This window comes from Gymnogyps californianus, chromosome 6 (genome assembly GCF_018139145.2).
Source record: "Gymnogyps californianus isolate 813 chromosome 6, ASM1813914v2, whole genome shotgun sequence".
Lineage (NCBI taxonomy): Eukaryota > Metazoa > Chordata > Aves > Accipitriformes > Cathartidae > Gymnogyps > Gymnogyps californianus.
In genome coordinates, this window is record NC_059476.1 from 38675613 (window position 1) to 39252328 (window position 576716).

At 41.3% G+C, this 576716-nt stretch overlaps 9 protein-coding genes and 3 long non-coding RNA genes across 23 annotated transcripts; 6 read left to right on the forward strand and 6 right to left on the reverse strand.

Annotated features, from left to right (window-relative positions):
• Positions 1-4968: 4968 nt before the first annotated feature.
• On the reverse strand, positions 4969-43188 carry P4HA1 (prolyl 4-hydroxylase subunit alpha 1). Of its 3 annotated transcripts, none has more exons than XM_050898911.1 (15): positions 43125-43188; positions 35590-35706; positions 34586-34682; positions 31881-32032; positions 29248-29385; positions 26452-26691; positions 25052-25242; positions 24352-24528; positions 20367-20437; positions 14315-14414; positions 12661-12714; positions 10466-10531; positions 9897-9965; positions 9097-9193; positions 4969-8622 (listed from the first exon to the last, which is right to left on the reverse strand). In XM_050898911.1, exons 2-15 carry the CDS (start codon positions 35675-35677, stop codon positions 8552-8554), a joined length of 1611 nt encoding a protein of 536 aa, XP_050754868.1. In that variant the 5' UTR covers positions 35678-35706; positions 43125-43188; the 3' UTR covers positions 4969-8551. The 3 variants fall into 3 exon arrangements, with proteins under 3 accessions (XP_050754868.1, XP_050754866.1, XP_050754867.1); XM_050898909.1 differs by lacking the exon at positions 12661-12714 and adding an exon at positions 12778-12831; XM_050898910.1 differs by lacking the exons at positions 12661-12714; positions 20367-20437 and adding exons at positions 12778-12831; positions 21551-21621.
• Positions 43189-45391: 2203 nt separating this feature from the next.
• LOC127017706 (uncharacterized) lies at positions 45392-46764 on the reverse strand. The gene is made up of 2 exons (XR_007766636.1): positions 46635-46764; positions 45392-46536 (listed from the first exon to the last, which is right to left on the reverse strand). It is a non-coding gene; the product is annotated as an uncharacterized LOC127017706 (long non-coding RNA).
• Positions 46765-51130: 4366 nt separating this feature from the next.
• NUDT13 (nudix hydrolase 13) lies at positions 51131-57646 on the forward strand. The gene is made up of 8 exons (XM_050898925.1): positions 51131-51156; positions 52061-52200; positions 52841-52978; positions 53325-53428; positions 54347-54472; positions 54702-54813; positions 55461-55615; positions 56193-57646. The coding sequence occupies exons 1-8, from the start codon at positions 51152-51154 to the stop codon at positions 56385-56387; spliced, it is 975 nt and encodes a 324-aa protein (XP_050754882.1). The 5' UTR covers positions 51131-51151; the 3' UTR covers positions 56388-57646.
• A 7125-nt stretch (positions 57647-64771) lies between these two features.
• ECD (ecdysoneless cell cycle regulator) lies at positions 64772-76546 on the reverse strand. The gene is made up of 13 exons (XM_050898906.1): positions 76357-76546; positions 76124-76241; positions 75812-75899; positions 73961-74139; positions 73014-73206; positions 72000-72128; positions 71367-71492; positions 70292-70377; positions 69394-69500; positions 68350-68527; positions 66902-66969; positions 66553-66773; positions 64772-65953 (listed from the first exon to the last, which is right to left on the reverse strand). The coding sequence occupies exons 1-13, from the start codon at positions 76544-76546 to the stop codon at positions 65723-65725; spliced, it is 1914 nt and encodes a 637-aa protein (XP_050754863.1). The 3' UTR covers positions 64772-65722.
• A 120-nt stretch (positions 76547-76666) lies between these two features.
• Positions 76667-93778, forward strand: FAM149B1 (family with sequence similarity 149 member B1). Its single transcript, XM_050898907.1, has 15 exons — positions 76667-76726; positions 77754-77858; positions 78446-78578; positions 79577-79719; positions 80357-80476; positions 81084-81254; positions 82940-83127; positions 83399-83529; positions 84115-84168; positions 84631-84743; positions 85385-85591; positions 87448-87574; positions 87897-88022; positions 88823-88904; positions 90716-93778. The coding sequence occupies exons 1-15, from the start codon at positions 76677-76679 to the stop codon at positions 90787-90789; spliced, it is 1824 nt and encodes a 607-aa protein (XP_050754864.1). The 5' UTR covers positions 76667-76676; the 3' UTR covers positions 90790-93778.
• Positions 93376-96790, reverse strand: DNAJC9 (DnaJ heat shock protein family (Hsp40) member C9). The gene is made up of 5 exons (XM_050898928.1): positions 96611-96790; positions 96250-96390; positions 95774-96028; positions 94922-95005; positions 93376-94159 (listed from the first exon to the last, which is right to left on the reverse strand). Exons 1-5 carry the CDS (start codon positions 96788-96790, stop codon positions 94040-94042), a joined length of 780 nt encoding a protein of 259 aa, XP_050754885.1. The 3' UTR covers positions 93376-94039.
• A 688-nt stretch (positions 96791-97478) lies between these two features.
• Positions 97479-105948, reverse strand: TFAM (transcription factor A, mitochondrial). The gene is made up of 7 exons (XM_050898927.1): positions 105881-105948; positions 105584-105720; positions 103564-103634; positions 102077-102226; positions 100547-100642; positions 99441-99497; positions 97479-98432 (listed from the first exon to the last, which is right to left on the reverse strand). The coding sequence occupies exons 1-7, from the start codon at positions 105946-105948 to the stop codon at positions 98214-98216; spliced, it is 798 nt and encodes a 265-aa protein (XP_050754884.1). The 3' UTR covers positions 97479-98213.
• A 359-nt stretch (positions 105949-106307) lies between these two features.
• Positions 106308-303671, reverse strand: UBE2D1 (ubiquitin conjugating enzyme E2 D1). 4 transcript variants are annotated; one of them, XM_050898830.1, is made up of 7 exons: positions 126486-126543; positions 117965-118028; positions 117839-117870; positions 114978-115055; positions 114604-114709; positions 112252-112345; positions 106308-109106 (listed from the first exon to the last, which is right to left on the reverse strand). In XM_050898830.1, the coding sequence occupies exons 1-7, from the start codon at positions 126507-126509 to the stop codon at positions 109061-109063; spliced, it is 444 nt and encodes a 147-aa protein (XP_050754787.1). In that variant the 5' UTR covers positions 126510-126543; the 3' UTR covers positions 106308-109060. The 4 variants fall into 4 exon arrangements, with proteins under 4 accessions (XP_050754787.1, XP_050754790.1, XP_050754788.1 ...); XM_050898833.1 differs by lacking the exons at positions 117965-118028; positions 126486-126543 and adding an exon at positions 303668-303671; XM_050898831.1 differs by lacking the exons at positions 117965-118028; positions 126486-126543 and adding an exon at positions 115495-115612.
• Positions 127717-140378, forward strand: CISD1 (CDGSH iron sulfur domain 1). The gene is made up of 3 exons (XM_050898834.1): positions 127717-127763; positions 133781-133986; positions 139424-140378. Exons 1-3 carry the CDS (start codon positions 127733-127735, stop codon positions 139511-139513), a joined length of 327 nt encoding a protein of 108 aa, XP_050754791.1. The 5' UTR covers positions 127717-127732; the 3' UTR covers positions 139514-140378.
• Positions 149760-195331, forward strand: IPMK (inositol polyphosphate multikinase). Its single transcript, XM_050898828.1, has 6 exons — positions 149760-150064; positions 155063-155148; positions 171928-172024; positions 178822-178994; positions 187776-187857; positions 189490-195331. The coding sequence occupies exons 1-6, from the start codon at positions 149833-149835 to the stop codon at positions 190122-190124; spliced, it is 1305 nt and encodes a 434-aa protein (XP_050754785.1). The 5' UTR covers positions 149760-149832; the 3' UTR covers positions 190125-195331.
• LOC127017640 (uncharacterized) lies at positions 204856-400684 on the forward strand. 7 transcript variants are annotated; one of them, XR_007766631.1, is made up of 12 exons: positions 204856-205051; positions 207043-207117; positions 256183-256253; positions 266574-266623; positions 268038-268098; positions 303384-303469; positions 329289-329433; positions 337961-338120; positions 351148-351245; positions 352779-352949; positions 375855-375970; positions 400581-400684. It is a non-coding gene; the product is annotated as an uncharacterized LOC127017640 (long non-coding RNA). The 7 variants fall into 7 exon arrangements; XR_007766625.1 differs by having other exon boundaries at positions 256188-256253; XR_007766628.1 differs by lacking the exon at positions 337961-338120 and having other exon boundaries at positions 256188-256253.
• A 6456-nt stretch (positions 400685-407140) lies between these two features.
• Positions 407141-413005, forward strand: LOC127018080 (uncharacterized). The gene is made up of 3 exons (XR_007766698.1): positions 407141-407276; positions 410475-410611; positions 412526-413005. It is a non-coding gene; the product is annotated as an uncharacterized LOC127018080 (long non-coding RNA).
• The last annotated feature ends 163711 nt before the right edge of the window (positions 413006-576716 follow it).

Below are 576716 nucleotides of genomic sequence, written 5' to 3' on the forward strand. Positions count from 1 at the left end.
CGAGGAAGGGCTGTCACCGAAACCCACGTCAGGTAATGGGCTTGTGGGGGAGCTGCAGGTCCTGGCTCTGGGGTGGGACTGGCCTGCCAGGACCCGGGGGCCTGCACAGCTGGTGGAGGTTTCAAAGAAGTTACTCATTAAAAGAAAACAACCAAATGAACACTAACAGCAAAAGACAACACAAACCACTGATAAAGAACAGGGAACGAAAACGGCACGGGAAGGCTCTGGCTGCTCTCGGAAAGCTTTTCAGATGTGTCCCAGCACAGCACTGCCTCTCACAAACAGCCGCTCTGCAGCTGATCAGCAGATCGGCTGATCTCTGTGGACTCCGATGGCCAACTTCAGCAGTCATTTCTGTTTGAGTGGCCAGGCTGTTGAGTGGAGACTCTCCAGAGGGTAAGGGGGAGCCGGGCAGTGGGTCTTTCAAATATATGGCAAATGTAAGTGCAAATTCTGACACTTTATTGTTTTGCAGGAGACTTGGCCCCACTGCATTGTTACTTCCGAAGCGCCAGAGCCCTGTGGCACCTGTCTGCCTGCATCTTTCTGCATACGGCTGTGCGTTATGTGCTCCAGATGTGGGATAAGGAGGAGGGACCACAGCCAAGTCTTGGTTCTCAGACAGGTAAGTCAGAGAAGTGGGAAGAGGAGCAAACAAGCTGGTTAGTCCCTTTCCTGTGAAATGGTGCGGAGCCGGAGCCAGCTCCTGCCTTCTTGTTGCATCTGTTCTGGTGCCCACGGCTGACTGCGTTCGTGCTCAGTGCCCCTCAGAAGGGAGTGTGAGGGTTCCTCAGGTCAGCAGCCAGAGGTGATTCGGTTGTACAGCCACAGCTGATACCTGTGTGCTGCCTCCCTGAACGCTGTTGCATAGCGCTGTCCCAGCCCGTGGGCGGAAGCTTGGCTGAGTTACAGGATGAGGGGACATATAAGGTGTGGAGGAGGTCCCAAGGGAACCTCAAACCAGCTTTGTCTTTTGGGAGATGAACCCAAGGAGAGAGGCAGAGAGCATTGGGAAGGGAGGCTGGCAGTGCCCAAGCTGCAAACAAGGAGGGGGGAGCACTGTAATGCCTGGTGAGAAATTAGGGTGATGTTTTGGGTTGAGCTAGAGGTGCCAGGTTGCTACTAGATGGTCCGTTCCCTGGAGCCTGGGAACCAGCAAGTCCCTGCCTCTAGTGAGCCTTTCTTGAACAAGGTGTCATCGCTGGCGCGAAGCAGTGGGGACGCTCGTGAAGTGAGGACTCCCCTGCAGGAGCACTTTGCAGGGCAGGACTGGAGAGCTCGGGCCTGTCCTACTGTTCAGACCATGCTGGGGACTGGTCTGTCAGTCGTGGGTGGAAATGGGCCGCTGTCCCTGGAATTTGTTGTCAAGGAGCCCCAGTGAAGGGAAAACCAGGTTCAACAGTCCTATGCTGCATCTTGCACTGAGTGGAGCCGTTCGTGTCTCTGTTGGCTGAATCTCTGCCCTGCGTGACACACCAGTTTGCAGTTGTAGTGCTCCCCGCCCTTAGAAACAGCCTGGCAGAAGTTAATGTAAAAAAGAGCAAACGAGCTATTCAGAAATAGCTTGGAAACATTGTGTAGAGCCCCTGGGTGGGTGTGCTTGGTGCCGAGCTTTTATGCGGAGCCTTTTAGGGTTGCTCTGGAGGCAATTCCAGAACATGGCTGTCTTCGTCATCCCTTAGTCCCTGGTGGCTGATCCATGTGCTGCTGAACGTGAACAGAGAGGGGAAAAAAATGCCGGCAGGAGTGCAGAGGATGCAAAACACAGTGACTGTTGCATGAGCTGTCCGTGGGGTGCCATGCAGGACATGCAGCCTGGAGAGGGTGGCTCTGGCCAGAGCGTGGAGCCTGGGCTGTTTGCAAAATCAGTCGGAATTAGTTAGGAAAGCTGAACAGGGCGGGGGGGGGGAGCAGCTGGCAAAGTGCAAAGCCTGGGAAAAGAGGAGTCAGAAACTTTCCTGCTAGTTCATCACTTGGTGTCCCAAAGCAAAAGTTTGTGAGTAAAACAGCAGTCTAACTGCTTTCCCAAAACGTGGCAGCCCCTTTGCCCTGCCCCGGGGATGAGCTGCTCTCCTTCCTTCCTCCTGCTTCCTTCCACCCCTCCCCACACCAGTCTCCCGAGTCGTTTTCAGGCCAGCTGCAAATAGCTTGGTTGCACCCAAACTTCAAGATCTGAAGACCAGCAAAAATGTGGGATGGAGTAAAACTGACAAACGCTACACACCACCTCCCCACACACGCAGTTATCTCAGGGAATTGCTGCTCAGGCTCAACAGCTGCAGGGGTGAGGACTTCCTGAAGTGGATGTGCACAGCAGGTACCTGCAGGTTGTCTGACCTTGCTTTGACCCACTGTGGCTGCAAATACCCCCTCCCTATGCCAATTTTTCTCTGTCTAAAGATTTGAGAGACGCAGATGTTGTTTGCCACGATGGTGAACTCGGACAACTGGTTTCTGAACCTCGTCTTGACCTCAGGGTAAGCAGCTCCTGACTCCGTGCATTCATTTCTGCCTCTGTAATGCTTAAATATAGAGCAGCCCTCGGGCTGTGATGAGTCACTCACTCCTAATGACACTACCAGACTGTTGGCGGTGTGCTCCTGTCAAACGGGAGGTAGAGCTGACTACACAGGGCAGACACCCGTCCCGCAGCAGCGCAGCTGGACGTGTGTGCCTGTGTCCCCCCACGCGAATGGTAGTGAACCCCGTCCGGGAGGAAGCTGGAAACCCTCCTGGCTTCGCGTTATCGTCAGCCACGGCAAAGCAAACGGTGACCCTTGCATCCTGGGCTCGGCTCCTGGGAGGGAAGCGCCGGGGCTGGTCCAGCTTCTTTTGTGCATTTCTTTTTCAGAGCACGTTGTCATAGGCAGAGACACGTGGTCATGCGCTTTGCCAGGATCCTTCCCTTTGTGTTCTGCTGGGGACATGGGGACAGAGGACTGAGGGACTGAGCTCTATCAGTTCTGGCCGGCTCAATGAGTTGCTGGTCGATGTTTAAGCACGGCCTAAGCAGGGGGAATAGGCAGCTTGTGATTAAGGTTAGTGGGTAATCTGTGGTTGGTTCAAAGCCTGGTTTGCGAGCCAGATGAGTCACTGATTATCAGAATGAGAAATGTAGCTTGATGATGAAATGCCCGAGTCCCTCACAGAGTCAGGTCAGAGTCCAGCAGCTGGAGGAGGATGGGTGGGTGGTTAAAGACCCTCTCCCTCAGGGGGGCTGCACTCAAGTTCGTGGTCTGGTCCAGTCTCTCCAGGAGTCCCTGGACAGCTCACTTCAGCCTTGGGCTGCCTTCCCCCATCCGTAGGTGCTGATATTGTCAGACCCTTTCCTTTCTCTTCGTCTTGTCCTGCCCTGCAGCAATTCGCAGGCCTTTTTCCCTATCCCTGCCCCTACTCTGCCTTGTTTAGCTGCAACTGCTGCAGTTCTTACCCAGGTGGCGTTCCTCCCGTGGTCATGGTCCCCCGTGGTCGTGCTTCCAGCTGTGCTGGAAGAGCCCCGGATACCCAGGTAGGATGGTGGGAAGCCACAGCGCGTAAGCACTGGTCAGGGGTAGCACCGGGCTGAACCACAATCCTTCCCTTCCTCCATGGGAGGGGGCAAAGGCCACCTAGGCCCTCCCCAAATCCTGGGCAGGTGCCTCAGGCCACACGCAGAAGGTATGGCAGCCCCTCTCTTGTCTCAGAAGGGAAGGCGGTGAGCTGCATCTTGCCCCGTGAGGCCCCTGTGCTAAAGCCCCTGCGCTGCTGGCTTGGTAAAAGCAGCTTGGTGGCCAGGCTGACAGCACGAGCCTCACACCTACTCGCAGAGGGGCAGCCCCGCTTTGGCCATTACCGGCCTGCGGCAAGGAAGTGGTGTCCCCACACACCCCAAAAAGCTCAGAGGGTTGGCGTAAGCCCTGTCCTCTCAAAGGACAGAGCCATCCGGCTGCTCACGTTCTCCTGGCGTTGGCCCACCTTGCTGAGAGGGGCACGGCAGCAGTTTAGCAGCATGCACGGAGTAGCTGGGGACGGAATCAATTCACGTTTCCAAAATAAAAAAATGCTGGTATGCTTTAGACTCATTTCCTATCCCCTGGCTGCCAAATCTGTGAGCACCTTAGCTGTGTCTGTGGGCTGCATGGGGAAGGGAGGGCAGTTCCCTAACTGCAAGCTGAGTGCTCCATCAGCAGTGCAAGGCTCCATTCCACAGGCAGAAGGATCAAGGCTTCTAACCAGCCCTTGCTGTGCTTTTTTTGCAGGTTCCTGATGACCACAAATTAAGTATGAGCTCCACCGTTTTGAAAGAGTGAAGCACAGGAACAGCTGTAGGGTATAAACTGCAGAAGTCTTGATTACGGAAGACATCAACCTGACCTTCCTACAGGTGAGTGCGCATGTGCTCCATCCCCCTGTCGTGCTGTTGGTGCCTGTGTTGCAGGATAGCCTCATCTTTCTTCCCCTCCCTAGAACTACTCAGACTAACTGGTTGTTTGACCTCTTGGCTTCAGGAAATCTAAGTATTTGTCATCCCTGGAAAAGCAGGGAGCAGCTTAACAGCTGACCCTTTGCTGTGCCTGTTTTGCATTTCGAGCCATGAGCTTGCGCGGTTCCCACGTCACTATTAAATCCCACACCAGCTACAGCCACGAATCGGTGCATTACGGAGCCAAAGGGGCAGAGCCGCGCTCCTCCCTAAGGACAGTCCGGCTCCTTTTTGTAAATTTTTGCGCGCAGCATGCTTTCAGCCCAGCGTTATCTGCCCTCCCCTTTTGCAGTCCATTAGGGCTGTGTGGTTCCGACTGAGACACCAAGTTTGGGTCCGAGAACGTGTTTAACAGTGATTTGTGGTGTGAGCATCTTCTGCACCTGCCCGCCTAGATTATGAAGTGAAACAAATGAGCTCAGTTTCCAGGAAACACACATGGTGATAAAAAATCTGTGTAATCAGATTTACAACAGCCATATACGAGGAGAGTTTGATGTCGATGATTTTTCACTGCTAAATGGCAGTGGCTTTTATTTTAAGCCCATTTTTTTTACATTAAAAATTTTATTACAAAAAATTTAACAGTAAGGCAGTTTCTCAATTGTCAGTCACTGTGAGCCAAACAGTTTTCAATCATCTTTAATACAAAACTAGATTCACACAGGAGCCACGCTCTTGATCCAAAAGCCCTTTGAGAAATGAAGGGGTAAGGCAGAAGGCACCAGCACCACCTGTGTAATCCCTCACACATTTAGTGTTGGGTGCATGAACACTACTGCAGGGGAGAAGGAGGAAATATGGATTGTCTGCAGTTTAAAAAAATATGCTTACCCTTTCTCTTCTAATAATCTGGAACGTTTTGGTCTGATGTGCCTCAGCAGACTTGAGTTTCAGTTTTGAGGGATTTTTTTTTTTTTTAAACCAAGTGAAATTTTCCACTGTCAAAAGACAAACTATTTTTCTTCCCCGAAGAACTGCAAGTCACTGAGTAGTTCACTGCTTTAAAAAGTCATGCACTAAAACGTTTTTACTCCCCAAGCAATGCGTCTTAGAGACTGCTCTTAAAATGCTGTTTAACACTGGAAGTACTCGATGGTAGTCGAGGTGAGGGAGGTAACTTTAGCAAATTCCCCAGACATTCCACAACTTCCCTCAAGCTTGTCATTCAGCTTTTGGTGTTGGCTGAACAGAGATGGGGGAAAAAAACCCAAACCCATTGCTTAATATAACAAAACTGTGATTTCTCATTGCTTCAACCCTTCCTTTCTTCATTCAACATGGAAGAGACCATAGCATTTTCTTCCACTACGGCAGTACCTGAAGCAGTCACTGACACTTCTTACCCAGCATTTCTCTTTTACCTTACGTAAATTCTACAATTTTTAGCTTTTAATTATTTTAATGTGTCAAGTAACTCCTTTGCTCACTTTAGAAAAAAACAGCTTTTTTGTAATAGCAAACCCAGATGCTGTTTTCTAATCATGTTCATGGTGGCAATATATTGATTTCTTTTTGTGCTTGTTAACTATGCAGGATTGGCTTCTCTAAAAGCATTTATAGATGCCTCGGAGCTACTGAGAGAAAATTAGTGCCCCAAAGGTAAGACTCCTAACGCCACACTGTTCGTTGTGTTCTTTTACTTGCAGGAAAGTGGCAGGACCTACCTGCAGCCATGGTTGCCTTTTTTTTGGAGCTGAAGAAAGTAAAAAAGATGGGAAAGAGACACCAGGGACAGGAACGGAGATGAATGACACTGTGTGAAAGGGAGAAAACTCAGGTACGTAGAAATGTTATGGGGTTTTTTTTTAATGATTACAACGTAGTGATCAAAAATATGCTCTGATAACCCATTTGTTTGGTGAATCTATTTATATCAGATACTGCTCTAGTATACCAGCTATTTTGAATAAATGAGCAGTACAGATGTGAGGTGGAACTATTTCTCATTTTTGTTTTTATTTGTTTCCTTAAGTAAGTGCTGGATGGACTTTGTTTCACATCTGCCAAAAGCCCAGGCAAAATGCAAGAAGGTGCAGGGCTAAGGATAAACAGTTACGCAGGTCCCATTGCTAACAGGCTCAGTAGAAATTTAACAATGCATTTTCCAGCAAAGATTTTAAAGTGTCTTCTGAAAGTATGCAGTTTCTCAAACACTATAGTACCTTAAACTGCATTCTCAGTATTCCAGAGGTATTTCTAACATGTTAACAGTTGGTTTCATCTATGTTTTGGCTCAATTTTCAAGATTTGAGTGAGGCAGAAAATCCAATGAACTAAAATTGGAATTTTTTCCTTGGCAAAGACTTCAGGTTTGACCCCTAAACCAGTAAAACCATCATCATCCAGAAAATCAGACTGTTTAGGTAGAGTCTGGTGCAGCTCACTTTGATTCTTGTCCTCCTGCTAGTGGAATATTTAGACATTTTGCTAAAAATCCTGCTGTTGAAGAGCAACGGCTTAGGAAAGCGAACCTCCCTGCTGCAGCCTCTCCCCACCCTGCTCAGCTCTTCCTGTGCTGGGGGGCAGCGGGGACAGCAGTTATTCCGCCCGCGGGAATCTGACGAGTGGAACAGAAGTTCCACAGCTACAGCAGCAGTCTCATCTCCCTCAGAGGTTTCAACTTCCTCTCGCTGTAAGGATGACTCGTCACAAAGTAAGGTCCCTGAAAGTCGCTGTGAACGAGTTCTTCCAGTGCGGGCACCGCTGACTTTGGGGACGCTTTTTCTGGGTGGGTGGCATGAATCGGGACGGCCCCAGCCCTGGCTCGTGGGAAGAGCAGCAGTGAAGCGAGCAGCACCAGAGCCGCTGGAGGAGGCCCCTTGCCAGCGCTTCCTCGCTCACGAGCGCCAGCGCCAGCTGAGGAGAGGGGAGGCGGCGCGAGGTGCGGCGCTGCGGTGGAGGCAGCCTCCGCGAGGTGAGCGACACCAAACCATCCAGAGCAGGCACCTTCTCTGGCATCCTGTGCAAACAGTCGCCCCGTGACTAAAGGCGCATCACTGCTGCGGCCTGCATTCAGCATCCACAGCAGAAAAAAAAAACATTTGCAAAATAAAAAGCATCTAAAAAAGATTTAGGATTATAAATAGGCCATCTCTTTCTCACAAAATCTTGAGAACTGGGAGGACGAGGGTGGAGAGCATTCTGTGAGGACTCTGTATTACCTCATCACCTGAAGTCTCATAACCAATTTGAAATTCCAGTGTCCTAAGGCACAATTATTTTGATTAATGAAGACGGTAACATTCCCATCCCCACTGCCCAAGGAACAGATGTAAGAGTTGACTACTAAGACAGAATAAAAGCAGCATTTGTTTATGTGGACAAACATTAAAGAAAAAAAATGGAGGGAAGACAGGCTGTAATTGTTGTCAGGCTGCTCTGATGCAGGCATGTGTTTGACACAACGCTGCGGAAGCATCTCATCTATACGTATGTAACTGCTGGCTCACATTTTCAAGGTTAAGAGCCAAATTCCCCGCAGAGGCTGAGAAGGAAGACGGTTTAAAAATTGGGGCTTTTGTGGAAGTGGAAAAACAGGCTAAAACATGATAATAACCTGTTCCCCCGAGAAAGACCAACCATGCCCACTGTTCTCAACAATAGTGGTCAGGCACTCTAGAAAAGCAAGGAGTCGAATGTCTGGAAGTTGAGGAACACGAACTGCTTTAATTCAGCCTTCCTTAGAAGGGAGCCCTCCCCTGAAATCATCCCGCCCTTAGCAGACTGACAGTTGCGAGGAGGACTCTAAGCGAACGATCGCTGCCTTTCCATGCTGATCAGAGGGGCGATGGTGAAGGGAACACCACACACAACACCACTGTTTGTTAGTTGTGGCCCTGATCTGTATTTTGTCCTTTTTTTTTTTTTTCTTCCCTGTAACACTCATAGACCTTAATATATTCTGTTCATAAAACCTTAAGGGGATATTTTAAGGGAACGAAGAGCATGTTTGTTTTGTCCACAGATGAAAAACCGGTGTAGCTGAAGACTGAACCTGTAAGGAGTGTTAGTCAATTGTAAACTGTAGGAGATGTGTGCATTTTACACAAACTGAATACAGAAGAGACAAAGGACGAGTCTGCATCATTCCAACTCTGATAAAGTGCACGGCCTTCGGAATTCCTGTCCCCGCTCGTGGAGCCATTTATTGGATACTGCAAAGACAGAAAGGCGTTTGATCACTGCACCTGGTTAGCTTGTGCTTCTATTTAAGCTAAATATATGCTATTGGCCAGCTTTCAGTTAAGCACAGGATTTATCTTCATTTTCTAAAGTATTTTAATACACACATATAAATGTGAAGCTGGTCTGATAAATCCAAGAGGGAAAAAACCTTCCAGTAGCTGCAAAACTACGAACGACTATTAAAGTAGATATAGTATTACATGTACTTTATATATACATAATAAAATATGCTACTACATATAATATATATAACATAAGAGACAGAGAGAGAGAGAGAAGAAGTAGATATAGCTATAAAGTAGATTTCTTTATAAAGCACCTAATTTCTGGCTGCTTTTTATTCCACCATGAAGTCCAGAGGAAAAAGAAAACCAAGACAACCCACCAACAAAGCCCCAGACCTCCAGGTCACAGGCAGCGAGAACAACGTGAGGGGTACTTACCCCATTTGTTTCCAACTAGTACGGGGCAGGCTGCGTGCCGCGTGCTGTAATCTCCTTCTCCGCTTGGGAAGAGATTGTACCAGAATACAGCTGTTCCCTGGAAATTGCAGAGGAAACCCTCAGCATTTTGCTCTGTGCGGTACACACTTTCACACCAACTTACTTAATGGTAAGGCAAAGGTACGTGCATTTGTATTTCAGACGTTCCTTTTAAACTGAAGGCTCTTTCCCATATTCTAACGTCTGCTTTCCTAAGGAATGAGTCTCCTTTGACTCATTCTCTGCCTATATATACTTGGCTGTTAATTTTTTTTAAACCCTAAGCCAGTTTCAGTCAACTCTGACCAGTTTTAGAAAGCAAGATAATTTACTAAAACTGAGCAGCAGGCCAGCAAAGACACACCCTATTCGTGACCCTTCTGAGGGAAAAAACATTGAGGAACACACAATTTCAGGGAGAATTCCCTACAGACGCCTCAAGACTAAACCTACTTACAGATTTAAGTATTTTCAAAATGTGTTTTGAAGTATTGTAATGTTTTGCAAAGTCTATGCTTTAGAAGCAGTTAAGTCCAAAACGTAACTACGCGTTAACACGCAGAACATCAGAGGCCCTTGGAATCACCAGTACTACTCCAGTCGCTTTGCTTAATTGTAAGTACCTCTGCGCTCCCATGAACGGTGCTCTAATCTTCTATATAAACTCACTTTAAAGCTTCTTTTTAAACATTTATACATCTGTTCTCTTTTTGACTAGGTGGAGAGAGGAGTGGTTACACTGGATAAAAACCCCTGCTTACCTTTTTAGGCCAGACGCTAGCTCCTACTTCAGGAAAGACAGTAGCTCCCCCTGCTGACACATCGCTCATCTGAAAAGGTGGGGAAAGGCACAGGTAAGTTGCAAGCCGTTGTCACGTTTTAGTAAAATAAAATTAGGTTACTGAACAACTTAATTTCTACCTCCCAATGAGCGAGCAAAGGCTGCGTGATTAGCAGCCTTAAAAAAGGCTGAAACCCACCCACTTTGTTCAAAGTGCGACAGCCAGCCTTGTCCCTGAACGTTACACGCTCAAATGTTTTGGCAATGAGCATGCTATAAATACCAATGCAGATACAAAAATGAAGAGACAGTCAAATAGTTTAAGCTGATGCTCAGCTTTGAGGAAGAAAACCTCCTTAAGAACACATGGAGGAACCATTACTTACTTATGGGTAAGAAGATACCCCGTATGTATTACTGCTAAGTTAGCGGCTGCCTTCGTTTGCAAGTCACTTCAGTAAAAAAAAGGTAATGAAATCATTCAATGGTATAGAATATGCAGTGATAGATATTTTTGGCACTAGCACATGGCAGAAATATATCACTTACATAAAACAACCAAGTAGCAATTCTGTTGCCTGTTCCCAGTTCCTTAAAAGCATCTGGCTCATCTTTCTGTGAATAAAAGCAAGCAGATTTAATAAGCATTTCATTTTGATGCGTGAGAGGAGCCAATGACATACAGCTGCAGAGCCAGCAGCAAACTCATGCAGAAAAATTAATTCAGTCCCTCTCTTTGGAAGGAGGGGAGAACGCAATATGAGGGTATCTATCAATTTAAACAAACTAGGCACTTTAAAATTCTGTAGGACAGGGCGGGCTCAAGCCCAAATTGCTAATAGGTAAGAACAACTGTACTGTCTGAAAATGAGTATATACATCCTCTTCACAGCCACAAACTTAATTATTTAATTACACTCACTTATCCCCTCTTGTCCTTGGCCAAGACGAGCAACAGCGAGGGCAGCTCTTCAGTCCCCGGTTCACCGAGAACCACGCTACCGCAGAGCTCTGCCGCAGGGGTGGCTCCGAGCATTCCCTGAGGGCAGCTGCCAGCCCTGCTCCCTCGGGGCTGGTTCTGCCTTTGTGGCCCTCACCCCCTTTCCTGCTCCGGCCTTTCCGACCTCGCGCTGGAGCTGCAGGTGCCGGCTGCTTTGCCAGGCAGGCTGCTGCTCGACCTAGCTGGCCTTCCGCATTCTGCGCTCCTCCTTGGCACACAGGCATTTTAGAGTGCCGTTAAAAAAATCCAATGAGCGATTCATGAAGCAGTGCGCTAACCCCAGCCGCAGAGTGTCTGTGGCAGCCGTTCCTGAAGCTTTCGACAGCAGCAAGGTACGTCCCTGCCTAAACGCACGAGAACGTGCGCGGTGTGGCTGCGACACCATCGGCCCAGCGCTGTGTTCAAAGGGGAGGCCTCCTCCCCGCACGTCGCAGCACGTGTGCACCTCACCCTTGCTCTTTCCTTCCAGCTGGGAAGGAGGGAGGAAGCCGAGTGCGCCTCAGCAGAGCAGGAGCTTGTAACAGGCTAACAAACTAGCCCAGAGAGCCATTTAGTAACTAAGAGGTTTTTATCACTTGACTTACAAGAACAAAACCCTGTTTTGATGGGTTACGATACCAACTTGTGTCACACCTCTCTTTTTACTTCTAGAACCCACCCCCTGTGCCCGCTGTTTGTGTGCGCTAAAATTGCAGCAATCATTACTCCAGAAATTAACCCATGCATTTCCAAACAACAGCTGTGAATCGTTTGCAATGCTTTTGAGCATGTGCTTACAGAGCAGAGATTCTCATTAAGAGTTGGTGGCTTGGATTCACACCGTAAGGTTAATCTGAAGGTGTTAAATCACACATAAGTATGCCCAATAAATAACCAACTGAATTCAGTGGCATTATTTCCAGCAGTCCGCAATTTAAGCTGGAATAGAAATAGGTTGGGAATTTAAATCAAATTAAAAAAAAAAAAAGGATGGTGAGATGAGAAGACCTCAGTAGGCTTTTTCCAGTTTCAGGAGTCTGCTAGCAATCGGCATGTAAACTACAGTAACAGAGCACTTCTCTTTTCAAAATTTCTTCAACAGCACGCAAGATGCCTGCGTCTCGGCTCTGGGGAAAGAAGTTCTCTCTCCGCATCGCAGGCCTACACGGTAAGCTGCAATGCAAGTTTTCCTACGCTGCCTACAAAGCCTTCCTCACAGAAGAGGGCATTAAGCTCTCACCCATGCAGCCACGTTTGCCTTATTCAGCAATGCTCTGCACTGCGGACACAGCCACGGTAGCTTCAGTGCCTGGATGCACGTTAGCTCATGCCACCATCATCTGCCGCACGTGCCAGGAGCACAGGATATACACCGAGTTTTTACACAGCTTAGCCGTACATCCTTCAGTGATTTTAAGCAAAATGGCTTTACACGGCTGGCCAGTACCTTGGCCAGCCAGAATATTTCTAAACGCTTCCTCAGATTTAGGGTAAAGCTAATGCTCTTTGCTCTGTTAAGAACTATCAGTCATCTCCTCAGAGTAATTCTTTTTTAATTATATTTTTGAAGAAAAATCTTGTTTCTCTGTAACGCTTAAAACATTTATCAGTTCAGCTGGTGGTTTAGAGGGCTTTCTCCACTAACATGGATTAGAAAAGTTGAAGAGCTACAAAATTTAATACACATTAAAGAATAAAAATTGTGCCACAGCCGAGAGGCCCAGGCTTCACCAGGTGACTATCTCTCCTCCATCTCTTTACTTGCCCGTGCAAAGTCAAAGTGGGGTTCATACTGTCCTCCCACTCCATAATTTGCCACCTGAAAAAGAGAAACACAGTCCTTGTGAAGAAGAAAGAGGCGGAGACGGAAAACAGGACTTACCCTTCCAAAATCAAAATGAGGCTCATACTGGCCTCCTACTCCGTAGTTGGCTACCTACAGTGAAAGGAGAAGCACAAAATCTAGTAAAGCAGTATTTTATCCAGACAAGAATTTGATCGTCGTCTACAACCTTCCGACAGATCAAGCCATAGGAAATGACAAGTCTCTGCCAGCTAAACTGTACTGTATGCAGCAAAGTCCTGCTGGGTTTATTCACGGATAGCTCTGACTTCACCCAGACTCCTCGTCAGCGTAGAGCCAGAACCTGGCTCGGAGCTTTAGGGTCTCAGCCCTTCAGTCTGCCTTTGCAGTTCTCGACTGGACACCAGCTCCCAGCAAAGCCACAGCTGAACCTTCCCTTCCCCAGGGTCAGCTTTCCTTGAAAGCTCTTCTGTCCGCCCCCAGCTGAATGAGTAAAGATATTTTCCCATTTCTGAGTGCCTGCTACTGTCTGAGCTAGTGACTTTCAGGTCTTAGAACCTGACCATGAAACTTTTGAAACACCCGAAGACCTGGACAGCCACAGGCTCCATGGAGCCCCACGATGTCTGGCTACAAGAGCAGCAGCAGACCCAAGACACTGGCACCGCAAGATGCAGTGATACTTCCCCAGGGTAGGAAAATACTTTTCTTGTATAGAAACTCTACAGGTTCTTCTATAAAATTCTATAGAAACTTCAAAATAGGTCATGGCGCTTTTACATCATTCAAGTTTAAATTGCTTTTTGATCTCTATGTCAATAAAGAGGATCCACTGTCCTTTTTCCTGATTGATTTTTTTTTTTTTCCATCTCTTCTACGTATTCATAACCTCAATTTTCAACCAGATGCTTGGGCATTTTATCATCTTGGGAGTCTTGATGGGGTACCACAGTGGCACAACAGCTTTCAGGAACCACCTTCTAGGTGTCCTGCTTTCTAGGTATTCACACGCTTTCTCAGAATCAGTGAAGCAGCTGTTCATTTAAAAGCCTCAAGCAACTGAACCAAAGTACTTCTAAAATAAAATTTACTCCAGTTACACGTACAGTCACTCTTTCCCACGTTACGGAGACGCCAGACACACTGTTGGCCTTCTAGGACCAAGGATGGGTGGCACATCTAAACACCCATTCTCTCCCCCTTTCCTTCAGTATCGGTCAAGCTAAACTTTTCACTATCACCACAGCAGCAAAGTTTGACTCTGCAGCAATGAAACTCAGTTTTATTAGTATAAATAAAAAGGAATTACACATCTGCTTCAACAAACATTAGGAGTTTCAGTTATGACTGTTTCCCTCCAGCAACAGAAAGCCATTTCCCACTAAAGTAAGCGCTACTCTGCAAAGACAACTTTGTTTCTTCCTCCCTGTAAAAAACCCTCTCATTCTCCCCATGGTCTGGGATCAAACCAGCCATCAAATTAGCTGCCCTGGGTTGAACGAGCTTTTGTGGCCACCTCGCCAACACCACCGGGGTGAGTACGGCGCTGCACACAAAGCCATCCAAAATGAAATGCCAGTTGACATTCCCCACCATACTTGTCCTAATAGTTTACCTGTAGTTCCTCTGCTGTGGAGACGTCAAGTCCTGTTAGGTCCTGTATCCTCGTGTTAATGCGAGATACCACAGGGCTTTCATATCCAGACAACCAAGCACTAAGTGGGGGGGGAAGGAAAATTAATAAAATATGGTAGTAACAGGCAGTAAGCTAGCAGTACAAATGCAGCATTTGGAATTACTTTGAATTTGAGATTATTTTTTTCATACTTTTCAAGAATCTGGTAGCATGTTCAGAAATATTTCCAGGCCATTACAAAGGCCTACATTTAATAAACCTGTTTTCTAGAAAGAGCACTTACAGCACTGGTTTAAGAAAGCTCTAAAACTAAGGGCCTTAATTCCCATACTGGACTACCACATGACTGAAGAAAACGTTCCAAACGGTGAAATCTGCTTCAAGCTGTTTTAGAAAACAGGCACAAACCACTTTTGCTCTTACACATTCCAAACCGCTAATTTAGACCCCACATTTGATGCATTTTGAAGCAACGCTTGGCAAAGGAATAGGTGAGTTTTACTTTATTTAGCGTACGCAGAGTCTATGTGATTGTAAATTCAGTTCTTCCACGTCATGCACTTACAGGCAAGCGCTCTGTGATCTGTCCTTTCACATTACTTACCTGTGCAATGGTACCAAAAATCATTATGAAAACAATTAAATAATGCATAAAATGCTTTACCATTCTCCCTGTTCAACAATTTCTACCAGAACAGCCTATTATGAATTTGGTATTTAGCACATGTTTCAGGTACACAATGATTTTTAAGGGGGGGAAAAAAACCCAACCCTTTTTATTTTTTTATAAAGCGAAAGGTCAGCTTCACCGTTCCAAAGGCATCTTCAAAATGTCTGCCTCCTACTGTAAATTAGAACTGTTCAGCTGGAAATGCTGCATTTAAAATAACTGGCAAACTAGTCAGCAGAGAAAGGTATGAACAGGTAGACAAGCAGTTCTACACGAGAATCGCTGCCTTCACCCAGACCCAAGGCAGCGTTTTCTACTCTGAGTGGTTGCTCGTTCTGGGAAGCAGCTGTGTCATCCAGAAGCGGCCGCATACCCAGAACAGCGGTGTTTGGTGGCAGAAACGGGCACAAGCTTGGTGTAACCACAGCTCTGCGCATCCCTGCCGGACCCTTACCAGCTGCAAACACATCCAGTTGCTTACATGGAAAACAAACACACAGGCATTGTTCATCTCTTCACAAGATAAAGATCTGGTTCTTTTTGAAAAAAAGATCAATTTCATCTACCCACTGTCTTTTTTCTTTTTCTTTTTTTAAAACCACTCATCTGCTCACATGATGCTTGTTTTTCTTGCTGCGTTACTCATCCCATTCTAGCCAATGCACCCTCATTTTCCCTGCTCCTCTTCTCCCTTTCTTGGCATGCTCACTACCCTCCCTGGTCCCCCTCTTCTCATTTACCTTGGCAGTCCCCTCCTAGTCACTAATACGGATGATAATATTGATGATTTGGGCCCCATTTCCGCCCTGTTTTTGCAGGAAAATGAAAACAGCTAGTTCTACCTTTTTTCTAGCATCCACCTCAGCCTTTTGGGCTCATCAGTGGTTCCTGCTGCTTTTACAAGACTGTTAGACAGAAATACCTGTGCTCGGGGCCTAGCTGGCAAGTACATCATAGTATTCCTACTCAAATGACCTTTCACATCTATACTAAATTAAGGTTGTATTCTTTAATATAAGATTTGTATTTAAAAAAAAAAAACCAGAACACTTTGCATGGGAGGAACAGTAGCATGACACGTGACACAAGGCACTGACACAGGTTACAGAATCTCTACGAGCATTTTTTGTTTAAGTGACAAACAAACTGCAGATAAAAGAAATAAGATTTCTCAAGACAGACTTGCACAAACACATATGCAGATTCATCCACTTCTGAACGCTGTTAGTATAAGGAAGTGTTGTTACTTCTTTAAGGTGGTAGGAGAATGCAAAGATGACACTTACATGAAGCATTCCCCCCCCAAAAGCAGCTATGCAGCCATGTTGAACAGGTAACACTCACAAGCAATCCTAACCTCACACGTAATACACAAGAAAAGCCCCAACACAGCCATCAGCTTCAAAGTGTAGGCTCTAGCTACCTCTGTCCAGTCTACGCATAAAGGCTTCAAGAAAAAAAATTTAAAAAACACCCCAAAGAAAGAAAAAAGCAAGCATTCTTACTATATTGGTTATTTAGAATTGCAATGAATGCTTTCAACAGGGAGACTACTGCATCCTTTCATGAAGGGAAAGTACTAGATGTATTTTAGAAATAAAATTAATTGCCCAAGGATACAAAGAAAAGTCTATGAAAGGTGGAGGAAACAGGGAAGTTAAACGATATTCCAAGTGCCAGCCTGTCTGCTGGTTGCTGAGCAAAACTTACGGGGAGGCCTGTAGCGCTGAATAGTTTTGTGTGAAGTGTTACAGCATGATTTAACCCTGTAAGCGCCATGAAATCTGCTTCCATGAGGGCAGGGAGCTCAGGAGGGCCTGCAGAACCCTGCACCGACCGTCCAGCATCAGGCGGTCTCTGTGCCTGCCGCATTCCGGATGCACAACAAGGGCCTTCCCTTACTGCAGGCTTTGCCTACCGGCCTTCACAGAATATAACAATCTGTCCTACATGGTCCTCTTTTGTTGCTAGTCTCAGCCTTGGTCCTTTGCTGACATCAAAGTAAGCGTGTACCTAGTTCAAGACCACTGATAGCAGGTATTCCTTCACACAAAGGAATCTTTTTTCCCTGCTCGTCTACCAAAAAAAAAACCCAACAACAAACCACCACCCAAAAAACCCCACTCCCTCGCCAGTGGCATATGTGATGCAGAATTCACAGCCTTAAACTGAGCTCAGCAAACCTTTTTTCTTTTAATATAGGCATAGTCACATGGGAAGTCATAAGCATGGCAGTTTAAGACGCAGGTGACTTGACTTACAGGAGGGTTTGCCATTGCCTTAATAACTACCACACCAAACCCCAAAATTCCCTGACTACAAAGGTACAGTATTTTGGTGTCCCACTTGGCTTTGTCAAAAGACACCCGTGAACTAAGCTAGTATGTTCTAGAAATTGAAAGAATTTCATTAGCGTGCTGAATTCATGCTGGGGGATTGCTTTTCTTCTTCCTCACACCGAGATCTGGCTTTTAACAGCTTTTATATTCATTACAAACAGCTAGCAGTAACTACATTTACTCCTCCCTCTTATAATTCTGTATCAGGTATCTCATTAGAGATTTTTACTAGCACAATACTTAGATGCAGAAATAATTTTAGACTAAGTAGTATATTAGGGGGAAAAAAAAAAACCAGACAACTGTCCAGAGCTACGTGACATACAAGGGCTTGTACGCCCAAAAGCTCATCTCCTCCAACTGCACTAGTCGGTCTAGGACCAGACATTACAAAGGCTGTACGTCCTTAGTCTCAGCTACACCAGCACTGCACCCGAGTATTTCAACACTGCTTTTGTAGCAGTCATTGGGCACACAAAATACCAGCATTTACGTTTGAAAACTTTCTAGAATGTACTTAGTATGTAAAAACTACCAGTAGAGTCGCAACAGGGAGCAAATAAAAGCACAGACTGGTATTTCTGAAGTGGAAACTTTAACATGATATGCTACAAGCTCCGACTGGCTGCTGGGAGGAGAGGGAAAAAAAAGCAGCTTCTTTAAAAGCAGTGTCAGAGTAGCTGAGTTTATTCTGGTACTGCACACAGCACGGCTTGATGGTGCTCCTCGAACTGCTGGCAAGGTGCCCCCTTTTATACAGCCTGCCACGTACTGCACAGCGAACAGTAGTCCTCTCAAAGAGAGGAATGCTGTAATTTAGAAGCGCATTTGCTAGGAAAGAATGTTTGAAGGGGGAAAGCAGTCATCTATTAAAAAAATAAAGCACGCATTTTTTGGTTTTCAGGAGCAATGATTCATCTGGAATCCAAACCAGCTCAAACAGCTCTAACAAAGATGTTTCTACCAGTGGCTCTGCAAGAGAGGTTCAGTGCTCCAGCATTAATAACATGATCCTTCTAAAGCAGTCGGGCTTGGGGTTTTTGGGGGTGGCTTTTACCTCCTACTATAGCTTTAGGTGTCAAGTTCTCTTTTGAAGTAAATACCTCCTAAACAATCTGCGCACGGAGGAATGCAAAGGCAAGGGGAAACAGGAGAAGGGAAGTCCCCCTCCACCCTCAAGTCTGTTCCTACCCTCAAAAAATTGCCTTCACTAACACTGCAATGTGCTGCACCCCGTTTACTTGGGCGTTTCTTTGCAATTCTCATTCCAGTTTCCAGTGAGACAGATACGGAATTAAAAATCTTAGCTCAGTAAAAGCTGGTTTAATTCTGTGAGTTCCTTAGGTATGCTGGAAGCAAGTCCCCGAGTGCCACCTTTTTGAGCACCAAACCTTAAACGTTTAAGGGTCTCATTCACCAGGTACTAGACACGAGGCTCTATTCCGGGCTCGCAGCACAGCACACCAAGGAGGCAGCAGCACTTCACGGACAACGGCTGCCCTTGTACTTTATATCACAGAGTCCCTAGGCAAGGTACAGCACGCGGTTAATTCCAGATTAAAGCCCTAGGAAAAACAGTTATTTTGTCACGTCACAAAGCCAATGAAGAGGTGATGGCAAAGGGGATCTGGCTGCACCATCAGCTGCACACAGTCATGAGAGAAGCGGCTTTTAACGATGGGTGCTTAGACTCTAGTACTATTTTTTCTGACTGTGGCATCTGCAGTAGTCTCGAGGCATAACACTTCCCACTAATGAAAAATCAAAACTCTAAGTAAAAAGTTCTCTTACTAAGGACCATCTATTTAAATAGGGGCCAATTATGCATCTCGATTTCAATTAGCAATCTGGTCACCTTCTCTAATTCCTATTATTAGCACATCAAGGTTGACAGAAACGGTGAGGGTATGTTCAAATGGATGAACAAGTTTCTTCAGTAAATGCCCCAGAATGGTCTGTGTCACAGAGGACAAATCCCGAGACTGAATAAATGCTTTTTTTAAAATACGCACAGATAAGCGAGATAGATAAGACATGGACAGACTTTAAAATTAAGAACAAAAAATAAAAAATTAAATGCAACACATGTCAAACAGGAAGACGTATGTTCCTCAAGTCATTCTGGAGGGGGCCTGCGGAGGTAGTTTTAAGGAGCAAACATGTAAGAGCTCACCAGACACTTTCCAAAGGACTCCCGCTACCTGCACGCGCTCTGACAAGTAAGTAGACCTGCATGCTGCTGAAGGTGCACGGCAGTTTTCAATGTATAAAACTAAAAGTTTTCAACTCGCCACTACTTGTAACAAGCGTGGCTTTAAGGATCAGACTTCAGCTACGATGGTTTTCTAGTTTCCGTGACAGTTATAATCATTCCTGAATCAATCAACTTCTTGTGATCCAGTATTTTGAAGCACTTCTATCTTTTTAAAGAAATTCATAGCTAAATAAAAACCCTTAAGCTACTAGCCATTCTAATTTCAGGGGTTTTGTTCAAAGCAGCTGAAAGAACACTAGTTTTCTATTAAAGCAGCAACTACTTTCAATCATTTAAACAAGGAAATTCTTTAAAATTATCAACTAGCTTTAATTTGCACTATTCCCACGAATTACAGCAGCTCGTCAGTGCCTGATTTTAAGCAGCAAGCATCAACACCGCAGTGTAGTGGTAGAGGTGAGCGACACAGGCAGCCTTTTCCACTGTTTGTTAGCAGAAGCAGAACCCCGCGCTGTGCTAACGTTTTAGTACGTTAGTTGCACTAGAGAAGCCATGCTGAGCAAAAGAGGGCACTTCCGTCTTGGCTACCGCTAACATTTAGAACCGTTTTCTATTTCAGCAGACCGCTCGCTTTGTTGTACGACAGCTCGGTTTGCTTTAGGCCGTTGGCTTTCCTCTTCTAAAGAGAGGCTAAGAACAGAAAAGTTATGCAAAATCCTTATTTGCCCCACGTTTAGAGATGAAGCAGTACGGTCCCAGAACAGGCTTCCTCGGACTGGGTATACCTTTGGAAGACGGTCCCCTTACCTCTTAGAGACTCTGTAATGTGCTGTGGTCAGTTTCCCAGTCTCAGGGTCATGAACAGTAGCACGGCTCAGCTACAAAAAGAGAAAGGACAAGGGCTTACCCACCTCGTAGGCTGCTTTTTTGCCAAGCCACAGGTGTTTGAAAGGGTTCCGATTGGTCTGGATGGTATGCAATGCTCTTAAATTAGCAATATTAGAAGGGCAACAGAAGCTGTAGCTGCCATGTCCAAATCAAAACAAATTGGTTGGAAAAATTTGGTTAGATTGTCCTTTCACTTTTTTCCTCCTTTTTTTTTTTGTCTTTTTCCTTTTTTTTTTTTTTGTTTTAAACTAGAGACTTTCTGCAAGTAATTTATGATGCTGAGTTTCACAGGCAATTCCTCTTCATCCAGAAGTTTAACTCCTTTCAGAATTTCAGCTTAACGCTGATGGAACGTGCAGCCAATCTTTACCCATCACTACCAAAACCGGGGGGGGCAGGCAGGGGGCAGGTGGCTTCTTTTAGAGCCAGCCAATTTTGGAAAACATTGGCTAAATTCAAGACTTGTACTTAATAGACAAGCTGGAAAGAACCAGGAGCCCAGTGAAAACGAGCTTGCCTTCTGCCAGATTTGTGTCAGCAGGAGGTAGAAGAGCCCAGACAGGAGCACGGGATTATCTCGGACAATGAAATGCTGTGTGACTAACGAACGTGTGTTTTGCACGCCACTCCGGCTGTCACGCACAGCAAGGACTTGAAGCATCTCTTACACGTGTAAAGGCACTTCAAGTGGTCTGCTAGATTTTACAAGGAAAGGGAGGACAATTTTTGGTTGGTGAGAAGAGCAAGGGGAAAGGAATGTATTTTTAAAAAAATATAGATTCTACTGAAGGTTTTGTAGCATCACATATTTTTTTACACTGATTGTAGAGACCTGCTTCTTGTACAGATCGTCATTTGAGAACACACACTGCGAAGGTGACCAAAAAAAGAAAAAGAAGAAATCAAAATATGCCCCCAGAACTTCTAGCTGAAGGAAAAGACTGAGAAACTCAGCAGTAACAGCCTGTTACAGACCTGCACGTAATAAAGCGGTGGACTAGAAAGCCCAAGTTGTCTTTTTAGACCACCTCTTTTTTCCCCATAATGAGCAGAATCTACACACTCATTACAGGCCCAAAACATCTGGCATAGAGCTCTCTTACCTTTTGCTAATTCTGTAATGTGCCGTCTCCAAGGCTCCCGTTATGGGGTTTGAAATGGTGGCTCGCCTCAGCTGTGAAGCGAACCATCAGAATAGTTGCATTACAAAGCACATACTGCATCACAGCAATCCGACCATTCAGAAGCCTAAGGGGAAATGTCACGCAAGCCGCCACGCAAGCCACCCAGTCACCTTTTGCGGTGGTTTTTCTTTTATGGAGGGGGTGGAAATTCATAAAGCAGTGATGGGGAAGGAGGGGGAGTCTCCAATTTTACTAAGAGAGAGGTTTTTTTAGGGTTTTTTGGTTTATTTAAACAGAGCGTTAGAGAAGATCAAGTTTTCCAGGAAGTAACGTTTCCACTTCTGTAGCAAGAAGAACAGTCGTCTGCATAAAGTAAACTAGAAGCTTTCATTTCCTTCATATTGCAACAACTGCTGGAAGCGGTACAATATTACGGCATGGGTACAATTGGTCCTTTGTTAGCACTCTGTCTTGCGCGTGTAAGATGAGTTTTACAGTTAAATTGAATCCAGGCAACATTGTGATCTTGTGTAAGCGAAAGATGAATAAAACCCTACCTTTTTGATTCTTTCTATACCAAAAGCAACACTGAACTCCTTTAACACTGACTGCTAACACAAACTAATTGCTTAGTCCATGGACACATTCACATTGTATTCCTAAGTTACACAGAGTGAGAACTCTTGGTTCACGGCCCTCCTTTCCCTCTACTGCGCTCCATTTACTTGACGCCATCCCAGCTACGTCAATACTCTGATTCCAAACCTCATGCGCGCCCTTTAACTTTGTTCGTGTACTATCAGACACTCTCCTTCATTCCTAACTGGAAAGGTTGAGTTGCAGAGCCCAAATTTTGGAAGAGGCACAAAATGGCATACCAAGTCCCAAACAATTAGAAGAAGTATTTTTCTATTGTTAAAATAAACTGAATAAATCAAGGCCTCTCCATGCCGACTAACAAGAAAAGGTACTGGGAACTCTTAATATGCTGCCTCTCCTCTCATCCCATGCAGACGCATATAAGAGTCAAGGCACAAACTACGATTCCAGCAAGGCTCCCCAAGCTGAATAATAAGGCTTCATCCTGCCAGCTTATGCCGCCAGCACAGCAGAAGCCTGGGCGCAGATCAGACAGCGCCGTCTTCCGAGAGGCGGCAATGGTAACATCCCGAGCATCGGGCAGAAGGAGATGACCTTTCAGTCTCAAAAAACACAATCCCCTTGCTACGCTCGTTACTGAGCCCTGCAAGGCCTTGGCCAGAGGAAATATGTGGAACGCTAACTGTACACAGATGCTTCTACGTCGGTGAACTATGAATCTCCAAGTCTTTACCACGAGCCAAACATTTGATAGGAAAAAAAATTATCTTAGCAAGTTCAGAAGTTAAAATCGCCACGTTCACAGGTTTTTATTTTCAGCGCTGAGACTTATTTCTACTCCATAAAGAGTGATTCGGGTATATTCCACAGATGTAATGCCAGTGCTTTTGCAGCAGCAAAGGGGCTTAATCATCTACAGACAAACAACCAGGGCTCTGCTTTTTAGACCTGCAGCAAGGCTGCCTGACAGGAGAGCAGGAAGAGAAGTTTTACAGGTAAGTGAAGAGAATTGCTTGTACTTCTTGCTCAGAGTTCAGAATGTTACCTCAGAAATACAACGCATCAGCCTTTCGGGAGCTTTAAAATCGCCTTCAGGCTACCTAGTACTCAGCGCAGTGGCCAAAGACAGCCCCATCCTCGATGTGCCCACGTATAACCCACAGCCGGTTTCCTTTGCAGCAGACCAAGCTAATCGTTTGTCCTATACGTAATGCACTTATACCCCTAATCTCCATTTGCTCAGCTGTCTCTGGACAAAAAGCCACTTAGGCTAAGAACAAAGATAAAAAAAAAGCAGGAAAATTCTATTTCTACAAGTTTAAATCTTATTTTAGAAGTAAATGGTAACTGCTGGAAAAATAAATCAATTTAACTAACTACATCTTCAACGCACATCTTGAGATGCGCAGTCGCACCGACTGGATACAGAAGGCAACGCCATCAGTTTGCTGTTTGCCTTGGATGCTCCCGTTTACTCTGACAGTTGGGCTGCCCTGGATTATTCTGCATTCAGAAACAAGAACCGCGGGATCCAGTTTCTGAAATAGGATTTGATAAGCTGGCATTGTGAATAAGAAGCCAAGTACCACCGATTTAAGTACGGCCCTCTTAAAGCTCTTTCATCTGCAGGCAACTTCAAAGCCGGCGAGAGAGAAGTCAGTTTTATACCGAATGGAGAATACAACCATTCATTCGTGTCTATACAATAACGTGGCATTCCAGGACCAGAGGAACAGCTGCCTTTCCCTAGACGGCACTCTTCTCCATGTCGCAACTTTGGCAAATACAGACTTAAAAAAGAAAAAAACAAAAACCAGAAAACCAAACAAAAACCAGATGACCGGTATACTTCAAGGCAACCTAGCTGCAGTACGTTTGTTTTCTGCTGTAAAACGTTCTCCTCCTTATCGGAAACAGCGCGCACTGAAATTACGTCTGCCGGAAGAGCATGACAATCCTGCGCTGCTGTTACCTGGCTCTCTTAATTACACAGAATTTTCAGTTTCCCCACTGTCTCCTTCAAAGAGTCTGTCACCAAGAGCTACAAGGTGAGAAAAGCAACGTCTGAGCACACCGCACACACATCTGCATTCAAGAAGAGACAGAGTCACACACACACACACAGAAAACTACACACGAAATCTAAGATTCCAAAAGGCAAAGAAGCGTAAAGCATTTACCCTCGGCTTTGCTAGTTCTTTCACAGTTTCGATCTCTTCATCAGAGATGATGTCAAGGAAGCGAACAATTCGAGGTTTGTCCCACTCATCTTCCTGTTTGACAGGGCCCAAAATGTACCTAGGATTCCTGTTTCCGTCGTAGTAGCGGCAGAAGAGTCTTTTTTGTCTCCGAGGAGTCTGAAAGCAAGGTGGAGCAAGAGATAATCAGCAAACTTCCATGTGACATTAATATCTCTAAGAAACAGAAGATGTCCTGAGAACAAGAGACAGAACAATTCGCTTTCCCTTGACGTTATGTTACAAGTTAAAGAGATGCTTTAAGTTTGAGAAATTAGTACTTACAGAGTAACACTAACGTGCTGAAAGAAGTACTTTACACAGTCCTATTAAAAATAATTTTATCACTAAAAAAACCACCCTCGTTCAATTCCATATGTAAATGTAGACTTCCAGCGTCCTTATTCAATTAATTACAATTATGTAGTGCATCCAAGTTAGTCAGCAGTGCCTGCGGCAGTATTACTTTTTGTCTACTGGACAGACTGAAACGGGGAAGAAATCCAACACACGCTAATCCTCAGTCCTACACACTCAGCCAACTGCTATAACAACTTCCTTGCTTTCACGCCACATACAAATTCTTGGCATTGTTTTGTTAGGGTTGGTTTCATACATGTGAAAACAGTCTGCTCCACTTTACCATTTTGAGACCCTCCCCACGGCACAGCATTTCGTACTTCCTTCTCTCGGGCAGGTAATCCTTTTTCTTAACCTCAGTTTCCTTCTCCGTCTGGTCTTCTGAATCTGTACTGGACCTATTTGCTTCTTTTTCTTTAGCCATGATATATTCAAAATATTTCATGTTCCCATTTGCTCTTTGATGTTCAGGATCTATTGACAAAGAAACGGACAAGTATCACTGGCAAGTTTCCAACTTGTGAAGAAGTATCCAGAAGAGGCTATTTACAAAACGAAAAAGAAAACAGATGCGCACTACTGCTTCTCAAATAGAAATTAGAAACATCTATTCCGGTTTGAGAGCATTCACAGGATGGCTAAAACTCCGAGCTGAGCTGGCAGCGATGCTAGCCTGCAGCACGCGCATGTCCTTGCTCATCTGCAGGAAAACACACGATGAGCTTTCAGAGCTAAGCTCAACTCATTCACAGTTCTGAAACTGCTTACTGTGAGGCCTGGATCCTCAGGGAGCCAGGGGTCCAAGCACTAAGAAAAAGGCTTTGGCCATTCCAGCCAATCTCACCAGAGAGCGAGAGACAAGGGACCAGGACGGGGAGAGAGCTGGGACAGCACGACTGGCTTTAAACCTAAAAACGTCCCCGATGGGAATTAAGATTTCTGGTGACAAAGCTTTTAACAATCACTAAACTTACAGAATTAGCTTCAGTTCATTAATAAATGGTTCTCACTAGCCTTTGTATGTTAGGTTTAGTTCTCAACTTCCCACGGCATCCTTCACACAGTCAATCAGGGGAATATTTACAGAAGCATAAATACTTTTCATATTTCATAAGACAGACAGAACCTTAGCTCGCTGTATTGCATTCTGTATTTCTTATTTTTCCAAGTTTTTAATCTCAGGTATGCTAAATGTGCATTTAAATAATCTGCAGAGATTTTGGTATCACCAATTTAGTCTCAATTTCATTGATTTTGTTCTTGCCTGTACCTAAGGGGAAGTGGTCTCAACACAGGAAAGTAAGATACAGTAAGAGAACCAAATTTCAGGCAGTAATGACTAAGACAGGTAAGTGGTTAGAAGCCAACAGTGACAGGAGGCAGAAAATACTTCAACAGAAAGGAGCAGTCCCTAACCATGACACCTTCTGGCATGGTAGTTGAGACTATAATCGTCCGTCTAAAAATACAGTGGCAAAATATGATTTATGGTCATGCAAGTCTTATCTTACTGGAAACTACACATCAAGATGCTAATGGTAATATCAGTAATAATCCATTTTAAAAACGCATATACCAGTCAGAATACAGGCAAGACCACACCCCTCAGTACAAATCCATAGCTAGCACCTGCTCCGACACAGAGCTAGAACGCGGTGGGCTGCAGATCTTTCTTTCACGTACCCAGTTCCAGAAGGCGTTTGGTGAGCATCATGGCTTTGCTCAGATCCCCCTGCTGATACACGGCGTAACTCAGGTAGTCCAGAATGTAGACTTTATCTGCAGAAGACACTTCTCCCTCATCCAACTGTTTCAGAGCTTGTTCCATCCAGAGCTCGGTGTGGTAGTAGTCAGCTTCAGTGTAGGCAATCTTTCCCAGCTCAAAGCAATCTTCAGCTGTTAAAAAGGATTTGTGCTTCACACCTGTATTTAAAACAAAGCAAACCAAACAGAATTTACACAGAATTCCAGACCAGTCTTCAGAGTAACATTCAGTTATTTCTTATTCTTCACAGCACAGTTTATTTCTGTTCTTCAACGTCTCCCTTCTGTGGTGGCTATTTGTTGAAGACTCAGTCTAAGTATCTAAAGCCTGTAAATCCTTGGCAGAACACATAAGCGGTTAGATGCAGTTTTCCATTGCCAGAATACCAGCAACTAGCTAAATGTCTTTACCATTAGTGGAAAATAAAATAAACTAAACCTTCCTTCTTCAAAACCCCAAACACTTCGAGCAAGAGCAATAGTAAGCCAAATACAAAGTTTCAGAAATCTGTTTTCAAAGACATTGCATTATCGCTTTCAAAACGTTACTGAAGCACGTCTTCTTAGCGACAACTTAGTGGGGGAGGAAGAAGAAAACATCAGTCAGTAAATTCCCAGCTGCTCAAGACTTCTGAAGTCAGTCATTTTTAGAAACATTTGAAGAGACCTCTGAAAGAGTAAAGCACTAGTAAGCAAATTACAGATTCCTATTTTTGCCACTGTAAATTAAGGCCCAATGAAAAACCAAATTTAATCTTGTAAAAAGGAAACAGGACCTGCCAGTTTTACAGCTAAAATTACATTCCTGATTACATCTTAATACATCCTGAATTTCTAATAGCAGCTCCCACAGCTGCGTTAAAACAGGGGAATTCTTCTGTTGAAGACATGCCTTAAGAGATTAAATAGCTGAAGAGGCAGTCCATGAAATGCAGTATCCCACAGAACAACCCTGCTTCTGCTCGCTAATTAAACACCTTGTGGTCCATCCGGCGATGGCCAGTGATTTCAGTTTTCTGAGCCTGAAGCTGCAAACTCTAAAATAACACAAAGGTTAGGGAATCGGGTGCGGTGGCGGTGGAGTGCTCTCAGACAGAGAGATCCTCTGGAACGAGTAACAGGTTGTAGGGCTGTAGCCTGGTACCTTTAGAAGCAACATAACATCCACACGTGAAAAGGGAACTCTTAGAAGGCTGCTTAAGACAGCAATCGTCAAATAGGGTTGATAGTTAATATAAAGGAACAGCACAGACTGTAATGCAGGAAAGAGAATTAGTAAGCGGTATAACAGTAGTTAAGATTCTGATCAAAACTTGGTGACCTGGCCAAACAGAAATTGCCTGGGAAGGCAGACAAGGAGCACAAACAAGTGACCACATGGGATGTTCCCCTCTGGAGCTCGGAAGAGACCAACCTATTCTCTTGTATACTCTAGAACTTTCAGGTTCTGCAATTACACTTCGTTACACACAGTCTGGACAGCTTATGGCTTCAAAAGAAGCAATAAACTACAGTCCACCCAAAGCACTTTGTCTTGTATTTTTGTGCTGTTTTAAGAAAACAATAACAAACTGCTTATTGTATTAGAATGAATCTGTAGGTCATTGAGACAGTCTTGAACTAAACCCAAAAGCAAGGTTATACATCATAACATATAAAGCCAATTACCCTTAATTTTATTAGGCATCCGACCACAACGAGCGCTTGCAAAAACACAGATGGATTGTACAGAGTTGATTTTTTGCCAGTTGGCACCGTACTATTTTTGAACAGAGGGAACAAGGAAAACTCAGCAGAGAAGGAGTCTTCTAACAAGAAAGAAGTGTGTCTCCTCCTGCATATAAACCTATTAAAGATTGCCTCAGGTAATGCCACATAAGCTCAAGTCTGTGTATGCGCTCTGTCTTTTGTTTTTCAGTTTATACACTCCATGAGGTTTAAGCTCAAAGAAACTTCAGTCACTGCCAATTTGAAAGATCCATCTCATCCGTGAGAGGGAAAGGGATAATAAATGATAGACCTGTTTTGTTAAAATGCATTACATTGTGCAATAAACCTAGGTACCTGCCAGGGCACAACTACTTCAACACAAGGAAAATCCTCATCCAGGCAAGATTTTATTGCTATTGATTTTTTTATTAAAAACTATTAACACTAAATTATCTTACCGTAACCAGAAGAAAGATGCAGACTTCAACTAAAAAGAAGTTTTCAAGTTCTAGCACAAGCAGAAAATGAGCATGTGAGTAGAGTGAGGAGAATGACAGGACAAAGGAGAGTCTCAATTCAGAAAGAAACTTGCGCTCTGTGCAGTGCATTTTACCCACATGCACGTGGGCAGCGTGCTGGCAGAAGAAAGCCCACCAGGCAGGGAAGCCAAGTGGGTGTAGTTTCCAAGAGAACCGCCACAGCAACAGACCCGACAGTATGCCAGAGCGGGTCAGCTCTTCCTGGGTTCCTCTTCACCAGCACAGCCTGAAGCAACAGGTTCCTCTCTCTTGAGGTGCGGCAGAATTAAAACTGACATCTACGTCAACTTATATTCAACAACTCACATCACGCCACTTTTCATAAATTCTTAGCTAACTCAAATGTTTTCCTATCGTTACCTTCACATTACACAGTTAAACAAGACAGAACAGAGTCAAATGATTTGTAATCAGGACATTTAGTAAAAGTTCAGTGTCTTCTGAAAATAACATCCGTGACTCTTACCTGGAAGATTCCCTCTTGAGAGGGTGTCTGTGTCCAAATTGTACGTGTCTTGAAGCCGCAAGAGGGCTTTTGCTGCACCAGTCTGATCTTCGTCATTTGGGAAAAACTGCCGCTGGATAGTCATGTTGGAGATAAAGCCTGGGAAAGAGAGTGAAACACTTGGCCTCCTTTGTCCCAGGAATTCTATAAACTCTATGCATGAAATGACTCCCTACTCCGGGGAAAGCTAACATTTCAGGGAAGGCCATTAGTAAGTCAGGAAGGGCTATTAGCCCTGCAGAGCACCAACAAACGCCCTAAGTTTGTTTCTAAAGGACAGGAGTACCCCTTCGGTTTCACGCAGAAACTATTTTTGTCTTAACAGGTTAAAAAAAAAAGTTACATACAACAAAAAGACCATCCCCACATGGGAACATTACAGATACTATATTGGTAGTTTTTGCAACCGTTCCACTCAATCTGCCTTCCAAAAGGCTTTCTGTTTGTAAATTCCATGTTACTAAATGATTTAGAAGAGGAAAAAAACAAACAGTGCTAAGAATAGCAGTGTAAAGATTAAGGCTGGTCAATAAAAAGACGAAAAACAAAAATGCTGATGTCTAACTGCAAACAGCTTTTGACAAGACTTTAGGCAACTAAGCAGCCACAATGAACCTATCTGCTTTCTGTGGACTTGGGCATTAACATAGTTACAGAGAAACTTGAGAAACACACAAAGTTAAAGAGGTTTCTCAAGATCCATCTTCGCACAACTCTGAATTGCACTCAAGGCGCACACTGAAACGTTAGCATTTCCGTTTTTTTTTTTTTTTTGTGAAAAGAAAGCAAAGGAAAATTAAAAAGAAAAACTTGGGGGCTTTTTAAAGAAGCACCAGGGTGACATTTATGGAACTGGAGACAAGCAGGTTCTATAAAGGAAAAAAATATTCTCTCTAGGAACTGTTCCCCGGTCGTTAAGTGTCACATGTAATCGTCTCCCCTGTTATGAAGGAACTGTTCCCCGGTCGTTAAGTGTCACATGTAATCGTCTCCCGTGTTATGAAGGGTTCCTACTCCTCTCTGGTGAACACACACACAACCACTGCTTTTGCTGTTACTTGAAGGGCCCTCCTGTAGAGCTAGTGCATTATCCTCTCCTCAGCGGGAGAACTGATGCTATTTTTCCCCTTCTGCTTCTGCACAGTCAAGAGGCTGGCGGGCTGTTTGCACTGATGAGGGAAACAGGAGTCCAGAAAGCCAGGAGGGCAGCCGAGGAGGGCAGAACCAGCATCCTGGTACACGCAGCCGCCAAAAACGAACAGCATCAACAAAGTCCGCCATGAGGACCTCAGCTGGAACAAACTGACAGCCACTCCGGCACTTTCAGAAAAGTAACTTTTCTACTCAGCAAACTCTTTTGTCCCAAGACCCAGAAGCACAACAAGCTTTACCGTGTTAACTAAGGACAGCGCCAATATGATGTTCGTTAAGTTCATCTAATATCCACCAGTAGAAAACTAAGCAGCATGGCCAAAACCAGACAAAGCGTAGCATGCAACACTCAGCTGCAAAACCATCCACAAAATAACAAACTGGCCAAATTTGTGATTTTTGCCACACTCTAGTAGTCCTTTTTCACTATTCAGACCTGATAACACTATTAGTTTATGGAAAGGTGTTCCTGCTTTAAAAAAATACCATATCCTTTCACAACCGTGCATCCTTTCTTTTACTGCACTATGCTTCCCCCAATATTTTTCCTTTGTCCTGACAATTTTCTTAAAACAGTCCACCTTTTTTTTTTTTTTTTTTTTTCTTTTTTCTCATTCAGAAGAAAGACTTAAGACGCACTGGTCCAAATTTCTGGCTGGCAGGTGCAGAGCCTTTTCAGTTGGGATATTCAGTCCATCACAGCAGCAACAGGAAAGCTGAATGTGCTGAATCCTCATCAGAGACTAATCCTGGGTCTTTTTTGAAAGCTCCGCTTTTTTATTATTTCTTACTACAAACCTACACCTGGTACTAGTTAGTTGTTGAGACAGATTCTCACAGGTCAAATATAATCATCCCAGCTTCCTTGCTGCTAAGTATCTTTCACAGTCAACTATTTTATGTCCTGTTCCCTACTGAAGAGCTTCTACTCTTGCTGAAGAAAAGAGGCAGCAAAGTCTTTACTACACTAATTCAGACCAATTCCACAAATGCTCAGCCTCTACCAACATTCAGGTTTCGAACCATCACACCTTAACAACTCTGAGCATATCAGCAGCAACAGCACTTGACCATACTCAAAGACAGCCCCACGTGTCTTGCGCTCAGAAGAGTTTTGTTCCCTTTCTTCTGTTCAATGGAGCCATCACACGTGGAGAGGAAATTTCCTAAAATACTAGTTTGCAAGAAGTGGGAGAGTACACGAAGCAAGCCCTGATCCCTTGCAAAATTTATTCAGTTTAAACGTCGCAGTTTACCTAAATTTTTGTAAAGCTCAAATTACAGCACACTGACAGCAAAACAGCAGGTCTTCTAGGATTACTTTTTATGAAGGCACCTCAAAAGCAGACTTACAAATCCAGTTCAAACCACGACATGCAAAAGACACAGTCAAGTAAATGCAATTATAATGTGATCCTTGTTCTCGCTGCAGGCACACTTACCATCTGACATGTCCTTCAGAACCAGGCTCTCCAGCTCACCCCACTCGGTGTTAAGCCGTTTCATCAACTTGAAGGCATTTACAGGATGTCCCAAAAACCCCTCTGGGTCTTTTGTAGCAGTATCTGTCAGCTGATCCAATTTCTCTGCCCATCTATAGTGAAAATATACATTCATGAAAGTCTCTTGTAAAAAAAGTCTGCCAACGCACTATAAAACTGATTTCAAGCTAGTCAACAGTCTTCGCTAATAAAAAACCTAACACAAATTGCAAGCTTTTACATTATCTATATATAAAGCTCTCCTAGAAGGAACAAAAGGGGCTTTTTTTCTTTTCTTTTCCTTTTTTTTTTTTTTTAAAAAAAAACATTCTTCCTCAGCTGCAGCCTAAGTCTTGTGTTGCTCTTGTGGCCTTTGTTGGAACACTGCTGAACGAACTCCTTCCTACAAATACCAAATGCAGTACGCCAGCAGTTCCATTATGAGTTTTCATGCAGGACTAATCAAAAACAAAGCTTTAGCCACATTTTTGATGTTTTATTTTTAAATGCTCTTCTTTCTAAAATTTACAAAAAGGTAGTTCAATGCTTGTCTCAAATTATTTTACGTTTAGACACACACTCTTAAATCTATGATAAGCCCCTTGCCTCCCACCACAACACTGCCTTCCATACTGTAAGCTTGTATTAAGAAACACGTAGTTCTCACGCTCCCAAATGAGGAGCCCAGATCAACTTTCTGGTGCGACAGTTCTGACTCCACAAACCTCTCTAACACCGTCAGTGACATAAGTCATTCACAACTCCAGCGCGCTCTGAAACAAGCACACCTTTCAACAACTCCTGTTGTTCATGTATCATTTTAATGGAAACATCCAGGGAATCTGCTCCAGTCTCAAGTCAGGAAGCACATCAGTCATGCTAGAAGCACCTGCGCTATGCTACTACATGTCTGCAAAACAACCAAACTTCCCCTCTCTATCCAAAACAATGCAGATCTAGAACACAAAGACATGTAACAACGCCCTGAAAACAGGATAAATTAATGTTAAAAAAGCCACACCCCACAGGGAATACCAAACATCAACGCCAATACAAAGCAAATACAAAATCTGTAGCCTGGAGGGAGCTCTGTACACGAGCCGGCATTCAGCTTGTTCCAGAATGTGGCATGCCTGAATTAAGTTTGCCTGCTTTACCTGAGACAGGTAGATGTTTACAACTGTTAAAGGTGCCACTGTTTGCATTCGCTCTTCCCACACTGTCTTTAGTTGTTCTCCTATGCTCTGACAGCCCCTGTCTGGGCTCTTGCCAGCAGCAACGTGAGTGAAGGGGTTCCTTCCAAAATGGAGTGCTCAAAGTGCTCCCATGGACCAACTCCAGCTTCTAGCAAGCCGAAGACTGAAGAAACCCATTTCAACAAATTGTGCATTCTCACTGCACACAGTCAAATCCATCGCACATTTCCCACCGCACGACTATCAAACCTAATGAGTAGCTGAAACTCACTGCAACCGTGAGCCACAACCACAAGGCCAGGACTTCTTTCAAGTAGTTTCTGTTTCATAAAAGCCTCCACCACAAGCCACCCACAAGGTGTGAGCCACCCTCCGCATTTCAGTGCATTACCGACTTTCACTGAATTCAAGTCAACACCAACTACCAATATCCTTTAGCCAAAGTACAGAGCCCAAACTCAAATGATGCTGGCATTTTTTCCAGATTCTTCTCTCTCTCCCTGACGGTTAACTTTTCTGACCTGACAGCGAGCACCTCTAATACAATAAACGCAGCTGCAATGCTTATACGATAAGCTGTATTTACACACTTTCGGATGTCCAATCAGCATGCTCCCATCTTAATTTGTAGCTGTAAAGAACTTCTAACATTCCAAACCTGTGAGCAATTCAAACTCTGTATTTTAAGTGATAAAAACAAATACAGTCCAACAGAAGTACCTTTCTTCCTGGACGGTAGAATGTAATAGGCAAAGGCTAAAATAAAATTCACGCATCTATCTAGAACTGTTAAACATCCTGATGACAGATTTATACACATTTTTGAAAGCCGGGAAACCATCCTGTTCAGTGATACAAAATTTTTATTTCTAGCTGTGATAAAATCTGACATATTGGGCTCTGGTCCTCACACCTATAGAGCTGAGCAACACAGTGATGCCAATGGTCAGGTCTCTCGTTATTTTTAAAAGCAGTAAAGAAGTTTCATTTACTTTTAAATCTAAATATAGCATGTAGAAAGAGACTCTGCTCTTGTAGTGGGTTATTACTATTCATTGGTTAGCCACTCATGAGCAATATGGCCACACAAACAGTTTTTAGTGCTTTTACATCTAGTGTATCACTGCAGTCCTTGTAACGCTCATTTGGGGACTTCTTGGGTTTTAGTTTCCACTAAGCAAACTGTCATTGAAAGAACTACATCCCCTTGGGAACTATGTGCAAGCAGGAGTCCTAAAGTGAAGGTATCACACAGAAAGCAGGTTGATTAGATTTCATCGTTAGAAAGCGGCATAAAACAAACCAATGGCTCGGAGATAATAACTTAGGACAAAAACCCGGCAAAAACTGCTAGTTTATGCTTTGCCTCAGAGGAAAAATTCCACAAATTTAATCAACCTTGGGAAGCACTTTTTACATAAGGGTGGACTCAAATTATTAACTACTAGCATTATGAAACAAGCTGCTTACTTTTTGATCTGTTCCAGCTTGCTTTCTTCTGCCTTGATGTAATCTTTCAGTGACACCACCAGATCTTTTTCTGTATTAATTAAGTCCGTCATATGACCTAGAAAACAAACAAGTTTGGTTAGACAAGGAGAAACAGCAAACCTGAGAATTAGAGGCGTTCTTCCTCTCTTCTACTTTCTTCCCCTCTTCAACTCTTTCTTCCCCAAAGTCCTTCTGCATTTGCTTAAAATAATTCTGAAGGAGTATTTGAGTAAGGCTTCTTGCCTTTTATTTTGTTTGAAGGAGAAAATCGCACGTTGGACCAAGCTTGTTGCCATGGAAATTAACGTAATATCACATATTTATTATTAGAACTAATTTAGGATTCATTTGGAAAAGGAAGTCGGCTGCAACAGAGTAATCTTTCATCCAAGCATACATAATGTAGAGCAAATAAAGACAAAGCTACAGAAATACACAAAGCCTTCATGTTTGATATACAATACTAATCCAGCATTTTATTTTTAAGATTACTTGCATGACTTCATTGGGTCCCCTAACAGACTCTGTTATCAATTAATAATTGCTTCATTTCCTGCAAGCAGGCATCTGAACTGGTTCATCATTAAGTGATACAGTCCGCATCTTCAGCTGTGTCACAAGCCGTCAGAACCCAAGAGAGAGTACGCTGACATACTGGTATCATTATGTACAACAGCTGTTTCGCTTGCTTCTACATATGTGCAACAGTCCACGCTAAAATTTTGTTTAAAATCAAACACCTATAAGAATACATAATGAATACAAAGCCTAGCCTGGGTCATTAGACTAACCGGACTGACTTAACTCAAAGCATGTTTCTCCCAAAAGAAAGAAGTCAACAAGGTCATAAGAACTAGTAAGTGGATTTAGTTCTGTACCAATTAAAGCCTTGGATGTCATTAATACATCATTGCAGAATCAGCTTTGAGAGCTGTCAAGAAATTCTTTCGGCTATGCAGCATATACACCAAAGCATGTCTCACCAATGGAAGTGAAGAAGTCCGTATGGGCGTAAGAAAAAGGCAGCAGAAGTCCAAGGGCTACGGTATACCAAATCTTGCTGAATGCCATACTTCAATAGCTGTCACCTCACCACGTACCTATGAAAGAAACATAAAGTAGGTAAAAAAAATCTGTATTCACCAGAGTGTTGAATCTACCTTCAAAAGAGACAGCTTATTCTCTTGGGGCTGCCACGAGTTCTTGAGGTAGCGGAATCTTGATAAGCTTGAGCAACTCTCACAGAGGACTGATGCCCTTCTGCAGACTTTCTTATACTTTTGTCTTGTGTGGTAAAAGAAGAATAGCTTGGAGACAGGGTCTTCACAAGCATTCTTCATCTTTTTGACATCTAACACACACTGCAGATAGAGCTGCTTCACAAAAAGCACCAAAAAACCCAAGATGAAATGCTGAAAAAAACCCATAATATCAAGTTAAAATACATGTTATCAAGTTCATCCACCCAATGAAAAAAAATGTTTCCTTTGATCAGTCAGAAAGATGCCAGCAGAACAGGTCTAAATGAAAACTCTACACAACCAGCCCACAAAGTTACCTGCATGCGCCTGCTCTTCAGCTGCCACCATCATGAAGCCAGCCTCCATACCTGATACAAAAGGCTTCTCTGTCGGCTGGTTCATAGTTAGTCCCTGGATAAGTCCATAGCAGGCTCACAGGCACTGCTTTCCCCCACAAACAGCTGGCAAACTCTCAGCCTTTCAAGATCCTGAACCCTTTTAACAGACTAAGATTTCCTTGCTACTGCATACTTTAAAAGTAATTATGCTGTCCTGGAATTCACAAGATTTACTTTCTTCCAACACGAAAGCTTAAACTCTCTTGTGTTGTATCTGCTTCGAAAAATTAAAACAACTGCATGTACTAACAGAAACTGTTTTACAACTCTTCCAACAGCAAGACAACTAACGAAGAAAAAAAAAAAGAAAAAAAAAAAAAGAAACATCACAAAGCAAGTTCAGCCACAAAGTGGTTTGGCCTATTTAGGGAAGAAAGCAATATGCTTTTGATCGAGTTGACAGTACTGGTAGCGAACAACATAAAACCAGGTGTGCCATTCACGCAAGGTGAAAACAAAATCAGGAAAGTGCAAAAGTCACACCCAAAGAAAAATCATCCCACCCACAAGTTGAGGTATTAACAGGAAACACTCCCTTGACTCCAGAGGGCAGAATCTCTTCTCATATTGCACCTGAGGGGTCAGGAAGCAGTTTCGTCCTTTCCTTTCCACCTCTAGCACTACAGAAAGAGCGGTACTCGGGTTTAGATTTACTGACTCTGCGGACTCCCTCTTGGATAGGACAAGCACAGTTTCACTGGCACTAAAAGAAACAACAGGAAACTCGTACAAGCCTAGAAAAGCAGCACAATCTCCAACTCGTGTAAATCATCTGAAATCTGCATGACCACAACTGAAGGGCTGAAACATTCTGACATATTCACTGGCAGAAAGTAAGTTGTAAAGTAAAAATTTGGAGAGGGAAGCCTGGAGTCCTGCTTTCTCCCCAGTCGAGTCAGGCGCCTCAGCCTCACCAATGCTCTAAACCAGCCCTGTGGTCCACAACAGCATTCCTCACCTCCTCCCCGCTTGCTCATCCCCTCCACAGGCAGCCAGGCAACAAGCTGAATCAGACTATTTCAAACATAACTAATAAAAAAAAACTCCCCCCAAAAGCTCATTTCACCCTAAGTTCAATCCTGATACAGTTCACTATATAGCCATGGAACATCCATGCCAGTACAAGAGGGCAATCTGGATGCAGGAACTGGCAGCCAAAGACAGCAAAGGAAGGCAAAATTGTTGTTTCTGGTAGCAGTACAGGTTTAATCCATTTGTGAAACTCCAGCCCTAAACACAATGAAAAATATACAACCCTCCAGCCAGCCTGTAACACTTACCTAGTTTTCAGCATAAATCAGGCATCCTGGTAAGGTCTATACAACCGTACCTATGTCTTCTGTGACTAATGTCAGTCTCATTAAACAAGAGCTCCAACTGATTAATTGCTGTAACTTGATGAGTCACATCCGGAATCAAGTTTTCTTGCTGGCAAATTTCTTTTCACTTTTTACTTAAAAGAAGCTGTATCCACATGCACAAGGACACTGATGTGTACCTGCACTCTTATTAAAAACACTGGTCAATTCACATTTTGCTCTGTAGAAAGCCAAGTGCCTCCTGCTCATTCAGCACTCAAGCTAATATATCAGTGAATCAATTACAAAGCACAAACAGTTCTACTACACAATAAATATTTGCCAACATTATCAGTACTCAGAATTCATTGAGCTATTTGTTTATTGCACTCAGTGAAACACAAGGAAAGCTTCAGGAAGTTTACTTTTTACTATTAATCAATATGAAACTTTTCTAAAACACAAACAAAACAAAAAAACACCAAAGAGGTGATGAAAACGATGTCTCCTCTCCACCTATGGCTCTTGGTGACAGTTTTCCACCTTGCACGATCGAGTGATGCCTTAAAGCCTGTTTGGGTAGCACGCTTTGGAAACAGTTTTTCCTCTTCTCTACCTGCCTTTACAGCCTGCTCCAATACCGGGCTGACTCCGAATGCAGTTGCAACCCTATTCCCTCCTCACACCTTCACAGGCACACAGCCGAATGAGTGAGTGGCAATGGTCACAAATTGCAACAAGGGAAATTCTAAGTAGGTACAAAGAAAAAGTTTCTCACAGTAACAGCAGTTAGGAACTAGAAGAGGTTGCCCAGGGAAATTGGATTTCCCGTTCTTGGAAGAATTTCAAAACTAAATGGGACAAGCCCGCGTGCAGCCTAACCTAACCTCCAAGCTCACCCAGCTTCAAACAGGAGGTTAGGCTAGATGACATCCAGAGGTCACTTCCAACTTCATTTTTCTTTCCTTTCGCAGTCCCCGGATTTTCTGTCATTTGCAAGGACTCAGACTCCCATAATAGCTTTCAGCCACCCAAGCTTACTTCCCTCCCAGACAGAATTCAGAGACTTGGAAACAGAGCCCACGGCAGCAGCCAGGCAAGCTTTCACTGCCCTAACAGCAGTTGCTAAGTAGCACAGCTTTCAAAACTACTGCAGAAGGATCAGCTACAGGTTCCCAAATCAAAGAAAATAAAGCTCAGTTAAGATAGATGCTGGAAATCTCTTGGACACACAAGCTGCCAAATAAGTAGGCTTAATTTCTTCCTGCCAGTGACATGAAGTAAAACAAGACAAAAATCCTCTCTACATTATTCCTGTCAGTCTGACTCTCCTCCTCAGCCGTGTCCCTCAGGCAAACACAAAGATGGCAGCTGAGCATCTCAGAGAGGAGGGAATCCACTACCCACATACAGAAGTGGGAGGCCGGCTGACAACTTCAACACAGGAGCTTCCTGACTTTCCATGAGAAGTACATTTGCTAAGCTTTGAAACAGTAAAACATGGCAGAGCAGAAAAAAAAAATGAATGGGAAAAAACAGCAAAGAACAAACAAACATGCAGATACAAGTAAAACAAAGCAGCAATTAGACAAATGGCGCTGCCAAGCACAGCACAGGATTCCCTGAACAGTAGGGATACACAACAAATGCCATTTCAAATGATGAAACTTAGAGGTGGGTTTTTTGAGGACTTTTAAAGAGTTCAGCTCTGCTCTACAAGTAGAAGCAACCTGCAAGAGTCATAGGAGAGTGGATGTGCACGTAGCACCCATGCAAGCAGAAGGAAAAGTGAAGTTAAGATAAACTACAGAGAGTGATATAACCTCACAACAATCAAGGTCACGCTAACCGGTTACCAAAGACTGAAGCATTTAACTGAAGATGCTTATTATACAAGTCTCCTCACTGCCAATTCCAAGCTCCCAGGTGCTTACCAGGATCCAGAAAGCAAGATAGAAAATGGAAACTGGGGGTCTACTTCAACCTGGAATTATTCTGGAATAGCTCTAACTTAATTCCAAAACAGCTTCTTTATTTAGGTAAGAAATAAGTGACCTACTCAAAATTAAGTCTGCTGCAAGGCCAGGAGTCAAAACTGTATCACCAAGATCCTCAACTTTTGATTTAAATACTGGTCCACTCTCACAATCCTTACTGTATCCCACTGTATGTTAAGAAAAAAAAAATAAATCAGTTAAACTGAGCTGAGTTGAGGGGGGGGAAGAGGATAGCACCAGAAATGATAGCTGCTCACTGCACTAAACCTCTCCTGTCTCAAGGACAACTCAAGTTATAGTCTCATGACACGATGTGACTGGAACTACTACTCAAAATGAAAGAACTTTCCCAGAGTAAGTACTAAGTACCAAGAACATTTAGATGTCATCATTGCTTAACAGTGTCACACGACAGAAACATCAGAATCCAGTTCCCTAAGTTCTCTTGCACATTATATTTAAAGGCTGTTTTAAAATTAAGATCCAAGCAGTGAGAGAAGAAAGATTTTTCTAGAATTGCTGTTAACAAAAAGCCATGGTATGTTTTAGACTTCTTTTTAATGACAAAGTTGTAATATAGGTAATCTTATATACATTTAAGTAATATAATAATCTAATATGAGATGAGAATCAATTTTAGAGGGAAGTGAGTGACGTGTTTTAAGTATCATTTATTGCCAACTTGAAGACATTTGTGAGCCTGCCTATAGAACAGGCGTGTTCGTACACAGATTTGTACCCAAGGCACTGAAGCAAGTTTTTCCTTGGTTTCTTCCAGACTAAGACTGAACGGACACAGCCCTCTCAGAGCCCACTTGTTTTAACTTTCTAAGCCAAGACAAAGAACACTGCTGATGGAGCTGAGCACTTATCTTATTAGACACAACAAGCAGGAGGCTATCCTTCTATTTATCCTTTGCTCAAGGATTAGCAGAATATCTATAGAGATATACCAAATGTTTTCAGATATTAAGAGTGATTATAAAGAAAGCAGGACAATCCCAATGATCAAAAGCTGAAAAATAGTAACAGATAAGAGCTCTTTTAGGCTGAAGCTGTAGCCCCGCAGGTGGTTCTGCAGTAGCAGAAAGCCTGCTCCTATCGAGGGGAACGGCAAGTAATTCTGAAATTACTGCAAGAACGCTGCCTAGAAACACGCAGCACAAGTGACAGCAAAGATGCTGTTTTCATCACAGACTTCATTTACAGTCTTTCCTCAGTTAAACAGACACAAATTATCAAGTAAGGTTTTTTCAACAAGTATATTATTTCAGACCACTTTCTTTAAAAAAAAAAGAAGTTTCCTTATCTATATCAACATCAACATGGAGGCAGAGTTTTCCTCCCATAAATCTCTATTTATCCTCACTCCTTCCACAGTGTTACTCATTATCTATCATTTATGTTTTTCAAACTGCACTGGGTATTTTCTAATCTATATGTGCACGCCTCAAAATCATAGCTTTAAATGCTAGATTTTAAAACCATCCATTATGCAACAACGTTTAAATCTCTACAGGTCAGAGAGCCGCTCTCTCTTCTGGTTCGACGCATATAGCTTTTAACACATACATTAACCCTGTTGGTTCAACCAAAGTTTCTGCAGCAGCTCCTGTCTGCACACTACCACCTCAGCTGTGCCAGTACATGACCTGTCATGTGCAGGGCTACACAGGGAACTTAGCAAAGGGAACTAATCCCCATCAGCTCTTTTCTGCTGGGAGGTGAGGTAGTGATTTCCCCCCTGCCCTGCCATACACTCATTTCTGATTTGGGTTATCAGATGCACCAGCCCGTGTGAAGAGCACAGATCAGGAACTGCTTACAACAGCACTGCCACTCGACAGCAGTTCATGAAATGGTGCTGCTTCTTCAGCCTCTAAATGAATTAACACCTAGAAGAGATATGCATACCTATGCCACAATCACTGCTTAAATAGCAGAATTAACACTCTTAGCACAGCAAGGATTTAGGCACATTCCTGTTACTTTGAGTGCCGGGGGGAATAGGGAGAAGAGGAAAAAAAAAAATCAGTACTGGTTCTGTCAGCACATAATTAAGAAGCAGTACAGAGTACTCTAGGTCAAATCAAATGCTTTGCAGTATGGTTCAAGACATTCAAATGTATCCAGCAATGACCCAAAAGTAGTAATGGGTGCAGAACAGCAAGACAGAGAACATCTCTTACCCCAAAAGCAGGCCTCCACTTCCCAGACAAACTGGGAAGTCATTACCTTTACTTTCCACTCCTGCCAGAGTACTGTCTGCACACTTAGCTGAATAGTCTTTGGCATCGTAAGAAGCTGCATTTAACATTTATCTACTTGTAACCGATAGCTTCCTTCATTTACTAAAACCTTGAGCACCGAATCTTTAGGTATTCAAAGTAGGCGAACACTTAAGCACTCGAGCACCTCTGCAACTCCTCTTACTGAATTCAGCAGAAAAAAACGTGTGAAACTGAATGCTGGGCAATCCTTTTGATACCTTCTCTCTGTAACCCTGAAGTATCTTTCCTCTAAGAGCATTCAACTTTTCAGGTAAACTGGTAGATTTACTCTAAGCATATATGACATTTTTGTTTTCCTCTTCATTCAACAGCATCCTCAAGACTCCATGTTGGAGTTTTTCCTTCTAGTCAGGTTAGATCCTATCAAGACACCTACTCAAGGGTACAGCTAACTCCAAAGTTAGATTCAAAATTTCACATCACGCAACTGGCTGACTCCAACCCAAAGCAGTAGAAAGAGAGGGAAATCAAGATAAGCCTTATTCCTCACGATGTAATTACTACGCACAGCGCCCGGGGTTACAAACGCAGTGTGTGACAACCAGTGCAGCCCCTTCAGTGCTTATGCAAAGTAACTTTTCACCCATCCAAGCACGAAATCGTTTCGGTGCCCGAGCGCTCTTCAACTCCGAAGGCAGCACAAACAAGCGGGCCATCAGCTGCACGTAGCTGCCTTTTATGCAGCAGCAGCAGCCCCCGGGCTGGAGAGATGCCGACCAGCCGGCTCCCGGAGGGTGCCCAGCAGCCCGGGAGGTGCCGCAAAGCTGGGGTGGGACCGGCGGGCGGGAGCCCACCTGCGCCGCGCACCCCCGGAGAGGAGGGGAGGCGAGGCGAACCGGGCGGGGGGGTGCCGAGGCTCGGGGGCAGGCTCCGAGCTGTTCGCGGCCACGTTTAAACGCCGGGCGCAGGGAACGGGGCCGCACGGCCGCGGCTCCCGGGAGGAGGAGGCGGCACTGTTTTGTCTACCAGCCGCGGGGAAGCCAGGCGGGCCGGCGCGGCCCTGCCTGCCGGCGCGGCGGCGCCCTCCCGCCCCCCTCCGGAGGCTGCCGGCTCCCGTTACGTAACGGCCGGCAGGGCCGGGGCACCGGCCCCTCGCCGGGAGGGCCGGCGGCGGAGCGCTGCCACGTATCACCCCCACCCCCGTCCACGTAGCGGCCCACCGCGGCGTCCGGACCCCGACGCTCCCCTCACGGCGCGGCGCGCCGCCCTATCCCCCGCGACTGACTGACCGACCGACCCACCCACCCCCGCCGCCGCCACCGCCGGTGAGAAGCGGGGGCGGCCGGGCCTCACCTGAGCGAAGGGGGCGGCGGCTGACGGGGCGCTGAGGGGACGGGGACGGCGGCGGCGCCAGTAACGCACCGCCGCGAGCTGCCCAGTGGCGTAACCGACCGCGCGCGGCGGGCCCCCGCGCAGGCTTTTATAGGCGCCCAGGCCACGCCCCCCCGTCCCGCGCGAGGGGGGGGCGGGGCGGGTGGCCGGCGCGCTACGTGAGCTCGGTCACAGCGGCGGCCGCCCCAGTGCGCAGGCGCTGCCGCCGCCGCTCCACGTGGGCGCCGCGGGCGCGCGGCCCTTAGGGTACTCCCGCCGCCCTCCCGGGGAGCGCAGCGCCTGGTCGCCACCAGCAAGGAAACACCCAAAATGCGTGAGTTTTTTCTTTTTTAGTCACGTAGGCGGAAAGAAATTAGGTGAAAATGGGAACCTCCACCAGGACAATAAAAACTGTGAGAAGTATGACACCAAAAGTGGCATTTTTGGAGTAAAAGTTTCCAGAAAAGGCCTAAAATGCCGGGAGCAGCGGGGGTCACTGCCTGGAGCCCTGCCCGGCCCCTCGCCCTGCTGCCAGGGTGGCTGAGCCCTGCGGGACCGTGCCACACCGCTCCCACCGCCGGCAGCAGCCCTCTGCTCCCCGGAGGAGACACGTTTTTGCTGGAGGGCAGAGCCCAGACCAGGGCCCGGCTCGCCTGCCGAGGTCTCGCCAGCCCCAGCGAGGAGGGGAGCGCTTGCACAGCTCCCAGCTGACACTTCTGAATAGACATTCCAGTCGGCATTTGCTTTTTGACCACAGCGGCATGTTGTCGGTGATTCATGTTGGGTGCACAATTCAATATAATTGGCCCCGATGCTCGTTTCTGGAGCAGGCTGGCTAGCCAGCTCTCTTCCTCTGCTTGCACAGCTAATGCTCACTGAGTCTCATCTCATTTATCTCTGACTGGTGCTTTAATTTCTGTTGATAATTTTGATTCTAAACCACCCTTGCACCTCCCGCTCTCCAGCTGGTGTCATCTGCTACGTTTTACAGCATACTTTCTGTTCCATCATCCAAGTCCTTGCTGGTAGCCAATACTTTCTCTAGTCTTCTGCAAAGGTGAGGTGAAGCTGTTTCCAGATCGACGGTGCCTTCATCAAGGGGTGTTTCTGAAGCAGCCTCCCCTCTCCTTCCAGGGCTTTCATCTAAACTTTGCTGATCCCAAAGGCATCTTGCAAGGCAGTATCAAAAGCTGTATCGCAAAGTGTATCACCTCTCACCCCTCCCTCTCTGGCGCACAAGAGCTCTCGGCTATCACAGAAAGACATTAAGCTGCTTGGATGTGTCTTGCCATGACAGATCTATGCTGACTGTTCTTTGTTTTCTAGGAGTTCATCAATAAACTAGTTAATTTGTTCACTGTAGTTCCAGCAATTAAGTTAGAATCAGGGACGTTCATAAGCAATTTTTCCTTTCTTCTTAGATGTGAGCTTCAAATAAAGAATCTCCTTACTAGCCTAACCAGCCTGTGATCTTCCTTCTTTTAAGACAGATATTTTTGGCCACCCCTAGCTGGAGAGCTTTCACAACAACAATTACAGAGTGCTGGCAAAGATGTAACAGGAGTAAAAATCCTCTTCTAACACACATTCTTCAGCAGGGCTACTTTCAACTGGCTTAAAACCACCTCATTCATAAGAGGTAACTGGAGGTTGCAGCATGATCCATAACTAAGATTTCTTCCTACACCTAAACTGTTAGCTCAGCTTCAACTCCCTCAGCAATGTCTTTTGAAGAAGAAACATCACAACATCGGGTGTTATGCCCCGTTTTGGGGAAGACTATGAGATACAACATATCTCATATGAGAAACAAACAATAACATTAAGTGAATTTAGTCATTTCTTGTCCAGATGTGGACACAGATGTGTCCACACAGCCAACTACATCGCCAGTACTGCGAGTGCTGCTGCGCCAGAGCAGGAAGAAGGCCAATTTTTAGTGGAACTATCTGTAAAAAAATAAGCCTTCCTTTCCTCTCGTTTTGGTCGTCTTCCAACAGAAATAGAACTCCTACAACTAGCAGGAAACACTGGAACGATATCCAGGCTTCTAGCTGAGGCATCTAGTTAAAGCCCTATTATCCAGAGAGTCCATAATATCTAGCCAGAGATTTAACAGCAGCTTCTAGAGATTTGGCAAAACCTCACACACTGTAGAGGCATTCAGATTCTTTCTAGCGAGATTCACTGCTTTCTCATCATCTTTTGCACTATTCAGATATTTTTAGAAAGTCAGGCAGACAGTGGAGAACAACAATAACAAGTTTATTAGCATGTTTAGTAGCGGGCTTGCTTGTATTGGTCAGCATGGGGCTGAAAGCGAAGAAATTTCTGCTAAAAGTAGTCCAGGATTTTGGCATCTACCAAGCAGTCAAATCAAGAGTTGTTTCCAATAGTCATGGCATCACCTTGCTCCATGAATCTATTTCTGCCCCTTATCAGTGCTTTCTGCCAGTTAGGTAGAGAGTACTTACTCATTTTCTCCTGCCTTCCTCAACTCCGGCATAGTCACTGACATTGCAGTTGCATTAAAAGATTGTTTGTAAATTGCTCTGTGCTGGACTTGTGCATTATCACCTGCTGTGAAATGCTGATGGGGTTGGGCAGCTTCAAGCAGGCCTTAGCAGAGCAGTTCGTTATGCCGGCTCCTTGTTAAGGAGCGCTTACTATGTCTAAGAACAAGTGCAACAGGAACGCTTCTTGAGAGAGAGCCGCAGCAGAACAAGCGGCTTTCAGACTTTCTTTAGGATTTGCAGAGCCCTGTGTATTTTCTAGCAGAAACACTGGGTCCTTTGTAGCAAGCACAAGCCTAACAACATGCTTCCTTTTCTGAGCAATCCTGTAGTGGCACTCCATAGGGCCTAAGCTGAAGGATACTAAAAGAAAGGTCCATCTAAACCAAGAATGGAGCACAAAAGGCCTCATAAGAACACAACTGTAGTGGCTCACACCAAAGCTTCATTTAGCCCATGCTGCCTGGAGTACTGTCCCAGCCTCCAAACACTTTTAACTTAGGGATTTTCTTCAGCCTGATGTGGTCTATCTATTCAGTAACCCTCAACGGAGTTCTCTGTTAAGTATTTCTCCTCTCTTGAGCCAGAACTGTTTTGCATCCACAACATCCTTTACCTAGCAGTTGCGCTTAGCCAGGGCACGGAAAACCACCTCCGTTCGTTCACTGGGAACGTGGCTCCAGCTAGTTAGATTCGATTAACCAGGTTCCTGCATGGGATGAGACAGCAAACAGTTGGTACCTATCCCTTAGACAGGCTGAAGCATCAGAGCCTACCTAGTTCCTTGCAGTGGCCATCCTCCAAGTCTTTGATCATGCTTGTTGTCCTCTTTGAACATTTTCCAGTTCTTCAGTATCCTTTTGGAGACGACAGGCCATAACCTGCATGCAGTTTTTTAAGACACAGGTGAGTCATCTTTATATCACACCAAGGTAGCTCACAGTACTGCTTAGCTTTTTAAAGTGTATTAACAACTTACGTTTACCCTCTGTAAAGAGATGAAGCCTCATCTGGTTTCACACACGTTCATCGAACGATGCTGGTCTGCTCCCAAAATGAAGGTATTACCTCCAGTCAAGAGCCTGGATCCTATCATCAGTTATTTTGTGCAGTGCAGCAAATCAGTGCCAGAGTTTGAGGATCTTCCCTAACCAACAGCAGCAGGGAGGGGAAAAGACAAAAACCCACACATGCTACCTCATTAAGGTGAAATGAGCAAATCCTACTAAAATGTCATTCAGATGTTAAAGTGTCTCCTCTACACCTGTGCAAGCGTTAGGAGCACAGAATAATCAGCAGTATCAAATTAGACAGTTTTTTTCTTTCAAGGTCCCCACCCTGAGTATGAGAAACTGTAGGAGGCCATCATATACATAATATACACTACAAGTCTAACTTTAGAGAAAAGAGAGATTTGGTTAGTTTGCATCTAAAATTTAATGATAGAGGGAAAGACTACTCATTAACTTTCTCTTTAAAGAAGTGGTTTATCTTTCCTTGGGCTCTTCCTAAAAAAGAAATATTTTTTTACCAAGAGGTTTCTTGTGGCTTGACCATAAGTTTTCAATGTGAGTTTGCTAGTTTTATGTATTTAAAGCAATTAACTTTTGCAAGGGCCAGCTGTTAGCAATTTTAATGCTTGTTTCTGCTTATTCGGGGCAGCTGGAAAGACACAGAACAGCAAGAAAAAGCAAGATTACCAGGATAACCATTATTAGCCTAGAATTACATTTTCCAGCCACTTCTTTGGCTTGAAAAATCTTTTACCAACTGCTAATACCAATATGAGTATTTTACAAACCCAGATTTAAAAAAAAAATCTTAGCAACACAGGACCAAAGATCTGTCTATTCTGCAGTCTTGTCCATGTAAGAGATCACAAGTATTTGTTCCCACTGCTTGTGTCCTCCTTGCCTGCTACTTTTGTTTGCTCTTCTTGCATCAGGAGAGTCTCAGGGATTCACTTCCTCTGGTGGTCTGCCAAAGCTCAAATTAGTAAGCTACAGGAAGCTGTCAGAGATGCATTTGTACAGCCAGGCCTTCACTTTGCTCACAGGATTGTGTCTCACATGGAGTATGGTATCGGCAGGGGACAAATAACGGTTTATAGATGCAAGTCACACAACTCAGAGCCCAGCTCAAAAATACTTACAAAGAAGCAACTCAGTGCTGAAGTGACAACTGATATTTGTGCTCCTTAGATTAAATAATTACGTGAATAAATGACAAGAAACCCTCTGTTATTTTCAAAATCATCTCCCCTGCTTATGTGCTGCAGAAATAGTTAATTGGGTAATGTGCAATCACAAGCAGGTGTATGGACCCTTGGAGAAGGCACAAGGAATCTCTCATAGACTGCATGGCTTCCCACCGGTCAGATCAGTCACAGAAGTGACTCTAATCTAATTTTCTCTGCATATCTTCGCACAGCACAGAGGCCAGGTATATGCGATTGGGCTAATCCATGATTTTTTTCAGCTGCATATAGCAACGAGAGGCTACAGCACTGCACTGCCTTCAAAGGAGTCTTTACACTGCAGCATAGTGCTCTGGCTTTTAATCCTTCGCATGGATAGGGGTGCACTTACCAAATGACTGATTGCTTTGGGCTGAAGAAGGTTGAGAAGGTGTCCCAAGATTTGAGGTCCAAAATATCTCCCCCAACTGCTTCCCTCTAAAACCAGCTCTTCTTGCAAGATCCATTTCTGAGGGCAGTTAGGGTCAATAAATGTTAGTTTGTTTTAACAGCAGGGTGGATACTTCCCTTAGAGATTATATTTCAATCCTTTATCTTATTAAGGGAAGATGTGTTTTGTCCATTAATCCAATTAGCCTAGTGCATTAATAAGATTGGGCTTGCTCTGTTTCAGGAAGCACACAAATAGCAGTCAAGCATAATTAAACCTAAATTTGTAAGTAACGCTGGTAACAAGAGTGCTATTTCCCTGCATATTCTATTTACTGTTTTTACAAGCTATGCTCTCAAATTATGTGACGTGAATTCTTGATTAGAATGTCTCAATTCAAGACCAAAAAGCGAAAGGCTGCCCTGAAAACATTTACTTTCATATGTTTATAAAATTCTCTTTGTGCTAAATATAGGCAGGTAGGTTCCAGCCCAGAATAATGTTTTCAGTACTTGAGAGGAATCTGTTTGTTCAGTTATAAAGGCATGAAAATCATTTGTCATTATTCTGACATCTGTCTTGGCAAAGCGCGCTTTCTGATCAGAGCTATTCACTTACAAATTCAACTGCGGGACTGGGTGCTTGAACACTGAACAGCTCCGTCCTTTAGATATATACAGCTCTTGGCATATTCTCCTGTTTGAGGACATATGGTCCTTAACTTTAAACAATGCTCTTACGTTACTGATACAAAAAACAGAGAAGCTTGGAAGAAAAAAAGCAAAAAGAAAAAAGAGAAACTAACAGGAACAAACTCATGTGCTAAGAACAGCTCAAATTACTGCAGTAGCATTGTTCTCGTAACAACTTCTGCTTGGCAAAATACACCACGTGGATTTCTGAGAGAGAGAAGCAGGTGTGTGGGAAAACAAAAAAAAAAAGAGAGTTTACTCTCAGGCAGCCTCACTAACTCCAGAAGTTAATAAAAATCTGGAGCAGACAGTCAGCCATCTAGCTTTGCCAAGGGCTTGCGAGCAGCCTGTGCAGAACTACATTTCCCAGCTCTCCCAGTGGGGGAAGAGCGACTCAGACCCAGTAAGACAGCTGCTCCGCTGTCTGCTGTAGGAGCAGTGCTTCTAACTGAGGTCAACGCGGGACTCCCATAGCTGATCCCTGCTGCTGGAGACAGCACTCCTTCTGCACAGAGCGCAGTAAGTGGGGAAAACGCGTGGGGAATGACAGGCCTAGATCCACCTCCTGCCGGCTGTACAGCGCCCGTGGGATTTACAGGCAAGACAGGGGAGTTTGGGCTGGCCTCCTGAGATCAAGTTTTTACTGTCTCCATCTCTGAGTTTTCAATGATCCCAACCAAAATCTGGCGTTGTGGTTCCTAGGAAGGAAGGGGTTAAACGCCTGCACGCATTGCATTTCATCGTTCCAGGTACAAGCTATTCCTCTTGTCCCCACCCCGGTCACATTCTGCTGCTCATTCCAGAGCAAAGTGCAGAACTCCTTGATGCAGTGCTGGCTGCTGTGCTGGAGATTTTCACACGCCAGGCTATACGAGACGTGGGGGCGGAGAAGCGACAGACACGTAATCATCGCACCACAAAACTGTTTCAGACGCGCTCTCTGCGACAGTTGCCGTCCTCGCGTGCATCTGCCCGAGCCTGTCGGCAGCACGCCAGGTTCCCCCTGCTGCGGCTGAAGCGCCGAGCAGGGACGCTGATGCTCTCCTCAGCGGCTTCAGCAGCAGGCTTGGCTCCCCTGTCTCCCCAGGGATCATCCCGGTGAAGACCACCCTCAGCTGAGACAGTGGGAAAGAGGGATCCGGGGCAGAGATGTCAGAAGCCGCAAGGCAAAGCCTCCACGCCGCTGGCTGCAGAAACTGCCTGCATGTACAGAGAGGAGCCTCTGCTCAGGCACCACCCAGGCTCGGGAGCCATCACTGACCTTTACCGAAAGGAAGGACTCTCAGACTCTTCTTTGGCACTGCTTATGTGTCTGTAAATTGAAACAAACGTAACTTCCTCCTCAAAGGGCTTCGAGTTCTATGGTTGAAAAGTGAAATATTCAAAATCATCATTAAGGATTATGACTCATAGTTCATTTTTGTTTCAGATGACTGCTAGAGATGGTAGCGTTTCTGGCTATTTTCTGACATCCTGAAGCTGAGTTCAGACTGCAGTCTGTGACTGCCTGAGCTGAAAATGTGGTAGGATCCTTTGGCACAAAAAACATTCATAGCTGGAGATGATCCAATTCAGCTGCAACCGCTGTCTCTCATCTAACTCGGGGAATTCTCTTCCGCAGCTGATATTTTGTCTTTCATTCTCTTCTGGCATCAGTGCCTTTCCCACAGATCTACTGTGTGCTGCAATAGGATGTTCAGTTGGATCGAGGCCATTACAACTGTGTAGGAAACAAACAAGAGAGCAGCCACCTTCACTGCTCTTTTCCCCAGGGATACAGGAGTTCAGGATAGGAACATTTAATCTAGTCTTACAGCAATGTCTGTAAGACCTGTGCACACTCACAGATGGAAACAAACTGAGGTATCTTTAAATAGTCTTAAAAATTGCCTGAAACTGAGTTTGATGTGTGACTAGAGACTAAGACCAAAGTGATAATTTTAGAAAGCAGATGCCAGCATTCTGCAGACTGCGAGAGGGAGATTTCTGGTAGCAGTGCGTTACTGCACCTTTTAAATCAAACTTAACTTTGTAGGGCCGCTGCATTATATTCTATGCTTCTCTTTTTAGGCAGAGACAGCTACCTGTAGGTGTTGGTTATGGCTGCGATTTATCAAGCAGTGTATAGAAGAGCTTCCTCTCTCTTCTGCAGGTTACACTCTACCTATGTTAGAAAAATGAGGTAAGTTCTCATCTGATTCTTGTGTACAGTGAGAAGACCAGAGTTTGGCACTCTTGTGTCCACTGTCACAAGCAGCCCTACCTAAATCTAACCCGGGGGTTAATCTTTTAACAGTTCAGCGATAATATAGTAATGTTTTGTGAGCTCTGTAAATGGTAACAGTCAAAATCTCTCCGCTCCCTTCACCACTGATAAGAACTGGTTCTCTCAAGCTGAAGCTCTGTTAATGAATGCCTATGCTTGCTGTCCTAGCTAAAGATCTCTTAAAATACAAGGCAGACTTGAAGTGATGCTCCTTGCCTCATTTTAAATACTACTTCAAACAGTCTGAAAGAAGCACATCCTGACACCCTTTTTCCAATGATTGCTTTTCCTAACTCAGGCCCCAGCCAGCTGGGCCCCAAGACTTCAGCTTGGTCTTTACCCCTCACATCAGTGTGACAGGTAGAACATACCCTGCAGTAATGCACGTAGCCTGATGGGAAGCGTATTTAACATCTGAAGTGCTCGGTAGCCTTGCCAAACAGGACTTGGAGCCATCCAGATTGGGGGGATAAAAGGGAAGATCAAGGTTTCCAGCACACAAGTGATCATGTCTATAAAGCAGACCTCTTGGATTAAGAGACTTGGTTACTGACCTTCTTGGATGTCCAAGACTTGAGGCTACTTGTGTGGTAGTAAGAATTGCAATATCTTCTGCCACACGGCACCTTCGCTAGAGGCTACAGCCCACCAAAGAGTAGACTCAGCTGTCGAAAACTCTAGAAGCATATAGAATACATAAAATCTGTACTGTCTGTTCAGGCCCCCTGCTCTGTGCAAAATAAATGCGTCCAAATAAGTGTAACACAGGTAATCTCAACATGATTTTGAATTCATCTTCCCAATTCTTTCCTCACTGCAGATACTTAAGTGAGCTAAAGGAAGATGATAGCCTTTGTAGACAAGCCCAGACCTCAGGAACTTTCTACCTCTTTCACAATCTCTCCCCCTTCCTGCAGAAAGTTGGGAAGAAATATTTGGTACCACAGCTCAGTGCAGAAGGTAAGCAGGTGTCCGGAAAGAAACACCTCCTGGATCACACAGCTGAAATGATACAGAGTCATTTGCAATAAGCAGCCCCTTACATGGGGGTTGAAAATCTATCAAGCTGTGCAAGAACATCCTGCTATATGCAGCACGCTATTTGTTAACAACTAGAGTTAAAACCTTGGCATGCGGACACAAGCTCGTCCTCTTCACACAGATACGGTATCAACATATACCTGATCTGTTTTGAGATGATAATTTTTGTACGTTTGGGACCATGCCTTTTGAAGGGAGAGGGCTGGCAGGAAAACAAGCGAGGTCTAACTGACAACGGTTATTTGGCATAACGCAGGAAAAGTTTTCTTTGAGAGAAAGGTATTGGCTGGTGTAGGACAGAAACAGAATGGACAGCTGCTCCCCAAGCATTACAACATCTGCATCTTTAGCTTGACATGGTCAAAACTTCCAACAGCTCGGAGGAAAGCCAGACTTTTGGTCTCCATCTGGGTGGGACCACTTGTCTGGTCCCCTCTCTCACACGAGCACCCTGCCTGGAGCCAAAATTGCACGTGCCTTGAAGATCCAGAGAGAGCATCATGGTTGTATGAATTTGCTTTCATCACAGCTTTTTCTTCCCCTTTCCCCTGCTGTTTAGAGACGAAAAGGATCCTGGAGAAATTCAAAGAGATTGAACAGTGGATAGAGAAGTCGGTGCTGATCGGTTGTTCAGACGAGCACGTACCACACTTTGCCCTGGATTTAGGTTGGGATGACTCCTCTTCCATCTGTGTCAGCATCACGTTTGATGCACTGAGATGAAGATGCTGCCTAGGCAGCATCCCTAGTCCTTGCTGGGTGAACATTTACTGCCAAAGAGGACTCGGTTGAGTCTCTGCAGGAGCTGTTGTGAGCGTGGCGGGTCAGAGCCACAGAACTGCACTGCTGTTTCTGTGCCTGTGTTAGTAAAGGTGGGCTGTTGGCAGGTCACTTAACATTTGGGAATGTTACCACTGGTGTGATGTCACTTCCACGGGAACTTCCAGAAATTGTGTACCGGAACAATGAAGGGCGTAAAGTTGGGATAGTAAATGCAATTTAGGAGATCAAAGATTTTTTGTTGTTGTTTTTTTAAACAGGAGCCTTGGAGAAATCAGTCATTGAGTCTGAACTCAAGGGATCGTTTACTGACTTACGAAAGGCTCTCTTCGTAGTGGATGGGAAGGATTCTCCTTTGCTGGCTTCGGTATTGTACAGGATTTTTTACTTTAAGAAGCTGTGATTTTAAACATCAACTCTTCCCCTTGTCTTCCATATTGTTTTATGATTTAATACGTATTGTGGAAGTACCTACTGTACACTTTCAGTGACCTAAGTACAAACACACTATAAATTACAGTAGTTTTCCCAAATTTGCGATCCCAAAAGCAAGCTGCAATGGAAAGAGAAACAGACAAGTGGCTTAAAAATGACCGCAGTAATTAGCCATTTAGCATCAACCTGCTGTATGTCCAGTGTGAAATATACTGATCTTATCGGTAGTCACAGCAATCCCAGTTTGTCCTCAGCTTAACAACTATCAGGCACTAGTTTTCTGTGGTCTTCTAGGCAAACTGAATTTCCCAAACAAACTTACAGGGCTTCTCTCAGAGCTGCTCTTTTAAAACTACTCACTTATAAGCTGTTACTCTGCAGATGCCCTGTGTTTGGAAGCCCTAAGAAGAGACCTGTGTGTGAAAAACAGCTGTCCTGACCCATAAGTAGAAATAGCTCATATTTCTTTTCCTGCTCTGTAATGTTTGTGGTGCTTGCGCTATTTTTTCAAGAACGTATTTAGGGTTGGAGGCTCCTTAGAATAGTTTATTTCCCATTACTACTCCCATTATATCCCAGTAAAGAACAACTCTTCCCCACCGCCCCCGAACATGCTCAAATTTGGATGCTAAAGCAAGAAGCATGAAACATCGATTGCAGAATCTGCCATTTTTCAAAGCAGCGCCCGTACTTAATTTACCTTTCTGAGGCTTCCAAACACAGTCAGAGTTTATCCACATGACTGCATGCTGGGGCGAAGACAGCAAAGTATCAGTCAGGGAGACTGCTCTGAATCATCTCTTTGCCCCAGGTATAAGTAAGATTTGCGTTTCTCTCTTGGTGTTCGCAGGCCCAGTCCCTTCTCCGGTGGCACGATTCCCACCAGTACTGTAGCAAAACTGGGCAGCCCACTCAGAAAAACGTAGCTGGCAGCAAGCGGGTCTGCCATGCCAGTGGAATAATTTACTATCCACAGGTGAGCACCTGAACAGCAAAGGTAAGTAACACAGGGTCTCTGTGGCGACAAGCCAGTGCTGCTGCGTCGCATGGGGGGGAACCTGTAAAAGGCAGCAGGAGTGCTTTGCATGTGGGTACTTTTTCTTTAGTGTTCATCCAGTGACCCCCAAACCGGCTAGGAAAAGCAACAATTTGCACTTACTTGTTTGGTCTGAACTCCTTGCTTTGCTTTTTGATGCATTTGCTAGATGTCTCCGGTGGTTATCATCCTGGTGTCTGACGGGAGCCGGTGCCTCCTCGCACGACAGCCCTCATTTCCAGAGGGGATGTACACCGCTCTGTCAGGCTTCTGTGACTTAGGTAAGGCGGTCTCTGATCCAGCGTGGTGGCCTCGGACATGCAGGCCGTGGGGGCAGAGCGATGGGACATCAAGCAAATGCCTGTTCACAGAGGACAATGGAAACATAGGTGGTATCAGGGAAAAACATACTGGATCTAAATAGATCGGTGTTGCCATTTGGACAGAATTCAATACAGCTGTATGTATCTGAAGAGAATGGGAATTATGGGTGTATTATCAGTTGCTCTAGTCCCTGATGGTAAATACAAGTATAAGACTCCCCAGGTTAGAACCCCAGATACATTTTTAGTCCATTTTGTGTCTAGTGCAGTCTGGCTCAGAAGAAAAACAGACCTCTTGTTACAGGAGGGAAAATGGCTTAAAAAGGGAAATGATGAAGAGAAGCAGCATTGTTCTGTCCACCAGCTGTATACAGACAAAGCCAAAAATGCCTCTGATGCCTCTGTTCAAGGGAGGGAGGTATTGTTGATGAATTTAATTGAGCATCCTGCTGACAAGAGTTTCCAGGTCAGCACAGTCGGAGCTCCTCCATGTGCGGGAGCGGTCAGGGCTGGAACACCTCAGAAATGAGTGTGCCTACATTCTCTTTGCCACGGTTTGCTGCCCTGAGGCCAGGCCGTCCTTACCTAACTTTGGTTGCTTCTAGGTGAAAACGTGGAGGAGACAGTCCGGCGAGAGGTGGCAGAAGAGGTAGGCCTGGAGGTGGAGTCACTCTGGTACTCAGCTTCCCAGCATTGGCCCTTTCCCAGCAGCTGCTTAATGATAGCTTGTCACGCGTTGGTGAGAACACAGCAGACTGAGGTGAGCAGACTCAGGTTCCCCTGAGGCATTTCACTGCCCGCCTTACGTAGCAAAATCTCTTTCAGTCCACAGACTTTAGTTTGGAGAGCATCAGACCCTCTCTAAATGCAGTTTTCCATCGGCTTTCTCTACAAGCGAAGAACAAACTTCAAAATAATCATATCTTCTGTTGCAACGTGCCAGATTCTGCACAGGTCACACAGCCCAGAGCCCAACACCCCTATATTTTTTCCTCTGAACTTTGCCGAGGAGGTACTCTCTAGTATTAATATCATATTTGCCCTAGAACATGCAGATTCTGCCATAATTACTGTGCTCAGCCACTGGTACTTTGCAGGCCAGTGCCATGATGGAATAGGGCTACCTGATTTGTGGCTTCCCTAAGGAAACCAAGACAACAAAGCACTGGTGGATAATAATGTCCTTTCCTGTATTGGCATCAGCACTTAATTCAGGCATGGATAAAGCACTCTGGGTATTCTAGCATAGGATCTTTGCGGGTGCAAGAACAAGCCAGGTACCGCTGCCCACATTTAAACCTGATTTACAGAACTGGTACTCTCTCAATTCTTTCCAGATCAGTATGAACACCCTGGAACTAGAGGACGCCTGTTGGTTTAGCCTGGAGGAAATCATGGAGGGTCTCAAGAGAGCGCCCAGATCTTCAAAGCAAGACGATGGTAGTTTTTTACCCTGGTTCCCTCCCAAACAGGCCATTGCTCGCCAGCTGATTTGTGAGTGGGTTAAGCAGCAGACTTCCCAGCCGGCTTAGGCATGACTTCATCAAGTCTTCGATTCTACCAGAACTACAAAACCTCGATACAAAAGCTTCTGAAGTTACTGAAGGCAAAGTCTGTTACAGTGAGGATAACACCAGACCGATGGCAGTCTTTCTTACACTCATACATAGACCTACAAAGCCATTTCTAAATTGATCATCCTCAGACAATTCCATATACAGTGGATCACCTTTGAGATCCCATGACTTGCGGTAAACGTACAATAAAATTCTTAGTCCCAAAGCATCAAACTTACTGTGACCAGCTGCTGCTGTTGCCCAGCAAGCAACAGAACAGCGAGCCCCTGGCACCTATGTCCCATTTTGCTCCATTTTATCCATCTTGGATGGACATCAAATGCACAATTTTTCCAGAAAGAAATAAAGGGACAGTGGCACCTTTCAGCGTTCACATTTATATGGATCTGGAAGAACTATCAAAAAACCAGAAAAAAAATCTCCTATTCAATCCTCCAGTTTCATATAAAACATCCTATTTTTTTTGCAAATGTTAAGTGGGCTCCTACTTCGTTGAGATATCTGAGCAACTAAAAATATCTCTAGAGGCACCATTTTCCCCACCAGTAAGACAGTGTTACTTCCACCCCAAGGAAAAGAGAACAGAGCTATCTGGTGGTAGACTGTGGAAGAGCAAAACCTATATATAAGCATATTAGAAGAACCCAGATAATGCAAAGGTGAGAGGAACTGCTGCAAGAAAGGACTGCACTTCCAACAGAGAAAAATCCTGAAAGGCACAATGCCTCTTACCCTGTGCCAAAAGTCTGTGGCTTGCCTGGAGGGCTGGTCTCATTTTACTGATGAAATGGTATCACTTCTCTGGAGGGAGAGCAACAAAGAGACAGCCTGGGCAAGGAAAGCTTAGTAAAAGAGACAGATGGAAGGACGTTTGATCTGCTGCTGATTCAGGCTGACAGTCCTTTCTGCCTACTTGGTCAGAGTTCAAACGCCAAGATTGCAAAGCCATCAGTACAGATACTTTAAGGGGAAACAGGAATGTATCACGGACTGCCACCATTAGGATTCATTGTAGGTGAAAGACCTTTTGAGCAGTGGTAAAAATCTGGAGTCATGACAACTGAGCAATAAGTAAAAAAGAAGGCTTTCTCACACCATTGAGACATGCTTTGTTTCCTCAGAGTTAATTTTACTTTAGGAGGTTGGGAGGGGATTCTTTCAGGCCAATGTGGCATGTGCAAACACCTTTCCCACCCCCACTAACTCTCAGCCAATAAAACCCACGTGCCAGAGCATGTCTTTCATGTTTGTGAACTCGATCTGTCAGTCATCCTGGTAAGAATGTACTCTGGTACAGCTAAGGGCACCGCTTCCTCCCCTCCAGCCCTGCCAGACACACCACAGGAGCCCACACACCACTGAACTTAACTGCAACACTCCCGCATCCAGTTTCCTTTGAAACATGTCTTGCTGCCTCTCTTTGTAGTAGTTCCTCCTGCTTTCTCTCCCATCACACCATTTTAATTCCCTAGCATTTACCTCTTCCTCTCTCATCTCTGGAATCTGCCATTTTCATTTTCAGCCTCACTCCTTTCTTCCCCTTCTCTGGAGTAGAAGATACTGAAAAGTTAGATACTTGCCAGCAAGATATTCCCGCTTCTCATCCTCTTTCCTACTTCTTAATGCCTTCCCAACTCGCCCTTATGTGGTTCATTAATGTGCCCCAAGCTTGCTTCCAGTGTACAACATCCAGTTCAATGTACTCAGTACTTTTTAATATCCACACATGATCTGTTCTTCCAGTGGCAGAAAAAGGACTAAAAAGTAAAAGCAGCAAAAAGTAGTACCTGTGAGCGAAAGGAGGAACGGCTGTGTGACTTCTGCAGTAATCTGAGCTTTGTGTGTTCTTTGTACTTTTACAGTACATATTTGCAGTGTATGTCTTTCTCAAACTAGCTGCAGTGTGATCAGATTCGACATCAGAGAAAATTCACCTGTGTTTGAGAAACACTGGGTTACTCTGCTTATCGAGTTATGTTTTTTAACGTCAACATGCAAGCTATCAGTGAGCTCTAACTGAAAGAGAGCAAGTATTGACTGACACCAGCTCCTTCTGAACTGTCCCTTCTACATTGCTGACACAGACTTGCCTTGGTAGGGTGTCCCTTTGGGGTGATGTGGGCACCACAGCAGAAGGCAGGCTGGTCACAGGAGGTGTGAGCATTACTGCTGCCCCCTTGCTCGGTGCCGGTGGGCCAGACACTGCCCAGGCTGAAGCTGCTAGATATCCACAGACTTCAGGACAACTCTGAAGAGTTGCAGTCTGTCTAATGCTCTGACTATACCAGGCTTTTTCAGATTTCATCAGTTACTGCCTGTTGTCTACAAGAAGAAAGTTAGAGGAAAAGCAAAGTTATTTTCTCATTTGTTTGCTTCTGTGACTCACTGTTTAAAACACAGTTTTAAACGTCTCCACGTTCCTTTTAATTATCAGTAAGAAAAAAAGTCTTCAATCTACTCAAATACTTTTTTTTGGTAGAGCAAGAACAACTACAAAGCAATATTCTCATCATATCTTTTGAAGAGCCTTAATTTTTAAATTGTTTTATAAAATTCTTAATCCATACCCTTTTGACTTAGGTGTGAAACAATAATGGTGGCCTCTGTTCCTGATGTTAAGAAAGCAGGAACGATTATAGGCAATACACAGCTATGAACAGGACAGAAAAACAAGATGAGAGAGACATTATTCTCTCCTGCGTTTGCCTCAGAAATCTGGCTGAAGCCTGAATAACACTCGCCGCAGTCAAGACAGAACATGCTCCATAAAGGCAGGTGACCTGGAAAAAGAAACAGGCAATTCCTGATAGACGGTTCTTCAACAGAACACAACAGGGCTTTCCCATGTAAAAGATATCAGGCAGGCAAAAGGGACATAGCAACATATTTCTCTCAAAAACACATCCATTAAATGAATCCTCTTTGGGGACATTTGGCTTGTATAAATCACTGAGACTCCACTGCTTTCAGAGACTGCAAGGGCTTGGGACTTACAGCAAGACCTATCACTGCAAAGCAGTCAGCCTGTGGCATTACAAGCCCAGTTGTTTACAAGTATTACCAGTGAGCAGGATACGTGGGCAGCTATAAAATAATAATATTCATCTGATTAATCTGAAATAGCTTTTTGGAGAGCCATGCAGGCAGGTTCAGAGCAGCATTCCACCTACCTACCAAAAGCAGCAGGGCATAAAAGTTATGTTTATCTCCAACAGCTGCCAGCAGAGGATTAAAGTAACCAAACCACATGACACAACTTGCCTATCTCTGACTGAGGGAGCTCAGAAAAATCTTACCTGGAAATGGCATAGATTGAGAATTCACTTACCGCATCCTCTCCCATCACCTTGGGCTGCTCTATTGCTGCATGGAAAGGTCGGTCACATCTTCCTACCCAGAGGGGTACTCATCCATTGTGAATGGCAGAAGGTCTGACTGCAGCATTACAGGTCAAGGAGGAAGCTCTTACATCAAGAAATTACTTCACCTTAAAACATGCTCTGAGACACGGTGGACACATGCTGAATCTGATGTTTAGCCTGAGAGGACATGGGCACTTAATGGAACGCCCTGACCACATGACCGTGTTGAAGTAATTTTTCAGGTAATCATTTTTCAAGTAACCATGAGCAGTTCAACTCTGGCAGCTGCAAGGGACAGGTTGTCAGAACAACTTGTAATTATACAAATACAATTCCTGTGCTTCAGTCTGAAGCACTGCTGAAATGAATTCAGCAGCCCCAACCTTCATCTCCCACGTAAAACTTGTTCGCTTTTCAACTTAGCAGCAGATGGCAAGCAGCTGTGTAAGGGAAAAAATATTGCCAGATGTCATTCATGCAACAATGCATACACCTGGGAATGACTGAGCACCACCAAAACTACTACTGTTAAGAGGCCAGGTTGCCAATCTGGAAACGGTGTGACTTGCATTTTCTTTAAGACCCATCAGTGGTATTTTTTAGACAGTCAGGAGCACTCACTCAGGGATGTCCAGAATCATCATTACATGGAGAAACTGAAGTTGGTGTCAGCTGCCACAAACATGAGAAAGATCGTAGGAGCAGAAACACAGCCTCCCTAGCTCCCTCACAGGGAGAGCAGTATTGGCACAGGAACAGAAAATGCTGATACAACATCCTTCTCCACTGGTCCCTGTGCTCAACTGTACATAGCATCTTTTTATACAGCGATCTCCACAAAACTTCACATCTAAAGAAAATACAGCTACAGAGAGAAATAGCAGAAGTTAGGAGGCAAGGCAAGGAAGAGATTTTTCAATAAGATTTGAAGTGATTGGGGAAAAAGAAGTGATACACAGTAAGGTCATTCTAGTGGCAGGAAATGCAAAGGTGGGCCTATTTCTATTAGTGGAAATGGTGCAAAGGGACCCAGAAGATTTACTAGTATATTAACAGAAGCAGAAAAAGAAGAAAGATGAGGTTTGGGATAGGGACAGAAGCAAATTCACACATCACTTTTATTAATAAGTCTAAGAATCTCAACAAGATGTTTTAAGGAATGGGAAGCTAAAAACTCATAAATGGTAAGGTGGACACTGCAGTCAGGGTGCTAAATAAATGTGTTGGACTAGGACAAGAACAGCTATGCAGCTTTACCTATGAAACATTGTTGACTGATTTGTTTAACAGGAACACAGCAAAAGCAAATAGATACTACACAAAATTCAGTAACTGATGTGTCTGAACAACAAAAACCGAGGATGTTTTTATTAGTAAAAGAAAATATGTCTACAGTCACAAGGGGTATGCAGTAATGATCTGAGGAAATATGATAGTTAAATATGGCTGCTGTTAGTATGCAGCATGGAGAATGCCTAAACTAGATTATATTCCAACACTATAACTGTATGGGCTTATAACTGCAGGTAAGGTTAATAACCCTCACCAATTAAAAAAGAAAAAGTCTAGTCTGAACTAATTTAGATTAACATCACTGCAGTCATTGGATATCATTACTCCTTTTTCCCATCAAATTATAAAGTCTTTACTGGAAATATCTCATTTTCTGCCTCCTACCTGCAACAGTGGTCAAGTCACCGACATATTTTTTTCTGAATAAACTGAGCTTTACCTTCACATTAGCTTTGCTCTTCACTTCCCATCCTTGTATGCTTGCAAAATTACGAATATCCATCTGGGAGTATTGACCCACTTAAGCATAGGCTCTATTCCAAACAGCAATCCACCCTTTACACAGGAGTAACACACAATGTGACATTCTTCTGCCTCCATTAATTACTTCGCTTCTTAGCTGCAGTTTCACACCATAAACCTCTAAGTTATTCATGACACCCTTTTCCATGACACTGCACTCCACAAGACAGTTTCCTAGCCTGGAAGCATAGCCAGCACGTATTCCTACATCTGCCTGTTATTTCTATCCTGTTTCAACAGGACAGGCTGTTACTGTATGTTACTGTAAGAGTTCAAACACAAGATAAACTGAATCATGACCACAACAGCAATCTCAGTTATTTGCCCTGAAAGCACAGTTTTGCTGTTGAATTAATTATCCACTATTGGCACCTGGAATTTGTAACAGGATACCTTCTCCATCCTCAGGAGGTGGTAATCAGGTTCCTCAGCTGCTGGCTGAGGAACACACTTGACGCACATCAACTAAAGGTGATGTTTTAGACTTTGCACCCCTGGCTTCATATTCTTGAGCAATTCACTTTTCTCAATAGCTCTGTATTCTGCTGTTTAAGCCGAGAACCCCAGCTGCCCTCCATGGTGATATTTGCTGAGGGGAATAAACAAAGTTGGAAAAAGAAATAAATTTCCATCTTGGACCTGCCAGAACAGCTGCTCTTGTGTTCCATTCCAAAGATGTAAAAGGAAAGAGGGAGGGCAGCTGTTGCTGCAGCTTGTGCAGCATCCCAAGGGATCCCGAGGTGGTACAAAGGGCCTGCCCTGACTCCTGCTGCTATTAAAAACAAAATCCAGTTTCTCATATGAGTTAGATAAGTCACTGCAGCAGGAGCTGCGCAAACATTCATAAAAAATGCTTTTCCACCACTGCAACTAACACATGCCCTGGAGATAACTGTTACTCCTATACTGCAGTGCGAGAAAGGAAAGGCAGGAGGCAAGCGTCATGCAGGGAGGTGATCTTTCATGGCAACAGGGGAGGCTGACATCCACTTACATGGCAAGGATGCTGAAAACAGTTTATTTGCAGGAGACCGGTGTAAGCACAGGGACTTCAAATAGCAGGTAGTATCCCTGACACCAAACTGCACTCAAACACAGCTAGCTCTAGTTAAATACTATTCCTCCTGAGCCACACCTCCTTCCCACTGACCAGAAAAGAGTTAAGACTCACACTGGAAACATTGCTAGCCTGTGGGCTGCTGACTTCTGAAATGAACTGCACACCCTCCACTAACACAGAGAAAATAAAGGCCCTCTTTCTTAGGCTCCTCACTATTCCATAAAGCTGGTCAGTGAAAAGAGTGGCAACAGCCAAACTGCCCAGGTGTTTAGAAGAGTTTTAACATGTTAAAGGTCTCTGCTGGCCCCTGGGATTAGTTTCGATCTCATATATGGAAATTGAAAGATCCATTATTTGTTTTCTTGCTTGAAACATACCAGTCAACAACTACGCTATTCAGAACTGGAGCTACAGGGGTCAAGCCACAAACAAGAAAACTGCATTTCTGGGAAGGGTCATAAGTTCTAGAATGAACAAGGCTGTACAAAAGGCAGATGCTCAAGTGAGCAAAATGAATAAATTGTGTTGGCATGCATTTCTAGTTAAACTAATTTAGAATATAATGGAAACTTTGATAGCAATCCGTTGAAAGGGAACCACACTGCGCTTGTCTTCCCTAATTAATTCCATCAGGCTTCCTTCACTAAAAATACTCTCTTTCAAAATTAAAAGCAGAAATGCCTCATATGTTACTTCAAAGCAGTGGAAGAGGCAGCATGGAATTGCTTATTCTTCGATGGCAAATTCTCTTGTGAGCAATTCCAGAGTCTTGAAGGTCTCCACTGTGAAGTTGCTAAACAAACGTAAATAGTTGGAATAAGTACAGCCCCACAGAAATAACAGTCCAATTGATGGAAAAGTAAGATTATCCAAGAAGCAAGATCAGCTGAAGTGCTTCCAAAAGAGCAGCTTTGTTCTGAACGTTAGCTTAGAAGTTTTCTTCACATACTACATTAGAAGAGTCCTTTGATTTATTTTGACCTTTTGTATAGTACAGGCCACAAGAGGGTTTAAATGCAATCAAGTTCTTGAATTAAAGTATCTAAACTTGATCTAACTACTCATCAGTGGAGAATTTTATGGAGCTTCAGTGTTCATTACCTTCCCTGTAATGTTTTAAGGTTCAAGTACCTCTGTTTTCCACCACTAACTGCTGGTTATCCTTGTCTTCAAGGACAAGATTCAAGAACTCCTGTTAACCCAATTTTTCCAGGGTAGATTTGTCTAACTCAATCTCATTCTACCTCACCTCTCTGCAGTCCAAACTCCTTGAACTTTAGTGGCAACTTTATACTTCCGAATTCTTGTTGTCCATCTCTAACCCCTGTCCAACTTGCCAGTACTTTCCCTAAACTGTTGACAAAGTAACTTATACAACGTTGGCGGAGGACAAATGTGGAAGTAGCATAGCCATCATACCCTTCATCCACATTCATTCCATGCATTCATGTACAGAATCTCCAATATTTATGATATTATACCGGAGCATTTTGCAAGATATTTGTCATTTGCAAAAACAAAAATTTGAAAAAAAACCCACCCCGTGAGCATAGATCAGTAGGGAAGTCAGCAAGCAAGCATTCGTTGTACATTGTCAAGGTCTCATGAATTTCAGTGGAACTATGCCTATGTGTGACTTTCAAAGAATTTTCTGTGCATTGGTGAAACTTAGTTGGCATGGCAGTCAGATACTGAAACTCATCATCCAACAAGTGTCCAAGTCCTACACGGAAACAACTTTTGCTACATTCTCCTTTGTCAGTTAAAATAATGCCAACACTTAACGTGCAAAAAAATTAAAGGACTTCAACTAAATGGACTCCAAACCTTAAGACTAATAATAACAACATCAATAATAATAATTCAGTCCTTTAAACGCAATTAGGTATGCCTTCAGGATCAATCAAGCTTTTGTATCATTGAATACTGTTTTTCTGAATATGTTTCAAGAAAAACCCAAACAAAAAACAAAAACTCAACCAATAAACTTCTCTTCTACCAGTTAAGACACTTGATTAATTGTTGTGTGGAAGAACAAATAAAGAAAAGACTCATAGAAACCGATTCAGATCTGGCAGGACTGCATTCTTGCTGTCTGTAAATCAAGAACTTCTACATATTTTATTTCAAATTTATCTTGTTGAAACTAAGTCTTCATATCTAGAATAGATTTTTCATGTGAAAGCAACATGCTGAACACCTTCGAGCTATATATTCACTGAAAAACAAAACAAAACTCTTCAGACTGGACTCATACACAGCTGCTGCTGGCACGATACCAACATTTAGCAAGAATGGAATTCAAAAAATGCCCAATTAAGAAAATGCTTCAACTCCAAGAACTTCCGATACTGCACTGAGGGAGTTATGCGTACCTTCAAAGAAAAAACAAAAACCGTCTCCAGTACTCAAGTTGTATTTCTGCTTTTATTTAAATAAATTCAAAAAATACTTATAGCCAATATTTACATATTCGACCCAATTACTCTTCAAATCCTTCTGGTTAATAAAGAACAGATTCTTACAGTAATTATCAGAAGTTCTTACAATGAAGCATTGTACTTTTGGAAAAGCGATTTAAGCGTCTCCTGAACATTTAACCAGCATTCCCAAATCCACAAGAGAATACTGTTCCTATAACATGGTATTCCTCCATCTCCCCCTGAAGGCAGCAGCATTTTCAGAACATGAACTGCTTTCCAGATATTGAAACCACCTAGTAATGGGTAAAAGGACATTTTAGAAATATGGCAAATTGGATCATTGATTTGAAAAACTGAAGACAGGTTTTATAATAAAAGTTTCATTCAAGTCACATCACCACTTTTCAGTTTTCTGAAAACATGTTAGCACTGTAAAAATCCAATTTCCATCCAAGATAGTATCCAAACAGATGGCTTTTGCAGATAAATTCACTTTGCATCTTTAAAGTCACACATAACTAATTCATAAAATGCTTTAAATTCAAACCTTTTGTCTCTTCTTCCAAATACTGCTAGTCTTTCCGTGCTTCATTTCTCAATCAGCCATGTCTTCTGAATTAAGACAGTCTTTTATTCTGTTGCTCCCTTATTAGAGCCAATATGATCTGCATTTTCAGGTAAATACACTCCCATGCTCTGTAAAATGTTAGAGGTGGGTCCTGCCAGTCCAGACTGAGCACTATAGGATTCAAGCAGGTTAGCTACTAGGTTCATATCCACATCAACTGGTGTCAACTCAGTATCTTCAGCTCCAGAATCAGGGCCAGCATTTTGTGACGTAGTTGCATTAACACAACTTGCCTATAATAAGTATAAAGAGAAAGTTTTATCAAATTGTATAAACAGGTTTAAAAAAAAAAAGGACAAACCACAAGAGAAAAGAAACAAGGAAACAGTTCTGTAGCCAACAAAGTTCAGTACATTCCACACTGTCTTGACAGACAGGAATTTAGTCACCAAATGCTCGTGCCAGTTAAAAATCATCACTTTCCATTATACACATTAAGTTCCAAGAGAAGGACAAGAGGGGGTTACTGAGTCCTGGCTCAGTTTCCTATGGGAGTAATCTACTGCAGGAACTCAAGTAGTCAAGCTGCAGCTGCTTGCCTTACTACTAAAACAGGGTAAAACAGGGAAATGAAATTAAGTCTTGGAAACGATGTGCAAGTTAAAGCTTAGCTAAGTTGGTTTTTTTGGGTTTTTTTCCAAAAAATATGCCATGGTGCAACTGCAGCACATTTTGCTTGCACGCAGGATTACTTTTTTTTAATAATTAGTTAGCACATGATCAGAAGTTTTTGATCACGTTACTCAGAATGACCACTTTTAGCATATTTCCTCTTTCCTACTAAAGCTCTCAAAACTATTATGCAACAAACTAGAACTCAAGGCATACTTACCCCTTTCTTGTGGGTGGTGAAACTTTTACCAACGTTGGTATGTGCCAGTTCACGGTCCATCTCATTCATATATGACTTGAGACTGCCTATAAGCTCATTAGGCGATACCTTCTCGTCTTGCCTTGGATTTTCAGCATCTAAGTCTTCATCATCCTCATCTGAGAAATCAAACTCCTGCTCTTCATCCAGATCATCTGAATCCAGCTCTTCTGAGTCTGCCCCTATGTATTACTTTGTGTCAGTAAAGATAGCAAACAAATCAGCGCAGTGCCCATGGGTGATCAGAAAACCCAGGGAAGCCAAATAACCATGAGATATTCTGACAAAAGAAACAAAGAAGCAATCTCACCTAAAATTCTGTCTAACGCTTTTGTAAAAGAATCTACGTCAAAGGTAACATGGGATTCATCAGATGACCTGAAATATAAAAATATTTTTAAATAAATAAAGCTTTTATGCTTGCATAAGCCTGACACAGGCATAAACCATATGGCATACTGATTTCTCTCAAGCCTAGATTAAAGCTGGGACATTTAAACTGATGGTCTTGGAAGTGCTTACAAGTCTGAGGCCTGTATGAATTAGAAATGAGACAGCAAGTGGAAGAACTCCTGGCACGAAGGAGAAAAGAAAACCAACAACTTTAATTGTTTGTCACGGTCAAACAAAAATTGTACTGAAGACAACCAAAATAAGCGTGCCCGAATCCTTCCGGAACAAAGTGGTGGTGTTATACCTTAGACAAAGATTTAAAAAGCTGAGAATCTCTGAGGTCTCCTACCTAGAAAGAACACTAAAGGTTTCATTCTGGTCTCTTGTAAGGCTCAGTGGTTTGCCTTTTTTATGTCGTTTGTTTTTTAAATAACTGAAAAAACCTACGTTATAACTCAGACATTGACACTAACACTAATTAAAAAGGATCAAACAGTTCAGAGCATAAACTGAGTAGACCTTTATATGCTTGATACAGCTTACACAGCATTATTTTCTCAACATTAAAGCTATGAAAAAGAACCTGGACAATATGCTACCACCTAACTCTTTGTTTTTTTTAAATTAAAGGCCTGTCCACACAACATTCACACACACACTTTCTTAACTCCAACAATTAATCTGGTGGCATTCTGCTGTTGTCTAAATAGTTAAGTATCTTCAGTTACCACTTTTCTTCCACTGTTGGGAACAATGAGAGGATCCACAGTGACTCTTTTCTCCTGCTTCTAGGTGTACAGTATGTGCTTCAGTAGTGCCAAAACAGGCCCAGTATATTCAAAATACTAATCTACAGGAAATCTAAATACAGCTGTACCACAAAAATCAACAGTCTTAATTCACAGAGACAGATTCCCTCAACTTAAGTTTCATTTTTATTTCTGCACAGCCTCATGAGAAGAATCTTAGCAGTCTGAATAGTTAGTCCTTCATGGCAGAAAAATTTCAGCACAAATGAACTTGAGACGTACATTTTAATAACAGTGCTAAGAATTATGGTAACGAAAAACAGTAAGCCTTCAACTTAAAAGGGTTAAAAAAATTTTAAAAACCACAAAACCAAACTAAGTAAGAGTGCTGGAAAATAGCACAACTTCCAGCATTTTTACCTGCACCAGTGTCAGAGTGGTCACCAAGTCGGTTTAAAAGCAACTACGTATTCACTACTAACATGGGTTTGTTTCAGGCCTCTGCTACGTAGAACACTTTCAAACTTTGATTCTCTGCATTACAGAATCAACCAAAGGGCTGCAGCAGAATCAAAACACGTTCTACACCAGACACCAAACTTAAAAATACTACTACCATGGCATTTCAGCTCCTTCATGCGTTGAGACTTTGGATACAAAAGCCTTCATACTTTCAGCAACTGCTTCCAAGTCATATTTCTGCTCCTCTTCATTTGAGCAAGGAAGGGACTCATTTCTTGCCTCCTTCAGCATCTGATCTAGATCATCCGGTGTAATCTCCAGCCAACTGTCATCTGAAAGAATATAGGACATGTTTGTTATTCTGCACAAGTCTGTTAGCTCACAAGGCCCGATCCAGACAGTTGAGAGTACTGCTAGCATTTTGTAGCTTATTTTTGCACTATTAAGTTTTCAAGCTGATACTAGGTAACACAGGGTAGAAGGCAGCGAGAGGCTGAGAAGAGAGTTCAGATTTCATTTTACTACTTTAAAACTCTGCTTTATATGCAGCTTCAAACTAGCAGATATTGTTCTAGTCACAAATAATCCTTCTGCCACTAAATGAAGGAAGAAAAGGCTTACACTATAAAGGGAGAGCCAATCCAACCTTCGACTATGATCATTAACCCTGAATGTTGCATTTGTGTGCTAGTGCATCATGCAGAAATACAGATGTGACCTGTACTGTGCACTGGCAACAACGACATTTCTGTCAAATGAGTGAAAAAAACCTATTATATAAAGTTTATGCTGGTCTTATATCAGCCATCAGAGTAGACCAGATAGTAATTAACTTTGTATTGTCAGTATTGAAACTGGTTTATTATTATAAAATGCTTAAATACTTTCTGTCTGGTAGACAGTTGACACAAAGTACTCGATCTGGTGTAAGCGTGCATGGTGTTACTGATCTAGTGGCATCAAACCAGAAACTGGATTGCATATCTTGCCAATTCACAGCCCCAAGCTTCGTGGCTTATACAAATGAACTGGTTGCCTCAACCTTAAATGACAGCCCATGAATAACATCTCTAGCAGTCACAGGATAGGAGACAAACTAAGTAGATACAGACACTGGTACAGTGCTGTGAACATTCACTCTCTCCCCCAACAAATAATCATTTGTGATAGGAATAGTCCACCCCCCCATCCTGCTTACCATCCTCTGGAGGAAGACAAGCTGCTTCTCTCTCAAATTCCTTCAAATCAATGGTTGTTGTCTGTAGCAATGTCAAGATTTCATCACCCGGGCTCACTTCAACAGAGCTAGAAGAAAAAAAAATTAAATTTACTGAAATGGATTTTTACTAGTATTACAATGCCAATGGCATCACATGCTCTACATGCAGGTTTTCACTCAAATTCCTCATTATTCTTTCTGTGCAAATACGTCAAAAAAGATACGTGAATTTGGGGGAAGTCCCAGAATACTACACAGATAGTATTAGCCAAAACAAGACACAGTCAATTACTGTAATTCCTTGTTGATGGCTCCAAAGCCCATTTCTCATGTTTCCTTTGTTCTTCATATTTATTTTGTCTTGGTAAACATTAGGATTGCCAGATCCCAAACAGCACAGACTGGAAATGCAAGCAACTAACAGTCAAGATACTATGAGCTGGCAAACCCTCAGATATTTTTGTAATGATTTATTTTTTGGATTTGATCTTTTGCAGAAGTCTACAGCCAGCTGCCTGTCTTGAGTAAAGGAGACAGATTACTCCGTATTTATTATTCGCTGGGATTGCTTTTCAATGAAACTTTTAAACACTTTCTATAGCCAACCAACCAAATGATGTTTTTCAGTCACCCCTTAACCCACTTGGAATAGCTTAGCATTTTACAAAACCAAGATAAATAGTTACTCAAGCAATAACTTCTACTAGTAGAGAGTATTCTAGAGGAATTAACACCCATATGTTCTAGCCACAGCACCTATGTTAAGTGTACAATGAAGAAAAGGGTTCAGTTTTTTTGTAACAAGTATTAAAAAAGGTAAGTTAAAGTAATTGTAGGTACTGTGTATGATTACTCATGAATTTCACATAGCTCTTACCTTTCTGGCTTGGTAACAGATTGCTGGAAGTAATCTTCTGCCATATGCAACAGTTCCAAGTACTTAGCAGATCCTTCCATTTCTCCCTATTTAATGCAAGTCACAAGTATGAATCTAAACAATTCTCCCTCCCCTTCCTTTTCACAGTCAGGCTTCATAACAATGACTATTTGTCACACAGAAATTTAGCGCTGAGAAACTCAAAACAAGTAATACTGCTTTGCCACATGTACTTGGAACAGAATATAGGAAATGGGCATAAGGTGTTTTCACAGTCAAATACAAATTGAAGTCTTATGCTGCAATATCATATGGTGTACATGATCAAAGACAATCCTATGATTCCCACAACAGGGTGGATTTACCATGCTCAGGTTACAATTCTACAGGAATTGTGAATGAATCTCTTTATGTTTGGGAATTATCCACAGAAGTGGCATTGCAGTACTGTAAGAATATTCCCCTTTTCCTATAATGAAAAGATATTAACCTAAGCATTCCGATAGAGTTGTCCAATTTTATAACCTTCAAATAAGTAGTCAACTTACGTCCAATTTATAAACTTCAAATAAGTAGTCAAAGGCATCTTTAAAAAAAACCCAAAAAACAAACCAAACAAAAAAACCCCCCAAAACCCCAACACCCCCCCCAAAACCAAACCCCACAAAACCCACACAAACAAAAAATACACTTACATGGGCCCAAATGGGTCCATGGGTGTTAAGTATAGATCTTTAAGAATATTTGATTCTAGAGGCATGCAAATGAAATGTAAAACAGTGAAAACAGTTATACTGACACACAACCATATTGTGGTTTCCTTTATTCAAGTGTATTTCCCCTTTCTTTAGATGAATGAATTCATCCCCAAATCCTGCTTTTCCCTTTTTAATTTCCAAAAGAAATTAATTAATTTCAAAGGGGAACAAACTGCACATATCTCCTTTAAAGACATTCATTCATTTTTCATGGACAGAAGCATTAGATTTCTTGCCCTGCTGTAACTACTTACACAAGTTCAAGAGCTAAAACATGTTTTTCCTGGAATGGTTAAGACACACACACACTACTTCACCTTGAAATATTTTTTTTCCTTCAGGCTGCTGAGGAATCTCTCCCACAGGGGACCGCTTAACACATTTCTCTTGGAATCAGGAGATACTTTACTGCACTTAGAGCACAAAATTTCAAAGCCATGAGCCTGTATAAGAGATGCAACAACAAGAGGTTCTCAAGATGTGACAAATTTAAGCGCACCTTTAAATGACTGCATAAAGAACTGACTATCATCAAGCTCCTGATGCTGCCATTTGAGAAGTAGATGCCAAACCCAATTTTATGTCAGGTAGCAGTATCTTGCTTTGGAAGTTGGAATCTGTCTTTCTGCAGCAATAATGGATCATTTTGACTTTGCAAAGTTTCTCTACATGGGCAAAGCAACCTAGAAGACAGATCTATAGTGCACAAGCTACTCCTCACACAAGCATGAAGACTTTACCTGCATTTACAATCTATGAAAGTACAAGAGTGCTCTATTCTGTAAAAAAAAAAACCCTCCCATGATACTGTACTTCCAGAAAAATGGTAACTGCAAATTTGCTCGCATTTTTCTGTACAAGGAGGCAACTTACAAGCAAAGAGTCATTTCTTGGACATATGTAAACAAGCAAACTAAAGACTAAGTACAAAATGCATTAAAAATAATTACCAGTTTCATGCCCAGTTCATAGGCTTTGTATTGAGGGTGAGATGGGAGGGGTAGCGTGTATCCACTGCGTCTATCCGGAACAAACTTCTGCTGCACCAGTTGTGCATATAAACACTTTGTGAAAGTAACCTGAAAAAGCCAGAGCAAAAGAAAAACACTCACTGCGGTGTGACTGTGTTGTGCACAGGCATCAACTTTCCACCAGTCTCATCTAAATTTTGTTTTAAAACACCCATATTACAGACAATACCTGAGATTGTATTCAAAATACATCTTAGATACATTTGCCTAAGATATATTGCTTTTCAGATCTTACAAAGTATATTCCAAGTTGACATCTCTAAATAAACATGAACTTCATTCAGTCTAAATACATCAGAAAAAATCCTCAGTATTCATGCCAACAAGGTATATTTTGAAAAATGTAAGGGCTCTTTTCAATTAACAAAACCAAAGCTGAGATTTCAAAAACAGTCTGGAAGTCTAAAATTTGACTGCGAAGCTTATTTTCAGGAGTCTAGGGGTATAACTCTGCAATGCAAATGCATCGGATACAATACTGTTTGGACAATGCTCATAAAACACTCCATAAAATAGCTTTCACAGAGCTGTGTAAGCACAGCTGAGAAGGTGAAAAGCCTTGGAATGAACAGCTAGGGGTAGTTAGGAACAACTCCTTATGTTAGCTGGCAGTGCTGTCAAATGGCTCTGATCACAGAACTAGACCAATTTACTTAGCAAGCATTTCAGCAGAGGAACTATTAGCAGTAACCTCTGATTTCAGAAACTTATCTCATGATCAGCCATTTGAAAGTCTAGCCAAATCAATCTGAAGGCAGAAAAGCTATTAACATAATGAACTGGAAATTCATGTCTAGCGTCAAAAGAAAAAAATAAATCAGAAAACATGCTATTTTAAAAATTAAATCCACATATTTTTATCACTTGACCACAGAACCTCCGTCAGTTACAGAACCTAATTAAGTGACAAGTTGCATTAGAAGAATCACTTACTACAGTCATCACACGCTCATCGGGAGGGAAAGTTTGAAAAGAGCGACATGCTCGTAAATCTACAGGATCTCGCAGGTAAAAGGCCTGGACTGCTGCAGCCACCAACGAAGGGCGCTGCCTCAGCACTGCCACAATGCCTGCCGGAAGGTAGCAGTGGGCTCGGTGAAACGAGGCCTGAATTTTCTCAGGATACCTGTATCATACAATAGCAACATAGTGTATTAAGTGTATTGCAAGCCCAAACCACTCCTTTTTAATTATTATTCCCATTTTCACTTTAAAATTAATCTATGTTATGGGCCAAATGCCAGAAGATTATTCTAAACTGAAGTTAAAACTCACCTAATCTAACACCTGGAATGTCTGTTTATATACATACATATATATAAATACACATGGCTAATAAAAATTTAATCCCCACATTGGTAAGATGAACCACTGTGAACTTGACTAACATGTCCAGTTATACAGTATCCTTCACCGCACCAAGTGTAAAAGTCATCTGGCTCGCACGGTCAAAGCCTTGCAAAAAATAATGTACAGTGCTGAACACACCTGTGACAAGCTGACGCTGTGAAAAGCGTGCTGGTTCTACATTTTAGTTTGCAATCCTCTTTCTCCCCCCGCAAAGGGCTCCTAGAGGCTCACAGAACTTTCAGATTTTTCAGTACCAGAAGGACGTGAAGGAAGAATAACTCTTGTCATTGGCAGGTGTGGCATCATAGCAGTGAACCAATTTCAGAGTCCCCAGATCACAGTACAGCCCTACAGGACATTGGTCCCCCTCTTTAGAAGAATGCCACAGAAAAAACTCTAGCTGGTGGTTTCTGAAAAGGCAGCAACTTTATCACATCTAACAGGAAAATGACTGAATACAAGAAAGTACCCCAGACAGCCCAGAATCAAAACTTACTGTTGCAGAAGACCAAAATAAAACACCCACATACCCACTGATGCGTTTATACACTGCTGTTCTAATGGGTTCTGCAGCCAGGAACTCCTCCGAACGGGTGGATAACAGCGTTAACGCCTGCGAGATTGTTGGACTGGCAGCAGATAGGTCGCATTCCTGCTCCTGAGTCTCTGACAGCGGAATGATGTGCAGTTCTCCTTTGTAAAAGAACACCTGACAGATAGTAACAGTCTCATCAGACAGGATAAGAACAGTCCCACACTAAGCAATAGAAAATTTCATTTCATATACAAATGCATTTGTTTAAATACAGAGAATACTGAAGTACAAATAGAGAAATAATACAGGAAACAGTGTAATTTTTTTTTAAATGGGAGATGAGGTAAATACAGATGCCAGAGACCATGATCCAACCAGTAAATAAAAAACCCAATTTCAACCGCAACAAGTTTGGTCAAATATATCTTGTTTCCTTAATAACAGTAATATCAAAAGTTTCTCTTCAACTAGAGATTTGCTTCAGGAGAATAAGACAGCATAACCTAACTGCTGAAGAATAGGACACGGACTAAAAAGCATTATTTCAGGTGCTACACGTGACCTCTGTTGGTTCCTGATCCTAAGAAAAGAACTGAATGTAACATCATCAACTCCCTCACTCCATCTGTTCCCTCAAACAGAAGGAAAATATGGTGCTGATAGTCCAGATAACAGGTTTGCAATTAATTTTTGTGTTGTGTTCTGCCCCTTTTCTTTTTTAAGAATCCTGTGGTAGAAAAAAAAAAATTAAACAAATCTTTTCTAATGAAAAAGTTCTTTCCATTTAAATCCATTGCCAAGAAACTCAGTGACATAACTACTAGCAATCATCCGCAGTGAGGTGATCTGGCTGCAAACTCCAGGGGAAGGAGTCCGCTCATTAATTCACCTATGCCAGACCCAGTCTGTCTCCTCGTAGAGTCAGCAATGCTCCAGTCTTGAGCATTCCCCAGTCTGAGGGCAAGCAAACCCTTGTGCCTGAGCACTCGAGAATATGGTAGAAAAAATCCAAGTGGCTATAGCAGAGCTAGAAAGCTCATGCAGATGCAAGTGTGCTCCTGAGGAGACCAATATGGTATGTTTGTATTACACTGCCAAATATGCTCCGTAATTCCCATGTCATCCAAGCCTTCCTTGCACTCCAGTAACCTAGAAAATGGAAAGCTGGCCAAACTTACTGATTTTGCAGATCAATCAATAGCACAACAGCTTCACTGCCTTCACATTTGCCACCATGAGTAGCAAGTTTTAAAAAGTTCAGTCAGCTCTGCATTATGGAACAAGTCTTAAAGAATGATTTATGTACAAGACTCAGATCTAGCTGAACAACACAGACTCACAGCCTCGCAGGCAGGTCTGTAGTCTCCGTATGAATGTTTTGCCGTTAGTATAAGAACATATTAGTGTAAGAACTTTCTCTTTCTTCCTTTCATCAACAAAACAATTCTAGAAGAACCACTTGGTATCTGTAATAATTTCCAGATATCCCTACAGCAGTTTCTCAGTACACACTCACTCTACGTAGCATTCTGCAAGAGCACACAGATCAGAATCAAGTATCAGAGGTTTCCAGTGGTTAAGTCTCTCATTCAACATCCACAGCAAGCATAAAGCAGCACATTAAAACCAGAATGAAAACAGACTGTGCTGAAAAAAACATGCTGTTAATTAAAACAAGTCTTGAGCCCTGACCAGAAGTTTCTTCACTAGTGAGGGATAGATAGCACTCTGGATTTTCAGTGGCAGTCAGACCACTTGGCTAGATAGAGATGCAAGAGAAAACACAAACTGGTAACTAAAAGGCCATTGTGAGCCACTTGCCAATTGGTACAGAAGTTTTACTCACCCTGTTGTCACTATTCTCAGGATTCAGCCACTTTGGCAGAAAATCAGCTGCTTCTATCAAGAGAAACTCCCCATCGTTGTCATCGATCCTGGCCAAGGAGAAATCAGTTTCTTACCAGGGAAAGTCTCGCACAGCACAATAACGCGTGTTTCTAAATCCAGTTACTAAGGGCAGGTTCCGTGTCTGCATTTTTTCTAATATTCAGACACGACCTTCCCTCAGCCCCCGTCAGGAAAGGCGCTGCCCCTTCGCACCCCCGCCCCAACCGCTGGGCACCTCAGCGGGGCCCGCGGCCTTGGTTGGGGCCGTTACCTGGCCGCCAGCCCCGGGAACTCCCTGGTGATCTCCCGGACGAGATAGACGATGAACCACTCGTCCTCCACGTTATCCCCGAACAGCGTGGTGCCGCCGATGTGCGCCGGGGTCTCGCCTGGCCGGGGGCAGAAAGAGGAGAGGCGGCTCAGCGCCCCGCCGGGCTCCCCCTCGCACGCTCCCGCTTCCCGCCCGCAGAGCTCCCCCTCACACCCCCGTCCCCCGAGGCTCACCCCGCGGCGGCACGTAGCGCAGGCGGAAGGGCTGCCGCTGCCAGATGTAGGCGGCCAGGAGCGGCGCGAAGCGTACAACCACCCCCTCAGCGCAGCGGCACAGCAGCGCCTCGCCGCCCGACCCCGCCGCCGCGAAGAAGCGGTAGCGCACGGCGTCCTCCGCCAGCGCGGCCCGCCCGATCCCCTCCATGGCGCCGGGCCGGGCCGAGCGGGGCCGAGCCGAGCGGCGACGCTCCGCCTCCCCGGGGGTTGGGCGTCGTCATGGCGGCGGCGGCGGGCCGGCGGCGGGCGGTGGCGGCGGCGGCGCGGCGGAGCTGAGGATGATCTCGCGATACGCGCGGAAGCCGGTGCCCCCCGGCGCTCTGGAGATGTGAGTCGCCGCCGCCTCCCCCCCCCCCGGCCCCGCTGTCCCGGTCCCCGCCGCCCCGGCCAGGCCCCGCTCCCGCCTGGTCCTCGCGCTCGGGCCTGCCTGCCCGCACTCCCCCTCAGCCTGAAAACCGGGGCCCGTGCGTAGACAGGGGGGGTCGCGGGGCCGAGCCGAGGCCCCGATTGCCGCGGGTCCCCGGGCGGGGCGGGGGGCCGGAGCCGCCGGCTGGCGCTGGGCGCAGCTTGCCCGTAACGGTGGGGTGGGCCGGGTGTAACGTGGAGTTGTGCGGATCCAGTGCCGTAACCGCGGTGCCGGGGCCTGCGCCGAGGCTGCGGCCAGGGCGCTGCCTCAGGAGGTGGCCGCGGTAACGTGTTTACACCGATCCTGGCCGACGCGTGTACTCGTCGCTTGAAAAATACGGGTGTGAGCGAACGTGATTAAATCCCTCTTCCTGTCCTTTTTTGACCCAAGAGGTAACTGATGTGTAGGCGCTTTTTCGGGGGGGTGAGAGGTTTAAACAAATACATAGGTTTTGGTACTTAGCTGCTTTTTGTTCCTGCATTGATACCTCTCTCTGTCCCCAACTACTGTCACTTTTCTTGTCCCTTTTTCCTAGACATCTAAACCTTGACAAAACAAAAAACTAGCAAATGCTATTTCTCCTAACTTGCCCGTGCATAGTTTGGTGGCTACTCTTGTTCTATTGGATTATAAGTCCCCTACAGGGATAATGATGTTGTATCTGCTTTTAGAGAGCTGTAGCCCAGTTCACAACAATGTTTTAAGTTTAAAGGAAGACACTTGATTTCTAAGCAAAGACCTTTAACTCCATGTTTAGCCTAGAGTTAGTTTTGATACCTTAATTCTAAAACTTTGGTAACAAGAATTAGCCTTCTAATAATAATAAATGAGCTCTGGTATGCAAATCAGTGCATTCCTTGAAAAGCAGAAAAAAAACTCCCTGTAAAACTTGGGAATTCTGTAGATGTTTATTCTTGTAAGTAATGTCAAGTTCCACTTCTTGTTTTAGACAAGGACTTCCAAAACATGCCTTGCGGCATCATCCGCTGCCAGAACCACGAGCTGAGGTGTGCCCAGGCACACCCACGGCTGAAAACTATGGCGAGATCTCAAGGTACTTGTCATAACATAAAATGAATCTTTGCCTGGAGTCAGTGGCTAAAACCAGGCACCTTTGTGTTGAATTATCTTTACAGAAGTAATATGGTTGGTAGGCTTAGGCTTTACCTCAGATCCGTATCATTGCAGAACATGTCCTTCCTATTTTGGAAATAATAAAAAGTGTGTAGCTGTGTTCCGTTCCCAGCTCGCAAAGAGCCCGGGTCATCTAATTTTATGGCAGAAGCAAGAGGAGAAAAGATAAAAATAGTTCCTGAGTGGTGTAGAACCAGGACTAGAAATAGTCTGCAGCTTAACTGAGATAATTTTTGGAAAATCTATGTTTTGCTTGACCTCTAGATTTCCTATGTCATTGAGATTATTAGGAGTGACTGTTGTTGTAATTACTTGTGTACTACAGCTTCTGCTTAAATGCCTCTGAAGTAAATATTTACCCTATGAAAACTCTATCATTGCTAAGACCTCTTCTGATATATCTATGCTTTTTTGTACAGAAAGGAAAGTTTACTTACCCACTTTATTTGTCATTGTGTATTGTTGGGGTTTTATTCTTCCTTTTTTTCCTCAACATGTGCATTGCAGGGAGCCTGAAATCTGGAAGGAGTCAGATTACCCTTCCGTTACTCCAGCTGATCATGGGAATTCATGGTCTGCTAGTCAGAGTTACGCCGACACCTCCACCGAAGACAGCTCAGTCTTCTCTTGGGGCTATGATGTGAGTAGAACGTAATCATCCAAACCAAATGTAGCACAGTGAGTAGAAAGACATTTGAAGTACCATTGCAAATACATTTCAGGATAAAAATGAGGATTGGATCTGTCAATAAATCATGACAGTGGTTATAGAAAGAACATCTTTTTTTACCTCTTCCCCATCTTTCCTTTCTCTCAGACCAAAACATATTACGCTTATGTTATTCAATTAATATTCTCCATTTCCATCTAAAATTTTGGAAATGCAAATCATTTAATGCGTAAGTGTATCTACACAACATAATAAATGCTGTTATTGTGGAATCCCAAACATGAGTGGGTGACTTTCAGATACTTGGTGTGAGTTTATCAAACTTCTGCGTACTTGTATGTTTCTCAAAATACAGTAAGCCCCTAAAACATTACTTTCACATAGAAATATTTGTTTTATTCTCCATCTACTAAAACAAAGTGTGCTATTGCTTTCTGTGAGGTGAGATGGAACTGTTTAGATTTAAATTACCCAAGGACTGACCCCATTTTCTAGCTACACGAGAACATGTAAAAAAGGTCCTGAACATCCTTCACTTTCACAGTGTTTCATGCCAGTCTGCATTGCTTTTTGTTTTGCTGTTGTCTATGGACATTGCAAGCAATAAATTTTCCACTTCATTAAAATGTCGCTGAATTTTATCCCTTCTGTTCTGATTTCTGTAAATTACTATGTCTTTAACTTAATAGAATAATACAGATATTTCAGAATGTTTTAATAGTTTTTCTGTTGTGTCAATGTAAGCTTTTTATGTAGCTACCATCAGTCTTAACAGCAGTCTGCATCATCTCGGGGGGGGGGGATTATTTAAAGTTAATGTCTTTCTATGCAAAAGAAATAGAACTGTTTAAATCAGTCCTGCTAAGCTTTAAACAAATAGTTGTCTTTTTCAATTATAAAAAAATTCAATTAAAAAAACCCTCCAAATGCTATTCACTAGGTATTTATTGGATAACTTTCCTTTCTAGGAATTTGATAAAGCTGCCACACAACAAGTTCAGCAAATGTTCAGACAAATTGATGAGCTTCTCTATGAGCAGAAAGAAAATGTGCATGTTGAGGGACTGCGGGAAGAATGCCACCAGTGGACATCCAACTTTCCTCATCTCAGGTATTTTATTAATAGACTAATGCTAGTACCATCACAGAGTTATAAAAGGGTACGGATGGAAACAGTTGCTTTTAAAATAACGTTACAGCAGGGCGGTTTTATGCAATTATACAGTAGATAGAGATAAAAAGATCACTTTGGAGGCCCGCCTGCCATTGTCATTAACAAACATTCTGCTATCTCACATTTGGTTCCTTGCCAGACGATTATTGCTATTTGCAACTGACTTGGCCTTAACATAGCAAAATTCTCTTAGAAAAGATATATGGTATAGCTAAAAGCCAGGTGCTTAAAATAATTTAAAAATCCTCCTACCCTAGCTGAGCAGTCCTTATGGCTATCTGTAAACTTAAATTTTAAATCTTCATTATGTGTACTTGAACAGTTTTCTCCATACTCAACAGTCTTACAATCAGCAGAGCATAAAAAAACAAGCAAAATTTTCTTAATGTATTTACCTGACTCGAAGCAATCTGTACTAGGGAAAACAACTGAAAGCACATTTAACTGTTACCAAGAAAACCACATAGCTTCCCTACAGAATTTTTAGGATTTGCTGCTGTGTGTTCTTATACACTTCAATAATCTTACTTGCAACATTTTCTGATTTATTTATCCTTTGCTTTTGCCATGGCAGGGTTGTGGGGAAGCAGATAGTGGTCCCCACAGATGAAGGGTACGGATGGTATTCAAGTTCACCTTCTGGCGGTTTAGGTTCCTCAGATGTAAGTTCACCACGAGAAAAAGATTCTAATGAGTAAGTATCGGCGGTTAACCCAGACCGTACCAAGGTGGGAAGGTAATTTTGTTCTCAGTGGACTGCAGCAATAGGCTTCTTAAAATGTGAAGCCTAACTCCTTTCTGTTAGGCTGAATTTTGAACACAGCACTCTTTTTTTTATTATTATTATTTTTATTTTATTTTTGACTAAAAGTAGTACATTCAGAATAGCAAGACTACGTAGCTGTGCTTATGGCTAACTACAGTAAACTGGTCAGTAAATGGCAATACCTTTGCTACTGCTGACTTCTTATGTATGTATTGTAGCTCGTTTTATTGTCAGTCATCCATTAAATTTGTATAGAACTTCAAAAATACAAAGCACTACATTAGTACTACTTTTATTATTTAATGTTTTAGAATGTTTTTTAATTAGCTTTGAATTTTTTTCTGAAGTTTCAAGTTCCTTAGCAAGAATTAAAAATATCCAAACCAAGAGTTTTTACTGTAACGCATAATTTGTTGGCCTCCCTACTGCTTGGCCTTAACTACCATGTTGTCTCTCAGTTCAGCAAATGCTGCTATTTGAAGTGGAGTAACAACTTATTTTCATTTCTGCTTTCTGAAAACTATCACCTGTTCAGATTTAGTGTTTTTGGCAAGAAGGTACCTCTTTCTGTTACTCCCGTTCACAAAAAGGCTGACCGTTCCAAGTCTCCGACCTTGTGTTCTCCGGAGAGCGAAGAAGGTGAAGATGGAGTAATTGTCTCTGAAGGCGTAATGGAGGAATATTTAGCATTTGACCGCAGAGATGTGTAGGTATTGAATATTAAGATAGCAACTAGTACCAGTGTCCTGAATTCCTGCTGTTAAGATACATATATTTGGTTTTGATGTTAGTTGATAAAGTATTTGATGAATTTATTTTTTTCATATCTTTCCTCTAGAGAACTTTCAAAGGCCTGAGGCGGCTAGGGCACTGGGAATTCTCCCAATCCATTTCCTAGAACAATTTATTTTGCTAAATTATTTTTCTGATTTTTTTGTAATTTTTCATACTAGCCATTTAAATAGTTCATTCCATCATAACTAAGAGCCTGCTGTGTATTGGCATATTTAATAAAACTTGTTTAAATGCCATTTATTTTTTATACTAAGTCAAATTCGTTGTTGTTTGTTATGCACTAGCAGTGTGCTGCTTTGGTTTTGTACTAGCATTTTGGGTAGAATTGTACCTTTCCAGATTTTTCAGTGGCAGTTTAAGGATTAGAGTGGATTTGATGCTTGCCAAGAAATAATTACCACTATTTTTATCTTAAGAAGAAAAGATTAAGTGTGCTATAAAGAGGATTCTTTTTGCCCCTTTACTTTATTCAACCCAACAATATGAACATATGGCCTGGGTAAGGACTCTGGATGGTACTGTCAGTTGCTAACTACTTAATTGGTTTTAATAAATAAAGCCACTTAGCTGCATGGACCATGAGATTCAAATTGGTAGGTGGCTTGTTTTGACCAGGCCAGAGAGACATTGCTGCAGCAAAAAATATCGCTGTCTCTGTAAAATAATGGTAGAAGTATTATAGCTTTTTCTAGTGGTATCTCATTTTTTCCCCAGGTTTGTAGCTTTTTGATGTTAAGTACTAATTCAGGGAGCAGATGTGAAAGCCGTAATAAATGTGCTTGCATCAGTATTATTTTCTCCCTTCTACCAAGTTTCTTTTGGCAGATGAACATAAACTTTTTTGAGCAGTTGTCTTCCAGGTTTCACACTTCAGAATACCTCTTGCATTGTGGAAGAGTCTGCAGCAAAGGCCACTTGCTGCTGTGAATTATGGTTTTTCTCCCCTCTCATTGATTACATCTCATTGTCTAAAACTGACTTAAGCCTGTGCCCTGAACACCTCCTGGCTGCTAGAGCAGCAGGCCGAGAGTGGCATTAAACAGTCATGAGTAGTAACAGTCCTCTCTCGTCTTTAGAATTCTGTAGTGACGTTAGATATGGAGCCTAACAATGTGATGAACAAATATCACTGTAACTATTAATATTTATTTTTAAAGGGAACTTTGATCTCCTTGGTAAATTATTTATTATTCATGAAGTATCATTTATAGTCATTCTGTGTGGGGAAACCGAGGTGTGCAGTAATAAGGTGATTGTCTCGGTCATTTCGCATTTAGGTCAGTGGTACATTCTGGAAAAAATAAAAGTTCAAGTGCCCCATGTATCGAAGCTTGCTTCTTTCAGTATTAGACTGTTATTTGATATTGCTGTTTATTAAACTATCAGCTCTCAGAAGATAACATTGTGTGATAAATACAAAACTTCTCCTGAAGTAACGTCTTCAAGCTATTTGGCCAGCTGCCTTGACCTATTTCAGTTTAAAAGAAAATAGAACAGAAACGCAGCCTTAGCTGATGTTTTAATCCTATTCAATAAATGCAACAAAATATAGGAGACAAAGAAAATGTGTTTATGGCAATGCTTACATTTTTACAGGGAGGAGGAGTTGCATGAGAGGAAAATGGGGCTGTCCTCCGGTAGACGGAAATTAGGGTTTCCTCCTGTCTCTCCGTACTCCTGCATGAAGGATTCTGTGCTCACGTTTGTGTTTGATGATGTGTGGAGTGAAGTCCTAGGCTGCATGGAAGAATTAATCTGCAGACACTGGGAAGGGTCAGCCTCTGGTAAGGATCACAGTTAAACTGCAGGTTCAAAAGGGGATTTCAGTTATTTAATTTTGCAAGGATGTAATGAGAGAGATGTATTTGGGAATAATCTCTTCAGGGGAGGGGAAAAAAGGTTATTTTGCTAACAGTGTGACACATGCCTTCAAAAGATTTAATAGAGCTTAGCATCTAAGAGGACTCTTCTTAAAAAATTTGGATTCATAGCACTGTCCACAACTAGCAATGCTAATAGTCTGTATTTACAGGAATTCTCTGTTGCTTTGCATAGATGATGAGAAAAATATCATAACAGTAGAAACGATCAGAGCAGATGCTGGAAGCCCTTTGCAGTTTGATCCTCTGCCGGTGGTGTTACCTCGTGTGCCACAAACTAAAACGCCCTCAGTGACATCAAATCTGGTAAGTATTTTTAGCCAGCTGGTTTGTGTAGGGACAAATCAATATAGCCCTACCTAAGCAAACAGATTCGAGTACATCAGGGGACTGTTTAGGTACATAACTAGTTTGGATTTTGTATGAATGCTGACTGTCCTTTCTAACATTTAAATTCTGTTATTCCTCAGTTGCAAGTTTTAATTCCTACTTTTCTCTCTAAAACTTAATATTTTATATATGTATTGGACAACCATGTGGTGACTGTTCATTAATGATGTAGTTCTTTCTACATTTCAATAATGTTTGAACTAAATTGTGAGATCGAGGATTGCGTGTGTGAGATCCTGTTCTCACTAGCTTATCTATAGCTAACTCATCAGGCAACAGAGGACAAATCTCAGTGCAGTTGTAAAACAGGTCTTTTTTTCTCAGACACTGAAGTTGACTGTATAATCTGCTTTAGATTATCTGTTCCTAGAGGGGTGAGCACCAAAGTGTTTTCTGTTTATTCCATTTTAATTCAACTCTTTCCTTCTTATTTCTTTTTATTTCTTTCTCCTTTATTTCTACCCCTGCCTCTTCCTCATGTTCCCCTTACTGTATGTGTAGGGCCCAAAAACCAGATGTGGCCGCAAAAGCAAAAAGAGGAGAAAAACACCTCAAGTATGTATGCTCGAGAGATTAAAGCTCTGGTATTTTCTATTTGCTGTTGTTACGGTGGGTGGAATTTGATGTTTTTCCAGATCAGTCTGTATTCCAGGAAAGGAGTCTGCAGTTCTGTTCTTGACATAAAATGTCAACATACACTGAAAATTAGTTCCGTAAAGCTTCTGATTATAGCCATTGTTGGAAGATCCTGTCATGCAAATAAGCAGCTCAGTTGGAAAATATTAAGTATGACATAGCATGGTAGGATACATTTTCTAAGCACTACCGTTTGCAAGAAAAATGGAATGCTAAGATGCCTTTCTTAGATGGGGAAATAATATAACTGAGTATGTATCTGGATGTCATGGAAGAAAGTAATTTTTTTCCTCCAAAATTGTTTACAAGGACAAAATCTGTAAATGTGTGTGAATGTCTCTGCCAAACAGTAATTTACGTATTTATTTTTTAAACTTTCAGGTAAATCTCTCTCAAGGGTCAAGTAGTGGCTCTCAACGTAATCTAAATGGCTTGATGGTGATACATGGGATCCAGTTACAGCAAAGGAATCTGCCTGTACTGGAGAAAACACTGTAAGAACTATAGATTGTCTGTTGTAAAGTAGAGCACTCTCATGGTGAGAGGGATTCAACCCAAAACATTGTGAGAACTTTCTACACTGGGGAAAACAATTCTCAATTATTTTCCTGCTTGTTTATTTGTTTGTCCTCTATGAAACAGTATACTTCTAATACAGGTTTTCTCTTTGCTTGCTGCTGGTTTACCACTTAGTGAACAGCTGCGGCATTACTGTTGGCACTAACTGACATCCTGAAAAGAGATGAAGCTCAGAATGGGGTAGAGAAACTGATTTGCTCACTTCCTAGAAGTGGACTTGTGTTAGATCTAGGCTATGGGTGTGAAAACTGGTGTTTACAGTGTAGTTTTTTTTAGTCTGTTCTGTGATTAACTTTTACATGGGAATCTTCAATCAGAAAGTTCATAGTTCAAGTAAAAAAAAAAATAAAGATAGGCTTCTTTTTTCTTTTCCATCCCCTATTCTTTTCTAATTTGGCTCTGAATTACTTTATATAGTTATGTAAAAAAAATGAACACACATCATCTCTATCCACACATAATATTATGAATGTCACCTGTAGATGAGTACTTTGTAACAGGGTAGTTATCAGTCATGTTGACCATACCTCTTTTCGTTTTGTAATTCTTTTGTTAGGGACCTGGATGACAAACGGCCAGGCTCCAGTTCCATCCCCTCTACCAGAGTGCGGCCAAACCATCCTCTAGAGCTCAGCACATCATCCCTGTCACGTTCCACAAGAAGGCGAAACCCACCACCACGTACCCTGCATCCCATCAACACAAACCACTCTCGTACTGGGACCCCAGTTTCTGTGGACAATGTCTTCGGGGGAACTCGATTGTATGTTTTAAAACCAGTTTCTCACTGCAAGTTACCATATTTAGAGAATGCAGCTTATACAAAAAGCATTCAGTTGAACAGAAAGAACATGAATTATTTGATTAAAGAAATTAACTGCCCATTAAAGCACAATCTCCCCTGAGAAAGCAGAGTTGCTAAAGCTGATGTTTACTGTGCTAGAAGCTGCGATTCAATGAATTGCATACATATTTAGGTAGTTTTTTACACAAACTATAGACCTCAGTCTGTCCAGGACAAGCAAAGCAAATACCACCATCTCTTTCTTGACATCAGCTTTCTTTTTCTATAGCCTATTTTAAAGATGAACTTAAAAGTCTACTGTTTTTGGAGGTCAAACTGCCTGTTGCTATCCTATATCCAGACTGGGTTATAAAGAAGGTGCTCGTCTTAGATAGGTTATGACTGACCAAAGGACTCTTAATGAACTCGGTGAACCCACAATTACATCTAGAATATCTTATTTTTGTTTGGCATAATGATCTGACTGAATGTAGTCATTTACAGGGACTACAGGGTATTAGGAAACAATGCAGGGGTTAATATACTTCTATGTTCCACGTGTTGTAAATTGACATAGTTTCCTTTTAGTTTTGCAGTTTACCTGTAAACTCATCCAGCCTGTTATTTTTTGTCATGTACTGTTGAGAGACTTGTTCCTTGTCCCTTCACAACTGATGTTTCTACTTCCAATATTTTATGCTTCTGTTCCCTTTCCTCAGGCTTCGATCAATTTAACGATTGTTAATATCTCCCCTTTATTACCATATATGTTAAAATGTATGTAGAGAGCACTAGGAAAGTCTTTTTTAAAATACTGGTTATAGTTTGAAGCTTTTCTAATGTATTCTTACAGAACATCCTTCAGTTAATTCCAGAACATGTATAGAGCTAAGGCCTCTTGATCATTTCTAGCACTTTTCAAACATACAATAATATACAGACACCTTTCATGTGAAAAGGCTTTCACATGAAAAGGCTGTAGCTAGAAAATAGAATACTTATCCTTTTACATTCCTCCCGTGACTAATGCTTAATTAAGTTTGTATTTTGTGCAAGTAGATTGGTTTGGCTCCTTTTAGGCTTCTAAAAGCATCTGGCACCTGTTCCTTCAAATACTCAAACAAAATATGGAGAAGGTAGAAGCCCTATTTTACCCCCAGACATTTGACACTTCTAGTAAGTGAAAGAGTTACAATTTGCATTAGGTAGCTTTTTTACTTGCTCTGCTTAAAATATGGCCCACTGCTGTTTTCTAGGCTCACTGTTTATCTTCAGTTGCTAGGCTGAAGTTAGCACTAAGCAGTACTTCATCCTAAAGGTTCTGAACAAAGAGCAGAAAATAGTGCCATGTCTGGGAACGGGCAGACAAGATTCTAACATTGTACGGTAACTGCCTGTGAAGACACCTTTATATATACACACACCTTTATTCTGCAGTACCAGCTGCACAGCATGCCCCTTCAAAATGCACTGGATGAGGTGCATTTTAACCACAACTTGCCTTTATATACATCCATTACCAGGATTTCTGCTGGGGTACTCGCTCACAGACTCACTTTGCCTATATGCTTAGTATTAAACATTCTGAAAACTAGAAGTTCTTGTTAACAGATGAAAAAGATTTCTGCCAAACTTCACCCGCTGCAGAACTCCTCTTTTAAATTGTCTCCAATAGTCAGCCCTAACACCAGCATCTTGTAGCAAAATTCGGCAACTGTTGCTCTTAGTTTTAACATTGTTTGTCTACATAATGCCAAACAAACTGACAACATTGTATGTTTACACAATGCCAAACATATAAACTGTGTTTTTCTGTTCTTATTGGTGCATTTCAGTCTGACTGCACATGAGCAGCTGACCTCACCCCCTCCACTGCCACTAAGCCGAAATAATCTCCTACCACCTATTACTACCACCGATGTGGCAGAGCACGTGAGCACTGCAGGATCCCAGAGGCAAACGGTAATAGGCACAATTTTATTATTGGATAGTCTAAAATTGTAATCCTTGCTGATCAAGTTACGTAACCCAAGAGTTCTAATGTGTTTGTTATCTTGTAAGTGACAGCAACTGAAAGAGATGCACAAAAAATGCCATATCAATTTTGACTAACAGCATCACCCATAGCTGAATGCTTTAATTCCAGTTAATGCCAGAATTTTTTTCCTCCCCATAACTAGGTGTAGAATAATTGACTTGGAAAATTAGCTTTAATTCCCAGGATAATTATTTTAAATGTACTGCTGCAATAAGAAGTAGCCATAACTGTTACTCTTCAATGCAGAAACCTCGAGGGAACTCAAGTCGAGCTCACAGTGTAACAACACACGAAGATACCCATCAGCAGCTACAGGAGCGGCTTTTCTTACCTGATCGTTTCTCCAGGCCTAACACAACCAACGCATTCTTGGTAAAGCATGGCAAACTATACCAAATCATCCTTAGTTACTCAATAGGGTGCTTTGACAATTAACATAGGTAAACATTACTCGAGAACCGAATGTCATAGGTGATCAGTGCCAGGGACTTCATCAAGTTTGCCCCTTGATTAGATACCCACAGGTTAGCATCATTGCTTGGCACTTCTGAAACAAACAGGGAAAGTCAGTTGTTCATGGACAGCGTTCTCACTATACCCCCCATAGACATTAAGAGGTCATTCCTGCAGCTGTATTCAGCAACACAGGGTAGGATAGTCTTCACGGCTTTCTTGCACAAGTTTGTTGTACTATTAATGTCCAGTCTGTTTCAGTATCAAATACTCTTGGTTTAATTTGAAACACCTACGCTACTAATATCTTGTCCTATCTAACAAAGCATTTTTATCTAAGCTTTAAAAGCTATAATTTCAACAATAGCTTTTAAATAGCTGCTTGTTTGGTTTCTGTGTATAATTTCAACATCCATGACTTAGCAGTTATGAGTGTACAATCTTTCTAAAATCTATTTTGAAACAGAACAATTTCCAGAAGTGGTGAGAATGCCTTTAACTGGCCCAGTGATCATTCTAAGTAAGAGCGTTATAAAAGTATATTTTCTACTCCTAAAGTTGATTTAACCCTCCTTAAACTTGTAAAAGCTCTACTTAGACCTTTACAACATCTTACAAATTAGGAAACACATACGTTTAAGTAGTTTGTACCTGTATTATAATCTTGATGTTTAAAATTTTTTTCATGCAAAGGTAAATAATTTGAACTGTCTTTTCAGCCAGATCCACAGCACCACCGTTCTTGCACTGTTATTGATTATAGTAATCAATCTTGGACAAGGAGAGGATCAACAGGTTCAGGTACGCTCATCAGTCGTAGAATTTAATAAGACCAAGCAAGAGGTAGGCTTTTGGGACAGGGATGCATTTCTTACATAGGTAATTACATTGAGGAGGTTTTTCAAAGTTCCATTTCATGTTTTAAAATTTCCTTTATACAAGTTTTATACTTGCATACAGAGTACGTTTGGGTGTGGTTTTTTATTACCACTTAGTATTTTAAATCATTTAAGGAAGCTTAATGCAATCAGCCCCAATGCTTGTCACGTCAAAGTTAAGAGCAGGAGTTGCCAATTTAAACAGGAACTAGCAACAACCACTTTCTGTGCAAGGATTTTTCTTCTGCTCAGCTGTACAACTGAATGAAATTGCATTATGTCCAAAAGAAACTTACTTGCACTGTATGTGGAAGAGATTGTACTAGATCTGCACTAGATCTTAGAACTGCACTAGATCAACTCAAAGTGTATTTTAAAGCCAGTAACTGTACCAGTACAATTCACATGCATACTCTGAAATCAAAATATGTTTGTACTGTTTAATTTGTAACAATTGGATGAACTTTGTGGAGTTACTTAGCATAACCTAAAATGAATCTCATCTAAATTTACTTATTTTTAATTGATCAAAGCACCAAGGCAGCAGGAAGGCATTTTTGTTGTGAATGTAATGCATACTCTTCCCTCCAGTTTCCCTTCCTTCACTGCGAAGTCATCTCCTTAAATTGTTTATGGTTAATACACTTTGAAAATAGTTGTCATATATGCTTCAGAATAGCTACACAGTCACAACCAGCGTTGTGGTTCTTTTTTTAATAGTAGGAAGCTACAAGACTAAGTTGCACATGTGTACACAAGTGTTACGGTAGATCAACGAACCTTACTTATTTCAACTTTACCTTCAGAGATTTACGTTTTTCACCTCATGGCACACACAAGGTCTAGTCAGTTGAAAGGGAGTTTGTTCAGAGATTACGTGGGAGAGCAAAAGTTAGCTTTTGTGCCCTAGAACAGCTTTTCTGAATGCCATCTTTATAGCTCTCACCTGAGTTCACCTTGAGCACTCCCTGTTAACTTCACTTTGTATTGATGCTAAGTATCACCTCCACCTGGAAAGGGTGGCACAGAGCAGGGGATTAGATGCACTTTCTGAAAACTAGGTCTGTCAAGACAAGTTACACTGGGTTCCTTTCATCACAGTGTTTTGGGATTCCTTGTGGAGTTGTCAGAATTTTCCACATAAAAATATACTAACAAGATAGGATTGAAGCTACAAAAGTTAATGGAAACTGCAAAGGTTAAGGTAGCAAGCACATGGGTCATTATTAAAGGACAGGAGGGGTCTGTTAGCTTGTTTAATAGCTTGAATAGCCTACTACCACTACTATAAGTGGTACAAGAGGCAACTTGAGTTCAACAAAGGCACTAAACTGAGGTAACGTGTTTTTAAACAAGAAAGGAGTGCCCCCCCCCCGCAAAAAATCCACCCCAGTATCTTTAAATGCAAGATGAGTTTTATGACTGCTGTGTTAACAACAACAACAACAAAAATCAGCAGAACTTTGTAGACTTGAAAACTTCATGAGAGATCAAGCAATACAGTAGTTCGCTGCAATGCAGCAACTATGAAAGCACAAACTTTGCCCCTTTTGGAAGGTCAGTCACTTGTCTCAAACTTGCGTAAGTTATACATAATGCAGTTGATTGCGACGTATTAGAATAAAAAGCCAAAAAAAAAAAGCCTTTTAGTTTTAAGCTAAAGGAGATGTATTTGGTACTTGGGTTTAATACCTTCTAGAAGTCTTAAAGGTGTACATGATCTCTGTTTATTAGGTCTTCAGCTGCATGGTTCTGTGAAAGCCCACAGTCGAAGTGGATCAGTCACAAAAAGCAAACAGGGGCTCTGACGTGCCATGAAGAAGTATCCATCCGAGTCATGAACCACCTCTCATTCTCAGCAATGTCAACATTGTTTACAGAGAGTTTTCAAACACCCTTCCTTATGAATAATTATTTTTATATAAATCTAAGAAGCAGCTGCCAAAGATTAGAAGGGGTATACTTAACATTCCATTTTCTACCAGTAGAAAAAGTTATACTCCAGTGGGCAGTAAAGCCTAACTCCTAGAAAATCTAGCAAATGCTCTCAGTCATTGCTGTTTTCCCATTACTGGCTTAGGACTAGTGCATGTTGTTACAGGCAGGTACTGCAGAACCTGCTGATTTTTCCGTTAGCTCTACAGAAGATTGATCAGGCCTTCCACAGCAGTAGTAATTTAAATTTTTAAAACTGTATTTATATGTTTAAAGCAATATTATACTATCAAAAGCAAGCACTGCATATGATACTGCTTCTACAACTCAACTTAGACAAGTTATGAATCCTGTAGTAATTGCAGCATATATTAACACAGTTGTGTAAAAATAAGGTAGCAAACCAGATGAACAGAATTGACAGCTTTAAGGGTAGCACACCACTGACTCGTCCTGTGTTATATACTTGTACCTCTTTCTCAGTGACTGAAGAAGGTTTAAGAGGCAAAAAGGAGTCTCTTACTGCAAGTCATTCCAGACAGTATTCAAAGAAAGTACATATTGTCTCCCTGGTGAGATATTTTATGGTAATTTCACAGGATAAGTCAGTCTCCCTTTCTAAAAATACCTGCAATTATGTGAGATTTCTGCACTCCACCGTGAAGTTCCACAACCCACAGATGCAACGTAGCTTTTAGTAGATGTGTTCTGCACTGTGTGACAGATGTACCGAGGTATTAGCTGTAGTTGCCCTTGTGGCTCAAAATAATACAAAAACATGAAATACAAGCTTCTCAAAATAAATGATTAGTTGAAGGTCTTACTCCCAAACAGGAAGTGCCAGACTACAAGTAAGTGTAAACACAAGGTGAGGATAACCACTTACTGTATTTTAACAGAGTTAAAATAGGACACCACACAAAAACAGTTTTTCCCTTATAATTCAACTAAAGAGCACTTTTTTCTAAATTTCCTTTTTAATATTTTCCAAATTACAATTCATAATGGAAAAAAACTTGTCAGCATTCTTTATGAAGTGGCTCCCCTATTTCCCCACTCTATGTTATGCAATCTATCAAATGTTAGTGGTACCTACAGAACAGCTAATAATTTTTCATCAATATTAAAGTTCTTGAGTCCAGTTGATCCAAGCATGCTCTAATCAAGAAGGGAAAAGAAAGCAAAGCAGAACTGTGCAAATGTAACTGGGTTAACTTCCCTTTGCATTTCTAGAGGGGGGAAAAATGGTCTGGTCTCAATCTAAATCTCTTTAAGTTTCCATAGAGATAAATTGATGCTAAAAAGAGGCCTCTATTTACTAAACCCTTTCAAAATACAATTTCTCTGAACAGTTAAGACTACTGGAACATTGTACAGTGTGTCATTTAGTTATCTCAAGCTAACTGGAGATAAGCATCCCGCTCATATCAGTGCCATTCCTCAGGGACCAAGTTAGTTTTCTGTAGCCCTAGTGCATAAATAAGAGTTACAAAAAAATATACAAATAAACTAGAATAGACTTCTAGTAACATAATGTAGTATTTTATAGCCTAGAGGAGTCAGCATGTTAAAAACATGAAAGCAATCTCCTCATGAGGTAATTTTTGGTTTCTGTACAAATGGTTGACACCAGAGACTTCTCCTGGGCTGTTAGATATCTATTTTGTATAGTAAAAGTAACATTCAGGTTATGTGTTATACAACATAACAATATCCCCTACTCTCTCAGAATCAGGACAATTTTTGAAAGCAGCCAAGTAAGAGGGAACAGAGTTACCATCTACCTCTAGCTTCCCCCCAGGAAGCTCTATTAAATAGTCTGTTCCTGAATGCTATCACTGAAACTTTTGAGTTGAAGGTCCTCATTACAAGTGTTCACCTGTGGCTCATAAGCCTCTGAAAAATGATTCACAAAATAAAACCAGCCTCATTCCTGTGAGCTATAGGAAGTTGAAAACTAGTTACCCTTCAAATTCATACCCCTGCACACTATGTCAAGTGGTTTAAAAACAGCTGAAGCAAAAACCTTCAAAGTATTTGCACATCTTACAGAAGTAACTCACTTCTGAAATAACAGAAGTGTTGACAAATACAATGAAGTAGCTAATCACTACCATCCTGCAGCACACTGGACTGTAATGCTATTGAAATAACATGCAATGCATTTCTAAGCTTTGGAACTCCTTGTCATGGGACATCACAAACCCTAGAAATACACAGAACCAACTCTGTTCTGTGGATTTTTAAGTTTATTTCCTCACCTCAGCGTGCTAGAGAATTTCTGCAGAGTCACATACATGCTGCAGTCTCATATTCTTCCTAAGGCATCTGCCACAGGCAATCAAAGACCAAACACTAGGTGGCCCTTTCATCTAATGTAGCATCACCAGCACTGACGCCACAGTTAATAATATAGCCATATTTTCAGCTGCTATAGAAGTATGTAGTATTTACTTGACTTAAATCAGTCAGAAGAGTCAACACGATCAGTTTGTTTTGAACAACTACTTAGAAAACGTAGAGAGGGCTGGGGAAGCAACATAGCACAGAATTCTGCAAAAACTTTTTGTTTATTAAATCTGCATTTTTCCAAAGTATCTTTATAAAAGCACTGGAATATCTGAAAAACACCTGTTGAGCTGAAGTGCAAAGACCTTTAAAAACAGCAGAGGGTTTGTTACAAAAGAAAGGTGCGAATAGCAAAAAGATAAGGTTTCCAACTCGGAAACCACAGGAATCGGCATTGCAGACTCTCAAAGGTGTGGGATTACATTGTTTTACCATCAGCTGTACCAACATCCATTAGGTGTTTGGAAGGAAGGTGCTTCAACACAAGTTTAATAAACACACCGCCATCTCAAACATCACACCGCTTCCTTACTGGAACAAAACTTTTAGTCAAGAATCTGTTTGATCTTAACTGAAGAGCACCCAAAGGATTTTAAACAGTAGCACCAGAATGCTTTGTCTTTCTTGTTCATGATGCATTCTGTATCATACCTCCCAGTCACAGCAAGTTGATGCACACACACTCCGAAACAGTAGCCCAGAAAAACTGAAATTCTCCCAAATCCATGTGTTCCCATACAAAATGATACCTGATATTTCAGCCTACACAGTTCTTTATTTCTTTCCTTTCTTGGCTGCAGTCTTCTTTCCTCCTTTTTTAGCATTATTCCCGTATTTTGCTTCCAGTTGGGCCAAAAAGTCATCCATTTCCTTTTTTCGATCTTTATTTCTGCTCTGGGGGAGGGGAAGGGGGGGGAACCAAACCCAAAACTTTTACTACTTCCCAATACAGATTATTCTTTTGAAGTTAGATAGCTACATAATTTCTTGGAATATATTAAACAGGGAATACAAGCTGCAGAAAGTATAGTACTGTAAGCAAAAGCCTACTTGTATACTCTGGGCTCTATACCTAACTTGCTGAAGTATCAAGACAGAGGTAAAGGGTGGCTATAAAAATTCACAACATAAGGCTAGGAAAAGCAAACCAATTTCTAGTTTAGACCCAAACCTCTATTACAATTTGAGCAATGATTAAGCATGAACATTCTAGGAAGCCCACTGGACGATAAGAAAGAAGAAACAGAAAACGTTCCAAAAACCAGAATGTAAACAGTATGTTTCTTTCCTCGATCCCCAAGATACAAAAGCAAAATAGTAAGACCTATCAACTTCTGCATCCTCGTGGAATCCCTCAGAAAGAAAGAATCATTAACACTCCCTGTCTAACTGCCTAAAACTAGAAGTTAAGTATTTTGATTTTGTATGCAATAAGGATATTAGAATAACTTTGTTAATTTTTAAAAAGACACAGGTAATAAAATCCATACCATACTCTGACTATTAATTAAAGTCCATAAATAGTTAACATTAAGGTCAGGTTTTAACCTCAGGAACTCAGAAGAGTTGCAAGGATCCAAAATAGGAAGATGCTCAGGGAAAACACAATTATAAGCCAGTAACGTTATTATCTTCAACAGATAGAAAAAGCCTTACTTGAATCAGCGCTTTCAAGTCATCTTCTCCACCAAGGCCCAGTTCGTCTTTAGTCTTTTCTGCCTCTCTAGCTTCTTTTTCTGCCTAAAATAGCAAAGTAGTTTTTTAAAAAGTATTTTGCATGTTATTTGACAAAGTCTTATAGTAGTTACCAAACACTTTTTTTTGCATCTGTATAGAAATAGCTGCAAGGAAACACAAACGGTTTCCAAGTTTGGCCACAGATGAGAAATGAGTCAAAGAAAGCCCATTCTGGTTCCACAATTTAGTACGACGGGACAGTTTTTTGCTGTTTGACAATGCTGAATGTGATGTCTATCCTCATCCCTGTTCCCTCCACCCGCACTTTTTTTTGTCTTAGCAGCCATTACATTTTCTTTAACTTAGAGAAAGGTTACTGTGATGTGCGTATAACATATTCTGCAAAGTGTCCAAAAAAACCCAGGTTGGAGAAGAGGTCCATTTAGTCCAGAATGTTATTTCACACTTGCCAAAAGGCAAGCATAATGTATTTCCACCACGTACACTTCTTAACTCCAGCAACTCGTAGCTTTGTAAATAAATGCAGGGACATGCTAAACTGTAATAAGCCATTGTTTATAATAATGAAATAAAAGAAGTAATAGGCAACAGCCCATTACAACTCAAAAGCCTTTCACAACAATGGGGGGGGGGGGGGGGCGGAGCACAGGTGACCAAATGTGAAAGTCAAAGATACTGAGCAAGATCTGCAACCCAGCAATCCTGTGGCAAACATTTGTCTCGAGAACAGTTTCATTTATTTCTACCAAGGGAGATTAAAAGCTTATCATAAATAATGCTTTCCTTTGGTCCCTGATTGATATAACCTACCCGCCTTTTTCTTGCGATCGTTTTCTGCTTAGACTCTTTTACAAAACCTTTGTAGGACGGGACTTCTCCAGAGTCAATGGCTTTTTCTATGATTTTCCGTATTCTTGGTTCATCTGTATAGTCCACACACAACACAGACTCCATTATTCTGTCCATGTCACCCTCAAAATCCACGTATGCTGCTTTAATATCAGCTAGTTCTTCTTCTGAATCTTTATAGCTCTTTTCAAAGTCTTCAATATCCTTTACTGTGATCTGAAGCAAAAAGGTGACGCTTATTGAGTTACAGGACTTATTCACCAGAAGAATTTGAGAGACAGCATAAAAAAACCCCAATGTTTTACACAAAGCTAGTAAGGGAGACATGGCTACAACTCTGAAGCAGCAGGCTTCCCCTTCCCGGAGGGTCTGCCCCCACTAAGATGAGCCCTGCCAGGGCCCCGCCGCCGGTTCCCAGACCCCAGCCCGGCTCTCACCTTCTTGAAGAGCAGCCGCCAGTACTCCTGCCAGTCTCGCTCGCCCCTCAGCGCCTCGCCCTCCTCATCCACCGTGCCCTGCTCATCGTACACGGCGCGCTGCTCCGCGTCGCTCAGAACGGCGTACGCCTTGCCCAGGATCTGCGGGGACACGAGGACCGGCCGGCCGGCCAGTCAGTCAGTCAGGGAGCGAGCCGGCCGGCCGGCCGGCCAGTCAGTCAGTCAGGGAGCGAGCCGGCCAGCCAGTCAGTCAGGGAGCGAGCCGGCCGGCCGGCCAGTCAGGGAGCGAGCCGGCCGGCCGGCCAGTCAGTCAGTCAGTCAGTCAGGGGCCGCCGCCGCCCTCCCTCCCGCCCGCGCTCACCTGGAACCGCCGCGTCGCCTCCTCCTTGGCATCGGGCTCGGCGCGGTCGGGGTGTACGCGGAGCGAGGCGCGGTGGTAGCCGCGGCGGATCTCCTCAGGCGAGGCTTCCCGGCGGACGCCCAGGACACGGTAGAGGTCGGGGGAGCCGAAGGCGGCCTCGCACTGCTCCAGCAGCCCCATCCCGCCAACGCCGCGGCACCGCCCCCACCCGCCGGCTCAAGAGCGCCAACCGCCGCCGCCGCGCCCCGCCCGCCTCTCGCGAGAGTTGGGCGGGAGGCAGGGACGCGCATGCGCGGGAGGTGCGGCCGGCTGAGGAGAAAGCGGCGGGGATGGCCGGCCGGCCGAGCCGAGCCGAAGTGCGGAGGGCCGGGCCCCGCGGGAGCGGGAGGAACGAGGTCCGCCCCTTTCAGGGTTAACTTTCGTAACCTGCTTGAACCGCTCTCCCTGGCAGAAAGGGAGCGGACTTGGAACCAGGCAGGAGCTGGGCAGGCCCCTGCAGCGAGGCTGTACCCGGCCTGGTTTCCCCCATCCCTCCCACACGCGTGGGTAGCAAGTTTTAGCGGTTTGGATTCACATCGCTCCCTCTCAGGGACGTGCTGGGAACCTACAGTCCTCCTGCAAAGGAAGAAAGCCAGGAGCGCTCAGATACAGTTACCATCGGTAAATTAAAAAAAAAGAAAAGGAAAAAAAAGGCAAGGGACTCCGATTTGGCTTTCCACTTCCCAGTGGTAAACAAGCTTTGCTGGCTTTTGTGGGTCATTCAGGATGGATGAAATCCACTGCCTACTGAAAAAGCTTGCCTGCCTTCTAAAAATACAGATTCTCCAAAATACCTAGGAGACTTTCACTAAGACGGAGAGACCCCAGGAAAAAAACAAGCAGCTCTTGAAAATACCTGTATTTATTAAATCCAAACTCAAAGTTCTACCAGTTCACACATCTTCTTTTCCTTCCAGGCTGTCCCAAATATGACAACACGAAGGCAAAAGTGTTTGCATGTATCCAAACAAAACCATGGAATAAAAGTCCAATAAAGATATGTTTATACAAAACTCATACGGTCTTTAATTAAATGCAACATAAGTGGTATACACAGATTGATACGTACAAAAAAAGACAGACGCATAAAATAAAAGTTAGTATCTTACATTTCTTGTGCCTTTTGTTGAAATGTAGAACATTTCACTACCAATACCATGGAGGGAATAAAACACAGCAGCATTAACTCAGATTTCAGCTCTTATTTACAGAATTTAGATGGTGACATTGTAGACTATTCTTGCTTTCATAAAAAAAAATCTCTTATAAAAGCTAGCTGTTATCTACCATTATTAGAGATCTGCTGATGTCAGTGAGTATCACTATTCACAGCTTAACGGGTTACTGTCGTACAGTTCAGGCTACACCTGCAATGATTTGTGGCTGCAATTTCAGTCACTTCTGAGAGACACTGAATTCTCTCTTACCTGATCACCTTTGCTACTTCTCCAACGGGCCCTTTATGGGTTTTCCAAACTTCAGTGCTAACGCCAACTGCAGCATTAACACAGCAGGATAAAGACATGACAACCAAAGGGCATTAAATATAAAATACTTAACCATTTTATTCTTCCGATTTTTTCAACTTTAACTTTGCCTTGTTTTCATGTGAGGGAGCTTTGGCTGTTTCAGCTTTATTTGCAGTTTCAGCAGTTTTCTTTTTTGGCCTTTGCTTTCCGGTACGTATCAGGTCTTCACGTCCGAGTTCAACCATTTTTGCTTCCCACGACTTCATTTCGTTTTCATACCGAACCTTATCATCTTCAGCAAGCTGCAGGTATGGCTGGAAGGAAATTATGTATCAACAGTTACGGAAGGGGCTTTGTGAGGATAACTGCCATGTCGCATCCTCCCCTTTGATACAAAGGTGACTTACTGCAAGACCTGTGCAGTGCACATCCCAGGCGTTCACTTTCGCCTCCAGAAAATTCAAAAAAACATCAAACTCGCACAAAAATACGAAACCTTAGCATTGAGTTATGGTTATGTCAACAGATGGCCATTCCTGAAGAGAAAGTTTATTCAATATTACTACTAACAGCTAAGGCTTTTTATTTGAGTACTAGTTTGCGAGAGCTGGCTTATGTAAGGAACAGGAACAGATATTTCTGCAGAACTACTTCGAATTCTTTTTTCTACAGAAAAAACATGAACCTAGCGCACGTTCTAAGTACACGTTCAAAAAAATCTGGAAGAAGGGCATTCAGGAGGAAGGACAGTAAGGTACAGAATACTTGAAAATCTGGAGGTTTAGATTAGATTTCAGTATAGCACCCCTCCAATTTTCCTTTGCCCATCTGCAGGTTCATATTTCAATACACTGAGAAAGCTGGCAGAAAACTATCCCCAAGACAACCAAAGTTAATAAATTATTGCATGCACATCACTTGAAGATTTCTGTTGCTTTTACCTATCAAAAGTCTTTCCAGGAGCAGCAAATTACTATGCTGACATTTAAAAATATTATATATTATTAGGAAAAAAAAAATCAAATTGTTGCAAATTATTCCACCTTCCTCCCTCGATGCCACCCAGCATCCATTTCCAGGCACACAGAACTTCCATCCTATCGCACTCACTCACATTTCATCAGCACTGTGAAAGAATGGTCACTACTGGAATAAAAGTAATGACAATCTTTTTCAAGACACATAAATAAGATCTCAGAGTGTTTTCCTCAGTATTATATTTTGAGCAACCAAGTTCAAGATTTTGTACGAATTTATTAATTTTGACTCAAGTTTGTCATATTCTGATTAGATCAGAGCCTCATCAAAATCCACTGACATACCTGCTTTTGAGAACTGGAGAGCTTTCGCCATGCATCAAATAATTGTTTCAGCTTTGCCTACAGGATATAGAAGATGCAATGCATTAGGATTATTTTAACAGCAGACTGACCACAGAGGGTTACAGGTGAATGCCACACTAGTGAAAGCCAAGTATAAACCAATGTAAAAAAGCACAGTCACACGGGCTTAATACCCCACCCTCTTAATGTAGGTAAATAATAAACGATAACGGTTCAACAAGTTGCTGGGGATCATCTGAGCCACATTTACAGATAATATAAGCACAAAGTAGTTTAAGTTCCTTAGCCTGCCGCAAAAGCAGGCAGGCAGAACAGCCGAGCTGATTTATAGCAACATGACTGCATCTCACCACGCATATTGGGTTCATTTAAACCAAGCCCTAACTTAAGCCAAGCCCACGTAAGTATTAACCATGATCACAGGAAACTTTGTACCACTTCAGGAGTATTTTGCCACGTGTGCGTCAAACCGGGCCTCGGCTGACTGGAGATGCCTGCCTTATACATAGACAACTGAGGAACAAACTATTTCCACCATCCTGATTTACTGACTAAATGCACAGGGTAAGGAACATTAGGCATACAGGGGAGGTCTCCAGTGCTTCAAGTGCTGTAATGCACCAGTGTAACTTAAATCACCCCAAAGTGCAGTTCAGTGCAGAACTTGTGACTTTGCTGAGGAACTCTTGCATGTTCCGTAACATCGACTGTGCTACAGGACGTACGGTAACCACTACGACAGAAATGGCTGCAGACCACCACAACCATTTGAAAAACTAATGTATTTCTGCACCAAAACAAAGAGAAGTAGAATTCTCTCCATACAGAATGAACAGATGAAGTCTGTAACACTGAAGTGCAAAAAATAGCGCAAATATTTTAAGTCTGTATACCCACACAGCAGTTTATATAGGACATGCCACCAGCAGTATAGCAAGATCACCGCAGCCTAAAAGAAAAATAACCTAAGCAAAGCAAAATCCAGATACTGAACTATTGAACAGTTTCTTTGAAGATGACAGAATCTAAAAGACATTTTCTGAATACAATAGATCTATTTTAAAGAACAAGCTTTCCTGGCTTACCGCAGGTGAAATTCCCTCACTTTCTTGAAAGTTTTCTGACACAAAAATGTTAAAGCCGCTACGAGGCCTTTTAGGTTTTCCAAGCACAGTCAATTCCTTTAAAAACAACAAGAAAAGTTATTCAATCTACCAAGCATTCATTTTTCCAAAACTAAGCTTACCATTTGTCTTTATATTTTATACAAAAATCAGACCCAAATTCATTTTTTGGTGTTTTATTCTGTAAACTGGACTGCGTGTCAAGATGCTCTCACCACTTGTCAAGACTAATGCTAAACTAAATTAAGAAAAGCTAACACCTTGAATTTTCACAGACATAAAAAAAGCATTTTAAACTGATTCTTACTTCAGCTAAGTCTTCCAGAAACCAAAGACTGTTACTAAATTCCACTCAGTAAGAAAGGCATGACGGCAGGTTTTCTATTATCTTTGTAAGGCTTCAGTTTCTGGTGTGAAATACTGCATGCTTGCAGAGAGGAGGGCAGATACCCAACTTTGTGGGAGGTGAGAAGGTAGAACAGAACCAGCAGATTTCCAGGGAAACAGAACTAGGTTTCTGCTATCAGAATGCTTTGCCTACAGGGACGATGCTGAGAGAGGGAAAGTACAGCAAGTTATGGATGCAATTACACTTGTTGTTTTCTCCAGCCCTAAGACATTCACACTGCAGCCTGGGTGCTGCAAGTTAACATCTGCTGAGGTATTAGGCATGCCAGCTAAATTCCTTGCGGTGCCATACTCTAAAAAGGATCAGCAGAATCATTTGGATTAAAAAATTCCTCTAAGTAGGGGTCTTTTAAACCAAATTAATTTCACTTTTGCCAATTAGGGCAATGTCACACCAGCAGTTTAATTCACAGAAACGAACAAGCAATAAGTAACCCCTTCAACTTATTTTGCCACTGGACAAACCATAATATTGTGCCTTTACAGATGGTTCTGTCTCTCAGGATTTATATATAAACCAGCTAAAAGGGAACAGGGAAGATGATCTGTATGAATAAGTCAATAAAGGACACCAACAGATGCACCTCTATGCAGCACTAATTCAACACGTCAGCAGCTACACAGAGAGCAAAGTGGCAGAATCCAAAGAAAGGAAGGAAAAAAGGCTACTTCAAACAGCTACTACCTTGTAGCGGCCACTGAAGTAACAGATACAGGCCCTTTGTGAAAAGCTATTTCTGGATGTCTTCCCAACCAAAGAAAGTGTTGCTGGTTCAAATGTTTTTTATTACCTATCATTTCTCAGGCAGCTTTAGGAATAGGAAGAAAAAAAGCACAGAGAAGCTACCTGTGAGCACAAAGATATGTGCTAGTTCTGGTCTTCAAGCACAGGAAAGCCATTAAAATAACTGCTAACACCAGCAATTATTTTAGTCCATGTGGTTTTCTGGGTTTTGTTTTGGGTTTGTGGTGTGGGGTTTTTTTTATTCTGAGAGTCACTTTTGTATTTCTAAACATGCCTCAACTCTGCTCTGTATACTAGACAAACAGAGAGAAAAGAAACTTGAACTTCAAAATACTTACTCTTTTTGCCCTGAACGATCTTCTTTTTGCCAGTCGTCTTCTCCTTTCTTCTTTCAAAGCCGCAGCCTGGGTTGGAGTTAGCTGTGCTTTATATGCGGCCAACTGCTGTTCATATCTTTGCCAGTCTGTCTTTCTAGCTTCCTCATAAACCTACAACACAAACCATCACCAACCTTAAACAGATGCTTTCAGTCAGAAGCACTTGACTGTTAAACAAGCTAACACTTCTAACCTACTAATAAAAAAAAAAAAAATTACAGACTACCCTGGAACATAAGATTTTTCACGTAAAGTAGCAATTTGAGACCTGTTTGATTAGCAGAATGGATTCAGAACTCAGATGCGAAACCTGGGCTCTTCCCATGAATTATCTTAGTTAATCTGATAACATTAGATGAATCTTCAGATGCAGCTCAAAGCAGTAACAATCTTGCATACAAGGAGGAAAAGCTGAAGCTTGGTTGAAATGATTACTCTTAAAGTGTGTATACCCATTGCAGCACACAAGTGCTCCAGTCACCGAACACATTCCTACATCAGCCAATACCAGGTACAGAAGCATCATAAAAATCATGGCCTTGGTACCAGGGCACCAAGAAGAGTTGAGCCAGGCTACCGAGCATCCAGGTAGACCTGAAAAATCACCATCCTGTTCTCCATTTCAGACATACAAATGGAAAGGCATATTTTATACTAAGGCACATAGAGTCCAGAATGGATATAAGAGCACTTCAATTCGGTTGAACAAAGATATTCCTTTAGCTAGAAAACTGCAATTAGTTCCTAACTGAATCTAATTGCTAACGGCAATCAAGGAAGAACAATCATTACTTTGCTATAAATGGCACTTATGCCATGCACAATATGCAATGATTAGCAATTCGTAGAGTTGTTTTACATTATCCCTTGAAACTGCCACTCTTAAAGAAACTTCACTACCTATGACAAAAAGTAAGTTAGATGAAACAAAGAAAGTTACCTGTAAGTTAGGGCTCTGGTTGCTATCTAATCAGGAGAAAAAAAAGTTGGTCCCTTCATCAAAATTAACTGAGGTTTCACCTAACTTATGCATATGAAAGCAGAACAACTTTACAATACTTACGTTATTATACATTTAATACACAGACGCACACAATTACCATTCAAAAAGACATGAGATATTGGTTCCCAGCCCTACAGCCGCATAGAGCAAGAGTTGTGTCATTTCTCTGACAACAGATTAAAAATACTAAAACCAAGGTCATGTGTAGAAGTATCAAAGTACTTTCCCCTGAGTACTTCAAAGCTCCCAATTCTCTTCAGAATTCTTTTTATGTCTGAACCTTTGTACAAAAGTGCTTTTTTATTGTTGTTTAAAAAAAAAACAAAAACACCCCCAAAACCCCCACAAACACAAAACAAAAAACCAGAGAGGACATCAAACCAAGTAAAACAACCACTAAGACTCTACAGAGTTCAAAGTACACGGGGCAAAGATACAAACTTACCTGCTTCTGTGATGCTGGTAACTCCTTCCAAGCACCTGCTATTTTTTTAACCAGCTCCACATTGCTCATTTCTGTACATTAAAATTAGAAAGCAAGAAAATAAAGATCAATATTGTATCTTTAGTAAGCTTCCTCAAATTTTCCCAAGGAAAGCTGCCACTAGTATCTTTTTCCTGTACAAATATATTTTCCTCCTTTCATAAAACCAACTTACTGTGACAGTTAAAGGGAACTGTAATATTGGGGGGGGGGGGAGAGTCCCTGCTCTTGGTTCAAACTCAAATGAAACATGCAGTTATAAACTGAAGCACCATTTCAAGACAAACAGCTATTACCACTCCACAACAGTTTTGTTTGGTTTTTTTGTTTTTTGGTTTTTTTTTTTGCTTTTGAGTTGGATCCTTTTCTCTACCATGCAAGATAGTCTGAAGTTGGAGGGGGGCTGGGTAAGAAACCAAAAGTTTATATCCAGCTGATATAGCAGCCATGCTTGATCTTTATTAAAATAAAGTCCTTTGTTTACAGTATTATTCAACAGAAATAAGGTTAAAGAAAAAGTAATTTCCTTCTCCCACAAACAAAATTACAGACAGCAACTTGAATTTGCTTTGGTTTTCAGCTGACTGCCTTTGACTCTGGCCCTTGCACGTTTGACAAGGTTTCCAACCAGACCTGAATTTGTGAGGGGGGGGGGGGGGGCGGGGGGGGACAACGACGGGACCACAAATTAAAAAAACAAGGGTGTTGGAAAGAGGTTATGACTTTTCTTTTCTTGAAAAACCCTTTCCAGGCTTTCCCTCTGCTTCACACTAAACGAAAAAATAGATCATCCTCTCTCCCACCTCAAATGTAAAGTTCAGCCATTTCAACAGTGGAAAAGCAGAACTAAGCTCGTATCAGTAACCTGACTTCCAGAATTCTGGAAAAACGAGACAGATGGGGAGTTTTTAATCCAAGTATAGTAATCATAAAACCTTTGAAAATAATATGCTTTGCCAATGATAAAACAAAACAATTAAATTATCAGGTTATTTTTGAACACTACCTCTATTGGAACAAGAAAGCCCCAAATTCTCCATTTCCATATGAGATACAGTACATTTATTTGCAGATTATTTGAATTTTGGAAACATGTGGAAAACACTGGTGTGGCACATAATTACAATAAGCTCTGCAAGTTCAGTGTCTCAACCTTTCAGACTGTTGAACTCTTGAACTACTGAGCAAAACAGGGTATCAAGTGGTTTTCCCTTGTTAAATTTACCTCATGACTTGCCCAATATAACCATAATTCTTTAAACATTTTAACATTCGTTTCAACAGTGTTTTCAAAATCAGCGCAGCTTTCCATTTTGCCGCTCTCTGACAAGAAGAGTGACTGCACTGCCTATAAACGAAGTTTTTGATAATAAACATATTCACAGAAAACCATTTTCCTCTAAATACATTTACTTTTTCTCCCAGATACGTTGAGGCAATCCAGTACTTGTAGGTTTTAAATTACTAAGCATCAAAATAAAATCATATACAGCTCGTTACGTCAGCAATAGTGTACTTCAAATACATACAAATTTAAAAATAACTGACAAACACAAATCACTGTTAACATGCATGGCCCAGGTAAGCTCTTTCTTCAAACATTTTTAAGGTTACACACAAACGTTCACTTTTCTGAGTTATTAAGTATAGAAGACTAAGCTAATACATGTACAGAGAGTAAGTATGGCAATACTGAATTTACTTGTGGTATGCTACGGATAAAAGGATGGTTTTGGTCTCCTGAAATCAGGGTAATGTACTTTAGTTACTTCATGACGTTTAGTTTTACAAAGCAATACTTTGTTCCAGTTTTCTTTTTAAATCACACATTCTGGCGGGAAAGCACCGTATGTATCTAAAGTGACGGCAGCTTTACAACAAAACCTCCGGCACACCCGACGTGTTAAGACTTTGCGTTTCTAAAAGCAAACCAAAGCCAATCGTGAGTCTTCTCGCACCTAATTCCCTTCAGACCGCATACCTGGATTTTTTTGCCTAAAAGTAGAACGATTTTCTTTCAGGAAACGGAAATAGGCCGTCAGAGGCCGCTTCGGGCGCTCATCCGTGCTGATCCCCCTGGAGAGGCACTTCTCCGCCGAGCCGCCGACACCACAGCCCCTGCACACAACGGCACCGCCAGTTACCGCCACAGGCGCCCGCAACGCCTCACGGGACGCCCGGCGCACGCGCGAGGGAGGGAGGGAGGGAGGCCGAACACCCCAGCCCGCCGAGAAGGGGCACCCCCCGTCCCGGAGCCCCCGTCCCGTCCCGCCCGCACCTGAGGAGCCGCTGGGCGCCGGTGACGAGGGCCGCGGCCCGGCCTAGCAGCGCCAGCGCCGTCGCCATGCCTCCGCCCGCCACGCCTGCGCGCGCGCAGGGGTCGCGCGGCCGCCCGCACGGCACCCTGGGAGAGCGGCCGCCGCGCGCAGGCCTCCCCGCGGCGAGGCGAGGGGATTGGCTGCCCGCCGCGATGACGCGCAAGAGAGGTGGGGCGAGGAATAGAAGTATCCGCCCCCCCCCCCGCGGGAGAGGCGCGGGCCAAGGTGACCCCGCGGCGGCGCGTTGGTCTGTCCGTCCGTGTCCCGTCCCCACTCCCCGCGAGGTTAAGCACCCGGGCCCCGGCCGCCCTCCGCTCCCTCCGTCACGGGCATGCAGTTCATTGACACAGGACAATAGCCTTTAAGAGAAGCACACAAGTTCCGTAATAGTATTCTTCCACGTTTATTGTATTAGGCCGCAGGCAGAAAACAATACAGAGATCAAAAACTAACGAAGCAGAAGTGGATGAGCTGTGGCCAAAAACTAACGGTACAGTTTCACTGCTTTCCTCCTAATAGCAAGGCTTTGGCTGCGGCTGTGTCAAAGGCAGAGCACACAGGGTATCTGCGTGCCTGGAACGGGAGACACTGCAGCTCTGAGCAGGAGGGAAGGGGGGAAAAAGGATGCAGAGATGATGCAATTTTTTCCATCATAGTAAACAACACAGGATGGAGTAACCTTTCAGCTATAATTTCCCCCCACCCCTTAAAATAGCATTGATGTAAAAAGCATTAACAGAGGAACTCTGAATAAGTAGTAGCGGAGATGTTTGCCTCCGTAGATGAAATCCAGCCAACTCTTTGAAAGGCTGAAATTTTAAGTGACATTGTATTTATCTCAGATATCATTTCAAAAGCAGAAAGGCTGAACTGCTAGGAGGGTCATTAAGAATCAAAGACTTAGCTTCATGCCTCTAAAACAGCACGTTCATAAGACAGAACTTTTTTTTAGTCTTTAAATATGCTGTAGGCAGAATGCCTTACTCAGTGTTGTAGGTCTTTTTTTTTTTTTTTTGATCATCCTGCTGGTCTTGCACTGTGATGGAAAGTCATTCTTGCAGGTATGGCACACAGCAGAAAAGTTACCAGTTGAAATACAAATGTTTTCAAACCATCCCCTAATACAAATCAGTAAACCAAAAGAAAGTGAGTATTCCGAGATGCAAGGCAAACTTCCAATCTCACACAGTTCAATACAGATATTGCAAACATTTAAATAACTTCTAGTACAAACGTATTACTACCGATCTAGAAAAAATAAAAGCTCTGGGAACACATTCTGATGGCCAAAGTTTTCTACCACCATTTTAGCAATAAGTATAAACAATGGCTTTGCCTTCCTAGCTACATTGTCCTAGTTCAAGTATAATAAAGCACTCATTTTAGTAACAAAACACCCCACATTTATTCAGCTTACAATCTGAAGTGAACAAGGATATTTCAAGATTAATAGAGCCGCTCTCCATCAAGCTTTTGTTTCACAAGTCATCATTACATCACAGATAAAACTATAGCACAGGAGTGACATTTTCCCATACGTGACTAACTTACGCCACTTGGGTCAGTAAGTCAGCAAGCACGAAGATAACAATATGCCACTGGTAGGAATAAAAGCTCCTACTGTGCACACTTCCCGCCCACACCCCAAATTCCAGTTTGGCATTCATTACAGTAAAAAGAACCCAAATATTTTTGTCATCTTGAAAACGTATTTTATGACAACAAATTTCCCAACTGCAAGTCACTTCTCTTTCATGTGCAAGGTACGGAGAAAAACATGAGTCACGCATTTTTATTTTCAGATACCCATGAAGAATGTATGGTAGGAAATCAAAGTTTTTCTGCTTTTAATCTACTTCATAAGAAAAGATTGCCCCTCTCCAGCACTACTGGTTTTCCACATGCATAGTCTGAAGCAACTGAAATGCCAGTTAATGGAAAAGCTAGCTTCAAGTGTGAGAATTTTACTGTAATATTCCGATATTGCAAATACACCATCTTAACGGAAGTGTTTGATGTTCAAACACTGTGGTATTTCCTCCATAAATGAATATAGATGTAATATGTCATTAAACTAGTTGAAATCCTATATAAAACAATGGGCAGAGCATGCTAAATAAATTAGGCTAAAGCTAGCATAAAAATTAATTGCGACACAGTTCCAAGTAGTATGTGATGCACGGCTTTATTTTCCCTTTTGTCTACAAGACACATGCACACTTAATATTTTGATTCTCTAATGTTAGAACAAGCACTTTATGGATATGCATGATTTAAAAAAAAAATAGCCAAGACAAGTAGTAGAAAATGCATTTTATTTATATGGAAAAGGCTACATTTAGATTTGTAAAAGGTCTGTGATAGTGTTATGTTGCCCACGTCAAAAATCAGTTGTGAATAGCAACAAAACGGTTACATATCTTTCTACATAGCAGTGCAATTAGTTCACATTGCAATAAAATTAAGTCAAGTATGCAACAGAATCAAAAACAAGTGTTTCTCCATAATCAGCGTACAAAGAATTACAGTGCAAAGATCATTTCAGGTTTTAAGAAATCTGCAGTCAGTCTTTAGAATATCCTAACGGGTGGGATACTCCAATTATTTTCATTACTAGCAGTTGTATCTTGTCAATACTGTGCACAAGCAAGTAAGTCTAAAATGAAATGACTTACATGGTAAATAAAATATTTAGTCTATACAGTAAAAAAAATACAAATTATATAAGTGAACCAACAAAATGAAATCTGAACACACTTATGAAATGGACAATGTACTTTAAGGACACACATACAGTATTCATCACATAAAAACAGCTACTTTTTCCAGCAAAAATAATTTGGTTGCTTTACAACTGCATTATGGATCTCGTAGTCTGAAGATGCAGATGTCCAACTCTTAAAAACCATAATAAATGTCTTCTGCAAAGCATACAAAGAGGATAAATATTCTTATCACAGTCATAAGGTTATTTTTGGAAGTTTGTTCTCCCTTGCTCCAGAAACACACTTACATGGGTGAAAAAATTCAAGGGGCATCATGATACATTGAAACAGTAAACTGTGCTCCATTTCCTTCTAATTTTGAAAAAAACCTAGAATTTACAGTACTCTGTGGTATATGAAAAAGTCTTCACAAGTTTACATTGCATATTTCTGAGTCCATTCTCTTGCATGTCTGTTGTATCTGTACGTGCAGAAAGAAGGCAGTACAGTGAAGAGCTGTTAGTGATATTTGACAATGGCCACATTTACTTAATACAGATGTTTTTGAGCTTTTCACCTCTTAGCATTGATTCAAATAATGTTAAAATAGTCTAAAAGCCAAGAAATATATACCCACTGTACATTCAGTTTCTAAGGTTACCTATCAAAGGTATTTAGACTCAAAACCAATCTCACAGGCTTGTATTAAAATGCGTATCATTGTGCATACTTAATTTGCATTTCACAACTGGTTCCCTTATTTGTACCTTAACAGGAATTCATTGTCAATTATTCCTAAATGCGTATGCTATTAACAGTCTGACAAAGTTCACACATTTTAGTTGCATAAAATTCAGTATAATTAACTGGTTTTGGAAAGGGTGGGGATAGAAGGCACAGTGATTTTTTTTTTTTTTTTTAATTTTAAATTCTCCATTCTGCACTGCTATCTGCATTTCAGAACCTGAAATGAAAAATTTCTGAAAAGCATTTTTGACTAGATTTTAAGTCTTGGGTCTTTTCCTTCTGGTAGGAAGCTGATGAGCACTCCCAAAGGTAAATGTCCTTAGAGAGGGTAAGGGTAAGGTAACTTCCCCTCTGGTCCTTACATTTGTTACATTCCACTCTTCAGACTAGATCCACTTTCTTCTGGGTCCTCCAGAGAAAACACTGACAAGTTTTTAAATCCATTTCTTAAGATCAGTATAGCAACTCATGTACTAATTGGTTTTCTTCTTAAGAATATGCTACCATACAAGTCTTCGGATTTTTACTTATACTAAAATACCCATAGATAAATGCTCAGGGGTAACCAGCCATATCTTTCATTTCCTAAATCCAAGATGAGATTAAAAAAAATATAATAGGTGATCAGCATAAGAAGATAAAGCTATAGTCAAGACTATACGTTCTCTCACTTTCTCTAGCAATGGTTAAGTTTCGAGTTTTGGAGATAGAGAAATACCCCTTGTTCACTTCCTTCACAAACAGGAGGCACAATAGCTGAAATCACTATTAAATAAGTGGGTGGAAAAAAGCTGAGACAGAAATGGGGAGAAACAGAGGCACAACATCCTCAACTTGGACACTATCTGCTTTGCAGTACAAGCTACAGAGTCCAAGCACTTCAGAAGTGCATTACGTGACTTGATTGTATCAAACATTAAACTGTCAGAAAAAGGCCATTTTATTAATTCTTACTCTAGGGACAGAAATACTAGACCATAGACTTCCATGTAACTTCTACATCACTCCTTCTCTATCCAGTCCTCACGGTAAAAGCAATACTCAAATCTTCATGGACCTGTGATAGGTGATGAACCACAGGCCATTAGCACGCATTGCAAAAAGTCTTCAACGGCTCAGTACTAAAAAATAGGTACCAAGCAATTTCTCAGTCAGTTAACCAGAAAGTCAAAAATTCTTCTGGATATCACAAACACTCCACAGAATCTGAAGCAAAGAACCTAACAATTAAAATAGTTAACAGCAAGGTTACCAAAAAGCAGCTTAAGTACCAAGGATAAAAAGCCTGCCCCAAACTAAATCCATAACCTTTGCCACAGCTTGAAGAAGTCTGACAAACAGTGGTGGTTAGGCTGTCTATGAACGTGCTGCATGGCTATGACTATTTAATTTATTGTCAAGGCCACCAGAAAATTTGTGGCAGATTCATTTTGGGGAAGGTTACTCCATTCTTGGCAAATTAGGACTGGATGTATTTGGAAAACCTTAGAGACTCCTACTCCTTGTTACTATCCTAAATTGATCTTGTGTTTCAGTCTGTCTTAATCCCCCACACACCTAGAAAATCCACAGGTGCTAAAACCCTGTCAGAGAAGACAGTTCAGGCCATGCTGATAGACTGTAGCCTACATCCTGGATTGTGCTCAAAATACCTATAGCAGCAGAGTTCAACAAAATCTCCCGGTGGTAAGCAAAATAGTATTTCCTTCCTGGATCACTGATTCTGTAACCTTTCCCATGCATAAAGTTTTCAAAGTTTGTAAGACCAAGAGAAGAATGTAGCTGATATATCAGCAGAAAGCAACAAAGATGGAAAAAGCTCACACAGGTATTATTTCCTCCATGGAACCCCTTGGAAATCATGCCGTCTAATCTGTGGAATAAAGGGCCCGAGCTTCCTGCCACCCACAACTACAACAAACTCTTAAGAAATCAATGCATCACTTTGCTTAGACATCCACAGATGCCACTATTCGAAGTTTGAGTGCTCAAAGGAATCACTCTAGAGAGGTAGTGCTCTGGAAAGAAACACCACTATGTCAGAGCACGGGGCTTGCTAGTGACCTCTAAATCCTGTTAGCTGATATTGTGAGGGTTCAGCTACGTATGTAGTTATAAAACAGCGTGTCAAAACCCTCCTTAGGAGTGATGTACAACAAGAAGTCAGCAAGCCTTAAAACTGAACTTTGGGAAATCCAGGTGGTTCCGCACTATAAGTAAAAGACCCCAGAACAGATGTTCAGTCAGTATAGTACTTTTAGAGTTAAAACTTCTCAAATCAAAATCAGGTTTGGTCCAGAAGCATGTAATACTTCAGTTATATGCTGTCCATGTTACCTTCTCAAGATCAGAAACTTCCTGCAAGTTCTACAGTTGTTCCAGAAAGTAAAAAAAAAAAAAAAAAAAAAAGTTCTTTCTCTGTAAGATGCTGCAAATTGCAATGTGACAATGGTTCTTAGCACTAAAAAGAGCTGAATATTAGTCTATCCTACATTTATAAAATGGTGTCAAAAACATACATTTGTTGTTTATACCTAACATCTTACTAAAGGCACAGGTTTTAAAACCAGAGGATCACAGTAGCAACAAATAACTTGCATTTTGGAAATTATTTTTCATGCAATGAATATAAAGACGAAACACAAAAGGGTGAAGGTTTTATGCAACTAAGTACAAAAAAAAAAAAGAATAAGTCCCCAACAGTTGTGTATGCCTACAGTTTTGTGCTTGCCATTCCACTGATGGGTATTTTCAAGATTTAAAAATCTAATCCTGTAGAAATCTATGAAAAGAGTATCTTCAGAAGTTAGGATAGAAGGTGCATAGCAGATAACCATCTGCAAGTACCACACACACAATTATGTATATGTTATACTCACTTTTCCTTGTCTGACTTGTAGATCTGTGCAATATCCGGTACTAAAGGATCATCTGGATTAGGATCACAAAGTAAGGAGCATATGGACAATAAAACTAAATAAAAGAGACACTAGATTAAACAAGTTAGTTTGCTTTATTTCTATAATCCTTTAATATATTCCAGTACACTGAAGGAGGGTGGTAGAAGGGAGATTGGAAAGAGACTGCATATTAGTATTAAGCTTTCATATAGCAGTTCTGCTCAGAAGTGTTTATAAAGCATCATTTTTCTAGGTCCTAAGTAAACAACACCTGATACTAGCCCAGAGAACTTGCAACCCATGGACCTGTACCTTTTGTAATCATCTCCCGTGTTTTAACCTATGAACATTAAAAAAACCTACAGACTACATACTTACATATAAATGTTTGATCAAACTAAGCCCTTCCATATACAATTATTTAACATAATATAGTTAATATTACACTGCCATGCAATAGTCTATTTGTGCATATCCTTCTCCACTTCTGTGCTGACAGTTCTTCTCTCCTTCATATGAACACTTCACTTAATTTGATATAAGTGTGACTTCCATTTTGGGAAAATTCATCAGCATTATATGCAGGTATTCACTTATAATTCCATATTCATTTCCTGGTATTGAACCAAGGATGTTTGCTTTTTCTAACATTTTCAGTCCATACTTTTCAGGAAATTTCTATTTTTATACTCAGAACTAATATGAATACAAGACTACACAGTTAAAGAATTCTAAATTTGTTGTGCAAGGGAATTTGATGCTACCATAAGAATCTGCTGTAGAATAGGATTTTTTTATCTTGCTTTTCCTTGTTACCAAAGAGCCCAGACTAACACCTATTTTCAGCTGTAGCATGTTCAACCACTTCATACTGACACATTTCATTTTATTAAGTGCCAAATACGCCAGTAAAATTAGAAAATCGGGTTAGAATACTTGGTCACACTGATCAGAGGTGCTATCAGTATGTTGTAATCCTTTGATTCAGTAAAACAAGAACTATAAAGGAGAAACTTCCATGAGCCACTGAGGTAATTTCCAGTTTATGAAATACATAAGACCAGCAGACTGCTCCGCTTTATAACTGAAGAAACACTCAACAAGACACAGAAAAGTGCTGAACATCTAAAAACTTAAAGAGTTTTCAGTTGTAAATGCCAACTGTTAAACATGATATAAGTGCCAACTTTCATTTGCTAAATACCTTCTGAATAACTAGAAACAAGACAATTTTTGCTCAGCAATAAAACAACCAATTTCTGTGGAAAGTTGCTACCAACTACACACAAGAGTAATTCATGTCTTCAGCCACTAATTCAGGAAACAGTATTAAACTTAGATTTTATTTAGCTTGTGAGATTACTGCACAGCATCGCCGTGCACGAGCAGAAGTTGCTTTTCCAAGGAGGTATAGCAATTGCACTTGCATAGAGCAATTTCCATTGGACAAAGACTAACAATTTTTTCTTTGCTTGTACACCAAATGCAGTGACACTGTTCTAAAAAAAGACACATGGTTTAGAGAGCCATCAAGCACACAAGCAAGATGTGATACTGTTTAACCTTTTGAGTCACATGAGAAGTTTCTGTAATATGACTAAGAGTGTGGCTAAGCATTTTGAAGATGGGTGAGAAAAAACAATGATAGCACCCACATTTTAAGCAGTTTTTGAAGTGACACAAAATGCCTACAACAAGAGAGCTACTTAACTGTAACCTCAATGTTCCACAGATCTAGTGTTCAACTTGAGAAAGTTTAACTACAGGACTAGAATATTTTAATAAATCTTTTACTGATGACTTTGAAAGCAGCTACATTTTAAAATATTCATCTTACAGAGGAATGCAAACCAGAACAATTTATCTCATTTTAAAAGAAAGTGTAATTAAGACCTTAGCCCACACAAGGATGCTCAGGCAACCCAAAGAGCCATCAATAAGCAATCAGGTAAGCCCACACACGTCAGTATCAGGGTTTTCCATTTACATCCAAATTAATTTGATTTTGAAGCTCTGCTCACCAGTTTCTCCTCAGTTCTGCATGCACAGTCAGCTATAATACAGAAGTTGCATTTCAGGCTAATTGGACATTTATTACCTTACCCAGCTTGTTTTAGAACATTTCTTTGCCTTGCACGTAATATTTTATGTAATGTGACACTCCAAATAAACTGTGCAAGATCTTGGACCATAACAAGAATTCCAATTGAATTTGCCACTTCTGTAATGTGTAGGACAAATGAGTTCCCACTGCCACCCTTAGACAGTGCAGTAATACACAAAAAAGCACCATGCAACATCATAAATACATTAGCAAATCTGTGAGTTTACCTTTAGATACAGTCAGAGCTGGTGACCACTGCGATCTCAGGATATCAAGACAAATACTCCCATTACTGTTTATGTTTGGGTGGTATATTTTTGTTGTAAAAGCAATCTGGAATAAAAAAATAAATAAAAAACAAGTAACATGAAATTATGTTTATTACATTTGGAATCCTTAACATTGTCCCTTCAGTTCCAGTCACACTAGATCTGCCAACACAATTTATTGTACAGTCTTATCTGTTCATCCACTATGAACATGTATCCTATTGCTGGCCTTTCTGGTTTTAACTTCCAAAATTAAGCCTCAAAGAACTAAGACACAGAAACAAAGCTTTGACCAAAAAAAAACCGCACAAGTTTTGAAAGAAAGGACTTACCTTTGGTGGTTTGAAAGGATAGTCTGTTGGAAAGTGTACTGTGAGAAAAAATACTCCCCCTTGATATGCACTATCAGGCTGGGGAAAAAAACAAAACAAACAAAACACATCAATGTATTTCAGTTATTTTGGAGCTTCCCTTCTGAACGTAGATAACCTCCCAAAGCTGTGAGTATCTTAGAAAATCCATTTTTTCCCCAGTACACAGCCCACACTATGGGCTGTGTACTGGGAAGGCACAGAGGTAACTGAACCCTCCCACTGGCCTGCAGAGCTACAGTAGAGCCAACCATGGCTACTACTGCAGTAGCGCAACATGGCTACTGAGTGCTGCCCTTTTTGGGGAGAGAAAGGGAGGGAGCAGTGTTTGACTGGTGGAGTTACAAAACTGCTGATCCGTCAGCTCCACCGCACCAAGGGGAATACAAAACTCAGAGCAGGTCTTCCAAATCCTGTCTCCGTGCAACACCACAGCTGCTCTGATCCTCCTCCAGCCTTAAGCTACAAATATACTTACCTTAAGAAGCGCTTTCTCTTTGCAGATGCAAAGAGTAGGATTTTCCAACATAATTCAGTTGATCATGATGACATCAGGGAGTTTTAAAACACACAACATCTTTGTGACCTGTACAAATCTGTGAACATGCATTTTGTTAGAGAACATGTGCACAGGTTTACGTCCAGGTTGCACACAGTTAATAGATAGAAATAACTTTGTTGCAGTCATCTGTTGAGGAAATCTTTCATTTTTATTAATGAGAAAAGTGAGGGGAAAAGTCTCAATGCTAAATGATAGAGAGCAGTGCTGCCACTTCTGATGAAGGGAAGAAGAAACCCTTTGTCATTACTTGGTAAGTTTAAAACAGCAACATAGGAACTCAATCTCAGCAAAGCTGCAGAAGATCGAGTTTTTGGGTTTTCTTATGGAAGCAAAGGCAGACTTTTTTAAATAAAATGTTTACCTTGGAAATGAGCAAAAATCACGGTTTTAGAGATGAATATAAGAGGTAAAGTCACAAATGGTCCACTAAGACATGTCATCTTACACACTCAAAATGCAGACAGTGTTGCAATGTAAGGCAGGTTATATATAGTATTGCTAAGAAGTCAGCATTAGGTAACATCAGAAGAGATTGCCGCTGTACTGCCAATTACGTCTGAAAGGACTGCTTGCATGCATACTAAATGGATTTGTCAAAGTTAAAATAAGCTGAAGATGAGACAAGTTCAGTGTCAGAGAGAAGGCAAAGTGAAGTCACACTATGTTTTATGAGTAAGGTATATAAACAAATTGATGATGCCCATAGACAGGAGAAGAGGCTACCCTACTTCCACACATAGGAAGTGAATTCTGAAGGTAAGCTTTAGTCCTATGCTTCCCTCAGGCCATCGGGAAACATACAGGATGTGCATCCCTATTTCCTTATGTTATCAAGATAAAGGATTAATATCCCGATGGTGTTCTTTTCTTGTATCTCAGCAGATATGGCTGAGAAAGGTTGGCAAGAGATGCTCATTCTCATCCTTAACTAGAGAAATCTGAGGAACCTGAAGCAAAGAAAAGAGTATTTTCCACTACAGAATATGAAAGGTGAATTGCAAGCTGGAAGAAAAAATGGAATTTAAGTCGGGATTTATGTGCTAGTATTTCCCTTACTCAGGTCATCAGAGTCATTCAGGACAGAGACATTATTGGTGGCAATCAGCACATAAGCTTTTGTTAACTCTTAACTTCTTTGCTGTTTTGCCATTCACCTTTAAGCAGCGCAGAAGGGCAAGGCTCAGAATGACTTCGTATGTGAAAGAACACAGTTGTTAAAGAAAAACGGCAAAAGCATTAGTATCCTACAGAAAAACTTGCCACAATCACTTCAGTTGCTGCTAGGCCATTGACAAGCTGGACAACAGACTCCAGCATACCACTGGCAAAATAGTAACTGATCTTTCACTGCTTCAGAGCAGCTGTGCTGAAAATGCAGAAATAGTCTCAAAGCAGACACAATTCCACTTTTCTCCACCATGTGATGCTGCATCTTAATGGATTAAGTATTGTCTCAAAATTTCAACTCGCACAGTGATTCAGCTCACCATCTGAACCAGAGACTCTTCTTTCCAAATTAGTAAGTCCAAAACAAAAACACTAGGAATACAAACTCCTTACCATGATATTAATAAATACCCCTTCCCTCAGGTCATGTTGTTCTTTAGTCTTTTTGCTAAAACCCTTTTCAGTTTTCCTTTAAAACTTTCTGTTCTTAAGATTGTCCTTTATTTTCCTTTCTTATGTCATTTCCTTGACAAGAGTCATAAATAGGGTCTTTAGAGATCTCCCTCAAGCCAAGGAAAGCAGGCCTTTCTCACACAGAAACCAAGAGTAGCCACAATTGCTGGTCTACAGTTTGCAAAAGCCATCTGTTTTTGCCAAAGCCACATCACAGCCATCAAATAAGCTCTATCTAAAAGCCCCAAAATCACCCTGTGCAACTCCACTCTTGTTTACAGTTGCCAACTTTAACATTGGATTACACCCACTCTTCCTCCTTTCAGATGGATGAATCTTCCCGAATTGAAATGATCATTTCTGAAAAGCAAACTTTTCACTTTACAGCCCACATCACCAATTCAAACATTGCAGTCGACTGATTAAGCACCCCTAACTTCATGAAGAGGATGGATTTTTGAACAGTTACAGGAAGAAACTAGTACCAGACTACTAAGAACAACAATCCCACCCTAAACCTTTAATCTATACACAGCACAGCTGAATTTGACTGCCATGTTTACAGAAACCCAAATGAATCCTTCCGTAGCAAGAAGGGAAACAAGGTCTACTTTCTAAGGGACATGAATTATATACTTACAGGTCCCATAATTGTTGCTTGCCAATGAAACACTGAAAGTCAAAAAGATAGAACAATTAGAGATTTTCCAAGCTTTTTCATAACTGAAAAAAGGTCAACTGCAACAATGTACTACGAAGAGCTTACAGTCATCTCCAACAGGTCCGGCAGAACAGTGGGCCGGTGGGTCTCGCTGCAGATCACTTAGTTCCTGTAAGAAACACACAAGTATTTGAAAGACATCTGCATGAAAATACACACCACTCAGCAGCATCACGTCAAAAGTGAGAACACAAACAGATTTTTATTAAATAGACCTGTGGTATTTTTAAAGAAATCAACACTTTAAATGCCCATTGATACTGAAAGGGGTATTTTGCCACACAGGTCTGCAGCTAAAGACAACACTGTGCTACAAATTAATATCAGAAAGTATTGAAGAGTTATAGCCAAGTTCATAATAAGCTGGATATACTGAAGTAGACACAAAAAAATGAAGAAAATGAAGGGTTTCTTGATTTGTCTGTAAACTCACTGCTTAATTTAGAAATTTATGTGCTAATCTGACTGTTCCTTTAGCTTTTGATTTTACAAAAGCGTCTTGTATTGGCCTAATCTATGTACACTAGCTGAGTTAAACTAGCTTATAAAATGCTTGCAGTCTGCCTAGAGATGATATACGAACATAACATAAAAGTTCCTAAGTAAACTAGAAAATAAAGGAAAAATATTAGCTCTACACCTTATTTAACATATCTTGATTTAATTCCCTGCATGCTTTTTTCAAAATGACTACTTAAAAACTCCCAAGAAAGCTGACATTTAAAAGAAGCATTCAGAGAAGCTTTTTCAGGTCAACTGATTTATTTCTCTTACGGAAGTCCACACAGTCCCAAATAATTTAAAATTATTATTTAATTACACAAAACCAGCTCAGCTTTTCATCTGATTTATCATCACCATATCAAATGCAAAACAAGCCTGGCATTAATGTTGGCTCATTTTCCCTTTTTAATTCAATATACTACTTTTGATGTCTGAAATTTTACTGTACTAGTAACAAACATTCTAAGCTGATAGGAACTGTGCTGCAATAAGTCACTCAAGTAATTACTCAAAACATACACATTTAAGTCAACAATAGACATAAGCAGGTCTGCAAATATCTCCTTCAGTTTAGCTTAAGGAACAACAGTGGAAACATTTCTACTCAAAAATCATTAGTCAAGACAACTACTTCCAAAAGCAAGGTTTAAATTGGAACTAAGTTTAACTCGAGTGTAGAATTTGTGTACGTAGTGTGATCAGACCTTACATACAATTTGAAGGGTTAAAACTCTGCACTTCTCAACTGCTGTGATATATTTATCCATTTATGACATCCAGTAAACATTTCAACTCACGCACTACTCTCTTCAAGGGACTCAATTTACCATGGACCTGGCACCTAAATTCAGGCACACTTCTTACAGGTCCATTCTTGGCCCTGAATTCAAAGAAAGGCACTGCAACATATCTTCAGCTAGTTAAGAGAGTAGTAATGTTAGTACTTGCTCCGAAGTCACTCCTCACAATCCTTGCGATTTAAAACAAAAGAGACAGTTCTGTCATATACTGAAATAGCTCAGGTTGCCAACTAGTGTTAACTTTTTTCTGTTGGTGAAATTGTATGCTGGTCCAGAAACAACACTCCAGGCTAGACTTTGACTAATAAAGGCAATAGCAAAACCCTTTAAAAGTGCAGTTTCCTTTTTAATTGGAGGATTCAAATTTCACTAAAGGAATGATACAGAGAACCAGTAACCTATGCAAAGCCAAGTCATTGCCAGTACAGGAAGGGAGTCAACAAGTCTCAAGTTTCCAGGAGTCACAAGAGTTGTAACAGCCATTACCAGCAGCAGAGCTGTTACAGCCACTGTCTACTCTTATTTTGCAACTCAAGATCTAACCCAACAAGAGAAGATTGTCTTGTACACATACTAAAAAAAAAGCCAGCTACACGAGACTGTTAGCCAAAACAGAGAACTCAAAGCCTAAAAATCACACATTTTATAGCGGTCATTGCTGACTACTAAATTAAAGGCAATGAGAGGAAAAATAGGTAGCTTAAACTCTTCAGAAAGTCTCTAAAATATATGCAAACATTCCCTGATGCATATGTGAACTGCTAGGCAAGCACTTAATTTTGGAGTTAAAGTCTGTAACAGCACTCTCATTTGCTAGATGCTTTCCTCAAGATCTTTACATACACCCAAACCACACAAATTGGTTTTCTTTCGTATGTACACGTGGACTTCAGAATTGGCAGGAACTGGGGAAGGCTCCTCAGGTATACACTTTCAATTTGTTCAGGCTAAAGGCACTGAAATTTGTCCATGATAAAAAAACCCATGTTTTTACTCATACCTTGATGAGACCTAGAACTATCAACTCCTGTTATTAATATTTCCCTAATAATGAAGAAAAGGCTCTCTTCAACCAGCTTCACTAAATGAGAGCAATGTTCATGGATACATTCAGAGAGCTTCTGCAGCTAGGAAACAAAGCCAGACCAAACTTCAAAATCATCATAGAGCAAATTCAAGCCATCTTTTCCAATCATAAGAAATAATGCACTGAAGCTAATGGGGTTTAAAAATACAAATGGTAACATGATCAAACTTTGTAAATTGAAATTGACAGTGTTAACAGTTTGAGCCCTTAGATACAGAAGCTCAGATCAAGCTGTGATAAAAGCAAAGAACTCCGCAGCTTTATATTGTTAATTATCCTGTTTAAGCTTCATATTCAAAGCAAAATTATCTGGAAAGCTGTAAGATTTAGGCTTCAAGCTTTCCTACATCTTCTGAAATCGTGCAAGGAGGTAATCAGAATGTCCCTGAGCCAGACTGACTTGCCAGTGTCCAGAACCGAACGTTGCAGAACACTTGCGATAATTCTCTAGAGTAAGTAGATGTAGAGAAACTGCTTCATGACTTTACATATTCACAAAAGAATGAGAAGTTGAATACAAGAATTCTCTATACAAAGCAGCAAAGATGCTCTTCACAAGAAGCCCAAAACCTTGCTTTGTCAAGGGACAAAGCTGAAGAGTTACAAAGCACAACATGCTGAAACCTGATCAAGAAGTGCAAGAGAACTGCATGTAAGGCATTACACAGTCAACAGGAAAGATTTCCCTGTAATTTAAGTTAATTGGTTCCAGCAGCTTTGCCCATGTTTTATGGATTATCACCATGTAGCTGCATGATGCAGGTCTGGTTACTTCAAGGCCTTGTCTATACCAGTATTTTTAGTCACTGGTATAGAAAATGCTGGTGCAAGACTTTGATGTACGTAGGCTAACAAACAGGATCTATAACTCAAAGCAGTGCAGATTCAGTTTCAAAAGAGAAAGTCAACACTACAAATTACAGTGTACACCAGTGCAGCATCTTTTATCAGAATACACAAAACCAAAATTTTGTCTGCAAGAGACACAAACAGAAGTATCAGTTATTTCAAACACTGGTGAATGTCACAGCATAAAAGCATCTATCAAGAGCTCCAACACATGCCACACTATCCCAATACAGCCAGGATAAACTCGTATGGAGAAAACAGCTAAGCTGAGGACAGTGGTAGGAATAAATCTTCTAATCCTCTCAAACACAGAAAATATTACAGAGTAGAAGGGAATACTGTTAATTCTATGCCTCTAACTGGTTGCAATGAATGGGTGCTACAGCAAACTACTTCTCCTGTTTGTAACTAAGAACAGCAGCAGAGCACAAAAGTAAGCGGACCCGTGACCAGGTGTAGCTAATAAAAGAGTATCAGCGTAATGCTACAAATGCTGAACAGCAGTTACTGGAGACAGACACAGCAAAGCCTCCAAATTATCACCTTTCATCGCACCACACACACTGTAGAATAGCTCTGTGGGCAGCACAAGGCAAAAATTTAAAAATCCAGTTTAACAGATGTAAAACACACGCTATGGTAAGCTACAAATGCTGGCAATATTTCTGGATGTGCAGACTAGTACTCATTGTCAAAGTATAATACAGGATGTATTTCATAAAAGTATAAAGTCAGTGAAGACTGGAAGGCCAGTTTAACCCTCGCATGCTTCATTAGCAGTCAGGCTTCTCTCCTAAAAAGCTACCGGAACAAGACTGTAAAGGATACTTTGGTAACAAGGAGAGAAATATTCTCAGCATAGTACTCATGGACACTCAATGGCTATAAGCATAAGTAGTAACAAAAAAAAAAGCCCTAAAAATGTCTCCTTTTTTTCAGTTAAAAAAAAAAGTCAGAAAAAAAGACTGCAGACTATCAGAAGACCAAAATAAACTGCAAGCAGCATCACTAAAAGCTATTTTAATTCTCTAAGCGACACAAAACCACAACCAGAGCCCTTTTCCACACTGTTATTTAAAATGTAGGTTTTTATATTTGCCAGCTATGTTCTTCATTTCTTGCACAAAACACATTGTAGACCACAGACTCACTTCCTACCAACTCCATATATACACTGCTGCTATTTTATTAATGCTGTTTGGAACCATCTGCCAAAAAACCCTAGTGATTATACTTGGACTAGTTAGAGGATTCTCTGTTCTTCATAAGTTTGGTAAACGTAAAGCAACTATTTATCATAACATTTCACAATATAAAGGTAAGTCTTAGTAATAAAGTATATATTCTATTTTTATACATTGTTTTAATGCAAAAAAAATACTGCTGTGATATCACAGCTGATGTTTTGAAAGCGAATTAAAACATTTTATATTACCAATCCACAAAAGAAGTTTCCTCAGTATGTTTATGACCATCCAAAGACAGCATGTGACTCAACAGTTTAAAGTCAAAACCCAAACCGCAAATATTGATAAAATTTTATTTACTTGAGTCAGTTTACAGTAACAAAAGTTATTTTCAACATATTCAAGTCCACATGTCCTGTTAGTCTACACATATATGAAACACATACTGAAACAAACACACATATAGTTCATTGACATATCTAAATGTTTGAATGCTTCTATTCTTACTGAGTTGTAGGAGAAAAACAATCAAGCACTATGCACCAACAAGATAAAAACAACAGCTATTTTTAAACCAGTCTTCAAATGTGTCCCTTCTAACTGGTTTCAAAACCTCTTATAAAATCTCTTCCAAGTCCAATTTTTTTAATGCCTATAACAAAAGTAAATACTGGTTTTGTACATATTTCAAAACAGACTGAGCCATTAACAAGCACAACATCAACCCCCCATTAACACTAGAGGAGCACTCAGAAGTACAAGATTTATGATGAAAACAATCTCCTCAACTGTAATACTGAACTGACAGGACAGCAAACTCACAATTAGGTATGTAAACAAAGAATTCAGAACAGGAATCTCAGAAAAATGGTTCTGCACAGGACGGACGGGCAGAACTGACCTACACGCTAACTTGCATAACCCGACAGCCTGAATTATTTTCTACCTTGCACAAAAGCCATGGTGTCTCAATTTCCAGGGGTAGTAACAATAAAAGCTTCTTTGCACAATATCCCTTCCCAGCTAAATCCTACACTATTTACTTTGTTTTCATAATTTGCAACATCTGGAATTTACAATGCCCACAAAAACATGCCTTATTCTTTCATTGGTGCGTCACAGACTACAGAGAAGCAGCTCCTGCCCCGAGGAACATCTATTCTACATCACACACACAGCGCAGCCTAAAGTTTTTGACAGCGTAGAAACATAGTGCCTCTCTTTCATGCAATGGCAAAGCAAAGCACTGACAAGGTAAACTAACACAGGCTCCTCAGCTTAAGATGAGTAAGAATCCCCCGTCCTTCTGAGATTCTCTGAGGAACTCTGAGATGAATTTGTCACGGAGGTGGCACTGATGGCTGTGCTTGCACAGCAGGGCTTCACATCCTCACTGCTCTTCCACCCGCGGCGCTAAGCTGAACATACTTTCATGTGCACTGATCAGCTTGTTCATTGGTTACTCAGTCACTCATTTTTTAAGAAAGCTCCCAAGCGCAAAACATCTTTCCATTACTAGTGTATAGTCTTGAAGTCTGCATGCTTTGAGGAGTCCCTCAAGGCTGATCAACAAAAGACGGGATGCAATGACACAGATCACAATGGCAATACTATTTAGAAATTGGAGTCCCAACCAGTAGGAGACAAAATATGCTTACTAACATTTTTATGTATTACAGCTTTGCTTCCTCTGTAGGTGCTATCATCCTGAACACACAAGTTATCAAAGTTATTGTGAACAAACACTCAAGCTTGCCACCAAAATCCTTTAGCTGTGTTAAAGTACAATTCTGAACCACCCAAGCTTAACTTCAGACAGTATGTCTAGACTGACAAGCTCCCAAGTAATACCATTGTGTTTTCTGACAGCACTTAGTTCTCCAAAGAGCTCCTCTAGGCACTTTGTGAGACTATGAAGTCCTTGCAGCATTTCCGCTACTCCACATCTGATCCCTTCCCACCCTTGAGATACAACACAGCTATCAACCTTTATAGCCAGTCTGAAACATCAGGAAGTTAGATAGGATAAACACACCATCATACAAATACATTTCATCTAGCATTAAACTTCCAGTTTCGTAACTTTCAGGAAAGCTCTACATATTACAGTGACATCAAGATAGTTTGTCTTTTCGAACTTCTCCCCTTCATTTTAACTTTGCATTTGAAACAATCCTATTTCCTTGCCACTTTCCTCTTCTACTGCTCTGGAGGCAGGCTGCTGGCCAAATCCCTCTAGTAGTATTTTTTTCTTACCCTAGAAAGGCAGCAGATAGTGTTGAGGGTAGTTTATGAAAAAAAGAAAACCAGCAATAGTCATTTCTGCAGCAAACTAGAAGCAAGAGGTAACTAGTTCTGAATCTAATCTCAACTCTTCAGGTAGGTCCTTCCCCGCTATCTCTTCATGTTTTGGAGAGAAGTTACTGCGTAATCAGGAAATCTTACACTACCTTGAAGTCAGCATCCTGGTAAGCATTTCTTCACTTTCAAAGAGTAGAAACAGAATCTAATAAGGCTAACAGGATGAAAGATACTCTTTCATAAATAGTCTACCCATAATTTCACATCTATCGAACACAAAGTTTTTAAATGCCACACTAAAGAAAATTGTGGGTTTCCAATATGTATGGAAGTCTCTAAAGCAGAAAGAAAAGTTACGCAGGGAACGTGAGAAAAATACGGAGAACAATCCTATTCTAGCAGGACCTCATTTGGAAGGCCGCAAACTACCACTCTGTCTCAAAAAATACCAGAAGACTACCAGACTTTCCAGTTTTCCTTTGTCTGTTCACCTTAGCAGAACGAAACTGAGCAAGAAGAGGAAAGAGAAGGTATTCAGAACAATCCTTTTCTTATAAACACAAGGGTAAGGAGATGTTCAAGACAAGGTGGGAAATTAAAAAGGCAACAAAAGGCAAAGCATTCCCATAATATGTAGAAGCACGACAGAGTTACTGCTAGAGAAAATCACTGTAGTTATTTATTAATATTTGGTATAATGTTCAAATGCAACATTCACAACAAATATGTGATATGAAGTAACAAAAATCTCCCTTAATTGCACTACCTGTAAAGGCATAATGAGATTTGTAGCATGAGACATGACTACAGACTTCTGGTAGAAATCCATCCAAATAACTTTGTATCTATTGTAGGGTATCCCAAATCTGCTCGCTGCAGGGTTAACTGGTCATTATAGAATTCTATTTCTGTAATACCAACTTTTTCCAACAGCAAAAGGGAATCCAGAACAAGAAATTACAGCACAGTCACAGAACCAGGATAGCACAAACGCTGACTAAACATGGCGCGTCAACAGCAACAAAATACCACGTATTCTATAACACGGCCAATGCACAAACATTAACTCAACTTCTATGTTTACCATCCATAATGCTTTTCTTGCCTGTACTGTACAATGACCAGTTAGGTCTTGCCAAACAAAAAGGAATGTAGACATTTACTCCACAATTAAAACCTGGCCATTTACAAATATTATCCAAAAACTCTACAACTGGGATACATTGAAAGGTCATATCAAGTACTGGGCTGACAGCACTTCCTAATGTGGAAAAAAAAACTTACGCACACAGCTAAGCAAGCTGTGCACAACAGGAGCGCAATATTTTGGCAACAGATATTTTACTTACACCTCTGCTAAAGGTAACCCGTTAACGCAACGTCGCCTTTCACCCACTACTTCACACCCACACGGCCGTACCCTCGGGAGATATCTCAGGTGTTTTACTAACGACAGTTTAAAACACTGACTCGGGGTGGGGGGCCTTCAAGAAGGCGAAGAGTCCCGACACCGCAAGGAGACCGACGAGAGCCACCCTTTCTCCACCTCACGCCCGCTCCGACCAGGACAGCCGCGCCCCGCACCGGGCTGGGCCCCTCCGCCCCCTGAGGCGGCCCCGGGGGGCCGCGGGACCGGCTCCGGCAGCCGGGGGAGGGCAGCTGAGGTACGACCCGGGCGACGGAGGGTGGAAGGACGGGCCGCAGGCGGAGACAACGCGGGGCAACGGCTCCCGCGACGCCTCCCGCTGAGCCGCGGCCCGGCCCGCCGCCGCCACCCCCGGGCAGCAGCGGGGCGGAGGGCCCTTCCCGCCCCCCTCCCGCCGTTCGGCCCCACTCACTTTCTGTATCCGCTTCAGCGCCATGGGAGCGCGGGGCGGGCGGCGGCGGCGGGGAGCGCAGCCGGCGGGGCGGAGCGGGCGGGTAACGGCATCCGCGCGCGCGCGCCGCGGAGGCGGGCGGAGGGGGGGGCGGGGGAAAGAGGAGGAGGCGCGGGGCGGGACGGGGCGCGCGCACGCCGGGCCCTTTGTGTCCGCCTGCGCCTGCGCAGCCCCGGGCCGCTCGCGGGGCGCGCCGGGAAGCGCAGTCCGTGGGGAGTGCGGCGGCGCTGCTGCCCCCTGGCGGCCGGCGGTGCGCACCGCGCCCCAGGGCCGGGAGGGGGCACGTCTGTGGCACTTACGCGTTTTCCTTCTTTATACCGGCACCTAAAATTTACTGCACTTTGTCGGTGGGCTTTGTTTTGATCTTGTCCTCTCCCTCTGGGAATTCTGTGGGTGACTGGGAAACTAAAGCACTATTAGGCCGTTTGTGTTCACGGAACAGAAGGCGTTTGAAGGTCGCGTCCTTTGCAGGGATGCCGAGATGTGAAGAAGAGGAAGCTCACCGCGCGGAGCTTCGGAGTTACAGCACCTGCACATCAGTAAAAGCCAGATGTCACATTCACGATGCTGTACGAAAGGAACAGGAGAGGCGTCCTGGTTGAAAAGGCTGTGGAGTAGGTCCCGGACTAGCACGTCCTTAATCAGGTATAGGACTCTGATAATACTTCTTTCAAGTAAAGACTAGTAATTGTCATGTCAATACCAGCATTTCTGAGGTTTAAGGCAGCTGTCACTCAGGCGATATCACTCTTTAGTTCATCTCTCCACAACTACACAGGAGAGGGCTCATACAACAATAAGTTCTGAGTGGTTTGCAGAGTCCCAGTAACTCAAGGCACTCAACAACATTACCAGCAGAGGATAACCGCCAGGCCACGCCAAGCCGGCGTCTCCTCAGCACGCACAGTGACGCCCGCCACGCATTTTACACTTGCAGAGGCCTCTGCAGGCCTCAGAGCCCGCTTTACCCTCACTGAGGGTCCTGTGCCGGGCGTCAGACCAGCGGCGGGGCTCCGCAAGGCCGCCTGCTTCCCTCCCTTTTTCTCCGCGGTGCGATTCGGCACTAGCTGTAGCCCGACCCCTGAGAGCCTCTTTTCTTCGCGAAGAGGCCTTTAAAAGGCGGGCCTCGCCGCCATCTTGCGGGTGGTGACGCATGCGCGGCGGGGCGCGAAGGTGCGCGTGTCCTCTACAGCGTCGGAGCGGGAGCGATGGGGCTGGGGCAGAACTCCGCCGTGCGGGGTAGGGGCGCGCCCGAGGGGGGGTGCGGGGGGGGGGGGGAGGGAAGAAGGCGCACGCGGGCAGGATGGGGTCGCTGCGTGCACCCCGCGTTTCGGCGGGGGGGGTGGCGGGCAGCGGAGGGGGTGCGGCTCCGCCCCACGTTTCGCGCTCCGCCGGACCCCCGGAGACAAAATGGCGGCGTGCCCGCCCCCCCCCCCTCACGGGGACGCGGGTGCCCCCCGGGGCGGGCGGCGGGCCCGGAGGTGGCCGGTTAGATACGGTCATAAATAAAATCGTCCTCTATAGCCAGCTAGGGGAGGCGAGGGTCGGCGGCCCGGGCCGCGGGCCCCGGGCCCCGAGGGACACCACCACCCTCGCCCCCGCCCAGGCCCGGCCCCGTGTGAGGGCCCGGAGGGCGTCGAGCTCCGCGTCAGGCCCTGGAGTGCGCTGCGGCCCTCGGAGCCGGCCCCGGCTACCCGCCAGGTTTTATTTGTGATGGGGGACAGCTCGTTTCGGGCACCGCTGTTTTATTTCTGCCTTTCCCCCTGCCACTTCACTGCCGGGTTTTGCCTTTGTTCAGGCCCCGTACTTTATGTGAAGCCGCTGGGCGTAAATTTCATGAAAACCTGTAAATTTCTGGGTTTTTAACCTATGCTCAAAGCCCGATACTGTACAATAGGGATAACAGTGATACTTCCGCTGTGTAATGATTGACCTAAACCATACCTGAAGTAGCGTTTTGTGTTTTACATGCTGTTGGGCAACGGGGCAGGATGAAAGGGTTGGGATGGGTGGAGGACAGAGTGGAGAGCTGAATTATCTGATTTCCTCTAAAAAATGAGCTTCACCTGGGGGGCTGTGGTTTCCAGTTGCAAAGCTGCTCATGGTTTATGCCCTTAAGTCAGGGGACTCCATCCAGATAGTTTTGGTTGGGTTTTTTTTGGGTACACTGCTGGTACAGAGGATGTTGGCAAAGGCATCGGTATAGTCTAAAATGGGTTATAGTGATGGAAGGCTGTGCTTATTAAAATAATCAAATCAAAGCCCTAAGGATGACTTGGTAATAGCTTGCAGCTAGGTTGCATTCCCAGCAGCAGCTTACTGTCACTTATAAGCTTGCAAGAATTAGAACAGTTCCTATACACTAGGGATTGAGAAGAAAACTTAGTTTGTGGGGGAAGGAGAAGAGCATGATCCTAGTCAAACTGAAAAGATCCTCCTTATCCCAGGAAAGCAGGGGAACAGCTGATCAGAGCAGTCTGGAGGGTGCTGCTTTGTTTAGGAGGAGGCAGTGGCATATGGTTAATGTGATTTCTGTCAAGATTAAATTTGATCAGCGACTGGTAGATCACAGCTCTTTCTCCAGCTTGCGTGTGTCTCAGGCTGATGAATTTTGGAAGTCATACTGATGCCTGTTTCCCTAGAGAAAACTAGACACTAGAAACTTCCTGTATTTTTGTGGGATTTAATTCCTGGCAGTAATCGGAGAGTTAATTGCTTCTGTCTGTATTGGTGTGTATGTGCTGAAAGGTTACCCTTTGGAAGGCAGTGAATAGCGCAGCTAGTGCTTTTTGTTGCGAGTAATGTGGTTGTTCGCAGGTGTGACCCCACACTGACCACAGATCTGATCAGTGACTTGTCTTTTGCTGCTTATTGGCCAGATCCAACAATCTGTCTCCCTCAGGTGGCCTCTTTACCTTACAGTTTCAGTTAAATTAAGCCTGTCAGTCATAATCCCATTTCTTGTGGGTGCTGTGAAGTGGTAGAAGTGATTTTATCTGCTTGACTGGCTGGCTTTTACTATTAGGCTTTCAGTGCAGTCAGTGATCCTGGATGACTCCTCAGTAAGTGAGTGTCACGTGTTTCTCCAAGCATGGCCTGCAGAAAGGTGGCCTTTCGTTGTGGACAGTTACGCTACTGGACTGTCATAAACAACTCTTGGACAACAATAGCCTCTTCACTGGCAACAAAAGGAGGAGAACAACGCTTGAAAGTTATAAGTGCTTCTGAAGACAAAAAAATACAGATTTTCTTGTCTGGAGTTATTACTCTGTAGCTGACTTTCAAATAACACAAACATCTTTTAAGCAGCAGAGGTAACTCGAAAATTGCCTCTTAGGACTGTCTTGGACTAACTTTGTAGGGGTGCAGCTATCCCCCCTGTTGTTGCCAGTTCCTGGAAAGTAAATTGATATGGGTCGTAACGAGGATCGCGTACTCCTGGTGGAGCCAAGACCATCTCAGTTTCTTCATGCGCTTGTCAGTGCAGGTGGTAAATGCATGTTCTTCCTGCAGATAAAATCTGTCTGAGCTCTCTGGTAGATGTTAAAAGTACCTCTGTAGCCTAGATCTGGAAACATCCAGAGTAATACTCTAGCTGTTGAGAGAGAGAGGAGAGGAGAAAGTTTGTGATCCAAATCTCTTGTTCATTAGGATATGCCCAAAGAATATAGAAGAAAATTAATTCCCACCATTGGCTTGTTGCTGTTCTCATCTTCTGATTTTTTGTTTACTTCTGTGCACTGCCTGCTCTCCTGGGATTGCATTCTTTGGAGTTCTGTTTCCTTCTTTCCATCTCTCTTCCCTTCTCTTCTCTCCTTCGTGTGTTAATTTTTCTGGAGTTTTAGCCAAGCCTTTTCCATTGCTTAGTGCTTACAACATTGAAACAATTTTTCTGCCGTGTTACACAGGCCTGTAGTGTCTTGTCCTATAGTGACTTGTAACGTTATATTTTGGTATTATACCAGAATTGGGATTTGTTTAATCATCACTCAAAAGTTGCTTTTAGTCTTTTTATTTTAAAAAGAAATAAAAACCTTTGATATTGCATGTCAGTGTAGCTCTGTTAACAGACGCCTCTTCAAGTAATACGTGCATGACCTTAAGAGTTTGGCAGCGAACTGTTGAATTGGCACCAGAGGCCTCTTGAAACAGAGTTTAAAGTATTTTAAAACTTCTGAAAAGTGTTTTCCTTCCAGGTGCAGTTTTAGGTTAACTTATTTTGGAAGGTGAAATGGGCATTCCAGCTCTTCCAAATCTTGTTTGTGAAACAAAACAACAGTTGTCAACAAAACTTATTGCCTCTGAAACCTTGCAGGATGATATCATCATAAGAGGGAGAGAGTCTATTTGTTAAATTCAAATAGCTTTTATAACTTTACATGATGTTTATTAAGGCAATGCTGAAATTTAAAGAATAGACTGCTTTAAATGTTTGGATTTCATGTATTATTGGTTCATATAATTTTCCACCCTGATACAGCTCCAGAGAAGTGATGGGAAAAAGCTAAAAGTAAAAAAGACACTATGGTCTATCATAAGAAAAAATGTTAAGCTGTTTGTATGTATACAATCTGCCCACGTGTGTAATAGATGAATCTGGCCCTCAGGAGAAGTAGAGAGTCGTTGAAATACGAGATGACAATTACTTTAAATTAATGATCTCTGCTTGTTGAGCTGGATGTGCTGTGCATGGTGATGTGGTAGGTGGCCTGAGGGATGGTCAGAGGGATCTGGTTAGCTGCAGATGTGCAGAAGAGCTCTTGTGAATGTGCTGCAAAGCTACTGAATTTTCATACAGACTTTCCTGCTCGTGCTATGAGTTGTAGAAGTATTTTTATCATCAGGATCTTTTCCTCTGCTGGTTTGTTAAGCTGACCTGGACTTTTGGATAGGTGCAATAGACGATCAGCTTCCTTAAGGTGCAGCACCTTAAAGGGTGGTTCAGTTATAGGAGTCATCCTTGGTCTTCATTAAAGTCACTCTTTCCCCTTAGTTTCCTTCCAAGAATGGATACAGTCTGTCACTGTCCCCTCATCAGTTATTTAAAAACATTGGTTAAGATTTGATCCATTGGCAACGCATTGGCTAGCAGCTTGGGCAATCCTTGCAACTGCTGCTTTTCTAAAATCCCCAGTACAGGCAATCCCTCTGTTTTGCCTGCTGCTGTTGTAGCTGCATTTGACATTTCAGCAGAAGTCACTTTAAACTTGTCAGACCCTGCTTGTCCCTGAGCTGGCTGGGTACCTCCTCCCTGCTGCAGCCCTGCTCTGCTTGGGGAAACGTGCTCAAGCGAGAAGGGGAAAGGGTGCGGCAGAGTCTCTGCGGTGGCTTTCCTTGGGAGAACTTGCTGCCTCTGATTTAAGCTGTGGCTGTTCTTTGGATTCGTTTGGGCTGTTTTGCTAAATTAAAGCAGATTTTTATAGAATCCCTTCTTTAATTTCACCTGCTCACTTTACCCTGTTAAAATTAATGCATCACTCTGGCTAGTTTGTAATGGGGAGATAAAGAGGTGAAAACTCACTGGATGGATATAAACCACTAAATTCACAATATGCTCTCTGGGGCTTTTATTGTTTTAAGGAGTTTGGGAGCAGGGAAACATGCCCTACATTCTTTGATGTTAAAGATGGTTTTCTGTATCTTAATATCACGCTGTTGTTACAGGAAGGGTTTGTCAGTCATTTGCAGGGGAGGTCTCTGTATGTTGGTCTCTTCTGCTTCATTTACTAAGAAAATGAACTCTGAAGGATTTCTGCATCTTTTACTCCTTTAGTAAGACTCTAAAGGAGTGCCTGCCTTCCCTGATCTTACAGGGCTGCAGATATCATACAAATATTTGTCTAATTTCACATATTGCTACATCCAGACCCTTGTGAATCAGCACGGTGTGTATGAGCTAACACGGTGTTTTAGCTGAGGAAAGGGCTTGGTATGGATTTTAGGAAAGGCTGTGGGACACGGGCAGAAAACCTTCTCGATGCTTTTAATGCAGACTCACAGTGGCAATACAGCTAGGCAGCTGGCCGTGGAAAGTAGTAAGAGCTAACAAAGGCTTTTTGTTTCTTCCTAGCCTTTAATGTAGTAATGTCTCTTGCTCCAAAGATGCTACCTGGCTTGGCATCTTTCAAATCTGATGCAAGCATGGAAGGGCAAGATAGAATTTCCCAAGTGGAGACTGTTCTCGTTTTCTTAGGTTGTGTAACTGTGCTAAAACTTAAATTCCTGTTTGATTTATTTGTCTGTAGAGTCAGCTGAACTCTGTATGTACACGTTACGAGTACGTGTGTGAGTAGAAGTGGTGGATAAAAAGCAAAGAAAGAGCAGCCACCTGCTGCTCTGAGAGAAACAGGCGGGACTGTTGCCGCAACCAGAGCCTTCGGGCCAAAGTCCAGCATATTTTCATGAGGCAGAGAGAAAACAACAAAGCCACAAAAAAGTAGGAAAACTCCTTGCAGAAAAGGAAATGATACGAAGTGAGCGAGACTGCAAAGATTTTAGAGATAACTAGAGGGAGGAAAAGTGAGGATGAGAGGTGGTGGAAAGAGGATTTTTTAATGGCAATTGTCTTTCAGAGAGTCAGGACCTAATCCAGTTAAAATAAACTTGTGCTATTATTCTTAAATATAATCTTTTTGGATCCATGTTCTTTCCTGTATGCCACAGTAGGGATTTAATCTAAGCTGTCTTTTGTTACTCTTCTGAAGTGGTAGTATATTAAATAATTTCCTCATTGCCAAACACCTGTTAACTTTTTTAGTTACAAGTTGCATTAAAAGCTACTCAGTACTCATACCTTGGGGGGATCCTGCTTGGGTTGTTGACGCTGGGTGTTCTTCTTTAGTGACTTTCCTGCAACTGAAACAAACAACAAGGTTTTTTGCTGCTACAGGGTGTACTTAGAGCCGGTTTAATGTGCTGAACTTGGAAGCACTATACTGCCGATGTTGGTATTGGAGGTTCCCAAATAAAAGGTTAAAAAAAAAACCCCAAAACCCTGCCAGGTTAATCCTCACCCTTGTGTAGAAGGGATTGGGGTGAAGGAGAACTCTGATCAGTAGAAAGGAGTAGCTTAACTGGGTGAGTGCCAAAAGAAAATATTCTTCTAAAGTACTGCCTTACCACTGCAGAACAAAAAGGTCTGTTGGAAAGTAGAGGTGTTGCCATGAGCGTGGTGAAATTTACTACTATGAGTAGTTTTAATAGAATGTTGTGGTCAAAACCTGACAGTCTCTTTTTTTGCTTTTCTTTTATTCTAGTTGAATGGATTGCTGCAGTCTCCTTAGCTGCTGGAGCAGCTGCTGTTGGGTACCTAGCTTACAAAAAATTTCTCTCTAAAGACAAATGCTGCAATGCAATGGTGAATCCCCATATCCAGAAGGATAACCCCAAGGTAGTCCATGCATTTGATATGGAAGATCTGGGAGACAAGGCTGTGTACTGTCGTTGTTGGCGATCTAAGAAGGTAAGAGAAGAATAAGTTTCGTTCATGCACATGCGTCTTTCAACAAAACTGTTTTCAAACTGCTTTATTTAGAGGAAACTAACTTCTTTTCACCTACTATTCTGCAGTGAGATGTAGCAGTATTTTAATCCATAAAACTATGTAGATTGATGCTGTCACTCAGACAGTATTTTAATCCATAAAACTATGTAGATTGATGCTGTCACTCAGAGTAAAGCGTGCAGATCAGTGCTAATAGTGAACAAAATATTTCTGTAGCTCTGAAGAAGCAGTTCCCTTGAAAGGAAAGCTGCTGTATGGAGCAATCAGTCATGAATGACAGATACCATTTTGTGTGCTGCCCGTGCTAATACTGAGGCTTATCCAAAACTACTGGCCTGTTGGCAGGTGAAGGAGAGCTCAGGAACCACAGTCTGAGAGGACCTTAAACACCTTTTACTGGAGTAAGTTGGAAGCTTAGTCTGTCAGACAGTACCTTGCTACTAGTTCATGGTGTTAATAACACAAATCCATTAAGAAGTCTCTTGGTACATCAGAGCTGCTGTCAAATTGCCACTCGCCGTGTCTGAGCCCATCATTAAATCTTGTAGACGGAGTGAGTGCAGAATTGTTTGGGGAAGAGCCTGACTTGCATAGATGGTGTTACAGTGGTACTGCTGTTCTGTCCTGAATTTATTGTTGTAGTACTGCTGTGTACTGTATGTGGCTACCTTTTGTCACGTGAATGAGTACAGTGGTGAATTGTTTGCAGTGGCAATGGAGCTAATCTAAAACGTCATTGTGGTTAAGAGCTTTTGAAGAATCTAGACAGATGGACTTAATGCATTTGTGCCTTAGCAACTTAAAATAGTTATATGGGTAATCCTAAAGTAAAGCCAGTGAAATCATGATGGCATACTTTAAGCCTCTCTTTTTGAGCAATTAAAAGTCTGGCCTAGACACTGGTCCAACTTGCATATGAAGTTGGGTTGCCTCAATTGCCTAAAATTAGTGGTAAGCATGATACCTAGCCTTTCCGTAACACTAAGATCAGGTTTAAATCTGAGGTAGAGATGCATGGCATTTGATGTAGCTGAGGTCTGTATAATTTATCTGTAGTGGTAGTTCTGGGATCTGTAATGAGAGAAAGCAGATTGCATGAGTAGTCCTGTCCATTTACCACTGGCACACACTTAAAAGCCTTTGTAGAAGTCAAGGTGCTAATGTGTGGAGACTGAAATAATACAAACCTTCAAAGCCAGCTGAGGCCAACAGCCTTGAAATCTAGCTCTCTCTCCATCAGTGAACTGAATACTATGCTTCTCAAGCCTTAGATGCTGGTCTAACTGGGCCACGCTCTGCAATTTTCCAGGTACTGTAACTTTTGGTTCTTCCTGTTGTCAGATCTGACTTCATTACCTTGCGAGTGAAAGTAACTCAGTAAGTTACACATTTGTAGCTGTATTTGGTTTAACACTAAAACACTACTGAGGATTAAACAGCATCATGACTCGATTCTGAAATAGTCCTGTGGAGATCGGCCTGTCGTCTTTGCTCTGTCCAAAGTCTGACCTGACAAACAAAATTACGTACATTTACGTGCAGTGCTGATGGCTGTACAGCATGCAGGTGTCATGCACGTGTATAGCAGCACTGCTGCTAAATCTTTGTGGTAAGTCTCAACTGACCGCCAGAATCCAGCATTGGAAGCTGCTGTGAGGGTTATAGGTTCAGCAAAGAAAAAGGGGGAGGAAAAAGGCTGCTCTAAGTATCTGCACTTTGTGTTCATATCTGAGTTTGGGTTTAGCTCAGGTTGAAATAGTGTAGGTACCTCCTTTGCTGCTTCTGCAAAAAAAAAAAAAAAAAATCCTAACTTGAACTTTTGTTTGTACTTCATGCTTCCTACTCTATTTTCTAAACAGAAATGGAAGATAGTGTCTGGTTTTAGTGGTTGCATTGCAGCTCCTGCCAATATTCTAGCTATTGTTTGATACTGTCTTTTTTGTGTGAAATAAAAATCTTATGAAGTACGTTTTGGCATATTGAAGGTGTGTTGTCGGTTTAGGAACGTACTGTCCTACTGAGTTAGGGCTCTGTAATCACACGCTGAAAGGAAGTAGACGGGGCTACCTTATAATAAGTCCGTTCTTAGAACTCTGATCTGAGAGGTCTTGTAAAGGCATTAAGGAGGTCAGTGGAAAATTTTGAAGGCATTTGTTTTCTTTTACTGATGCTTAATAATGAGCATTTTAATGAGCATGTTCTGCTTCAAAGACTGCAGTTGCTGGTTTTGCTGCCTTCCTCTTGCTCTGATCGGTTGACCTTGTATGGTGGGTAGCATGATCTTTAATATGGTGTGCGTGCTTCTTCTCATGTTCAGTTATTGCCAAGCAATAGTAAAATACAGAGACGTTCTTCATCGTTCTCACATGCTTGTCATCTTTGGAAGTAGGTAGCTAGCATTACCTGTTTCTTACAGTTCTCAAACTAAGGTCCTGCTAAAATTTGTAAGATAATGTTTATATGATGTCAGAACGGTAGAATGTGTGTGCTTCCAATGCAGGGAATTACAATAAATAAGGAATAAGTACCCGCTGTATTTTGTTAAATAAGTGGCCTATGGGGATCTCTATTCCATATACAGGTTAGAAGAAACGTCCTCTTGTATGACTGCGTGAGCACTTCTCATTGGATTTAGCCTCATCTAGGGCATGAGGCTGTTAATAGAACCAGTAGTGTTATGAACCATAGGATACTTCTGTGTGCGCTGACGGTGTGCATGCACTACAGCTGGCTTCACATGGTGTTCCTCCTGTATGGGGAATAACAAAACAGTTGGACTATACCAGGGTGTTTTGGAGTAACTCTTAAAAAGTGAGCAGGATTATTTTCAGTTGGTTTTTTTTTTTCTGAAATAGTACACTTCAAAGGCTTTTTTTGTTAGTTCGTGCTGGCCAAAGTCTTCAGGGAGTGCACGTGTTTAAAAAAAGCAAATGTGGTATCTTCAAATAAGTCTGTCTTGGGATGTAATTATCTGTTGAAGTAGGTGGTAGGTAGTTCTTTAAATGGCCGTTTCCTAGTCGGTGTTGTGCTCTGCAGGCACTTCATAGCACTGCTTGTCAAGTTTTGTAGAAAAACGTAGTGTTCAAATTTACCAGGGTAGGGACAAGAGTTTTGTCTTCAAACCAAACTGTAGTCTAAAGTTAGAACATTTGTTTTCCTACTCTTCTGCATTTTTAAGTATGTGAGCTGGGGGGGGAATAAATTAATTGGCTTTCTTTTGCTATGACCTGCAACCTCTGTGTCTTCCAGAGAAGTATTAGTCCCCAGGCTGCGTGTCGAGGAATACTGCTGCAGAACATCAGAAGAAATAGTGGTATAGAATCTAAACCTGTTCGGTGTCAAGGGAAATAAGCTGAGCTGTCCAGATCACTGCACAATTCCCTCAGGGTTTGAGCTTTGGCTGCTGTTGCTAGCCTGCTTTATCTTAATCAAGGATGAACATGTTGTGTGAGGCCCAGGATCCATCCATTCAGTATTTGGTCTTCAAGATGACCAAGTGGGTGCTCTGGAAAAGTGGTGGTGGTTTTTTTCTGAGAAGCTGAAGTCTAATGTCCCAGCCTCTGGGGGCCAGTGGTTCCAAGACCAGCTGACCCAGAGGATGAGTTCAGATCAGTCAGAGTTGGTAGCTGTTAAAGATGTCTCAATGTTATCTAAAGCCTATGAATCCCACCATCTTAGTCACTTGCAAACTTGAAGTGATGCTGTTGCTGTAGCTGAACCTTGGGCTTGCCTCCTTGGGGCACGTGGGATGTTAAATGTCTGATGGAAGCTGGGTCGACGCTTCTGTGAAGACCAGTGGACTGTGGTGTCCCATGGAAAAACAACTGGCCCGGGAACATCTGGGTTAGAAGCTCGTCAGTGTCCCATGAACGTACGTTCTTGTTTGCTCAGATTTTTTCCAAGTATCTGTCAGTACCTACTCATTGAGTCACAAATGACTGATGTGATGATAAAGTTCCTGCATGAATCAGCTTACACAAGTATTCTCCAAATTCAGGGTTTCTTTATTTGGAAACGTCACCTGCCATTTATAGCGTGGGTTTTGACATTGTCTAACTGTGAAAAACAAAAAAACTCCACCTCACCCCTCTCTCCCCCCCAACACTACCCTACAGGGCATGTGGCTTTATTTTTAGAGCTCTGGGAATTTTTTTTGCAAGTATATTGTCTTCATTATATTGTTTACATGCAGTACTTTGAAATCTTTTATTCTAAGCATGGATGATAGGGTGTTAACTTTTTTCAAGGGCTATGACTGAAGCATGAACATTGGGATCAGTGGAGTGTCGAAGACTGTTTGATTGTGACTGTACTGCGAGGGAATATTGCTGTTGCAAAGGCAAAAGCTGAGTAATGCCCAACTTTGATTCCCATTACTTCTAAGCAAACAAAATAGTAACTGAATGCAAAATACTGGTGTGTGATTTCTGTGATCATCTCCAGAGTTTCCTCTGCAGAGGAGGCATAGCCCTGAAAACACATCCTTGAGAAGTGATGGGATCTAACCTCACTCTTGTTCCTTCACAGAATGTCCTTTGGCTCTCGCACGTGAAAACTGCTGCCCAGGAGCAGAGTGGTTGTCACTGGTCTGGGACCTGGGCAGTTACAGCTGGCTGAAGGAGTCCCTGTGGGTCTTGCTCTAACTAGGCTGTTCTAAAAGTTTTTTATGGAACAAACATTTCTTCAAATTACTTCCTCAGTGCTACCCTTAAGAGCCTTTGATGAATAGCCATGTCAGTTGGAAGTGCAGTTTATTTCCATTAGCAGGTCAAAATCCTTACGTGGAAGCCAGCTTGCGCAAAGGGACCTTTGTGTCGATGAGATAAGCTAGCTGTGTCAGGATGAAGCAAAGGTGGCTTGCCACTCTGGCTGTCTGGAGGCAGGACTAATATGTAGGTGTGTCTCTTATTTAAGAGATGAGCTAGGGAAACTGTCCTTTTTCTCATCACGTGCTACGGAAAACCAGGAAAAAAATTCAGCTAAAGATCTCCTGTTTCTCTTCCTCACCCCACTTACCTTCTGTAACTGCACTCAACTCTAGCTATTGCCTGGGAAAATAGAGTGTGGGGCAAGGATGAGAGCAAGATACTCCAGGTAGGTTACAGCTGAAGGTCAGCTCAGGCTGCATTTTCTTCATGCTGGCCTGAGGCAGGAACACCAAATAGAGCGGAGTTGAGTTGCTGCTTTTTCATAACAAACCTCTTGTCCTCTCTGCGCTCACATGGACAAAACTAGTCTTCAGCCAAAACTCAGGGAGACCTGAGACGCCAGCACAAAAGTTGTGGTCTGCGGTCACAGTGAGTTTAATGAGAAGACACTCTCATGAACTTTAAACCTAGGTTCTTAATTCTGACTCTGGATGTACTTTAGATGTGTTTATTCTTTCTTTTTTCAGTTCCCGCTGTGTGATGGCTCTCACACAAAGCACAACGAGGAAACTGGCGACAACGTTGGGCCTCTGATCATCAAGAGGAAGGAGGCGTAGAGTGGACAGTAGAAGCTACAAAATGAATGTCTGACAAATCCTCTGCTCACTTGTAATTGGGGGAAAAACCACAAATTCTTTGTCATGTCACTGAAGACTTTCCAGTGTAGTGTATACATCAGGCTTCAGCACGTGTATTTTCTCTGGTGCTTGTCTTGTTTTAATCACTACAATGCATAATTTACTAAATAGTCATGGTTTAAATTTTTTGTCCTGTAAAGTGTGTGTACCCTCTCATTGAGTATGGAACTAAAATGACGCACGGAATGTACTTCATCAGAAAATAGGTATTATTTTCAAATACATGTGTACTACTCTGAGGCTATTCAGTAGAACGTGTGTTCAAAAGGTAGATCCTGAAATCCTGGAGAGGTTCTAAAGTCACAGGTCTGGATAGATTTCTATGTTAAAGGCAGCTGCAGGAAAGAAATTGTGGTGCCAAAATGCAGTTTAACCTCTGACTGTGCTGCATTTTCTGCAGGTGTCACGTTTGGCCTATTACACTACTGTTCTGTGTGGCTTCCGTAAAAGAATGAATTCAAAATTGCGAACTATGAACAGACAACATAAAAGGCTTATAGCAAGATGGGGCTAAAGGGCAACTTTACCTTTGATTTTACAGCAATGTTGAAACTTGACCCTACTGCTGTATGGTATCAAGAACATACTACTGGAACTGCAGACCTGTATTTAGAGTAGGATTAGGAAGATGGTCTCTCTGAGAGCTTTCTTAATAAAGTGGAATGATACGAAGTGCTCAAAGAGTGATGGGCAGGGGGTGGCAGGGTTGTCTTTGCTGCTAGAAAGCCTTAGTTTCACTTGCAGTCTCTCGCAGTGAAGCTAACTTCCCCAGACCACAGGACACTTCGGGGGGGTGGGGAGGGGGTTATGCTGATTTATTCCGGAAGCTAAAATAAAAACTAAACCGCCACCCATCATTACTGTCTGCTTCATCATTGCTCTGGCTGGTTCCGGAGGACTCTTCTCGCTGTGGAGGGAGGAGGCGCACCTTTCTTACTAAGTGGCCTTAGGCTCTATGTGTCTTAAATAACTCCTGCCTCCCTGGGCTTACTGTTAATGTGGTTCAGCTCATTTTACCAAAAACTGACATGGACAAGGAAAGGCTTTGGCGACAGCTAGAAACAAGGGGGAAAGGAAGGATGAGACAAGGAGAGCTCTCACTGTCCTTCCGTATGGCACTTGTCTGCCTCATCTGAGGCAACGGTTGCATTAATGCAACGGTTGCATTAATGGCTATCATGTTGGTTTCCTTAAATAGCTTTGATTTATTAACATGCAAATGACTACAAAGCAAAACCCAAAGAGTGGAGTAGCAGAGGGCAGTTTTGTATTAAATTCGGTCCATTAGCGTAATTGCAGCCTGTGTAAGATTGAGCTCTCGGTGCCCTGGGACAGCGAGACTACCTCAGAGCTAGAAGAAAGGCCTTTTCGAGAAGCTGACATTTTAACCTGGACCCTTAAGGATTCTTCCAGATGATCGGGGCAGTAGAGGTTTTATTTAATTTTGTTTTAAGGGTTAAGGGTGTGGTTGGTACGACTGGTTAAGACTGAAGAAAATGTTTTGCAGATTCTCAATGTGGGACTTTCAGAGGCTGAGGTCTTAGCTGACTGGTCTGAACTTCAGCAGAAGGCACAAAAAGTAGAGAAGGTGGCACAGAGGTAAAGAAGGAGGGTTTGCAGGTGGAGTGCTATGGTAGGGGCAACTATTGTCTGTGAGAGACCTCTGCTTGTAAGAAGTTGCAGTCAAATACGTTTAGTTTCTATCTTTTTTTTTTTTCCCTGTCTTGACTGTAAAGGTACTTGGTATTTTTTACTTGGCAGAGTACTGATGCATATGGAAAGTTGTTTTAACCTTAAATTATCAAATATGTTGCTTTTATCCAAAACCAAATTATTTCTGTATTATTAGAATATGACACTGGATATTTCTGTATTTTTGTCAAATACACATTTGAGCTCATCTTAATCTTGAGGTTGTAATGTCTGTGTTATCTCATGGGTGTGCTGTTTCTTTCAAGGGAGAGTTACACTCTGAGTAGTGCTGTACACCACTGCTGCTGTAATCACAAACTTGTGTCTGGGTTGGGTTTTCCTTCTGTGACTTCTTTTCCTGTTAGCAGCAAAGCCTGGCTGCTCTTGAAGGAATAAAAGTTCACTGAAAACTGTATTAATGTTCTGAGAGATGAAGTCCTGAAGTTTCAGATGAGTCTCCTGAGTCATGAAACTATTTCCTGGAGTTTGGGCGTCAGGGAAGTGGGCTCCATGAGAGGTTTTCGTTCCTGGGAAGCAAAGATGCAGAAGCAGAGTCTTTGTTGATTTACATCCTGGTGAGTTTGTTTTGGAGAAGTGTCACATTTCTGAATGTTGACACAAAGTGGTTAAATCTTATTTTGATGTACGTACAATTTTCTGTACTGTACCTAAAAGTTCCTGTTACTCATGTATGTGAGCTGTTTGAACGTGATAATGAAAAGAGAGACTTGAATTTGAGTAAACAAACTTGCCAGCGGTCTTGATGAGCATCACAGAGAACATATCATTTTTTTCCATAGTACCATAATAAGTTATCATGTTCTGATGGTCTGAGCGCTTGCCTGCTCCAGTGTTCTTTGAAATCTGTTCTTTAGTGCTTTCCACAAATAACCTCTAGAATATGAAGTGAATTGGTTAGATTTTTACCGTTTTAACCATAAAGAAATTCTTCTGCAAATGTGCGATTTTCACCTCATCGAAACTCCTACATGAAAATGTGGAACAAATCCTTCATATTAAAGCAGTGAAGGATTCCTGTCCCACAGTAAAACTGTATTTCTGTTCTACATTGTTGTTTTTCAACATGGAAGTGTTCATTAGGAAGGTGAACAAATTAAAGTACTGATTCTGCGGCAATTGAGTGTGACTCATCAAAATAGCCTGAATGTCAACTATTCAAGTGCTTCTAGAATCAGCATTCTTGAAGAGGAGATGGCTGTAAGTTACAGGTATTTTCTGCACGTTTCATTCAAGCACTGTCAATGTAATGGATCATTTCAGATGGGGGAGGCCAGCACTGCACTAACACACTGGTCCACTAGGAGGAAACAAACGCTGTGCAATGGATGCTTCTGGATGTGGGCAATACTGGTTTTAAGGGCTGGTTTTTATACATGTGTGTATGTGTGTATCTTTTTTTTCCAGCAGCATTGCTGTCTGTCCGAGCCCAGGCATCTGGAAGTGCTGCATAAACACGGGTGGGACTCGGCAGCTTTTCGTGCACTTTGAATCTAGGAGTTGTATCGCTAGTTCCCCGACAGCCAGCTGCAGAGCTGACCGCAGGCCCTACTAAAATTTTCACCATGTCGTTGCAGTTTGGACCTTGTTCTGGTGCTGTTGGGGTCTGTAAAATTTATTTTGCACAGCTGCACAGCAGTTGGACTGGGATTTTCCTTTCAGTGTAATACAGCTAGATAAAGATGGAAATGTGAGTCATGGCTGTATCACAGCCACTCCAATAACGGAAGAACATTTTATAATAGCAGGAAGGATAAGAACGTAGGCATAGAACTAAACATTGGTGTTGCAAAGAAACCTTCTTGTCAGCTGGCTTCTCTTTAGCCATCCTGAACATGGAAGTCTCTTAGTAAATTTGGCTTTTGTTTCAACTCTTAAAGCTTCAAGGCTGACAAAACCCACCGTGAGCCCCGGCTGGATTAGGCGGAAGAGCACAATCTCCCCATAGCGCAGGGGCAGAGGAGGGATGCCCGGACACGGCTGCCAGCAGGCTGAGTTTATCGGTGCTCAGCATCTCTGTTTCAGCCCGGCCGGAACATTTCACGTGGACCTGCTGAAAAGACGAAATGCCTTTTTCAGTGTCACTGGTACACATTAAGCCCAGCAGTGTCAGATACCTGTTCCCCCAGTGGCTTTCTCCACCTAGGCTTGTTCTGCCCTGGTTTTCCTGCATTGATGAGCGGCTTCTCTGCACCGGCTGGAGAATGACCATTTTCCTAGAGCCATCATTAATTTAGGATGGGTAGCAGGGGCTGCTGCTTGAAGCTCTCTGCTGCTTGTTTTCTGCTGTAGCAGTGTTGTAGCTGCGGTGCATAGCGCGTTTCTCAGGCAGGATGGTTTCCAGGCTGCCTAATGCTGAGGCAAATGCAGAGAGGAGCTGAATGAAAACTAAGTAAATGTGTGGAGAGAAACAGGAAGGGGAAAAAGAAGAAATAAAGTGGCAGACGGGAGGAAAGCATAAGCTAGAAGATTTAATACCGTGTAATATTGCTAGGTGGTAGTAAAAAGGGATAAATCAAATTACGGAAAACGACATGTTGCATTTCATTATACTTCTTAATAGAGCGAAGCATAAGGTGTACAAAGTGGCTGTTCATTAGCTTCTGGGAGTGAGTGGTTCTATTAGCCAAAAACTTACCCCTTAGAGCCGAAGGGGCTATGTGCCTTGAGCAGGCATGTCTTACTGTGTTTTTAACTTCTGAACTGTTTGTGAAATCCCGCAGTACTGGACAGAAAGCAACGTACACTCACGCCGTGGGTCCCGTTAGCAGTCTAATGTTCCTCCACACCCACCTTTGTGAAGTGTTTAATTAGATGTGCAATTATAATAAATAAAAGGAGTATTTACCTGTATGGTCCCTGAAGTCAGTAAAATCACAGTGGGTTTACGTGGCTGTAGCAACGCAGAATTCAGTCCACCTTTCTCGTGTGCAGTTTGGACTGGTAAGAAAGGATTTATCGGAGTTCTCAAGCAACTTCTGTTTTGTTTGATACGTGGAAGTTGCATACATCTCACATAAGCGCAGAGAGATCGTTTCTCGTGTGATTTTTTTCCTAGCTGAAGACTGAACCATCCCTCCTCTCTGATTTGACATTGCACTGCCCTTAATCCGCTCTGCTCTGCATCCTTTTTGTCATGCAGACTGCAGTTTTGTTTTGGCGTTTTTGAATGCATGGCACATTTATATGAAAAAAAAAGCCTTCTGCTCTCTGAGAGAAGCCTGTGCAGAAAAGAGGAGCTTCCCGAGCGTGCCAGAAATTATAGCTTTAATGTGTGAAGCATTCAAAATCCAGCACGCTGCAAGGATCTGCTCAGTAGCTGGAATGTTTGTGCTGTTCAGTCAAGTCAGCTGGCAACAGAAACACAGCAAAATGAATGATAAGGTCACTGACTGCGTAACTTTTCTCAAATACTTTTCTGCAGCTGGTGAATATAACCATACATGGATAAGACGTGGCCAAGACGCACTGTCTGTTCACTGCCGGGACTCTTGCTCGAGACTCGGGTACCAAAACAAAGGCCAGAACAGACTTTCACTTCAGTAATTATTAAATTTGTTGCTCTTTTCAAACAGTGTGATCTTGCTCTTTCAATCTCATTCTTGGCTCCAGCATCTGCACGGGATAAATTACTTTTTAAGGGTTGAAATTCTGTTGCTTTGCAGACAAAGTCCAGGAGTAGAATACTGTTTAATAGAAGAGACTTTTCTTAATGCCAGTTGGCAGTGGGTTTAGTCAATAAATAGGTGTTTGATTCTACTGCAGGTGGAGGCAATGTAAGTAGCCTCTAGGGAAAGACAAAGAGGCATTTTAAATAAACCTCTTGGCATGCTAATCATCTTAAATCAAGTACCCGGGTTATCCTAAAGCATTAGGATGGGACTGGTAAAATGCCATCATGCATTTGTAAACCCTGAGCAACCCGCTGATAGAGATACAAAGTCGTACTTGGAAAATCTTCATTTAGAAAGACAAAGGGAATAATCTTCAGCTACCTGTAAGCTGCAAGATCAGGAGATGGTACTAAAGACTTTGCTCTAATGCCTCTGTTTCAGAAAGAAGCACAACTTCTTGCCCAAGGATGTCAAAGCGCGCACATCTCATTGCTGTTTTCTAGGGCTGGAGGCACCTAAAACATGTTCCACCAATTTAGACTCTCCACAAATCATGGTTTTATTCCATCTTCTGCACCAGTTAATTAATGGTATGTTCCTATTCTCCGTGAGAGACCAGGCGTGGAAGCCGGACTCAATACGTGGCATGCTGAGGCTACACATAGCAGCAAAATGCCGCCTTTTGTCTTTCTCTCAATGCTCTTCCTGATGTTGCCCAACATTTTGTTGGCTTTTTTCAGCTGCAGACGTATACCGGGCTGATGATCTCAGACAACTGTCAACAGTGACTTCAGGACCTCTTTCCTGGGCCGTGACAGCCGGTTCCAGGATCAGCATCAAAGAGCTTTGGTGTGGATTATTTTCCTCTACAGGCATACATTCTTCTGAGTCCAAAAATGAACGTTTCCTCCAAATTCTCTGCTTAGTTTCTTTAATGATCACCAACAAAAAAATAAAATCCAAGGACTCTGAGGAAGAAAGGAACTATTGAAATGAGCTGCTCACCTTTATAGTCCTCGTAGCTTTCTAATACAAAACAGACCTCCCGAAATTTACAGCTGCGGTTCTGTTTGTAGAAAAGATGAACCACAAAATACACAACTGCCATGAATTAACCTCACAGTCATTTTCAGAACGTACTGTATTATCTCCAGAGAGCGTAGGTTGGCTTTTGACACCGTCCCTTTGTTTCATCCTGGAAAACCCCAGATGTACCTGGTTGCCAGGGAGGAGAGTGGTGTCAAAGAGTTTGCATCAGTGAGAGCCAAGTAAAATATTAATCATTGTGGGGCCTGATGCCTAAGTGACAAGGCGGTAGCTAGGAAAGAAAGCAGGATAGCACTGTTGAGTGTTACAGCTACAACAGACAAGGGTAGTTCAGATTTTCCTTTACTTAACAAGAACAAAATAGACAGCACAGAACTTCTGTGAATTTAACAAAGGATTAAAAGCCCTGGGCTATTTTAAGAGGGTGCGATACAGCAACCCTTCTGCTGTGAAACGGTGAGAAAAAAAGAACTGCAACACGACTACAACTTCCACACTGCTGTGACGACGTCTGCCGTATGCAGAATGAGCAGGACAGGCCCCCCTGCCCACAGAAGCACCGCTGCAGGTGCTCTCACCTGTCCAGCCAATTACTGGTTTCACCGATCGACGTTTCTTATCAGGACCACATGTACGGTCCAGGTCGGCTCTGTTGCAATCTGTTCGGCCGGCAGAAGCTACGCAAGCGCGGCCGCCTGCTGCAGGAAGTGGCTCTGTGGGCAGCAGGATCCGCGTCTCTCGCACAGACCTCGCGCAGAAAACACGGCTCCAGGAGAGGAGCGGTATTTTTGGCGAGACGGGGAAGAAGTGGCTGTGAACCATCCAAAGGGACAGTGAAAAATCCAGCGGTGCTTGTTGTCAGCATACCTCTAGAGCACCAGTATTTTGACCAAGACCCAGCCCCACTAATCTGTTTACCTAATGTCCCCCTGCACTTCCACTGAAGTATGAGCTTATTTCCTGTACTAAAATACCGTGCGTCTTGTGGTTAGTTATTAACTAGCTGTTGTGTTTGAAAAAGGACTTTATTTCAGCAGAAAGTGATTCTTTTGTAATCCTCGCTCAGTTTGGGGGAGCTTTGCAATCTGCCGGTGAGACATCCTCTTGCAGCGCAAAGCTGTTTGTGCAAAATAAATGTGTGCGTAATATTTTCTAGGCATTGTTAATCTTTACATTTTCATCACACCGAGTGAGGTAAGACTGACTTCCAGCAACAGAGAGAAAGAATAATCCAGAATTAAGCATAGTTTTGCCAAATGCATTTTGTTGGGGTGGGGGGATTCCCAGCCACTTGCCCCTTCTTTAGGACCTGTCTGCAGCCTCTTTCGCTTTCTCTTCGAGTGCAATTGCACAGCCTGGAGACGAGAAGTTTCCTTGGGAATCTTGCTGGTAGGTTCAGCTTTCAGTGCAAACTCTTACAGTATCACGCTCTGTGGAGAAATTACTTATTTGTCATTTCTGGTATTCTCTCCGTTTCCCTTGTTTTATTTTAGAAGTTCCCAGATAAGATTAGTGAACTCCATGTGCTGAAGCGTGAGGGTGGAATGAGTGAGCGGAGGATAAAGTCTCGCATCACTTGATTTCTATATGCATAAATCTGACTAAAGCAAATATCAGGGAAAAGGAAATTCAGTGTTTACTTATTCCAATTACTCATGCTTTCGTGTTTTTAATCCCCTCCAGGCCCACTTCTGTTAGCTCTAAGGATATCTAGAAGCTATTTGTTCAGGACTAGGTGCTTGAATAGTCTTTAAATTCCGATTTTTTGCCTTTTAATTCCATTCTTTTTTCCATTAAGATTCTGAGTTCAGGGAGATCGCAGTGTTAGATGGGCACTCATGCAAGGCTGAAATGCCATCTATGTTTTTCTCTCTGCTTTTAGACCCAGATCAGCCAAAGTGTCTCGCATCTCCGCAGGGGGAAGTATCTTTCCGCAAGGCTCAGGCTGGCATCCGAACCCTGCAGCAGCTGCTGCTGCCGAGACCAGGAGCCTTCTCTCTGCCAGACACGTACTACTTGTGCTTTTTTTTCACTGCACTCCTCGGTAATTTTTTTTTGTGCGAGTGTTGACCAATCTGTGGTATTTCTCTCCTGCGTCAGCACCACCCTGGGAAAATTCAGCGTTGGGGAACTGAAGACAGGAGCTTACGCTTGCAACCATATGACTCCTAATCTTTAGGGCTGGACAGTAATGACTGATGAGAAGGGGATATTTGGGAGGGAGAAACATAACTTTTCTGACCAGCCTTGTTACTTCAGAAAGGATCTTGCTGAGTTGTTACCACTGTCTTCCCCATCTTACCCAATTAAGAGAGTGAAACAAATTGTTCCATGAACAATAAACTAATGAAACTCAGTTTTGATAGATTTGTATACTATGCTCCTTCCTCTCACTCTCCAATACTCTCATTTTCCCTGTGACCTTCCTGTTCCTTTGATACTTTAATTTCCCCAGTAAATCGCCCAAATTGCCATCCACTTCTCCCAACCACCTGCCACATCTCCCAACCATGGGATGGGGAAGAGGTGGCAAGTGATAGCTGAGCTCACCGCATCGTCATTCCTCTAATGTCAACACTGATTCCTGATATACATCAGCCCGTTTTTATAAAACCTGGGGGAACGTCATATATCTGCTAAAATTCATTTTCCTATCTCCGGCCTTGTTTTTCCATTCCTGTGTCCTACTAATGCTAAACACGACTTGATACTGGCGGATACCGTGGCAAAAGCGCAGCTCTAATGTTCACAGAGTTCAGCCAATTTTATAAAGGAAAGAAACAGCGAAAAGAAAAGGCAGTAATTACAGGCTGACAAATAGAGCTGATATATGCCCTAGTGAAAAGAAATGTTAATAAAGTCCCCTAGCCAGGCAGCGCGCTTTGGGGTCCTGTGAGTAAATGCAAGGCTTGTGCATACCTTCCTCTACCCATGGGGAGTTAAAATTCAGATTAGAGATTAATCCCTTATCCAGTTTTGATCTGGTGTCAGGCCAGGTGCGCCCACCTCAAACGCAGCCCCTACACAGCTTGATGAGGCTCCCTTTTAGACTGCTTTAAAGGTCCTTAGCCACGTTAAAGGTCCGATACTATTTACATGCTTCAGTTTGCTTTCGCTTGGAGTCCCTCTGATCTACTGGAGAGAAAAGAAACAAACCTCGGGATGACGGTGAATTGATATAAAACTGAGGAAGATTTGGGGCGTCTTTCTGGTTACCGGGATCCAGCGGAGGGGGAACGGCCTCTGCCCGCCAACACGGGGCTCCCGCCACACACGGCGCCACGCTCTCCCGGGAGAGCCGAGGGAGAGGGGCGGTGGGCGGCGGGTCGGGGCGGCGTGGGGATGCCCACGGGGGTGGGTGTCACCGGCCCCTCCGCGGGTGGGGGCCGGTTTCGCGTGCGCTCGGCGGGTACGCTAGGCCCTGCTGCCTCCGCAGGCGGCCGCTGAACCCAGGCGCTGCCCGCCGCGGCCCCACCGAGCCGCCGGGGCCCGGGCGCGGCCTACCCCCGGCGCCGCGCGTCGCTCGGCGGCGCCACCGCCGCCGCCACCACCACAGCTGCGGCGGCGGCGACCGTCGCCTCGCCCCGCCCCGCCGCGGGTCGGGCCGAGCCGGGCCGGGCCGGGCCGGGCGGAGGAGGCGGAGCCGCGTCCGGGGCGGGGCGGCGCCGCGGCCAGTCGCTGCCTCAGCGGCGGGGTGGGCGGCACGGCGCGGTGCGGAGCGGCGCGGCGCGGGGTGATGGAGCGGCGGGCCCTCGCCGCCCGCGCCCCGGCACGCAGCGCCCGCTGAGGCCCGCCCGCCGCCGCCGCCACAGCAGCAGCAGCGCGGCCGCCCCTCGCCTCCCGCCGCCACCCCCTCACCCCCGGGAAATGGCCACGGAGCCCCCGCGGCCGGCGCCGCCCGTGACGGGGCGCCCCGAGGGCGGCCGCGGGCGCTGCGCGGGCGGCGGGCGCGGCGAGGCGGAGGAGGCCGCGGCCCAGCCGGCTCTCGGCGCCTCCCCGGGCCCCGCGGCGGCGGCGGGGGGCCGGCGGCGGGGGCTGAACGGCTGTGTACCGCTGTCGCACCAGGTGGCCGGGCACATGTACGGCAAGGATAAAGGCGGTGAGCGGCGGCGGCGGTGGCGGGGTGCGGGGAGGCGGGCGGCGGCGGAGGGAGCGGCGGGCCGGGCCGCCCGTGAGGGGGTTTCCCCCCCGCGCCCTCCCGTCTATCTCAATTCTTCCAAACCTGGTTGCGGCGGGGCGGGTCTCGCTTCAATTCTCCTCACGTCCCGCTGGCGGCGGCCGGCAGCTCTGCTGTTGGCGGGGGGGGGGGGGGGGGTGGTCGGTGACAGGCGTGAGCCGCTCACCGGCGGCGGGAGGGGGACACACACGGCACCTCAGGAGCGGCGGGCAGGGCTTGCCGGCTTGGTGGCTGAGCTCCCGCCGCCGGGCTCTGCCCGCCTCCCGCGCTGAGCTGCGAGCACCTGTTCGGCCCCGGGTGCCGGCCTCAGCGGGGCGGGGGGTGTCGGTGGCGGGGTCTGGTGGTCACCTCAGTGCTGGGGGGGGGCCAGTCTCCCTGGCCGGGATCTGTTCCGCCCTTCGAGGGCTGGAGGGGCTGGCAGAGCTCACCCGGTGTGCGCAGGTTGTGGACGGAGCGGTGTCACCACGGGCGAATATCTCGCTTCTGGTGGTTTTCAGTAATGGCCTGTCAGGACGGGATAGTTAACAGGCACCTTTAAGCCAAAGGGCCTCTGCTGTTCAGCTTCATTTTAACAGGCACCTTATAAAAAAGTGGGAATTTAGGTAATGGTGTGCTGGTGCCCTCGGAACTTATGTTGAAACTATGCTTTACCTAAAAGGAACCCACAAACCTATGGCTGCCAGAAACTTCTGCAGAATATTAGTAAGCGATTTACCAACTTGGGTAACTTCTTAGTTGCTTGTTTATTTGATGGTAAGAGTAATTGCGAACCAATGGCTAGTAAGCGGTCTAATAATACAAGTATCATGAGGATACAGCATTTTTGAAGCATGCCTCCGCTAGCTTTAAATTTCTATTTTAATTCCAGGTTGAGGAGTGAGGTGTTGGCCCTTCTGATGAAGGTGCCTTTTAACATAGGCAGTGGTCAGTGCCAGAGCAAGCGGCAAAGTTAATGTTGCTAAACGGCATTTCTCACCCTTCCAGGACATCACATTTGGTATAACTCCTGCCTCTGAGCCAAATGTAAGGTATACATCCATTCAACTCTCAGTGTGCCCTTTGAGAGTAGCTATAATGAGTACCTGCTGTCATATTGCCTTTGAACCCTGTCAGTAGGAACTGCCTCTGCCGAATAGGCCAACGGCTGAACTTGAGAACTCCTTCAACCGTCAGTGAGTGGAATTACAGCACTAACGGCACTGTGAGTTTGTCTTATCTACAGCCTGCGTCCATGGCACGTCTTGCTGGTGATAATCTCCACAGCAGAGTAGTCCTTGTCCCTTGCCCCTGCTGCAACCGGTGCAATAAAATGTCGAGGGAGGTGTCTTGGATCCTTGGAGCTGTATGCCTTCCTCATTGTTCATGTGTCATAACATGGGGTGGAATCAGGCAAAATAGGCTCATTTCAGGGAGAGCCTCACCTTTGGCACGTCAATTTTATCACAGTTGGATCAAGACAACATGGGTGATACACTATCTATATTGTGGGTGCAGCTCAAATGGATTAGGTAAAGCTAGCTCCACTACATCTAACGAGCAAGACCAAGATTTTCCTGCAGAGGTACCACCATGGTTGATGATCTCATCTTAGAAAATGAGTTTTACGTTTAAGTGAACACCAAAGCTGCTCTGGCACTCAGATCTCTCATTTTTGTAACTGAATCTTCTCGTTTTATTTCTTTACAGATGTTGTATGTAGGAGTGCAGGCAGTCGAGATGCTAAAGACACACGGTCATGTATAATTCTGCAGTGCTGCTCCCCGTGGTGTCTTTGTTGTGAAGGTAGTGGCCAGATGTTTGGATATATGTAGTTGCTAATAGCACTGGTAAGGAATATCACAGACAACCTGTACGCCAGAATCTGTGAGAACTTTAAGCATGTGTGAGGAGACCAGTGTGTCCTCTACCTTCTCCGTTGCCTTTTCTGCCTTTTCCTACAGTAGTCACCCTTCCTGCTATTTTCCATTCTGCCCTTTTGTACCGCATTGAACCTTTAGCATTTTAAAACCCTAAAGCTATAAAACCAGTATACCTTTTTGTCGGGATACCCCTATTGCTATGCATATAACATGGCAAACGTGCATTGAAGGTTGTACCCAGCTGGTGTTAGTATCTGAGCTGTTTACTGATTCAAGCTCAGAGCCTTCCTTGTTCTGCCCAACTTCCTCCTGCATGTCACTGCTGTCTTCTGCGCTTGACTTCCCTTCTGTCCCCACATACAGACACGCAGAGGACTTGAACGTATCCAAAGTATTTTTTAACTATTTTATTTTTTTGGTTAAAGTACGCCTTAAAATTTCTTTGCTGTGGGGTTCCCTCCCTCCTGAATAACCTTTCCATTTTCCCTTTGCTCCCTGTGACTGTTACCGCTTTGTGAAGAAAGGGCTCTAGTAGTCTCCCTGCATACACACATAGACCCTCGGCTTCTGGGCATTATGATTGACCTTTTGTTGAATGCTGTGTTCAGTAGTGCTTCCCCTGGAACAGAGTAAATCATGGAGTAAGTAAGGTAACCACCTTGGGTTGTGGCTTAATTCCATAGGCAGGTGGAGAGAAACGGGAGCTGGTGGGATACGTCACCTTATGGACCCTCCTGCTCCTGGCTGTGGTTTGGTGCCTGTACCTGCAAAGTGCTGGAGGTCCCCAGGCCATTAGTGGGGTTCTGTAGCTAAAGGAGCCATTCTCTTTCGATGTGACTTGCTCGGTCACGCAAATCACAAAACTTCTAACTCTGGCTGCTGTTTTCCCAATGCAAAGCGCATACGTTCTGGTCGATCCTTATTAGATACCCTCAGAGGACAGAGAATCTTTTCTGAAGTAAATGTTTGGTGTGTTTGTGCGGAACACGTTTTATCTATAGTTCAGTGAAGCATGTGGATTGGATGTGATTTTTTTGTTGTTATTGTTTAGAAGAGTGCATACATCTGTATTGGGTATTTTTGCAGTAGATTTGAGTTTCGGAATGCTAGCAAGCTTTGCATGCAGAGCCATAGAGAAATGTTTGTGAGATATTTCAGAATTTTATTTTTGGTATAGTTCTGCTGCTTCTTCAGAAATGTTAAATTGCTTATTCATATATTAAAACAATACTACTCCCTATCTGTGCTGAAAAACCCCAGGAATCCTAGAACAAAACCATGACCAACATCCATATGTTAGTATGATCTGCAGGTGATGATATCTCTGGTTGTTGTAGATCAGAGGGAAGGTTACGGAGTTTTCGTCTTCATGGTGAATGTTGAAACATGAGTCCTTGGTTTCCAGGCCTGCCTCAGTCACAGTTACAGAGTAGGTGCTCTAGTCTGTCAAGAAATCCAGAGGATGAGGGAACTTTAGACAATGTCAGGTTATATTAAACTCTTCAAGTATCAATCCAATAGTATTAGGTTCTACTTCCAGGAATATTTCCCTGGTCTTTCTACCTTTTAGATTGTCTGCTTGTCTTAGCATCAAAGCCAACATGCAGATTTTGAGGAGTATGCATTATAAAACCTTTTTTAATGTTGTGATTGTTAGCAGTTCACATTCAAAACACGTGCCGTTCAAATACTTTGTGCAGTTTGCTAAGTGATTTCCAGCACATGTAAAAGGGTATGGGGGTGGGGGGGAAGCTATTGTGTCCTGAAGATGTTGTGGTAGTCTGCACATTATGTGGCAATAGTTTTCTAGTTCTGGAAAGTATACAAAATCCAACTTTCAGCAAGCAACATGACTTGAGAGCTGTTTTACGCAAATTTTTAAAACCACTCTTTGTTCATTGGCACAGCCAACTGTTGTTGTTTCATACAACTTTTCTAAGTCTGGTGGTTGTGTCAAAGTAAGTATCTTGGGCTCTAAAGATTTTGTTTAGTTTCCAAGACTGCGCAACAGAGCCCATTCAGAGATAATGCTTTCTAAAAGGTGAAAACACAATTGCTGTTACAACTGCAAACTCAGGGCACAAAGCTCCTGGCTCGTTTTACTGTGTTTCCTCAAGTGGTAAGCTGAAGATGGAACCTATTTTACGTACAGCTGACATTTTTGCTTCCCTTCTAAGCAAAATAAATTACTATCTGAAAAGCTATGAATAATCCTAGGAGAAAATTTATTTTCCAAAAGTGGGTTTTTCTTTTTCCCTTGCGACTGATGATCTTGAAACTTAGAGCGCATTTCACAGGGATGCAGTTACTTTTCTCCATTCTTGCCCATATCCATCTCTTGAGTACCCTCAGATATTCAGTTGCATTTCTTATGCAGCTACTCAGCAATATTGCTGACTGGACAGTCATTAAGGCTGTTTTAGGAGGATATTTTGGGGTTTTTTTGGTGCGGATATGATGAAGGTGGTTGCCTGGCTGAGGTGAAATTCTATATTGTAATTATGGGTGATACAAATAGTAGCATCTGATTAGCATGGAGTGTTATAGGGGTGCTACTTGTAGTAATATAGAAGTGCTCTTTCTATGCCACTAGTATAGAAATACAGTCACAGGACATATATTTCTATTTTAGCTAGTGAGAAGTGCATTAAACTTGGTACTAACTCCTTTAACTTCTTGGCATTGTTGGAAAAACAACTTATCGGTTATTTAAAAAGGGAGTGTCTACGTAATCTTCCGTAGTTGAATGAATGTTGGTTTTGGGGTGGAACTTTCAGTGTCGAGTCCCAGTACTGTGTTGGCCTTGAGCAGAATTAGACCCAGGAAATCATCTGATGGCTAGAAAGAGGAATGCAAGCAAACCTCTGCTAAGGATTTGTGTAGGAGCTGCCGATTTTGACTCTACTGTGCACATACTGAAAGCAGTACAACTTTGCAACTAGGCTGTCCCTGATGGTGTATTTGCTATGGGGGGGGGGGGGGGGGGGAAGGGGAGGGAAAAAAAGGCAAAAAAAGCTGTATCTCTTAAAACTAAGCCCTGAAGGAAATGCTTCTCTTGTAGGTATACTGCAGCATCCAGATGGGACTGTCCTGAAGCAGTTGCAGCCACCACCTCGCGGTCCCAGGGAGCAGGAGTTCTACAACAAGGTGAGGGTCCTGCAGCAGTGGAGGGAGGTGGCTCGCTGCAGGTGAAATGATGGGTGTGCTTCTGGTAGAAGGACATCCTTATTGTTGTGATTGGGAAAGTGCAACCTAAATATCTGAACGGTAGGCCACCGACAGCTCTGTCATGGTATCTGTGTGCTATCTAGAACTTTCTCCTCTTTGAATGTCTGTCCCCATGCCAGACCTACTTCACTCACAGGATTTAAGCTTGCTTATTTGCTCATGGGACAGTGGGCTTTTCACAGCATTTAAGATTTTATTGAAAAGCCTTGTATTATCTCCATCTATGATTAAAGGGTGGTATGTCTGACCCCATCTTTCTCATGTTGGTGAGTGTCTCAGAATTGGTTGCATCTAAATTTAGCATGTCTTACACTTCCATCTAGTCTGGTTTATTGCTAGAAGTATTGCTCTGTTCACTGTATTAAAACTGTTCACTATATTAAAACTCAGCTCCTTTAAAAAGTCAATAAAAAGTGAAACTCTCCAGTTGTTTTAACTTTAGTTTGTTGTATTTTTCCTATTGCTCATCTTCAGTTTGCTTTATCAGTAACTTTAACACAAACCAGAAAAGCTGTTGCTTGTTGTCTTATCAGGCTAAACTGTTTTAAGAGCCTCTTTCCCTTACTGACCTACCTGCCTGTGATAGTCCATCACGTGTTTTTTCTATATCAGCTTGATATGTCATCTCTTTCCATGGCCTATTAGGTACGAAGAACTGTAGAAATAATCTTCATGCAGGATGAGAGAGGAGTCTTGAGACCCTCTTTTTGTTGTGTTATTCGGTTTGTTTCTTCCCCCCCCCCGAAGGGTATTAATTTAAGTTACCAAAAGACCTCACGTATTTTGTGGAAATGTCTCACATTAAAACAGACTAAGGAACATGCTCTAAGCGAACAATGTGTTTGCATACTAGCATTACTTGATGATTCTCATGATGGGACTGCTAGACAAAACAGCAGCTCTTGAGTTAGTAGGAACTCAGCAGGAGCCAGTTAAATCTAAACGTAAATATTTTTCTGAGGTTTCTCAGTGACTGTCATTTAGATGAGGTTAAGAAAGATGCAATCTAGCCTGAGCAGTAACTCTTCAGTAGAAGGAGAAAGCTTGAACAGACTCCTTTGCGTGCCAGGCTGCTTACTCTTCTGTGAAATCCTGAGGTACGGACAGTAACGTGCTATCACTGTCTAGAGCTAGCAGGTAAGTGGGGTAAGCTTGAACATTGCTTAGACGTTAACCGTTCACAGCACAGGCTTTATCATTTTCCCTGTTGCTTACACTCACATGACAAGCTGTGAGCAAGACCCTGGGCAAAATCTTTGAGAAAGAGGTCTGTATTAGTGCCCTTGTTACTATGCCACGTCATAGTGGAAGAAGTCATGTCTCAATGCTAGTAACTTGCAAAGTTAGCTTCAGTTATGTCTTCCAGGGCCTTGCCGGGTCGCTTCCAACACTGAATTTTTTTGGTTATAAGTCATTTGGGAAAGGAGTTGGGCAGTTCTTGAAAAATAATGGAGAAAGGGAAAGGTGTATACACAATTAGTTGTGCGTGGACTAGAATGCCTTTTTGTGGGAGAAGGGAAGGAGAGCAAATGCATGTATGTTATGTAGGTGAAAGTACAGGAGAAAGGTCTTGGGGATTTGTCACTTCTCAACGATTAACTACTATCATGTTTGCTCTCAGGCAAGGACCACGTGATGCAGGATATAGACACCATAAGCACTACATATGGTTGTTACAAGATGAGGATTACTGCGGATTGTGAGGTTCAGTGTAAGGTACAGTTTCACCTACAGCTTGAGCTGATACAATAGCTCATTGCTGCTGAGAGGGAAAGGCCTTTCTTCACATTCTTGCCATTTACCTTGTGCTGTGCTGATGCTTTTTGGACATCGATGAGCTGATTTGACTTATTTAAAAGACGGCAAAACGTCCTTGTGTTGGTAGTCTTCTGTCAGTTTTAGTGATTAAACTGATAAGCAGTGGGAACAACAGCAAGACCGCCGTGTTTTGGTGACTGAGCTCAGTGAATCTTGTGGTCTATAATCAAAGAGACATTATCACCTTGGAGTAGGCTAATGAGCCTCCAGAGAATGGGGGAAGGAGAATTTTACCACTTCTTGAGACAAGGGGTTGTTTACAAGGCAGTCAGGTACAGGAGATGGTGAGAAAGTGCAGAAACAAAACAAGACTGATGAATCCCAGGCTGTCAGTTTGTCAGGGCTAGACAACAAGTCCGCTGATAAGATCAAACCAGAAGGATATCCATTAGTATATGTGGATTAATCATGACTTTTTTTTCATTTCTGCACCTGTTTTTTCATATGTGCTTGTAACTGTTTTGTCTGTAGTGATTGATCAGGTATTGCTTCCTTTGCATGCTACCTTACCCTGGCCTGAATTAAGATTAGTACCGCAGTACCTGGGCCAGAAACAAGTGGGGGTTTTTACTTATGGGTAAAGCAAACCTCCCTGGCTGAAGTAATTGAGAACCTCTGTAGTTTATGGTAGCAAGAAGATGAGCATGTCTCAGTTTCAGCTGCACAAGTCAGCTGGAGAGCAGCTATAGCAGATCTGAGGCAGAAGTGTCTTCCAATAATGAGCAGTGACCAGGAGGTGGTATTTCAGCATGCAGTCTGAGTGCTTGTGAGCTGAAGATTGCAGGGAACGTGTCACGATAGAAGATAATGAGGCATTAAGAGACAAGTTTGACTATGATATATTTAACCTGATACCAGGTAGATACTATCTTCTATGTGGACAAGACAGTCTTCTCTTCTGAAACTGCTGGATATACCTTCAGCTGGATGTGTGAACGTGACAGAGGGCCACAGTCTGTGTCGGCAAATCACCAGAAGTTTTTTTCCCCCTGGGTATTGATGGGTTATTTTCTATTGAGCACAAAGCTGAGTGCTGACTGGTAGAGCCCCCAAAAAATGGGCTTCCATTTTGGAATGGAAACTTGAGCAAGACACTGTAGTGCAAAACACTAATAGTGATCTGAAACCTGCTCAGAAGTGGGTGGCAACTGGAAGTTTTGAAGATTTTCACAGGTCTCTGTCAAAGTGGAAAACTGGAGAAATCTCTCCAGTAATTCCTACTCAGACTGCCACTAGGTTATCTTTCTGTTTTCCTGATACTATATTTTCAGTTTAGCAGTTTAAAAAAAAACGAACAACCTACGCTCTAAATACAGGTCTTCTTTTGTAAGAGATTATTTCACCAAGTAAACCAAACTTTTATCTCTACTACAGCAATATGTATCATTCTCTACTGATAGGGAAATGGCTTGCCATGATTCTGTGTTATGAGGGAGGGGAAAAATAGAGTATGACAAGATTATCGTGAATACCTTGGACGTGTTCAAGGCCAGGTTGAATGGGGCTTTGAGCAACCTGGTCTAGTGGAAGGTGTCCCTGCCCATGGCAGGGGGGTTGGAACTAGATGAGCTTTAAGGTTCCTTCCAACCCGAACCATTCTATGATAAAATGTAGTAGAACAATGAGCTCTTTGTAGTCATTGTTAATAACTTACTATGTATTGCTTAACTTATCGTTGGAGTGTGACTTTCCAGTGGTAATGTCCAGTTTCTATTGAGTTCTGTAAATATGAATAATTGTCAAATCAAAATAATAACATTGTAATTTTGTTCCTGCAAACTCCCTTCCTGTACCTGACGGCATGAACTTTTTACAAATGTAGGCTGCGTAACCATGGAGTATTTTACCAGGTCTTCTGGTACCCTTATCTGGGTAAAAAATTTGAGTTTTTTGACCTTGAATAGCTACAAAATACTTTGTTTTCAATAGGTGTGAGCAGCAAGAGAATGAAAAAAATTGAAGTAGAAGGGTTGTGGTTTTTTAAGGACTATCTACACTGATGATCAGTTGTTTCCATCTAATGGAAATACTCAGTGAGAATATGTAGGCGGAGGTGCTCTGAAGGACTGCTTTTAAAGGAGTTTCAGGAGGGAGCAGTATACAGAGATGTGGAAACAGGAAAATAGTGTTGTTTGAAAATGCAGTATAATGTATTATGTAGTAGTGACCCATTTCCATTAAAGAAAATAAATTGGTAAAAGGCAGTATGTGTTTATGGTAGGCTGCCTACACATGCATGCTAAGAAATCTACAAAAGCGGGCTACTACTCTGTGTGTTTTAGTATTTGGCTTCAGCCTGCTTTATGCCAGGGCATATTTATACATGCTGAAACAGTCTGATTTAATTCAGCAGTGTTGGGAGAGGGAAGGGAAGAAGCCTATCAGCCCTCCTACGGTGATCTCTTCTGGCAGATGAGTTGGGAACTGTGAGAAAAGCATCCTTTGAAAAGGTTAGTGCAGTCACTGTATGAGGTAAAACCTCCCTGCTTAGCTGGGTACAGAGCTCTTGTCTCAAACATGTCAGGCTGTACCCAAGAGCACTGTGTGCTAGCATAACTCTTTCTTCCTATTTAAGAGCTATCTTCTTCAGCACAGGGTTTTTTTCTTAAGTTGTCATGTCAAGAATGTAGCATTACAGAAACTACTGTCCTGTTGGTGCCCCGAAGAGGGGGAGGAAGCTGGAATGTCAGGCTTTAAATAGGGCAGCTGCTTTTGTGGGCACAAAAGGATAGAGCTTGGGCTGCAAGTATTTAAAACTGAGGAAGAGAGAATTTACAGTTGTCGAGGTTACCTTTGTGACTACGGTTTCCTACAAGCTGTGTGTTTAGCACTAAGAAATGGAGTGTTTCTTCTGTTCAACAGAACAAGAGAAGGTCTCTGAACTGTTCTGAAATGGCAGCTCTTTCACTTCTGATTTCCGGCATTCGCGCGGTGGGGCTGTAAACCTCTGTTACTGTGTGTACCTGTTCTGAGCATGGCATACGGAAGTTTTAAAGGTTGCTGATGCAGTAGCTAATAAACTGGGATTTTATGCTTAACAGATCAATAAATGTTCCTGTAAACTTTTATTTGAATTGTCCTTCTGCTCTCCAACGGTGACTGCGTGGCGCTCGGGGTATGAATAGTACACCTTTCCCCCTCGTCCTGCCTGCCGAAAACTGTCCTGAGGAAGCTCTTGTAGCATTGGACAACTTCCAGCACTTAACATTTTTTTTTTTTTTCCCTCTGTTTGCTAGTGGCTGCATGTCAGAGTTGTCATAGCTGGTTCTCGTGATGTTGCCAAGTCATGGCTCCAAATAACATACCTGCAATACTATAAGGTTTCCAAGGCTGTTGTAACACAAGTCTTACCCGAATTCTCAGGTACCCTTGTCCCAGAGTATAAGGGCAATTTTGGGGGGTTGGAATGAAAAGGTGGACGGGGTTCTTCCAGGCCCAGCTCAGCTCTGGCAGCCTTCTGCCTCCATCCCAATGCTTGGGAACCAAGGGAGCCGATTCACCCCACGTAGCATTGGGAAAAAATAATTGGGCTACTTATCTGGCCCTTCTGGATAACAGATCTTCCACCCATTGCTAATTAATGACAGCTCTGTTAACTGTTGTAGCAGTAGTCTGAATAGTTCAGGGTTCAAGCCCTCCTGACATATAATATGAATGCAAGGAAGCTGTTACCACTGTAGATAATAGAAATTGTTTTTCACTCTTGTTACATGTCCTGAAAACAAAGCCAGGATGTAAGAGACACAAATAGCTCCAGCATGTAAAAGAGATTTACGTTAGTTAGGTGAGAGTCAGGCACTTGAAAGCTAGGAAGTAATGGTTTCATGGTTGCCCACACAATTGTTGTTCTGAACTTTTGTTGGATGCATTATAATGCAGCTTTCAATAGGGCAATGACCTGTCTTTCTGTTTTGTTTCCCCTAAAGAACTTACTAAGTCATTTTACAACTTGACATAAGGCAGAATTAATATCGTTTGTGCAACTTTTGCTGTCTCTCTTGTAACAGTTAGTCTTTGAGTTTGTGACCAGAGGATAACGTGTTAGTGAAGACCCAATTATGTTAATATTCCTGAAGCCATAGTTCCTTGTGCTTCTGTGCTTACAGAGAAGAAACGTGCAGGAAGTATGCCCATTTGGACCATTATCAATAATCTTCTCCTTACTGCTTTATTTATTTCATTCTCCATAACCTGCCACTACTCCTGTGCTGTGGCTTTTCATTACTGCTTGGTGCTTTCTTCTTTTTTGCATTGTCTAATTTTAATTAGCATTCAAGCAGCTTCAGGCAGTGCAGAAGACTTCTGGTGACTTCCCTCCCCCTCCATGGCATAAAATCAAGCCAGCAGCCTGAAAGATGTGTTTTGGCCTGGAAGCTTTTGCGTAGAGTTGCAAGAACTGACTCATAAGGCTCAGCCCCCTTTCAGCCTATATAGCACAAATCACGATAAGGCAGCCTGTGTTCTGTAAACTGTTCTCTGCTAGGGACGGAAAAGGAAAGGGATTGGGGAGGGAAAGTATGTCTTGCTTCAGGATGAATTATCCCATTTTGTAAACTCGGTTAACTGGTTTTATAGCCTTGATTTAGATGATTATCCTTGACTGAAAAAGGAGTGGATGATGGCTGTCGTGCTGCTATTGTGTACTAAAATATCCTTATCCTGTGATCAAGTCTCCAGCTAACGTTCTGATTTTCAGTCTTGTATGGACAAAGCTTGGAGAAATAGGATGCACGGTTCTCTTAACATTTTATTTTGGGGATGCAATGCCTTGCCCAAACCTTTCATTACTACCACATTCAGAGCTGTAGCTCAATGTCCTGAAAGGTTATCTTTGGCCATGTCTCATTCTGGTACGTCCAGATCTGCTGCATCTCCAGAAGAGGTAGCGGTACCGAAGTATACAAATTACCTGTTTGCAAACATAGCGAGGACATTCTAATACAGTCCATTTCTGCCCTTGGCATCATTCCTCCTGCTGGGAGGGATTCTGTTTTGCTGGGGAAATAAGCAAATTTAAGTTCCCAAACCAGTGTGTGAAATTGCCTCATGCTCTATACTTTAAACCACGAGCCTGGACAGAAGGATTATAATAAAAGGAACGGCATGCAGTACTCTTCAGCTAATGAGAAGAAAATGGCTTTTTGACCAAATTGTGAAATACTGGCAGCTTGCATTCAGATCTTTTTCACATTAGGAGTTGTCTGAGAGACATGAAGGATGAAGTATAGGTCTAAGAATCTACTGAGTTCCTACTGCTGTCCTATAAACACTCACATTTTTTTTGTGCTTCAGATCACTATTAAATGACTGAAAGCCTACTGTACCAGGACAGTAAGATTTAAAAAGTATGGCAGATTTTTGTGATTCTTGCACTCTGTAGCAAAAACAAGTTTGGAAGGGATGCACCACGCAGTAGAAGGTTAACCTAGAAGGGCCTGGTGAGCATCTGTTCCCTGAGCTCCTTGTATAATGTGTGCCACAGAATAAACTACAACCTGCTTTAATAAATCTCTGAAAACCTCATAAAAGGAGACAGTAAAAGGCCATTATTGCAATTTGATGCTATCGAGGAACTACTGGGTGGAGTTGGTAACAGACTGAGTAGTCTACAGTCCGTACTATGTAAGTAAGCAGGAAAAAAACCCAAAACAAACCAGTTCTCTTACCAACCTGATTTTGAAGAATATTCCTTCCTGAGAGTAGATCCAGCTGAAAATAAAGCAAAAATGCATAGTTTAATGTGCATATTCACAGTATGTTAAATTGGATTAAGTTACAGTACAGTGCTCCTGCTGTGCTAGAGGGTCATGCAAGTGCTAACTTTTTCAGATTGGATCAAATATTGTTTAAACTTCAATTCAGTTATGAATGTTTCAGAATATGGATAAACTTACTAAAGGTATGTTGGTGTTATACAGAAAATACAGTACTTTGTGCATTACAAGTTTATTTAAAAGTAAGATATGGTTGGTGGGCTGCCAGTATGGGATTGAGGAAAGTGTAAGTTGCCTCCTTGAAAGAAAAGGAAAATAAATTCAGTCTCTGAAAACAAGAATTCCAGTTTCCAGATTAAAAAAAAAAAAAGCTTGTAATATGAGAATATTGCATAAAGGCGGGACTGTGTATGTGTGGAAACAGATGCGAATCACCAGTGCATATGGTGGAAGTAATGTTTTGGTGTGTTCTTGGTCATCCAGGTACCAGATTAACCATAAGTAAATGAAAAACTCCATTAAATATTATGTTCAGTGTCCCACTGTGTATATGACATGCTTGTTAAAATTCCTGTAATATCCAATACTTAGGGAGCAATTTGGTAGCAATTATTTTTCGGTCTTTGAGTATTTATTTTTCTGAATGTGTGTGTATATATATACACATAAATGTGTGTGTGTGTATATATATATACAAAAAAGACACATTTTTTTATATATATATTTTTTTATATCTATAGAAAAATCCTCTTGACAGAGCAAAACAAATGATTTGGCTCACCATGCCTGAGTGTAACAGAATCCACTTACCCAGATTTTTTTCTCTGCCTTACTGGAGTGGACTCTGATCAAAGACTTCCTACAGTTTTGTTCTTTTTTGGTTTCTCCCCCCCACCGCCCGTGTTCTAGCACAAGTTAGCACTGTTTCTTTCCTTTCTTGCCAGTGGTGAGCAAGAAGGTTGTTTGCAGGTTTGGGAAGCAACAGCCAATGTGCTTGTCCAGCAGACTGGTGACCGAAAGGAAGATGTGGGCTCATAGCTGATTCTATAAGTCCCAGTTTTGCACAGGCAAACATTTAGGTGGGACTCCAAAGAGTTAATTGTTCAAAACAAACCAGAAGACACCTCTAGTTATTACAAACCAGCTATTTTGATGTTAGTGTATCTTCTCTAATAACTGAAAACCCCTCTACTTGGGTAGAAAACATCAGAATAGCTTTTGGGCTGTTTTTAGTCCTTGTGGAAGGAGCCGTTGCATACTTTCCCAGAATCATAAGCCATCGACTAAAATTCTTGTTAGTAGATACCATTCTTCTCTGTCCATTTAAAAAATTAATAAAAATAATAAAAATATTATTACTAGCTGTCTCTGTCTTGGCAAGTTTTGTCATCACAAAGTAGAGCCTGTTGCTGGCAGAAGAGCTTTTGATGTAGAAACTGAGACTATAAATCTGATGTAACGTTTGCAGGGTAGCCCTTCAAATGATCGTTCTGGACACCTGGCTGCAGGTAGGAGTTGAGTATTCTGGAATAAGGGGTAGGGTATACTAGGAGATGGTAAAATACATAGTTGCTGGTAAAATACAAATAACTTAGATGAATAAAATTGTCAAAATTAAGGGGAGCACAAACAGGTGTTTTTTAAAGGAAGGTAAAGACATAATTTTTTTTTCAGGGATATTGATGGTAGATGTACTTAAACGGCAGTTTAAACGAAGTGCCTTGGCCTGGCACTTAGGCAGTGAGCCAGCTCAAGGTGCTCAGCACGCTGTGGGACCAGCTGGATGCTGACATTGCTGCAGGGGAGGGGATGAAAATGTGTGTGGGACTGTGGTAGCCCTGGCTTGGATTGACTTAAACTACCCTGAAACTGCACCTTTAGGGTAACGTTGCAGTAAATTCTTTGTGAGGGCTGCCTCTTGCAGTATTAGGAAAAAACCAACCCGACGTATGTCTGTCAGGACTTGGTTCCCCTTTCTGTCTCTTTGAAATGTAAAATTAAATTTTGCCTATTTAAGTATAACTGCTTCAGGGTTCCTCCCACCCCTTGTTCTCTCACTCCCTAGCTTGAATCTTCAGCTGTGATCAGATAGCTTTCCAGAAACAAAGGGTAATGCTTATTAATGTTCTCGGAAAGTGGGACAGCCATACTGGCTTATTTTCCCCTTTGTCCTATTGTTCTACCATTTCACTTTTCTTTCAGTAATTTCAGTGATAATTTAAGCTTGAACTCTTGAATAGTTGGAGTTGCTTGGAAAAAATCTTCTTGGAGCAGAAAGTTTGTATGAAAACACTCTGGCTGCTGCCCTTTGTTCAGCTTGCTTTTGCATCTGTGAGGATTTGGATGTGTCAAGATGGTGGTTTCTGACCAGGTCCGTGTCTTCCCTTAAAATGCTAAGCAGTATTCCTGTTGCACCACTTTGTGCATTGCAGTAACAGAGCTGTCTTTTGGCACAATAGTTGTAAAGATAGATGAGAAAACTGGTTGTACTGTACTTCAAGGGAAGTATGAATTGGCAAAGTGACTTGACTTTTTGCCTTGAAATTTGCTGGATCTCTCTGGCTGCTGGTAGCTTGAGTTTTTGCAGTGGGTAACTTCAGGACAGCGTCATTACAGCTCTATTGGGTGAATGGTAAGTGTTGTCAAACTAAGAAGGAAGAGTAAGAGTAAGTAAGAATGGGAGAAGAAGTATTTAGTGTGTTAAAATTGCAACTTCCTTATCAGATGTCCAATGGTACTATGCCTTAACCATTTTTTTAGGCTATGTTCTCTTTATTTTGACCTCTCATGGAGAGTACCTAATATGAACTCTGCTGCAGTCTGTCGTACGTGCATGTTGACCTAACACCCAAAGGAATGTAGATTCTGGAGTAGAGACCTTGATGTGCCATTTGCCACGTACTTTTGGACTGTATTCACCTAAGAGTCTCGTAACTTACTTAGGAGGCTGCTTAACAGGTGTTTGTGCTGTTAATGTAAATACAATCACCTACACTTTCCTGGGTATTCTCTTTAAGAGCTTATTTTTTTTAAGAAAAAGATGAATTGGATTGTGGTGCCTGAGGGATCAGGCTTTGTTGCACATCCTGAAAGTAGAATTATCTTTGACGTCAAAGAGCTCTCTCGAGTTCATTGAAGACTCCAGTTCCTACGCAGTTGAAGCCGAACGTAACACTGATTGTGCTAGTGAGTTGCGAACCTAGGAGAGACTGATGGGCTAGAGGAAGCTGAGTTCTGTGGCAAGAGATTTGTGATGAAACATGATCTCTAATTTTGCAATTTGGACCAAGAAGGCCCTGATGCCCACTGCCGTGCTCCGTGCTCAGCTGGGTGGCTTGCAGCAATTGCAGGTGTGTGGGGGTAAAATAAATAATTTAAACTTGCTTTGTTGTTAATCTTTAGTTGCCCAGGAATCTTGTGGGATGAAAGATGAGATGGGAGTTTGCTGTCTTGTGAAGAGGGAAACAACTCTTTTCTGCTTGTGATGGGGTAGGGTCGGGTGCCTGCTTACGTCTTTCGAAATACTTTACTGCCTTGCCTCTGTAGTAAGTGGTTATTGGAAAGAAAGCGGGACTGGATGATCTGTCTCTACCCAACTTACCTCTGACCGTTTCAGAGCAACTTGCTGCATATGGTGTCTGCGGCTCTTCACTCACGGCTCCACCGTGGTATTTGTTCAGCATCGCTGCTGGTGGCTGTGCCTGACTGCTGCCTTTCGGTTTGTTCTTCTGTCTGCTGAAGTTTTGAAGCTCTGCCACATCCTCAGAAATGGGTCAGGGTTTGCTTTGCCTCTTGTAAAGATGATTCCGTGCCTGGGGCTGCGAATCTTGCTAGGGTCAGCCTAAATTTGACTATATAAAACATGTGGAAGTGGATAAAACAAGACCTGCTGTTTTTCTGGAATTGTTAGAGAATGACTGGTTGATAAACATGACCAAATAAGTATCTCTTTGGGAGATTTTTGAAGCTTATTTTCACAGCCTTCATTTTTTGGAAGGTAAGATGGCTAACTCCTTGCTATAATTCTGCGCCCCCCCACCCGCCCCCAACTCCTGGAAGAAGGATATGATTGTCACAAGCGTGCACCATTCTTATTTGAAAACTCATTTACGTGATCAGATTGTGGGAATATATCCTGATTTGTTTTAAGCTTTTTTTTTTGTCTTTCTGTAGGTATCTTCAGTGAGAATAAGGATTACGGTCTCATGTATAGTATGGCTATTTATTGGGTAGTAAAATAAGCAATTCAGTATAATAGCATTTAGTGTAACGGCGTTCACAAATATTTAACTTTTGGAATTACTCTGGTATCAGATATTTTGAATATAAGCAGAGCTGGCTCAATTCCAGTCATATTTGTGGAAAACAAATACTGCGGACGCTTGCAGGTCAAAACATGATGGTTCTACTTTGAAAAAGAAGCAAGGGCTAGCTGAGTTGTAAAGCCAAGCAGTTATAAATTGCTGAAATCACAGCTGCTGTTTCAACCTCAATTTTTTGGCCCTTGTACTTGCCTGGTGTAACTGGGTGATGTAGGAGTCTGGAGGGAAATGCAGTGTGCGCTCAGGTAATTAAAGTCTGTAATATAATGCATACACATTGGGAGACAGAATTAAGGTTGCACTATCATCTGTAAATCTTGCATTTGCTAATTTGAGCGCGTGACTTACTAACTGCTCCCCACCCCTCAGGAACCGCCCCCCCCCCCCCAAAAAAACACACTGGAAACTGAACTCTCTGCCTGATGTTGGCAGCTGGTTGTGTATCCTGAGACTCTGCAAGCTGTAGCACTACTGCCTTTAGGGACAATTTACGATAGGCGGCAACCAGAAAAGGTGATGCTTCAGACTGACATGCCTACTCTGGCACTTAAAGTTTCCTACTCAAATAGCTTTAAAGTAAATGCAAATTTAAAATACATATTCTTTTAAATCTTTTATGTACTTTAGAAGATTCTCTTTAGACTATGTTTCTGTCAAAGTGGTATTTTTTCATCAGGACAGTTGAAGACGAGTCTGTACTGCCAGAACTAGTTTCCTGTTGAAATTTAAACATTTGTTTTACCTTTCCTCTGTCATTTATGCGATTAGCTAGTCTTTAGAAAACAAGAAAACCCGAATGTCATGCTGCTTTAAACAAGGAAAAGAACATTCCCATTTTCCCAAGCAGCCCCTGTTTGCATTAAAAAACAGATGAATCTGTTTGGATCAGACTTACCAAAACAAACAGAGTGTACTTTGGATTAAAAACTAAGGGATGGTAAATTTGCCTCGGAATTAAAAAGTCCTGAGTAACTGGAAATGATGACTTCATGGTGTCTATTAGACTATCTGAGCTGCCACAGGACATATCTGGGGCATATTCTTCCTATGAGTTGCTGTAATTTGTAATGGTCATGTTGTGAGCCCTCCAAATGTCAGCATCCTGTTTACTTGCTTTTAAGCCCAACAGTTATTACATTTTTATATCTCCAGTTTGTGCTATTGGAAGAATGTAGCCTGTGATATGTAGAATGGATACCTCCCCTGGCTGAGCTGACACTGAATTGTTTTGCAGTTCTTGATTTGTTGGATGAAGACATTATGTACAGTTACTGGTAAAGCAGAAATAACTTACATTTGTCAGTGTGTGCTGGAGAAATGGACCTGTTGTTACATTAAAAAAAAAAAAAAAACACAACTGCTTGAAATGAAATTGGAATATTGCTGATATAAGTAAAAATATAATGGTTTATTTCTAAAGGTTGTTCTGGGGTAAGTGATAACCTGTCATTTCCATGAGTTTTCCAGCAATATCGGTAGCGGGAATGAGGTTTATGGTTTATTTCCTGTGTAATTTTAGGGATGGTTTTGTCATGTATACGTTTATATTTGGCATTCTGAATGACATCTAAATGTGTCGCTTGCTACCAGGTTGTATGAAATGAGAAGAAATGCCCATGGCATGGGTGCTGTTTACGAGGCCCCTCTCTGATGAGCAGCAATGGTTCTCTCCCGCATAGGAATGAGCGTAATTCCTGAAATGCCTGGTTTTCTTGCTTTGCCCACACCAAGTGACTTCCTCTGATCTTTATTAACTGAGTGCTTATTCTTGTTTGACATGCAAATACATTACAGGCTGAGATTGAGGTCTATATTAAGGTCAAATAAGTGCTTTGTACATGTTACGTCAAACTCATGAGGGGAGTTTATTGCTGTTTCTGGGAGCAAGATAACTTCTTGAGAGACAGAAATAATGCACTTAGTTCTGTTTTGCTGAAGTAATGATACTGAACAACGCATTACTGTGAGTTTTGTCTCCATTTAAAATGTCTTATATCAGTGTATTAAAGGATAGACTACTTGGAAGATATCACTCCTGGAGATCTTTTCCCCATGTGGCCTTGACTTTGGGCTAATACACCCCATCATAAATTATCTGAATATCTTTATTGTATCCTACTATTTGAAATACACAGGAGCATACTTGTAGTTACTTGCTAAGTTTAATCACCTAATGTTGGTGATTAAAAAGTAAGTCAAAGCAAGAGTACTGTTTCTCTTCAAAAAATGGAAGTGGTCTCCTGACGTGTCACTTTCTCAGAATGTTTTTGCCAATAAATTAAGCAAATGAGTTCTTACTATGCTTGCCTGTTTTTTCAGTTGCATTCAGTGTTTCTCCTCCTTGTCTGCTGCACTTTTTGCTTCCACCTGTCTCCTCTTTGTCCTGTCCTAAATACATATACTTGCTCCCATGTAAAGGCTGTGATACTGCATGATGGTCGCTGCCTCTCGGATCTGCTTAAATTCACTTGGGAAAAGACTATTTGTGCTGGGTGCAATGCGATTCCCTGTCTTGGCTATGAGGTGCTATGATAATAAACTACCACAGTAAACAAAAATTGGGTTTGTACTACTTGTCTGAAAATACCCACAGCAAGGAGTAATTCCACCCGTCAGTGCTTGGAGTCTTGGCCCAGAAACAGCCGTCTGTACGGTGGGGAACAGTGTACTCTCTTATAAAAGATAGCAGTGGACGGGTCTGTGCCTCAGCATCTGCGTGGTGCTAATCTTTCTCTCTCTTCTCTCCCACCCTTGATATTTTTTCCTTCCTTAAGCTAGTAAGATCAAGCTACATTGCAGTCTTCTGGGGAAAGCACTGTCTTCTGCTGGCAACATCTGAGGCTCAGCAAAGAAATGTTGCATGAATAAAAATAAACAGCAACCACTGATGCCAGGGACAAGCAAGGGTTTTTGTCTTAGAGCACAAGAATATCAGCATACCAGCTTGTGTTAACATGGAGGAAAAATAGGCCTAGACGTACAATTACCTGTAGTCCTCAGAGGTGATGCCAGCTTGTCAAACCAGGACATGCGAAAAGAGATCGGTGTCCTGTGATGTGACACTGACTGGTAAGATACACACCCAGTAACTTCTGTACACTTAAGATAGCAACAGCAGTGGTAGAGGGTGCGGCGGTAGGTGTACGTCAGCGTTTTGCATCACGCTGTGCACATATTTGTGTGGTTTGAGCTTTGAGGATTCACCCCCCTCCTTAGGATCCTTAAAATGAGGCTTATACCATGAGCTAGTTAAAGGAATGGGTCAAATTAAACGCTATAGCGTAAAGTCAATGTGGATTTGGTTGTATCACCTTCTTGGTCACTGCCTAGTAACATTGCTGGCATAAAGGTGTCAGAATTGTGGCTGGTACAAGCCCAGGAGAGCCCCGTATTAGATGTGCCTAAAGGGCTATGGAATGACGCTGTGTGTTTGAAGCACACTGGTGATGTGAGTTTGCCCAGTTTGAGGTTTCTGCGATGAAACCTAAATTTAGCACAAACCTGCATTGACTAATTTTAACATTCTGCTGCTGCATGAGGCTCTGTCTAGAGTTACATGGCATCGGTCATCATAGCCGAGGCTTGCCTTGATGCTCTAAAATAGTAGCTGGCCTTCAGGTCTGCTTTGGTTTTTTTCTCGCTAGATGTATTAATACTACAATGCTAAAGGTATGTATTTTGCGATACCTACCCTTTGTAGTTTCCATCGCAAGATACTCTCTCACCGTGGTGAAACGTGGATCTCGAAGCAATGAGCTGAGCCAACTCTGCAGAGCTCTGTTAACACCTTATATAATTTTTTGCATTGCTTCTGACTTTGCAGCAGGCTCTGACTGCGCTCCTGTGCGTTGCATGCTGAAGTGAAAGCAGAGTTGTTAGCTTGCCCTGGTCACTCGTGTGCAGCGCCTCTGGGTATTGCTGTGCAGCCACTGCAGGGCTGAGGGACAGGACACGAGTCTGATGGCATCAGAACTGGGATAGCTGCAAGGGGATTAGGATGAGATGGTTCCTAAATGCAGTAATAATCATTGTAACCTGTCCTTGTGTGGATATAGATCTTTTAGTCTGCAAAGCGTGTTGAACTGTGCTGTAGGCTATCCCCTGTGTCTGTAACTAGATCTTTGGGCGGGGTGGGGGGAATCTGGTCAAGGGAATGGTTTTGAAACCCTCTGAACAACAACACTGCAAACTGGTGACAGTCATGCGATTCCGTAGCAGATAGTATCCAAGGCTTCATTTTTAACTCTGCAAAGAATTACTTCTTCAGGAATATAAGCCAGCTGCTGTTCCCAAACTGTTCTTGTTTTTCTCACAGAAGTTGAAAAACATGTTGAAAGCGTTAAAGCAAATGAAAAGAAATACACTTGAATTGTGCATTGTCTGTGTGATGTAGTTAGAGGATGAGTTGTTTTGGAGGAAATGAGGAAATACTATCCAGTCTGAGCTTGTATACTTCACTTGATATGACTTAAAAAGCTTCAGGTATATGATACAATGCAGTAATCCTATACAGTCTTGGATTCAGGGTGGGAGAACACCCTTTTCGCTAAATAGGCTTCGATGCTAACAATTATAGTTTAGATTTTTATTCAAGCTAAGCCATAAATGATTCTTAGTCAGAGTTGATGCATCTTTTCTAATTTAAAATTTGAAAGAAAGGATACCATTCATTTATGTTGACTGTGATAATTATCATCTTCATCTTGTATGTTTTTTAAATGTAAAGTAGAAATCTTAAACAAATAAAACAAAGACTGTAAGAAATTATAATTATGGGACAATTGGAAGTATAAAATGAATGTTTTAAACTGATGATCTCTCCACCCCTCCCTAATTTATTTCAGGTTTATGACTCCAACTGTTGCGACAGCATTCTTCTGGAGCTGCGGGAATATCTGCCAAAATACTTCGGTGTCTGGTCACCACCTACTGCACCAAATGGTACTGTTCTAATTTTATCTGTTAATCCAAACCTGCTGGAAAAATCTTCTGGAGACTGATTTTTGGCAGTTGTGAGCTCCATAGGGTGTTTTTTGGTTTTGTTTTGTAACCCACTAATGTTCCCTCTAACAACCAGTTCCAGTTTGCAGTCCTCTGCCTGGATTAGGTCTTTGGGGTCTTCCTCCTAGGGGAGATGGGGCATGGCCGTTCGTACGGCAAACGCTTCCGGAGTAGCTGGACCTGATGCATATTGCCCCGGAGCTGCTGCTCTGGTCTGGGTCATGTTGGAGGAGTGGGCTGGTTGCATGTTTATGTCTGGTCAGACCATCAGAGCAAGAGACAGGCGCTGTGTGGGTGTGTAAGGAAGGAAAAATGGATAGGTTGGGGCCTAAGGGGAGGCGTTCAAACTGGAATCTGCTGCTGGATCTCCAGAGGCTGGATTCCATCGCCATGCCATATCATACAAAGCAGTTATTTCAGCAGGTACCTTGCTGGGGAGCTCTGCTTGTCGTCCTCTGTTAGTGGTTTGAACGGAACAAAGCTCTGGTATCTTAACTTCGTGTTTGTATAACGCTAGGAATCAGGAAGAAAAAGTATTTTGGGAGGACAATTGGAAGATTGTCTCTTCAAGAGAAAATAGATATTATTGATGTATTTAAAACAGAAACTAGTCTTTCTTTTGGGGACTTTTCTTGTTCACACTGGGGAAATGGAGCTTCTGGAACATACAGAAACAAAAGGATGCCATCGAGTCTATTTAAATACACGGGCACCAAAACAGATGCTGTGCTCCTTTAATATGACTCTGTCTTCTTTTGCTTATGCTGTCACTTGATAGACTTGTTTTCCAAAGGGAGTAGTAAGACAGTGTCCAAAGACACTGTCTGAACTCTGCAAAAAGAAATGCAAGGAGGATTGTGGTAGTACCCAGCACTTTCTTGGCTCGGATTTGCCTTCACGCTTCCATATTTGGCACTAACTCAAATAGCTCTACCGGAGCTATCTTTTTCCTTCCCTCATAATTTTATGTGTGTCATGGAGCTCACGTAATGTCCCCTCTAAATTGCAAATCAATTTTTTCTGTTCACAGTAGGATCTTAAGATGTAAAAATATGTGGTCTAGCCAAGATACAGTAATTCAACACATCCCTAGTTTACTTTGGGAATTCACTAGCACTGTGCACCATGGGGCTGAATTTTGGCAGGTCTCCACCAGTAGTCCAGACATAGCCAGTAGGAATAACTGTTTAAAGGAAGAGTAACTTTTATTTCTGTTTATTTTGCTTCTTGAAAAGACTGTGCACTATCAGGAGCCCTCTTCATAGAAAGCTGTGGCGGGGGTTCAAACAAAACACTCCGTTGCCGACTCTGTTATCTGTAGTATTAATGAGTTTTGTGTAGTCTTGATAGAAATCAAATAGATTGGAGATGATGGAGCTTAACAGAACGCAGGCGTGCTGGATACATCCAAAGCTAAGGAGGTAGCCATTCACGTTGGAAGTCATCTGTTGTTTAGCAGGTATTTGCAAATGCAGTTTTGCTAGTGCCAGATGTGAAGGAAAACCTCTGTGATGCACTTGTATGCGTGCATCAGTGCTTGGCACCAGAGGTGAAAAGAATCAGCAGTGTTGCATTTAGACTGCATAAAAAGTAGGAAAACAGGAAGAGGGGAAGTAACCACACAGAGGAGGGACATGGAGCGGCTACTTTGGGGAAATCAGGGATGGGTTTGTTACCTGTCCCCCCGAATTAGCTGGGGATTAGGCTCTGGTTCAAAAGATTGAACAATATGTTTAGCTGCTGTGGTGTGTCCCAGTGACATTCTAGCTGCTAGAAAGGTATCTAGTCCTTAAATGTAGATTGAGGGTGTATTTGTTGGTCTTTGCAGTCTTGACATTTAGGAAGCCTGGCCTTTCCTTTGGCAGTCGCTGCTCTACAGACTCTAGGGACACAGCTCCGTACAACCTCTGAGTAGTGAACCCAATAATTCCTTATTGTTGCTAAATTGCACGTAGGTGACTTCTAAAAAACCAAAAATTAAATTAATCTCTCAGTTACCCAACTGTGCTTGCTGCATGTTCTGAACGATATCTATTTTTTTTTTTTAAGAGTGTGTGGAGGAACAACGGCTTGCCTGGTTTGCCAGGGCAAAGGCCATTGGTGTCCTTGTTTCATATACAGTTCTTTTAGTTATGAGATAAGGAAGGAGGAGGACTCTTTGGTGAATGGTGTCTTGTATGTGTAGCATCGTAGTTGTTATCTTGGTTAGAGGGTTGAGGGTTTGAGTAGGTTCATACAGACATGAAGAGAATCGTAGCCTTGTGGTGGGAAGAAAAACAGTAACTTAATTTAGGACCGCTCTGAACTTGATCTGTGACCGTCTTTGAGTTCCCATGTGACAGGTAAGCAGGAACTGCGGTGGGTAAGGTGGAGAACACAAGTAGATTATTTTCTTAGAGAAATATTTAGGGAGAAGCATCAGTCTTCTATGCTGAAAATGTAGATGAGTGGATGAAATTGCTAGCTAAAACGGATGAAATCTGTTAAGTGTGAATGAGAATATAGGAAGTGTGACAGAAAAGATGGACTGATATTCACAGCATCAATAAAATTTGCAAAGGAAGTGTCCTGTTATGCTGAAATCGCATACCTAGTACTACTGCACAGGAGACGGAGTTAGAGGTGGGTGATGCTCCATCTCCCTAAGCTAATCTAAAATTGGAGTGAGACAATTTGATTTGAACTTTGGGTTCACAGGCATTGTGGGCATTTGGAGTTTATTAATAAAGAAGTGGAAAAGTTGTTATAAAGATGTAGGAGTCATGTTAAGCTTTTTATATCTCCTGCTGAGAGTTCTGTTTTTACTGCCTACTTGTTGCCCCTGCATATTTTTTTTTAAGTAATTTTACTGCTGCTCATTTCATACTGTGCTCTAATTTTTGTTGCCTAAACTGAGAACAGGGTAGATAAATATAAGCCAGCTCCAAACCTTTCTTTTCTTCCCTTGTTGCTGGGAGCAACTGAGGCTTTTTCCTTGCTTATTCATATGTTTTGAGAGATGTCTTGTAAGTTATGAGAAGTCGTCAGATGCCTCAAGTTATTTTGTCGCTTCTGATTCCAGTGAGGACTGAATGCATCAGCATGTACGTGCTGAAGTCTGCAGCGGTTCATGCCATGCATACTCGCTGAATTTTGGTGGTCTTTCGGTTTGTCTCCTTTGGGACTGTAATAAAATATGTAAATAATGTCAAGCCACATCTTCCTGCCTCCTTCTCTGCCACTGAAAAATCAAAAGGGGGAGGGCAAGCCTCTGAGGAATGATTTGTTTAAATCCTTGAAATATATAGTCAGGATTATCTACCAAAGCTAAGATACAAAAATCCTTATGAATTCTTTTTTCTGCAGGGGATTTTACTTTAACCTGTTTTTAGATGGCAAATGCATGATTTTTCAGAAGCACGTTGGGTTAGCAGTGTACTACATAATAATTTAGAAAATCCGAACTGCTTGAAAAATCTGCCAGTTTTTTTTGCTTAACAAAAGGAGGAGAGGAAGGAGACTGCTCTAGTTACCTAGGCTCAGCTGCAGACTTGTCGATGACCCCAAGTGTCCTTCTCAAGGTCAGATCCTCAGACACTATGAGAGCACCTGACTTGAGAAGGTAGAGCAGCGATACCTACCGATATCTGAATCTGAAGCTTACTTTGTTTGCCTTAGTCTTAAGGCTTCGAGATATTGTAGGGGGAACTGTTGAAAGTTGTGATATGTTCTGATACTGTGGTTTTGGGGTGTGTTCCAGCAGACCATAGATCTTGAACACAGTGCAAATAAGAACCGAACAGTGCCAGGAAAAACGAAGCGTAAACACTTGATGCATTTTTCTGAAGCTGTAATGAGAAAAAATAACTTGGTATAATGCTTTATCTGTGGTGGCATTGCTCTCCTCGCAAGGACAAAAAGCTTGTTGAGAGTGAGGGTGTGCATTGAACAGATGTAATGCAGTCTTAATTCTGAGCTAGCAGTTAGCTAACGATGAAGACTTAAATAATAATTCCAAAAAGTGTGAGAGAGATGAGTCATTTCTGGATAATTCACAGGCTTTGCCAATTAATTAGTTTTTCCCAGGGTTAGTGTTAGCTCCTAAGTTATTTTAGTGCTTAATTTTTTTAAAATAGTAATTGTTACATTTTTAGGGGGTCAGTAAGGGAGATATTCTAGCTTAACAGATCTGAAATGGATAGGGAACTAAAAAGTGACAGGTATTTAGAACTTTCAAATATATTGGAGGTGCTGAATGTTGGTGCTGTATGCTTAAAAACAGGGATTTGGACCAGAGGCGTAGAGGACAGCAGATAACCATGGGTGCTCCACAAATGCCTTTGATGGAAAGAGCACGACTATCTTGCCTGCATATTGTCTGAAGGGAAGTATGCTAGGTTTTAGCAGATTTAAGTTCTGCTTTTTAAGCTAGTTATTTTTATGGGTTCACTTTTTGTTGCATTATGGAAATAGATGTGTCACGCTACTTTATATACAGTTATATTTTAGGGTTGATAAAAGCATTGCATCAAAACAATTTGTATAATTTGTGGTAACTTGCAATTTGTATAATTTTGTATTTGTAACAGTTTGAGTCTGGAGGGGCTCACAACATAATCCAAAGCATTTTGGAGTTGGTGGTGAAGGGCTGCAGCCATTTTGTGACGCGTTTTTGTATTTATTTTCTTTCCCCACCTCCCATGGCATACCTCTGGCTCAGTGCTTTTGAGAGCTAAGTACTGAAAACCTTGAATGTCATTTAGTTGTTGTTTTCTGGATTGTTTTAGAGTGATGACACGGATCTATGGATTACAGTGATTTCTGTAATATGCAAAAAGGATAGGTGTGAAGGATGGCGCTTAGATTTTTACAAATTTTATTTTAATAACGGATAGCTAACAGGTTATATGGACTCCCCTGGATTCAGTAGTGGTTCCCCAAAGCCCCGCAAAAGCTGTGCTAATATCTGATTGAATTAGACCTGTGTATAAAAACCTTGAATAGAAAAAGTGGCACCTGCAGTTCGGGTGGTACAGAATACACTTCCTGGTAGGGAGAGTATTTGTCCCGCTTCTCCTTAGGGGATATCTAGTGAGCAAATATCGAGTATGTTTGCTGCCCGTGACTTCTCAAAGTTAGGTATGAGTTATTTTAGCTTGGATATCGCTGCAGTTGTAGTTAACAAACCTGGCTTATGGGTGAGCTAGTCTATAATGAAACTCTTTGTCCTGCAGCTGGGTTGATTCTGTAGCCCAAAGGACATTGAAAAGTACTGTAAGCTGATACAGGCAGTTAGTAGAAGGCTGGACTTTTTCAAATAGTATATTGGTTTGACATGCTTTCCTGAGAATGACTTTATATTAACAATATGCTTAGTCCTATTTATACATAAAGCAGGCATCTAAGGATTAAATCAAACCTATTTCAGATTGATACATATGTACTTTGGGGAATGGGGACATTCGATCATGGTGGTGTAAAAATTGAAGCTCTAAGTAGGACTTGAAGTAGTGAAAGTCCATTTCATTTCTTGTCCTTAAGAACATGTCTCCACTTAAGTGGCAATGGAACATTGCTTGTTCCCTTTATCTTGACTCTAACTGGTTTTGTTACCTGTCTGTACAGCTATCAAAACAAGGCACTTTGTCCCTCTTCTTTCTTGAAGCTTGAACTGGTTTTGCTTTCGTTGGCAATCCCATTTTAGATTATCCTGCGGGAATGGGGAATAATAGAATGTTTTTGTGTATTCAGATTGCATTAAAGCCAAAGGAATACGCTCATGGGATAGGCTGTACTTGAAAGAACAAACGTTAGTGTGAAGTTCGTGACTGATAACAGGTAGATTTGCAGAAGCTGATGTGAAGAATGAGATGTGTGTTTAATGCTGTGTGTTGTCTTGGTGCCTGTCGTGCCCTGGCAAGGGCTGGAGATCTGTGCAAGCTTCCTCCAAACAGAGTTGTCTGCGAGTCAAGCAGTTCCTGAAGTTTGTTTTCTTGTTGTGTTCTGACAGTCGGTGCTGTAGATCATGTTGGTAATAGTCTCTTACCTGCACTGGAGAAAAGCATAAACCAGTTTGACCAGGTTTTAGATACTCCTTTAAATCTTGAGGCACTCCAAGGGTTTGGGGTTTTTTGGTCCACCCACTCTCCTAAAGGGACTCTTGGAAACGGATGAAAGGCAGCCTAGAATTTGAGGAGTGTTTTCCCCAAAAGGCGTGCCATGAGACCTGAGTACAGATGGGAGTGGGATAAAAAGAAGAAAAATGAGATGCATTTGGGCCCCTGTAGGGTAGGACTCTGAAATGTTAATTTCATTTTTAAAATGACACAAAGAAAAGTTGCCGTTTAAATTCTAGCCCTTTCACACAGAGAAAGAAAACACCATCTCCATTGCAAAACCAGCCATGTAGTAACCTGCATTTGTATGTGCTTATTAATGCTATTTGAAGTATGTTAATGGCTTAATAAAAGCTCCTCATGAATTTTGTCTGGGCAATAATTTGAATTTGAGTGCTAGGTTAGCACGCTGTAATTGTATACAATTTTCTAAACAATAAGGCATTTAGAATTTAATGCCAACAAAATTTGTGGGTGTCAATGACCATGATTTAGTCTGTGTTCAGAGACAAATTTGACTCTTAAAGAACTCACGTGATGTTAAGCCTTAAACTATTCTCCTTCCTCCACAGAAGCTCAGCAGAAACTATATAATTATTTTGCTTTGACCCACTGTTTATGAAAGTTTTGTCTTTTTAACAGATACATATCTAAAACTGGAAGATGTGACCCGTAAGTTTAATAAGCCTTGCATAATGGATGTAAAAATAGGTCAGAAAAGTTATGATCCGTATGCTTCAGCTGAGAAGATACAGCAGCAGGTCAGCAAGTACCCGCTGATGGAAGAGATTGGCTTTTTGGTACTTGGCATGAGGGTAAGAACTTGTTTTGTTTTCCAATAAAGCTTATGCTCTGGCCTGTTGTCCCACACCAGATACAGCGGCTAGGTTTTCTAGCAAATGACAGTCCTCTTGAGTTTTACGTAAATAAAGCGTTATCTGAACATGTTGGTAGTACTGGTATCAACTGTTGTGTGAAATATGTTCCAAAACACTGCTCTTGTTCACAACAAGTGTTTAACTTGGCCATGTCCCTTCTGGGAATCTGTGTGCAACCTGAGTTCTGTATATGTATACAAGAAAGGGGTTGGGACAGACCATAGTTATTTAAAACTGAATGTAGTTACAACTAATTCTTCTCGCATAGCAGATACTTCAAATTATCGAAGTATTTTTTTGACTTTTAGGCTTATATCAGAGATTTACATACTGAACCAGTCTTTGTAATAATTTAATAATGAGCTGTATCCTCTCCAAATTTTTCATCTTGATTTTTTTTTTTTAAATAAAAATAGTTTTTAATAATTATTCTATTTAGGGAAGAGTAGGTTAGCTCTCAGAGGTGATGCATGTAGCTATAAATAGCTGCTTATGTTCTGCATTTAAAAAAGCTTTCCACCAGAAGAAAACTTCTTTGATGCTTACACACTCGAGGAACAATTGTCAGTTGAAGGTTAGTTTGAGATGGATAAGGCCCTGCAGATGTCCGTACTAACTCTATTACATTTCCTTATCTTAGGTGAGGAGAAAGATGAAGATTTAGTATTTGTATATTGGCTACTCTAAAACTTCAATGTAAAGAAAAGCCGTACAGAACACTTACGGATCAGTAACTTAAATGTGTTGATGTCAGTAATGAATTCCTGACGCAATGCGTTTAAAGAACTTTTTTCTGCTATGATTGGCACAGGCATCATTTTGTTTTTGACGTGAGATTTTTGTTTTCCTTCTTGCATACACAAAGCCAGGGCTTCTCAAGCTCTGCATCAACAAGCATAAATGGCTGAAGACTTTGATAAGCTTCCCCTTTGCTGTTAGATAGCAACAGCACACAGATTGCACCATTGTTTGAAATAATTCTAATATCTCTGTAATGTTTTGTACTTAATTGCCTAGGCTCTCAGCCTTAACTCTGTCTTGAGATAAGCTTTTACAGCTATAAATTATAGTGGTCATGAGTAGTAATTATGTAAGCCTATGAGAGAGAATGTGGGAGTCGAGTCAAAAACCAGTCAAACAGTTTAGATCGAGAAGGAAGGCTGGAGATTATAGCTTTGGATTTGGCTTATGTCGTTACATAACCTTTCTTATCTCATGTGTAAAACAATGTACTTCACATCCTTTGTTTCACGACAGTGCAAAAGGAATGAATGCTTGCTTCCACAGTATTTTTGCTTGTGACTATTGTTTCTAACATTGTCGTTTATTGGTATCTTTATCCTGTTGCAGAAATTCTTTTGATTCCCTAATTCAAACTGTATGTATTATGATGGTTCCCCCAAGCACTGCAGTTTCCCATCTGGTGTTTAACTAGATGAGATTTGTTTTGTGCCTTTGGTACCAAATTGCATGTTGGAATTGATTTTCCAAAAAGAATTCAAAAGGTTCCTCCTCCCCTCACGCAACACTTAGCAAAGTCTAAATTCACAAGGCGTTTGCTCTGCTCAGCCTGCCGCCTCTTGATTATGGGGTGCTCTCTGCCTGTCTGCTTGCTTTATTTTTGCAAGATTCTGGCCATAATGTAAAACGCTCTCCTGTACGGGCATTTACTGCCTGTAACAGCTAACGTGCTGGATAAAGGTTGCTAGTGTTTGCTGGAGAAAACATGGCATAACACGATTCAGAAAGTAGAGGGTTTTAGTTTTAATCTCTCCATTCAATGTTTTTTTTTAACGTGGAGGTGGGCTTGCTTATTAAGTTTCTATTTTAGAAGAGCAAGAAAGTAGAGGGCCAGGAGAACCAGAAAGTGTAGTTATCTGGTTTTTTTAAAGCACACATCATATAAGCTGTCATGAAGAGATACAAATAAAAATGTGTTATAGGTGGGTTTTTTACCCCAAAATTTATTTATAGTGGGTTTTTACCCCAAAAGCCATTGATACAGCTTTTTTTTATGCACTGGTAAATAAGCAGTCATCTGTTTATATATAAAAGTATGTATGGTTTGGCCTTAAAAGAAGCAAGTCTCCTATCTGGCAGAGCTTTGATTTATGTACGTAGTTCTGGCATTTGGCATGTGCTAAACTATATTCATCTTAAGGCACTGAATAGACAGAATGAATGCATGGAAACGCATTTAGAAAATACAGTCATTTCAATAACACGGGTTAAAAACCCACTTTCACATTTAGTGGAGAGGTTCCTTTCTTTAACAGATGAGGACATAGAATTGTTATGAAAGTAGTGAGAGTTTAAATGTAAGTTGGAAAACTAAGGTATGGTTCCAATAGCAAAAATACAAGTTGCAATATGGTTTCAGTAGTAGACATATAAATATATAAGAAATATCTTCGCAGCGCATGCAGTATTGAAAACGGAGTATTTTGTAAGCTGTTGAATATAAGCAGAATGTGTGGGTTGTGATCTCATTTGGGATTTGCAATCCGTTCAGAATCCACCATTCCCGATTTCTGCAGGTTTTCTTTTTCTTCCAGAACATCTTGATTGCAATATCACGTAGTCCATAATATTTCTGAAACATGTTTGTAAAGCACGAACTGGTGATTACGTAACCTTACCAGTATAATCCATCATTTACTTTTATTGTTTGTGCCTATGAACTATTGCATGCAGTAATGCAGTTACCTGATCAAAGCTGTTTTTACAAGCGAATTTCCTAATCTACAGCACATGTTCCTGCAAGATATTTTAAAATTGACTGTAGCTGAGTCCGTTTTATGAGTTCTTTATGAAGCCTTTCTAGTATCGTGGTAATTTTCATAAGCTCTAGTGTGTTAATAACAAGATTTAGGAAGGGAGGAATAATAAAGCTATTAAATCCTGCGTCTAGTGTTCATATTCTTCCACAGTGAAAAATGACCAGAACTGGGTTTTTTACATTTATAAGTCTAATTCAAGCTTTGATGTTTAAGAAAACAGGAAGACAAAACAAAACAAAAACTAAAAAACCTCCCCCACAAAACTAAAAATAACAAACCACAGCAAACCAAAGAAACCAACCAAAAGCTCTGAAAAAAAACCTGCTCCAAACAAGCGAGCACCCCAGAAAGTCTGGAAATGGATGTCTGCAGCGGCTGACATGAGCAGTAAACCAAGGCTCTGGTTGGTTTCTTTGTGCTGGCTTTGTTACCTCTGTGCACCACCGCCTCCTCTGCTTTTCTCTCTTTCCACTTTCACTCCCCGGTTCTTGCACTTGAGTTGTTTCTCGGTCTGACGGTGCCGAATCCGTGCTGCGGAACTGAATGCAGCAATTCCTCGGAGTCTGGTATCTGCTAGTGGATCGAAGGGTATGTTTCAGAAGTACTTCATTTGTAGAGTTCAGGAGATTCATGTGTCATCCTCTTGGGCGAGTTCTAGCAGATGGGTACCCCGGCATTTTTTTCCAGCAGTTTTTCCTTACACGAAAGACTCGTCATGCATATGACAGCTGGGCCACTTGTGCCCTTAGGGCTGATAAGATTTCCTGTATGTTAGGAAAAAGCTGATGATGGTTGAGATGAGAGATGGCCTCTTTGTTCCCCCCCATTATATAAAAAGGAGGCATAAAAGAAATTTATTCTAATGAGGCGCTCCGTGGAAGTTCTGGGAGTCCAAAATTATGTATTAAGCTATTTTTAAAATGGTTCATGATTTAACTGCAGTGTCGTTTCTTTTATTTAGGAGATTATTAGTCTGCTTTTTCACTGAATTAGTTGCAACATAATTTCATTATACAACTTCTTTATGTAAGGACCTAACTAAAACTTTATATTGATTGTTAGAACAGTTGGTGGTATACTTAATCATATAAAGCGCTCTGTCAAATACCAGAAGAACAAAGAAGCAAAACAGATAGAATAATATATAAGTATAGTCTTAGAAATGGGGGAGCAGGGGTGCATCCTTCCCGTGCTGAATTTCCAAGCCAGCAGCAAGCAGGGATGTATGTACTTTCATCATTTGTGGTCTAGCAACAACAACATAAGTTTTGGTGGTTTGTTTTGTTTTGTTTTTTTTGAAAAGGGGGGGAGGAGGTGTTCTAAATGGATTTAGATAAATGGGCATGCTCTCAGCAGCAATAATAGTGTTATGGCATTACTATAAAGCAGTAGTATCAAATAAGAGAGTGTATTTTAAAAAATTTCTCCCTTTGTTATTTTTTTTGTCAAATCCTTCTTTTACTTTCTTTTGGAAAAAGAAAAAATTGTTAAAACTCAGCGTTTAAGTCTTCCACTGTGGCAGGATCAGCCCCTGAGGGATCACAGGCCTGCAGAGAAACCTGGGTTCTTCAGACATGAAGGAAACCTGTATACTTATATAGGGACAATCGTGAGGTCCAGGCAAAAGGAACCCAGTTGTGGGTGTGGGTCTCGGCCTGGCACTGGAGTTTCCCCCTGTGAAGGTGGTGGACTGATGCTGATGTTGGATGTCCTCGGGTTAGCTGGGGTGCTGCCTGCTTACCCCCCGCTTTCGCCTTGGCTCCGGTTTTGGCAGCAGGCTGGGTACTGACCTTCAGGTGCCAGTTACGAGCGCAGAGGTGCCTTGCTGTAAACAGAAAACTCTGTGTAATATTTAAACACTCGCTCGCTCTTACCTGCATGAGTGTAAAATAGGGGTGACTTAAGTATATTTACGGAAAAAATACGAGGGATGGACAGCTCAGCCCTTTGCCCTTTGAAGTCTGGATGTCTCGGCATCAGAGCGTGTATCTCTAATCTCCGTGTCCTTGCTTAGAAGAGCACGTCCCAGGCTGCCCTCGCGGGGCATGCGGGGGAGCCGGGACGGGCACTGGGATCTCCGCGGGAAACTGCTTCCCAGGCACCGGCTAGTGCGTGGGAATGTCAGCGGCGCGCGAGTCCGTATCGTGCGTACAATGGAGTTAGCCTTCGCTCTGCAGGTACCCCTCTGTAGTACTGTACGAGCCTGCTCAAAATATTTTTTTGTCCCAGTTTCAGTGATGTGGATGAGTTAATATTTTGTGCAGATGTGAAAGAGCTCTGCAGGTTATTTAATAGAGACTTTTATTTGTGCTAGCAGTATCTCCACCGAACAGGCTAGTCTTAGTATGTGTTTAAATTATACATTCTGGAAGTTAGGGAGTTGCCGCAGATAAGTATTTGAACAGTGTGTGTATTTTTTTCTGCCTCGCCATGGAAGTCGGTACTGAATTACTGTAAATAACATTACATAACATTTTTGGTTTTCCAACCCTGAGGTTTTCCTCAATCCAGTCTTCAGCTTAATGTCCTAAAGCTGCAGTTGCAAGGTTTCCAAAGTGTCTATCTCACTGCTGAGATCTTGTGAGGGTTGTGCTTTTTTAAAGACCACACTGGACCAGCTTTTTATTTTAGCTCAAGGTTTCCCTCAGTTCAAGAACGTCATGTGAACTAACCATAATTGAAAAAAGGGTGCAAAAATATGTGTGCGTATGCAAGCAGCAATAACTTAACACCTCGTGGGGAAGCAAAAGCCAAGTGCAGGCTGGGAAAGTCCAAAGATAATTTCCGTTGACAGTTAATCATCTGGATTTTTTGACGTGCTGCCCATACAGAGTCCCTATTACTACTCATGAAAAAACTGAACCTGTTAGCATGCTGGATTCCAGTTCTGTTTATGCAGAAACCGCACCAAGTGGGAGCTGCTTGTAGGCACAAGGAGGAGCCTCCACATTGTCAGCCAAAACAGCTCTGATCTTATGTAGTAAGAATGTATAGAAATCACTGATGAAGCAGGAGTTTTCATGAAGGCAATGTTTTGCAGATCATGTAAGGAGTTTTCGTTGTCTTGCACTATACAGTGAAAGTCCTTGTGAATACAGAGCAAACACGTCATGAGCTGCGGCAGGTGGGCAAGAAATGAGATTTTCCTGTCTAATAATTTCTTGGCTGTTGTTCCGGTTACAGATTTGACTTACTTGACTTGTCATCGTTTTGACAGAAATGGGCTAGTACAGACAGGTGCAACAACAAAGATACAGAAAAAGGTTGGTTCAAAGGCAAATAGCCTTTTGAGAAGGGTGAGTAGTAGATTAGTAGCAGTGACGGCATGAACAAAAGCACGGTGAAGCAAGAGGTCTATAAACTAGGAAGTTGATTTTAGTCGTCTGCTGCTACTACAGCACAGCCATCCCTGTGTTTTGGCGGGGTTGGTGAGGGTGAAGCAAGAACTGGTGAAAGATTATTTCTGTTTGAACTTGGTTTTCTGTTCCTCTGCTTTCAGTATGGGGCTTAGTCTATTTGGATTTGGTTGAGGTTTTCCCGGAATGTTTCAAATAGTCACTTCCTTGCAGTTGAGAAAAGGCTTGAAGCAATATTAGGAGACAGCTCTTTGGCTAACGTGGAGAATACTTTCATGATTACCTGTATATGTTGTCTTTCAACGCTACTGTCTGCAGCCAAGCCCATTGGTAACCAAGGGTGTTCTGTGTCTTTGCTTGTTCACAAGATAGTTAAATATATACATTACGCTGTTGGTATGTGTGTGGGACTTGGTAGTTTGTCATCGACCATTTTGTATAGTTAAAAACGCACTGTTAATGCCAAACATGCACATCTGCCTGGGTATTTTTAAACTATATAGAAAGCCATTTGGGAGGAATGGTTCTGTGCAAATTATGAGAAGAGGCAGGGTGGCTTCACGGGAAACCCAGCTCAGAAGCACAGGGGGCTTCTGTGCTGCTCCAGCGTTTCTTTGGAAAACAAAATGAGCTTGCAGATCTTAATCAGCATGTTTGAGCAAGTGCCCATGTCACAAAAAACTGTTAGCTCCTATGGGGAAGAGATAAGGTTCTGGTAAACAAGATTATTCGTTCAGGAGTGTGCTGCAGTGCTGGTGTATGGAGGAAGCTGCCCCTAGATGGACTGAACAAGAACGTTTATTAAAATGAAGCCGTCAGACTCTTGATCCTCTTCCTAAGCAATATTTTATTATTATTATTATTGCTTTATTTAATTACCTTTGTCTTGTGGCTCTTTTTAAATATAAAGTTTTTGAAACTTTTTGTATGTTTTTGACAATAACTTTGATACCTGAAGTATTTACGTAAGTCATCTTTGGGTTCGTGCATTGTATGCCGTACCTCTTTTATGTGCTTTGGAAAAAAAAAAAGTAGTGAAAAATGATTGTTTTTGTGAAACCAAAATCGCGCTTGTCAGATGCTGTTCTAGAATAACTCACCCCTGCTATTGCTCTTCTGCAATTTGTAGATATCAGGGCCTCAGTTTCTATAACTATCATAACAGTGGAAATGGGAATCATACCAGCGGGAAGTGTCTCTGCTACCAAGTGAGTCTAAACATTCAGGCTTACAACTGTTATTTCTTTAGTATAACCAGAATTATTTACTGCCCCTTCAATTCATGGTTGATGACTTAAATCAATTTCCACACACATGATTTAAGTTTCTTGGGGACCCTGAATTTAATTACTCCTATCTTTTTGTCAAAATAAGAGCTATTTGAGACTTTTCTTCCCAGCTACTTTGCGAAGCAGGAGTTACGGACCTGTGTTTTCATACTGTGCTTGTGGTTTGGATGGGGGAGAGAGGCTTCGGGGTGGGGGAATTCTTTTTTTTTTTTTTTTTTTTTTGATCATTGCTCATGTACCACTCCTTTCTATGCACCGATGTTTCACTGTCCTGGACTTTCTCTGTGGGCTACAGCAAGAAAAAGACCCCAAAGGAGGGATCGGGGGCAGGCACCTCACCGGTGCGCCCTGACTTGCTTTCTGCGGGATCCTCTCTTTTTACTGCGGGTGAAGGGAGGGCAGAGCGCTGCAGTCGGGATGGGTGCCGCAGGGTTGGGTGGTCTGAACAAGTGCCAAGCACAAAGTTTCTGCCAGAGACGACTGCCTGCTTGGTAACACCATTATTTCTGCAAATAAGAATTGTCTACACTCTCATAAACAAATTATACTTGGGCCTGACTGGCTGGCACGATTCTACCATGGAAATTATTTCAGTTAGAGAGAAAATGTGTCTCTGTGTAAAACATTTTTGCATTAAGTTGTTAAGCTTGTACAATTCCTGATATGGACAAAACTGTACCCGTATGAGTTGCCTCCCTTTCAGGCGAGAGCTGATGTACCACTGTCGGTGCTGGAACCAAGCTTTCATTCAACTGCTGTCATTTATTTAGCATAACCTCATTTGTGCCGACAATTATAGTTTCAGACGGGTCTCGTGGAGCTGGGCCTTCCTGGTCACATCATAGTATTTCTTACTGTTTTGCTGCTGTGCTTAACATTTTTATAGTTTTAAGAACTGCAAAATAATTGCATTGAATTTTTGAGCTTGTTACGTCTTACTGATTTACTATACATAGTAACATGGGTAGGAGTACGACAGTTTCAAGTCTTCGCATTGATTTGCAAGCAGGTGCCATATCAAATGTTTTCCCGTCATGGATACGTTGCTTTTTGCCAGCGTAACGATGTCTTTCTAATGCAGGAAAGCTGTAGCTTAGACCCCAAGATGTGAAGGGGGAGGATTTTGCAGATCAGAGCACTAGAGGGCAGCGCTGACCGCTGCAAGCAACTTCAAACTCTGCGAGGGCTAAATGGTACCCAAGATTTTGTAGCCTGGCTGTAAGGTGTCTTTTAGCTCTGCAGAAATATTGGGTGTTTGAAATAAGTACAGAGTTACCTCCTTGTTTCTTGCAGGTTTACCATGTCTCTTCTGACAGCTATGAGACGCAAAACCAGCACTACGGAAGGAGCTTGACGAAGGAAACAGTAAAGGACGGTAAGGGAATTTGTGTGTCAGAATTTGGTGCTCTTGGGTATTTTTAATTTATTTACTTACTTACAGAACTGTATGGAAAAAGTAGCCTGTGTGTTCCCATGGTAAGAGTCCTTTTTTCTCCTCTTGCCAGATGGGTCTTTAGCTGTTTCCTGTTTCATTTGAACTGCCTGGTGATCCTAAATTAAGTTTGGAGTTGACTATAACAGCGGTGTAGACTGTAGGAATTTCCTCATTGCATGTCTTTTACTACTAATAAGGGGGTGATAGTGGTAGAATTTAGTTTCTTTGCAGCTTTGAAACTATAATGAAATAGAAAACTTTTAGAAGTATTACATGTTTTTATAATATGTATATTTTTATCTCTGGTTGTCTGCTGCGAATATATCCTGTCTTTTATATTAGAAAGCTACTATAAATGCATCTTTCAATTTCAGGGACCTTCTTGGTTGAAGTCAATCCCTATGTTGCTCTACATTAACAATAAACAAAAATGCTACCATCTGTCCTGCTTTCAGCTGGGACAGAGTTAACTCTCTTCTTAGTAGCTGGTACAGTGCTGTGTTTTGGATTTAGTGTGAGAATACTGTTGATAACACGCTGTTTTAGTTGTTGCTAAGTAGCGCTTATCTTAAGCCAAGGACTTTTCAGTCTGCCGTGCTCTGCCAGCAAGGAGGTGTGCAAGAAGCTGGGAGGGAGCAGAGCCGGGGCAGCTGACCTGAACTAGCCAAAGGGGTATTCCATACCATGGAACATCATGCCCAGTATAGAAACAGGGGGGAGTTGGGCAGGAGGCGCGGATCGCGGCTCTGGCATCGGTCAGCGGGTGGTGAGCAGTTGCATTCTGCATCACTGGGCTTTTTTCCTCCTTCCACACCCCCCCCCCCTTTTTTTTTTTGTTATATTCCTTTTCATTACTATTATTATATTTCATTATTACTATTGTTAGTATTATATTTTACTTTAGTTATTAAACTGTTCTTATCTCAACCCACGAGTTCTGCCTTCTTTCCCGATTCTCCTCCCCATCCCACCAGGAGGGGGGGGGGGACGGGGGACGGGGAGCGGCTGTGTGGTGCTTGGCTGCTGACTGGGGTTAAACCACGACACCATCATACAGCTGTTTGGTGATAACTGTTTCAAAGTAGTTATTAGTTGACATCTGTTCATCTGTCCCCCACCGAGGGACAGAAGGACGCACGCACGAGCACACCTCCTTCCAGAGCTGGCACTAACTTGTCAGCTCTGTCACTCATGATAAAGAGCTGCTCACACTTGTTTATTCCTGGAGAATTTAAGGGGTCCCTACCCAAAAGTGTCCAGATGCTTGCTAAAATGACCGGGGGAGCAGGAACCATGTTCGACTACTGTTTGATTGATAACGTTGATTAGTTAGTTTTATTTACAATACAAGCCTAATGTGTAGCATTACACAGCAGGCCTTACGCAAGTGAGGTGACTGAAGGTGTCCCAGTTTCTCGGTTCACTTCTGATTTAGTTAATAATTGCCTGAAAGGAAACTATGTGAATGTTGTCTGTTTCTTCAAATCAAGAACTATTCTCATCCCAAAAGAAATGAAAAATGTTTTCTTTTCAGAGGTGAAAATAATCCCAAAACGTGTCTGTTTCTTGCAGGCATCTCAAAGTTTTTCCACAACGGGTACTGCTTGAGAAAAGACGCGATAGCTGCCAGCATTCAGAAGATTGAAAAAATTTTGGAGTGGTTTGAGGGCCAGAAGCAGCTCAACTTTTATGCAAGCTCATTACTGTTTGTTTATGAAGGTTCATGTCAGGCAACAACTGTGCGGTTGAGTGATGTCACCTTGGCAGAGAAGAGAGGAGTGCCCAAAGGACTATTATCAGGTGGAGACATACTGGAATATAATAATAATATTCATGTAATAAATTCTACAGAGAATGGAAAAATTGAGGCCTCTGTAAGTAAAGGCTTGTCCAAATTTTACGCACTTCACAAAAAGGCATACTCAAAGAGGCACCACAGCCAACTCTCACTAAAAGTTGAAAACTTGGAGCAAGACAACGTGTGGAAAAGCAGCACGTGCATTACACAAGAGCATCTGAACGGAAACGTTATACCCCAACTGGAAAAAGTTTTCTGTCACATGCCAGCAGAGATCAAGGAAAGCGCAAACGTCGAAGTCCGAATGATAGATTTTGCTCATGTGTTTCCTAGCAACACAAAGGATGAGGGCTACATTTATGGTCTGAAGAATTTAATCACAGTACTTCAAAATATTTTGGATAACTAAATTCTTTGCTATGTTTTTTACTGGGGGCCAATGATAAAGAAGAGCAACAACATGAAGAATGTCTGCACTTGTAACGCTGTATAACTGGGTTTGTATTGTTCTATATTTTATTTGTCTTTGTACTTTTGGTAGAAGGGTTTAACTTTTTATAATCTCACTCAGGAAAATAATTGATAGTTAATTAGGGAGTGTGAAGGGATGAAGATACTTGAGATTAAGCAGGATAGGTAAATTAGTAGAATGAAATGTATATGGTTGGCTTCAATCCAAGGAGTACAGTTGTACAATAAGCAAGGGTTATGGTAGTTCCCATAACGACATCAGCGTAGATAACACTTGCCCACCTAGCCTTGACACTGAGCCGTATCTCCATTAACAGGTTTTTAGAAAATGGACTGAAAACTGTAACGTGCAGGATTGATGTCCTCAGTACTGCCCTCTTGTGTTTACTGTATTGAAATAACTGGAGTTAACCCTACTTGGAGAGAAATCCCGTTTCGAGTCAGTAGTCTAACCTGGAAGCCAGCGTATCAAAAAGTGCTTTTCAATGTCACGGGACGATATTGCTGTTCTTTCAGCCCTGGTGTGGGCGCTTCCCCTCTCGGTGGTTATCCGTAGCTGATGGTTCAGCACAGATAAGCTACAACGTAATTTGTGTTGAGGTGCTAAGAAAATGCTGGAGTAAGATATCATGGCTTAAACTGCACAACTACTAGAGAAACTGTTTGTTCCTAAGAAAGAGTAAAAGAATGCAAACGCGAGATGTTCCAGGAACTAATTTGGTTTAGGAGATTAAGTCAATCCCTTAATGGAGTGTCTGATGTTGTGACTAAGGGAAATGCCTCACTCCTTTGTTCTGATGGCCCTTCTCCAAAAACATTGCTTCTAAAAGCAAACTAATTGAATGGGGAAACAAAGTGTTTTGAGTAAGCATACAGAGATTTCCTCTAGCCATTTGCCGCTTGTATTTTTGCAACAAGCGTTTCACATTTCCACTGTTGGGGAGCACCGACTGGAAACGCCGAGCAATACAGGTGAAGGACCCTTTACTGCGAAGATCTAGTTCAGCCCTGGAGCAACCAGGCGTACCTCGTTTGTTGCAGTGGAGTTGTGGCTCTCCTACCCTGGGCTAAAGCTGGCGCCTTTTTTTTTTTTTTTTTTAAATGACACACAGGCAAGCTGTGTAATTCGAAAGTTGTCCCACTTCCTTCTTTTTCACAGGAAAAATTCAAGCTTTCATATGGAGTATTTGAGATCAGGATGATGTATCCAAAGCATTTTTGGTGTGTCTCTTCTGTATGCTGTGTACGTGGCCGTCCTACCATGTATATATAGTCAGCTATACGAAAAGTCGGGACGGAGGAGTCTTGCCATCCATAGAGCAAGATTTTAATGCTTTAAGCAAGCCCCAGAAGTGAAACTTTTTAGAACGGATTTGGTCATTGGAAACAAACATCTTCTACATGTGAACTTAATGTGACACTGTGGCCTTGCTGCTCTCTCTGTATGATGTTCTGCACTGTGCACTCATTTGTGTACATGTCTTTGCAAGTCCTTGATTTGACATCTGTTTTCTATATCAGAAAGAGAGAAATACTTTTTCAAGCAAATACGCTGTTTTAACTAAAGCTGAAATTTTAGCTCTATTTGAGAACCGGGGTTAATTGGAAGAAACAGGGTATTATTATGTGTAGAACTACATTGTTTAAACTTTACAGCTAATATTGGCCAATACATTCAAGAATGAAACCAACCTGTTTGTAACATCATGTTTTTCAAGCATGGGAAAAGATGCTTGCAGGAGGGGCAGTATCATTTTGTTGAAAATTTTATGCAAATAACGATGAAGGCTGAGGGGAAAATATTGGGAAGATAAAGTATTTTTTTTCTACCTGGTATTTCCATTGCACCACATAGTTAATATATTCCCAACTCTCTGTGACCTAATTTAAGCCATATTCCAGAAAGAGTTTGTGGTTTTGTTTGCTTTGATGCTGGTTTCTCTGTTATTTTGTTTTTCTGTCCCGTAAATAGTCAACACTAGAGTAGTCCAGGCTGGTAGTGGCCTTGTATGATAAATTCACGATGTTTTATAGAAAATATGGGGGAAAACATTTATACATCTGAATTTTTGTCCTCTGTAATTCATCTCTTCTGGATTTTAATCCATTTTGTGCCGGAGAAATCAGACATCTGCCTCAAAGAAGTCAGTTATTGCAAGAATGATCTGTATGCTCTTAGTATAAGCGCACTCTCCTGTCTCTGCTTTAAGATATACGTCTTCAGTGTTTGAATGCTCTTTAAGTATTGATTGTTGTGTTGACTATGGCAGTGTTTGTAATGCACCTGGAATATTGTTAAACTGTCAGAATATTTTGAATAAAAAAAAAATAAAATAATTTTATCATGGTTTTTTACCGGTAGTTATTAAGGATGTATTTCTGTTAATTTAAAATGTAGTTTGAGAGATAACAGTATTTTTAATTGGAAGTTGTGTAAATAAAGCTTGCCGTAGAGGTGTTTTGGCATAGTACCAGCTGTGAATTGAAGCCTGCAAAGGCGTTATATTCACATCGTTCTTGCACATTTTAGATTTAGTGTTTCTAGTGTCTCGTACCTGATCAGACTGTTTTCAGTTATAGTTGGAGATGTATTCACAGAAATCATTAAACAGATTGCAGAATTAATTAGAAGTTGAAGAGGGAGACATTGGTCACTAAACGTATGCATTGCCATCGATCTCCCTCCCTCCCAGTGATCCCTCCCTCGTTCTCTGTACGAAGCATACAGGACAGGCGACACTTACGTGGAAATCTTTATGGAAACGGTAACAAAGCTTATAGGTATTTTTGTCCCATAAAACTGAAAGCAGGTCCCTTGCCCAGACTGGTGTGGTATATCTGAGTGCTGTTGTCATTGATGAAACCCATCTGTTTTGATTTTAAGCAATAAGAGTTTGATTTAGCAGAATCGATTATCAAAAGGGAAGATTCGTGGAAGCGTTGTCATTCAGGTACTCTCTGAGAATATACTTTTCTGAAGTCTTTCTACCTAGGTGATTGTGAGAATTGTGTATAGGCTTACCTAATGAGAGCTTGAATTGTATAAAGTTTTATAAAAAAGCATTTACACATATGGTATTTTTGGATATGGGTGGAATTTGTTGCATAAATTACATTGGAAATTATTATACCATTATGGAATGTTGAAAATATTTTAATCAAATCATTTTATGAACTAAACTGGAGACTTTACTTATACTTGTGATTCACATGAAACTTGTACTGTTTTCTGTTTTTTTCTGCTGTAATGCATAGTCAGACCGTTCTTGTCCAGAACCCTACAGTTCCATGGAGAACTTTTAAAGTACTCAGTAGATTAGGAAATCGCTAATTCCCTTTAGTTTGATGAACAGAGTGCATACGTTCTTGAAATACTTCAGTGCACATGATATTTTCAGTAACGTTAGTGTATTATACATCTAGAGGCCCAGTAAAACTTCCTCACTTGCAGAGAGCTCCTGCTGATCCGAGTCTGGATTACGACGCGGTAGGTAAAATGGGCCTTTTCACATGTCACAGCAGCAGTGGTGAAGGGAAGGCATCACCTGCACTGGCCATGTCAGGCGGGGGTGTTTAAGCCTGAACTTATTGTAATGGTTTTCTCACTTCATGATGTGAAGTACTCTCAAGTATAGGAAGACAGTGGAAGGATAGAGACTCGCATCTACATCTGCTGTGTAAAGTTATGATTAGTTGTTCATCTTCCCTCCTCATTTTTTATTTTTTTTTTTTTTTTTCCCCTCCAAGTAAGCTTTCTTCCTGAGTGCCTTCTTCGGCCCTTGCCACTGGTAACCCTCTTGTAGCATCATTGTGGAATGATTTAAAGTGAAATTTTTGTTTCCTAAAAAACTTATGCCTCATAACTGCTCATAAGTGCAGGAGTTCAAAAACACCATCAAAATGCCTCAAATACTGTGGGAAATGCCATTTTCCTTTTGCACTCTTTCCTGTGAAAGAGCAGGAGTGGAATGCTAGTGGAATGTTAGTGGAGAGCACGCTTCGATGGGAGACTGGATCGTAGGTTTTATGAAACTTCGTTATCTGTGTTTTGAAGAGGACGTTTGGGGGGCAAGGTGAGTCGACAGCCAAACTGCATGAAGTTTTCCTTTTCTTACTGCAATTAATACTGAGGTTTGGGTTTAAGAAGGTAGCATAGCAGGAAGCGGTGTAAAAGTTCATAAGGAGCCGTGAGTAGGACATCTGGTCAGTTCTGCAGTGCAGGTAGTCGCTGTGGGTAAGATCCAAAGGCTGCAAGTCTTCAGGTGTCTCGCAGGGAGAATATGCCGTGCATATTCATCGAGTTACAACAGACCGTTCTAGGTTGTTACCTGGGAAGTACGTTCCTCTCCATAGCCACAGGCCAAATACTGCCTGTTTTCCACGATCACGGCAATCTATAAACGGAAGCTGCAGAGAAGGCTGTCATCCAAAGGACAAATGTAACTGTTTGAGCAGTGTTTGAAAGGGGAAAAAAATGAGAAAAGCCTAAGGATTGTACAGCAGAGAACATACTTCAAGAAATATCTTTTACTGTAGTCTTGTTTAGTGGAGATGGGCCCTGTGTATTTGAAGTTTAATTTGATTGTTATATGACATTCAACAGCAAACAGTCAGAACAAAGCTACTTTAAAAACACCTTAGTTTGAATCGTGTACATTGGTTCAAATAGTTATTTTATTTAAAAAAAAGAAGTGACCTATGAAGTAACTTCCAAATAGTATGTGTTGCACCTGACTATAAATGAAACTAGAGTGCACAAAGGCACTTTAATACTCTGGGAACTGTACTGGAAGGTAAATGAAAGCATGTGAAATTGCACCTGATGTTGTGTTCTTAATTGTTTTTAAAATCTAAAATTCTACATTAATTATGCTTGACGGATGAATGTGTCTAGTCTGGTCTCAGTTTCTTTGATTCAAGTGTCTAAAGTCGTCACTCAATCTCTAATTTGTATGTGTTTGTAATTTCATTTGCTATTTTCTGCCATTATTGGACTGCAGGGGGTATTGTTAATATTACATGTGTTTATTTTATAGAACATTGTACTATGCTATCTACCAACTTTTGTAACTTAATTATAAGTGATATTTAGGGTAATTCTAATAGCTGTATATTTGGCAAATTATTAAAATTTTCTGCAAGTGACTTGCAAGTATAATTGGTTTCTTTAAATACAGGAAGATTGTTTAGAAAAAGTTTTGTTGAATATACGTGCACTGATTAATCCCTTTTTTCTTTCTCCTCTTTTCTGTGCGCTGTAGAATGGGTGCTTACCTTGGATTTACCAGTTTTGCTTTACCACCATATTTTTGTCATGGCATCCACTGCTATTGTTTGTTGGGAATACCTGCCTTGGTATACAAGAGTCATCTCTGTAAAATTAAAAAAAAAAACCAGCGCCACACACACAAAAAAAACCCCAAACAGAACTTGTTTTTTGAACAAAAGTCTGTGCGTTGCTGTGTTGCATGTGAATTGTTGGTCAGTGTTGTATTCGATCTCCATAGCAGTCCACCAGTCGTCTTCCTAAAATCTTATTCCCTGCTAGGAAGTGCTTCTCTGAATGGAAAGAAGATTGGAAAAGGTGAAGCCATCCCCTTAATTGAGACACAGGGAAAAAAAAGGGGGGGGGGGGATTTTTCATAAATTTGGGACAATTCAGGCCTTGATGAGCAACTAGGAAATGGCTATTTTACTCCAGAAGGATCGAACCTCAAGATTACCTTCAATGTTTGAAAGCTGTGAAAATCAGAGCTTAAGGGTGTTAAAGCTGACTTGATTTTTGTCCTTGTCCTTTCAGAAGAGGGTGAGTGGTTGGGCAGTAAAAGGAAGGCAGAGATGAAAATGTGGAAAAGCTACACTTTTCCTTTGTGCTCTGGGTTGTAAAGCAGGATCCTGTGAGTTGTCCTCAAAGAGGGCGTCATCAGAGGTGTGTATGAAAGAATTTACTGCCTATGTTAAGGTAGGCAATAGAGGGAGGTATGGCTTTGCAGATGCAAAAACTAAATTGAATTAATCAACCAATGGGCATCGTGGTTGTAATTATATTGGAACGGTTGATGCCAGTTAATATTAGTTTCCAGGTAAGGGATACTTGCGGACAATGCCTGCAGTTATTTTGGAATATAGAGCATAGCAGTCTTATTTCACACCATAATACCTTTGAGTAAATGAATTAAATTGTTTATGCAGGACATCTGTATCTAAAATTTCCGTAATCCTTTAAACTCATCCAGGAAAACACTTAACAGGTCCACGGGAGGCTGTGTATGTTGTTGATTACTAGCCCTTTTGCATCCCTGCTCAGGTCCCTAATTCTGAAAGCCTGGAGGAACAGCCTTCCAGTTTCATTGTAAATCTGTTTGGTTTTGGTGTTTTGAGGTTTTTGGGGTGGTTTTTGTTTGTTTGTTTGTTTTAAATGTGTTGTCTTGTATACCAAAAGTTTTCTAAATGTGTTCAGTAGTCTTAGTACTGTCCTGTGGGCCTGCGCAGCCTTCCTTCCCATGCTCCAGAACTGAAGAAATTATTAAAAACAGGGTGAGGCTACAACTGTGGCAAGAAGCATAGTTTTGTGAGGATCTAGTTTTTATTAGGTTTTAAATTTAAAAAATCTGAATGGTGGCTATGCATTGAAGAATCCTCTAAAGAAAACCCCATTTCCTTGTTTTAGAGCGAAGGAGGAACCATGCTCCTCTGTTGCCTGCTCAACTCGCTTGTCAGTGGGGTATCGCCCAGTTGGGGGTCACCCCGTCTCTCTGCTGTCTCCTTCCTTGTGCCGACCTGAGGGTTTGAACGGCTGCACAGCGAAACATGTCAGGGAGCTGACGTGGCTGAAAACTGACTCAGACAAAGAAAATTACATGTGGGGAGGAGCAAGAGGGGAGCTGGGGAACTGTACAGAGCCCCCCTCCCCACCCCCAGCAAGGAAATTCCATCCAGGATGGACATGGAGTTTAGGCTGTTTGGATACAGCCCTGTGTGAAGGCCAAACCTTCTACTCTCTTATCATAAAGACCTACTTGCAAGTCTTTGCTAGCACAGCTAGCGGGTTTATTTTTCCCCCACCTCTCTGTTGCATGAAGCGTGACTAATGGCTGACGGATGCTAAACGTTACAGTCCTGCTCTCGCCTCGCCCTGGGCAATCTGTTCCTGCACCCTCTCCAGCTCAGCCGAGGCTTTCTGCAGCGAGTGGGCTTCACTGGAAACCAATCTGACGCGTAAATTACTAATTCTCTGCTGCCCTGAATTCCTTGATTTGGCTCATTTTGGGGAAGACAAGTGCCTCTTCTGGGCACAGCGGCAGCAGTGAAAGATTGCGGCTGTAGAAGGGGAATGGGATTGCTAGAGAGCCATTAGGGAGGCTTACCTTTAATATCAGACATTTCTCTTCATCTCCTGTTGCTGCTCTGCTATCTTTGCTTGTACTTTTCGTCCTTCTTGCTGTCCCCAAACGTAGACTTCCACTAAATGTAATTTATTTTAGTTTGTGGATTAGGTCACCACAAGATTTGAGGATAAATGTAATCTAGAATACAAACTGTAAAATATCTGCAGTCAATACATGTTTTCCTCTGGTCGTCTCTACGCTTACTTTGACCCTCAGCAGAGCAAGTAAATCTACCTATGTATTGAGCAGCGCATCTGAAGGGCAGCCTATAGCCTGCTGCACGGTATGCCCCCACTGCTGGCAGTAAAGAATCGGTGTCAGCACACGCTTTCGTTGATGAAGCGTAAGGAGAAATTGAGTGCAGCCCATTTTCCCACAGCTATATAAGCTTTGCAATGTGGCTAGCAATAAAAACTTGATTTTGTTAGCAAATTCAGTGGATATAAATTGGGCAAGCAGATGGGAAGCTATCAAATAGATACTGTGCCAAAGTACCAATTTTGCAAAATTGCTTTTTGAAAGAAAAGCCAGAAACAAACCAGGAACAGCTACGAAGAAAATATGGACTTCTTGGACTTTGGTCAACACAAAGCATTTGTTCTCAAATACCGTGAGTCTGCAACTAGAGTAGCATCTCCTCTAGGATGTATTGGCATCCTTTTCACACATAAAAAGCCATCCCTATGGCCTCGGGCTTCTCTAATACCTGTTCATGTGAGTTTGTGGGTAGGAGAGGTAATTCCTGAAAAACATCATGTTCAGTAGCCATCAAAAACCATTGGGAATTTGTATTGGATCTCTATTTGATCCAAGCAGAAAACAGTGTTATGCTACTATGTAAGTCCATAAAAGCAATGCTCCTGTAACTTGAATACCCTGTGTGGTTTTCAAAATATTGGTGGAAAGCGGAGGTGGATGGACCCTCATGCAGAATCACACGGCCTTTTGTTAGGTCTTACCCTGTTTAAAGTCACTGTGGTTTCACTTAGCTGGGGATGATGCATCTTCCAGGACCCTGCTCAGGTCACCCCGGGCATGTCTCCTCTCCAGCTCCGGTGGTCAGAGCATCTTCCTCCTCCATTAAACTACAGTTGTTGCCACAGGCTTAAGTATTAATAATTATTACTGTGTTGTGCAACCTTCTTTGTAAAGAAAACTAATATTCTTGTGAATAGACAGCATGGCCTCAGCCTGCCTGCTTTCTTCTCTTTTAAATTTTTTTTTTTTTTTTACTAACTTGAGTATTAAAACCATAGTTTTAAAATGAACTAAGAGACATATCATAATTGCTCTTATCAGTTAAACTGGTTTTGTGGTCTGTATGAGGAAAATGGAAGCAATAAAATGGAAAAAGAGCAATCCAGGCATCAAAGCAACAGTTATGATCTGTCTGGGTCAACAGATGTATTTTTATGAGTTTGTAATTATCATTGCAAATCAGAAAAATGTACTGCATTAGAAAAAGACTTAAGAGCTGGGCAGTTTGCACAAGTGCTTCTCTTTCCTTTGTGCTGTTAAACAAATTAAACCAAAATCATGGGCCATGCACATCCTTTTAGTTAAATTACAGTTATCCTTAAAGCTAATCAAAATGCATGTAACTGGATTTTTTTCAGTCTAACTAAAGCCCAGCAGCTCACACAGGTTTGTGGGAGGTGCTTCTGATACAACCTGAAGGTTTTCAGCAGCCTAGATTGAGCTTCCTCTGAAATCTTGGATCTGACATAAATAATTTTAGTGCTAATGGCAGTTCCTAAGTTTGACCTAAGTTCAGCATTTGCTTACTCGTTGCTGAGAGTAATATAACTGCGAAGCCTTTATTTGTGTTAGACCTTTGTGCAGCCACTGAAGGAGAGGTACCCTCAGGGAATGTAAAATACACTCCTTTCCAGGGCTGGCAACGTTTTGTTCAGTGGCCTTTTTCACATTAATTGTACAGAGGGAAACACAATTGTAAAAAAGAAAAAGAGTGAAAGAAGGCGGCAAGTCTCCAGTGCTGCGCTTCCCCTGCATCCCTCCTCACTCAGGGCTTTTACAGAATTCAGCCCACTGACTGGTAACCACACGTTGGCATTTAACCAGCTTGAATTGATTTTTTTTTTTTCTTCTTCCCCTGCCTGGCAGCTTTTTGGGTCCGTTTTCAATGTTGGTGCCCCAACATCTGGAGCAAGGAGGCTCCAGGTCTCTCTCCTGCCACAGTGGTGCCTCGGAGGGGCCGATAACCAGCCATGCTCTGTCACGGCTCATCTTTGACATCCACTTGCGGCAAGACTACAAGCAGTAGTGTTTTAACACTATTAAAACTCTGTCCAGAGAAGTAAAATGATGAATCGCTTGATCCGTAAAAGCCAGTGTGCTTCTCGGAATACAGCGAAGACACGGAAGTCCTGAGTACGCCCTTGCTTTATGCTTCTTTATTGACCCTTTTTCATTTTCAAAGCTTCCATCTCACCTGGTACTTGCCAATACAAAAGCAACTGCATTGCGTGTCGGAGCAGTCGGCAGGGCAGCCGGCGTGGGAAGCCTGAGAAGTGAATCAGAAGGTCTTTATAATGCAAAACTTTTTTGCCAGCAGGAAAGGAAGGTGCCACTTTTAGTCCTCAATTACGTTAGCTTTGTCTAAATGAAAGTAGCTCCCAGGGTACAGAAATCAAGACAGATTGGACAATCAATTAAAGAAAGGACAGAGGGAAAGAACCAGGCAGAAGAGGAGGAACGCATTTGCAGGGAACTGGGAGTTTTCCCTTAAAGAAAAGTGCATTGAAATAAAATAAGTTTAACAAAAATAAAGGTTTGTTGCTTGTGAAGCATACCAGCATAATGGGCTAGTAATAGAAATCATTGATTTATTCACACTAAAACAGAGCCTGGGAATTGCAGAAGGGCTCCCTTAACCTCATCTATGTTACCTTTAAATCTCAATGCTGGCTCTCCCCATGGGGGCCACTGTGCGTATTCCACGTGACTCTCGATAAAGTGGAAAATTGAGTTTTTGCCTTTAAGTGGCTCTATCATTTGGTACAGAAAACTCGAGCTCTTGCATTTTGCTTAACGTTACTGAACGAAGAATGCTTGAGAGCGTCCTGAATTCTGGTCCTGTTTTGGCACCGTGCCCCTCAGCTGGTCTGGTTCCAGAGTTTCTAATGACCCTCCTGAGACTCCTTCATTGCTTCAGGGTTGTTTTCTCTTTCCCTGCCTTTCCTTTAGCAGGAGCTAAACCCACCACCGACAGACCGTGTTTAATTCACTATTGGCACATTTTTTCCAAAACATGTAGCCATAATTCTGGCTTGTGCACCACCATCTATCTTAAACATAATAAATATCGCATGCAGCTTTCTTACACATTGAGAATGATTGGGGTTTTTTTGGCAGATAGCTTCTTTTGCATTTTCCCTGGCTGCAGATCCCCGTCGCAGTGGGGAGGCCCTGGAGCCTCCCAGGTCCCCTGGCACTTTCTGGCACTGCTGTGACCCCGTTCTTACTGAGGGTGTTAATACCTCACCAGCATGGGAAGATAAACCCTGGGATGCTTCTGGATGAACCTGTGAAATTCACGGCAGAGATGGTTACTCCCCATGGGGCTTTTAGCTTTTGACCTGCCATTATTTTAATTAAAAAATAGTTTTAAGGCATTGTTAATCATCAAAGGCTGGTCAGACTTGATTTTTGTTCCACACCGGGATTGTCTGTTGGTGATCATTGCTTTTTGTTACTTTTTTTACTCAGATGCAGACAGCGTGAGCCGGGCTCTGCAAACTTCAGGAGCCTTTGGAAAATGCTGTGTATTTGTGTTTCAGCTGTGTGGTATCTTTAGCTGCCAAGCGAGACATCCCAAAATCAATGTTCCAGTCACCTGGGGAGGGACTGACAACACTTGTCAGTCCTGTGCACGGCATTTGGGTTGAAGTGGAGATTTAGTTAAGTAAGGCTAAAATTTTGGAGTGTCAATTGTGAGAGTATTTTGTGGAGGACCAGAGCTGGAGATGCTCTGTGACTTGTGCCAGAGGCAGGTCACGGTGGGGGGCTGGGGGGGGGGGGGGGTGTGACTGCTGAAAACCCCCCTGAATTTCTCTCCTCTGTTTGGAGAGCTACAACTATTTTCTTTGGCGGTAGCAGCTGAGATACTGCTGACAATAAAGAGCTGCTCTGCCCCGATAAAATGCTGGAGACAGTGCATTAAACCTGACCAAGACAGGTTTACTACTGCATATCTCTTGGCTTTATAAATGTATATTAGAGAAACCATTCTATACATTAATGGGATTATTTCACGAGATGCAGAGACGTAATAGAGCTCTTATATCAGTGGAGTTGTGGTAAATAGTCTTAGGACTAATTATTAATTACCGATAATAAGCAGGAGCACTTTCCCAAGGGAAGCTGTTGCATATGCTTAGTGGAATGTGTTACTGACAAATATTGATGTGTTTTCTTAAAAAATGTGGTTTTAAAGACATCAGTCTGTGATTCCCTCAGCTGCGTGGTTGTAATAGATATGTATTTTTAAATGAAAATCTGCGAGGGTTATGCTACCTTGCAAAATAACAAAACTAAAAAAAGAGACTTTCTGGAATATAAAGGTATGTATACGGGAAATACCAGTTCCTCCAGGAGGAAAGGCTGCTGGCTTTGAATGAGAAAAGGATGGAAATAAAACCCCAAACTCCTCCGTGACGTGTCAGGCAATGAGGGGACAGTGGCGAGGAAGGGGGACATGGTTGGCAGCTGGGATGTGGGAGAGATCCCAGATTTTGCCTACGGTTGAGCCTTCATCCTCTCACCCCTCCAGTTAAAGCTCCTTAATCACAGTTTCCTCAACAAATGGGCCCTCGAAAGTAGGTTAGAGATGAGCTTATAACCAGCAGCACTGCCAGGGTCAAGAGAGAGAGGGTTTTGAGCAAGAGGACATCAGCTGCTCCCTGACATGGTTTCCCTTGCCCCCGAGGATGGTGGCAATGATCTTTGCCAGCAGCGGGCACAGCAGCCCGGCCGTGCAGAGGGACTTCAACCAGAAACCTCGCCAGAGTGCCTGAGGGCATCATGTTAACCTGCTGACTTATGGAAAAAGAAGTAAAAGCTGTTTTTTCAAAATCCCCCTCTTTAGTAATGTAATAGTCAGTGGAAGTTGAAATAACAGGACTGATTATTTTCTTTCTTTACAGCAGCCCAGGCTGGGTCACAGTCACTTTTGGAAGCAGCTTTGGAATAATTTTCCTTCTTGTTCTAGGACAGCTCATTTAGGGAGTTACTCTGGGTTTTAGCCTCTGGCAGATGGTTTGCATACTGTGTTTGGAACAGCATATTTCACAAAATAATCGCTTTTGTAGCTCTTTGCATGTTCTCAGTTGAAGATGCTTCCCTAAAGCTGGTGCATGTCTGTGTAGCAGCATGGATGTTAGGGGCTCCGGCATGCAGCTCTTGCCCGGCCATCTTGTATGGGGGATGCAATACGCTGTAGGTTTGCACAACCAAAGCCTTCTTGCTTGTGTGGAAAGCCCAAGTTTTGGCTACAAGAGAGCTCTTGAGAAAGGATGGAGGTTGGGAAGACAGAGTGAGGCTTGGGGGGGCTTTCTGCCTTTTTCCTCTTTACCGGAGACCCCATCTCCATCACCCCCAGTGGACAGGCTTGCAGGGAGCTTCCCACCCCTACCACCACTCAGAGAGAAGACGTTTTCCTCCCCAAGGCATCTACGAGTGATTAATCGTAGCAACAAGGTGCTGCCCAGGCAGAGGTAAGGTGGCCAGAGGAGCCCATCCTCATCTCCTCTGGGCTGGGCAGAGTCCGAGCTTTGAGCTAGTTCACCTACAGGTATATAGAGCTTAAAATGAAGCTGCTCAAGTTTTTTTAATCTCTTGAGATGGGTCCTGACTTTGGATACAACACTTCCCACTCCCACCACCAAGCAGGTGCCTAGAAGGTTTCTGTGGCTGGTCATCCCTAGCTCATGTCTGCTCACACAGGAACAAGGCTGCTGAAACACCTGACTGTGGAAGGAAAGTGGCTTGTATTTTAAGGAAATCCAGAAGGTTGTAAAAGGAAGAAAAATAGTAATGCAATTGCAGGCCTTCTGGCTGTTTCGCAGTACTTAGGATCATTAAGACAGGTGCAAAATAAAACAACTATTTGTGGAAAAAATGAGACTGTTGAAAGTCATTCTGATTTTCTTTCCTTCTCTGACCCTCTCTTATTTTCCCTCCCACCACTCCTTCCTGGTTGCTCTTGAAATAGCCACAGCACCTATCTTTTATTAAATGGAGGAGCGGCAAAGGCTCTCCAGCGCATCCTTCTGCGTCAGTGCCAGGACACATACAGCTCCCGATGAGAGGAGAGCCTGTTCCCACTCTTTGTGCACAAATGCACTGATGTCTGGGATTATTCTGGAAGCAGCTGAATAACCTATTAGGCAGTAAGTGCCTTCCCTGAGCATGCAGTGCCGGCTGCTCTCCCAGCTGGGATGGGGAGGCAGCTCCTTGGGTTGAGTGAATTGCATTAGGGTGATTCAGTTGATTTTGGCAGAAATATTGGCTACAGCGGCTTCAGGTCCAGCTGCAAATGGCCCATCCAGCAACCAGCAGCAATCCCTCTCCTTTAAAAGCCCCAGAGCCCTCAACCAGGCAGGTATTGCAGTTTGGCTCTTCAGTGTTTATTAGTCTATTGGGGAGAAGTTGCTGGAAGTCTGTGGAAAATATGAAACAAGTTCCTCTCTTTGCTTTGGTCCTTTATATTGGTTTACAGGGGTCTGAGCTTGCCCTGCTGCCTGTCAGCTATCCTCTCTGACCAAGTCCTACGTAGGGGACATGTTGCAGTGGAGTGTCCAAGTTCATCGGGAAAGCAGCTCCATGATGCACAAAATGCAATGCTGAAATAAGAAAGTGCCCTGCCACAGATGTGTGCTGCCTGGCAGAGGTGAGATCTTCCCACATCCTGCCCATACTCCCCTTCACACTCCAGCTGCCTCATCAAAGTCTTCCTTGTGTTTGTTTTTGTTGGGAAACAGCAAAACACAAAGAAAAGCTCTAAAGCCAAATACTTCCTTTTCTATTTCATGTTATTTTTCATCTTGTGACAAATACAATTTTCTGTTGGCTTTCCTGATGGAGTTGGAAACATCAGGGTGATTAATGCTTACAAGGTGTTGTTATTTTATTTGATTTGAGCATTTAGCATGGGGATTTCTCTTTAAAATCCACCCAGAGGAAGTCTGTGGGGATTGGATGGTGCACAGGTGAAAAGCTGATGGGGGTCCTCCCTTGCAAACTGCCTCTCCTTGCTCTGCTTCTTGTACGAGGCAGGTTGAGGGAGCCAGTGTTAGCCTTGAGGATTAAATACACGAATAAAGTGAGTAAGGGATTAGTAAAGCTGGGAAAAGCTTCTGCTTCCCGGTGAAAAGTTGAGGGAGCTACTTACAGCTCTGCTAGTGTTTGCAGCAGGATTTCCAAGTTGGCTCCAGCAACAGAAACTCTGGAGGGAGCTGTAAGTACAGTGTTTCGGCACAGCTTCAGGTTTTTTTTTTTTTCTTTCTCCTCTCAGCCAAAATTGAGCTTTAAAGAGGTGGTGTGTTGGGCGTTTGAAAGGGATGTATTTTTGAGTGATACGAAAAGAAATTTTTTTACTTACCCCTGCTTCTATAAGCTGCAAATGTATTTACTGAAGTCTTTGCAAGCAGTATTCACCTGTGCCTTTGCTGGTCAAATTTAGGTGATTTTCATTAGTGTATGAGGCCAGCTCTGTTTTCTGTGCTGGGTATCAACTTTCTCTGGAATAGAGAAACAAAAGGGTAGGTAAAACTACATAATATAGACAGCAGGTGTGGATTTTTTTTTTTTGGTAAAGGATTTTCATGGCTTTTGAGTGTTATTGTTGTTTTTGAGATGGTGATTACAGAAGGGGATGGGTAAACTTAGACACAAAACCCTGAGAAATATGCGTGTTTAAAAACAAAGCTGACAAAAGACAGCACTTAACTGTGCAATGTTTATAAACTACTGGGAGGACTTTTTTTTTGTTGGCAAATAACTGCTGAGAAGCTATACAGCCTCAAATGTGGGGTGAGAAACGTTAAAAAAAAAAAAAAGCCTTATCAGAGACTGACCTGGGGTTTGCGTGGTTTTCTTCACCTGTGGGAGTTATCCCTGGCCCTGGAGGCTGCTGTCTCATCCTGTTCTGTGCTGGTATTTCAGGTACAGTGTGAGGAGAGCCTGATCAGCAGCCCCTATTTTTTGTTGGTTTTGGGACAGCTCTGTCTGTTTTTTCCAAGGTGCCCTGTCTGCTCAGGAAGATTCTTCTTTCCTCATGAGTGAGGGAGTAATTTAGGTTGTTGGTCACACTTGAGCCTGTGTGAGGAGCTGGACTGAGCTTAGGAGTCCCGATTCGGATCAGAAATGCCTCGTGGTCAGAAATGTGCTATTTCTTCTGGTGAAGTAGTGCTCATTTTCACCAAAGACCTTTTCAGTAAAAATTGCGACCGTTGTTTTTGAAGGAAGATACGTGTATGAGGAAGGTTTTTGCAAACGGAGAAGTGGCGAAGGCCGGGAGAGCGGCGCCGCCGCTGGCGGGCATTACCGGCCCCTTGCTGTGCCCCGGAGGCCCCCCCTGACTGAACCACCCGCTCGCTGCTCTTTAGTGCTGTTATTTACAAAAGCAGATTTGGTTTTGTTCTTTTAAACCAAGGCGCAGCGGTCGGGCCCTCAGTCCCTCCCCGGCGACGCCGCGGGATGGCGGGCTCCCGCCACCGCCCGGCTCGGCCGCGGGCGCCACCTGGTGGCCCGCCCTGTCCTCACAGAGGTGCCCGGTGCCCCGGGCTGGGGCTGCCCGCGGCTGCAAGGTCCGGCGCCGAGGGGGTTCCCGGTTGAGAGGGAGCAGGCGGCACCCGGGTGGTCGGTGGGTACGCAGCGTTCCCGGGTGTGGGCAAAGCTCACGCTGCGAGTAAGCCAAACCTTACTCTCTTAAAACCACCTGCTGCCTGTGAGTGGTGTGTGTGAGGGAAATGACTTGGGGGGACACCATCAGTGGTGGTGCCTGAGGTAAACCTGAGGTGAGCAGCTGTGTGGCTGGTGAGGCGTTCCTCAGGGCGTGTCTCTGCGGCCAGTGAGGTAAATTTGAAGCTTGCCAGAGCTCAGGCCCGTGTCTTCACCACAGCCCTTGAGGCCAGCTCATGGGGAGTTTGTTTTCCTCCTGGCTGAGGGGAACTGTGGGCTGAGCTGAAGGACGATGGGGAATGGCTGTCTCCAGTCAGCAGGGTCACGCATGCAGGGGTTTTGGGGGCAAACCACCCTCAGGATCCTGAGGGATCCCACTTTGGGAGCAACAGCAGGGGTAATTAGCTCTATTAAATAATATGTTGCATGCTGTGTGCACAGGTTGTCTTGGCCTATGTGGCAGAAAACTGGCCCCCAACTGGAAATGAAGGTGAAGGGAACGTGCACCATTAAATATGTAACCTTTGGGATATCTGATGCCCTTAGGTTTGCAAAAGCTGAGGATGTGCCAAGTTGTGCTGGAACCACACACAAGAAATCATCCCAAGGCCTGCATGCCAGGTGAGCACCGGCTGCTGCTGAAAGGTGGCTCTGGCTCTGCTGTTATTTGAGCAGTGAGCTGTGATGTACCTGCACTCCTGACGCCTTCTCCTGCTTCCCCTGTGGGTCCTCAGCATGGGCTCTCCTTGCGAAAAGGTGGCTTCTTCTCATGTTTTCAGTCAGATCTAGTCGAGCCAATGCTATTTGGCACATGTCCAGTGGTAGCATGTGCCACACACAATTTAAAAAAAAAAAAAAGGAAAAGAAGTTCACAGACAGCAATCTGCTCTACATCTATGATGTGTAGTAATGTAAAAGCTGTAGGAGGAATAGCAATGTCTCCTATGAGTCACTGTGGACAAAGTGATATACCTGTTCAAAGAAAAAAATTATCAAATTTTGAGACAAGTAAGTTTTTTGAAACAGGACTTGTTGGGGTGTGGGGGAACCAAGTCTGACCCAGCTTCTTTCCAAAGCAAACAGGTTTTCATGGCTTTATCCAGTTGTTTTGGGGGATGTCAAGCTTGATGGCAGGAGCAAGACAGCTCTAACTTGGTGGTTTTAAGTTGCTTATTGCTACCCCACTGGATACCAAGCAGGAGCAGGGCAACAGCAAGGATGCTGGTGGTGTAATACTACTCTGCAAAAATAAACACATTGTGTCAAGGATGTAATTTTTTTTTTACATGCAAGGGTTTCTTTTTTTTGTGTGTGGGAGGGGGTGTTGCTTAGTTTGCTGTTATGAAAGTGCAGCCATCAAAAAGGTAGAGCCTGGAGCTCATCACATCAGTGTCTTATTAGCAAAGCCAGCCTTCATCCAAGCTCAGATCTACTTTGAAGTCCTGGAGTGAAATCCTGCCCCACTGCCACCAGTAGGAGTGATGCTGTTGACTTTGGTAAGTGGAGGGCTCAGTTCCTGGTGTTGATCTGGCAGGCTTTGCCTGCACTTCGTCACCTTCTTCCTGGCTATCATCTGTTGCTGGAGACTGAGGAAGGCCAAGCACAGGTAAACTTAGGGCTCAGGACTGAGCAAGCTGCTGCCTGCTGTCCTCATGACCTTTCATGCTGAAACAATGTCAGGTGAGACAATATCTTGCAGAACCAAAGATTTCCAAACATTAGTGGGTACTGCAACCCATTTGTAGTGTGTGACTATGAAATGGTGCTTCAGGTCTGTACCAAGATGGGAAAAGAAAAGCCCTGACCTTTTGTTCTTAAAAATCTTAAATCTTAAAATTTTCTTTTAGGGTTGTCTCAAATCTAGTTTTGAGTTCTTTTTTGGATTAGAAAGAAATAGGCGCTTCTGCAGTGTATCAGTTTAATGATAACAAACAGTGGTGTAGCACTAGATGTCAGTAGTGCTTCACCAGTTTCTCTGTCAGACCTTACAGGCTTTACTTGCTGCTGGTTTTTGGCACATGGATGCCCTCTCCTTATTCTGTATTTTCCAGAATAAACATGTACAAATATGCTGTCCTTCAAAAATACATTTTCTCTTACATTGCTGTCCTTGGTGAATAACCATCTTAGGTCACTGATTTCCAAAAATGACATGTTTTCTGACACTTCAGTAGATCATGCATAGGTTTTTTTGTTCATAGTGGTCAATCTATAAAAGTTGCATCTGGGCTTGTAACTTGGCAAATACCACTCTTGGTGCAGTTGCTCATTAAAATTCAGGTGTGAAAGTTTCAAAAGCAGTTCAAACACTACCAAAGAACTTCTTATTTGTAAGAAGATACCCTAGGTCTAAAAGCTCTGGTTTAGCTGCATGCCTTTGTTAAACTTAAACTAGATTGCTATCAGCCAGACGCTTTAATGAAGTGTCCTTTATCACACTTCAGGAAAGCAAACGTAGAAAGGAGGTAGCATAATTGGCTGAAGGACTTGGATTTCTCTTCTTAAAATGCTATAAAGCAGAAGACACGTTTTCATGGTGATCCTAGGCTGTTTCCTGGTTCGTAATACGTAATAAAAAAATACTACAGTTAGTGTTGTGACAGAAGCCAGCTAGTACGGCCACTTCTTGCTTTTCCTTCCTGAGAAACATTTAATATGTTAACATTTTTGAAACCAAATTTCTGTTATTGGAAGAGTATTTCTCAAGGGTACGCTGTTGTAAAAATTCAACCTGTATCAAATAGTTATGCTGTTTGGCTTCAGGATGGAGTTAAAAATGTAACACTTACTCTTGTTCTCTTCCTTCAGAGTCACTGTAGCCTCTCGGGGTGGGTGCTGTCCTTGTGTGGTTAGATGCTGGGCAATGCATGGGGTTCAGATCTCAGCTGTGCCTCTTGGATGCAGCACTTACACAGTGTGGGGAGGAGAGATGTAAGCTTAAAAAAAGGAAGCTGTGTATAGAGGGAGTTTGCTAAGCTCATCAAATACGCCAGAGGAATCTCAATCTCAGAGTGGAACTTTGAAAATTGCTAATTTTCCCAAGATACCAAGAGCAGCAATCTTTCTGATAATCCATGCTCCTCATGCATGCGTTGGATTTAATGAGATGGAAGGACATTTCTCCTAATACAAGAGCTGGGAATGTAACAGGAAATAGTTAGCTGGCAGGTTCAGGGCAAACAAAGTATGTCTTTTACACAAAGTTCAGTGAAATTGGAGAATGCGTTCCCACAGGGGATTGCAAACAGCAAAAGTGTAAGTGTGCTGAAGAGAGGAATAAAGATTGATGGCAACTCAGCTGAGAGCTGTTAGATAGAGACAGATCAGGGACAAGGAGTCCACGTATTGCTGATCAATGCCTGTTCCTGCTGGAACAGGGGACAGTGTGCAAAGGCCTTGGCAGAGACTGTATATGGGGATAAGCAGCTGTTTGTCTGATACATGTGGGGGTATCAAGCCTGGGAGGTGAGGCAGCAGGTCCCTCTGTCCCTACCACTAGTCCTGCTTTCTGTCTTTATGTAATAAGAATTTTGTGAGAATAAGCATCTGGGAAGAGACTTCTGCTGGGGGGGAAAAAAAGTTATCCCCATCCTTACTGGAGATCAGAAAAACAGCAGCCTTGGACACAACTCCAGGGGAAGCTGTCCTGCATGAGGAACTTCTTATTTTTAATAGTAGTAGTAAATCTTTAATGCTAAAAATAAAGCGAGAAGAAAATAACAGTTCTGCGTAAGGGAATGCTGCATTTTAAAGAAGTGTTATCATCATATATTCCTTACCTGTGCGATGTAGGTACGCACATCTTATCTACACTCCTTATGCTATCAGTTTTAAGATAGAAGACAAGAGCTGTAATATTTGCTTTTGTGGCATCTCTTTGCCTTCCCTTTGGGAGCTGTGTTATCGTGGTCAGCTACAGCTGTCACTCCAAGTCAGCTAGCTGGAGAGTAAGTTTCTTTCTGCTGAAATGTGTGATCAAAGTATGACCTTTTAATCAATTTATCTCTGCTTCTGAGATTTCTTTTTAAAATGGTGTTTCTGTGTACTAGGCTTGCTTTGGTCTTCCAACTGTGTAGGCTAATTTCTTTGTGTTTATTCTGGGTTGGCATCTGTTGTGGTCTGTACAGAGTAAGAATTGTGAAAAACTACTAGGATGTTTGTGGTATTGTGGGACAGCATAGTGTTCTCAAATGCAGCCTCAGGTTAAAGAGTAACTAATCCAGGGATGGGTGTTTTTCCTTCACCAAGCAGCTTAAGTCATCCTCGGGAAATATTTCTTTAAGAACAGAAGTAATTCATGTGAACATGATGCAAATTGTCTGCAGAAGCCCCTTAACAGGTTAATGTACTGTTTTAGCAACTTTAGCGCCTAAAATGTGTGTTTTCAGTACTTGATCACTAGGGTACGAGACAGTCTATGGCAGGTTTTACTTATTTTGACTTGGAGCAACTGGAACAGCTGAATTTTGTCTCCAGAAACTAACAGAAGTGACTTTTATTTTGTCAATTTACTTTTAGACTACTGTATTGGTTCATGAGTGTGGCTATATCAAGTAATATTATAAAAATGCGCTCAGGTGTTTTTGCAGGAGGTGGTGTCACATTGAATTTTGCAAGCATGGGGCTTCCCTCTGCTTTGCAGGCTACTCTGAGAGAAGTAAAGCGAGGATTAAGAATGCAGATGTGTGTTTAGAAAGTAAAGGTGATGGGCAGAGGAGCTACCAAAAAATCCCACTTCTTTCCTGGGCAATGCCTCAGCAGGGTAGAGAAGCTTGGCAAAGGCTGTGTTATATGGTAGGAAAAATGTAAAGGAAGTTAACAGGGAAGAGACAAAAGGGTTTTTAAAGTATTCCTATCCTCTGTTCAGCAGAGGAGTGAAAGACTGTACTATGTGTGTGCTTGGGAGTGTAGTGTACCCCTCCTTTTTCGCTGAGATCCCTGAGGGTGGGGTGGTGGTTGGTGGCTCCCCAGACTGTCCCCCTGTGCGCATACCAGGTGGGTGGGCAATTTGGGAGCTGTAACTTTTCTTTTTTCCTTTTCTTTTTCCTTTTTTTTTTCTTTCCGCTCTCCCCAAATTGGACATGGGGTATGGGTGGCTCAAATCTGCAGATTCCCGTCAGAGCTATGTCACTGTTGGGGTACTTACAAGGGCTTACACAAAATTATGTTTTAAAACTTCAAAATCTTGCTGCTGCCTGCTTGCACTGCAGTTGTACAGCAGCTCTGCTGGGCTTTATACCAGCCAGTAACAAGGGTGACTCTGCCCCTCGCATCTTCCAGTCTAAATTGCGGGCCAAGGTTTGTGTCTCTTGGCAAAGACAGCTGAGTAGGCTGTTTGAAACTGCTGTTGCTTTTAAGGCCAACAAACCCTGTGATCTAGAAACGAAGCTTTTAGCTTCATTCTCTGTGCTGAACCCCAATACAAAGTCAGTCTGTCTCCTGGGGGGCAGACAAGGCAACTTAAGAACTGTACCCAGCAGTACCACAGGAACCTGGACACTTCTTGTGTTTATAGGAGTCTATAAACAGACATACTGATTGTGCAGACAATATGAAAAGTAATTTTTTGTAGTGAAGAGCTGAGAAACAAACTACAAAGTACAAATTGTGTAAGGTAGCTGGAATAACCTAGTCATAAAATGACCTTAAATGAAATGAGGCCTATTGTCCATTACAGACAGGTGTATGTAACACAGATGCATGTGACATACAGAATGCATATGTATGTTTCTATATGTTGCATGCACAATCTATTGCAATTCAAATAGGTGTATGTAGGAGAGGCAGCTGTTACCCAGAGTCACTGTCCTGTCCTGATCTGAGAACAACTGTGACCATCAGTCTGCAAAAAGTTCAGGTTTACACCAGGGGAGCAATAACTGGGGTGATGTACTCTGTTACTACCCAGCAGCAAAGGTGGGTACTCTTAACCGCTGCATGAGGAGAAATGTGTTGTCACTTTGGAAGACAGCTGTATTTGGTTGATGGGAACACTTGTGCAATCTTATTGTCCACCTGGCAGTGAACATTGCTGTCCAGCCCATGCAAACTACTGTCAAAGACTAACCAGAACTAAAGAAAAAGGTTAGAAAAGCCTGTCCAAATGTGAATCTGTGCAAGGGAGTGTCCACTTTGGGTTCCCACTGTTTTTTAATATCATCTGGTGTTGCTCGTTGCCGCTTAAGGTGCTCTCATGAAAACCTGAGTGTATCCTGTGGCTTTGCTTGGTGGCATTGGCTGAACTGAGTTTTGCAGCTAAAGGACAGGAAAGTAATTTTTTAAAAAACTTTAAAAACTCTGTAGGTACTCCATGTACACAAACTTCCTCTAAAACAAGTACAATTTGCTTTTTCTGTGTGATTATTTCCAGTACTGGGAATTGGGTTAGGTGTTACTGTTAAGGTAAGGCTTACCAGCTTTGCTTTCGTTCTAAGGAAATGAAGACAGATAAAGGTGACTGGCTTTATCCTCCCCAAAAATAAATAGTAGCACTTGTAGTTAAGAACAGTAGAAAGTGTTGTGAAATGATAATGTGGATGATATTGGTGTTAAAGGCTTATGAAGACAGACAAGCATTGCAGATATGAAGGAGGTATCATATACTTGAATTAATCTGTACAAACGGCTTTGTAATTGAGTTGTGCAAAATTATATTTTACAATAAGATACTGTTAGCTGTATGGGTTGCTGGCATGAGTATCTGATTGCTTGATGCTAACAAAGTAGATTTTATAAACGTAGCTATGTAAGTAAGGATTTAATGTACTTGAAAGTGATGTCAGTGAAATTATTCATTTATTCTTCTCACTTTTTTTCCTCAATGTATCCCCATATATTAAACAGCAAACCTGAGTTGAAGCAGCCAGACAGCTGAATTTTGCAAACAGGAAATGAAGGTAGAGATCCTGTACAATTTCTTAAATAGTTCCCTGAAAGCTGAGCTTCATCCTGTCCTCCAAAATAGGATTATGAATCTTAAAGGATTAAATTCTCTCATTTCAAATCCCTTAATGAGTTGTGATTAGTTCTAGTTTATTTTTTCTCAACTTCTGTTTTTCAGAAAAGTAAATAACTGCAAAGATAAGAACCTTTTTGCATCTGTGATGGTAAAACTTAACCCTGTGACGGGCAGGTCTGGCCATTGTGGACCCATCATTGTCTAGGCAGGTGCAGTTGTTACCACTGAGGTCTCCCTGATGTTGGCATACCTTTGAGACCCCATCTCACCTGTTGCCATGGTGGATTACTTACCACTGCGCTTTTGTCATATTGGGGAAATGAGATGTATTGTGGTGATGAGTGGTGGTCAGGAATGAAATAGGATAAAGTTTGTCGAGAAAACTTTATGTTGGTGCTGGGACCTCAAATGAGTCTGACTCCAGATTTATGTATGATTTATAAGAAGATAGGGCTTGTGAAGTTAAATGTTACCTGACTGTGTTTAAGCTTGCTCTGGCGCTGCAGGCAGTGACTTCCAAGGTCATTCCTAGGGCCCCCGGGCATTTCTGGGCACAGCTCCCTTGCCTGTACCCCGTTCCTTGTGCTTTGTTATACATCAGCTTGTCCTCTCCTTCTAGAGTTTCTTGTGGGCTTTGCTGTAGTCACACCAGAAGTAAGAGCAGGTCCTCAAGTAATAGGCTAGCTCTGCCTGGGACCATTTTCAGGAAGGGCCACAAAAAAGCTCCATCATCTTTTCTGCTTGCACAAGAAGTTGTGGGACCTTTGTCCCTGGAGGAGTGCGTATTTCACCAGAGGTGGTGAATTTGCCGGTGACCTCCTGCACGTAGTTTCAGACATGAGTTTCCAATGGTGTCCTAGAAATAACCCCTCAGCATACACAGCCTGCCCCAAAAGGCTCTAGTGTGCCCCAAAAGGCTCTAGTGTGCCCCAAAAGGCTCTAGTGTGCCCCAAAAGGCTCTAGTGTGCCCCAAAAGGCTCTAGTGTGCCCCAAAAGGCTCTAGTGTGCCCCAAAAGGCTCTAGTGTGCCCCAAAAGGCTCTAGTGTGCCCCAAAAGGCAGGAGGTAGGTTCACACCAAGCAGTAAGTAGCTGTCTGGTCAAACTTAATGCTGATGAAAGACTAACCATGCTATCAGCACATGCCATAGTGTGTGCTCCTTCCCAAACCTGGAGGAGCTTTGTTGGTAAGGGGCGAAGTGTTTCAGGCACCTTTTCCTGTGACTGGTCTCAGGTAGGACTCTTTGCAAATGCTGGTTCTCAAATCCATAGAAATTCGTAAGGTATCTGAAACCTTCCATTAGCCTTCAAATAGTATTTACAAATTTTATTGTGAATATTCATTTTATTAACTTGGTCATAAAGTATTCCAATATTTGATATGGAATTTAATAAACTACAATGTTAAAGTTGCTGGAATAGAAACAAAGTACATGCAAGTCTTTCTGAAGGAGCATGATCTAGTGGTAGTGACAGAGACAAGAGGTCACTGCCCTCATAGGAAGAAATTGGGTGGATTGAGGAGGAGGAGATTTTTGTAATGTGAGAATTGTGTGTGTTTTGAAGGGTAGGAAGAGGTTAGTAATAGACAAATTGTGGCAGAATGGAATATAGAAACAAATAAGTAAATTCCATGAGTGGGACATGCAGTCCAGGGAGGCCTTTGATTCATGAGGCAAAGGAGTGATGTGCTGATAAGGGCACTCGTGCATGACTTGGGAGAGATGGCTTTGTCCCTAGTTTTGCTGTTGACCTCACGCTTCTGTGTTCCTTTCTCCTTTCATCCTCTGCCTTGTGTATTTAGACTGTGTTTCTTTGTATTGGGGCCAACCTGCTGGAGAGTGTGCGTTCATTCAAGACCTTGGCTGGGGACTGCAGACACTCTTGTCATAGAAATAAGTAATCTTTAAAATGCACAGGGTAGCTGTAGAGGATAAGATGGAGGTGACACTCTTTGGTGCCATTTTTGATAAGCTGGCAGTGGCGTTCTGCGTATAAAGAATTATTTTTGAAAAGCAGCCTGCTATGCAGCTGGGGAATCAAGGCAGCAGTAGTAGAGGTTTGGAAGAGGTGTGATGGTGTGGTGTCTAGCAAGAGTGTTGTGAACCAGCCTGAGTGTTCCTGCAGCCAGGGCTAACCAGGCATTAGTGAGGAGAGCTATGGGTCTGTGCTAATAGAGAAGTTTAATAGTTATTAAACTCAGCTGTGCTGCAGCATCCTGCAGATGAATGCAGGTGTGGAAATGCTCACTCACAAAAGATGCTGTTTCTAACAGTTTTAGATCTGCTAATTGCTAGATATGAGTGAAGAAGATGGGAGTCTTTGTTAGATTCAAGCCTACCTCTCCATAGTGATGTACTGACATAACTAAACCTGGAGACTTTTGTGTTATAGACAAGAGAGAACTAGCTACCTCATGTGAAGTGGTTTTTGAAAAGAGTAGTTTTAAAAGCTGGTTTGTTGTAACTTAAAAAGCAGAAAATACCTGTGGGTAAGGAACCAAGCAAGCTTATGTGCTGCTGTGAAAAGAAAATGGAAATCTGAGTTCCTTGAAGCAGAGATTTTTAACTTGAAAAGAATGCTTCATTTGGAACAGAATGGGGGAACAGGTCCAGCCTGGTGTTGGCATCTCCTGTGGGCAGACATACATCCATGTCCTGGTGGTGAGGTGGGCCAGATGGAGCTTCCTTACCTGGGACCAGCACATGCAGAGGATGTGGCTTTAGCAAGGACTGTATGCCTTGGGCGTGTCAGTGATTCCCCAGCCTCTGCGAAATGCATATTATACCAAGACACAAATGTTATTGTCTTGTCTCCAGCTTGGAGGAGAGAAAATGGTCCCAGAAAAACTAATGCAATTTCTTGTACTAAGACAGAAGATGCTCACCCAGCAGCTAGCTGTCATCTGCTGTTTGTTACCAGCCCTTTCCTGCTGTGGGAGCCTGAGATTTAAAAGCCATTTTACTGCTGGGGTCTTTCTGTACAGCAGAACAGGCTCTCCATAAAGCACAGAGCAGCCTTTCTGACAGCTGCTGTAGGAAATATCACTAGGAAATGTAGCCTGAGGGTCCAAGTACTCTGGGAGTTTTTCATAACAATGTTATTTCCAGAATAAAGCTACTAATTTTGGCTCTTGACTCTGCTCATGTTCATTAGGCAGATTTTGTGCCTTGAAATGTGTGCTATTGAATAAGAGAAGGGTAAGAAAGGTCAGTGGGGAAAACCTGAGAAGACTGAAAAAAAGTAAAACTGGTAAAACAGAGCAGAGTAGTAGTGATGAGGTGGTGGAGCTGCCTGCTGCTTTCAAGCTGAGGTGGTCAGGCAGGGAAGTGAGGAACAGCTGAGAAATGAGCATCAGCAGTGAAGCTGCTGAGGATAGCAGTAAGGAAATCCCACTGTGAAGTCCCTGACAGAGGGTGGGGAGGGGGTGACAGTGGGTGGAAACGTAACCCTGCCTGAGAGGATGGATTAAAAGCAAGTGTTCAGAGCTCTGTGAGCAGGCGAGATGACCAGCTTTGTTCTCCTAGCACTTTTGCAATTGGTTCTTGTACAAGTTTTTTTCATTTCCAACTTCCTGTGTGTGGCCTGACAGATGTGAAAGGACTGGGCTGGAGCTGTCAGGGCACCTGGGGCTGGTTAGTAGAGAAGTGCAGCTCTTGCAGGCTTTACTTGGTGATTTTGAGTCAGTCTGTGTGGCAGAGTGTGTTAAGGAAAGGCCGTGTGCAGTGTCCTCCTGTGGGCTTGCTTTTTTCCTGTTGTCCTTCTGCCTTTTTTTAATCTGCATGGAAAAGTGGGCAGCAATCTGTAAGAAAACCATAACCCGAAGCAATGAAACTGTTTTAAGATTTGTGTCTTCAACTTCTCAGCAAAGTTGTGTCTTCACTGCCTGAATCAAGATGGTTTTCATTTTAGTGGTGGGCACTTGGCTTTTAAGCCATTAATGCAAGGATGGAAGTCACTGGTATTGCTCTACAGACCTGTGGAGAATTGCAGGAAGTTCTCTGAATGGGTACTTTACAAACATCAAGCCACAAACACTGCTGAATGTGTGCAATGTATGAATTATTTCTAAAGGATGTGCATGTTGTTCACTTAAATATGCCATGATCTTAACACAAAATAAATTTTTAGTGAGAGCCCCTTTTAGAGAGGAGTAAATGCATAGGGTTTAACAACAGCAGTCACTTCTGTCCTTGGAGTTGGGTCCAAAAACAAGTTGTTGGCCCTCCAGCCTGCTATGGGTGCTGGGCTGTTGGACACTGCTCTTTGCTCACTGTATTCCTATGCAGGTCTGCAGCTTCTGCTGCCTTTTTGCTGATCCTGTTGAGTTGGCAGGTGAGCCATTGCCATCTTCTGATGCTCCAAATTCAGTGAAACTGTTTTGCAGCAACAAGAGGATAGGAGAGGTGCTTTCCTTTATACTTGCTGCAAAAATGCTGCTCTTGAGCCTACTCTGATGGTCCTCTGGGTCCCTCTCTGTCTGGAGGAAGAAGTGTTGGGATGAGCTGGGCTGTGGGTTTTTTTGAGTGCAGGCTGTTTTCATATGTAACCGCTCTTAAGCGAAGGTGGTCACTGGCAGCCCGTACAAGGTTAAGGAGCTGCAGCCAAAGCCAAATGTCCCTGGAGATGTCTCTAGCTGGCACAGGAGAGTGTGGCCTTGCAATGTCCACTATAGCTCTACCCTGTATCCATTTATTGCAAAACTAATGACAGAAAATAATAACTTTCATCATTTTATTGATAACAACTAAGCATTCACTCTTTGGCGGGGAAAAAAGTCCAAGTCTGGAAGGACTCCCTAGAAGATATTTTGGTCCAAAGAATATGAAATCCCAAACTGGTGCATATTGGACACAGGATGTCATGAAAGGGTAATGAGATTTCAGTGGTACAACTTGGGATCACTCCATTGCTCATGAATAGTGACCTCAAGGCATATTTGCACCAAGCATTCACCAGGTAGCTTCGCAGAGTTATCTAGTTAAGTACAAACTGAAAGGTATTAATCAGACTGTGACAGTCTAGAATATGTTTATCAGGAGCTCCTGCCTTATTTCAGTAAAGCTTTTTCCAACCTGTCATGCTGGTAGACTAGAGATTTAGTTCCCTTGGTTAACAAAGCCAGTTAAAGTGGTATTCTAACTCTTTCTGAGTGAGCCGTTACACATATTCACTGTTGCTCTTGGTAGTATTGTGGGGTCCTGTTTGCCCATAAAGTGCAGAGAGATGATTCACTCCAAAATTATGGTGTGGCCCTTTAGAGAGAAGCAAAATTGGTGTTCCCTCTAACCAGTGTTTATTATAAATCTGAGTCTCTCAACAGCAGTAGCAAAGTACTGAAAGCGCTTCCTGAACAGCATTGTGTTAGCTGTATGTCTTGATGGAAGATGTTATATCACATCTGAGTCCCAACACTGGGGATACTTATTCAGTTTGTGCGATTGCCTGAATGAATCTCTATCTGCTTCCAAAACTACGAGCAAAATAGTCTTCCCTTTGACACAGGTCTGTGCCCGCTAGTGAAGATGATAGCGGTAAGTCAGAGGTTTTTTTTTGTGGTGAGTTAAAGTTTTTCAAATATGTAAATGTAGCTCACTATTTCCTATAAAGGTGTGTGTATACTTCAGATGCTTTTGTGTTTCACCAAGATTTGTATTTCCCTAGGAGCTGTTTAGGTATGGGAAGTCCCTAAACCCCACAGGTAAATCCTAGTGATTTTTAGTGATTTTTAGCTGCTGGATATATAAACTATCGGAATATCTGTTCCACAAACTGCCCCAGCAAAAGTCATGGTGGAAAAAACACTGTTGGAATGCAGTAGGGATGGTGAATATGTGTTTCAGAGGAATAGCACCTCAGGGCTGCATCATCTACTATCCTTACCAGGTAAAAAGGATGACTAGGGGGCAGATTCACCCTATGCCCTCACATGTAAAGGGAGGATGTTACTGAGCAAGTTTTTCCTTCTCTGGATACCACAGGCCAGATGAATTTCTTCTCAGCCACCTCTGTACTATGTGTGAGAGTGCTCAGGAATCTGATTACTTTTTGGGGCATTGCACAACTCTGGGTGGCTGAGCCCCCTGAGTTACCTGTGATTCTGTGAATAACAACTCCAGGTTTCCCCTTATGCTGAGGAAAAAGCAGTGTGTACAGCCTGGTGTGCTCAGCCTTTGCCTGCCTCTGAGGACCTGTTGGGTTTGAAGGGTTAGTATCCTGGGAGTGTTGCAGTGTGGGTTTTGTCTTTGGTGTCACTTGGCTCTTAAAGAGGGCAGTAATGGATGGGAAGTGGCTGCTGTTATGGCTGCTGTGGCTTTGGGTGTTTAAAGGAAAATTGCTTGTTGGGAGAAAAAGAATTACAAGTCAGTACCTTGCGGACAATCTTATGTTGTTCCTTAAAACTTGGATACATATTATAGCTGCTTCTGTAGTGTATTTCTTCTGGGTAAGTGTGCTACTGCTGTCTGTATCTTAGTACATCTCATGAGTTAATGGAAATAATCATGTCAGAGAAACTATTTGTTGTTCTCGCAGAACTTCTTGCTGAAAGAAGATTAACCATAATGAAGTATTCAAAGGTAGGAATCAGTCCAATATTTGGATAGATACAAGAAGCTAGGTAACTTTGTAAGGAAAAATACTGCTGTAATATCTTGAATAAGATAATCTTGAGTACAGCTCCTCTAACAACCTGGTAGGGAGTTCAAAAAACTACTTAAAAAAAAACCACTATGAGAATGTCAATGGAATAGGAATAACATTGTTCTGGAAGTTCAACTTTTGATCTTAGGATTTGTAAATGCAATTCCGTAAGCAACATGTCTGTGTCTCATCTTATCTAGGGCTTGAGTGAGTTTTATTCCCCATACTATGGCTATATCTGAGCACCTTTCTTTGCATTAGTGTTTCATTATTTATACATGTCCTAAAGTCTCATTGAGCTTGGGTGGAAGTTGAGGAGTCTCCCTCCAATGTGTTGAGGCTGCAAGTAGGTGAAGAAACTGTTACTGCATGCAACAGGGGATATACTTCGTACCAGAAAGCATCATTTTCATACTAATAGAAAGACTTGTGGTTCTGTGTAGATGTGGGTAACCTCAGAATAACTTGTGTCAGCAGAATCTGGCTTGAATTGTTCTTTGCCTTACAAAGAGCCACAAAAAAGTCAAGATGCTCAAAAAAACCCGTTGAAGACCTTTTCTGCTATGAGTGTGTTAAGTCATTTTGTTGCTAGGAAGCTAGGCTGTGCCAGGGTAGTGCAGTGCTTGAAATGCACTACTGTAAATAGCTATCCCTCAACTGACTACTGAGGTTTTTTTTTTTTAGAAATCAATTAAATGTCAATGGTAGGACTTTGCAGACAAAACAATGTGTTTATTTCCCTTTTTCTCCCCTGCTCTGTAATAATGAGCAGGCATTGGTTATCCTGCTAGAAAGATGAAGTGGAGGGAGCATTTTATGCTTTTACATTTTATGTTGGTAAAGCAAAAAACCCAAACCACTTTGAAAGGTGCGAGTCCAGGTTAGTTACCTGGACATGCTGGTATTCATGCTGATATCACTTCAAGAGATATCTATCTTAATTGCTCATCTGTCAACTAAGCCTTGCCTCCCTGTGGAAATCCCAAGGGAAGTGAAATGATCTTCATTAACCTCTCCTTGGACCCTGCTGTAGCACAGTGCACACTCGTAAAAGCCATGTGCCAGCTCTGTGTTTTTTCAGCTGAGGACTAAGGCTGAATGAGTCGGTAGCCAACATGCTCCTGCCACGTGACCTCCTGGGAACTGGCTTTCATCTCTCCAAAAGGGAGCGACAGCAGCCTCCCTGTGAAGGGGAGGCTTGTATTCACAGCTCTGCTTTGCAGCTGGGCAAGCCACCGCAGCGGCACTGAAGGACCAGCTGAGAGCCCAAAGTTGGCAAGGATCTTATGTGAGTCATCTGCCTATGGAAGAGACCTCAAAGAAAACACTTTTCACATCATGTTTCAGGAAAGATCTCTAATCTCTGAGCCAGGAAGGACAGAAAAGTACTTCCTAGCAGGAGGCTTGGTATTACTGTTCCTCAAATAACTGGAGTTCTGAGGTGTCCTCACGCGTGTTTGTGTCATTTTGCTCGCTCTTTGCTTACACACGCTTTCAGGGTAGAGCATTGGTTATTTCTGCTTCGTTATGTGTTTACCCTCAAAAAATCACAGGAAACTCTAGAATCCAAATGCTGCTTGTTGTCACAGCGCAACAAATTGTGATGATAAAGTGTGTTTTGAAGCAGTTCCTGTAAATCGCCTGTTAACACTGCAAGGGGGACCCAGTATGAACCTGTTGGAAGTACAGACTTCTGCTATTTTTGGCACAATCACATTTTCAGATATTCCGGTGGGATTGTGGCTGGCACTTGGTGGTTGTGCCAAAGACTGAATTTTAAAAGAACGTTGTCCTGAAATGCAAGATTTTACCCTCTTATCATTGTGCTGGTAGACTGTATCAGGTGTACTGCGATGTTCAAGTACTCTGTTTTAATGTGAGGAGATCAAAGTGCTCCACATATTAAGTATAAGTGGAAAGCTGATACAGGGTAGCTTCTGTGCATGTGTTAGAAACTTTACCACGTTGTTACAGGCACTTTGGCTGTGGGCCAGAATTTCCTTGTCGTATTACAACTGTACTATCACCCAAGCTTTGTATTCCCAGAGTATTGAAAATCCTTCAACGCTTCTCATCCATTCCAGGCTGCAACAAAAAGCATCTGATTTCCTAAGGTTGCAAGGCTAGTAACTGTGGGCTTTTTCTTCTTGCTTTCTAAAGTTCATGTTTTGTTCACTTTTTGAGCAGCTGTGTTGGCTTGCTTCCCTTTCTGAAAATAGGAAGCGTGAATCCTATGCAGCTGCAGACTCAGATTCCAACCTGAAGATTCAGACCTGCTTTAAAACTGGCCAAAACTGAAATTAAATTGGAAGGATTTGTTAGAACTCATGCAACTGGGGGAGCTGCCTGGGTGAGTACCAAGTAGGCTATTCTGTGGGCTAAACCAGGGTTGCTGTCAGGAAGTTGTCGCCCTTGGAGTGAAGCCCCTGCACATCTCGGACAATTTCCTGCTTTAAGGCAGCATAAGGATCGTACTGCACGCATAGCTGTTGCAAGAAGAGAGCTGGGCACTTCTGCTCGCTGCAGTGGGACTTCGGCACTCCTGCAGTCTCATGTTTCTGGCTTTGGCGCTTCGAAGTGCGTTTTGAGGGATGCCCTACTCCCTGATGTGTGCTGCGGTCTTTGCCAGGGGAGCACGTGTGCCCTTCTCCAGTGTAGTGGTTTGGTGCAGGCAGCTAATGGAGCGCTCTGCATGTTTGTGTATTTGAAATACACCCTAGAAGGGCCATTACTGAGCTGCAGGTTTGCATTGGCTTCATGCTGCTCAGAAGCCACACATGTATGGGCCATGCACACTTATGTCCGTATTCTACCTTACCTGAAGCATACACAGCCTAGTTATGAATCTCTTGAAACACTAGCTCCTGCTGATCTCCTGCCTTAAAACAAGCAAACAAAACCATCCCTCCTACCACACAGAGCAGGCTGATGAAAATGCCGCTCAAACTAGAAGTGAATATATAAATGCCAATCAGTATTGAGCTAGCCAGATTCAGATTTCATGTTCCTACAGTGCTGTATGTAAACAATGTGAAACTGTAAGACTATTAAAACAGTGGGCAATACTTGGCAACGTTTATTGTAACAAAATAAAATGGCATAAAGTGTCTCTGAGATCAGGTCTTTAAAGCAGAGATGACGCTACAGATGAGCCTTTAAAGAAGGCCCTAAACTGCCCGACAAACCCATCATTTTTTTGTGTGCCACTTTGCTCTGTATCATAGAAATCTCACTCTTTTCCTAAAATAGCCTGTACCCTTGCACTTGATACATCTAAGTGCATGTCACTTGGCCATGTTATCACAGCAGATTTCTAATCTTTAGGCAATGCTGCCTTTTGCTAGGCTTCTCTAGAGTGCAATGCTTAACCCCGTTGCACTTAATTTCACTGATCGCTAGCTTTTGCTTAGCCTAACTCTCATAAATTCAATAATTCATTTGATGGGTTAAAAAAAAACAGAAAAGGGATTCAAGAGCCAAATGTGTTATGGTGGCTGGAACAGGAATCAGTGACTTTTTTTCTCACTTGGACTCACAAGGACTAAATATTTATGTGATGCTGCGGTATTAAGACCGAGAGCTTTCATTTGTAGGATAATCTCTTGTAGGACCTGCTGACATCTGATTGCCTCAAATTTAGGATCCTGCTCTTAGGGCAAACCTGGTGTTAGAAACTATTTTTCTTGCTGGAGTGCCGAAAGGTAGAACTTGGGGCTGGAGCACTGTTATGCACCATAGCTCGCTGGATTTTTACCTTCAGTGACTGTATTTTCATGAAGGTTATTTAAAAGAATATTTGTGTTATTGTGGCTTTGCAGGTGGGGACAACAGGGAGTCCCACTCTACCTCCTTCCTGTGGTAACTGTAGGAGAAGGGTTGCAAAGTGTTGTCGGTTCCCCCCCATCTGGGCTTTCCCAGCTCCATATGTATGTGCATGAGGATTCCCAGCCTCTCTCTTCCCTGATTCCCCACGTTTCCACTTGCACAGCCCTTCATAGGCATGCAGGCAATCCAAAATGCCACGTACACGTGTAGACAATTTAATACTCTCATCCACACTATTGTTACCCTGGCATTTGCATATTGTGGCTGAATTGACCAAAGAATTTTGGTTGGAAAATGGCTGTTGTGATGGGATTAAGTTGCCTTGGCTACAGCAGCTGAAGGCCTCTCTATTCCTTAGTGAAAACCCCTGTTTGCAGACTTCCCACTTCCCTGACAGTCCTTTGGTGGATGAGCCCTAAAAGTCCATCCTTGTTATGCTGATGCCTTTTGCACATGGAGCATGCATCCTGTTGCTCGTGGACATGTACACACATGCTCCTGTATGTATGCAAGCCTCTGCTGAATGAGAAGTGCTCATGGACTCAAATCTCTGAAAAACAGTGTTTCATTTTTCTGTGTGGTGTTTCATTTTGTTGTCCCATGGTTGAGTAGACATGTTGCTGGAGCTCTGGCTTGCTGTGATTATGTTTCTTGTAGGCGGTGCTCAGTGCATCAGGGAGCTCTGCATACTGAGGAGCACGCAGCCATGTCTCCTAAGATGATGACTGGCAGAAAAATTAAGTAGTCTGTAAAGGGGTAGTAGTGATAGGGACAGCCATTTTGACACTGCAAATGTGATAAATCAAGAGGCTGTTTTTGAAAAGATGTGATTTGCATCAAATGGGCTCCATGCATCTGTCTTAGTGCAAGAAGGCTGCACAGAGGTGTCATGTTGGCAGACCTTTGGTAATGCCTATTCCCATTTTGCTAGCTTTGATGAGAACTCGTTAAAACAATTGAGAGAAAGCATGATCTCCCTGGAAGCACAGATTCCTGCTGAACACTAATGTTTTTGTGATCTGTGTGAAAGGGGCTCAATATTAGAACAATGCAAAATGTCAAATGAAAATCCTTGTAAAATTCAACATGCTGAGCTTAGCACTGTGCTTCAACTGACCAATACATGATTTTTTTTTTAATCTCAAGACATGAAGCTTGCCTGTTTCAGCTCGTTTTCTTCAATGTTTAGTGGTTAGCTCAGCTGAAGTGCTGCAGCTGAGACCCAAGAGGGATGAGATGGCTGAGCTGGCAGGGTGTGCTTCAGGAGTGTTTCTGGGCTGCAAAGTTAAGAAGCATGTCACCAGAAGATGAGCAAAATGATGCTCCATTGCAATATTTTCAGGGGCTGATCAGTGTTTCCACTGAGGGAGCTCCTAGTTCACCCCATTCATTCTGTTGTGTGAAAACAAGTCACTGTATTTAACTCACGTACTCTCTGCACTGAGCCTCAGGGATGGGCGTTTGATGAAAGCCTATTATAAAGAATTAGATTTGATTTGAAAACACAAGGAGGTGGAGAATATACAAGTTCTATGGACAGTGTTTTGTTGGGTTTTTTTTCACCTGGCTAATTGCTAAAGTTGTTTTAAAGTATTTTGCCTTACTTCTTTGAATTTGGTTTCAACTTCCACGTGCTGGTTCTTAACCTTTCTCTGTTAAAGTTTCATCTAGTAACCGTATCTTCCTAAAAAGTGCATATGTGTTGTAATCAGGTTACTTGTTTCTTGCTAACTTATAACCTTTTTTGACAGCTGAAGTTTTTCAGCCCTTAAGTTATCTCAGCTTTGAGACATTTGCAACAGCTGTTGATCACTTTCTTGAGCTTTTTTCCCCCCTCTGCCTACTCTGATTTTTTTTTTTTTGGTGTTGCTCTGTTATCCTTTTGGGGACTTGGAGGAAGATGGAGGGAACCTTCCTTTGTTCCTGTTAGCTTGCAAAGATCAGGTTGAGATGGGCATCTGGCCTTGCTTTAGGAGCGATGGGTGTAAATACATCACCACAGAAGCCATGTGTTACAAACTTTGTGCCTGGTGCAGACAGGGTGGGTACTTGCCTTTCCTGCTGTGGGAAGAAGCTGTAATTGCCACTGTCTCTTTGGGGCAGAGCTGCCACTTCAGGATGTGGTGTGTTGGCTCTTCTGCATGGCCTTCAGTAGCTGCCGTGGAGGTGTATTAGCACCTCACTTCTGATGTGCTACCCTGGTACGTTGTTGTAGGAGAAGCTTTCACTAGAAGGGGTCTAATGTTGTTTCCCCCCACATTTTATCATGTTTCCTTTCTTTGGTGTTTGTGGTGGGTGTATTTGTGCATGTAGGTGTAGGTAAGAAGCAGAGAACTCTTTTGAAATCTGTAACTGTTTTCTGATTGGAGTAGATCAAAAACAGATTTCAGTGCAATTCTCTGCAAAACAAACTAAATGAGTAACCTAGCAACTTTGCCCTTGAAAATACTTTCATTCACTGAGATACATTCAAGGAAGATGTTTGTTACGTGTTGGCCAAGTATCCAAAATGATCAGATTCTTATCTAACTCCCTGGCTGTTACCACGATACAAAGGAAGGAGAACAGTAGTATTGCTATGGAGGGGCACAGGGATGGGAGATAGAGGGGTTTTGTGTGACACTAGATGGTGCTCTGTATCTACATGGGTGTCACTGAGTGCTTGTGCCACTCCCGCTAATTCCTCTGGCAATGTTTAAGGCTTTTTAATCTATATCAGATTTAGTCATGATCAGGTAGGACAGAGTTTGTTACTCTGGAAAATATCCAGTAGAACTCCAGTTTAAATACTCAAATGAGACCACTTGAAGTATATCCTATTATCTGTGAATCTTAAAGTACTTTTTTGAATATTAACTGATTTCACTGGGTGACAGTGAAGCTAAGTGAGCAATACATCCACTTTATAGATTATTAAATTAAAGCACAGTTAGATTCATTGACTGCCGGAAGTCACGTAGTGAGGCAGTGACAGGGCTGGGAATAAAATCCAGGAGTGCTAGCTTGCAGTTCCCTCATCTGTCTGTTAGATAATGATTCATTTGACCACAGTTTTTGTAAATAAAATTGGAACCAGGAGGCTAAAAATGAAATGTAAGGAAAAGAATTTTTTATTCTAAATGATGAAGGTGTTAGCCTAGGTGTGAATATGCAAATGTCACATGTTTCTTGGTATAAAAGGCAGTAGCTGGATATAGCTGGATAGTCCCCAATTTAACTATTGTGATCTGCAGAGTCCTATTGAGTCTGCTTGTAGCTGGCAGCACCTGCAGACAGGAGACCCTTAAATTCCCTTTCCCTCAACTGGTAAATATCTCTTCCTGTTGCTTTTTCTTTCTTTGTCTGATTGGGATGGAACCAAGCTCAAGTTACTTGCTAGAGTTACTTTCCCCAATCTCCTGCCTTTTGGGGATTGCCCCGATTCCTGCCATTGAGGACCTGCAGTCACAGCCCTCTTCCTAGGCAGGTGGGTGATACCTGGCTCAGCTAGTAACAGTGCTAATTGAAGTATTGGAAGCTGTTACCCACCCCATGTTAATGCAGAGCAAGCTGTGAGAGGCAGTGGAGGATTTCTAGGTGCTCCCTGGCTCTGTCAGTGTTTGATGGCTGTGCCACCTTCTGTGATCTCTGAAGATGCCAGAGCTTGTTCTTGTGCTGCAAAGGTATTTTCAGATCTGATCTGTCAGAAGAATAAGGATGCCGTATCTCTGGAAAAGCAGCTGGTGGTAGATAGCAAATTAATCCCATTAGAAAAATGGCAAATTGTTTGGGAATTATGTGGGGAAGGCTGGTTTGATGGCATTGATCTTACCAGGCACTTGTGGTTTGCTGTTTGTGGGATAAAATGCAGGGGTTGGTTAGCAAATGTTATTGTAAGTCAAACTGCAGGAAGGAGGCTGGTTACCATCTACCTCTGTGCAGCGGAAATTGGACCTTTCTTTGCTCTTGGTCTCTGTGTCAGTGATTGCACTGGGCACGAGGAATAATTTGTATATCATTCCCCAAAGTGAAAACTGAATTAGCAGTCTGTATTTGGCATAAACTACATATTTTGAACTTGATGCTTTTGAATGTGTGATGCTAACCAAATAATATTCTCTGGTTTGGGGCTAATGGTGCATTTAAGCAGTCTCATCAGTGCAGTTGACTGAAGTCATTAGGAGATGGAGCAAACCTTGCTGCTGTTCTGCAGCCGTGTCTCAGGGTGGTTATTACCAGCCTCTCTGAAATGTGGTGACATCCAGGCCCACTGCCTTACAGCCATCTAATCCCTGTGACTTTGTCTGGGACGGACCAAGCCTCAGTTGTAGCCCCAAAACTGGAAATTCCTCAGGCAAATGAGCATAACTTTTTCAGAACTTAATTTTTGGCAGTTTGGAGCAAAGATTTGTTTGGTCGTGTTTGCTTAAATTGCTGCCCTTAAGATTCTTCCCATCTGCTAGTGACATTTTGGAGGCTTTTAGTACACTTGCTTTTAGTACATTATTATTACGAAAAGCTGCAAGTTGGATATTTGCAATGCAGTGGTCAGGCATTTGCAGCTGCTATGGCTTAGAATTTTTTTGCTTATGTAGTATTTTTAGATAAGTGAACAGTACAGGTGACTAAACCAAGCATATCATAACATTTCCATAGATGTAGTCTTTTTCTCTAGCTTCTTGATAGAAGTTGACCTAAATAATATTGAAGGTTTCTTGAAGAGAGTAATAGGGTGGAAAAAGAACTCGGTGGTGTTGAATGACACATAAAAGCTGAAATTTTAATGAACAGGTGAGAAACATAGTGGCTTTGTTATGATTACTTTACAATATATATTTCCTTGCCACTGGAATTGAAACATGACTTCTCTCTTGAACGGTCTTATCCAGATTTCCGTCTGGATTATGGTGAGGGAATAAATATAAGTTTAAAAAGGAATCCAGAATGAAAAATAGTGTTTTAGAGCTGTGTAGTTCTGGAGTTCAATGGCAAAACTTTCTGTGTAAGTCTGTAGAGACTTAGTGTAAATGGCATGATGAATGGCAATTATATTGGTCCAATTTCAATGCAAATGTATGGACAGCCTATTCCAATATCATTACAATTCTGTTACTTCAGTGTAATTTCAAATTGTATTTGGGCGATTCTTTGGAGGCTGTGCTAATGAAGCTATTACAATGCAAAATCACTATTGTAGGATAATAGTTTCAGTGCAAATCTGTAGATTAACTGTGATTTCATATCACTAGACAGGCTGTGCCATCATTTAAAATAATTTCTCAGCAAGATTTTTTTATCTTAATATAACATTGGGTTTAGGACACAAATTTGTACAGTGACACAGGGGTTGAAGGCTGTGGGGTGCTGTGAAGTTGCTAGGACTGTATCGGCCTTGTTGCTTGTAGCAGCTGTGTAAACTCCTCATGGAGTTCTGAAACAAAACTTTTATTTATATATATATATATTAGTGCAAAGCCGCAGTTGAAGCGCAGGGTTTCTACTTGGTGGTGTGCCTTGCAGGCATTACAAAATAGTGCGGGTGCCTGTACTCACTGGCAGAGCTGGCCAGCCTACCCTCAGCATGTGAGAAGGCAGGAGCATGGGGACGAGGCATGGGAACTGGCTTTAAAGAGGGGAAAAAGTAATGGGTTTGAGCTACAGACAGAGCTGCTAAGGGTAGGTGTTGGGAAAATGTTCTTGAGGGTGAGGATAGTGGAATAGATATGGTATGGCTTCAGCTGACCTCCAGGGAAGGTTTACTTGCACTATGCTCTGTTTCTTGCCTGTCCTCTTCCACCAGTTCATCCATCTCTGCCCTTTCTCCTTGGATACTTCTCTGTCAGATTAAATTTAATACAGATAAGGCTGACCACCTGAACCTCCCTCCTGCTCTCTGGCACAGGTGACATCACTGCTATCTTACCTGTCATCAGGCTGGCAAGCCATGGGTCACTTGTGTTCCTCCCTGTTGTCCTCTGTGGATACATAAGCAGCTGCTTAATCCTATTCTTTCTCTAACCCTTCTGCAATCTGCCCTTTTTCTGTCTTCCCATGCGGCTGAAAAGGTGGTGTTTGTGGAAGGTTAATCAGCAGCAGGGAACTTGCTTGAGACCTGCTGCCTCTCATCCTCTGACTCCTGCCTACCTCCTCATCCTTCTCCACTTTATTTCTTTTTCCCTTCGGTCCATCTTTTTTTGACTTCTTGCAAAAACATTCAGGCAGCTTCTTTTAACGCTGCTATGAGCTCATGACCAAAAAGCAGCTGAAAACAGTGCCACAAATGCTCTTGTTTGGTACAAGTTGGCCAGGTTTGAGTGAGTTTAAGCCCAGGCACTGTAACTGCTATCCTCTAGAAAGGAGGCTGCATGTAAGAAAGCAGTTTGCCTCAAGCAGAAACTCAATTTCCTTTTGCTTTTAGATTTTTCATTTGTCTTGTCTGTCTTTCAAGAAGCAGGCATGGACTGTTATAGCAGCAGATTCATTCCATCCAACTGCATTTTTGCCTTGCTTCAAAAAAAAAGGACAGCTGTTGCTGTCTTAAAGATTGAGTGGGTCTGTTGCCTGCTCCATAAAAGAAGAAAGATATCTGCAAAACAACATCACTTACTACTAAAGGAAAAAGAATGTTTGCATGGGAAATGATTTCACTTTTCCTGCTTTTTTTATCTTTAAGTTTTTTGGGTTTTGTCCCCCCCGGGCTTCTCCCTGTAGTAGAATATAGCAGCCATGATGTTTTTATCCTTGAAAACTCAGACATTAGGTAACAACTTAAAGCTAGAAAAAGGCAGGGTCATTCTAAGATTTCTGACTTCCTAAGGCCATTTCTTTCATTAAAATTAAGGCAACACTTTCTATACTTTAGTGTTAAGACTTTCCAAATGATACTATGGAACCATCCAACCCCATGAGCAGGTAGTGTGGGTAACTACTGGGTCTCACTACGTGTTAACCTTTCTGCTGCCAGCTCTTCTAATATTCACTTATGGTATTGAGTCAATCAAGATTATGACTTATTTGGAAGAGGGACTGAGTTTCTGTGCTGAGGTTTCTGTACAGCAATTAGCACAGTGTGACCCAATCTTCATGGGAGATTTGGAAAGTAAAGTGACAGAACAACCTTATAATGGAGAAAATAGGTCATGTTTTTGACACCTGGGGGCCAATCCTGACTGCTTTTAGGGTTGATTGATACTCTCCTCACTCTTCTATAGAACACTGTTGGTTTTTTTTTGTGGGGAATTTCAGCAGCTTTCTGCCAAGTTCCAGTTTCTGGACTCATCTAATCGTATTGCATAGGGTTGATGTAGCTAATGCTCTGTGCAGTACTGCTGAAACAAAATGAAAACCAGTGGTCTGTAGCTCTCCCTAAGCACGTGCTCCCTCTTATGCTGCTAGTAATGTATTCTTGTGCGGCTCCTCACATGGAGGTACTAGCCACAAAAGGCTGCAGTAAAGCAAATGCAATAGCAGCTGCTCAGCAGGGAAAATCCAATTGCTTTGCACTGGGCAACTATAATTAGCGTGGTATTTTTGATCGCTGCAGAGACTGATTTAATTTCCTCCAAGGCAGCCCCAGTCACTCTGGTCCCTTTGCAAAATACTTCTTTCCCTCCGGCTTTAGATCTCTTTTGGAGTTGAGACAGGTGTTGAGGAGAAGGATGCATCATAAAGGAGAAAATGTAGCAAAGCTGCAAATGTACTAAAACATTGCAAACGGGGGAAAAAAAAGTGTGATCTGTAGGAAGTGAATATAACATCAAGTGATAGTAAGAGTACTCAGAGGAAACTGGTAAGTTAAGCCATCTCCTCACTGAAAGGTAACAGAAGTGAGTTAATAAGGCAGGCATGGGAGGGAAAACTTAAGCTCTTAACTTTTGTTTCCTTGAGGAAATGCTGGATTATGACCCTCAGAAGTGAAAACTCATTTTTCTGAGGGAGCACAGAGGAAAAAACAAGGTTGCCACTAATGGCTTTTTTAACAGAAAAATTTTATTATTGGTCAGTCTAGAACACTGGGTCATGAAGTGAGTTCATGTGTCCCCTTCATTTTGTGGTTTTTTTTCTAAATAACTTAAATAGAAAATGGTTAGATTGTGATTTTTACCTACCATAATTAAATTCAGAGTAGTAAAAATCAGAAACAGCAATTTAAAATAGTGTCTTACTGAATTGTACCAGGATGAATACGTAGAAGTAGTATTTTCTGGAGTCCTCACTACTTAAAGCCATTTTGCATTGGCTCTTGTTTCATGCTGTTAAACACTGTATTATTAAAACTGTCTCTAATTAACATCAGACATCAACAATAGCTTGATTGTGGGAGTTTCCTCTTCTGCCTATTGACTAGGAAGAGTTGTCCCTTCTTGTAGCATTAGGGCCAGCAGAGCTCAGCTTGGCTAAAGTTATGGGGGGAAAAAATATTGGTTTCCTTCACTGATATAAAAATGTTAGTTATCTGTCTGGTGGTTATGCAGAGCACTGACCTGGGTGGCTTTTACAGTCTTTTGTGAGGAGGTGGCAATCAATGGGGTCAGGTTAGCATGTGGTGATGCGGCTCTTTAGCAAGACCACATCAGGGACTGAATGTCCTCTGTCTTGTGTCGCAGTGATGTGGTGTCGTGTCGCAATGGTGCAGCACTGCGAAGCTGACCTGCCTTTTCATTCTCTGTTGTATCAAGGATCCCTGCAATGCTATAGTCTCTGTGCTGTATTACTGAGGTTATTTCTGTTGTTTTCCCTTTCAAAACGATGTTCTGGCAGCTCTTGTCTGTCTTGGTAAAACATCTCTCTTACCTGTGCAGAATTTGCTAGCTCAGTGGAGGTCCATTACCCTTCAGTGTTGTATTCATGTATGAAAAAGTTTCCTGTAAAGCCTCTATTAGCTGTGATTTAACAGTTATTCAATGCTGCTGTTTTAAAAGAACCTCCGCAATGCGGGAAGTGATTTCTTCTCTGTTTGACACATGAAATGAAAAGAACTTTTGTGCTGAATGACTTGGACTTTGCCATGTTAATGAATAGCTAATCCAGGTCCGAAAAGTAAAGCCTTGGAGCTGCTGCCTGATATGAATAGAAAAGAGTTGCTAAGTACAGAAAGAAGAGCTTGGCTCAGAAGCTGCATACAGTCGGGCCAGTTCGTACCCCTGTGCCTGTGTGGGTTTCATCCTAATTTCTGTGATACTTAGTGCTTACCAGTTGTGGCCTTAAAAATGAGGATTAAAAACTTAGTGTATGATACTGCATGAAAGGTGAGTCAGCCACACGAGCAAAGAGCTAATAACAAATGTCGCATGCTGTCAGACTTAGGTAGGTAAATAAACTCGGGCTATGTGCATTGGAAGTAATTCAGCAAGCCAGATCCCAGAATAATGAATGTCTGCATATGCTCCAAATGAGGTGAAAAATTTTCAGGTGTGTGAAGCCCAGATAATGCAGGAATGGGGCCAACAGAAATAAGTACTGAATCCAGCACCCCCTTGGCAAGGCAACCTAGAGAGAATGCACTATATTAGCAAATTTGCTACTAATGATCTTGAAAGGGCGAATTAGATGGATGTGGCTTAAAACATAACAGAAAGGTGGCTGTTACATACAGGTTACTGTTGTGAGGTGCCAGAGTAGAAAAAGGGCATCCTCAAATGTCCAGTTGTACTCGAAGCAGAGTTTTGGCAATGGTACTGGAGGAGAGGAGGCGGCTATGGGGTGAGAGGAGGGCTTCAGGCTCCTCCACTGCAGCATGCTCAAAGCTGCCTGCAATGATCCAACATCATGCAATCCTGAATTTGCACAGGGGCGAAATGAGGACAGCAGCATGTCTATTCCTTCATAATGCGCAGGCTTGGTAAAAGAAGATTTGCTATTATCCAAACCTAGTCTTAAAAACTGTGGAAGGTGAAATTTGATTTTTTTTTTTTCTCCTGGCTATTAATTCTATGCAGAAAAGACACTTTGTCAATATTTTCTTTTCAATTCTGAGCTATAGGCACTTTTTCCAGAGAAGTACTTGAGGGAACACTAGTGAAGAGGATGCCATATGGTCTCCTTAGGGGTGTATTTTAGATAAAGGATGCTTTAAGTTTAGTCCTCAAAATGTGCTGCATATGCTGTTGGTGTACAAGTTATCTTCTACACAGTGGGGGGGGAAACCCACCTGGTGCTTGCTTGCAGGGTGTTCAGGTAGTGCATGGGATTTGAGAGGCCAAGGAGAGACCTGTCTGCTGATGCAGGCTGCCCTGGGTTGGAGCTGAGGTGGCTTTGCTCCTCCTGTCTCTGCAGGGGTAACGTGTTTTCCTCTAACTGTGGTGCCCCAAGCATGAGCAGTCCCATGTCCAATGCATCCTCTGAGCTCCTCTGTCTCTGCCCTGCCTCCTCATGTTCCTGTAAAATTCTGCTGAAGGAGAATCTAATTCTGAAATTAGGATTGCTTGTGTTTTCCCTGTGAACTTTTCTCTTTGGAAAAAGAGAAAACTGCAATATTTGCCTGTTTCCTTGGATTTCTTGTTTTTTGCTTTGAGAATTTTAGTTTGGGTGGTTGGGTTGACTGTTAGAGTTGGGTTGTGACTGAGTTGTATTCCACCCCCCCTCGTTCCCTCCCCCCGCCCCCAACTTTCATGTTTTAATAAACTGTGGGTTTTTTCTGTGGGGTAACAGAAATGCTATTTTTGACTGTATCTGAATTTATTAAAGAATGGTTTTATGCTCCAAGGGATGACTCAGGCATGAAAAAAAACCTCTGCAATGTCAGAAGCTGTCTCCTCTCCATGCAGTGTCAGGAAAGGACCTCCCTGGAGCCTTTTCCTGGGTTGCAGCAGCCGGTGAAGCCCTTCCCCCTGCTGAAGGGGAAGAGACTTGTGGAACAAAGTTGGACATTGCCTGCTGCATCGCTGATCCCTCCTCAACCAGCTGGTTTTGAACATGGGCTGGTTTCAAGTTTGTATTTCAGAAAGTAAATTATGCCACAATTTGCAGATGGCTATAGGTGAGCATTCACACTAGAAATTCCAAAGTAAGTGTTTACTGCATTGCTGTGTATTTGCTTTCACTTGTGTAAGATGCATTAGACTTGCCTAAAAAAGGTGGAGAGATGGTTTGAATGGACTGGGGTGGAGATGAGGTGGTGGTTTTCTGAAAAAGCCTTCCAGATACTCAGGAACAAATAAATTTGAAACTTAGTGAAAATAGTTTGACATGTTTCACCCCTGATAAGGCAGAAGTGGCAAAATGCACGTGTCCTTGGTATAGAGCCTGGTTATCTGCAGGATCTACTATATTCCAATAAAGGGCTCAGTGAGGGACCTGACTTGCAGTTTGGAGGTTCTTATTAAATTCCTTTGGTTTCATCCACTTGCTGTGATAATACAGGATAAAAATTTTACTTGGAGGCTAATAAGAAACTATTCTTGTTGGAGACTGATGCAATATTTTCAGAGCAGATATGAAATTCCTAATTTAATGCATAATGAATAATCTAGTTTCCTGTTTGAAACTTCAGACTTTCCCTCAGTACCGTTTCATGCACTAGCTGCCTGTGATGCCTCTCTTGTGGCAAATACAAAAAAAAAAATCTACTGGTAGTTGAGGAAAACTAAGAAATGCAAAGGAGAAGGTCAGGGGACTGCTGACATGGGTAATGAATAAATTCAGGAAGGTGAGAGGGTAGACAATATCAAATGTCTTTCGGAAAGCTGAAGTGGAAATTTCATTGTTGAAATGAGCTGGGATAAGATCAGGCCCTCTGAAGATGGTTGATGGAGGTTGGTACCTCCATCGGTGATGCGGGGAAGGGTGGAAGCGGCTGTAGGGCAAGGAGGGAAATCCTTGTCATGGCAATGTGTCAGTAGGATGCTGTGAATAAACTGATATGTTGAATTTGGCAAAACAGGAGGAAACAAATCGTAGGCTGAGGTAAGAATTAAGTGAAAAAGAATAAAAAATATTTCTACTTTAAAAGTGCTAGCATTTTGAATTTTGAGGTGAGATGCAATTTGAAATGAAAACAGTGTTTTGTTTTAGGCAAGCATAGATACTGAATATTTTTAGAAATGAAAGAACATTTTATTTTTAATTCTCAAGTTTTAAAACTCACAATGTGATCTCTTCTTTTCGCAAACAATTTGATTAAATGTAAAAGAATACAATTGTTCTGTGAATAATTTCAGTTGATCTGATTGCTTTAGTAAGGATTTGATCAAAATGTTTTGCTTGTCTGTCTCAGTGAATCAGATCAAGTCTTAGTGTGCCTAGACATGGACTTAGGATGGTGTTTTGCTGCACAATTACTGATGAAATTCTTTAAATGTTTGTCATCTTGATGTTGTGCGCAGCCCAGCTTCTCCCACCCCCAGGGAAGGAGAGCTCCTGACTATTTTGAGTGAATTAATTAGTGTATCAGTGATGATTATTTCTACCACCTCTGGACAGTACAAAGTTTTTGTTGTTTTTCACATAGATAGGAAAAAACAGAGGAAATGACTGGAAAATCATTTCTGAAATGAGCATGATAATGAATCATTAACAGCTCAAATAGCATTGTCAGGGATACTTGTTTCAATGGGCATGCAGTAAAATTAATTCGACATTTAAGAGAAGAATTAATGGTGTAAACTGCTGTTATAATGATGTTTTAATGGCTGGAACAAACTTATTAGAAAACAGTTATTTTACCAAGTGTGGTCCAAACCCAACAGGAGATTGAATACAGCCCTTAAGACTAAACGTGTTATGCAAAGCTGTGGCATTTAGCTTTTATCTTTGAACTAACATTTTAATTGAATTATCATCAATAAATATGAGATTAAAACTCCCTTGCTGAAAATACATTATCACTTCAGGTTAGCTGAATTGCAAATATAACCTCCAGTGAAAGTGTCACTGTACTTGCAGGTTTGGTGATAGAAAGGTAAGATTCTTCTTGGGAGTTTTTTAGGACCAGTAAAACTTTGCACAGCAAGTGGTTCACTCTGGGTTTTGTATGCTGGTTCTCAACTCTGCCCGTTATGGAAGTGCAGTTTGCTTGCTGAGAACCTGAGAAGCAAAAAGCTGTTTAATCAGATGAATGGTGTAATAGATATGCCCAGCTTTTTTAGGTCCTTGCTGTAGTCTTCAGATTAAATAGCACAGATACACAACTTATAAAGAAACTGCTGAACAAGCACAGGAACTACTTACTGTAAAGCTTCTTACTGCTACTATTGTTAATCTATAATGTGGAACCTAATGGTGTAGATCCATAAGAGCAAATTTACAGGTGAGGGATACATGGTATGGCATGCACAGTACTACAGCAGTCCTTCATAAGGAAACAGACTTGATATTTACTTAATCCTTTCTGTCACCAAAGCCTTTTATTTAATTGGGGAGAAAAAAGTATTAACTAAGTGCTTAAATTCTCATTAATGGGCAAGCAAACTAAATCATCCCTAGAATTCCAGTTCAATAAGCTACTTAACCTCTGCACCTCAAATTCATATGGAGAGCAGTTGATAGAAGGAGTCTGATTCAGTGTCTCACCAGCTAGCGGTATTGTGGTTATGAGGAGGATGACCACATTCAGGAGCAGTTCTGCCTCTTGCTGCGGGCATATTGATAAATGATATGAGTATATGAAACTGCAAAATCATATCGCAGAAGAGCATCAATCTGTGTAAGATAAAGGTGTCTAACTTGTGGTAATGTTTCAGGCACTGCTTCTTTGTCTTGCATGATGTATTGAAATAGAATAAAAATAAAGTCTGCTCTCCTTATATTTTAAGGATAGTAATAGTGTCTTTAGGCAGTGCTATGAAGTGTGGTCTAATATAATCTTCGTTGCACTACTAAACTTGACCTGCTTTTTGAATACTAATGTGAAAACAAAAAGGACTAAAGTTGGAGCCTGGCTCTTGTTTTTGTTTAAATGATAGGAGGTGCTTGAGAACATATACACAGTAAACTATGAGATCGTGTTAAGCACTTCAGTGGCTTATGGTTAGCATTTTACTACCCTATATTTAGAAGAGAGAGGGAAAGGGAGTTCAACCACCCCAAAAGCCTTGCCACCACAGAGTGGTTAAATACCACTGTGTCCAACATTATGTTGAAGCCAGTAATGTGCTAAACACATCAATCCTGTTCAGCTAGCTATGTGCAGTGTGGTTGCTAATGCATGAGTTAACACAGAGCATAAAGTTTCAGCAAAGAGGCTTTGGCTTGAAATGGGGGCAGAGTGCTGCCCTTGCTGTCTGTTGGGCAGCCCAGCACTGGGAGTGGCACATGGTTTAATGATGAGGCTTTATGTCTCCAAAGAAAGCTAGGTGCTCTTCTGGATATGAGGAAATAAAATGCATGTCAGGAGAAGGGATATAATCTGTCCAGACTGCCTAGGTCTGGGGGAGTTTGGCTCCAAATTTTAGTGTGCGTGGCTGAAATGGAAAGCGTTAAGAGCTTCAGCCTGCAGCCCAAGGTATGAAAGGAGACTTGAGACATGAATGTGCCCCAAGGAAAAGTTTGCAGAAAACCAGTCTGGAAAATAACGTGGCAAAGAAGTGTCTAATTCAACCCTAAATCAGGCTTATTTCTCTTATTTAACAGATCCACCTTCTGCAAACAGTTATAATGACACGATCTGCTTTGGATGTTGCGAGTAAAGGCTTTCTGTTCATGTATAACTAACGCAATGAGATGATTAAGGTGATTTTTAAGCAAACTTGGTATCAAGAAGGCATTCTTAACCCTATGTGGTGATAAACCTGGAAACAGGGTGTCTGTGTTCCTCTCGGCCCGCATCCAAGGTAGCACGGTCAGGTCATGCAGGGAAGTCCCTCCCTATACTAGAAGGGGAGGAGATGGGCCAGGAATGGAGTGTTCTGCCTTTATTAGGGGTTTAAGACCTCTAAAAGTTCTCCTTGCATAGTTAATATGGTTCTGAATCATTTAATAAGGGTAAACAAAATCTACATATGTCTGTGCAGCATTGCTGTCGCTAATGACCTATAATTATATAGCCATGAGATGACTGTCAGGAAGTAAGACCATCCAGCCATTTCTGAAGTTAATTGCATGTAATGTATGGGTTTGGGTTTTTTTTGAGGGCTCTGACTTACTAAGGTAAGTGGTTGTCAGTGGCCCTCATCTCTCAGGTTTCACTGTTTATTGCTGGTATGAAGTGTTGTCAATAATTCCCTCTAAAGGCAGTTCCAATTCCCCCCAACTGGGGAAAAGGGAGCTGGCAGCTGTGTCTCTGCCTGTAGGTCCTCCCTGATGGGTGTAGTTCCAGTGTCATCTGTTACTCCCAAAGTGTGGCCAGCATGTGCACTGCATCACTGCAGTTGTGTCTAATAGTGAGTGTACCTTAATGACCTGCTGTGGCCCTTGGTGTCTGTGGTGCCCAAAGGTATTACTCAGCAAAAGGGGGAAAGATGGATTGTATTATAGGGAATGATGCTACTGTTGTTATCTCCTTGTTGCACAGTAAATAAAAGGCTTAGGGGAGTCTGTTTTTGGAACCTTTTTGATATAAATTTATGGCAGATTTAAAACTTCTTTGGGTCCCAGAAATCCAGTGTTTAGAAGGCTGGTGCCAGAGGTGCTCTAAAGAGGTGTGTGTTGACATTGTTTTGCTTTTAACTGTGTCAGAAGCCTAAATCTCAATTTATTGTGCATATAGCATATCTCCTGAACAGCAGATGGTGCCTTGCAAGCTGACAGCAAGCAGGCTCTCTGTGTGTCTTGCTCTTCTGTCTATCTCTTTCCCATATGCCTTTTGAAAATAAAAAGGAGAAAATAAGTACGTGCGTGTTTGGGTTTCTTTTAATGGCACTAAGCCAGTTTGCTGTCTCTGCACTCCACTTTTAAGTGCAAGGTGCTGGAAGCACCTGCTCTGGTTGGGGTTTTGTTGTCTCATGGTGCTATGGAGTTTGGTGTGCTTGTACTGTGACCTTCACCAAGACTGATCTCCATAAGGGCTTTTTTTATCGGTGCCAAAACACAGCACAGAAGCACCCCTGTTCTTCTGCACCCCTTGTCAGGAAGGCTGCCTGGGCTGGGCAAGGCATTTCTAGATTGATAGGAAAGGAATAAGTTGGGGTCCAGGTTAATCTCTCTAGCTCAGAGGTAGTAACCTTCCTCAAGGGATGGTGCAAAAAAGTCACTCAAAGGGAATTATTTCAAATGGGGAGGAAAGAAGGTGCTGATTAGTGAAGATACCCTGAGGGGTAGCAGAGGCCTCAAAAGGAGAACTTAATAGAGTAGGTATACCCATCTTTCTGTGAATAAGAAAAAAAGATAAGGGAATCTTCTGCTGATTTTAATCCAGCATGAGTACTCAGGTTTATTAATGTATTAATCAGTATGTGGCAAAAAATGTGTATCGGGAAAGAAAAAAAAATGGAATTAAGTTTATGTACAAGTGATAGTGAGTTACTAGCAATAAATTCCATTAATTTTGTGAGTAATGGGAAATAAGAGATGATTACTACTATTACCAGACAAAAGAGAAACCTTTTGCAGCTTCAGTGAAAGCCTGTTAAAAAAAGAAATAAACATGTAAATGGTGCCAGAGAATCATTAGCTGGTGGTGATAAATATAATAAGAGGCATTAGTGCAGAAATAGCAACACTAGCAATTTGTATGCATTAAACTTTCTGTGAGGCCTGTCGTAGTTCAGTGAAAGAGAAAATGATGGCATCGTACCAGAGGACCATGCTGTTGCTTGTCATGTGCAGTATGACTCCAGCATCATTTTATAACATGTTAGTTGGACCTATAGTTACAGTTTAGATGGAAATACTTCATGCTTTAAGCATGAAGGCAATGCTGTTAAAAATAAGCCTGGAAAATAAAATTGCAGAGTTATGGTGAGGGGGCTCTGCAGAAAAACAGAGGATAGTGAATACTGGAAGAAAAAAATGTTACTCTAACAAGATGTCGTAACACGCATGTATTTGAGTCCTGATTTCAGCTGCCTGTACCATCAATAGATCTGGCAAAAATGAGCATGTGTGCAAAACCACGCATTTGGTGTACAGATTAAATAGGTGTGCGCACAAAGGGAATAGACTTGCATGCAAATCATGTAAAATAACTTTCTCTATACATAGACAAAGATAATGCTGGTAGCAGATGAGCTGTTGTCTTGTCTAGTTGCCTTTACTCTGAAAGGGTGCTAGACAGAAAATTCTTTGTTAGGAACCCAGTCAGGGAAGGGGTTTTGCATACTGTTGGGGTTGGATATGCTAAATAAAATATCCCCTGTTTATATTATTGTTTGATACAAAGTTGCATTTCATTAGCTACATATTTTATATCTTTTTTTACTAAAATAATGATGATACACTTTGCAACTCTGATGCATTGCTAAGCAATGGTGGTAAAATCTGACCTGGAGTTTTCTTAACTGGGGCACTGGACTTTGGGCTCTGATCTCATTGCAAATGTGTTTCTTGCCCCTAAATACAGAGGGGGTAAGATTTGCTTTTGGAAAGCAGAATATGAAGGTAAATGTGAACCTGGGGAGGTCCTTAGGTTGCAGCCTTTCATGGAGACTTGAAGCTCATGGTGCTTTTCATAGGTATGTTGAAATTGTTTGCCAACTGTTGCCAACTTGGGGCCTGCAGCTGCTTTGTGGTTAGTTTTAGCCCTGCTGGTTTTTTGCCAAGTGTCACCTTTGGGTTGTTCCTCAAGCCTCCTGTATTTTAGCCACCAGTTTTAGATGGAGCTACTGAGCCTCTGAGTTTGGAGGCAACAGCAGGGACACAACCTCTTGCTTATGCGGCTTGGATTCTCTTGTTATATAACATAAAGTTATTCAAGTTAAATTACATAGTCTGCTTCAGTACTGCTAAATATGAATCTTGAAATTACAGAAGCAACATAAATGTCTGATTTTTATCCTTGGAAGCATCGTGACTGTCTTCAAGTTCAATGTCAGATAATGTGTTTAATAACATTCATTGATGGAAGATAACATTCTCTTCTGTCTTGCTTCCTACTTTGAAAAATGTCCTTTATTTCTTTGGAGTTCAGCTTTCTCCTATAAATCAAATATACATGAGTGAGTTTGCTGACAGAGAAACGCAACAAGGTTATAGTCAGAATCACTCTCTAGTCTGCACTAGAAAGACAAGAGGTTATTTTTTACTATTATTTTACATTAACTAGGATAACAAATGTAAGTTGTAGCATGAACTTACAGGGACAGTATATTTTAGACAGCCCGTTTTACACTTTTATTACGGTGATTTTAACATTCACATATTTTTTGAGATATTTGGAAGGAGCACGAGCCCTGCATTCAAGAACAAAAATTGCCAGCAAGTTGCTAGGTATATTCATTAGACTTGAATTTTCTGCGCAATACCTGGGTGAAATGTTGTAAATCAAGAATATTTATGGTGTAAGTTTGTAAGTCATGATCCAGTTGAAGCATTTTGCTTGCAGTGAGAAGAAAAACTCCATTCATATAACATGTAGTTTAGTGTTCTGGACTTACTGAAGTCAGTGGAAGCAGAAGAGAGGAGGAAGTAGAAATTTGTTTCTCAGACCATTAAATTTAGATTTTGGAGACTTAAGGCTTCAGGTTTTTTTAAATTGCAATCTGGAAATGAATCTGACTTTTGAAGTCTCTTCTAAGAAAGCAGAAGTTCTAAAGCACCAAATGTGAAAGGTAGACTTCTGGATCAGGTGAAACATTTTCTTTAAGTTTTAACTCTGTAAACTACAAATGGTATGATACTACACTTTAAAATTTGAACAGAACCGTTTTGAAAGAAAATATAAAATATTGGATTGGCCCTTGTCAGCTCTGCGCCATCCCTGTGTTTAGAGTCCAGGATATAAATGTGAATTGTATCACTGACAAGGGACTCATGACAGATATGGTAAAAAGAAATCAAATGTGGAGCTTCCTCTGTGAAATGTTGAGTATCACAGAAGTTATTTGCATCTCAAATGGAAAAGTGCATAGTGAAAGGCAAAAGATGTGCTCCGCACTCTCCAGAAGCGGGGCTGTCCCTTGAGTTAGGTGTCTCTAGATACAGTAGCTGTATGGTGCGATTGCTGGAGACCTTCTGCTCCCTCTGCTATTCAAAATACATCTTTGGGGGCAAAATGCTGTAGTTGCTGAATGTGAGGGGCAGTTGGTGGAGGGAGTCCATCCCAAAGGGAGAGCTGGATGTGCATAGACATGCTCTCTGGTTTTCTTGGGGTACTTGGGCAACACAAAGTGTGGAAATCATCTGGCATCAGCTGCTCTTCTTTGCAGTTTCCTCCTCTGTAGGACTTTAGGAAAACACCCTTTTTTCTCATTTAACTATCAGCTGTGCTGAGGATGATGTTTCTCCTGCTTTGACCAGTGAGTCTGCTTGCCCTGTCGGTTTTTACTTGTCACTTCTTGATTCCCCATGAAATTGGCCTTTTCCAGCCTCCCTTCTGGCTGCTGCTGGAGGAAGAAGAGAGCTTTCCCATGGACATGAGTCTTGGAGAAGCTGGGATCTATCTGTTCTCTCTTCCCTGTCACCTGGAGATGTTTGTAAGTGCGTCCTCAGCTGCTTTGGAGTCTCTTGTATCTCTAAAAAGTGTATGAAATTAGGAGAGTCTTTACCCATACAGCCAATCACATTTCTTTCTGGAGCTGAACTGTGGAGTCCAGGATGTTGCCTACTTACATCCCACTGCTTAGTGACTTTCCTTTTAATGCCAGACACAGTGTCTAGCAGCCCACTGCCTTCTGCATCCAACTTCAAGGTAATTAAATGTCCAATTTGCTCTGACGGATAATCCCATTTATCATGCCCTGCGGTGCTGCCGGCGTGGTGCTCCAGCCTTGCTGTGCTGTGATTGTGCACGCTGGGGATGGAGGATGCTTTGCTGTGCCTGAACACCCCTTCTCATCGTGTGGTCTGTTGCGTTTTTTTGGTCTCTATCTGTTCCAGGCAGCGTACTGTCAGGGATGGACTGACATACTGTGTCAAGCTCCAGATGTTGTTCTTAACTGATTCTGAGCTGTGCAAGTCTTCCTGCCTCAGGTGTTTCTTTAAAAATCTTCATTTTTCAGCCGTGTCTCTATTACTATGGTGCCGCACATCTTCCATTAATGGCCTCTGGTTGGAGGGACTTCCGCTGTTAGCCAAGCTCTAAATCCCTTGTCAGTGGCAATTTAGATGCTCTTTTGTACTGTCTTCTGCTTCAATTATTTTCTTTCCCTTTTTTCTTCTCAGAGAAGAGAATATGTAAGAGATGTGCAATTTAGGTTTGACTTCACATTTCTAATAGCTATTTTTCATGTAACGTAAGATTTTGAAATACAGTATGGCTGTTACTGATTTTTGTGTACTGTGGGAGCCAAAAAAATACAAGGAGTCTAGCCATCTCTCTTATGTTTAGCTCTTGGAGTTCCGGTTTTATCTGTAAAAGTTTTATTGGATAAAAAAAAATAAATTACAGCACCATCATTCCTGTGAGTCAGCCTAGACTTTTCCGTCCTTGCTAAAAGAGCTACTTTTGCTACTATACTGAGAGGCAGCAGTGGTGGACAGTGATTTAACTTCCTAAACTGAACACAAGCATTCTGTGTTAATTGTAAATAGGGTGATGGCAGACGGCAGTCCTAACTGGGGCATCTTGTGCTGTGAAGGTGTCGAGTCACTGCGTTCCTCTTCAGCAGCAAAAGTACTTCTTATTTTTTAGTAGTGCACCAAAAAGCATCTACAGCTAAAAATGTCTTTAGGATATAGCTTCACACTTTTATTTTTAGAAGCAGGTCAAAGGGGAAATAGCTTAATTATGTTTCAGGACAAATAAAAGAAGATACAAATTCTGTTATGCTGGAAAATTTTTTGACAGGAAAGTTGGAAGATTTTGTTGTCACAGGTACTAAATAGTCAGGAAGGATTCATGCTGCTGGTGGGGGTTAATCTATAAACTGGGGTGATGAAAGGGCTGTGAACCAAATACACTCTGCCCGCTCCCCCCCCCCCCCCCCCCCAAGGGTACTTTGAGATTTTTGAACAGCACATGCGGGGGGGGTGTTGTGACTTGAAATCATAAGTCCCACTAAAATAGCTAGGATCTGTGCACTTAAATAATTGTTTCTGTTATCCTTTTGAGTAAGGAGCAGCCCTGCCCTGCCCAGCTGCCTTGGCACCCCCAGTGAGTACCAGCAGTGAAATTTCTGGCTGACTTTTGCCCTGCATGACTTCTGGCTCCTCACACATGCGAGTGCTGGGTTTGTTACAGCTGTCGAAAGGGACATTTCTGAGCTGATGCTCACTTGTCCAGCCTGGGGAATGCTGTTAGTGGGGGCTTTTGCTGTCAAGTCAGGGAATACTTGGGTTTTCAGCCTGTGCATGTGCTGAAAATCGTGTTTCTCTGCTTCTCAGTCTCAAACAAAACTCTGTAGATCTGCTGATGCTGTTAATCATGCCTCTGAATTGCAGTGTCAAACCTCTCCTGCAGTACTCTTGGAGACTGGATAAGGTGTAAAAACCTTTGTGCCCCTTTAGTAGCTGCTACTTTTCAAGAGAGGTTTAAATGGATGATTTCCTCCCAACCATTGCTTCATTTGTATTGTGTGCTGGGATTTTCTTAGGGCAGTGATAGGAGATGCTGAGGGACTGCTGCTTCATGATGCTGGTATGACAGCACAACTGTTATGTTAGAAGACAGTTATGAAGACAACTGTAGAAATCTATAGTGGCAAAAATAGATGCCAGCTTTTGTCTCCTTTCCAGGATCAGCTGCACTCATGTCCCTCTGTGATAAATGTTTGCCCTTGCTGCTGCTTCAGCGTCTCCGGTGTCAGAGATTTCAAGGCTTGCTCAGGAAGCCTAATCCAGTACTGCGCTGTCCTTACTTTTAAAAAAGTTTCACTTCTTACCTGACTTAGATTTTTCTTTGCCCCAGTTGAAGTGGGTTATCTCTGTCCCTATCCACAAGGACGCAGAACAGATTATTCCTTGCCTTTGTGCAACAGCCTTTTTTGTAGTCTGTCCTTTTGTTCCTCTTTCATCTCCTTTTCTTGGGGCTAAGCAATGCCAAATTATTCAATCCCTCCTTCTATGCGATCTTTTAAACAGCTCCAAAGGGAAAAAGTACATTTCAGTTGAAATATGGGAATAGTATTTCATGTATAGCTTATTTTAAAATAAGTCCTATATAAACTTATCTCTGCATAGTGGCATTTCGTCAATTATACCTGCAGTGAACATTTATCTACAGTATTTTTGTGTGTGTTTTTATTTAGTATCAAATTGGAATGTGATTTGAAGCTTCATGGGCAGGATATACTTTGAAAATCCATTATGGGAACTTATAACTCAGGTGGTGTTATTAGATCCACTTATCCACCAGGTAGCCCAAAGAACTGGCACAATCATCAGCCACTTCTGCAGTGCTTGCTTTATCCTGCATTTCAAATTGCTTTTTTAAAAGTCAGCTTATTAAAACAACCCAAAACCCTCCTAAGTGTTACAGGGTTAATGATCTTCCTAAAAGTACTTCTGCCTTGCTGTGCTGCAGGAGTAGGAACTTGCCATGAAGTTTAGAGCAGTTTGGAGTAAGGGTTTGGAGGGGAAAAAAAGCTTGAATTGCTCTTAGAGAAACAACTTAAATACACGCAGGGAAAGTGTTTAAGGAAATGATCTTATAGCTCTTAGTCCCCACTGCCTTTGGTCCTCCATCCCTGTGTCACGAGGGGCTCCCACCCTTCCTGCCATCTGTGACTGGCTACACGCGTGCCTCTTTCCCAGTGCTGCTTCCATAAGTAATCCGTAATTAGGTACATGCTGGTTTTTGATGATATATTTTGCTCTACCTTCCTAAACGGAGTTGTGTCTTGCAGTTTCATGATACGGCTTTATCCAAAGGACTTGCAATAAGTGGGAGCCCAGAAGTTGTTTTTTTCTACCTCATTTTTCAAAACGTTTATTATCAATGTCTTCATTTTCAGTCTACTTCAATGCTGCTTATAAATGCATTTAGAAAGGTTAATGTTCAAAAATAATGAGACTTTCTTCATTTATAATGGTGACCAGCATAGTATGTAGTAATAATGTCTCCTGCCGCAATAAAACATTCTTTAGAATGTTTTGAGGACCTTTGTAATTCAAGGTTAAAGATGCTAAGATAAGTCAAACTAGGCTTAGTGGTTTTTTTAATAGTATTCAGAAGAGGTCCTTGCAGTTTGGGAAAGTGGCTATTTTGAAGTGATGTGTCTTCCCCCCCCCCCCCCCCCCCCCCCCCCCCCCCCCCCCCCCCCCCAACTGATCATCTTGTTAGATGAGGAACTAATGAGGAAAACATGAGAGTTTCTAGAGATACCTGTTGTAATTTTTGATTGGCAGAAGTAATACCTACTTGTTAGGGTCAAATTATTAACATGTACTGTAGTCTGGTCCAAATTCATCATTGTATTATCTCAGTTAGAGGAAATATTGTGCCATTATACTCCCATGCATCATAGGAGTAACGGAAATTGAGATTTTGGTTTGGGAATCAAAGGACAAGAAGCTCAGCCTTTTTAAAGGATTTCAGTGGGATTTCCAGGGGAAAAGAGAGCAAGCCTGGTCCATCTGAGACTCCTAGCCAGAAAGACAATGGAATTTCTTCTGGGCTGTGCAAAATTTCCCCTTCTGTCTTTATTAATTTGTCCACGGGAAGGTGAAGGCATTAGCACGGTGTTGCTGAAGCATGTGTATGTATTCCCTATATGATCATGAAACTATCTGCAGAATTGAAGGAGTTGTTACTTAAGGACTGTCAATTCAATATAGGATTTTAAGCAAAAGAAAGTTAACGTGAGCAGGGATCCAAACTGCCCCTGTGCAACTAGCTCTGTAGGATGCTCACAGAAGTTCAGCTTGGATATTTAACGTAGTCTGTAGTGCTCATCAAGATGAGTGTGTCTGGTTTTTAATAAATATATAGTACTTGGTAGCAATCAGCCAACTCTGTATTGAGTTGTGCCTAGTAGCTATCAGGAGTACAGTCTGACTAGCCAGCCAGCTAGAAGCAAGTGTTAATATGTGATTTATTAAACTGTATTGAGTTTCTGTGCTAGTTTTTTGGCTATTTGTTAAAATGTGAGTTCTGTCCTGACAGCCATTTTCCTTCTGTGTTTGTGATAATGTTTCTGTGATATCTATAGTGGATTAGAAAGGAATTTCAGAATCTTAGTCCTCTTTTTTTTTTGGTGTCTTTAAGTATCATAGTAAGGGTAAATAAAGGAAAATCTTGTATAAGGCAACAGCTATCTGGAGAGTGTTGGCAAGAAGTCTGGGTACCACTGCAAATATTAAGGGATATGCACATGTCTTTGGCTACTTGTTTATTAAATTCCCTGCATTACAGTGGGTTTTAACATGCTCTGTAAAATTGGTTCTCCATAATGCAGTGCAGACTTCTTAAAGAAAAGTGACTGAGTACAACCTTTGCAGCAGTGTGTAGATATAAAAGAAATAGAAGTAGGCAATGGCGTTTCCTCTAAATCCACTGAAATCCGGAAGGCAGACTTACTGGTTTAGGTCAAATATTTGAGCTAGGTTCCAGAATTTCTTCCTTGACAAGTTGATCAGCAGACAAAAAATAGGAGATTTCTCAAAGTAGTACAAAAATTGGTCCAAAATAGTCTTCTGTTTTCTTCAGCTACATTTAAAGAAGCCTTACTCTACTGTATGTTTCTGTACATTGTGAAAAGACCTGTAATAGGATTTCTCTGGCCCTCTCTATCCTATCCCTGCTTTCTAGGAAAGAAGTGTTACCTCTGGCTTTCTACATGTCACCCGCATGCTAGTGATATACCCTTAGCCAGGGTTCGTGGTTTTAAGGAGCTACAGCAGATGCTTTTAAATCTTCTGTATTTCCCAGAGCTCAGAATTCATTACTCACGGCTATATCTACTGAGATGGGAAATATTTCTGTATGTTATCTGACCACAGCCTTCCAGCGCTAATTTATAACAAAAATAAAATGATAACTGGATAACAAATGATTAAAGAAAAAAAAAACCAAAACCACCACCCAAAAAAAAGCCAAAAAACCACAACACTTGTGCACAACTCCTAAAAAGTATAAGGAATTATAAAGGAAAAAATATCTTAACTCTTTAAAATCTTTTTTCCGAATAACCTACAAGTTCTGGTCCTATTTGAGTGCTGCTATTGCTTCTCTTTATGAACTAATTCAGCCTTTCTGTAAGCTCTCAAGGATCTTGTGGAAAATAAATCAAATATCTCTTTAATAATGCCTCACCATGGTTCTGCTTAAGAAATAATTACATCAAATTGTCTTACCATAATAAAAACGTGGGTTTTTTTTCTACAAATCAAATGAGGGAGAGTAGGAAAAGAGGCACTTTAGTGAGCTTGTTGCTTTTCTTCCTCCAATTCGTTATAGCCCCGTGATTTAGAGCCGTGACCAAGGGCACGGTGACCTGGTGGAGGAGGGCTAAACCACTGGTGAGAGGAAAGACCATCACTTCTCAGCTCTATTGTGGTGTGCAACTAGTAAAACATGCAACACTGGTACTCACAAAAAAATGCAGTGTCACCTGATGGTAGGATATGATCATTGCTGTTTGCTGCCAAAAAATGGTAGCAGTATTCCTGGCTCAGAGGGATGTTCCCACAGACAGGTCTGTGAGGGCACGCATGTTCTGAATAAATATCTGAGTATATAAATACTTGCTGTCTATAGCAGTGTGGTTACCCTTGTGACCCTTATTATCCTCGGGGAAAAATCTGGCATTGTCCTCTGGTTTGTGAAGTTTTCCCAGCAGGTAACTAAGGTCAGCTCTCAGTCCTGTAAGTCCAAGGTAAAGTGGCCTGGGCATGTGGCCAAGCATTGCATGGCAGGACCCAGACTCCTCATATCTGCAATGGCTGGAAATTTTAACCTGAAATTAAATTCTTAAGTGAAAGTATTTTAACTTTTTATTGTGTGTTTTAATGATAGTGTCCAAGTTGCAATGAAATTACAGGCAGTAATTTGACCCATGGTACGTGAAACTCTGCATATGCTACTTTTTAAAAGGTAAGAAAAAACAACTACCAGACAGCAACCAGTCTTCTGAAAAAACTGGTACTTGCCATTTTTGAATGATGCTTGTATTTATCTTGCATTTCTACTTTGCCTCATGGTAGCTAACAGTTGTTTTGAAGTATTAATTTTCTCCAAATATCGTATATGGTGTCAAACAGTAAAACACGGGTTCCGGCTGGCATTTGAAGTGATGTTGGAACAGTGTTACTTGTATATTGTCAGTCGTTGATCTTGCTATGTAAAATGATTTGTTGTAGCAAACAAAATGTGCATGCTTTGCTGAAAGTGGAGCTGTGGAATAGAGCTCTTTGCTAGTCTGAAAAATGTGAGCCTTGTAATTGATGCCTTGAGATAAGAAAAGCGATAGGCAAACTTGCATGTATCCAAATTGCTGGTGAAGGCTTGGCAGGTGCCTGGAAATATCTGTAAAGAGTGTAGGACTTTGGTTTTCTTCCCCACATGCAGTCTTGAAAAACCTGATTTTTATATTGTACGATCAGAAGACTGGCTTAATACTTACAAAAGATGGGTAATAGGGACAAGGCCCTTCTGTTTTATTCAGAAAAATGTTTCTTGTGCATTTTAAAGCCAACTGTAACACATGTCATTTCATTGTTAAAAGATACCTTGGCAGTACAAGTTTCAAACTAGTATATTGGTGTATATGGCTTTGCATTCTGCTGTTTAGCTGCACCTGTGTCACAAATATTTTGTCTATCTTTTGCTTTGTATGGGCCTTGTTAAGTGGATGCCTTTGTGGGTGAATCATTAAGGTAATAGATTTTGACCATTCCTGTGAAGTGCTAAATTGTCAGCTTTATTTTGAAGTAGTAGGTTTAGACATGGATTAGGGACCTTCTGAGAAAATTTCCTCACTCTACTTCAACACTGCAGTTTTTCTATGGAAATAACCAGGCTGGGCAATTGCATTTGTTCCCTTGGCTGTCTCTGGGATGCGTGCGCACCACAGTCTCTGTTCTCATTTGGCTTAGTGCTGGTGGTCCATGCCAACCACCGGTGTGACACCGTGTCTTTCACCAGCTCTTCTCAAGGTGCTTTTGAATGGGACCAGTTCTGTTTTCTTTATGCCATTGCTGCTTTGTCTTTTGAAGCTTTGCAACACACCCTGTTATTAATGTGTTAGGTAGTGTCTACATGTTTACATCCTTATTCTTTGAGCCCTTCTTTCTGTGTAGGGGTTGGGTATGTGCCTGTTTGCATGCAGCCAGCCAAATGATGTTGCTTGGTGGACACTGATAACAAACTTGTGTTACACCTTGGAGGCTGTGGAGAAGCTGTAATGAGGACAGCAGCCCCTGCTCTCCATGTGTGCCAACCTAGGGCTCTACAGGATTAAGCAGAGTCAGCCCACTTGGTGGCACTGCCAACCCATGAGCACATTATTAGCACTAACACTTCCTTTCCTCATAGTCTTACCCTCCTGCACTTTGTCCATTCCCATCTTCTTCATCTGATTTTCATTGTCTTGTGTATTTAATAAGTTTAGAAATCGCATCACTCTCCTGACTTTCCAGGCACCCCAGGGCACCCTCTCTGTCTGCTGCTTCTCTTGTTCCCCACTCTTCAGGCATTAATATGAAGTATTCATTAGAAAGTAATACAAACCTATGACTTCTGTTTGAAAACATGAATTGCTCTTTCTTACCTCTACCCTTCTTTAAGCCAACTCCATTCTGTCTTTAAAGCCCGTCTCCTGTTTTGTCCCAGCATGAAGAGTAAATCCCCAAAACAACCATTTAAAGGCTCCAGCGTAGTCTCCCCATCTCAGTATGTCTGTTGGTCAGCTCCTCGGGCTTTTAAAGCTTTTAGCTGAGGTTGGGCTTGTGATGAGGCTTGGCAGTTGGCTGTCATCTGGCAGCGATTAAAAGCAAAGCTTCTGTCACACAGTCATCTAAAAAGCCTCTGCCTCTTTCTAATGTTTGGACCTTGAAAAGACCCCCCTGCTAACTTAAACACTGCAATCAAGTCAGCAATCAACCCCAAAAAAAGTCATAAGGAGTATCTTATTCCTTTGTCATCAAGAACCTGCCTCTCACGTTCTCTTCTGCTGCTGCTCTACTGGCTCCTCTGCTTCTTTAGCCAAATCTTTAATTTATTTCCAAGCAAGGTGTAGAGAAGAACAGTGGTTTAAAAAAACATAATAATCTGGTCTTGTGCAATAAAGACATAACAGCATAAATGCTTTGAAGAGATTTGTTGTGATGGACTTCCTCAGGTATTAATTGGGGTACACAGGTAGGTCACTTCAGGCAGCAATGTGTTAAATGAAGTGGGAAAGGAGGAGTTTAGTGCAATTATCAGTTTTAATTGCTGTGAAACTGATAAAAAGTTTTCCACAGCTTGAGTTATACTCTATATCTGATCCACTTGTTCTACAAGCAAGGCAGATCAAGATGGATATCTCCTGTTCCTGAGAGATGGTTCAGTTTGTATCAGACCATGCCCTTTCCTCTAGTGCACAGGGGCACAGCTGGACAAATGCTGTGGTAGGGAGAGGAGCAGGAGTGTTGCCTCTCGCCAGCTGTGAAAGAAGCTGCTACCCAGCATGAATGACCTGCCAATAGCCAGTTTAAGAATGAAAAAAGATTTAAAAAATAATTCATTTAGTATAGCACCTTTTTTCCTTGATTCTGAGAAAAAAGCCCAGTGTATGAAATGGCACACTTAAAGAAATGCAGGAAAGTTAGTACTGCATGTCATGGTAGCAAATTAATGAGTGTCTAAAGCAGGCTTCAGAAATTTGAGTAGCGCATCCACTTATACATCAAGAAAGCCTAAGGAAATCAGCAGTCATCACCTGGGGGGTAGGTAGTACCCACATCCTCATTTTGGACTGACTTCAGTTAAGACCCTTGATCTTGAAGTGAGTACTTAACTTTATTTCTAAAAATTGCTCCATTAATTTCACATTTTACCTATGGCAATAAAGTTGAGCACATCTGTAGGTTTGTAGCACTTTGGGGCCTTTTTTGAACTGTTATCTGTCCAGAAATCGTATAAATGGTAATGTGAGCTGCACTTAATTCAGCCACTGTGAGTAGGGAATTGTCCTGAATATCCCTTTCATAGGGTTTTGGGATGTTTCTGGTATTTGGCCTTTGCCTGCTTGGCTTTCCCTGGGATCAGGAGTGTCTTAAGTTTTCTGTCTACCTTATGTTTTTTCTGTCTCATGGATTTTTTTTGTTTCATTTTTTTAAAACAAACCAAAACTTTCCTTCAAGTTTAGGCTGGAAAAAGGTTTAAAGTTTCTATCTCTCATCTCTAGAGTAATGTAAACTTTTGAAAGCTGTGCTCAGCAAAAGTGAGAGGGTCAGCTCAGTAAATCCTAATTAATTTTGAAGTTATGAAGGGATGCCCAGCTTAATGCAGTGATCCAAATTGTTCTTCAGCTTGATGAGTCATGCATCATCCACCGCAGAAGGCAAACCATGAAACTTCAGAAAAGTATTTTAATACCTTTGTCAAAAACAATAGATGGCTCTTAGGCTTAAAAAGTTTGCAAAACACTGTTCTAGATAATAAAAGTGGTAGGGGTTAAGTCACCTGAAATATCACTGCTAAATTTTTTTGTAAAAGCTACTGTTTAAAATTTTTTCCCTGAAGTATTTTGTGCTGTCAAAAGTGTTTGGGTGTTACAGTGTCTTCATCTTGCAATTGAAATTCAGAAGAGGGTCGGTCCATGTGGAGGAAAGCTTTGCAAGATTGGGCCCTAAGTCTGTACTGCTGTAAATAGGATCTGAAATCCATATGGGATTTTGATATACTCCAACGAAACAAATTCAGTCTGTTCAATATGGCTCATGCAAAGAGATTAAAATAAATTTTACTCTTCTGCTGAACAATATGCTAGCTTTCTTCCTGATAAAAATGGATATTCCCTTACAATGCCAATAATGAAGTTCAGTGCAAAATAAATGAATGCTCTGAATCTATTACTAGCAACAGACTGGCAGCTTAATGCAATAAGAAATCATGAAGCCTGATTTACATATGCATTATTAATTCATACTGGTAGAATGTTTTAACACAAATAAGGTAAAGAAAAAATAACTTAATTTTCCCTCTTCCCTCCTCCTTTTCTTAAATGAAAGATGTCTTCCTCCCCAGACTCACATGGTGGTGTAATGTACAAGCAATTTAATTTTTATTGTGCTTTCTAATCAGCATAGTGGGATACCTCAGTGAGCAAGACTAGCTTTGTCGTCCTGCTCTGCATATAACACAGCAGCTTGTGAGAGGCAGCTCGGCAAGCCCAGTACCTCCAGCTGCTCCTGTTTTAAGTTCAGCAACCCAAGAAGTAATCTGTCCGTCTCAGTGGCAGCTACTAACAATGCTCAGGCTTTTCATCAAATATGCCTTTAATTCCCTAAGGCAGGGGAGTCTGCCAGTCTCTGGTGGCTCAGAGCGTATCGGAGCATGGAAGGAGAGGAACTAAACTTCAGCAGCTGGGTTAACTTTTTCATCTGCATGTCCCTATATGTTTTATGCAGTGGTATCTGCTATCAGTGCCTAAAGACTTTTTTTTCTTGAAAACCCAAACCCTGTGCATGTTACTAATTCTGACTTTCTTTTGCTATCTCTGTCATCTTTGCTGAAACTATTCGTCTTTTATTGTAGTCTCAGTGACATCAGAAATGTGCCTGTGTCTCTTCATATGTAGTTCATCTTCCTCCTTCAGTCCCCTGGTATATCGCAGTAAAGAAATAACAGTATAGTTCTCTATATGTTGTAAATCCTTTTTTCTTTCTTCCCATCACTGTTTTCCTTTCTCAGCTATAGACTGCCACTTTTACGAGAGCCCTCTAACTTATTTTCAGCCTATATACGTTCAGTTCTGAGACAAGATTGCTGTTGTATTTCCACATTGTTACTGCCTATGGTTTGTCTCTCTTTCTAGGCTTCATTAGCTTTTTATTCTCCCAAATCTATATGTTGAAGAGAAACAAGGTCACCCGAATACACTAGTAAATTTTTAGTTTATATATCAATGTGGAATGTGAATGTGGGCAGGTTTAGACATTGAAGGTTCATTGTCAGAGTTTACAGTATATAGTTAGCCAGGGTGTTAGCTGTATTTTTTTTTTTCCCCTGTCACTATGATACTGGGGCTACCCTTTATTTCTGTGTTAAGATGTGAATGCCTTGGACAGGTCTCCTCCTGGAAGTGAGTTAAATCAAACTTCAAGGAAGAAGTCAGCATTTTCCAGTTTTTCAGTTTGCACAAGGCCCTATTGGACAATAAATCTCTTTGAACAGAGCTGGAAAGCTTCTAGCAGCATGGGGAATTTATAGCCCTTGTCTGATATGAGCGAAGAGAGGTGGCTGGGGTCCCTATTCTCCCTCTGGGGTGGGTGAAAGCTGCCACGTTACCCCAGGGCACCTTGAGACATTTGTCCGTCACTTGTTTAGATCAAATTCTGCATTTTTCTTGTCCAATTTCCCCACCATCTGGTGAGACACATGTGAAATTGGAGCCCCCAGATATGCTCATGAGGTTCACTGCTTTGCTCTCAGCGCAGTTAGTGTATGAATAACAGTGCGGTCCCCCAGGCTGCCCCATGTCTCGGCTTGGGGCAGATCCTGTGGCAAAATGCTGGCCACCCTTACCGTTTTTGTCTTCTAATTCAACAGTCATTATCAGAGTTAAACTTTTGCTTTTCTAAGCAATGTAGTTCAAGAATAAGACTCATCTACATAAAAACATTTTGAAAGTGTGCTTTGCAGAAACACTTCAGTGACCTTTCCCCAGCTGTATTGTGGCTTAATGATGAAGATCTGAATGTGAATGCTAATGAGGATGCAGCTTCATACAGGACTCCAGCTATTTTGGATTCCTTTGTGGCAAATTACATACAGAACAGTTTTTGGTTTTCTAGGTCTAAAAATTTTCTATATTAGGAAAAGGTCAGATCTGTTTTGAAACTTGGATTGACATTTCACACAAATCTTACTTTTATGAAAGATCAGTCATAACTTCAAAAGAAAATCATCTGGTCTCAAACAAATGATGAATCAGGGTGCTCAGTATAGGAGTGACTTTCATGGAGTTCAGAAAGTGTCTGTCTAAGGGAAGATGGCTGTGGGTGAATGCTCCATTTCTCCTTGGTTAACCTTGAATAAAAATGAAATGTTGAGTCTAATCCTGGCAAAGTTGTGTCTGGGCTCTTGTGGGTATAAATATGTGAAAAGTCCTTTATGCAGCTCAAAAGCTACGTAAATTCATGAAGCTTACAGTTTCCCTCTTGTTCTTGAGGACAGCTACTGAGGAGCTGCTCTGGATGTTGTGGAAGATCTCTAAATGTCTGAGATGTATCGGCAATTTAGGTAAGAAACCTCTGGAAATTCCTTACGACAAGGAGCATGTTAGTCTTCAGGGGGAATTTTACGCTGTGGTCACAAGTTACCCCAGGGAAGAGGATGGTGAGTTTGGCCTCTGGCTTGTGTCAGAAAGCAAGTTTTTGCAGCTGAGGAAGGAAACAGATAGGAGAGTGTTAAACTTGCACAGAAAGCAAGGGTGAAATGGAACAAATGAGTGTTCGTTTAGTGCAAAATTAAGATGTTATGAACGAAATTAGTTGAGACACAAAAGGGTATGAAAAGAAAATTTGTAATTATCTCCGTGTCAGTGCTAGGGACCTGGAAAAATAGGCAGGAGGACCTAGAATAACTCATTTCTGAGCATAGCTATGACTGCACCGCTGAAACTTGATGGCAAAGTTTGCATGGTTATAATATTAAAACCCCTGGGTCTGACCTGTTTTGCAAAGTTTGAATGAGAGAGAGAAACGTGAGTGCCACTGTCAGGAAAGGCATTGCTGCTGCTGAGGCTCTGATCAGAAATAAACTATTGGCTTTAACTACAGAGCAGCCAGCACCCTTTCAGTAGTGGCTTTGAGACTGTCTTTTTTCTTTCCCCTTGTGGCAGGACCCCAGAAGAAGCCAGGAGACTCTCCCGGAGGAAGAGGCTGAGCTGCTTTGGGGGACTAATCCCTGGGTGGGAGGGCAGGGGCTGCAGTGCCCAGCTCTCCCAAAACGTCGGGTGATGGTTTTCTTTGTGCAAGGCAGGAGCTTTCTTAAAATAAAAAACTTAAGGCGTGTTTTGAGCTGCAAACTTTTCTCTTATTCCTTACAAGGGCAAAACCTACATTAGGCCTTGCTCTGGCAGGTTAAAAATGAAACATGGAATTGAAAATTGAGGCTAGGTTAGATACAATGATCATAACTTGATTGTATGTGTGATGATGTGCATAGAATAAAATCCAACCAGTTACCTTTTTAGTGCTTTAAAAGGCCCATTCTAAAAGCTGCAAAGATTATTAGCCAAGCAGGTAGGAAGATGTCTAAATGGAGAGGAGGAGAAAAAAAAAAGGCATTTTGGAACTGCCAGGAGTATCTCACTGTGTACCCTGAAGCCCACAGTCAAGAGGAAAAGGATCTACTCGTAAAATAAATGCGTTGCTACATCTGCACCTAATATAAAGCATACTGTGACAATAAAATTCCCAAATATCCAAAACAGCAAGGGAAAATGGATAGTAAGAAGTGTTTATTAGATACTAGGAGCAGAAGCTGGTCAAGGAAGAAATGGGATACAAGAAATAACTATAGTTTTTGGCACTGAATATAATAAAGAATTCTTTAAGTTTAGAGAGAAATACCACCAACAAAACTACTTGTTCTATTATTAGATAGCAATGATGGGTTTTGGCAGTTATATGCAGAAAGATGTGCTTAATTAATATTTCTGAAATGTATCTGGGAAACAGCCAGGTGATGTGGTCATGTCAAATGAAGGTGGTGATTAACCCCTTTCCAGTCTGGCTGTACCGATATGGGCCCAGGGATGAGTTACTGTGAGCTGACCTCGGGTGAGGCTGGGTGGCCTGAGCCACTCGGTGCTGATTTTCTGCATTTGAATAGTGTTTTGTTTAGGGGTAAATCACCTCACATACATCAGGAGGAGTTGAGGTATTTGAGCACTTAATGCAGATCAGCTGATTACTTAAACTTCACTCAGTAGCTTACCTCTGTCCTTCATTGTATAGCCAGATACCAGAAGGACACTAAGTAACATGTAGTCATTTGTAAGCTGGCGACTTGCATTATATGAGTGGGTGGAGATGCTTTTGGCTTGAATTGACTTTAATTTTGTTTGTTTAGTGTATGTTGAAATGGGGGGTAAATAAAAAAGGCTGAATGTTAATGTTGCAAATATAGCTGAACGGAGAAGGTGATTAAGTTGCTGTTGGTGTGATTTACCCTGATCTTGGTTATGGCTGTGAAATACTGATACAGGTTTTGAATGACAAATACAAGATCAGAAAGTAATTGATCTCATACAAAACAAAGGTGTAGAAAATACATCTTGTAAAACTGATGATATCACAGATGATAAAACTCATAATGTTGATATCGTATACTTTTCTGTGGGATGCAAGCTTGGCTGTCATGTTTTGATTAAGAAACTAACCATCCAATATCAAATGCAGTAAAAGCCAGCTAACCGGTGGGACTGTAGAGGTTGTGATTGAATACAATCTTCATCCACCTGTAGGTTTGGAGTGGTTTTCCTGGCAGGGTTCTACACAATTTGTGCCTTTTCTCTGTGCTATTTTGTTGTTAAATCAGTGATTTGAGGAGGAAAAAAAATCCTGGTAGGATCACTAGTGATAGAAATTTTCAGATGGCACAAATAACCTCTGGCTGTAAACTTCTAATCTGGGGGGGAGCTGGAGTGATAAATAGTGAGAAGAAGAGATCATTGGTTCGGTGTAATCTGGGTTGTTTGGTAAATTGACTATAATATACCTTGTAATAGGACTAAATGTGAAATGAGGAAAAGATGAGCTGATGTGATCCATTGCTGCGTGTACAGCATGTGGGATGGGCATGGGAAGGCTTTGCTGCCCTGTGTGTCACCCAGTGCAGTGCTTGTGAGCCTGCCCTGTGCCCTGCTGATTCAGGGGGAAGCTGGAAACTGGAGAGAGCTCTGAGCAGAGGCAGGAGGGTTGCCTGGAGACCTGGCGAGGATTGCCTTAAAAGGCTCAAGCAGCTCAATCTTGGTTTAATGAAGAAGAATTTGAAGGGTGACTTGATGATAGTCTATAACTGTCTCTAAGGGAACAGATATTTGACAGTTCAGCAGATAAGACTTGGCTTTTTTCCTACTGGGTGAATAATTAAGTTTTGGGACAACTCGCTCTTCACTGTAGAGGATTTTCTGACACTGGTTATTTTAGAAACTAATTGCCCTGTTTTTCTACAAGATATGATTCTAATGCGAACAGGATTTAACTCTGGCAAGTCCAATGGGCAGCATGTCAGATGGAAAGATCATGTTGTTTCTTTTCAGCTTCACGACTTGAAGATATTTATTAGACTGGGAAGCTCATCTGGATAGGTGTCTGAGCCAAGTGTATTTTAAGTTTGATAGGAGCTCAAAACTTTGCCTTGGGGGAGGCATATATGGATGGTAGGGTGCATTCATTCATTTGGCTCATCAATGCATTCTCCAGTGCAAACATCTGGAGATGGATACTGTCCTGCAGACTTTTCTGTATGAGATGAGTCGGTTTCCAGTTGTACAGACTATAAGGGGACTCTAGCAATGAAACAATTGATGGTAAAGAACACTTAATTCTCTTTCTACTTTTAGGCAGCATATCTTTCTGTTAAAACTAGTTAGGTTTTGTAAATTCCTGTGAAATTTGCCTGCTTATTTCTATGCAAGCTCCTTTATTCCGAGGTGCTCAAGACAGGGAGAAAAGGAATTGCTCTCAGCATCACTGCAGTCATGAAAAATGCAGCAGTCCGGACTTTCTCTCTTTGTTTCTGTAAGGTCTTATCTGCAAGTCTGAACATGGTACTATAAATTAGACTCTATTTATACCCCAGAAAAGCAGATCTGCCTTGTGACATTGAGTTTAGTTAAGTCCCCTTTCTGTCCCCTAGCTTTCATCTCATGGATTCAGACAAACTGCCGAGTGCATCATAAATTCTCAAGGCAACTCTCAAAAATGCTTCAAAAACATGGTTGTTCGTGCAGAAAAGGTCTGTAAATTTTAAGCACCAAGCAACACATAATTCAGTTGTGCCGTGAATGGTCGTGCAGTGGTGTAGGATAGATGGAGATTTAACTTTAAACAGTCTTTCAATTTTCTTTCTCTTTTTTTCCCCTTGAATTTAGTTGGTTCTTTCTTATTCTTGCTTCCCCATGCCCTTCCTTCCTGTGGTGCCTCCCAGCTGTCTTCTCCCTGTGTCTCACTCCGCCTCTTCTTGAAGAATTGCGCAAATTAAAGATGTAGAAGGACACTGGAGTATACTTAGGCCAACAAGCCTCTAAGAAAAATGAGAATATATTGTCCTTTCTTGCAGCATTTGAAACAATTGGGACAGAAAATATAAGTGTTGGGACTTCAACAGCTTTTTCTCGCGAGACTTTCCTGGTGCCTGATAGATGATACAATCATGAAGCTTCCCCTGGAGTCCCAAACGCTTCCTGTGTTGTCTTCATTTGATGGCCCCTAAAATGATATTAGTACACCAAGAAGCAACAAAATCTTTCAAGCATTAGTGGATGCTACAGTCGCCGCTGTGTGATCGTTGCCTTGCAGAGCAGTGTCAAACTGAAGTGAGCTCTCTGAAATGTTTCCTACAACAAGCTCTGCTGTGTTGCTTATGTCACAACTCTTTGTATGCTGCTGTTGTGATCCTGGAAATAGTGCTGAGAATTACAAGATAGTCTTGGTTTGGCTGTACCAGGGCAGTGTGACAGTCTATTATCTCTTTTCAGTGTTCTTCAATGCCTGTGCAGATGCAGCCTGAATTTGATTAGCTTATTTTCATCTCTAAAGTAAGCAATGCTGCAAAGTCACAACGAATTATTGTCTATTCCATACTGACATAATCTTGATTCTGGCAAAATTCATGCTGATTTCAGAGAAACAGCATTTCTGCATCTTTGCAGTGATGGCTTTATTTTATTTCAGGCAATGTTTCTATTGCTAGGTCTCTTTCTCCCTTCTTTGACTAACCTTGCCGTGCCTACTAATTTTGCATCAAGTTGCATTACTTTACTTCTCTTTTGGGTGATTAATTAGGATTGTAAAAAAAAAAAAGCTTTCACATTTCCACTTCCCTGCATTTTTCATGTATTATAACACTCTGTAGTTTTCCATGTAGATTTTAAGCTATAATGCCTGTGTTTCACTCCCATCAACTTGAATTAATTTTCAAGCATGACTTCTTGAGAGACTACCCAGTATAGCTAAATGAGATAGTTACTTCTTTCCCCTCAGCCTTTAGTTTTATAACTCCATTAAATAAAATGTTATCTGGCAGGATTAATTCTTTATGAGTCTATGCTGCTTCTTGTTGATTCTGTTACCTTGCAGATGTTTACAGGTGTGTTTGCTTTGGGTTTTGTTGTTTTTCTATTTAAATATGCTTATCTTTTTCAGGTACTTAATTCCATTGATTTTTTTTTTTTAGTAAAATAACTTTACAGAATGTGCCTTTGTTACTAACTTTTCAAGTTTCTTTGTCATGGTGTTTGCACATGGAGAACGCAGGAATACAAGCAGAATTAAGTCCTTAGTGATTTTCAAGACATGATTCTCACACTTTCATGTGTGTAATCCATGTGTTGTTTATACTGGTGTGCCCCCACCTCTCCTGGCAGCCCATCTGCCCCAGGTTGCAGGTTATCTCTGGGTCCCCCAAAGCTTTGTGGGACCCCGGGAGTGGATTGTACCTGCAAAAGCAGCTGGTTTGGTCCTTTTTTTTTTCCTCTAGCCTATTGCACTTTTTTCCTGGTGCTTCTCTCCCCTTTTAGATATTTACAAGCAACATGTCTCAATCTTTCCAAGCTGCTTTAGCTTGTGTGAGCTCCTCCATCGCGGGATATGGCCTGCCATGGTGGTCCCGTCTTGGCTTGCTTAGCTCTCACCCTCCCACCTCCATCTGAGCAGTCTTCTCTCCAGCACTTGGCCATCAAGCCAAATTTCACTCCTAAGTCTATTCTAATTGAATATCTTCTAGAGCCTGAAGTAAAGCTTGGCCATAGCAGCATGGCACCTTAAGCTGCAGTTCCAAGGCTGTTCTTTCCTACTAAACTTACACCTTCAAATTAAACACTAAGCATGGTTTGTTCAAACATACTTTTTTTTGGGAACCACTTGTTTGGTCAACTCCCAATAAGTTTTACTCAGCCTGCTAAAGAAGTAAATACACTTCACCTCTTCAGCAGGCTTGACCTTTCCTGTATCTTGTGAATATTTTCCTTCCATTTAAGCCATGAGCTCCTCTTCCACTTCAGTGGCCTCCTGATAACGGTAAAGTGACTGAGACTTCTGGATCTTTACAGCGATACAAGTCTGGCAGTGTCAGTTTTGAGTTTGCAATTTTGATATTCTTGCACTGGAAACATGAGTGACCACAGGAGGAGGCTTATTTCCACCCTCTTCCCAGCCCCTTTGCCAATTCGGGCAGGTCCCCTGGCACTTGCCTTGTTCCTTGTAGAGAAGCTCCAGACCATACTGGGGATGGTGCTGAGCTGATTTGGGTGGTGGATTTGGAAACCTCTTCCTTATAGCTTTAAACTCTTCTGGCATGTCAGAAAATCCTGTTCCCTTTCAGCTATTTCTTACCGTATGTCTAATCAGAGTGGGATTGTTCTTTCCAGCTTCTGGAAGAGTGAAAACGTGAATGGCATCCTGGATCACATGCTAAGCAGAAAATGCTGATGATTCCTTAAGCTCAGGATTAAGACAGATGAAACTGCAAGACCTGTTTACAGCATTTTTTTTGTTGTTGCTGGCCATGACATTTCAAAACTTCAAATTCTTCTGCATAACCAGGGTTTTCCAGCAATCAGATTGTTCTAATGATGCAGAGAAGCATTTTTAAGCCTAGGTTGCAGCCCTGACTATTTTCTTGCCTGCTGGCTTCTTCTGTGGGGGGGGAAAAAAAACCCAAAACAGTTTAACTTCACTTCTCCGGGAGACTTGAATTACCTGTTGTTGAAAATCACATGCAGTTTAGGAGCCCACAAGGGCAGATGCTAGCTGGGCAGGTGGGACTGGGAAGTAATCTGAGATAAGAGGAAGCCCAAAAGGATTTGCAGGGTAAAGGTGCTGGGGAGGTAGCAGACCAAACCTCAAAGCCCTGCTTGTATGAGTCCTGCTGCAACAGGCAGAATTTCAGAAAGGTTATAAGTCTGGCAATTGTAAGGTTAAAAGTGAACAAAAATGAAAGCTGAAGCAATGATATGCATTGTCAAAATTAGATTTATTAGGACTTTAAGTCTAGAAGTTGACATTCTTGCTAAGCTAGCAAGAAGACAGAACCAAGAGTCTCAGTTAATGAATGTAATTGAAAGGATTAATCTGAGGTTCAAATTCCTTGCATATTAGTGATTGAACTTATTTTAACATCAGTAAACAGGTATGTTGATAAAGAGTTTATTAATTTTTGGAAGATGAAAATACATATTTTTTTTGGAGCTTTCTGGTGCGTAATGTTGAAACAGTTTTATTTAGGATGTTAGAGAGGGATGCTCAATATTAAATTGTTGAGATATGAGTAAGTGGTATTTGTTTAATCTCTGGAAGACTTTAATCTCTGACTGATGTTAAACTGTGTATATCCCGAAAATGTTAACTGTAACACTGAAGTCCCATGCCTGTTTTATTTTATTTGTATTTTGGCTTTCATTAATATGAAACAACCCATCCCCTGTGTTTACAGGATGCAGGCTAGATCGCTACCATGAAGACAGGGAAATCCTGGTTGCATGGAGATTATGCAGCTGTCCTGCTCTAGCAGGCTCCTGACTTGAGGCACAAAAATAAATTACCTGAAAGGACCCTACTAAGCATTTGTCTAAATAAACCACTCTTAAAGCAGAAAGACAGATAATTGAAACAAACAAACAAAAAACCCCACACCCAAAACACCCCCATAAACGTGGTCAATATGTCTATGGGTCCTTTCTGCTCTCACGTGAGTAAGAGTCCATAGGGAGCACATCTGGAGAAATTGTAGCATTTTTAACTTGGTCTGTCCCAGCTTATATTCAAAGAGGGGATGCAAACCATGACCGTGTTGTCCCTGACAGTAACCTATTGCTTTTTTGGGGTATAAGCCTCTAAGTCTCTCCTTCTGTAGCTGCTCTTTGTAAAAGAAACTACAACAGCTGCTGGGATGAAAGCTGGAACGGGTGGTTGCCCTAACAATGAGGCTTTTGAATTGGTCTCTCTTCCCAACAAACAGGTACCAAATCCAAATTATGCAACGTAGAAGAGCTGCAATGCATGAGATGGAGATGATGAGCTGTTAGGGTAGAAGGACCCCAGCCCCATCACGCCAGCTGCTGCTGCTGCAGGTGTGGCATGCCAGGAGGGGTGCACCTCGCTGCCAGTCTGTTTTCAGGGGGATGTAGGGAAGGAAGGGCTGGATAGGTTGGTGTCTGTGCTGGTAAACCTTTGAGCCAGCTAAATGGGGTGTTGGTGAGGGTTTCCCCAAAACAGCCTTGTAAAACCAGCAGCCTCTCCTAGCCAGGGGAAAGGTTGCCTCTTCCCCAGTTTCACTGCCTCTGGTGGTGTATCCCTGTGATGTTTCTGGGACGGCTGCAGTTTTAATTCCCCAGTAATGCTTTGTACAATGTTTTTGGAAAGTTAGTGGGAGGTAGAGGTGCCTCGAACCAGATAGTTACAGTGTGAGAGTGGTTGGTTAGAGGTGGCAAGGGGGACAGACATTCTGTCCGTGGTCAGTGATTAATGAGGAGAAGAGAGTTAATGGCATTGGAAGAGGTGGCCAGGCAAGGCTGGGACCTTCAAACAGGAGGAAGAGGACATGTAGCTTCTTGTTTTCATGACTTCCCCTTTAGTTTCTTGGAAAGGAGATGGAGAAGGTAGGGCCGTTTTAATAGAAGTAAGAAGGTTAAGGAGATAACTTGTAAGGTATAAGCTTAATGTGCTTCAGTTTTCAGTTGGTGTCTTCCCTTCATTATTCTACTTCTAGGAAAACAGCATCTTTTTGTCTTAAACTCATGCTGATGCCAAGTAAACTAACATATTCTTCTGTGGGTGTCGCAGCCACAGGTTTTACTAAATAACTTCCATAATCACTATTGCAATGTGCAAAATAATTAAACTACTAGCTAAAATAACTTGTGCTTAGATGCCGTTATTTCCTCCTAGCATAAGTAGGAGTTCACACGGTGTGCAGATTAATAACCATGTGTACTATGTAGGAATAAACATGTTCTGGACTATGTAAAGAAGCTCAAGGCTGAATGGTTTAGTTCAGATGGATATAGAATAAACAAGAAGCTTTGCCGAAGCAAAACATGCCACTTTAATCCCATATAGTCTGCATGGCTTGTTTAGTGCCTTGTGTATCGAATGAGTATCTCCTGTCAAACTCTCTGGATTTTGTATTGAGAATGCTGTATTGGATGGCAGGTCTGTATGATGAAGTCGTACGTGGTTGAGGGCATCACTGCAGACTTGCATTTATAGAGATGAAAATCCTATGATTTACTAACTGGAGCCCTCTGGAAGCTTGTGTGAAGGTGTGTGCTCTACAGGTATTAGAAAGTAACTACGGTGATTGTTTGATGGCGCAGGACTTGTCAATCAGTGTAGGGACTTACATAGCCAACACAAAGTGTACTTGGGGGATTGGATATTGTGTGGTATCTGGCTACTCTGACTGGCTTCTCTCTTTTGGCTCTTTCTATATATTATTCTTTACTATCATAAAAGCTATTAGAATCAACTTGAAACTTGAATGAAATCAACAAAAAGAGCATGACCTGCTTTCATTAACTTCAGTGGGGAAAAAATTGCATTTAAGTGTAATATTAGCTACGGCATGTAACCGCTTTGAAGTGGGCTACCTTGAGCGAAGGTGCGAGTCTCTCAGTCTGAGGGCAGAGACTGGTAGATCAGCAATAAATCTTCAGTTCAACTGGGGAGCACATATGTGTTAAAATTGTTAAATAAGGCACAAGTTTTAAAAATAAATAAATGAATAAAAAAATCTAAACCCCAGAAATCTGAATCTGATTAGGTCTTTCAGAAACCACCAAGTAATTGTGAATATATAATAGAATTGCATGCATATACTGAGACCAAATATAATTTCAAATGCCTCTTAGATTTAATAAAAACACCATAAAATTTTTTTCTCATTATGGCATCCCTAATTTGTTGTTTTCAGATTCCTAAATGGAAGGAAGAGGGATGCGACTTCTAGTGCATTTTAATGACTGTTTTCTCTGCAAGTACTGTAGTTAAAATGTGATGTATTTTGATTGTCACAAAACCTGTTAAATTGTAATTAGACCTTTAGTATCTTTGAATACATGGCAAAAGGTTCAAATGCATTTTCATCCCAATCGCCACCTTGTTTGTGGTTGCATTCGTTGCTCCAAGGCTAAAAAAGAAAATATTATGCAAATGAAACCCTCTACCCACCCAGAACAGTATTAAATCTATCTGAAAGCATCCGGTATTAATCTTGTTTATATGCCTGTTGCTGATCTCACTAGGGCTGCTGTGGATTTTGACCAGTGCGGAAGCAGGCAATGGCCTAAGATTTAAAGCTTGCTTAATTCTTTTTCTTTTCTTCGTTTCATAGTGACCAAATGCCACTGAGAAATCGAGGGAACACAAAGTAAACAGACAATGGTAGGTTTGAATATCATTCTTTGTTTTTGTGGTTATTAAACAGTCAAGTTGCTTATTAAAAATCCCTTTTGAGTTTAATCTGGAACAAGTGGCTTTTGAAATTATTCCTACAGACAAGTCTCTCAGAACCATCCCTGCCTTTTTGCAATTAATATGCCAATAACACCAAACGAGATCCTCCAAAGCCCATGGCTTCTTAGAAGCTCTCTGACAAAGAATATTAAGCCTTTTAAGTTGTGTAATTTTATTTTGTTTGGCCCGATTGCTTCTGTTTTTGTATGATAAGGACCTGGCATAAGCTGCATAAAAAAGCAGTTAAAGTTGTCACAGCGTTGGAAGTTTATTGCTGACTTTCTGCACTGAAGAAAACCTCTGTGTTATCCTTGGAGAAGCCATTAATGAAACACCTTGTGTAGTTAAATCCTGTTATTCTTTGTTCACCTTGAAATCTGACGAAAGAAGAAAAAGCATGTAGTCTTAAGATGAATATGAGTTCATGTTTTGAGTTTGTAATCATTGCTTCTGCTTGATAACAGCTCAGAGACAGAGGATCCAGGAAAAATTAGCTTGCTTTGAAAACTCTGGCACCTAATACATGACAACGTTACTACTTACCAGGAAGCTTGTGTCTGAAAAAACAGTGATATGGCAAATAAGAGGTCTAGAGGCTTCCTAGTTTCAATTCAGAATATGTAGTCCCTGTCACTATAGGAACATGCATATAATTCTTTCAAAAAGAGCCCTTGAAGTCTGACATGCAATATAACTGCCTGATTTTATTCTAAGAATCCGTGGAATCTAAGAATTTATTTTCCTGCCAACTTACAAATATTCTTACTGATTTTTATTCTCAAACCTTTCCGGAGTCACCAGCTTGCATTTTGGGAATGGTGTAATTTTTCAGATTCTTCTGAAGTATTCTGTTTGCAATTTACTCAACTGTCAGTCTTTGGTTATTCGAGCTGAATTGTTATATAAATCTCAGCAAATGTGAAGATACAAATCTGAAGGAAGTGGTTTGTCCTTTCAGCACTTTAAAAAAGGTAATTATTCTCTACGTACTGCAAATGCAAAATGCAGGCCATGATTTTCCTGTTTTCAGAGGCAGGGCAATATTCAATGAGAAGCCCCACAGAGCTTATTGCTGCTAAACAATATTCTTTGGTCCAGCTTCTAGGTCTTCATAGTATTTTCCAGTTTGTTAATGTTTTTATCCTTTAGTGTCTTCTCTTCCAATAACCCTTAGATAGGTTGGGAATTTTTGCCATTGAGTTTAGTTTTAAGTGCTTTATGCACTTGTGTGTCAGTCCTGGGGCTCAGCTGCTCTCCTGCTTACAGCACTCCCTAAAATAGTTTTAGCCGTACAGGGAAGGTGAAAGATTTTATTGTGTTCATCAAATCTCATTTGTTCTAGAGCCACTGAGACATGAGCTGAAAGGTCACAGAATCTGGAATAACCCTACATACAGCAGCAGGTAGGATATGAACTTGATTATACATATGGTATTAGTTAAAGGTAATTACAGTCTTCTGTTCTTTTTCATGCATAATGTAAATACTTGATCATCGGAAATGGAAGTGAATTTATCTTCCACTTACTACAGGTAGGAGAAAATGAAATATTGGTTAAAAGTAAATTTGATAGCCTCAAGTGTCTGTGTGTGAAAACTGACGTGCGTTTCACCTAACATATGTTGTCTTTGGGAATATAGAAAATATGTATTTCCGAAGAAGTTTCTGTAACTAAAAATTTAGTCAACTTCTGTGTTTAAAAGCATTTGAAATTTCAGATCTTAACTTCTAAAAAACCCTACATTCCCTTCTAGGATGATTTAAAATTTAGAAAGAAGTTGCAGCAAAACTTATTTCTCAGTGAAAATTCTTGCTCTTGGTTTTTCTCCCCTCTTTTTTTTCTTTTGCCTGGCTCTGAATAGCCTTTCTTAATGGATTGACTTGATATGTTCCTTGTCAAGTTTACAAAACCAGGGAATGAGCAGCTTGTAGACATTTATAAAAACTTGTATTTCTGACTGCAGTAACTTGCTTGCTTGTTGGGATTGCAATTGAAATTTTATGAACTGAGGTCATTAGTGTCTGAATACATGTCGTTACTATCTGATGGCTGCTTGGAGGCCTGTGTAAAAATGAGCTTTTGAGCTTAGTCATTTTTTTTAATGTGACTGGATGGATCACAAAAAACAACCCCTGGAATTGTCAGTGGCTTTCCACTGTTTCCCAGCTGTTCTGCATAGCGGGGCTAGAGCAAGGAGGAACAAACTGTTGTCACTTAAGAATACTTAGTGTGTCTATATGTACCTAATACATACCTACTATCAGTTTAGTGCAGCACACAAATATAAAGTTCTTTTTTTGGATTTAAGTCAGCGTTTTTATACCTGAACAAATCTGCATATCCTTGGTGCTAACACAGAGTATCAACCTCTTCCACTCGAAATCTATCACTGATGTCACTTGATTTATCCAGGAAATAAATGGGGAAGATGGAATTACTTTAATGAGAATTTGCTGGGAAATAAGAGTTTTCTTAACAGATCTATGTGACGAATTAGAAACAAATAATAAACACTGGAATCAATTTTATTTTTTGTATTCTCAATTTACGTGCATAGAGCTTTTTGAAGTGCTAGGTAGGAGTAGGAGCTTGGGAAAGATTACTTGCCCTCCATTCTTCCTGCTTGTAAGTGTGCATTTTGTGATTATCTTGTCTCATGCTCCTCCCTCCTCTTGTCCTCTGATGAATAGCCTCTGGTTTATTTTTTTTAATTTCAGAGGCTGACTTTTTCTTCTAGCTTGTTTATTTGTGATGATTACTCTTCAGAGGTCTGAAGCTAGGTGCAACATTATCAGCAATTTTCTGTTTCGCATTGTTGATTTAGGCAGTATGACAAATATTTGGCACTGTGGAAGGTCCACAGTGCTGATATTTTACCCTCCTAATGTGCTTTTTCCCAAATACTGCCTAAAGATTGTATTTATCTTTCGTATTGATGCGCTTGAAGGAAAGGAAAAGAGTGAACAAAATGTAAGCAGCTCCTGGGCAAGTGCTCTTACCCCATTAATAAAAACAAAACAAACCAACCGCTGAATTTGCAGTTGCAAGATTCAGGTGGGAGGTGATTTTTGAGGAGTAATGGGAGTTATTTGAGGCAGACAAGTATCTACCTGAGCCTAAGATGGGTTAACCCTGGTTTCTGCAAGCGTCTCCCTAGGATTGAGGTCTGTACACCTCAGATGTGTGCATCTTTCCTGTTGCCTTCCTCTTGTACGCATGCATGCTCTGTAATTCACAGGATTATGGATGTGGTTTTGGCAGGCATTAATGCCCACCCTCGTGTCTGGGTATGGTGCTGACCACTGGTTTTGACTATCGGATCTCTAGCTGTTTTCTCTGGGAGTATATCTTATGGCCCATGTTAGAAGTAATATGGGCGTTGACCTTCCTGTGTTACTAATATTTGTAAATATTGCATTATTTGTTGTTTTTTTTTTAAAAAATCAATATTATTTTTAAACATCTTAAACTGTCAGCTTCTTGAGATGTGAGAGCGCCCCATCTCAGCACAGGTTTCAGTAGCTTTCAGTTACTGTCTTACAGCTTAAGTGTGCTGAATCTTCCTCCTTTGCCTCTTCCAAAGTGTGAGAGGCGTTTGGGCCCCCCACTGCTGTCTTGTGAATCACATGCAGTGAATGCTTGCAGTAGGCAGTACAAATACCTCCTGAGTGAATGTATCCAATCTGTTGTAGCCTTCAGTTTCATTAGTGGGGTTGTGGCAAGGCTGATGCACAGGGATTTCAGAGACGTTTACTTTTCATGGGTTTTCAGAACCAAAGGAGAAATCTCATGCCTCTCTTCTCTAATATATATAATGTGTTCTTTCACAAGCTGTCAGGAGGAAAAGAGAAAAAATGAACAATAAATACACGAGTCGATCAAATAAGGGTGGTCTGGCAGTGTGTTTGTCTTTGATTGTCTGAGTGCTGTGTAGATTGAATAGGTCCTTTTTGTGAAGCTGCCAGGCCACTTTTCAGTAGTGAGACTTGCACATCTAATCCATGCAGATCTTCCAGGGGGTTACTGATATCACCTACTAATGGGTCTAACAGTGCCCAAGTTTACAAAGTGCTTTTTACTGTCATATCAGTTGAACGTTTAACCTCTGATTTGGTAGCAGTGATCTTTTTGAAAGGCTGCAATGGACAACTGTGCAATAATACAGCCTTGTACTTAACATCTGAGTGATAGCGCTGCTTGCACTTATTCCAGTATGCTTCTGTATATGGTACGTACATCAGTGTAGTCTATGCGAGATTCTTGGCAGAGGAATTTCAAGAGAATGAATTTCTGTTCACGTATTTGAACCAAGGGCCTACCTTGGCAACACTGCTCTCTGTAGCAAGAGTGTAACCAAGTCAATTCCTCAGTTAAGCAAGGTAAATCTATTTAGTTCTCTGCAAATGTGGTTGAATTTTCATTTCCTGGTTTGTGGCTCTTTTTCCTCTCTTGTGTACAATCCTGAGTAACAGCTGCAGCTGCGTCTTAATTAACAATTGCCTTAACGTTATGGGAAATGGCTTCCACCTCACTCTCCCAAACATGTGGTGCCTTTGTGATAGATAACACAATATGGAACAACTGAGCAGGACCAGACCAAGTCCAGTCTAAGATCCTTTCTCTAACAGTGATCAAAAGTGGACATCTCAAGAAGAGCATAAGAAAAAGCCTAAAAATGCTCTCCCTCCTTTCTCTTGTCCTCCCCACCTTCCCCACATGTCCAACCATTTTTGGCGTTCTGACTCTTAAGTAAAGTTTTTTTCCAAGTCCGAAGAAGCTTCTTTGTGTTTTGTAACCCTTATGGATTTCTCTTCTACAAACCTTGGCTTCTTCATCTCAAATCCCTGTAGACAGCATCCACAACATCCTAGAGCAAATGGTGCTTTTAAGTAACAGAAGCTAAAGAAGCATGACAGTTAAGCAGGTTGTTGGAAGATAATTTGCTAAAAGTAGAATAGCATTATGTCACAACTTCTCTTATAAGGTGATAATGAAAATGAATTCAGTTCTCTAATCTTGAGCTTGGCCTTAAGCTAAAGTAAGAATAAAAATGGTGATGCAAAGCTCCTTCTGCAGTCCACTTGGGGTTGTTTTAAACATAGTGTAAGTAGTAACTGAGATTGGACACAGCTTAAGAGCTATACGACTAAATCAATACAGATGAACATATTTGGTGACATCAGTACATATAACCAATAAAATTACTGAGAAATAATTCAGAGTACCAGAAGGTATTCATGGGCATGTAGAAAAGCTACTATAACCCAAATTTAGTGTAATACCCAAATACTGTAACACAAAGTTAGTCCTAAATCAGCTGTACAAGGTATGAATGCTGCCAGTGTTTGGGATGAGAGCTCCTATTGCAATAGCTGCTGTTTGTGAGTCCGGGCCTTTGGACTCTGTGGCGAGATAGGAATTCAACTCATGCGTATGTCAAGGGGATGTTTGAGAGGGCCTTGGTAGCTTGGGATTACTGCCAACTAGCATACAAACACCTACTTAAAAAATATTTGGAGGTATTTTTGTTATAAATGTAGATTTGTACATTTTTTCCTGGCGCCAGTAATACCTGCATCTGTGCTGCTTGAACTGTGCTCAGCATATAAATTTGCTGCATGGGCAACAAAAGAAAAAGGAAGATGTAGTGATGAAGAGAAGAATTAAAATGCACAAAGCACTGATTATCTCTTCCAAATAGATAAATGTCTACTCTGCTTTGGGCTTTTCATTGTATTCTGGGCAAATTGTCCTCTGGTGTTAAAAGGACTTCTTTTTAACATTAACTGTCCAGATATTTATAAAACAGGAATAAACACATCTCCTCCTTCACTTTTGTACAGCTTAAGCAGGTGAAAGATAACTTATTTCCTGCTTTGTTACAATACAGATAGGCAGATTAATAGTTTGATCTGATACCTCTGACAGAATACTCTTTTTTTTGTTGTTGTTGCTTGAATTTCAGCATTTGATTATACCACTGGGCACAATACCATCCTATTTTTCAAGGAGCTTGTTCAAGTTTTTCAAATCCCTTAAATACCTATCAGATGTTCCCATAATGAAAACAGAATGCAATACCATCTTCAGCACAAAATGCTATCATGCAGTGTAATGCTGGGATTTTTTCCACTGAAGACTGTTTTTGTGCTTGGCTACATTCTGTTAAGTAATTGACTTCAGGGTCTGTCACTTTGTTTTCCATCACTTCCACTGATGTGATTAATCAGGAGCTCTTCTGTTGGCTAGGTTTTCATCCCAAGTGGCTGCATGTGACACAATCAGCCCTTTCCTTTTAACCACATGGTGTGGGTAAATCCAGTTCAGGTGATGAGTGCTGACTTCATATGGAAAACTTGTGGTTAAACTCATAAAAGATGAAAATGTGTGCACAGGTTTGAAAAAGGCAAGATGCTATATTTATTTTCTCATTCCTTTTATTTTCTGTTTTACCAGAATATTTTTTCCTTGCATGTCTGGTTAACCAACTTTTTACTTCAGTAACTGAGCATTGTATGTACAAAGTGCAATTTTTCTCTCTAAAGTTCATTGAACATAACTACAGATGGAATGGATTTTTCTCAGTTTTTATCTCAAGCTAGAGAAATTTTGCAAAAACCAAAACAAGCAGTACTTCGTTTTGTCAGCGCAGGCATAGGCAAGAGTCTGATCTCGGTGGATTGCCAGCTGTACATGTGGGTTTAAATAAACTGTTTTAAAAGAGTAGCTGCTAATATCCTAGGTGTCTTGAAGTATCATTTGTCCTAGTGTAGGTGAGCCAACGTTACCAGCGATGGGAGGAATTGTGCTGTGGAATTCCCTGATGAAGTAAAAAAATTTGATGTGAGGATGTTTTTGAGGGAACTTCTGATATTTTTCATTAAGGAAAAGTCCCTTCTCTCCCCTTTTTATGCACTGATTGCTGCTTGGCTAATACCTAAGAAAATTGAACTGGGGATTATAGAAGATTTTAGACTAAAAGGACTTCACAGTTTCAGCTGTATCTCTCTAGATGTTATATACTTTGATAATAAGGAAGGGCCCTTTAAACACACTAATCCGTAGGCTGCATGCTGCTTCTGCTAAAGAAAACATGAGCTGGGAATCCAAAAACTTCAGGGAGCTATCTGTCCCTGAGATACTAGACTCTCACACTTGGGGCTTAGAAAGAACTTAATTTAAAAATTTAGGCATGGCACAATGAGCAGATGAAGAGCAATGCGGTATAGGTAAGCAAAGGGTAGTCTGTAAGGAAGAGAATTTTATCTATCTCTGGCTGAGATTTGGACCCTAACTTCAAAGGAGGTCTTGGGTGATCTGTTGATGGGAACTTCACTGTGAAAATTAAGTCAGTGTGAAGGGGAGTCCTGTATCAGAACATTTTTATCTTACATCTAGATTGGACAAGTATGTCTTGTTTTTGCTAGTCTCTGCTAGTAAAAGTTCTCGTTTGTGTCTCTGTCTGGAACTAGTCATGTTTGCAGCTTTCACTTCTGCTGCTTTCTGTTTACTCTATTTCATATTAGTCTTATTTAGCATGTCTGAAATCAAGTTGGACGTGCTGTTTGTAACTCTTCCAGTCAGGCACTTCTAAGCCTTTCTCTGCATTGATTTAAATAATTTAAAATGTTATCTTTCTCACAGGTCTCTAGCCCTCAGCAACTGAGCCTCATCGTGTTTAGACCCACATATAAATGACCTGTTAGCTGAGCTGGGTTTTCGATAACCTGAAAAATGACATGCTGCTCCTAGAGCTTGCACTGCAGAGCCTACGCTCTGTAGCCACGGGCTGTAACAATTCACAGCACAAGGGGATTGGCACAGTGCAGAATTTGCGACACGCATACGCACTTGAGTGAGTTATATTGGCATTAGCTTTTTGCCTTGAGCAATCCTGTCTTTTGTGTACTTGCAGTCAGGTCCTACATATGTCAATGTCCTCTGCTTGGCATACAAAAATAACTTAAGGATGACTGTGCTGGCTCAGACCAAAAGTCTGTCTAACCTCATGTCCTGCCTCTGGTGGTGGCCAGCAGCAACTGGGAACTTGTGGACTTTCAGGGTTATGGGAACTGTTGAGTTTCTGCTGGCCAGGTGCTTCTTCCTTTGGTGCAAGGAGAGTCTTTTACTTTTGAGGGGACTGAGTTATTCCATGTATTTATTTTTGGCTCTAAAAGGAGCTGAGAAGTGTACAAAATTGGGAGAGCAGAGGGTTGCTCTTGCATACAAAATCCATTTCAGCTTTCTCATGAGAGTACTTCGTTTAATCCCAAGAATCTCATCTTTGGATATACACCTTACTCTGTATCACAGATGGATGTCTTGGCCTTCAAATTGTTAAATAAGTTATGCTGGACAGAAGTAAGAATAAAAACTATGACACAATCTCCTATACCTCATGGGATAAAAATAAAAAATGCGCACCCCCCCCCCCCCCCCCCCCCCCAAAGAACATCCCCTCCAACTCTTCTCAGCAGAATGACCCTTGTCACAAACCATACTTTGATGTTAGGAAGGACCCTCTCATCTGTCTGTTGTGTAGAAGATTGGTGTTATTGCTGGTTTACTTCTTTGAGGAGCGGTCCCCGAGTGCTTTCACACTGATAGCGCTCTGCATCCATTGAATATTTCATCCTAAAGAGCGAGCAGCATAGCAGCTTATTTATATTCACTTCACATACCCCAGTTTGGGGAGAATCTGATTTCTGTGACTTCAGTTGGCTTTGTGCCAAGATGATGTGTTACTGTTGAATATTACATACATCAGTGCATCTGATACACGGTAGGTACTCTATGTGTGTAGATTCATTTTGTTTAAATTTTTAAATTCTCTAAGCATTGTGGGCATTATAAATAAGTATGCTTGGGCCAAAGTTGAATTAGTGGCTGAAATTTGATAGTGGAGCTGTGATGGCATGAATAAATCTAGCAAACTTTTGTTCTTGGAGTGTTTTAGAAGTCTGTGATTGAATTACAGCTTTTGTAATGGCCATCTGTCAAAATATTGTTTTAAATACTAACGCAACCCAGAGTGGCACTGCAAGTGTAACAAGAATGATCATCGTTGTGCTTGTTATGGTAAAACATAGTGTATTACAAACATACCTCAGCCAGAATTTACAAACACAACGATGTACTTTTTCACTCAACTTCCTCAGGAGACTGCAGTTTGGTCTTTCTGGTCTCCTTCCTTTGAAGTGATGATTATTTCTTGGTATCTGTTTCTTCAGGATTTTTTTGTTGCTTTTATTATAGAAGACCTGACTCTGGGACAATGGTTTTTGCCTGTTGCTTGGGGGATGCAGGAGCCCCAAGTACATTCTCACCTTCAGTGAATGTGGGAGGACTCTTTGGGAGTTGCAATTTTGCAAAGTTGATCCAAACAGCAGGCTTACTCTGGAGCCAGACGAGAGGAATTGTGTGGTTTCATTTCAGTTTAGTGCTTTGGGGAAGACAGCATTTCAAATTATGCTGGGAAGGATGAACATGTTCCACAGACAAGTGTTATATTATGTATTACTCTTCTTTTGCGGCTCAAAATTCCTTTTTGCAGACTTTCTTATGCTGAGGTCTGTGTTCCCCTGTGCTGGGATACAAGATGTGTGTACTTCTACATTAAAAAGTTGAATAATTCTGTAAACTACTCTTTTTATAAAGAATTTGGTTAGATTTTGACTTCCTATGTCAACTTTTGGACTTCCTGATGTGGATCACTTTGGTTGAACGTTATATTACACTAGTAATGAAGGTAGAATGTGTTGTTTTAAGAAGAAAGCTGCATGGAAGACTTGGTAGGAGAATCTGTGGCAAAAAGGCTACTGGGTTATTTAAAAAAAAAAAGGCGTTTTAGTATGAGTAGTGTAAAATATCTGTATTTGATATTTTTGTTTCCTACTTTATTTTGTAACCTCAATGGACTGTAATGAAAAATGTTGCCTGTTGTAAGATGCTTCCTGTTATGTGTTCCTCCCCTCCTCTTAATATTGCTACTGTTAGCTATCAAAAAAAGAAACATTTGCCTTATGTACCTCCTAGTTCCCTGTGCATCCTTTTAACAGAGGTTATCTCGGGTTGTATCCCGAGAGAGCCTAGAGTAGCAGTGTCTAGACATCGTTATCAATAGATAAATGCTCACTGAAGTTGCATTATTTTAAAGAATAGTTCATCTTGAAATGGGCCCTTGTGTGAGAAATGATCTTTTGGATGTGATTCTTGATATGGCCTCAAAACAAAATTCCTGGTTCCTTCCATCATCTCATATGCAGCTTTGTGATGCCAGAATCTTGGTTACATGCTGAATAGTAAAGCAGTTCAACTCCTCTCTTGCAAGTGATGATTGTGGCAAAACTAGGAGTGTATTAAAAAACATATAAATTAATTTGATGTGTTTAAAAAGTATTTACTGTCTTCAGCTTTTAAATTTTTTTAAGTCTTCATCTGTCCATTAACACTTGCTGGGCTTTTTTTTCTGTTTATTTGAATTTTTCCATTTTCTATTTTTCCTTCAGGGCTAGTAATAAAACCAAGTTAATGTGACAATATAAGGTTTGGTTCTTATCCTGGTTTCATACCCTGTAACTCTAATCCATCCTGTTGATAAAAGTAACTACCTTTAGCCACAGCAAACTGCAGTATCGCTTTTAAGCAGGTCAACTATTGAAGTGATAATCCCGTGGCAGAAGAGGATGTATGAGGCAATAAATTTCTCCCTGTTTCATAAACATGGAGACCTGTAACTCATCTGTTTATGCCTCAAGGAGACATTTACTCGTCTGTGGTACAGCAGCTTCTTTGGGGATACTCTTATTCTATGACAAATAAAGGAAATAATTTGCGATGAATTTTTCAGGCTTACTTTTTATTTGATTCTGACATAGCGAGGGAACAGCAGGCAGCACAGTGCAGCAAAAAGGCTTGAACTGCAGATGCCCTCTGAAAATCTGACTGCAGGATTGGAAAACTTCTTTGGGGGAGAGGGAGGGTAGCCCGGCAGAGCGCTCAGCATCCCTCCTGGCTAAGAAACTCTCTTGGAGTTTTAGATACATCTGGCAGTAACTGCTCCATTTGGGTTGGATTGTAAAGAAGTGGGCAATTTGTACAGAAAACAAACAGTAAAACTGCAGCTTGGAGTAATTTTTATTCCTAAATCATTTATATTTAGGTGTGTTATCTCTTTCTCTCCGTGGTTTTTTTCTTTTGAAAATGCAACCAGCTGAAATACAGACTTTCTTTTGAGCTTAAAAAGCTGAACTTCTGTATTGCAGCTGCAAACTCCTTGTGCCTCACCCACAAGTCTGCTACAGGTTAGTGTTCTCCAAATCAATAAGAGATGTGTAGAAGCTTGCAGTTTATTAAATTAAGTGGGTCAGCAGGATTGGTCCTTCTGGTTTTGTACCAGAATTTTGCAGAGTAGGATAAACTACACTGGGAGGAGATGAATATTTTACAGCAGAAGATTGGAGGGGGGAGGCTGTCTGGCCAGCTAGCAGAGGAAGGGGCTGCGTGCTTGGTTAGGACCAGCAGCCTTTCCTGGGCTCCCATCTATTTGGGAGGCAACTGGGGAATGAAAAAGCACTTTTAAAAATGTGCGCTGCCATCCTGGGCTTGTCACCAAGTGTGGCACTGCTGTCCCATTCCCAGACTGGCCTAAATGGGGATTTGGAAATGATGCAGCAGAAATCGGTAAACACTGCAGATGTGTGCTTCAGTGATGATGGAAGATAAACCATTGAAACCATGCCCTTATTGAGCACCAACATTAAATTTCATCCATTAGAGGCTATTCTTGTTAGCAGCGTTGAATGCTATTTTAGCACTTAGATTTGCAAACTTTCTTCTATACCTGCAGCTTCCTCAGGTGTCTAAATAGGGGATTTATAATTGTGTTAAAGTACCTGTGTCTGACTGTCCGAATTCATTCCTAGCAATCTGTTTTCTGAAGTCAACAGACATATTGGTAGCACTCACTGGAACAGCTTTATAGCAGCTAAAGACTTTGAAGCTTTCAAAAAATTTGTAAATGTTGAAGGTATTTATAGAAATTGATTCACTGATAGCAGAAATTAAGTCCCCTTTTGCAGTGCTGGTAATTTCAGAGAGTATGATCTCATTATTAGTGGAAGCTTTGGCTGATGGTCTGCCAGATCCCCCTTTGTGGGTATCTGCCCTTTGCAGATAGGGGTAAATGCACATACTAAAAAGATCCAGTTATTCTGTGCTCTCGACAGGCTGTGAATAATGTGATTATGCAATTGGATTTCCTGTGGATCATGCAAAGAGATAAATGGTGTACAAGCCACATCATTATTGATTCATGCACCATTTGCCTCTTAGCTCACTCAGAGAAACACAATTACTACTGTTACACTTCATTTAAAAGAATTGCAACTTTTCAGCAGTGCAAACAGCTACTGTGTCTGAATTGATATTCTTCCTGGGCCAAACCTTAATGTGTTGTTTTATGTTTTCCTGATTGCAACCAAACAAAACTTAAAAGGGTTATAAAGCTATATCTTTCCCATTACTGTTCTCCCTGTGCTGCCCTACAAAACTACAGAGCATTTTCAAAACTCAAAGCATACCATACACATTTCCATCATTTATAATATACATTATTTTTATAGTTGTATAAATGATTGTATCGAATGCAGTGTTTTGCTGATTTAAGGCTAAAGATGGGTTTTAGGCTCTGTGCAGACATTCGCAATTTCCATTTCTTTCAAACAGCACAGTAAGCAGGTAGTAATCTCTAGATCCCAACACATTTTCATGAAAGTATAAGTTTAGGCCTCTCAAACTTTGGGGCAGAAGAGTTTGATTAAAAATACTAGCTATTTTACATTTTAGTGAACTTAGATGGTAGCAAGTGTTTAAACTGAGAAAGCATAGATGAAAGTATGTGGCAGTACACTTCTCTGTGTACGTGCAAGGAGGAACGCTAATGGTACGGCTGTGAAAGTGCTGTAGTAGTGTGAGCGTTGGGCTGCCGAGCACTTTCAGCGTTTGCCTTGCCCTGATTTTGCTGGAGCTGACAAAATTTATATCGTTGCCTTAAACTGGAGGGAGAGGGATGCTAGTGAAGATCCGGTTTGCTCTTTCTCAAGTTGAGTAAGTAATTGTCTTTTCTGGAGTAATTTTGTGATGTCTGAAGTGCCATGGTATTTTGTGTAATAAGAATGTAATGATAATAGTTTTGCTCTAAAGTCTGTTTTTCAATAGTTTTCTCTCGTGAAGAAATAATCTAATTCAAGGGTTATTTGTACCCTAAGTTGGGTGTGTCAAGTGTGTCTTTCTGATGGCTTATCCTGAAAGAGCTGGTGTCACTGGGAAAGCGTGCCCATCTCTTGGAGCAAGATGGGTATGAGCACCAAGAGCTGCAAGTGCCCTGTCTTGCTGCTCTTCGCAATTCCTGGGTTTCCAAAAGGTTTCTGCACTGGGGATAGGGGGTTTAAGCTGTCTCTTCTGTGCTGACTCCTTTTGGAAGGAGGAATTCCAAACTGCACCGATGAAATTAAAAAAAAGTAGCGCTTTGGGGCCAGCCAACAGGATCTCTTCCTCAGACTCTGCTGCGACATTAACGGAGACTGTCCTCAGAGGTATCTTTCGGCATTAATTCCAAACTTAATCCTTGAGGGGACATTGGGCTGCAGATCATAATGTGCTAGATTTTGAGAACAAGTTTTCCTCTCCAAATATGAGTCATACTTTGAAATATGTTTGCAATCAGGGAGAGAAGCAGTTTTGTTCAGAAATGTTCTTCCTCTCAAATAGAAGACACTAGGGAGAGTTTGTTTTGTGCTACAGTAATTTCTCTGCTGTATTTTGTTCTGTTTCATTTGCCCTCTTGAAAGAAACTTTCAAAATGACTCATCATAATAATAAGGATTATGCAAGCAGGAGCTTTCCCTTCCTTGCAGCTTGTCATCTTTAGTGGGGTTTCTCTGATTTAAATGAGGAAAGAAACTGGCCTACAGCTGAGCAGTGATGGGGAGCACTGGTGCTGCTGGAGGAGCTTGGATCAGCGGGGTTTTTGTCTCCTGAAGCTGTTTGGCCCTAGTGTCGGTGAAAGGAAAAGGTAGTGGATAGCGTGTTGGTTCTTTATTTATTTTATTTTAAATAAATGAAGCAGGTAAAATGCTAAAGCAAACTCAGCAAACAGTTTCTGTTTTGGCCTAGATTCCTTCTCAATAGAATTACATGTTAAAGCCAGGATATACAGAGATGCTTTGCATTGACAGAGGGCAGTGGGACTTCACGAGTGACTTTGAAAGAAGTAGAGCTGGGGTTAGGGCTAAGTGTCTGGCTCCATTTTGACATACTTAAGTGCCTCATTTTTATTATTTATGTTCAAGGAAAAAGCCATTTACCAAGTTGTTTTCTCAAAATATTTCTACTTGACAAGACAATATTTTATGAGAAGAAAACTCTGTAAAACTCATAGAAGTGTTACAGTCTGCCAAACTTGCAGCCTCATTTTTGGCTTTGTTTTACCCTTGCTGATATTTTAAGACATTGAACATAGTTACAAATCTGTGTATCTTCATAGATTTGAAAATGAGTTAATTCAGGCTGGACTTACCTTCATCTTCTTCGCCACAGCCTGCTCCCAGTGCTTGTCCTGTCAGGTCAATCTTCATCTGCCCTTTTGCTAGACAGATAAAGTGATGTGACTTATAAATCCAAATAGTTACTGCTTTAGCTAGGGAGTTGCCAAAGACTTCACTCCAGAGTATCTTGGAATACAGCTGAAATATATATGTAGTCTAGATATTTCCAGAGTATGTAGATTCCACATGACTTAAGAAATCTATAATTTGAGTTGTTCCATTAAAATCCACAACATGCAACTCAGTTTTTGAATGAAATATACAGTTCTTAGGAGTGAAAGGTTAGTAAATATTGTATGAGCCCAATCTCCACAGAAGGGGTACTGAGACTCACAGAAATAACTGTGCAGGCTATGGGTAAAACTAATGCAGCAGTAGAAGATGCAAGAAAGGTGGGTTAGCTTCTGGGATGGCTTTAGGAGAGGAGTGAGTGCAAGAAGACTGAAAGCTTGTGGTTGTATTCTCTTGATTTTGGGTATGGGGCTAATTCCTCTGAAGCAGAGTGAAGCTTCCTGTAAACAGTGCCAAAAAAGAGTCATCCCATGATTTGGCTGTAAAGGAGAAATTAAACTCTGTTCTTGCTGTGGTGCCACTCCCTGTATTAGCTGTGAAGAAGGGCAAGTGTGTGTGCTGGGAAGGATAAGGCTCATCTCTGCTCACATAAAGAAGCTTTCCAATGCTGCGTGCCAGTGTTGATAACTAGAGGTTCATGGTGCCAACAGAAACATTGGAAAACCCAGGAGATGGTGTCTCCGAGAGGCACGCTGCATGCCCACCAGCTATCTGAGGGTTCGAGGCTTGGCAGAGCCAGGCATGTGACACCCCAGTCCTGGCCCTCTTGTGTTACCGATTTTAATAGAGCAACTTGTATACAGCTGGGAGTTTTGTTCTGTACCAGTGTTTCACCTGCCTGCTGGGTCCTGCTCTCTTCCCAGTGCTTATGGGCAGCAGCTGTCTGATACTTAGCACCATGGTGTCTGTTCTCCTTTCTGGCCCGTGCATGGCCATAATGAACATGCCTATTAGTGAACAATAAATGAAATTGCTGCAGACACTTCTGTCGAAGTGGCATCTGCTTTTTCTTCTGAGCTGTGAAACACTGTCTTGCTCACAGTTATATCTGTGAGTGTTTTCTACTTGTGTGAGGAGTCATGACTATCCACAAACGTCATGCTTTCAGTGTACAAACAGGCCCTCATGTAAAACTGCAGATTGCACCCAGGGCAACCAAGCAGATGAGCGCATGAGCTTTTATGCTTTATTTCCAAGTTCTGGTGCATGTTAGTAAAGAGCTTTCAACTGTTCTGGAGCATTGATGCTCGTAGTGACTGACAGCATTTGTTCTTCCTCCCATTTTGTTCCTTTATGTTCATAACTGAGTCCCGTTCCTGTGTGTTTGAGGAAGTTTCAGAGGCAGCAGGATGTGACGAACAGGAGATCGCAGCCAAGAGCTGGGAGCAGCCAGCCTGGCCTGAGAGCTGACATGAGGAGCCTGCAAGGACTGAGCAGACCTGCTGCTCTGCAGGTCACTCAGCTAACTGAACCCAAGGGTGGAAGCACAGACCCACCTACAGGGATGTAGTGGTCAAGGGTTGCATATACACCTCGTTTCTGTTTTGTCTTTGATTGCTTTGAGTTTTCCCTGTTTAAAAAAACTAATCTGTTTTTTCATTCAAAATAAATCATGGTAGCGACCTCACTGTAAGGAGCTAGTTTAGGAAAATCCATCTCAAAGCCTGGAACAAGTCAGGTTCCTGCCACGCTATTTTTTTTCCTCTTGTATTTGCAGTGATAACTCTTGGGATGCACTAATTTCAAAACAATCTCAGCCTCCTGGGTAATCTTTCTATTGGCTCAGGGAGAGAATGATGATCTGTATGCAATTGGTAGCACAGTATTACAAGCTCCAGTAATTGCACCCAAGTGTTATCTTAGAATGATGTAAAAAGGATGTGAAAGCGCCAGGCTGGTGTAACATTGCAGCGTGGCTGGAAGCAGATGCCTAATTAGATATGTGTGCTCTGAGGGCTAAAAGTTATGTAGAGCACTTAAAAAATATACTCTCTTGGTCATTCATGTTATGCAAAATTATGTTTTCCATATCTTGAATAATTGACCAGGAAAAAATCACTGCAAAGGTTCTGTTTTAAAGCTGTAGAGATAAGAGCATTTTGTTCGTTGAGAGGCAGCAAAATATCTGTTAACGTAATCTCTATTAACACACAAAGTTAACAAATAACATTAAGTTGCCTTCCCATGGAGCTGGTGTTAGCACAAAAGACTGATATCCCCCCTGGACTAACTGTTAGTGATTTACCATTTAGATCAGTTCAGGATGATGGACTAGATGAGCTCTTTCGATCTCTTCCAGTCCCATCTGTGATTCTGTGATACAATCTCAACCCCAAGAGGAGGATGTGTATCTCAAAACTGCCTGTGCTATCAGTGAGGTCACATTTCGGAGTGAAAGCCCATGATCTGAGTTACTTTCTGTGAAAGATATCTGAGAAAACTTTCCTTATATCTTACAAGCAGTGGGAATGAGGGATGCTGCTGGTCTTTAGGCTTGCACCTGAATTTCTTCCTTGGCAGCAAATGAGAACGCAAACCTTGTTCTGCCAAGAAATGGCCTTTAGCTGTTTATTGTAGCTGGCTTTAATATTTGTATCCTGCAGATAAGGGAACCAGAATGAGTAAATAGCACAAAAATATTTATTTTCTGCCCCTTGAGTTTATGCAAGTTCTTATTTGCCGAAATCAACACAAATTAACATGGGATATATAGTTAATTTAAAACTGCTGTCCAGTCCAAAAACTATTTTCAGGTGACCCACAAACAACACGTGTTTGGTTTGTGTGCCCAGCAGCCTGGGTTTTCTTCCAAAGCATGAGGCACTTGCCAGGCACGTGCACCAGGGTGGGTGTTATTTATTTCATTTGCCTGACTGATTGAATTTGTTGCATTCAATACTTTTCATTGAAATGCAGGTAGGCACGATACATTTGCATAATGCATATGTTATATAGACACATGCCCAGCCTGAAAATGCAAATTAGACGTTGGAGGTGGGTAAAAGAGTGTTTGAGATTTGAAGCGGAGATTTTGGTCAATCTCACTGGCACCGGGAGGTGGGTGCTGTGCGTCAGCAGGGTCTGCTGGGCTCAAAGGGCCAAACTTCTACAAAATTCCCAGAGTGCTAAAAGCAACCTCATAGTTTTCCTATCAAATTTGTGGGCCTGCCTAGTTCTTTTCTCTCTTCTCCTGCCTCCTCTCTGGTGTAGGTTTTGCTGTTGTGAGCAGCTCGTGCTGGCCCTGAAATCTCTGTGCACTCACTAATGGCTGTTGCCAGGCGCAGCTCATACTGCATTTGCCAAGCATGCACACCTCCGTGTTAATAAAAAAGGTACATGCAAATGTGTACATCACTTATGTGCCTTCTCTAAATTAGTGCAAAATTCCCCAAAATAGGTGTTGAGCCTTGATTTACTATGTATGCTTGGTATATACACTACATTCTCTGTCTTGGAATGGCTGCAGTATCTGTTTGGGAATTGCCTGTCTGTTTTAGACTCCTTTGGACAGTCCCTGGAGTATTTTTGTGTGAGGAGGAGACAGTTCCTAAAGTGGATGTTCTCTAGGAAATGCTGATGCTGTGGCTGTGCCAGCTCCATCTGGCTGGCATCAGTGCTGTCCTCTTTGTGGGGAGAGCTTGACAAAAGAGCCGCTATCAATTCCAGTGCTTTACAGCTGTTGAATCTTGCTGTTGTAAGCCGTGTATTTGAAACACAGAGGGAGAGGCAGCCTGCTTTTGTGCATGGGCTTTGGCAGCTTTTTTCCAGAGGCCTAATGCTGCTATGAGGTGTCAGCCTTCTCTCCATATCGTGGGAGTCTCTAACTTGCAGTATTGCAGCTTCCATCAAATTGTCATGGTACCAACAGCTTGCATTTACAACCCATGTCATGTGTGTGGTTGTAGTGTAAGGATTTCTTCATTGTGTCCTTGTGAAATGCTGTGGGCCAAATGCAACACAAGCTATTTATACTTTTGAAACTAGAGAAGAAATCACTGAATTTGCTTGAGAGATTTGGTCAGGACAGAGCTTTGAAAATATTTCCATCCTGCTTTAGGTATTTGTCGTGATGTCTACTCTTCAGTAATGGAGGGGATAACCTTCTTGTGAATTGGAACAAAACAGGAGAGAGAAAGGATAAGCTTTCTGATGGCTTATATCCAATATAAAGACCAAAAGACTTCCCCTAATGTTCTTTGATTCCAAGCATGCCAGTGATTATTTCTGTGATAATTGACAGTTTATGCAACATTGAGATCCACGTGGTGAATGTTTATTTTAGTATCCTGCACCCCTCTTCCTGTTGGCCCTTCCCTTCAAAGGACAGACATAACAGGACAGCTTTTTGGATCCCATAGACAGTGGGGGGGGAATGGTGTCTTGATGAGCGTTGGTGGGTCTGATTGCTTCTAGATGAGCAAACATTTGGGAAACAATGTGAATTTTTCGGATGGTAAAAAGCTATATTTGGAGCTTTTGGGGTTCCTAAATGGTTCCAAGCCTCTGTTTTCTGTATAGTTTCCCTTAAAAGAGGTTTAGTTAAAAAACAAGCAGCCATGACAGCTATTGTATCAAGATTGTCCTGTGTGCAGAAGGAGGATTTTTACATACAACTCTTACAAGCCATAGAAGCCAACGGGAAGTATGTTCCTGGAAACGCATTTCTATGTATACGGAGAATCTCAGGACAATGTTAAAGTCTTTATTATATTGTATGAATACGAGGATCATTTGTGCTAGACATAGCAAATTATTGCCTTCTCAGCCCAGGGGTGAAAAAGCCTATCTGACGTAAAGGTAAACGTGCAATGAACTCTGCTAAAAGCAGTATACAAGGTCCTGGGGGTACAAACTGAAATTGCACCAAATAAGAAACCGGCGTAAAGCAACCCTGTCACTTGCAAGCGGAGATAAGCACCCGCCATGGGCGACTTGGGTCTGCGGCGCAGTGAGGTTGCTGGTGGCAGCTCGCTGAGCGGCAGCGCCTGTGGGACAGTGTTTTACAGTCTGTATCAAACGGGCTGTGGCCATGTCTTCCAAACCTTGCCCCTGTTTTATACTTGTGAAGTGCTTTCAGGCTACGCTGTGTCCGGGACGACTCTTTAAATGAATTTGGAAAATGCTGAGAGTACGAAGGGCTCTTTCTTGGCTGAAAGGAATTTCCAAGCAGATTCAGTTAAGTTGTTTTAAGCTGTGTGTGGTTGTTGCATATCCTTGGGTTTTTTTTTTTTATAAATCCATGCAAATAACTGATGGGTCACCAAGTTAAGGTGTTGTGTAAGTCTGGACTACTATAAATGTATGAAAACATTTAATCACAGACTATTCCTGCATATTGGATGTTAACATATAGACATATACTGAAAAAAAACCTTTTGTGCCTTACATCATACTTTTCTAACTCTGCATTTCTATTCAGTTTGAAATGCTTATGAGCGAATGTATTTGAATGCCTGCCTAACTTATTGATGCTGATTACAACACTGCTCCAACTCAGTTTCACACATCCTTTTAAAAATTGTAATTATTTTCCTACTAATTTTAACAAGTCTTCCAGTTTTATTCTTTTGGGAAAAAAGCAAAACCCCACTAAACTCCAAAGCAGCAAAAAAACCAACTTACCAGAGCCTGTTGGTAGAGGCCAAAAGCACCTTTGTGTGTTGTTGGCTTTGTTTTTATTTACATACGGGAAAGATCAGGTTAATGTCATTCAGAAATAAGTGAGTTTCTATCAGTATGCAGAAGTATGACACATCTCTATGCATTAACAAGAGAAAATCCCAGTATATTATTGCGCTTTTAACAGTAGTGATCCTGCAATGTACTTTAAGGCTGCATGTTCTCTTACAACTTGTTTGCAGGAGCTGGTGCAAAGTGTCCAGGCTCTAAAGTCTGACTTGATGCTCAGTGCCAAGTTGAGGAGGGTGGAGAAGAAAAACCAGAGCCTGTGGTACTGATGGTAGGTGTATGGAAATGGAAATCCAGCAGTGATGCATGAGCTTCCCACAACTGCCAGAAATGGGTGCCAGGATGTTCTTGGTGGCTCAGGCTTTTCTTGGCTCGTGCTCCATTCCCTGCTATGCCAGCAATGCTTATTTAGCTCAGGCCAATGTTGGCAGCTCCCTTCCAAGAAGAACGTAGGGTTTTTGTGGACCTCCTATGAATTTTCTCTTAGTAAAAGCCTCCAAATGTGAAAAGAAACAAATTGATTTTTCTGAGGAATCTCTGAATAAATAATGGAGGGTTGGCATGTGGAGTTATAGGTTTGCCATCTGGTAGTACAGCCCTCGGCAAATTGTAGCACATTGTTGTTATGGTGAGTAAATGCTTATTTGCTGCAATGGACAGTTACCTCATTGCTTTAGCACTGAGCGGAAGCGTGGAAAATGATGAGCAATTTACTGGAGAGTTTTTGATGCGAGTATCTCTTGTGGGGAGAAGAGGCCTAATGGAAGCAATGAGTTCTTTAAAACAAAATTAATGGACCGCCATAAAAAAGTGTTTAAATTCTCTGCTGGTTTAAGTATATATTACTAAAGTTCATTCTTTTCCATTCAGGTTACGCGTTCCTGCAAGATGTGCTTTTTTTTTTTTGTTGCATAGGGATCAGCATAGGACATCCTATTGGTATGGCACGATGTACTGTTTGTAAGCTCTCTGAGGATGCTTGTTGAAGGTTTGTTTCTCCAGGAAACGAAACTAAGTCACTGCAGCTAAAATAATTCTATGTGTTTTATTGTATTGAGTTAAAAAGTGACTTTTCAGTCCTGACTGACAGTTCCAGCTGAGAGCAGTTGGGGAGATGATGTGGCAGCTGTCTCTGCAACAGGACTGACAATGTGAGGGAAGTATTATGAATTAGGCATATGGAGGAAGAGAGAAGATTACAGACAGATGAGGGTCTGGGTAAAAAAAGACAAGGATGGGAGTGAAAGGAAGATGAGTAATGGGTGCATCATTTGTTAGGGAGCATAAACGATGTGAGAGGTTGAGGAAACAGCAGCTTGATATTTTAAAGGTTTGGTGAGAGGAGCCTTGGGAGCAGCAAATTGCATATAAGCTATATCGATGACTCTGCTCTCTCCAAACACAGCATTGGAAAATGTTTCTTCTGTTTAGTTGTTTGACAATACTGGCAAGACCCAGTCTGCAATACGTTAAGTATGTAGATGTACATGGTGAGATCAAGTCTGGAGAACTCCTAACGCAAATTTACAGGGCAAGTAATTGAATAAATTTTACATGTGGTAGACAAGAACTGGAGGTGCTGCTAATAACAGGGAAGGAAACAGGCTGGGGAGAGGATTTTGATTTTTTTTTTTTTTTGAAGCAGGATCTTGCTCCACAAAGCAACAATTATCAATTCATAAACTGGAATTTTCATTTTAGTTTCCTTTTTTCCCCCATGAAAAAAGGCAAAGCAAAGACACTCTAATGAGCTCTCCAGTGGTATTATTAACCTGGTTCTTCTTGGTTTGGTTTGGTTTTTTTTTTTCTTGACTGCTCATGAAAGGTGCTGAGTTGCTGGCAGCCTATTTACTGAAGTGGGGTGGAGTCAACTTTGGCACTACTACACCCTCAGGTCATCTCCAGCATATTGCTAACTGGCCAGCTGCTGCCTTGGACTATTAAAACTTAATACCTGTTTGGTATTTAGCTTCTCTGAGAAGTCTTTTAACAAGCGTATCTGTTAGGAATTGTCTGAGCTCTTGGCTGCTCTGCTGCTCATAATTTATTTTGTATAGGATATCTCACCACTACCAGTGCTAGTTAAGTGACAGACTTTCAGCTTTAAGTGGAAAGTTGACTGAACATCAGTGTTTTTGTTTGGATGTCAAACATGGTATTTACAAGAAAGAAGTGTAATAATAAAAGATTGTTTAGCTTTTGCTGTAGATAGCATCTGATAAGACTATTTCTAACTTTCTCATGAACCACCCTGTATTTGTGACACCTTTTGCTACCAATACAAAAAATGCTTCCAAGTCTAAAGAGGTCAAAATCCCCTTTCTCATTAATAGGTGTTTCCCCTTTGAAAAATATGACTGCTATACTGAGGACAGAGTGCTGTGTGCTCCTTAAAAAGAGACTTTCCTTTCAAAAGAGGCTTTACCCTTTCATCTACCAGTTTACAGTCTTAAAAAGGAACGACTAAGAATGAGTATGTCACTTTGTGTGGAGGGGAGTGGAGACACAGGAAGGGTAAATGTCTTGTTCAGTGTCCAGCAAGATGTCTTAGGCAGCAACAACAGGAACCAAATTCCATATTTCTAGATTCCAAGTGCATTCCCTTGAACTTCCCCTTTTTTGTCTTATCCTCCCTTTCAGATGCAGCTTCCCTGTGGCTGTCATTGAGAGTTTAGGTGGCTTCTTTGCTCTGGTTAAACAGAAAGTGATGCTGAATGTCAGATGCTATTTATCCCAAAAGGGAAAATAGAGAGTCTTTCTAGCAAATCCAATTTTTCTTGAATGTGTCATTTCAGAGAATCTCCACAGTGAGCCAGTGTTTCATAACACACTATTGATTTATTGTTCAAATGCCACAAATCTTCCACAAGGAGGTCAGATGATAAAATTTATGGAGAATTTATGGCTTAGAATGAGGGAGAAGATAGATATATCTCTAAAAGCATTGACAGTTAAGTTATAGGATTTTTTTTATTGAATGTGGGAAAAGTGATATTTCATCGGGTACACTTGGGCTTATGTCCTGCACACTCATCTGTTGTTTTCCCAGTTAAAAATCTGAGAATGTACTAAATGCTGACATGTAACGTACTTGCTGTAATGTACTGTGGTATGCAGAGATGCTTCTGATCAGTGTGTAGTATTTCACTTGCACAACAGCAACAAAACCAGTGATAAGTTTTGGCTGAAAAATTATTTCTTTAGTAAGAATGGTATTAAATTGTCCATTGCTTACACTTAGCCTTTTGAACTCTGTCATCATTAATTAAGCTCTTGGACTCGGGCATTGTAAATATGCAAGGACAGACATGCTTTTGGCAGTCATTCTGATGGAGATGTCGTATGCATGAGCTGATGTAAAAGGACTAGGTCATTAGATGGCAATTTTCACAGCAAGATGGTCAGACGATAATAATCGCCGACTTCATTTTCTGGGGGCTTATATAAGATACAGTTTAAAAAAAAAAAATTGCCCTCTCCAGTAATTAGGGGACAGATGATAAAATACAGGTCAGTCAAAGCCCTGCAAAAGGCTAAAATTGAAGGAGATAGTTACTTGGGCTCAGTGGTATCGCATGCACCTTTGAGATGCCTGCAGGTTGGGTGTCTTTGTGACTGCCCTGGAGAGCTTCCTTGGTTATCCCTGGTCACCAGAAGATAAGATCTCCTGCTGTTACCCCCAGGGATATCTGCTCTCAGGCCAATGTCTACAGAGGCACAGTCCTTTGTCCCTTGAAGCGATAAGATGGGGAGCTGGGGGCTTGCTAGTGTGCCCTGGGAGCACAGGTTTAAAGGCTGCTTCCCTGAACTGACCAGCAGTGCAGTTGGATTTATCACTAAGTAAGATCTAGGGATAAAGTTGTGTTTGCTTAAGGTGTAGTCTGCAGCACTGGAAGGAGGCACACTATTAAAAGAAAACCCAACAGTTGAGGTGATCTTTGGGTCTTTCAGTACCTTAGCTAGCTTTTACCTCTCCTTCACCCCAGTTTAACTGGAATCTTCCTCTTTTAACTTGAAACGAGTCTCTTGCTTTGCTTACGGAAGTTGCTGCCTTCTAGCCTTACATCGTCCCTTCTGCCTCCTCAAGAGAAAGGAAGGATACAAAATGAGCTATGTCCCTTTTCCTGAGAGATGGTAAACCAGGGTGTCATAGCCAAATGCCCTGCCCAATAATGCCTTTCAAGACCTCACCTCCTCCTTTCTTGACATTAAGACCGGAGATGTGTTGTGATGTGTTACTGTATGACCTCTTTTCTTGTCCCCTTTTCTCCTTCGGGTCTTGTGTTTGCCATCAGTATTGTGTATCTTGATACATTCCCACCTCAAGGTTTTTGAAGGCATACTTTAAAGCAGGATACAACATACTATGAGAAATACAAAACATTGTTTTTGTGCTAAATTTGTAACTTTTCTTGTGAGCGTCACAGAATATCTTAACATGACACCATAGCTCAGGGAATTTGAAGGGAGGCTTGGATGGTTTCCCACCTTTCACACACATGCTTTTGACTTTAAACAGTCTCTTTCTGGCAACCATATCACAAATAGATACCTTTACATATTTAAGTCTACAGGGATTAGCATTGTCTCACTCTTCAAACTTTCAGAGGAATAGCTGGATACTTGTGTTTTAAAGGACCAAATAGAGCTGTAGGCATTGCTGACAGAGGACAGCAGCAATTTCATTCTATCAGTTAAGGTGGATTTCTTGATGCTGAGTAATGAGTGCATCTGGGCTACTTTTTAAAGCACTACTTGATTGTTGGTTATTTAAGAGTCTGACATGCTAGCTTAATTCACTCTTTTATGGAGTAATTGATTAAGTAACAAGCACAATCCAAATAATAGTGTGATATTTCTTGTAATGAAAAAGAAGAAAGTGGGAAACAGAAGATGTAGGTTTCATTTTCTGGCCATATTTCTTGCCTTGTTTTCTGGCTTTGCCTTGTGGGGAAGTTCTTATGCACCCATCAGCTGAATTTAAAAAAACAAACCCAAACCCCTTTGTTGCAGAGTTGTATATCCAATGTCTTAGTTATCCAGTATTAACATAACAGAAACCCCTTGTTTTACAACCAGAACATAAAGCTGTACCCCGACTGACCAAAGAGACTTGGCTGGGATAGTGCTAAAATCAAACCAGTATTTCCTAGTGTGCCTTCAGTGAAGGATATTTTCTTCTGGCAGAGATGGAGGATATAAAACTCAGGTAATACTTGGTAAGTGGTCACTTAAGACAAGGCAAGACAGACTTAGAGAACAAATCCTCTAAATGATTTGAAAATGCTTGTTGTCTTGGCTGTTATAATGCATCTGTCAGTTCTGCTTGGTGTTACTGGCATCCATGAAGTGGGGTTGATTAACGAGGTCCATTAATGGGGTTGATTGTCTTGTCTTTTCTTAAGTTTGCCATCACAGTTCATTTATTATGTCTTCCCAGGATTACTTTAAATTTTTTCAATCTCTGGCAGCTGGGTTCAGTGGCTGAAGCTGACCAGAGGGATAGGACTTCAAATCGTATGGTTTCTTCACAGTACTTGTAGGAATTTACAGGAGGGGCTGCTGTATGAGCTCACTTGTCAGCACCTGAAGTTTCAGAGGCAGAAGAGAAAGGCTGCCTGATTTCCTTGAGCTCGCTGCAGGCTTCACTGCTCATGCTTCTGTTCACACAGTCAATTTGGAAATGGGAACCATTAGCAAAACCTCTCATGGTTTTCAGTGCACAGAAAAGCTTGCTTTAATGTTTCAATCCACCTGTTGGGCATTGCCTGGATTCTGCAGCAGGCAGATGCATGATGTGAGCATCATTGCAGACCTCTGCAGTCAGCTGTGTCAAGTAGGTAGAAAAAGAGAAAGATGAGAGAATCTGGTATCATGGCTTTGGGGTTTGTCATTTGGAACGCCAAAATGTATTTGTTAGATACAGAGGAGAACAAAGACTGGTCTGGGTTTATATAGGTTGGTTCTTGCAAACACTTCTTTTAAATCCCTTTTATTTAGTCTTTGTGTATATTGGCTTTGGCTTGTTTACTGACTTGTTGCTGCAGCAGTGATAGCAATTTCCAAGGACTGAAGGGTACCTTTACAGCAGCATCTTGGCAATAACACGAAAAAGTCATGAAAAAAAACGTTGACATGTTGCTGGACTACTCTGTCTGTTGTTACTATTAGGACAGCACTATGGGGAGGAGGAGGAAGACTCTAGGAGGAAGAGGTCTAAGGTTATACATGTTGTTGCCACTGTACCAGAGGTGACTTCTGCTGAAAAGCAGCAAGAGCAGACTGGGAGAGGAGCTGGTGTTCAAGGTCTCAGTTGAGGTTAAAGGTCTATTTGCAGTCTTAAAGTCTGAATGTCCTCAGAGCCTATTGTACAAGCATGCTGGCAGAAAGTTGGAACATTAAGTGCATACCATGTGGGGTTTTTTTGGTTCTTTCTTCCCCCTAGTATTACTAGGGATCTTACAGGTTTTTTCCCTCTGATACCAAATTTACCTTAGTGCTATGGTATGACAGATTCTACTTCTGGTTTTGCTGATTGTTGTGGTTTAAGCCCAGTCAGCAACTAAGCACCACGCAGCCGCTCACTCGCTCCCCCATGTGGCGGGATGGGGGAGAGAATCAGAAGAGTAAAAGTGAGGAAACTCGTGGGCTGAGATAAAGGCAGTTTAACAGGTAAAGCAAAAGCTGCGCGCACAAGCAAAGCAGAACAAGGAATTCATTCACCACTTCCCATGGGCAGGCAGGAGTTCAGCCATCTCCAGGAAAGCAGGGCTCCATCACACGTAACAGTTGCTTGGGAAGACAAACGCCATCACTCCGAATGTCCCCCCCTTCCTCCTCCTTCCCTCAGCTTTATATGCTGAGCATGACGTCCTATGGTCTGGAATATCCCTTTGGGCAGCTGGGGTCAGCTGTCCCGCCTGTGTCCCCTCCCAACTTCTTGTGCACCCCCAGCCTGCTCACTGGTGGGGTGGGGTGAGAAGCAGAAAAGGCCTTGACTCTGTGTGAGCACTGCTCAGCAGTAACGAAAACATCTCTGTATTATCAACCTTGTTTCCAGCACAAATCCAAACCATAGCCCCATACTAGCTACTATGAAGAAAATTAACTCTATCCCAGCCAAAACCAGCACACTGATGCATTTGAAGGACCTAAAGCAGCCCCTGAAGACTTCCCTACAGATTTGCTACTGTCATCAGAAATGGCAGAACCCCTGTCCTTGCGTGTCTCCATGGTCAACCTGTAAGACAGCATTAATGTTCAAACCCAATGGTCTATGATAACTTTAAAATGGCTGTTTTCTTGCCCCTAAGGAGCAGCATATCACCCAACCTTGATATGAGGTCTTTGGTCTTAAGGTTTCATATCATAAAGAATTATAGAAAATTTCCTGGGAATATTAAGTTACTTCTGAGTGAGGAAAAGCCAGTCTGGCAGATGAGTGGACCAAGCTGCTCTTTGTAACTAGTCCCACAGGAAAGTGCTCCGACTGTGCTGGGAGATTTTTTCTGAGCTTATGCACCACTAGTCAGTAGGAGTCAAAATTCAAATACTATAGTGCTGATGAGCCTTTCCTTTCATCTAAATAACCTGATCATTTGCGGGGAGGGATACAGAATAAAGAGCTCTAGAGAAGCACTGCCCACCCATCTTTGGAGAAGAAATTGCTAATAATATTCCAGTTGGTGAAAATAAAAGTAAGGCATATAAGTATTTAAATCTGATACCAAAATAGATAGATTAACACTTTTTAATGAAAAACATTTAGCAAATTCAGAGCACTTTATGATGCAGAGATCAAAAATAACATGAAAAGGAAGGGAATTAGTGCTGCAGTACATTGCTTTTTTTTCCCCAGTGACAATAATGGGAAGATCAGATTCAACATAACCGACAAGTGAAGAGCAGAACAAGCTGAAATGTGATAAGTGGAGTGTCAGATGAAAAAAATATAGCAGAAGAAATTTGCTCCTACTGACAATTGCAGCAAATGCTCTGCTATGGAAATATAGCAACTTTATGCCGAGTAACTCAGTACAGATCAGTTGAAATGATACTCTCCTTTGTAATAATGTTGGGTGTAGATAAGGAAAGTTTAAGTGCCTCCACATGTGGATGCCTATTCCAGAGTACCTTGGTGCCTTCAGCTGAGCAGGTACAATGAAGTCTATAAATAGGAAAAAAGGTCGGTCGCGCTTCAACCATTCTGCCTGGAAAAGTTTTCAAGCTCGGTGACAGTGATGTAGTCTGAATGCTGAGTTAATTGGTAACTTGTCTCTTTCCTGTTCAAAGCAAGCCGAAAATAAATTTGTCTAACTTCATGATTAAAAGAAAAAAAGCAAGTTAATGACCTGTTTCTGGTACTGGAGAGAGATGTGTAACTGATACTGAATACTCAGTATGTAAATCTACGTGACATAAAAGAGCCAAACTTCCTCAAGGGGGAGGGCAAAACCTCTTTTGATTTTTAAAAAAAGGACTATTACAGATTTCTATGCCTCCTGCCATCTTATAATAAGATTTTATTAAAAATATTCAGGATTAGAAAGCACTCTAGCAATTTGACTATCTAGAAAGGGATATATGTGTCAGGGTGTTTTGGCTAAAAATGTTCTAGCTTTATACCACTGACAATTTCAAAATATGTTTTAGAATAAGCTTACAAATATAAAATATGTTGAATATGCCTGTGGCTGAATATGGGGAGAATTCAGGTATGTTATCAGACGGTAGCAAGTTTACTGTGTAAGATGTACGGACAACTAAACTCCACTAGTTGGAAGATGGGCAGTCAAGTAATTATAAATTTAAAAATACTGTGTGACAGTTCAATTGAGCCACATAAGAAAAGCAAATCAGAATAAAGTTCTTTCACTGTTGTATATGTTGTAGCATATCTCCATTTTAAAATAACGTTTTCTGTCTCAGGTTAGCAGGTATGTTGCGATACATGTGGAATTCAGCATGTTGGGATTGTAACTAGGATTATTCAAAAGCAAAAAAGGTGTAGCGCTGTAGCTAATGAAATAAATAATTTGGAGGTAAATTAAGGGCCACTTTAGGCATATCTTCTTAGAAGATGACTTTCCTAATGGATTTCCCACAAGAGCAGACACTGCAATGCAAGAAAGTGAAAAAGATGTGGAAAATACTGGCGAATGAACAAGCATGTTTTTTCAGCTATTGAATATTTGGGAACCCCAAAGGTCTTTTTGCTCTCAGACTATAGAATGGGTTGAATCTTGGTATCTTCCCCTTTGTGTTGGGGATAGGAGGGGTGGATGCTGCTTAGTCTTTTTTTGCATAGTTTAAATCCTTGTATATGATTTAAAATTAACCTCTGCTTATGGTTTGGAAGCCCTGGCAAAGTGGCTGAAGCTAAAATCTGCATTATGCATCATACGATGCCTTTGGTCAGCTTAGCTCCCTGCTGTTGGCATGTTTTGGACCTACTGGAGCTGTGAAGAAGATCTGGCCTCTCTGGGTGGCAGTGGGCATCCACCGCTCTCCCATTTCATTTGAACTGGAGCAGGGCACATCTTGCATGCAACTGCTGCCTGCAGTGCTGCTAATGACTCAAGCCGCCAGCCCTGCAGATGTGTTTTGTGTCTAGCTGATGGGTAGATCTGTCATGTTTTGTGTCTCTCTCGATGGCAGGATTACAGCCAAGGAGGCAGCTGAGAGTTTTACTGAATGGGACAGCCAGAGCTTTGCTCAGAAGGGCACCTTAGTCATGGTTTCCTCCTGCCCTTGTACTGTGTTGAAGCTGAAGGCAAGGTGGCTTTTGTCTGTGAAATGTTAGGACGTGATGGCTCTAAATGAGGTGGTGGGAGGCAGGGGAGTTGCACACTTTTTCCAAAAGTGTGTGTAAATAGGACGGAGTCTGCCAAGATGGGTAGGATTTGAATGTGGGACTGACCTGGCCTGTACTATGGGTGTCCTGTGCCTCATTCCTATTTCACTGAAAGCAGAAAATCATCCTCACCGGTGTCAGGGAGTGCTTTGTGGATGTACTTACTGACATTTCATTTTTCTGTTGGAGCATGTTGTCCATAAGTATCCTCCAAGTCCTTTTTGAGTAGGCTTTGCTTAGTATTAACTCCAAAATACATTAATTCTCCTGGATACTTTTTCCCCCCCTCATCTGTGGGAAGGTTTTTTGTTCCTTGTGGCAAAATATTTTACCTATACTTGGTGATTTAATGCACAAATTCCCTGCATTTCAGTCATTATATTCTATTCTTATTTCTGCAAGGATTTGACATATAAAAGTGTACAGAGGATGTATATAAATCAGCATTATAAATATATTGTATAATATATACTTATTTTATACTTCTTTGTAAAACAGTCTAAAATGAGAGGCACCCCAAAATCTGTGTCTACCACATTGGGTCAGAGGAAGTTTTAATCCAAGGAATGGGAAATGGAGATGGGCAGAATTTTAGATCCTAAGTAAAAGTTTAGATATGTGCCTTTCGCAACAAGAATGAACTTACAGAAGAGAGATCACAATGCCAATAGTACTGAATTCCAGTAGTGCCTTAATGCATCACCATCTTAGGAAGCTCTCCTCCACCCCCCCCCAAAGCCCTGAATTCCTTGGTTGGGTAAGAAAGCCAGTGTTCAAGAACATCTGACAAACAGCGACTGGCATCTTTTTGCTTACTCTAATTGATGGCATTTTGATGCAGGGGAGTTTGGAGAGTGTTCAATCTCTGTTTTCTGTGTCTATTTAGTGAAATGTGCTTCTCTGATGTTTAGTTGACCTTTCTTCTGGGAGTACCTGTAAGCCAAAAACATAGCCTTTTTCTCCCTGAGTAGCCACTAACTACCTCTATTAATTCCAAAGGCAATTCTGTGGATAAAATACAGCTCTTAACCACAATTAATGTGCCTGACTGCTATATGTTATTCAAAGGTTTTATTGTGAATTGCTAAGGGCAGGTGTTTATCATCCATGTACTCTGGAACATTATGCATGGACCTACTGTACAGAAGGGAGTTTAATTTCTCCATAGGTCTGTAAGTGAAAACTTCCTTGGTGAAAGGGAATTCCTTTGTAGGAGGGGCTGTGCTGCAGCTGAGCATTGCTCCTGTGCTCACCCACCTCCTTCTTGTAGATGCTGGAGAGCTCTGTTAGGACCAAAATGTGGGCTCGACATGGCAAGAGGGCGCATCCAGAGGTCTGCCATGCAGCTAGATAACCTACAGTGGTTCAATTTATTCCTGGCTCAGGAATGGAGACAGACATGGAGCTAAAGGAGGTTTATGTGGTCCCCTGCTCTTGTCTCGTCCCTTCTTCTGTATCTGCCTCTGAGGGAATGCCAGTGTTAAACTGCCTTTGCTTCTGGACATGGTATAAGGGATGTTTAAAGAGTTTAGTTTCTCCCCAAAATGGTGAATGAAAAAAGAAAACTACTTGGAATAATAACTGCAAGAGGAGGAATAATTGATTAATTCTGGATGCCAGCTATTACTCATTCTGTCATGAAGAAAGAAGCCCAGCTTATGCTCTGTTCATAAAATGATTTAATTGCTCTCTGTTTAAACAAGAACCCACTAATGTCTTCATCTGACTACAGTGCAAGTGAAGTAACTTTAGGCACAACGCGAAGGGCTGTAAATCAGCTTGTCCCAGTGTCCTGCTTTGCGCTGAAAAGAATATAAACACATCATATTTAGTCTAAACAAAAAGTTTTGTTAAACCTTGTTGAAAATTACAGTTTTAAACACTGCCCTTTGTGTCAGTGAATGATAAGTTAGGCTCTCAGAAATGCTGAGAGTTTGCCTGGGAAGAGCATGGTGTATATGTGGTCTGCCTCCTACACTCTCCCTTGCGCTTCAGCTGCTGTGAGCAACGGGACACTGAGTTGCTGGAATATTTCTTATATCCTTAAGCCAGTCTGTGAAGCTCTGGGACTCAAATGGTGGGAACGGCAGCAACTTCAGTACTATTCACTGGAAGGTTTTGCACATGAGAAAGGAGCTTTTGAAAAGCTTGGATAATCTGAAATTAGCCACAGCAATATCTGGAGGACCTCAAATCTAATTTCTATAATGTATTCAACGTACCATGAAGCAGAATGGAAGCCAGCCACTTGAATGCACAACTGAGCTGGCTGGAGGATATGTGGAAGACTGGAAGTATAAGGATTTGGATAATGCAGCAGGACATAAGCCCAGAAAAGGAGCTGAGCTCAGTCGATCTTGACATGGCTGGAGCTAGTTGGCATTTTTGGCTTGTTGGGGAACTGCTAAGAACAAAACCAGTAAGACAAAAGCCTGCCTGAAGTACCAGGAGAGATGATTTTTGTTTTTGGTAACTACAATGACAAAATTCCAGGATAAATAAGCAGTAATCTGCACAGATACCCAGATGGACTTGAGAGTTTGATTAATATCAGGCCAAGAAGAACATTGCCACCCCAAAAGCTGTGGAATTTCCCAGTGGGGGTCTCCTTGCATCAGAAGAACAAAAACTTCCACTAGTGAGAAAGTAGTTGATCTGTACATAGTTTGGCGTTTACTATGATTGACGAGGGAGAAGGCATCTGTTTGGGCTAGGGACACTATTCAATAGTTTTAAAAGATCATAAATGTCAATGTGCTCTCCTAAGTCAAGGTGGGTAGCACAAGGAGAAAAAGGGCTTAAACTGCTGTGAGGCAAGTTCTGGCTAGTTCTTAGCAAAATTTTTTTGGCTGTATGGGAAATTAGGCAGTCGAATAGACTGATATGGAAAAACGTAGCATTTCCATCACTCTATGGAGCTCTTTGAGGATAAACTAGATTAACATCTTTCATGGACAACAACTACTATCAATCTTGTATTGCTAGGGTGTCATGGCAGACTAGGAGATCATCTGTGATCCTTTCCAGTCCTATGTTTGTACGATGCTGGCTTAAACATAAGTCCTTAGTCCTTCTAGTCTGAAAACAAGCTCAAAGTGGACAGATCTGACTAGTCTCAAATAATTGGTAAAAGGTATATTTCTGATGCTTTGGCAAAGTTGGGTTCAAAAATTGCTATCTGATATGCAAGTGACGAATCTGGGAGTGGAAATGAGGGTTGAACAAATCAGTGTTTTGGATGTTGGCTCAGCTCCTGCTGAACGCTTCCACCCGTCCTCTGGACTGTGGCTGTTCCCAGGCAGTACAAGTCTGCTGAAGCTCAGAGCTGTCTTTTTGGGACAAGCTTGGATATCAGTTGTTGCTGTCAAACACATCCAAGTATGGGATGGGAGGGTGAGTGCTCCTGGTTTCCTCCTGGGGCAGAAATCTGGCTTGTATAATCCCTTCTAGAAATGCCCAGCCAAAGTCCACTCGGGAGGTGTACCTGTGTGCCAGTCCCTCACCCCTCTTGCAGATCTCCTGCTAATCTGTTTCTTGTTTTGTACAGTATCAAAACACCAGATTGCGTACCTTACTGATGTATAGACTGATGAGATCTTCGATTTCTTCACCTAGGAAATGGGTTGTCGTATCCTATGGGAAAACCATAGTGTGACCACAACTTTGACTTGTGTAGCCCTAGGAGCCCTAGGAGCATAAATTTGTCACTATATATATATATATATATATAAAAATATTAGTCTTGGAAAATATCTATGTATTTCTGTGAAGTTCCTCAGTAAATAATTGAAATCAGAATATAAAAAATGTTTTTCTATGATTAACCTGGCTAACTGTATTAGCAGTAAATAATTAGTAGTAGATTCATCCTTGTTGATTGATGGCCTGTCAAAGGCAGGTCCTTCACACCTGGGAACTCACATTTTGCTGAGAGCAATGAGAAACCTTTTAAGTGCATTCTGTACCTTCAGATACTTATTTCTGTTTTCTTGCTTTTTTTTAATTCTGTGAAAAAAAAAAAAAAAAACCAAACCAAAACCCAGAACCTCTTCAGTTTTCCCCAGAATATTCCCTTGCTATCTACTTTTTTCCTGCTTCTAGGTGACGGAATTACATAGCATCCTAATAACATGGTAGTATAATAATACAGTAATTTTTTTGATCAAAGAAGATGTTTGCTGGAATTAGATCCCTTTAACTGGCAGCTTTTTGTCCCCTATAATATTTCTTTCATCATCTTGTGTGTTATAATCTAATTTGCAGTGAATAAACCCAAATACTGATTATAGGCTTTTTTTGAGCTCCTGTGCAAACTGAATTATTAGCATTTCTAGTGGTTCTCCAATACTACTGTCATGCTAAGGTCACCATTATCTTATATGAAGTATTCTCAAAGGTTTCCTGCTGGCAGTTTGCATAGAGTAGCTGCCCTGTAGCCTTGTAACACTAACCACAAAGGACTAGAGACGTTTCTGAAAGATTTTATGAATCTTCTGTACTTTCTCACTTGAGTTTGAATGGGCTTTCTCTGGATTTCCTCCCATTGTAGAAGCGAGTATATCTGTACCTCTCTCTTTTTTGTTCATTTTTGGGCATAGTCTTACTGAAACATGTGCCCAAATGCATTGCTGATTTAGGGCTTCGACACAATGTTGCAGTTTTTGGCTTGCTTTTCTGTCCATTAATAATTCACAGGAAAACTGCATATTTCCCAGCATCACAAGCTCCATTCCCCCATGGAAAACATGATGGATGAAGTAACAAACCGGATGTCTCTGTCCTCAAAACAAACACACTGGGCAAATTTATCAAGCTATTTTGTGCCAGCACGGAGAAACTGGAAGAGGAATTGCAAGTCCCTGTGCAATGCGAGTGCTCAGAGGACAGCAGAGGGTTTTAGGAAGTCACCCCGGTGGACTCAGCACCCCTAATTTCAGCCACTGGAAGTGGGACGATGTTCTCCTCTAAAAGTAACTGGATAAGGATAAGCAGCACCAGAAGGAGCTGATCTCATCTTAAACACCTGTGCTGATGGGTAGTAGTTTGGCATTCAAATTCTGCTAAACTTTAATAACTTAGACCTTTTTTGAATAGTGCAAATGATTCACAAGGTTCCCCAGAAGTTTAACTTTTTAAAATGAGTTGTGACTGTCCTCAAACTCTCCAATGGCATCATAGTGGGCAAAGGAACCAAAATCAATAGAAAATGAACAGCTATAGTAAAGATGCACCTACAGAATAAGGGTGCTTATAGAAATAATCTATAATTTTACTTTTAAAGATATTTTTAAGGGCTACTGTAACAAAAAAAAGACACCATGTTGGAAGTTTTGTGGGCTGTGAGGGAACCAGTGGGGTCCGATGCACTGGGCTGGGGCTGCCCCCTGCTCCCTCTCTGCCCCTCACAGCACTGTGAGAGAAAACACTGAAAGGATCCGCAGAAGACTCATGGAAAGAGGTGAAGTGACAGATTAAATTAAACAGTTATTAATAATGTATTGTGCTTTTTCAGCATTTTTGTCGTCCTTTGTGGAAAATGGAGCTGCCGATGAATTACTTTGTGGTCTTTTTTATCATTGCTTTTGTCAGATGTTTCAGACAGTGAATTCAAAGCCAGCTCTTTAAAAGGCGAAATGCAGTGGAATACATGACAGGAATAGCAAAGTTGGAAAGTGCATCAAAATCCATGTAATTTAAACCTCTGTTCGTAGCACGAAAGGGCAAAGTGCACCAAAAAGAAATTGCTTAATTTGTTGTAGGAAAAAATATGTATCGTAGGTGCTTTATTTAAAAGAAACCAGCTCAGTACTGTGCAACAAAATGTTTCACAGGCTGTCAATAAGATGTTGCCTTGCAGACTTGCTTAGGATTCAAAAGAAAGCAATATTTTTAGTAAGACAATTATCCAGCTGTAAAAAGGCGGTTTCATTCTGTGTCTTTGAGGAGCTGACAGTATCTTGCTTTTTGTATTTGTCTTACATTTGGACAGATCATATGACTTTTTATTAGAATTTGTAGGAGGAAAAAAGCGATGGAAATGAAATCCCTTGTGAAATTGCTTGAAATTGCCTTTCACTTACCTGAATAAATTTGTTATTGATTTTTGCCCTTTTATAAGAATGAAAGGTTAATGAAAACAATCACATTGCTTTCATCCCAAGGTAGAGATTATGTAATACATACAGGGCTTGGTCCTTTTTTTTACCTAACAAAAACGTTAGTGTTTAGGTATTAGCCTTATGAAAGATTAGCTGTTGTGATGGGAAATGAGTTATGCTACAATATCTTCAAGAGCTGTCATACGGTGTATGACAGATTAATAACTCCAGCCTTTTTATATTTTACTCCTTGGTTATTTGAGATGGGTACCATCATAACTGGGATCTGTACTCCCCAGATCTGCAGAGAATGTTTTATTTCTCATGACTTTCCATAGAATAAGGAAGATTTACTGTTGTTTTTGTACAGGAGGCCATGGAGTGCAGTGTGCCTGATCACTGGTAGAGTCCTTGCTGTACTGGAGAGTCACGTGATGTCTCTAGGAGCCTGTGAAGGTGTGAGTTCAAAAGCAAAACTCTCTACCCCTGGCAGAAAACCCACGGTGACAACTCCTCCCAGAGCTTGTCTGAGCTTATGATAAGCCAAATAGGGAAGAATTGCAAGTCTCTGCTTGGATGTCAGCAAAAACGTATGAAACAGCAAAAACATATTGCAATGAGGAGTGTGTGACCATGGGAGCACGAGCTCTTCACAGTCATCTCCTAAACACATTCAAGAGGGCCTGGGGTTGCCCGTTCCACCCTTTCTCCTCCCTGAACCCTCGCAGGGCACCTGCAGCTTGGCCTGTTATGCAACTGAGGCATAGCACGGTTGTCCTGAGGGTGCATTTCCTGCAGAAATGTGCTCTTCCAACCAATTTTACATTTTCTGTAGTTTTCGTTGCTTCGGGACCCAAGCTTTTTCTGTGGTAACTGAATTAAGGTACCTTTAATAGGGCCAAGCCTGCACAGCTGCATCTCAGGACACCGTGGTCACTCTCAGTGAGTGCATCCCTCCTGTGTTGGCACAGGACAAAATTTCACACATAAAATGGGGATTCCTTGTCAAAAAAGTTGCTCAGTAGCAGTGCTGCTTGCACTGTGTGCAGAGCAAGGTTTACCCCAGTGTCCTTCCCATGTCCCAGCCTCCTTGCCTCTGGTCTCCTTCACTCATTCCTTCTCCTGCACTATATGAGGGCAAAGACTACCTCTGAAAATTTGGTGCTTAGGCATATCCTTAATCCATAGCCCCAAATCTGAGCTGTACTGAAGAGTAATGACTATCATAAACTGGCAGCTGTTTCCTCACTGTTGTTACCTGTCTCTGGTAAAGTCTGAGTAGTAGGTGGCCTGTCCAGCTTCACGTACCAGTATAAATTCTGCACCAGGTAAGGGTGGGACACAGGGATGCCACCTGCACTGTGCTGCCTCCTGCCCACCCTCTGCTTCTGGAGTATTTCTGGTGCATCTCTTACAATGGCCTATCTGTTTTATTCATAGCACTTTCATTAAAATAAGAAAATCATTTAATGCCATCCAACAAGGGAAATATGGATCTTTCAGCTAGGTTCTGGCTTTATAGGGGACAGCACTAACCTCTTTTGATATAGCTTGGTGATAGGGAGGGGTCCTTCTATTTCTCTAATACTTAACATTCTTGTAGCAGCTTTTTCAAGGCCTGAGCAGATGGCGATGGGCTGACTGGGGCGTGGAGCACTACCAGAGGTGGTACCAAAGGAGATCCCCAGGTATTGGTGGAGGTGTTCAGCCTTTTGTGGTCTGTATTGCTCTTCCCTGGTCTGGCCTCTATCTATTTTCTGCAGAGGAGAGAAATACTGATTCTCCTTAGATGGCTCCTCCAATTCATATGATGCCTAGGAGGGATGGGGAGCTCCCTTTGCCAGATAGAATAAGCAACAGTCATTATGGGTCAATCTTAAATGTTAAGTGGTTTCAAATGTACTTTTATTTGCTGCTCTTGGCTGTTCTTGAGGAAAGGTTCACCTTGACCTTTAAGTCAGCCCCAGCTCTTAAGTTTTACGCAGAGTGAGCAGGTATAAATAGAGATCACTGAACTTTGAAGCCTACCTTTCTCCCCTAGGCTGAGACCTACTTAAACCCTGGTTTCTCCATTGGGTGTCTTTTGCTAATGTTTGTATCGTTTCTGCTGCTCTGGCATCTCTATGGACTTCCCTATACATTGCAAGCTTCTTATATCTCATAAAAATGCAGAGGCTCAATTCATTTGCTATTCACCAGCCGTGTACTCCTTTTAAGGCTTGAGCGAGATAAAGATTCATCATAATACAGACTTTCATGCAAAAGTGAATTTTTATTCAAAACATGCAATCAGATTTGATTTTTTTATAAGCAGTTGCTACACCCACAATTCATTTTAAGGTATTATATAATCTATAGTCCATGACTAAACCTTTGGGCTGGAAGGCAATGAACTGGAAGAAAGAATGGCGTTTCTACACCAATGGTTAAAGTCTAATCACACCTCCCAAAGCAGACAATTTCTGACAGAATGGCAAGTTCATTTTCCTGAAGACACACAGTTGATAAATATAACATGCTGTTGGCAGCTGTAGTAATTTTTCAACTCCTGAAAACCTTCAAAATTCAATATAACCAAAAAGACTCTGTGTCAGATGCAGGATTGGGATTCTTTATCAATCTCCAGCAGTACCAGAAAAACCATCCTATGCAAGAACTTGAGTTGTCAACATCCCATAAGAGCAACAGTGAAAAACATGCTGCAAACTGATGTTTCTGTTCATATGCTTGTACTGTTTTGCTGGCGTTTTTGATGGGCTTAGAAAACATCTGCCCAGTTCTTGCGCAATATAAGCATGCAAGCCACCACTCAGATTCAAATGCTAAATGGTTGGGTGACATTATACAAATTTCTGCAATGTCTTATCTACTGATAGTTGTCCTACAGCTGTAATTCAATTTGTAGTTTGTGTATTTTGTATTGAAATCAATGCTTGTATTTCAAGTTATGTAACTCATGAACCTCAGCTGAAGGTTGGTGGGCACTTGAACTAAGCTGTATCCTAAGCTTAATGCTGTCTTCCATATGTGTTAATGTGATGTTAAAGAAATGGTGTTGCTGATGGTGTTGGTTTTTTTTTTTTTTTTTTTTTTTCTTTAAACAGTTCTTTGCTTGGGCAGGGAAGGCACTAGAGGGACTCATAGTACAGTCCTACTTTGAGTTTGGGATGGTATGATTAAAACAAAGGTAAGGGGCTTTTAAAAAGCAGTTTAGGAAAATCACTGAACCTTCCGTTATTCTTCTTGCTGTCTGCTTGTGTTTCTTTGGGCACTTGTGAAGTAGATCTCTGATGTGAGGCAATTGCTATGAATTTATTACTCTAATATTTCATTTTTGCTTTTTGTGTATTTTATTGTATGAAGAACTTTGAACTTTTAATATTCAAAATGTAATGTATTTAATACACACAAGCCACTCTTCAGCCACTTTCTGTTAACTTGTATTTGTATCCTACCTGCTGATCTGGGATCCCATCAAGCACCCAGGGGACAGAAATGGCTCTGTTAGAGATCCTTCTCTGTTTATTTTTGTAAGGTTTTTCTCTGTTCATTTTTATAAGGTCTCAATCAATAGAGGATGTTTATAAAATTATTCTGGAGCCATACTGGCTGACTTTGTTTCTTTTTATTTCTCCTTTCTGAATTTGACCTTGCTGTTGGCTTCATCTCTTTGAATTTTAAGAGGACGTTTTTAATTATTCTCCTGTTGTATTTTAAATAGATTAATTACTAAGTAGCATGCAGAATAACTTCTTGGTGTGAGAAGCTATTTCCACTTGTCTAATCCATATTAGAGTTTACACTCTTGGGTCAGGAATGGCCTATCCAGTGCATTAATTGTATCAGTGAATACTTAGAAAATCTCAACTTTTCAATACAGCTTTAGGGCCAGGTGGCTTCTACACCTATGCTTACTTGCAGTAGTTGTTGGATGAGTTCATCTGGACATGTGGTTATGCTCACTAAAGGGAACATATCAGGAACAGAGAGCAAATTAAAAATGAGCGATGATCAATGAGTCTTTAATATTGCCCCTGACTATCGTCTCTAGACATTAGGAAAGAAGGCTGATAGGTTTTGCTATTCCAGTCCCACTTGTTAATGGCAAATTTCTAACCCTCTAACAGTGTAGAGCAGTGTGGCAAATTTCTAACCCTCTAACAGTGCAGAGCGGTGTGTTACCACTACTCATAGCAGCAGAAACCACTGCTGTATCTCTGAGGCAAACTGCAGAGGTCTCCCGGTTTCAGGTTTCTCTGCTTTCCCTAAGCACCATCACCCTCTCCTTGGGATCCCACTGCGTGCCCCTGCCTGAAGAAGAAGAGTGATTTGAGTGGCTGTATTAAACACCTTTTGTTCCTGAGACACTGGAAAGTGAGTCCGATGTTGTCACTGTCGTGGCTCTCTTGGTGAGTGGACTGAGAAGGATTTGAACGTTTTGTACTCATTACTCCCCTACTTTGAAATGTCAGCTTTGTTGTCTAACACTAGAATGTCTCAAACAACTCCCCATGAATAAGTTCCTCTCCTCCTTTGACTTACAATTCAGACACAGTTTGCATTGAAAAGAATTCAGTAGTTTGCTAGGGATTTAGCTGGTTTTGAAACCAAAAAGCTTAAAAAATGAGAATATGCTTGCTCAGAGAGTCCCTAAGATGGTATAATTCTCCAATAGCCATTCATACCCTTATGTGCAGTTGTGGTTGTCTGAAATACGTGTCAATAGTTTGTGTTGGCAGTTAATGCTATGGGTCAGTATTTTTGGTGGGTGTGCTGGTTCAGTGCCATTTTCTTTCAGCATTATAATGTGAAAGGGTTGCTCTGTTTTTGAACCTTGGTGAGGAAGACCAGTAACGCTGACATAGCCAATAGGTCCCTTGTCTTGTCAGGTTTTACTAAGCGCGAGATGTAGCTGTTCTATGTGCATGAGGGAGGTCTACAGCTATTTCCAGCAGTTACTGAGATAACAGTCCATGCAACAAATAGCTACAGAGAGAACAACATACGGATTAAAGGTGCGACATCTAGCTTGTTTATATGTCAAAATGGACAGGCCTTAAAAGTTGACATAGCTGGTTTGGATGGGGCTTGGCTGAATTTCATCAAGGCCCTTTTAATTAAAATTACATCACTCTTGTAAAATTAGATTACTTTTTCTGGGTCCAGTCCTGCTAATGACTACATAGTCAAGCAATCAGGTATCAGTGGAAATACCAATAAATATAAAACTGGTAATACCAAGGGTTTGTGAGAATATTGGTAATAATAGGAGTTTATGTATTCAGTGGAAAAAAAAAATCATTAACTCTGCAAATCAGTAGGATTTTAGGAATGAATAGAAAGTATGAACAGGTATTTCCACATTAATGTGATATGTGATAAAATGCATGTCTTCTAAAAACAAATCATCAAATGGGCTGAACTGTGTATCTAATTCAGATAACTTTTCCATATCATCATGGTCTTAGTGATTTTGCTGTTCTGTTCTTGACAAGGATAGCCTATAAATTCAGGAAATATAAAGGACTAGCTTGGTAAAAATGTGCTGAAGTATGAAAAATACTATTCTTGAGCCTGTTAAAATAGAACCCTTTCTGGTGATCTCAACAGGGCCGTTGTTTTTAAATATTTCCTCCTAATGCTGTTTTTCTCTTTGCAGTCAGTGTTTTATAGCAGTTGTTTAAAAAAATAAACTCAAGTCAAAATGCTGATGCAGTACTACTTGTAGCCCGATGCAACACCTATGCAGGGAGATTAGACTGGGGTATTCAATTAACCCTACAGCTATAATTTAAACTGGGGCATAGAGCAGGAGATGTACTTTATGCATAACTTCTTACTCAATGCAAAACTCATGTACCTATTCATTAGCAGAAATGGAAAGCACGAGGTCTGTTTTATTAATACTGCTAATTAGTTATTTAATATTTGTGAAATGCAAAGTTGTGTGAATTATTACCCACGCCATCAGTAATAATGCAGAACTAGAAGCAGAGTCTCAGACTTGTACAGAGAACAATGAGTAGCTGTTCCTAAATTATGAATAACCAGGAGAAAAACAATCCAGAGAACCATTCTGTGCTTGAAGGGGGTGCATGTGTTGTGTGCCCTGGATCGTGGTGATCAAGGGGTGCAGCTGGGAGTCCCTGGCGTGGGTACAAAGTCTTTTTTGGGTTTGTGAAGGCCTTTGGAGCTGCTCGTCCCTCTGATGGGGGGAGTGCTCAGATAAGCTCTTCTCACCTGGCCCCCACTGGTGAAAGCTGCTGTAGGTAGCAGGTAACTAATGACTGCAGAGAGCTGCAGCAGTGCTGCACGCAGTGCGTTTTGACTTTTGCAGGTTTTGAATTTGAAGGCGGACCTGGGAAAGTATGGCCTTAGGAAGTTCTGTGAAAACATGCCTCCAAAAGACCATGAAAGGCCCACAAGGGTATCACTGCTGTGGGTATCTCCTGTGGGGATAGCCCCGCTGATTCCCAGCACCTGGAAAGCAGCAGGATTCCTTTGTCTTTGCAGATACTGAGAGATTTGTTTATTTTCAGCTCCTGTCTTCTCCCCAGGCCACTAGACACTGTCCAGTTGAAGAACACATTTTCCAAGCACAGTCTTTAGGCTGTGGGGTTTTCGTCTGTAGTTCTGCCTTTCATGTGACTTTTATTATTAATTGCTTTAACCCAAAGGAAGAAAAGAAAGAAAAGAATCAGCAATGTGTTAGAGTATAACGAGAATGAAAAGTAAAAGTATTTGCAGGAGGGGAAGTGAACTACTGCAGAAAGTAATAAAAGGAAAGTCGTATTTTGTGTTTTTCCCAGATGTCCTAAAAAATAAATTACCAAACACAAAGCTGTCTTGAGAGTTTGGTCTGTAAATTTCAAATGGAAAGTCTGAGCTGTATTTCAGGCTGCAGGAAGCAAAATTTTTACTGCTGGTGATAGCAAAACCCAGGTGGTGGCATCTCACCCAAGATGTCTCAGCAAATTCATCCCTACTTGACTTTTACTTAACCTACTCCCAGAGGAATTCTTATATCAAAGTAGGTGTGAAATTTCCTATCCAGAGAAACTGAGACGTGTCTAGCACAGTTCAGCCAGGATGTGTAGGGTATCCCCATGGCTTTCTGAGGAGATCAGGGTACAAGAGAGGTGTGAAGAAGTATTAGGCTTCTCTGTTTTGTTTTGCACCATCGTTTCCTGATTCTGCAATGTCACTGCCTAACGATTCATCCAATGCACATCTTCCATGCTTTTTTTTTTTCTTTTGGTATAGGGGTTCTGGGGTGAATGTGTTGGAGAAAGTGTGTTAACGTAGAAATTATCATTCAAGCTACAGAAATTAACCTTGTTTCATTTCAAGTTCTTGGTTTCTTTGCTTGCTTGCAATCTATCTGTAATGTTTTGTGCATATGGCAAAAGACTTGTGGAGGAAAAAAAATAATTGCACGCAAGTGCTATTTGATTTTAAGGCCAAAGGGACCTCTCTGATCATCTACTCTGATATAATTTCTAGTGTCTCTTGGAGCCTTGGAAATTAGCGATGCACGGTAGCAATGGTTATTGCACTTGTGAGCCTTTAGTCGCATGTAGATGTAGTACCTCATATGCATAGGAACAGTCATGGTAATAACATCCCTACATTTTTTTCTAATTTTGTTAGCTTTATTGAAACACTTTTTATCTGAAATACTAAAATACATACTGGATTCAACAGAAATAAGTTTCAAATCCACTTCACTTTATTTTGTATTGGAATGCAACTGCTAACAGAGCTGCCTCTGTCATAAGTCATTACTTCAGCTGAAACTTGTTTTGCTTTTGCTACTTCTGCAGTGATTCAGACTCTTGTTTCAAAGGTTTAAATCTAGTGATACAGATTATCTTCTTATCTGTACCTTCAAAAACTGAGGCTTTGCCTTTATCAGATTTTGCAGGAAGAGTGTCTCCAGTATTTAAAAAAGTTGCGATGTTTTCTGTGGTGCTTGTTACCCCTATATTTTTTTGCGATATGAATCTGAGTTCCGTTTTGTAGTTAACTTTAGCTGGAATAATTTTTTAGATGGATTGATTCTTGTCTTCCCGGAGGCAACTGATACATGGGCTTTTAGTGTGAGAAATCTTGTTTTACTTCTATTTTGATTTATTAATGTATGACCTAAATACTTATTTCTTTACATTCACTAATTCTGCCAATGTCTCTTATTTTTGAAGTTGTATGCAGTGTCATAGACCAGGCTTCACATTTATACCTGAGTGCAAAACATCAATGTACATCAAGGTTAGGAACATGTTTATCCTCCTAATGTCTACCAGGAAGAAAAGTTGTGCTGTGCCCATCTGTCCGATGGCAAACCCTGAGATACAGAGGCATGAGACAGCATTTCCAGGGTAGGACAAGGAATCTGCTGAAGTCCAGAGATTTGAATCCCAAACCAGGGCTTAGCCCTGACCATTGGCCCTCTGAGACCTCATTGTCTTGGACTCTGACCGTCCAAGGTGGCGTGTAGCCTCATGTAGTTGATTCTTTGGCTGCATTTCAGCTTAGTCCCATAGGCTTCACGAGACTGTATTGTTCTGGAGTGTGTTGGGAGGGAGGAAAGAGAAGGTGGTGTCCATGAGGAGGAATATAATTAGTCTGTGCATTAAATGCTTCTCCTACAACATCAAGGCCAAGCAAGGCAGTTTTAAATGTTTAATTAGCTTGGAACTAGCAATGATTTTTTTTTTTTTAATTTCCTTTGAAAATCCTGTTACTTTGGGTAGGGGGAAAGGTAATTATCTTTTTTGAACTGATCCAGCCTTGACATCTTGTAATGTAGAGGGAGAAGGCAAAGCAACTTGTGATCCTTCTACTAATTGTCAAAGTACTCTAGCTTTTGGAAACCTACTTAACTTGGGGCTGCTCAGAGACGTTAAAACACTATTTGACAATCGTGATTCGTATATCACATTGCTTCATTTGTGTACCAGTAATAGAAAACCTATCATTACACCAAAGGATAATTTGAAGCTTTTCCATATTCATGACATTGTCTGAGGTTGGAAAACAAATGCTACCTTAGTAGAGTACAATTACTGATCACATGGAGTGACTGATCTTTAATTGGTTTTAAATTAGAGTTTTCTGTATTTCACTCCCCTGCAGAATACCACTGAAGCTTCAGGTAAGGAAAAAAAAAGTGTCGTATTTTGTAATAAACCATAAAACCACCATTTCTGGTATTAACTTAAACGGACTTTGGGCCCAATTATTGTAGTCCAGGATGAAGACTTTATACTAGATCGTTGCCAATTAAAAAAGGTCTCTGGTACTTCATGATCTCTAACGTGTTATTTTTGGTTATAGTGAAGAAAAGTCAAGTTTTTCCATTAACATTTCAAAAACATTTTTCTTTATGAACTCCTATCCCAATGATACTTTAAATCCCTTATAATTAAACCTCTGCTGCAGTTAAAAATATTGTCACCATTTCTGTTTAAACCTACACTTCCAAAGGATGAACAGTAGTGAAAATTTGTTCAAGTTACTACATAGCATACAAATAACCTTGTGGATGAGCTGCAGAATTTTTACCACCAATTTTGGAGACTATTCTGATATACAAAAGAAATTTGGTACAAGAGGTTTCCAGCATCTTTCTTTATATAACGAGAAAACAATCTGGTTTTTGGTGTGCAATTGTTTAACTGCTTTTTAATGTGTAATATCTATCAGAAATATGATTCAGCAGGCCAAGCCCCTTGATTCCTGATACATTTAGATCTAGTTACTTCTCTTAAGGAGTCCATTTGGATTTGGAGAAGGGGAAAAAGTGGAACAAACCCTAAACTTTTAAATCTTCCTCAACCAGAGTCTGGCTATTGTTTGAATTATACTTTTTTCTATTTAACACACAACATACAGAACTGATTAATTTTTGTTATGCCTTAGTAAAGGGAACTGAAAGTTCTGAAATGGGGAGATTTTGTCTGATAAATGCAATGCAAGCTACTGGGCCACACTGCAACCCTCTTGGAGCAAAGGAAATCTGCAGCTTAATTTAGTGCTGATCTCTCTTCACTTCACACACTGATAGTCATACATGGGAAAGGCTGTAGGGTTCCAGTTCAAAGGCCCAACCTGGTGCTTCAAAAATAGGGGAAGTTGGAGCCTTTTAGACTTTTTACATGCCAAAATAGCTTTTGCTTTTAAAACAGTGTTTCTTGGATCCAGGCTCCCTCAGAGAGCTGCAGATGGAGGAGGTGAGGATGAAAGCTGCATATTCCCACTTTCAAGGCAGGGTGTGAAGAAGCTTTCTTGTGGTGTCTGTAGAGTTGTCTTCACGAGTGTCTGTGACAATTTTCTAATGCAAATGTAAAAGAGGCAACCGGGGTAATGCTCTGCTTGACCTGCTGGTTGCAAGCAGAAGACAGTACCTATTGGAAGAATATGGCTCTAGACAGTAGCTTGAGCTGCAGTGACTGGATGACTGGTGATGACTGGATTGAGGATTTGGAGGAAGGGGTGGGAAGAGCAGCAGAGGTAGGACCCTGGCTTTCAAGAAAGCAGACTTGACCTTTTTTAGAAAATTGCTAGGCAAAACAAGGGAACAGTGCCCAGGAGAAAAGGTTGAATTTTAAAGAAAACTGGTTGAGAGCTGCTGTTTTGGAGGAAGACTGGGAATTCTAGCAGGTTTGGCTAAGCAAGGAGCTTCGCTGTGAACTAAAATGCAAAAAGAGAGCGTACGAGAAATGGAAACAATAATAGGCAACAGAGGAGTTGGAAAGCATTGCTCAGGTACTAAGGGAGAAAATCAGAAAGGCCAGAGACCAGCTGGAGCTCTAAACAAAGGCCAAAAAAAAGCAGCAAGAAGGGATTTTACAAGTATGCTAGTAGGGAGAGGAAGTTCAAGGAAACTATTTGTCCGTACATGAAGGAGGGAGACAAACTAATTGTAGATGATGTGGAAAGGGCTGTGGTAGTCCAAGCCTTTTTGTACCTGTTTTCACAGGGAAAGCCTGTTCCCAGACTGCTGTGTCCCTCAGTAAGCTTCGGGAAGGAGAGAGTCTGCCAGCAGTGCGGGAGCAGCAGGTTAGGGACTATATAAAGAAGCTGGATGTCTTCAAATCTGGGGGAATATGGCATATTCCTAAGGCTGCTAGAAAAGCAGGTTGATGTGATTGCAAGGTTGCTATCAACTATAAAATGAGGTGATTGGGGTGATCTCTGATGACTGGAAAAAGGTGGATGTTATGTCTGTCTTTAAGGAAGGCAGCTGAGGTCCTCTGAGGTGCCCAGAGGGGTGATATGATAGCAGCCTGTGATTAGGTATTTTAGTGGTAGGTTCAAACATAACAGAGCCAGAATGTTTTCAGTGGTGCTGGAAGACACACAGTGAGGAGCAAGGGCCAAAAAATGCCTTGAAAGGGTTGGGTTAGACATCAAAAAATATTTTTCACCAGGCAGCCCTGGGACAGGTCACCTAGAGAAGCAGTGGACTCTCCATCTTTGGACGTTTTCATAAAGACAGGGCCAATGTGACACACCAACCCCCCCCCCCCCCCCCCCCCCCCCCAAGCTAGCTGAAAACTTTCACTTGGGAATGTTATATGTCCATGAACATTTTTTTTAAACCACAAAGAGGTGGCTTGCAAGCTCTGAAAGAAGGGTAGTAACCAGGTTCTTGTATTCAGGCACTGAGAACAGTGTTAACACCTTGACTGGTGTAAGTAGTTTCTCAAATACCAGTTTGTTCCCAACTATTTGAGATTCCCAAGCATACTTTGAACCATCCATTTTTAAAGAGTCCTGAGGAGAAAAATCTGGTAAGGGCCTTCTTCAAAATCTTGGTGCTGTGCTGTGAAAGCCTTTGATCAAGTCAAATTTATTAATCTCCATAATTCCTCCAGCTCCTTCCAGCAATTTTATTCTGTACATAGGAAGACCTAACCAATCCTAAAGGCCGTTTTCAGAATATCTTCTTTAAAAAAAATGATAACCATTCCCCCATGCACTTTACTTCCAGTCCAAGCTACATTTTTCAGCTAAGTGAATCGGGATTCCTCTAGCAGACTGAAGACGTTTTTCTCTTTTTATTTTTGTGCAGAGATTTATGTACTTAACTCGTATGCCTAGGAATTTCATCCCTAAATGACTATGTAGCGACTTAAGACTGGATACTCTCCCCGTTGTTCTACTAAACGTAGATTATTCCAGTTGTCTCTTGGGAATGGAAGGTGGTTAAAGGTAGACAGTTAGCAGAAGTAGTAGTGACAGCGTAGCTGCCTTGTAAATGGATGGCTTTTATTGAAGCCATGTCCAGGCACTGGCAGTGTTGTATGCAAGATGACAAACGCAGATGCAGCAGCCACAGTGTAACCTCCCTTGAGGCAGCCTCCAGGTCTGTTTGCAAAGGTATGCAAGAAAGAAATGTGTCATTGGAAAGCTCCAACACACACCACCTCTGGCAGATTAAGGCTTTTCTTTATTTCTATTTGGTCTGTATGCACTGAGCTGCAAAATGGGAGATTGCTGCCTCTGACGAAAGCTTAAGTGTAGCCTGTGGCTTTCTAGAACTGTCTCCATCCACACCACGTTACCTGTGTCCTCTTTTCATCTGCCAGCCAGAACCTGCTTGCAGTCCCTGCAGAAAGGGCAGCCTATTTACCTGCCTGGAAGGGAGGGCACATGGTGTCCTTGCTCGGCTGTGCCCTACTCCCTGGTCCTAGGTCTTCCTCGTCCTCTTGGGTGGCCTGCCACAGAGGCGGCTGAGCCAGTGATAAGTGGACACTGGGCTTCCCTGCAGCTAATAGTTTTGCACTGTCTCATAGAAACTGTAGCTTGGTTTTTGGTCTTCAGTCTAAGTGATCCAAACATAATGCAAGTAAACCATGTCCTATCTTTTGAAGTATCTGAACCAGATGTGCAAACATTAGTTTTCTTTGGTGGAAATGAAGTCTATGTGGTTATGGGCCTCTTCCTTAATGCTAAAGGAAAATGTTTCAGGCTCTGCTGGTACCATTAATAAGGGAGTACTAAGAAATTATTGATATGCTAGAGAATTAATACACAAATATCGTATTATCTGACAAAAAGAGGATCTAGGCTAAGGGAAGAAAGCTTGTTCAGCTAGCGAAGAATGTCAGGGCATTATATATAATTCTGGCATATCTGTCTTGGCAGTGATAGAAGTGAAGGAAGGTTAGAAAACAGTGCTAAACACTGAATTGTGTAGGAAAAAATATTAAAAGCCATGTGTCATCATACAAGGAATTTTCAGTGGGGATCTGTGTATTTCATTCAATGCATGTGAACACAGAGATGGTAGTTGAGTGTCACGGAGAAGTAAAACCTAGTGTGGTATTTGAGGCATTGGATGCGAAGAATTTCAGATGAGATGTGAAAGGTCATTTTGTTAATGAAAACAAAAGTGTTCTGCTGTGTCTTAGGTGAAAAAGGAAGGTAAAGGGTTGTAATAAGCAGTTTTAGTAAGGTTTGCAGGCTTCAGGTTTTCAAATAATTCATTGTAATGGAAAGGAAGATAAGTTCACTTTAAGCTGTACAGTATGTGGTTGAGAATCTGCACAATAAAAAAATTTGCTATGAAGAAGGAAGGTCACTCATCTTACAGAAACTGCCTTTTCTTTAATCCACTCTGCATTTCTTTACTAGTTTTTAGTGAAATGTTTTCTGGTTGAAGCTCTATTTGGAGTAAATAAAAGTGTTATGGTAGGGAATTCTGGGTGGTATAGCTACTATTTATCATAACTTATGAGATTAATTGAACAACAAATAATTTTGAGATTAAAATCGAGATGTCCTTTGATTTCCCTTTTATGATATTTTCTATGTCTACAGTGCTACATGTGTGTATATTATGCAGAACTACATAGGAAGGGTGATCTGATTGTCTTGAAAGTTTATCCAAACAGTCTAAGATTCCTGATCAGAGGTATTAGTAGTTTTAATTATTATTTTATGGTGAGGATGAGTTGAGAAACAAACTATGTAAGTGCAATTTTAGCATAATATATTGCTGTGTTCTTTCACAAATGCTGACATGCAAGTTCCTGTATTAGCAAATATTATATTTTATTGATCATAATCACAAGAAAAATTAAGTTATTTCATACCCTGATATAAAACATGCTACTGTGTTCCCCCTCAGTTTCTGGAAGATGGCATTCACTTTGCTTATTATACAACTTTCTATTTTCATTATTATGCAAAACTTTAAATATTTTCACATTTCAAGTGCAATTAAACAGGACATCTGTTTCACTGGGAACATGAGAGAACATTTTTATTATGCTGAAAAGATTTTCTGCCTGTAACTAAGTCATTATTTGCATTACCAATTGCATATTGAAAAGTACTCATCATTAAAGAGTCAGCACGCGTACCAAAGACCATAGTAGTAGCCACAGTGTTAAAGCATTTTGTCTCTGGAGTAGGAAACTGTCCATTGTAATCACATAGCTATTGGTAAACTATGCATTGTAAGAGCAGGCAATGCGTGTCCATGGCTCCAACCATTAATTGTGGCTTTTGCAGTCCTTTCCACTGAGACAGACTCTTTGATGTCACTTCCTTTGCAATAAGAAACTCAACATGGCTGAGGTGATACAGGTAGTGGAGAACAAGAATTTGCTAGCTGAACTTGGCGTGAAAGCTGAAATTAAGGCCAGGCAACTCCTACAGTCCACAGGGCATCACCTTGAAAACCCATGGAATAAGGAGAATCGGAGCTCTGGGGAGAATGCCGTGATTGAACAGTTGGAGCCTGACCAGGAGTCCCATAGCTGGAAAGTGGCAAGAAAATCGGGGAGTAGGGGACTCAAAGGGAGCTGCATCTGGCTTTGCAGCGGTTATATGTGCTTGGGTTATATTCATCCCTTTTGTCATTTTGCACAGGAGATAGTGCCAGAGATTAATTTGTTTCACTGTGGATTCTGTGTAAACTTATTTTTTGATGTAGCTCTGAGGCATATTAGCATATTTTATCTATAGCTCTAGTGTAAGCTTAGAGAAAAAAGGGAGTTAAAAGACCCCCAAAAAGCCAGACTAAATGCCACACAATGCAACTCACATTTGAGAGAGGACCATATTTTCAGTACAATACGTTTCCTTTCTGTTTAGTTGACTATTTCTTCCTCCTCTTGGAGAGGTTGGGGATCTATAATCATAATTTTCATACGTGACCTAAAATAGTGTACTTTCAGATTGTTGGTTTGTTAATTTATGCATTAGACTGTTTTTCTTTTCTGTATGGCAACACCTGCAGTAGCAATGTAGTAGAAAGTGTTAAATTATCACCACGACTAATTTGTGTCCCAGATAACAGAATCACAGAATAATTTTTGTCAGGAGGGACCTCTGGAGGTCATCTGGCCCAACACCCCGCTCAGAGCATGACTGGCTTCAAAGTTTGCTCCAACTTCCAAATTAGGTCAGGCTGCTCAGGGCCTATCCAGTTGAGTTTTGAGCATCTCCAAGGATGGGATATTTCACAACTTCTTGGGGTTCCAGCGTTTGACAGCCCTCACTGAACTTCTTTGATGTGGTGGTTGTCAGCATTAAGACCCTGAGCTTCCTTTTCTGATGGTTAAACAAACCCAGCTCTCAGCCTCTCCTCGTATGTGCTGTGGCAGCCCTTGACCACCTCGGTAACCCTCCACTGGACTCGCTCCAGTGTGTCAATGTCTTTCCCATGCTTGGGAGCCCAAATCTGGACATAGTAATCCAGATTTGGCCTCAGTAGTGGAAAATAGAGGGGAACAATCCCTTTCTGATACAAGATGCAGATCCTGATAATGAAGGTCCAATGTGTTAATGATGCTGGGATTCAAGGCTATTTTTTCAGAAATTTGCATCCTAACTTGTAGCCCAAATACTGTGCATCTATATACAGAGAGCTGTCTATTTGTAGATATTGATATGTACAGGCTGGAAGAAGGTGTGTGCTGGTGCATGCAGAATTGATGCACAGTTTGGATTTTTGAATACAAATTTGGGTTTTGAATTCCTTTCACAATTAAGGAGTGTTTTAGTCTTGACTATTGGCTCCGGTTTACGTGATAAAGGGCATTCTTCCTCTGCATATTTAGCAGGTGCTTTCGAGATTTGTTTTATAGCTTTGTCAAGTAATTAAGAGCCTCATGAATGGCCCCCATTCAGGACCCATGATGTAAATTGAAATGTGCTGGAAAAGCTATTATTTCCTGGAAGCTTTCACTTTGATCTGCTCCTAAATCTCTGATATCCCTAGTTTGAGTCAGATTGATTAGCCACTCTCATGTCTAACTAATGCATCGTGTTGTTAATGATCAGAGCTAATCATTGTTATCTGAGTGAGCAAAATGCACATTATCCATTACTCCGGTTGTGGTTATGAGTTATGACAGACAGCTGTCATGCGAATGACCACATTTCTCCTGGCAAATGCATAAATGCAGCCTTTAATTTTTATTTTTCCCCTGATTAGAGCAAACTGTGAAGCCTTCAGCAGAGGAGCACTGGGTAAAGTAATCAGTAAATGGCCATTACCTTCAGAGAGATGAAGAGAGATGGCACAAATTGCAAACCGCTGTTTCAAACTGAGGGAAACCCTACAGGGAATAGGGAAGGGAGATTTATTCCACCACTTGATGTCAGTATATGCTCACTCTTAAAACCAGACCAAATTCTTTTTCCTTGCCAGGGAGACTTCTGGGTAAGGGCAATTTGCCCACCTTCCTGCGTGTTCCTTGCTGTCGAGATTTTATTGATGGTGCCAATTGACTGAAGAAGTAGGACAACACCAGTGAGGACAATTCTCAAATTTCCTCGCAAGTGATGCATGCTTTCCCTTGCAGAAGAGACTGCTGTTGCATAAGACTAATGGTTTTCTAGATGTAGGACGTTTTTGGAGGACTTTACAGATGGGAGCTCATTACTTTTCAAGGCACTTAACTGCATTCTTAATGTGACTAACTGAAATCTGTCCTCACAGAGGTCTGGCGTGACCTCAGCCATTCATGATTTCTTTGATATTCTTTCTGTGTTGAGAAAACTTCCTCCTCATTGAACATTATTTCTGTAGTAGCCCACTTTTTGAGACCTCTTCTCCCACTTGTTTCCCTGCATTGAATTGTGGTGGAGGTATTGGAAAACTCCACTTTTGCCAAATTTGACTCCTCTCATTGCCCTCTGCTTTCCTTTTGAGCAATTGCAATACAGAAGTAGACAGTGAGCTGACCTTGGGGCTTCTCTGGATTTATACCAGCAGAGGAGGCAGCTGTATCAAATATCTCGTGTCTAACCTGGGCATCCTTAGGCAAAATTCCCTTTTTGCTTTCTACAAGACTGAGTCTATCATTACATTTACTAATTGTCCTATGAGTACTTCTCTGCTCTAAATGCTTCCTTTATTGTTAATGTGAGCAATTTCTTTGATAATATAGTCCATCAGAAAGTGAAATTGAGATTTAAATAGAAATCTATTTAGTTTTAAATAGTTTAATTTTTCTCATACTGAAAAGGCTGTTCTGGAACATCATTAAGTACTTGGTTGTATCTGGAAGATGATTTTAAACTTCCTGAGTCTATATGTTCACAAACTTTTATTTGCATATCAAAATAATTAGATTGTCTTCAAATAATCAGTACGTTTGACTTAGCGTAGACACTTTAATAGTCTTTTAAATCTGCTTTAAGCCATCTGCATTAATTGTAATAAATCACTCATTTAAATTGGACACAGTTTTAGATAGAAAACAGTGTCATTCCTGGGGTTTTGAAAGCTGCTGGAAGGAAAAAAGCTACTCGTGCTGCTGAAACTGAACTTAATTGCACAGCTAATTCTGGGAATGTGTTACTGGGTTCCCTGTAACTTTAGAAAAGTAAGATCATCGTTGGCACTGCAGCCAGTCAGGTGACTTGTAGAGACTGGAAAAATCCTAACCCTGACAATGCACCTGCTTGTGCAGGATGTATTATTTAAATGTTTAAAATTTAAAGTACATATCTGTGAGAAAGCCCAACAAAGTGAAAATATGATTAGGTTATGACCTAGGTCATCCAGCCAAAAACTTCTGAGTAAAACTTTCAATGTGTTTGAATGAAAAGGACACTGCAGAAGAGGACTGGCTCGGAAAGTGTATTTTAGTTCTGTGAAAGTCTGTTTGCAAAAGAGTAGCAAATCCCAAGTTGCGCTTTAAAGTTAAACCCATGAAAATGCCCATGGGATTGAAATCTGGTTTAAAAAAAAATTAAAATTTTGGATACACCAGCACCTGCTGACTTGTTCAGAGGCTGCTAAAGTCAAACACAATTGGAGTGTCTGTGTGGGTGCCTCTGTGGCTGCAGTGGAGAGAGTAAGAGACCTGCATTACCACAAATACTGCAAAATACCACAAAAATGCCACGTGCTGCCCAGATCTGCCTGTGTTTGTGGGCTGTCCCAAAAGGAGGGTGAATGTTCCTTCCTCATCCCTGGTAACATTGCTTCCTTTCTCCCCGTGTCTGTTATGTGAAATATGCCTTTGATATAAAAGCACAAAACATTAGGTAGTCATGATGCATTTTTCTGCTGCTCAGCTATATGCCGGCTGGTTCTTTACTTGATGGTTGTTATGGGATATTTACTGGAAGACAATGGCACTCTGGGATTTAGAGTCAAGCTAAATTATTAGTAGCTCAGTATCTCATTATTCCTCTCTCTTGTGTGAGTCAGCACCATTTTCAAAGCACCATCTGGCACCATGGAATCAACACCCCTGCACGCTACAGTCATTAATAACAATTTGCTGATGCGCATGTATTGGCAATCATTTAGCCTTGGGTGATTTGAGAAACAGTGCCCTAGCAGTCAAGGCAAAGATGAGGAAGCCATCGCTGTCACCTGCTCCTGCAGATGATGTCTCTGCTGGAGCTTTATTTTGTAGCCGTTGCTACAACCTGATGTCCAGGTAGGTGGTGTAGGCAGGCCCTGAGCAGTCTGCTTGTGCTATGCTCAGGTCCAGCTGCTAGCCAGGAGAAAAATCTCCTTTGGGAGCTGTACCCAAGTAACGTGGAAGAGTGCTACCAGCCTGCGGTCCCTTCTTCTGCATGTGGTCTGCTACCCACTGACCCCTTTCAGGTCCCTGGCACCTTGTCCCCTCCCAGAGGGACCCTCCAATCACTGCTACAGCCTCTTCTGCAGTCCTCAGTTCAAATGCTTGTGGAAGGGAATCGAGTGCAGGCTGCAAGATAAAAATAAGACCTGTTCTTGAATCAGGCCTGTACTTTTAAATAACCCCGTGAAGCTATCGTAGGAAATGTTTTATGCTTTTGTGGTGGAAGCATCAGAGTGTACGTTTGACAGTCTTTACTACTGAGGTTAGACATGCATCTAACAAGTGATCCCTGATAGTTTATTATCACACTGAGAATCCTTATGGCTTAACAGAAGCAAGGCAATAACAGCAGAAATCTCACAAAAGAGCTGCTCCTCTAAATGAACAAAACCCTCACACTTGAAACTTTAGAGGTAAAAACTATCCAATCCAGGTATACATTTTGTACCCTCTACCTTGGTAGTGTGCGTTATACTTAATATGCCTTCTTCTGCTGGTTAACATTAGTTACACATGTATTAATTTTAACAGAGTTACAGCACAGCTTAAAAATGAACTTTTCAAGTTATTTGGTGGCATATCTTGACTTCACAAATATGATCTTATGACAGTTGATGTCATAAGCAATTGAAGCTATGTTATTCAGCAGTTAAAGTAACATTAATGTGTTATGATATTCATTGTTACTACTCTGTGCAACCTTTCCTGTACTAAACTTTTAGATACTTGCTTGATTTTATGTATAAGAACCAAAGACTCTTGCATCTGTTAGAGAAATTAACACAGTTTTGATGAAACCTTTAAGATAGCAAATATCTTCATGTAGTCAACACTAGCCCTTTGCAGGTTGGATGCATGTGATGCTTGTGGAGATGAGCCAAACCCTGTCCCCATTAGTATGGCCTAAACGGTTTTGGGCAGGAGATGTTAAAGGAGGAAGCAGGCTTTGCTCTTTAACAGGTAACTTTGTGTGTGCTTATGTGATGCTTAGAGCTTTGTATGATATAAACCTCACTTTTTGTATGTTATAAACTTTCACTTGTAGTGTGGAAAATAGTTCCTAGAGTATGGGGCTGTTCATCAGGCTTATAGTTTATGTATAAGACAATAGGAAGGTCATTTTGCTGAATATATGTCTTCAGAGAGCTATCACACCATTATCAGCTTTCATTGGAAAACAATTACGAGGCTTCAGAAATGATTAACATGCAAGACATTTTTCTTTGTGGCTTCACTTACAAGAATGACAGAAATTTCAACGCATGATCTTTCCCTAGTGTATTCTTTACCATTCAGTAAAAGCAGGAGCGGGAGAGGTAGATCATACAAGGTACAAATCAAGCAGGGAAAAGCATTTACATAAGTGAGAAAATATGCAAGTACCTAATCTTAGTGGGTGTTACCACTTCTTTGCAAATTTGGGGACCTTCTGTTGGGAATCATGCTGTCTGCTCTCTGGTTTCTCCTGCTGTGTCATCTTCTTTGTAACTCTCCAGTTGCTGCTCTCTCCAAAGGACTTTTGAAGTATTTATTATCTCTGGTGGCTGATTTGTCTCTGGAGACACGGTTTTGTGTCCTCTTGCTATTCTAGCAGCTCCTATTGATGCAGAACTGTAAGATGGTAAGAGACCATTTGTGATCTGATAGTGTGGGTGCTTATGTCACCTAAGCTTTTCTGGATTAAATGCTATTGAATAAGACCAGTGGTCTGTGTACCAGTTGTAGGTCCTAATGTTGCATCTAGTTACCAAAGAAAGATAACAAAAAAAGAGCAAATACATTGTCAGTTGTCAGCAGCCTTAAACTATCTATCAGGAGGCTTGCATCTTCTCCCGAAATTTTTCAAGACTCTACAAGTTGAAAAAGTTCGAAAGCCACTGACAAAGAGCGCTTCTTCTTTGGAGACCACCCCAGTTGCAGAGAATCCACCTTGCCCCGTGGCATCTCATTCTGGTTGGCAATTGCCCCGCTATTTAAAAGCTGGCCTTTATTTCTAGATTTGGTTTGTTGAGCTACCATGAATCTTGTATACTTTTGAATGCTGGATTAAAGGATTGTCATTTTTTTGTAGATAGCAAGAGGCTGTGATCAAGCCACCACTTAACCTTTCATTTGATAAACTAAAGGGATTGATCTTCTCAAATCTTTTACGCTAAGGCATGTTTTCCAGCCTTTTACTTGTCTGTGTGCTTTGACAGGGTGCAGAGATTTGATGCTTTGGAGATGAGACCCTGTTTATTGAGTTTGGAGTAAAAGGGCCCTGCTTGTTGTTGTGGGGCATTTCAAGCCCTTTATGCATCCATTTGTGCACAAAAATTTTTTCTTTTTGTGTGTTTCAGGTTGTTCTGGCAGACTGTAAAATGTTTGATTTTAAATGATTGCCAGGCTTGACTTAGATCAATATGAGGGAGATGGAAATGTATTTCAGGATGTTTCTTTGTTGGTCAATAAAAATGTTATACCCTGTGCCATCAAAAAATGCTGAAATCAGCTTTGAAGAAGCAGAAAAATGCAACAGTAGCAGATGCAATTATAGTGATTTGCTGCTCTAAATCACCTCCTGTATACAGGGGTAAAATGGAAGTTGAAATAACAGAAAAGAGGTGTTTATGTTCCTCAGAATCTGGGGTATAGATTTGAGGTAAAAGAGATAATGTATGCTAACAAGAATCTTATGTGACCTTTTAATAACAAAGAAATGGGAAGGACATCAGATGGTTCGTCACTGATTTCGGTGACATTTCATGTTAATTGAATTAAAGCAAAAGTATTTCTCGTGGACATGGCCAATTGAAGCTTCCTTCTTGAGGGGTTTGTCCCCACTGTGACACGGGGAATGAGACCCAACTGAATGGTGTTTTTTTTTTTATTGCTATGTTTGGATGGAGATAGTGATCTGATTGTGCCTGAAAAGCTTTCCTTTCCCATCTAATTATTTTACTCTGAATACACAAATACAGATTGTGAAGCTTATAACCAGTGAAGCTTCTGGGAGGGGATGACCTGGGCCACCATATGACTGCAAAACTAGGAGGAAAATCAATTTACCTTCATTTTGATTATCTGCCGCGACAGCTTTAGCTGGGTAAAGTGGAAGCGGCAGGCCAACTTCATCTGTCTGTCGGTGGAGGATGAGCGTGCATACAGCTAGTATAAATCTTTCCAGTGCGCTTTGACAGAAATTGTACAAGTTCACCTTGTAGGTTTTTTATTTTTTTGTCTACCTGTCTGGGAATTGGAGAATTTGCATCAGATTTCAATGAACAACGAGGCTAGCGCAGCATTTTGGAAAGACAGCTTGCGCATGGTAAAGCCTGCAATGTTTGTGGACGCCACCTAAACTAACAAAACAAGTTATCTGAGGTGAGGCTACTGCTGCAGCATCTCTGGCATTGCAGAGCTCAAGACAGGCTGCAAACACGGCACGAGATGACATCCCCTAATTCTGTTCATTCGTTGTTTGGAAAACATAAAATGCATGCTAGTTTTCACACGACTCTTGTGAACCTGTAAAATCTTTTTTTTTTTTAAGCTGTAACTAAATCGGTGTTCCTAAGCTTCTGCCCATGCAGCAGTGAGTTTAAAAGGGGAGAATTTAAATTATTCTGACTGTACTAGCTCCCAAGTTTTTCATCTTTATCACCACTCAATCCTTCAGAAAATTCACATGGATGTAATGGAGCTGAACTTACCTCCTTGTGCAAATAATATATCAAATGCTATAGATTCTTGGGAACTGGTGCATGTGACTGTTGTGTAAACAAAACAACACACTTGAAGCAGTGAGACTACACAGGGTATAACAACTCAAAAAGAATTATTATTTTTAAAACAGGCAAATAAGAAACCCAGCAACACTTCGTAAATGCTGTTCTCCGATATGGGGATTGTCCAACTACAGAGGTGTGTACCTACCAGCTGACAAGTTCCTTAATGTTTTTATAAGCTGTTGGCATTCTCTTATTAAGACAAAACTGCCTATTTTCTACACTTCACTATCCAATTACAGGTGTTTGGCTGGCACAGGAGCCTTGTGTGCTGTGTCCTGAAGCCCTGCCACATTCCTGGGACAGGGTTGTTTCTACACTGCTGGATAGTGAAAGGTCCAAAAAGCCTTGACTGGTTTTGGTAAGATGTTGCTGTTTGGAAGGAGCGGAGCGATGCTAGAAACTGCTTAGGCCTTAACGCAGACTGGGGGGAAAAGAAGCTGAAGCTGCCAATGGATATCAGCAGGGCTGCTTACTTGTAATCAAAAAAGGATTGTATATGTGCTGTGGAAATGACGAGTGTTAAGAAAGGATTTAGAGGAACATAAAGGAGTACGTGCTCCATTTCAGTAAGGAAGCTATCATAATACATAACAAAAACGAGTATTCAACTTTTTGGCTGAACTGAAAATGTTACAAATCATTGTGAAGAAGTTGTCATATGGTATTAGATTGACCATACCACTTGTGCTTTTTGCGTGTCCCTTCATTTGCCTGCTGAAAAACACATATCTTTGTTTCTGCTCAGTTCTCAAATTTCCTACTACTTTCCACATTTTTTCAAAGCTACATAATACAATTCTGCAGCTGTGATATGTATTGGAAGCGCCTTGGTGACTTTAGGGGAACTGCTTGATTAAAGTGAGAATTTCAAAAATCTGTTTCTTTTGTCATAGAAAACAAAATGAAGAGAGGAAGTCAAGTGTCAGAGACAGCCATCTTCTAAAATTTGTGGTGCCTATTGTGAAAAGCAATTTTCCAATGCATACAGAAATCCACTGGGCAGGGTTTTGCTGTCAGTTTGAGATCAGCACGTAGGATTTGTTTTGAACTGTTCTCATTTTAGATATTCAGGTATCTGGTACATCCGTGGTCATGAACAAATAAGTCCTCGAAGAGCAGTGCTGCTGCCTGAATTTGGAACGAACGAGGTGAGGAGTGAGCAACTTAATCTTGGATTATTTTCCATCAAAGGGCTGTTGAGATGGTAGGTTTGAAGCAGGGCACGATTCAGACTGGTTCTGCAAAGAAAGGGTGCTTGTAGGTCAGAGAGGAAAGGCACCAGTGGCCATTAGCTGTGAGGTCCAACAGGATCTGCTCATGTGTCCTCAAGTCTGGCCAGAGGCCAAACACAGACTTGCCCAACATCAGTGGAAACCTGCAGGAACTTAGTCTCATCCTCCATGGAAAGTTTTGAACTCTTCAAAGTCGATTTTTTTTTTTCGCCCCCATGCAGTGCCCTTGCAGCATGACAATATGGACAGGTCATTAGGAACAGAGTACTGCGTTTTGAATAAAATTACTGAATTTTAGCCTCTTAAATCCTCCCCAGACTTCCAAAACTGTTTCTTTTCTCCTTTCAGAGTTTTCTGTCAAATTTCTGCCCTGATTTCCCCCTGCCCCCAAACCCCTCGCTGTGTTATTTGAGGATCAGATATCTCAATTAGTGTCATCATCTTTCCTTTATGGAGCATTCTGCAGTATTGGATTAATAAACTTTATCCACTTACAAGATAACAAATTGGCAATTATTTGGGTCCACACCAATTATCGCAGAATGCTAACGGGAGAATGCCTTGTGGCACCCACTGCTGTGGCCTATAACAAATTCTACCAAATCTTTGCAAGTGAAAGACTTTGTATTTTAATTGAGGCACTAATCTGAATTACAACTGCCTGTGGAAATACAGCAAATTTTGTATTTTAATAGAGTTATGTAAAAGTATGTTGTGGTACCAACAGCATTTTGTTCATCTGATGCGATGTCCTAACCATAATATCTTACCAAGATTTATTATATATGATGAGATTTCCGAATGTATATACTGGTATTTTGTATACATTTCAAGATGCTATTTTCTTGTGTGAGAATTTGCATCTCCAAAGGTTTGTGTTTGTAAAAATTCACGTTTGTAAGATTCATACTGATAAAAAGGACAGATGTTAGGTCCTCATTATGCCATTAATAGGAAAGAGATAGTTTGAGCTGAATTCTTTCTGGATATACTGAAGCTTTTGGAAATATGAGCTGTGAATTTTAAGTGCGTAAGTACCCACTGATCAGATATAGGGAGCAGGCGAAGGATGATACTTATATAGGTTTGAACTGGAAATGTAATTGTAGCAGTGTATCTACCATTTACACTGTACCCAGGACACAGAGGAAGAAAGTCTCTCAAAATGTTGACTTTAATTTTTACTTTTTGATTATAAATACAATACATTGATTTTTGCCTTAGGGAAGTTTACAAGGCATATGGTACAAAGGCGCATAGACATTAATACATCTACAAAACTGGAGTTATTTCTGAGAAAAGGCTCAGAGGTGGTGGGTCCAATATGTTTGAACTACATCAAGGATGTTAGGAAATCAGTGCTGATTACTTGGTTGAGGCCGTTGGGCAGAACGGACGTAAAGCTTAAGCTGATTGAACAGACTGCAGGAACATTTGGGAAGGTGTGATTGTACACAGAGTACTGATTATAATCTCTGAACAATTCTTGTAAAAAGCGGCATAAAGTATAGGACAATGTAAAGCAAGAAAAATAATTAGCTTGATCACTTTATGCTTCAGTGTATGTGATAATAGGAGGCTACAAAGCCCATTAGAGAGGTGTATGATAGCGTCTGATTCTAAACACATTCCTTGTGCCTGAATGCTATTGCAAGCCCATTCTATTCCTGAAGATATTCCTCAGTCTGAGGATAGATGAGAGTCTTGTCTTATGCTCTGCAGCTGGCTCAGCTTGATCTGCAATGAATCCAGCTACTTGATGTCTCCAAAAATAATGCCTGTCCCTGGATATTTAAATGCATTCTCTGTCAATTACAGTGTTCCTACTGAATGCAACTGCTGAGTGCCAAAGCAAAGACAGAGCCTTTTATTTCCTCCAGAAAATATTGTATTTTGATGCATAAAGTAATAAAAAATTTGCTTTTAAGTTAATATTATGGCTGATATATATCTAGAAGCTATATATGCCAGTGTATGTTATGTGTAAATATTTATGCCGCCTGGGATGGGAGTTACTGAGGATGCTATATAAATGATCCAGAGCAAGCCTGAACCAAATGTATATGTTGTTATACTCTTACACATTTGAAGCAGATCCAGAAGTCATGACTCTTCTTTCTCCTTTGCCTTTATTGGTTTTCATTTCTCTAAAGAAGCAGCAAAAAGTAAGGGTTTTCATTGCAGCAAGTCTCATTTTTCTTCTGTACAGGTGCTGACTTCTTTTATACCATCTATTCATCGCTCAAAGGCACCTTTTTAATTGGAGAGCTCATTATTTCAAAATGCTGAATTGGAGCCACATGACCTGACCTGGAGGGAGCTGTGTTCTCTGGCTCACAGGGGCAGCAGAGCTGGTAAGATGATATATTCAGAGGTTTTTTGGTGGCTAGAAAGGGAAAGTTGCGAAACGAAAACAACAAATATTTTGAAGCACTATGTCAGACAGTTAAAAGCCAATGTAAATGCTCAAGATCTAACAGTATTAAATGAAGTACTGCGTATTGCTACTCTGCTAAAACAATGCATCATGAAGTTATAAACAAAATGATTTGAATGATTCTTCAGTGCTATTATTAATAGTAACCTGCTTCTCTAGAGGAGGAGGAGACAGGCAGAGAAAGGGTGATCCTCTTACCTGGTGGGAGCATTCTTAGTTGTAGTGCCAATATCATTGCAAGGCTGCGCACACAGCTCATTTCTTTACATGGCAAGCGACTCCTTGGGTTATCATTTCCAGACAGGTGTCTGATTGGTTTGGGAGGCAAGATGTAATACTCCCAAATATTTCCATAATGACTTTTAATGCAGATCAAGTTTTTTTCCAAGTATTGTCTGTTTATCATGTAGGCCTAGCCTCTATAATTTTCTTAAGTCTTGACACCCTTCTTTCTTCACATAATGTGCGCTATGCTTGAAGATACGTGGATGGCTTAAAAAAAAAAAAAGAAGAGTTGAGTGCTTTGCTATTTAAGCTCCCAGAAGTGGGCCTTTTCAAGGACTGTTACTTTAGGTTGCAAGATCACTCTGCCATTCAGCTCACTTGTTCTTTTCCACAGCTGCCTCTGTATTTCTTCATCTGAATGTATAAGCAACGAGGTTGTTGACACTGTCATTGAACATCCTCTTCTGGTCTGGCAATGAAGCTCTCAATTAAAGTATCAGTACTTTGTCTTTCCTGACTTATTGTTCCAATCCTCACCTGTAAGCTGTTGTGGGTAAACATTGTATCTCAGTGCCAATTCTTACCTTTAGTTTTAGTGTTGAGTATAAAGCAGTAGAGGCTGATGACATTTTAAGTGGTGTAATTTCTTAGTGGGGGGGACTCTTGACTTTGTAAATGAGAGCTAAATAATGAACAGGGCTGGGCAGCTACGGCTCAGTACCGAAATGAGGAGGAGTAGTAGTAGTAGTTTAATTTTGTAAAAAAGCACTGAAGTGGTGTTACTGAAAATGCTTCACATCTTAAACATGAAATGTTAGTGTCTAGAGAAGGCTAATAGTACGTGGCAGCCCTCATTCAAAGCTTCAGCTACTCTCTCTTCCTGGCATGTTGTATTTTATGTAGTGCTCTCACTGAACATAGCTGATCTTCACAAGGAGTAGGAGAAAGGTTTATTGAATGAAAACTATCTATTAGAAGGCCCTCAAGAGATTAATCTATCAAAAATGGATTTGAAATAATATGGTAGCAAAATGTGTTAATGCTGCTGAACAAAAATTTTGAGTACTGGTGGGGTATGCTCCAAAATTGATCGTATCATCCTGGCCCATGCTTCAGCCTTGTCAACTTTTGTACCAATATGAACTGCAGGGGCATAAGGGAAGTTCTCATACATGTGTCTCTCTTGGCATTGTGCCTTTGAGGACTTGTGCTAACACTTCAGGACCTGGGCATGCTACTCCACTGCTATATTTATGCAATACTCAGCAAGAATGTGAATCCTCTGCACCTTAAGGGCACATGCACAAGGAATTGGCTTGCAGAAGAGAACAAGGGAAAAATGGCATGGGATATTCCCCTCCTAAATACTGAAGTCTGGTTTCAGCTGGACTAAACTATTGCAAACAGTGAATTTCAAGTAAAATATATTAACTGAAGTTCACAGGTACAACTCAGCTTTAGCAGTTGCTATTTGATTCTCACTGAAAAAGCAAGTTCCCCCAAGGTAGTTCTGCTCAGAGCTGTAATATAATTGTAATAATTTAAAGAGCTGCCAGGTAGTACACCAGGGTATTTCACTGAGTACTCATAGCCATGGATTTGTATATCAGTTCACAAATATTATTTGTCATAAACTGAAAGATTTCTAGATGAAGCAAAAATGAGACAAAAGATTTCACTTGTATGATTAAAATATTGCCCAGAGAATGTAAAGGCATTTTAATAAAGGCAGCTTGAGAGAGGAGGAGGGTGATAGCAGGAACACAACAAGCACTGCAAGCAGATCATCTTTGGTGCATATACTGCTTTTATGGGAAGCAGAAGGCCAGGCTTACTGGTAGGCTCCAGATGGTTTCCCGTGCTCTGGAGGTTCAAAGGTGCAGTAAATCCAATTTAGCTGAGCAGTTGAGCAAGGCTTACAATTGCTTTGCGTCACTAGAGTGGAGCAAAGCAACCAGACCTTATGCATGAATGTGGCCCCCATCAAAGAAATGAGGGGCATGGAATAACAGTACGTCCCCAAACCTGTTGATGCACAATTCACACGTATCTGAGGCTGCAAGTGTGTGCGAGTGTAGTTGCATGTCTGAGTGGATGAATAAGTATGCAACAGCATGTGCTGAATACATGGTTACGTGTCTGTGCCAGAGTGTGTATTTTGTGGGCATTTTCTACTTTTGGTTATTTCACCATATTACTGAAGCAACTGCAACCAGTTTTTAAAACACTGGAAAACTGCAAGTTTTTTCTGATAGTGCTGTAAGGCACTGTATGTAAAGAGTGTGTGAAATAATCTCATCGCTCCATGTGACTCTCCATGTCTTGTGTAGAGTTTTTTCCTGTGATATAACTCAAATTTTATGGCTATTAGTTACTGTATCAAACTGGCTAAGGGCTATTAGGCAGTATCACAGACTATAACAGTAGTAAATCTTTAACTCTACTTATAATACGCAGAAAACTACAACCCATAAACTCTTTAAATGTTTGAGGTAAAAGAGCTGATGTTGCTGACAGTTTTGTAATGTTTACGTAAATGTTTCCTTACTCATGGCAGAATAAAACCAATGAGTTAGAGACTTTAAATGGAACATATTAAGACTGCTTATTAGGTGAAATGTCCTGAAACTGTTGTAGCTGAGGATAAGGAATGTAAGATCATGGGAGCCCAATGAATAGGGTTTTTTTTCCTCCCACATTGTGTATTAGAATTGTACTTTAGGATTTGTGACAGGCCCCTTACTGGCCAAACCTTTGAGGCAGATGTACTTACACCTTAGTCTTAGCCATTCAGAGAAGACTTAAAAGGCTCTTTAACGTAAAAAGCCATGTTTCATTAGATTACTCATTAGAATAAATAGCTTTTTTTAAACACAAGATTAGATAAGACAGAATACCCAACTCTCCCCCTATCCATGGTGTTCTTGCTGGTCACTGCTTCCAGACGTGGGTCCAATCGCCTCGGTGGCTTTTGGGATCACAGCAAACTCTGCTCCCTGGCCAGCTTTTCTTCCTGCAGCCATGCAATCCTGCCTCGCTTGGCGACGTGCTTCTCCTTACAATTTCTCTCCCTCCTTGCTGGGAATTTTTGTGCAAAAAAGGGTCACTTAATCAGAAAGGCATTCCCCCCCCCAGATAAAGCTCAGTTCAAAATGCTCTTTTCAGTTGGCTTGAGATGTTGATCTTGTGTGACATGGCCCTCACTTTTGGGGCCCAAGCAGTACCACAATCTTACGACACACGAGCCAGCCCCAGTGCTCTTTGGAAGACACTGGTGTTGCTCTTGGGGAGCATCTTCTTCCTCTGGCCCCTGCAGCTGAGCTGAGCACTGGCCCTGTTGCTGGCTGTGAGTAGCCCTGCCACTGCTGCCTGGCAGCCAAGGGCTCTGCAAGGGTCTGGCTTACAGGTTTACTGAGTGCTTGGATGGAGGTGGCCTCGTTATTTGATTAACAGGTTTGTGCTAAGCAGGATTTGAGGCTTTGATGGACTGAAAATATGTGCACTTATTCATAACACCCAGAAAGCGAAGAGATTAAAAAAACCCCAAACTTGCTTGCTTTTCCCATTGGAAAGCTGTATTAGATGAGACACTTTCCATCTCCTGGTTCAGCTAAGTGTTGTTCCCTGGACACAGAGGCTATAACGACATCGGCCTTTGTGCTCGCCTCTTTTCCTCCTGGTGGAATATCTCCATTTTATAACCAGTCTCAACTTTTTGAGTTGTCAAGGGTCTTGACAGGTTTAATCTCTTATCTCTATTGTTCCTTTAAGTAGAGGAAGGCTGTGTCTTATCAGAATAAAAGTTTTCTCCCCTTCATACAGATTAAAACACATCTTTACTATAGCAGGACTGGTTGCAAAACAACTTTCTGCTTCAGTGAGATTTAAAGATCTCTCTTCTGCCTTTGCGGGCTGCAGGACCTGCTTCAGCAGGGTCTGGGCTCTGCACTGGACTTTACATTCACTGTTAATGTGTATGTTAAAACTTTAGATGAAGCCAACATCTAAACCGTCTAATTGGACATACCATTGTCTCTTGAATGAGACTAGACATATTCTTGCCCAGCATGGCTGGCTACCACGGCTGGTTTGGGATGTTTGATTCTCAAAGTCTTTTCTTCCATACCATAGTATCTGGATTCTATGAAGATGGTCAGGTGCATCATCAGCTTAGCACTGATAAGGTGAACTGTAGCAATTTACCACTGTTATATACTATGATCGCTTAATTTAAACTAAACGTATTCTTGGGATAAGTGAAGCTGAACATTTTGCATTTGCTGCAGACTAGGGACATGCCTATCTGCAAATATTGCAGAACAACTTCTGTAAACCAATGATAAACAGAAATGCAATAATTTGCCTAGGTTCATGAAATTGCACTCCACACTTTGAGAAAGAGGTTTCTTTCTGTCAGTGCAGGTTTTTCCTGAAACTAAAGCCAGCTTTTTACAAGGGCCCATAGATGCTGTTTCCTGAATTCTTTCATAACTTGGCTTGCTGTCTGGAAATAGGTTAGGGGAAAAAAAAGTATGAATCATTTGCCAGGGACATAAGACCATGCCAAGGTTTGGTATTTTCTTTTGTTTGGTGTCCCATAATGCAGTATGGAAGCTGCGAGCCAAGTTTATTAGTGTTGTACTGATATGTAAATAAGAGCATCTGTAATGTGCTTAGTTATAATAGCTGCAAATTGGGTAGTGCTTTGGTTTCCTGGTTACTAATCAGGCTATCTGTATTTAATTGGGTACATATCAAACTATCCGTAGGTTTCATTTTCCAGCTAGTCCACAGAGGTATGTTTATGATGGAAAGGGCTTCTGATTTTGTAGTTAATTCAGCAGAAATAGACAAGCTAATCTATTTTAAAAATCTTAGTTAACCACATTGATCTCTTCTTCTGGATTGAAACTAGCACACATCAAACCCCTTAATTTTTCTGTTCTTCATAAGAAGTGTCATTCTACTAAATTACGTTGTGAAAGGTGTGCAAAAAGCTCATGATGGTCGTCAGAGTCCAAATCTAAAACTGCTTTTTAAAATTGCTTCCTGTCAAAGAATGATTTATTATTTTAATTTTCACTATAGCAGTTAAGGTGGTAGAAAAGATTCTTTTGAATGACTTTTTTCATCTGACATAACCTCATTACAGCTTCAAGGTATTTACTTTGCCAAAGCTATAACAAGTATCCACACCTTTTACCTGCCCCAGAGCTCTCCAGAGATCTCTAACCTGTGCCATTGCGACCTCCTGCTTTCACTGATTTTTATACAATTTTGAAAGTCTAAAACCTCCTCTGGGAGGAAAGTGTCGGCTTAAACTATGGTTAATTCAGCTTGAAAGAGAGAGCAATGGGAAAACTGTAACAAAAATATTCTATAATGCTGTTGCCTTTCGTACTGGCTAGTCCTAAGATTAATTCAGAATCTACTGAAGTCCATGGCAGGAAGGCAATGACTAGATACTACCAAAGGTACACAGTTCAAATGGTCTGATAACACTGAATTTTGGCTGAAGGTTCAATGCAGTTTGTTTCATGTTATGATGTGTGTATGTTGCTCCTGTCAAGAGTCTCATGTCCTTTCCCATCATACACTCCCACGCTATTAGTGATTTCATCTCGCCATGCTGATGACCCATCTCAACTCTTTGCTCCATCTGTCGTAGCTCTTGCCCCTTCAGTTGACCTGCAGTCCAGCTTCACCTGCCTCACTCGAGGCAGGGCTATTTGCTTGATTTGGCCCTCATCATGCCCTGTTACTGATTTTTCCACTGCCAAGTCCCTTCACTTAGCCCGTCACCTGCTCCCACTCGGGACTAGCTTCCCTTGGCTTTTCTTTGATGCTGAGCCCAACATTGCCAACAAGTTCCTGCCGCCTCCCTGATCTAATCTCAGTAAAACCTCATTGTTTTCTAATCATGATCTTTCCTTCCCATTTCGCTGTCTTTCCCCAGCGCCCGGTGCTGGTGTGCTGTGGCATGTCCTCACATCCCAGCAAAGCCTGGATGGAAACCTTATGGCCAAGGTGGATTCCTCTATGGCAAGTTTGTTCTCCCATGTTTTGTTTTGCCAGGTCTTTTTAGCTGAATGTGCCACCTTCGCCATTACGGGAACAAGCCCCTGTATTTTCTTTAGGGAAGAAATTCATAGTCCTCTGTATTTCTGACATGCCTACGGAGGACTTGACAGAATCCTGACTGAGACTGGCCCATCGCTTCCCATCTGCCTTTGCTTGATTTGACCTGCTTTTTTTAGTTGGCTTGTAAGCTTTTGGGGAAGGTGGTTTTCTGTTTGCGCAGCTTTTGCATGGGGGTAACACAATGGGATCCATAACGAGATACCTCAGTGGTAAGATAATACAAATATAATAGTAATGCTAATTAACTGCACACTAATGAAAGTTCATTGTATGTGCTTGCAGCTTTTTAGGGATCAAAATAAGGACTTTTCCTGCTGCAACTGGGAGTTTGTATGCAACAGGGGCTGTATCACCCTACATCGGCCCTATTCTTATCTACCTTCCCTAAGCCTCCACTCATAGCCGCTATTAGAGACCACCCTGGGCTCTTTAAAATAATGCCGTTGCTTGTCTGCTTTTATGTCCCATTTCTTTTAACAGCCTAAGGTAGTGATTCTTCCTCCTGCCTAGATTTTAAATGCTGAGTGCTCAACACCCAAAATAAATATTGCATTTTCTTCCCCTGTCTCATATCTTTCTGACTTCCAGCTTATTCTCAATAAGGAAGACTTTTTGTACTATACGTTTTGAAAGCTCCCTGGACATTTTGCATGCCCCTGCAGTATAACTAATATTAGTAGCATAGTGCTCTAGGGAAGGGAGTCTTGAATACTTACGAAGTTTATTTGCACTGCAATGAGTTTTAAAGAGGAATGGAGCAACTGTGTTTCCTTTTAAAGCTGAAATGCAAATTTTGCAAATGAATACTTGAACCACCATTAATAATCTCAGCATACAGAAATAATGTGAAAAGTCAGAAGAAACCCAGGACCCTCTGAAATCAATTGCTGTCTGTTGCAGTATTTAGTCCAGGTATTTGCAGTATGAATGAAAAGGATGGTGAAGAGGTGCAATTAAAATACTTTTGATAGATGTCAAAGGTTGAAGGGAAAGCAGCTTACGAAAAAATTGAATTAAGTTCAAGACTGTATATTAAATGTTTTTTCAAGGTTATGTACTAGAACTTGGAAGATTTAAAATATTCAATCAGGAGAATGAAACTCTAGATTCATGTATTTCAAAACTGCAAAATCAACAGGGTTTTTTTGGATATTCAGAGTGATTCATTGTGTGTGAATTTGAAAGAGTATATCTAAGGATTTAGAAATGTTTTAATAAAAAGCTTTAGCCCAATATGCGAAGGCATAAGTTAGCTTGGATCTTACTGTTGTTTGTTTTATAACTTTTGGATTCTTGGAAACTCTTGTACTAATGTAATGTTTGATGGAAATTTTTGGCTTGATACTTCTAACAACAAAGACATATGGCTGTTCAGCAGTGATCGTTTCGGGTACAGAGAAAGTCAAGGTAGGTGATGTAAAGCAAACAACCAGACTGAAAGCATAGGCAGTCTCAAAAAGAACTTACATTAAGTGGCAAAGCAACCAATACTTTATTAAAGAAACAAAGCAAGCAAATATGTTACCACAACATACTCAGTTGCAGGCACAATGTATTTGGAAGAAAAAACCTCTTCAAAATTTGTGATTCATAATAAACAGGTCAAGAAATGGTTGTTTAAAGGGGAAGATTCAGGGGGGAAAAAACCTTCAAATTTACCTACACGTATCTAAGCTAGTAGCCCATTTCACTGTGGTGTGAAGTGCAAACAGGAGTGGAAAAAATCAGAAAAACCTTCTACTGTATTTAAAAGAATAAAAGTTAGAGATAATGTGGCTTGAAATTACTTGCAAAACTAAAAGCTCTAGGATTAAATGCCTTCTAAACACAAATCCTTAAACCTTCAGGGATCTTTTGATGCTAAGCATCACTTAAGAGAAAAATGCCTTGTAAAAGGTATAAATAAAAGGACAATCTTTGAATATTAATAAAATATACATAGGTAAAGAAGAAATTAAAATCGACGTTAAAATTACTACCAGCCAGTGTATGTTCTCTAGAGGAATGAGGAAACATTTTAAACAAATCTCAAGGTTGAAAAAACCTTTATAACTCTATAATGTAACTTTATGTTATAGCAGGTGCAGGATGTTAGGAACAGTAGCCTGTAATCAACAGTGAACGACTGAAGAAAATGGAATATTATTGCCTTGGTTGGACTATGGATTTTCAGAAGTTTTGGAAATACATCTGGATAACCACTGCGCCTCTAGAGAGTGATACAAAGTAATACATGTGGTAAGACCTATGAGTGTATGACCTTACTCAGCAGTATATAGGTTTATACTTCATTTCAGTCATAGTAAAGTGGTCTTGTGAAGACCACTGGCTTCAGGCTGGATAACCTTCTGTGTATGTTGCTGAATCACAGTGTAATTTCCTGTTATTCTTTTAATTATAGTGCTGGTTTTTCTTCGCTCGATTCAAAAGTGTTTTTAATAGTTGCCTGTTTATTTTGATTTGTAAGAATTTGATGTGTGTCACCTTTTTATCAAGGCGTCCTGTTACTAATGCTTAAAACTATTGAAAACTGAAAAAAGACAACACATTTGATATCTCCTGGAGGTCATTCTCACTTGCTTAGTACAAAATTATGAAAGAGAAAATTTCTAAATGCTTTTTTAATACAATCGATCAAATCCTGTAGCAGCACTGCATAGGAACCTAAGAGGAACTGATTTGTCTCTAAAGCATTAATCCACTTTTAATATACAGCTCAGATACCACTGTCACATTTTGTGGCAGAAAATTCCTGAGGAATAATGTGAATGGAATCAAGAAATGTTAAATTGCACTAATTTGAAAATTGTACAGATGACATGTTAATTTAGGAAGATAGTCTGGAGGAACATGACTGAGAAAAATTGCACTCTATTTAAGGGTCGAATTGGAGGAGAATTGAGTAAGAAAACGACATTTAGGTTTAGCGATAATACAATGAAAATGTCAGGAGCTAGCAGGCAACCTTTCTGAAGCTCAAATCTCTCCTGATCGTGGAACCATCTTCCCAGATGGAGGGAGAGGAGGGGCAATGAATGCTGCTGGAAAATATGCAGGCTGATGGAAAATGAAATATTTGGTGTGCTGGTGCTCCTCCAGGAGCCGGCTGTGCTGCTGGACGAACTGAGTTTCCCACCGGCTCACCTGGATCTCAGGCAGCCTCTGAATCCCAATACATCCAAGCTCCCTACGTTTGCAGCTTGTGCTGAGCTGGAGCTCTAGCTCCTGGGGTTTCTGGCTCTGGCGCAAGCTGCTGATGTGATAGTGATTTTATTTAGGAGGGAACTAGGAAATACATGGCTCTTGTTCCAGATCAGAGTGAAGCCAAGTATCCAATTGCTCTTTGAGATACAGTAGCTCTGGCCTGGGAATTGCAGAGGAGTGGAACCCCTTTTTTGCCCTGTACTATTCGGATTCAGGGTTGTGGCAGCCCTGCAAATAACCGAAGTCTTTCGCTATTCTCCGGCATTGGCCTAGTTTCAAGTTGGCACAGAGTAGTTTAAGGCAATTATAAGGTCTATAGCAGCCAAGCTCTCTTGCCTGCCCCTTTTGTAGAGGCAAGGGGAAGCAAAAAGCACCTGCTGTTTGGAGAGCCTCAAGAAGCAGGGGTGGAGTGACTGTGTTTAGGGCTGGTGACACAAAATGGGAAAGCAATGATTTCAGGGATTAGTAGTTTGCCAGCGGAGGGTCTGGACTTTGTTATCATGTAAGAGTTCAGGCCAGCAGCAATGAAATCTCATCGCTCCGGAGCTGCACAGAGCTGAACAACACAGAGCGCGAGTTGTTCGGGGACATTAATCAGCAGAGAAGGACTGAACATGCCTGTCCTCCTTCCTTTTTAGCCTCCAGTGACCTTAACGGTGTCAATCCGTCATAATCTTGCCAAAACTAACCCCAAAATATTTGATAGAAAGAGTGACTTCAGAAAATTTAGACATCTATATGGCTACGCAGAGCAGTATCCGAAGAGCTGCTTCGGTAAGGTGTTTTAGAAATTTCTTTTTGCAGAGCCCTAAACTTTTGCCAACACAAACTACTATGGAAAGAAAACTAAGACAAAAGCTCTTTTCTTTACATCAAGTACTCCAAGAATTGGCAAGATGAAAGAAATATATGTTGAAGCGAAAACAGCAGCTGCAAAACTATTGCTTTGACTGAGTAGCAAGGTGTTAAAGTTTATGAGGAACAGTAAGCATTTACCCAGTAGGGAAATGACAATGCCTGGCTGCAATCATACGAATGGCGAAAGAAATAAGATTTAGCACTGTGCTAACACCAAACGGATAGTGCTAGAAAGGGGAAAGGAACCGGGTGATGAAGATAAAGGAGCTGGTATACAGTCCCAGAAAGAGAAAAAGAGCCTGCCACTCTGCATAATACAACAAATGCAGTTTCACTAGCTGCAAAAGAGCCTGCAAATTAACCTAAGGTAGCAAAGAATAAAAATAGTCTTGGAAGTTAACAGGTCACAGCTCAATTAGAGGAAACAACTGCGTAACCATTAAAATCGCAAGTCAGAGGACTGCGAGCAAATGAGCAAAATGTGGAAATGGATAAAGAGTATCTGAGAGCAAATAATGGGGAAATTCTGGTAGTTCTCAGTTTGAATAAAAGTAATGACCTTAACCAACACAAAGCGCTCAACAGAAGGTAAATGCATGGCTCCATTAAAGGCTGTAAGTGTTAGATAAAAGTGACCTCTAATGGGGAATATAAAAAACGGATGGCCTTAAAGATAAGTGTACACGCAGGCTGTAATGTGAACATTTATTTTGATGTCAGAGGGCTAATGGCCGTGATATTTTAAGAGGAAACTTTAGAAGTTTGATGAGAAGGAGAGAAAAGTTGAGTTGCCCCAGGTTATGCCCATGTGTGTGATCTCTGCCTTGCTGCTGCTCTGTCATGTCTCGGGGTCCCTCCCAAAGCCGCTCACCTCTGCAGGGCAGAGTGTCTTCAACAGCCGGGTCAGGCCTTCGAAGGTCTGGCTAATTACTCTGCAATAGCTAAATTAGATGACTGCAGCTGGTGCTCTGCTGGTGAGGAATACAGCGGTGCTTCGGTGGAGTGCCATAGCTTTGCTGTCAGTAATTGAAATGATCCTGAAAGAAATGAGCAATAAAATAGTTTAGTTTTTAAAGCAGTAGTGATAAAGGAAAACAATTCTGCTGCAATTATGCTGCTAAAAGAAAAACGGAAAAAGGGTAAAAAAAATAATTCTGCAAAGTCTCCTTGGGAATATTTACCCACTGAACAGTAGATGAGCAAAATACTTGAAAAATATTCTCCAGTTTTAAAGTTTGGGTTAATTAAAATTGAGGACAGGATTTCTTTATAGGGTAGAGAGAATGAAAATAAAACCAGAGGTATTCAAAGCTGGATGGAAATATCACCGGTCCTTTTGGAGTTCCCACATCTGCATTGGAGTAGTGTTTGATGGTGTCACGCTTCTGTGGCAACAAGGCTTTTTAATGTTAGTGGAACCTCATTTTTTTTCTTTTTTTTTTTTTATAACTCAGGCTTGGTCCTACCTGAACTCAGAGATACCACTCTGTAAAAAAAACACCACCACCCCCAACCCCAAACCCCACCCCCCCCAACCCTCAAAACACCAAAGCAGGCAGGAAAGCAGGGCAAGGGGGGAGAAGAATGGCTTAGGTTTTTGGTGTTTTTTTAAATTTTATTTTATTTTTTAATTGCAAGCCTGTTGTCTAGATGGAGATGTTGACACAAAGCTTCTGCAGCAGGGGTTGAATATCTGGCAGATGGCCCTCTGCACCTCTAATAAAAGACACAAAATCACAGCCAATAAAAAATAATTGGAAGAGAAAATCCTGAGAATGAAATGTCAAATAGCACTGGAAATGTTAACACAGGAGGGAAAATTATTAGTAAATATATAGGTAAGACTAAAACCTCTCCCTTTATGAGTGGAAAAGGGCAATTATAGGTGAAAGGCAAATACCCTCATATTAAGTATCTAATTGGGATTATTTATCACTGCTTATTAGAAGAAGGGTTGGGCATCTCAATTGTATATTAAAATTATAAGCCCAGAGAGCAGGGATTCTGCATAAGAGGATTGTGCTATGTAGACAGTACCTGAATGGTTGGTGAGAAATTAGGAGCTTTAAAAGTGGTAGGATGTAAAAAGCAGCAATTCTTGCTTTTTATGGGGCAATGCTTGAAAAAAAGCAATGGTGAGGCAGGCCATGCTGCATTGTTGCGTCCCAAATCATTAAATGCCAGCAGTGTTTGCCCACGCAGATTACTCGCTATAGGAGAATTAGCCTTAATGGTGGCAGAAGAAAATGGTTCCGGTTGCTCCTGGTTCCATTTGAGTGGGGACACTGGAGGGGCAGTGGGGAGAGGCTGTGTTATGTGTCCCTGTCTGGCTGCAGTGGTGCGACGTGCACAGGTTTGTGTTCTCCAGCTGCCTGACAGTATTTGCACCAAAAAAAGGGTGCAATACTCATTTTGGGTAAAATGAGCCAAGTTGGCCAAGGCTTGTTATAGAAATGGTCAAAACCAGCCCAGCTCACGTTGATTGTGGTGGGTTAGGACTTGTGCATGACAAGGTTGAGTTTGTGGTTTGGTTGTTGCTGTTATTTCCATGATGATTACCAGTAACTGCTTATAAATCTAACACTGATGCAGACTCAGTTGTTTTCTTTCATATCTTTGTTATAAGACGCAGGAGCGGGCAGAGATTTGCAGTTCATATAGGAGACCAGATATAAGGAAAAATGGTGGTGAACAGGTACACGGAGTGAGGGTTTGTTGATGGATAAGCGAAGGAAGGGTGGCAGCAACAGGCCAGATCCAAAATTGCACATAGAAATTTACCTTTTTTTTGACTTATAAATGTACGAAATCCTTCTCTGTTATCTTGGCAGGTCTTGACTGTGCTAACCTCCACTCCATTAATGTGCAAGGTGTAAACACCTGCTCAGACATTCCCTGTCCTGTAGGCAGTTCAGCAGCTAAAATTCAGATTCAGAAACTGGCTGCTTGGTAGTAAACCATTATTGTGGAGGTAAGCACCTTGGAAACCATGCAGCTGTCACTGCAAGATGGTTATTTAAATATTTAGAAACAATATGACTATGGAAATCTGTAGTCTGAGCACGACTGAGCAACCTTTATGGCTTTTTAATGAACCAGCCTAAACAAGACACGGTGGCAGGCTGAAATGCAGCAAACAAAATGCCGCCTTTGAGCTGCTGATGACTTTGTCACACCTCCACTTAGGTGATTGTGTCCCACCTTGTGCCTATGTCAGTAGTTTGTCATCCAGGGCAGAAAGGTTTAAAAGAAGTGCCAGAGGTCACAGAGGGAAGTGCGATAGTGGAAATTCAGCTGTATTGACTATTTGATGTCCCGGCCATGACGTCTACTGCCTGGCATTTTTTGGAGGCAGCAAGGCTGATAGAAAACAAGAGGTGGATACCAGAGAACTGCTTCATTAAATACATTTCCATGTCCAGTTGGCTTCTGTGTGCTCGAGAACCGAAGTGAATTAAGCAGATATAAAATAATACAAAAGCGAATAGGAGTTGAAGCTATATTGAATATACGAGAATAAAAAGTTTAGATCAGAATATTTTTCTTGTCACCATTTCTTAAAAGAAACTTCCAAGCAGACTGATGGCTCTGGGGGTGGGAAAGAGCTTGGGAAATATTTCATCTTTAGGAGCAGGTCTGCATTGTAAGGGGGATGTGTTTCTTGGCTTTTGTGCCTACAGGACTGTGTTAGCCAGTGACTGTTTTAGCTGTGTCTGTCGCTAGCAGTGAATTCAGGGGTATCAGCAGCTCACAGAGGGCTTGTGCTCTGTGAACTTGGTAGGTCTTGGGAAATGTTCCCTGTCTGCTTGGAGACAGATTCAGCCTGCTAGCGCAGGTAGTGAAGACCTGGTATGTCCTTCCACTAGGTCTGCTCCTACTAGGGGAGAAGAAATGTATCCACCCGTCAAGCTGTTCCTGCTCTCAACGTGACAGTTTATTTATGGGTTATTAATGCCCAGTGTCACTGTGGAAACTCGCTTTTGCTTTCACCCGCCACAAATCATGAAATAGTGCACTTGCATCAGAGGGCCTGGAAAGCAGGTGGTTCAATTACGTGCTTACTACTTGCAAAACGGGGTTGGCATCCACGTTTGCCAGGCTGAAGATAAGATGGTACTGAAGTACCACGATGCCAGCAGGGATGAGTGTCTGTGCTGCTTCCTGCAAGGCTCGTGGGGAATATTTCTGCATGGGAATATTTTCCATGTGGACCATTTTCAAGATAGCGTTGTGTTCAAGGTCCAGTGTAAGTAATCTGAAAGTGGGATGAGCATAGCTGGACTGGCTCAAGGGAAAAAAAAAAAATAACGCGTGGTCTGCATTCCTCAACCTGGCAGCATTGACCAGCACCTCAAGGGCAAAGATTGCAGAAGTTAATGCTATAATGGGGGCTTGTAGAGCAGGAGTGTTAGGTACGCTGCTCTTTTCTATTTTTATCGCGCTGCTGTAGTGGTGCACTACAGTGACAGTTTGCCAGCTCTCAGTTTGGGATAGATGTTTTGTGCTTGTGACACCTTGATCCCTCTAATTAATAAATGCTTGTAACTCAGTCTCATGAATCTTCCTTATTTTGGCAGGCATCTGCACGCAACCAAAATGATTTATTAACAAAACTGAAAGGATGAACAGGGCCCATTTAGAAATTTGTAATGCAGGAATAAATAAATTGAATGTAATTGGCAGTGCGTGTTTAAGTGTGCAAAATCTTACAAAAAAGAAAACACTGCGAAATAGAGAAAATAGCCCCAGAGCCCAGGAAAGCAGGAGACTTGGAATGAGGTCCCTTCTTCAGGAGGAATAGTCAGGTAATGTGTAGGTGGGGAGAGTTGTGTGGCAGTAGATGAGTATATACACTCATCTCATGGCTGGCTAGAGAGTTTGGCAGTGCCTGCAGGATGTGGAGGGGAAATGCGTTAGGAGCTGGGTCTCACCATGGTTGAGCAGGGGTCACAACTGTGTCTTGTGCTCTGTTGGCCACCAAGATTGGTGGGTGGTCCTGATCCTTGTTCTTCTGAGGAAAGCATCTATCCTTCCCAGTACACGTGGTATCCTGTGATGTGGGCAGCTCACTAGTCTTCCCAACATGTGCTCTTCCCATTTAGTCTGCTAAAGGATGATCCTGCCCCTAAAATTCACCTCCAATGTGAAGCCTTGCCAGATGAAGATCTGTGCTTCTCCAGTGTAAGAGCAGCGATACTCCCTGGGTGACTTCTGCTTTCAGGCAATGCCTGATACAGATTGCAATTTTTTTATGAGGAAAAAGATACAGAGAAAAAGGAGCTTTTACCACTGCTGGAGGTAATGAAGATCAGCCTTTTACTATCAATAAACTGGTAGCTGGTACTATGACTATCACTGTCTTACTAGTGTGTCAAAGTACTGCTGTGATCATGCACAAGAAGTGTTAAGTATAGGACCTGGAGAGGTTGGGGCTTAGGGCACTAGACTAGGAGGAGAGGCTGAAGAAATTGGGCTTGTTTAGTGTACTGAAGAAGAGGCTAAGGGTGATTTAGCAGCACCCTGCAGCTACTTGAAGAGCAGGTACCAAGGTGATGGAGTCAGACTTTTCAATGCCAGGCAGCATGGCAAGGGCCACAGGTTGTGTCTTGTGAAGCTGGGGTTGGAGATTGGAAAAAAACTTTTCCACCCAGGAGAATGGACCAGCAGTGGACTCTCCATCCTCAGAGCTTTTCACAACTCAACCAGACAAAGCCCCGGTTGATCTGATCTAATGTTGGAGTCTCCTGGGACACTGTCATTTTGCGGTTTTATGGAGTCTGGGCCATCTGAAGGTGTAGAGCAACATAATTATGTTTAAAAGAAGGAAGGATAAGCAGAATTTGGAACAAATTTACCACATAAACATCACTGTAAATGTTGTGCAACTGATCGTTCACATGTACCAAAGTCAAACCATGTAGATAAGAAAAAAACCCTACCTAGGTAGATAAAGAAATGTCGGGAGCTTTTTTCTCTTTTGGTTTGGGCAGGGATTTGGCTGCTATGTTTCAGTAGCCGCTCCAGTGCAGACTGTCAAACTACCTGCTTACTGGGTTAGGATTAATAAAGCCAGCTCTTCAGAAGAGTAATATCTGTGACCTTAGTGGTTTGCCAGCGGCAGATCTTTCTCTCTAGATGATTAGACCCCTACAAGGGCACTGGCTTAAATACAAGGCAACAATAGAAAGATACCCATTTATACAAGCTTAATTTGTAATAGGTTTGTACTTTCTCATTTACATATAGAAGACACACATAAAAAGCTGCACGTAATTACTGCTTTGTGTATAGGATTTGCAGACTTATATCTATTGCTCAAATGATAAACTACAGGGTCTTAACTTGAGCCATGGAGTTCTAGGATTTAATTCCCTGTGGGAAACCATGTGTTATTTACTATGTTTGTAAGAAAGCAATTGACAAAAATTAAGCAAAAAGAAAAACAAAGGATTAGATAAAGATTATTCCTTATGGGGTTTGGGAGAAGATTCTTTTGCAGGTGATACAAAGAAGTGGGGAATCAACCCTTTAAAGTATATTAATTATCTGCACAGTGATAATTGCCTTTGCTATGTATTCAACAGTAATTTTTACTGTGGAAAAAGCAGTGTAAACATGTGAAACTATCACATAATCACTTTTAATATTAGGTGGAACATGGTTGAATTTCTCTACCAAAAACTACCTCAGAATATAATGATATATAATTAATATAACATAGTATAAATATGAATTTCCTTCCTTTAGAAATTTGTGATGTGAAGACATGATTCCATTGTCTAAATAGGCATCTTTGTTGCTTGGGGATGCCCTGCCTGGCCTCTTGCTGCTGCCTGCGGAGAGCACAGGTCTCCTGGGAGGTTCCTGTAGGTCCCACCAGCAATTCTCTTGTCCTGTCTGCCAGGTTGTGCAGATGTCTCTGTTAGCCTAGAGTGTAGGAAATGGCTTTAAGTGCTGTAAGTGTTGGCTACATCAAAGAAATGGGTGATGGGATTTTAAGGGATGATGTGAAAATCACAATCATTGGCATTTTGACATGAACAGCCTTCAAATAACACCATTTTTTAAAATGATGAATGTGAGGCGTTGGGATGGAGGCAGAAGTTCCAGCTGATATAATTTTGAAGTATTTCAGCATATAAATAGACCTGGGCATGAACCGCTATGCAAGATTTTAAATCGTATTTCGCACTTGATTACTTGCTAGTTTACGTACAGTTCATCTCAAGATTTTGGGGTCGACTGTTTTTTATTTGACATTCAGGATGCAAAACATGGGTGTTTCAGAGGTTTTGCAATCAAAGCTACATTTCAGCCTTGTAATGGAGCTGTTTTCTTTTACCAGAAATATACCCATGGTAAATTGTTTCCATATGTATGGCTGCAAAATATTAAATATTAAAAAGGTAAATAGTCTTCCTTTTCTCAGAGTATATTTAGAAACATTCATTATACAGACAAAAAATACACATCCATTAAACCAGAGCTGTTTGGGGTTTGAAATATCTAAACCCATGTAGTATTTTAATGTTCACTGTTCATTTCTTTGCTTCACAGAGTAAATAAAAAAAAGAACTTCCTTTGTTCTTATACAAACATTAATAAAATAAAAATCTTCACTTCAGCATGAGGTTTGCTTGAACAAAAAGGCAATATTAGGCCTTGCAATAATACTTTTGCAGCAGCTACGTGAAAAATGAACTTCATCTCTGTTATCGCACAAAACCCAGAAGGAGATCCTTGGCCGGCAGAAAACATCACTCAATTTGGTTTACATCAGATACAATTTTTTTTTTTTTGTGTGTGTGTGTATATACAGCTCAGGGGGAAAGATGGGAGATGATATGAGTGGGCAGAGAATCGATTTCTTCGGTGCTGTAGTCCAGAGGTATTTGTAGCTCTGCAAGACTGGCCAGGTTCACCAGGAGCAGGTACAGGCGTGCGTTTCCCATTCGGAGGATTAACTCACGGGACCATACCAAAGCTTCGGTCAGAGGCTGGACAGATGAACAATTTGATCTTGCATTTGTGGATTGTTTCTTCTTTCTTCCTTCTTCTCAGTAACAGAACGTTTGTTTAGAGGGGAAAATTGAATATTTAATATGGGCATAAGGAAGGAGTTTCATCTCTGGAAACAAAGATTATTGATTTTTCTGGTAATTCACATGTAAATACATTTGCTGTTCAAGGACATTGGATGAATGCTGTGAAACAATCAGCACTTTTCCACAAACTTTTTATAAGATACTAAATATACACAAATCTTTGTACCGCTTTATTTGAAGATATAATGCCAGTCCTTTTTTAATTATGTTACACTCTGTGTTCCCCTACCTTAGTAGCTGCATTGTTATTTTTATATATAAGTAAAGCATAGGTAATGTTTAAAGGACAATGTAACCATAGAAAAATAGTCAGTGATATTTTGGCTGAGTGCTGCTTCTGCTTTGACAGCCAGATGGAAACAGATTTGATTTGTAATCACAGGGCAAATGCTGCGGTTGAATATTTATTGGCTGGAGCTGAAGGCTGGATGCTCTCTGCTCTCCCGGGAGGTGTGGCAGCTTTTACTCACGGCTCGGTGCTTGCTGGCGAGAGGGTGGAAATGTACCACCACCTTCTGATATTTCGGTATCTCTATTTGTTTCTGGCACCTCTAGAGTTACTTAATTTGTTATTGCAATTCCTGAATATGTATGAAAGGAGATAACCGAGGGATTAAATCATTGATGCAGGGGGTTGCAATATGACCAGGGTCTAAGTCCCGTGAAATTAGTGGGGCGTCTCCTGTGAACTGCGATAGTCTCTGAGCTGTACCTATGGAGAACGGGGGGAGGAAAACCTTATATGAGCAGATGGAGAAATCTCACTTTGCCACCGAGCTCTTCCCCCTCCATACACGCTGTTGGGGTCCCTCTGTAGAAGATTATGCTGAGGGATAAAAGCATAACCTGCTCCAAGCATCTACGCTTTGTGATGCTGGAGGGGGTTGATTTTGCATGCTGCCGACAGTCCTGCCCCTCTCGCGCACACGCTTTAAGTGCAGATGTACTTTAAGCACATTAGTGATCCAAGGAACTTGTTCTTCACTGTATGGTGGATTTAAACTAAACGAATGTTTATTCCTACTTACCGGTGTGTAGGAGGGTGGGATTAAGTTGCATAAAAAGTAAGAATTGTAAAGTAAGAAGCAGAATTTCTAATTTTTTTTTTCCTGGTCCCGGTTGCGTGACTGGAGATTTGAAAAGTGTTTCTCTTGGTGACCAAACTTCAAACACGGATTAAGTTTTCAGTGAGAACTGATGCACTTTGGTGTGTTTGAAGAAAAGCTTTTCAGGTAACAAAGCTATATCAAACAAGTACATAATGCTGCTTTTCTTCCAACTGTCTTCCACCAACAGGGAACGTAGGCCAAATTTTGTTCCTATTGGAGCCAATGGGAACTCAGTGATGCTGATTTCGGAATGAGCAAGATTTGGCATGGTATATGCAGGTTGCAGGCTGAAACAAATGCTCATTAAAAAACCCCAAACCTCTCATATATAGACCATAATTTTGTCCAAATCTGTGGAAGTTTAGAAATTATATTTTCATTGTTGAAGTCTCAGCTTACATTTACAGTGTAAATGTGTGCACATTTAGAGTTCAGTCTTGCTATGAGTTTTGCCAGTAGGAACTTGCCGCTGGCTTTCTGGCACTGATAAAAGCCTCCTTGAATGTGCAGTATCTATAAAACAAGGTAATTGAATTAATGCATTTGAAATGGATCTTATGTAAAATATAACTAAAAGACATGTTTATATTAATTTAAAGAGTATTAACATTAAAGTATTGCCTTGTAAAGCAATTTAACTCAATGGTGTGGAGATAATTGTTAGCTAAATTAGTGTAAGTCCTGAGAAAACATAAGAACAATTGAGTTACTCCAGATTTATGCTTGTCTATCTAAGACCAGGATCTGTCTGAAGGCAGATAAAACATTGTTCCACAATACTGTAACTTAGTAACATTGCAGAAACATTAAAGCATAAAAGTGAATACCGTGTAATTCAGCAATTCAGAATGCAAGAGGGATGAAATAGGTTTGTTCTAGAAATCATAGTTCAGAATTTCCTGGGTTTTGTGCTCAGGAATCATCAGCCACACATTTTCAGTAACGTATACTACTTATATTTGTAATACAATTTCTAGTCCTGTTCATCAGGTCTTATTCAGGACTGTTACAATCACAAAATGTTAAATACGCATAGGTCAGCATCCCAATATAACTTCACCAGTATGTACTTCAACATTTTCATTTACATTCTCTTTTAGTGTATTTTTACTTCAATTGTTAAAACTTGTAAGAAAGGTGCCAGTGGCTGAAGGGTTTTTTTTTCTTTATCTTCAGAGCAGCTGCACCCACAAAGCTGCATTATAAAACTGCACGGTTGCTAGCAGACACAAAACACTACAATTTTATTAAGAAGGAGTTGCTCCTGGGTAAGGGCATTGCAGCCTTTGCACCTAGACACTGAACTCTTCATCAAGGCTACCAAGAGAAGGGTCAACCCCAGCATGATGTGACTGTGGTGTCTGGAATGTTTCATTCGTGTCACGGCCTTTGTGCATGTCTTGCTTCTTAGAGAGGCATTACAGAACCTTTTTTTTCAGCTCACAGGACCAAACCTGCTCTCAGACAGAAGCAGGTGCAGCTAGAGGTGGAAGCCATGCAGTTTTCCTGGCCCCTTCTCCTCTTCCACCCAACAGTTGTCATCCAGGACGGATCAGGAGGGACAAATAAATTTTAAACCTGTGACATGTTTCACTTTTGGTTTGAACCCTACAACTACTGGCATGGCTAAAACAGGGCAAATGCCCCTTGCTGTGAGCTTCAGCTAAATATAAATAATCATGACAATCTCTTATTCCTTTTATCTCTAGCATTCCAAAACAATTGTAAAATGCACAAACTGTACTTAAGCCTTTATATAAACATTTTAATGGTAGCCAAGATATCAAAGTGTATTTCTAGGGGAAATGTGCATTGTCAGCAAAACTAGTCATGCCAATGGATGTCTTGTTACTGGAGGAGCTGGACTTGTAAAGAGCTCTTGCAGGATTTGGTAGAAGTTTGGTGTGAGGCAGTCCTTATGTAGTGCTGATCACCCAGTTGCTGAATGAAAGAAAACTCAATCTGATAGTCTGTCTGTCTTCATTACAGAGTGAAATAATAAAACATTCTGGAAACTGGAAAAACAGAGCAGTTAAAAGCCCCACCAGATCTGAATCCCTCTGGAAACCATACTTCATCTTCTGTCTGTAAGTACTGTGTGCCAGCAAGAAGGGAGATGGTTGGAAGTAGCCTTGTATTTCACAGTTGCTGATTTTGATTTTTTTTTTACAGTTTTCTGTTAACTTAGGGGACAATAATTATGAAAGTACAGTACAGACATTGGAGAGGAGCTAGGGACTAAATAAAAATGAAAAATATGAGGGAAATGCTTTTATGTGTAAGTGTGAAAAGAAAGGTGGAACTTGGGAGCCTTTGCAATTCATATAAGACTGGAAACTCAGTCTTGCAATGTAAGGAGAACTGAGTGTTTGATAAAAGGCTGTGAGATGCTCACAGAGGGACTATGGGAGATCAAAAATTAACCCTCACCAGACCAGTGAGAGTTTACCAAGAAGAAGTTACTCAGCAATGAAGCCGATAGTGGGCAGTGATTTGAATTTGTGAAGGTGGCAGCAAATCCAAAAAACCCCAGGAAGGGCCATAAGTAGGATGTTAGGTGAAGCTCAGAAGTTTTCAAAACCTAGAAGATAATTCCAAAGGTAAATGGATTAAAAAAAAGAACCCACAACATCCTGCCAACATAATAATGAGTGTTAGTAAAAAACCAAAGACAACAGTTTGGACAAAGGAGATGATGGGAGCCCCATTAGCTTGGAGGAATTCTTCATAGGAGGAGGAGACAATGGTGCAGCAGAAGATGAATAGACTATTTTCTGTCTGAAAGCTAATGCTTTTGGTTGGGTGCTAGAACACAAATCAAAGTATTGCCAGAAAGAGGGGTATTATCACTATGAGAAAAGCTAGAAGCTGTAGAAAGTAAACAGATAAGATTCAAGGCTTTCAGCAATGAGCTTATCTCCACTTCATGGGTATTTCTACAAAAGACTTCAGAACATAACATTTGGAAAAGGTGCAATATTTAATTGTAACTGGATGGGGGAACGGGGAACCAGCCCAAAATTTGGTTAGAGAAGTGGCAAAGCCCTTGGTTTTATCCAAAATCCCATTCATTGGGGAAGCAGAGAGTGAATGCAGGGGTGGCACAGCTTGCAGCATGCTGCATAACACAGAGGCATTCCCAGAAAAAGAGAAAATAGAGGCAGTGAGACTTTTGTAGGTTAACTGTTTCTGGCACACCGATGTTAGTCCAGCCCCATATTTTTGTGTAGTGCACTGAGATGATAATGCACCTATACTGGTCTCTGATCACGTCCAGGCCTTGGACTGCCTTACAGAGGGTGAATTAGAGGAAAAATGTATGTGTATTGCAATATCAGAAAGTTGTTTGCACTTCTCCCCTTAGTTTTAAATGGTACTGCATATGCATTTTTGGTAGAAAAAATATTTGAATACTTTAATTGGAAATTAAATCTTTTTTTAAAATGTACTTTTCCTAACTTGATAGTTATTAGGTCTTCATGTATGAGATCAGTCTGTTGTGTTGTTTTTTTATATATCTCTGGTATTAGCTTTTTGAGGGGAGGTTCTGACAAACAAAAGATATGCTAACTTCTCATTCTCATTGCTAATGAAATGAATTTTGATATCTTAATATCTAGAGATCACAATGACTGCAACTTTTCCTTATCTACACCTTCATCTTCAAAATCTATCTTAAAATGAAGAAAGGGGGATGAAAATAAACTTTATGAAATAAAGTCAATATGAGAACATCTTCCTCAAAGAACTGACAGGAGAACCAAGCTTCGCAGTCTTCTGGTAGGTTAAAGGTCAGTTTTCCTCTGAAACAAATCACTAGCTAAAAGGGGAACAAGGGGGCTATAAAAACTCAATGTAGGCAAGAGCAGGAGAATTCTTTTGTATAGCCAGTATATACACACGTTTTCAATAAGAGAGCTTTTGGATTGAATTTATCATGCCATAAAGCCTTTCCATTTTAAGTTTCACATTTTAGAATTGGTAAGAAACCTAATGCAGAGTATATGATCTTCTATGACGTTAACATTTGTTGTTAAAGTCCTGATGGGAAATTTTGAAAACTGAAATTAAAAGTAACCACATCGTAATCTGAAATCTGCTGGCAGAACGAGAGGTAATAGTAGCACATCACACCTTGCTCTGTGTCAGTACCAGGATTGAAGTTATTAATGTAGGAAAAAGTTATCATCTTCTGCCAGATGACTGAATACAGTTTAATGTTTGCAAACTGAGAATAAAACAGCTGCCTCAGTGCAGCGTGATTTCCTTGACTCCACATTTTGGAGGATAAAACTGGAAGTGAGCCTGGGTGGGTGTATTTAGCATTTATTCCAGCCCCTTGAGTGTGTGGGGTGCATGTTCCCATGATACACACCCAGTGTGCACAGCTGGGGAGCAAATGGGAGGAAGAGCACAGAGCTGCCCACTGTCTGTGCAATGTGTGTTTGAGAGCAGGAGTGCCTTAGCAAGTAGTGCAAGTGATGGGATATTGCTGGGGAAAGGTTTGCTTCATGTAGTATGCGCTCCATGAATTTGACTCCCTACCAAGACCATGTAACCCAACCTAGACTTGCTTTACAAAGTCTTATACAACTAATGTGCCACCAAGAGCCCAGAAGGAAAAGGGTTTATCCCAAACCCACTCCTACCTCACTAGCTTGGACTTCTTTATGTTCAGAAAGCTGCATTCAGAGGTGATGTGCAGGAGTGAGAACGAGAAGCAGGAGGAAGGTAGATTATTCATTGATAAATGATAGTTCAGATAAATTTCTGCAACTAAATGCTGAGGGTGCCTATAAGAGCATAATCACAATGGGCCATTTGTAGTGATTTAAAAAAAAAAAAAAAAAAGCCTTGAGTAGTTACATGTAAGTTAAAAGAATTTGATTTTCATTCCTTTCCTGGTTTGCTTATCACAATACAGGCTGTAGCACATGCCTTGTTCTCTCTGAAGTGTTTTTATGGCCTTAATTACCATGGTGGAAATGTTACTGTTTGGAGAGGAAGAAATGTCTCCAGGGCGAGTCTATCCCATTGTAAGAGTGTAAGATAGAGTGAGCTGTCCACGTTAATTTAGGTTTATCTGTCTCTTAGACTATAGAAAGTACTGGATGAGTGGCTTAGACTAGGACCCTAAGTCTGTGATGGCTGTAGTTGGATGGAGTATGAGGGTAGCGAGGCACTGGAACAGGTTGCCCAGAGAAGTTGCAGATGCCCCCTCCCTGGAAGCATTCAAGGCCAGGCTGGATGGGCCTTTGAGCAACCTGGTCTAGTGGAAGGTGTCCCTGCCCATGGCAGGGGGCTTGGAACTAGATGATTTTTAAGGTCCCTTCCAACCCGAACCATTCTATGATTCTATGAGTGAAGTCCACACGGGCAAACTAAAGCTGTTTTCTGCGCTGTACCCAAAATTGTTATGCACCAGTAAGCGAAAACAGAAGATGGTCACTTGACCGATGTGGGGAGAAAAGGGGCATGGAAAATGCGTGAGGGGGAGAGAAATGGTAACAGTAATCATCACTTGACAGACATTCTTGTTTTGCCTCTGCCATATCACCCAATGCAGCGTTTTTGAGGACAGGCTGACGTGGCTTCTCCCGGCTGTAAGCACGGAGTAGGCTTCCAGCATGGTGGTGAAAAACTGCTAGACAGGGGAAAAGGCTCTTGGTCTGATGAACCAATTCAGAATGAGATTTAATCTCTGAGATTTATGTTGCTTCACTCTGCAGCTGTGGTTAGGATTTGTTGGGATTTGCAGACTATCTGCCTTCTCCCTAATGCTTTTAAGTAAATCTTAAGACTGCTATTGCTGAGGGGGCAGTTCCCTGCAGACCCATCCAAACCCGACACGGATCTCTGATATTTAAAGCACAGGCCTAAGAGATGATGAACACAGGAACCTGCACCCTGTGTCTGGCGGAGCTATTGCACAAGAGGTAGTTACTTTTCTTGAGATAACCTGAGGATGATCTGGTTTGGGGCCTCTTCTGCCATTGGCAAGCCATGAAAAACTGTTACTGAAGTACGTGGGTATATAATTATTCTTTCTTCTCTCTTTGGGCTATAAAATATTGCATGATAGATTAGAAAATCTCACTAAATCTGCAAAAGGTAGAAAGAAGTGACATACTTTACTTTTTTGAGTTACATCGTCCAGTAATGAACATCTAATTCATATGCCATAAGCAGCAATGATACACGAGGAAGGACAGCTTTGTAGGCCTCCCCTCTATGCATTACATTTGTAAAATTAATTTGTTGTCGTTTCCCCCATATATTCTTTTTACAACCCACAAAAATGTAAGAAGCTGAAGGAGTAACATTAATGAAAGTAAAATCAGGACACCTATGTACAAATAGAAATAAAACTGATAAATATATAACAATGAGAAAAATATTTAAAAGATTAATTTTATCATTAGCTGAATCTTCTAGGGCAATTTTGCTGTCACCAAAGCAACATTAATAAGCAAGTCACAGTAAGACACAGCAGAGCTGTGATTAAAGAGGGGTAATGTTTAACTAATAGGCTTTGAAATGCGCTTCCCGTCTGCATGGTGCTGGCTCGTGCAGGGAACACGCATCTGAGGGCCTTGCCTGCTAAGGGGCAAGAAGAGAGGTTTCTAAAAGCACAAAACTTACAGTCGAATACAGAACTGGCAGGTAGTGACAAGATGAAATTGCTACCTATTCTGCCAGGAGTCCTCCCTCAGATGTCAGGACTATAATTTAAGGAGAATAAAAAAAATGTGTACAATTTCCATCTCCTCCCTTTTATTTTTTACACATATTACAGGGGGGAAAAAAAAATGCCATAATTAAATAGCAAAAGAGCTTCTCATTCCAGCCCTGTCAAGAAGCGGGAGTGCTAGAAATCTATTGCAGTTTTTTCTATTAAAGGGAGCTAGGTACGTTTTTACCAGGTCATAGATAAGCATGAAAATCTTTGGTGCTTTGCTTTGAACTTTGAAGATTTAGCTGGCAGTATTGATGGAAGCCACGGAACAGCATATGAAAAACCCTAACCTTTAATAAAGACATGGATCTCTACAATATGAGTTATCCCATGCAGATCTGCAGGGACATGCTTCATTCTCCCATGTTTGTTATTCTCCAATTTCAAAATCGGTTCCTTATATAAGGCCAAATCTTGGAGTTCATGTGTAAACTTGGATAAAAAAATAACTGAAGTCAGCCTTTCTCTAATGACTCCAGTGGCCTTTGGATGAGCTTCTTAATTATTATCCTTTTTTTATTTCTTTAGGAAAACGTGTGCATACCATGTTAGTTTACCTGTGTAAGTTCTGAATAAAATCTGGTGAGACTATTAGTAGTATCATTAGTATGATGCACAAATTTCAGTACTTTCTTTTCTTGGTCTCAATTTTGTGGACTTTTGAGAATGTTAGTAGAATGCTTGATAAATCCCATTTTCATTTTGAATTTTCAATGAAATTTCAAATTTTGATGAATATTACATGGCTTAAAGTTTTGAAGTGAATATTTTAAAACCACTATAATTATTCATTAAATTAGCAGTTACATCTTTGCCAGGTACATTCCCAGTTTGAAATAACTAGCTCAGACTGCAGAAATCCGAATGACAGCTGACGATGAATTGCTCCTAAATTCTCTATAAGAGTGTGTTACCTTTGAGTTTGTTTTATAATTGTTGTAGATTCATGTTCAAAGGTGTAGTTTGACTTTCTGCTAGTCCTTCTGATTTAATCAGTGTAATAGTCATTCAGTAAAGGAAGTTAATAAATCAGAAATAATTAGTAGTGACAGTAGAAAGTAGATGGTACATCCGATTTTTGGGGACACTGCCTGAAAGACTCAGTGGAGTCTTATCTAGTGCAAACAGCTAAGACTATCAAGTACCATGATAACCTTAATAACTTTGTGTTCTAGTAAATCTTTAAAGATTTTATAACGAACAGTAGGAATGGGCTGAAGTCCTTATCTCATTGGCAAGCAGCAAGAGATGATCTGCCTTTTGGGAAGATGTTTATGTCAACTCATGGTGATTTTTCTGTTCCTAATCAGGGGGAGGAGGAAGCAAGGACAGGACGTAGGTTTTTGAGCTAAGAGAAATGCAGCCTCCTGTTCACGTGTACTTATTTTAGAGGGAGTTTGTTAGGAAGGAGGCCAAAGCTGAGTGCTGTAATCCTCACACAAGAATGGTATACATGTGACTTATAGGATCTGTCTTTGCTATCAGTGAACAACCTGCCTTGGCTTTTATTCCATGTCTTTCTGCTCCTGAATTTACAAATTCATCCCATTCAGTATTTGCCTTCTCAAGTTCCACTAGCTCGCTGTCTGGACTCCCACTGCAATCCGAGGGAAGTGGTAGGTGCCTCTACCAAATACTCAGCCCTTCCCTAGAAAGCTGATGGAGAGTGCTTCCATGGTGCTGCAGGTCTCACGAAAATCTCTGCACAAAGGGCTGAGGAGCTACAAAGAGCTTAGAGTTGAAACCTCTTAGAGCAAAAAGCCAATCCACATATTGACTCTAACCTTTCTCTCTCTCTCTCAGCACATAAACCAGATACAGAATTAACTAGTTGTAACTAGGTGCATGCACTTTGATGTATTTGTGGCTTATTGATCATTTTTTCACTATTCCCCATCCCTAGAAGATAGGATTGCAATAGTACAGCAGGGCGATAGGCAATTTATACATGTTGAGGTGGCATAACTGTTCTCTGTGAGAAACGGGCCTTGAAATTCTGCTCCAGATAGAGGTGAGGGGACCAGGCCATGTTTCTTATTGTTGTTGTATCTGGCATTTGGGATTACTCGTTGGTAGCTTGCGTTCTGTAGTACCTAAGAGCTCTGGGTGGAGACCGCATGCACACTGCTGTCAAACACAGGGCAAAAAGCTGTTTCTTGCCTCTGAGGGCCTGGAGTCTGGAGCAAGGAGCAAACAACTCAATGGAGAAAAGGATATGAAAAACTCTCACTACTATTTACTGGGCTTCACATGGGGATGGGTGGCAGCATAAGAGGGAGAGGGTTGGTGTTCAGTTGCTGAAAGACACCACCTTATGGTTACAGAGGTGATAGAGCTATTTGGGCAAAGCCAGGTCACAAACCCCACCATGTTTATGTGTGCAAAGTCTTCAAGCAGAGGAAGAGAGGGAAATAGTAGAAGGGCATGGCTGTCTCACAGGATGAGCTACAAGAGCAGAAAGGAGAGAGATGATTCATCTTACAGCTGTGAGAGGTCTGTATGACCTCCGGAGCTGGTATTAGTTCTGGTGAGTCTGATAAAACGCAAGTCCTCTCACTCCTTATCCTTCAGCTGCAGGAAGGAAGAAGAAATAGTATTCTGCTTTTCATCCTCCTTTCCCACTCCTCTTTCCCAAGGAGGACTGTACATTGCTTCCCAAGTTGCTGGCCTCTAAAAGGGCTCTATTTAAGAAGTTTGCTTATTTGCACAGGGTCTCAAGGAGGGAATCCTAACTGCAGCGATGCACTGGCAATTTTTTCTGTCTTCTGTAGCTTCTTCCATTTGTTTTTCAGTCAATGCAGGTAATAGTTATTCCCCGTAGAAATGCCTTTTAAATACAATTGCAAGTCTCCAGAAATTACAAGGAAATCTACAGTATAATGAAGTATATAAACCCAATGCTGATGCTGAAATAACTTTTGGCCTTCAGCAGAGGAGACTCATATGTCTTGATACTGATGACCTAATAGCACATTTTAACATGGGAGTTCTAAAATTTTTAAGATTTTCCCAGCAGGTTTCGTGTTACACAACATTTCAATTAACTATGGAATATCACTAGAAAGGGAGGGAAGGATTTGTCTGACAAATGATGATAATTTAAGTAATGATTTAGGTGCTTTGCACTTGAATGCTAATTCTGTTAAAGCTTGGAACATGAGACATGATTAATTTAGACAGTTTTCATGTGACTAAAAGGATCCAGATACCAGCCCACAGGTGTTCCCTGTTTAGAAAGTAGCTCATATTTTTCAAGAGGTGATAGAGTATCAATTTTAAAGGCATTTGTTCTCCGTTGCTTCGTCCTGGGCTTCTGTGAGCAAAGGCAGATCCACAAACAGGGATTTTGTTTTCCAGCAGCATGTCAAGAGCAGCACATGTCCCTGCTCCCAGGTGTGTGGGGACATGAAATGATTAGCTATGATGAGAGAGTCTGGCTGCTGGAGAGCGATTTCTGTGCTCATAGCTGTCTTCAGAGCACCGTCGCCCCATGCCGGGGGTTCCAGCATCCCGCAAGGACGCGCGTGCCTGAGTGACGAGCTCTGCTTCCAAACGAGCTATGCCAAAACATTCTCTCTCTGTGCTGGGGGCTGCTCTTGGGTTGGGAGACGGGAGCTCCAGGAGACGCCCATCGGCTTACCAGGGGATGGTGGTATGTTTGGGAGGGGAAGGGGAAGCGCTGCGTGAGGTCAAAGTGAGAGATGAAGAAATGACAGCATGCATTTTTCCTCCATCTGCTTTGTGTCTTGTTTTGGAGGCTGTAGGTGCTGCCCTAACTAGAGCAAAGCCAATAAAACCAGTCCCGCTGGAACTTGAAGTGGGCCCGTACATCAGCTGGCCCCGAAAGACATTTCAATGAAAGCAAATTGTGACTATAAAGCAATAGACAGAATTGGCCAAATTATGTCTGAGATGGGACTGGAACTCCTTACATTATTCAGAGTCCTTGGAGATGCCTTAATTTTGGATTTTCTGATGTATGTGTGCATGGATAGAGCTCAGCTGTAAAGTGGCTTTACACTGTCATGTTCCTACTCCTGCATAATACTCTGTAATTTCATAAATGATGTTAACTTTAATGATTTAACAAGAAATATAATTATGGTTTCTACAGCAACCATGACTTTAAATATCCTGAATTATGTACATGTATAATCTCAAACATAATGAAAGACTAATGCAGCTCATTGCATGTAAATTACATTCAAAGTTAAAACTTTGAAGAGAAAACTGCTTTTGAATGATCAGGATGGAAAAATATGCATGAGAAACCCCTCCTTAGCATCAGAATTTCTGCTGGTTCATGCTCAGATTGTTAAAAATAAAATAAACTAGATGTATTTTGAACTTCCCAAGCCAATTCATTTCTTGGCTGAAAATAAGCATGCAAATATAGTTTGTGAGCAGTGTTGAATATTAGCATCGGATATAAGTGTATGAGCATGCCTCCTGATGCAGAATTGTTGTGTTGTTCCCAGGAAAAGTTGACACAACTTGTTATTTGGGAAGGGAGCGTTGCCAGCAAAATGATGACTGCTCTTTGCTTTGGTCCTCCGAGGTGCTGCTTTGGAGTTGGTTATGTCTGAGGATGTTGCGTCCTGTTCAACAAAAAACTGCCTGAGACGCTTTTGCCTTTGAGAACAAGTACATTTTTGTGAGGCCAATTCTAGCTCTTACAGAAATTTGCTGTAATGTACACTAACCAAGGAAAGGAAGGGAGTGCGAAAAAGGGTGACAACACTGCTACGAGCAGGGAAGCAGTTTAGAGTGAAGGAGTGCAACACTTGGGCTGATAAAACAGATGCTCTTAAAGCAGTCAGGAGAATTGCCAATGGGCTGGAAACACCAAAGTGATGGGAGCATGGGGCCTTCCTACCCACCTAAACACCGAAAGGAGCAATCCTCCCTCCAGATAGCAGAAGCTGTGAATTTTCAATCTTTCTTTTGCTTTAAAATGCTTTGAATCCATATTATAGCGTGGGCTTGTGAGGAATTTTTTGTTCTCTTACAATCACAGCTCTGTCATCTTAGGTACAGAAGGTGAGGCCAATTTAGTTTTTTTACTTAAATCTGAAGTGATTTCTTTTTTTTTTTACTGAAGTGGAGATTTTTGCTTTTGGATTTACATTAGTGTAACTGAGAGCAGGATTTGATTTGATGTCTCCAAATGAGTAATTCTGTGCTTCATATCCCAGTGGAAGATATGTGGGAATACAGAGGAGGTTTAAATGTGGCACCGAATACTTGAAGTTTTAGTAGACTTAAATTATAAATCCTTATAAATCACTCTGATAATCATTAATGTACGTTATTAACGAATATAAAAAAGTATGGTTCTTTTACTTAAAGTACTTGTACTTGTATTTTGAGCCTAATAAGTTAAGGATGTTATTTTGTTTCCGAGCTGTTCTAGCTATAGGCAAGCATTTCAGTAAAAAGTATATTGGAGAGTTGGTGAACTTCTAAACAAAAAAAAGTACACCAGGAGTTAGAACAAAAGACAAGGTAACAAGATGCAGGCAGAGATAATGATTTTTGTCTAGCAGTAGGATTTAAAATATTCAGTCTCTCCAGTCTCTTGCCCCTGTCATACTCTGACTAAACTGTGATAAGTTTTAATACTGTTGAAAGAAACATACATTAATTTATCTTGAAAAATCTTTTTCTTCTTTTCTTCTAATGTGAGCAAAGCTGCCAAGGTGCCATAAACAAGGCCGCCTCTTGTGGCAAATTATCTACCTCGGTGTGCAGAGAGACAGTGAATAAGCTAATCTCTTTTTCTCTTTACAGGATACTTTTGTTGAAAAAGTAGAATTTATGTTTAATACTTTCACTGTTGATTTCTCTCCTTAGGATTATATAACCACCAGATGTCTCTAAAACCATATTCTCTCATAAACATTTTATAGTCTTTGAAGATGTTGAAAATCTGGGATTTATAGGACTATTACATCCATCTACCCAGGGATCAAAAACTCTATTACAATTACCCCAAGCGCAAAGTCAGAAAATTTATTTAGCTGAGCAGATAAGTTTGAGAATTTTCAAAAGTCCTCATTTAATCTGTATACAGTAAAATCTAATATATTAACCTCCTTTTGAGACATAAAATTAAAATCCCTGTAGGATACAATACTTTTATCAAAAATGTAAGTAAAGGAAGATTTATTAAGCGGGATAGCAACCCCATGAATCTGAATATGCCATATGGTATTTTACTTCCTTGTGCTTATTTGAAGTTCATTCGGTTTCATACAAATAGACTTTTTAGATTCAAATAAAGAAGTCCCCAATGCAGCAGAATTTTGGATGAACTGGAGGAAAACATCAACCTCGTGTTCTGAAGGATCCCTATTGCAAATATGCTGTCCTTTATCTTCCTCTATTAAATCTTGGGGCTGGTAATTCAGGCAGATGAGATGATAGCCAAGATGTGATCTTGTAAGTATTCAGAACAGGTATACACAAGCTGAGTATACTGCTTGGTAAAAACCTGTACCAGCTGGTAGCAAAAAGCACATCTGCTTGAAAAAGGTGAAATTGACCCTTACGAATCAAAAATGGTGAGGGGGAAGATGAAGCTCAAGGGATTCCAGTACGGGATATTACCTGTAGCTGGGAAGTGGAGCAGGTCTTTCCCAGAGACAGGGAACGCCTATACCTGGTGCTTCCGAAGTGGAAAGACTTGGCACTATCTTTGCACTTGCACTTTTGCTTTACCCATGCCTGGGAGCATTCAGAGCTGTGATCTAAGGTTAATTTACGTGTAGTACTTGAGCAGTTGGCATAGCTGCTGGGTTGGAAGATCCATAAGAAGCTATCAGATAGGGCAGAGCCGCAGGTGTAAGCACAGGCACTGAGGCAGTGTCTTGGCTGCGTAGCTGAAGCATCATGTAAAGGCACCCAGTGCCTCTGGGATGTGGCAGCGCTGCCGATGCCTCTTGCATTTCCCTGGCGGCTGCATTGGTTCAGCTCTAGCTGCCCTCAAAACTAGATGGCCGAGCTCATCTGGGTTTAACCATCCTCAGAAAGGAAACCTTATCTTCAACGTGAATTTCCAGCATGGCCACACAAAAGAACTGAATTGGCAGAGCTGCAGCTGTGGTTTGGTGTTTCAAAGGTTTTGGGAGCTTTTCTTCTGGTCCCCCTGGAGCTGGAGCTACAAGTTCATTTAATGTGGGCTACTAAGCAGCTGTTAGGGGATAATAACTTGCATTGCTGGCTTAAGCCAAAGCGGTTTCTGCTATGGTATAATGTTCTATCTGCCTCATATCTGTATAAATGGCAGGTAACAGCTCTATCCTGAAGGGTAATTCCTGAAAGAGAGCCTCAGCAGAGGAAGCTCGCTCGAGATAGTCTGAGCTCCCTAAAGGTAGAGCTGCGCCTCCGTTAACTACAAGCAAGTGGTTTTCCAAGCTCAAACTTTGGGGTTTTCCTATGATCCAGTCTTACTAATTACATTTACCATGTGAATGATACTATTGACATTTACTTACAGCAACATAAAAATAAAAAGATGCATATCTTCTTGGGAGTCCCAACTTTGTGTTAGCATTTTTGCAGTTAAAAAGAGATAAGCAAGTCCTTATGTTCACAGCGGAAGGAATGAGACCTAAATTCATAAGGGTTTGCAGCTCTTGCCTACTGCTATAATTCTCTTGCTTGAGTATCTCCGGTGTCCCCATTGTATCCTGAGTTCCCTCCCATGTTGTCAGTTGCCTTCTGCAGAAGGGGAGGGTAGTGTTGTGGCTGGGTTTGAGGGATGGGTGTGCTGGACGGCTGGCAGCATGTGTATATCACTTAGTAGTGGCATGTAATCACTGAACTTAGTCTGCAGCCTTTCTCTAAGTGGACACTTACTTTTCTACTTACCGAAAGGCTGCAGACTAAGAGGCAGACTGAGGCGCATGCTTTTATCCCACTAGCAGTGTTCAAAAACTTGTAGGAACTTAAAAACTTCTGAGACCTCCATGTCTTATCAAATTTGTTTGTAATTGCCCAATATGCTCAGGGATTCTTGGAGGAAAAAGCAATTTTAGGTTGCATGGAGTAAAACTCTGTAATAAGGCTGGTCTGTCTCATTCTGTGCTTCACTTCCCCCCCTTAGTTCAGTAGGAGTACTCTGTAATAAGCTGCAAAAAGCTATTTCCTTTCATGTTAGACCAAAAGCTAGTTCTCTGGTGACCACGTTGCTTTGCTTCGCTAACTGTGAAACAGGACCTAATGCAAAATGCCAGCTAAGTACAATGTGTAGGCCCGGATTCGTCCGTATGTCAAACACGTATTTGTAACTTCAGGCTGGCTTAGAGCTTATGAAGATGCTGAAGCGTTTGCAAGATCCAGGGGTATTCTGATTAAATCTAGAAAAAGAGTATAGAAGTTTTTCCATTCAAATATTTTTTTTAAATAGCAATATTACCTTTATATTTCTTTTAATAACCAATATTTTTTATACTAGGAGCTGATTTTTAAAAAAGTATTTATTACAGTCAGACTCACTTTGCAACAACATTGGTAATGTAGCAACAGGCCTAGCACATGCAATCGAAGTTACACATGGCGAACGAGGTTTGTTTCAACCAAATGCAACCCTCTAAAGGTTAGGAAGCTGGTTTAATCCAGCTGTCCAGTCTCTCCCATCATCACATCCCATTCAAGAAAATGCAATAGGTAGGAAGAATTGTTTTCTTGAGTGTTTAAGACATTTTGATGCTCTCTATGTATGCATATATGTAGAACACATGCACAGATGATATTACTCCTTTTCCTTTACTGCTTTGCAGACATAGTTGGTATAAATGGCAACATTATTAAATGTTCACCACATCAAAGTGGGCACGTGAGCCTTTCAAGACCTTTTTGCCTGATTAGGCTGTTTATTACCTTATTCTGTAGAGAACACAATATATTCATTAGCACAGTGAACTGTATTGACGTGGTCCCCTGTATGAGATCAGGCGGAACAAGGTTGAGCTGCACGTGCAAATTTTGCGGCAGTTGGAATGATTTATCATATTATTATCAGTCTTTTGTAGGAATCATTAATGAGTTAATGTAGTGTGTGAATCTAAGGAAGGGTTTTAAAGAATGTGTGTGCTAATCAATAGTTTGTGAGAGCTTGAAAAACAAGTTATTGAAATCAGTCATAATTAGCCATAGATAAAATCCTAATAAATCACTGGTAATGCAGTAGTTCTCTTCAAATTGAAAAAAATGGAAAGATTAGGAGAGGGTCAGAGCAGTGAGCTATGAAATTATTCAGGAAATGAAATGGTGACAAGAAGAACTGATAGTGATACAAAGATACCTGTATGGGAACATTTTAGTGAAGAAAATCTCCATTTCCTTGAAGGATGAAGAGAAATTGAGAGAAAAAATGATTATATATTCCGAGGAAGCACCAGCTTCCCTCTATAACTGAGGCTGTGTGTTACCACCATTTGAGGCAGCTGAAATGTGTGCTGTAATTTCTGCTTTCTGCATTACGAACATTTTTAATGTGAATAGTTAATTTCAATCAGAAAGCTTCATCTTTCAGATAAGATGAAATGCCGTGACCATGCTGCCCTCAAGATGGATTTTAAAGCAGGGCCCTGAATTATTTTAGAAGTAGTAAATTCACTTTCTGTCCTATGCAGAGGACAGCCCTTCCAGAGCATCCTGCCCGAGCTGTCTCAAGCACTTCCTACCTTCTTGCTCTTCCCTGCTCCCCCGCTCTGGTCCTGAGCTGGAAAAGCAACAACGCAAGCACCAGAGCCAGGTGTCACCAGCTCACACTGGATGAGTTCCTGCAGCCCAGCGGCTTTGTGGGCTGTGCCCGGGTATAGGCTCTTACTGCGAAGTGCATGCAAGAGAATCGGAGATGACTCACGGTACAGTTTTGATGTAGTCTGTTTGATCTACAGTGTGCAATTGTGCTCTGTCTTGGGGTTTTTCAAGTCCATGGTCTCTATGGACTCTGCCTGGTATGTGCAAATTAATAACACTGCCAGATGCCACCTGGGTCGGCACAGTTAGAGAAAGAAAGCTTGTTATTCCATTACAGTGTATTATTTGAGGGAAGGGGGGAAAAAAAGCATATGATCATAACTTACTGTGTATACGGAAAGGAACAGAATGAAAGTTCAACCCTGGCATTGCAGTTCCTGACATAAATAACATAACTAGCTTTTTACATGGAAGCCTACATACTGCAAATGTTTCCCCTAACACTAACATAAAATATTCACAGCCATTCACATAAATCCCCTGCTTTTTAAGTTAATGTTCTAAATTAACGTATGTAATATTTGCAGGCATGGGGATACCTAGAAAGCTTAAAAGTCAAATCCTGTCTTTGTCAAGGAAATCAAACTAGGTATGTCACGTTTAAACCCCTAGTCTACTGCATAAGCAGCAGCAGCAGCAAAAGTTGTTTAATAAGATACTGCTTTGGGTCAAGCAGGGAAAACTGCTATCTCCAAGGTATTGTGTTAGCACTATATGAAGTACTTTGTCGATTGTGTTTGGAGCATAGGGTCAAGTTTTGGTCATCCAATTTAAAAAAAAAAAAAAGGTAAGCTGGTAAAAAAAAAAAAAATTATGGAGTAGAATAGCCAAGATAACAGACGGAATTTCTATCCAGGGAAAGACCAAAAAATGGATTTTTTTGCCTGGACCGTAATTAAGCAGCGAAATTGTTGAATTACTTAAACTAGCTAAGGACATTTATAATATTAAATCTTATGGTATACTTGAGGATGTTGGGAGAAAATGAGTTAGAGAAAACAGGACAGGAGAAGACAGGTACCACCTGTCTGGCAGGCACTAAGTGCCCTTTATTGCTGTCACAGAGATTTTGGGACAGTGACCTGTCTGTGTTTAACTGATCAGATTCCTTCCTCCTCTTTTTTGTCCTATGTACGAGGACTTTTCTGTGCAGGTGAATTTATCTTGCACTGGATGTGAATTTTTCAAGACCAGAGGAACGACAAGGTCATGAGGAGGTTACAGCATAGCAGCAACAATAGGCATTGGAGAGTGCTTGCAGATGGAGACCAGGCACGCTTCCACGCCCTTCCTGGCAACAGGGTTTTTAGCTGCTCCCCATCCAACTGTGCTGCGCATGGCACCGGCAAAAATATGTTACCTGGTTGATGGGAGCCGGGACGTGGCTGTGTTTAGGAACCTTGTCTCCCAGAGAAGCAGTGTCTTTGAGAGCAAAGCGCGTTAACCTATTTTTAGTTCGGTAATGGAGCGTTTAACTTGTCACTGCCCAGACTGAAGCCCAAACAGATGAGTTTTACCTACTTTTTTTAATTTCCTGTTGCAAAACCCTACTTAAATGAGTAGTGTGACAGGCCTGTCTCTGGAGATGTAACTCACTTGGGCTGCCAGTTTAATTTACAGTATCTTTATCCATCACCGCAAGGGCAAGATTTCCTCCTCCTCTAGCTGTGTGATAAAACTACTGTTGCCAATTCAGTTTCAGGTTGACACTGAAACAAGGGTCTAATTGCACACACTTGATTGAGATCACCTTTGCAGCATCTCACACTTCAGTGAAAGCTGTACACCGCACAGGAGAGTAGAAATTAGGCCTGTGCTTAATAACTGCATGGGTGTGAAAATTCTGCAGCCACGCATGGAAATCATCTCGCTAAACTAATTTTCCAACGTGAAAACCTTGTCATAAGAACCTCTACGCAAGTAGCATTCAAATTGTTTTCCCAACACAGTGCAAAAGGCTCTTAAAGACATTGTCATGGCATTTTCATGCACTTCCCAAATAATTTCTTATTGTATTCTTGCATTACTATGAAGCCATCGTGGGCTCTCTGCAGGTTCATGTTGCTGTTGTACTCACACCCACGGACAGTGTAATGACGCTATAATGTTTTATTTCTACGTATAGTAAAATTGCAAGAAGGGAGTTATATGAAGTGGTTTTCTTCTCCGTGAAACAGGGGCTAGTCACAAGATCTTAGTCTTTCACAGATGAAGAGGCTTGGTTTTGCAAGATGTCTGATGCCCTCTGTTTCCATGGAAAGGGCTCAAATGTGAAAACATGCACCTTTTTAATATACTGCATTTAAGATGTCTTTAGAGCTGTTCCATTTAGACCTCTTGAGCCAGAGGCAGGCAAAGAGAAAATATTTTTTATTTTTCAGTATCTCCTAGTTGCCTAATCTAATGTGAAGTATTAGAAGAAGCATATTTCTATTTTGGTTTCGTTTCAGAACATGCAATTTTCCATCAAATAACATTATTATTTGTTACAGTGATGATCAAGGCTAAATACTGTACCACTGCTCTCACAACGTGCAGCTCCTGAATAGTCCAGTGCTTTGGTGAAACTTGCATTAAAATAATTCTCTGGAGAGCTGTTTTTCAAGGCTTGTACCAGACAGAGCTGTTGTGGTTAGATGCATTATGGAGTTCTTCCTTTCACTTCATCAGGCTTTGGGTAATAACGCCTTCTGTTGCTAAACTACTTCTTCCATATCTGTCACTGCTATGAAACCATTTTAAGTAGTACATCATTGAAATACATTGGGCTAAAATAAGAGACTGTGGACCAAATAGTGTAAACTGTCAGCATTTTCTCTGGAAGAATAAAGGGGATATACAGGCCTCGTCAGCTAGATGATTCGCACATTAGAAAGCAGTGAAACAAAAATCTTTGTTTCATTATGTTTATTCTAAAATTAAGCAATTTCACATTTGCTGCTCTGGGGAGCCAGATTTTTCATTGTTATTATGTTTCTTTTTTCTTCCATGTTATGATTCCTGTTCACTGAATCAAATCCGTACGGCTTTTCGAAGCTAAACTTTTACGGGACCAGTAATAATCTTGTTGCCATAATATTATCCTTTTACTTAGGCTTATAGGCCAGTTTATGACTGAAAGGGAATATCTGCAACTAGTAGGTCCCTGAATCTAATTTGCATGTAAATTAAACATTTCAGAATATGACTGTGATTTCTGAATACACACAAAGTATGCTGTTTTGATTCCTGGAAAATAAAAATGCATAACATTAATATGAAGAATATGATTTATACAGTGGCTTTTTTATCTTACCAATTTCTGTTCATTTGAGTCTTTCTTTTTTTTAGAAAGCTTCTGTGGCAACAGCTGATTATTTCTGCTGTAATGTGGATCAGGATGTGACAAAACCTTACTTATTTCCATTCACATTAATAGAGGACTCTCAGGTTAAATGCTGGCTGAAGCCTCGCACTGTAGGAATTGTTAGTATCTAGTGTTATTTTATTATAGTTGGGTGGTGAAGGTATGAGAGCAAATAGAGGGGAGGAAATTTTAATTATGGATTTGTCCTTTGGCTTGTTTTGGTTCTTTCTGCTATATCAGATTATATTAAACACTATCCCTCACTCTTTGCTTCAGATGGACGTTGCAAAAGACGAAGTAAGGATAGCTGAGAGAAGCTAAAAAAACCCACAATCAACTGAAAAAAAAGATAAGGGAATAAATGGAATAAGGAAGAAAAGAAAAGGACAAGGTGTCTCCTTGCTTCTAGCTTGTGTTTAGAAAGTGTTTATGGATCCTATAAGAATCACTGAACCTGCTGAAATTTGGGCTGGCCCTTTGAAACAGAGTTGCTCATATTTACTGCTGACTTATTGTTGAGTTTGTTACAGAGTTAGTCAAATTGCTTGGTTATTGGAAATATTCAGGCTCACCAGCACAGTCAAAAGGGAATAAAGCACCAGAAAAAGTTGGGGAAAAATAGATTTATTATTTTATTTTTTAATGAGAACGTTTTCTTTCATGATGACAGACATTCCCTCTGCTGGAGCTGTTTCCCCTCGTGCTACTAATGAAGATGTGATGCAGCGAGCTAACCACAGGACACTTGTGTCTTGAAGGCAAACATCAGCCTGTGCTATATGCAAGCTAGCAAATACCAGAAAGAATTTGGAGAAAAGAGGTTTTGGGGTGTGTGTGTGGGAAGAAGTTTCCAAACAGCATGTTTGCAGCAGCAAGGGCTCAGCCTTGCTTTGCTTATGCAGCCCCTGAGGAGGCTGAGCACCTGTTGATCTCACTGGTTGCCCTGGAGTTGAAGATGCTCAGTGTTTCCCAGGTGAGAGGCCAGTCTGATATTCCTGATAGGATCAGTCAGTGAACTCTGAGCTGCTTGTGTGGGAGAGAAAAAACTCACACCCCTCTTTGCTGTCCTACGCCTGTATTAACGGCTCCTGTGGTAGGGAGGCACCATCCTGTCATAGCTCTAGTTCAGCGCTGCCAGTCACCTCCTGTGGCAGCCAGGGAGAGATGCTGCTTGGATCTTCTTGATCTCTGCCAATGCAATTAGTGCGTGATAAAACTTGACTTTTGCCGAGCTGTAACTTCTTTGCTCATGGGCATGGTTTTACTTCCACATAGAAGCACGCTGGCTCTTTAGGAGTGAAGTTGCTGTGCATGTGCTGAGTGGTCGATTTGTGTAACAAAGAAAAATAACAAAGTGCCTTTGGTGGAGGCCATTAGGAAGAAATCTGTATGTCAATTGCTATCCTTTATTTTAAGCCCATTCTGGACATTCTGTCTGGGAGAGGAGGCAAATGCACCCAGGTTTGCTCAGCTACATGAATAAAGAAGGATTTTATATACAAGAACAGAGAAGCAGCAGAGATTTGGTATGTGGTTTAAGCCCAGATCACTTTCTGCTGCCCTGCCCGCAATTCCCACTCTATCTCCCAGGTCTATCAACTTATTTCCCACTTGCCTTCAATGTGCCCGAAGGGCAGACTTTGGACTGCTTGTGCAGCCTGTCTGTGCGGATTGATCCAGCTGTGCAATGCAACAAACTGGCCAGCGTAAAGGGCTGCTGGCTTGCAGAGACAGCGCATGGGATTTTGACTGATAAGTCATGAGTATTTTGAAGAACACGATTTCACTGGGGAACAGGACGCACCTGGGCAGTAGGCTGGTGGCAATGCAGTGCTGGGACCCCATGGGGGTCATCGAGCAGTTGTATAAACCAGTCGCAGATGTAGGTGCCAGATGTGAACCCTAAACATGCTGCTTCTCTGTACAGGAGTGGGACTGCTCTCATCCCAGGTGAAGCCCATCAACATCTATCGGGTTTATGTTTAGCCCTTGAATACCAGGCAATATGCCATGTACTGTGAGTGATGAGTCCTACAGGCAGTATTTCCTCCAGGTATGGAAACCGTGACACTGAGTTTCTGGATGTGTTATTTTCTCTTCCATCCCTGTTTAAATTGTTTCTGCTGACCACTGTTTACCATTCCTCAGCCTGGGTACGTATCCATTTCTGGTTTATGTGGCAGGGGGGTGATGTTTACCAAGGTTGCTAAGTGTTGGACCACCTTTCCTATTGATTATTGCAGTTAAAACAGCTCCAAGGCCAGCATTCCCAGTACCAAACTGATCTGTAACAGAGCCTGGCACAGTTTGGGGCCGCCAGCTTCTTGATGGTAATTGCGACTTAATCTGTTTCGGCACAGCATCCATCGAATGGCTGCCCTGCCTGAATAGCTCGACCTCCTCTGATAGATGTTTGCTCCACTGCTTCATGCAGATAGAAGTTCCAATCACTGCAAAGTGCTGCAGTTGGGAAGATAAAAGGTACTTCTGCTAAGCTGGGCTGGAAGGTAAAAAAGCCCTTTGCACAGGAACCAAATGGGAATCAACTTGTTCTTGTTTATGCTTCTGGTCTACTCAGCCTCCTGTGGGAATTCCTGGTTCCAAAATTTAGTTGTGTTGTACGGAAAAGTGCTTGTTAATGCGCTCGCTGGCAATTGCAGGGATGCCTTCTGTAGTAATGCCAATAGAGGCCTGAAAAATATGGCAGTCGATCATTGTTAGTGTGCAGCTGAGGTAATGGGGCATTCGAGCGAGTTGCCAGAGGGAGGAGCAGAGGGGTCATAATTTGTCTGAGGCCTAATGACAGTCTGTGCAGGATACCTGTGCTATTGGATGGAGAGAGCTGGACTATATAAATATAATATAAAGCCTCTTTAGTTATATAGAGCATGAACTGTGGTGGTAGTGCTAGTCTGGCCAGTACTTTTGCAAGTGCTCAGTCTATAGATAAAGTAGCTAATGGTGAAAGCAGCATAATATGGTATGGAATATATGAAACATGGTAATTGATAGGAGAAAGCATGAGACACTCCATAAGGAGCTGGCTAAGTGTACGTAAAGTGGCATCAGAGCTGTGGTCTGGGCTGGTATAGTCACTGACTTGCTGTCTGCGTATTGCCTCTTGCACTGCGTGGTTGGGCAAAGCAGTTTCCTAGTTTCTTTGAGAATCCTCATGCGCTTTAAGCCACTGGTATGCAGTCACAAGTTATTTAAAATATATGGGGTACATGTCAGTACTCTGCTCTGTTGTTCCTTTTTTCTATCTAGAAAATAATGCCAGCTGCCTGGCACTTGTGTTAGAGTTGGGCCCATTTTAATCAGCCTGTGAAAACTCATGAAGTTAATGAGCTCAAATACACTTTGATTTAAAAAACCAAAACAACCCCCCCACCACCCCCTCTCACCTATCAACTGTTATTTACACTTTTAATTTGACAAGGGCAAAGAAAGTCCCCTCTGCTGGCAATTGGTGTAATAGTTTTCAGACCAAAAGAAATTTCTACATCAAAAGTATATATAAATACTTAGAGTTTTCTGAAGAAATTTCTGACGAATCTTAAACTTTGTCTCTGCTACCAACTGCACTGGTGTTTTTAGGCCCTGCCAAAGCACAGGGGATATTACAATGCAGAGCCTCGCTATTAAAAGGAAGGTGATATTGAAGTTAGGAGTGCAATGAAATATCTGGAGAGATGGAAAGCTCTAGTTGAAAGGATGCTATTATAGTCCTTTCTGAAAGTTATCAGTACAGAAGGGCTGTTTTAATATACAGCACTAGTTTCAGAGAGCATCAGATTCCTGACACTGTCATTAGTCACACCACTCTTTCATTCAGAGTGGCAATACTTCATTTTCTTACCGCACGCTGGTAGCCTTTTTTATTTCAAAGAATTTCATAGCTCAATATCAACAATTGAAACAGTGCTGATCAAACATCAGGATCTCAAAGGACTTCAGAAAATTAACGAATGAAACCTCGCAAGTGGAAGGTAGTGTGTGTGTTTATGTGAGAGGAAGAAAATAGGTGCCCATTACAAACAGAGAGCTGTCTTTGCAGAAGTCACTGGGAAATCTCCATCACAGTCCATATTTTCTCCAAGGCTCCTTCTGCTTAACCCTGCAGTGTCTCTGCCCCTTTCCTGGGGCCGGGCTGTTGTTTGTGGTCATTGGTTTGTGTAGCTGCTGTAGCAATTGTAAGTGTGACCTGAAAGGAAAACCAGTCCTTTAATGAAAAGCAAAGGAAATTCGGGGAAGCACAATGTCATCCTGCGTGCTGAAACTTTGATAGGCCTTTTGGGTGATTAACGCTCACATCTCCTGAATTTCTTATTCCCGCTTACATAAGCCTTGTCAACACTCGGGAGAAGGGACAGGTAATTCACTGCCAGCCCGGCTTCCTGGAGATAACACCTTATTTCCAAGTGAGGACAGATACACAGTAGAAAAACTGCCTTAAGCCCTGTCTGTGTGGAGCTTTCATTCTCACTAAAATCAAAGATGTGCTCGTATAAAATTATTCCTATTAGCAATGGACATTGACCCAGGAATGAACCGTGGCCCAATTGTCAGCAAACACGTAGCAGCCTAGAGAATATTGTCACCTTCTGGACAACTAAAAGGGCCATCGCTATTTAAAATGTATATTTAGCAACATCAAACTGAAGGAATAAAATAAAATGTGGATATCTGTCATTGCTAAGAATGTATTTTTTGTTCGCTGATCTAATGCAGACAATTGTGGTTTTTCCATGGTGATTGCATAGTATGTCATGCAGCTCGGAGAATTAATCGAGTTGTAGAAGCTTGTACTTTGGGTGATGAAATACTCTTTTTTTTTTTTTTTTTTTTTTTTCTCAACTCCTGTGGCAACTCCATGTGCGCAGTTCAGCACAGGAATGTCTGGTATGTCCTCAAAGTGAACCCGAGCTCTGGTGAGGAGGAAGCTGCAATAGGGTTGTAGGGCAGAACTCTGCAGATATGAAAGCTTACTGTGGTGCAGGGTTATGAGATGTTAGGGTTCGTTAACCAGAAAAAACACACATCAGTAAAGTGAGAAAGAGGTTTGGTCTTTGCATCGGTACTTTGGAGACAGGATGCAGGGTAGGCATGGGGCAGAGACACCCACCAGAAAGAGTTTTGTTACAACGAGCAGCCCCCAGGATGCGTTTTGATGCCGATGGACATCTGGGCATGGAACAGCCTGAATTTACGGCAGTGATCCTGGACAGCACAGCTGGAGCATCACATTGTGTGTCAGCCACCGCTTGGTGTGTTGCGAGCTGTTTCTCCTTCATTGCCTTTGACTTTCCTGGAAGTAAAATTTTTATCATGCTATAAATGAGATAACTGAGGGGAACCTGCTACTAGCAATTTGCATGCCAGTTTACATCTAATTACTGGAATATAATTGCTGAGGCTAAAAGCATGAGATGATAATATGAAAAATATACAATAAAACCTATTGGGCTAAAGGGCAGTAACTATTTTTAGATGAGCAGCTTTGGCTTTTAACAGGGAAGGAAAAAAATTATTGTTAAGGATAGTATAAATGCAGACTTAATGCAATTTTAGAGTTCAATTAAAAAGCGAAATCTCAAATGTAAAGGTGATTCATTGTATCATCTGGTGAAATACTTGACAGAAGAACAAACGGATGCAGAAAAGAGGTTAGACCTGTGCTTTCCCACAATCCAGTCATCGCGATGGAGCCAAGATACACATGGTGACCCTAAGCCCCTGTGAAAGTTTGGGATACATCCCCATCTTCTCTTTTTACTAACTAAAGCTGTAGGTGCAGCTGTAGGTGTGGCTCTTAATGAGTCAGTGAACAGCTGCATGTATAAATTGTTATCTCGCTCTGCCTTATTTCCAGCAGTCATCTGTCTGTCACTAATATTTGATGACTAAAGGGGAGAGGTGACAAGTGAGGACGTCGCTAGTAGAGTTTCCGATGCCGAACAACTTCCATAGTGGAATGTTTGTCAGGCCCTCACTGGCTCCCTCCCATCCTGGGCGCAGCAACGTGTGTGTGGTTCAGGGCTGCGCGACAGCAGAGGAGGCTTGTGTGGGGTTTGGGGGTGTCTTTCCCCTGCGTGTGGTGCGCTCCTATGGTGAAACCTTAAAGAGACTGAATGGGCAGCGGGGCTGAGGGGTCTCTGTGAGGAGAGGCTGAGGCTGCCCCAGGGCAGGCACGGCCGGTTCCGGCCGGTTCTGGTGGCGCCGTGGCTGGGTATAGCCCAGCCTCGCAGCCCTGCTGGTGGTGCCTCGAGGAGACAGATGTAAGAAAGGGGAAAAATGCTGGAAATGTGAGGAGTGAGGGAGAAAAAAGCAAGGAACAGCCCTGTCAGCACTGAGGTGGGGAGAGAAGGAGGAGGCGCTCCAGGCGCTAGGGCCATGGTGGGCAGGGAAAGGTGTGGGGAGGAAGGAGCGGCGGGGGGGCTGTTACGGACTGACTGTAACCCGTATTCCCCATCCCCTGTGCTGCTTGGCGGGGAGAGGAGTCAGGAATGAAGGAGTGAAGCTGAGCCCGGGAAGAAGGGTATGTGTGTGTTAATTTTTGTCTGTGTTTCTCACCATCTAACTGTGTTTTAATTGGCACTAAATTGAATTAATTTGCACCAAGTTGAGTCAGTTTTGCCCATGACAGTGCTTGGTAAGTGATCTCCCTGTGTTTATCTCCACCTACAAGCTTTTCCTTGTTATTTTCTCCTGTTGAGGTGAGGGAGTGAGAGAGTGGCTGGGTGGGTGTCTGGCAGCCAGCCACAGTCAATCCACTTACATAGGCAAGCTCAGAAGAAGAGGAAACACTCTGCATGTGGTTCATCCAGGTTGTTTCTTTTTCAACAGGAGGAAGTTTGTGGCTGTTTCAAGGGAGAAGCAGTATCTTCAAAGGCTTTGGAGCCTGAGGTCTGCATCTACAGGAAAAAATAAATCCTGACTGATGAAGTGTGAAATGACTACAGGTATGTTCCCACTTGTGCTGCTGCTAATGATTACTTTTCCTTGTACGAGCCATCGCCTCACAGCTCCTGGTCTCCCCTGTGCCAACATGGGAGCAGACCATCCCTGCTGCAAAGATGAGAGCTGCATCCTGGCCTTGGCTGCAGGGACTGCAGATGGACTTGAGCCTCCCAACCTCTTCTCACTATCCTCTCTCTTCTCTGCCACCCCAGGCCACCTGGCAGGGCCGGTGGCTCACCCCTTGGCACAGTTCAGAGGCGCTCTGCCTCATCCTGGAGCCCTCAAAGCCTTCCCACTCTCTTCCCATCCCCATACCTGCCCCTCCTCAAACCTCCAAAGCAGTTTCCGTGGAATGTCCCTGCAAAAAGCTTGCTGAAAGCTGAGGACAAACTGCCATTCCCATCATCTCTCTCTGGAAGGTTTTTCTGTCCTGCTACGTGTTTCTTGGCTGCTCTTCACATTGTGCCCTGAGGGATACTTTTGGCTCTAGCTATAGTATCAACATAGGCCATTTTGTATCATTCTGGCTCCTGGTGTTTTGCATCCATGTTACAGCTAGTGGTTGTGTGACCTGTTTAATGTACCACTGAGAAGGTGGTTGCAAACATACATTTAGGGACTTTTTTTCAGTTTTCAAAAGAAAAAAAAAGTATTTTAATGGGTAAATGAATTAAAGTTCTTGGAAAATCTGTTTCTTGAGCTAATAATCTGAAACCTGTTTAGATAAGAGACATATAATTCAGCTGGCATTTAGCAGTTTCAGTGAAACAAGTGAAAATGTCTTCAATATAAAACTGCTGGATCTCTGTCCCATATTAAGAACATAAGCACAGTGCTCCGTATCAGTAAAGTTACTGTTAATGTCACTGAATGAGTAAAATATTATGTGTGGCATACAAGTAATAAGGTAGAGTAACACAATCAGAAGAGAAATCACACTGTATAAAGAGTTCTACTTTATTAGAGTTGTATGGCCAGATCAATACACATCAGTTTTGCTTCGTTGTATTGTAAAAGTGAAATGGTGTTTGTGGTATACGTATATGATTCCAATTACATCATTTTGGAAAAATAAAGAGTACAGGGCTTTGGACAGCAATCATTTTGTGAAAAATAAAAGTACAGGGCTTTGGACAGCAACTGGATGTCCTCCAGAAGATGCCCTTACAATCCAGAACTTCCTACAGAACTGCTTGTGCTGTTATCCGAATCCTTTGTTAACCTTCATCTGCATTTCCTTCTAAGTAGAAGTAAGCTGTAACCCTCAGCCTTGAGTGTTACTAAGTACTGTGCTCACAGCCTTAGCTTTTTTTGGTTATTCATTCCAGTAATCCATCACAAGTTATTTAAAGCTATCTACGGCCAGTGTGTATGGAGAGAGGTGCAGCATAGTAGCTGTTTTGTTTTGTTTTTATCAGGAGGTGAGTATTTTGCAGGAAGATTTGAAAAAGGCAAAGGTTACCCATGCACTGAAAATTTTATGTCCTTAGTGTTGTTGATAGAGAATGCAGGTACTAGGGAAATAGGTACATTTTGTTGGAGCATTATTTCTATATTACTTTTCACCTTCCGAGTGCCCAGCAGCATTGTGTCTGTGACCGTTTCTGGGATAAGAGGTACTGGGGTAAAGTCTCCAGGGAGAAAGTCTGGTGGAAGAGAGGGGGAAGGAGCTTGACTGATCTGAGCTACAACCTATTTCCCCAAAAGGGGCGAACATAAGCTGAGTGAAGCTTTAAAAATCGTGCTGGCTTGCTGCTGAAATCTTGTGCTTGGGCAGTGTGGATGTGGTTTGATTGTGTCTCCTTCCCTAGATTTCTAAGTGCTAAAAGCAGGAAAGACTCACTCCTGTTCTCCCGTTTTCATACTGCTTTTCCTGTTATTGAAGTTGCTTCTGTAGCAAAATGTAATAAAATGGTGAGACTCTGCGTCACACATGGTTATAGAGCAAAGTGACTTTATACCGTCATCTTTCCTTCTTGTTTGTGGATATTTCAGAGTGAAATATCTGATAAGACCCTAAACAGCTCTCAGATCTGACCTTGCGAGGTGTGGTGGGTCAGTTCGGGGGGAAAAGGCTTGAAAATTCAGCAGGGGCACACAGAGCAGGGTCTCAGTGCCTCACTTCTGGAGTGAGGAAAGAGACTACAGGTAAGTCATCAACAATTAGAGCTTAATAAAAACTAAAGTCATTGCAATGTACTCAGAAATAAACAACACAGTATTTTCACGTGCAGTTGATTTTGGTGCGTTTTTTACATTTGGTTTTGGTGAGGATGTTTTTGTTCTCAAGGGGCTATTCATGTAGGTAACCCACAGTGAGGAATCTGGCTGTATTATCACTTGAAAAGGGTAGAATTCTTGGTTTCATAATAATGCGTAAGAAGCATAAAATGTATCCAAACTATACTCAGAAGCAGAACTAGTTGTTTTGTGGAAACACAAGCTGAGCAAAATCATACTGCATAGGTGTGCTTCTTGCAATAAGAGTTTACTAAGTTGATTGAGATGGCATGTTGGGTGAGCTTCAGGGGCATTTGGTACAAACAGCTCTTAAAAACCCATTCCTTGGCAGAAACAATACCTATTGTCTGGTAGTCTTTTATTCAATTGAGCTATTGACCATGGGACTTCAGAGTTGCCTGCTGCTCGCCTGAATCTTGCAAATCTGCCTTTTAATTCAAAGATGGAAAGTAGCTAGTCGGAGCTTTTCCTGAGCTGTTAGCATTACAGGACCTTGGATTCCCGTTAGGGAGCAGGCTTAACCCACCTGTGAGTAAAGAGCACCTTTTTTTGCTGCAGTTTCACTTGTGCTCTCTTTCAAAACCTGACTGTTCCTTTCCAAATGTGTGTATTTGTCTATTACTGTGCAGGCAAAGTTGAAGACATTTGGGAGGAGAAATGGAGGCAAACCTCTTAATTCCATCAATACCCAGGATTAGGGATGCTTCTTAAAGTGCAGGCTGAAGACATGGCAGAGGTTTAACCCATGCGTACGCACAGTCAGCGTAGGGATATTCAGCAAACTGCACATCCCTGCTTGTTTTTTAAAATCACTTATTTACAACCAAGCTTTTTAAGGGAAAAATACATCCTTCCCCCCTTGATTTTTTTTATGATAATCAGCTCTTTGTTTTCAATACATGATCAACAGTGGTTAATACTGTCCAAAATTATGCAGAGATCAAATGAATCCACTTGTGTACAAATAAGTTTATAAACTGTATGTAGTGTTTGTAAAGGCTTTTCTTAAGCCCAAGTCAGTTTTTTTTTCCACTTGGTCCCTAGGAAATAAACTGAAGGTATTTTATGCTAGATGCAGGACTGTATTATTAATTACCGTTGTTAATGTGCATATATGCCTGAATTGCAAATGAAGTAGTTTGACTAGACTTTTGCAGAGGCAACTATATTGATTGGTCCTTATTTTTCTCTTCCCTGGTAAAAATTAAATCTTTTTCTATAATGAAGGTGACCCTCTAGCAGATTAATCTAAGTTTTAGCATGATATCCTTTACAAAGTCTCTACTAATCTTTGAAATTAAGACATCATTGATGTGAGTAGAGGGGAGGAATACCATCCCTCTTCTTCACTCCAGGCAGGTATCTGTGACTAAGTTAAAAAAAGGGCAATGCTTTTTACTGTGAAGGGTCTTTGTAATGTAAATACATATAAACAAAAGGATTTTTAGATTTTTTTTTTTTCATATCAAAGCCTGGATCTTGAGGGAAACAGCAAAAAGTGCAGAAAAATGCAAGATTTGCAGAATCCACACATTGTTGTATCTCTTACTTTCTGATGTCATTGAAACAGTGAAATATGAAGAATACTTGATGTAAAGCTAGCAAGATCACTAGTCTACTGTTCATAAAAGCCTGTGCAGTGTTTTCTTGCTGTGAAGAAAACAGATTTCTAACAGTTATATGAGTTTTCAAGACATCATCTGTTTTTGATGATATCAGACTAGATGACCTTAGCTAAGTCTTAGCCCCTGATGTTCAAAATTTTGTGAAGGAATGAGGCTGAAGGACGATTAGGCAAGGCTTTACTATGGGATGTTTGTGTTCATATGTATTTATCATTTTTTCAAGTTTGCCATTCCCAAATCAGAGTTCATGATCTCTCTGCCCAAGCTCTTTCTATTATATCCTTGTCTGTGATGTTTTATGTTGCCACCGCTGTCTTCACAATCAAGGCAAATGATCAAGTCGTCTTCATCTCCAGTGTTTGCTTCTTTTCTCACATCTGGGTCATGTGGGAAATTAAACAGTGCCAGGCCTCGCAATCATCTGTACTATTAAAATGTTAGCAGGGGCCCACCCTCAGTTTTGGTCTCTAGAGTTAGCACAGCCCAGAGAGTGGTCCCAGCCAACGGACTGGATGTGACCGTGTTGTTTGGGATATTAAGAGTTCAGCTGTTTGGACACAAGCCATACAGTGACAGGTGGCGAAAGTGGGCTTTTTTTATTTACCAGTACAGGATGTAATGTGCACCCCAAATTGTCACAACATGCTGAATAAAATTTCTAAGTTTACATTCTCTCTCTTCAGTCAAATTTCTTAACTGGGATCCAAACGTTTCCTGTCCCAGCTATTCTGTCTCTATTTTTCTATGTTATTAACCCAGCTAAGCTATGCTCTAGCCAAAACACTGATACCAAAATTTTCATACTTGCCCTTCATTTTGATCACAGTTTGTTCCATTTGCCCATGTCATTTCCTGTGCCTTGTGTCAGTGATGGTGTTCTCCACTCCTTCTTTAGTCTTTTCCCCATATCCCTCTTTCCTGCCTCACCAGGAACTACCTTCTGAGCATGGACACCTTTCTGCAAGCTTGTGGTGAACCACTCTGCTTCATTCAAATCCCTCCTGAAAATGTCTCTCTACTCACAAAAGCAGTAAGTGGGAAGGAAGAGGGGACAAAAGAAGGCAAAAAGGTGGCCAGAACCAGGAGAGGGGACACAAAGTCTTTACTGAATAGCACTAACATTCATTCATCCTTCTTTCCTCAGTTCCTTGTTTCTTTATGAGCGATACTTGTGGCCACGTCCAATTCATGCTGAAACTAATTTGGGAGAAGATGACTGCATGTTATAGACAACTACAGTCCCCTCGGTAATGCATTAATGGGCTGTTCCAGGAGGCGTACGGAAATTAAACAGTCCTAAGGCTCCTGTGAACCCCATTACAGGGAAGCAAAGGTTACTTTTCCCCCATAATTGCAGCCCCCTCTCAAGTGACCATGTAACAGAGGATTACCTGGAAAAGAAAATACCAGGAAAAAGCAGCAAAGACTGTTTACATTGGACTTGGTGGTAATAACTGGCTGTTGGAGAGTCTCCTATTCACACAACATGTGTTTCTTCTCTTACCCATGCTTGTTATGCCTTGTCATTCAGTGCCAAATTATTTATTTATGTACCACCAGTGAAAAGTTCTGCTCTCCTGATTGTTCTTTGCAGTCCCCTAGAAAGCACAACGATGCTGCAGAGGGGAATAACATGCTTGATAGTGTCTCACTGCCCTGGTTTTGCCTTCCAAAAACCTTACGCCCTGTGAAGGTGCAGCTGTGCTAGCATGTCTATGGAGACGCTCTGAGCTTGTTTGATAAATGGCAGATTGCTAGTGACTGCCTTTGGGTGCTCACCCCTCCGGCTAACCTCCTAAAAGCCGTCAATAAAGGCAGGAGGTGCAGCTTGGGCAGTAATAGGATATAGATCAGTGTTGAGGAGATGTTATTAGAGTGACCCACCACACTGACTGACCAACTCTTGGTGGAAAATAGCTATTCCGAATCTCTCTCTGCCACCATTTGAGAGATGTGTGGCATAAAAATTGAGGAAGGCCTGGCTGCTCCCACTCATCCAAGTCCTTTTACAGTATGTTTGGGCATGTGCAAGCAACTTAAAAGAGGCTTTCACTGTCTTTGCTCGGAGAATCATAATGTCACCCCATAACGGAAGCTGTGACTTCTGACCTGCCAAGAAGGTAACCTCCAAAGCGGGCCTGGAGAATCACTGCATCTCTGTGCTGAGCCCTGCAGTCTGAGCAGCACCAGAACACTCGTGTAGGTAAAAGTGCTCATATATACCTGAGATCTTGTCAGACACCCTGAGTCAGAGGAAAGTTATGCAGTTATCCCTATTTTAAAACCTTTTTATGATTTAGCCATTCAGTTGTTCTTTCTAGAAACTGTCTGAAAGCTTATGTAAGAGAAAGGCATGTCTGAGAAGAGCACAATAAAAGCTGAGGTGTAAGAAGCTAGTGTTCAGCCACTGATAAAGAGACCTGATATGCTGTGAAGCTGTGAGGAGAAATTTTAACAGACTCTTTGTAATCCTGTGTCTGTCTGATGCTGGTATGCCTGGCACTTTTCCTGGTGGCCAGGCCGTTTTCGTGAATCCAAGGGTATGTATTTGTGATTGAAGCTTTTTATTTCATGAAATAGTTGATTTTGCAGCATTTCAAACGTTTGTGGTGATTAGACAGGAGTTTGCATTTTGCGCTTGCAAGGAACAAGTGAAATTGATCTGTCTGGGATTCGTATCTGAAAGGAGGTTTTTTGGGATTTCTTCTACTAAATTACTTCGATCTTCTCCCACTGCTGCACAAACTGCAGATTTAATTTGCACCAGAGCTCTGCTGGGAAAAAGTGTGAAATGGAGAGAGTGAATCCATATCTTTTCCAACTTGCTGAGGCTAAAGCCTTCTCCCAGGATTGCTCTGCCTTTGCTATGGGCCCCTCTGTTGGGGCTCTCCCTGCTATAAGTTGCGTTGCCTCTCAGAGAAGTTATCTGTGCTCTAGTGGCACTCGTATTGATTTGTCTCAGTGTATTTTGAGCTCAATTCCTATTTGAGACTTATAATTTTAGCTAGGAAAGAGAGAGAAGATGTTCTAGAATCCAGCTTTATTGATCTTGTTTTTAAAAATGTCTGGATGTTTGTGATCTGAAAAACATATGAAAGGTCATAGTTATTCAAAACCATATATTTTATTTTCCCTATTTATAGTGGCTGTACAACAGGCTAAATGTTAATGTTTTTGAAGCAATATATGGCAGCAGTGTTGAAGCAAGCAGCATAACTGTTTGTATATTGTTCAACTATTTTTGGCGAATATAGCTCCTGATTAATTTCTAATTTATGATTTTCTGAAGAATTGGAATAAAGATGCAGTTTTCTGAGCTTTCAAATGCGAACTCATTTTTAGAATGATATTCAAATATTTTATAGCTACTAGATTTATACATTCTGATATATTTATGATGATACTTGTGTCAAGGCAAATCTCTTTAATATAAGATAAACGTCCTAATTTGCACAAGTAATTGAGATGGAATATTCCTAAGTAAATATAAATCCTGATGAAGTTCCATGTTTGCTCTGTCCATTACAAACTGAAAACCAACTATTTTTGGACAATATTTTAAGGTTCCTGAATTTTTGAGTAACAGTTCATAAACGAATGTAGCTTTGACAGTGACTATATGCAGCAATGTGCCTTTGCTAATGTGTTTTAAAAATATGTATATTCAGAATGCCAAAACAAAATAGATTTATATGAAATTATGAAGTTAATTCATAAACAATGGAAAAGTAGGTATTTTTTATAGTATATGTTAGCCATCCTTGTTAGATTTTGCAAAAGCTTTCCAGCCCAACATATTTAAATAGAGTGTAAATGAATTCATTCATCAACTGTCTTCAGTTAGAAATTTTACATGATGGTTTCTTGGGGAAATAGCAAAAGAGGCGACAGCAGTGCTTCACTTTTCATCAATATATAACCATCTTCTATTGCAACATGGCTTCATCTTCTTACTGGAAGAGTTGTCTGTTTGTTTCAATGTATTTAAATTTGAACCCTGTGTATTTTTGAGCCCTTTTGGAGTAATAACTGATGGACTGATTTTTCCCATTAGTGGCATTCTTGCGCGCTTCCATGATAAGATCCCACATGTGGGATACCACATTTTTTTCAGGTTTTGGGTATCTAAAGCTACATCACCTTGGAGATCATGCTCTGTCCTAAGCCTGGAGTATCTCAAGAGTCTTTGGTGCCGTAAGATTCCTTCTGGTAAGGTGCCTTTCAATTTACACAAAGAAAACTGGTGGTTTCAGGAGTCATTTGGCATCCCTAGTCGTTGTTGGCTGACCCACAACTACCCCACTCTGATGTACCCCAGTACGTCTTGGTAACTGGCTTGAGCAGAACCATCATTCGGCACTAGCTCATTTTCAAGGTGAGTTCACAACCTGGCAGTCTTATTTCAATGCGGTGACTACAGCATAAACCAAAGGTCATGTTCAAAGTTAATACAGAGTAAAAATCTTTGCACAATAAAAGATAATTCAGCACTTGAACAAATATATCCAGTTTACTGCAGTTTCCCCACAAAGATTTCTCAAAGTTTCTCAGACGGATATAAAATTATAAATAAACTTTGCAACAACATGCGAACAAAATCGTTTCAAGTCGGGAAGCTGACATGCAGGAGGAAACAAGCTAAAGATTTCTGATTTCCAGTCACTTACGTTAGCAACTAGAATAAATTACCCTCTAATAAATTGAGGTGCATATTGACTGATAAGCTCTAAGTCATTTTTATCACTTGGGCAGCATAAAGCAGCCATTGATGCTTAAGTTGGCTTTATGACTGTTGTGCTTTGCCAGCATGGAACAAAGAATCCCAAATAAAGGACCTACTGGCCTCATCTATTTGTGGAGTTGATTGCTCAAGATAAAGCACTGCAAATTAGGTATAACTAATTTAATCTGTTTAATGTAGGAAAAAAGATAAGATGACGGCAACTATGTCTGTCTCCTTTTCCTTGCAGTGATGCTTCATGTCAGACGCTTCTTAGTTAACAAATACATACTGCTCCTTGGAGAAACTAATGTGTGTAATTCTTTTTATAATGAATTGCTGCAGCTCCAAATAAATGCAAGATCCTCCATCAGCTTTACAGTAAGATCTGAGTCATTCTGAATTCTCTTTCTTCCAGCAGCATATACCTAAAAAAACCCCACCAACATTTTGCTGCCCAGTGTTACAAAATCATGGGTAGTGCTGAAGTGGTTGTTTTCATGGTGAGAAAAATCTGCCATCTTTAGGCACAAAATAAAATTAACCATGGTATGTGTTCATGTTTCCCTGCCAGCACATGCTAGAGACATGATTAAGAAGTCAATGCTGTGCCCATTAGACTGGAAGACACGAAATAGTCCTTCAGTGTATGCTCTGGGATAGCACGGAGGCTTTCCTGAAGGAATTTTAACTGAAAGCTCATCTGTCTTAGAAACATAAAACCATTTGAAAGCAGTTATCTCGTATACGCCGAAGCTGAATTTTGCCCTGCAGGAATATGTTTTGACTCTTGCAAAGTGATAACAGCCTTTTGCTTTATGATGTACCAGTTAATTAAAAGATACGTGTTGTTGCTTTGATTGATGCTTTTATAGAGGCTGCCATATTTGTAAATGAACTTAAAAGTAAGTTGATCTACATGTTGCAATTAGATTTCCACTGAGGGGGAATATATGGAAAACTGCTGAAGGTGGAAATTTGCTCGCAATTTATCTGTTTTTTTTAAAAGGATGAAAACAGATGATTTTTTTTTAATCATTTTTGAATCAGTTTTATTACTGCACATTCTTGTGTCTATGAGGGAGAATAAACTTAGAGGTACTAGACATGGCATAATGAAGCATTTAATAGATATAATTTATTTTACATTGTTTCAAGCTGAGACCTCTCTCCATTGCTGAGTTCACAGGGTTGTGGCACTTTTGTTAGAGAGAGACTGGCTTCAGCTGTATGTAGGATGTGGAGTCTGATTCTGAAATATTCATTACAGAGATCAGTGAGATTATAGTTTGCATCCAGCTGTTGGCTTTACTTAGGGGAAACGGGACTCATGACCAGGAATTCGTGGACATTGAGTCTACCAGGATGCAATTTATTCACTCTTGTTATCTCTGTGTATTCCTTTTACAGTTTATATAATCAGAAACATCCTCTCTAGACTTTAAAAATTGGAAGCATTGCTGTATTGGATAATAGCTCCTAATGCTGTAAATAATGACGTAGTCCGGTATTGAAACAACATGTGGTTAGCTCAAGGGAGGATTTTTGGTTCATGTCCAGAAGTATCTTAGCACAGGAATATTTTTCCTTTTTGCTTAATTTTCTGTTCTGCTGCTATGAAATCCTGCATGTCTCCAAGGGAGTGGCCATTACCTTCATGTCCTCCTTAGAGTAACAGGGCAGAAGATTCTTGTCACTGTGTAGGGCAGCGCTAACGTACTAATATCTGATGTTTGTTACCCATCCAAGCAATTAAGCTGGACAACGAGGAGTTGTGGAAGTGTCTTCTGGAGTGCAGACTCCAAGTAGTTTCTCTTTATATGGTGAATATTTCAGCCCTTGAAATCATCAGGAATTTTGTCATTGATTCCTATTGCACTGAAAGAGTCCAGCAGTTGTCATTCTATGAGAACACAGACACACACATTTGGCACAAATGTAGCAAATCACTAAATCTATCCCTCTTTAGAGCTTTACTTGAAAGACAGCGTTTCACCTGTTTCGTCTGTAGCTGGTCATTCTTTTGACTTGTTTGTTTTCATTTGCGAGGACTTATGTTAGGTTCAATACTGGGGGGAGCATCTGGGTGCAAAAGCACTGGATTCAAGGCTTATGACTTCCCACCCTGAGCCATGCAGCCTAGGATGGGATGCCCACGCACCCAGCCGATGGGCCTGTGCATCACGTTTGCCTGATCCCAGCTGCACACTCCTTTCTGGTTCTGCCAATCACCCCACTCGCCTCCATGTCGAGGAACACCCATGCTCTGTTTCGATGGTCTGGAGATGCTGCCCTGGGAAGGGGAGTGTTAGGCAGAGGCTGATAGGGTTGTCCCAGTCGTGTATCCGTATAGCATATGGGGTATCAGTACACAGCGAAAAGGCCCCAAACTCTCTACAAAGTGGGCAGTGTGTGCCTGTTAGCCCCAACCCTCATGATTCTGCTTGGCTTGAGGTTATCGATATACCCAGAGAGACCAGGATGAATGAGCTGCAGCTGCTCCTGCTGCCGTAGCAAGGCGCAATGAGGTGGCTCCAAGCCACTGAAGGATTCCCCAATAAGGAGAGTTCAGTCAGGATAACATCTACCCTATGGCCTTGCAGCCCATAATAGGTGGTTTGGTTTCTTTTGGAGGAGGGTGGCCTCTGTGATGCTCATGAAATAAGTTAAACTGTTATGCATGTGAAAGCTAAGTACACTCAAAAAGGCTTGCAGGAACATGGCCGAAAAAGACTATTTTCAGAGGTACGTGATAAACCTCATCTGATACAGTCTCAATGTACTTTCAAATTCATACCGTTATCAACAGCCATCCTTTTTTTTTAACCAACATTGTAATTTTTTCATAGGTGTGTTATCTTTACACTGCTTTATCTTTATCTATTAAAGACAAAGCTATAAAAATACTAATAAAATGTGGGTTTTTTTCCCAGTTTTTTTTTTTAATGAATCGGTAGCTTCTTAGACCTTATGCAGGATATCATTCAATTAAAACCTTGTATGGGCAATACTGGGTGAGGATGCGTGCTCATGTACCTCGAGATATTATGCCTCTAGAAGGAACTATGCAGTGAATGTTTGCTGCCTTTGGTTGCCTGAGATGAAGCTCTGACCAATTCAGAAGAGGACACAGAGTATTTGAGAATCTAGTAGCGTGTTTGTGGTTTGTCACACTGAAATACAGGTATCTGTACTTTTTCTCAAGAAAAAAAGTTATTGTTTGCCTGGAGGAGTGATAAGCCCTTACAGAGGATCAAATTCATTCTGAACTCTTTCTGTTGACTTCAACTAAATGATTCAAGGATGAATTTCAGTGTTCCTCGCTTACTCCTTTCTACCCTTTCCTCCATCCCATCTTTTCTCATCCCTTGTGTGTAGCAGTATACAATACTAATTTAGCACAGCTGTATGGCAAGTAGGTGCTGTTGGCTTTGGAACGCTTGTCAGTACACTGCAAAACTTTTCTTTGCTTTTGTGGTATGCAACTATGTATAAATATATGGTCCCCTGGTTTAGGATAAAATTATATTGTGAGAAGGATGAGATTAACAGGAGAAGTCAGAATATCATTTTTTTGCCATAACGTGTGTTGACTCACAGAAAACTTCAGAAAACTCGAAATCACATGATGGGAGAGGGAGGGAAGGAGGAGTGGACTCTTCTGAGAAGGCCAGATTTTGGAGATCTAGTCATACAGCGGATCTTCATGTGGGTTCTGGGTTTCTTCTTCGTCTGCTTCTGAAGTTCTGAGTTTTTTTCCACCTTGAAAGTGCTGTCATGAAGAGTAACAGTGCGTAACAGATTGGGAGAATAATAAACAGTTTAAAAAGTGGGTAATGGGTTGTCTAAGCTGTGTAGACATGCAAATGATTATCTGTAAGAAAAGAACCACAGAAAAACTCTTTTTGTTCCAGGCCAATAAAGGTATCGTTTTCTGCATAGGTACATTCATTAGGTAGAGTCAAATTTTGTGACAGGGAATTAGGAGAAACAAAAGGCTTCCTGTAATATTATGTCAAAAGGCTTATTGTGATTCAGAAGAAAGGTTTAGATGTCACTCTGGCTTATGACATGTTATTGTCTTTTCCTTTTGGTGAAATACAACTGTGGGATGAAATTATTGCGTTAGTAACGTACCTTGTCCTGTAGTCATCTTTTTCCCTTGAAATATCTTATGTGAGCTAAAATGTCCCGTTGTAATAATGACCCATTGCAGTAATAAAATTGTCAGGCCAGGTACATGATTGACCACTTTGTATTGTTGTAACTGTCCTTCTCATATCATATTAGTCTGACTTTATTACTGTTGTGCATCATGTTTATGGGGACACCATAAAATGTGGAGGCAGTCGCAGCGTATTTACCTTCCTCCATTCATCAGTGGGGGCTGTTTCTCCTTACTCTTCCGATGTTGTAATTTGTTGAACAAGAAGTTCTTGTATTATTATTTTAATGCTATTTGAACAGAGATAGGGTTTAGCAAAAAATACAGACCTAATGTTTCTGAAATAAGTTTTTAGACTCTGGGCCCAACTTCTTTCTAAGGATTATTTGTCTGCTTGGCAGAAAACAAAGCAGTTTCAGCCTGAGGACTGGTCTCCTTCATGATTGACCGACTGTTCCTCTGGAGGTGAAAGTCTTGTAATGGCCAGACGTCAGGCAGAGACATGAATCAAAGTCTTACTTCCCAGGTGAACTTCCTTGTCACCACATGTGTCCCTCAGTCCATGCTGCTGGAGCGGTTTGCGTGGCACGGCTTACTTGCATATACAGACAGCAAGAAGGATGCTGCAGCCTACTCGCTGGAGTGCGTGGGCTTCCCTCCCAGTGGTAGCAACTGTTTAATTATGCAGTGCTTAATTATGCATCAACAGAAGTCTTGATCTGCCTGGCCGGGAAACCCTCTAGGCACATAGCTAAGCCATTCTTCTGCTATTTTGGGCAGAAAAAGACATGAAATTCAAGTCTTCCACAACCTGCATAAGTGTGCTAGCCACTGAATGGGAGGGTAAAGTCACCTGCTGCTTTCACTGTGTTTGTTTCCCACAGCCAAAGTCTTGAACCAAGTTTAACACAGATTTTCAAATAGTTTTGTGATGATAAAAAACATGTTTGTGGCAGACTACTTTTTGCTGAAAAAGATTCATTTGGATCTAATCTATAGGACTTAAGGCCACGCAGAATAGCTCACGTGCAACAGAAGGCTGTGGTACTCAAGGTCAGGAAATCCAAAGTTAAGGTGGGTAATGAAAATACCATCTCTGTTTGATGCTGTTTTCTTAGAGCTTTGCAAGTTAGTAAATTAGTTAGTTGTTAGTAACTACATTGCACTATAAAAAGAAATTGCTTAACTCATTTTACAGTCATCAAGCTAGAGAACAGCTTCATTTTGAGCTCTGTTGCTGATCCTCTGTTCTTGTTTTCAGTCTGCATGAAGTATCTGAAAAGCTGCTTCGTTGCTCTTTGGGGACTGGCTGCACTCCTCTATCACATGGGAAAATTCAAAATCACTGATAGTAAATAAAACCTGGATAGTATGGAGCTCGGTAACAGCACGAAGAGAGAGCAGGAGCATCTGCACTGTACTTCCCAGTGCTCCGGGTTTCTGGTGGGCTCATTTTCTCAGGCACAATGTCACCCTTTGCCAGCCCAACAAACAATATTTGTGCCCACAACTAAGATTCACTGTCCAAGGGGATGTGGTCATTTGCTTTTATGTGTGAACATGTACTTTCTGTTTCTCAAAACATTCCCAAATGCTTCAGGGACTTGTAGGGAAACTGCACGTCTTTTTTTTTTTTCTTCTCAAATGACGAGTAGCTTTGTGCTATGTCCCCAGGGAAAGACTATGTAAAAAATCAATTGTTTTGGATAATTACAATCATTTCTTGGATTTGTGATTAATGGTAAAATGAGATGGGAGAAAGATCTACCTAAAGAAGGAAAGTAGGAGGTGATGTACCTTAGGAAAGAAACATACTCGTTTAATTAAACATGTGTCTTAAATCCAAGAAGCTCTACAGAGCTTGTCAGGGACCAGAAGATGACTTTGGGTCTGGAAGATACGGCTGGTCTTCAGCTGATAGCATGGTTTGACATTTATAAATCTGCTGCTCCTGTACTGGAAGTATTTTTGGAAGTAAATTAAAGGGTTTTGGTTCCTATGTCTGATTTTAATAGGCATAGCAACTTTCTGGAGTTTTCTAAGTAGAGTTTTGATGAAGACGACTGTTATTTTCCTCCTTCCCCCCATAAGTCTTTGTTATGGTCTCTTGTGCTGTTGTTTTGACATCAATGGGAAGCTATGCCTTAGTACAGCTTCCTGTATATTGTATTCTTTTTCTTTTGTGCTCTAAATCTTCCCTATGGTTTTAGTTATATGCACAGCTGAAATGCTTTTTGAAAAGCTACAGGTCCTTATTTATGTCAGTGCCAGCTTTAAAGAGCTTTCCAAGTTTAAAAAAAAAACAACAAAAAACTACGTGGAAATCATTTTCTCCTTAGTTTGCTTTTGTGTTTCTCCGGTTGTGTCACCTGCTGAGTAAGTGTATGTGAAAGCTGTGCAGCCGAGCAGCCCTTCCTTCCCATCACAACTAGTTTCCAGTATAGTTAGTTTGTAGCCTTCAGCCATGAATGGTGAAGGAGTGTGTAAAAGTGATTGGGAAAGGAATATTTTCAACACCCTGAAGAGACAGTACAAACTGTAAGTCCTGGGGGAAAGGTTTCCCTATGGTGCCTCATGAAGGAGTATGTTACTATAAGGAAGGTATCCCTTGGATTTGCATCTCCTGCCTGTGTGTGTGGAGTCTTGGTAGCACTGCTGGAGAAGAAATCTGTGTTGGGAGCTGCCTGATGGTGACTCCCGTTGGAGATGCAGGACTGTCTTAGCAGAAAGCCTCCTTTCCCTGTAACTGAAAGAAACTATAGGGACTTGTAGTATTGGTTTGGCTGTGGAAAGTAAGTCAAGCTCAGGAAGGGAAATATATTCTGGTCTCCTAAGGTCCTTTTTTTTTTTTTTTTTTTGGTCCCAAAGGCAGTGAAGCCCGCTTTCCTGTATGGGCCAGTAAGGAGGAAGGAAGGGAAAAGTCCATAAAATAAATAAATTATTTGTATCCATATCACTTCTGGTAGGTTTTAACAAGAGAAATGGTGACCAATCTTGAATGTAGATTTGCCAGCCTCCAAAAGTTAACTGTCTCCTTATAACTAGACAGGAATTTATTAATTTAAGTTCCTCAAGGGAGTAAATTTAATAGAAGTGTTAACTATTATCGGTAGCACATTAGGAGGAATTCTCCAGGTACTGCAAGCTCTAACCACTACAACACTTTTTTGAACTCCTTTAAGTTGTTCATATGACATGCTCTTTATTATCAGAGTCTGATTAGGCAAGTTTAGATAAATCAGAGCCGGGATTTTTAGAACAGTAACAATACAGGTTTCTCAGATGACCTCTTCTGCCTTGTTGAAGTTGAAAGAGGAAAAGCAAAGAATTAGACCATTTTGAGGGCTGTCAGAAGATAAATGAATAATTTAAATTCAGTTTAGTTGAAATCATTACTACATCATGTTATCTTTACACAATGAGTTTGTTGTCAGTTCATTGTATTTTTATAGTGATGTATTTAGTTGCAGCTCTGGAGATAAAGTCACAGGAATGACTTTAAAGAATTGGATTTCTTTTGATAGAATTGCAGAATCATAGAATAATTTAGGTTGGAAGGGACCTTGGGTAACGATCTCATCCCACCTCATGCTTAAAGCAGGGCTAATTTCAACATTAGATTAGGCCATGGCCTAATGTCATGGCCATGTCCCGTTGAGTTTTGAGCATCTCCAAGTATGGAGATCCCACAGCCTCTCTGGGCACCTTTCATACTGTTTGAGTAATCCATGAAGAAACATATTTCCCAATATCTAATCAGAATTTTCCTCACTTCACCTTGTGCCTGTTGCCTTTTGTCCTTTCTGAAAAAAAGCCTGCTTCCTCTCTTCCTGGTGCAGGATTTTACCTGCCCCTTAAGGAGAGAAGGACCAGTGCTGTGTGCTTCTCAACTCTGGAACTGTGCCAGCATTGACAGCTTTATATCATGCCACTTAATCCAGCTGAACTGGCCCATTTTAATGAGGGTTAAACTCCTTGAATTTTCAATTTGAGAAAAAAATAAAACTTCTCTTGAAGTTCTTCTCCCCCAATTCAACAATACTGCTTTTTGTATGCTTGCAAAATAGGAAGGAAGAGAAACTTCAGATCACCTTCAGTCATCCTTTTTGTGGCATGTATTGTATTATATCTCTGATCTTCAGAGCAGGGCAGCTGGCTAGGTGCCTTGCCTCTAGCTACCCTGGATGCTACAGGTACAAGGAAAAAAGTAAAATTCTTCTGTGGTACCTGGAAAGGAACTTCCAGGTCTGTGGACAAGCTGCCTTTGAATGTTTTTCTCTCCACATTTTTAATAATGGATGCAAACCCCTGAAGTTTGTGGATTAAAAATAAACTACAAAAAAGGACTGGAGGGTGATGTGACAATAATGACATCCCCCCTCCATCCCCCCAAACCTAACAACCCATAAATGCAAAGAACCATACCCCAGAAGGCTGTTGTACCAAGTCAGGGACTAATCTGTTTCTGTGTCCAAGGTGGTTGGGACAAGAAAGACAATTTGAGAAAAATTTTAGAGGAATAATGAAAGTGAGCAAGCTGATGTGTTTACATGAAAAGAGCATCCATCCCAGAGAAAGTCTGTCAAGAATAATGTAGACATGGCTGCTTTGTGGGACACGGAAATGAGTAAGGTAGTGTGCTGAGGTCCACAGCACCTGTAACTAGAACTGTAAAGGATGCTTTCTCCCTTTCTTCTTCCCCCTCGTTCTCTCTTGCTCTCTCTCTTCTCTTCATTTTTTTTTTTCCAACTGAGACACTGAACAAATGCAGCAGTTGTCATAACTGGATGATTTCTTTAGACTTGACTAAAGAGTTCAAGCCATCTGTGATCCCACCAGGGGAGTAATGGGCAGAAGAGTGCTATTTTATTGTGTATATTCAACTTAAAAAATTCAACACAGAAGAGAAATATATATTTTCTTAAAGTTCCTCCTTGGCAGAAGCAGGCTATTATTTTTGCATGTTCTACAGATTTTTTTTTTTTTTTGAAGAATATAGCAAGGAGAGAAGAACTCTCTTTTTAAATTATTCAGCAGAAATCCTTTTTCATCTAAATGAGTAGCAATTGCTCGCAGTCCTGGGCATGTGGGATAATGAAATGACACAGCAAGGTTTGAAACAGGGATGGGAAGTTATGAAGACAGAGAGAACGCCTCAGATCTTAGGGACAATGCAGATATACTGGCAGCTGAACAGAAAGTTTTGCAGACAGTCGTATAGCTGCTTCTCTGAGTCCTGGGTATATTGGCAGCTCTAGAAATGGAGGGATCTGTTGAGAAGATGATGCTTCATGTTATCTCTAGCCTGTGATCAACTGAGTTGTATCATGCAAACAAATGTTTGTGCATGTGAGTGTTATGAATAACAGTGGTTCCATATAAACAAATTAACTTCTCTGTATTTGTATAATGAAGAGCAAATCAACCTGGCAAAGCTTAACTTTGGCACACAGCAATCCAGATGATACCTGTAGTAGGCATTAGAGGACTGATAAATTGCTGTGACTTTCCATGCTCTGCCCATCTATCCGAATGCTGAAATCCAGAGATGGATGAGCTTGAAAGGACCTTTCTCATCAGCTTTCTTACAACACAGCCCACAGAAACTTCCTAGCCTTCTTTATTTGGGAGATGTGACCTCGTAACACAGTAATTTTTAACATCTTTTTTAATGTAGCCACAGGGTCTGATTAGAAACTACCTGACCTCTCTGCAGGAGCTAAGGCTGTGGAAATAAGAATGAGAGTGCTGTAAGTTTCTAAAGTATGTCAGTGTTTTAGAGTGCTGGTTTTTGTGTTGTTCTTGGATAGATATTTGTGACACTCCCAAAGGCATAGTATGTAAGTTTTGTGTATTGGTATACCTTGGTCAAGACTTAGAACCTTAGTATTTGGAACCTAGACTAACAACTTGAAGACTGAACAGCTTATTCGTCTTTTTATTTACTTTTCCTAAATAGGTCACATTGGGTTTGAGTGTCCAGTCTGAAATTTGTGCCTGTGTAATGTTTGTCTTCGTTAAAACTTTACTAATTAGGAATTCACTGCAAGTATTGCCTGTGTGGCTCATGCTGTCAGAGCACTGAGCTGGGGCCAAAAGCAGGCACTAAAAAAATAAAATAAAATGATGGGGCACAGGAAGGAGCTTTGGATGCAGCCTCTTTCTTGGATGAAGAAATGACTTTAAGTAAATTCAGTTTCTTGAAGGGTGAGGTTTGTAGAGAAAAAATAGGCTTAGTTTTGGACAATATTATTCCTAGCTTTCCTAGTATTTGCTAAGAAGCTGTGTGTGTGTGCTGCTCTCAATTTTCCAGCTTTGAGCAGAGTGGCATTGTGCTCTTCAGGGCTCAGCCTGTTGCCATGGATTCTAATCAAGGTTTTAATGGTGATTTTTTTGATGCTTGCATTTCAAGGAAGGATAAATGAGCCTAGTCTCTGTGAAAACATCGTGTCTGTTGTTTTTATTGGGAAGATTTGCTCCAAAGAAAGCAAGATAAAGGCCTCTTGACTAGTTTTGCCTAAAATGAATGTTCTCCCCTCTCTCCTCGTATCTGGTTTGGCTAAAAAGTCAGAGTGCTAAAACCTTCCCTTGCTCAAGCTTCTCTATTACTATTTTATGTTTAACAACAGTACTATTTCTTATTTATAACCTGACATTTTTTACATTAACTTTTTTGTACACAGCTGTCTCTTCAATTTGCTTTTTAGTTACATTGGGTTGTACTAGTAATAACTTACCTGTCTCTGCTATGTGTGCCAAACCCTGCAGTATACTTCAACTAGCTACTCTTAATCTTAAAGAATTTGTTGTACGGTATGTTGTACTGATTCAAATTAGATATTCATCTAGTATGATGGAGAATGACTTAAATTTATGTAGAGTCCTATACTTGAACTGGGCAGAAATTCCAATTTGGTGCTGTTCCCCCTCCCCATACACACAGCCTGTCTTCACTGAATACCTGAATTGGGGCAAAATTGTTTTGTTTCATGTTTTCCAGAATGGACTGCGTACAACTGCAATTGCAGAAATGTGACTGTAAAAACCCGTCTCCTTTTTGCCTGCAACTACTGATTTAGTATTCATGGATAAGCACATATTTAGACATTGAGATATCATGTTATATCATTTTTTACTGCTTAAAGAGACGAACACTACTACCTATATGCTACAGAAGACAGTGTGTTGATTTAAGTGGGCATTTTAGATGGAAGGCTTCTCTTTGGGAAGATGTCGGTCCATCTTCCCAGGTGAGTCTATCTGTGGGAGAGAGAAGAGTTTGTTTTGCTCTTTCTGCATCTCTTGTCTTGTCTGTATCTATTTTTAGGCAGATGGAGTTGCACGTTCTGGCTGCGGCACACATTCTGCAGTGACTCCTTGTTCCTGCAAAATGGCTAATTAAGTGAGAGACATCTCAGGCAGGAATGATTTATGCCACGTGAACACGGCTCAGGCTTCAGAAAATACTGGTGGATTCTGCCACCAAACTGTCAAGTTATCAGTTGTTCACTTTTTGCCAGGCTTCATCAGCGATCGTTAGCTTCGTGGTCTGGCTGAAATTCTTTCATTTTGGTGGAGTGTGAAATCGGTCTCTGCTTCTCATTTTCTGACTCAATACAGGCTGATGACTGATAGCAGCAGAGAAGTGGTGCTCAACAGCTGAATACACAGCCCTGTGCTGCAGAAGATACTATGCTCCATCATAAACATTTCCAGTCTCAAAATTTAGAAGGCACTGAGGGAACTGGGAAAGCCCTGCCTGCCTACTTAGTAGGCTCCTACAGGCTATGGTTAAGTCACACTGCATCTGTTGAGCTACTTTCCAAGTTAAGTGACTTAAGGAAAAATGTCTGTCTTTTTGAACTCTATCCTCCCTTGGTCAGGATGGTTTTGTATTGTTATGTGGTACCATGAGGAAAGGTAAGCTTGTGGGTTTACCTACACAGAAGAAAAGATGTAAAAACTCCCATGCTAAATGTCTGAGCTTTCTCTGTCTGATGTACAGACAAATGCTTTCCTTGCTGTCTTCTCCTGCCTCTTCTCCCTTCTGATAAAAGGCTGTGTCCTTTAACTGATACCATTTATCTCACTAAGGAGAAAAAGGCAGCGAGCTAAAAGGGCAAGTGAAGACAAATGTGGAACGCTGTGTTGTGCGACCGGACACGTGGTGTACTGCTCGCCAAGAGGTGTGCAAACAGAGGGGAAGGACAGTACCAGGTTGTTGTGCATATATCTAAAGCACAACCAAATATAGCATCATGCACGCACTAAAGCAAGGCTATGCAGGCCCCAAAAGTATAGAATCTAATTAGGTAGCTGTTTATGTGAATTACTGGTGAGTTTGAGAGCATTTCTGATGAACTAGAGTACAGAATGCTCGCAGTCCATCGAACAAAGGTCTATACAAGATGCCCACAGTATTTTACAAGAAGGAGGTACAGATGGGGAAATTTCCCAAAGTAGTAATGTGAAGAGCTTACATTGTACAGCTAAGGATGTTGAGTATATACCTAGGGTATGGAAAAAGCGATTAACCAATTAAAAAATATTGATGGCAGATTTTTGGTAGAGACACCCTTCATTTTTCTACTGGTTATGGCATACAAAGAAGTGATTAAATGTCTATAAAGGGGAATCCAGGGCTTGTTTTGGGCTGTTGGAGCCAGCGTGTGCTCTTTGAGCCCGTTTGATATGGGTAGCCACCGTCTCCGTTTGCAACCTGCAACTTTAGTGGTATTTACCAACTTAAGAATTTTTACATGTGTAATAATAGCTTTTTTTCAAGCAGCAGGCAGTGACTAGACACAGGATAATGGCTTGTATGCTCACTTAAGCCTTAAAGTGGTTTTTTTAGCTATTTTTGGCCATGTGCAAGTGCCTGGCAGGTGGAGTGTGTACTGCCAGCAATTGCTGGGGCTTTGCACAAGCAGCTTCTGGTACGGGTGAGTGTGCAGTGCTTGCCGTGCTAAGGTACATGCATTCCTGAAGCTTTCCTAGCAATAATAAACAATGCAACCAATATTATTGCGATTTATTGAGTAAGCTGGAAACCCTCATGTGAGTTACAGCCTTGATGGCTGAATTGCGAACGCAATTATTCTTCTATACATAAATATGTAGTGCTGTCCCAATCAGTTATGCTACTTCTGAAGCCTTGGGAATAAAGAAGCATTTTGCTTCTGAATAACATATACATGGAGCCTTGAATATCTCAGCTGAAATGGTAAAAGAAATCTCATGCCAGTAGTCCCCAGAAACGAGCTAGATGGATTTCTGCTTTGGGTATTCTCCTGCATGCTCTCAAACAGAAAGCAGATGGATAATGTGGTGGGTGAAGAGACAGCATTAAGCACCTATATTTTAAACAACAAGAGATCTTTTTTTTTCCCCTGTACAGACAGCTATTGTGTGCTTCTCATTTCATTATTTGTATCAGGCTTCCTGAACAAGATATTTTTGTGTGAAGAGTTTTTTTTAAAGGTGTCATTATGAATTTCTTAAGAAAACTTTGGAGCAAATTTTCATAAAGAAGAACCTTTATTGAATCGTAGGCTATATGCTAAAGCATTATACATGGGTATCATTCCCAGTGAATTTTAATTTCAGAGGCTCACATTTACTATAAATCTTGAAACCGCAAAGGGCTTTGGTTATAAGGGACTTCTACCCGCTAGATGAACTTGTTTAAGGTCTGTAAGGTTTCTCACTTTTCTGTCTTCTGCTGCAGAAGTACTATCTGACACCCCCAGAATGAATTAATCAGCTTTCAAGCAGTAACATTGCAAGTCCCTTGCTGCTTTAAATCCATTTCATAAGCCTCCCTCAAATTTCTCTGGCATATCCTTAGCTTGACTATGGGACCACAGAGACATTTAAGTCTTCATCTATCATTGCAGACAGCTCTCTTAATTGAATCACCTGGTGGTAGCATGAAAACTTCGGCATTTTTCTTTGCTGTTTGGGTGACTACTTTCCCGCTGTTGTTGTTTGTGATGGCTGAATCTCTTCCAAAGTTTCAGTATGAGCAAACTCTCCTCTGTTGCAGCAGGTTATCAAGGCTCAGAGGGACAACTGTGGTCTCTTTTTAGGCTGCGTAAACCAGCTGAATCATTTAAAACAAAACACAGAGGAAATATTAGAGACTCTGCAGAGCCGAAGGAGATGGGGAAGTCTGCCAGGATGGGGAGCAGCTCTGGCTCCTCACCCAAGTTCTGCCTCTTACGACTTCGTTTAATGCCTGATGGAATAGATGATGTCTCTGAAACTTGGAGTCATATTTATCCCAATGAATTTCATGCCTTGAACTGAGACATCTAATCACTACAATAGTCAAGGGAGGGGTGTGTGTGCACATTTCTAGGAGCAGTTCAGCCAGTTCAGATCTGAAATTGTTCTGTCCCTCTAAAATGTCAGAGAGAACATAACACAGTAACAATTCCAGCTCTTCAGGTAAGTCTCTAAAGGCAGGAGTCAGGCATGATCCATCTAACTTGCCAAAGCCCTCGTGGCTGACTCCATTTCTTTTATTTTAACAGAAAATATGTCTACCCTTAATCTTATCCATAACGTTAACCACAGATTTTCTTTGGTTTGTTTGATGTTAAAGATATATCACCAATTACATCTCCTTCGCAAACCTCTTGTAGCACCAACTTTTGTGTTGTAACCCCCCTCCCCCCAAGTAAGCAAGCTATCTTATTGCTTCTACTCTGAAGTGCTTTACCTCCGCTGCTATTCTCTGCTGAGTCTACCCCATCTCATCTTATCCATCTCCTGCAGGCGCCAAACTCTCAGCTTCCCATGTTCAGTCACCCAGCTTATTCATCCTCATTTTCTTGATTGCTGCTTCACTCCTGTGTGGTGGTATGGGTCGCGCAGCTATGCTCCTGCAGTGCTCCTGCTCCCCTGTGTTCATCATCCACTGCAATATTCTGACCCTACTGTGTCTCTTCTCTTGTCCGGAGGCGTTATACAGCCTCTTGCTCTGTCTTTGATTATTCAGACCCTGGTAAGGTCCTGATTCAAAGTCTCTGAACTGAGTGGCACTGCTCGTATTAAATGCCAGTGAAGCAGAATTACAGGCCAACCATCAATAAATGCCAGTATGGCCAAAATGTCATGCTTTTCCCCTCCCTCCCAGCCTATAAATGTGGTGATGTGTTTTAGACTACCAATCGTCTGTAATCAAGAAAATGGAAGCAACTGACTCCCTAAATGCAGTGTTGGAAAAATATTACTAGAGAGCTGGGCCAAATGAGATATGCCTTGAAAGGTAATGAGTGATTTTAGCTTCTGCTGCAACAAGATGTAACAGAAGCGTCCTTCTTTTCAAGCATAAAAGGTCTTGGCTTTGTGGTAGCTGAATTTTGTGTGTATGTGTTTTATGGCAATTTTCACATAGGAATAGCTAGGAAACAACGTTTCACCAGCAAAAAACCCTGATTTTGAATGCTGTATATAGCTGTGATATCCTGATGTTGTGTAGCTTCATGTTGTCTAGTCAGTCTGTAGAGACATTTGCATTTGTAGGAATTGTGTCCTTTCAGATAGGAATGATGTGGTCAGTAGTTTGGCTGCTAAATGGCCTACAGCAAGAATTTTATGTTCTGCACTCAGGAAAAAAAATAATTATGTTTTGTATTAGCTTTCAAATGCCATCCTCCTTCCCCCCTTGCCAACCCTGCTCTTCCCCAGTGGAAGTGGTGTGGCAGTAAAATTGTGGGGGAGCTTATTAAATCTGCACATTTAATGCCTCAATTTAAACCTTGGATAATAAAGGACCATCTTTTAATTTAAGCTGTGGATTTACCATCTGCGCAAATTGGATTTTTTTTTTCCTTTCTGTATTACCTGAAAAACAGCATTACTATGGACAATTTGTGAAGCATTGGTTTCTACATGACCGCCTACATTCGTTGTTAGGTCAATGTGCACAGGAGTTCAGAAATAGACACAGACACCTGGACACTGCTCCTCCTTAAGCCATTAAGTCAGGTAAGCACTCCTTAAACAACATTTTATTTCTTTTTGTTATTTTCTCCTGCTTAAACCTCGCTCTAATATCTGACCCTTGCTTCCTTTCAGCATGAAAAGCAGTAACACAGCATCTGAAGTTCTGAGCTAGGATAGTATTTGGATTCATCTTCTCAGTTTGAAAGCAGGTTATCGGCTATAACCAAAGCCATGGTTGGTGCTGTTGCTGCTCGCTTCCTGCTTTTAAAGGGGGGTAGATCAGAGAGGGGAGGTGTGCCCAAAGTCCAGCTTCCCACAGCACTGATTTGTGGCTGTCCTTCTGCTAATTCTAAGATGCTTTGTGACTATTCCCCAAAACTTTGTGCTACCTCATACTGTGAAGTCCCATTAATGTAAAAGAAAATAAAACCCGGTCAGTCTAGTGAGTGAATTTCCATTGCACAGGTTTCAGTTAGCTGGGATTATCTGTGGTATGCCATTCATATGGAGAACATTTTTAGGGACACTCTTAAGTGGTATTACTTGCATTGGAAGCATAAGATAATTGTAATCAGGAAACAAAATAACGTGTTCTGTTTGGGTAGTTAGATTAAAAGGGTTGCATATCCAATGTTAAACAATTTTGGGAAAACCAAAACAAAACCTCTTTACTCTGGAATAATGAACTAATCTCAGATGATGATTCCTAAAGGAAATTGCAAACATAGGAGGAATCCCACATCCCAGTCGCTCATTCCTACCTCTGCCTGAGCACCCTTTGCTCCTGGGTCAGGTTTAGGGGTTGGGGCTGGCTCATGGCAGGGTCTGGGGACTCATTTTAGGGCTGGAGAGTAAGGGAAGGCCACGGGACTGCCAGTTTAGCTGAGCAGCTCAGCCATGTCAGGGAGTTTGTTTTTAGAAGAGCTATGCAGTCTATTTAGGTAGATTATCAAAATGTACTTTTTTCATCTCCTCTGTCTACTATGTGCCTGTGTAAATGCAATGCAAACCCTTCCCTTCTGCCTGCCTTGCAAGTAGCAATTTTCAGGCCAAAAGTCATTTTAATGTTTAACTTACCATTGAGAAAAATGGATAGGTTTAACATTGCGAATGAGAAAGCTAAACTGCCCAAACTCATCCCGTTGTGCAGCCTAGCATCGTGAAGAAGGGAGACAAGTTCATCATTGTGACTTTTTGCCCAGTTTTTTACCTCTCGCGCTCTCTTTTTCTTCCTTTCTTGAAGGAAATAGTTAAGTTTCTTACCCTAATAAGTTTTTCACGCAGGAAAAAGGTCAAAATGAGATAGTCCCATGAGCTAGGCCCTCTTCCCATCACTCCTTTTCCCAATAATCCTTGAAGCATTTGGCCAGTTGTGGAGAGGTGCCGAAATCGGTGCTGCTGCCAAAGAATTGGTTGAAGCATGCGTGGCTGGTAGCAAGCCAAATAAAATAACAGCTACTGGCTTGCATGTAATGGCAGAGCTGAGCAAGCTCCTGCTGGAGGGCAGTATCCATGGGTCCACACATCAGCCTTGGATCGGTGAGACCAATGTTCTCGATTGCTGTCGTGATTTCTTCAGATACAAAGTTTTGTCCATAGGGCTGAGCTGAAAAAGATGATCCTAGGATACTCCTGAGCTTAATTAATTTTTGTCTGTTTTTGTCTGTAAATAGGATAGCCTCAAAGTTGGTCTAACATATGTTATTGGGAAGTCCTTAGGACATGGGAGGTTCCCTGAGGAGCACAAAGCTATAAATTTGGTGCCTGCACCAAGCAGACCTGAAACTGTTTGAGCCCAGCTGAATCTGGAGGAGAGGAGGGAAGATAATTTTCATTTCTGATTTGTCAGCTGTGACTAATTTCTGTAAATCTAACTCTGTTGCCTGTCCATATGTTGTAAAACCAATCACACCTAATCATACCAATTGTATATAAAGATGAAGAATTGCAAGGAAGGACATATTCAACTTTTGACATTTGCTTAAATTCTTAGAAAATTACATGGCATAGTGTCCAGCAAAGTTTGAAAGTCGCTGCAGATTAAAGCTACTAAAGGCTGATTTTAATCCTCAGCACGCCTGAGCATTGAGTCCCTTAGTATCTGTTACTGTGTCAATAGAGAAAACAAACTCCAAGCACTACCAATTAACTTCGCCAGCAAGCATATCTTCCCGAGAAAAATCAAGTGAACGTGCATCTTTTATTAGGAGGTGGGAGACCAGAGCCAGTGTTTCAGACATCTGATGACCTTTGTGTGTGTGTCTGCTATCTGATTATCTTTGACAGGGGCTAAATGCAATCTTCAGAGCTGATCAGTGCCTTCTGTCTCTCTGAGGAGACTTTATTTAATTTACTGTATTATATTATAGCATCTTTTCTCTTTAACTGGAGACATCTCAATCTATTCTAATGATAGTTACACTGTGTGCATATAAATACAGACACATACTTAGAGATATAGGTGGCTTTAGTCTGTATTTGGGAAGGTGTTGGAAAACACAACTCTAAACTTGTTTGATTACATCTAAAATTAAAGTTGCTACTATCTAAATATCTAAAATAAAAAAGAGCCAGTCTTAAATGGGCACCATGCGTTAGTCTTAAATGCAGCTTCTGCTGTAACTAATCAAAAGGATGAGTTTGAAATAGGCTTCCTGTGAATTTCCTGTGAAATGAGAATTATTGTCATTTAAGTTTGATCTTGTCCGCCTGCTGAGCACTCTTTCAGGAGCCTCTTAATGGCTGAGCGTGGACGTTTCAGGAGACCCCTGACACCAGCCGTACAGGGAACAAGAGCTTGTCTGACACTCAAATGGCAACGATTGCAGTGCTCATGTCAAATACACTATGTGCCAGAACCCCAAGCAGAAGAAATGCCTGAATACCATGACATAACTGTTTGCCCCTAATTGCCCCCTCATCCCCTTGAAGGGGATGTAGATACAGATGTAGACCCCAATCCCCATGCACAGAGCCCTGGAAGTGCCAGGGTGATTGCACTCACCTGGGTACTTATATGCTGATTCCTACTTAGCCTTAAGTAAAGGAGTATTAATTCATTACTGCAGTGGCATGGCCTCTTTACAGCAGGAATTTATATACAAGACCTACGCTATAGTTCAGGCCTGATGGGTAATTAATGCACCTATCTGCACATATGGAGGAACAGCTGGGCCATGCACATGCCACCCAACCAAATTTCAGGGCAAGCTACTAATTGCTCTTTCAGGGCAATAAGGAGAGGTATGTGGAAGAGTCGGGCAAAACTCCCACAGATGGAGTATTTGTGACTGACTGAAGTAGGTAGTTGTATAGTCGAAGGGAAATATAAAATTAAATATAATAGAAATAAATGTAAAAAAGTTTTTGTGGCTACGGTGCTCTGATGTGAGGGGCTGAAGGTGGCTGAAAAGATACGGCTAAGAAAATATTAATGAAATACCCCTTCCCAAGTAGTTTGGATTTTTTCATTTAGGCTTCCTACCCAGCTATTAGCAAGCCTGTGATGTGTGGTGTGACTAAGGTGAGCTGTTACAGTGACAGGCTGGGAAGCAAATGTGACTCTTGTGTGACAAGAGATTTCTTCTTTGTGGCTTTTTTTCTCCTAACATGGTTAGAAAGTTGTTCTGTCCAACTTCTCATTTTTCAGCTTTCATTTTCCAACTTCGAGTGTTTTACGTTGAGGGTCCTATATTATATGCTATTTTTAATCTTCCTTTTTAAATGATGAGATGTTGGAGGAAAGCAAAATTGTTAGGAATACAGCAGAACAGGAATTTTTGCTTTTCTGTGCAGATGCTGACAAACAAAAGCACAGATACAGTAGCTTTCCAGCAGTAGCATGTTACAAGCATATATAATCCATACGAGGAAATGACAGTATGTCATGATTGAAGTAGTAAATGCTTGGAAGCTGTGTGTAAAGGAAATATTCTTCTCAATTCTGTGCATTATACTTCATTAAAGAGGAAATGAATAGCATCCCCTTAGACGTGGTTTGAGGAACCAAGGCCTTGCACGAAGGAAACTGGCAAAATGCTTAATTTGAGTGCTGTCTAAAGCTGGTTGTCCGTGTCTCTGTCTAAGTAAATGTTTTGGTTCAGAGTGGTGGTACAGTTTTGAGGGAAGTCTTCTTATTCATCCCCATGTACTGAGTGCTGGCTTGGTTCAGGGAGGGGTGTTGTTGGGCATGGGCTGAATTGCTTTTGGAGAAAACATACACCAGTATGCTGCAACCCTGGGTGGACGTCGGGGTTTGAACCAGGGAGGTGGCCTGAAGAACAGATGTGAGGAGGGGACATTCAGTCCAGAGGATAAGATTAACTCAAGTCTGAAATAACAAGACTGAAGCAGAGCTGTGGAGATTTCTGGATTCCCAAATCTCACTGCTCTTTAGGGTTGCTCCCAATCAGAAGACTTGCAGTCTCCAGTTTGAGTGTTTGTAATGTGGAGAGGGCAAGATGGCAGATTGAGACTGTCATTAAGCACCTTGGGTGCCAATTGCCTTCCTAGCTGGAAAGTTAATTAAATAACTCGCGTCACTGCCATTCAGTAGAAGTAGTTTGCTTAGTTTAACAAGACCCGTTGTGGTAGGATATATAGTTTACCAGTAGCAAATGAATTGAGAAGCTGCCTTCTTGCAATTTGAATAGCTTTGCTCTAGTGTCATGCCAATATAAGCATCTTAAAACTACAAAGTTCACTAGGAGGCAGTGGTGATTTTTAAGTGGTAAAGTGTGGAAGATTTAGCTCTCCAGAAACTTTTTGTACCTGAGCTGGATCAAAACTTTCTCTTGAGTTGTAGACCACCCACCTCACTGTAGGTGGACGACACCTAGTCAAAAATGTATGAGCGTGGTAGCTGTGATGTCCTAAAGTGATGAGATGTTAAGTGAGACAAGACTTGCAAGAAGAGGTCACACAGTGTATCCAGCAAACTGGTATCGGCTTCGAGGAAAAGACAGCCTAGGCCGGATAGACGGTTTTTAATTCAGAAATAAAAGCAATGCTCTTCAAAATGAAATACCAAGAGTTTTTTTGCATCTGCTGGTATGTTAAACCACCTCAGGGGCAAATTATTACCTATAGAGTCTGGCTAGGAGGAAGAGAGCTACATATCCCTCAGACTGTCTGATTACTTGACCTAATCCCTCAGATTAACAGTACAGACCTGTAAATGCATGCTGGGGGCAGAGGAGATGGAGGGGTGCAGCACACTGTGGCAATAGCTTCTGCCTCTGAGGGCACTTCAGAGATTGAAGGACTGAGTTTGGTGGGGATCAAACCCTAAACTGACTCTAATGCCCTTAGACTGACCCACACAGAAGTCCTTAACACAGCAGCATTAAGGAGAAGAAACACTCACAAATCAGGACATGACAAATGGATGCTCAACTGCAATACTGTCCCAGCATAACTTGCCTGCTTTGACTGCAGAGCTCAGTGGCTCTGGGCCCTCTGATGTGTGGTAGCAACATGGCTTGCAAGTACCAACGTCACTTTGGGAAATGGGATTTGCAACCGAGAGGTACAGAGAGCACTGAATGCTCTCTCATGTCCCCAGATGTGCAATTCCTGTATTTTCACTGAATGCCAATAGCTTTCTGCCTCCACTCAAATTGAAATCGGAGTGTGTATACATTGCAAACAACAGGGGCTGTATTCATTGTTTCTTTTAGCATATTTCATTAGATAGTGTTTCTGGATGCCAAAACTTCAAAGAAGTGCTGCAATATTGCTCTGTTTGCTCCATCCTTTGAAAACCAGTAGAGGCAGCAATATTACTTGGGGTTTATGTTCCTGTTAACTTTAAAAAAATGCATTTGCACATTGGTATTTCTTATTTTTCAGATGTGTGCACCCCTAGGGACAATCAGTCTGAAAATCAAAATTTGCTAAGTTAACTGTTTCTGCATTTTCCTCTTCTCCTTAAATGTTTTTCTCTGGAGCAATTCAAACAAAGAAATGTCTTTACAAAGTCACAGTGGTTCTGTGTGGGAACGTGTTTGTCTGGCACCAGCTGGAAAACAGGACAGATCTTGCCTGGATCCTGGATACTGCAGTTCAAACAGCATTTACCACCTTTTTGGTTGCTCACATGTTTTGTTTTACCGCTGGTTAGGCTGAGGAGCTGCATTCAGCCACAAAAAGCAAACTGCTATTCATGGCTTGATGGCTTGTAAGGCAGAGTCAGCAGAGGAGAGCTAATCCTTCAATGTTCGAACGAGAACCGAGGCAACAAGGCCTCTGGAAGACTAATTATCCTGTCTCTGTCACTAGACAGCTCTAAAAGTCTTTTCTCCCTTCTTTGCCTAGTCTGCTACCTCCAACAAACATGTCTCAGCTCTCCCCTTCAGGATCTGTGTGCAAAGCATGCCCTGAAAGTCCTCTGAGCACTGCTCAGCAGTTCTCTGCTGCTTTGTAAGGCTGGAGTGCTAACTTTCAATTTTTTTGTTAAGGAGAAGACAACAACAACAACAACAATATTTAAGATCTCTCCTGTCCAAGCACAGGACTGTGGTCTTGGCAGAAGGTGGGAATACAGCTGTCCTCTTGCAGCATGTGGCCATCCAAAGAAAAACAGCACAGAAATCAGACACACAAAAGTGAGTAGACTGACACAAAAATAGTCAAAACCAAGCGCTATTGCTATTGGCTCTTAATGAAACTTGTGGATGGTTGTTTTATTTGCAGCCTGTGGATGTATTCAAGTCAGCAAATTGACTGCTGTTCACAGCAAATGGCTGCATGGTCTGATTGCTACTAATAGGGAATTTCACAACCTTTCTCAGTTCTTGGAGCACTCCATGGCTTGCTATTTTCTTTAGCTCGTTTGAAAGAATAATTCTGACCAAACTACCCCAAATAGTCTTCAGCACTGCAGTGTTTCTCTCTGACTCAAGGTCATGTGGGAGTAACTGCTAATTCCTTAAATATATTTAAAATTGGTGAAACTGTCAAATATGCATCATGCCCTTCCAATAAATTGCTTATGTTCTCTGGCTGCCAGCTCTTCAGCATCTGTATGTGTATGTTTATATACATACAGTAATTCTGAATAAAGCTTGAGGTTTATTCAGATGGATGAAAAATTCATTCAGAAGGATGAAAATTTGGCCGTTCCACCCATTTATTTAAACATTGATCCTGCTCACTGAAACAGCTAGGAATCTGCACACGCTCTGTTCTCCAGCAGTGACTTAGGTCTATGCAGTCTCAGTAGGATGATATCGGATATATGGTTATAATCTATATGTACTTTTGTCTGAATAAGATTACCCATAAAGCTCTTGCTTGAGCTTTGACAGGTTTTGCCAAAACACACATTTTTAACAAATGAAGCCCCCAAATAGCTTCTGAGATAGAGGGCTTGGGAACCGCTGACTTCAAATTAAGCATTCCTGAGTTTCCATGCTTGAGCTGTGATGCTTGATAATTTCTATTAAAGCAGCCAAGATATATTGCTAAATTGAAGGGAAAACACAAATATTGGGATTTCAGTGGTGACATGCAGCAGAGAGAGTGCATAAAGTGCACCAGGTTTATTACCTAGGCAGACCTATAATTGACTAAAACACATGGTGTAGTGGGGAAGGAGTGGGAACGGACAGTGCCTCTCTGCTCAGGACTGCGAGGGAAACGCAGCAGAAATACCTCTGTGAAGGACAGAAAACAGCACGCTGCAACCACGCGCCTTTCAGGCTGCCCTGGGCACAGCGTGAACAGGTACTGAGTGGGGGACACACACGACTATATATCATTTGTGCATCTCAGGAAAGGATTCAGTGTCTCCAATTATAGTAGTTTGCTACTTGTTTTTTCTTAAGCTTTTTTTTCTTCATCTTTTTAACTGTGTTCTTCCTGTAGCTAACACAGCAAAGCCTTACTGCATGGGCATGAATTTAAGCATATGGGTAGCTTCCTTTTGGCACATTCAAACATACTTATCCAGAAGAGAGCCTCTGAGCATTAAGAAAAGAACATGATATTGCAATAACTGGACATACTCAAACCTTTATTTCCCATCAACCTACAGGAAGTGTTTTTCTTGTGGGTAGACAGCCTGGGTGACCGTACCAAGAATCCTCTAAGAACTGAGGAAATCACACTGTAAGGGTATAAAAATGCCTCTTGAAAATAGTCTTATGGACTGATCAACAGAGGTCTAAAGACTGTGCTGACTGTGAGAGTTGAGTCTCTGTGTCCCCACCGCTTGAGGTTAAAGGCAAAGCTTTGCTAACTTTGCTTTCCAGAGCGGTCCTCTATGGAGATAATGTCTGGTCTGCTGCAGTAGTTTTATGGACCTACCATGGTACCTAGAAAGGCAGTAACTGGTCCCTATAGAGACTGCAGAGGGATATATAAGATTTACACAGACACGTATTTGTTGCATCTATATGAAAGTATCTCAATACTACATACAAACTGCACCAGAGTTGGGAAAGATGGGAAGTCTACAAGCAAAACTCCAGGGCATGCGCACTCTGGTAATTTTGTTCAATGGTAGTACTATAAACGCTATATGTGCTATGTTCCTCCACACAGAAAATATTGTAAGTGCTATAAATCCAAGGAAGAAATGGTGTGACCTCTTTTCTGTTTGGAAAACTGGCTGGGAACTGTTATTCTTTAGCATATTGCACAGTAAATTGAGCTTTAATTCTGTAGAATACTTCTCTGAGTCTCTTGAGAAAAAAACCTCTAAGCTGTACTTCAGTAAAGGGTTAGTTCAGGTGCAGAAAGAAGTGTTTCGCTCTGATTTTCTAACCTGCTGTGCTATCGGGAAGAATTTCGGGCAGAAACAGTTCACCTGGTTTTCTCAAGGCATGTATGCAATGGGACTCTGTGAGTTCTGCCTCTTTAACTACATCAGAAACGCAAATGCAAAAGCCAGTACTTGTAACTGTTGTTTGGATTTCCAAGGCACCAGAAGACCTTAGGTTCACACAGGCACACGCTCAGGTGCAGGATTTCCTTCCCAAATGGACTAATACGAGAAGGAAATCACATTTTTTTTTCAGCGTGCTCAGGTATAGTTCTATCAGTAATAGATATGAAATACTGAATTTCCCAACACCAGAAAATAAAATGCAAGACTGGAAATAGGTGTAGTGCACTGCATTGTAGGATGAACAAGCAAGAAAAAAGGGACCCATTTTGCTTTATTTTCTATGTAAGGTGGAGGGAGAAATTGCAGGTAAAGGGAACTGCAGGAGTTGATCTGTGTTTGGAAAGCAGAATTTAGCTGTGCAGCGTTTTGGTAATGAGCTACCTATTAAAAAAATTAATTTACAAGTATGTAGTTGTCTCATTATCCAGCTTGCAGTATACAAAACACTTCTGTAGGAGATACTCTGCCCTTTGCATGAGGTGTTGCGAATAGTTTTGCAGTGCTGGGCACCAGATGTTTTGTGAAATGTATATGCCTCTTTGATGTGACAGCCGTGCAAAACTGCATTTTCTTTTGCTGTTGAATGGTGAGCATTAATCAGCTTTAATGATCACTAGTGGATATACTAACAGCTTACAAAAGTTGCACTCTCCATTCTGCTGTAAATGGAGCCTCAAATAGTTGTAGTTGCCTACGGCTGTGTGCTAGAAAACCTGTTTTCTTCTGTGGATCACACTCTCACCCTTTAATCAGAACTTGTTCTGAAAATGGCAATGCCATGTCTCTAAGGGTGATCTCATTTTTGAGGGCAGTAGCCAAGGGGGATATTGTCATCTGTTTCAACCTGTTCAGAGAATGAGACTGAGAAAAACACATTTTGAACTTCAAGAAAAAACATTATTCTGTCTTTTAGGCAGTTCATCTGGGAGTCTGTCTGCACAGAAAAGTTCTGGGTTTTGTTCATGCTGTTACACTTCTCAGGGATGTATCGGGACCTCTCTCCACGATGACCCTAAGGGACTCACCCCAGGGAACACCATAGATGTCACAGTAAGTGTCTACTTGAGAGTCAAGTGTCTCAGCTCCCATTGGAGAGAACAGACCTGTAAAGCAGATGGGCTCATCCTAAAATAGGCGCTGAAGTGGGGGATTTGGTTGCGTCAACACAGCTGTCTGGTGCTGTTTGGGATGCCCTACAGAATCTGCAATATCTGCATGCAGCTGGCGGGTATGAGGGGATTCAGGGGGGATCTGTGTCTTTTTGGACCTCCAGCTGGAGGCCCAGGGGCTAACCTCAGGCATCTAAAATGGTGCTAGGTACCCACACAGGGGCAACTGGATGCCACCCCAATTGGCTTGTCATATTTAGATGGTCTCTGGGCACCAGTGACTGCATTGGCTGGGGGATTACAGTGGGACCATAAAGACACAGTGTGCATGTGGATGCCTAAGTTCAAGTGCCTTTACCTGAAACTAAGCCTTATGCTCAGTCTGACTTCATAAGGCTCTGTAACTTGTTGTAGTTAAATGATTTTTCTACCTAAGAACAGAGAGAGGTAATGTTAAGTGCAGTTACTGGAAGAGCGTTATAGAAATCATAACCACAGCGATGTAGATGTTGGGGTGTGAATGGCCTTTGGACTGCACAGTCATGCATATGGTATGAGCCTGACATTGCGTTGCTCTGATTTTCCAAAGTGGAGTCTTTTTGTTCTAACTCCTTCATGTGATTTAAACTAAAAAAACTTTCTTTAAAAAAAGCCTAAACTACAAATATAAATTGATTTTATTGACATTTGTGTTCTTTAATTAATAGGTTAAGGTGAATTTCTGCTTAAAAGTAAGACTGTTATTTATTTGCCTGTCTGGTGGAGGAAATGCCACCAAAAGTCCAGTGGTGGTGTTATAGGCTGACAGGGTAAGGTAAAGCTTCAGTGGATGTTCAGCATAAAGGGGAATTATACCCCTGTCTGGTTGATGTTAAGGATATGAAGATGTGTTGTCTTGTGCTCTCTCCTTTAACCATTCAGAGCTCAGTAAATGTATCTAAACCTGGAACATAACATTTTGACATGAAAGCGTAATGGTAACGTTCTGCCTTATTTTCAGTTAACTTGCAGAGTTTAGCTGTGTTGTGACGAAGGAGAGGGAGGGGAACAATGTAGTGTCGCTATAGGGATGCTTTAGAGAGGGGCTGCAGTTCACTTGCTCACCTATATTCTTCCCCAGTAAATCTGCACCAGATAAAAATACGCGTATTTATAATATTCAGAACATATTTTAGCCCTTGAATGCACATATGATGTGGCGTATACTTATCGGAAGTAGCCATGGAACAACTCAACTTAGTATGCCTTTTACTATATTTTTGATCAGCGTTGATGTCTATGTCAGTGTGCTCAGAATATTTTGCTATCGTTACAAGATTTAGAATATAAATTTGTTTTTTATCTACTTCTATTGCCCTTGTAGATTGACCCTAACTATGTTTTATATCAATTTTGAAGACGTTTTATTGTTAGAGTGTCTCGTTGGAGCACAGAATTAGAAATGGGATAATTAAAATGGCATCAGGGAACTTTATTGTTTCCAAATGTTTTATTTGAACACCAAGCTGGAATATAAGTCGGTTTGAATCAGTAAGATTCAAAAGATGTATTATTTTTGATAAATGCCACAAGTATGTTCATTATCTAGGAGCTTTTATTTGATACAATGCATATTTGGCAGAAGGTATCACTTCGGATAGGCAGCACTGAGATGCTTCCTGAAATGAATTGAGTTTACTTTGATAAATCTTATACACAACATAATCTCTTTCCATTAGCATATGGATAGCATTATGTAGGGAAATACTGCATTTAATTTAAATACTTCAGTTTGTGGTTGACACAAGCAACCACTTTAAATTCACAGTGAGCATTCAGTTGCACACTTTATTATATTTTTTTTTTTTGCATGCAGAATTGAATCACATTCTGAATGTAAATGCGCTGTCAGTCGGCCTGGGAAGAGGGACTGCAGGTACGTGGAAGTTGCAAAAGAAAATGTAGCACATCCCAGCAGCACCCAAGAGGTGCAGGCCTGTCTGCTGTGCTCAACAATAATGTTATCTGAGAGGAAACACGGTGGTGAAAGGGGCATGAGGAGTCGCTTCCATTTCCTGCTCGCAAATAGAATAATGTCATAAAATGACATAGACTTGACTGACAGCATCGCGGTGGAGATAATGATGTACTGAGAGGCTTGAAAGGGATAGAATTGGCTGTTGAGAAAGAAAGAGGAGAAATTGTCCATCAGAGTGAAGGTCAGATGGTAATGTGAGCAAATGTGGCTGGGGGAAGGCTGTTACCAAACCCAACAATTATTTCAGGCACAAATCACTGGGGCATCATCAAAGCCTTAATTAAATCAGTGGGGTTTTTTTTGAAAATTGCCTGAATGTTTCCCCTGGGTAATTTTTTTTTTTTTTAAAAAGAAACCCCCCTGCCAGATACGTTCTATGTGAGAGAGACCACTTAAAGCAAATAGTATTGGAAAAAAACCAACCCACCCCCCCCGCTTTGTTAGAAAACTGTGAATAAACTACTTGTGCCCAGAAGAGCATGCCAGCAAAACACCTAGTTATTTGCACCTTCAGAAACGATAAACTGAATTATGGGGCATTCTGGGTTGTCTCAGCCCTGATGATGAGCAGACTCCATAAACCTTCTCTCTCCGTATTCAGAAGAGATTGTTTTCAGATTAATAGTGTGACAAATGTGCGAATAAAACTGCTGAATTAATCTTGTTCTGTTGAATACTGGTAAACATTTATGAACTACTCAATTTGAAGACGGGTTTGGCAGTAGTTTGGACAGATGATGACAACAGTGGAAATGCTGTGATAGGAAATCTCACTGGAGTAGCCCTTCCTACATTGACAAAGCTCCTATTTAGAGCAAAATATTCTACTTGGGGCTACAGCATTCTTCATTTCTTGTTCTGAGTTATCCATTCGTACACAAAAATGTAGCTGCATTTCATCCAGAAAGGCACTTGAGTGGCAGAGATCATTCTTCTGTGCAGGTGTTTTTTTTTTTTGTGTGTGTGTTGAAGATTTATAGGATTAAATCCATGAAATAAATATAACAATATTATTATTATTACTTTCCACGCTGAAAGGGTATAGCAGAGTTTCTTTGCCTGCCTTTGATTCAGCCATGCCTGGGTGCAACAAGGGGTGCTAAAGGCATGCCACAGAGGTGGTCTGGAGCCCAGCAGAAAAGCTGAAAACCACACTGCCATTGGGATTTTTCATTTTGCCACCTTTATTCCACTGTTGATGCTGAAATAGCTCAATTTCTGACATCAAAACAAATTTTCAAAGAAGAACGGGAGCACCATGTCTGAAACAACCAAATTTTTCCTGTAAATGCTGGGGTTTTCAATCAGTATCTTGCGGCACTCTCGACGCTTGGCTGTTAATACTATCTTTCACTTTGGTCACAAAAGAAAGCCAGCAGCTGCTGTCCTCATATTTTTCTTGTGTGTATCTAAGTCTGTATTGATGAACACCGTCTCCATGCTACCACTCAACCCCCCTCAAATTAGGAGTCTTTTGTTCATTCTCCTCCCTCCTGCGGAGTTTATCATGTGAAAGTGGCTGTTTGCCATCCTATCTCATTTCAGCTGAGACCTACAACTGGCCTGTGACAGGAGTATCGAGCCCTCCTTTTAGCAGTCCATGTATTGGTATCAAATGTGTTTTCAGTTCATGGAAAAAAACTGATATTCTGAGACTTACATGTTGCCCAGCGGGGCACCACAAGCTGGTGGTTTCTTTCAGTTAAACCTTTCTGAACCCCTTCTCCTTTACCATCAGTCAGGAGATGGCATTGCCCCACCATGTCTACAAGACATTACTGCTGCCAGAATGAGGAGGTGTGGGATAGTGTTAAAAGGAATGTAATTAACTTATGGATCAAGTAACGCAGGGAGGAGAGAACGGAGTGAAAGGTTTGATTCCAAGAAGGTCTCATCGGTGTCTCTGGTGTTACCTTGTAGAAAGCCAAAGCTCTAGACAAGGTTATGGAAAATCTAGACAGCTGGCCACAGGACTGGGGTAGTTTGTGTGGCTGCTGCGGCCGAATCACAGGAAAAACCTGCTGGAGTCCAGACAGATTCAAACCTGGTTTTATTTCGTTTTGTTTGTCCTTAAACTAACTGTAATTATCTTGCCTTTGTTTGGATGTTACAAAGAAGTTTTATTTTTGTGTAGCCCTTCGTCCAGTGTTGAGTTGGTTTGGGGTTGCCGTGAGACACTGAGGCATCACACACCTAAAGGAGCAGCGGCTCTTAGTACCAGGTGCTGTCTTACTGCCAGCACCCCAACAAGAGGCTCAGGGTCACCCAAAAGCACCCAGGGATTGGTCTGACGCAGGGACAAGTTGTGGAGAGGGTGTCCTTTGCTGATGGCCTTAATCAGAGCTTTACCAGGAGAGATCTGCTGTGCCCTGAGGGCCTTCTGTCAGGTTCCTAATAATAATTCACAGGTTTCTTGCAGAGCATGGAGTTTAGAAATTAGGTACCTAAAAGCTACTGGATCCTGGCAGTTAAATTTCATCTTATATAAGGGTTGGCATTTAATGCAACCATCAAAGAAGTGTTCACTTCTCTTAAGAGTTTTGAAGTATTTTTTTTTCCCTGTTCATAGCTTTGTCTGCTAGAAATTAATAGTAGATCTCACTAGAAAGCTGTAATATTCCTCTCCCTTTGATATCAATATCTGTTTGTATAATGCAAAATACAGAGTTTTAATTTGAGAAATTTTTAAGTGTGTGGAAGAGCTGTCATTAAAAGAACAATGTTACCCTTTCCAGCATCCTAGGCCAAGATAATCACAGGTAGAAGAGTGTTTGTCTGTGTTATGAGGAATAAAAGGTTGTAGCAGGGGTCATTACCAGAGCTTTCCGCTTATATTTATGTCGCATCTGCTCTTCACTGTGCTCCACATCATGCTGTTTCTCGTGCTAGTGGGACCTCATTCACTGCAGCGTGGCTTCAGCTGCGTTTTTTCCCTCCCCACCTGACATGCAAATGGCTGAGGGATCGCTTCACTGTGCTTCATAGCAGTCCAGAATCCACACCCAGCATGGGCAGGTCCTGCTCATATTTATTTCAAAGAAAGAGCTCTTTATGTCTTCTGGTTTCTGCCCTTCTATGGATGATTTCTTATTAAACCTAAAGATGCTGATTTTCTCCCTTAGGAAATTCTTGAGCCACAAAGAGCTGGAGGCAGAAAGCGTAACAAGGAGTTATTGCTGAATGCTCACTGCTTTTTTAAGCTCTTTCTGCTGTGAGGCACGAGCCCTGTACCACAGTGAGTTTTGGTGTGACCTGGTCTGGCTCCTCCAGTGTTCCTCTGTTTGCACTTTTTTCTCTGAATACTCACAAAGGTGAGAAATCTATCTAGAAAAAGGAAAGAGTTGTAATTCTTATGAAATCCAGATAAATGGAGACTTTAAGATGATTCCCATCACAGACTATAGCTTAAGTCAGGAGGGATCTCAGCAGCATCTCTCACTGGTGGTGTTTCTTGGAACCAAGGAGGCTCTCTTTTGTCTTAAAATAGGAGATATGAACCAGAGGGGATCTTACCTGATGTTGACAGCTCCTTACCCTGGTGCCTGTGGGTGTGTGCATGTGTGTGATAAGATTTTGGTCTAAAAGACTTTGAAACAAACTACATCCATAGGGAGGATTTTTTTCTTTTTTAAAATCATTTCTCCTCTCCTTCAAAGCGGAACTGAAAAGGTCTTGTTTTCTGCTGTTGCTCAAGAGAAGGGCAGCAATATCTTTATGGGCATCATTTTCATATTTCCAAAATTCAAATGCTTAATCCCTTCAACCTGCCTGCAGTAAGTGGTGTTTCCTCATTTTGCAACACAGAAGTGACTGTTGACTTCTCATAGAGCTGCTGAATAACTCCTGGGGTTAGGAATGGGTAGACAGCACGTATCCCCAAAAGCCTCCAGTTGTACAGATGTGGATTTTCTTTTTCTGTAATCCCACTTTCCCTCTTAGCGCACACTTGAAGACAGTGCGTGACTGACTTAGCATTAGTTTCAGCCCTGCTGCTGGGTTATTAGGAATTCTCTTGTTGCAGGGGAAAGGATGCAGAAAGTCAGGAAGTGAGGGAAACCGCTCTGACAGAAAGCCCCGACAAATGCACGAGGAGAAGTGTGACGTCCCCCATCCATCCCCTCCTCAGTCAGTCACCTTTCAGCTTCTGGGTGTCAGGTGCCACGTAACAGTGTTTAGCTTTCAGAGACATGATTTTTGTTGCCGCTGGTGGTGTCCCTTAATTCAAGGCACTTCAGTTCTTACATTACAAATGTGATGCCAGGGTGTATCATCAGCTTAAAGGGCTTTATGCTACCCTTGGCCCCTTCCTGGAGGGAATCACTCTGAAGGAGGGTGCACAGAGCCAACCTAGAAGCCAGAAGCCTCTCTCATCCTTGACCCCCAGGCCTATCTTCTGCCCTTGCTTCCAGCCAGCCCAGAAACATTTGCTGTGCTTCTGCTGGAGGATGTGTCTGTACCAGCACGGAGCCAGTTTTAGCCTGGCATTCAATGCCAGCAGTCCTTATCAAGGGTGTCAGCATGTGCAGTGTCCTTTTATACAGCTGTTGTATTCCTGCAAGGGAGGGATGTTACTGCAGGAAAGAAATGAAGCATGAGCACTGAGACGAAGATTTAGTTAGAAATCATCTTTTAAAATGACTGCATGGATTGCTTAACTCTCATACTGTTTTTAATTCTAGGGTGCACTGCTGCTCTGTTCCTTATCTTCATCCCAGTAACGCAAATGATCGTAAGGAGGAAAAAGAACGATCAACAGTCCTTTCCCTGGGAAGTATAAAATGGGACTAATGTTGCTAGGAGACATGTTCACTAGTTTGCACTTCACTGTACAGCCAGAAGGACTCTGCACATGTACAAAGCACAGGAAGTCTGTGCAGAAATATAAAATTAAAAGCAGCACCGATAAAGTCAGCCAAGGAATTTTCCAACTTAGCATTTTCCTTGAGTACTTGGAAGAAGCATACAAGAGAACTTCATGACCTGGATGCCTTGGTGACACCTTTAATTAGGCTTTATATTTCTGGATCTTAAGGCAGACGAGAGTGAAAAAGTGTTGTGCGGGGTGCTCTTTTTTTAAAAAGTAAATATCCTATTCAACGTTATACTATTACCATTTTCTCCTGAATTGCCATTAGTTTTTATCACTTCTCTTTGTATCTGTTAGCTATGTCAGAAATTTTTCACTTCTAAAAGCTTTTTGCTGTCCTTTGTGAGACAGTATAAGCAACTGTGATTCAAAATGACTATAATGCACCAATAGCAGAAGTTTTTGTGAAGTATGCTTTTGACTTCCCCATCCAATTAGTTCTTGGCCTCGAGTTTGCTGACACATGTGCCAGAAGTAATTTGTCAAACATTAGAGAGCATTTTTACTAGTTGAAACAACACAACTGCTTGGCAAAAGAAAGCTTCATGCCAGGGGCGGTGCCAAAGACAGATTTAGGTCTTGAGAATGAGTTGAAAAATCAGATGAACTTTTTGTGCATTAAATTACTGGACTCAACTTGTACCTTTGCTCTGGGCCCCTGACAGAAATGGGGCTGTCGGGCTTTAGTTGTTGGTTGACATCACATTTGCTTCTCTTCTGTGCTGGCCTGATTTGGACATGTCTGTGATGTATGGAGGTACATGCCGTTGGGCATTGTGCTGATGGGAGCACTGCAGCTCCCTTACCCTCTCCGATATCCATGTGCACAGCGAGGAGCTGCCACAGCTGCTCCAATTCCTGTTTCTGACCAGTTGCAAAAAGGATGCTTTTGAGAGAGCCCTTGCATTTGCAATTCTTGGCCGTTTGCTGAGGTAGTCAGTTGTATTTCTGATGACGTCTTTCTTGAAGGCTGCACAGATTGCCTTAGCCATGTGGCCACCGGAGACTTTCTGTATTTCCATGAGACACAGTGCTGCCTCTTCTGCAGTAGCCCACCATTTTTTTGGTAAGAGGCACTTAAAGCGTTCGCTGGCACAGGAACATAGGCTCTGACTCCAGCTCAAGCATGAGACAGGGTCCCTCTGCCTCTGGCCCACTGAATGCTTTGCCTCCTAAAAACTGAAGAAGATTACAGATCTCTAAAGAGGACAAACTGAGAGGCCAAGAGAAGGCAGCAGCCTCATGGCTGCCAGTTACAGCACCCCTCTTGCTGGCAGTTAATCATGTAGGCAAGATAAACCCTATCATTGTCAAAACTGGCAAGTACATTTTGAGGAGTGGACATTTTCAAACAAAAAAATCATAAAATCCTTTGCTACTTCTCTGCTTTCCCAGTCTTCAGCTGTGCCAGAGAAGCTGTGAAAAGGAGTTACTGTGTTTTGTCTATATAGATTTCTGTCTGAAAATCTGGGTGGTCTGGGAATAAATCTGGTGTATATACATTCAAGCTGGTTTTATTCATCTGGATCTCTACCACTAAAGTAGAGCAATATCTGCTTGAGGAAGGAGCAGTGGGATATGTTATGGCTAAGCATCATATGGCATGGCCATAGTCCATGCTTTAATAAGGGGCCTTTCTTAAGAGACACAGAAATGAGTGCAACTGGTTATGGTGTTGGTGGAATCCAACATCTCAAGTTTGTCCATTCATTCTTATTTAAATTTTATCCTGCTTGTAAAAGGCTTCAAAGTGGTAAGTGACTTTTGGTGGTAACGTGTTGTTACTCCATTTGTAAGGCTTCCCTTCATTATCAAGAGAGGTATATATCCAATGTAGGCTGGTTTGAAACTTCTGCAGGCTCCAGCTTTGTATGGAGATGAAAGAACAAGGAGCAATAGCTCTAGCCAGGTCGTCAGCAATATAAAGCAAAGTCAAAATTCTGTCTGTGTCCCGGGATGCAATGACCTTAATGTGTCTAGCTGATATGAATAAAGATGTTAAGATTCTCTGCTGGTGGTGGACCAGAATTAAAAGCATCCCTAAAACACCTTAATAATGAAACCTCTAAGTAAATACCCATAATCTAACCTGGGAAACTGTGTCCAAATAGGTGCTCAGGCACGCAGCATTTTACTGACCTGCTGCATCAAAACACCTCTGTCTCCAGTGTGATTAAACAGCTCAGTGAATTCACCTTGAAGGAAGTGTTGGGACTTCTCCAGCTTCAATGAGTTTAGCAAAGCCTTCAGAAAAAAAGAATATGCGTTTTGTGTGTCTGGCTGTAACTGGGATGTCCTACAAGATGATGAGTAGTCTCTTTGGATGAGTGTACAGGTGAATGATAAGCTGAGAAGTGTCTAACATAATAGTCACGAAGATGAGGAACGTTTGGTGGTATTCTGGTCATGGCTTTGTGTGAGGACTCCATAGATCTCGATTCGTAGTCCAATATGTATGTGTAGAAGTTCTTCCCCTGCAGGACACACTCTGTCTTTATTGCTCTTTCTCCTGAGGACAGACAAAGACGAAGGGGAAAAGTATAGAGCTGTGTATATGAAGTGTAGACTACATGGTTTCAAAAGTATGTCACTGTGTTCCTCCTTCCCCAGGGCAGCAGGCTGGCAAAATTATTCAGCCATGTCTCAGGTTTGTGGCTTTGTCCCTTTTTCTGCTGTGCAGATCTGGGCTGTTCTGACTGTCTTCAGGTATGTAACAGCTCCCTGAGGGCCTCGGGCAGATGCTACAAGAAAAAAGATTCTGAGGCCATTTCAGCCTCCACCAGGATATTGAACAGGCTTCAAAAAGCTTCAGGAAGAGGATCTGCAAGTTAGCTCAGAAAATAGTGTTTCTCCACAACTTCAATTTTTTTGGCAACCTACGATAGCGCTAAGATTAGTTGTGAGTTGAGACTACTGGCATCATATTGTTCTTCCAGTGTGCAACAGCATCAGGGTTTGCATACTCCTGCTCTAAGTATCTCAACGTCTAACAGTATAGATTAGTGTCTGTTATATACTCATAGCACTTGTCTTGTCATGGAAAGAAAAGACAACTCCCCAGCCTGCAGCTGCACATATTGCAAATATGTTTTATGATGTTTTTCAGTGATCATTTACCAGTTGAATATAGAGGTTGAATATAAGTGGGAACAGTTGATATTTATTGGGCCATACTGAAAAAATGAAGAGCGTCAGCAAAACCAAACTTTTCTTCCTCTCTTTTGCAAATGCTGCATCAGAATTAAAGAGGTGATAATAAACTCCATAAATGTATGGTATGAAGTATTACCATGGCTAGTTGGAGTTAACAGGGCCAGAACTCCTTCATGGCTTCAGAAGTTTAGTTAGCAAAACCTAAACAGCAACAGCCCTCACAATTTGTTAATTGATACCTTATCAGTGAAGTGCAACTGTTGATTCAGTCATTGCTGCTCTGCTTTTCAGGCAGAAAATTAAGTATGTCAAGATATGGGAAAATCCAGATAAAGAAGTAAAAGCCACTATAAACATTTTTGGAGTGCACAGTAAAACCTGTTTATGAATCAGTAAAACTATGAGTTAGTGTTTGGATGTTCTTCATCTTTACAATTGTACTTTGGGAGCCAATGAGCTGATCCAACGTGCACCAGAACTGGTGTAAAAGCTCCCATTGATTTTCAAACAGACTTTGGATCAACGCCAGATGCTTGTTTTAAACTCCTACAGAGAGGATCCTGATCCAAAATAGAAATGGGAGCAGACATTTGCTCCTAGTGCCATCCTGTCTTTGCAATGCTGCAGAAGCAGAATGCACATTTTTTTAAAAGGAAAAATCTTTTCTTTAATGCTCCCATGGTCTGGCACATCTAGGAGGGCTAGAATTGTTACTTCTTGGGTGGTTGTTTTCGTCATATTAAGATTGAATTTTCCCCACCTCCATTATCCACGCACCAAAATCATTCCATGTATCATAGAAGTTTAAGTGAAAAAGGTAGGTGTTTTGCAAGTAGAAGCAAGCTCAGCAGTGAAATCAAATGTGCATTCTTGAATTTCTCAGAGAGCAGCGGTATTCATACAATGTTTGCCTGGAACAACGTTGCTGATATTCATGTTTGGTGCTAAAACCTGAGCCAGTAAGTTAATGTCATGCAAGCATTTACCAAGCATCCCAAAAAATAGTTTGGGTGCGCAGCTGTAATTTTAAGTATGATTTTTAAAGGGACAGATAAAAATGGTGACTCTATAGCATGCCATCTTTGCAAACCATTTAAAGGGAGGAAGAAGGCACTTAGAGAAGACCTTTTTTTTGAGCTTCTGCAGCCAGTGAAGTCCAGTGCCTTTCTAGGGAGGATGTCACCTCCTCATACTGTCCCCATGGGCATGTCCAGCTTGTCCCTGCTGCAAATAGGTGTGCTACATCCAGGGGACTGGCTCACACCTGCACCGGGGAGGGGGCCTGTTGCTGCATGAGATGGATGCAAAGCACATTTAGGCTCTGGCACCTAGCTGCCACCAAGTGCTTGGGTCAAATGCAATGCAAACTGTTGGTACGGGTGCGTTAGTAGGAGAAGGTACTTCTTAAAACAGGATAAAAGCATTTATGTAAGAGTCATATCTCGGTCATGCCATCTTTCATGGTTGCTACCAAAAATAGCATTACTTCATCTCTCTCTCTGCCTTCTTTTGCCCTGAGAAACTGAAGTGAGCACCCAGCAGGGCTGATCAACCCAAGCATCCCCATAGAGGATGAGCAGATCTTGATCTAATGGTCTGAGACTTACTTTCTGACAGCACCCACAGCTTATCCGACATATGCCTGTTCCCAAGTATGTCAGCCTGTTCCAGGCAATGCCTATTGCACTCTCTACTCTTCATTCATGCAGTTTGAATCATGGCTGGCTTTATTTCTGCTTAAAATACTTGAAAGAAATAATCCCCACCATGGACTAAATACTGTGTGACATATGAAAGCTTCAGCTGATGGCACTGATTAGAAAGTGAGGCACAAAATGAGCATTTCAGACTGCAAAAATGTAACGTATGGAGAAGTAAACTGATTTAAGCCAGATTTAACTTTGCTGCAGGATACAGCTTTATGCTGTAAGTTTAATGATGAAGTACATTCTCAGTCATTTTACAAACTTTTGGGAAATGGGACTGTGAGCAGTTGATACCTTGGTTATAAACAACTTTTGATGCAATAGCTTCAAGTAACACCTGTCTAGAAATAAGACAATAGCTCTGATCTTTCTTTTCTTATACCATTACTAGGCATTCCTATAACTACTTCTAGCTTCAAAAAAGGTGGAAAGTCTGTGGTTTTTATCAGCAACTAGTTATTACTGATAGTTGCTAGTAACTTTAAAAGCAATTTTTCTTCCCTACTGATTTCTACTTTCTACCGTAGGAGAGGCTAAAACTATCATCACAGACAGCAGCAGTATGGCAGTGAGTATAAACGTGGGAATAAAAAGAACAAAATACTAGACTACAAGTCTGTGAGGCAGCAACAAGGCTTTTTCTATGTTTCTATAAAACTTAGCATAGTAAGGGCTTGTTCCTCATTGGAGTCTCTAGGCACTCCACAGACACATATAAAAAAATTGCTATTAGTATAGTCTTGTCACACTCTAACAGCAGCATTGTGATTTTTTAACTCTTCCTTCCATGTATTACACAACTGTTAATTTGAAGGAGGGAAATTATATATATGGATGAGTTAGCATTTATGTAGCAGAGAAAACAGAAAATAGCCACTTGGGAAGTCTGAATATCCTTACTTTCCAGAATAATTAAGAGCCTTTCTGGTTTTTTGGGTGCTTATTTTGAGCCAATGCAATTGGAAGGCACGTACTGAAAATGCCCAAGCCTGAGCTATGGCTTAGGTAGCTTCACACAAGCTCATTTTATCATGGATGTGAAAGCAAAAGAGAAAATAATTAGTAAAGCTGGCCCTGATGGTTTGGGGCTCTTCAGTTTTCTCTGAAAACACTGTGTGGAGCTTGTGCTTGTGATGATTGATAGCTCCGACCTGGAGGTGGCTGCTGGGCTCAATAGAAACACATGAGTCTTTTATCACTATGGACAAGCGTGGAAGGGTGCTGAGAGCTAGCGCCTGTCATTCTCACCTACCCGCATGTTTACAGGACAAGTGTAAGGAGCCGGGGTTGTTACTGGGCCTTTTCGCTTTAGTTGCACAAAATTCAGTCCTCGGGATTATGCATTTTCCTGCAGCCTTCATCTGGCAGAGGGGGCAGGTGTGGGCAGACTTCTGGGTCTGTGCTGGATCTGAGCACTCTCTGAAAATCAAGGGGATTTAATTACGTCTAAGTCTGACAAATGGGAAAAAATACAACAGATGGAAAAGCCATGGACTCTTGTACCTTTCTGCCTTTGCAGCTGAGAGTGTAAAGTGATAGCCTTGAATTAAGAACTAATCTGAAACCATGAATATATGTATCAAATTAGATCACAGGTTTCTTAGTGGGCAGCAAATACGCAGAGGGGAAGCTGGTTTGACATTCATAGCTGTCCGCCTGGTACCAGCAGTTTTAATAAGTCACAAGGCTCCAACAGAAAATGTTAAAATGGTGAAATTTTGTGCTTTTCCAAACAACGAGCAAGTGAATTATCTAGATTCCTGTGATGTTTAAGAAGTTTAATGGAGGAGCAGGAGCTCCCAGTGTTCTCCCATTCATACGGTATTATCAAAGGAACAAACCAAATCACTCTGCTCTTAATGATTAAAAGAAAATCTTGCAATGCAGTGTTAAAAAGAGGATGCAGTAATGGCTTTGCACCTGGGAACAAACTGGAATCGCAACAGCAATAAAGCTTGATTGCAGTACTGAAACTTGATTGGATTTGCCACCGTGGGGTCCTTTTGGAGGCAAAAAAAAAAAGTTGAAAACATGCAGCTACAAAACAGGAAAACACATTAAGTGAAGCTGTAATATGTTCTGATGTAAATTCAGTGCAGTGTTTGAAAGTGAATTAACAAAAAACCCTCTAAGTCTGGGAATAAAATTGAAGAGATATCAGGTTGTCCTGAGGGAGACCAAAGTGACAGTGAAAAAAGAAAGGAAGGGTCTTGGGGAATCTCCGGCTGCAATGCACAGCAGAGGGGACTGGCCAACAGTATTTTAGGTCAGATCTAATTTAGTGCTGTGAGTTTCTGCACCATTTTTCTTTTTTCTGTTCCTGTGGCCATCGGAGCCAGAAAAAGGGTGAGCAAGAATAAGTCTGCTTTCAGGGCTTGCTGCTGGATGCTCACATGAACACTCCAGTGAAGATCAAAGTCCTAATTCCCAGGGAACAGCTGTGTGTTTTGCATGAAATCACTGTGTAAAGTGCATTCAGAAGTCCACCCCTTACTCCCATCCTTGCCAGAGAAAAGCTGTGATTTACTTATTGGTTGTCAAATACATGACTGCAGTGCAGAAGCCCAGGAGTGACTTTCAGGTGTTGAAATGGAGTTCCATAATAGCATCTGTATCAGGGCTGGAGTTCAGGGCCTAAACCCAAGAAGAAAGGGCCGGGACTTCAGACACATCTTTCCTTCACGTTTTCTGTTGCTTGGTGTAGTTCTGAATCGTGTCTGGTGTGCTGGCTCTAATAATTTGATTATAAGAAGTGTAAATGTTAAAGTCAGCACTTCGATTGCGAAGCTTATTCCCGGAGGCTCAAAATTAGGTGATCCAAACCTAAGGAGTTCCTCTGTAAATCTGGGCCTTCTCCTCTTTCCGCCCCAGAACCACAGCAGGGTGGTTGTTAGTTTGGAGTGGGAATGACTTCTTGAAAGACAAAAAAGTTTTGTTTTTCCTTGTGGAACAGAGGATGCTTTTGTTTTTCTTTGCAGAAAACTTGAAATATTCAGTGAATCTAGAAGTCAGCTTTTCAATTGAGTATGTATCTATGTTACTGGCCGCCCAGAAAATGTTCTGGCGATGCTCGCAGAAGACTAGTGAGCTAGAAAGTCTGGATTGATTCTCATGTAATTGATATTTTGGGGATCTTTTTCTTCCAAAAACAAGAAATAGGGGAAAAAAAAAATCTTTTGTCTCTGCATTGATTTGGAGTTGGATGTGCTTCAAAATTCTGTTATTTTCCCAGGGATAGGGAGTTCCATTTTCTTGTCTGTCCTAGACAATGAGATTTTGCCAAAGCTTTTAGGTTTGCTGGGAAGGCAGAGGCACTGAAGGCTTTGAAATGCTCAGATATTACAGCAGCAAGGTCTTAGAAACTTCAGAAAAATAGACTTCATATGGATGTACATGATAGTAGCTATTCTCTAGCTACAAAAAAAGAAAAGCAAATAACTTGGTGATAAATGTCTGTACTTGAAACAAATGTTCACATACAGATTCACAGGGAATCATATGATTCCATTAGTAGGTTTTCTGAATGTTGTTCATTCATTCGAGTACATGAACCTGACTTAAATTTTGTGATGTATCATCATCACTTCAAATCAGACAGCAATTAGTCTACCAAAATAGCTTAAATTTTATCTGTCTCTAATAATAAACTGTATCAAACTAGACGAATTTGAAAACATTATAACACCCCTCTTCCCCCATGCCAGTTTCCTTCTCTTCCTACACAAAAATGTGCAGTTTAATTTATATTCTTTTTTAAGCTTTGGGGAGAATTCTTCCTGGAACACAATACTCCTTAGTATTCTGTGAGATAGTAGCTTATATTTAATTATAAGATAAGGTATCTCATTATATGGTGGAACACCTACGACTTTAAGACTACAAATAATTTTGTGTAATATGGCTGCAGAATTTGTAAACTTTTGGCAAGGTTTGACTTCATGTTAGTGTGGGAGGAATTCACGTGTTGCTTTGGTGTTCTGGTAGTTTCTCAGAACACCGCAGACTGCTGCTGAGGACTCCTCCGTGTCATGGTGGCATTAGCCGAGTCCCGCAGGATCTCATGCCTGGCTCCAGGCAGCTGTCGGGTTTCTCCCCCTGAGATGAGCAAATCGATGCTGCAGGTGAATGCCTACATGTCACGCAGTGTCCCCAAGACTCATGAAGGACAGGCAGCCATGCAAAAAAACCAGTGCCGTGGGGTGCGAGAAACTAAAGCTGTTGTAGTGACAAAGTACCAAAGCCAAGAATAGATGCTAAATCCTTGATTTGATATTTTATTGCTCTCTTTGTCCTTTGCCTCTGAATTAAGAGTTGCACTAGATAATTTAGGAGACAGTCATGCCCTAAAAGCGTTGAGTTCAGAGTTGCTAAGCAGCTACGGAGCTGCCTTGTGTATGCTGTTAGAGAGAGAATGGTGCTTACATATAAAAAAGTAATTCTAATTCCTAAATTCAGATCCTCAGCCCTGAAGATCCAGCTACTTTAAAACTTGACTTACAAACTCAATTATCTGTTAAATGAAAATCACTCATGTTCAAATGTTGAGTGCGGCTTCCTTACCCAGAAAATCAAACTTATCTTTAAATTATGATGATCTTTATGTTTTAAAGACGATACAATACTTAAAATTCTGCGTGCAACTGAAACATTTTGAGGATAAATAGAAAACTTAGAAAAAACATTAGTATGTTTTGTTTACCATTTTAATTTGTTTGTTGTTCCGTGTGCAGGTTTTTTTCTTTTTTAAATCTTCGCAGTAAGGAAGGAATTTGTTCTGCTTCTCTAAAGAGGCATCTTTATTGTGTTTTTTCCCCTGTAGCACCTGTTTATGTGGCAGAGAGAACAACAGTGAATGAGCAAGAAAGAGAAATTACTTCCCTTTTGAGATAGATTGGAATAGTGAAGGCATTTTTTATCTGAAGTGTGTATTTTGTAGGATGTTTACTAACAGCAATAGCTGTTTTGCAGAGCTCTCCAGAGATCTGGGCATCCATAGCACTGGCAGCAGTGGCGTTTTTCATGGTGATATCTTTGTATCTACTGGGAGAGCAGAAAAAGATGAGACCCAAGTGGTTGAATAGGGTAGGAGAGCAGTTGGGATACTTGGGAGATGACATTGCTCCTTGAGATCTGCTCCCAGGCTGGGGACAGAGCAACACTGCTGCTGATCGGGCAGTTGTGGTGTGGAGATGAACGGGCGTGGAAAATTCACGAGGGTTTCCCTCTGGAGACTAGCCTCTAATTGAGATTTATTGGCATAGGGAAGATTGCATAAATACGGCATATAAATCTTCAGAGGATTCTGGTCTAAGAATTTCACCTAGGATTTTTCTCAGGTTGTTTTCTCTGACCGTCAGCAGTGTTAAATGTGTTCATCCATGTACTCGGGAGCTAGGATGGGCACAAAAAGCATATATAGGACTTTCAAAAAAATAAAAGCAGGGAGTGGTTGGAAAAGTAGCAATTTGTTTATTGGTACTAAACCCATGATTTACTGCTTATTTTGATGGGTTTTCAGTCCCAGAACAGCTGAGAGGTACAATGTATAAACTTCTCCAACAAGAGGCTCAGCAAGTATTTTTGTCACCAAGAAGTTTCTTCACCATAATAGAAAAGCAATGACTATTGCTGAGAAATTGCCCTTCACAAGCCATAGTGTTCGTACAAGGATTAACTTCCTATGGATTCAGGTTCTGGCACTGAAGTCATTTTATTGCTATGGCTTTTGGTGGGGAAATTTGATCTTGCAAAGTTTGGCTCCACTTGACTGTTTTATTCTCATAGTAGTGACCTGTATTTTCTTCCTACACTTTGGCTTTTCTTTTCTATTCAAGGTACTTCTGTTAATGCAGCTGTTTGTCCTCAACAGCCCTTGGCTGTGGCCAAAAATATTTGGGTTTTTTTGCTAGAAGCACAGTAAGTGTAGCCACACACTTTTTTTGTCCAGGACTTGCTCCTCATTTCTTGTGATACGGCTATTCAGAAGGATTTGTTTTGAGGCTGGGATAGACAAACGGTCCAAGCGATGCTGAGTTTGTGAGCTATTTTCCACCACCTCAGGGACACCTCACAAATTGCAAACAGCGTGCATTCATCTGTAGCGTTGCTGCTGCTTCCTGGGGGGGCGAATTTGAGCTTTCACGGAGAGTAACAAATGACAGAAGTTAAACAGCAGACCTTAGACATCCTTTAGGTCTGCTACTATGTACCAAGACTTTGTGACAACTGAAAGCAATAAGCAAATAAAAACGTGGAAATCTTGTTTATACCTACATGACTATACTTAGTTGCTTTACTCTCTAACATTTTCCCTTTTCACTGTAAGAATAGTACTAGTGAGTTACCTCTTTAACGTAGCATTTAAAAACTGATGAAAAGCAGGACCGTATGTGTGCAACCTAAACTCTGTCATGTGTCTTCATAAGGAAACTGTCTCCGTGTGTGAGGCTGGTGCTGCTGTCCCCTGGGCAGAAGGGGCAGAGGGCAGGGCCATGGCTTCATTCCCCAGCCTGCAGCATCGGAGGAGTGCCCTGAATCCCTAGCTAAAGGTGCTGATACCCATGGGGTAACCCTCTGTGCTCATCTTCTGTGGTCCCTCCATCTACTGCTGTGCCTTCAAAGCATGACTGGGGACACACGTTGCTGCTGATAGCTTTTTCTCGATTAAGTAGTGTATTGCAAATAATGGAGATTGTATTTTGATCTACTCCATTGTTTGCTTGGTCATAGAATTATCAGCTGTTTTAGAGGATTTTTTAATATATTTTAATATTTGATGATTAATTAAAAATAGCATTTAACACTTTTCAGCAAAGACAGAAACGCTGAATTATTCAAGATTTCATTTTGCATTCTGAACTAGTGAGTGCTCGTGTATAAATAATGCATTAAAAGTATTGTTGGATTTCCAGTCCCTTCCCAGTTTGTATTTAGCCCCACAGTGAGCAAGAAGGGGGGGAAAAAACCGCAGAAGGGCAGCTGTGGCTCATGGTATTGCCCTGCTACCAGGTGAGGTGCCTTTTGCCCTTAGGTATTCCCAGTAGAGACCTGGTCGCCAAGCCATTAAGAAAGTACCCTGAGGAGCAGAGCCTGGCTGAGGATCTATTAACTGAGCAGCGAGTTTTGCCTCTCAGCAACGGTCGGTACTGAGCGAGGTGCCTGTGGGCACCGGAGCGTCCCAGGGGCTGGTGCGAGGGCATGGGCTTCTAGAGAAGAGGGTGCACGATGCCTCTTCGTCCTTTCCAGGAACATGCCATGGCTTTTTGGATAATGGGCTGGGAGGGACCAAAAGGCTTCGCTTTGCGAAACGCAGTCGGAAACATTTCCATTTCTTGTGCTTGCTGGGAAAACTGATTAAGTTAGCATCTTTGTGAGGAGTAGGGGTGGCTGAGGGTGATTAAAGCATTAGATCTGCTGCTTGGACTCCTCTCCGGTGAGGCTCTCCAATACTCAGGTAACTTCTAGTAGCATTTAAATATTGGCGTGTTCTTGGTTTTCCCTTGCATGTGCTATCTAATGGGTAAATGGCCGTGGATTTGTGCTCTCTGCCAAGCAAGCCCTGCGCGTTTTCTGCAGCAGTGGTCAGCAGCAAGACAACATGTTGTAATTCCTTCAGCCAGCTTGAACAGGAAGACATCTCTCCTTGCAATGACAGGTTCACTGAGCGATCACTTGAGATCTCCTTTAAAAATTAAAAACCGCCAATGAAATCTTATAGGCTGTTGTAAGACTGAGTGAACATAGCCCTTGTGTGCTGAAATAGAACTTACCACGGTTCTAAGTAACAGAAAGAAAAATAGGATCTTTAAATACTTGTTTACCAGATGTCCAAAGTATGTAAGTTAATTCAGTGTATTGTATGTAAATGTAACAAGTATGGTGGCAGTACAAGGGAGAGAACAGTTTCCAGATGCTCAGTGGTTCAGCTTGAAAACATCCTGGATGGAAAGCACCTCATTTTTCCCTGGGAAATGATCAACAGTCCTATACTTTCCATATGGAGAATATATGCCTTGCTTGAAGTTACATCTCATGGAGGATGCACAGAGTTTGTGGGTTGGACCTATATCCAACTCTGACTTCTTAGATGAATTGGGGTAAGAGAAAGGACGAGCAGTAACAACACTGGATGTACTCCACTTCTGCACAGAAGTCTCAGCCACAGGAATTTTACATGCTTTTCTGAGGTCTGTGTTGGCCTCTGGTTTATTTCTGTGCCCGAGACTATGTAGTGATTCTGAGTTATAGTTCTCTATGTGACCAGAGATTTGGTTTAAGCACTTTCCCTCCAGCCTCCTGCTATGTACCTGCTGTGATTTATTGGCTGGGATCACGGAGGGCTGTGCTGCTGCCGACTCTCAGCTGAGCGCTGGCCGTTTCAGGCCTCTTTGGCAAAGGGCTGAAGGTTTTGCAAATAGATCTGGCGGCGTTCCAGCTTGTTGGCCTCCAGAGCGCTCTCTGCAAGAAGTTTGCTTAATGATGAAAAACTTGAATAGCGTGGATTGGGGCGGGGGTGGGGGGTGGGGGAAGTCTAACCAGAATTGTAGAGGAGACACACTGTGCTTTGTGTTTTGCCAGAAAACCCAGCATAGCCATGAAACTCTGTAAATGAGTTGGTGTTTAGCAGCGAGTTGAGATATGCTTGTGTCACTTACTGCACCCTGGAAATGCCTGCAGCTCTATATAAATTAAACTGCTCCGTGGTCTATCAGCTTTGTGGTCTTTTGGAGAATTAGCCTGGAGATGCTGCCCTTTCCAAGGTAGTTTCTTCTAAGCCTGGATGTACATAGTTAGTCAGCAAGTCTGTGTGTGGGCATGCATGCCCACACACGCACCCCCACGCAAACACATACACATAAACGCTGTTTTTTCCTTTTCTATTCATGGGCAAATACATCACACGAATGAAGGTGATATATCATGGGATAAATTGCATAGCCACAAACTGCAGAATTTACTTAAGATACCCAAATGTCTTCAGTTCAGGCCTGAACAGAGAGATAGATGACCTGTGGCTCATTACTCACACATAGTTTGGGAGCAATTACAATTAGTCAGTTATGCACTGTCCAGATTTCCTCAGGACTCCCTGGATTTTTATGGCATTCACTGGAACGAGACAAGTGTCATGCTGGTGAGCAATATAAACAGAAATAGGAGAGCCCACCAGAGCCTCTATGAGGAGAAAGACACCCGACATTAAATGCTGTGCACTGACACCCTGTGTGTGAACTCTTCCTCCCTGCCATGTGTGAAACACATCATCTGCTCCTGAGACATCATGCCGGCTGAGATCTTGCCCAGGAAATACCATTGGCCTGTAGATGTGCGGGAACTCACTCTAGTGTCTGAAGCTGGGCTTCTAGATGAAGAAGAGCTTTGGCCTGACATTGGTCATGGAAATGGTAAGAGTAATAGGTGTTGGGAGGGTCAAAAAGTTTGAGCATTTGTGTAACAGAGGTCCAAGCAAACCCTTAAAGCTGCTGACTCTGAACTTCATTTTATATGTGCAGAGACATACGTACACATATGTATTTGTATACACACACGTGTATGCACTGACTAGGAAAAAATTACTTGGGAAACAGCAGGCTAATTCTCCAAAAATACCAAGGGGCTGATACATAGTGGTGCTCCTTTTAATTAAAATTAAAGCTGTGGATGTTTGTGGAAGCAAGTAATAGTACAAGGCTGCCTAAACCCCACTGTTAGAGAGCACAGCATACAGAATAGCACCAAGAAAAAAGGCAAATTTGAGAGAAGCTGTGTGTCTAGGAAAGAGTGAGAGATAAAACCTACCTGTAAGGATAGCAAACTTCGTGGAAGATCATGCAAGCCAAAGAGCTGACAGACTGAATAAGTACCGGCTGGCTTCTGGCACAAAAGTCACTGTCAATCACATTTATGCTACTAATGCTTCAGGGACAAACCCCTGTGCACTGACACTGGGGACGGTGGTGTGGGTTTGCTACTGGAGCACTTGGTTGCCCTTTGCATGTGTGTTGCAGCTGATGCTGACCTTTGCGCTGCCATGAAAAAAGCTAGCGACAGCCACGCAGAGCCACAGGCACAACAGAAATGTGCCTGGCTGCTGTGTTTGAAGTCCGAGATGATTTTGTAGAAACAAAACCTTTACCTCTCACAACTTTTTAGTGCACAATGCTCTAAACCTTAAGTAGGACTTCTGGGCTACAGTGCTGGTGTCTTTTCTTTCTTATAGGAACGTGATTAATTTTTCTATTATAAATAAGGATGGTCTACACCGTGGATGTCATGCATACTTTAGGCTGCTAGATTTATTAACTCCAAGATTAATTGTTATATGCTAACTTGAAGTGTTTAGATCTTACTGACATCTTCATTTGGACAGAAAAAATGTCATGCATATAAATTGTACGTCGACATTTATTTCACAAGGGTAGTTATCTAGCTATTGGTAGCCTGCAGAGTAAAGACTTGTCAAAAATAATCACCTCCAGTTCTCATTTTGTTGAAGTTAAATAGTCTGCACAGGGGAAAACTTGTTCACGCTCTTTAATCCTCATATTATTGCAGTGTGAAAAGTAAGCATATAAATATGAGGAAACTGAAAATAAATCAATAGGATAACATATTAGAAAACTGAAAAATGGTTTCTGGAGAAGATGAGAGAATCTTCCAATAAAACACCACTTGTTAGCGTTGGATTTTTTTTTTGCATCGTACAGCTCTTTAGAGAGGTGCCCATTAAAATTGGAAGAACTTTTCTCTCCAGGAAATAACTACTGTAAGAAACTCTAACTTATCAATAAATAAAATCAAATCTCATATGATCTGAAAGTATGCTCTGGGCACTGAGATACAAGACGACTGTGGAACTTCTCTATTTCTCCAGCTGATCTATGGGGATGATCTAAAATTTGGCATAATCAGATAACTCTTAATGAATTTGTGATGGAAGATGTTTGACCTTTATTGGTATTGGTATATTGGTTCATCAAGGTGATCTTGATGAATGGCCCGTGTGATGAACATGATACCTTTCATTTTCCTGAACCTTGTCACCACTTCCCATCAATCATGTGCCTTGCCTTTTGTTGCTTTTCATTTATTTCACTACGTGTTCATTCCTCTTCAATTTTAAAATCAAACTCCTATTCATTAGACAGTCATTAACATTCCTGATAAACAACTCTCACCTGGCAGTACGGACTGATTCAGAGCTGTGGTTACTAATGCAACACTAAGTGGAAGGTAACTGGAGTACACTTTATATGTAACTAATTTTCCAGAGAGATGCAAAATTAATAACTTGGACTGTAAGAGGTAAAAAATAAAGCATTTAATTTAAAGGTAATTATTATTGTACACATTTGGGCCACCTAATGTCCCATGGGAAAAATGAAATGCCATTATAGTATGCTAATCGTGATTGATAGCTGGTGACTATGGACTTCCTGTAGTAAGCTGAACACTTCAGGCACAGTATAATTGGAAAATAACTTCTTCGTTTCCCGCTCCTGCTGGGAGCAAAATCCCCACAGCCTGTTGCGCTATATGGTAGAGGCCTCAGATAACACTGAAGAGTTTGTAAATTGGATTCCAGGCAGTACTGACAAGAGATACATCTGTTTTTTTCCAAAAACACTGTTTTTTCTCTGAATAGGGAATTCCTTTCCATGGACCATCTTTTGAACACATGGCATGAGGAACTAGGAACTTGCATTCAGAAATACTAGTTTTGGTGGGAGTTCTTGAAGAAACGTGGAAGAATGAGATGCCCATGTGGCAGTGAATGTTAATAAACAGATGGTCTCCTGATTGCCTTAGACTCTATAGAAATAGATAATAATAACCCTCTCTATAGAGATGATCACTTTATAAAAGAGATTATAGAGAGAATCTCTCTATAATCCCTTTTGCATTAAAAACACAGCATTGGTATTTAGCTTGCAATGATCTGGGTGAACCCCAAATGCCTGGGGAAATATGTGAAGTTTCTGGGTCATTTGTCTGGATTACTCAGAGTTTCAGCCTTTTAATAGGTCCCTGAAATTTCAAGATATTAAAAACTATTTAAAGGTACTATTGAACTGTGGTTTTTTTAAACAAGACTGGCTTATGCATCTAAATACCAGAGAAATTTTCTATAGAGCTGCAGGCTCAAATTCCCATTCCCACCCAACCAAAATCCTCGCAACTTGTAAAAGTTCCTGTTGGGTGCTGAGAACCGCAGGTGCAGGAATAGCCCTTTGTCTCTTACATCAGCCATATGGGGTCAGGCATCGCTCTTCTATTTCCTCTCTCAGTACCGTGGGAGAGCTGAGCAACCTTTCTCACCTTGAACATGCAGAGAGATGTCAGTAATAAGGGTTTTCTGAAGTATTGGAAACGCTGTGTGAGGTAAGAACCAGGAGATGCACCAGCAAAAGAATGGCACAGGAAGGCACGGCAGGAATAGGGAAGGCCTTCGTATCTCCTTGCCTGCTTTTTGGCTGAGAATTTATTTTTGAAATTTCACTCGTCATCGGTATTTGCCAGCTCATTCAAGATTTCAGCTCTGACTCCAGAAAGCCTGGATCTTGTCCCTGAACATAGCAATTCTCAGCTGGGGGACTAAATCAAAATGTCGGTGCTTTGAGCTTGGCTTGTATTTCATGGGGCTGCAGAAGTGGGCAGCCATCTTCTCTAAACTGGCTTTCTGGTTTTGTGATGTTTGATCCCTTTTAAAACAAAAGTTGTCTATTTCAACATTTTTGCTAAACAAAATCATCTGGATACCGTATGAAGACAACCTTAGCATCAATCCAAATGGGACTGCCACTGACTTTATTTAGCGTATACCTGGATCCCAGGTCCTACATTAGGAATGTAAGTACTTTGCCAACTAGATAAAACATTAACATTTTCCTCTTGGGTACGGTTAAGACAATTGTAGTGCCTTTGCATTGGAAAAAGTACAAAGGGTTTACATAAATAATAGAGAGCCTGTCACACTGTACAAGAGTCCTGCGGTTCTTGGTTGTGAAGTCTCCCTGAGAGCACTTCTGAACATGTTATCCTCCCTCTTCAGTGGCCCCCTCTTTCTGATCTAAGGGAAAATCTCATTTTAAAGTAACCTTCTGCCCAGGTGGGTGAATGTTCGCTAAAACTGGGTTTCAGGCTCTTCATCATCTAATTAGAAGCTCTCAGGAAGCCCAGGAGCCTTTCCAGCTGCTCTGTGGCTGAAATGCAGGGTGGAAGTAGCAGGGAAATGAAGACCCTTCTTTTTCCTATTCAATGAAATTTTTGGCACCCTGTCACAATCTGACACATACTACAGTAAGATTTTCAGCAGCGTCCTTGTATCATTCAAATGTCTTGTCAGGTCTAGCTGACGCTTTTTTAAAAAAGATGATTTTTGAGCGGAAAGCATATTTGTTCACTTTCCTGCCATCGAAGACTACCTCTGAAGGCAAGCTTGAGTAGCAGATACTTCTTGGTCTATGAAACACATTGGTTTTGGCTTATCTGTATTTCAGTATTTTCCTCTTGAATTAGAAACTTCGCTGAAATGTACTTGTAACTAGGAAAATGAAGAAAACTTACTGCTTAGGCAGCATTGTCCTCCACCTTTAAAAATGTGGTGTTGTCAAATTGTTTGAGGCAAAAGGGCAACTTTTTGTATGACGTTCATATTGCGAAATCCCGCTCTGTATCATCAACGATAACTACTGGCTCTTCAAAATCTATCTGCACGTTTTGCTGAATACAGCTACTGCCTAAGCCTTCTGCAGAACTGGTTTTGGTACCTCCCCTGTTACAGCTACACAAACAAATGGGGGTTTATTAGGTTTAAAGGCAAGTGACAGTGGATTATTTAAAACTGGTTTTGTTGTTGTTTGGAGTTAAAAATGTGCATAGAAAGATCTCCTTTCCCTGTGGATCCTAAACCAGGGAAGGGGGATTTTTTTCCATTTGATTTTTCTGATATTTCTAAGGAGAGAAGAAAGTGCCTGGTCAGAGGTGAAGGCACTACTTGATCCTGCAGAAGCAAAAGAAGATGTAAACCCATTTAACAGGTCATTTTTAAAACACAGATGATGAGCATACTCTCATGATGAAACACCCCTGCTGTGTATTTTGTTACCCTGATTCAGCATCAAAGATGGTAGTTCAAACCTTTCTGCTGTCTTGATACTTTTCAAATATGTTAGGTAGCATTTTGAAACCTTTTTGCCCAACTTCTATCTTTGTAATACTGAACAAGGAAAATGGAGGCTATAAATGGGAAAATGTTACCTGCTGTTATCGTTCACATCCTTAAAGATCAGTCCACTCTGATCAGTACACAGACAACTTCCGAGTAGGTTGTATTGCATGGTGGTGCCATTGCGGAGCAGATCTGTGCAGCCCATGGTGTGAGCACCTAAACCAGTGAATCGGTTGTACTCTGTGTCTTGTGCACCCCGTGGTCACAGTGTAGGTTTCAAGCTTTTGCAGTGAATTATCTGCCAATGACCAGAAAAACGATGCTGGTACCTTACTTCAAGTGGCAGACTTCAGACTTTTCGGAGGGATAAATGCCCAGTTCATGAAATATATTAAAATATAGAAAAGTATTAAATTGCAGAGTTAAATGAATGTGAGAAATTCTTTGCTCAGTATGATTCATAACAAAGGTTTCATAAGCGAAACTTAGCCTTACGCCCCTGAATTCAGAGAGTATTCATAGAGAGCTCTGCAAGCAATATCAGTTTTCCAAGCATGAGGAATTAAATGGGCAGAAACAGATGATGGTGAGGTTTAATCTTCTGATACACAAGGGAAACTGGGTTCCTGTAACCCTGTAAGGCTTTGAAAGCCTGGTGTTGATTAGTCAAAAATGAAAACTAAGGAGAATATTTTGTAAGTGAATCTATTAACTCTAGTGATGTATTATATATGCATGTATGTATGTGCAAAAAAATATAAAGCTTACCAGTACAGAAGACAGATAATACCTCATTATGAAAACATTTTTATTTCATTAGATACTTTACAACTGAATACACATCCAGAACTTCAAGGTTCTTTTTCCCTGTCATTTTAGCAGCAAAAATGAAACGGTTCCATTAGGAAAATTCAGTCTATTTATTTGAATGTGCATCTGAACATATCAATGAACTTGCAACCCTGCAGCATCCCTACACTTTTGACCCACACAAAGCACCAGCAGAGCAGTTACTTATGTTAAGAGGTAAACCTGCATTAGTCAATCATTTCCTTAAACAAAAGAAAGTAAATTCCTCAGTCTTAAGGCTTTAAGTTTTAGATTTTCACAAGCCTGGCGCTGCACGGATTGGCCATATCAGGAGCGGTAATACTTGAATAACTTATAAGACTACATGCCCTGTGGCAGTCAAAGCCCCACATTTCCTACTGTGATACCAGGAGACCCGAGCAGCATGCAGGCTCACATCTGCAGCTCTGCAGATCTGCTTGGTTCCTATTTATAGATTTAATCTAGACTGTTGTACCTCTGTTATTTCCCTACTTTTCTGTATAGGTAACGTCTAAATTGTAACAGCAAGTATTTAATCCAGAGGAGAATGCCAGCTTCTTGGTGGTAGTTACGTATCCTTCACCTTTTTGTATACCTGAATGTGGCGGTGCTAACACTGAATTAGAGCTTATAGCACGCTCTCACCTTTTTTCTCCTGGTCAGGTTTTTTACCCCTGTGATGTGTTTGTGGGGAGCAATGCCATTGCCTCTCAGCATAAGCTTTCCTTTGCCTGATCACCCCCATAGCCTCCTCTAGGTCTCTTCCCATTTGATTTCTCTTTCTTGAAGAAGGCTGGCCAGAACTGAGCTCAGGAGCTCTGAATACATCTTTACAGGAGGTTTTAATCACTCTGAGATCCTTTGCCCTTTCCTTCTCTCCCAATTTGGTGATTTTCTTTTCCATGCTTCATTCCCATTAATTATTCCTCTTTTGACCCACAATTTATACCTTCTTACTGTTGCTGATACTTAAGGCAAGGGATCTGTGCAGTATTTGAACCAGGTTTAGATTATCTTTAATCTCAGCTCAGTCTGCATCACTAGTGGTCCTGTTTCACTTTTTTTTTTTTTAAATTACTTAAGACAAATTTTCTGTAAACTGAGAAGCAGCTGTTTTCCTTAGCAGAAAATATGATGGCCCTTTTATCTTACGAGAAAGGGAAGGGATAGCAGCAATGTGATTTTGGCAGGGTTTTCATCCCTCACTTTCTGACTTGGTGAGGATCGCATTAATAGTGAAGCATCAGACCTACCCCCCAGCAACTATGACAAAAGAACGAAGGAGACGTTTAACTAACCTGATTGACTGTATAATATGTGGTTACATCTTTGCAAAGTGGAGGCAATTCACCTTTGGTACTCTGTTTTCCTAGGTGTGAATGTCTCCAAAGTATGAGAGACAGTGGGGAATTGCATTCACTATTTGTAGCAACTAACACTTTAAAAACACTTTACTGCTAAAATCATTCTCTCCCCTTTTATTTCTGTCATGGATACTATCCTGTAAATGGTGCCTTTGCTTTTTTTCCTTTGACTGTCACGTCATGTCACTTCTTTATTTGTCCAAGTAAATACTTCATTATCTTGAAGTAATGCCAATCTCTAAAAAGAGAGATCTTCCTTTCGTCTGCTGTTCAGTGGAACACAAAAACGTGTTCCCTGTTGCTGGAACCTCTCCTCACTAAAAAGAATAAAATGAGAACTCTCACAGACACTCAGAAGTAGTAAAGAACATCCTAAACATTTGCTAGATAAATTGTAATGCATTTATATCTATCCAGCTGAAATTGTCACTATAGTTTTGATAATAAGAAGTGTACTCTGGTCTCACTTCATCTAGCTGAAGTGCTACATATTTGGATGGATTTAAATAGCTTTGCATTGCGTCTTATGAACATCTGTTTTTTTAATATGGCAGATAAAATCGTTGAGAAGAACTTTTTTACTTTTTGTTTATGTCAGGCTTTGTCATAATGTGAAATTATATTGCAGAGATTTTCTATTCTAAAAATGTTAACTTTGCAGGGATAACGTTACTTGAACACTGCGAATGATAACTGCAATGCCAGTGATGTTGACAGTAAGTCAGAAAAAAGGCTCATTTTATTATATGAGTAGGTGAAAAATGTTTTCTCCTCCCTTTTTGTTTCCCTACCGTGCAAATTCCCAGTAAAAACTGAAATCTCTTGCAAGATATTTTTAAAGGAAATAAAAGGATAACTTTTTTCATGGTCTTTTTTACTAAACATTTTTTAAAACGCGGTAGGTGGGAAGGGTTTCCATTCTTCTATTTTTTCCTTCACCCATTTTTTACTACAAAAACCCAGTTGTTGATTAATATTTCTTGCAATGTCCACAGTCCTGGAATAAAGTGATACCTTTTATGAGACAGCAAATTTAAATATGGAGACATACTTAAATAATACACAGGGGGTTTTAATCTACCTCTAATTGGAACAAGTCCATTGCAGATAAAGTCTGACTCAATTTCGCATGATCCTATCTTACAGGAAAGTTTTTTTAAAAAACATTATTACAGAAAATTGTATGCTAATGGCTTTCATCATACTGCCTAAAAGTATGTGGATACAAGTACATTACCAGAGAAGTGTTTGATTTCTTATTTGCATGGCCATTTCGGTTGTTATCTTTTCTACAGTAAAGGCTGCGTTAGTGTTAACTGTGATTGCTCTTTTATTTTTACTTTTTACTGGCTGAGATGGTTACATTTTTTTCCCCCAAAATTAATTGTGGAGATGCTTATGTATTTCTGTTTTTTTACCTGCTTCTTTTCTGTCATTTATTACCACTGAAAAAATAGTTTAATAATTCATAGAAGGCCAGTACAGCATTTTAATGAAACTTCAAAGGGCTATTAAAATCATACTATGTTGGTGGAATATGTTAAAAGTTTTCAGAGCTTGGTTATGTATTTGATATAGATTATCCTTAAACTTCTCAGTGCTCAGGGCTCTCAAGAAGCTAAAAAGTTCTGCAGTTGACCCACTTCTCTACTCTGCAATATGGAATGGTTTTACTGAAACTCTCCACTTGTTTTTTTTGGTCTCCAAATAGGAAATTGCTTTATTTGGCGTCCTGTTTGTTACTACATGCCTCACCATGGGGCTGCTGTGAACTTTTCATGATTCAGATTTATTTTACAAACCAGTCTCTGTCTTCAGTGTGCAGTATTTGTCCCAATTCTTTTTGGGCCATTCAGTGTTGCACTTGGTTTATGTATATTTAAAAAAAAAGTAAAAATTGCTGGGGTTTACATATTGATGCAAGTGGAATTTTGGAGCCAGCTGTCAGTCTCTGAATATTGTGTAAGGACAGCTGTTCAGCCACTTCAACTTACATCTATCAAAAGCCTTCTCATGGTAGCAAGTATCCGAACCGCAGTGATCCTTGTGGTCTGCAGTGAAGTTTTTCAGCTTAAAGTAGCGTGGAAGCTGTGATCACACAGAGAGATCCAGCAGTGGTTGGATGGTTGTTTCAGTTTGTTGAGAAGGGCCAGTAAAACACTCTGTGCTTCTAGCTGGGCTGGTATCGAGTGGCACATGTATGACTGTGAACAAAAAACTGACAGTGGAGGTTATACATTTGCAATGAGCAGCAAATGGATGTCAGTTCTGCATTGTCCCTGATCTTGAAGACAGCTTGTTCATCTCCTGCAGATGTCTGGAAAGCTCCGCTAATACAGTAAGAGCAGTCCACTGCTTTAGAGCAACCATAGGGTTTTTTTTATATATATATATATACACACACACATATAAATATAATAAATAAAATTATATAATATATATATCTTTATTACCACAGGTACTACCAAAACAACTTTTCTAGAAAGATAGTTTAAATAACTGATTTCAAGATCGCTAACTTGGAGGTCACCTACTGCCAGGGATTTGTAGAATCACTTTATGCCTCACTTCCTCTAATTTTCCATATGATTTTGCAGCTGACTGCCTGGTCCTATCCATCTCTACTCATACTTCCTGTAAATGTTCCAATTAAAACATGAACACATATGAGTTAAATTGTCAGGAAAGTCATTACAGGTTTTTAGCAAGAGGCTGGGATAAAACAGCTTACATTGCTGAGCTTATGAAGAGGAAAAGACCTGATCTTATTTGTCCCTGCGGTTTTAGACGAGGGTCAGGAGTCGCCTGCAATCTCTGTCTGTGTGGAATGGGGAATGAAGGCTTTGTTATCTTGCTTCTGCCAAATTTCTACTCGGCTTACCTGGCTGGCCCTGGGTAGTGGGCAGGCTAGATCAGCATGACTTTCCCTCTGATCCAGACCTCCAGAAAGCAACGTGGCCCAGCTGGGCACAAGGTTCTTTCATTGATCCATTCTGCTTTTAAGCCTGCTAAGTCACTGAGTCTACAATAAATCTGTGCTGACATGTTACAGTGTGAACAGATGTATTTTGCATCTTACAAAGCCTATTTCTGCAAACTGCTGTGTTCTCAGGTCTCATTGACTTGAATCAGGCATTAAGGGCAGAAGTAATGATTTAGAAATCATTTAGTAAATCCGAGGTGTAATTTTTACAGTCTGTTAGGAATTTCTGCCATCCTGACTCTGTTGGAGTGGAGAGGGATACAGTTCTTGCTTGTATTAAGTGTGAAAAGTTTATGTGAATTACAACGGTTTTCTGAATCTGAAAAGCTAATAGGGAGTTATACTCCAGGCACAAAGTACCAAAATCTGGGAAAATAAGTGTTGCGGGGTAAGGCAGAGGGCTGGGAGCAATTACGTGCATTTATTATTTCAGATGCATTCTCTTGTCCTCTATTTAGAGGAGGGGTAGGACAAGTTTTGTAACAGCTTGCTATCGATTTATGGATGTGTATCAGCTGTGAAAAAGGATGCCATGACAGGAAGAGAGCCTTAATATGGAGACTAAAAATTAATCTGTAGAAACAAAGGGTAGATTGAGTGACACAGATATGAAGTTGGGGATGTCAAGTTCAGGATGGTACAATCCCAAAGGGACAAGTATGAGGTACTTCTCAGTATGACTTCCTTGCTCGTGGATATTGTACCTGTGTATGGGCATTTTGCTTCCACCTTCCCTTCTCCCTCAGAAACCCCCCTGGTGAGGAGATAGTTTCCATACTCCAGCAGAATGAGCACAGTGAATGTGCTGGGTATGCACATGCTGCTGTAATACTGCAATACATGCCTAATGTGGACACTGGGGTACAAAGCTGCTGCTCCTCTGGCTGACAAGAAATAGTGGAATGGGAGCAACAATCCAGGTAAAAAGACAACTTAAAATAGGATGGAGTAGTCCGCTGTCTTAATTGTTTTCACTAACAGGAGAAAATATTAAATGAAAGTCACAGTAAGAGGAAAAATGGGGCTAAACTGCACTGCTGCTGTCCTGAAGTACAAAGGCACGCTGGCAAAAACATTAAACAACTGTAAGATGGTCTGATAGGGGCTTGCACTTTAAAAGGGTGTCCTCTAACATGGATGCACATTTTAAGATGGAAATGCACTGGAGAGAATCCTGAGATGGGCACATAATCCCAACCTCGCGACCTGTAATTGTGCTCTTCAGAAGTACCAAACCCTTAATGCAAAGTAAAAGTAAACTAATAGTAAAGCATGTGAGAATCTGATTCTGCAAATCAGAGGAAAAATTCATGGCCAGGGATGCTTCTGCCTCCGCTTGAGCCCCTGCCCGTTGCTATTTTCAACATTTTCTCCCTGCTTTTGGCATAGTGTTTCTCCTCGGCCTCTCCTTCCCACCAAAAGTTATTTTCAGTCTCTTGCCTGGAGTTTGAAATGCAGCATTTCTTCATGTGGGACTAGTGGGTGCTTCTCTCCTCCTCTCTCCCATTCCAGTCAGCTGTCCAGAGGTCACTTGGATTTGGCAGATGGGTCTTTGCTGCTCCTGTCAGTGGTTGTTGAAGCACTTTTGTAGCTACTTTAAGACCCAGTTGCTTTCATGCTCCAGAAGCAGTCAGGAGACTGGTGTTCCCTTTCTCCATTCCTCCTCGACTTGTTCTGTTTCATGCCCTCAAAATGCACTGAGCAAAGTATCACCGTCTGCTTTAGTAAGTCAGCTGGTTCCTTCTTCTAGACATACGTCCCCAGTCCTACATTACTTTGTGCCGTGTTTCCTTTCTCTTGCTATCTGCCAAAGGTATCTTTCCTTTACGCATGACACATGGGGGTAATTTTCTTCCATTTGCTAAGACCCCCCTCAGCATAACAGTGCTTCTGTTTATTTTTTTGGCATTATTTTTGATGTGGACTGAGTGGGGGCTTTTACTAGGCACAGTAGCATTGCACAGTATGTCAAAAAGGACTGCTTATTTGCCCTGATAAATATGCACGAGCTTTGGTAGACCAATAAAACACTGGTGATAGCTAATTTTTTGGCATAGATGAATAGCAGTGTTTGCTCTAACACAGCTCCAGAGAGTGCTGGCCACACTCACGATTGTAGCTGTGGAGAAATTTATAGTGGTGGCATCCTTAGCAGCTCACATGTAATGATTGTTCTCTTGTTTTTTCGGGGTTTTTTTTTGGTGAACTACTGATATTATATGCTGCTTGACTCCATCAAAGAGTTTTTTGCTCAGTAAACAGAACTGCCATTTTTACTTTTTTATGAGTTGTACGTCTGTCGCTCATGCAGACCTCAGTACGGCCTGTTCCCAGCCCCTATACAGCTACTTACAGTGTTCTCTGTGCTATTCACAGTGATGAGTTTAAATGTTTGGCTGCAACTCTGTCAACCTCCCTTTAGCAGTTTGTCTGCTTTGGCTGTGCTTGTGCAGGACATTAACGCTGCATGTGTGTGGCAGAGCCGTGCAGTTCAGAGAAAACAGCCGAAAAGGCAGCAGTGAAGAAACAAAACCTCACAAGAGCACTTGCAGCACTCTCTGCGCCCGCCACGTGATGCAAAACAGCTATAGCAGATTAAAACCACGAATGGTATATTGGACAGTTGCAAATTTAGCACCATGGGGATGAGGAGGACGGCTAAGCGGACTCCTCTTTATCAGCAGCAGTCCTTATGGTGCATGCCTTACAGCACATCGTAGCGGGGACAGGCTGTGGCACAGCACAAACCCAGCAATGCTGCTGCCAAAAGCAAGAGACAAGTTCCCACCTGACAGCTGCTTCATGGCAATTATCAGGTAGAAATGCTCCTGCCCCAAGACAAATCTGACATAGCTTACCCCACTTCCACTGAAGGGCTGAAATTACCTCAGAATTACTCTTTATATCTCTGCGATAAAAATATGCACCTAAATGGCTAATAAGTATCTATATATTACCTGCTCCTTTATACTCAAAGTTAGTTGTTTGTGTATTCTCACCCTATATCCCTCCTATTGGGGACACAGGTGCCGCAGGGAAGCTCACAACACCTTTTGCTATGCTGAAAACTATTCAGTAACAGATAATTCCTCCTCTTTGCTACTCCCCAATACGCTATTCTGCGATCACTCTTGAATTTTAAATGCCTGGATGGGAAAAAACACTTGCCTTGGATTCTGGTAAATGTAAGAGAAGAAATAATACTTCTCCTGAAGTTAGTACCCAGTGTTTGCATCACTGAACCCACCTCTGCTGGATTAGTTCATTAATGTTTCTTTACTAGAGCCTTCATGTGGGAGATCATCTGGGTAAGAAAAGGAAATCCAGAGCTGCAGGGAGATGCTTGGAGATAAGCAACATTTTCAGGTCTCCCTGGCCCTGTTGGTCCCCCTGCAATGAATGATCCTTCCCACCTGTTTTCTAACACTTCAGTTTAGAAACTTTCTAATCAAATCATGGCTGGAAAAGGTCAGAGGAGACTGGGAGAAGAGGGGCAGTTGCCAGTGTAGCATGCGGCGGTGATACAGGATGGGAGATGTGCTGGCCCAGACCCCTGACAATAGGCAAGCCCGAGGAGAAATGTCCAGCTACTGCTTCTCCTCCTGCCCTCCGTCACGCTAGGCAGCCTGCACACAAGCGTTGCTGAATAGTGAGAGGTTTCCAGCTCGAGGGCCAGGGCCAAATCCAGCCCTGGCAGTTGTCATTATGAAACATCTGGAGAGGGGTTGCGGCTACCAACAGAGTAAGGAAACAGTGAATTCAGATTTAACAGGCAATTAAACACTTGATTGTGCACGTTAGTGAATGGAGACATGTTCCTAGGAGTAATTTACACAGTAAAAGGCAGCTGGAAGTAAGCAAGGGTGTTTGGGGCTCTCCCTAGGAAGAAGTGTTTTCGCCCTGTGTGAGCTGGCTAGCCAGTGCTGCCAGCAGCTGCTTGTTGCGCAGGCTTTGCTCCTGCACAGAGAGCAAGAGAGAGGAAGATGTGCCTTTGCAGCTGTCCTGATGCTCTGCTACTGAGTACCGACTCCTGCATCAGTAGCACTCTGGCAGCAGCGCGGCTTATCCTGGCCATGTGTGCCTGCTGCCAAGACAGGATTTGCAATTTAGCATTTACTTTCATTTACTTTCAGCCCCAAACTAGCTGCTGGCCTTGCAATAACCAAATTTCTTAATCCTACAAGTGTTTGTTGGCCCACAGTTTAATTAATCCCATTATGGAATGCATTTCTGTTATCCATTTACCTCTATTTCTGGTAACCTTATGGTGGCTCCTAAATGACTTTAAAGAAGCCGAAGCTGTTTAGCATAGTTGACTTGTTCAGCCCTAAGCATCACAAGATTGCTAAAATATGTTATCCTGCATGAAGTGTTTCATGTTTATGTATGCACTAAAATGAAATTGCAAGCATTGTTCTAGCACGGCTAAGGACATGCCACTGTGAATGCAAATGGAAGGTCAAGGGGACAAGCCTACCTGCCACTAATCATGCTGAAGAAGTCATGTTGATAAAGTGTTGAGAAAAAAGCTTTGGACAAGTACAGCATCTTAAAGATATTTGCAGTATTGGGAGTAAATATATATTTACCATTAAGTTGTTTGTTTGTTTCAGGATAGTTCAATTTTGCTCACCTGAAGAAGAATACAAAGTTTTTTATGCCTCCTGCTATTCTTACTATTCTATAATTGGGAGTAAATACTCAAGTTGGTGGCAATGTATTTGCTGTGAAATAACCATTAACTTTAACAGGGAATGTGGGGCTGTTTCTTTTTTACATCTTCCATGTCAAAATCTGAAAACGTACCATAAATAAAAATTATGGGAGAATCTCAATAATTTCTTTGCTGTTATCCTCCCCACCCCCACAAAAAAAAAGGAAAAAAGGGCACTTTGACTGTAGATAAAATGTTTCTTTTTGCAATTTTTTATTTACATCAGAAATGGGAATCAATTTGCTAATGTATTTTCTGTGCATTTTTAAATATTGAATAATCTCACTGTGAGAAAGAAGGACAAATATCTACATAAAATATGCATGCACATGTGCACACATCGCTAATATGATAAGCAGATTTCCTTATAATGTGCACTTGCACATGTTGCATCATCTGTAGCATTTTTCCTTGTACAAGTGGTGGTGGGAAGCTGAACTGATAACCTTTTTTTTTCTGCTTTGGGATTTTACATCTTATAAGCTCATTTTTCTTCGAGAAAAATTGCTAAAGGACTGGCATGCAGAACCTTTTATAATATGAATATTTAATAGTTAAAGGTTAAAAGCGTGCAAGATACACATTAAAAAGGCAATTGACAAAAATGTTCTTCACTGGGTTACACACAGGTTGTGACCTTGAGTAGCTTGAAAACAAATGCTATTGTACTGTCTATAAGTAAATGGGAAGAATATGCCCTTTCTTACCCTGCAGGGATAGTGTGACTAACAAAGCCATTCAGAATCACTGAGCATTTAAAACATTTCTACAAAAGGGAGTTACAGCACTATCATCCTTCCTTCCAGGAACTAATAAAACAGACTGCATGTTAAATCCTAACACATCTCCTGCACTCTCAGGAGAAGAACAAAACCAAGCTGCTGTCAGGATTATAAAGGCTGATGGGTTGTTACGTGGCAGATAACTCAGGCTCTTGCTGACCTTACTTACACCGAGGGGCAATATTTTTTGCAAGGCTGAACTACTTCTAAACACTTTCTCCACTGAATTAAATATACACACAATTTTCCAGGCAGGCTTCCTACAGAAATATTTTATTACAGATACTTAATTTCTCAGCGGAAAACCCTGTGCTGCAGTCACAGCACCGCACATCATCTTCATGTTATAAAGTGGAATTTCTGTCATGTGAGACTTGGTGCCAAACCTTTGCTTAAGTCTGTCTATTGGATGGTGCTTCTCCTTCAAATCACACAGCATAAATTGGTGACCTTTTCTAGTACCACTGCCCTTCTGGGGATCGAGGCTGAAGTTTCCTTTTGGCATGTAAAGCTGCAAAAATGAGCATGTATTTCACTATAAAACACTGACTAGGTAGCAAAGCCTTCATAGACGTTGCAAAGGATCCTGTCAAGTTCATGGCAAGACGGGAATACATTGACATTGCAGGACCTTTTTGAGAAGTTCAAACAATGAAATCTCTTAAAATTTCCTTATCTACCAGAATAAACCGGGACATAAGTGATGTCTCCTGGCCCTATCTTTCCATTTTCCCTGAGCTTCGTTAGTTTTCTCACAGACACTCTAAAGACAGCTCAATAGCTCCTTTCCTCCCTGGATCTTTGCCTGCAGTCTCCACTGTCAAAGTGCATCTGCCTTTCACCTCACTTTCAACCTTCTGCATGTCCCTCTTGGCCGCCTACCTCCTGCTACCACTGCTTGTTTGAGATCATACCTAATATACTCTGGGCTATTTTGGTCTTTTTTTCCTCTGTTGCTTTCATGCCCTAATTTCCCTTTTTCCATCCTTGTTTCCTCTTGACTGCTTCTGGGTTCTTGAATCTTGCCCTTTTCACCAGTGTGGACATTTCACCCAAGTCTGTCTACACTGAAAATAAATAAATTTACAATGTTTCTTTTATATTCAAGGCAAGCCTAGGTGAGTGTGATGGCACAGCACGTTACCTTGTATTTATATAGTTGTAATATAATGCACTGAGGCACGGTACTATCAAATCATTTGGGGACTAGCTCTCATACCGTGCAGAGCAATGTTTCTTCTAGTTTCAGGAAGTGCAGTTTAGCATAGAAAAGTCAGTATCTTGCATGCTAGGGCTTCCCTGGGATCACCTGGTTCCTTCCCCAGCAAAACGAGAGAGGAGCAAGGTCACTGTAACCTTCTGAAATCTCCTAAACCCCTACAACGGGTCGTTTTAGTGTGCTGACACTTAGGGTGGTCACAGTGAAGGCATAATTATGCAATAGAGAAGTACATGGAAGAAAAAGAAACATCTCTATGGATACATCACGGAAAGAAAATGATGTTGTCATGGTATGCTGAAAATATTGACGAACAAGCTTTAGTCATAGTTAAGGGATTGCCATATTCAATAGAGCTGTGAGAACATTTTGAATAGACTCCAAGGAGAATATTGTATATTTAAAGTATACTGCGGATACAGGATCTAGTAATGTTTGTCTGAAATGGAATAGGCTTAGCTGCTCAGAACACAGAAGGTGTCTATGGCCATCAATCTGCAAATGCACAGCTGTTTCCCAGTGTGAAATAATCACACAATATAAAAAAAAATGCTCTACTTGAATACATGGCTTTTTAGTAAGCGAGTATGTCGGCAGTGGGGAAGTACAAATACTCTGATTTGCCATCATCCTACCAAATCACTTTCTGTATGCCTCCAACTTGCACTGTTATGTTGAATTTATTACTTATTTCCCTCGAGACCTAATTAGATGACAGTGAAAAGTATTTTTTTTTGCCCTTGTCTGAAGGTGCTGGTTCTTTCCTCTCATCACCTTCTCTTCTCTCATCTGGGAATACTTTCCTCCTTTTCCCACCTATTTGTAATTATTCAGCTTTGCAGTGAAGTGTTGGCAACTCCCAAAATATTGTATGCACCTGTTCTTGGAACTTCTGATAACCTAAAGAGCTCTGTTTTTTTGTGCTGATAATATGTCATTTTGAAAGTTTTGCTTTTTAGTTTTAAGCCCTTATGCGTGCTGAAAAGAAAGCCCATGAAAATGTGAACTTTATAGATTCAAAAACTGGATAGCATGAATTCAGAAACTTTAACTGCTGTCTCGTCTTGAGTCTTACAATGATGTGGTTTCTCACCAATGAATACTTGAAACAGTTAATGCAGAACAACTGAAGTACTGATAAAGTGCAGGTAATGCAAACTGCTTTCCATGTGACAGCTTGCTCTGATCAACACAAGTCACATCCTTCTCAAGCAGCCCTTCCTCCTCTTAACATCTGTGAGTGCCAGCGTTACAGAGGTGTATCCCTGACGTGCCCATTTGTTGTCTGATCAGTGAAGTCTGCGCTTTCTTCCCTTTCAGCTGGTAGGTAAATGGTAGATGAGAGATGCTCCACCCCTTGCCTAGAATCTAGTACCCTAGCTTGTCTCAGGTTTTCCAACGGTTGGTAGTAGTTGTCCTTTCATGAGGGGATACAGAGAATTAAATATAAAATGGGGATCTCTCATACGTAATTAGCTCAAATGATTTTTTTTTTTTCATATGGCTTATTGTACCTCTGCTGCAGGCTTGTAGGTGGCTTTTCTTTCTTGCTTAAACCTTTTCAGCATTGAATTATGATGAGTAGCTCTTCAAAGATGTGGAGCTCTCGCTGTCCGCAGAGTGTTGTCATTTCTTCCAGCAGCAGCCAGCCACGTGAGCACACCCAGCATGGCAGGAAGCCTGTCCTTGCATCAGGCTGGCTATTTTAGAGCTTTCAGTGATGGTGACAGTTTTCTTTCATCCACAGGGCTACTGAGGAAAAGCACTGAAAAGGGTGCACTAGCCTGGGCCATTCAGTAGGCTTACAGGGCTATCATCCTCTACTTGACTATCTCTTTTAATTAGACTCGACCTCCTTTCTGTGAAGGGCAAATGATGAGGTCTGTTAAATATACTGCAAGTATACTTAAGTATACTGTGGTCTGGGCCTGGGTTCAAGATCATGAGCGACATTTTCCTTGATCTCCTGGGAAACAGCCTGCTCATGAGAATGTGGATGTTGGAAGATGAGGGCCTGCAAAATTAAGGAGATGAAGGCTGGGACCGACAATAGGGAAGGCAAGAACTGAATACTAAGAGTCTGCGTGGTAAGTGGAAGATCTAGATGGCAAATGCTTTTACACACGAATACCAAATTTTTCCAGCAAAAGAAAGAATTTAGCATGCGAGTAGCAGCTGGTGTCTCCCACCTCTAAGTGAAAAGAATTATTTTCTTCTTCTCTTCTGTCTGTGAAGAAGCCAGTGAAGACACATAAAAGCTGAGACTGCATGAAGTGCAAGGGATGCCTGTCTTTTGTGAGCATCTAACTAAAAGTATTTAAACAAAGACAGGTGAGCCCTACATATAGGATGCTGTTTAACTTAACGAGCCTACTGATCCTCTTCAGGCAGGAGTAAAGGGAATGCTTTTACTTTACGGTTTTCTTTCAGTTTACAAACCTTGTGTACATAAGTGATGATAATTGGGAAGAAAACCACTGTACATATTTCAGAGAATATGAAAAAAGAAAAGAATCCAGAAACTGAAATTTCTTTATGAAGAACTGATCAAGTATTTTTTAAGTGGGGAGAAACAGAAACAGGGAGGTTTGCGATTGTTTCTCTAGCTGTGGTTTTCTGTCTCAAGTATTTACACAGCAGTGGTTCTTTCAGCTGGGGAGTACAAACACGTATGTGAAAGCAAACTAAGGTGATTGAATCCCAGAATGAGAAAGCTGTCTTTTAGCTTCTTAACTGGCTGCATGCATAAAATGAACAGATTTTTAACATGTACTGTAATGCACCAGTAAGATTCATGCTGACTTCATGGAGCTTTGGCTCTTAATCATCCAGATGAGGGTAAGTGTCGAGGATAGTAGTCTTCATGAAACTGATGTGGGAGTTGTGCTGTTAAGGGTGCCTTCAATGCTATGATGGTGTCATACGTATTTGTAAATGATCATACTTGTTTAGTTTTCTTTGCACTTAACCTCATTTCCCTTAACTTTAAGCTGATGGGAATTTTTCCAGTTGAAAGGAGGTAGATTGCAAATAAGCGCATCTGTTTCCAGATTTAAATTTAAATAAGTAAAAGTAGAAAGTAACCCGTCTTCAAATGAGAACAAGGTTCAGTCATGTCCAATACAGAAAAAACCCCAACCCCATAGTGTTTTTCTTCTCCTGAGCTTACTGGTGAAAGACCGGTAAGGAGACTCCAGATTTATGGCAACCAGATGTGTTTAGTGTTTGGGTGACCTGGGCAGTTGGCAGCAGGGAGGAGATCAATACATTGTTAGTGTAATGAAAAACACTGACTGTCTGCTAGTGTCAGCTTGGGAGCATACAATATTAATTAAATGCAATTAAATGGTAAGGCTACGTTCCTTTGGCACATAAGAAATCCTTCCTCCTCTTGTATTGCCACGCTTTGGAAGCGTGCCAAATGATTATCTCCAACTAACAAGCAAAGCTGTGATTTCTTCTCGCTGTTTAAGCGTGACTTACTTTGATGGAAGTGAGTAGCAACAAGAAGTTGTTAAATATTAGCATCAAAAGTGAGGACGAATGTCTTTTTTGACCAAAAATGAGAGAATGATAGTTACATGGATTATCATGATGGGATGTTTAAAATTTCCTAATTAAAAAAATTCCAGTCTGAAGCGGAGTTAGAGAAGGTCCAGCCTTTCCAGAATATGGATAAAATTGCCTATTGGATGAGTTATGGAGAAGTGGGGTATACCTCTAGAAAGTATCTTTGTCATACACTTGCTGGTTGTACTTGACTGTCAAATGGTAATGGAAGATTATATAATTTCATTAGAAAAAGCTTGTTATCAATTGTTTGTGGGCGGCATAGATTTAGATAATATTCCTCCTTTAGATGACAAGGTTCTCTCCTCAGTCTGGGACACTTTGGCTTGTGAAGAGCAGTATTAGGTGACTTCAGAAGTAGCCACACAACCATAACAAATGCAAAAGCAGAACTACATAGAGAAATAATTCAAAGACAGAATGGTACTACATGAGATCCTAAAAAACCCCGTGTCTTGAAGATGTGGCGTGGCATCGTATCAGGCATTTCACAAGCTGAAGAAATCAGTTTGACTTGCCCGATTTCCTTTGATATTTTGATAACTATTTCAAGATCCTATTATTTTTAATAAAAGATAGACATTCAAGAGACAACTTTAACTGCACATGGAGATGCACACTAAACCTGGTAATTTAGAGAGGGAGCTGTCAAATTTTTATCATCTTTCCTCTTCTAAATTATTAATATGTAATTTTATGGAGGTGAGCGATCCTCATGGACTGAAATGCTTTGTTATAATGCTTCGCTATATTGGAAGCCTGGAAATGCCGCCTTCTCGTGGTGAACCGGCGCATGGAGTACGGTGAGGGGTGAGACAGGCGGTGAGGAGGAAGAGGAAGGTGAACCGCTGATCCCCGAGAGGCAGCAGCTCCCTCGCCCCGTCCCGGGCGCGCACCGGCAGAGGTTTCCCCGCGGGGCCGCCTTCGTACGGCAAAGGGTGCAAGCCCCGGGGGGGGGACGGGGACCGGCAGGAAAGCGCCTTTCCCTCAGATGTCAAGTCCGAGGCCCAGGGGAACCGGCCGCCTGCCCTCACACGGCTCGGGGCGCGCCTCCGGCGGCCCCGCCGCTCCCGCGCGCTCCCCCTGCTCCCGCCGGCCGGCGCCTCTGAGGAGACGGGCGAGTGCCGCCGCCGCCGCCGCCCGGGGCTTGTCACGCCAGGGGAACAGAGGGGTGCCCGGTGCGGCCCCGCAGCCCGGCGGCACCCGCCCCCACGTCCCGAGAGGTGATGGCCCGGCACGGCCCCTCGGCGCCGCGGTTCACCTGCAGGAGGCAGAGGGCTGGAAGATGGTGTCGTTTGAAAAGATGGCCGCGGCTGAGCGGGGAGGCCCCAGAGCTGCCGGCTTCCTAGCACTGGCAGCTTACTTGGTGAGGTGGCTCTGAGCACTGGGAATAACACTGGTCTACTGCTTCATTTTTCATCCAGCAGGTTGGCACCGGTGTATTTATGTTCCTTTTTCCCCCTCAGGTGCAGACCAGAGATACAATCACCCCAGCACTTTAATATTCCTACAAGCTAAATAGGGTGACCAGCCTTCTCAGCCAAAGGCCAGCCAGCAGAGATAGGGGAGCTTGGCCATTAAAATAGGCAACGTCACCCTTTGTTGTAGGATGCATTGGCTTTCTTCCACACTGAGGAAGGTAACACTGTATTTTTTCTGTACCTTCACCATGTGGGCTCAGGACAGTGGTGGTGGGTGCAGCCTGCCCCATGCCTCAGCCATCCCGCTCCGGGGGCACACAGCAGCCCCACCTTGCTGTGTGTGAAGAAGGCAACTCCTAGCATCTGTGTGGCGTTGGATGTTGGCCCCCTTCCTCAGAGAACCGGGGCGTGTTGCCAGGAGGACACCATCAGCCGCATCCAAACACCCAGCTGCTTGTGCCTTGGGGAGCTGGGGTACACTCCTATAGCTGCCATAGTGTGCTATATAGCTGCGATAGTGTGCTGTAGTAGTGCTACTACCCAGCAGTCTGGGATCTGGCTCTGGTTTCACCCCCAGATCTGTGTCCGGTGAGGAGGGAGTTTCCACCCTGATGTGGTCTTTATGTCATTCTCGATTTTCTCTGAAAAATACCTTCATCAGTGATCTGTTTCTTGCAAACATCTAGAAAAGCAAACCTGCTGTTTTCTTAACTAAAAAAAACTGCAGAAAGTAAAAACATCCTTGGTACATTTGCTGAACTACAACAATAGGGAAAAATATGTCTTCAGATATCACTGTACTTTTTTTTTTGTATATATAATACACACAAAATTTTATAATGATAGTTTTAGGTAACTTTCCTAGTATTTAAAGCACATATGGCATAAGCATAATTCAAACTGTTGTTAATCAAAATTTATTGGAGAATTACTACTCTAAGCAAAGTGATTGAGCATTTGTTGAAACAAGGGCGTTGAGATTTTTTCAAGGAGTCTAAAAGAAATAGGCAACAGCTCTATAAAACTTGAGCGGTTGTGGTTCTTACAGTCCCTCAGGACCCTTTGGAAGACCCATTCTTCGTTTACTTATTGTACTGTTGGCACAATAAAAGCCAGCAAAATTTAAGTTCTCTGTCAGTTTGTCACTGAAGATAATAGAAGGGGAGGATGAACTTGAGTAATTGTGATAGAGGAGTGATCTGCTTATTTTGTGTAGTAATGAGATACAGCTGAAAAGAATTTATGTTCCAAATTAGCATGCAGGAAGGTATGGAATGCAAAGCAGCTCTGGTAAAATGACTGACTTAAAAAGCCTGACAGCAAATAGTTATTAACTGTTGTGCTCAATAGCACAATAACAATGCTCTTTTAGAAACTTTCTTATCTTGGTGATATAGTTGGTAACAGTTCTGAAAATAGCTGGTAGATCACAGCCAGGAAAGTACGGCTTTCAGAACAGAGACACATGAAAGCAAGGGATCAATATGTACTTTGAGGAGCTTTACTTCAGCGTACTTTTTTAAAGCTAGGTAAACAGATGAGATCTGAGGCCAGATAGTGAATAGTCGGGGAGGCAGCTAAAGAGATTTAAATATGCTTTACTTTGAATCTTCACATGTGGCTCAAGCTTCAGCAAGCTCTGAGGGTTGCAGGCTGTTCCAGTAGTTTCCTGAGGCTTGTTCTTCCTGTTCATTGCTGCATAGAGTACTTCTGATTCTCTTTCTTGTCCAGGTAATTTAATACAAGGAAGGTATGGGCTGTTAACTGACAAGAACTGTAGAATGTTGAAAATGATGGTTATAGTGTACCTGCAGTAAAGGAGTAAAGAAATATGGTGTAACTAATGCAGAATTGATGTCTTGAGGAAAGTAGGCTATATTGAGGAAACAGTTGTTTTCCTATTATATTATATTTTGGCTTTTAAAGTAACACTATTGAAAACCAAAATAGCACCTACTAAACCAGTGACTGCATATGTGACTGGAAGTTGCCGAACAGTAATTATAAGGGAAAAATCATTATCCACTGGGAGTTTGTGCACCGATGACTAATTCAGACTTCCTTTATTTCAAATGTCTGGTCAAGTTTCACTTCTGTTCTTCACTGCTTTCCTACCTCCTCCACATTTACGTTCTCCTCCCATTGTGTTTCCCTAGCATGGAGTCTTGCTTAGAGCCTGGTAGGAATGACTTTTAACAGAAAATGAAGTAGCTACAAAGCAGAAACTTTCTCATGGGAAAATGTTGCCACATATTTCTTTTGACCAAAAATATTTTTGCCCATTCTGAAAAACTGATGTAGAATATTTTGCTTTATTGAATTGACATGAAGTGTTTGGATGTGTTGAAGTATATGAATTGGGTTAAAAAACCTCAAACACTAAAATGTAGTTCTGTAAATCTTTACCACGTAGGAAATGCACCCTTCCTTTCACGCTGTCCCCTGTGAGCTGAAATCCTAGAAGGATTGCATTTCCTGAAAGGCAGTGTGGTCCCAAGAAGGCGATGGTAAATTAGGGAAGTTGTGTTAATCTTGTCTCAGGAGAGATGTAGCCCAGACAGGGAGAATGGAGGTGTTAGGCCTCCTGACTCTACTCCTAAGAACATCATCAGATTTTTTGAATGTTACAGGCTTTGTCACCCTTACCCTACAGGAATCCAAAACGTTATTGCCAAAGTTGAGAAAGCATTTAGGAGAAGTCAGAAGAGACACATCCAATGTTCCAGGCTAAAGCAGGACGAATAACTCGCAGAAAAACGAGATGGGGAACACTCTGAGAGAGTTCTGCAGAAAAGAAGCAAGGTAAACATGGGTCAATAATGTCGCTTTGTTAAGAAAAGAGATAACCATTGTACTAGGATATAATGTAACAAGAGTATTTCCTGTAAGAAGTACAGAAACAATCCTTTTGGTCTCCTTAGTGCTGGGAAGACTAATAGCTACTGTGTCTAGTCACAGACATACTTTAAGAAAAACATGAATCAGATGAAATTTTTCCAGAAGAGAGCAGCAGAACTGTGGAAAGTGCAGGAAGCATGAGCAGCATTTCCTCACAGGAGGAACTGAGTTATCCAGTCTAGAGAAGAGAACACGTAGTGTAAGAACAACTGTAATGGGTCACAGCTTGGTCCAGTGAACTCTCTTTAATGGTGGCCCACAGCAGAAGCCTAGGGAGGAGTGTAGAAACTGGGCAAGAGTAACTTGGTACTTTTTCAGAATACTGTGAAAGCTGGCAATGAGTCTGGAGACATGGCACATCATTTTCTTGAGCCAGTGGTGGTGGCTGAGTAAAGGGCTGTAGCAGTCTTCAGACATACGGTACTGCTGCGGATAGAAAAGAAATACCCTGCTATTCATATTCGCTCAGTGGAAGTGAAGTTGCAGGTGTAAATTTTAGGACAGGAGTACAGGTAAGTGTTCATAACAACTATGCAAGCTAGAGATAGTGAAGTACTAGCAGGGATTGCCAGGCAGAGAATACAGCCTTTATCCTCAGTCAGTTTTTAAAATATTAGCCAAACCAAGTCTTCTTGGTGCAGGTACATCCTGGAATAGGGGCTGGAGTAGATTATCTGTCATTTTCTCTTCCCTCTTTTGACCACTCATCAACAATTCTATGTTGCTGTTCTGCAGCTGTGATTTTAGCAAAGACTCTTTTGTGCAGTACCAGTCTCATACTGTTCATGTGTCTGTTAATGTGCTTTCCATGTACAGACATTGTTTGATAATAGTACTTGTTCTGCCTCTTTTTCCTTTGAGTAAGAAAATGAAAATGAAAAAAGACATCAGTGCTCAATACACTAGTGTCTTTTTGTCAGATGCCTGAAAACTGTTAATGAAATGTACTCTTTTCAAGTATCGAGTGTTCTTATAAATTAAAATGATATAAAATGCGTCTTTACAGTTTCTTTATTCTTTTCAGTCAACTATGGAGATAAGTCTAAACTGTAGGGTGTAGAACTAAGTCAGGGATTTGGTCACTGTATGTCTCGGGAGAATTCATGTGCTTGTTAACTTCAGCTCATCTTTTGTGTGTATTTGTAATATTTCCTGGTTTCTTGGATATTTATTTGTAGCCTGTGTACCTATGGGGTTAGGTGCTAGGGCATCTGCATCTTTGTGCCTCTGTAAATCTGATTGTCTTTATTCTTTTTGATCCGATGCGGAGGGTGATATGTGTGCCAAACAATAGCACGCCTTCCACCGGTATTCATGGCAATGCTGGCTGCTGAAGTTAGTGATAGAGGTAGCTAAGAAAAGGACTCCTTCGCTCAGCTGTTACAAGCTTGTTTCTTTATGTTGAAGTCCTAGAATTGATTCTACCAAATCATCGTAATTTCTCTATAAATTCAGTCACAAAAGAATGTCAGAGGAACAGCCACGTGCAGTATTTGGTATTCTGAAGTTAACGTTCTGCATTTTATCTGATTCAGATTCTACACGTATAGGAAAAAAAAATCGACATAGTAAGATGTATAGAAAAAAAGTGTTTCAAATGCTACTGTAGTCTGTAATCAATTGGAATGCATTTAAATGCAGCAGCTACAGAGAGGGGTTCTGAAAAGATGCTTTGCCCTCTCTGCCTTGACAGTCTTGATCATAAGTGCTTTGTCCTAATGCTTGATAGTTCTGGGAGCAGGATGCTATCTAATGTATCCTCTAACTGCTGGTGTAATGGGAAGCATGTGTTCCCTTAGCATCTGCTGCCAGATGTTGGCAAGCTCTCAGGGACTGAGGCCATAACCTTGTCCCTCACTGTTTGGGCATGCTGCCACTAGTATATGCTGCCAACTTGTACAGTTTTCGGGCTGACTGAGAATAGTACTTTGGTTTTGAATATTTTTAGTTCACTGCTGTTTTCACTTGCCCATGGATGCCTAACAGACCAATGTCATGACACCAGGAGGGATGTTCTTAGGTTGATGCTACTGCTTGCATGTTAGGACTTCTTTTCCCCTCCACCTTCTTAACCTACTGTTTAAATAAGCTGCCTCTGTTCATCTGACAGATTCCCTGAAGAAGCAGCAGCTCTTTTTGAGATACCAGTCTACTCAGACCTTTCTGCAAGGATTTGAGGGCTAATGAAACTTTGAGGAAGCTCCAGTCTGCATTCCTCCTCTGTACCCTAAATGACACACTGCATCTTCAAGCCGGTATGGTGAGATCATTCATTCCTGCTTCCTACCAACTTAGGAGGAAGGATAAAAGTTGGGCTCCTTGCATTGTTCTCCTCCCCACAGGCTGACGTTGGAGATGGAAACTTCCTGCTGCCATCCTCCCTTTCCTCCTTTATCTCGCTAATTTTTTCATAATGATTGAATATGCTTATTCCTTCTCTTTCACGTCCCAGAAGTTCCCTTGAAATGCTCCTTGAGCCTTGTGAATGGAAAAAGTAGGGAATTCCATTCCATCTTTGTTCCTTGTGATTGGAACTAAGGAGAATTAAGTATCACAGGAGAGATGATGACAGTCTTTGTGTGCTATCAGTTATAAGCCTGATCTTTACTGAGGATTTTTGTAAAGTTTAAGTTGTCTTTTGCCATTGGGTATGATTTGGAAATGTGTATAGCAACAATGGCTGTTAACTGAGTAATGCAAAAGGTCAGAAAAGTATAAGCTGGAAAAATCTCTCTCCTTCTGAGAGAAATTTCTTCTTCAACACACCAGGATTTAGGTTTTCTTCTAGACAATAAAGGTTTGTAACATATATAATAAGTTTTCAATTGTACGTCAGCCACCTCTGTTGATTTATAGGCAGGGAGTAAGGAAAAGCTGCTGTCTGAATTTTAGCATTTATTTCATGCAGCTAAATACTTAGGTTTGGGATTTATGACTATTCTCACAATGTATTTATACTTTGATAAGGTATTATGAAATGCACTTCTTTAAAGTGTTTCAAAGCAAACTTTCTTATCTGATAATACAGAATTGACGTCTTAATTTTACTACTCTTAAGCCTGAAATTCAGCTTCTCTGTAGTACAGTGAAATCATGATCATTCTAAGATTATGCCAAAGCATCCAGTTGGCTTTTAGGGAAAATTAAACATTGCTTTTATTTTCTGCTCATCAGATAAAATCACTTGCTCTTGTCTATTGTTACTAGCAAAAGCTAATCATAAGGGTTTTATACTTTTGGGGGTGGGGGAAAGACTGCAGATAAAAAACGAGGGAGTTAACTCAAAACGTTTGGTTTTGTCTGTGCACAGGTATTTTCCTTTTAAACGTGCACCACTTGAGAACAGAACTGTAATTTTTTTGTTTTTAGAAGAAACATGAATAAAGAAAGTGTATTTCTCTACTGTAGAATTTTGAGTTTGGTTGCTCTCTGACGACAGTACTTATTTGCCCTTGATATAAGAGCTCTTAGAGCTACTTAGTGATAGAAGTGAATTCCAGATAATTTTTAAAAAGATTAACATGATATTTGCATGTAATAAAAGGTAACTGATGGGAAATTAAGAATTCTTGCACCTTGATGAGGAGTACAGGCTTTTGAGGTAAGTATTGAGAGTTAAGCAACTTCCACGCCTCAAGGCTGTTTGGATGTTCATGTGGATGAACTTAAAATAGCACTTTCCACCTTAGTTTGGCCTTGAGGTTATAAATATTTTTCCTCTCAGTGCAGGCATTGCTGTCATTATCCATGTTTTACACCCTCATAACTTGATTACTAGTTGTGGCTATATCTTAAATCAATCTAGAAACTTCGGCTGGTGCAGAATGCTTAGTAGTGTACTGAATAATAAAGCTGGAGCATGGCAGAATTTAATGTTCTTGGCTCTATTAAGTGAATTCCATGGTAATTCTAGAGGGTAGCAGGTGAGTATTACTAGTGACAAACGCTTTTCCTGTCGAGCGCCATGGATAGTAACAAGGCAGGCATCCCTACACAGCACTGACAGTCTGACTTACAGTGATCTTATGGGATGGGGAAAATATAATTTTACTTGTGCACAAACCCCTTGTCTTTTCTGTGCCGGTAAGTCTTTTCAACAGAGGCAGTAAATGAGCTGAGCATGTGTATCTCATAGAAACTAGACTAAAGTCCTTTAATGTCCACAGGGAATGGAACAGGCTTCACTGTTTATGGTCTTGGTAGAAATTCCACATTGGCAAACGGCAGGAGATGCAGTTTCTCCACTTTTAAGATGGAAGATTGGTTTGTGTCTGACTTCAATTTGAAGTTAAAGCTCCAGGGAAACTATATATTTGAAATCTTATTCTTTGCCCTGCTAATCCATCCCCTCCAGTGATACCTAAAAGCTCTACTTCTACTTTATTTTTTCTCCCTTTCTATAGAAGCTGTGTCTGTGCAACAGTTATTCCTTCTCAATGTGTATCCTGGGAATATTGTCTTCCAAATGGAAAGCAAGAGAGTTTGCATGCACAGAGATTTGTATCCTGTCCTTAGTAGTCTGCTGGGTAGAACTGGTCAGGAAAGTTTTTTGTTAAAAAAATTATCATCACGTGTGCCTAGGATATGGGAGACCAAAATTAAGGCATGTGGTTTGGAGCAATCACTTGAATTCGGGTCTGATACTGGGTAATGGCTAGCTTGGAATAAGCATGCTTTTTTTTTTTCCTTTATGAATGTTCCTGAAAGGTGGTGATCTGATTTCATGCTTCAGCATGTCAGCATCCTTCAAGGAACAGATTTGTTGTTTTTCCATCAGCCATGGCTTTGCTTTTTAGGGATATTTATTAGGATGGAAAGCATGCAGGGAATTGGAGCAGGTGTCTTAGCTCAGAGGAAGAGAGCTGTGAGATCTCTGAGAACTGCAGGTGATTTGAACCTAGGTTTCGCTTTTTTTCCCATCACCTTTTATGTGAGCAGACTGTCTGACATTATGCTGCAAGTGACTGTGCCTCCAGGGTGGCAGAGAAATGGTTTATTACCACCTACTGAATTATAGTTCTGGTTTTGTAACAACTAATTTTACTATATTGGACTCCCATCAAAGTCTTTATGCAAGGTTAAGGCACCTAATTAATGAGGTCTAAGGAGACTACAGTTAGAAGTTGTATACCAGAAGGCAAAGGAGAAATAGAAAAAATTAGTTATGAAGGATAAATTGTATGCAGGACTTAGAATATATGGCCAAGCTTATTCCCTGACTTGGTAATGAATGTACTCACATGTGTCATGCTGTAGCTTGCTACACAACAGATATATGGAGTAAGCAGAGTGCGCAGAACAAAGTTTAAATTACGAAGGTACATTGCATGGGTAAGGTACTTTGTGCTCGCTGCACAGGTTACCTCTCAATTGCTGTCGTGAGAATTTGTAGAAGCTGCTTTGAATGTCTTAGAAGGATTTGTTTGTAAAGAAGAGTCTGAGTAAATGGCCATCTGGTATAATGGCTCCTGAGAGATTTAGCAGCGCATGTCCCAAGTTTCCTTAGTTTATATCCACTCTAGGACTGTTTGTCTTTTCATGTAATTCAGTGATCCAGTCTGCCTCATTTGCTATGTCCCTACAGAACAGCCTCTGCCTAAAGGGAGCTCATCTTGTTTGAGGCGTTGGGGTGGTGGCAGCACTGCTGTGTCTGAAGGTGCTGCTGCTGTAGGCTTAGAAACAAACACAACCTTACTTACATTTTATTGTATGCTAAAACTACAGATTCTACATATTTTTTAAAAGAGGGGAAAAAAACAGTATCTGATACAAAACTTCCTATGTTTTTTGAAAACAAAATCTAATGCAGGAAAACTGCCTTTGCCCTATGATGTGGTAACAAGAAATACTGAATTTACTTTAGATTGTGTGCTGGTTCAAAGCCAGTACTGGCTTCCAGAAGGGTCATTGCTCAGCCTTTTAATCTTGCTGGAGAACTCTCCAGCATGCTAGGAAGTGAGGAATATTGTTTACATAGCAGCAGCACCAGAGGCTTCCAGGCAGAGGTGAAGGTGTCATTGTTCTGGACACTGTGGTAACCAGGAACAAATGCCCAGTGTTCCCCAGAGAATTTGTAGTTTAGGGCTTTTGAAAAAGTTACAGCAGGCAACCAAGAATTCTTGGAGCCAAATGAAATGCTAGATCCTTGTGAGTCAAAGTACACCTTTCAGTAGAGATGCTCTGATGTGACCTTTCCTGAGTAAAATGCATTCAGAGTGGTTCTTGAAGCTGCTGGAGTGATCTCTGTGCATGCACTGGCCATGTTGAGAAAACAATGTGCAGTATACATCCATTCAGTGTGAGATAAAAAAGGGGAAAGCCTAGATGAGGGAAAAATGGCAAGTGGCAAAGTAGCAAATTATAAAAAGCTAAACTAAAATGTATTCCTGAGAAGCACTGAATAGATTCTTTTTCACAAGCGAAGCAATCCTTTTTGTGAATAGGGGATGCAGTTCCAGTCTATTATTGTGCCCCCCATCTGTGATTTAATAAGCATTTTCCATCTTATTTCTGTGACTGATTGGAATTTAAATAAACAGGAAGACATATTAAGTGGCAGAAGGGCTGGATCTTTTCACAGAAAAAGCAATCAAGGTGGGTCACGATGGAGTGACTTCCCTTCTCCTAAGGGAAGGCAGAGGTGGCTTAGATCGTAAGCATTCATTATGTTTCAACAGAGTACGAGTATGTTCAGTCTCAATGTGAGCAGAGTAAATGTTCACTGTATGAAACCTGTTGACCTTCACCTGTAGGTTTGAAGTCAGCGCTAATGGTTCTGTTCCATATATATTTTTCCAGAGAGAAATATTGTTTAAGTAGGAGATGGTTTTAAGGTCCTTTGCCACTTGAAGCCAAACTTTAATAGTTGAGTTTCCACTGGTACTGAAATAAAACTCTTGAAAACCATAGGTCAAATATCACAATAACTGTATAGGCAATAATTGGGAGAATTTATTGCAGGAAAACATGGAGCTTTATATTCTTTAGACAGGTTTTCCTCTTACCTGGTGACCCAGGTAGGAGCAACAACTTTGTACAAATAGTCACTGCTGTGCTTCCACCTTTGCCTCTTCAGAAGGGAATCCTGATTAAACACGATGCTGCTTGTACGCATGAGGATTCCCAAGATAAACACTAGGCAGAGAGGGTTTAGCATGCAGCAAATTCCCACTGTACACTGTGGCTGAGTGGGGAATGGGCTGTATTGCATCTTGTGGTACCAGAATTCTGTAAAGCAAATACAATTCAGAAAAGTGTGGGTTGTTTTTTTTTTTTAAGCTTCTAGAGGATATTAAAAAGACTAGAGAGTAAATTAAAAAACTAATCTTTTTAGTGTTAGCTTACTAGTTTTAATGTTACCCTCTGGCTAGCTCTGGTCATGCTATTAGCCTATAATTCTGGAAGCTGAGAGTCCTGTGTGCTTGTTCTATTTCTGTAGCTGCCTTTGTTTTTTTCCTTCTTGCAGCCAGAAGATAAGAACTCATTAACTCCCTCTCGTCTCAACATCTACCTTCAGGCTCTGTTCTTAATAGTCTTTAATAGTTCTGGGAGCAGTTGTTCCTTTTCATTTATTTGTTTTCCCTTTTTCCACTGCAATAAGTGTGCCAGGTCATGCCCAATTAATATTGATCAACTTCCCGAATTATGACTCGTACTATTATTGGAAAAATCTCTCCCTTTTTAGTAAGGAAATGAGATCCATCAGTGGTCTAAGTACAATTCAGAAGATTAACCTTGCAAATCCAGCAGTAACCTTTGTGCATCATTGAACTTTCAGCAGTGGATATAATCCAGCAATATAATGCTGGCAGGTCATCTGCCAGCACCACTAGTCATTAGCTACAGAGCAGGAGCAAATAGGTTGGTGTTTGGGTTGGATTGGTGAGTTTTGTACTAGTGAAATGATGCTTGTGCACCCTGAAGGAAACTTTTCTGCTGTTGCTGTGCTGTGGCAGACCTCAGACCAAGCTAGTTTGTTTTTCTGTTTTCACATTTCTTGTGTTCTGCAAAGAATTTTTTTTTCTTTTTTTTCTTCTTCCTCCTCCTTGCAGAAAGCAGTCTTTGTCATTTGCCACTACTACTGCTCATCCAGGTCTGCATTACCATTGTCCACTGGCAGGTCTTAGTTTTACCTCACAGCAGCGATCTACTGAAAGAAATTGCTTCTGGAAGACGCCTGCAAAAATAACTCCTGTCCTCCCTCCATATTCTCTGCTGGTGTTCTCGTGACTTGCTTTCAGTCTGTCCAAGTCTAAACCATCTGGCTGCCTGACTGACAATACTTAGAGGCCATTCAATTTACATTAATCAGCCTTGTGGTACTCAGTAGGGTTGGCTCTGCAAAGTCTGAAAAACGTCTGACTCTGAAAAGGTGGCTGAACTATGCAAAGCTAGGATGGAAGTTTTTCATACAGTCCACCTCTTGGTGGAGTAGGTCCCTGCAGGGGTTTCCCAGTCTTCACAAGAAAGAAAAAAAACCAGCAGTGTGATGGCCTCATGGCGCAGCTTTGGACCTTCAAGGTAACCGCTGAGAATCCTGGGGAGCTGTTTGGGGAAAAAAAAAAGTGTCCAGACAACTTGATCCTTCTTTCATCTATCCTGCTTTAGTTACAGTAGGTTTTTCTCCCACTCCTTCCCTCTGAAAACAAGGCCTCAGTTTGTTCTATTAATTGAGTTGATACTCCAGATGACTTAAAAAAAGGCAGATTACTTTCAAAGGTTCATACAAAATACTGGACTGACACCCCTCAAACTCATCTGGCTGGAGAGATGTTCAGCAGATGCACCTCTGAGAGTCCTCCCTGTGTGTTGGTAACATCTGCTTCTCAGTACATGTTCTTTTGGATCAGCTTTCTGACCTCACAGTGAACCAATTTCCCTGTGAAGGCCTGAGAGAAGAGAGTAATTCTTTGCTAGTTAGAAAGGAAAAGGGAGTGTGAAGCAAAGGAGAAAAACAGAGGCTTTTGGCTCCTGATCCTCCTCAGGTCCTATAACACTGATGCCAGGAGAGCCCATTAGGGCAATTTTGTCAGAAATGTGAAAATCCAATTTTTATTGAAGAGATTCCTGTCTGGGTAGATTTTTTGACAGCAGATGTTATAACTAATTTAAGTGCACCTTCCTAAATTAGAATGCTGTAAGGACTCATTATTTTTTCATGCTAATGCACTTCAATGCATTTAAATAGGCTTTCTTGCCCTTCAAGATTAGTGGTGCTATGTGGGGTGGGGTGGGGGAAACCACTTTAATAAAATTAATATTTAAGTAAAAGGTTAAAAGACCTTACCAAAGGGAGGTGGACCGGAAAAATATGGACAGAATTTTTGCATTCTAAAAAGCTCATAGTAACGGGTTTATTTTGCTACTTTTAATTATTGACTGGCTAAACAGTTCAGTCAAGTAAAGTCTCAGTAAGCTGTAGATTTTTGGAGTATGACACACCAAGATTGTAGGAAGGTGTGCAATTTGGGGCCTGATCACAATGCTCTTTGTTTATGAAAGCCATGCAATTATTGTTGACTTCTGAATTACCCTTTGCTGTTTAATTGAAAGTTGGACATGACCTGCAGGATCCCATTAGATGTAGTTTTAAAGAGTTAATCCTGCGGAAGTACACAATTCTACTCTTCCCTTTTCTGTCAATGTTTTTCAAGTTGGTATTCTGGCCATCTGCTGCTTCATCCTGTTCCTAGGTAGTTTTATCTGCATAAACTACTACTTTATGTCATTAGCTGTCTTGTGTTTGAGAAGGTACCTTGGACCTTCTTCTTAACATCTCATTATGGATGTTCAGTTATTACGCTGAACTTCACGTGGCTAAAATTGAGGCTGAACCTCCTCCTCTTCCTGTTCTTTATTCCATGAATAACGTTGGGTAATTATTTAGTATGTTCCAGCTGTTTCTAAATCTTGCTGACTTCCCTGAAATACAATTCCATTTATCCATTCAGACAAAAAATCCTCTCGCATCCTCATGTCTCATTTTGGCGCTCTCACTGTTTCTAATGTAAACCGTTCCAAACTTGCTCTCTTCCGTTCATCTGGAAAGATGATGCCAAAATATTATTTGCACAGAAGAGTTGAGATGCTGTCACTTTGTTGGCTTCCTTTCAAATTGCAATCTAACCTTTCTTGTCTTTGTTTGAAAGACTTTCATAATTTAGTCCTGAACTAGCTAAGAAAAATATGGCATAAACATTTTACTGCATCTCCTGCCCACCAGTTACTTCTCTCCTTCAACATTTCTCGGGTTTTTTTTCCCCTCTGTTGCCCTTCCAGTATGTTTCCAATTCAGGGCTTTTTAAAATTTTTTTTGGTCATTCTATGTAGACTGTGTTAATTAGTTGATAATTATGGGAGGAATCGTATTTAAAGGATATGGTGGACACATGGGTGTATGTTTTTGTATGTTAGAACTACTGTGGATATTTGGCATGATGAAAGTACACATTTTGCTTAGGTTGACTTCTGACACCTATTTTGGCACCTAGATAAGGTTATAGTAGTGGTGGCTCTCATGTCCATACTTAAGGAAGTATAGATAATCTAGACATTTTACATGTTCTTTTTATTTTTTGCATTGCCATCTTTTCTTCTTCTCTAACATTTTGTATTGGGCAGTCTTCTCCTGTGTGTTCCTTTATTTTCATGCCTTATTCATTTGCTTGGAATGTTAATACAAATTGTGGTGGTGTCTTAAAGGTATTGATTGAGTGCTGACCTAAAATGCATTGTTTAAATAGGCTTGTCTGCTGCGTTCAGTGATCTCTGAATATGTATGATCTCTGTTCCGAAATGCCTGAAAATAATTTCTGAACGTGTGAAATACGAACAATGTTGTAGCTGTGATTTTCTCCCTGTTTCCTTTGAATGCTCTTGTAGAGACTTCTCTCCTTTGTGAAAGTTGCTTTTTAAAATCTGATGTTAGTATGCTGAAAATTTCTGCTTTGGTTGATTTGCTTAATAAATAGTGAAATATTTAAAGTATCCTTTTATCTCACTTATTTTTGTTGGCCTGGTTACTGGTTGGGAAAATCAATTTATAGCAGTACAGCTAAATACTTATGAATGATCATGATAATGATAGACATCTTCTAGAAAGAAAATTCAGTTTTTGCAAAATGTCTGAATGTGGATGCCTTCAGTGAGCAAAAGGATTTGTACTTAGCTTGACTGGGTTGGAAATATAGTCACCAATCTGCAACTTGTAATTTGAGGAGATATAGTGAAATTAATTTCAATATGACGGTATGTAAAACTTGCTTTCGTGGTTTCACTGGAGCACTAATGCATATATATAGTACAGTTTCTCATTTTGTTGGAACTTTTAGCATGGAAAAAAGGACAATTGGACTAGATCCATACCTTTTATTGTTGGACAGAATTGCCTTTTCTGATCCGTTTTTTCATAGTAGTTAGCTTTCACAGAGAAATGAGAATATTGGTATTCAAAAGAGGCACACACAGATGCATTAAAGTTTTTTGGTAATTAAGGCAAAGCAGATGGTTGCTCGCTACATTTATAATATTGCTTAAATTTTATTTTGATTCATTAATGGAAACCATAAAATCACATAATGAAGCAATAGGGACAAGCCAAAAATGGGAAACAGACTATTAGCAGTACTTCTACTACCAAACTAATAAAAATTAACAAGTAAACATAGAAAACATAACTGTCACGTTATTTATACAGCTTTCCTTTAGCATAAATATTATTGAATATACCAGATAAGATTGCCTGTAGTGCTGAATGAATCAAAGAATTTGCTAATAAATTGAATTTGGATGACTCTTCTCAAAAGTTTATAGGAAAACATTTTTTTCAAAGAAAAAAAATCATGTTTGATTTTCTGTTTTCCTAAACGTATGAACTCTTTTTAATACATGGCATTTCTATTGAGTTTCTTTTTAATTGGACTGCTTCCTGTGGTAACAATAAGAAAGATTGTATTCAAAATATATTTAATTCTTGATTTATAAAAAATAGCGTGTGTGCTGCACTCTTCTCCCCACCTAAGCCATCTGTGTCCAAATCCTTCTGTGCCTACGTTTTCGTAAAGTTCAGGCCTTTAAAACATAAACCAGCATGTTTTTCTCTGCAGCTGGAATTTTAGCTAAATTCCTTTAAGACAATATTCATGCCATCTAAACTTTGATATTTCCTGAGGCAACCAGATTAGGAGCCAGGTTGTTGAAGGTGCTTCCCCTAGCCAGAGGAAAAGAGGTACCCTTATAGGCAGTCCCGCTTGTGCCTCCAGTGGGGATTTGTGGGGGTTGTGATTATCAGCCAAGTCTTCATACAGGCCTTAGGCTAAGTTTTATAGCTTTTGGAGTTTTGCAAGTGGCAGGGGATAAAAATGCTTTAAAACTTCATTTGGATTTGATAAAACATTACTCTTCACCCTGTGAAGTGGCCTGTGGCCTTCCTCGCATCCTTTGGACCCCTGTTCACTACTGTTCTTTCATGGTACCTTTCACCCATGACCTCTTTAGTGTCATCCCAAGTTTACAGCAGTGACTACCACAAGCTGTGTAGTCTGTTTTGCAGCCCCAGAAGAACTTTTTCAAATAGTTTCTTTTGTTTCCACTTAAGCCAGAGGTGGGGATGGGGAAAATATATGATGTGTGTCTGCTGTGCCGGCTCAGGAGGAGTTCTTCCTTAGCAGCCAATGTCAAATGTATATATATTTTCTAATCTATTCTTCTGAATAAGACTATACATTGCTTTTGTATAATAATAATAACAACTTTTAATGGTTGTAAATCCACGGCGTTTTATAAAAAATGTGTATTTTTTGTGGGCAGTATTGCTCCCCTCTTATCACATTCTCATTACTTTTGTGTCTCCCTTTAATGCTTGTAAGTGGCTAGGCAACTCTATTGAGGTCAAAGTTATGACACAACAATTTCTTTTTTATTGTTCCATTATCTTGTCTTTCCAAGTCGAGCATAGCACTCTTTCTTCCTCTCCTTTTTCGCTTTGAATTCCAAAAGTTGACAGTAGGTTATTGCATGTCTTGACTTAAAGTACATTACTTTTACTGTGAACCTGACGTAATGGGCTGTTGTGCATAAGACTTATTTCTGTATCCCCTCTATTTCCGAAAGCAAGTTAGTATACTATTACTGAAACTAGACAGTTAACATTGTGTTTAATTTCTAGTATTGCGTCTCTATTTATAGTAATTGCAGCAGCAAGAGAGCAGCGTACTTAAAGTTAAGCGTTTTGGAATTGCAGGCACTGTGCAATACTATCAGCTCAAATGCCAGCTGTATTCCACAAGCACGCTGTTACCTCTTGTCTGGGTTGTCTACTGCTTTCTGGGTCCTGCGAATAAACCCTTGTATCAGCAGAAGCTCTGTAGTGACCACATGTGCATGTTTGGCTGGGATAGTCCCATAACACATGTTGTTGTAGGATTTTGAAAAAATACAGGGTACTTCATTGTCGCAGATTTACCCTGAAATGTGGGATTTTCCTGTAAGACTCTTTTCAACCACAGGCTTGGAAAGTAGCTAGCACCGTGCTAGGACACTGCGGTCCTGTGGGATGCTGTTCTCTAGGTCCTGTGTTTACATATCCTTGTAGAGGACTTACTGCCTCTACGCCACCCTGTTAAGATGCATGTCACAGGTGCTGAGGTGAAAGGGTGTCTAGAAGCAGCTCTGGAAGGAGTAGTCCTTGCCAAGTGGAGGGGAGGAGAGAGGATGGTTCTTGTCTCTATGTCTACTAGGTCTTTAGCAAAACTTTTATGGAATTCTACATTTGCCGCCTGTTGTCTTCTGAGTAAGGACTTCAGGATACAAATCCAGTGTTTGCTTGTTGTCACTGCATATTGGCAAAAAATTGAATTTATTGAGGCATTTTGTCTGTAATTGTTATGATATAAACAAAGGAATAAATGTATTAAATATTTTATTTTTGCAAGTTACGGAATGGTGCCGTAATACACGAACAGCTGTAGCCTCTAATGAGGGAAGATGGATGCTGTATATAAAATCAATCTATATGTGTTGTTTATACAATGGCAGCATTAAAATGCAAAGAAGCTGCCAGTCAAAATGCTGACAACATGCAAAACTATAAAATAGCGAAGCAAGTGCTTCTGATGTTTAGTGATGAAATAAATGTTTGTCAGCTCTTTCAGTTTAATGCAACTCTACAAAGAGGAGAAAAAGGGATATATTATGAACATCCATCAATCATCTGTTTTGTAGCAGTCCACACATTTCACTTCTTTGATAGAATCCCAGTTGGAAAACAGTCCTGTCCAGCTATGCATTATGTCATTATTTTGTAATTAAATCAATTCTTTGAGGTTCATACAAGGAAAAAAATAAGCATCAAAGGTAACTATTCTGGATGTAGTTCCAGCCCTGCTTTATTTGAAAGGTCTGAAGATCAAGACGGTTTCTATTTCTGTCTCCACTACTTAAGTCTTCAGCAAATCTCTTACTTTTGTCGTTCCTTAGCTTTCTGTTGCTAAAGGGGAGTATTCCTGCTGTATCAAATATTATAACTCGTCTGTAATGTTTCCTGTTCCTTCTCTCATTCTTTGTTTCCTAGCTCTTTTCTGTCTAGCTATCTTTAATATTTTGGTGTTTGCCATAGTAGCAGACAAAGTAATTTCGGTAGCCTCATACAGCCATGTTAATACCCTGCAGCACCCAAACCATTCCTTCCATATCGGTATGCAGTACAATTACTGTAATTCACCTGTGTGTGTTAGAAATTCACTGCAGGATGAATGCAATGCAGTATAGCACTTTGTATAGCATCTTCCATGGAAAAAATATAACTAGGTGCTTTGCAGGATGAATAATAGAACTACAGAGCTAAATAATATATTTACAGGGATAAATAATACATAAAAGCAGAGAGAGAAATTAAGAGGCAAAGCAGGAAATGAGTTTTAGGTTTAACAGGAGTTAGAATTGATAAATTAAAGACGCTTCAGATGGCCAGCTTTCCAGTTTGGTCTGACTTGATCATTCACATTTGAGCTGTGATAATCACAACTGAAATGTTGCCTGAGCTTTATATTCACATCATTTAGAAATCTGACCAGGCTGTTTACAGCATTAGGTGAACTAAAATACAGACAGAAAGCTAACCTTACTAGGACTGTTTCTCTATCTTTGTTTTCTCTAGTGTCTGTCCAAAAGATACAGGAATTTAATGAAACATTTGCATTTTGGCATAATTGCAAAGTGTGAAACAGGATTTTTTTCTTCCTTTTGTTTCTTCCCCCCACCCCACCCTCCCAAAGGGGAGATGATTAATAAGGAGAGTGGATGAGGGGAAAAAAAAAAAGAAATTGAAATCTAAAAAATGGTGTTAAGTAAAAATGGGATTCTTCAATCATATGAGTTGAGAAAGCTTATGTTACAAACGACCTTCAGAGTGAAGTCGAGAAGACTGCATTAATGTGGAGCTAAAAAGTAATTGAAAGGAAGACTGGTTATCTCTGATGGTCCAAGAACATGGTGTTAGTTGCAGACTTGGAAAACGCTACCCATATTCATGAACTTTTTCCTAGAATTAGTTCTGCAGGATTGTGTCTTTAGCCTAAGTTGTTCCTTGGCTAATTCTGTGTTCTACTTCAGTTTTCATTCAGCCTGGGATGCAGAAGAGTTTACATGCAGGAATTCAGTACCATTGTAGATATGTTGCTCTCTGGAATATTTGTCGGTTTACCTGATCCTTTATTTTTACGATGCTTTTATTGCTACAATATTTATCTCAGCAAGATACAGTAAAAAGAAGGGAAATAAAAGCTTTCCAGCTAAAACTATTCATTATGGCAAATGAGATGTAATTCTTCGTGGGAATTGTCACACCTGGTAAACTTCTGGTAGCATAGGTAAGCTGATCCCTTCCCTCTTTGCTCATCCTGTCCAAAGTTGAACTAGTTTTCCTGGAAAAACAACAAAAATTATTTCAATGAGGAATGAGTGATACTCATGTAACTAGAGATGCATAAACATAACTTCTCAGAGAAAACCTGTTTTCATATTCTTGCCTTGCTACAGTTGTTAGAGGTATGGAGGAGGGGATTTGTAAAAATTTTTTTGAGATCTCACCCACAGCCTTCATCAACTGTGAAAGACATCAAAAGCTGAGTGGAGGAGCTTATGTGAGTCTTTGAGGCAGAACTGTAATTTAAAATGCTGAATTGTGAGCCCTGTGGGTTTGAATATCAGATATTTAATACTATGATTGATAATGCAAGGAGGTCGTCTTATTTATACTACATAAGCATTAATGCAGCAGGGAGCTTAAGTATCTTTCCCTTCAAGCAGCTGATGCTAAAATACAAAGGAAGCAAAATATGTCTTGCACTGAATTTCTTTGTCTGCTAAATTAAGCTATTGTATACCAAGGAAAAACTCTTCCCTTAGAGCTGAAGATCAGGTTGGTTGTTTTTGGTTTTTTCTTCCTTTGTTTTGTAATTACAACCAGTGAAGATGAATTCTCTCAGCCCTCCTTCCTCCCGTGTTTTCTGAATAGCCACAGGGGTCTAATAAATGACCTCTAGAACTCAGGTGCTTGGATTGTATTAAAACACAGAAATGCTCTTTCTGAAACAAAGTGAAAGTTAATTTCATATTGGAACATACTTCTAACTGAAATACTGAAATATATTCTTAAATCACATGGCAGAAAACAGTGCAGCTACAAATTTTCATGTGAAAGGTAGGTGCAGGACCGTTCACAGTCTTTTTTTTTTTTTTTTTGTGGGAGTGTTTGGCACTTTTAAAAAGTTGAGTCTCTTCTTAAATATATAAAGCTTGCTGCAATATTTCATTAGGGTAGAAAACTTCAACGCAAATATACAGCTCAGCTGAATGATTCATTATGACAAATGCTATCATCCCAGTCACCTGAAATTAAAGAAATACATGTACAGAAATTACTCCTGACACCTTTAAAACTCTAACAAGCCAATTTTTTTGCAGACACTCATGAAACTTTCTGAAGGTCTAGATGAGATCAACTCTTGTGCAGCAGAGCTGCAGCTGAAGTTCCCAGTCCCGAGTTCCCCGAACCTTTGAAAAAAACATTATAAGGGTGTCACCATGGGCACCCAGAAGCTAAACGGTATTTGCCATGGGCTTCAGTGAGGGCCGTTGAATTTAGTTTCTTTATCCATGATTATATGATTCATACTGCAGAGGTGCAGCAACTGTGCAAAGCATGCATTTTTATTAAGTTCTAAACTTTAACTCATACTGGTTTAATGACTGGAATCATGATGAAACAGGAATAACTTGTAATTGTTAGTGTTCTATGAACACGGGTTTGTATGATTTATTTGTGATTTGGTCATCAAAGTTTCCTTAACTTGGCTTTGTAGCCCTTCTTCTGGGAAAACAAAGAGGCTGTTGCATGTTAGAGTCTTAAAAAGTCCTGCAAAATTATCCTGTCTGCAAAACACTATGTGTTCACAATGAAGTGATTGATGATATCTGTCGTCTGAAGACTTTGAACTTTCTTGTATATTTTTCAATTTGCTTAAGGTTAGTTATTGAACCTTTGCAGTGTTCTACTAAACTAAACCTATGGTGCAGAGAAATTGCCTGCAGCTTAGATACGATGCAAGTCAGGCAGCTTGGTGGCTTGGGAACTGGTGCTCCATTCAAGTATTTCAAAGCTGATAAAGTGCAGGCACAGCATAAACCCAGTTCTTCTGTGGTAATTGACCCCCCGCAACAACACGTTGTTGTGCACACTCATATTCACAAACCATCTCTCAAGGAGCATTTATTTAGAAAGCACAGGGATAAGAAACCATCTAAATTCTTGACCACAAAACTTGAGCTTTTTTACTGGAAATATTTGAAGTGAAAAAGCAGCTGGTGTTCTGTGACAGCATTTCCTCTTTTTTCACTCAAGTCTCAGCTGTGTTGTGCAGGTTTTCCTTTGTTGTGCGCTGAGTTCCTTCTTTCATTAAAGGCGCTTCAGAAGCTGATACGAATTACAAACTACCCAAGATACATGGAGTGGAAAACGAGATCAAAGTTCCCTTATACCACATGTCTGTTAGTGCAGTTGGATACAAAGAAAGATGTTACTTTGTCCTGTCAGATAATCTGCCATTTGATTCGCTGTTATGTTAGCTGCAAATTTGCCCTTTGTGAATTCTTGTGTAAACATGAAGAACGCACCATCCTGAAAAAACAGTAAGAACAAAAACCATAAGTACTTTCAGTGTGTGTGAGGGGAGGGTGTTCTCTTGTGTTTTTTGGGTTTTTTGTTGTTGTTGTTGTTGTTTTGGTTTTTAAATACACAGGTAAGAAAATTAAAATGACACAAGTAGCATTCGGCTTGAAGAGTTTTCCAAGTGAAATAATACTAAGAAATGGACAGGGTTTTTTTCAGTCTTCCATTACTTCAGTGATACATTATTTTCATTGCTCCAAGAGCTGTGATTTTCTGACTAAGCTAGATATTCGTTGTTACAAATAAGCTGCTAAATTTGATTGCAACACAGAGGATGTAATGAAGTCCTTAAGGCTTTTAAAGAAGGTCAGTGAATTTTAAGTGATCTACAGCGTATGGCAGTTCAATAAATATAGTTGTGCTGAAAATTTATGTATAAATGCAGCAAAATTAGCTTTTTGTCAACTTCAACAAAAAATGGCAACTTATGGCTTTCTATTTTGTAACTCACTATCCTTCCTTCCACTGTTTATTCTTGCAGTTGCAAGGTATTTTGGTCACATTGCAAAAAATGTACATTCAACATAACTCCTTTTAAATACGTTTGTTCAGTAAAGCAGCTTACACAGAGCTATTACTTCCTGAAGTCTTGTCCCCTTTGCCGTGGCCCAACGAGAAGGGCACCTGCCAGTTGCTGCGTGGCCCACCTCGGGCCAACCTATTTGAGAGTAGCTCTTGAAACATTGTCTCTTCTCTACAGTTCATGCTTTGGAGCAGCAGTGACTGCAGCCCAAGCCTGTGTTCTTTCAAAGTGGTTTTGTTTATGCTAGTTCCAGCCTTTCTGGCTCCTGAAGACTATCTTTCATTCCCAGTATTTTTCCCTTTTTCCTCTTCAGTCCCCCCCACCCCGCCAACCTTGTAATTGTGGAATTCTCTTGCAGCGTGAAAAGGTGAGAACTCCTCCTATCAAATTATACCGTGACTACACAAAAAACTGCAGAGAAGGGAAGGATGGGAGAGATGAATTTGATCAAGAGGAGACTATGTGATTATACTGAGGATTTACAGGTGCTTCCTAAGTGGTCTCTGTTGGATTCTTCATGCCCATTTACCTTCTTTGCTATTTTCACCTTCTGTTTTGAAAATGGAAGACTTTTTCTCTCCAACTGAAACTTTAACAATTCCAAAACTGCTACTGAAACAGCCTGTGAAGGCCAAGTGATGTGCATTGTATGTTAAACCAGCAGTTTTAACCTGTGTTGTGGTGCCTTTGTATAACCTTTCTGCTGGTTAACCCAACAGAGAACAGGCAAAACAAAGTGGTCTGAGTTAATATAGAGTATCAGGAGATATCCTTTTTTCCCTGCTTTATTGCTATGTATACATTATATCCAGTTACTCTAAAACTTGTTTTGAAACTTTTCCTCAGATATTACAGACTCTCTTTCCACATTTTCCCATCTTGCTGTAGCATCCTTGATTTAGCACATTGGCAGTGAGAGGCAGTAGATTGAAGTGCTGCTGCTGTTCTTCCTCTCTCCGTTCTTTGGTGATTGAGTATGTTTGCATGCTGGGGGTACTGATGAAGCTCTGCCTTTGTATTGCTTAGCAAATATGACTTGTCTTCCTCCTTCTCAAGCCCAGTGCCTCTTTTTGCCACAGACTTCCATGATGGTGATGATAATGCTGCTGCATTCAAACGAGACACAAATTGTGCTTTTTTTAAGGCATAAATATTTTGTGGATATGGTTGATATTGGTGGCATTGTGTGACTTGTAATGGAGTTTGTTTCCATGGGTAACAGTCAGCAAAGTTGATATGAATTAAGATGTGTAGTAAAGATGCTGTAGGATTAACTTGAAGTGAGTGACAACCCCTTTACTTCTTCATTTAAGAGATTACAATGAGATGCAGCGTCCTTCATGTTCACATCTTTATTTAATTCATCTTTCCTCTGCTGAATTTTCTATGAAGAAAAGCCTTGTGTTGTGCCTTGTTCTGGTTGTCACATTTTAAAAAAGATGTAGGAAAATTCAACAGGGCTACAGAATAGCTTTACTTATGAAATAACAGCCTGTAAAAATATGCCTTAAAGTAGGAATTGTCCTTTAGCTTTTTCACTTTCTAAGCCTTCTCTTTCAAATGATTGTAACAAAAAAGGAGAAGATAGTCAACAGCCTAAGGGTTTCTCACTGAGCTGGACAAAACAGTAAAAAAATAAGATAACTTGAAATTGAAGTGGCCTAATTAAAAACAGAAAAAAGGTGCAAATTGAAACTCATTAACTTGTGTAGCAGTTACATTGGGGTGCTACAGATTTTCTAGTACTGGAAGCACCTAAATCAAGACTCTAGATGTCTTTTTAAAAGACCTAAGACTTTAATTTAAGTTGAATTTGGCTTCTTGCAAAAACTGGGGGGGGGGGGAAGCGGTCTTTGTGATGTGGGAGGGTTGGTAGAGGTGATCGAAGGTCATAAAATATGTAAGTTTCTGATTTGTGCCTTGTCCTGTTTGAGAACTAGCACAAGTTGAGTTTGGTTTGTCAGATAATCCTAACAAATGGGAAGAACTAATTTCTGTACTGTGAAGGAGCAATCACCACAAGTCAGAGTCGTCTTTTTCAAATAGTGTGAGACAGTCTTCTCTTGTGGCTCTAACTATTTTACTGTTTTGGCTGTGCTTGTGTCATAGTACAGTTCCCTTGTTACCTTTTCATGCTTTTGAAATAAGAAGGTTAAAATGTTGTTTGACTATCAGAACTAAGCAAACTCGGCAGCTTTCGCTTCACCATTAAGGTTTCTGTGATTTATTGAGAAACAGCAGGGCTAGGTGAGGTGGCAGTAACCGGTTCCTGGGGAATATCAGCTCGCTGCAGAGACCTCCTCTGTCCAGTCAGCCCAGTTTATGGGACCACTGGCCTCATTCCAGGTCCCCTCACTGGGCCTGAGGATTTTGTTGGAGGTGACTGAATGGAGAGCATGGGTAGGATCTGCCTCTGGGCCAGTGCTAGTGCAGATGGTACTGTCCCAGGCTGGGGACATGGTGCAGGAGAGAGGTGCTGAGCAGTGGTGGGCTGTACTGCCTTGGATAGCACAGTGTGGGGTACAGGGCCACTGATGCCCCCTGTTGTCATTTAGAATTGCATAGGTCTGAAACTGTGATATTATTTATTATCTCTGTTTCCTGTATTGAGCATAGTTTAGAGAAGACAAAATGAACACAGTCATCACTGTAACATGGTAAGGATGGTGAGAAGGCTCTCAAGATTCTGTTTCTCCTGTTGGTTTCATTTTGTATATATTACAATTCCATCCTAGCAGAGCGGCTGGCTTAAAAGCGCCAGTGGTTATAACACTGGCTTGAAAAAAGGGAAGCCCGTGTTCAGGTCCCTGATTGGGATTTTTTTTTTTTTTTTTGATGCATGGTGCAATAGCTAGCACAGGCCACTGAGAGAGAGACAAATGAATGGGAGTGAGAGGTCTGTCTTTTCTTAAAAAAATAAACCAAAAAATCATTCCTGAAGCCCTGTACTTCCTTCTGCTGCAGTAAGAGCAATTGTTTGATATCTTAGTTGGCTTGGGATAGGAAAGAGAAAGTCCCTTGTTTGCTGCTCAGAAAGACCACAGGTTTAGTCAGCGAAACTTGCACATGAGCTGAAATCTGTCTAAATTCTTGCATGTAATTCCCTGAAGTTGTCTTTTTCCTCACTGGCATCTCTCAAGTAATATAGAGCTTCCTGTGGCGGATGTTCCAGATCACCTCAGAAAGGCTGTTCAGGTTGGAGGGACCTGGATGCAAAGCTCTCTGTAATCTTGAATTATTACTGTAATCTGGGTTCTGGGACCTCTGTAGTCTCCCCACCTTTCATCTATCACTTCTTTACAATCTCAGCTCTCATCTTCAGGAGTTAGAACAGGGCTGAGAACGTTTTTCTGAGCTCAGAAAACACATGGTGCTTTTCGGGGCTAAGGTTTCCTAGATTTGTATTCTCTCACCTCACCTTTACTTGCTGAAATAGGGAAAGTACATGTAATTTTTCCTGGAACAAGAAAATGCTATTAATTTTGACTTCAATCAGTTTCCTCCAGAGAAACTCTTCGTTTTGATGCACCAAAAACTTTTCAGAAGAGAGAGAGAATTTTTTTTAAAATGTATGACAAATACAGGTGAGATTGCTGTTGTGTCTATGTTCATGTTAAAAAAAACTCTGATTCACAGACATTGCAGGTAGCATAAATTTTTCAGGGTGTGTGAACAACTGTTCAGCATTGAGGATGAAAGGGAACTGTAACCAATACCCTTAAAAGAAATTTGTGACCACAAAACATGAAAGTTCCACATTACAAGAATAGAAATGAAGTGAAAGAAGAGAAGCCTTTGAAAATCAAAGCAGCAAGTGTCTTCATGACATAACATGAAAGAGCTTGTTCAATTTTCTATTGGTTTTAAACACTGAGGAGAAGCATCACAGGCAAGTTTACTCATGTTTCAGATGCCCGCTGTTTGGAGGTGCAGACACTGGAAGGCAGTCATGTTTTTAAAGAGGCAGTGTGGAGCCTGTGGAGTTGCTCTCTGCAGGGAAGGGCCAGGTTTCCCCACCCGTGGTAGTGTGCTGTGTGGAGGATCCTCGAGTCCAAGAGACATTTGGAGGAGAACTGGGGAAGGGTAATACATAGATTAGTTCTTGTGCAAGTTTTCCCGTTGGAGTGATACTGTATGTGTGCCGGTGGAGGACTGGCATGGTGGCACATGGACTCTGTTCTTTATATCGGGAGAGGAAAGTATCTTGTTTCCATTACTTGGGGCAGTAGTGCTGAGGGCACTCCTCAGTCTTGTTCTGCTTACGTAAGATTGTGTTTTTATACCTCAGTTTTCTTGAGGAAAATTACTACAACTGCAAAGAGATCTCTGAGAACTTGGGGGCGACTAAAGGTGTGTGATTTACCTGAAAGCAAAGGTAGCTTTTGTATCATCTAAGCTACAGTTCGCTTATGGCACAAGCCTTGTTCTTTTGATTTCAGCCAGGTATCTGTAGTGTTATAATTGTGGAGTGGATCATGTGAGGAATGTTTACATTTATTAGAGCATTTTATGTAGCACAAAGAATACCTGATCCTTGGATTCCTAGGTAGGACTTTACTCAAGAACTGCTCAATATTCTTCATTAAAAATTATTTCTACCGATCTAAAAACTGAGAAAGGTGCAAGCGAAAGATAGTACCTAGTCTTCCTGTCTATAAGCAACGTAACATAGGTAAACCTGGGCTGTGTTTGTGCAGGCCTTGGTAGCTTCCAGAACTATGGCTTTATTTTGTGTATGGCTACAGACAAAGCTAGCAAACTCAGAGGATAATCTGAGAATTTAGAATTGTACAGTATATAATAAAAATTAAAATTAATTTCCAGAAATTTGCCTATTATGTGTGCCACCCTTACTAATTAATTCACAAAGTATTTTTCCCTAAAATGTTGCTAGGGAAGGGGAGTTAATTTTTCAAGAATTGATATGTGTGGGGTAGGTTGGCAATAAGGACTATGAGGAATTTTGGAAAAGACTCTGCATTTTAATTAAATCCATTCTTTGAATTTTTAAAAAGTAGTTTGAAAATAAAACAAAACTCGTTCTCACATAATTCATTCTGAAGCCTCAGGACCGTTCCAACTAATCAGGGATTTTTGGCTCTAACTATTACACAAACCCTAGGTATTGGACTAAAAGACATGTGTCAATGAATATATAGAAAATTAAACAGTGAAGTTAGTTTTTGTCTTCAGAAAATATTAACCTTGTTTGTCCATGAATAAAATGGAAGAAGAACTGTCAGAATATTTCTGTAGGAACGAAATGCTGAAAATTAGAGTGAACGTTACATGATAACTAATTGTCTGAAAGAGCGCACAGTGACAGATGGCTTGTTATGACGCTTAGGGACTTTTTTTTGTCATCTTCTGTTGTCAGTAAAAATCCTTGTCAGGAGTCAGATCTGAAATGATTGTCTGCTGATCAGGGTTTTATCAGGAAATTCATTTAGTATGAAAGTCGCTGCTCTTCAGAAGGTGAGCATGGAGCCAAAGGCTCAGCAGTCTCACTTACAATTGGAATTTAATTTGTGTAGTTGTTCTGGCTTCTGGCACAGGTGATGTTTGCTCTTTATGAATAGTGAAGCTGAATATATGCGCTAAGCGTGGCTGTACATTAAACCAAAGAAAAGCAGAGGCATGCTGGAAAATCGTTGTTTCAGTATGCTGCTAAAAGATGTTTTCAAAAGTACCTGAGTGATTGCAGAATATGAAAGAATTGGGGAACTTGTTGGAATGAGGCATTTAGATATCCAAAATTTTTCTTCTTTCATGTGATGTCAAAACTAAGATAATTTCAAAGCAGGGAGAGAAAAAGGGATACATTGTCTTCAAGTGAATAAATATATATGTGAGGTCAAGTTGCTAATTCTCTGCCTGACTGTGACCGGACCCTCAGTAATGAAGCGTGCCTCTGCGAGAGTTACGCCAATTGCCAGCCTCATAGCCTGTGAGGGACGTGGTCACTCATGCTGTTCCCTTCTCTGGCAATGAACCAGCCGGATGCCACCCACCTCAAAATTACCATGCTTGGGACTTTCCGTCTGAATTGCTATGACAAATGCTGAATTCCGTTTGTCTCTACTTAAGGAACCTATGAATTGTGAGACATTGTGAGACAGTAGAACAGCCCCCATATCAGTCCCTTATGCCTGAAAGTATACCTGTCATCTCCCCTGCCCCTTTTTTTCCCCACATAGACCTGGTGGTTTCCTCTTACTTTGTGACCGTTAGGCTCTTTTCCTGGTTAATGAAATTTCAGTATTGCCTACTGGAGGGACTCTGGTGTCATTCAGACTTGTGAAAGTATCATCCCTACCTTTTAGCTTTTAGCTATGGTGTTGGAAATGAAGAGAATATGCATGACACTGTAGGTATCACAGGAAAAAGAAAATGCCAATGGTAAATAGTGATTGTTAGAGAGCTGGATTGGCCATTTTGGTGAAGTTTAGTGCGCTACAAACACTGCAATAATTAGAGTCACCCTCAGTTAAAGATTTGAAAGAAAAAGCCTCTAGCTTCTTAAGAGGCTTGAAGCACCTAAATAATATTCTTTCAAGAGGTCACCTTAATTTTACTTCTGTCTGAACATAATACAGTTTAAAACAGTGAATGTTCTGTGCACCTCAGGATTTTTTTAGTTGAGGAACTTATGTTCAGCTTCTAAGATTACTCACCAGTCAGCTTTGTAAAGCAGTCTTCTTAATGATCTGGCACAGAACACATTCCTAAATACTCTTCTATCAGCTAATAAACTCTCCACTGCAATTCATGGTGTACACAGGTTTATATACGTGGCACATGAAATTTAAAATAGAGTTTTTGTTAATGGCATTGAAAACATGAAAGTAAGCAACAGCAGGGAAGCCCAGGAAAGTAAGGAGGAAAAAATAACTTGAACTCTTATGGTCCTCCTTAATGCAAGGAAATCTCACTGAGTCTATTTTAGCAAATATGTAGGGATTTTTTTTAATCTGCTGTATTTACTGTTAATGAGAGTTTTGCTTGCAGCTTCCCACGCTCTGCAGTTAAGAATGACTCTCCCTTTTAATGTAGTTTTAACATGATTTTCTTCTCATTTCATTACTTATTGTAGATCACCAAAATTACCGGTTTGCAAACTTTATCACGGTCTGATAATAAAACTTAATAAAATCAGGAAACATGTAAAAGACCTAGCTAATGTATCCTAATGCTGCAAATGTTAGACCATCAGTTACTTTACCCTTGAACAATAAAGTTTAACTCTTCTTCATGGAACTGGAGATTTTACAAGAATGGTCTCGTAATGAAAATGTGCTTCACTTGCGCTTTTAGTAGCTCTTCTGTTATGTGTGTAGGTGCTCTACAAAAAGATGATTAGTTTTGTGAATTTGTTTTGTTATGTGGATACGCCATAACCCCCCACATAACTCTAACTAGAAATGAGGGTCTTTTCCTTTTGGCATACCTCGGCCTAACAGCTGTTTAGTCCTTAGCCTGAGGCAGCATATTAAAGGCGGCCAGTGATGGTAGCGGTTGTTATTATAGTAATTATTATTCCCTTAAATCTTGATATTACCCAGGATTGTATTATTATATCTCTCCATTATTATATATTATTTATATTATTATATCTCTCCATTATTGGGAGAATATAAAATTCAGAGCTGTCAATGAATATAACACAATAGAATAAAATTAGAAGGAATGGTGAAGAACTGCCCGTGCAGAATTAGTAAACCTGTGGTTGTCTTGTACAAAATGAAAAAAAAGAGGCATATGCAAAGACACAATCTTCCATTGGGTAAATAAAATTACTGTGGCCAAGATAAAACAGAAAATAGAACAAAGTGTATATGACATTAGGATAAATAATGCATGCCAACTGGAAGAAGAGATAATTCATCCTTATAAGAGTGGTTCAAACACTACAGGAAACAATGCAAAATTGAATAAAAGGTAAACAATGTTACACTCTGTAAATGCTTGAGAAAACCATCATTTAAAGGTATTTGCTTTAGAATTGAAAGAGACCTGTAACCCTTAACCACAGAAATGAAGAGAAAATTTAGGGAGTTGGTTTAAAAAAACCCACAAAACAAAACCCAAGTGAAAAAACCTCACTTATTCAGTGCAATGGAACTTTGTTAGCTTCACTGAGGCATCTTCACAGCCCAGGGTTTATGAGGGTGGATTGTCATGAAACTCTGTCTTCTTCAAGATAATCTGAGGAGGGGAGATGATGCATGAGCGTTAAAACTGGAAAAAACCAGTTATGAGGTCAGTCCTGTTCCAGGCTACATCAATTAAAACCAAATTTCAGGCTTATGCTGATGTGAATGGGATCCTGGTCAGCTTAAATCCTGATAACTACAAGTTTCTATTGCCAGATTTATGAAACAGGGTCATAGAAGAACACAATGACCCTTTGTATTCAAAAAGCTGAAAGAAAAGAGAGGTTCTAGCCTGGTTTCTTAAGGAGATGGCTTTTCAGTGACAGTGCTCTGTGAGCGTGTGTTTTCATGTCTGGCTATCAGTCCCTTTCTGCCAGCACCACTCAGCTTTTGAATCTATAGACTAACTGCAGCAGTAGGCTGATGTCTCAAAAATGCTTACTTTCTATAGAAAACCTCGATAATTATATCGGCAACCTAGAGGGATATATGTAGATTCTGGCCAGCTAGCCAATCAGGATTTGTATGTCTCCATGCTGCCCTTTGCTTGGCCAGACCTTGGGGTTCATTAACTTCAGCCCTCAGGGATCTCCTTGCAAAGTATGGTGACACAGGTCTGAGATACTGGAAGTGATTTTGGGATCAGTTTTAGTCATGCACATTAGCTAAAGGGTAGCATAACTAAAAATGAAAAAAACAATGGGCTTTTATCAGGTAGGAATGAGGGAGGCTTGCACAGGGGAAAATTTAAAATGCTATTTAATTCTGAAATGCAGAAGTGTACAACAAAGCTATAGAAGAAGGCAGAGACTCAAAAAAATCATAGGGAAAGGAGATAATCTGAAGAGCAGTGTCTTGGAAAGTATTAAGAATCATTGTATAAGAAGAGTAGACTATCCTGAATGTTGATTAATAGGCTTGAAATGAAAAGGTTCACACTCTGCACCCCACCAGACTGTATTGATCAAATCTCAGGGAACAGGTAGCATTGATACTAGATTTCTAAAGTGCTTCCAAATGGCAAGGTCATTTAGAGAGCAAATGGAAAACCATCTACTGTGAAGCACTGAGGAAAACACCAGGGGCACATCCAGTCAGAAGTAATGGGTGGAATCAGATGAAAACTAGAGAAATAATAAAGATGATTTGTGTCTTGGGGAACAGTAATGAGGGACATCCAAGATGACTAACACTCACATGAGAGTAAATGCATATACATGACTGGACAATGCAAATAGGGAGAGAAAAATAGCTGAAATAACACTATAGACAATGCAATTGAGAGGGATTTGTCAAAAATGCAACATGCTGGCTAGATGTCACCTAGCCCAAATGCCAGAAATACAAAGTAATGTTTTGTTCTATTTGTTTATACTGTTATAGTGTTTGAGAGCTCCTGCTGGGCATGTAATCACTTTTATAGTTACCTACGGTCACTGCAGCACTGGCATCTAATTCATTATTTTCTGAAGTGCTTTGGAATACCTTGAGTATTAAAGACACAAAACCAAATTCTGTTCTTTGGGCTCTTACTCCACTCCATCATACAGGGAAGCTACATCATCAAGACTCAAAGGACAAGAACCCATTAAATGTGTTAAAAGACATGAGGCTAAGGCAGAAGAATTTACTCGGCTAGATCAAATAGTTATTTGAATTTACAGTAGCCACCCAGTCTAAAAAGAATTGTGTTCCTTTCAGTGCTTGAAATGTCACACTGAATACTCAGTGTCATGCACAAATCAAGTTTCAAATTGCTTAGGCTTCCGGTTATGTTTTTCTTGACTTTCAAATAATCTTGTTTTATGTCCAGTTTAAGAAATGATGGTCTGATGCTCATGTTGCTAGTCACTACTTATTTGCTTGTTTGTCCATGTATTTTTTATATATTTGCTTTTTTGTGTGTGTGTGTACAACGAATGAAATGATTGTTCCAAAGTTGGTTTATTCTTGGCATTTGCTTATTTATAAATGATACTCAACAATCTGTCTTATGTGACTAGGAGAGTGGTGGAGGTCTTAGGTTTTCCTTTGTCCTGCAAAACCTTTGCTGTCCACCAAAGAGCCAAAAGCCTGAGTGTACTAAGTAAATCAAAATGTTCTAGTCAGATTACTAGTTATATGAAAAGCAATGGATGGTGTATGTAAGTGCAAGAAAATTGCTAGAATATTTTCTTATTTGAGGAAGATGTATGTATCCCTCTGAACAGTACGTTATCCTCTGTTGAAACAGCACAGCAAATACAGGAGGTGTTACATACATTGACCAAGAGAGCTTAGACTGTCAAGTTACAGGACTGAGCTTTTGTGTTGTATGACCAGTGTGGCAAATAAAGTCAGAAAAGCCAACAGTCTGTTGACAGAATAGTAGTGCTGGTCCTCAGTAACGTGAAGGGAGAGATGTTCATCATGAGCAGGGGTCCTTTATGTGAAGATTCAGAGGGTGTATTTTTGCAAATCATGCTAAGACTGTCTGTCAAAGATTATGAAACCAAGACTAGATTTCATTAGTGTTAATGTTGAGTGAATTTATGGTGTGTAAAAAGCATGTGAAATACAGAGGATAGCAAAGAGACCATAAAAAAATGTAGTTAAACTTACCTAAACATTTGGAATTTAAGTTTTCAGCTCCTCTCAATGTTGGCAAGAAAGCAGAGTGATACTGCTCTACTTTGGGACTATTAGAGGATCAGAAAACGTGTCAATCCTTGCAGCTAGGTTAAAAAGTGTGTGTCACCACGACTTAGGACCATCAGGTGCTGGTGAACGGTAATTCCTGCATATTGCCGATGCAGTTGTGAGGGATTTCAGTGTTAACCTCTGGCTAGGCTATTTTTGGATAACATTTTTTTCCCGAATCGTCTGTGTGGAACCATCAACTTGGTTTCAGACTAGCAAATTAGACAGCTGAGTGATCCAGGAGTGGCTGGATCCCTTCTGAAGGTCAGGCAAAGCCAATGGCAATGATTTGGTAACTGGAGAGATTTCTGTGCTACCACAGCAGCCTCCTGGGGTGTGGAGGTGGCTGTGGCACAGATGCCCGCACAGAGAAACTTCCCTAACAGCACGGGGTCAGCAGAGGCCCTCTCTCTGAAGGTAACTTGGGTAAATGACCAAACAGCTTTGAGCTAGTAAACTTGCTTGTGGTTTTGATTGCAGTAGTAGTTCATGGCCCTGGCACAGAAAGCATTAAGAGGGCTGTTTCAGGAAGCCTGTCCAGTGAGATATGATCAGCTAATTAATGATTTTGTATACTTGTTTAATTAAATGCTAAGCCATAGCATTGGGCCAGCAGCTTTGAATACAAGTTGATAAATTAGTCGTTCCCACAATGCGTGCTTCTGGAAGTACGTCCCATTTGTAAACAGCTGATGAATGCGGCTTTACAATAATAACAATACTTGTTACTCGTTGCCTCAGAAGTCTTCTGAATTGGTGTAACAGCTTTACCTTTTGGAAGTGAAGTGCTAATGAAACTGGGGCATTAGCCATCTTTTATGCTGGTTCACATCTTTTGAAATAGATATATTTACATTCAAATTTAAGATCCAGTAGCCTACCATAGCAAATCTATTTTAAGTTCTAAACCATTTTCTTTTAAATTGAAGCATAGCAGGGGATTTTGCAGCCAGCTCTGGTCAGAGTGGATAAAACAGTAATCAAATTTTAAAAGTCTATTTGTCCTTTCTTCTCTTGTATACATAATTGATAAATTAACATTTTAATAGGACCGATGTCCTGTATCTCCTTCAACCACTCCACAGATAGGTGGATTATTCTTCTTTTTGCTGTGAGAAACCTGAGGAGTGTGTACTTTTCTACTAGAAAATTCCACAATAATTATTCAGAGAATCATGTAACAAGAAATACCTAGACTTTTGTGATATTTGAGTATGAATTGTATGCCAGTGTTCAGGGTTAGCTCATGAGCATATCACCTTCTTTACCATCAATATCCTCTGTCTTTTGATTTTCATGGTGCAGTGTCCTGAATGCCTGAATGTAAATCAAGGATTTGATCCTTCTTTCCAGTGTGCAGCTTGATTTTTCTAAGGCAGATTGTTTATTCAGATTTTTTTCTAGCTTATTTTTTTTATTTCATTAATAGGAAAAAATGTTGGCAAAAAGGATGCAAGTTATATATTTTCTTGTATTATATTTACGGTCTACCTAGAAGCCATTGTGTTGATTGAAGTTGATTTTGTGTAGCATGGTACTTTGCCATTTGTTGAGTAAGGGAAATTTGCTGAACAGATAATCTTATAAAAGTGTGCCATCATGTAAGGCCGAGAATATACCAATGATTGCTCCTGACACCACAAAAGTCTGCACAGCCTAACTAAGCCTTAACATCAACCTCATCAACTGCATTTTATAAACCAGTGAATGCATGAGGTTGTATTAGCATAAATCTAGCAAATGAGATGTGTGTGAACCAGTTTTCTGAAGGCATGATGTTTGACATTACCTCTGGAAGCTAAAGATGCACAGTAGAGCCAGGAAGGAAACGTGTCTGATCCCTAATCGGGACGAAAGGTTGGTATCTCTGTGAACTTAACAGCCAATTCCAGTACACCAGACCAGACTGCCCCAGCTCCACCCGGGAAGCATGTTGGAAACAGCAAGGAGGGCCCTGCTCAGAGGAGACGGCAACCTGGCAAATACTTCTCTGAATTAGTGCAGCATGGGGAGGTTTGCTGGTACTTCTCTAACATACCTAGCTCTAGGAAACAAGGGAGTGCACTGAGGCAGGAAAGTAAAACATAGGGATGCTGAGGAGCCTCTGAGAATTTGGGGAGGTACCCGCATAAGCACAAACAACTTTTCAGCAAAAGTAATTTTGAGGTAAACAGCTGCACAAACGCAAACCCCGAGTCTAAAGGGAAATGAGGGCAATTCAAAGCAGAGCTACTAAGAATGCTAAGGAGCACAAGGAGAACTACCATGAGTTGCTGAAGTAGTTTCATTCAGTTTTTTAAAACAAATAATACTTTGCCTATATAGCATTTTGAAAAGTGTACGCAATACTGTTTCATTCCACAGAATGATTCTCCTAGTAGTGCTGGACACTTGGGGCAAAAAAGTGCACTCACTAAAAAAAGTGGCTTAAATATCTAACACTACCCTCTTAACCAGTGACTACAGCACTATTGTGCTGTACCAGGCATTGTAGATTAGAAGAACTGGGTAATTCCTCAGCTGTTCAAATGGCGATGAAAGATATGAGGTAATAGCTGGAAACAGTGAAACAACTACAGGAATGTAAGAGCTTTTTCTTTACCAGCTGCACAATGGGTTCTGTAATTTTTAGAACAGTAGAATGATTCTCTTGGAAATCAGTTTGTAATCCAACTCATTTAACAGTCTGGTATGACATACTAAAAATTTACAGAAGAGTGGTACAATTTGAATTTATATGTTTACAGCTGAAAATAAAAAAAGCCCCAGAAGTTTAATGTCCCCTGTGTATTATACACTGCACTAATTAGACAGGTGAAAGAATACCTACAGTTTCAAAGGAAATGTCAGTGAATATTTAAGTACAATTTTCTAAAACATTCACAAAAAATGTTTCTTTGGAATGGCTGGTAGCAAGAGACACAACAGCAAATCTTCAGTAGCTTTGTCAGAAGAAAACAGGGAGGTTCTGGCTCTTCTAGAATGAGGACGTTCCAGGAGCAAATGGCCAAGAGGAGTAAGTTAAAACTATGCTACTGTCCCTTCCACAGTATGCTATAATCCACGACAATATCCCTATACTGCAGCGATTCTGTAACAGCAGGATTTGGGCTGGCTTTGGCCATAGCTGTGGGAAGCTTTTGGGGAATCAGGGAACCCCCTGATACTCATGGCCTTGCTAACAGAAAAGACAGACCAATGCATCAAAGTGGTGTCAAGCTAACAATCAGTTTCTTATACTTTGATTACTTTACAAATATGGTGAGTAGGTGACTTCCTCCTAGCAAAGGCCCATACTCATATCTTTTGGTATGTTAGTGGGTTTTTTTTCATGTAAGTGGTCTTAAGATATGTTTGTTGTCTTTTTAATCCTAGCATTTCTAGGTCTTCACAGGCTCCTTTGCTGTATCCCAGCCTGGGAATAAATTACGGAACACAAGGATGTCTTTCTGTATTGTAAGCAAGTTTTTTGTTTGCTCAGACAAATACCAAGCTAATGACTATGAATATTGCAATCTTTTTAATGATGTTTGTAGTGTAAGTATTCCCTATGTTCTGCGTTACTACCTTGTGAGATGTCACAATTAGATTAGATTCAGTCAGTATCTGAACTTCAACAGAAAAAAGATCAGGATGATTTTTGAAAAAGATTCAGTCTTGCATTTTAGATATAGGTGGCTTAGGGAGAGAGGAATGGTAGTGAACAAATTACATTAGTGATGCTAAGCAGTGAGGTTTGGTTTGGGTTTTTTTACATTAAGGATGGGAGGTAATAAAAGGGCTGGGCTGTTTGTGATCGTTAAATGTCACAAATATAATATCTGCAATGACAGTGCTACCAGCCCCAGCAGAGTCTTTTTTACCTTTAATTTGAATGGTTTATGCCAACCATTTTGTCTGCTTAAATATTTCAATTTGATACATTGTTGTTCAGTTCCTGTCCTAAGCTTGTGCACTCTTCTCAATTCCAAGGCCTGCTGTATCCCAGAGCTAGCTGCAGACACATGCTGTACTAACGCTTGGGATGAAATGTAAGAGGATACTGTTACTATAGGTTGTAATACAAACTGATGATTGGAAAAGATTCAGTTGCTCTTCTTGTTGCTGCTTCCTTTCAGGGAAGACGTATTTTGTAATATCTTTATTTGAATGATTTTTTTTTTTATTTACAGCACTACACTCTCAGTAATTGAATTATACTGAGACTACCTAAAAGCTAACAAGTATTATGTTTTTTTTGTAAAGAACAGAATTAACAAGTATTATATTTTTGTATAGAGCAGAATCAACATCTTTATATAATCTCTGCAGTATTATTTTGCTATCTTGGGCACCCAGATAGGTTTTGTGAATTTACCTCAAGCTGAAGAGACCTTGCGCGATGCTCAGAAGCTTTAGATTGCTGTAAATATTGCACTGGTTTAGAGTGCTTAATTCTTGTTTCTAGGGATCATGAGAGGCAAAAATAATGCCCTGTCTTTGACATGTATGTTGCAAATCAAAACAGCACCTTGAACTGGACTTCCAGAAGACAGAGGCTGATGAGAAATCACCAATAACTCATCCTTTAGTCTTCCAGAAACACATTCCAATAATATTTTGAAACTGCTCATGGGGAAAACTAAACTAATCCCTTCTCAAAGTACCTGGCAAAAGGCTTCAGAAGGAAGAGTCAGTAAGGATAAGCTGAGTCCTCTACAATGACAGAGGGGATCATAACTCCGTTAATGTCAATACTGGGCCAGTGAGCAAAAGTATCCTTACTTATCCCAATTAACAGGCTTAAGTTTCTAAATGTCTTGGCACAGCATCTTGGCTTTTGAAAACAGAGAGAAACCTGTGTCTGTATGAATGTGACATTGGCATTGTCCTGCTTGTATGAGTGATGACATGACTGATCCTTATTGCAATCTTCTGCCAAGCGCTGGTTTGGAAACGGTGCCAGCAAAAGGCTGAGGCTAGGGGGGATAGCGTGACTGCAGCAGTGAGGAGGACACTGCTTGTCACAGCTGCTCATCCACCTCCACTCATCAAAGAGGTTAGCCCTCCCTCAGCTCCGCATGTGGTTGTTGCATCCCAAGCCTGACCTGGGTATGCATAAACAGTTCTCATGGACGGGTTTCTTTATCCTGTATCACTTTGACAAAATCCAGGCTCAGGAGCATTTATGTGAACCATTGTCATAGAAGGTCTTGGAGGGTATGGTAAGCAATAGCAGAGGCAGCAGTATTTCATGTGGCTAAGAGAAAGTGTGGACTCAACTTCACTGTATGCTAGGAGTATGGGTGTGACGAATCATGGCAGATTTAGTTTGAACTACTAACATCCCTCTTCCACCTTCTCTCCAGCCTCAGTTTCCCATTTTCTCTGCTAAACTTCCTACATATCATCAGTATGGTTGAGTAGTGAAACAATACATCCTGAAAATAGCTTCCCACAATATGAAACAGTTATTTTTGAGAACAAATAGCTCTGCATGGAATTGAGCTGACTGAGAGGGAAAAAAGTTCAAGCCAAGTTGCATAAGCTAAAAATACCTTCTCTCTCATACTCCAAGACAAAACAAATGCATTCTTGCAATACAACCTTGGTATGGCCTTGTGCAAAACCCAACATTCTCCTATATGTGCATCAAATAATTTTGTGTAGTTAGAGATGGTCTTCACATTATTCCTGTGTGTTTTGCATAATAGAGTACTGTATGTGAACTGAAAACCAAATCAGGTTTATGATGATGTTTTTCTAATAGATAGGTGCATTGTTATTAAGTATTCAGTGGTAGAACAATGGCCTCTGTACCTTGAAAATTTCCTTCTTTTGGGGAGAGAAGAAAGTAAGTTTTTCTGCTGTGCCTGATATTAACCACTCTTCCAAAGTCGTGAAGAACCTTCTTTGTTTATAACAGTCAAAAGATTTGCTAGGAACATACAGAAATAGTTTTGGTATCTGTTAGAGGATGGTATTTTATACTGCTTGTAATATTTGTTTTTAAATCCTTTCCATTCATAATAAAAGAACTGATTCTTTCTTGTTAGCTGCAATACAAAACGTGACCTTCACTTTTTCTCCTTCACTTTTCGTAACAACTTCTAGAATAGAAAGCAGTAGCTTACTGTCTGTTATTTTAAAAAGATCTCCCTATTTGTTTGTAAATAAATAGCAGCCCTGGAATATTTAATTGATTGTGTTCAGTATGCTTACACTGGGCAACAAAAATATTTATCTGTCATTGCCACCAGTGATATCTTCTTCATGGAGTTGTAATTCAATGCCATTTCTCTCCAGAAGTTATAAAAGGGTTTATGAAATAAGAGTGAACGCTACATGTAGCTCACCAAGACTGTCAAAGCATCCACAGCGCAGAATGTGTTTGTTAGTTCTGTACTGGGTTAATGCTGCCTCATGTCCTGATGTTTTGGAGCATATTTGCATGCAACCAGAAGAAAAACCGTAAACTTCTAAAAACACCACATCTTGAAACGAAACATGAATCTTCTATCAGAATTTGACATAGAAAAAATTGTGAGAATTTTATCCATTTATATAAATACATATAGAGAGAGAGATGTGCTGTGGACACCATTAAATATTTTTAGAATCGAGGGCATTGATACTCATTTACAAGTCAGAGTACGTTATTTATATTTGCTCACCCAACATTTGCCCATTTTTTTCCTAAAAAAAGTAAAAAAGAAAACAAATCCGTAGATGTTTACACCCCCCCCCCTTTTAAAGTCATGCAGTCTTATTTGAGGACATTAATTTTTATCTGATTTATCTTTGAGTTCTGTTTATGTAACCTACATCACTACATTACTGGAGAGCACGCTGTCCAACTAGACTGCACACAGAAGCTTGATTCAGTATAAAAAAAATCCAGTATGATTCATCATAAGAGTAGAAAGATACCGTATGCAAAGGTGTATGTATACATGCTTTGAACTTTTTTTTTTATTCTCTGACATTTCCAGCTATCATCAAGAATATATTGAATGCTCCCCTCTCTATTTAACACTGTAGGTTTCATCTGCAATTTATCATTCCTCAGAAATGCTATTTCAATTTCATCTTGTTTCAAAGTCTTATTTCACAATGACAGTGGTAAATGGTATAAAATATAAATATCTGCTATTGTTAAAGCAACAAAATGCACACTTAGGTCACCTGCTTCTTTTTACCAAACTATTTTCAGCAGCTTGCCTAAGAAATCCACCGAGCGTGCTGATACTAGGATAAGCAGTACATATATCTATGCTTAACCCATTTTTTTCCCCAGTCTTCCAGTGCAATAAATGAACTAAAAAGTATGTAAGAGTTTTCTTATCAAACTTGTTCAGTATTTCTTTTCTTTATGGGCCAAGTTCACCCCTTCCCTGTAGTGCATCGTGGAGATTTTAAAATGTGAGTCTACCTAAAGCTTATTAATTACAGATTCTTATGGTATTTATGAGCTGTAGAGGCATATGGTGTAGGGGCCAAGACTCAAGATCTCGTTCAAGACATTTGACATACACAATAAAAAAATATCTCCACATCCTACTGAGTTGTTCTCAGCTGGGTGGAGTTTAAAAATGTGCAGTAAGTGTCAATGAAAGCTGTCTTTTTTAAACTCTGTCTTTTTGTACTGACTGTTTTTCTGGCTCCTTTTATTCTAACCTTTGAGTATCTAATGTGAATTGTTCTGTGTATTTGCCATAATCTCATAACAGAAAAAATTGCATTCTCATTTAACAGGCACAAGACAACAGACAGAATTAGGAAAGGTATTGTGAAAGAGAGGTCTCTCTGGTTAATCTCCCATGTGATTTCCCACACCTCTCTGACTTACAGTGCTACTGACTTACAGAGTTTCTCTTTTTAAATAGTGACTCACAGTTAGGTATTTCTCAGCTAATTGTTTCTGCTTGGGCCACAAATTTCTGGTTTTCGTAATTGGAAAGTGGAAAGGCATGCATTTCTTCTGAGCAGGATGCAGAGTGCCACTGCAAGTAGGAGATGGAGTGTCAGTTTTCTTCCAGTACTCCTGAACACAAATCTGTAGAATTTAGCATCAGATGTCCTGTACCACTTGGGCTTTATGGCAGTGATCCTGGGCCTAGAGAAAACTGTTACTAGGCTTGATAGGCTTAAAGACAGGAAATTTATGGTGCAGAACATTTGGAAATGGCGGCTGGGCTGTACTGATAACTGAAAGGGAGTACAGATCTTTTTCTTAAGAGTCAGAATGCAAGACTTCGGACAGAGACTGGACTTCTGTGAACTCTCTAGAAGTGCAGATATTTTACAAAGTTAAAGAATGCATGAAGAATACACAAGAGAAGTGTTCCCATCCCTGGTTTACAAAGGTCTTCTGTGCCCAAAAGCCTACGTTGTCCTTCAAGTTATATCACTTGGTCTAATATAGACAATGCTACTTACCTACAAACCTTATCTTGCCTGTGTCTGTAAGCCATCATGACTATGGCAAAATATCAAAGCATTGAATGGGGGAGTGAGTAGAAAGAGGCATTTGTAGTCTGGTTCAGAAAAGATAGGCTTCTGTTACAGGTTTCATCATTAGTTGATCCAGAGGATTTTAAACTGGAGAGATTCTGTAGCAACTAATAGTGATTTAGTGAGAGTCTGAAAGGACGCAGTTTATTGGCTTTAACTTGGCGCTTCATCTTTATCTGGTTTCTAGTAGCTTTATAAACACCCTGTAGCCACAACGGGGATTTTAATCACAATAGCTTGTACAAATTCCTCTTTTTAATAAACTGTTCTCCCTATTTGGAGGGGATGTTGTTGCTCACTCTCCTCTCTACCCCTCAGTCTGGCCAAAACATCTGAGACCTGACTTTGAGTTGGTTCTAGTTTTGGATGCAGTGTTTATAGTACACAGTGGTTTATTGAGTGCTTTGTTATGGAAAACACTAAATAACTGTGAATTATAAATGTCAATATTTCCTCAGTTGTACATTTTGTAGAAGTGATTCTTCAGCACCATGTTTTTATCTCTTGACTTTCCATTGACATCAGCATTATGTATTTCCTTGCTACCTCGTGGAAGTGTTAATAGTCATTTTGGCAATTGCCCATGTTTTATTATGTTGTAGGAAAGTTAGTACGAGTGCTATTGACAAGAAAATCTTGCTTTACCAATGTTTTTGGAAAGAACAGTTGTGAAGAAGCTCACTTGAGATCTTGTGCAGCTATGGCTTTTTATAGAAGGGGAAAAGTATTTTACATTATTTGTAGGCTAATTAGAGCTTATTAGAGTCAAAAGCATTAGGACAGTACCTTTTTTTGGTTTTTTTTCCATATGATTCCTAGAGCCCTTGAGTTAGCTTTCTTAATGGCTTGGATTGCTACAACCCTTCTGCTTCAGAGCACAAATGATACTGTGCAAACACCACGTGCTTCAACACACCTAAGACTCCTTATCCTATAATGCTTTTGACTCTCTTGACAATGAAGCTTCTATTGCACTACTTTAGAATGCATGTTTGTGCTGATTTCTACTGCATATTGAACAAATACTGATTGGTTCAAAGTATCATTGAATCAATACCGTCAAGATTTGTACAGAACTCGTGACAAGAGCCTGGCTATCGTTTCTTAGTGTTTGTGCTATTACCGTGTGTAATAGTATTTAACGGGTGCGTAGAGAGCAAAATTGCTCTTCGGGCAATGAGGGAATGCTCTGAAAATAAGAAATATAGGAGGACTGAGAGGCTGCAGAGCTCATGTAATGTTCAAGGAGAAGATGATACTTGGGCACGCTGCCCTTTGTCTAGTCCTCATCTTCCTAACATGCTGGAGGTAAGCACCAGGGCTGTAGCTGCAAAGAGCAAGATGGCATTAAAAAAATATAGTACTCAGCCACATGTGTAGTAGCCAGTATTGGGGGGGAACATCTTACCTTATTGCCTTTCACTTACATTATCCGAAACTCCAAGTGTGCCCTGCGTCCTTGGATCTGCTTTATCTAGTTCTCCTAGAGAAATCTCTTGTTTCGGTGAATGATGTGCTGTATGTGGTGTTCAGTCTCTGTATTGACCGTAGTTAACCCTCAGACTATATTGTTCATGAGAAATGTCTTATATTTTAATATAAAAACAAAAGGAGCGGGTGGTAGCATGTGCTTTGTTTCTTATGTTTTCCTTTACTTTTTAAAGTTGGCAGCATTACCTCTTCTCACGTTAAAGAAAGACTGGGCCCCCGTTTTAGCATACACTGCACATCTGAATGTGTTTCTAATATTCCTCAGTGACTTTTCAATAAAAGACAGAACCGGAAGATAGTCTCTGATACTGCAAATGTTCCAGAACTGGTTTGATTTAATAAATTAGGTAAAGATACCTTATGCTGAACAATGTGTGGACTCAAAGTTAACATAAGGGGATTAGTTCCTTGGCCTGTGTCTGTGGAGGTGAGGAATTGCATGTCTTTATCCTCGAAGCGTTTTTTTTAGACAGAAGAGTAAAATGAGATCTTGCAGGGAAGAGGCTTGCAGGAAAGGAAGAGATTTGCTTTGTGATAAATAAAGCCAGATGACATCTCACTGTAATGGCTTGAATAATTTTAACATTTGAGCTGTGCTTATTTCTTTTGTGGGAGACATGTTTCTTTGGAGATGCATAGTATGGTGTGGTGACGTTGTCATTCGTGTTGTTATTTGTAATTTTTATTAATGAATTGCCTTCATTGTTATTTCTGTCACTCTAGGGCATACTGTACCAAATAAAAACTATGAGTAAGCATTGCCTGAGCTATTTTCAAATTGCATATATAAAGACAGTGAAGTAGAAAAAAGTGAATCAGAGTATGTCCACGCGCAGTGAAAGAAAAACCTATTAGGTGCTTTGATTTCTTTTTTTTTCATGTCCTTCTGTGTTTCATTTGACTGGACATTGCATTGAGATAAAACACATTCCAATTATCTATAATGGAAAACCAAATTATATTCTTCAGAAGAAATTCTGATAATACAATACATGCAGGAGAATGAAAAATGATACAATGTATTGCTGAATTCTTATTATATAGTGGCATGATCTCCATTGTTCTGATTTGCTAACGGTGAGTCACAGGTATGCCTGGGACTGGATTACATTTCTATTGTAAATCTGTCTGACACATAGCAGCCTTAAGAATAATGTACTGTTGTGTCTCTTTTTATTTAGAATGTATTTTAATGGATGTGGTTTTGTCAGCTAGACAGCTCTGGAGACCGTGCACATATCAAAGTGACAAATGCCTGGCTGTTAAGTGCCATGTCATATTCATGAGAAAAACTAAGATCTTTCTTTTCCATAGACTATGCAAAGTCCTTACCTTTTGAGGCTCTCCTGCATAGCTACGTACATAATCTTGTTTTCTCCCAGCATTCTTCAGCTGCACAAAACTTGCATCCAGCTTTGATGATAATTCTCACCTCTAAAAACCTTCAGAGCAAGCTCTGGTCTGTGGCTCTTGATGCTCACCTGCTCCCTAATGCCTGCAGGGTTAAGCTATGGCAGCCTACGGGGGGCTTCCTGTCTTCCAAGAGGCAGCAAGCAGCTTCATAGTCTTTAAAATATCACGCTAGGTCTCTTCAATGAATGAAAACGAGAGTTGACAGGGTAGATCATGAAATGCAAGGAAGTGAAAACAAGCTAGAATCAATATTACTGAGTTTGACATAGTTAGAAGGCTTGGGGTTTTTTGTTTTTTTTTTTTTTAATACCTTCTGGTTAGTACCCAAATGAATTGAATTTTGGCATTTAGGCACTTGATTGGTGGCAGTATGGTTTTAAGATACTGTATATTGGCTCTTCTTGTGACTAGGAGGTTAAAGTGCCTTGAGGGATATCTGGCAGTCCTCAGAGCGTCCTAATGAAATTGGCTGAGTAGATGACAGTGCTGGGAATATTTCATGTGCCCTGAGAGCCTATTCGGGATGATCCCTTTCTGGCATGGAGCAGCTGGTATCCCGTGGCCCTTGGGAGGACTTGTGGGACAGGAAACAGGTAAAGAATGTTTTGTGTTGTCTTTATCCGACACCTTGCTGCTCAGACTGCCTGGCTGGTATAAAATCATAAACATAGTTGCTACACATGCTGTACTCAAAGGAGTTTTGGGGGTGGCTCAGCAGAAAATGAGATCTGGCCATTTTCCAAGCCAGGCATTTGTCTGCTCCTGAGGCCATGGCAGATGGGCTACAGAGCCGTCGCGCAGGGCAGCATGCGGGAGCGTGCCGGTCCCAGGTGGTCACCTCCGTGTTCTGGGAGAAAGTTTTGGAGCTGGCAGTGGCTTTTTGGCCTCAAAGTTAGGAACTGTTGTGCTCGTACCTCAAAGAATAACTGAAATTCAAGAAGAGCAAGGGACTTAGAGATAAAAATATACAGGTCAGTCTTGCAACCTTTTCTACTTACCATAGTGCTGGGAGTTTCTGTGTTAAAGGAAATAAAGAGAACAGTTATTTTCTAGCCATGTGAGAAAACTTTCAAGTATGTAGTTAGTCAGCACAGACTAGTAATTTGCATTTTAGAAAGAAAATGTTAAATGTTGCTGAAATACGCCACAACAATGTCAGAGTTCTCAATGTAAAAGTTTTCTTCAGATTTTGTGCTCAGAGCTTTCTCACTATTGCTAGAGAAAGGAAGGGAAGGCTAGGCCCTTCCTTAGCTGAATCAAGTTAATGAGGTTATGGATACACCCTCTGTGGATAACTAAATCTCTCAGTGATGTGTGAAAACACACACAAGCACATTCCAAGTTTGTGTTAACGTTTCTGAACAAAAGAGACATCTTTTGCGAGATTTTTCAAGTCAAGCAAGACCTGAAGACTCGCAAGCGTACATTACCATCTAAAGAAGCTTTTTATTTCTGGTGTGTGAATGGAGCTGCTAGATGCATAATCAGTTATCTTCAAGACAAGTGAAAGCTGGGAGAAAATGAATTTGGAAGCAAATTGAACATGGGCTTTAAATAAGGTGATTTAAGGATGAAGTATGAAGAGGTGTGTGACATTTTGCAGATTGATATGATGTATTAAGACATGTAGAAATCATTTTATGTACTCTTCTCCTCTGATTTTTTAATAACATTGAAATGCTAGTTCTTCGTTCTTTGCTTTACTGAAGACCTTGGCAACATCTTTGGATAACACGAGGAGTGATACAGCCTAACCTGCACTCCTCCTGTCTCCAGGCTGTGGAGAGTGCTCTTTTGCCAAAAGAAACAGAGAGACATCCAGCCCGTCCAGCAGAATGACACTACTTAGGGCTTTCTATATATTTAGGACTAGATCTGAAAGGATTAGGATGGCCTCACTCACATTTGTTGAAGAAAGGAATCTGTTTATATCTTTGTAAAGTTTTCATTTTTGACAGCTAATGGCCTATGAAAATTTGATGCTGTTGCAGGACAAAGTGGGAAAATTTTAACATCTAAAATGTATTCCACTTGTGACACAGAACTGTCATAGCAACTTACTCCTTTTTTAAAAAATATTTGGAAGTCTCTTTTGCAAGAAAAGCCATTGTCTTAATTTTAATGAGTGAAATAATTTCTGCATTTTTAATGGCATGCTACTCTCAAGTTCAAAAATAAGTAATGGGCAAAAAAAAAAAAAAGCATGTGTTATATTCCCTTTTTGTGTACAAAGGATATAATTTGTATTGAAGGAAAAGGAGTGTCTTTCTGGAAGACAAGGAGAGAAAAGAGGGAATTGTGCACTTGTTTCCTTTTCCTCACATACACACTGTGTATTTATGGGGATTAAGTGATGCTGAGAAGGAACAAAACTTATGCTGAGATTGTGCCCACTCTACAAGGGAGTTTGCCCTTCCATCTTTATTCTAATTCCTATTAAAAATCTTTTTTCTGCATTTCTTTATATCAGGTACTGTGAAACTATTGACTTCTGCTCTTCCAACCTTATGAAGAAATCACTGTGTTTTTTCTTGAGAGAAGGTGGCAACATCTCGCCAGACATCATAAGAATGAGGCAAATTCCGGGTATGATTCCTATCACCCCAAGAGGTCTGCAGTTGCATCCTGCCAGTTACACCTGTTCTAATACTGCATTTATTCACCTGAGTGCTATGAGCAATGAAACACATAGGAAGGAAGGAGGGCTCTAGGCAGAAGCTGTAGAAGCAAACTGGACAGCTTTCAGTAAACTTCTTTCCTAAATATTTGCAGGGATGTTTTCCTCCTATATTGAAGAAAATTGATTTCCTCTGGAGATCTACTTCATTCTCAATTCATTAATCAAAGAGCAAAATTCAGCACTGTTTACGAGTGCTCTTTAAGTTGCTAACACGTGCAAAATTCAGAGCAGCCCAGTGATCTGCCACTCTTCCTCCGAAGTATAACACACTTTCAAAACCAGGTTGAAATGTTTATGTCTCTGACTAATCACAGCCACGCCACTCAGATCTAAGTGGCGCGGCTGTCTGTTTCTCTGCTTAATTACAACTGTCAGCTTTCTGCTAATGTGAAGCTACAGCTGTTCAAAGTGAAGTTGCAATGTTAGTGTCCCATCTCTTTTTTGCTCTTGGCAATGAGCCACAATTGTTCAGCTAAAACAGGAGATTTACTTTTAACTGAGAACAAATACGCAGTGTTTTGTGTGGAAAGGTAAAAGATGGAATTATAAACTACCGAGGAGTCTCTTGCTGAGTTATTTTTGCACTGAGTCAGAAAAAATGCTGTCTCTCTCACTATTCTTTTTTTGTTATGGGAGATTTCATGGGGAGATTTCATGGGGAAATCGGTGCTCAGAGGAAGTTATCTATTAAAGTCAAATCTTGTTAATTGGGATATTTTTGCCTTTTAGTTTACTACTTGGCAGGTCAGTAAGACCTATTCTCTCATCCATGACAGTAAGCTCCAGAGATTGTTTTCCTTATTTTCTAATTTAAAAGAAAAAAAATGAAATTAAGAGATCTCTGTAGCAAAACTAAGAGGGAAGTTAGACTTGCATCATCAGGATTTCTGTGTTTCTTTGAAGGTAAATGCTGTAGGACCTTGTGCCCACATGTGGGTCTTACATGTTTGGCATCAGTATCATAATTAGTGAAATTTTGTTGAATTACCATTTTTTACTACTGAAATAGATTTTAGACCATAGCAACTCTCTCAGTATTTCCTAGAAATACATTGATTAATTTTTTGTTTTCTTTGCCAGCTAAGTGTGTGTGTTGGGGGAGTTGACCGTCTTTATAGTGAGCAGACAAATAATCGTGCAACTTTCTCTGAATATGCAATATAGAAATAGAAAAAATTGCTATTCTGAATTTTCCTTTCTCTTTAGTTGTGGCAGTACCTGCTTTGCCCAGGGGCTGTTGGCCAGTTCCCGTTGGGAGTGGTTGTTATCATTGTGCATGAAGTGCAATTGCTTATTATAAACTTCCCCTTGAAATGCTTTTATTGGTAGGCTGCATCATTGCGTACTTGTAATAACACCACAGTTAAAATTAGGGGTTTGTCTTATTAAGACACATGCATGTAAATAGTCCTTCATCGTGAGATTTTTTGCAGAAAATGTTTATTATACTCTGTTTTTCTTTCATGTATTGAATTCATAGACCATTGAGGTGTCTCCCCTGTTAGAAGAGAAAAACAAATGCGCAGCTTGGCAGGAAGCCAGCTAAAGAGATGATCTGTGTTTGCCAAACACTTACCTATGAGTTAACTTACTAGTTTCCTCACAGATTAGTCTTGCTTGTTATGAGAGGCAAACAACCACATTTTGCTATTTGGAACATGTAAGGTACTATCAGATAGCACACGTAAGAGGCATACAGAGATTCTTAATTAAATTTATGATCTAATTGCCCTTTTGTGTTGACGCTGCAGTTCTGGAGACCAGCCCCTGCTGAGCCCGCCGTGATGAGAATAGATGCCTGCCTGAAATCCACTCTCTGCAACTCCTCAGTTTCCTGCAGGCACAATTTCATTTGATCGAGTCCCAGTTTTAAGAGGAAAAAGCACCGATATCATACAGGCTAGAAAGAAATGAAAAGTTTTGCATTTGCCCTTTGCCGGAAGACATTTAGTCCTAATAAGCTCAGTTTTATGGTGATACAAGTTGCAAACTACCCAGAGCTGCTGTCTGGTTCCAGGTTTTTAAGGAACTTTTCATTTCTGTAAGAAAGGAACCCGCAGCCATGGTGTTACATTTTCCCAGTTCAAGAAATTAACGGTTTCCTCAACTTAAAATCCTTTTCAGGGAAGTTTTCTGCATAAAGCTACCGCTGTATCTCAACTTTTTCGTCTTCCTTGGTGTGCAGATTCTTACTCTGCCTTAATTAAATTTCCTTCTTTTATTTCTGTTTTTGTCCCCAAATGCTTGGTCTCTAAGTGTGCATAATGCTCAAGATTTTCTGCAGGTCACATGTCTCAAGAGAGCAGCTAATTCTTCTGTTACGCGCTTGCACTTACCGCAGTTATAGCTGAAATTAGAAGAGGTGTTCCCTGACCTTGACTAATATGTAATTTTGACACCAGTAAGTGTATTTCAAGAGAAGTGAGGATATAAGTCCCTGCGAGTTACACGTACTGTCATTTCCTAGGCAACTCACTGTCGTACATTAAAGCTTTGACTCTCTCTTACACAATGCATTTCTGCATTTTTATGTCTTCTAAAAAATGTTTTTTCAGTATCTTAAATTTACAACAAGAAGAAATGTGCGGTTTTTGAAAGTAGAAACTGAAGGGGAAAAAAATGGTGGAAGTGACCACATATCATGATTACTGAATGTTAACATGAATTGCCCAGTAGCGATCCAGGTATTTCAAGTCTGTATTGGGCAGGCTGTCCAGACCAGTGAAACTGGGACTGCTGGTTTCCTGACTGGTTTCCAGTCTGAAAAATACTATAAAAGAGGTGGTTATTCATATCACTGGGCCTGTACTTCGCCTGGTTAGTACTGTATGGAGACAGGAGCACACATGAAAACCTGAAGTGAGCGAGTGAAGGATTTTCTGAAGTGGTTGCCGTTGCCCTCGTTGGAGGAAGGGGACAGTTTTTCAGTGCTGAGCTGCCACATCCTGAATTTGTAGCTCCTCTGATGTTTCTCTTGCATTTGCTTGCATCCAAACCAGGCTGAGCTAGTTATAGGGGATCAGGGAAGAGTTACTTCTCATGAGGGTCCTTAAAAAGGACAACAGTGAACAACTGATAGCAGAGCCTGTAATTTCTGTCAGTCCTGTTCATTTTGAATACTCTCACTCGCATAGTATGTTAATAGTTCAGAAAATTCTTAAACTTAGAAATCTAAAACTGCACGAGTGAAAACCACAAGGTCTAAAAAGTAAAGGAAAATATGTGATATTCTATGAGATCTGTGAGCATCTAGTGGCAGACAAAAAAGAGCTAAAAGGTTTGTTGCCTTTCCTCCATAGTGGTAACATCTAGTGCAGTTTGTACGCCTGCAGCGTTGGGCTGCTGCTGAGTTTTATTCCACCTTGTCCCTCCACTGGCACTGTTGTGGCATTAGCCTTTAATAGTATAGTCTGCACGAGAGATAACGATGAAAATTTCTTTTCTTGGGCAGAAGTTGGGCATAAGAGCACTTCCATGTTGAAGTTTTGCATGCCCCTTGACTTGGAATGGAGAATGTTTTTTTGTTTCAGCATCAGTTTCTACTGTTAATTATTTTTATATAAATCAAAGACCTAATGGAATTAATTAAGCAGAGGAGTGTTTTGTTTTTGCTGAAAAAAGAAAGACATTCAATACCACAATGACTAATTCCATGCAGTAAGGAAGACCAGAGTCTTTAGGAATAAATAATGTCAAGCATCCTACTGGCAAGCGGAAAAATAATTATTAAACTGGGAGAAAAATTATTGAACAATGCAAGAGAGATGACAAAAACCTCAGAAAAGTTGTCAGATGTGGTTTTAAACTTGTATTTAATCTTGTGATGTGGTGAGAGAGGGGAAGAGAGGATATACTGAAGGATAATTGCAAGATTAGAAGAAGTAACAAGTTTTTACACAGACACTTACTTCAGGGGAGCTATCTCTTTCTGTATAATAAGCGTCAAATGGCCCGTACCTGAATTTCATGGAAGCTGAGCTCTATGCGTTGTTGCGAGGCTGCCAGCATAATAAGGAGTTGGACAGTCTGTAATTCAAAACCCAGGCACCTGAGACTAGTAAATCTAGAGAAGAAAGACCCTGACCTGCGATTTCAATGGTAGACTGAGTGTGCTGGTTTTTTTGAAAATAATCTCTGCTACACTGGGAAAAATCTACCGAATCAGAATTGTTTCATGTATCGAAGGCTGGCAGCCAAGTGCCTCAATAATTCTGTTCAGGACGAAGTAGTAACAGCTTTCAGATGTGGCCCTTGCAGCTTGAGGTTTCCTTTTAAACACTATGGGGAAATTAACATTTGAATTATTAAATATGTTTTCCTTTGGGGATAATAACTTACAAATTGCGTAAAATTCTGAGTCTCATTTAACATTAACCTGGTGTTGCAGCAGTCCTCCAGTGGGTATGTGGACTGGACATCTGTCACTGGATAACAGCATCTATTCCCTTTGCAAATAAACTTTTCACAAGTTTTTTTTCCCCATTATGCTTACTTTTTTTCCCTTTTCTTTTCCCCTCTTAAATGGCTTGAGAAGAGAATGATATTAAAAGTCTGTGTACTCTCAGTGGTCAGTGGCATTGTGGCAAGTATTTATCCACCTTGTTTAATTTTTCATCTCTTCCCCATTCTGTTTTTGCCTGTTGCAATAGTTAATATGCCTTCTTTAGCCATGTGTCTTTTTACCTGAAAAGCTGTACACATCGCATAAGCAAACAGTTTAACATTCTCCCCCCACTCTTCTTCAGCAAAACCTTTTATCTCCAGCTATATAAAGAACCTTGTCCTTTGCTTTGTAGGTAATTATTTAAAACCCCGTGTACTTAGGTTGCTATTCTTGGCCAGTTGAATGCTGGCCCTTATTATAATGAACAGTAATCTTGGATTGTTGCAAGAAATTTTGAGGCACAGGACAACCATGAGTTTTAAAATGAAGCTGTAGATTTCTGCAGCTGCTTGATAAGAAGCTTGACTGCTGGGAACCTTTCTGAGGTTCATAAAAATGAAACACTGGAGAATGACAAATCCTTTAGTCTACCACTACAACACTTCATTTCTGAGCAAAAGCAATACTGTACTTATAAGATTACAAAAAGCTGTAGGCACCAGTTATATTCCAAGAAGATGTTTGCTGCTGACCAAATAAAATATTTTTAAATCACTTTTGTGTGCACTGAATATTTTAGGCCATGATTGGATATTTTATATACAAACAATAATCCATTCTTCAGCTGTCCTGATGGATCATCAAGTCAACTGCTGAGTTTTCAAGAGTGGAGGTGTAGGAATGGCAAAATCACTGATGTGTGAAAATTTTATAGAAGCAGCCCATCACTTTGAGCAAATAGCTGCTTTTGATCTTTCTGGTGATTGAACTGGTGATTTCTCAGGACAGGAAAGTCTACTGCTCTTCTTTAAGTGCAGCACGTTTTTCATGCATAATAACTTCATTTCTATAACCTTCAAATGTTTTGGTTTCAGAAAGGCCTTTTTTTGCTTTTCTGGTCATAGAACTCAGACGGTTAAACAACTTTCTGCTACATATGAGCTGGGAATTTTATTCCAGCATGAAGAGTTAATTTAATATAGTATTTCTGAGTCACTTGCTCACAGCACTGTTTTACTGAAAATGACAGGCTTGACAGAAACCTAAGGAAGCAGATATCCTGGAGATACTTGAGTTACAGTCATTCAGCATGTTTTTTTTCTTTTGTCAACTGGACACACATAAAAAAGAATTACATGATTTATCAGTTCTCAATTGCTGTTTGTTCGCCTGTTGTACAAGAATAGCCAGCAGAAGAGGTGTTTAGGGCCTGATCAGTCCAATCTCCACAGAAATTCAAGATTTTTTTTATCCGTGTCAGGAGTGCCAGAGCAAATGATTGCTGTTGCAATGTCAGTCTAATTACATGCTAAACTGAAGCTTGTGTTACAGTAGACTACAACTGGTTAATTGTCTGTTGATAACGAATAATGCAGTCAAGCATACTTGACAAATGCTAAGAGAAAATAGAATATCAGTTAAAATTTAGTCTCTCTTACTAAGGTTCTCTCCATGGGCCCTTGGCCCCAAACTATTTCAGGGTTCTGGGAAGCAGGAGAGGGTGTTTGTCAGAGTGCCGTTCCCACCTCTCACAGGACTGAACGCAGGCATTAGCTGACAGTTTTCTGAACTGTTTTCTCTCTGCGGAGTGTCCTCTGTATCCAGCTAGCTGGGCAAATAACAGGAGAATGAGCAGTTTGTGTAACAGTGGGATGTTTCATGCCTCACTTCTTTCAGAAACACAACCTCATCATTAGTTTATTTTTTTTCCTGCTTAAATTAAAGAAAAAGCAGCAGAACTGGTTTGATTAAATTTCTCCTTCTCCTTCCACTCCCCCCCTTTGTCAAACGATGCCACTATTTGGATAAAGTAAAGCTTAATTAGTGTAATGAATTTTTAGTAAAGATTAATTATTTGTATAAATTACTAGTCTATTGCTTTGAATATTTGCTTGGTAACATGCAGACCACTTATCCCGTGCATCATGACAAAAGAGTTCCCAACCGTTGCCTTACACTAGTGTGGACAACACAGTAACATCTCCTGCAAGTATTCTGCTCATGCCTTAAAATGCATTTCAACAGTATTAGTTTGCCTTTAAGGGATTCATAGTTAATCTGTAAAATAGCAGATTCTGCACACAGTTATACTCTTTGAGATTTGTACTGTAGTGACTTAAGCCATGCGTCTGGAGAACAGAAGCAATTTGATGAGACTTATATAAACAACACGTCTGTCAGTTTTGCAAGTACTTATTAGTTGAGTACATCCTAAGTGCTAGCAGCTTGAGGATCAAAGTGATAAATTTAGGATTTTTTCCAAAACATAGTTATTTGTTATAAAGAATGTGCCAGTCATTGCAAGGAATTAAATAAAGGTTGAATTTGGTTTTATGTCATCAATACACAAAAAAGGTAACAATATTAAATATATTTTTTGCTGTGAGTATATTTGAGTCGTAGTCTTTTTAGATATTTCATGATATAAAATGGGAGACAGGCTTCATTAATTGGATTCCATCTGTGGCTTTTTAGTAGTGAGTATTTTTACCTTTGTGGCTTACTAGAACAAAAGATATTTGCTTGCTGTGATATCTTCAGTTCTGCCCAATTGGTGAGGTCTCCCAGTCTGTAGGGAATCATGCAGACAGGTGATGAAGGCATGAGACTATTTAAGGTCACAACAGCTTGAACCACCACTTGCTGCATATTATAAGGCTACTTCTCTGTTAATATGAACTCAGTCTGAACTCCTCCTCCTCCCTGAAGTGTTTCCTTTTGTTGTCAGTTTCTATTTATGGAATGCATTAGGTTAGCGAAGACCTTGGTTATGAAAATTGTTGGGTATCATGGCTGTTTCACCTGCTGACTTGGCACGTACCGGAGATCTTGCCCAGCTCTTGTTGGACACCAAAAGACACCAGCTTCTCTCGAGCTTCCTGGTGTGGCTTGTGCCTGAGGAAGGGCCTGGTCCATAGTGCTGGGTAAAACAGCTGTCACATTTGCAATTTCCAGTGCTTTGGCGTAGGTCAGGGATCTGAAGAACCACCTGTATTCAAGCCCAGTTATGGAAAAGGGAAATAAAGTTTATTTACAAAATGTACAAGTGTTTATGAAGACAAAGATGAGAATGTGAAAGGAAAAATAGAGGTACACTCTAGTGTAACTCAAGTTACACTAGAAAAGACAGAAATGTCCAGCTAGTTACTTAATAGATGCTTAGCTAGCCTTCACAATCAGGCGTTTGGTCCCTATGCAGGACAGATGTATTCAGGACTACTTCACAGGAAGGACTCTCCTCTGCTTCAGAGTGTGTTGCTTCCATTCAGATTCGTGTCTCTGTGTTCCTCCATCTCGACAGTACTGACCCTTGGTGTGTTCAGGAGGTAATTTTGATGTTTTCTCCAACACTGCTCTCATGTCTTAATGCTCATATTTAAGGGCAGATCAGGTGCCAGTCTCCTGTGCTTGATCGGGGTTATATATATTTAACTTTGTCTTTTTCAGAAGCCAGTACTGTTTTATAGAATCATGAGAATGAAAAGAAGCATTACCTATTAAGTAGGGAAAATACTTAAAATAGCTAATAAGTTTATCTCAAATCCAGCGTAAGCTAAGGTAACTTTTTTTAGGCATCCCTGTTATCATTTCACATGCACTAGGTCTTTCTGTCATTCTAATTTACATCTGCCTCTGAGAGGCCCTGTGCTTACCTGGATGAACTACGCATTTCAGTCTATCTGATCGTAACCGTTCATGTGCATAGCAGTGATACCTGTAATTATTTTTCCTATTTCCTGCAGAAAAGTACAGGAAATGAAATTCAAATGTCAAGCTTCTGCAGAGTAAGAGAGGATTTGGATATGAGACTATCCATACAGTTTGGGGAGGCTGTGGTGATGAATAGAAGAAAACATGGAATCAGCAGACATTGCTATTTTGGGCATTGGTAAACAGAGGTTATGGTTTATGTGTGGAGGTTTTTAATAGGTTTTTGTTTTACTCAGGTAAAAGCTGGCAATTATGTTTGGTGTTAGATACTTAGGTTTCAGAATGAGTTGAACCTTTATGACGATGCTGTTGAGGGGAAAGGAAGTAGGATGTAAATTGCCTTTCAGTCATTTTTGGTCTCACTTCTGCTTTAAACCTGGGTCGTGTACTGAAAGAGAACAAACTGTCCAAAACAATTTCCAGGTGATACGTAGTAGGATCCCAGCAATGTTCCCAATGATGTCATCCCAAAAAATCCCAGTGGAAGCTGGACAAAGACTTGGGGGATTCAGTCCAGTTCATTAGCCTAATGGACTGACAAATGTTTCTCTGGATGTTCGTTTGTCTGAATAATAGAAAACTCTTTGTTCCTTCAGGCATTTCTGGATTGCTGAGCGTGTTAGACTAAGCACAGACAACATCAGTGTGACTTAGGGGGCTTGGGTTTCTCACCTGCCACGTTTGGTGCGTGAATAGCAGTTTCTTGTATTTGTATGCAAAAGTGTGTTAGCTTTTATACCCTGTATGTATATATTTCTGGCTGGCTGTGGATTGGCTGGTCAGCTGTGCGTGGTCACCAATTCCTTCCTCAGCTGGTTGTGCTCTAAAGATGACAGTCCTGTTGTACAGGTATTAGTTGCTCTAGAATTACTGACAACAAGGAGATGAAAGACTTGCTGGGGTGCAACCCAGGAGACTGGAAAACAAGGGCTACCTGTCACCGGAGAAGGTATGGTTTAAGCTATTTAACTTGTATTGACATCAGTAGTGACGCTAAGAATAAATGCATATAAGTGGAATTAGTCTACTTCTAATTTGGGTGATATCACCGTTCTTTATTTTCTGCTTCCTAACTGTATGCAAATTGTGTTGCTCAGGCAGAGGAAAAAGTTGTGTTTCTTGTTTTAATTCATTCAGCCGGTGTAAAGTAGTCTAAAATAGATACTGGTTCTTGGAACCATTTTACTTTCCTATTTTGAAACAGAGGCTGTAATTGCATATCATCATTCATGTTAGTGAAATTTTGGCAGCGTTTCAAGAGAAAGATCAGTGGATCACAAGTTATTATGAACTCTTTTCTTAAATTTATGAGCAGCCACTCTTGCGAATGGTCCTGCTAAAACCATTTTCAGTATTGATGTGAACAGCTGCGTGTCACTGAAAGTAAGTAGTTTGAAATCTAGCTTTGATATAGCTCCACAGTTTTGATGAGCACATCATATCCACAGTATAGCTGAGGAACCTACAAGCTGTTGGATTAGCAGATGAGAGAATACAGATATGTTAGAAGTCACTAGTGAGTAGCCCTATTTTGTTTCAATCTAAGATTTTTATTTTTTTTTAATGAGAGAGCTCGATTTAGTAAAGCAAGGACTTAGGAGGATGTTATAATTCAAGCCACCTTATTTAGTTCAATTTCTTTTGTAAAAGACATAAAACTCAATTAAAGTTGATGATTGAGGAAGGAAATTAGGTGAACCGGGAACTCTAAACAGATCTACAAAAGCACTTGGAAAATTGAGCACAGTTGTGCTCAATTACCAAATGATGTAAAAGTGAAGCTGATGACCAGGCAAAATGAAATAATCAAGCAGGCTGAATATCTATAGACAGTATCTGGTAGAAGAGCCTTGTGCCAACCAATAAACCAGAAACTATGCATGATCATAAGGAAGAGTAGGTTTAAAAACTCTAGTTTTCTGACTTAAACACCTAGAATTAGGTACACAGTAGTTGGAATTCAAATATTGATATCTGGAGATGAATGGTTTAAAAAGTGTCTTGTAAGTATAGTAAAATATTTGAAGAAGAATATGGTACCCAGAAGTATTGTCCTACTGTTCTGTGAAATGTCTATCTATAAAGTGACTATTTGTAATTCCAAAGCTACCTGTAATTATTACTAATGCTTGTTCAAGTAGTGAGACAAAGAGTGCTGTCTGAGGATGATGTGAAAAGAGGAAAAAATCCCTTTAATCCTTTATCAAAAAATATATACACCAAAATTGGAGGTATAGACTTTTAAAATAAGTTCTTAACCCAGATATGTTGCTGCTGCTGCTGTTAGAAGAAGGTAAATTATAGGACTTCCATTTTTTCCGTTGAAGATTCCTGGATTACTGCCACTATAAACCACACCAATGACAGTGCCATCCCATTAGGTGTTAATGCAAAGGGAGCAAACAGTACTCTAGTGTGGGGAGCATAGACAGTGATGCAGAAAACAGAACCAGCACTCACCGGCCAGCACCCAGGGCTCATACTGGTGCCGAGCTCTAAGTCACCTAGCCAGGACACATGGGCCCCTCTGACAAGCGTGAGTGAAGTTACACTGCACTTAGACCTGTGCTTTACATCTTTACTGAATATTTATATTTGCACAAGTAGGTGAAAATAACCCTAATGAGGGTAAAGATTAAGCTGATGCAACAAAGACACATTTGTGCTCTTACTTATTGAAACCTAAAGCTGTAAGCAATCACTTTCAATCCCAATGAACTGGCTTTCACTGTGTTATTGACCAGCATATCTCATTTCTGTTCTTTCCTGAAACAACCTCACAAAACTAAATACAACCCAGGCTCAAGAGCTTTTCTTTTACAAATCAACTTTAAAGTTCTCTAAGATAGTTTCAGGTCATGGCAAGTTTCTTCACATGATCTAATGCTTCATAATCACTCTACAACTTTTGATATTAATTCACAACCAAATTATGTCAGACATAGAATCATAGAATGGTTTGGGTTGGAAGGAACCTTAAAGATCACCTTGTTCCAACCCCCCTGCCACGGGCAGGGACACCTTCCACTAGACCAGGCTGCTCAAAGCCCCATCCAACCTGGCCTTGAACACTTCCAGGGAGGGGGCATCCACAGCCTCTCTGGGCAACCTGTTGCAGTGCCTCACCACCCTCACAGTGAAGAACTTCTTCCTTACATCTAATCTAAATCGACCCTCTTTCAGTTTAAAGCCATTACCCCCTGTCCTATCACTGCATGCCCTTGTGAAAAGTCCTTCTCTGGCTTTCTTGTAGGCCTGCTTTAGGTACTGGAAAGCTGCTATAAGGTCTGCCTGGAGCCTTCTCTTCTCCAGGCTGAACAACCCCAACTCTCTCAGACTCTCTGTCTTCATAGGAGAGGTGCTCCAGCCCTCTGATCGTCTTCGTGGCCCTCGTCTGGACTCGCTCCAACAGCTCCGTGTCCTTCTTATGTTGGGGGCCCCAGAGCTGAATGCAGGACTCCAGGTGGGGTCTCATGAGAGCAGAGTAGAGGGGGAGAATCCCTCCCTCGACCTGTTGGTCATGCTTCTTTTGATGCAGCCAGGATACGGTTGCCTTTGTGGGCTGCAAGCGCACATTGCCGGCTCATGTTGAGCTTCTTCTCAACCAACACCCCCAAGTCCTTCTCCTCAGGACTGCTCTCGATCCATTCTCTGCCCAGCCCGTATTTGGGCTTGGGATTGCCCCGACCCATGTGCAGGACCTTGCCCTTGGCCTTGTTGAACTTCATGAGGTTCACACGGGCCCACCTCTGAAGCCTGTCAAGGTCCCTCTGGATGGCATCCCTTCCCTCCAGCGTTCAACTGCACCACACAGCTTGGTGTCGTCGGCAAGCTTGCTGAGGGTGCACTCAATCCCACTGTCCGTGTCGCCAACAAAGATGTTAAACAGCACTGGTCCCAATACCGACCCCTGAGGAATGCCACTTGTCACTGCTCTCCACTTGGACATCAAGCCGTTGACCGCAACTCTTGGAGTGCGACCATCCAGCCAAAATTGTTGATATGCTTTGGTTTCTTTTGCTTTTATTGATCCTGTGGCTTAGCTGCTAAATTGTTGTATGGTTCTCAGCTTTTTCACGAAGACAACTTAAAAAAACAAATTTTGTGGGATTATTTCAGAATCTCAGCAAGGTTTTCCAAGAGCCAACTGTGGTATCATTAAGATTATTTCATAAAGAGAAAAAGTTGTTTGTTGCTTTCTACCCATATTCATCAAACTGGCCTCTAAAAATGAGTCTGAGATCTTTATTAGCTCTACAGGTCTTGTGTGACTCATGGAGTCTGGCCTGATGCTCTGATATTCCAGTTCAGATTCAAAGTCTTTATACAATGTCTAAAAATACTGAGGCCAGAGCCCATCAGTGAGTCCTCTGTCGTCAGCAGCCGCTGATGATTATCCTGATTGTGAGTCAGACATCAGCAGAGAAAAATGCATCTCTGCGCCTCAGTTGTTTCTGCACACAGAAGGCAGCAAATAAGATTCCACAGTGACTAGTGGCAGGGAACCGACCAGAAGTGCTGCGTGCAATTGAGATACGAGGGATGGGAAGGAATTGCAGCTTCGGTAGGAAAGGGGGGAGGAAAAGAGCTGCATTGCAAGAGGGCAGTGTGTGAAATGCTTTGTACAACCACTGGGAAGGTGAAGGCAAGCCGAAGATGGCAGGTTATTGCAGCAAAAAATAAAAGGCGCAGCAGCCCTGCTGAGAGCATACAGTTACAGTATTGGCAATGCTGGATTTTTGTTGCATCCTTCTGCAAGAAAGAGAGGGCTAAGGAGGGGAGAGGGAAAGGCAGCTGTGCTGGAGGGGGGTAAGGGGAGGGCTCTGGTGTGTTTGCTGCTGCTGGAAGTGTCTGGGCCTGATCCAAGCAGTTCTTGCAGTTCTGATTTTCAGGACTCTTGTGTAGGCAAAAGAGACTATCAGGGTGAAGACATCTTTGCTGCTTCAAGCAGACACCTCTCCCAGGCGAGTACCTACCTTGTTGGTGTCTTGAGCCAGACCTGCCTTGGCTTCCACCCTCTACCACCTGGTAGAAAGAGAAGGGAGAGAAATGATGTCCTCTGGAAAATCATGAGGAGGAGTTATAGCCCAGAAGCTAATTTTTTGTTTGCTGCAGGAATAAGCATATCTCCTTGATATGCCCTGAAAACAATACAAAACAAGGTCTTTTTTTTTTTCCCCATTCTTTCTTTAGTATCACCTGTCTGCAAACATGAAAGAATATGGACAGTTAGTAAGAATTGTCCCCTTCCTATGTCTTTCTGGGTTTTGTTTCCTATTGCGGAAGAGATCTGGTTTCCGTTAATCCAAACTCTGGAAGACTTCATATGGCTGTGAGAGTCATGCTCTCTTTCCTGGGCATCCGTTCTTGGTCAGTGTCAGAAATGGGGTGCCTGAGGCAGGTCAGCCTTTGCCCTGGCTCACTACTGGTCTTGCACACTGATTACTGATTTCTGATTTCAAGTTAAAGATAGTAATGCTGAGTGTTATTCCTGTATGGCTTAAACATATCGTAACTGCAGACACAGAGGGGAGGGAGATTCGTGCTCAATAATTGTTTTCACCTGTGGAACGGAAAGCCTGAAGTGTATGACTATTTTGAAGTCTGTAGTTAAGTATTACACTCAATTAGAAATAAGCTAAATATGTGCAAAACCTCATTTTGCAAACTAGCTTGCAGTTTTTTACATGATTAATAGTCTCTAGTGAATGATTTCACACACACTTTATATCACACAGTGCTGATGTTTGTTTGCTTTGGAGGCAGGTTTCTTATGTTGCATCTCTCTGGTGAATCTTTACTGTAGTGTTAGTCAGTTGTTCACTACTTATTTATTGACATAATTATTTCCCTTGCTAATTCTCCATTACCTGGTTTTTGTTGTTGCTTTCTTTCCTAATGCAGTTCCTCAGCTCCCAAGTGAATGTACATGTTCTCCAGTTCAAGGGGTTTTTTGCGTTTGATGTTTGTTTTTTGTTTTCTCCCCGCCCAGCTGCTTATCATTTTTTCATCAATTAGAAAATGGATGTGGTCAAGAGGTCCTTACCTTGCCAGCTCAAACAGTCTGAAATGCAAACTCCAGCTGTAGTTAAGTGTTGATAGCTCCCAGATTTCAGATTACCATAGTGATGTTTGATAACTGTAGAAACAATGACCAAAAGCTTCTGAAAACACGAGTCTCTTAAAAATCATTATTTTGTTATTACACCAATATGTTACTATAAATATACTGGCTTAGGCGGTTTTGTGAGGAAAGAAAAACACGTCGACAAATACACACACTTTGATGTTTAGTTTTCATGCAAACTAGGTGATATGGAACTGTGTTCCTGCCAAGTTAGACTTGAATTCCCTTCTGTACAGCACACTTTCTCTACTCTTTTTTCTAAAATTTACAGGATTTAACCTATCTACAAGATGTCTTGGCAAATGCAGTCTGTGTATGACATTCCAAAATCAAAATGCAGTCTGCAGAGTATTAAGTAGATGTCTAGCACTGGCTTTTTCTTGTGTCCGTGTGCTAAATCACACTGGACTTTAGTTTCTGTTCATGGCACTGGCTCCTTATTTCTGCTCCTGTTCCACCTTGTTTGCAGCTGCATCACACAGTCCTTTTATATTTTGGCAATTAATTATGCGTGGGTGGGAATTACCGTTCTGTAAATGAAATAAGGATGCCGCTCCTGGGAGACCTAAAAATTATAATAATTTGCTGTTGAGGGGAAAACGTTGATGAGGATTGTGGAAGATATGGAGGTCTCTTCTTTCCCTGTGCTGTGCTCTGCTCCAGAGAGAGCAAAGAGTTACCTGGAGAGTGGCAGTGAGCTGATTGAGCAATGTGTTTGGTAGAGTTAACAGGTTGAATGTGTCCTCCTCTACAGGGTGCCTCTTCTTGAAAGCTTTTTTCTTCATTTCCTCTCATATACTTCCCTGGTATATAAAGGAGTTTGGACAATTATGATTTCACAGCTGTTCTAGGAAAAACACCTGGGAAGCTGGAATTCCAGTCCTATACAGCTGTGCAAATTTCAAGCTCCCTGCTTTCTTGTCCTGAACTATATTCCTTTCTTGTACAAAAATATACTCTTACCTTATTCTTCTGTTTTCAGACAACAGAGGTGCGTCTGGGAGAGCACAGGACATGGCTTTCCCAATAGCTGAAATGGAGGAGGGAGGGAGAAGCCTGCATACTGGTCTCTGAGTTCGGCAGCGGCATATCAGCTTCTGCTTGGCCACCTTGCATGCTGGCCTATCTGTATCAAGCCGATGACCAAACTGTTTGTAATAACCTTTCTTTTTAATTGTGGGTGTCAAATGCCTGTATTCCTGCTGTTATTCAGAATTGTGCAAGTTAATATTGCCAGCAGAAAGCAGAGCTTCAGCCAAGATTTTGTGTTCAAAAGCTTATTCTGTTTAAGGATACGTGAGCTATCTATAAAATCTTGTAAAATCACCAGCAAGTTAGGTAACTGGAATGACTTCAAGATGGTGGTAATGTCCTCATTGATTGTGCTTAAAAAGTTGTTAGAAGAAATAAAAACTCATTTGTTAACAAAAAGAAGTGTTGATGAGAAAATTCCCACTGGTACTGTCTGCAGCACTCATTAATCTTGGTAATTTATTCTTGTTGGGTTTTTTGGGTTTTTTGGTTTGGTTGTTTTTTTTTTTTTGTGAAGCAGTGGTGCTGTAACATGAAAGTGAGAGATGATTCACATCTAGAGCACTGAGGGGGTCAACAGCAACATTTTGTTCCTGGTCTGTTTATTTGCTTTCTTCTTACTTTCTTCTGTTGTCTTATTCAGCAACTGAGAAATGACGCAGCATATTAAAATATCATTCCCATTACTTCAGCTGAACTCATAATCTGTGCAGAGCTGTGCTGCAGAACTTTGAGGTGTGGTTTGTGTGGGGGTTGGTGTTTTGTTTTGTTTTTTGGTCATTTTGTTTTGTTTCTGTTTGTTTTTAACATAGCTGCAGATGGGAAAATATAACTGAAGGGAGACTGAGTTTCATCTCAGACAGGAATCCTCACTTGTGGACCCCTGTGGCTAGCTGGCTGCAGCATTTCTCTCTGGCTATAGGATATCTCTCTGGTCATCAGGACTGTGATGTTTTCCTAGTGGCTGGGCAAGGGTATTCATTGGACTGGGAACAAGACAGACAGCCTGGAAAAAAGGAAAAAAATACATAGGTATGCCTGGGAACGCAGCATACCGCTGGACATAAGCGATCATAAAAACTGTATCTGGCAACTGCAGGAGTTTTGTGGTGGGCTGTGGGTTGCTGATGCTGACAGGCTGATGAAAACAAGGGACCTGTAGTTCAGCTGATCCATGCAGGAAGCCATAGACATTTTGTTTATTTCGTCCCTTGTAAACTGGAATATCTCTAATGGTAGTATTGAGCGTAACAGAAGACAGAATCTGTTTTGGAGCAGAAATATGTTTTGTGGCCATTATAGCACAAATACGGCAGAGTGCTTTAGGAATATGTAATGAAGTAGAATTTTTGATCCTAGCTATTGGAGGGGTGGACCTCACTGTTTGGGGATTTTTGTGCAGCAGTGTGTCAGAGTGCTGTATTATTTGGCTGCTTGGTGTTTCCTCAGTAGAAAGTAAATTTTTATTTAAGTTGTAGAGAGAGCAGGCTTCCCAGCTGATGAGAAGAACAGAAATTGGAGAAGTCATCTATGCTCGGTGTAGGTTCCTCTTCCCTGGAGGGGTCGTTGCCTCCTGGTCAGATCCTGGAAGGCGCCTGGACTCAGAAGGATGTAGAAGTAATTTGAGTTCTTGACAGAGATCCTATATAGACCTCTACGTGAAGTCCTAAATAGGCTTGACCTGTGGCATTGTGCAATAAAAACCGTAAAACTTCTTACTGGACAAGGGCTTGTTGGATATAGTGAATATAGGGTGGTCATACACTGACTGTCCTCCGTAATAATAGGCTTAAATCTGAACCTGTAGTAAAATATGCAATTCCTGTAATTCTCCCACTTAACAAAAATGAGACATCAAGATACTGTATTATCAGCTGCTACCAAAATCCATCCTGCTTTCTCTCTTACTTTCCTTGTCTATCCTAAACAATATACCTTGATGGAGGAGAGGACAAAGTCCTATGGGCCATCTGCTGTAGAACAGACATTGCCATCTCCTGACTGAATTTTCCAGACAGAAACGCAGTGTAAACATCACCTGCCCTCCTTCTGCTATTTCAGTAGACGCAATTTTGATTCCTGTTGGTAGCTAGCAGGAGTGTATTGATCCCTATATCAAAATGTGCAATTCCCTCAGTTCGCTTGTTCTGCTCTATCAAATTCTTCCTTTGTACAAGTTTGAAGGGACACGTGCAGGGCCGTTTCAATCCAGAACTCTTGTTTAGTCTCTGCAGTTACTTGCAGATGAAGTCATTTTGTTGCCATCTAACTTCACAATATGCAAGTGCTGTTAGGCACGTATACTTTGGATGCCATTACAGCAGCACCCGGAAATATTTCTGAGAGTAGCATTTCACCCTCTGGTAATCACATATATATGAATTTCAATGACCAAAATGTGTCTTCAGTGGACCTATGCTGATTTGCACCGATGGCCTCATTTCAGGACTTCTTCCCCCCCCCCCCCCCCTTTCTAATGGTTTGCAGAGAGAAAGAGGAAGGAAATTCATATAGCCAGTTCAATTTTTTTGTCTCCATCGCATCTGAGGATAGTCTGGATTGGTAGGAGAGGTAGTGTTACTGTTGTTTCCTTTGGTGCTCGAATTTCTGGGATTCAAGGTCTCTTGTAAGGTATTAAAGAAACTGCAGGAACTTTAGTCCTAGTGTTATGCCAGAAAGATTTTTTAAAGTTTTACAAAGGTAAATAATGCCAGTGTGATAATTATTTTATTATGATGAGTGAGAAAATTGAGCTTTTTATCTTCTAAAATTCAATCTAAAAGCAGTATTTCATTCTCTTTTTATCCAATAAAATAACTGAAAATAGTTTTACTTGGAACACAGATAAGAAAATGCTAGCGATTAAAGATAATGTTGTGGAATGTCTGGCAGGGTTCAGTGCATCAATAACCCTGACACGTAATTACAGTAATTGAAAATGCCCTGCGTGTGTTCTCTGATAGAAGGCAGTAAAAGATCATTGAGGTACCAAACCTTTTTCACAATACTAGATATATTTTAAAATCAATCTCTTTTATTTTTAATCTTTTATTTGAGTCCTTTAAATCTCCATAAAGCCAAACCTAAACCTGTATCAGTGCCTTTAGCTAGTCCTGTTGGAATAGAGTGACTCATATTTCATTCAGTTCCTTTCTAAGGTCAGACAAAAGGACTGGCTTTCAGCTGAGAAACAGGGCCAAGAGGCTGCTCAAGCATGCCAACACCGGGCAGAGTTGGGGTGGTGTCTCTCTCCTTTTTCCTATCAGTTTTCTTCTTCACAATCCAATCTTGAGCCCCCCTGTCTCCCTCCTCCTTTTTTCTTTTTTTTTTAACTAGACATGCTTGTCCTTCTCTTTCCTTTCCGTACTCTTGCCACAGTTGTCTGAAATTAACCCTAAGATAATAGGAAAACTTGTTATTTTGAAGTTTTGTAGGAGGGGGGCATCATTCTGATTTAGGTTACTTATTTCCAGATGGGTCCCAGATTTCATTAACCCAGAATTCTGCATTGGTAAGAATTCAGAATCTTTCAGGACCACTCTGATATTAACAGAAGGGACAAAACCACGTGAGACTCTGTAAATGACTTCAGGGAATGCATGAGGGAAAGTATTTTCCGTTAAAAAGCAGCAAGAAATTGGGATTTTTTTTGCCTCAAGTTCAGACTCTGCCAAGGGTTAAAGTTCTTTCTGGATTTTCTTCATCGGAAAATGGTGAGGGCATCTGGCCTTTAGAAAAGCTTGAAGTAAAATGTCAACCTTCCACAGAAATGTTCTGTATGAAATCACTCCTTGTTTGAGCGCCAGTGCTAGAATAGAATAGAATAGACTATGTCGGTTGGAAGGGACCTACAACGGTCATCTAGTCCAACTGCCTGGTAGCTGACAAGAAAGTAGAGGTTTCCTCCTTCTGTCCCTCCTGCCCTCTCAAGGTTTTTCCTCTAATACTTGACTGAATCCCTGTTTTTCTGCTAAGGACACATCGGAATGATAGGCTCCAGAGTTCCACGTAATTATAAATACGTCCATACTTAACCATGGTCATATGCATGTAGTGAGCCCCAGATTTTTTTCAAATTGGAAATGTAACTTTGATTACGAGATGCTGAGACAAAAATGCAGGTAGCCAGTCTGATTTTGCTACTTGTCTCCCTGATGGACAGTGCTGCATGATCAAAGTATTCTGTCTGTGGTCTTCTCTTATGAAAAATGAAGAACACTCTTGTAAAAATAGGTTCTTAAAATTAAGTTAAGAAACATGTAATGAAAGACGTATGTTGCCGGCATGTTTTTCTGAAGGAAGATGGATGTTGTTAATGACTTCTATTGTATTTTATTAAAAAATCCTTACATAGTAAGTGCTAAATTGTTCTTAGTTCTTGCACTAAAAAATGATCTCATGGTCTCCAGAAACTCGATCTATACAAGTACTTACAAGTCAGACAGCCTTCAGAGCAATTCCTGTGACTCTAGAAATGCATGGGATGTAAGGGCTTAGCACTTGGACCCCTGTGACGGATGGACGCAGCCACAGCTCTTTGGAGAAGTTCTTGCTGTCAGCGTCACTAAACGTTGGCTCAAAGGGCACAGATTTGGGATGTTTCTGTACCCATCATCCTATTGTGCAACTGAGCAGTAGTAATCAATGTTTTATTCTTGCCTCAGGAGGAAATAATTAAGATTAGCGTGACTTGAAGTTAAACGTAGGGATGAGGAAAATATGCTCTATATATAAAATTCAATGTGTTTTCTCTTAATCAGTGTTTAGGGTAAGCACATGGAATAATCCATGTTTCAGTTAGTTTGGAGTTGCATTTGTGAAAGTCACTTGAGTTAAATTAGCACACAGTGCTAGAATACCTTACTGCAACACTTGCGATCTGAGAGTGAAGGTACTCCAAGGTGTTAACCTTGAACGCTCACCAGAATAGACGAGTCCTGAGATTCATTAAATCATCACTGCAGAGGTCAGGGGAACCTAAGTCAATGGAATTAAATCATAACATATGCTTAAATAGATACATTTGGATAGGAATAAAATTAAACATGTAGGATAAAATTTCAAAAAGTTATTTAAGCTTCAAAGGTACAGAGAAGGATGTGACTTGGATATATAGTCTGCTCGGGTCCCTAGCGGACAAGGGCAGCTGTTTGCATTTGTAGACATGTAAATACCTTGGAAAAGTATCTTGTACTTGAAGTAGTGAGCTTGTGAGCATTCTGCTTTTTCGCCCAGTTTGTTTTATCTTTATAGTGAGCCTGTTATGAACTCATTTGTTTATCAGTGAACAATAAGCCCGTAACAAAGCAGATCCTTGTCTGTCTAAAGTACACCGGGGGGCAGAATACTAACTGTCAAGAAGACTGAGAGATGAGATAATGAAAAGGGTGCGTTAGACACTAAAATCATGTTTATATTTGGATTTTTCTTTTATTGGTAGTTTCATTTTTCAGTTACCACCATTAACTCACTACACAGCTTAACCAGAAGGCAAAGATAATAATACGACTGATAACACGCTCCCGGAGGAGGAGTAGAGGAACTGTACTCAGGCGTATAATACCAAACTGTCATTTCTAGCCGAATTATAACACAGAAAAGCTAACAGTATTACAACAGTTCTGCACCATGTTTGCATCTATACATTAAAACCCCCATAGTTTTGGTGTCAGATTGCATTGTATGTGCTCTAATGACCTTTTTATTTGTCTTCTCTCATCTGTCTCTTCTTCCATAACAGAATTGTGGATATCATAAAAGCTGAGCTGGGGGGGGTGTGAGGAAGATGGGCAGGCAGACAGGCTGCATCGCCCATCCGTTGCTCATCCACAACCAGTGCTTGTCTTATCTGTTCTAGGAGATACTGCAGCCTCTCTAACTAGCCCTTTCCAGTGCTTCACTATCCATATTGTAAGTGAGTTTGTTTTATTTTCCTAACACCTGATGAAAATTTCCCTTGTCCTACTTCAAAACTACTACTTCTCTACCTACAGTAGAGTTTATTCTTTCCTGTTCAATAGCTACATTTTCTATATGATATCTTGCCTCGGTGTTCTTTAGTCTAGACAATCCCAGTTCCTTCAACTTCTCTTTTCAGATCATGTTTTTCTAAATCTCAGATTTTTCTGTCCTCTATATTCCTCTTTCTTAATTCAAAAACATTTTCATGATTTGCTTCAGCATTGTAGCCTGCTTAAGACAACAAAAAGCATCGAGACCCTTAAGAAAAAAGCAGGGTTATCAAAACGCGTGTCAATTGGCATATGCCTCACCTTACGTGCATAGTATGGATCGTAATAATTTTGTCATTGGCACATACAGAGTCTTGAGGGGCTCTGCATGGACATTATGTGGATGCCCTATCAGAGTAGCATTGCAGGATATGTTTCAATAGACAGCTGGCACCGAGGGAAGAGACTGTGCCTTCCTTTGTGTCAGTTCTCTGTATCATTGGAGTGCTACTGGAATTTAAATAGTTTATGGCCATCATAACCAACACAGAAAAATATACAGTGTAGAGCTGTAGAGCCAAAGCCTCTTTGCCAGGAGATGAAGAGAATGTGAGTCAGATGCAAAAAGATTTTGCTTTTGTTTGTATGTGCTCTAAATGCTAAACAGGTGTTGGGGAGGGGGAAGTGCTAGACTGCTTAAAGCTTACCTTTAAGAAAAAAAAGTCCAAACCAAAAAACCTAAATTTAATCTTACATGGAAAAGTTGTATTGGTAAGGTCATGGCTTCATTTTTCTTTCAGAGAACAAGTCTGAGTGACAGGCATGGACAGGTCAAGTCTAGGACGTCAGCACTAAGAATTGCAGTGTCTGAGCTCTACCAGGGACTTCTCTAACAATGGGCAATGTGTTTGTAGATGTGTGTCTGACAGGAATCTTAGAGTTTTGGGCATTGGCCTAGGATTGTCAGACATCTTGTAACACAGTCAGAGCAAGAGGAGTAATAGCTTTGACTGGATTGCAGGCTGTCTTAAAAGCCAGGGCACTCTTTGGATACACCCAGATACTGTTAGGTCATCAGTGCTGTGATTGCATCTGGGATGTGTCAGATTCCTGGGAAATCCGGTTGGAAGGATGAAGCCCTATCCCTGATGATGGCTCCATCTGAGCACTGTAAAAACTACTTCTCCCCCTACAGAAAATGTGGATGCATGAGAATGGCAGTAGCAGGTACTATTTGGTTTTATATAAATTCTCTGATGTCTGATCCATATGAAATCTTTCATCTCGGGTTGGAAGAGGTTCCAACAACAGGTTGATGAGCACTGGCTCAGCTCTGGGCTCGTTTAGCATTGCCGAGCTCTTGTAGAGTCTGTGTTATGATAAACAGGTAATGATGGGTTATGGCAGTCCAAGAGGGGTGCATTTGCTAGAGTGGTGTGTTCAAGATCAAGGTCTTAAAGCTAGGCTGGCACCTTGAAGGTAGGAGTAGCTTGACTTTGAGAACACCTAGGGGCATGTCAATGAAACACAAAGTTCTCTTGCAGTCTCTTTTAACGCTTGAAAACAGGACACTTATTTAGATGCCTGACTCAGGGCTACACAGTTCATTAGTGTACATCCCTCTTTTCAAACAAGGACTCAGAAGCCCCATCTGTGTGCGTGAGCCAGTGCAGACCCACAAACATCAATGGCTCCTGAGCAATTGTTTCCTGGCAGCTATAGTGAACATCAAAGTAAACCTCTATGGACTGTTACACAGCAAAGGTAATTGGATATTTCAGAAAGCTATGAACAGCACTGTGATAACTGCGTGTCGTTTGGTTCTGGTGTCAGTCTTGGCATTGAGAATTTTATTTGAAAACTGTCAGCCTAAGGTGAAATACTGGTAAATGGGGTTATAAGTGTAGAGAATCTCTCTGATTGCATAAAAGAAAATGGGGGTGGAGAAGTGGTGGAAGATGGAAATTCCTGCAAGACAAAATGTTTGAAAGAATGGCATAGCAAGAGGCTAATTGGATATATTTTTTTTCCCAAAAAGTGTTCTGATGGATGCCAGAGAAAGCTGTAAGAAATCTGGTGTCCAGATGCATTTGTTTCTTATGGCTAAATGTAAAACTCCCATTGACAGCTGGTGTCTGCAAATGATTCCAGGAAGCAGATGATAGTGATGAATTACCACCGAGGAAATCAGCATGACAGCCAGATAGTGTAACTATTTTACATGGACCCTCATCGCCTGCCCCACAGCTTCCAAACTCACTGTCACAACAGAGAGCAGTGTGTTTCAAGAAGGTGATAGCTTCCCTGAATTAACAATAAGTACTTGGGCAAAGATCTGACTTCGTTTGGGAAAATTCCTGTTGGCTTCAATAGCTGGGAGTGTGGCCCAATTAGGAACTGTGGGATTTAGCAAGTTGCTCTATGTGGGTTTGAGCTGTGGATTTATAGTTCATTTGCAGAACAGAGACTGGACATTTTTATCACAGACCGATAAATCTGTATCTGTATGTGTGGGCATGAGAGAAGGAAAAGTGCAAGCCTCAAGGAAAGAAAATATCACTTTCCCAACAAGATGATAAGGGAATTAGATACGCTTTATCATTAGTACCATCTAGCTTCTCTATTAACAAGAGCCAGTGAAAATAATAAGTTGCCCTGGGAAAAATAGACCATGGAGAGGCTAATAGGAAAAAAGTATGAGTGACTGGGACATCAGACTTGGACCCCATTAGAATGATCAGACCACTGGATAAAATGTCAGGTGCCCTAGTGAGGGCATGTTTTCTATCCTAATTTCTATCCTATGGGATAAAGAATAAAAATCTCAAAATTTTCATAAGGCAAGAAAAAAGTATGTATGAATCAGACAAACCAGATGATGTGCTCTCTATCAGTACTCTCTATCAGTACAATAGTACAAAAATAATGCAAAAAATGAAAAGTGGTTTGGACCTTCAAATTTCTATTTTAGAATTTTCAAAACAATGTTGACCTTTCTGGACCACTTCCTTTTCCCTCCTCTTTTTTTTAATTTTTTTTTTTCTTCCTCATGTCATCTTCCCTACGGTCCTCCTTTGCTACTTCAGCAAGCTCTGAAGGCACCTTCAGTTACAAGCCTCAACCAACTTGTGTTGCTGGGTTCCAGCCTCCACAACCTGCAGATGAGGATTTTGCCTGGGACAAGCAGGCAACCAGCTCCCTGACAAGGTGCTACCTTTTCTCCTTGCCTTCTCCAGACTCAGCTGGCGAACTAAGGACTCCCAGTCCCACAGAGCTGCTCTTCATGCTTTTCCTTCAGGATCAGGAGGAGGCTGAGGCTGTCACCAGCCTGCCCTATGCCTATCCTATGATTACCTCCAGTAGGCACATGCAGCCCTACTTCCAAAAAGTACTTTATCAGTCCCTTTGGATCTTGGGGACTGCATTTTGCCTCTTTGATGTTTCATCCCAAACCTCAAATGAGTGCTACTGCCTCCTGTTAAGACCATTCACTGGCAGCATAGGTGGTGAATGGCTCTGCGATAAGAACACCGGTCCCTCCTGCTGTCCTTGTGATACTTTGGTAGCAGGAAGGTATCACAGAATCGTTTAGGTTGGAAAAGACCTTTAAGATCATTGAGTCCAACTGTTAACCTAGCAGTGCGAAGTCCATCACTAAACCATGTCCCTAAGCGCCACATCTACATGTCTTTTAAATACCTCCAGGGCTGGTGACTCCACCACTTCCCTGGGCAGCCTGTTCCAGTGCTTGACAACCCTTTCGGTGAAGAAATTTTTCCTAGTATCCAATCTAAACCTCCCCTGGCGCAACTTGAGGCCATTTCCTCTTGTCCTATCGCTTGTTACTTGGGAGAAGAGACTGACCCCCACCTTGCTACAACCTCCTTTCAGGTAGTTGTAGAGAGCGATAAGGTCTCTCCTCAGCCTCCTTTTCTCCAGGCTAAACAACCCAGTTCCCTCAGCCGCTCCTCATAAGACTTGTTCCCTAGACCCTTCACCAGCTTCGTTGCCCTTCTTTGGACGTGCTCCAGCACCTCAATGTCTTTCTTGTAGTGAGGGGCCCAAAACTGAACACAGTCTTCGAGGTGAGGCCTCACCAGTGCCGAGTGCAGGGGGACAATCACTTCCCGAGTCCTGCTGGCCATGCTATTTCTGATACAAGCCAGGATGCCATCGGCCTTCTTGGCTACCTGGGCACACTGCCAGCTGATATTCAGCTGGCTGTTGACCAACACCTCCAGGTCCTTTTCCGCCAGGCAGCTTTCCAGCCACTCTTCCCCATGCCTGTAGTGTTGCATGGTGTTGTTGTGACCCAAGTGCAGGACCCAGCACTGAGCCTTGTTGAACCTCACACAGTTGGCCTTGGCCCATTGATCCAGCCTGTCCAGATCCCTCTGTAGAGCCTTCCCACCCTCAAGCAGATCAACACTCCCACCCAACTTGGTGTCGTCTGCCAACTTACTGAGGGTGCACTTGATCCCCTCATCCATATCATTGTTAAAGATATTAACCAGAACTGGCCCCAATACTGAGCCCTGGGGAACACCACTTGTGACCGGCCGCCAATTGGATTTAACTCCATTCACTAGAACTCTTTGGGCCCGGCCATCCAGCCAGTTTTTTACCCAGCGAAGAGTACACCCGTCCAAATCATGAGCAGCCAGTTTCTCTAGGAGAATGCTGGATCTCCAGATGGATGTTCTCTCTGAACTGGTCTCAGCTTTTACGCAGTTACGCTTGCTGCTCGCTGCCATCCTCCAGTGCCTCAGTCCTGGATATTAGGGAATATTTCGCATACTTGAAGATTTTGTGGCTTTTTCCTTGCTCCAAGGAAGTCCAGTATAACTGCGATCTGTGCCTGCTGTCACCTGGTTCTTCTATGTTTTCTCCCCTCCTTTCCCCATTCTTCACCATATGCCCCTAAGGAAGTTGATTTATGAACCAGATCCTTAAGTCTTACACTTTGGGAGCTGAAAGAACGTCCCTTTAACCCACAGGTACTTTTCCACTTCTCCTCTTTTCCACGAAGCTGATGCTCCTTATTGCTATTAGCTGATCTTAAACAGTGGGGGACATTCAGATCCCTAAGACTTGATCGCTCCAATATTTCTGTTTTCTTCAAAGACATTGTTCTTCTCCAAAACCATCATTTACAATTCCCATCCACGTGGCGTCAAGAGATATATTTTATCCAGAAGAATGCTTTTCCTAAGCCTATGTACTTTGAGGGTAGTCTGCACTGCACACTTACGATGCTTGGCAGGGTTTTATTTTTTTCTCCCAGATTTAGGCTCTTCCGGTAACCTTCAGGGGTTTGTTTCACCCACTGAGTGATGTAGAGATTTTGCTGTATCCAGGTGATATCTATGCGAATGGGTCAGAGATGTGAGGCATTTTTAGGCAATATTGCATGCAGAAATCCGACCATGGGCACATCCTCAGCAGTTTGGGAACACAAGGAGCATGGCAGCACCATGTTTCCCAGCCATACAGGGACCTTGAGATCCAGACAGACTTTCCCCTAGATACCATGCTGGTTTTGAAGCATCTGAAAGCTGACGCAGCCTTTGCTTGGGAGAGCTGCTGCAGTCGTTACTCAACAGGTGATCCTGAGACCTCCCTTAGACCTGATGTTTGTTGAAGGGCAACTGCTTGAAGCCAATCATCCCCGTACGATTGTCTTCGTAGTGTCTCTCTGAAGGGCAGGCAGGCAGGAAGATGCTCACTAGTGACCAGGGCTCTTCCAGGCCTGTAGTCCACCAGACTACCAGGCAGGCAGTCCACTGTGGATGGTCACAGCCCACGTGTCTTTTTTATAAGGCATGCGGCACGCAGATGGTGAGGAAAGAGTAGCAGCCGTACCTGGTGTTACATGAGTATACCTGCTTTCAGAATAAACAGTGGTAACTATAACTGGAACAACTGAAGGTGAAGGCAGGTGATAGTAATTTCTTGGCAATAAGGCAACAAATTCCGACATACTGTTTCATGAGCAAGATTTTTGTGAAATTCAGTTTCAGTTTCTGCAGTGATTGGATTTAAGTTAGCAGCATTGTTTAGCCTTTTTGATCTGTAGTCTGCTGATTAACTTTGTGTGTATATTATATTATGTTTTACTCTGTTTTACAAACTGTATCCTTTGAGGTAAGTTATTCAAATAGTGGTTAATTGTACTTGAAAGCAATGGGAATTTCACTATTATCTTTTACATGTGGGAATAAGGTACTGTAAAGCACTTTTTTGGACTCATTTACTTGAGCTGAAAGTGCAATAAATAACTTGACTTCCAGGCTAAGCATGAGATAGAGTTTTCAGTTAATATAACAACTCACCCGCCTTTCTCAAGAAGAAATAGCAATGTGAAAGTGGTTTGAAGTACAATGGTGGAAACCATAGAATGAATTATCATTAATAATACATGTAACAACTTTTACAAGCTTTATGGTAGTTTTGAAGAGTTTTAAACTACATATTCAGGATCATTTCAGCTGCAGCTGCAGTTCTGATGGGAGTGGGAGGGCTGAGCCAAAGCTCTCCTCTCCTGCACTGTCCCCTATGTGTTGATTTCACAGGGCGGGGATTTGGGGAAGCCCATTCTTCTGCACAAACTCTTCCCTGTTCCTTACAATTTGTGTGAAGAATAAGAAAGTGCTGGGAAAAGGACTTTTCCCACTGTGTTGAGAGAAGGAAGAGGTGATGGTGTGGATTAGGATTAAATTTTCTTCAAACTTCTCCCCTTCTGTGCCCAGTTTGTATTCAAATGAAAAGGAACAGGGATTTTGAAGCATTACCAATACATAGACCATAAATGATCTGAAAGCTAGATTGTGTAGTTGAATGAGCTATGCTGATGGCTACTGCATGGAATTTAGATATTTTTGCATTAAACAAACATTTCATTATTGTATTGTAGAGTTCAGAATAAACTATCTTCTATTCTCTGCTTACAATAAAACAGACCAATACCTTGAAGTCTGTAATGCGAGCGAACTGATTGAGATTAATTACTGTGTAATGAACTAAGACAAAATTGATATAATGATTAATTAAGATATGCTTGGATCTGTACAAGCTATATATAACTCAGGCTAAAAAAGGAATAGCTTGACCATAATGCTAAAGGTTAGAAGTGTATGTTTTCCCTTTCGTATATGGAGAAATATACAGCAAAATAGTAGAAGTCTGGCTCTTGGAAACAGTCTAGCGGAAATATGAGAAGCCAGAGAAGCAGACTAAAGGAGCCAGATGGAAAGACTCAGGGAGTAAGTGTCATGACAAAGAGTTAAATATTTACTTTTGAGGGATTTTAATCGCTGATGTGTAGCCATTCTATATTGATGTGGCGATTTATAGGGAATTGCAGGGTAAAGAGGGATTCAGTCTTCTGCAGAGTGGGCATGCGGGGTCCCTCTGGAAGCATGACAAGCTGAGCAAATGTAAAATGAAATCCCATGAAGGTTTCCTAAAGGTGCTTAAGTCCTACATTTGCAGCCCTGTGTTTGCAAGCCTACTATATAATGTCTGTGTGTATGTCTATAATGTGTGTGTGTGTTTTATTTTTATATATATATTTAAAAAGAAAGAGAGAACGTAGTCTTTGGGAGTCAAAAGTTAATGTTTCAGGTGTTAGTGTTTATTGGAAAAGGAAATCAATAATGGAGTCCTATATATCTTTGATGCAGTGGATTTCCCAAGAATGCGCTCTGAACAGAACAGCAATAATAATTTAGAAATTGGCTGTTTTGTTCAGAATTTTCAGCCTCTTTGCACCAGCAGTGAGTTCTCTTGCTTCCCTTTCTTCACTTTTACTCCAGATTTTTTTCTTTTTCTCCATGCTTCTGCTTATTGTTGTGCATAAGCCCCAGCCAAAATTCATCAAACCAAATCCAAGGGAATTAACTCCTTTACGCTTATTGCTTGTGCTCTCAGGGTGGTTTTGTATTGGTCCAGCTATCTCCACAAAAGAGGTTACTTTCTCCTTACATATATACTGAATGGAGAGCAGCTGTTCCCTTCTCCCCCAGCGAACCCCTTCAATAAGGATAATGGACAGAAAAAAGGATTTTATTGAAATGTTGTAGAGATTAGATTAGAATGGAGGAGCTACCAAATCTGCTTCTTGAGGCAAGAAAGAAATCTCAACAAAGACTTTCTGCAGTAGTGCAGAATGCAGAGAGAAGAGCCTAGAATGAGACTGAAACATGTAATTTTTCATTTGCAGCCTATGGAAGTCCGTTACCAGTTTGGGGGTTTGAAGATACCACCCTGAACATGCAGCTGCAGAATGGGATTGACTGTAGTTGCTTGCCTGGAATAAATTCCTCTGAATGTTCAGTTATTAAAGCACAGCACAGCTGTTTGCTTCAGGCACCTCACTTATGTCCCATTTGCAGAAAGCATCCCTTTCACCTTTGAGGGGTCAGAAATACTTTGCTGCCAGGACCGCCATACAGGGAAGGGTGTTTTCTTCCTGCAATGTAATCAGTAAACAAAAAAGTTTGAAAAAGCAATAATCTCATTATTAATAAACTGATAAATTTGCCTCTTCTAGTGCAAAATGTAGTCTTTGTTGTGTAAGGACTAAAAAAGTTTAAATCTTTCTGGGAGAGAGAAAGGGGGAGCATGGTGGTAGAACAGCTTAGTCAGAAGATGGATGAGGAGATGGTAGCTTGATATTGATCTCTGTCTGTGAATTAGATAGGCACTGTCTGATAAAACATCCCTATTTCTCTAGGTGTCATCACACATTTCCAAAATATCCTACTTACCCGCTGGCTGCTCAACCTTGTGAGCGAGGCCTGTTCTGCCTTTAAATGGGGCCCATTTATCAGAAGAGTCGAATGGAGATGTTAAACTAACAAATGCAGCGGCGTGAGGGTACAGACAATTAAAACGTTCTGTTTGACATATCAAGTATGAGTTTCCATTTCAGGGAAATGTGCCTTTTCAGATTACATTAGCTCAGCTTTAAATATCACAGGTACAAATGATGCAGAAACCTCACACGTTCAGTAGTCCTACTGGTATCCAAAATGAAGCAATCTAATACATTTATTCTGAACAAATTGGCACAACACCTGAATGTAAACGCAGCTCCTAAGCCAAGAGAGGAGGAGGAGGAGGAGGAGGAGGCGGCGGAGGCAGCGGCGGAGGCGGCGCCCATCTCGTTGGCATTTCTCATACAACTCTTTCCCAGCAGTGAGATCCTGGGGTACCTGGCTGTGCCTGACAGGGCTGACCCTAAACACTGGCGTCTCAGCCCTGGAGCAGGGCGAGAGGCTGCAGAGCCTCTGCACCTCATTCAGGAGCCCGACTGTCAGGGGCAAGGGAAATTCAAGAAACCATGCCCAGGAAAAAAATTGGTACCTCCGTGTAATGTGTTTGAAAGATCTTCAGTTATAATGTTATCTAGGTAATCCAGCAAGTAAATTAGCAACATTGCCGTAAGAAATGCATAAGGAAGACAACCTGATAAATGATACCCTACTTATGATTGTAATGGTTGTAAATATTAACGAAAAGATTAAATCTTTAGGAGGTCTGTCTCTATTTCCTAAAAATCAATAATACGTGGCCTCTGTCATGGACAACATTTATCTGTGTTCGATCTTAGCTCCCCGAAGAATGTTTCTGCATCTACAGACAGGGATTTAAGCGTGAACAAGAGTCCTGCACAGGTGGATCACTGTTCAGCAGATCCTTTATCTTACTATTTTGTCACTAAGGTAAAGTTGCCTTAATTTATAGATGTCATTTTGTCGTGCTGCTAATTTTAGTCTGCCATAGCAAGGGGAAGTCTTTATCTTCTGTCATTTCTCATCTCTTAAATGCTGTTTACTATTAGCATGACTTATGTCAATGAAGTTAATAACTAGATTAACGTACGTGGTTGGAAGGCTCTTAAAAGTACAGGACCCTCAGGAATTATAAACCCAGTCATCGTCTACACTCAGAATATCCTTTATATTTAATAACACACTAGATAGATAATTTATTTTCTGTATAAGCATGCAAAGATTGTAGGCCTTCATTACCTATGATACAATCTCCCCTTTTTTTTAAGTGTATTTTTAAGGTACACTTGTGCACTGAAATAGTCTCTCAAAACAAGAGGGTGCGTGCCATTGATTCCTTAATAGTGTGTTGTAAGGAACTTCAGTGGGATATCAGTAGACGGTAGCTAACTGTCAGTGACAGAAAATCACTGCAAGGAGGTTGCCAGGCATTTAACTAAAAAAAATACCTTACTTTGATTCCTCAATGTGGCGTGATGCCCAAAGAGCTCATAAGATAAGTGAGTTTATATGTAAGTATTGTTATATTTTCTCAGACAGTTTTCATTTGTGGTAGGCACAGAGGGTAAAATATATCAAATTTGGTGATCTTATTTTAACATAATTTCTTCAGTTGTTTTAAATGCTAAGGATTGACTAAGGAAATAGCTGTTTGTTATAAGTCTGTGCAGAACTGAGGCTTACCAGTAACTTCATATTTTCTTTCAATTTTTGTGCAAACATTTAAAAGGGTTTTCAATGCTTCCTGTGTCAATACTCCCAAAAGTTTATTCACAGTAGCATTTACACTGTTGTTACCTTACATTATTTATAGGCAGTAGGTACTGCTTATCCAATTAAGAAATGAAGGTGCGTTCAAAGCACAGCAGTTTGGTTTCTTTTGTTTGCAAAGACATTCTCAAGTAACAATTGCACAGTCTGTGCTTATATAAAAGTTCGGTGGTGGTGTTCTGTAGCAGAAATGAACAGGATCCCTTTCCTGGGAGATTTATGATCAAAAGTCCCCAGAAAACAGATCAATATATACATTCCTGGCTTTTTCTTATATCACCAGGTTATGTTAAGAATGAAAATTACTTCAGAAAATGAACATTTAAAAATACACAACTTTATATTTTATACCTGGAAATCCAGGTTCCTGCCACTTTTAGACGATTACATTAATAAATGTCCTCTTGCTTTTGCTTTTACTGCTCTTTCTTCTAATTATACTGCATATGAAAGTTTGGTCTCCTTTATTTCTTGGATTGCCACAAGTTACACGTTAAAGAAGATGAATATTCTCTCCAGGAGAAATCCTTTATTTCAATGTACTCAGCAAAAACATACGTCAGCAAACTGACTAGGAAAGCTGCTTTTCTTTTCCTTCCAGTTTACTATCTGTTTGTATGACCAAGTTCCGTTCTCTGGGCAAGAAGTTTCCCAGTGGCACTGGGAGTCTACTCTCCTACCTCCTACCAGGTAGAAGTTACATATTTTTAATTCTTCTGTAATAATTTGCAATTATTACACATGCATTGCAGTGTGTTAGAAATGGCTCTGGCAGGGCCGTGACTTTGCCCTGCTCCAGAAGCATTCATGCTTTCTGCACAAGTTGCATTCCTTAAATGACTGTTTTCCATAGCCCAGGGTTCTTGTGTGTTTTTGAAAAATATTATTCTCTGAATTTTTCTTCAAAAGACCAAGCCATTCACTTACATTGTTTACATAGTTACCACTTCCAGTGGACGATAGGCTTTTGCCACCAGTTGCATCATAATTAAATACTAGAAATTTATGAAGGATAAGGTTTTTATTCAGTGAAATTATTCAGACTATTGATGGTGATTATTTATGAAACCACCTTTGAATTAATCTGACTTTACTAGCATTGAAAATTGCGTTGGTAATGAAAAATATTAACTGCTGCTCATATAAATTGAAACAAGACACTTATTTTGAAATCTGTCATGTAGGAGAAAATGTTCTTATACTAAGCATTTGCTGATAAGTAGTATGTACTGCCTCTCTTCTGATAACAGATTTTCCTCAAATGCTGATTCAGGTTTGCTAAGTCTTTAACGCAGCACTGCAGGCTATGAAATTACTTTGTCTTATAACAAATTATTCAGAAACTTTGTATTAGATGGAGGACAGCCAAGTCTCTACTCTGGGCTACAAATAATCGAGACAGAAACAGTACTCATGTGAGCCTCTCATATATTAAAGCTGCCAGGAAATAAAATCTCTTTCCTTAGCATTAACGTCTAACTACACTGAACTTCTCGGCGTGACTCCGCAGATGCATTTTGGCAGTGGGAACAGTCACGCCTACATGGGACAGGAGAGCGTGTTCCTCCAATATCTGTTGAAGGTGTTGTCTCCTCTCCTCCTGTTCCTTCTTCTGGTCAGGATGCAGCAAGTGGCACTGCACATTGACTACTGTTCAGGCAACAGTCCCTCATTTTTCTTGTGCTGGAGTGCTGCAGGATTCCCATGCTATAGTTCCTTCAACTAAATCAACCTTTCAAACATATGCTGCTTGCAATGGTCATATTTAATCTTTGAACTGCTGTTCCTGGTGCTTATATTACTTTGGAGAGGACCATGCACACAAGAAATGTTGTCTTTGCCAGTGATTGATGCCCTCATGCTGCAGGCTTGCTTGAGAGTGCAGCGGACGCCTGTGCAGGCCGTGCAGCTAGCAGCCTTCTGCATTGTAGACTGGTCCAGTCCAGTCCCATGGCACCAGCCAAAGCAGCCCTGATAGCTCGAGCCAGCTTCTAACTGGCTTGGAGACTGCTGATCCAGCCAACTTGCTGGTGTAGCCAACAGGAGGGTTTTTTGTTTGTTTGAGTTTTGTTTTTTTTCCCTTTTCTGTCCTCAGACTGTTAAGCCAAGTACAAAACTAGTCGGATTTGTTCAATTACAGCAGAATCTTGCTCAGTGAATGGGCTTTGCTCCTGGGAAAAGCTTCGTCAGTTTTGATCCAGTTAGCTAAACTGAAGGCAAGACACTTATGACATTTCTGAGGGTTTTACCATGCTTCATCCTGGATTTATGGAGACTGCACTAATACATTTAAAGATTTAGGGTCAGGTTGCCACCATCCTGACCTAGTATTCTAGTTTGGGAATGAGTATGGCTCATGTCTCTGAACCTGTGTGACACTTACTGTTACCCTGTGATCACAACTGTCATGATTTTTTCTGATTCAGTTGTTGCTGGTAACCTTATCAATTCTGAGTAATTCCACTTGGTCAACCGGACCTGGTGAGCTGAAGGCCCTCTGAGACATAGTTTCTCTGCAGAGATCTGTCCCTGTTTTCTTATCGTGACTGCCTACCAAAGGGATTGCCACAGGACAGCATCTTCTTGTCTCTCCATTTGACACCATCTGCTTGTGATCTAGGCCTTGTGATGAGTATTCTTACCTGATCCCCATTCAATCTGCTGTTTTTCTTGGGAGGAGAGAGAGGATCAGAAATTCTTCTGCAACAAAGATTTCCTTCCCGCTGGACAGGTAAGCAGAACTGCCAGTTCAGTGAAGCATATATTGTCATGGCCAGTAGCCATGCTGTGGGACTGTCATTTCCTTCTTGGCCACATGACGTGCACGTGTGGTGCCTCACACTACCTCTCGGTGACTTTGGAGGCTGGTTCAATCCTGTCTGTAGGCCAGCGTTACACCCACCACCCATCAGATCACCGCTCCACCCTCCTTGAATGACTTGTCAGTGGTTTGATGCCACCTTTGAGTGCCAGGATATCCATTCTCATCCCCCTCTGTCAGTTTTAATGGCTGGAGAACCCACTGAGAGCCAGCTGACGTCAGTTTGTCAGAAACGCATGCCATCTTCAGGCTTCCGCTGTGCGATTATTGCTGAACAGTGGCCATCATGAGTTATGTAAACAAGTGAGCAACACAGATTTCTTTGGATCTGGTGACTTGTCCAGCTCCCTGATCTAGAGGCCAGCAAGGGCTACGAGTCTAGATTAGAAATATGGGATCAGATACAGTAAGGTGATTGAGGTGATTGACAAGTGAGACCAACCCACAGGCAGTTTTACACCAAAACAGCAGGAAATGTGACCAGTTTTGCTCAAGAAAGGATCACTGTTCAGGATTTCTTTTCAATGCATTTCTGTTTGTGGTCAGAGACTTCAGCACATCTTTGCCTCGGTTCCCTTCCTTCCAAGGTCTTGATCAAAGCAAATCAGCACAAGGCCTTTGATAATCCAGAGACCTCTGGTTTGGCGACACTTCTGGTTCTGGTATCTCCTGTGTCTGACTGTGAGAGCCTCAAAGGCTCAACTTCTCCTCTTCTTGCTATTTCAGGGCTTGGGACATGTTTTTCACGTTTGAAAATGTCTGGGTCTCAGGCACGGGTCCCATGTGTAATTGAATCTCTTCTACATGTGTTACTCTGCTGCCTGGACATGCCCAGAAGGTACGTCCTAAAAGCCAGGGCGTAAAATTGCAGGCAGAGTACTGTGGTGGTACGGCCGTACTGCTGCCTTCAGCTGAGCTAGCACGGGAATTAGCACAGTCCTGCATTGTACTGTGCACTCCTGGACTGCAGAACAAAAATTTGTAGAGCACTTAAAGTTTCGTACCACACATAGGCACTAAAATATGTGACTAGATTTTTTTTTCAAGTGTTGAGACCCTGTTCTTACCCCTTGCATGAACAACAGTTGCACAACATCTCGAAAATTAGGTCAGTTCTGTAGGTTTTGGAATACTGATGTGAACAATAACTTTTGGCTTTTTTTTTTTTTAATCTTGACTTATGTTTTTTTTATTTGACTTTTCTCTGCCATTATTTTTCCATAACTGGTTGGATTTGAATAGCATTGTCTCTAGCTTGATGTCCTTCAGTATTGCAATTCAGTCAAAAAGAGGAATCTTTCAAAGATGAGGAAAGTGGGAACGGCTTTACTTTTTCATTTACTAATCAACTTCACAGGAAACTGGAAAATGAGAGTCTGGGTATCAGCAACGCAGTGAGAAAGTCAAAATACTAATAGAAAAAAAGAGCTATTATTACATTAATTAGTTGTCATTCATTCCAGCACTTGAAAAGTGAATGCAAAATAAATTAATCCTTGACATCTAATCAATATTGCTGCATAGACAATTTGTCATCTTATTAAAAATACTGCTACCTGCAAACTGGCATTGGGTTATCCCCAGAGAGAGGGTTAATGCTTAATCAAAGCATGTCACATTAGAGAAGACCTCTATTAATCAGAAGTGAAATTGTTTATAAAGCTGATTACTTGATTTTAACACAGTGAAATTTGTTTATTTTATGGGAATATTAGTGTATTGTTTTTCTTACAGTAAAGTATTGCAATTCTGTAGAGTTAGCTGTGGTGTTGGTAAAATTGAACGAGATTAGAAATGCTGTGTTTGGAATTAGTAAATCCAGTATTGTAACTGGTTTCCATTGCTTGAGAAGGCAAGACACATTCATGTTGCTAATTCTAGTCATTTATAAGTTCTGTAATGCAGGGAGTGGGATCCAAAGGAATCTCTCTGTGTCGTGGGGCTTAAGTTGCATTTCCTTTCCCGGAAAGCTCTGAGAATTCACAGGTTAACAGACAATTCTGTACAAAAACAACCTCCAGCCCTCAAATCCACCAGTGTTCTTTAGCAGCACTGAAATGAGTAAGAAGCTCTTCAAAACTTTAATCTCAGTGTAAGGCTAAATGAAAATCTTTCAAATTTTAAAACTTTTTTTGTAGCCATCTACTCCGTCTGGGCATACCCACGTGCCTCTGGAAGACAGCGAGGGTGCAAGGTGGTTATGCAGGTGGGAGAAAAGTGATGTTTTAGAAGTGCCCTCAGAGCATTAGGCACAACGTGGGAGAATTGTGCCTAATGAGCTTCCTGGGACTGGGACAGGGTTTTGTAGCTTTTCTGTTGACCCATACTAGCTGCTGGTCTGGAAACCCAAAAGAGGGGCTGTCTGCCTGGTACCTGTGATGCTCTTGTGATTCACCAGCTCCGTCTTTTGGTACAAAATAATTGGGAATAGCTTTTTGTTCATGAGACCGCCAAGCAGAGCTGGGATTTAGCAATCCTGTAAAGTCCTACAAAACAAGTATCCTTGGGCAAACGGTGGTAGGCTTTGTTCTGCTCTCACAAATGAACCGGAGGGACTTCCGTAATACTCAGAAGTGTAAGTGAAAATAGAATTAAGTCATAACTGTGTAGATTATGTTCAGTTCCCAGTGGGAATTACATTTACAGTTGGGCAGAGTTAATGAAGAAAGATTAGCCATCATGGGACTCCTGGGGCCAGAGGGAACTGTAGTCTATGGGAAAGCTACAGGAACTGGCAGGCCGGTAGCTGGAAAAAATAACAATGAAGCAAGGACTGAAGGAGGGAAAAAGCTAATTTTAAAAGGTTGTTTGGGAAAGCACAAAGTTATGCAGAAGCTATTTGCTATCCCTCATATTGGGGATGTCCTAACAGTTGGATGTCTCTGTGTTTTTGTGTTTGCAAACTCCGGTGTTGCAGTTCAGATCTTGAAAAAAAATTAAGGTTTCAGTCACATCTTGAAAGTGTAATATTTCATGGCTTCATTCCCATAACTGGGAAACAAACTCATGACACATCATTGTGTCTAGCTGTCTGTTATTGTCAGAAAGAAAGAGAAGATCTAAGCTACAAGAAAAGCAAGAAAAGTTAATCTGAAGACACAGTTACTGCAGGGGAATGAAGTGTGTTTGCGGAGTATGTGCATGCACAAAGGCGTGTGCCCATGCAGGCGGACATGTATATAAAATATCATCTGTGTGTCTGTACAAACCTGATTTCACCATTTTCATCAGGTTTTATTTAATTAGAATTTTATTTTACTTTCTTTTGCAGTAAAGATCCAAGCTGTTGTTTGTTTGGCCATACAGAGCTTTCAATAAACTGACTGGCAGTACCCCTGTGTACTTTACATAAATGTGTCTCTGTTTCTGTAAACGATGCAGATTGTCAAGCTTGGTAATGTTTTTTGGAAGTCTCTGCACTTAGCTGTACCTTGTAACCATCTTTTGAGAAAATCATAAATATGAAAAACGTGTTTCATAACTACCTCTCTGCAACAAAAAGCCCAGTTTTGCATTGTTGCATACTTCTGTTCCAAGTGTCTTACATGCATATGAAGCAGGTCTGCGGAACAGTACCAAGGTCTTGCCAGCAATAGTTTAAATAGAGGAAGCATAAGCTGAGAAAAAGCTCAGAGAGCTTCTTGATGTTTAGTCTGTTTTCAAGGCAGAAATACTGGCCAGAAATTCTGGATGTTTTGCACTCCTCAGGAATACCAAAGAGCCTTCCTTCCCAAAATACAGTCAGTCAGTACGTGGCTCTTCTCCCTGCATTTTCTTCATCAGAGAGAAATGCGATATTTTTTTTTTTCTTGATATAGGGTGATCCTTACCTCTGTATAGTTGGAGCAGAAGTTGGCTTTTCTTTAAAATCTAGCTGCTCTTTACAAGACTAATTATTCCTTCCTTAGGTGCTCAGTAAAAAGTAAATCTTTAGTCAGCTACAAAAACAAGTGATGAGCTTAGCGCTAAACCAGAAGCGCATGGGTAGGATGGCACTGAACGTGTGGAGAAGTCCAACTATGCTCAGTTTAAAATTTTTCATTGGTGCTTCTTAGAAAAACTAAAGAAAAGTGGAAAAGAAAAGCTTTCATGAGATATATTTCCTAACTAGCTCTACTGCTATTTCTGTACTTAGAGAAGTAATTGGAATTTGGCTCAGCAATGGGAATGAGTAAGTTTGTCATTGGATATGGTAGCTTGCTTTAATGCTTCTGCATCTTCTAGGACTGGGGGGGGAAGTTAGCTGCCAATGCGTTCCCAATACATAGCTGAAAATGTTTTTTAATACTTTTTTTCTTTTTGCCTTTTCTGGTGAGATGGCTGTTTTGTAGTGCTTGGAAGTAGCGGTATGGAATTCCAGAAATACTGTGAAAGCACACATAGGTGGTGGTCCAAGATGCAAAGGGAACTGGAGCTGTGATTGTTGCTGGGTGAAGAGCTCTAACCAGCTGAGATCTTTGGTTCTTGTTTTCACGGTTTCCTTAATGTTACTGGAGATGGCCTGCCTTGTTCCCGTCAACATAAGGTACAGATGTGTATACAATGTTCAGTTTCCTTGCATGACTTAGAAAGTCAGCACTTTCTTAGCTGTATGGTGGCACTGGATAGTAGAAGATTCCTCTTTTCCCCATGTCATTTTCTAGGACATATGCCTTACCACAGCTGTCATAGCATAAAAACACCCTAGTAAAGAAAAGAGGATTTACTCTAAGAAAAAATAACCAGGAGAAACAAAATCATTACTGAAAATAATCCAGAAAACCCAGGTTGTAAGAAAATATAGTTTGAACTTCACCAGCAAGCTCTCTGGGAAGAGCTATTAGCAGAATCTATCTGATGCTGAGTGAGCCACATGGAATTTCTTATAAAGATTTCAGCAGATAATCAGAATTTCAGCATAGACGAATTTTTTGTAAGCGTGTATTTTTAGCAGATCTGGGCCTTGTATGAAAGCATGTAGATTAAATTATGATTTTAATGTAAAGTAATTTGGAATGAGGCCATTTTGGAGCAAGGAATGGCCTCTCTGTAGATGAGGGCTTCCTTAAATCCTCCCAAAAAAGTAAGACTCCAAAACCTACATAGTGCTACTCTGAGGTTTCTTTCTTTGAGAAATGCCTCTCAGAATGACATCAGAAATGTATATTGTTGCCAGGTCACTCAAAGCCCATTTATATTTTAGAAGTCCCATTCCGTATCCAGTTTCCTCTGCTATTGTGTTGGTTTTTTTCCTGATGTAGAACAAAATGACGGCAGACATTCAGAGAGACTAAATTAGGGAAGCATACAGAAAACTCCCATTTGATATGTTGGATATAATGTAGAATAAACTCTCCTGTCTTTGCTGGGAACTCATCGTGATTTGGAAGACATAAGTAGTTTTGGGCTTCAGTGTAGGTAAAATATGCGTTATGGTTATCAACCCATGATTTTGTTGTTGTGTATTTTGGTATGGCTCTTAACTGCCACAAATACTGGAAATGACTGCTATAGATTGAGGTGAATGACTAAAACATATCCTTTCCCAGTGTTGCAAGCACTGGAATAAGTTTAATACAAGCTCCAGTGTCAGTATTTCCATCTTACACTGTCAAGTAGGTAAAGGTAACAGATTTACTGCTCCTGAGATGAACCAGAAGGCAATCATGGAGTGTGGAAATTCCTCCAAGACAGCCAGCTTTTTCTCCACATTACAGCCTTTTTTGCAATGACTAACACACTGTTTGTATTGGGGTGAGTGCAGAGATGTTGTATCTCCATGTATGTATGACAGGAATGCCACATCAGTCTTTCCTAAAGATAACCTGGAGGTGCTAGGGAACACGGAGCATGAGAATAAGAAGGTATTTGCAATTGCATTAGCACCACACGCCAGTGGTCATGCTGCATCCGGAGGTGGCTGTGTGGTCCATGCGTGTTTGAGAGCTGACGTAGCTGTCACGCAGTTAACACACACCATCAGCCGGGCTCACTCTGTGAGTACAAGGGTGCCTTGAACATATCTGGCAGGTCAAATCAGACACTTTGCGGGACGGAAGCGTGGGTGCTGTCTGCGAGTGGCACTGCTTTAGCTGCCCTGTGTGAAAGGTTGAAGGACTGAAGGGTGAGTCATTGAGCAGCTCTAGGCAGTCAGCACCAGCAGTGTGAAGGCTCAACTCTGAAAAGTAATCGCTTTTCAGAATCTTTCTAAACATTTTATCAGATTCAGGAAATAGCTAGAGCACCGGATAAGTGTTAAAGCTTTCAGGTTAACTTTCTCCTTTATTGCTTTATAAAAGGCACTGTGGCGTAGGAGGAGAGTCCTGCCTACTACTCTTTTGACAATAGGAGAGGTCATAACAGCTAGGGGAAATGGAAAAGCTAGCTGAGGTGGACTGTAGCTTTTTCTGTTACTCTCCAGTGTGTTTGTGGAATGAAAATAATGAGAGACACCCACAAGGCGGGGGGGGGGGGGGAAGAGAATGGCAAAATAAGAAATGGAGCAGCTTCTGGCTCCAGCTCTCCCTTGCAGTCTTGCTGTCAGAGGGGGCCAGTCATGGCATGTTACCTGCATGGCCAGGCTGAAACCCAGCGCCCGCTGCCAGCGTGGTGCTTTGAGGCATTGCTTCTGGCCACCTTACTGGTCGCAGCAGTTTTGCAAAAGACGTGGAGTTGTCCAGCCGAGCCAGGCCCTTGGTGCCAGCTTGTAGAGTCCTTCCCATGTAAGATACGTTTGCATTTGGAACAGCAGCACGGTGTATTTGTGGCTGGAAAAGTAGATAGCAGGGACTTGGGGGAATCTGAAATGGAAAAAACTGTGGCATAAGAAATGCTGAAACAGGACAAGAGGTTTGAGAATACTGTCTTTCTGTGCCAGTTCACCACCTCTCTCAGACTTTCTTCTTTCCCACTTGGCTCCCAGACTTGCCTGTCCACCCCTAGGAGAAGTATCCTTCTTCCTCCTTCCTGTGAGTCACACTCCTCCATCTCCAGCAACCAGCATCTCCAACAGGAGAGAGAGCAGAGTCTGTGCCTGCCTCCTCACGGGAGGGAAGGCTGGTAGCACTTGTAGTCAGATTCTGGTTGTAGAGACAAAATTCCAGCCTGAAATGAGTGTACCATAAAAAGCCTGAAGAGAGCATGTAATTGATTGTGTTAAAAGTCTAATAACTTTGTGGTTAAGAGTATTTATGCACCCCTGTAATAGAAGCCATCCTCCCCTCATTCACACTTGTGAAGGGCTGCTGTGGACTACATCTTGCAAGAGCCACCTTCCCTCTTTTTTTTTTCCAGCTGGCTTGCATAGCCTTATGCTCCCCAAATTCATCTTGTATTTGGTGCTTTGATTCAGGAATTCAGTTTAAAAGGACTGTTTTGTAATTAAAACTATTCAAAAGTTGCCCTGATTAATGGAAAGGAGGGAATTGTAGACAAAAAACCTCCAAGCATCCCTTTGTCTGCAATTTCTCTTATCCCTTTGTCTGCAATTTCTCTTATTTATCTCTTAATCCCAGTGTAAGTCATGTCATTGAACTAGACTGCTACCTTGCACATAATTTTTATGGAAATCCTTAATTGTTTTAGGCTGTAAACTGGGCTCCAACATTTTGCATATCAGCAGTTGATGCAACTATAGTTGCAAGCTTTTGTGATGTGAGAAATAAGTTGATCAAAAATCTCCCTTCTGTCTAAAATAGCAATTCAGTTGAATAGAAACATTGCATAGAAACACTTTTCACACTGATGTTTTCCATGGCCTGTTATCACGGCATTTTGAGACTGAAAGAATTAATTTTGCCTTCTGCTTCAGCTGTGATTATTGTCAAAATCACTACCTTCAAATTACTTTACTATTTCATTTAATGAAAATCAGATTTTTTTTTTTTTTCCAAGACAAACCAAACTTTCATAATCTTAATTTCCTGCAGGACATAAATTTTATTTTTCATCATCTCTGCTCATTAGGCTTTAAATGAAAGGACTTTTCAAGCTAGAAAACCAAGTATTAACCCTACCCAAAATGTGGATCAGGAGCAAGATGCCAGCCTCTGCTCCATGGTTGGAGATTGAGTTTCATGCGAATTTGTTCTGTGTGTGTGTGAAACCCACTTCTCCCTGCTGTGAATCTGTTGATTGTACTGAGCCACCTGTAGTTGGCTCCAGGACCCGGCAGGTCATGACCAGATAGTAGTTCTAACATTCCTGAATAGAAGTGTGTAAATGCAGTTGCTTTGTGAATTCCTGGGAGTCGGGGACTGTTCCTTTTTATTCTCATGGAGCACAGTAGTGTCTCGGTTTTGATTGGAGCTTGTGCCAATATAAGAAATTACATTCAAGATTGGTTGTGGCCAAGGTGGAAATGAATTAAAATTACTACGTAAGAAAGCAAAGCAAAAATCCTACATTTGGAAAGAATTTACGTTCTTTCCACAGCTGAATTTTGACATAAATGAAATACAGTTTTGTTTGAGCCAGTAAAGAAAAACAACATGACACCATATTTCTACATATATTTTCTACAATGATATACATGCAAACTGCTGATTGTCGTATTTGTTCCAAGCAGGGACATGCCACAGTTGCCTTAAATTTTCTTGCAAACAATGAATTGCTACTGATGGTACTGCTAGTACTTCTAAAGCTATTATCATATATTTAGACAAGCTCATTATCAACATTATGGATGTTAACACTCCGTAAGAGCTATCAATGTATACAGGGAACAAAGGAAGTAGACAAGCACAGAGAAGTTGTTTTTATGGTGGGTGGTTTTAAAAAGCATTCATGCATATTATACTGTTTGCATACAGGTCCTGAGCCAGAGCGTGATGGATCCACATGCTGAAGATTGTTTTTGCATCTATAGAATAATTGCAGGTAAGAAAAAAAGAAATCTGTCAAAGAAAATGGTTCATTGCAGTATCTTTTCAGTTCTTGCTGGTGAATTTTATCCTTTTTTTTTTAAAGTGTCCTTAAGTTCATTATATAGGGTACTACTTATGTCTTAAAAAAACCAAATCTTAGTCAGCTGTCACTTAAAAGTGGGTAAGCAGTGGATAGGGAAGTTTTTGCTGTTCAGCAACAGCAGAGCTACATACGCTTTAAGGCTTTTATGCAGCTAATGTGTAGCATAGAGCTGTAGCTGAAGACTGAATGAAAAAGGCTTGAAGTCAGGGTTTTCTACTTCTGTAGGGGAACATCCATGTAGGCAGCAAGATGCAATCACCCAGACTTAACCACAAAAAAGCATGGCTGGGTTGTGTGATCAAACATTCAGCTGGGGTATGCAAAAGAGAGATCTATCCCAATGAGAAGTTTAAGCTTTTGGCATTTGGGAATGCATTTATTCAATGTTCCTGGTTTGAACTTTTCCACTTTGTATAAATGTTGTACTTTTTCATTAGGGGTAAGACTTGAGACACTGGGCTGTAGATTAGGTGTCTTTCTGAGTTCTTCAGCATTTTTTGAATTCTGTAAGAAACATTGTTAGGAGACACCCAGACCCAGCTATCTGAAGCTAGGGGACTGGTAACATTATTTCAGGTCCCTGCTTCAGTTTGGACAGAAAATAAATTTAAATCAGTTCCTCCAGGGAGTGATGTAGCCTCTTTTGCTCTTGTAGCACCTCTCTTGCTCCCTGTCTGCTTTGCTATTAGTGCATAAACCAGATATCATGCTTTGAGCATCCAGCGTGGCTGAGGCATTTGGCCTGTGGAGGGGGCTTGCAGCAAGTGAGAACGCGTGCTGGGACGGAGTAACTTTCCTCCTTCACCAACAGCCTAAAGCTAAATGTGAAGTCCTACACCTTCCATTGCATTTCACACGCAGCGCGGTTAGGAGCTCATTGCTCAGGAGGGTTACGAGACCATCCTGCCAAGGTAGCCTGGTGCTACCTTGCAGCATAAACCCAGCTCTCTGACCGTCTGTGTTACCTCTGTGTCAGCCCACGGCCTCGCGCTGGAGGGGGATGAGCCAGCTTTCTCTCCAGGTTGGGTAACTTGGCTCCTATCCAAGTCCGGCCTGGCCTTGGAGTTAATGAGCTGTTGTGGCAACGCAACTGGCTCGAATCCAAGCTCATGGCCGCCAAAGGAGGTATAGATAGATAGATACAGCAAAGGTGGTGGTATGGATTACATCTATATAGAAAGAGCCCTGCTTCTGGCACCCCGAGCTCCAGCGTTGCTGGAGGAGCTGAATTGCCTTGTGCAGAACTGCGGCGGGTTTAAGGGGACTCCCAGGGCTGGACTCAGCTCTTGGCAGTGCTGAGCAATCCAGCCTCTGGTTTCTTCAGTGGTGCTAGGCCTCTCCTACAAAGCTTAAAAATGTTTTGAAACCTACTTGCTAAGTGACACAAAGATTCAAAGAGCTGTAACTCCAGTTTGGCACTTAATTGAAAAACTTAACTTAAAAAGGAGTTTTCCAAATCCTGCAGATCTTGTAGACCTCTTTGTTCACATCTGCTTTTGCCTCCTTGCTTTATTTAATTTAGGGGCAACTGCAGAATTCAATTAAGCAAGACACCACTACGGGAATTCGTTCAGTGCTGTCTCTTGATCTTCCAAACTATCGGCAGGCAAGTGAGATTTCTGGACTGGTGAAATCTGCAGTGAACGTTTTGAAAATCTCATATGACAGAGAACAAGTGTGAATTTCAGGGAGCAAAATGGTCTGAATAAATATGCAGCTGTATAAACGCTTCTTTGAGGGCAATTTCACACTGCTGTAATTTCAGTTTTGCCTGGAATTTTTCTGGAATGGCTTTCAACATCAAAAGCCTAGGAAAACACATGGTTATCTCTTTCAATGGGAAGCTTCCACCTTTCAAAAGGAGGTTCAGCCTTCAGTAATTTGATTCCAAATAAGCATGTAATTATTTATTTCAATATTAAACTCTTTCACAGAAGAACATTTCTCTCTGAGGAGGCCTGCAAATCTGTGCTTTTGCATCAGTGGCTTAGTGACTGTAGGACAACTATAACTTTCAAGTAACCCCATAGGTTTCAGCAGAACTGCTTTCTTAAATTATTCCTGCCGAAGCTAGGACAGGTTTATCTGAGTAACTTAAGTTTATTTGAGAAACTTAAGTGGTATCTCAAGTACTGTAGAAAGGATTTGTTTGCCTTAATGCAGACATTTGAAAACAGTAACAAAATCTTTGTTGAAGAGATTTGTTTCCTCTCTGATTCAGAAGCAGCAGCAGCTTAATTTGAGAAATTTAAGTGGTACCTGTGTAAAAGGAGGCAGAGTAAATGCCGTGTTATCAGGCTGCAGCTTTCATATGCCCTACCTGAAATGGAGGCAAAAAGTTGCCTTTTTTTTTTTCTTTTCCTTTTCCTTTTTTTTTTTTTTCTTATCTTCCACCAGTCTCACAGCCACCTTCTGGGGGATCCATCACAGAAACTGCTATACTGAAACACAGCCCGCTAGGCTTGGTTGAGCAGAGATTTATTGCAGTGTGTTCATGTTTTACTCGCCCTGTGCTGCACCCAGCTTCTGCTCACCTGCATCTCAGGGGTACACCAAAAATAGCAGACTGTTTTAAAAGCACAAGCTACGCACCTTAGGATAAATTGCTTTTAAATTTGGGCAGATTAAATGTATGTCAAGTGTTTCATAACTGAATATTACATTTTTGCAGAAGCAGGAAACAATGTGAGGAAAATCCTTAAACTTCATAAGTTGTTGCGTTTTGATGCAGAGTAATACAGAATTTAATATCTTGAGCAGATTTGCTTTTTCATGTGTGCTATATTTCTATTTTAATTATCCTAATGAAAGCTTGCCATGCTTTTATTTTGGTTTTATCCATTAAAAAGACAGGCCAGGTATTCAGCTGGTATAAAATGGTGCATGGTGATTTACACCACTGGAATACCTTGCCCCCAGTGTACTAGTGTAGGTAGTTGTTGCTCTTCTGAATAGTTTTGAAAACTGTTTTGGAAAAAAGCTTGGGGAAAAAAAAAGGCAAAGTAAGGCTGGAAGGAGATAAGGATCATCAAGATCCAATTAAAGAGAAGCTGGAGGGAGAAGCAAAACAAAAACAGAAGGACGACCACCGTGACAAGCTCTCAATCCGTCTGTACTGTCTTTAAGCATATCCCAGCAGAAGCACCCACGTAACTTCCTCTGAAGTCTGGAGTCCGTGGTGCCGGGCAGGGCTCGAAGCAAGAAATTCTTGTCTAGCTCATTACCGGAGAAATAGCAGCAGCGTAAGATACCATTAGAGAATTGTACTCATAGGTCTCCCTGGGTTTGGCTACGGGCTCGCATTACAGCTTCTGCTAAGTCTGTAATAAGGGATCACAGGCAGCAGGATGGAAAACCTGAAAATACTGCCAAGGAAGCATGGGACACTTGGCCGGACTGCTATCTGCTCCATCCATCACAGATCTTGCACCAGTAGTCGTGCCTAGCTGCAGCCACTGGGCCTGTTTTGGGTTTGCTTCACAGATGTGAATTATCTCTGGCAGCAAACAAGGTTACAACTTATGGTATTTTCATGCATGTAGCATCGCCTGTTTTGGTGGTGGTGGTGAAGTTCATTAAATTAAAAAGTTCTGATATTTAACACTGAGGGGAATACAATGGTGGAAATTTATCCGAGCATCTTCCATCCTGAGTAGATTCCTCTGTCCTAAGCTCCTCTGCCACACCTCTGATTTTGTGCTAGTCATTTCAGGGGGTTACTGTCAGGATCAGGCACTTGGAAGGATGCACAAGTTATCCGAGATACAGGCTGGGTATGTGAAAGCAGTCATTTCGTTTTCCACAAATCCTACACCTTGCAGGGTAAATCCATGGTAAACTGTGTGTCATGCAAGTAGGTTTGGGAAACTGCAGTGGCATGGAGCTGGGTCACCCATGAAGCAAGCGGCTCAGAAACCATGGGCAGTGTGAGGGGGAGTGGGGGAGTCTTTCCTTCACATACTACTTGTAGTGCGGTGTAGGGTGTTCTCCCGAGATAGGCACGCAGTCGGAAAGCAATCCTTTTAGTCTCCTTTACTTGCTGGAGCCCTTGATATTTCATTAAACGTCTCAGGTAATGCCCATGTCCTCTCTAAGCCAACATTGAATGTTTTGATAAAATGGATTTATATGTGCCAGGCTGTCTTAACTATTAGTGCAGGCAGAACGGCTGCTGCATTTCCCTGCCCATGCAGTTGTTGCATGGTGAGGAAAAGGCTTGTAAAGTGCTTTTGATTACCTTGAATCTGAAAGAAGCTATAGTATATAAATTCCAAATTTATTCTGTTACACAAAACCCTTATTGAGCTAGAGGAGAATAAGAAACCATGCCTTTGCTTCAGACGCACCAAAACCAGCTTCCCTGAAATCTGTTCTTTGCTCCTGCACTCTCACCCTCCCCCAGGAAACCCCCCAATAAAATGCAACGTGGTTTCAATGTTGCACTGTAAGCAATTGACCTTTTCCCCCCAAAATAACGGGTGTAAATCACCTAGACATGGCATTAAGACCACTTGGCAGTTCCTTTGATGCTTATTTATTGTTCTGCAATTAGTCTAAACCTTGATTAATTTTACAACACTAAATAACAAATCTAAATATGTTAGGTTTACCTTAACTGATTTGGTTTACAAATGTTAAGGGAGTTAAAAGAATCGATAGGTAGAATATACACTTGGGGGCAAAAAAAGCCATTTTACTCAGTTATTCTGGGCTTTCTCTAAAAGCTTTTGCTGCATCATCTGTGTTTAGATGAGGAGATGACAGTGCTCCTTTCTCCTCCCTGCCCTCTCTCATCGGCTCGGTAGTTGTTCTAATCAATGCGTCTTTTTAAGCTTTATGGTAGAGGGAGCCGCACCTATTGCAACCTGGCTCCATATGGACAAAACATGGGAACAGATGTTGTATTTAATACATGAAAGACAGCCCAGCAATCTAGGACTTGGCTTCTTTGCAGGAGACAACTGGGACTTCTTCCTCTGTCCCTCCCCTCTATGTGTGAAAAAAAAAAAAATTATTCTACTCCCAACGTTTTCCTCTTTTGAACAAGGAAATTGCCATTTAGTTTATAAACTCAAAGGGAATTCCTCAGTTGACTGAAGTGTTTACAGCCTAATTGCTGGAAGAATTTGAAGAAGCAGTTCAGCTGTGGATGGGGCAGGGTGCTTCTCTCAAAGTTGAATTAAGCCATTTTTACTAGGTGGAGCCAGCAGCCCCCAACAGTTCAGTGAGCAGGGAAGGGTGTTCCTTAGGCAGTGTCAGTACTGAAGGGTACTGAAGGCTGGCTGCCCTGCACAGGAACTGAACAATTAGAGCGGAGTTTGTCACTGGCAGTAAAACAGAGAATTTTTGGTGTTTTCATTTTTTCCTTTCACTGAGGGAGGTTCACGATATTTAACATATTTCTAGGAGATCTACTATTGAAGTTCATGTCTTTATGCTTCTTGTTGTTGTCAATAGACCTGTTTAAAAGGGGGTTTGATGAAGGCATCTGAAGTTGGATGGATGTGCTAGACGGGAAACTGGGTGTAAGGAGAGAAAGGAGAATACAGCTGAGGGGTTGGATGGTTTCTTGGAGCAGGGAGTAGGCTTTGAAGGGAGTTGAGCCTCAGGCCACCCAGCAGATGGGCTGGTGTCCTCACAGTAAGACACAGGACAACAGAGAGGACTTCAGGAATATCATCCCAAAACTGTGCTGTGGGCGCTGGTAAGGTTGCTTCAGGTGTTCGAAGCCTTCAGAGGAGATGAGGATAAGCACATAGGTTAGTGCATCCATAGCAAGTGCTGCTGAAGGACTCCGTTCTGCAAAATGGATGCTGGTGTTCAAGAGGTGATGTGGTGCAAAACTGGGTACCCTTGAGGGGGGGAAACAGCAGGAGGGAATTATTTAGACAGTGAGTGATGGAAACACCAGGAAGGGATGTTCTCAATGGCCTTCCAAAAGTCATGTTGTCATCATACTAAATAATGGTATATTTTTGTGCAGTGATAAATACTACTATTCTGAATGCTGTACTTGCTGCAGTGATTTATTTGTTACAGGTCACGTCAATGACCTGTCTTTCATAATTAAGTTGACTTGCTCTTCAGTGCCCGTGGCAAGTGTTACTCAAAATAATGCAACGTGAAATGGCATATCTCAATCTGTGGGGCTGAAAATTCAACTGTTAATGCTCTCCCAGTGATCTTCTCAAATCTTTTCCAGATGTAATGGTGACTGGAGGTAATGTGCTGTGGGAAGAAATGGCAGTGTGTTGGTTGGGAATAGCTCTGCATTTCTGTATTTAGGGTCCCAGGGCATAGCCATACAGCAAGTTTTTTTTCTTCTCTTTCCAGCCAAAAAGTTGCAGCAGATTGTTGGAGATAAAATAATGACAGGGTAGTAAAATCCTAGCAAAGTAATTGGTGAGGGATAGCTTGTCGTTAACAAATAATGTTGTAGTATATAGATACAAACCTTCTCATGTACAGCAGGGAGAAATAAAAAGTACAGCACAGAAAGTAAAAAGGATCATTAATTGAGGAAAACAAAAGTGTTCACAAACACTGCAGGGGAAGGAAAGAATAGGAAGTTAAGGAAAGAAACATAATTACATGAGAAATCTACGGAAATAGATAGTTTTGGATTGCTTCAGATCAGTCCCAGTTCAGGTTTGCTGAAGAAAGCCCAATCCCATACTGAGAGAAACATGAACATAGAGCTGTTCCCAAGACTCCTCTGAAGAGAAGTGTTTTTCATTAAGCTGCTGGTCTAGTACCCAGAGGAGTTGAACTCAGTTTCTGACCTCTTAAAATTTCCCGGGTCACCTTGGGCAAAGCCTCAAATCCTTCTTGTCTCAGGGTTTAATGACAAATCACCTTGCAGAAAGAGCTATGAGCCGATCAATGGTGAGGGCTGGCCAGGAATTTTTCAGGTGTATGTTTTTGTTAAGAAATTGCCTTATCATCAGAACCCAAACTTTTAATGGGAATGTACTCATTTGAATTAAACCTATGGTAAGGCTTATTTGGGGCTTCAGGATAGACACTGTGGGCAACATGAGAGAGCTCAGCCAGAATAGCCATAGTCGTAGTCCTTCTCCAAGCTGTGAGGAGCTGGTGACTCTCACGTTTCAGTCTCACTCAAGGGTATGAGTTTCTCCAACACTGGTTTAGCCCTCTGACCCAAGACACCTCTCTTGCCCAGTGAATACAGCATGACGGTGAGCGGGGCTGTGAGCCTTGGCCTCCCCAGGTGCCGGGACTCTCTGGGCTGGTGGAGCCTGTACATTGCTGCTCTCGATTTTCTTCCCCTGCCAGACCTATTAACTAAACAGTGATCAGTCAAGCTGCTAATTAGGAGCCGATTGGTTGGGTAAGTTGGGCTGGTGACAGCGAAGGCAGCAGAACTCATCTGAAGGCTTGTTCCCATTGAGAGAGGAGACCTGTGTCTTGCCCTTTGCCCTGCACCCCTCCCCTCTTCTCCCCCTGACTGTTTTCCCCGGCCTTGCACTGGCCTGGGCCTCCCACTGCACCCTGGCATGAGCCAGTTCAATGACATGCCAGAAAATTATCTGCCTTTTTTTTTTCTTTTGCCTGATTGCTGTTTTCCATCATGTTACTGCATTCAGGCAGGGCTTTGCTACGAGCTAGAGCCAGCAGAAGGTAGCAGCAGCGGCGATCAGGCAGGAGGAGGGAGATTGGGAAGGAGAGGGCATCCCTTTTGGCAGTAGAGCTGATACATCTTCTCATCATGTCCTGTAGAGCCATACTCTGCCAATCACCCAATTAAATGGTTATACTAGGAAGGGCATGGATGAAAGGCAGAAGAATAACACCGGGAGCCAGAGAAAAATAAGATAAAATAACGTCCTGGAGGCAATCCAGCTCTGTGCTGTATAGACTTCATGCTTTGCAACCCTGGCATCACCTTCTCAGTGCACAAATAATGAATTGCTTGCCATTTTGACAGTCTGTCCCAGATTTGGCTCACCTCACAGTAGCTAACTAAAAGTCAAGCCTCTAGTGCCAAGGTTGTTCTCTTCGCTCCTTTTAGAGATGGAAAAAAGGGGCAGGCACACCTGGGAAGTGATTTATCCAGCCTGGTTGGAGATGTGGTTTGTCACTGTCTGGAGGTGCCAGAGCATCCCAGCCAAGTGCAGGAGGAGCCTGGGCCATTACCCTTGTCCAGGGGGAAGGGTCCTCTGATCTAATGCAGTCATGTATGCAGCTTTGGTTCATCATTAACTGGATTCTCTTGCTTGGAGGGATACCGTGCCAAGCATGCTGCTCATCTTCATCTGCAATCCCTGATGAAGGCTGCAGTGCCGCCCCTGTTCCCAGGGAGGACTAGGGCTTCTGCCCCAGGGTGCTGCGTTGTTCAGAAACTCAAGCATCTCTCTTGGCAAATGCAAATAGTCCTCCCGCAGGGGCCTGAATGTAGTCGGATGAGTCATACCTCGGGGGAGTGATAATGGGTAAGCATCGTGTCTGGTGTTATTCTGGATGCTCCAGGGAGCGTGGGTGTCCTGGGGCGCCTGTGTCACGAATTCCAGCCTTACGTGGGTGTCTCAGCAACCCTAGGGCATAAACCCCAGCCCTCGACACCTGCGCTTAGGCTGGGTAGGCACCTGCGTCACTCCTCTGATGGATGGTTTTGACAGTTGCAGTCTGATGAAATGAATTGCCTCCCCTTGCTGGATTTTTTTGGCCTGTGCAGCAGGGGTCGTGATGGTGCTTCTCCGTTCTGTGGGGCAGGGCTTTTCTGACAGCGTTGGTCTTTTCTGTTTTGGGACACTCCCTGCTTCCCCGATGTGTCCCCAAAAGGGAGGATGCTCTGGGGCCTGGTGTGTCCTACTGGGTAGAGCAGGGAGTGTGTGGGTCCACAGCCCCCGCACAGAATGTTGCCCTCCATTAGGGGCCAGTGGTGCCCTCGGCGAACACAAGTGGCCTGGAGTTTGGGGCATGTCTGAATGGATCATGTTTGGTCAGCAAAAGATTAAAATTTGGGCTGTAAGTTTTTCTTCCATGCCATCTGAAATTGCAAATCTGTTTTCCTGTGGTGATTATTTTAGGATAGCCCCACTGCTCCAGGGATCTCCTAATTATCTGAGTATATTTTTTCCAAATCCATCCGCAGGATGGCTGGTGCAAGTGTTCTCAATAGAAGAGATAATGAGAATGTAAATGGAGAGGTGAAATATCTACATGAGAAATCCAGATGCAATTGAGTTCTCAACAGTATCTGAGGTTGTATATTTATTCTGCCATGTGAGCAATGACTTGAGCTGCTATAGGATTGAGTCCTAAAATAGAATACGTTACCAGAATACTCTAAAAGCTTAGTGTTGGTAACACATAGATAAGTTCCTGTGAGTGGGAGGTATTGCCAAATGTAAAGGAAAAAAAAAGAAAAAAAAAAAAGGAAAAAGAAAGAATATGGATAAAATCAGGAACTTGAAAGCAAAGCAAAGCAAACCTTTGGTTACAGGACAGTGCACTTTCTGACATATCCTATAGGAAACAATTCTACTGGGCCATGATTTGAAGATATATCCATTTAAATACCAGATAAGTTTGTTCAAACTTTTTATTTTGGCAGTGGATATGATGATAAAATGTTTTATATTTTGAATGATATTTAAAATTTAAGTATGTAAAAGCCTTACAGCACAACAAATGGTAAATAATCCTAGTCTGTACCAGGCTTCTCGTTATCAAGGCTGCAAACTATTTAGAAAGTGAGTCTTTCTTTCTCAGATTATTTTCCTGAAAACCAAAGAGTGAACCTGGCAGAGCTTGTTAAAGGAAAAGAGAAAATTACCAAGAAGGTATTAGTACATATGACGTAAGTAAATAATTGGGTTTGTATTTTGAGGACATAATATTCTTGATTGAATTATCAGCAGCTTGAGATATTCAGGCCTTTCATATGTATATTTGCATGTGTCATTCTGTTGTTGCAGATAAAGAAGCATGGAGTTCTTTGCATATATAATAATGTTATTATCAGTTCTGTGATAAGGCCAAATGAAAGCGCATTCTTTCTTTCCTCTTGATGCAGTTTGGCAGCCAAAACATCCTTTCGTTTAGCAAACCTGAAAATAGTTTCCTGCAATTTTGTGCAAAAGAAGGAGAGGTGAAGGTTAAAGGATAAAATGAGCTTCCCGGTGTGAGAGGGGCTAGCAAAACACCCAGGTCCAGCTGTGGAGGGGAGGAAAAAAGAGGAATATGTTGGCAAGTGTTGGCAATTGATGCTCAAATTCCAGCAGAAAAGGTAATCTACGTGTGCTTACTAAGTACTCTGCTGGTACAGAGCCCTTTTAAGGATTCAGCTGAAATTTCCTTGCAGGGCAGTATAGAAATCTTGACTTGAAAAAGCAGCCCGAGTTTCCAGTGTTGGATGCTTTATCATCGATAGGTGTGATAAAGCTCAGGATCTTTAGGATTCAGACTGGGTGCAGATACCACTGATAACACTCTGCCGACTTATAAAAACAATCCAATAAGGACTGTCCCCATACAAGAAGCCAGGTATTAACAAGAACATTAACAGACAAACCCCCACTTTTTTCAGCACCTCTGAGACGCTAGTAAGGACGCCAACATCTCTGTTAATCTTTCTGCCCCTACTTTTGGCTGTACTACAACTTACTCAGGCCCCCTTACTTTTACCCTGGCTTAGATAAAGATTTACATTTATGGAAAATCCAGCTTCCCATGGTGTCCTGCTAACATATAAGAGTTTAGTGCTGCAACAGTGAGACTTTCTTGCTTTCATTTCCTCTGTGGATAATGACTAGATAGCTTGCAAAACTCTCATCATGCTTAAGAGAGAAACGTCAATAGCGAAGCCTTTATTCCTGGCTTATTCTACGTGCCACAGCAAGTTGAACGTGTTGCTGGCGGCCTGTCAGATAGCAGGCAGGCAAACATACTTACACAGACAGTATCTGTCTGTCTCCAGCACTAAGGGAAATAGTGCTCAGTGAAGGGAATAACTTTTTTTTTTGCATTTGAGCCCACGGTAAAAATTCTGGAAATGCAATGATCAGGTTGGGTGATGATCAAGTTTGAAATTTTAAGCGCTGAAATTAGATCCTGGAAACAGGGAGAGGTAGACTGAGCGAAGGAGCAGCGATACTTAAATTAAGCAGATATTGATTTCACTGAGGTGAACATGAAGTTTTATTGATCCGAGAGATAAATATTGACTGAAACATCCTCTGTGTTCCCTAACCCTGTGCTGTTGTTTTTCCTCTGGAACAGTTTTCCTTCTTTTCCCTTGTCCCTTCCCAGAAAATAATACCTTAGCCTCAGCTGCTCTAAGCTCCTGCTGTTTTTGCAAAGCCAGCGTTGTTTTCCAGCTAGCTGTTGTAAACATCAGAGACAGGAAAAATGGCTGTGACTTTATAAATCAATAAAACCCTATACCCAACAGCTATTAACGAACTAAAAAGATGCTTGGAAATCCAAACAACCTCTTATGAAATAATAACAAAAGGCTCTGCAGCACAATCAAGTTCTTGGCTCCTCTTACACAAAAAATCTTTCACAAAAAATGTGAAATCACATTTTAAGAAAGTGATGATTTTTGATTCTTTAGGGAAAAATGATTACCTCATTCCTAATGCTGTCTAAAACAGCCACTGTGATGCTTTTCGTTGAAATGATCCTTTATTACCTTCATGTAAATACCAGTTTACAAGGACACAGAAACTTTGCAAATAGTGGAGAAGTGAGTATTTGGAGGGAAGGAGCGAAGTAGATAATATGGGACAGATAAAATAATGAAACTATTACTTTTGAACTATACAGGTGGATATACCTCTTCGTTAATGTGATGAAAATTCAAACATTTCAAACTTCAAAAAGCAGTTACGTGATTGCAGCATGTTCATCTGGGCAAGTGCAGGCTATATTTGAGGGAAGAGGACTTTTACTATGGATCTTGCTTGTAATTTCAGTTGAAATATTTTGAAATGTATAATATTCTGAAATAGTTTTCAGGATTTTAAAGTGCTTAAGGTTCTGCATGCTGCACGTTGAAGACTGCCCAGGAAGGCAAATTAGTGAGGATCATACGGTAACACAGAAAGAAGGAGGAAGAGACAAATGGCTAGAAATTCTCTCCAGGCAAATTCTTGCCTTCTGAAGCACCAAATCCTTTTGTTTCCTACTGAAAATACCTTCACATTGGATTTTAAGCAATCATGAAATCTGGAGGCGGTGAGACATACCGACTTTCACTCTGTGGCTCAGGTGGAAGTTACTTCTGTTATGATAACCAGTGTTATCTCTGATCCTTGAGTGTCGGAAATCATCAGGTTAGGCAGGTAATGAGAAACATAAGTGGAATTTAGACCTGCATTATGATAACTTACAAAGATTTCACATTGGCCTAGTTATTAAATTGCTTATTGGCTTATTTCACCATGAGAAAGTGTAGAAAAATGGCCCAGATGGAAGAGTTGTTCATAGCAAGCTCCCAGTCAGCAAAAACTTTACCACTGGAAGAGTGATTTGGGGTTCATTGGCTCTTTGAGCTTGAAGGACAAGTTTTGAGTAGAAAGCCCAGAACAACAGAACAGCTCAAATGTGGAGTAAAAGAGCCTGCTACCAAGAGAAATAAAATAGTAGTTTTGGAAAGAGCATGAGATGGAACGACCCAGCGGAGTGCCGGGAGAAGTTCAGTCCGTCTAGGCAATAGGGAATAGGTGTGTTTTTAATGGCTGTCTGTAGCCATCTATAGAGACTGTTCATTTTTAAAACTTCTCTTTCTGAAACAAAATAAATAATAATTGGTTACTGTTTAAAATAAACAAGCAGGACCAGGCTGCTGTCCCTTGACTCTGAGGTCTCCTTTTTAGCGAGTAGAGGCAGCGAGAGTGACCGTGCAGGCCTCCTCTGGGCTTGAACGCAGCTCTGCAAGAGTGGGGAGATGCTCTGCACCCCATCCCGACTTAGTTCTGGACTTATTCCCTTCTGGCCTCGTTTTACTATTTCAAGCACTTTATTTGTCACTTCAATTCTGTTTTTGTTAGATGATACCAGAGCTAAAATCTGTGATGATACCAGAGCTAAAATCTGTTATGATACATGTTATATGACCTGTTAGGACTAATCACTCAGACATTGCACCTGCTTGTTCTTTAAGAGATGGCATCTTCTGCTGAAATCTCTGGACTGGTGATTGTTTGGGAAGAGAAATTTTGACAGAAGTAAATGTTCAGCTTTCAAATTTTACGTCAGATTTCCTTCACGGTTTTCTCATCAGAAAACCCCCAATTACTAATTGCTGCCTTTCGGCACTGTACTCATCCCTGGTATGAAAGCCCCAGAACAGCTTTTCTTGTAATGTCATTTTGTCAGAAATGTTTTCTTTGTGTGGGGGAAAAAATCTGCCTTACTCTATTTTCCCAGAGAGCATCCAGTTTGGTTCCTGTGTTCGCCGCTTGCAGTTTTTGTGGTATAATTATTGTTTAGGAGTGATGATGCACTGCTGTATGTGTTCTTGTGGAAAAGTTTTTTTCAGAAAATACTCTTCAAGCAAAGGGAAGGAATCCCATTTTAAAACTCACTGACATTTTCCATGCAGCTTTTCTGTTTGATTGGCGTATTTAATGTCCCTAGAAATCATAGCATTAGCTTTGTAAACGAGAAGACTGCATTAACAGAAGTGACCTAACAGATCAGGGGCTGAGGAATGTGTCAGGCTTGCAATAAATGTGGTAAAAAGAGCTACAGTTTTAGAAGAATCATGACATCCTGAAACTACTAAATTCCTGAAACAAATGGGCACCCCTGAGCGTGGTCACAAAGTGATGAGCTGGAAGTAATTCCCCCCACCTTCTGCTTAAAATTCCTTTGCACGAGGTAAGATGGGATGACTTCTTTGTGTCTAGCAGAACTGAACCAACATTTTTCTTATCACCAGGTACTACTAGTGCGTTTTTCCCTTAGACTTCATAAAAATAGTCCTGAAAGTAAAATTTTTGTTCCTCTCAAAATGATCCAAATTCTTGGAGACAGACGTCTTCTCAACTTCTGAAAAAACTTGGGGCTTTTCTCCCTCTTCTCTCGCATCCACTTAAAATTTCACCTGCTGAAAAACATGGTTTCACTATCAGTACACACGGCAGCACCAACAGGCAGTGCTGTGCTTCTGCAGCTTCTCTCCTAAGGGTGTAGGATCAAACCAGGGCAGGTTGAAAGTCGCTGCCAGTGACGAGTGGCAGAAAATTTTCTTTCTGCTTACTGCAAAATGTGTGGTGACAACTTGAGACCCTTAATGCAGGTAGGATTTCCCTCCTTACTGAAATTCGTGTGTGTGTGTACGCGTGCGCAATTGCCTTGAGAAGAGGAAAACTGGAGGCATGCCTGGCACAGAAGCTATAGAGATGTGGCCTGAGGAGTGCACAATCATTCCCCCTCTTTCCTTCTCCTGACTTTGTCCTTGCTAGATATTTTTTCTGTTCTCATAGCTTTCTACTTTCTGTGGAGATAAACACAGGGCTTCACCCAAGGTGGCCTTGCAGTCAGCTGGAGAGCTGTGCAGGGAGAGAAGGACTGTGAGAACAGATGGGATGCTCAGGTGATCTCAAAAATCATAGGATTAATGTTAATTTGTGATGGCTGGGGATTTGTATGTGTAATGTTCAGAAAATGTAAGTGCTCCCAGCAAATTTATTTCATAGCTGTTTATTTTATTGGTGTCGTTCTTCAGCTATCTAAAACTTCCTTGTTTTAACAGGGACATGGCTTTTCCCACACCTTCCTGCTTCTTTCTTTCAGCACCTTTATTGATAGAAAAAGGAGTTATAACATAGACAGAAAGTAAAAATGTTATGGAGAAAGATGTGCCTAAACAAAATATCAGCCCAGGGAAAAAACAGTAAGATGTGTATAGAAGTGGATCTCAAGGAAAGACAAAATAGAAGACTATTATGAATAGATGATTATGGAGAATATTAGGAGTTTCTTAGCGAATCAGTAGACATTTGTAAGTCATTAATTAGTGATTCAGTCATTATTTTACAGCAGAAGGCAAATTGAATTGGTTTCTTTGCAATGTAGCAAAATTTAGAGGATGAAATACTTTTAAATTAGGCATTAATGCTACAAAAGTAGCAGTGGTTCTGACCTTTGCCTTGAGATCTTAGATATTAGATTCTGCCTCTTTTTCGTAAGCTGCTAGGTTGCGTGTCAGATACAATTTTGGCTCTGTTTTGATGTAGGACACCACAGATGCTTTGAATACACAGTCCTAAGTAGAAACATGGAAGTAATGGAAGGACTTAGTTGTAACTTGATATTGTGAGGGAATACCTTGTAAGTCAAACGAGATTCAACTCATGAAAATTGCTGGTGTAAATCCATACAGAAAATTCAAATAAAACCTGACTTTGAAAGTTTGAAATATCACATTTATTTCTCACTTCCTCCTGTTATTATTTGTAATCTCATACCATCCTGAGACCAGAAAAACAAACTCCAAAAGAGAGAAATTCTTCCCTAATTTCTGGTCCCTCCAGAGCAATAGGAATCTTTCAAAAAAATCCTGTTCTATGAGGATTTGAATACCTTTTGCAGACCTAAAAATAGTGAGGTATTTTGAAAAAGGATTCAGCGAGCATCTAGCCTAGCCAAACAACCAGCCTTCTGATTAACAGCTCTGTTGTGATTGATCTCTCTGAAACTTTTCTAGCAGTACAGACGTAATAATACTTATTTCAGGAAATGTGTCTGTTTGTAATTATTCTGGCTCCTTAAGAGATCCCAGCAAACTCTGCAAGTTAGGATATTATTGGAGGGAAAGGACCTTGTGGCTGCACAGCATGCTGTAAGTTCTAACATGTTTTATCAACATTTGCATAAACAACCCCCACAGCCAAAATCAATGTCCGAATTTGTAAACAGTGATCTACCTGCATCCCAAGTTAATTGCTTTATATAAGATGCAGTAGGTCCTGTAATGATTTTTTTTTTTTTTAGTCAATTGGACCAGTCATGTTTGCAAACTAGTTGTGCTATTGGTTTTATTGACTGTTCTTCCACTGTTTCTCCCTTGGCAAGTTTCCTTGTGTACTTATCTATTAAAACTAGTCAGTGAACTTGGAGGGTGAGGATATGCCCACGCACCATGTTTTCCTCCTGTTGTGCCCCCCTCCCCGCCTTTGACCTTACCATTCCACTTCTGTCTTCCTCTGCAGCGACTCCTTAGCTCACCTCTTCTCCCTTCCCTCTGTACCCCTGCTGACAAAGCTGGAGGTGAAAGCAGTCTGTGGACCTGGATTTACTGACTGCATTTGTATTTAGCATCACTGGAGAGCTCTTATCGCAACGGCTATGCACGGAGTTGGCTCAGCAATTCCATTTCTTTCAAGAGTACAGAGACAGAGGTGTGTTTTTCTGCTTTGTATCGCAACTCTTGCCGTTACGGACAACGAAAAGAAAAAGAAAATTGTCGTGTTATTTGTCTAGAAAAAGTGGCTAAGCTAAGTCTTCTCTGTGCCCTTATGCTGGCAAAATTTCATGAGATCTGTCTTGAAATTAAGATGGGTGTGAATACACACTAGAATTTTAATGTATGGTTTGATATTCTACCATAGAAATGATATTTTGGAGCTACCAAGTCACCAACACGCCGTTATTTCTTATATTGTAGTAGTTTTCAGCTGAAACTCTTAGAACAAACTCTATTTGAAGCTAATGGCTCTTTTTATCACTGTAAGTCACATACAGCTGAACATTATGTGCTTGGATAAGACCACATGGCTCACAGATCTGTTCTTACAAATTGAAGAAATAAAGAACAATCTCATATCTCATTCTTTGAACCTAAGAAAGCTAGTAAGTTGAAAACTCTTGTACCATACCTATTCTTTTTTAATGTTTTAAACCACTGTTTCTCTCTTGCTTATGTCTTCTTCCGAAGGAAATGCTCTCTGAGACGCTGCAGTGCCAATCGTCACCATGCGGTCTGTCCAAGATGATTTCTTGTGGTTAAAGACAACATTGGAAGTCCAAGTTAAATGAGTCAGAGTTAATGTGAAGTCACGCAGTAAACAGTGCCATCATATCCTCACTATGGTGCAAAACTAAATATATGCACTGCAGTCTTTATATTGCTTTTGGAATACCGACATACATAAAAAACATAACAATTAAAAATAGAGTCATATATAAGGTGCAGTCAATTTGCAACATTGTTACAGCCTGGAAGAAAGCAGAGTTGATCTCTTTGGAACAGTGAAATCCCTGTTTTACCTAAGGATTATAAATTGACCAGGCTTAGATTTCCTTTTAATATCAGTGAAGTACTGTTCACACATAGTTTTTGAATCCACTTATGTTTTCATGGTAGGAATATTTGAGATTTTCTCATTCTTGAATATGTGTGAATCTAGTGTTGGTCGAGTCTCCACCAATATCAGAGACAAAATGTTTCAGATACGCAAGCATGAATCATTAACAATGTTTACTCATTTTAAAAAGGTCTTTTGAACATGTAAATCCAGCCTTATTATTATTGATTGCCACTAGCTCCAGCTAGTATATATTTGTGAGCAGCTCCTTTTATGAAGAGAAAAATAACTTTTTAGAACTTTAGGCAACCTAAAGGTAGGGTTTTTTTAATTTGGATTTTCTAAATAGAGGGAACTCGGTGTCTTTCTAAGATACAATTCCTTGCTGTTGTGACGCCAAAGTCAGAGGCATCTGACTATAGTCAGACTATAGGAGTTCATTAAGAACAGGTTTTGAAAATAAGTAGATATTATAAGTTTTGTTTATTGGTACTTGAATGGAAACTTTGGAATCAGAATAGAAAATTAAAGCAGAAACTACATGCCTCACTGAACCTTGTGAGAATTGGTGTGGAATTAGGCCTCCTTTTGGGCTAGTTCTTCAATTCTTTTTATTCTTGGCTCTGTTAGGAAGAAAAGGATCTTCCCTTGTCTTGAAATAAGTGATTCCCACTGCCTGTTTTCATACTCTAATTCCTGCCTTGCAGTATGTTTGTATAAGTTGATTGATTCTGTTGTATTGCTAATGAACACACTGGCTACCAGGAGAAGACATTGTATACAGTGTTTTAAGGCGTCCTCATCGGAGCTGCATTTGGGAGGTGAGGCTGGAATACAACAGAGCTTAAGGAAAGCATGGTGAAGACACAGTGATATTCTGTCAATTGACTTAATAAAAATGACAGAAAATATTACCAGAGGAGGAAGTTAAAAGGTATCATGTAGGTTTAATGGGAATAACTGTTTACTGTGCATAATCATAACTTCGTGAATATATCTGAATAAATTTCCATTTGGTGTGCAAGTTAAGGAACCATGCACTTCAAAACATTAGTTAAAGTTTTCCATTAGTGTGCATAGATGGAAAGCAGTTTTTTATTATTCGTAAAATAACATATTAATGATTCTCTGGTGACATTGGCAAATCTCTTTGAATCTGAGAGAGATGTTTCCAGTGGGTAATTCCACCTACACAGGAGTCAAAAATAGGTGATTTTCTGGAGGCTCCTGTACCTCTCCACTGACAATTGAGAAAGCCAAAATATGTGACTTGGTCAAACTGGTACATTTTTGGATGGTGAAAGTTAGGGGAGGTGAGTCTTGCCATCTCCATGATGCAGGTCCTTATATACTTTTAAACTACCAAACAGATTTTAAAGTGAGGATTGAGTCCAAACTTCTTACATCAGTGTTACGACGTCTCTCTTGACAAACTTGGATATCTAGTTAAGAAGCCTGCTGCCTGCTTGGGTTTCGAGTTAAGCAGCCTTACACTTTAGAATTCTTTGCAGTTTCCTAGGCTCAGTTTCAAGCTTTTATGGCTTCTTGCTTTCAACTTCTGACTGTTTCCCTCATTTCTTGATGATGGAGTTGCGCCACATCATTAACTGTAAGATGTATGGTTGTAAATGTTCAGAGAATGATGGATTTTATTATGCTGCCAACACAGCCATGTTGAGGAGGCTGTCTTTAATATATTATTGATGCTCTAAACCATTATTTTTAATGGCATTGTGCACTGGGAGAAGAATACCAGTGGAAAGGAAGCATAGGTGAAGATGATTTCTGGAGCAATAATCCAGTAGGAAGTCAGTCTCTCTGAAGTGTCTCTGGTTGAGCATGTGCACTCTTTTACTTTGAGCCATTAACTATGAAGGAAGGATTTACTGCTGGAAATGGAGGATAATTTGACAACTGTTAATTAATTCCTGTATCTGAAGAAATCGCATGGATAGAACTTGACACGGTAAATGTTAGGGTTTTTTGTCAGATTTACCTAAATGAATTCCCTGTGGCATTCAAGCATCGGACATTGTAGGTACATGGTTTTGTTTGTTTGAAGTAGCTCACGCATTGTTTCCTCCTTTGCCTACATTTTTGGTTTGTTTTTTGTTGGGTTTTTTTTTCCACATAAAACTGAAAAATTAGTGTCCTTTCCAACTTACAGTCTCTCTAGGCAATTCCAAATCTAGAGTTACAGTATGCCACCAAATATCTAAGCTTGATCTCCTAGGAATGAAGAGTTTTCTTTCCAATTCTCAGTTCTCATAAATATGTTTCCAAACATCTTCCTTGCCAGCATGAAGGTTGAAATGGGTCTGGCCTGTCCCCAGGGGTAAGCGCACATGATGTTCTACTTCCACAGGGAGACCTAAAAGCCTGGGAGAGGCCCAAAGGGGAGCCAGGTAACACCCTGGGTCTGGACAGTGAAAATGTCATAGAAGAGACGTGCTGAAATTTTTATTTTAGTACCCAAATTAAGGCTTCTGTGGTCTTACTTAGTTCACCTCTTGAAAAGTGAAAATAGGGTTGAACATCATTGTTTACATGCATGTGTTTGTAAATACGGACAAAGAAACTTTGCAGCCTGACATTACCCAGAGGAAATGAATCTGTTTCTCTCTTGTTTTGTGTTTTTAAAGAGGAATTCAGTCCTCTGCCTTGAGCTTTTCCCTTCAGAGGAGATATCTCCCAAAGGGCCAATAGCTGTCTAAGGCTCTGTGTCTGCACATGAAAGGCAAAGAGAATGGGATATTACAGACTCTGCTGCTTGAGCTAAAAAGAAAAAAATCCAGCAAATTTCAGCAGTGACAGTGCTTGCAAGCTCTGTTGTTGGCCAGCCAGCTGGATTAAAAAGGGGGCAGGAGGGCCAGGCTGGATAATTTCACATGCTCAGATTTGATCTTATGTTCTGGCTGGTAAATTTAAAAGGCTAATGCATTACACAGATTTTAACACATGTTCTGATCTGATCCTGGTAAAGGCAACAAGATAACTCACCGTAACATTAATGCTGAGATTTCGCCCTGTGCATTCCCACTCTTTTAACAACACTGACGCAGGTCCTGAGATTGCAAAACATCTCTGTAGAGGTGATGCTTAAAAAAGTCATGAATTCTAATAACTCCTACAAATGTATCAGACAGTGAATTCATGAAAGAACATGATAAAATAAGCAGATGAATGTCACTGTTAATGTTGCTTTTTTGTAAAATCGGTAAAGCAAAAGGCTGCTGTTAGCACAGGATTGGATTATTCAGCTCAAATCCAGGATATGTTTTCTCCAGGCTTTTTGCCTTTGTTTATAGGGCTGCCTTATGATTATACCATGACTCTTCACAAGTCTAAGTGTAAAACTGTACTGCTTCCCACAAGTGCTCTCTCTTACAGCACATATTTGTGCCAGCTCCTCCTCCAGACAGGGAGGTGTCAGTGCTGCTCCCGGTTACATCCCACCTTTCTCTGTTAGTATTAATGGCTTCTTCAAGTCTGAGGATTTTTCCTCCCTTGGTACAGATCAAGGACTTACTACAGAACTGACTAGATTTCCAAACTAAAATGATAAGTATTTTCTCTAGTGGTCACATGTACTATCAGGTGAAGGGCTAATTTTACATTTATAAATCATATCATTCACCTGTAAATCTGCTGTGATCCTTTGGGCTCTGTTCAGTTGTTAATAGTATTTATACTATATATTATACTATCTATTTAGAATTTCTTTTTCCTTGTCCTTCAGAAAAAAAACAGCAAGAAGGCATTTTATAGGTGAAAATACAGAGTTATAAACCATGCTGCTACTCTTCTTATTTCTTTTTCCATGCTTGTCAATAAGCACCATATTTGTAACTTTTATTTTCTTTATTTCCCATCCTGAAACTCTGTTCCAGCAGCTTTGTTGTTAGATTGAGAACTAGTGAAGTCAAAGCAAAGTTCTTGGTGGCTCAAAAGGAAAAGAAAAGCCCATAAATAATAGCTCCTCATTTACTGAAGTCGAAAGGCAATTTCAAGAAGTCTTTTATGTTTCTAATTAGCTTGTGTCCTTTAAAAAGCTGCCCTAGGAAGGCTAAAACCAAACCATGTAAAAGGAAAACAGCTGAAAATCCCTGTGAACCTTCAGTCCTCAAAAAGAAAGCAGCCTTCACTCCATCAAAATTGCAAACCCTGACCCACTGCTCTTGTTTTCTTTGTGTTTCTATATATAATTATGAAATATTAATTATAACTTTTACCCATGCATAGTGTAACTTGCTTCAAAAGTAATGAAGTAAAGCATCCTTATTGCAAACAAGCAAACCATTTCCTGCTGATTGATCTGCTGTTTTAAATTTAGTGCTCTGTAAAAGTGTCAAGAATGTATTCCAGGGTGAGCCAAAACAAATCTGGAAATGACAGATTTTTTCATAGAATGGAAATTCTCTCTTATGACAGGCTCTTGTCCTGAGATACAGGATCCTTAAAGAAAAAACAACTGAGAAAGGAAAGAAAAGCATGGATTGTATTGCATTTATTGTAGGGTCTCAGGGTTTTTCTTAATACACTGAATCGAGTTAATTATAGGGAAATGAAGCTTTGGATTGGTTTTTCATATGTTATATGTATTCCTTGCATGAAAGATGTTATGCAAATATATCATCAACTTTGGCCTTAGATCATCTTCACTCTTGTTTAAAAATAAAATAATCTTTAATAATGTTGGGATATATGGACAGAAAAATGCATTTGCCAGCGTGGTATTGGGAACAGTTCTCAAACTGGAGCATGTGACTGGTTGTATGAGATTCTCCATCTAACTGATTATTACCCGAATACTTGTGGGTAACACTTCTCCTTCACTTACCTACGGAGTCATTAGCGTACAGGAGGATGATTCAGCACCATCACACACACGAGCAGTCCCAGTTCACACAGGCAACCCTCTTGAAATTATCCCCCTTAATGAGGATGGCAGAGCTGAAACTCAAGGAAAAAAAATCAAAGAGGGAAACTGAATCTTTTCTAATGCTTGGGGCAAACTGCTCACAGTTGCAGCACTGCAGTTTTTCTGCGTTTGTATGGCCCATTGATCTTCTTCCAGGGGAATAACATTTTAATTGCCATGGATTATTTTTTTTCCCCGTTACCTCTCCAAAGGAAGCTGCTGCTGCTTTGCCTAAGGAATTTAAGTCGTCTTTGTCAGAAGAGGTTCTTTGTTTTGTTGTTACGATTCTTGAACTGTATGGTATCCGATACTATTTCTCCTGGTATTAGTGGATAAGTGCCTCTGGTTTATATTACTAGTTCAGGTGCCAGTGTGCTTAAGCAAATAAGCTTCGAGGGATCTTAGCTGAGCTGCAAGAAACCAACTCAAGCATTTGCATCTGTGTCACGGTTAATCTGCAAATATTAATTTGGATGGTAAGTGTAATGTATGCATGGAGAATTAGGCATCAGCTGTCACATTTGAAGTTATATTGGTGAAATATCAGGGTAAGGGCAATATTTTTGATTTTTTTGAAAAGTGATCCATATCTTTGAGTGAGGGTCTTCCAGTTTTACCTTCTTCTCTGTCACCCTGAGAAAGCCAACATGGAATTTCTGATAGATGAACAAGAAAATCATAGCAAAAATGACATTAGAAATTTTCTTGTTAGGAAGAGGAATTTCACTGAAAGTATCAACCAAGTTTTAGGGATTTGAGTGGGTGACATTAGTTCTAAAACTGAACTTCCCCTTTACATGTTTTTAATTCTGAAATATCTTTTTTTTCCACAGTTACCCACTCTGTGTTTTTTTCCCCCCATTATTTTCTACTTCTATACATAGCATGAAGTGTTATTGTTAGTCTTTTCACTTGTAAGCTGCACCAGTACAGAGCTATACATTCAGGTTTGTAGTGTAGGTGCAGGACTGTGGTGGATTTATACTCGGTCCCTTGCCCGAGCTACCTGAGCCAGTAAGAAACAGCCTGAGAGAAAACTGTTCATTATTTCTGGGTTTTCTGTTCAGAAAAAAGTAAAAAGGTATCTATGATTTTTTTTAGTCCAGGCCTTTCCGAAAAACAGTTTCCATCATTTTTGCGGAGGGGAAATTCCCTTTCCACATGTTGTCAGTGGTGGTGTGTCTGATTATAAAGGGAGTGAGTCCGGAAGGCTAGAGACACTTCCTATAGTGCATGTATAGCTTAACACCTGAGACTTTCTATACGATAAGTGTAATGCTCAAGTACCGATACCAGTCGACATGGCTCTTCACCCAGGAGACAGATACTGACCAAAGATGAAATTTGACAAAAAATGGAAGTTAACCTGGGCATTATCAAATACCTTATAAAAGTCTTCATCAGCTTACCATTATTCATATTTTAATCTGGTGATAACTTTGTCCTTTTAAATGAGTATTCAAAGGTAGAAGAAATTAAAGGCTAGGAATAAAGGTCTCATCTTGAAATTTTCACAGCTTTCCAATAGGCACTGGTTACACACACATGCTCTGAGTGGTGAGCATCGCTTCAGGAGTCAGCGGGGTGCTGAAAAACAGAATATCGACTTCACTTAAGATAGCATTTTTGTACCCCACTAGTTGCCAGTTTATTGTAGATGACATTTACTTTCCTCCATGTCCTTCCAGGGACTGCTCTGAACCTTACTGACAGAGGGTTTGGCTGAAAGATGGTGTGGTCTTGAAATGTCTTCCTTGATTCATACCTGGAGCTAGCAACAAATGCGGTCTGAATATTTAATTTTTTTTGTTTTCCTTTAAAAAGGACATTAATTTTGGAAAAGTACTTTTATTATTGGCAGTTGGGCAAAACTGCTTCTCCTTCCATAAGTCTTTTAACATGTATAAGACAACAAATGGACATAATACAGCCTAGTAAGCAACTGCTCATGTTACTCATTGTCCATCACAGCTTTTGCCTTTTTTACTTGATTGGTATTTTATTGTTTGTCATTTCCTGTGGAAGATTGCTTAGTAGTTCCTATATAGCTCTTACTCAGATTCATAACATTTAAGAGTTATATGACAATATACTGAATATCACCTTTATTTGATTACATAAAAGATATTTTAAAGCCAATAGTCGTTTGATAGTAAGACAGAAAACTAAAGCAAGTCTCTTTTCGAAAAAAACACCCCATTACATTGCTGTCATTAATCATACAGGAAACAATGGGCTGTGAGAAACTAATGAAAAATGCTTTGGAGATGCTTTGTGTAAAAATGAGAGGTTTTGCATGATAATGCTGTTTTTACACAAAGGTAAAGCTAATTTCATAAAGCATCTCACAGTCTGAGTAAACAGCTGTAAATCAGCTGCAATAGTGAGCAAAGGAATTAACCACACAAAACCTTCTGATTGGATTAGATTTTCTTTTACTGTCTGCTAATTTCTTGTTTGACTTTTAGAATCTTAAAATCTGTAATAAATTTGTGGAGTCGTAGAAAAATATGTATGGAAAAGACCACCAAGTGTCTAGTCAATGAACTTGGGGCTTGTGGCCAAGTAATTAAAAGTAATTTTAAAAAGTAGTAACAAAACCAAACCAAAACAGAACAGGCAAGAAGTTGGGATACGGTGGCTGAGGTTCATGGCCTTTCAAATCTAAGGAAGAGAGGAGGAAAAGCCACCATCAAGCTAAGCACAAACGACATGCAAAGTGTGGTGGCCAAAAAAAAGGAGATAAAAATCAATGACCAAATCAGTTCTTCCTTCCCACTCCTCGCATTTGGGCAAAGGAAATTGTTTTGCTGTTCTAAATGTTAGAAAGTTTGTGGGTTTTTAATTTCTTTTTCCTTGCATCTAACTTCAATCTTTTCCAACTGCAGTTTTGCCTGTTCCTGCTTGTGTCCCATCCATCATGGGCACGGAGAACTGGTTATTCTTTTCCTCATTCAAACAGCCTGTTATCTAATAGAAAGCTGCTGCAATGCCCTCTCCTCGCTCTTCTCTTCAGGCTAAGCGGACCCCATTCTTTCAGCTTTCTGATCTTCCAGTCGCTCTTGTGCATGCACTGCATATGGACATTTCATTCCAACCAGAAGTAATCCTATAGCTATATATATATGGCTAAGCAATGTTTTTTATAGCAAATGATGATATAGATTCACGTCTTCTGCGTTTGTTTTTGATGCACTTATATAAGGGACAATTTGACATTGTACTGTTTCCCCAAATACAAACATACGCGCAGGCCTTCTTTTCTTCTTATAGCCTGCGCACGCACCCGTCTGTGTACTTCTTAATGTCTTTCTACTGGAAGAAAAGCCATTAATCTACAATGGAGTTAGTTAGAACAGTGTCCCTAACAACATCAGTACTAGTACGGTATTCTGGAACCTAAATTTGACATTGCCCTGTGATATGTGGGACCATTACTCTGAAATATGATGATGCTTTTATATAAAGTCACCCTGATTCCTGGTCACTGAAGTTCTTCCATGGAGAGGAGTCTCTGAAGGAAAAAGGGATTTTTCAGAAGTAGAAGTACGTGTCATTGTTTCACTCAAGCAGTACAGTTGTACCTTATACAATTTTAATTTCTGTTCTGAGGATGTTAATTGCATCTTGAGCTGTGTCCAACACTGAGTTGTTACGTGTTCATAAATATTCTGGAAATGCCAAAGTAGCTGAGATGCTGCTGGAACCTTTTCAAGAATATCCATCTAATAACAGCTTCCTTGGAAGGAAGTGCTTTCAGAAACTTGCCAGGGTCTGTTTAATGGGAAAGATTTAATAACGTGGAGCAATTGGTGAGGCAGAGAAATTAACAATGTGCATGAATTTGTATTTGCATGCTAAGTATGTGCCAACATTAAAATCCCTTACCAATAAGCTTGTTTATCCACCTCCAAAAAACCAATTATTACACATATTATGCTGTACTGAACTCTCTCAGTTCCCAGTCAATCTTACACTTAATGCTGAATGCTTGTATTATTTAAAGATCTGAAAAATTCTGATAATTTCGTGCCAGAAAAAACAGGAAATATCGGATGATATACAAAACTTTTGAGCTTGTGGTATAGCAACATTGTGTAATACATGAAAATGGTATCTCATAACACCAAACAAGAACAATGAAACAATGTCAATGTGATCTTAACCATAAACAAAATTTCATCTCTTCTGGTCTTGTCACAGCAACAAATTATCTTAGAAAGAAGTGGAGCAAGTTCAATATTGTAGATTAAATTGTGTGTGTTTAAACTTGTTTGGCTGCTAAAATTTTGGGATTAGGGTTGGAAAGAGAACAGGTAGAGCATTAGGAAAAGTAAACTCCTTGGATCTGTTTGCCATGAGATTGGAAGAGAAGTCATGAAACTGGTAAAAGTAAGCATACAGAGTAGTTCTGTGCTCCCTTGTAATACTGGTGGTTTCAAAACCTGGTAAATCCAGCAATTGTTTCCACCTGCATGTGTATGAGATTTTAATTAAGACAACAAATTTGCTTGTAGCTTCTAAGGGTCCTTTACAGCAGTTTTAAATCGCTAAGAATGCTCTTGATTTTAAGGGTTTTCTTCCTACTGAGCAATCTGTTATTTCCACAAAAATAAGTGATTTAGCAGCATATCTTCAGGGTAAGTAAACAGGCAGAGAGGTTAGTTCAGCCATCAGGCACTGTCAAGTTTTGTGGAGAGATGGAAAAAAAACTTTGCTGGCATTTTTGTGGCTCAGGGTTTCTAGGCAAATCTGGACTCTAGCAGCGTGTGCCGCTCTTGCTTGCTAAGTGCAACACAGGGCATTGACCCACCTCTCATTTCCAAGCATCATTGAAGCCTTCCCTGGTGCCCTGGAGCAGAGCCCTCCCTGTAGTGTCGGGTTTTATAGAAACTCTGTTGGGAGGGTTGCCCTTGACAGACCACTGCAAAGCTCCTCTCTGTGCTGCCCTTGGGGATGCTGCGGCTGATGGGGCTTTGGGATTCTTTCTGCCGCAAATAAACAGAGCTAAGACATGTTCCCTTGAGAGCTGACTTGGCCCCTTTACTCTGTCATGATCATAATGGGAATAAAGTCCTGCTTTTTGCTTTTCAATATTACATGAAATGTTGTGCCTTGTGGTGTCCAGGGCATTTCAGCGTCCTCCTTCCTTCTGTGCCAGGGCGCTTTTGGTCTCAGAGCATCATGGCTAACTCTGAACATGTGCAGTGGGGCTAGATTGGTGCCCGAGTGAGCCTCAGGGCAGGAGAAGTGCTTCACCTGCCCTAGCTAAGGTGCCTCCCTTGACTTGAAAGGATTTGCCCATCTGGAGAGCCTGTGTGTTTCTGCTGAATACAGCCATGCAGTGGTAAAGGCATCCTCAGTCATGAAGGTGAACCCAGCCCCTGCTACCTGATGTGGGGGTTTTGTTTAAACATTCTGCTCCAGATACTCCGGTTGATATAATTACAAAATGAGAATGGCAACGGGTATCCAGCTCCTCAGCTGTGACAAGTTGGGGCACCCCACTGATGTGCACCAAGCAACAAGTCTGGGCTTTTTTACCGCCTTAACATGAGACTCTCATTATTTCTATCATTTTCAGGAACTCTATCTTCCTCTTACAGCTACGAGTGCTGACGTTGTCTTTACCTGCTCCTAATTTAAATGCTTTTAGGAGGATGCAGTCCCTGAAGCCCACTTTTCCCCTCTATACTATAACTGGATTAAAAACCAAGTCAAAACAGCCTCCCTCCACCTTTTTTCCCCAGTCGAAGCAAAGCTCAAACCATAGTGCATCCCTAGCGATGATTTTACAGCTTAGAGCAGTGTTTTTTTCATATTTCTCTATGGTTTTCTCTAGAATACTAATGTAATATTTTCCTTCTGCAGGCACTTCTGGTTATGCATTTGAACTCCACAGATCTTGTAAGTAACATTCACCCTATGGAAATATGTTCAGCCCTACTGTTAAAAATTATGTGTGCTTGGGTTTTTCTTGCTCGCAAGGTGTTCTCACTTTTTTGGACAGGCTATTGCTTGTATCAGAGGTGTCAGTGGCATATCTCCTATTGCTTCACAGTGGAAGTAAGAAAAGAAAAAATATACTTACAAAAGGATTTGCAGGGAGATTTTTTTAAAAAAAAGATTGGTACGTGTTCAACCATCTTATTCAATGCATTTTATTAATTGAAACAAGGAGTTTGTGCTGACTCTGGTAAATCCAAACTGATTGGGAACTTTTGTGTTCAGAATCAGCATGGCATTCTCAGTGGTAATGAAACGGTAGGAAATCCTAAAGAACATTACGGATTTTGTGGTACTGAATGTGCAGCCAAAATCTAACATGGTCTTCTAAAGGTGTGAATCATCAGTAGATACGTGCAAAGTGGAAGAAAATTATTAAGTTGATGAATCATATTTGAAACTGAAATAAGGCACGTCAGTTCCTTTATACACATCCACCCACCTTCACACATACAGACATGCTTTAACGCTGAAGAACATCCAGGTCTTTGCTTCTGTTGCCAGAAAAAAGTATTTTGCATCTGATCCGTGTCCGGGTAAGCTCTTGAACCAATGACCTTCCTTGATACCTTTCACAGTTGAGCATTTCTATTACTCCTATAATCCTTGTACACACTCAATATACATTTCTTCCTTTATCTTGCTACAACACTAGTAATGATATTACATCTTCTATTATACCCTAAGAACAAAAATTATCCTTATCTGCCTGAGTTTGTAAGCTGATTTTCCACTTCTGCTTCGAGGGTTCTTGAAACTCAGAGCTGGGGAGGTTTGCTCTCAGGCAATTTTAATGTGGGATCATAGATGGCAATACGTTGTCAGGTTTTGCAGCACTGAATTTGCAGCAGCTGTATTTAACCCTTAGTTTACCTCTCTCGCTAACTTTTATAAGCATTGGAAAGATATCTCTAGCATTTATTCAAATAAAACACAACAGGCAGATGTTCAGCTGAAGTAAATTGGCACACTTCTATTGAAATGGGTGGATTTACCCCATATGAGTGTTCAGCTCCAATAATTAGCTTAAACAGTGTTTAAACCCTTGGATTCAGTTTCCTGGGGGAAAACTGAATTTCTGTTAGATGATATGTTAGTGGCAAAAGTGTTCCAAAGAGTATGAATATGAATTTGAGTCTGTTTATATAGACATTTCATAAACTCCTTATGTAAATTACGTCTGTCTGCTAAGGGAGTACATAAAATGCTGTGTGACCCTGAAGACTGTGCAGATGGCACATTACAAAGAGCAAGTATTTGAAATATTAGTTCTGGTCAAAAAAAATTGCAGGCAGAACATATGCTGAGTTGTGTTCATGGAAAATTCTGACAAGGCTAATGAGAAAGTTTGCAAGTAGCCAGTGGACATAGCACATCTCCAAGATGGTCAGATCAATCATTCATTGCAACTGGGAATGTGCCTGGAGAACGTTTCTTCAGGGGGATCTTAAAAGCAGAGGTATTGCCAATGAACGCTGCTTCACATACCACTGAAACTGAAAGGCAGTGGAGAAAGAAAGGGCCAGCCACTGAGCCATGGTATCGGTATACTTGGGACAGGCCACAGAAAATACAGTACTCCATTTGACATATGAATATATGTAGCTTAAGCAGACTAGATGCAATATCCTCTTTATTAGTCTAAGAATTAATAGATCTACAGCATGTTGTAGCATCTCCTCAAGCTTGTGAAGGTCTACAGGGAGACATTTTCCGATGTTCTATCATCCCCTTACAGCAGCAACCTGAAAATCAAACCATTCACTTAAACATTAGCTATTAAAATTAGACTCTGAAGTGATAGAGGTTAATAGGCACTAGAAGGACATCGAGCATACCAAGAATTTTAAAAACAGGTTATACAAAAAGCTAGAAAATGTAGCACTGATTCAGAATAGGAAAGGGTGAATGGATATTGTCCACCTGCTTCGGGTTTCCTCAGCCTCCCCAGGAGAAGTGACAGAACTAAGCAGCTGTATGAGGGGAAATACTAACAATGTGCTATTTGAATACTTTGAACACAGGCAAAGCTTTAGAATTTAGTCCAGACTTCAGGAGCCTGTAGATAAAAAGGAAAGGCTGTATGGCAAATCTCTAAATTTCTACCTGGCTGTAAAGCTTAGGATTGTTTTACTTAAGTTCTTGCTACTGCTGCTGAAAATGCATTGCCCTGCCACCAAATAGGCTAAAAGTGAGTCGTCTTGCTATTGCTCCAGTGAAGAACAGCTATCTCATGAGCTCAGTGGCTGGAACAGTTTAGGCAAGGGCATAGACTTCTAATTTTGTTCTGGAGGAGTTAAGGGACCTGTGAGACTTACACATGCATGGCATATACTTCTGGTTTGAGTCTGTTTCTTATGGAGCTTGCTGCTATGCATTACAGTTTTATTTCCTTCCAGTAGCAGAGTTATAATGCCAGAAACCACAGACCTTGAAGAGATGCAAATGGTGTTTATAGTATTTGCTATTTTTATCCACCTAATTAATTAGGATAGATGACATAAATTATTGGTGGAAGCAGCATACAATGAGAGCCACCAAGTTCAGTTTGTTTCTCCCTGATGGCAACTCAGAAATGATATATAGGTTTGTAGAACTTAAGTAGGCATAAGGACTATTAGGATTTTAAGTAGGTCAGGTACTTTCATTCGGCCACTGCCGAACTAAACATGTAACTTCTGTTTAAAGAGGCATCTCATAATAGAGACATTTGATCCTGTTTTCAAGCCTCTAGTAATAAAGAATCAAAACATCTACATGAGGTGGTTTTTCTAGTGTTTACTTCTAATCCTCATTAAAAAATAATGTTCCTCCTAGTTGCAATTAGTTTCAGCCTCCAACTGTTGGAACTTTTTCTGCTACTTTTGACTGGGAAGCTACCTAAAATCTGAAGTTATTTTCCATGGAATCTGTCGTAATGTGTTGTAAGCTGTTGTAAACCATAATCAAGTCATCTCTTTGACCTTTCTTGGATAAGCCGAAACAGACTGAGCTTCCCAGGAGTTTCACTGTGATGATTTCCAAAGCTTGTTTCGTTCACATACCTTTTTTTATTTCTGAAGTACACACTGAAAAATGGGCACAGTGCTTCATTAATACCTTTTGCAGAAGTAATACACCTCCTTATACCAATCTGATGTTCCTCTGGTTATATTTTAAATAATCTTAGCTCTAGCGCTGTTCTGCAAGGTAATTACCGATTCACACCTGGCAAGACTCCTAAGTACTCGTCGGGGTATGGGTTCTGTTTTACCACCACTGTCATGTGGTTTATGATCTTTCTTTCATGAGCACCCAATGAAGTTAATCAATTCCTAATACTCATTTAAGTGTTGACATTTGTCGTCTCACTTTTCCTCGTGATTGATTTCTGCTTTGTAAAACTTGCTTTTTCGGAGAGTTATGGGCCAGATTAACAATGACAACAACAAAATTAGGAATGTGAGATAGGAATCTAAATATCTTTGTGGCTCTGTTTTAGTATGCGTGAGACCAATAGGGACATGTTGCTGCCAAGTCAGATGAGGTTGAGGTACCTAATACAGTACAGTTAGGAAATTCAGGCAAGAAGGGAGCATGGCCAGAATAAGTACCAAAAAAGAAAGAACAGAGAGAAGAAAAAGTCTCTGTAAGCTCTCCCTGAGAACAGAGGAAGCACTGTCTGTAGCACAGGGCCTGGGAAATGCATTTAGACACGAGGCATTTTTCTGTTGGTTTGAAAATATATGAAATGGAAATAACAATGGAGGTGAAGACCATAGTGCTTGGGTTAAAAGGGAGTGAATGCCCACGGGCGCAGGTCTAGTGGCAAAAAAGACGTAAGAGAGGGAGTTCTGTATTTCAAAGTGATTTTAAAATAACTATCAAATAACAGGTTTTCTGCAGTTTTTAAACACAAGACAGTTTCACAAAGATGGGGCAGAAGAATACCCGAGTCAGGGGAGCTTTGTTTATTCTTGTTTCATGAAATAATGTTCTAGCCCGAGGGAAAGGGTAGACTGGGCTCCAGTCTGTGTCCCAAAGATGGGAGGGTGAGAAAGTAAGGCTAATGAATTTGCAGCATCTTGATCAACTGAGAGAGAGCTGAAGTTGTGAAGCTACGCTGTATTTGTGGAGGATGTTAGGAAGGAACCCAGGCAACTTGTACTACAAAATTGCAGGGTGGCTGTGAGGGGCTTCTAGGTGCTACTGACTCCATCCCCCTTTGCCTGCTCCAGATCACTTCTCCTAATCTCACTCTTCCCCACTGGTTGTCCATCCAGTGCTTTGCTGGGCAGAGTACTGCACTCCTGTTTCCCCCTGACAGAAAGTGTCTACAAACTTCTTTTCTCTGACTTGTGGCTGACTGGGAAGAATTTCCACCTTGTCTTTGCAGTCATATCCCCCTTGAGCAACCTGGGGCAATGTACTGTTCACCTTCGGTGTTTACAACCTTCAGCTATTTCCAATTATCACAGCCTCTTTTGTCATTGTTTAGTTAAGCTATACATACTTGCTTTTTAAAGCAATTTCCCATTAGTGTGTCTCTCTAGCCCTTTATCTTTCTTTGTTGCTGTTTTCTGAACTCCATCCAGTTTTTCTTTTTTTCCTCCTCCTAGTGAGCTGCCAAGAAGTAGTTATTACATATTCTCAGGGACAGTAGAGAACCCAGAAGGTAAATTGCAGTATTAAAGTAAGAAAGAAGCAGGGAAACAGGTTTAAATGTTGAGTTCTGCATGTGTATTTCAA

Bases quoted from the DNA above. Each gene is read 5' to 3' on its own strand.
- P4HA1 (XM_050898911.1), bottom strand. From the start codon at position 35,677: ATGGCATTCAGCAAGATTTGGTATACCGTAGCCCTTGGACTTCTGCTG. The intron at 26,692-29,247 runs GTAAGAGTCACG...TTTTAAATACAG, and splicing joins CTCAAGAGGGAATCTTCCAG to GTGTGAAGCACAAATCCTTT. The intron at 9,966-10,465 runs GTAAGTGATATA...CCACCTTTTCAG, and splicing joins TTGCTACTTGGTTGTTTTAT to ATGAGCGATGTGTCAGCAGG.
- NUDT13 (XM_050898925.1), top strand. The intron at 54,473-54,701 runs GTGAGCACCTGA...TGCATTTGCTAG, and splicing joins GAATAATTTACTATCCACAG to ATGTCTCCGGTGGTTATCAT. The intron at 54,814-55,460 runs GTAAGGCGGTCT...GGTTGCTTCTAG, and splicing joins GTCAGGCTTCTGTGACTTAG to GTGAAAACGTGGAGGAGACA.
- ECD (XM_050898906.1), bottom strand. From the start codon at position 76,546: ATGGAGGGGATCGGGCGGGCCGCGCTGGCGGAGGACGCCGTGCGCTAC. The intron at 71,493-71,999 runs GTAATTATTTTT...TCTCTTATACAG, and splicing joins ATGAACTGGGCATGAAACTG to GCTCATGGCTTTGAAATTTT. The intron at 69,501-70,291 runs GTAAGAGCTATG...TTTTTCTTCTAG, and splicing joins TCTGTTACCAAGCCAGAAAG to CTCTGTTGAAGTGAGCCCGG.
- FAM149B1 (XM_050898907.1), top strand. From the start codon at position 76,677: ATGATCTCGCGATACGCGCGGAAGCCGGTGCCCCCCGGCGCTCTGGAG. The intron at 78,579-79,576 runs GTGAGTAGAACG...TTTCCTTTCTAG, and splicing joins TCTTCTCTTGGGGCTATGAT to GAATTTGATAAAGCTGCCAC. The intron at 88,023-88,822 runs GTAAAGCATGGC...CTGTCTTTTCAG, and splicing joins ACACAACCAACGCATTCTTG to CCAGATCCACAGCACCACCG.
- DNAJC9 (XM_050898928.1), bottom strand. From the start codon at position 96,790: ATGGGGCTGCTGGAGCAGTGCGAGGCCGCCTTCGGCTCCCCCGACCTC. The intron at 96,391-96,610 runs GTGAGCGCGGGC...GTGTCCCCGCAG, and splicing joins AGGCGACGCGGCGGTTCCAG to ATCCTGGGCAAGGCGTACGC. The intron at 94,160-94,921 runs GTAAGGCTTTTT...CCCCTCCCCCAG, and splicing joins ACTTGAAAGCGCTGATTCAA to AGCAGAAATAAAGATCGAAA.
- TFAM (XM_050898927.1), bottom strand. From the start codon at position 105,948: ATGGCGACGGCGCTGGCGCTGCTAGGCCGGGCCGCGGCCCTCGTCACC. The intron at 105,721-105,880 runs GTGCGGGCGGGA...CGTTGTGTGCAG, and splicing joins GGCGCCCAGCGGCTCCTCAG to GGGCTGTGGTGTCGGCGGCT. The intron at 103,635-105,583 runs GTATGCGGTCTG...TTTAATGTACAG, and splicing joins TTTTAGGCAAAAAAATCCAG to AAATGAGCAATGTGGAGCTG.
- UBE2D1 (XM_050898830.1), bottom strand. From the start codon at position 126,509: ATGGCGCTGAAGCGGATACAGAAA. The intron at 117,871-117,964 runs GTAAGCTCTTCG...TTTGACTTTCAG, and splicing joins CGGACCTGTTGGAGATGACT to TGTTTCATTGGCAAGCAACA. The intron at 114,710-114,977 runs GTAAGTCCTTTC...TTTTTATTCCAG, and splicing joins ATCCTTTCAAACCACCAAAG to ATTGCTTTTACAACAAAAAT.
- CISD1 (XM_050898834.1), top strand. From the start codon at position 127,733: ATGGGGCTGGGGCAGAACTCCGCCGTGCGGG. The intron at 127,764-133,780 runs GTAGGGGCGCGC...CTTTTATTCTAG, and splicing joins GCAGAACTCCGCCGTGCGGG to TTGAATGGATTGCTGCAGTC. The intron at 133,987-139,423 runs GTAAGAGAAGAA...TTCTTTTTTCAG, and splicing joins GTTGTTGGCGATCTAAGAAG to TTCCCGCTGTGTGATGGCTC.
- IPMK (XM_050898828.1), top strand. From the start codon at position 149,833: ATGGCCACGGAGCCCCCGCGGCCGGCGCCGCCCGTGACGGGGCGCCCC. The intron at 150,065-155,062 runs GTGAGCGGCGGC...CTTCTCTTGTAG, and splicing joins GTACGGCAAGGATAAAGGCG to GTATACTGCAGCATCCAGAT. The intron at 178,995-187,775 runs GTAAGAACTTGT...TGTTTCTTGCAG, and splicing joins TTTTGGTACTTGGCATGAGG to GTTTACCATGTCTCTTCTGA.